This window comes from Aotus nancymaae, unplaced genomic scaffold (assembly GCF_030222135.1).
Source record: "Aotus nancymaae isolate 86718 unplaced genomic scaffold, 86718_ANA_hifiasm-v0.15.2.pri h1tg000046l, whole genome shotgun sequence".
In the NCBI taxonomy this organism is placed as follows: Eukaryota; Metazoa; Chordata; class Mammalia; order Primates; family Aotidae; genus Aotus; species Aotus nancymaae.
Window position 1 is genome coordinate 25,937,888 of NW_026988460.1, and position 504,763 is coordinate 26,442,650.

The window sequence follows — 504,763 nt, forward strand, 5'->3', positions numbered from 1 at the left end:
ACAGAGAGCAGGAGTCGGTTTCCTACACCACTTCCTCTGTTAGGCGTCTTCCACGCTGGTGCCACCGTCTCCCACCTTGAGGCTTCAGCAGCTCCTCACTGGCCTCCCCGCGAGTCTCCGTCTCCTCTTGCCTCCAACAGTGTATTCCAGAGTGGCCTGCTAAAGGGTACAGCAGATTCTGTCACTCTCAGCTGCAAAGCATCCCACAGTTCCTGGTTGCTCTTTGAATAAAATGCATACTCCCATCACCCTGTTCTGTTCTAAGTGGCCCTTCTTACCAGCTGGTATTTTCTCCAATACCTACTTGTTCAGTGGTTCTTGTCTGTCTCTCTTGTCAAGCTCCAAGATAAGGTTGACTTGGTCCTAGGTATAACCTCTGCACATAGTAGGTTCTCAAATATTTGCTGACTGCTTCTGTTGCAATCTTTCTGTCTCTGGAAAAGGCTACTCTAACTTAAAAGTTACTCAGGCAAAAAAACTTTTGGATCGGCTGGGCAAGGTGGCTCACACCTGTAATCCCAGCACTTTGGGAGGCCGAGCCGTGTGGATCACGAGGTCAGGAGTTCAAGACCAGACTGTCTGACAAGGTGAAACCCGTCTCTACTAAAAAATACAAAAATTAACTGGGCATGGTGGCTCATGCCTGTAATCCCAGCTACTTAGGAGGCTGAGGTAGGAGAACTGCTTGAACTGGAACCCGGGAGGCAGAGGTTGCAGTAAGCCAAGATCACACCACTACACTCCAGCCTGGGCTACAGAGCGAGACTCCATCTAAAAAAAAAACAAAAACAAAAAAAAAACCTTTTGGATCATTCTTGATTCTTGATTCCTCTCTTTTTCTCATACCCCACCCCCATCCATTAGCAAATGATACTGGCTCATCCTGCAAAATACATTTGGAGTCCCACCCTTTTGTCCACCTCCAGAGCTGCCACTCTGGTCCAGCCGCCTTTACCCCTCACCCAGACAACTGCAGCAGGCTCCGCTCCAGCCGCCCTGCTTGTGCCCTGGCCCCTGTGATCTACTTCTTACACAGCAGTTCCCTCAAAACTGAAGTCAGATCACGTCCCTTCACTTCTCAGAACCATCCTGTTTTGGGGAGAGTAAAAGCCAAATCCCTACAGTGGCCCGTAAGGCCCTGCCCCGCCATCTGCTTCCTGTACTCCTCTGTTCTCCCTCCCGCTGCTCTCCCCTTAGCTTAGAGTCAGAGGACTTTTGTTGATCCCTGAAAACACCACACCCATTCCTGCCTCGGGGCCTTCACGCGTGCTGTTCCTTCTGCCTGGACTGCTGGCCCCAGATCTCTGCTTGGCTCACTACTCTCTATCCCCTACCTCTTGGAATCCTTTTCCTTTGGGCCCCTGCTCAAATGTTCCTCCTCCTGGCCATTCTGTATGGAGCATCATGTATGCATGCGTGCACACACATGACACATGTGGGCACACACACATACACACACCTGTGCATGTACCGATCATCCTTCTCTTAATTATTACCTAACATTGTAAATCCAGGATGTCAAGGACTTGATCTCTTTTGCTCATTGCAGTGCTCTCAGCCTCCAGCACTGTTCCTGGCACATGATAGCTGCCACAAATTACTTTTTTTTTTTTAAGATGGAGTTTCACTGTTGTTGCCCAGGCTGATGTGATCTCGGCTCACTGCAACCTCTGCCTCCGGGGTTCAAGCGATTCTCCTGCCTCAGCCTCCTGAGTAGCTGGGATTACAGGCACACACCACCACGTCCAGCTAATTTTTGTATTTTTAGTAGAGATGGGGTTGCGCCACCATGCCCAGCTAATTTTTGTATTTTTAGTAGAGAGGGAGTTTCTCCATGTTGGTAAGGCTGGTCTCGAACTCCTGACCTGAGGTGATCCTCCCGCCTCGGTCTCCCAAAGTGCTGGGATTACAGGCGTGAGCCACCATGCCTGGCCTACGAATTACTTTTTAAGTGAGTGAGTTCAGGCTGTAGCCATCTAGGCAAGGCGCACTGAAAGTCTGGGCTAGGATGAACACCTAAACACACACATATTCACACAGACACACCCACTAACACACATTCTCACACACACACATACACACATTCATACAGACACACACACACATTTGCATTTAAGAGCTAAACAGGCCAGGCATGGTGGCTCATGCCTGTAATTCCAGCACTTTGGGAGGCTGAGGTAGGCAGATCTCTTGAGCCCAGGAGTTTGAGACCAGCCTGGCCAACATGGTAAAACCCTGTCTCTACTAAAAGTATAAAAATCAGCTTGGCATGGTGATGTGCACCTGTGGTCCCAGCTATTCAGGAGGCTGAGATGGGAGGATCCCTTGAGCCTGAGAGGTAGAGGTTGCAGTGAGCTGTGATTGCGCCACTATACTCCAACCTGGGCAACAGAGTGAGACTCTATCTCAAAAAAAAATTAATTAATTAATTAAAAATAAATAAATAAAAGCTAAACAAAGAAATGGACAGACAGCAAGAATAAACTCCACGCCCCACTCCTTTCTGCTCCATAGTTACTGACTCATCATTCCTCAGGTGAAAACCTGGTATGGGACCCCTCTTCTTTTTGCCTGCCCAGCACCCACTGTTCCATCTTCTGAGACCACCCTGCTTTTCCTTTGGAGACCACCCTCAACATCAGTATCAGTCTGGGGGGCGCTGAGTGGACAGATCTACCCCCATGCCAGAGGTGGCCTGTGACTGAGACCATATGGATGAGAGTTGCAGCAATGAGGTTCTGGATAGGCACATGACACAGTCCAGGCCACTCCGTGATCCCTGGGATGCCCGTGCAGTCACTGTGAATGAGGTCGTCTCTTGCTGGTGGTGGCTAAGCTGTCTTAGGGAGTCCGCCTGGAGCTGTGGGCAGCCACATTGCCACTGGGAGAAGGAAGCTTGCTGGAACAGAGTCACTACAGAGAGAGAGAGAGAGCTAAGAGACAGAGAGAGGCAGATGCATGATGACATCACTTGATGCACTTTTTAGTTACATGTGAGAATAATTTTTCATTTTTTCTTCTGTTTTTCATTCTTTTTTTTAACAGGGCTTCACTCCGTTGCCCAGGCTGGAGTGCAGAGGTGTGATCATAGCTCACTGCAGCCTTGAACTCCTGGGCTTAAGTGATCCTCCCCCTCAGCCTCCCAAATAGCTGGAATTACAGGGGCATGCACCATACACAGCTAATTTTTTAAAAAAGAATTGTGTACAGACAGGTCTCATCTTGTTGCCCAGGCTGATCTCAAACTCCTGAGCTCAAGTGATCCTCTTGCCTTGGCCTCCCAAAGTGTAAGGATTACAGGCATGGGCCACTGCACCCAGCCCTCTTTTTTTCTTAACTCAATTCGAGGTGGGTTTCTGTCACTTGATCATGACTGAAACAATGTCTTGAGGCATGTTTCAGAATTTCAGACAGTCACCCTGCCTCAGGCAAGGCCACACCTCCCATGAAGCCCATTCCTTCTGCAAACATTTGCTCAAGCCATACCTCCCTCCCAGAGGGCCCCCCCACGTCCCGTTTCTATCCAAATCTTGCCTGTCTTGAAGGCCTGTCCTCTTCTAGAAACCTGCCCCGACTGCACCCACTAGGACTTCTCCCTCCACTGGCCTCCCTCAGCTGTTGGACACTGGGTCAGGCACAGTCCCCAGCTCCTCCCTCTTCCATCTCTTTTCAGCTTCCCATCCTCCTCAGTTCCAGGCAGCCCCCGTGACTCTTGGCTCCCCCCAGGTCCTGGCAGAGGAACCGGACCGGACCACTCAGGTCAACTTTGTGGCTCTGCTTCTCCCTGGTGGTAAAATTCGAAATTGCACTGAACTGTGTGGCCCTCCCGGAAACCCAGCTTTTCAAGTCCCCACCAACAGCTGCCACACTGAAACTCCTGTATTTTCACCTGCTTTGTCTGGTGATCTATCCTCTACCTCTTCGAATCTTTTTCATCAACACTTAATGGGGGTTTGTTTGCTTGTTTTTTGAGACAGGGTCTCACCCTCCTGGGCTCTCAGTCTCCTGAGTTACAGGAGCATGCTACTGCATCTGACTTAAAGCTTAGATTTTTTTTTTTTTTTTGAGACGTAGTCTCCCTCTGTCTCCCAGGCTGGAGTGCCACAGTGCAATCTCAGCTCACTGCAACCTCTGCTTCCCAGGTGCAAGCAATTCTCCTGCCTCTGCCTCCTGAGTAGATTAGAAGCATCTGTCAACATGCCTGGCTAATTTTTGTATTTTTGGTAGAGACAGGGTTTCACCATGTCGGTCAGGCTGGTGTTGAACTCCTGATCTCAGGTGATCTGCCTGCCTCAGCCTCCCAAAGTGCTGGGATTACAAGCATGAGCCACCATGCCCGGACAAAGCTTAGATTTTTAAGACAGGCTTTTAGAGATCTGTAAAAGGGGCTGCCACAACTTTGCCCAGCCAATCACAGCCATAAGAGAAAAAGGGCTCATTTCTCAAAAGAGGCCAGACATTTGGGTTGTAGATGAAGTTTCCTGATTTTTACAGGTTGGCAACCAATTCAAAGTTCATACATCACTATGCAGGTCAAACAAAACATATCTGGGGGCTGGACATGGTGGCTCATGCCTGTAATCTCAGCACTTTCAGAGGCCAAGGTGAGCAGATCAACCTGATGCCAGGAGTTTGAGACCAGCCTGATCAACATGGTGACACTCCATCTCTACTAAAAGTAGAAAAAAATTAGCCAGGTGTGGTGGTGCATGCCTGTAATCCCAGCTACTCAGGAGATGGAGACAAGAATCGCTTGAGCCTGGGAGGCAGAGGTTGCAGTGAGCCAAGATTGCGCCACTGCACTCCAGGCTAGGTGATACAGTAAGATCCTGTCTCAAACAAACAAACAAAAAACATATTTGGGGACAAGATTTGACATGAAGACAACCAGTTTTGGTTTGTTTGTTTTTTTAATCTCTGGAGCTAAGTTTCCCATTTTGCAGACAAACTGAGGCCCAGAGGGGACAATGAGACCACTTAGTCACAAGGCCTACAGGTGACACTGCAGGACTGGACACCTGGTCCCTCCCCTAGCTCCTGGTGATTTGCTGGACTCATGGGTGTTCTGCAGAACAGATCCTTCCCTCACATCCCTTGGAAAGAACCGACTCTGCTGACACCTTGATTTTGAGCTTCTGATCCCAGGTGGAGAGAATGCATTTCTGCTGCTTCAGGCACTCAGTGTGTGGCACTCTGTTACAGAAGCCCAAGCTGCATAATATCCTGGAAGCTAGGTAGAAATCTGGGATTCCTGGACTCCTGGAAGTTCCACACGTGGGAGTGTATGGAAAGTCACCCTGGCTTGCAGCCCACCCCCTTTCTCTTCCTGATCCTGGGCTCCATCCTCTACAGCTAAGGACTTCACATGCTTGCAGGTGAACACCCCAACCTGCAGCTGTCCTTGGCCAGCCCTCAGGTCTAGTGGTACACACACCAGAGTGATACAGGTGAACCCCAAAATTAGGGCTTAACCTTGGTAGGTTCTTGGCTTCGCTCAGGAAAGAATTCAAGATCAAGCAACAGTGAAAGAAAGCAATTTTATTAGAGCAGCAGTGTATAGCAAAACGCTGCCTCACAGACAGAGCAGGGCTCTCCCACAGGCAGAGGAGCCCAGAGAACCACTCCTGCATTGCTGCCTAGCTCTTTTTATACCCTCTCTTAATTATATGCTAAATAAGGGGCAGGTTATTCATGAACTTTCTGGAAAATGGGTAAGGAATTTCAGGAACCATATAAGGTAACTTCCTGGGTATTGCCATGCATTTGAAAACTGTCATGGGGCTGGTAGGCGTGTCTTATGCAGATATATCATAATTAGCATATAATGACCAAAGAGGGCAACTAGAGGTTGCTACCATCACTATCCTGGTCCTGGCTGGTTTACGCAGGTTTCTTTGCTACATCCTGTCTTCATTAGCAGGTTTGTGACTAAGGCTTGGAAAACAAGTCCTGCTGCTCTCCCACCTCGAGAGGACAGTCTGCCCTCCAGAGTGTGGGCTGGAGAAGAGGCCCACACAGGCCCTGGCAATAGGCTTCAGGACACTGGGACATGGGGACAGAGAATCCTCAGGTACTGAATACTCATGGCTTGGTCTAGAAGGGGTCAGGGTGTGCTCCAAGAAGGGGTGTCCTCTGGGTCCTGCAAATTCCTTGCCCCATGGGAAGAGAAGCAGCTGGAGGGGCCCTTAAAACAAAGGGGCTTTTCTAAGGGCATGATGGCAAAAGGTCATCAGGTCAGACTGGCTGCAGAGAGACTGAGGCGGGCGCTGAGAGCAGAGACTTCAACCATGACCATGCCTGGACTCTCCAGATAAAGCACTGGTGAAATCAAAGACCAACAATGTCAAGTATTGGCAGGACTGTGGAGCAACTGGAACGCTCATTCCCTGATGGAGGGAATGCAAAGTGCAAGCTACAGCCATTTTTCCTCGTTGTCATTTTATATGAAGGGCAGACATGCACTTAAGGTAGGACCCAGAAATTCTGCTTCTAGGTGGACTTATATCCACCAAAGGCTGCCACGGGGAAGTTCATGCAGACATCCTCAAAATTGCCAAAAGCCAGAAACAGCCCAATAGCCATCAATGGGTGGCTGAATAAACAAATTGTGATCAATTTACACAGTGGTGCATTCATATAATAAAAAGAACAAACTACTCATGCACACACAGCATACATGAATCTCAGAATCATTATACTGAGCAAAAAAAAAAACATAAAATTCTACTAACTGGATGATCCCATTCATGTGAAATTCTAGGAGAGGCTTCATTGGTTTGCAGTAATAAAGATCAGAATAGCATTTGGGGAGCAGGGAGACAGTGGTCACTGAGAAGGGGCATGAGGGAGCCAGCTGGGAAGCTGGAAATGTTCTACTTCCTGGTGCAGGGGGGTAGTTGCTATTTAAAATCCTGATGTGGGTGGAGCAGGAGGGTAGATGCTATACACTTCAGAATTTTACACTTTGACATATATATGATACATATTTTGATATTTATGTTTGATATGTATATTACATACTATGTATATAAAAAATCCCTCTACCCCAAGGCGGGATCAAGACCTTTGCAGGACCTGAGCTGACAAGATTGTTGTGCACTTCACCCACTCCCCTAATTATATCTTAAAGTGAAGTTGCTAAGTCAGAGAAGAGACGATGAGGGACAGGCACCCAGTGAGATGATGGGGGCCTGAGCCCGGGCAGGAGCCTTGGGAAGGGCAGGCTGGGAAATACTGATTTAGGAGACAAGAAGAAGGGGTGAGTGAGAGAAGAGGGCTGGGGGCGTGACTGAGATGAGGAGCTTGGAGATTCTCGTTGAGGGTAAGGGAGGAAGAATCCAGGGTGGAACCTGTTGATTCTGAAAGTCTGGGAGGCCATCCAGGTGGAGATGCCCAGGAGGCAGCTGGTTAGATGGATGGTTTGAAGCCCAGGAGAGGAGGTAAGCATGGGGAGAAGAATCTGAATACCCTGCACCCACCGTTTGCCGCCACCAGGTGTCCATGGGCCTAACTTAGTACATGGGTAGGTATCATTTGGTCCACATGATGTTTTTAAAACCTGCACTAGTTCTTAGTACTTGAAACATTGGAGAATTTCACTAAAAATCCAGATTTCTGGCTTCTCTTAAATAATCAATTGAGCAGTAATGACATGGGTCAGAGAGGCAGCTAGGAGGCAGACTCCAGGGAGTGAGGCCTGGAGGAAGCTGGGAGGACACTTGGGCCAGGTCTTGCGGGGCTTTGAGGGCCAACTGGCCTTTATCTGAGAGAGTGAGAGACACGGTTCTGAGCAGAGGCTGGAGGTGACAGAGTTTCATAGGACCCCTCGGCTACTGTGTGGGGAGTGCAGATAGGGAGACCAGAGAGGAGCCTTTTCCCCTTGCTTTAAAAAGAAAAAAAAAAAAAATCAGTATTAACCATCAGAGGGAAAAGAAAAAAACGAAAAAGAGAAAAAAAGAAAAAGAAAAAAAACTGTAGTAAAACATATGAGGCAGGAGAACAGAGTCTGCAGGCAGGCAACCTAAGGCAGGGAACTTAAACCTTCCTAGGACTAAACTGAAAGGAAAACCCTAACTTTCCACGCCTAAGTAACTAAAGGACCAGAGGCTACTCCCTTTGTAAAGCCCCAGCCTTTTCTGGGCAGCAGATGGGAAATCAGCTGTCCGCAACCAATCAGACTGATTGGGGGTTGAGTCTTCCTTTGCAACTTTGTAACTTCACTTCAGCCTCTGAATGGTTGTTCTCCACAACCAATCAGACTGATTTGCGTAGACGTATAACTTTGTAACTTCACCCTAGCTTCTGATTGGTTGCTTTTTGCAACCAGTCAGATGTTTGCACAGGAGTATGACCTTTGTAACTTCACTTCAGTCTCTGGTTGGCTGCTTTCTGCAACCAATTAGACTGATTGCAGGCTACCACTTTATTTACATGAGGTGAGCATGAAGTGGCCAATGGGAAACTTCTAGAGGGTATTTGGACCCAAGAAGATTCCCTGTGCGGGCCTTTGAGCCGCTGCTCCGCCCACTCCAATGCTGTGGAGTGTACTTTCATTTTCAATAAATCCCTGCTTTTGTTCTTTTGTTGCTTCATTCTTTCTTCACTTTGCTGGGCATTTTGTTCAGTTCTTTGTTCAAAACACCAAGAACCTGGACAACTTGCAGTCACAACCCTCTACCGGTGGCACATAAATAACATAAAATACATCATTTATCCATTTTAAGTGTTCCATTCAGCAGCGTTAAGTACATCCACAATGTCATATAGTCATCACTACTCTATTTCCAGAACATTTTTTCATCCCAAACAAAAACTCTGAACCCATTAAGCAATAATGCCCCATTCTCCCTTCCCTCTACAGTCCTTGGTAACCTCTAATTTACTTCCTGTCCTGATGAATTTGCCTGTTCAAGATGTTTGATATAGTCCAGGCATGGTGGCTCACGCCTGTAATCCCAGAACTTTGGGAGGCTGTGGCAGGCAGATCACTTGAGGTCAGGAGTTCGAGACTAGCCTGGCCAACATGGTGAAAACCCATTTCTACTAAAAATACAAAAATTACCCAGGGGTGGTGGCTCACATCTCTAATCCCAGCTACTCAGGAGGCTGAGGCAGGAGAATGGCTTGAACCCGGGAGGCAGAGGTTGCAGTGAGCCTAGATCTTGCCATTGCACTCCAGCCTGGGCTATAAGAGTGAAACTCCGCCTCCAAAAAAAAAAAATGTTTGATATAAGTGGGATCATACATTTGGCCTTTTGGATCTGGCTTATTCCACTAAGCACAGTGTTTTCAAGGTTCCTCCATGCTGATGCATGTATCAGTACTCATTCCTTTATTCCTTTTGATGGCTGAATAATATTCCATTGGATGGATGTATCACATTTTGTTTATCCATTCATCTGTTTTGCTGTTTATTTCTTTATTTTTCATCATCAGGTTCTCATGGTGAACTAGTCATCTGTTGATAGGCATTTGGGTTATATCTAACTTTTGACTATTGTGAATACTGATATGAACATGGTTGTGTAAGTACATGTTTGATTCTGTTTTCAATTCTTTTGGGTATATACCCAGAAGTAGAATTGCTGGATCATATGGTGATTCTATGTTTAACTTTTCCTTCTTTCTTTCTTTCTTCTTTCTTTCTTTCTCTTTCTTTCTTTCTTTTCAGGGTCTCACTCTGTCACCCACGCTGGAGTGCTGTGGCACAATCACAGCTCACTGCAGCCTCAACCTCACAAGCTCAAGTGAAGCCTCACCTCAGCCTCCCGAGTAGCTGAGACTACAGGCATGCACCACCATGGCTGCCTAATTTTTAAAAATCTTTTGTAGAGGTGGGGTCTCCCTATATTGCCCAGGCTGGTCTCAAACTCATGGGCTTGAGTGAGCTTCCTGTCTCTGCCTCCCAAAGTGCTGGGATTAGGCAAGAGCCATTGTACCCAGCGTATTTTTAACTTTTCAAGAAACCACCGTACAGTTTCCATAGCAGCTGCACCATTTTATGTTCCCACCAACAATGTATAAGCATTTCAGTTTCTCCACAGCATTACCACCACTTGTTATGTCTCATTTTTTTAAATAAAATTTGTGCTAATGGGTGTGAAAGGGTATCTCACTCTAGTTCTGATTTGCATTGCCCTAATGACTAATGATGTTTCATGTGCTTGTTGTCCACTTGTATATCTTTTTTGGAGAAATGTCTAGGGAGGAATCTTTTCCAACTGAGAGATGATGTTGGCTCACAACAGAGTAAGAGCAGAAAAGGTGGTGTGAAGTGGTCAGGTTCTAGGCATGTCTTTGGAAGATGGAGCATTGATGCATGCCAACTTGGAGAGAAGGGAAAAATCAGGAGGCTAGGAGAGAGCCACCAGTGGGAGCTGAGTGTGTCTCCCACAGCAAAAGGCAGGATGAGAGGCTTTCAGCTGGGAGTGGGGATGTCTCCAGAATCTGTGAAAGCACCCCGGGAGATAACAAGATGAATCATCTTGACACACAGGTCAGCCAAAAACCATCCTGGACCCGTATCACGCAAGTAAAAAATCTCCAGCTTGCTGACAGCACCTACCTCCCTTGCCCCCTCCTCACCCCATGCCAGGGGTTAGAAACCACCTAAGAAACATTGAGGGCAGGGGAGACTTTATGGTAGAGACAGAGAAAAAGGGATCCACCCACACTCTAGTAAACTTAAAGTTGGAAATTTGGCTGCTCCCAGACGGGACATTCTAAGACTGTATTTAAAAACCTGAAATGAATGTAAAGCTTAAAAAAAAAGCCTGGTGAATTAGTCAGTGTTCTCTAGAGAAGCAGAATCAATAGGATATGGATATTTAGAGGAAGAGATTTATTGTAAGAAACTTGTTCATGCAATTATGGCGGCTGGAGACCTAAGACAGCTGATGGTGCCCTTTCTTGTAGAACCAGAAGGAGCCAATGCTGCAGGTGAAGTCTGAAGGCCACCTGCTGGAGAATTCCCTCTTGTTAGAGGAGGGGTTGTGGAGGCTGGTCTTATAAGGCTATTCAGGCCTTCAGCTTATTTGGTGAGGCCCATCTGCATCATGGTGGGCAATGTGCTTCATTCAGTCTGCTGATTTAAATATTAATCCCATTTGAAAAACACCCATACTGGCTGGGTGCAGTGGCTCCTACATGCAATCACAGCACTTTGGGATGCCAAGGCGGGTGGATCACTTGAGGTCAGGAGTTCAAGACCAGCCTGGCCAACATGACAAAACACTGTCTCTACTAAAAATTCAAAAATTAGCCAGATGTGGTGGTGCACACCTGTAGTCCCAACTACTCAGGAGGCTGAGGCACGAGAATCACTTGAACGGGGTGGGGGTGGGGGGTGGGCAGAGGCTGTAGTGAGCTGTGATTGCACCACTGCACTCCAGCCTGGGCAATAGAGAGAGACTCTGTCTCAAAACAAAACAAAACAAAAACAAAAAGCACTCAGACCAAAATCTGGGGACATCACAGCTTTGCCAAGTTAACAAATAAAACGAACCATCACACCTGGAATGATCAGAAATGCCATGGGAGTGTTGAATTTTTCACCCAGAGGCACTGAAAGCATTTGAAGAGATCCTGGGAGACCAAATAAACTTTTGTAATTATACCCCATGAATGTATTGCTCAGTTATTACAGCTGTTCCTATGCGTTCTGCAGGGAATGGAGGGATGCTTATTTAAAAGCGGTTTTCCAGTTCAGACCTCTTCTTGGGTGACGCTTGAGTTACCCTTTGGGCTAAGATTGCTTTTTTATTTAGGGACACACTTTACAGGGTGTTCTGTTTTCCAAGATAAAAATAAAAGCCTTCATCTGGAAGGAAGAAACCCCGGGCCCAGGGTACTGAAACAGCCTTGCATTTCTCCGTCAGCACGTGTCTAGGAGGCACTTCCTGTGCTGATGCCCCACGCAGGTGCTGATGAGACACTTCATAACTGTGCTCCCTGAGAGCAGGGAGGAGACATCTCTGAGGAAATTATGGAGATGTCCTTTGGATTTACTCACTCTGGCTGGAGCATGGACTAGGAAAGAAGGATTCCTAGACTCAGGGAAGAGAATAAGGAATTCTGATGACAGGGCCTGGGCCTAGAACGAGAGGTGGAAGGCTAAGAAGAGAAGGAGCCAGAAGGGCCAGTGCAGAAATATCTGCTGAGTGAGTTTCAGTTCTCCTTTTGCCCCCTCAGGCTTTCGGCAAAATTTTGGCTTTTGGTGTGATGGCCCCACCATAATCCTTGGTGATAGAGTGAGACTTTGTCTCTAAAGAAAAAAAGACTGGTCACAGTGGCTCATATCTGTAATCCCAGCACTTTGGGAGGCTGAGGTGGATCACTTGGAGTCAGGAGTTCAAGACCAGCCTGGCCAAATGGTGAAACCTTGTCTCTAGTAAAAATACAAAAATCAGCCAGGCATGGTGATGGGTGCCTGTAATTCCAGCTACTCAGGAGGCTGAAACACAAGAATTGCTTGAATTTGGGAGGCAGAGGTTGCAGTGAGCTGAGGTGGCACCATTCCACTCCAGCCTGGGTGACAGAGTGAGACTCTGTCTAAAAAAAAGAAAAAATACATTAAAAAATTATTCTGGGACAACAGGCTCCCACTGTATGTGAGTGATCTTGGGGGTTGTGGGAGCAATGGGGACTACTTCAGAGGGCATTTTCCTGGTATCCTGTATCCTTGAAGGATGTCAGACTTGGTGGAGCAGTGGCTTAGCCAGGAGGGTATGAATGTGTTCTCTGGAGCTGGACTGCCTACATGTGAGTTCCAGCCCTGCTGCTTAAGGCCTCAGGCAGGTTAAACCATCTCTCACTGAAACTCAGTTTGCCCATCTGTAAAAGTGAAGTTGTTTGAGAATGAAATGAGTTGGTTTTAGGAAGTGCTGAGAATAGTACCTGGCACATCAGTGTTTGTTAGGTAAATAGTGCCACAATGGGTGAGACTGGACAGTGTGGCCAGTCACAGGCACTCATGAGTCATCCAAGGCGCTCAGCTCGGAGGGGACATGAGCAGATGCTTGAGTTTTCCAGGGCGGATGGGAGGAAATTCCTGGTTCCGAATGAGGCATCTGCAGGATTGAGGGGCCCCCTGATGCCCCACAAGCCTCTCACACGTCCCGGCCTCACTCCTGCTTGCTGAGAGAAGAGAAAGCAAAAATAAATCAAAGGCTGTTTTGCATTTTCCCAGAGTCTTTCCTTGCCTTCAGTGGTGTTGCCAGACCAAGCAGAGGTCATTCCATTTTTGTTTTTCTCTAATCTGCTTCCAGCCCAAGGGCAGGGGTGAACACAAAGGCCTAAAAATACTGTGAGCCGCCAGGTTAGATCACATCAGCCTCTGGCCAGTAGGGCCACCTGTCCCTCTGCTCAGCACTCTGTCCTTGGGCTCCATTCATAGGCAGCTATTGGGCACTCCCAACCCCCACTCAGAGACTGGGGGTGGGATTTGGAAGGACAGAGCCTGAGATCTTGGACCTGTGGATGGGGTCCCTGATAAGGGATCGAGGCCCAGCTGATGAGCACAGGGTCCAGGGATGGGCAGTCTCTCTGTGGTAGTCTTGCTCAGCCTTCCCCTTTGTCCAGATGACAGTACCAAGGCCCCAAAAAGGGAGACTTTGAGGTCATCTGAACAAAACTGCCTGTCCTCCCGCTTCTTCCCAATCATCTTCAGAGCTCTTATCTCACAGAGAAGCTTCATAGGAGTGCAAAGCTGACGGGCCCTGGGCTGGGAGGGCTAGTGGGCCAGTCACTGACCGCTGGGTCTGTGTTTTCATCTGTAAAATTGGGGAGATGGAGGATAGAGTTAGGTCTTTTCAAATGGTGTTTTGTGACCCTTTGGGGTTCTGCAAAGAGGTGAGGGAGGGTGGCAGGAAAGCTGGGGTGGGTGGAGTCCCTGGAGACCCATTCCTGCTTCACCTAAAGCTCTTCTGGCCCTACTGGCCAGAGGCTGATGTGTATATATGTGTAAAATTATACATATTATTGTATATATGTATATCATGTATATATGTGTAAAATTATATATGTAGATCATGTATATATGTGTAAAATTATACATATTATTACTTTTGCCCTTGGAATAATAATATATATTATTATTTATGACTTTGGAACCAATGATTTATATATATATATATAATTTAATATATATTAGTAATATACATACATACATATGGGGTAGGAGGAGAGAATGCTTTAAAATTGCAGGTTCCAAGAACATAAATGTTATCCTGGGCCCCCATGGTCTGTGATGAGCTTTGGCTAGCTGCCATCACACCCCAAGTTATGCTCTGTGATCCATCCACCCTAAATAATTTGCAGTTCTCCATGAGCCTGTTTTATATCTGGGCTTTTGCACATGATACCTGCTGTCTGCTACCTTCTTCATTTGGTCATCTGGAAAACTTCTGTTCATCCTTTAAGCCACCATCTCCTCCTGGAAGTCTTCCAGACCTATCCCAGGCCTGCATAAAGCCATCCGCAGGGCTGCCACAGATCCCAGGCTGTCTCCTATCACATCCCTTAGTGCCCTTGTAATTGCCTATACACTTGTCTGTCTGTCATCAGATGATATCTGTGTTTAAGTCTCAGTTCTCCCAACTATTGAATGTGTGTGTGTGTGTGTGTGTGTGTGTGTGTGTATTTAGCAAATGAGAAAACTGAGGCACAGAGAGGCTACAGAATTTGACCAAGTTTCTATAGCTTGTAAGCTGCAAGGCCAGTATTCAAACCAGGCAGTCCAACTGCAGAGAGACTCTACTGTTGTTCAGCAGCTGTCTCAGAGGGGTTGTGAGGGACGCAAGTAAATATAGCAAAGTTGCTTGGCAGTTAATAAGTGCTCAATCAATGCTCACGGTCTGTGTTTCCCAGTGTACCCTTTCTCTATCAGTTTATGCTTCAGAATTTAAACCTGAGGATTCCAAATAGGAATAAAGCATATTTTTTAAAAAACATTCTATGGGGGTAGTGGCTCATGCCTGTAATCCCAGCACTTTGGGAGGCTAAGGCGGTAGATTACTCAAGGTCATGAATTTGAGACCAGCCTGGCCAACATGGTGAAACCTCATCTCTACTAAAAATACAATAATTAGATGGGGGTTGTGGTGGGTGCCTGTAATCCCAGCTACTCTGGCAGCTGAGGCAGAGAATCACTTGAACCAAGGAGGCGGAGGTTTTGGTGAGCTGAGATCCTCCACTGCACTCCAGACATTTACCATCATAGGATTATGGCATATGAGCTCTGGATAGGACATATTAAATAAGGATAATGACCATAATAACCAGCACTAGTTGAATATTTATTATGTATCAGTCACTCAACAAATGTATTTTACTAGATTTTATTTTTTAGAGCAGTTTTAGGTTCACAGCAAAATTGAGTGGAAAGTATAGAGATTTCCCATATATCTCCTACCCAACACATCCACAGCTTCCCCCACTATCAACATCCAACACCAGAGTGGTACAGTTGTTACAAAGGAGGAACCTACATGGACACATCATTATCACCCAAAGCCCATAGGTCACATTAGAGTTCACTCTTGGTGTTATACAGTCTATGGGTTTTGACACATGTGTAATGACCTTATCCATCATGACAGTTGTATCAGTCTGTTTTCATGCTGCTGATAAAGACATATCTGAGACTGGGCAATTTGTAAAAGAAAGAGGTTTAATTGGACTTACAGTTCCACGTGGCTGAGGAAGCCTCACAATCAGGGCGGAAGGCAAGAAAGAGCAAGTCACATCTTACATGGATGGCAGCAGGCAAAGAGAAAATGAACACCGAGTGAAATGGCAAACCGTCAGATCTCATGAGACTTATTCACTACCACAAGAACAGTATGGGAAAGACCCACCCCCATAATTCAAACATATCCCACTGGGTCCCTCCCACAACACATGGGAATTATGGGAGCTACAAAATGAGATTTGGGTGGGACACAGCCAAACCACATCAACAGTATCATACAGAACAGTTGCCCAAGAAATCTTCTGTGCTCCACCTATTCATCCCTCCCTCCTGCCTAACACCTGGCAACCACTGATCCTTCTACTGTCTCCGTAGTTTTGCCTTTCCCAGAATGTCATAGTTAAAATCATACAATATGTAGATTTTTCAGATTGGCTTCTTTCCCTTAATAATATGCATTTAAGTTTTCTCCATGTCTTTTTTTTTTTTTTTTTTTTTGAGGTGGAGTCTTACCCTGTCGCCCAGGCTGGAGTGCAATGATGCAATCTCAGCTCACTGCAACCTCTGCTGCCTGTGTTCAAGTGAGTCTCCTTCTTCAGCTTTCTAAGTAGCTGGGATTACAGGCATGTGCCATGACATCTGGCTAATTTTTTGTATCTTTAGTAGAGATGGTGGTGTCTCACCATGTTGGCCAGGCTGGTCTTGAACTCCTAACCTTGTGATCTGCCCATCTCAGCCTTCCAAAGTGCTGGGATTACAGGCGTGAGCCACCGTGCCCAGCCCATCTTTTCATATCTTAATGGCTGAATAATATTCCATTGTCTGGATGTACCACATTTTATGCATTCATCTAGGTTTTTTTGTTATTTGTTTTTGTTTTTGTTTTTTTGACACAGGGTCTCACTCTGTGGCCAAGGCTGGAGTACAGTGGCACAATCATGGCTCACTGCAGCCTTGATCTCCTAGGCCCAAGTGAGCCTCCTGCCTCTGCCTCCCAAGTGGCTGGGACTATAAGTATGCACCACCATGCTCAGCTAATTTTTTTATTTTTACCTTTTTGTAGAGATGGGGTCTCCCTATGCTGCCCAGGCTGGTCTTAAACTCCTGAGCTTAAGTGATCCTCCCACCTCAGCTTTCCAAAGTGTTGGGATTACAGGCATGAGCCACCATGCCCAGCCCTCATTTACCAACTGAAGGACATTTTGGTTGCTTCTAAGTTTTGGCAATTATGAATAAGACTGCTATAGACATACATGTGCAGGCTTTTATGTAGATGCAAGTTTTCACCTTCTTTGGATAAATATCAAGCAGCAGAACTACTGCATCATATGGTAAGAGTAGGTTTATATTTGCAAGAACCTGCCAAACTGTCTTCCAAAGTGGCTGTGCCACTCTGCATTCCCACTAGCAATGGTTAAGAGTTCCTGTTGCTCCACATCCTTGCTGGCATTTGGCATTGTCAGTGTTTTGCATTTTGGCCACTGTAATAGTTGTATAGTGGCATCTTGTTTTAACTTGCAATTCTGTAATGACATATGATATTTAGCATCTTTTTATATGCTTACTTTCTATCTGTATATCTTTTTGGTGAGGCATCTATTCAGGTCTTTTGCCCATTTTTAAATCATACTGTTTATTTTCTTAATGTTGAATCTTGAGTGTTCTTTGTATATTTTGTATAACAGTCCTTTATTAAATGTTGTCTGCAAACATTTTCCCAGTCTATGGCTTTTCTTCTAATTTACTTGATGGTGTCTTGTGCAGGTAAGAAATTTCTATTTGTGATGAAGTCTAGCCTATCAGCTATTCCTGTCATGGATCATGTGTTGTATCTAAAAAGTCATCACCATGCCCAAGATCAACTGGATTTTCTCCTATGTTATTTTCTAGGAGTTTTATAGATTTTCATTTTCCATTTTGGGCTGTGATCCATTTTGACTTTAAGATCTGTGTCCAGATTCATTTTTTTCCGTGAAATTTATTTTTCCACATTAGAAGACTTTTTTTTGAGGGGAAATATTTTTTGTCACCACATGATGATCCCATATACCTGCCCAGCATAGGACACCATCATAAGTCATGAACATGCCATGTGATTTCTGAATAAATAAAAGCTACAAGCCAAAGTTATATACAAATGTCTTAACACTGAATAATGTTTACAAGCCTATGTACAATAAAACAGATGTAAACAGTAACTGCAGCATGAGACTAATCAAAGGACGCACAGGGAGAACCACTTTTGGTCACTCCACCTACAGGAGCCAGCACCAACCAGCCCTGGAACCAGGTCACTCAACCTTCCTAACACAATGGGACAGACCTGGGAAGAGAAAACGAAAATGCCCTGAAGATGTCATTGAACTGAAGGACTGGAAAGCTGGCAAGAGGTTGCCCCCCATCACCCCAAGTTTAAGGCCCAGGGCAGAGGAGACAGCATGGAGGCTCAGCCTGTGTGCTCAGCCCCAGAGGCTACTGCCACGTGGGGCTCAGACGGGCATCGCGCTGCTCTGGGAGGCAAATCCATGGAATGATAGCTGCTTAAGTAAAATCAGAAGGTGCAGAAAATGTCCTTAATTCAGTAATCTTCCTGACTCTTTGCCAGAAACAGGACCAAACTGTGAGGGGTGGAGTTGGGGGACCTGTGGTCATGAGCACTGAAGACTCTTGAATGGGAGCTCAGGAAGAGGGCACACATTGACCTGATTTGGGGAAGAACTTCAAGATTTGCAATGTCCTAAACACAATTAAATCCTATCAGTACAGCAGAGTGTAGTCTATGAGGGAGGTATGATGAATGAGTACTTCTGCATCCAGTGACCAGGTAATACATGTATGTGTCACCTTGGGACTGACAAAAATGCAATCCTGAGAAACTAACAGTACTAGGGTGAGAAGAGACAATAGCCAGTATTGAAATTGCAGAGTCCCAGGGCTGGACAGGGCCCAGCAGCTTCCACTGCATGCAGCCTGCCCTCTGCCTGCAGCCTGCCCTCTGTCAGTCAAACTGACATTCAGCTATTCCCCAAGTGTGAAGTGAAGGAAGGACCCTGTGGGATTGACTAGACTGGAATATAAGCATACCCAGCTCTATCTGCTATAAGAGCTTAAAGCCACCAATGACATTCCAACAGAAATGGACACACCAGCCTGGTGCTGTGGCCCACTCCTGTAATCCCAGGATTTTGGGAAGCTGAGGTGGGCGGATTGCTTGAGCTCAGAAGTTCGAGGCCAGCCTGGGCAACATGATGAAACCCCGTCTCTACAAAAAATACAAAAATTAGCCAGGTGTGATGGCACACACCTGTGGTCCCAGCTACTCGGGAGGCTGAGGTTAGAGGATCACTTAAGCCTGGGAAATGGAGGTTGCAGTGAGCCAAGATCATACCACTGCACTCCAGCCTGGGTGACAGAGCAAGAGCCTGTCTCAAAAAAAGAAAAAAAAAAGAAAAAAGAAACCAAGGTCTCAAAGAGGTATTTGTACACCCTCCCCTCATTCATAGCAGCATTATTCACAACCAGCCAAAATGTGGAAGCAGCCCTTGTGCCCATCTAGGGATGAGTGCATGAATGTATACATTCAACAATTTGAATATATTCAAACTAATCAACAACATACAGACCAGACAGGACATTGACTGTATGATCAAAATTAACCTCACCAATAAGAATCTGTCAGATATCACGTGCCCCCACACATGATGCTCTTAAAAGGATACAGCAATACTTATATAGTATCCTAGTTGGAGACGCATAGCCTGAGTTTAATAATGAGGAAACATCAGACAAACCCACATTGAGAAACTGTCTACAAAACAATCATCCTGTATTCTTCAGTAATGGTAATATTATGCAAGATAAAGAAAGCCTGGGCTGAGCATGGTGGCTCCTGCCTGTAATCCTAGCACTTTGGGAGGCCGAGGTGGGTGGATCATGAGGTTAAGAGTTTGAGATCAGCCTGACCAACATGGTGAAACCCCATCTGTACTAAAAATAAAAAATTAGCCCGGCCTGGTGGCACGCACCTGTAATTCCAGCCACTTGGGAGGCTGAGGCAAGAGAATCACTTGAAACCAGGAGGCAGAGGTTGCAGTGAGCCAAGATTGCGCCATTGCACTCCAGCTTGGGCAACGAGAGTGAAACTGTCTCAAAAAAAAAAAAAAAGAAAGAAAGAAAAAGAAAAGAAAGGCTGAGGAACTTTTCCAGACCAAAGAAGTCTAAAGAGACATGACAACTCAATGTAGTCCTTGATCTTGGGCTGGATCAAGTATTGGAGGGAAAAGAAAAAAAAGCTAGAGGGACACCAAGACAACTGGCCACATTTGGAATATGAACTATTGATGAGAAAATATCATTATCAATATTAAATCTACTGAATTTTGTAACTCCACTGCAGTTATGTAAGAGAAAGTCCCTGCTCTTAGGAAATACACTGAACTGTGAAGGGTAAAGGGACATGATGTATGCAATGTACTCTCAAATGGCTCAGAAAAAAATGAGAGAAAGAATGACTAAATAAGTGTGGCAACATGCTAGCAATTGCAGAATCTAGGTTAAGGGTATACAGGAATTCTCTGGCTTACTCCTGCAAATATTCTGTAAATTTAAAATTCTTTTCAAAATAACAAGTACAAATTTTTAAAAAGTTTCCAAGAGCACACAGCCACTAAGGGTAGAGCTAAGATTGATTGATTCGGTTTTGAGACAGGGTCCCTCTCTGTCTCCCAGACTGGAGTGCACACTGCAGCCTCTACCTCCTGGGCTCAAATGATCCTCCCACCTCAGCCTCCTGAGTAGCTGGGATTACAGGCACATGTCACCATGACTGCCTAATTTTGTGATATTTTTTGTAGAGGTGTGTTTTTGCCACGTTGCCTAGGCTGGTCTCAAACTTATGGGCTCAAGCCATCCACCTGCCTTGGCCTTCCAAAGTGCTGGGATTACAGGCATGAGGCACCATGCCTGGCCTGGAGCTGAGATTTAAATCCAAGCTGTTTGGCATTCAGGAACTCGATGCTGTCTCAATGGTTCTCATATTACAGAGGAGGGTATTGAGGCCCAGCCTGAGTTAGTTGTGGCATCAGAACTGGTTTATGGGAGCCCAGCCTCGTGAGCTTCCACCACTCTCTTGGACTGTCCTGTTGACAGGGCTGAGGGTTCTGCCTTGAGACAGGACTTGATGTTTCTCTGGTGACCCTCCCACCACTTGCTGAGTTAGTTGGATCTCAAAGGTAGGACTCTGCTGACTTTGTCTCTGGATTACTGAACAATAGGGACTGAGAAGGTCATGTTTAATTAGGAGAGACACAGGCCAGCCTTCATAGACTTAGTTGTCTCCCTCTCTGTCCCACCATTGTGACATCTGTGATATTGTCTTCCCTGCCCAGCGCCCCCTTTTCTTCTGGGAACAACACCTTCTTTTGGGCACCTATTCCTTTCTGCTTTCTAACTGCCACGTGATCTTGGTGGGTGTTGTCGGTCATACACTCATGGCCACAGCGTATTGTGCCCATGATTGGTCTAGGGATAGGCACTGTGCACAGGATGGGCCAATCAGAGCCTTTCCCTGAGATTTGCTGGACTGGACTGAAGCAGGATACAGGTTTTCTAGCGTGAGGCTCAGGAACTAATGGCAGCCACATTCCCCATTATGGGGAGAAAGCTGATCTGAAAGAACAAAACTAAGAGAAGCAAAGAGGGGAGAAAGTGTCCAAGGGCCCAGATGTCTCTGAGGCCCTCCCTGCTCTTCCCATGGCTATGTTCCATATTACACCAGCATTCTTCCAATAAATGGCTCTGATTTTGCATATGCCTACTTGCTTTGGATTTCTATCACTTGAAAACAAACTAGATCAATATGCCTGAGATCTTGATCACTAGCAATCCTGACCCCATGAGGCCGCAGCAGGGAGGATGTCAGAGTTCTATTCCTCTGGAGCTAACTGGCTCTGTTGGGATGGGGATGGAGACCATGGGGGTTGGAACTGAGGTGTCCCACTGGCTCTGTCTGATTTCCAGGGAGGGCGGTGGTCTTTATACTATGGATAAAGTCATATGTGTTTATGCCCACCTTATCTGCTGGACCTCCTGGGACGTGGCCTTGTCCCACTTTTCTCAGGTTAAGGCCAGGTCAGTGGAAAGAATCTGTGGTTTATTGGATGCCAACAGAAAGAAACAAGGAGAAGGGGATTAATCCTCATCAAGGATCCCCTCTGAGGTCCTTGGTGGAGGCAGAGGAGTTGGGAGAAAAATTCCCTGCCAAGATAAATGAGATAAAAATTACATACATTAAAATGCACAGCTTTTTTTTTTTTTTTTTTTTTTTGAGTCTCACTCTGTTGCCCAAGCTGGAGTGCAATGGTGCAATCTCAGTTCACTGCAACCTCCACTTCTTGGATTTCAAGCAATTCTCCTGCCTCAGCCTCCCAAGTAGCTGGGACCATAGGCATGTGCCACCATGCCCAGCTAATTTTCTTGTATTTTCAGTAGAGACAGGGTTTCACTGTGTTAGCCAGGATATTCTCACTCTCCTGATCTCATGATCCACCCACTTAAGCCTCCCAAAGTGCTGGGATTACAAGTGTGAGCTATTACGCCCAGCTGCCTGTCCTTGAACTTCATCTAATGGAAACACACTGTGTGTGCTGTTTTGTGTCCAGCTGCTTCTACTCAACACAATATTGGGGATGCCTAATCTTTAATACTGGCTCCTACATCTTCATCTTCATGCTGCTCCTGGAATGACAGCTAACATTTGTTAGGTACCTGGCACTGTTCAAGATCTTTACACATATATATTCATTTGCTCCTCATAGTACACCTATGAGGTAAGCGCAAATGAAGACACTGGGGCACAAAGAGGTGAGGGAATTTGCCCAAGACATAGGTGTGAAGTGGCAGAGTTAGGATAGGAAGGCAGGCCATCCACCTCCAGGCCATGCTCACACCTAAGAGCTAGGGGATCTCACATACACTTTAAGGGCTAAGAAAGGCTCACCAGGTAGAGCTGGGTCTTTGGAGGGTCAAATGGGACAACAGAAGTAAAAATGTGCCGGACGTGGTGGCTCACGCCTGTAATCCTAGCACTTTGGGAGGCTAAAGTGGGTGGATCACAAGGTCAGGAGTTCGGAGACCAGCCTGGCCAATACGGTGAAACCCCGTCTCTACTAAAAATACAAAAATTAGTAGGGACGCATCCCTGCAGTCCCGGCTACTTGGGAGACTGAGGCAGGAGAATTGTTTGAACATGGGAGGCAGAGGTTGTGGTGAGCCAAGATTGCGCCATTGCACTCCAGCCTGGGCAACAACAGCAAAACTCCATCTCAAAAAAAAAAAATGAAGAAATAAAAAGGTAGTGAAAAGAGTTGTATAAATATAAGGTAGGATTATACTTCATTTAACATAAGTAGGACCACCATTCACTCATTCATAAATCTTAACAAATATTTATTAATTTTAAAATATTAATTAAATTAATAAACATTTATTGAGCCCGTAAAGATACATGGAGGTCCATGGGTTCAGAATGAGAGACAAAGTCCCTGCACTGGTGGAGCTTACAGTACAGGGAGGAAGGCAGAAATGTAAGGGGAAGTTATGGGTATGTTGGGCTAAGAAAGAGGAAATTCAGGTTTCAAGAGAATGTCATAAGAGCAGCTGACTTCGTCTGTGGGGTCAGGGAAGATCTCCCTGAGGAAATGACATTCAAGCTGAGACCTGAACCATTTAAGCCAACTCTGTTGGAGAGGAAGGCGTATCAGGCACAGGAAGCAGCATAAGCAAAGGCCCTGAAGTAAGAAAAACGAGCACAATAATTAAAAATTTTTGGCTAAGATGAAGTGTAGAAATTCTTTTTATTTTCTTTTTTTGAGACAGAATCTCTCTCTGTGGCCCACGCTGGAGCGTAGTGGCATGATCTCCACTCACTGTAACCTCTGCCTTCCAGGTTCAAGCGATTCTTGTGCCTCAGCCTCCCAAATAGCGGGATTACAAATGCAAACCACAACACCCGGCTGATTTTTGTATTTTTAGTAGAGGCGGGGTTTCACCATGTTAGCCAGGCTGGTCTCGAACTTCTGACCTCAAGTGATCTGCCCACCTCAGCCTCCCAAATGCTGAGATTACAGGCATGTGTCGCCGCACCAAGGCAAGAAATTCACAGTCACTAGTAAATGATAATTTTCTATACAACAGTTATTTTTCTTACTTTCATGGAAATGAAATTCTTTATGGCAGTTTCAATGCTTCCTTGCTCCCATATATCATGGTTACTAGATGTAACAGTCTTTTTTGGTCACTTTAGACTTAATTTGTTTCTACTAACTTTTAATTTTGTGAAGCTACATTCTTTACTGGTTACCCATATTAGCAAAGTGAAATATATACTAAGAGACACAAAGTATTTGGAAATGTGATAAATTATTGTTGCAGGCCTGATGCAGTGGCTCACGCCTGTAATCCCAGAATTTTGGGAGGTTGAGGCAGGAGGATTGCTTGAGTCCAGGAGTTTGAGATCAAATTGGGCAATACAGTGAGACTCTGTCTCTATGAAAATAAATAAATAAATAAATACACAATTATTGCTGCAAAGACATTGCAATACTTCCTCAGAAGTTATGCCAGATTTTAACAAACGTTTGTTCATTTCCCATTAATATCAATATCTGAATTCATTTCTCATCAATATCATTATTAACTAATATTCATTAGTCAATTTCAATTATAAATTTTTAGTAGCTGTTCAAGTTCATATTTCCCGTAATTCCCCAAGTTACATATGTCATCTAGTCCAGTGCTTTTCAAACTGGGATATGCAAATAAATTGCCTGGGGGTCATGTCAAAATGAAGATTCTGACTAAGTTGATCTGGAATGGGGCTGAGACTCTGCACTTCTAAAGAGCTCCCAGGTGATGCTGATACTGCTGTTCCAGGATCATATTTTAAATAGTAAGTATCTGATCAAAAGACTGAAAAGGTGAGTTGAAACTTGGTTTCTCAGTGGATAAAAAAATTAAAAAATTAAAAATAAAAATAAGATAGAGGAAAAGAAGACTGAAAAGGTCACTATTTTCTTTCAGTATTATAAACCTTTATTTTTAAAATGACATTGCAGTTTCCAATGTAGGATAATGAAGAAATTGATTTTAAAATTTAGTTTTGGAACACAGATGGGGTTATGGATTTGAAATTGAAATCTCCTTTTTCTAATATTCTCTATGCAGGATAAATTGAAAGAAATGTCAAGAGACTCTGCAATTTATTTTAAACTTAATATCTATCTTTCTGTAACCATTATCACTTAGCTTTTCTTTGAAGAATTTCTTAGGCCAGGCACAATGGCTCATGCCTGTAGTCCCAGCACTTTGCTAGGTCAAGGGAGGAGGATTGCTTGAGGCCAAGAGCTTGAGATCTTGTCCCTAAAAAAAAAAAAAAAAAAAAAAAAATATATATATATATATATATATATATATATAGAGAGAGAGAGAGAGAGAGAGAGAGAGAGAGAGAGAGAGATGAAGTCTCACTCTGTCACCAGGTTTGGAGTGCAGTGGCACAATCTCGGCTCACTGCAACCTCCACCTCCAGGTTCAAGTGAACCTGTTCTTCCACCTCAGGCTCCCAAGTAGCTGGGACTACAAGTATGCACCACCACACTTGGCTAATTTTTTTGTATTTTATTTTTATTAGAGATGGGGTTTCACCATATTGGCCAGGATGGTCTCGATCTCTTGACCTCGTGATTCGCCTGCTTCGGCCTCCCAAAGTGCTGGGATTACAGCGTGAGCCACTGTGCCCGACCCAAAAATATATATTTTTTTAAAAGGAAAAAAAAATGAATTTCTTAATCCCTTTGAGGTTTTTGAGAGCATTATGTACATTAAAATTTTTTGATATTGCATTTTGATTTTTCTCTGTCATTTTGCTTAAACCATCTATTTTACTTAAGGCATCATACCAGGTCAGTACTAAGCGAATACATTTAGACATATGTTTGAAAGTAGAACTTTGGCTGGTATTTTAGAACTGTATTATTTATTAACCATTATCATAAAAAAGAGCATTGCATGCTGTTTGTAGTTGTGTTTTTACTGGTGAGACACACTAGACAGCATGGCTTCAAATCACCCCCATTAGAACATTTCCACAGATCACAAAACCCACACCATTACGTCACTGCTAATAGTCTTTTTACTTAAAGAATTCCAGGAACTGGCTTTAGGAGATAACCAAGGTTGCAGAGTGTCCCACCTCATGAAGGAATGGTGGACAATTGATTTATAGTCTTGTTGCCAGAGGCCAGACCACCAGGTGGCCCATTACTCAAGATAACCATCGCAACCAGATATGCTGACCTGCTACTCTACCCCTCACGTCGTTTGCCTTGCCCAGCCTGTACACCCTACTCCTGATGTCAATTCTGTACTTTGCCTAATAAAAAAGCCCTACCTGCTCTTTTATAGGTGGAGTCTGTCAGGGAATTCCTTCTCTCTTTCTCTCTCTCTCATTCTGCCTCCCTTATGGCTAGGCAAAAGCTCCAGTGAAGCTTTGGGAAAACTCTTTTGGCCTCAAGTCAATTTTCTATTGCATTGAGAGCCCAAGAACCCATGGTCAGTTGACACTGGCATGGCAGTCTCAACTCAATTTTCCCGTCACATGTTTAACAGTGGTTTCAAATTTACATCCAGTGTGCTTTCAATATACCCAAACATTTACCTGAAGCTTTTTGGTAGTTGTATAGTTCTTTCCCAGCCCCAACATTCACCCCTGAGACAGAGTCTTGCTCTGTTGCCCAAGCTGGAGTGCACTGGTGAGATCCTGGCTCAAGGCAACATCTGCCTTCCGGGTTCAAGCAATTCTCTCCTGCCTCAGCCTCCCAAGTAGCTGGGATTACAGGTATGTGCCACCATGCCAGGCTAATTTTTGTATTTTTAGTAGAGAAGGGTTTTCACTATGTTGGCCAGGATGGTCTCGAACTCCTGACCTTGTGAACCTTCCGCCTCAGCCTCCCAAAATGCTGGGATTATAGGTGTGAGCCACCGGACCCAGCCGTATAGTTCTTAAAATATATTTTTAAAATTCGGTAATGTCTAAGGAGACTTTGACTGCATTGTTCACTGCCATATTTAAAGAATGCTTTTAGTCTGAGCACAGTGGCTCACATCTGTAATCCCAGCACTTTGAGGGGGCTGAGGGAGATGCATTGCTTGAGCCCGGGTGTTTCAGACCAGCCTGGGCAACATGGTGAAATCTCATCTCTACAAAAAATACAAAAATTAGCTGGTCATGGTGGCATGCCTGAAGTCCCAGCTACTCAGAAGGCTGAGGTAGGAGGATAGCTTGAAAGTGGCAGGCGGAGCTTGCAGTGAGCCATGATTGTGCCACTTCACTCCAGCCTGAACAACAGAGCAAGACCCTGTCAAAAAAGAAAGAAAGAAAAAGAAGAAAGAAAGAAAGAAAGAAAAAAGAAACAAAGAAAGAAAGAAAGAAAGAAAAAAGAAACAAAGAAAGAAAGAAAGAAAAGAAACCAAGCTTGCTTTAAGGTGGGCATAGTGGTATGTGTCTATAATCCCAGCTACTCAGGAAGCTGGGGAAAGAAGATTGCTTGAGGACAGGGGTTCAAGACCAGCCCAGGCAACATGGTGAGATCTCCCCATCATCTCAAATAAGAATAATAAATAATGCTTTAGAAAAGGAATATATAAATCATTCTATATTTTATGGTTTATATATTTGTATTCAAGAATTTTCTATTGTCACATTATACTTTCCAAATATATTTGCACCATGTTGTCATATTTCTAGCTTCTTGAATTATTTTTGTCTAGTTCAGTTTTTGTAAGTAGTTTACTAAAATTTAAAAATAATCTTTTTCCAGTTGTGACAAAAATCTCCCAAAAATGTTCACATATAGGAGTATTTGAGTTTAGAAAACCACAACTCTAACCATATAATCATCTGCATTATATGCCTCACATCAGGTAATGTGTCTAAAATAATGAGTAAACATTTAGCGTTTCTGACCTTATCCCAAAGTATTTTAATAGTATCTGTTAATGTTTTCATTAATGGGTTTTGTATTGCATCTCCTCGGTAACAAAGTATAGCAGATTTTTGGTGATGGCATTTGATTTCTGATGAATATTCTGCCTTGATGTTACCAAATGCTGCCAAATGAATATTCTGATTTCTATACTCTTTTTTTTTTTTTTTTTTTTTTTGAGACAGAGTCTCACTCTGTTGCCCAGGCTAGAGTGCAGTGGCTCAATCTTGGCTCACTGCAACCTCTGCCGCCTGGGTTCAAGCAATTCTCCTGCTTCAGCCTCCCGAGTAGCTGGGATTACAGGCGCCTGTCACCATGCCTAGCTAATTTTTGCAGTTTTTAGTAGAGATGGGGTTTCACCATCTTGGCCAGGCTGGTGTTGAACTCCTGACCTCATGATCCACCCACCTTGGCCTCCCAAAGCACTGTGCCCGGCCCTGAATTTCTATACTCTTAAAATTAACTGGCTAAGTGCCTGAATGCTAGGCATTGCCTCACCAAAACCAGAATTATTTATATGTTTTCTTTTTTTGTTTTGTTTGTTTTTGAGACAGGGTTTCACTCTTTCACCCAAGCTGGAGTGCAGTGGCTTGATATCGGCTCACTGCAACCTCCACCCACTCTGGGTTCAAGAGATTCTCCCCAGCAGCTAGGATTATATGTGAGCGCCACAACACCTGGATAATTTTTGTACTTTTAGTAGAGATGGGGTTTTGCCACGTTGGTCAAGCTGGTCTCGAACTCCCAACCTTAGGTGATTCGCCCACTTCGGCCTCCCAAAGTGCTAAGATTACTGGTGTGAGCCACCATGCCCAGCCTTATATAATGTTTTCAAGAACAGCACAGCAACATTTCTCCCACATTATAGTTTTGTAGCACTACCTATCACTGCACTCCCTTTCTCTCTGATACTCTTTTCCGCATTTTCTTTCCTTTTTTTCTTTCCGTGCTTTCATCTGAATACTTACTGCTGCCTGTCTTCCAGTTCATAAATCCACCGTTTTGCTTCTTCTAATCTGCTCTAAATCTCATCTAATGAATTTTTTTTAAATAACGACTTTATTGAGGTATACTATATATCTATTCATATCATCAACTGTACCTATTTAAAATGTACAGTTTGATTAGAGTTTTGAGTTATGTATATACCTTTACTACCACAACCATAATCAAGATGCAGATTATTCTTGTGGTGCCTAATGTCTGTTATCCCAACACTTTGGAAGGCAGAGGTAGGAGGATCGCTTGAGCCCAGGAGTAGTTCAAGACCATCCTTGGCAACATGGTGAGATCCAACAAAAGAAATTTAAAAATTAGTTGGGGGTAGTGGTGCATACCTGTAGTTCCAGCTACTTAGGAGGCTGAGGTGGCAGGATCACTTGAGCCTGGGAGGTTGAGGCTGCAGTGAGCTGTGATCGTGCTCACTCCAGCCTGGGCAGCAGAGTGAGACTCCAAGAAAAAACCATGCAAATCACTGTTATCATCCCCAGAAGTTTCTTTGTGCCCCTTGGTCTCACATGTCTCCCTCCACATCTGGTCCCAGGCAACCATTGATTTGCTGTGATTGTAGATTAGTTAGTATTTTTCTAGAATTTTATGTAAATGGGATTGTGTATTATGTTTCCTTTTGTTTTTGGCTTCTGCTGCTATTAGGCTGGTGCAAAAGTAATTTTGGTTTTTGCCAAAGTAATGCAGTGAGTAATGGCAAAAAATGAAATTACTTTTGCACCAACCTAGTATAATGATTTTGAGATTCATGCATTCTATTGAGTGATTGATAGTTCATTTCTTTTCATTTTCAAGTAATATTCATTTAATTGAATATTTTGTTGCTGAGTAAATTGAAAGTATTTTGTTCATCTATTCACCTGTTGATGAATATTTGTGATATTTCAGGTTTTATGATCCTGTGAATAAAGACATTGTCAATATTCTTGTGCAAATCTTAGTGTACCCGGGAGCAGTGGCTCACACCTGTAAACCCAGCACTTAGGGAGGCAGAAGTGGCCAGATAGCTTGAACTCAGGAATTCGAGACCTGCCTGGGCAACACAGTGAGACTCCATTCTCAATTAAAGAAAAATTTTTAAACTTTATTTTAACCCCCCAAATCTTAGTATAGATATATATTTTCATTTCTCTTGGGTAAATACATGATAGTCTTTTTTAGGTATCAACTTGGCTGAACTATAGTCCCCAGTTATCTAATCAAATACAAATCTGAGAGTTGCCTTGAAGGTTGTTTTTGTTTTTATTGTTTGTTTTTGTTTTGTAACAGGGTCTCACTCTGTTTCCCAGGCTGAGTGCAGTGGTGCCATCATGGCTCACTACAGCCTCAACCTTCTGGGCTCAAGCAATCCTCCCATCTCAGCCTCCTATCTGGGATTATAGGCACACCACCATGCCCTGCTAATTAAAAAAAAAAAATCTTTTGTAGAGGTCTCACTATGTTGCCCAGGCTTGTCCCAAACTCCTGGGCTCAAGTGATCCTCCCACCTCAGCCTCTCAAAGTGTTGGGATTACAGGGGTGAGCCACTCTGCTGGGCCTGAAGGTGTTTTCATAGATGTAACTAAAATTCATAAATTGATTTTAAGTAAGAAAGATTATCCTAGGTAATCTGGTTGGGCCTGATTGAATCAGTGGAAAGTCTTTAAAAGTAGAGTCGAAGAAGAAGAAATTTTGCTTGTGGACTGTGACCTCAGCCCTTGCCTGAGAGTTCCAGCCTATTCTCCTGCCTGCTTTATAGATTTCCAATTTGCCTAACCAGTACCCCCTCACCCTGACCCTGCCACTGCATAAGTCAATTCCTTGAAATAAATCTCTCACTGTATATCTCCTACTGGTTCTGCTTCTCTGTTGGAACCCTGACTGATACTGATTTGGTACTGAAAATGGTTCTAGAGGAACAGAATCTTGAGGAAGAGATTTCTGAATTCATTCTGGGTTTTCTTGAGTTGGTTCTCTAATATGATTACATTTAAAGGCACTGGTGACTCTATTTCCAGTGGTAAAGAGGGCACCGGGAGCCCATGGCATGATAAAGCATTGAATATGCCTAATGAAACACCTATAGAAAGAGTGACCATTTTTCTGTTACCTTAGAATATTTTAGTCAAACTAAGAAACAGAATGACATTGGCTATAACTGCACTGAAGAAAGTAGGCAAAGAGAAGGATGAGCTCAGGGTTTCAAATTCCTAGCTTTAAGTGTTTAAAGCTTTAAGCTATGCATAGATGACCTGGAAGCTTCTATATCTGTACTGAAAGGAACCCTTAGGGCCACGATTTCTGAAAACCAACCCTGAGTCTCATTCTGCAAGGGACTGATAGAGATGCTGTTTAGAGCCTTTGGTCAGCCACTGTAGGTGAATCACGTTGCAGACCCTTAAGATTTTGAAGCCCCACCATCCCCTGCAGATAAGTACTTTCCTCTTGAGAAGCAATCTTTGGCTTGCTGGGCCTCAGCAGAGACCGAACACTTAACTGGGGATCATCAAGTTACCATGTGACTTGAGCTGCCCATCATGAACCAAGTGTCTGATCCACCAAGCTATAAAGTTGTGCATGCACAGCAACACTCCGTCATTAAACTGAAGTGGCATATATGAGATTGGGCTTAAACCGGCCTTAAAGGCATAGGTAAGTTGCACAAGGAAATGGCCCAAACCCCACTCCTGCTACATTACCTTCTCTCTCCCAGCCTGCACTTATGGCCTCATGTTGACCAGTTGACTGAAGAAGGGAAAACTCAGTTGTGGTTTATAGCCCTAGTTTATGATGGTTCCGCACAATATGCAAGCACCATGTGAAAACAAAACTACTGTCCCTTTCTGGGACACCTCTGAAGAATAATGGTGAAAAAAAAATCTCCCAGTTGGCAGAACTTTGAGCAGTGTACTTGGTTGTTCATTTTGCCTGAAAGTAGAAATGGCCAGAAGCTCTTCTGACCCACAGGTCTTCATTCCAAAAGCAGTAATGCTTCCACCAGGAGACACAACAACATTTCCATTGAATTGGAAGTTGAGATGGTCACTTGGCCACTTTGGGCCTTTCATGCCTCTGAATCAACAGGTAAAGCAGGAAGTACCTCTACTGGCTGAGGTGACTGATCCTGATTACTAAGCAGGAAATTTGGTTGCTATTACACAATGGAAATGTATTAATAATAGGCAACTTTATATTGTAGTATTAAGTTTCAGGACATCAAAGGTGGAGAAGGAACATCACCCAAGGACTTTGCATCCGCTTGGGGAAAGTGTTGTTATGTTTTCAATAGTATGCAGGATAGTTATATCATGTTAAGGGAAAATACGACTTTGTTATTGTCTTAAAAAAATTTTTTTTTTGAGACATAGTCTCACTCTGTAGCCCAGGCTGGAGTACATTAGCAAGATCTCTGCTTACTGCAACCTCTGCCTCTCAGGTTCAAGCAATTTTCCTGCCTCAGCCTCCCAAGTAGTTGGGATTAGAGGCATATACTGCCATGCCCTAAGTTTTGTATATTTAGTAGAGACAGGGTTTCACCACGTTGGCCAGGCTGTTCTCAAACTCCTGATCTCATGATTGGCCTGCCTCGGCCTCTCAAAGTGCTGGAATTACAGGTGTGAGCCACTGCACGTGGCCACAAACATTTTTTCTTTTAAGAGATAGGGTCTTGCTGTGTTACCCAGGCTGGAGTACAGTGGTGTGATCACAGGTCACTGTAGCCTTGAACTCCTGGGCTCAAGAGATCCTCCTGCCTCAGGTTCCTGAGTAGCTAGGACTACAGGTGCACACTACCATACTGGCCAATTAAAAAAAAAAATTTTTTTTTCGTAGAGATGGGGGTCTGACTAGGTTGCCAAGGCCGGTCTGAACTCCTGGGCTGAAGCAATCCTCTAGCCTTGGCCTCCCAAAGGACTGGGATTACAGGGTCCCTGATCTGTTATTGTTGGCCTTTAGAGATCAAGTATGGTTAAGGAGATGCGTAGGAGTGTGATTGCTGGGTCACAGTCTTTTTAAATTTTAGCTATCCTAAATGGTGGTTTAATTGGAAAAATCCCTAGTTGACTAAAGATGTTGATTATCTCTTCATTGTTTATAGGCCATTTTTTAATCTTGGGAATTATTTATTAAAGCCTTTGCCCATTGGCTTATTGGGTTGGCTTATTATTCATTTATAACAGTTCTTTAGGTAGTCTGGATACAAGACTTTGTCTAATGCTTTCCATTGCAAACTCTCCACCTGTGGCTTGCTTTTTCATTTTCTTAATGGTATCTCTCAAAGAGCACCAGTTTTTAATTTTGATAGAGTTCCAACTTATCAATCGCTTTTTTTTTTTTTTAATTTGAGACAGGGTCTCAGTCTGTCATCCAGGCTGGAGTGCAGTGGTGCCATCTCAGCTCACTGCAACCACCACCTCCCAGATTCAAGGATCCTCCTTCCTCAGCCCCACAAATAGCTGAGACTCTAGGCACGTGCCAACACGCCCAGTTAATTTTTGTAGAGATAGCATTTTGCCATGTTGCCCAGGCTGGTCTTGAACGCCTGAGCTCAAGTGATCCACCTGCCTTGGGCTCCCAAAGTGTTGGGATTACACGTGTGAGCCAGGCCGTGAATCACTTCTTATGGTTCATACTTTGTGTCCTAAGAAATCTTTGCCTATCCCAAGGTCACAAATACTTTTTCTATGTTTTCTTCTAAATTTTTTTTTTTTTGTAGTTTAAGCTTTTAAATTTAGGTTTATCATCCATTTTGAGTTATCTTCCTCAGGGGGCTCCTTCAGTGCTTCTGAAATCTATAAATGCATCCTCTACCAACCTCAAATCTAAGTTAACCTTGCCACCTCCTTCTTCTTCATACTCATTCAGTTCATTGCCATGTCCTGTCCATTTTACCACTAAATAGTGCTCTTCTCTGCCACTACCTTCCTACCTTGCCTTGAATACCTGGCCAGTGGCCTCCTAACTGGCTTTCCTGCCCCAGCTTTGAGACTCCCATCAGACCACTCTTCACACTGCTATCTAAGTAACTTAAAAACAGACATAATGGGCCAGGTGCGGTGCCTCGTGCCTGTAATCCCAGCACTTTGGGAGGCCAAGGTGGGTGGATCACGAAGTCAGGAGATAGGAAACCATCTTGGCCAACATGGTGAAACCCTGTCTTTACTAAAAATACAAAAAAAAAAAAAAAAAAAGCTGGGTGTGGTGGCGTGCGCCTGTAATCCCAGCTACTCGGGAGGCTGAGGGAAGAGAATCGCTTGAACCCGGGAGGCAGAGATTGCAGTGACTTGACATTGTGCCACTGCACTCCAGCATGGCGACAGAGCGAGACTCCGTCTCAAAAAAACAAACCAAACCAAACCAGATACAATGATCAAGTTACTTCCCCTGCAATCCTGCTGAAAAAATCTGAATGGCTTCCCCAAACACTCAGATTAAAGTTCCAAATCCGGCCGGTGCGGTGGCTCATGCCTGTAATCCCAGCACTTTGGGAAGAAGAGGTGGGCGTGCCAGATCAGGAGTCTGGAACCAGGAGGTCAGGAGTTCCAGATCAGCCTGGCCAAGATGGAGAAACCCCGTCTCTACCAAAAATACAAAAGTTAGCTGGGCGTGGTGGCGCGCGCCTGTAATCCCAGTCACTTGGGAGGCTGAGGCAGGAGAATTGCTTGAACCCGGGAGGTGGAGGTTGCAGTGAGCCGAGATCACGTCACTGCACTCCAGCCTGGGTGACAGAGCGAGACTCCGTCTCAAATCAATCAATCAATCCTAAATCCTCATCTGTTTTTGCCTACCTCTTCCCACACTCGCAAGTCTACTCGATATTCAATGTTCTTTAGCTCTCCCCATTCTGGGCATGCCAAAACCTCAACACTTGGAGCAACTAACTCCTCCCACCTCAATTCCCCTCATAAAGATTCTCTTAGTACCAAACACCTCTCAGAGGATTTTTACTAACTTAAAACTTAATTTTGTTTGATTCTCCCATGAATGTTTTCCTTCTCCACGAGATCTTAAACTTCACTAGGCCAGGGATTCCATTGACCCTGTATGGTACTCTCAGCAACTTGAACACGGAAGAAGCCTCAATACATAAGTCATGAACGAAAAAATAAATTGAGAAAACAGGAATTATAAAGAGATGGGCTGGTGGCTGCTTACGATTCCTTCAGTGGTAATATCTAGTGCAAAATAATGACAGTCTGCCCTTTTCCAAGCAGCCTGCCAGGTGGAACGAAGGCCTTTGAGACTCAAGGTAGGGATATACAAACGTGTGATCCAGAGCGGCAGGCAGAAAATCCGACGAAACCCCATATTACTCAGGGGTGTTGTTCCTAGGGCGAGGGTGGCTCAGTTCCTACAGCTTTTTGCCAGGAGGAGCTCACCTGGAGCAGCTCAGTACTACCCGCACCACGCAGCTCAACCAGCCCAGCAACCGCGTGGGTGGGCGGGCTAGAGGCGGGGCCGCGGCTTCCAGAACCCATCCCCGCCCCCTGCGGCGTGCGCGCGCCCGTCTGCCTGGTCCCTTGCGCCTGCGCCGCCGGCCGGGGGGCGGAGGTGGTGGGCGGTGGCGGCTGCGGAGGGGGCGCGCGCGCTCTCGCTCCCTCCCGCCGGCTCGCGCTCCCGCGCCGGGGCTAAGGCCGTGGCGGCGGCGGCGGCAGCGGCAGTGACTGAGGCGGCGGCGGAGGCTCAGGCGGCGCGGGGGGAGGGCCGGGAGGGGGGGTGGTTGTGGGGGATGGACCGGGCGCGGCGGCCGCAGTGGAAGGAGCAGGCGCTTGAGCTCGAGCGACGGCGCTGGCGGAGACGCCGGCTGCTCCTCCCCTCCCCGCCGGTGAGTGAGCGCCCCCGCCCTGGACGCTGGCGGCGGTCGCGGCCCCCTCACGGCCCTCCGCGGTGGGTGGGGACAGTCGTGAGGGAGCGTGGCCCGGCGGCACAGCCGGCGCAGGCCTGGCCTCCAGCTCGCGGCCTGGCGCGGCTCGGACCCGCCGTTGCCCCCATTCGAGGTTGAAGCCCCGGGCCTAGGACTCGACCCCCAGCGTCCCACGGGGCCTCTTTCCTTTCCTGGCTCATTACGCTGTCATTTTGACCCTGGGGTTCCCCTCTCCAGCTCCTCGCCTCGTCCCCTTCCCAGCATCCCAGGGCCGAAGTGAGGGAGGGGCGTGTGAGAAGTCGGGCCAAGGCCGGAGGGACTGTTTAGCAGCCGGCTCCCGTCGGGGTCTGGGGTTTTAGGAGCCCTTGATCGCCATGGCGTCCCAGAAGTTAGCCACCAGGACTCAGCCATTTCCACCTGAAACCAGTTTTGCACCTTTTGTTTTGGTTTTGAGCTGTCGTTCCAGGCGAGGAGGGAGCCCGGCGTACTGGGGAGAATAGGTGGTTGGGAGGTGGGATGGGAGATGGAACTGGCCGGGCCTGGCCTCAGGATGCCCTCTATTAACGCTTGTAGGATAGGGGAAAGGGGTACAGCGAGTTGCACCTTCCCTAAAGGGGTAGAGATGTGTTTATAGCTTGCGAATCTCTGCTTTTTCAGCCTCAGCAAAGGGGTATAGTGTTGATCCGTGGTTGGTTTGGTTCGTCCCTTAACGACATTCTTGGTGAGGATTCCCCAGGTGAATCTGCCGCGGAGTTTCTTGAAGCTGCCCACTTGAGCTGTTGGCTATCACCCCCCCCCACCCCCCTCACCCCCACACCGTCCCCGCAACACCCGTTTGCTTTTGTGACACGTTGCACGTTAGTCTTGGTAGAGCCTAGCCATCAGGTACCTGTACCATAAGCATCTCTATAAAAGATCTGAATTCCTAAATTAGCTTATTCTGTTAAAAAAAAATATATAGGGCTTAAATCTCAGATAGCTGCTTTAAAATAAAACAAAACCTTGATTTGTTCCAGGAGGTACATGCATTTTTTTCTCTGTTTATTAGAAGATTGACACTCAAATTGTGAGTAGGTGGTAGTTTTACTAGTGTCATATGACAAAATGATGCTTATAGATGGGATTTTAACTTAACAATACCTTGTCCTCTACCAACAGAGTTGGCTTGCTTTTGTTTTTTTGAAATCACACACCCACACTCTGGCTAGTGTAGAAAGATTAAAAAGCTGCTTCTGGTCTGTGGGTGGTAACCTTTTAATTTATAAAGAGTTTTGAGCTGCTTATAGATTGCTAATCAGCATCATAGGAAAAATTTAGACGTTAAAACTTCATTAGCATATGATGTAGATCTGTTATGAGCATTGATTAAGATTCGATATGGTCTTGGTGCTGTGTACTGTGTATAGGAATGAGAGTTCTCAGAGCATTTGCATCTTAAACAGAAGCACAGATCGCTGACAATGTTGTGACACCTTGCAGTAGTTGAGAGACTCTTTTATGAGCACAGAAAGACCTGTACAATTTGGTGAAGAACCCCACTGTTACTTTAAATTCTTTAAAGTAGAATATTTCCCGTTTCCTGCAAGAGTACTTCTGCCTATCATAAGTTTACAGAGCCTATAATGGCTGAGGGCTTAAGTTTAAGTTCCTCAGAGGGGCATTTATGGACCATTCATTAATTTACTTATCAAATATTTATTGAGCCCTTACTTTGTTCCAGTATGTTTTCTAAGTAGTGGGCTACAGTGGCAGGACAAAACACTCAAGGCCTCTTCCCTAATTAAGCTTTATTCTTTATATACGGGAATGCGGAATATACAAAAAACAAGCAAATAGGATCATTTCAATTAATGATATAAATCAGTGGTTAGTAAACTTTTGGTAAAGGACCAGAAAGTATATTACATATCAGGCTTTTTGGGCCATATGATCTCTTTTGCAACTACTCTATTCTATTGTAGGACAAAAGCAGCTACAGACAGTACGTGAACAAACATGTTTATGTTCTAGTTAAACCTGGGACACTGAAATTTGAATTTCATAAAATTTTCACATATCACAGAATATTATGAGTTTTAAAAAATATTTTCCCCCAACCATTTAAACATTTAAAACCATTCTTAGCCATAGAAAACAAGGGGCAAGGTGGATTTGGCCTATAGATTATAATCTAGTCTTTTATAGAAAAAGTTTGCTGACCCTTAATATGAATTATGAAGAAAATAAAACAAGCTGATGTGACAAGTGAATGATTGAGAGGTGGGTGGAGGGTTATTTAGTGAGAGGAGACATCACTAAGTAGAAGATATTTGAGTTGGGACCTGAAAAATGGAAGTGCTTTCCTGGTAAATGAAACAGTGAGTGCAGAGGTCTGCAGGTACAGATGAGCTGCTTTTGTTTTCCAGCCTTGAACTTCCCCACATAGCATGTCATTCTAATCTTTGTGTCCTTGTTAGAATTGTTAGAATGTTCTTCTTCATATTGTGATAGAATGGTACCTTTCTATCTCCTCTTCCTGATCCTGCCTTATAATACCCATGGAGTAAGATTGCAGTGGACTTGCACCTTATCCTGTGGTTAGGTCCGAAAGTTAGTGCATGAGGCAGAAATCACATAAGATGAGAACTCTGCTTGAAAATTCCATAAATTGCTCAAAAAGTATGATATGCATGTTTTTGTGTATATAAAATTCTTACGAATATTAAAGGCTGAGAGCCACAGAGCTTGACTGAAGGAAAAAGCAAGGGGAAATAAATTGTTATATAGATATCTGGACTTTCAGACTATTTTGCTTTTTAAAACTGTGGAAGCCCTATCAGAGTGGGGGATGGTGTAGAATTTTGATATGTTCCTATTTCCATGCAGGATTTAATTTTGTTTTTATATTCAGCTGCTATTACATTAATATGTGCTCATAGATGTGTTGTGAATATTAAACATGATAATGTATTTGAAAGAGCCCAGCACCTAAGATAGTCAATAAACATTTGTAGAATTAGAGTCTGATTTTTACTTCTTTGGGCCCACATACATACTGTCCTTTGAGAAGCTATAGAGAACTTAGCCACCTGCTTCCTGTCTTTCCTTACTGGCATTTCCTGTTGTGGCTCTACTGAACAGCTGTCACTTTCTTTGTCCTTGAGCATTTGTCACATTTTGTCAGAAGTTGGCTTGTAAGTTAAATGGGTATATGATATAACTCTATTGGTTCTGCCACATGACCCTTAAAGTATTTGGGCACAGCTATTATGTCTCCTATTAAAGGCTTCACTTTTCAGAGCTAAATGTTTTCATTTCTTTCTTTTTTTAAAGATAGAGACAGAGTCTCATATGTTGCCTAGGCTGGTCTTGAACTCCTGGTCTCAAGTGATCCTCCTTGCCTTGGCCTCCAAAAGTGGTGGGTTTGTAGGCATGAGCCACCATGCTCAGCCATTCATTCATTCATTCATTCATTACTTAGTTCTTCAATTCCAGCATACACATATTGTGGTTTCAGAACTGTATGCCTGTGGGAAACTAGTGTATCAACTAGAACTTATGGATAGTTCTTTTTGCCTTTAGTTTTATAGACAGCACTCATTCCCAGTGTTTTTTAGGTTAGCACCTTTCCCTACTCCCCAAAATCGTCTCATATATTTGTAATAGATTTAGATTTTGTCACATTCTGCTTTTTTTTTTTTTTTTGCTGAGATACCTTTATCTCCTAATTATGAATTTGTATACATTAAAGTTTATTCTTTGTGCTTTAAATTTCTGTGGGTTTCGACGGACTTCTAGTATTTTATGTTTAATGTTACAGTATCATACAAATTAGTTCCACAGTTCTAGAAAGTTTGTCTCTCACTTATTTAATTCCCTTACACCAGCCTCTGGCAACCTCACTGATCTTTTTACTGTCTCTATAGTTTTGCCTTTTTTAGAATACCAATATATTGTATCTTAAAAAGTGTTTTTGAGTGATCTCTTTTTTAATGCTCGCAGTATTTTGTTAAGTAGTGGAAGATACAGGTGCAAATAACATTCAGAAGTATTTTTTTTCCTTGAGGTAAAATTAACATACAATTTATGATCTGCAATATGTAGTTAACCATTTTAAATGTACAGTTCAGTGACTTTTAGTTAATTCACAGTATAACATATGCAACCACCACCGCGGTCAAACTATAGAACATTTTCATCACCCCAAAAAGAAACCCCATACCTATTAAATAGTCCCTCTCTTTGTTCTCTGGCAACCACAGTCTGATTTTTGTCCTATGGGTTTGCCTATTCTAAACATTTCACATAAATGGAATCACATATTTTGTATTTTTAGTAGAGATAGGGTTTCACCATCTTGGCCAGGCAGCTCTTGTATTTCTGACCTCGTGATCCACCTGCCTTGGCCTCCCAAAGTGCTGGGATTACAGGCGTGAGCCACTGTGCCTGGCCGAGATTTTCTTCTTACTAGCTACATTCCCTCAGGTTTAAACTATAATAGAATAGCATCAAATATTGTTTTCCCTTTTTCTTGTTTTTCGAGACGGAGTCTTGCTCTGTCACTCAAGCTGGAGTGCAATGGGATGATCTTGGCTTACTGCAACCTCTGCCTCCTGGGTTCAAGCAATCCTCCCACCTCAGCCTCCCGAGTAGCTGGGATTACAGGCACCCGCCATCATGCCTGGCTAATTTTTGTATTTTTGTAGAGACAGGGTTTCACCATGTTGGCCAGGCCGGTCTTGAACTCCTGACCTCAGGTGATCCTTTTCCTACTTTAGCACCTGACCCCAGAGCTTTGTTTTGCAGCTATTGCTTTGACAAATTCATTTTCCTCAGGAAGACTTGGCAGAAGTTTTCTTCTTTTGCCAGTTTGGGGCAGTGTGACCAATTCATTGAAACCTCTTCTTGTTTTTCAGATTTCTTGAAAGCAAGGACCATTCTTTGCTGTAGCTTATTTATTTATTTATTTTAAAGCAGGATCTCACTTTGTGGCCCAGGCTGGAGTGCCTTGGTGCGATCAAAGCTCACTGTAGCATGGACCTCCTTGGTTCAAGCGATCCTTCTGCCTCAGCCCCTTGAGTAGCTGAGACTACAGGCCTGTGTCACCATGTCCGGCTAATTTTTGCATTTTTTGTAGAGATGGGGTTTTGCCATGTTGCCCAGGCTGGTTTTGAATCCTCAGCTCAAGCGATCTGCCTGCCTCGGCCTCCCAAAGTGCTAGAATTATAGGTATGAGCCACTACACCCAGCCTGCTGTACTTTATTTGTAAATGACTTTCGGGTTCCATTGAGACAGTGAAAAAATAGATAAATTACATATTGACCACCTATTGTTTTTTATCTCAAGAAATTTCTCTGTAGGCAAGCCCTTCAAAGGGTTTGAAAACCACTGTTTGTGTAGTAGAATACTGAGCTGAAAACAAGATTTTAGTTTTGATTTTATTTCTTCAAAAGACTCTTTTGCCAGACAAATAGCTTGTACTTTAGAACTTCATTTTATAAAGAAGAAATAATATTGACTGATTTATAGGAAAGTGTAATGGGAACTGAGTTCTAATAATTAGGGTACTTGGAGGTTTTTGGAAGACAAGCATGTTGGAAGATATGTATAAATTCATTTTAATTTTATTTTGTAGAAATGGTGTCTCACTGTGTTTCCCAGGCTGGTCTTCAACTCCTGGGCTCAAGTGATTCTCCCGCCTCAGCCTCCCAAAGTACTGGGATTACAGGTGTGAGCCACCATGCCCAGCCTGAAAATTCTTGATAGTGCTTTTTAATTTACTTTAATAATGTAAGTGAGTCTGCTCACACTATAATAAGAGTCTTTGTCCAGTATGTATGAATATTTTGTTTATTCATATATTTTACCTTTTTGGGGGCTCTTGGTTCTTTTGTATAGTTCTAGATTTCTACATGGTATTTTTCTTCTGATTCAAGGACTAATCTTTGTTGTAGTGCACATTTGCTGATAATCCTTTTATTATTGTTTGGATATCTGAAGAAGTCTTTAATTTGTTTTTAGTTTTAGGAACTGTTTTCATAGGATATGGAATTACTGTTGACATTTTCTTTATGATGCTGTTTCACGATCTTCTCGCCTGCATTGTTTCCAATGAGAAATCTGCTTTCATTGGGTTTATTTTTCTGTATGTAATATGTGATTGTTTCCTTCTGGCTGCTTTTATTTTTCCTTCAAAAATATATTTTTTCTTTTTTTAATTTAATTTTTTTATTTCTAGAAAAAATTAAAATAGAGACAAGGTTTCACCATGTTGGCCAGGCTCATCTTGAACTCCTGGCCTCAAGTGATTCATCCCTCTTGGTTTCCCAAAGTGTTGGGATTACAAGCATGAGCCACCACGCCCAGCCCAAAAACTTATTTTTTATTGTAGTGGAATGCACATAATTAAACATTTATCATTTTAACCATTTTTTGTTTGTTTGTTTTTGAGAAGGGTCTCACTCTGTCACCCAGGCTGGAGTGCAGTTGCATGAACATGGCTTACTACAGCCTTGACCTCCTAGGTTCAAGCCATCCTTCCACCTCAGCCTCCTAAATAGCTGGGCCCACAGGTGCCTGTCACCATTCCTGGCAAATTTTTACATTTCTTTTTTGTAGAAATGGGGTCTCACTGTGTTGCCCAGCCTGATCTCGAACTCCTGGGCTCAAGCAATCCTCCCCCATTGGTCTTCCAAAGCGCTGGCATTGCAGGCATGAGCCAACACACCTGGCCCATTTTAACCATTTTTTAAATTAATTAATTAATTTAGAGTCTTGCTCTGTCGCCCAGGGCAGAGTGCAGTGTCATGCGATCTTGGCTCACTGCAACCTCTGCCTCCCAGTTTCAAGTGGTTCTCCCAACTCAGCGTCTTGATTAGCTGGGATTACAGGCATGTGCTATCACACACCTGGCTATTTTTTTTTTCCCCGTATTTCCATATTTTTAGTAGAGATGGGATTTCATCATGTTGGCCAGGCTGGTCTCTAACTCCTGACCTGAGGTAATCCACCCACCTTGGGCTCCCAAAGTGCTGGGATTACAGGTGTGAGCCACCGTGCCTGGCCGATTTTAACCATTTTTAAGTGTATGGTTCACTGATATTAATACATTCATAATGTTGTACAACCATCACCATCATCCATCTCCAGTACTCCTTTCATCTTCCAAACTGAAACTCTGTTAAACACTAACTCCGCAGACCCTTCCCTTGGCCTGTGGAAGCCACTGTTCTACTGTCTGTGAATTTGACTACTCTAGGTTCCTCATATAAGTGGAATCGTACAGTACTTGTCTTTTTGTGACTGTCTTCTTTCACTTAATATAATGTCCTGAAGGTTCATCCATGTTGTAGTATTTTTCAGAATGTTCTTCTTTTTTAAGACTGCTTAATATTTCATTGTATATTGTATACCACATTTTACTTATCCATGCATCTGTTGATGGACATATATGACATTTGGGTTGCTTTCACTTTTTGGCTATTGTGAATAATACTTCTGTGAATATGACTACAGATATCTCTTACAGACCCTGCTTTAAATCTTTTTGCTATAAACCCAGAAATGGAATTGCTGAATTATATGGTAATTCTATTTTTAATTTTTTGAGGTACTCCTTACTGTTTTCCACAGCGGTTTTACCATTATACATTCCTATCAACAGTGCACAAGATTTCCACTTTCTCCTTGTCAGCACTTGTTTTTTTTTTTTTCTTTCTGATTGTCAGTATCCTAATGTGTGTGAGTGGTATCTCATTGTAGTTTTGATTTGCATTTCCCTAATGATTTATGATACTGAGCATCTTTTTATGTGTTTATTGGCCATTCGTGTATCTCCTTTGGAGAAATATCCTTTGCCCATTTTTATCAGGTTTTTTGTTTTTGTTGAGTTTTTTTTCGTTTGTTGTTTTGGGAAGGAGTCTTGCTTTGTTGCCCAGGCTGGAGTGCAGTAGCGCGATCTCAGCTCACTGCAACTTCCGCCTCTCGGGTTTAAGTGATTCTTCTGTGTCAGCCTCCTGAGTAGCTGGGATTACAGGCGCGTGCCACCATGCCCAGTTAATTTTTGTATTTTTAGTAGAGATGGGGTTTCACCGTGATGGTCAGGCTGGTCTCGAACTCCTGACCTCATGATCCACCCGTCTCAGATTACAGATGTGAGCTACTGTGCCTGGCCTATTTTTGTTGAGTTTTAAGAGTTCTTTGTATATTCTGGATGATAGGTGATCTGTAAATATTTTCTCCCATTCCATATTCCTCTGGCTCCTTTTACGATTTTTCCTTATGTCTGGTTTCAAGGAATTTGATTATGTTGTGCCTTGGTGGAGTTTTAGCTTTCTTTGAGTTTTTTGCTCTTTTTGTTAAGCTCTTTGAATTTGTGAGTTTATACTTTTCATCAGATTTGGAACTTTTTTGGCTATTGTTTGTCCAAATAGTCACACATCCCTCCTTGGATTCCAATTACATATGTATTATTAGGTTCCTTGAGGTTGCCTCATAACTTACTGATGCTCTGCTTTTTTCCCTTGGTCTTATATTTTGTGTTTCATTTTGGATAGTTTTTTTTTTTTTTTGAGGCAGAGTTTTGCTGTTGTTGCCCAGGCTGGAGTTCGGTGACCCAATATTGGCTCACTGCAACCTCCGCCTCCCGGGTTCAAGCAATTCTCCTGCCTCAGCCTCCTGAGGAGCTAGGATTACAGGCACGCGCCACCATGACTGGCTAATTTTGTATTTTTAGTAGAGATGGGGTTTTTCCATGTTGGTCAGGCTGGTCTTGAACTCCCGAATTCAGGTGATCCGCCCACCTTAGCCTCCCAAAGTGATGGGTGGATAGTTTTTATTGCTGTGTCTTTACATTCACTCATCTTTCCTTCTGCTGTGTCTTGCCTGCTGCTAGTTCCATCCAATGTATTTCATTTCAACCTGTTATATATATTCTGTAATATGTGGTTTGATACAAATGCAGTGATGTAGCAGGTATCAATAAATACTGCCTTAATTTGTTGCCATAATAGATTTCTTGTTCTGTATGTTAGCTCAAAAAGGGTATGGAAACCACTCTATATGTCATATTAACTTTGATATCCCTTTGTTTTCACATTAACTTTTAGTTCCTCTGCCAAAACCTACATATGTATTTTTTTGCATGATTATTCTACATTTTCTGCTGAGAGTGGACATCTGCATTAGTAGTTCCACAATATTTGTTAAGTAAGTTGCCAGAATAATTGGTCTGTTTGGCAGACTGCAGACAAATATTTATCTATGAATGGTTGTATGATATGACCATCATTTTACTATAAGAAACTTGAAATAGATTTTAATATTTTCTTTACTATTATCAGAGAGAGAGCTGGATTACCTGCTGAAGGGTACTTTTGGTTATTGCTGTCATTAATAACTCAGTGCCAGCTAGGTGTGGTCACTGGTATTACCTCCATGTGATCACTTTTTGTTCACTAATGTTAATTTAAAAAGTTTTGCAGCCTGAGAACTGATATACCTCAGAAATATTTCTGATTTTTTAGATTTTGGAATATTTGTATTATATTTATCAGTTAAGCATCCCTAATTGGAAAGAATAAACTCTGAAATGCTCCAATGAGTGTTTCCTTTGAGCATCGTGTTGGGACTCAGAAAGTTTTCAGATTTTGGAGCATTTTGGGTTTTGGCCTTTCAGACTTGGGATGATCAGCCTGTCATTGTTTGTTAGACAGTCGTTTACATTCAGTAGTTCTTTCTTTTCTTGCTCCTCTGTCCCAGCAGGTATTAATCTCTGGAGAAGACAAATCCACAGTTAGCACTTTCTTCAGATGCTGACACTCAGTGAACAATTGCTCTTGGTGACAAGATTTAGAAGACACAGTGTCCATCCTCCCAGATTGGATCTCTTTTTCATATGGATCTTCTGTTTCTATGTCTTTTTTAAAAAGAACTTTTTGGGAAACCTTTTGGATTACAACTATTCATCCTCATCTATGCAAAGAAAGGAAAGCTATTGCTGGGATTTTGAGGAGGTATGTCTTTTTTTCTTCTGCAAAATCACATCACATAGGCACTCAGAATGGTGTAAAATAATTGCATTTTCCTCTGTAGAACTCAATTCTCATTCATTTACTTGTTCTGTCTTCCTTTCTCTCATTTTCTCTTTTTTTATAGCAACTGTGGCTCAACAAGAAATTTCTTAATGTATGTAATGAAACAGCTCATTTCCTACATTCTTCCTGCATGTTATTAGACATGGGATTACACTTATAAGTAACAGGGAGCAGCTTGAATTCTGTTTTTAAAAACTAAAATTTTTTTGTTTTATTTTTTATAATAGAGACAGAGTCTTGCTGTATTGCCCAGGCTGGTCTCAAACTCCTGGGCTCAAGTGATCCTTCAGCCTCCCAAAGTGCTGGAATTGCAGGTGTGAGTCACCATCCCCAGCTGTAGCTTGCATTATTATTTCTCAAATTGAAATTGTGACTTCAGTGAACTGAGTTTGTTCTCATTCTGCATAGACACTGGATAGATTAGGAAAGTTTAGTACCCTTAGCATAATATTATGGCTATATAATTTCATAGTCTGGTTCAGTTTCATTGGCAAGAGGAGGTATTGATATTGTAGAGTTTTGAACTAAAAATTGAGACTTCAGTCCCAGGTTTGACATTATTCCATACTTTGAGAGTTAAAGTATGTTTGCTTTCTTACCTTTAAAATGGTCTTACTGTTACTTGCTTTACACAGCTTGTGGGGTTATTGAGAATCAGAAGAGAAAATCTGTGTGAAAGATTTTTATCAATATAAAGGATTGTTATTGCATTATAGATAGTTAAGTATATCTGTTTTTTTCACTCAGAATACTCAGTTTTTCTCTCTGAAAACTTTTTGGTTTTTTTTTTGAGACAATGTCTCGCTCTGTAGCCCAGGCTGGAGTGCAAGGGTGCAGTCATAGCTCACAGCAATCTCACACTCCTGGGCACAAACAGTCCCCCTATGTCAGTGTCCCAAGTAGCTGGGACTGCAGGTGTATGCCACTGTGACGAGCTAATATTTTTATATTTTGTACAGATGGGGGTTTCACTATGTTGCCCATGCTGGTCTTGAACTCTTAAGCGCAGTGATCCTTTTACCTTGGCCTCCCAAAATGCAGGGATTACAGGCATGAGGCGCTATGCCTGGCCTGAAATAAATAAATAATGCATAAATGCAGTTTTTAAATTTATGATGACAAATTCTAATGAGAAAAGTAAAAGGAAAGGAGTAATAGAATGTATTGAGGGGAAGGGGTTGAGTGTTCACAGATGGATTCACACAGAAGGTGACATTTGAGTAAGGGCTTGAAAGAGGTAAAGGAGTGAGCCACACACATACATGAGAAGAGCATTCTAGGCATAGTGAATCACAGCGTACAGGTCCTGAGACAGAAGCTTGCCTGAGGAATGGTGAGGGTGGGTCCTTACTTGGTGGTGCTTTATGGAAGTGCTTTTTAAACTTTAATGCACACATGAATTACCTTGGTTCTTATTAAAATTCAGATTCTAGTCTCATAGGTCTGGGATAAGAGCCTATTACTAATAAGCTCCCAGGTGCTACTGCTGTTGTTGGTGGTCTTTGTAGGACTTTAGCTTTTACACTGAGCAAAATAGGAAGTTTTTGGAGCATTTGGGCAGTGGGGTGACATGATCAGATTTATATTTTGACATTTTCATTTCTCTGGCTGCTGAGTAGATAGTGGTGGATTGGGCAAGGACAAAAGCAGAAATACTAGTTTGGAGACTTGTAATCAAGTTGAGAGAAAATGTGGTTTGTGCTAGAGAGTAGCAATGACTGTAGTAACACATGGTCTGATTCTGGATATATTTTTCAAGTAGAGTCAGCAAGTTTTGCCGATTGGATATGTGCTGTGAAAGGAAAGAGTTAAGGTTTTTGTACTGAGTTTCTGGAAGGATGCCATTGTCATTTACTGAGATGGAGGACTGAAAGAGGAACAAGTTCCCAGGAGAAGTAACAGAAGCTCAGTTTTAGATGTAAATTAAAGATGCCTATTAAGACTTAGAGTTGTTGGGTAGACAGTTGGGTTTATGAATCTGGAATTCAGGAGAGAAGCATCTGCTGGACATAATACCTCTGGGTATTGTTAAAACATTATATTTAAATCCAGAAAGCTGGATGAGATCTCTAATTAAGTGAGTAGAGATGGAAGTAAGAAACAGTTGAAGAACTTAATTAACTCCAGAGTTTAGAGGTTCGGGAGATGAGAAGGAAACATCAAAGACAACTTAGTAGCAGTAACCAGACAGGTAAGATGAAAACTAGGTTAGAGGAATCTAATGAGGAAAGTGTTTCAAGGAATAGAGAGTGATCGGCTGTGTCAAATACTGTATTTGAGATGAGGGCTGAGAATTAAGTATTTGATTTAACAATGTGGCAATTATTGGTAACCTTGATAAAGAGTAGTTTTAGTGGCACAGTTGGGGGTTAAAGTCTGATTGGAGATGTTGTCTTTCCAAATGCAAAACATTTCCTAAATGCTGATGAGACTGGGTACTTAGATTAAAATCTGTAACTCTAGGTAGATGTTTTTGGCAGGAGAGGATTTAAAATATTTAAGTAATATTATTAACAACTGGCTTGATTATTCATTTAAAATAATATTGGGAAATTTGAGGAGATCTTCAGGGTTTATTTTTTTAATTTTTATTTATTTACTTTTCTGTAGGGATGGTTATCTCTGTATGTTGCCTAGGCTGGTCTCAAACTCTTGGCTTCAGGCAATCCCCCTGCCTCAGCCTTCGAAAATGCTGAGATTATAGGCATGAGCCACCAAACCTGGCCCCTAAATTTTTGATTCATGCCTTCAGGATTTTAAAAATTATCCTTAGCAATTATTATGAAAAAGAAAAAATGTAAGGATTGGCTAGGAGCTAATTATCATTAGTCACTCTTCTTTCTTAGGTTATAGGGCTGAAAGACACTTTAAATATAGTCTTTGTTCTGTCATTGGGGCTTATGAGAAGAACCTCTTCACACTCCTATTTCTTCTTTTTTTTTTTTTGAGATGGAATTTGCCCTTGTTGCCTAGGCTGGAGTGCAGTGGCACAATCTCGGCCCACCACAACCTCTGCCTTCTGGATTCAAGTGATTTTCCTGCCTCAGCCTCCTGAGTAGCTGGGATTACAGGCATGTGCTACCATGCCCGGCTAATCTCCATGTTGGTCAGGCTGGTCTTGCACTCTTGACCTCAGGTGATTCACCCGCCTTGGCCTCCCAGAATGCTGGGGTTACAGGCGTGAGCCACCATGCCCAGCCCTATTCGTTCTTGAGTAAATGTATCCAGTCTGTGTGGCATCCTCAGCCAGACGAGCATATAAATAACCAAAGTGGATGGGTGTGGTTAGATGTAACTTAGTCTTGGCTTTTATGGAAGACCTCTTTTTCTTCATTTATTTAAAAAAAATTGATTGAATACTTTCATATTTGTTGGCTCTGTTGTAGGTGTTGAAGATACAGTGGATAAAAGCTTCTACCCTAATGGAGTTTATGTTTTAGTGGAAATGAAGTAGCAGATTGGGGCCAAGACTTGTTAGTGGTCTCACATTGGTGTAGGTCATCTTGTTTGTTTGTTTGTGTTTCTTTTGTTTTGTTTTGAGACGGAGCTTGTTCTGTTGCCCACGCTGGAGTGCAGTGTTATGATCTTGGCTCACTGCAACCTCTGCTTCCGGGGTTCAAGCAATTCTCCTGCCTCAGTCTCCCCAGTAGCTGGGATTACAGGCATCTGCTACCACAGCTGGCTAATTTTTTTATTTTTTATTTTTTATTTTTAGTAGAGACAGTGTTTCTCCATGTTGGCTAGGCTGGTCTCAAACTGCTGACCTCAGGTGATCCACCCACTTCGACCTCCCACAGTGCTGGGATTACAGGAATGAGTGACGGAGCCTGGCCCTTCTTTTTTTTTTTTTTTTTTTTAAATAGAGATGGAGTCTTGCTGTATTGCTCAGGCTGGATGAACTACTGGGCTCAGGGGATCCTCCTACCTAAGATCCTGAGTAGCTGTGACTACAGGTGTACCACCATGCCTGCGTCTAGTATTGGTCATCTTACGCAGTGTGGGCATATTGAAAACCTGAAGAAGGTTGTTGTGAGCTGATTTTCCTTTCTGACAACTTAAGACAGTACTCAAATACTGTGGAGAATAAGGAAAACAGAGGTAAGCAATTATCTGACAGACTTTGATTATTAAGAGAAAAGTAACATAACACTCAAAGGAAACTTCATATATATGAAGTTTGTTTTCTACTTTTTATTTTTCTTATTTGTTTTTCTTTTTTTAGAGATAGAGCCTTACTCTGTTGCTCAGCTGGATCACAGTTGTGCAGTCATAGCTCACTGCAGCTTCAAACTCCTGGGCCCAAGCGATTGTCCCAACTTAGCCTCCCAAGTACCTAGGACTACAGGTGTGCACCACCATACCCAGCTAATTTTTGTATTTTTTGTAGAGATGGGGGTCTTGGTATGTTGCCCAGGCTCAAGCAGTCCTCCCACCTCAGCCTTGCAAAGTGTTGGGATTATGGACATGAGCCACTGCACCTGCCCTCTACGTTTTATTTATTTATTTTTAATTTATTTTGTGTTTTGTAGAGATAAGGTGTTGCTGTGTTGACAAGACTGGTCTTGAACTCCTGGGCTCAAGCAGTCCTCCCGCCTCAGCTTCTCAAAGTGCTGGGATTACAGGTGTGAACCACTGTGCTCAGTTCTAGCCTTTATTTTTTAGATTCTTAGATGCCATAAATGGCAGCTGGTGGAATTGATTCCATAGTAAATTGAGTCAGAAGACATTAGAGAATCTATTATAGGCAAGGCATTATGCCAGGTGCTGGTAGTCAAACAATAATTTTTAGGTACTTTGTTGAAATACTAGCTTTGACCCACTTTTAGAATTATGTGTAATATGAATCTAAAAGAAACTTTTTAAATTTTTATTTTAAACTCATTTTGAATGGGAATATACAGATGTTGAAAAAACACTAATGAAAGTCTCACTTTAATCCCCGATTCCTGGTCCTCAGTTCTCCTCCTTAGAAACAATCATTTTTACCTCTTTTTGTGTCTCCTTCCAGATATTTTATGTACATATGTGTGTATATATGTACATATATATTTATAAAAAACTCAAATAGAGGTCTGTTGTTCAAGCAAATCTATACCTTGCTTTTTTTTTTTTCCTCATAAAATATAGGGTGAGGATCCCAAATTTGAAAATCCAAAATCTGCAACCTTTTGGGTGCCAACATAACACTCAAAGGAAATGCTGCTTGGATTTGGGATGTTCACCTGGTATGTATAATGCAAATATTTTAAAATGTAAAAAATCTGAAATCTAAACCCCTTCTGGTTCCAAGCATTTTGGACCAGGGATTAACCTTATGTTACTTATAAGCTTGTGTCATTGAAAAACAGTATTTTTAAACTTATTTTTTATTTTTATTTTTTAGAGACATGGTGTCACTCTGTCACCTATGCTGGAGTGCAGTGGTGTGTGTGATCATAGCTAACTGCAGCCTCGGCTTCCTGGGCCCAAGGGATCCTCTTAGCCTCCCAAGTAGCTGGGACTACAGGCATGCACCACCACGCCTGAGTAATTTTAAAAATTTTTCATAGAGACAGGTTGCTGGGTTGCCCAGGTTGATCTCAAACTCCTGGCCTTAAGCAGTTCTCCCATCTGTGCCTCCCATGGTGGGATTATAGGTGTAAGCCACTGCACTTGGCCAACTTGTGTCAGTTTTTTTCAGCTGTATACTGTTCCATGTTATGTATTTCCTGTGATTTTATTTCTTTTGGGTTTTCCATATGCCCACACTGCATTAAGATAACCAGTGTTAGTCTTGAGACCACTAACAAGTCTTGTCCCTAATCTGCTGTGTCATTTCCACTAGAATTAAAGCTCCATTAATTTCCAAGGAAAGGCCAGGTACGGTGGTTCTCACCCTTGTAATCCTAGCACTTTGGGAGGCTGAGGCAGACAGATCACCTGAGGTCGGGAGTTCAAGACCAGCCTGGCCAACATGGCAAAACCCTGTCTCTACTAAAAATATAAAAATTAGCTGGGCGTGGTGGTGGGCGCCTGTAATCTCAGCTGCTCAGGAAGCTGAGGTAGGAGAATTGCTTGAACCTGGGAGGCTGAGATTTCAGTGAGCCAAGATTGCACCACTGCTCTCCAGCCTGGACAACAGCAAGACTCTGTCTCAAAAAAAAAAAAAAAAATTTCCATGGGTAGACAAAATGTATATCATTAGGATACATTCAGTTGTAAATTATGGAAATAATAATTTAAAAAAAAAATCTAACAGTGACTTGAGCTGTAAAAACATTTAATTGTCTTATATAAACAAAAGCAAGGAGATAGGTAATTCAGCACTAGTTCAGTAGCCCAGCAATATTTAGGACTCAGATTTTTTTCCCCTCACCTTTGTTTGCCTCATTATGTTGGCTTTTCAGCCTCCCTGTGTCACCCTGTGGTTGCAGCATGGCTGCCTCAGCTCCAAGCAGCACAACCAACTGCATTCAAAAACATTTTTTTTTTTTTTTTTTTTTTTACTGGGAAGGTGCTGCCATTTTACATGGGAAGAAAAAAAATCCCAGAAGTCTCCTAAACAGTGCTTTGTGAACTTTGGTCTACATAGAATTGCTTGGGGAGCTGGTTAAAATACAGTTCATATTGCATATTTGTGGAATCTACTTCCAGAGATTCTGAAATCCATAGGTTTGGAGTAGGGCCTGAGAATTTGTATCTCTGTTAAGCTCCCATGTAATGCTGATGCTATGGGGTCAGCAGACCATGCTTTTGAGTGCACTTCCCTATGTAATGTCTCCTTACATTTCATTGGGAGTTGTATTGCTACCCCTGACCCCAAGTGTGTCTAGGAAAGAGAATATAATAGCTATATTACCTGAAACCAGTCATTACTATCTTGAACAAAATGTGAGTTCTGGTTAATAAGGAAGAAGAGAGAGATGGCTATTGGATTGACAACTGTGTCTAGCACTTTTGATGTTACAAATAATGCTGCAGTGAATACTGGTGCTCTGAAGAAGAGGTAGATGTAATTAAATTTTTAACAAATATTTTAAAATTTTTCTCTAAAGACTTTAGTTGGAATCATTTTACAATCAGCAGTCTATGAAGAATTAGGATTTTGCTACTGAAGATAATACTTGGAAATGTAACTATCTAAATATACTGAGAAGTTGTTTTAAATAAGTAGACTCCATATTTATATTGCTCCAGAGAACAGACAGTAGGCAGAATCTACTGCAGAGGTGGATGTTATTCCATTAAGGAGAAGACCTGTCTAACATAATATCTGTACCAAAATGAAGTAGACTAAATTGTGAGGTCTCTGTCATTAAAGATAGTCAAGTATGGGCTGGATGATTGGCAATATTATGGAAGGTGTTCCTGCAAGAGTTTAGACTACATGATCTCTCTTGTTCCTCCCAGCTCTTAAGATTTTCTGATTTCTTTTTTCTTTTTTTTTTTTTTTAATATTTTTGGGGTTTTATTTAAGATGATGAAAATATTTTGGAACTAGATAGAGGTGGTTGTGAAACACTGGGAACGTACTTAATGCCACTGAATGGTATACTTTAAGATGGTCAATTTTATTTTTTTAAATTATACTTTAAGTTCTGGGGTACATGTGCAGAACATGCAGGCTTGTTACATAGGTATACACGTGCCATGGTGGTTTGCTGCACCCATCAACTTGTCATCTACATTAGGTATTTCTCCCAATGCTATCCCTCCCCTAGGCCCCTACTCCCCAACAGGCTCTGGCGTGTGATATTCCCCTCCCTGTGTCCAAGTGTTCTCATTGTTCAGCTCTCACTTATGAGTGAAAACATGCAGTGTTTGGTTTTCTGTTCTTATGTTAGTTTACTGAGAATAGTGGTTTCCAGCTTCATCCATGTCCTGCAAAGGACATGACTCATTCTTTTTTTGTGGTTGCATAGTATTCCATGGTGTATATGTGCTATATTTTCTTTATCCAGTCTATTATTGATGGGCATTTAGGCTGGTTCCAAGTCTTTACTACTGTAAACAGTGCTGCAGTAAACATACATGTGCATGTGTCTTTATAGTAGAATGATTTATAATCCTTTGGGTATATACCCAGTAATGGGATTGCTGGGTCAAATGGTATTTCTAATTCTAGATCTTTGAGGAATTGCTGCACTGTCTTCCACAATGGTTGAACTAATTTACACTACCACCAACAGTGAAAAGCATTTCTATTTCTCCACATCCTCTCTAGAATCTGTTGTTTCCTGACTTTTTAATGATTGCTATTCTAACTGGCGTGAGGTGGTATCTCAATGTGGTTTTGACTTGTGTTTCTCTAATGACCAGTGAAGATGAGCCTTTTTTCATATTTGTTGGCTGCATAAATGTCTTCTTTTGAGAAGTATCTGTTCATATTTCATATCCTTCACCTACATTTTGATAGGGTTGTTTTTTTCTTGTAAAATTGTTTAAGTTCTTTTAGATTCTGGATATTAGCCCTTTGTCAGATGGATAGATTGCAAAAATTTTCTCCCATTCTGTAGGTTGCCTGATCACTCTGATGATAGTTTCTTTTGCTGTGCAGAAGCTCTTTAGTTTAATTAGATCCCATTTGTCTATTTTGGCTTTTGTTGCCATTACTTTTGGTGTTTTAGTCATGAAGTCGTTGCCCATGCCTATGTCCTGAATGGTATTGACTAGGTTTTCTTCTAGGGTTTTTATGATTTTATGTCTTACATTTAAGTCTTTAATCCATCTTGAGTTAATTTTTGTATAAGGTATAAGGAAGGAATCCAGTTTCAGCTTTCTGCATATGGCTAGCCAGTTTTCCCAACACCATTTATTAAATAGGGAATCCTTTTTCCATTGCTTGTTTTTGCCAGGTTTGTGAAAGATCAGATGGTTGCAGATGTGTGGTGTTATTTTTGAGGCCTCTGTTCTGTTCCATTGGTCTGTATGTCTGTTTTGGTACCAGTACCATGCTGTTTTTGTTACTGTAGCCTTGTAGTGTAGTTTGAAGTCAGGTAGTGTGATGCCTCCAACTTTGTTCTTTTGCTTAGGATTGTCTTGGCTATGTGGGCTCTTTTTTGGTTCCATGTGAGATTTAAAGTAGTGTTTTACAATTCAGTGGTAGCTTGATGGGGATAGCATTGAATCTATAAATTACATTGGGCAGTGTGTCCATTTTCACGATATTGATTCTTCCTGTCTATGGGCATGGAAAGTTTTTCCATTTGATTGTGTCCTCTCTTATTTCCTTGAGCAGTGGTTTGTAGTCCTCCTTGAAGAGGTCCTTCATATCCCTTGTAAGTTGTATTCCTAGGTATTTTATTCTCTTTGTAGCAATTGTGAATGGGAGTTCACTCATGATTTGGCTCTCTGTCTGTTATTGGTGTATAGGAATGCTCGTGATTTTTGCACATTGATTTTGTATCCTGAGACTTTGCTGAAGTTGTTTATCAGCTTAAGGAGATTTTTGGGCTGAGACAATGGGGTTTTCTAAATATACAATCATGTCATTTGCAAACAGAGACAATTTGACTTCCTCTTTTCTTAATTAAATATTCTTTATTTATTTCTCTTGCCTGATTGCCCTGGCCAGAACTTCCCATACTATTTTGAATAGGAGTGGTGAGAGAGCGCATCCTTGTCTTGTGCTGGTTTTCAAAGGGAATGCTTCCAGTTTTTGCCCATTCAGTATGATAGTGGCTGTGGGTTTGTCATAAAAATAGCTCTTACTATTTTGAGATAACATTCCGTCAATACCTAGTTTGTTGAGAGTTTTTAGCATGAAGGGCTCTTGAATTTTGTTGAAGGCCTTTTCTGCATGTGTTGAGATAATTGTGGTTTTTGTCATTGGTTCTGTTTATGTGATGGATTAAGTTTATTGGTTTGCATATGTTGAACCAACCTTGCATCCCAGGGATGAAGTCGACTTGATCGTGGTGGATAAGCTTTTTGATGTGCTGCTGGATTTGATTTGCCAGTATTTTATTGAGGATTTTTGCATCTGTGTTCATCAGGGATATTGGCCTGAAATTTTCTTTTTTTGCTGTGTCTCTGCCAGGTTTTGGTATAGAATGATGCTGGCCTCATAAAATGAGTTAGGAAGGACTACCTCTTTCTCTTTGTACCTCTGGTAGAATTCAGATGTGAATTCTTCTGGTCCTGGACTTTTTTGTTTGGTAGACTATTAATTACTGCCTCAATTTCAGAACTTGTTATTGGTCTATTCAGGGATTTGACTTCTTCCTGGTTTAGTCTTGGGAGGGTGTATGTGTCCAGGAATTTATCCATTTCTTCTAGATTTTCTAATTATTTGCATAGAGGTGTTTGGATGAATTGCTAACTAGAATAACCAGTTTAGAGAAGAACATAAATGACCTGAAAAACACAGCATGAGAACTTCATGAAGCATACACAGGTATCAATAGCTGAATCAATCAAGTGGAAGTAAGGATATCAGAGATTGAAGATCAACTCAATGAAATAAAGCAAGAAGACAAGATTAGAGAAAAAAAGAGAGAAAAGAAACGAACAAAGCCTGCAAGAAATATGGGACTATATGAAAAGACCAAATCTGCATTTGACTGGTATACCTGAAAGTGACAGGGAGAACGGAACCAAGTTGGAAAACACTCTTCAGGATACTATCCAGGAGAACTTTCCCAACCTAGCAAGGCAGGCCAACATTCAAATTCAAGAAATACAGAGAACACCACAAAGATACTCCTTGAGAAGAGCAACCCCAGGACACATAACTATCAGATTCACCAAGGTTGAAATGAAGGAAAAAATGTTAAGGGCAGCCAGAGAGAAAGGTCAGGTTACCCACAAAGGGAAGCCCATCAGACTAACAGCAGATCTCTCTGCAGAAACCCTACAAGCCAGAAGAGAGTGGGGGCCAATATTCAACATTCTTAAAAGAATTTTCAACCCATAATTTCATATCCAAACTAAGCTTCATAAGTGAAGGAGAAATAAAATCCTTTACAGACAAGCAAATGCTGAGAGATTTTGTCACCACCAGTCCTGTCTTACAAGAGTTCCTGAAGAAAGCACTAAACATGGAAAGGAGCAACTGGTACCAGCCACTGCAAAAATATACCAAATTGTAAAGACCATCAATGCTATGAAGAAACTGCATTAACTAATGGGCAAAATAACCAGCTGGCATCATAATGACAGGATCAAATTCACATGTAACAATATTAACCTTAAATGTAAATGGGCTAAATGCCCCAATTAAAGATGCAGACTGGCAAATTGGATAATGAGTCAAGACCCATTGGTGTGCTGTATTTAGGTGACCCATCTCATGTGCAAAGACACACAGGCTCAAAATAAAGGGATGGGGGAATATTTACCAAGCAAATGGAGAGCAAAAGAAAAAAAGCAGAGTAGCAATCCTAGTCTCTGATAAAATGGACTTTAAACCAACGAAGATCAAAAGAGACAAAGGTATTACATAATGGTAAAGGGATCAATGTAACAAGAAGAACTAACTATCCTAAATATGTAGGCACCCAATATTTAGAGCACTCAGATTCATAAAGCAAGTTCTTAGGACCTACAAAGAGACTTAGACTTCCACACAATAATAGTGGAAGACTTTAACACCCCACTATCAATATTAGACAGATCAATGAGATAGAAAATTAACAAGGATGGCCAGGTGCAGTAGCTCACGCCTGTAATCCCAGCACTTTGGGAGGCCAAGGCGGGCAGATCACGAGGTCAGGAGTTCGAGACCAGCCTGGCCAACGTGGTGAAACCTCGTCTCTACTAAAAATACAAAAATTAGCCTGGTGGTGAGCATCTGTAATCCCAGCTACTTGGGAGGCTGAGGCAGGAGAATCACTTGAACCTGGGAGGCAGAGGTTGCAGTGAGCCAAAATTGTGCCATTGCACTCCAGCCTGGGCGACAAGAGCAAGACTCCATCTCAAAAAAGAAAAGAAAAGAAAAGAAAATTAACAAGGATATCCAGGACTTGAATTCAGCTCTGGACCAAGCGGACCTAATAGACATCTACAGAACTCTCCACCCCAAATCAACAGAATATACATTCTTCTCAGCACCACATCGTACTTTAGTCTAAACACTTCTCAGCAAATGCAAAAGAATGGAAATCATAACAGTCTCTCAGACCACTGTGCAATCAAATTAGAACTCAGGATTTGAGTGAGTTTCTTAAACGCAAAACCGCACAACTACGTGGAAACTGAACAACCTCTTCCTGAATGACTACTGGGTAAATAATGAAATTAAGGCAGAAATAAATATGTTCTTTGAAACTAATGAGAGCAAAGATACAATGTACCAGAATCTCTGGGACACAATTAAAGCAGTGTGTAGAGGGAAATTTATAGCACTAAATGCCCACAAGAGAAAGCAGGAAAGATCTAAAATCGACACCCTAAAATCACAATTAAAAGAACTAGAGGCCGGGCGCAATGGCTCATGCCTGTAATCCCAGCACTTTGGGAGGCCGAGGCAGGCCGATCACGAGGTCAGGAGATCAAGTCCATCCTGGCCAACATGGTGAAACCCCATCTCTACTAAAAATACAAAAATTAGCTGGGTATGGTGGTGTACACCTGTAGTCCAAGCTACTCAGGAGGCTGAGGCAGGAGAATTGTTTGAACCTGGGAGGCGGAGGTTGAAGTGAGCTGAGATCGTGCCACTGCACTCCAGCCTGACACCTGGCGATAAAGCAAGACTCTGTCTTAAAAAAAAAAAAAAAGAAAAAAAAAAAAAGAACTAGAGAAGCAAGAGCACAAATTTAAAAGCTAGCAGAAGATAAGGAGTAACTAAGACCAGAGCAGAACTGAAGGAGATAGAGACACAAAAAACCCTTCAAAAAATCAATGGATCCAGGAGCTGCTTTTTTGAAAAGATCAACAAAATAGCCAGACTAATAAAGAAGAAAGAGAAGAATCAAATAGCAATAAAAATGATAAAGGGTAGGGATATCACCACCGATCCCACATAAATACAAACTACCATCAGAGATTTTTTGATTTCTAGTGACCTCTTTCCTCATTGCTGATATTTGTACTGAAGAGAATGTAACGTCTTGATGACTTTAGTTCCTTATTAACTGGAGGAGAAAAAAAATGAAATGTTTGTCAGTCAGCAGGAGTATAATGCTAAAAAAAAGGCAGTTCTTAAAAAATGTGTAGACAAGTAGAGTACTAGGTGATGTACATGTGATTTCTATTTTATTTTTATTTGAGAGAATTTTTTAAGATTAGTCTTCCAAGAGCATTTTGAGGATGCTGTTCTCAAGGCTTGTTAAAGTTTATAATTTTACACTAAATGATAAAAAGTAAAGGTTGCTGTAATGTAGAAGTTGGCAGGGATTTGTGTGTTAAAACTTAAAGCTAGTTTTAAAGTTAGTTCCTAACTCTGCTACTTGCTGTGTATAGTGGGACATTTATGAGATTTAATTGTCTCTTTTGTTGAGAACAGTATCTATCTCTCAGAGTTTTGTACACTACAAATAATTTATGCTGAGCTTAATGCCTGGCACATAGATGGCATAAACTTAATGCCAGTTATTTTTAGTAGCAACTATTTTCGACAGTATTGCTTACATTTTTGAGTTTTCTAATTGTACATGTGCAGCAAGGTAAGTTGGGAGGTTACATCAACAAATACATTTGTATCATCAAGCTTTACAAATAAAGCCTAAGAATTACTACCTATGGGGGTTTTTCCATACCACATCTAATTCACGAATTCTTCAGTTCTCCAACACTGAGTGTTCAACAATTCCATTCAATTCTGGTACCATCTACCTGGAGTTAGTGTCAGATTCTCATAAATGAAAGGGCTCAGTCCTAAAAGACTGCCCCTACTTTGGACGCTAGTCACAAGTCTTGGACCACCCATACTTCTGTCTGGCTTGGCTATAAATTCAGGGTTCCCATGACCCCTCCCTCACTGGAAAGACTCATAGAACTCAGGATAACACTTTACTTATGTTTACCAGTTTATTATAAAGGGTACAACTCAGGAACAGCTAAATGAAATAAATACGTAGGGCAAGCTATAGGGGAGGGGTGTGGGGCTTTCGTGTCCACTTTGGGCATAACACCCTCCCAGCACCTCCATGTATTCACTACCCGGGAATCTTTCCAAACCCCATGGTTTAGTCCCTAGTTCTCTTCCCCAAAGGTTGAGAAGTGGAGGACTAAAAGTACCAGTACTCTAATCACTTGATGTGCTCCCTTGGCAACCAGCCCTATCCTGAAGCTATCTAGAGGCCCACCAAGAGTCACCTAATTAGCATAAACTCAGGTGTGGTTGAAAGTAGCATATTATGAATAACAAAAAGTGCTTCTATTACTGAGGAAAACCTAAGGGTTTTAGGAGCTCTGTTGGGAATCAGTGACAAAGACCAAATATGTATGTTTCTTATGTACACTACTTTATGCACACATTTCTTTACGTACACTACTGCACACAAAACTAGATTTTGTTTTTAAACAGAGGGCTGGGTTTCAGAATATCAGTATTGAATTCTTTAGGTCATTGATACATTTCTTTCTTTAGCCATAGTGTTACCGATTTGATTATTGATAATGTCAGTAACATTTGTTTTGGGATCCTTTGATGAAAGGTTCCATTGAAACAGCTAGACTGGGCATGGTGGCTCACACCTGTAATCCCAGCACTTTGGGAGGCCAAGGTGGGTGGATCACTTGAGATCAGGAGTACAAGGACCAGCCTGGCCAACATGGTGAAACCCTGTCTCTACTAAAAATACAAGAATTACCTGGGCATGGTGGTGCCCGCCTGTAATCCCAGCTCCTTGGGAGGCTAAGGCAGGAGAATCGCTTGAACCCCAGAGGTGGAGGTTGCTGTGAGCCAAAATTGCACCATTGCACTCCAGCCTGGGTGACAGAGCAAGACTCCATCTCAAAAGAAAAAAAAAAGCAGCTAAATGCCATATTCCTGAGGGGTCTATATCAAATTCCAGTATTGTTTCTTTTTTTGCTTAGGCATTTGTCCTCAGATGACTGTACTCTAATTCCATGGCAGAGTTAATTCTGCACTGTGATATGACAAAAACATCATTTTTTTCTGACAGGAGTAATGCTCTTTTTTCCTAAACTATTGAGTCATGAAATTTGGGTAGAAATGCCTTTTGGTGGTCTTAATCTCTTTATTGATAAACAATAGCATGTGAATTTTCATAGCCAGAAAAGAAAGAGTAAATTGTTTGGAATTCCAAATTCTTTCCTGCTTGTATTTTTTTTTTCTCTCTGCCTGCCTATTGTAATGTATTTGTTAGACATGTGGGCATTGTCTTCTCCTAACACTGGGATTTCCTTAGAATGTAAGCCTTAAATTAATATTTTAGATGTTTTAGAACATCTGCGAAGTATCTTGATGTGCAAGAGTGGGTACTAGTCTAACATAGTGTGTAGCAGAGTTCTTGACACTTATAGGCACACAATAAATACCTGTTACTCTTCTAGAAATTAGAACCCTCTGTTCTAGTGTTTGTATGCCACCAACTATCTGTGTGACATGGAGTCTCATTTCTTTAGAATCGCTTCTCTTTTAGCTCTGATTCAGTGACTCAGTTCATTCTGGTCTACTTAGTTCATTCTGGTCTTATTTTTTCAAAACTTATTTCTACTATGGCATTAAAGTCAGTTTCTTGAAAATAAGCAAATGCAGTCACCAGATAGGCTGAACTGGGAAATGTTGTGAAATAAGCCACGTTCTGTGGCTTCAGTTATTTGCTTGGCTATATGTTCTTTCTTAACTCTGGTAGAATTATGCCATATTTCCTACCTCTACCAGGTTGGGACTAAATATTTATTTATTTAGAGACAGATTTAAACTTAACACTGAGTTAGTATTTATTGAATACCTAAAGTATTGTTAAGGAATTTAGATTTGATATGGCACTTCAAGAAACTTACTTTCCAGTGTGTAAGAGGAAAACATGAAAGGCCATGTGGTTTATATTATGGAAATATAAAGAAGGAAGAGAATAGGTGACTGCTAAAGTGAGTGGAGGAGGATTTGATCTGTGTTATCTATTTGGAATGTTGAAGAAGGCTATCATTGCAAGTATGGTTATATGGAAAAATATAACTAAGGCCATGTGGTTTATATTATGGAAATAAAAAGAAGGAAGAGAATAGGTGACTGCTGAAGTGCGTAGAGGAGGATTTGATCTGTGTTATCTATTTGGAATGTTGAAGAAGAAGGCTATCATTGCAAGTATGAAAAATAACATGAATGAAAGCACGGAGATACATGAATCGTACCTTTGTGTTTCTGTGTTTGTGAGACTAGCCCCACCCATTTGTTGACCTTTTGGAAATAGAAGCTTAGTTTTGAGTAAGATCAGTTTAAGATGTGAAGAGTGGACCTTGGGAGGTAGAGTTGAAACAAAGGAAATGAACTGTTTCTTTTTTTAACTCAGAGGTAGGATGAATTGGACAGGAATGAGACTTGTGTAGGTGAGGACGGTTGGAAGGATCATGATGTTGTAATCTTGGAATTAGGTGAAACAGGAATCAAAAAATAACTTTTTCTGTCCTATAGTGAGAATAAATATTTACAAAAACGTTGATAAAGAATGCTCTCTCAAGACATTTTTTTTCAAAAGTATTTCAGGTTTCAAACTGGAACTTTAAAAAATCAGTAGCATGTGACAAACCATTATTTTGTGATAATTTGCCCATTTTTAGTGAATAAAACCAGTATATACATCTAGTATCTTTATGGTAAATAACGCCAAATGTATTGAATTTATTTCCTTCCCTGGATCTATGAGCCAAGAATTCTGTAGCAAATAGTGAAAATATAAAATATGACCACAGTGGCTCATGCCTACAGTCCCAGCACTTTGGGAGGCTGAGGCGGGTGGATCGCCTGAGGTTGGGAGTTTGAGACCAGCCTGACCAACATGAAGAAACCCCAGCTACTCGGGAGGCTGAAACAGGAGAATCACTTGAACCTGGGAGGCAGAGGTTGTGGTGTGCTGAGATCACACCATTGCACTCCAGCCTGGGCAACAAGAACAAAACTCTGTCTCAAAAAAAGAAAAAAATATATATACATATAATATAGCTGTGGGTCTTCTTTGTATACCATTAGGAAACACCTGAGAGGTGAAGTCTCCAAAGCATAATGTATATTTATTTCATAATCATAAGTTTAGAAATCAGTGGGATAAAGGTCAGATTGGGTGTCAGGGCACCCAGAATAGTGAGTATATTCCATTTTGATCTGCATATCTTATTATGTTCTTGATTAAGAGCAGTGAGAGTCCATAAACTATGGTATATGATAGCTGTGGTCTCTGATACAAACTTCATGTAAATGACACTCAGATTTGCACATTCAGCCTGCACTTCCCTGCTGCCTGCTGGACATTTGCATTTTGAGGTCCTGCTGGTTCCTGAAACTTAGTATGTCTTCTACCAAATTCATTGGCATTTTGCAGTGATATCTTTGCATTCCCATATACCTATACCTCCTCTAGTTTTACTTACCTTGATTAATGGCTCATCATTCATTTCTCCAACCAGTCCACAAAACTAAGGGTTATTTTTAATTTCTTTCTTTTTGACTTCTGAAATGTGTCTTCCCCATTGAGCCTTCAGAGTGTTCATTTATTCACTCATTCAATTGTTTATTCTGACATTTGTTAAGTACCTATTATGTACCAGGCACTATACAAGGAATTGGTGATATAGTAGTAAATAAGATCAATTTTCTGCTCTTACAAACCTTATAGTTCAAGCTTCCATCATTTTCTTCCTATCCTCTTTGTGCTATTTTGATAGCCATCCATATATTTTTTCTGGTTATAAACATAATACATCCTTATTTTAAGAAGTGCAAGGGATTATCAGGAAGAGAGATCCAAGATGGATGATCACTAGCAGCTCGGGATCATAGCTCCCAGAGAAAGCACACAGAACGAGAGGACGCCACACTTTCAGATGAATTTTTCTTACCCACCGACTGGAAGATTCCCAGCAGAGGAGCCCCACGGGTCACCAGGGCAAGTCTTGTGGCCGGCATCAGGGTTTGCCGGCACCCCGGTGCGGTGGTTCTTGGTGCAGAGTAAACTGGACTGGGTCCCCTTTTGATTGACGTTTGGAGCTCCGGGAAGGCAGAGTTGCCCATTTACTTGATTGAAGAAGGGACTCAAGAGGGAAGCCAGACTGGAGATTCCCAGGCAGAAAAGCACCACGAATCTTAATGCTGCTGTTTTGGCCAGCGCGGTGGGTTGCTCAGATTTCGGCGCTGGGAATCAACAAGTTGGACGTCCACTCAGAGACCTAATTTGAAAGTAGGCAATTACAAAGATGACAGGTGGATGAACTTACAATGATGGGAAGAAACCAGCGTAAAAAGGCTGAGAATACCCAAGATCAGAATGCCTCTCCTTCTACAGGTGATCACAGTTGCTCATCAACAAGAGAACAAGGCCTGATGGAGAAGGAGTGCGTTCCAATAACAGATTTAGGCTTCAGAAAGTGGATAATAAGGAACTTTAGTGAGCTAAAAGAACATGCTCTAGCCCAATGTAAAGAAACTAAGAACTTTGAAAAAGGGTTTGACGAAATGCTAACAAGAATTGACAACTTAGAGAGGAATATAAGTGAATTAATGGAACTGAAGAACACAATACGAGAACTTTGCAAAGTATGCACAGGTTTTAACAGTCGAATTGATCAAGCAGAAGAAAGGATATCAGAGGTTGAAGACCAACTTAATGAAATGAAATGAGAAGACAAGATTAGAGAAGAAGGAGTAAAAAGGAGTGAGCAAAGTCTCCAAGAAATATGGGACTATGTGAAAAGACCTAATTTACGATTGATAGGTATACCTGAATGTCATGAAGAGAATGAATCCAAGTTGGAAAATATTCTTCAGGATATTATTCAGGAAAACGTTCCCAATCTAGTAAGGCAGGACAATACCTCAACTCCACCTAATCCAGAGAACACCACAAAGATATTCCTCAAGTAGAGCAACTCCAAGACACATAATTGCTAGATTCACTAGGGTTGAAATAAAGGAGAAAATTCTAAGGGCAGCTAGAGAGAAACGTCACGTTACCCATAAAGGGAAGCCTATCAGACTCACAGCAGACCTCTCACCAGAAACCCTACAAACTAGAAGAGAGTGGGGGTCAATATTCAATATCCTCAAAGAAAAGAATTTTCAACCCAGAATCTCATATCCCGCCAAACTAAGCTTCATAAGCGAAGGAAAAAGAAAATTTTTCACGAACAAGCAAGCACTCAGAGATTTCATCACCACCAGGCCTGCTTTACAAGAGCTTCTGAAAGAAGCACTACAAACAGAAAGGAACAACCAGTATCAGTCATCCCAAAAACTTAGCAAAACATAAAGAGTATCTCTATAATGAAGAATCTACATCAACTAATGGGCAAAATAGCCAGCTAGCATTCAATGACAATATTGAACTCACAAATATTAATATTCTAAATTTAAATGGATTAAATGCCCCAGTCAAAGACACAGACAGGTAAATTGAATAAAAAGTCAAAACCCATTGGTCCACTGTATCCAGATCTATTTCACAAGCAACAACATACAAAGACTCAAAACAAAGGGATGGAGGAAGATTCACCAATTAAATGGAGAGCAAAAAGAAAAAAAAAAAAAAAAACAGGAGTTGTAACTTTCGTCTCTCACAAAATAGACTCTAATAGTAACAAAGACTAAAAGAAACAAAGACATTACATAATGGTAAAATGATCAATGCAACAACAGGAGTTAATGATTATAAATATATATGCACCCAATACAGGAGCACCCAGATAATAAGACAAGTTCTTAATGACTTATAAAGAGACCTGGACTCCCACACAATAAGAGTGGGAGATTTTGACACCACATTGTTAATATTCGACGGATCAACGACATAGAAAATTAATAGGGACATCTATGATTTGAACTTAGACCTGGAATAAGTAAACTTAGTGAATATTTATAGAATTCTCCATCCCAGGTCCACACAACATACATTTTTCTCAGTATCATATTATACCTATTTTGAAAGTGACTACATAATTGGAAGTAAATCACTCTTCAGCATTTGCATAGCATTTCACAGACTTAAATGAAATATTGGTTGGCTGTTTGTTATTTTCTTCCCTTATTTCTTCCTGTCTCCATTGTTAAGCACAATTATCGGCATAAAAGAGGTTTTTAATACCTATTTTTAGATTGCATTCCAGCCCAGGCAATAGAGCAAGAATCCTGTTCTCTCTCCCCCTTTTACTTTCTCTTTCTTTCTTTCTCTCATTAAAAAAAAAAGAGTCAGGATTTTTCTGTTCTATTTTTTTGCTTTTTTTTTTTTTCTTGTTCCACAGTAGAAAAAAAAAAAAGAAAAAGAAAAAGAGAGAGACTTAAGAATTATCAATTCAGGAAGCAACTACTCCTACTTGTGGCTTTATAGTTCAGTTCCAAAAACAGTATACTTATTACTTCCCTTATACTTTCATCTAATATAGTTCAAATTTGAAACTACCAGTTTTGCTGGACCATCTAGTTGAAATACATGATCCAAGAAACCAAAAAAAAAAAAAAAAAAAAAAAAAAAAAAATTATCAGACCATCTTTGAGGAGAAGCTTATTTCTTAAAATGTTGGAGATGCAAATGGACAGAGATGGCTACTGACTTTCACTAAAACCCATCTACCAATTTTTACTAAAATTCAGCACAATATAGAAATTGTTCATGTGGGTGCCCAAAAGAACAAATCAGTTAAGATTTGCAATCATTAAGATCCTGAATTGCAATTATTAAGATTCTGAATAATTAGAAAAAAAGACAGCTACACTCATATTTTTCCATCCAGGTCAATTAGTAGCATCCTCAGACTGGCCAGAAAATAGCTGTTAGAGCCAAGCTAAGAAGAGTGAGAATTTGCATTTCTGCAGGAAAAAAAAAAAAGTGCAAGGATGCCAGGAGTGGTAGCTCACGCCTGTAATCCCAACACTTTGGGAGGCTGAGGCAGTCTGGTCACTTGAGCCCAGGAGTTTGAGACTAGCCTGGGTGACATGGCAAAACCCCATGTCTATTTAAAAAAAAAATTGGTGTGGTGTTGTGTACCTATACTCCCAATGGGAGGCTGAGGTGGGAAGATCTCTTGAGCCTGGGAGGCAGAGGTTGCAGTGAGCCCAGATTGCACCTTGTGCCACTATAGGAAAAAATTTTTTAAAAAAAGGAATGATGAGAAGCCTGAGCTTTCTGGAGTGAGTCTTATTGTTTGGGAGTGTAGGCAGCTAGTCTGACTTCCTTGACCCTCCAGATTAAGATAGATGCTGTTTCTCTGGGCTTCCACAGAACCCCAGGTTTCCCACTGTGGCTCTTAACACTTTATGGTGTTCACTTTTCCCTACCTAGACCAAAATCTCCTGTATCTTTTATGTTTGTTGGGTCCAGTACAGTGCTTGGACACTTAGTGGGCATTTCAAAGTTTGCCAAATGGATAAATGACTGTATTAATGTCTGGTTGCTAAACATATTCTTTAAAACCATTCACCTCTGTTTGCCTTTCCTTTTTATTCACCAAATAACCTTTTGGTATTAAATCAGTTTACCAAGGGAATTTTACTACAGAAAAAAAGAAGGTACTGACCATAACCTAGTTGACAGTTAAAATTCTTTTTTGTTTGTTTTGTGGGACAGCATCTGACTCTCATCGCCCAGGCTGGAATGCAGTGGCGTGATCTCAGCTCTTTGTAGTCTTGATTTCCTGGGCTTAGGTGATTCTCCTACAGGGTAATTTTTTGTATTTTCACTAGAGATGGGGTCTTGCCATGTGGCCCAGGCTGGTCTCGATCTTAGGCTCAAGTGATCTGCCTGCCTCAGCCTCCCAGAGTTCTGGGATTATAGGTGTGAGCCACCGTGCCCAGCCAATAGTTATAATTCTTTTAAATTTATAAAAAGACTAATGCTGTGGAACAGATGGGTATGAGAATTTGGATAATATAAACTATTTTTTTTCCTGAGTGTAATTATCACTTTAGATAAAGTACTGTCTAGTTTCCAACTGGGCATAGCTATAAATGTGTTGTGGTGCATAGAAGGCTAGATTCAACTTTGATTTGACTCTTCTTGTTAAGCTGCGAGATCTTAGGCAAGTCTCTTAACCGTTTTAGGATTTAGTTTCATTATTTATTAAGTGGATAATTGACTGCTCAGATCTAGTTCACTTTAAAATTTTGTGACTATGAAACAAGAGCCATATTTTGTATCAGTCTGTTGAGGCCTATATGGGCTCCTAACCTTCTCTCTGTAGACATACAGACATGTAAAGAATAAAAGTAAAAATACAAATATAAATATATAGTGCCTTAGAACTCTTTTACAAAACTGCACAAGGATGCAAGAGGTGGTAGCACTGTGATAGTTTTTAGAGGGAGCGTGACTGTGATAACTTCTTTTGCATTATTTCATAACTAGTTCTAGATAAAATAATTTTCTCCTTTGAGAACAAGGATGTGGCATTTGGGGGCATGTTGGGGATGGAGAGGATGTTGATTTGGTTCTTACATTTTTTAGCCTTATTCTGGGTGACTCTTTTTTTTTTTTAGATGGAGTCTCACTGTGTTACCCAGTCTGGAGTGCAATGGCGTGATCTTGGCTCACTGTAACCTCCACCTCCTGGGTTCAAGTGATTCTCCTGCCTCAGCCTCCTAAGTAGTTGGGATTACAGGCATGCACCACCACGCCCAGCTAATGTTTGTATTTTTAGTAGAGATGGAGTTTCACCATGTAGGTCAGGCTGGTCTCAAACTCCTGACCTTGTGATCTGCCTGCCTCAGCCTCCCAAAGTGCTGGGATTATAGGAGTAAGCCACCGTGCCTAGCCTCTCTAGGTGACTTGTTGAATGAGGATTGGTTGTGTTCTTTTACCCCTTATTCTTTTATTCTGCCCTTTTCCTCTTTTTCTTTTCTCTTTCCCAGTAGAATAATCTCAAGATTCAATTTCTATGGAGGCATGAAGTTTAGATTATAGAACAGAGTTAGTAGCCTTGTTTTTCTTCTTGGTTTTTGAGGTACCAAAATAAACTGCTTTACTTCTCCATGCCTGATTCTTTTTACTAAAAGAAGACAAAATTATACTCTTATATCACATTCTTTGGGATAATAAGGTAGTTTGTTGGAACACTTAAAAAATTCATTATTTAAAATTGAGGTATAATTTCCAGATCTTTTGATCCACAGATCAAAAATGTATATATGGCTCAATGAATTTTTACATATGCATACAACAGTGTATGTATACAGTATAACCATGAATATAGGAAAGGTATAGAACATTTTTATCCCCCCAGTAATTTCCTATGTCTCTTTCCAGTCAATATTTTATTTTTGAACACTTTGAGTGCTTTATTATTCATAGGGAGAGGACAATGAAAACAAATTTCAACATTTTTTAGGTTTCACCAGAATTGAATCTTAAACTCTATGATAATGATGTCTTAGCTGTAGAGAGTAAGGTCTTTAGCCATTTAGAAATGGGTATAGCAAAATTGTGTTACAATGCTTTCCCGTTGTGCTTGGTGGCTCATGCCTGTAATCCCAGTACTTTGGGAGACTGAGGTGGGCGGATCACCTGAGGTTGGAAGTTTAAGACCAGCCTGACCAACATGGAGAAACCCCGTCTCTACTAAAAATACAAAATTAGCTGGGCATGGTAGCACATTCCTGTAATCCCAGCTACTCTGGAGGCTAAGGCAGGAGAATTGCTTGAACCGGGGAGGTGGAGATTGCAGTGCGTAGAGATTGCACCATTACACTGCAGTCTGGGCAACAAGAGTGAAACTCCATCTCAAAAAAAGAAAGCTTTTCTAATAAAATCCTAATCTAAGATGCAGAGGGGCTAGTTTTACATTGATAAAATGACATTGTTGTTTACCAGCATGTGTATGTTTTCTGCATAGACTTTTCTGAAAATTTTTGGGTTGTAAGAAAGTAAATTTATTTGGAAAGTTGTATTGTATGTAAGTAAGAAAATGGAAGTTGTTTGGTCAGATGAGTGATGAGCTTGTTTTAGGTCTTTGAATTTGATTTTTCCTCCTACCTATGCTATGTGTGACCCGGTGGATTAGGCCTAACCTCATTTGTTTCCATCTAATATTTATTCAGCAATTCTTTTAAAATCTGAAACACTGTGCATGAATCTTTTCAAAGTTCTGTGGTGCTATTTTAGCCCTCCCTTACTTGAGCCATTTATTATATGATTATGTGTCTTGTTTCTTAATTTGTATATATGCCTTTTATTTTAGAAGTTTCAGATTTACAGAAATATTGCAAAGGTAGTACAGAGTACCTGTATGCCATGCACCTATTTCTCCTATTGACATCTTGCTTTACAGCTTTTTTTGAGCTTTATTTTACGTACCTTAAACTTCATATTTATTTTTTTTAGTGTACATTTCAGTAGTTTTTAGTATATTCACAGAGTGGTACAACCATCACCACAACCTAATTCCAAAACATTTGCATCACCCCCAAAAGAAACCCTGTACCCATATAGCAGTCATTTCACATTTCCACCCCATCTGCTCCATCCCTGCATAACTTCTAATCTATGTCCTGTTCCTAAGGATTTGCCTATTCTGGATGTTTCCTATAAATGGAATCATACCAAATATGATCCTTTGTGACTGGCTTCTTTGATGTAGCATAATTTTAAGGTTTATCCATTTTGTTGTAGCATGTATCAGTACTTTGTTCTTTTCTATTGCCAAATAAGATTCCATTGTATGGAGGATATACTATGTTTTGTTTATCTATTAATCAGTTGATGAACATTTACATTGATTCTACTTTTTGGCCATTTTGAATAATGCTGTTATGAACATTTATGTACAAGGTTTTGGGTCAACTATACATATGTGCTTAGAAATGGAATTTGCTAAGAAATATGGTAACTCTTATGTTTAACATTTTGAATAACTGCTAGGCTGTTTTCCAAAAACAAACTGCTTGGGCCATTTTGCATTCCCACCAGCAGTGTATGAGGGTTCTAATTTCTAGTCCTCTTTAACAGATTTTAGCCATCCTAGTGGGTGTGAAATGGTACCTCATTGTGGTTTTATTTGTATTTCCCTAATGACTAACAAGGTGAGCATCTTTTAATGTGTTTATTGGCCATTTGGATATTTTCTCTGGAGAAATGTTTCTTTGAATTCTTTCCCTGTTTTTTAATAGGATTATCCTAATTATATTTAAAGTCTTGTTTTAACAATGAGATTATAAATCACCTGAAAGGTTCTTGCCGTAATAGTTCTTTAATAATTATTTTGTGTTTCTGCTTACCTTCACTCCCCTTCCAACTTCTCAGAGCACTAAAGGAATATCATGCAGGTCTTAGTCCCATAGTAACCACATTTGGTTTATTTTTTCCCTTTTATATGAGTTCATGTGAAAACAAAGATGGTTAGAAAAGCATGTTTGTTCAAATCCTGAATAGTCTACACATTCCTAGGTCAGTGGAATGAATGGTTTATTGTCTTTAGATTATAAAAGTGGCCAGGCGCAGTGGCTCACACCTGTAATTCCAGTACTTTGGGAGGCCAAGGTGGGCAGATCACGAGGTCAGGAGTTCAAGACCAGCTTGGCCAACATGGTGAAACCTCATCTCTACTAAAAATACAAAAGTTAGCTGGGTGTGATGGCGGGCGCCTGTAATCCCAGCTACTTGGGAGGCTGAGACAGGATAATTGTTTGAACCTGGAAGGCAGAAGTTGCAATGAGCGGAGATCGAGCCATTACACTCCAGCCTGAGCAACAGGCCAAGACTCTATCTCAAAAAAAAAAAAAAAGTAATATGTTGTTATAGAAAATGCTTAGGTAAGTATAATTCAGAAAGTTATAATCTCTCCGATAATTTTCCATGATGTTAACATTTTGATGTACACTGTAGACTCAGGTGCAAATATATTTATATACACATATTTATATCTTGATAATAGTATATGTACTATTACCCATTTCCCCCCACTCCATCCCTCCTGTACACTTCATAATACATTGTGGACAAATTTCCACTCACAGGCTGGGCACAATGGTTCACGCCTGTAATCCCAGCACTTTGGGAGGCTGAGGTGGGAGAATTGCTTGAGCTCAGGAGTTTGAGACCAGCAATAGTTGGACCCCATCTCTATTAAAAAAAGAAAAATTTCTACTCACTTAATGGTTTATAATATTTTGTTGAATTCAGTTTTACACTGAGGTATGAAATGTCTATTTTTATATGTAGATGACTCTTAGTAAGGAGTAGTTGATTCTTGAGGGTAGAGGGTGGAAAATACTGAACTCTTTTTAACATAAGTGTTTTTTAAATTTTTGGATATTTTTGTTAGATTAAATAATCAGTAATTATTTCCTTCTTTGCTTTGTGTCGTGAAATCCTTGCTTTGGTGCCCAAAACAGGTTTTTTCAGTTATCATTGGCAATTGATAGATCAAAAAATTATACAATTACACTGATGTAGTGTGATAAGTTCCCATGTAGTTTCCTAGTCATCGAGGCTGGATTATGGTATGTTAGTGATTAGTGGAAAGTTTTTCAGTTTAAACATATATTTATTGAGCACCATGTCAGGCACTATGAAGAGGGTAGAATTATTTGAACAAAGTCCTAGATATGTTTGTTTTTTAGGCAGAGAACAGAAGGGAGGCAGTATCAAATTAGAACAAAAAAGTCAAAAGGTAAATTTCCTAGACCATGAATTCATATATAGACACACACACACACACATTTGAGACAAGTTTTCTCTCTGTTACCCAGGCTGGAGTGCAATGGTGAGATCATGGCTCACTGCAGCCCTGACTTGCAGGCTCAGGCAGTCCTCCCACCTCAGCCTCCCAATTAGCTGGGACTACAGGCACATGCCACTATGCCTGCCTAATTGTCGTATTTTTTGTAGAGATGGGATCTAGCTATGTTCCCTAGGCTGTTCTCAAACTTCTGGCCTCAAGTGATCCTCCTACCTCAGCCTCTCAAAGCAAAGTGCTGGGATAACAGGCGTGAGCTACCACACCCAGCCTGAACTCTTTTTTTTTTTTTTTTTTTTTTGAGACAGAGTCTTACTCTGTCACCAGGCTGCCAGGCTGGAGTGCAGTGGCATGATCTCGACTCACTGCAACCTCCACCTCCTGGGTTCAAGCGATTTTCCTGCTGAGTAGCTGGGATGCACCACTGCACCCAGCTAATTTTTCTATTTTAGTAGATATGGGGTTTCACTGTGTTGGCCAGGATGGTCTCAATCTCCTGACCTCATGCTCTGCCCTCCTTGGCCTCACAAAGTGCTGGGATTACAAGCGTGAGCCACCGCACCCAGCCCTGAATTCACTTTTTATGGTTTATCTCATACTTAAATCATTTGTGTTTCTATATTTACTTCATAATGACTTACATACTTAAATAAGTTTAAGCAATAAAAATCTCTACATATTTAAAATATATTTCTACAGTGAAAAGGAATGTGACTTTGAGATACCTTTTTCTCCTTGAGTAAGATTTACATGTGATTATTGCAGTAGGTTGAGAAGTTTGCAATGTTTGTGTCAAAATGAAGGAAATTATGCTATGATCAAGTTGGAATCTTGAAAATTTTTAGCTATGGCCTACAAGATTCTTTTTGTTCCTTCATATTATTTGTCTACTAGTTTACCATGTACTATGTTTATATTAATTGCTTCAACAGTTTGAGAAGCAATAATGAAAAAACATTTTGTAGATAATCTAAGGTGATCACTTACTTAAAATGAAAAGCTATTAAAGCTATCAGAAGAACTCTTAAATTTGACCTATGCCTGTGAATAAGGAAGTATTTTTTCCAACAAATATGTTGGGGACCAAGGGGAAGTCAGGCAAAACATACTCAGGGTTTGTATGTTTTAATCCTTGTATTAGTTTTCTCAGCTTCTTGATCTTCATACATACTTGCAGATGTTAAACTATGACGACACTGAAAAAAAATTTTTTAGCCTGAGTACTGAAAATATTTTATAAGAAAAAGTAATGGCCATGTGCAGTGGCTCATGCCTGTAATTCCAGCACTTTGGGAGGCTGAAAGTGGCTGGATTGCTTGAGCTTAGGAGCTTGAGAGCAGCCTGGGCAACATGACAAAACCCTGTCTCTACCAAAAATACAAAAAATTAGCTGGACGTTGTGGCATGTACCTGTGGTCCCGGCTACTCAGGAGGCTGAGGTGAGAGAATCACTAGCGTTCAGGAGGCAGAGGTTCCAGTGAGCTGAGATTGTGTCACAGCGCTCCAGCCTGAGTGACAGAGAACCTGTGTCAAAAAAAAAAACACAAAAAAAATGTTAAAATGAGAAATTATACTAGAAATGATCCTTGAGGTCCTGTAATGATTGATTCTAATTTTTCAGTATGTCTTGAAGCTGTATAATAGTTTGCTGTGATATGGAAGATGGTGTTCAGAAAGTTGCGTTAGCATTATAAAACTTATCTTCGTTTAGAGGGACATCTGTGGTAATACAGTAGTCAAGCGTGTAAGTTCCAACTTTTCTGCCTGCTGGCTGTGTGACTTTCAGCATGCCATTTAGGATCATTTTTCTCATCCATAAAATGTGAAATAAAAGCAAGTACCTCACAGGATTGTTGTGAGGATCACTTGAGATAACGTGTCAAGAGTTACTTGGACATTACAAGGTACTGTACAAATATGAGGTGGTATATAAAAAGAAGTCTCTGAATCTATGAAGAATAACAGTTTCATATTATTAGCTTTTCTCTTTAATTATTGATTCTTTCTACTTCCTATATTTTTGTTTATAATTAGGCTTAGTTGGTTATTTTCTTTTCAGTTATCAGATTGAGCAGAAAACTGAGTGACAAGAACCTATCTCATAGATGTTAAGGTTGTTGTGTCTAGGTTAATGAGAAACATCTGCAGTGACATTCAGAGTGAGACTCAAGATGCTGCTGCCATTTGCTTGTACAGGTGCCTGGCATTTTCTTTAAAACATTTTTTTTTTTTTTTTAAAGGCTGATACCTGTGGTGTACAATGTACTTATTGCATACCATGCTCTGTTTTAAGCACATTACATTTAATCCTCACAGTGACTCTATGAGGATAGGTACTATTGTAACCCACAAGGAAATTAAGGGTTAGCAAATTGATTGTGGTGGTTGGTGTGTTGCAGTACTTTAAAACTTTTTCTTTAGTGCAGAGCTCAAGCACGCTGTTATGGTTATGCTTCATACATTGCATTACTACATCTTTGCAGAAGATTAACTTCTGTATGCTTTTAGCAAAAAGTTATTGTAAATTTTATTTATTTATTTGAGATGAGGTTTTGCTATGTTGCACCAACTCCTAGTCTCAAGAAATCCTCCTGCCTCAACCTCTGGAGTAGCTGAAACTATAGGCATGTACCTACACCTGGCTCTATAAATTTTATCTTTGTGTCTCTGGAAGATACAATAACTTTTGGGATAAGTAAAGCTTCAGGAGTAGTGTTTCTTCTTGTTGTTGTTTGTTTGATTTTTGAGACAGGGTTGGAGTGCAGTGTCACTGTCTCAGCTCACTGTAACCTCTGCATCCCAGGCTCAAGTGATCCTCCTACCTCAGCCTTCTGAGTAGCTGGGACCACAGGCACATGCCACCATACCTGGCTAATTTTTTGTATTTTTGGTAGAGATGGGGTTTCGCCATGTTGCCTAGGGTGGTCTCAAATTCCTGAGCTCAAACGATCCACCCACCTCGACCTCCCAAAGTGTGCTGGGGGTTACAGGTGGGAGCCATCACGTACTCCCCCCAGCACCCCCACCTCCTCTTCTTCTTTTTTTTTTCCTATGCAAGCTAACACAGCACAGGGGTAGTGTTTTGGTTCAACTCTGAGTTAGAAAAATTTGGAACAAATAAATGATAGGTGCTGGTTAGACATACTGCTGGTGTTTCCTAAATTTTCTAGTTTCTCAGTTATAAGAGGCATACTTCTTTGCATTTTAATTTTTGAGGTTGTGTGCATCTAATATGGTGGTATTTCCCTTCAAAAGACTGTTATTAAAAGTATGTCTTAATTAGTTGATGAAGTCTAGAATCAAGAAATTACATTAAGACTGGGCGCAGTGGCTCACGTCAGTAATCTAGCACTTTGGGAGGCTGAGGTTGGTGGATCAATTTGAGCGCAGTTGTTCCAGACCAGCCTTGGCAACATGACGAAACCCCATTTCTGCAAAAAAACCAAAAATTAGCCATGTGTGGTGGCACACACTTGTAGTCCCAGCTACTCGGGAGGCTGAGGTAGGAGGATCACTTGAAGCCTGGGAGTTGGAGGTTGCAATGAGCAGTCACTCCAGTGCACTTCAGCCTGAGTGACAGACTGACACCTTGTCTCAAAAACTTATTTTTTAGTCTACATTCACTATCAGTGTGCTAGTCTTGGCTACTATACATACTGTGCATATTTAGTACTGACAACTAAATTTTCTTTTGGCTAGCTAAGATTGGTATTACCACAGGTTCTAAGACTTAATTTTGTATGCTCTGTAAATACACCTGATGTCAATAATTTAAGTATACCCTTAGAATAAACTTGTATGGCAGACATACCTGAATGTGTGTTTTGAACTAGGGAATCTGGTAATGGCCATCCCTTGTCTGTGAGGAACATCTCAGCCTCATCTCATTACATGGAACACCGGCTGTCCAGGGGATCAGACCGTATAGGGGATCAAGACCCTGAGTTTTGGGTTAAATGAAGGTTATCAGGTGGAGGTCTTTAAGGGGAGGATGTTAAGTGAAAATGTGATATAAACTGCATGCTGTTTGCAAGCAGTTGTGGTTTTCCTACCCAGCCTGCTGCCACTGGGCAGCATAGATACGTTGTCCAGCCTGCCCTCACTGAACTGTAGTTAAGTCGGATGTTTTTTCCAGCCTGCTGCCACTGGGCAATATAGATATGTTTTTGAGCCTGCCATTACTGGACTGTAGTTAAGGAGGATGTCTTGTCCAGCCCACTGCCACTGGGCAGTATAGATATGTTGTCCAGCCTGCCATCACTGGACTGTAATTAAGGCGGCTGTCTTGTCCAGCCTGCTGCCACTGAGCTGTATGTAAGGAGGTTCTTCTGTCCAACCCACCACAACGGGACTCTCTCCCCTGTAGGTAAGCCCCTAGTAAAATCTCATGTCTGGGCACAGTGGCTCATTCCTGTAATCCCAGCACTTTGGGAGACTGAGGGAGGCAGATCACTTGAGATCAGGAGTTCTAGACCAGCCTGTCCAACACGGTGAAACCCCCTCTACTAAAAATATAAAAAAATTAGCCAGGTGTGATGGCATACGCCTGTAGTCCACTACTTGGGAGGATGAGGCAGGGGGAGGCAGAGGTTGCAGTGAGCCAAGATTGTACCATTGCACCGCAGCCTGCATGCAGTGAGAGGGAGTGAGATTCCCTCTCAAAAAAAAAAAAAAAAAGGCCGGGTGTGGTGGCTCACGCCTGTAATCCCAGCATTTTGGGAGGCCAAGGCGGGCAGATTACGAAGTCAAGAGATTGAGACCATCCTGGTCAACATGGTGAAACCCCGTCTCTACTAAAAATACAAAAATTAGCTGGGCGTGGTGGTGTGTGCCTGTAGTCCCAATTACTCGGGAGACTGAGGCAGGAGCTTGAACCTGGGAGGCGGAGGTTGTGGTGAGCTGAGATCATGCCATTGAACTCCAGCTTGGGCAACAAGAGCGAAACTCTGTCTTAAAAAAAGCCAGGTGCGCTGTGGCTCACACTGTAATCCCAGAACTTTGGGAGGCTGAGGTGGGTGGAACACCTGAGGTCAGGAGTCTCGAACTCCTGACCAGGTGCACGGTGGCTCACACCTGTAATCCCGGAACTTTGGGAGGCTAAGGTGGGTGGAACACCTGAGGTCAGGAGTTCGAGAACAGCCTGACCAACATGGAGAAACCCCATCTCTACTAAAAATACAAAATTAGCCAGACGTGGTGGCGCATACCTTTAATCCCAGCCACTCGGGAGGATAAGGCAGGAGAATCTCTTAAACATGGGAGGTGGAGGTTGCTGTGAGCCAAGAGCGTGCCATTGCACTCCAGCCTGGGCAATGAGAGTGAAACTCTGTCTCAAAAAAAGAAAAAAAAATAATAATCCTGTGTCTCATTTGCCAGCTCTGGTTCTCTTCTTCAGCTTCTTGAACCTGGTGCCATCCCTATTGAGGTTAATAGGGGTTAGGCACAACACATTCACTCTTCATTTTAGACTCCCTAAAAGAATATCTTGACTCAGAGACAGAAGTACCTTATCTACATGTTTTGCTAATTTAGTAAATCAGCTAGTTGAGGGGGAAAGTTAGGTAATTTCACTGGAGATTGGGACCAGAATTAAAACTTGAAAGCCCAAATCTTTGTTGGAGAAATTCATGATGTTGTATAACATTGTTTTATTTTGAGAACCAATTCTTTCTTAACTGTTGTTTTTCTTTGCTCATACATGTTTAAAATACTGTTTGACATTTAATGCATTATTCATTGATTCATAGTTTTGAATTTGGGACTTAGAAAACCTGAACTGTAGTTCCTAGGGCAGTGTTTTTGAAAAAAGAAATACTGATAGTAGATTACCTCGAAGTTGTTGAAATGTAATTCTGACACTACTGGGAGTTAACATAGACTTTATAGGTTAAGGTCATAGTCCCCCACGAGACTGTCCTCACTTAAGACATCAGCCACAAGTTTGGAGGTCCCAACGCTACCTGTGCTCCTGACCACTGGCTGCATATCTAGCAGTTTGCATGATCCATTTAGGTTCAGTAATTCACTAGAATGACTCACAGTGCCCAGGAAAGTGCTATACACTACTTAAAATTACAGTTGTATTATCTTGAATACTCCCCACTAATATTTTTTAAACACTGTATTTTGAAATGATTGTAGATACACAGAAGGTTGTAAAAACAGCAGAGTCCTTTGAATCCTTTCCCTAGCTCCCCCCAGTGGTGGCATCTTATGTAACTGTAGTGTAATATTGAAATCAGGAAATTGACATTAGTATAGTATTACTAAAGTTTCTTGCAATTTGGCCATTTTGGAATCTGAAGAACCAGTGTTTTCTTTAATTCTCATTATTTCTCTAGAAATGTTTATCTTTTCCTAAATCTCTAATTTTTGATACTGCAGCTTCTAATTAAAACAGGGTCTTCAGCAATCCCATTACTGGGTATATATCCAAAGGATTATAAATCGTTCTACTATAAGGACACATGCACACGAATGTTCATTGCAGCACAGTTTACAATAGCGAAGACCTGGAACCAACCCAAATGCCCATCAATGATAGACTGGACAGGGAAAATGTGGCACATATACACCATGGAATATTATGCAGCCATCAAAAACAATGAGTTCGCATCCTTTGTAGGGACATGGATGAAACTGGAAACCATCATTCTCAGCAAACTGACACAAGAACACAAAATCAAACACCACACGTTTCACTCATAGGCGAGTGTTGAACAGTGAGAACACATGGACACAGGGAGGGGAGCACTACACACTGGGATCTGTTGGGGGGAAATAGGGGAGGGACAGCAGGGGGTGGGGAGTTGGGGAGAGATAGCATGGGGAGAAATGCCAGGTATAGGTGAAGGGAGGAAGGCAGTAAATCACACTGCCACGTGTGTACCTATGCAACAATCTTGCATGTTCTTCACATGTACCCCAAAACCTAAAATGCAATAAAAAAACAAGACAAAACAAAACAAAACAGGGTCTTATATTTTGCATTCATTTACCTTTTTAAAAAATGAATTATAATATCTACTGTTTTTATGACTTAAGAAAAATCATTGAAATATCACTGAGAACTGTCGCTTACCATCAAAATGGGCAATTTCCCTAGGTGACCATATCCATATTCAGGCTTTAGAATAGTCACTGAAATCATGTGGGGTTTTTTGTTGTTGCTGTTTTTAGGCCAAGGAAGCTATCCAATAATTTCGTGAATGAGGCTGAGAATTGACCTTGGTAGAATTCATGGGGAAGATGTATTTCTTGTTTTTTGTGGTCAAAGAGGGTTTTTCATCCAAACATTGCCCTCATTTCTTCTCCTTTTTCCACTGATTTTTTTTCATTTATTTTTTTAAGTTACAGACTTTAAGTTAGAGACTTTAACTTCTTTAAATGTTATTTTTGGTTGAGTTTTATTTTCAGTGATTTATCTTGGGATAAGCTGAGTAAGAGGTTCAGATTTCAAGACAAACTAAGGATGATTTGTCTTTGCTTTGGGACTTGACAATGAGGTATTAATAAAAACTTAAAAAACTAATATTATAGTTTTGTTATGAAAGCTATAATCAGACATTCTTAGATTGCTTTATTTTATTCAATGGAATTTGAGTTTTTGATGGTTTTGTTGGGGTTTTGGGGTTCAGGGGAGCCCTTAGCTCCCCTTATGACAGGCCTTAGCTCCTCTGAGAGGACGTTTCTCCAAGGTTCTTGGTTTCCCTCTCTCTCAAGAATGAGAGAGGGGACCACTGCAGTTGCGTTCGTAAAGTAAATACTAGACTCAAAAAGCTTTTGCAGAAAAGTGATTTATTTAGATGGAGAAAGAGAAAAGAGAGTAAGAAACAGCCAACTCTCACACTGAATGAGAGAAAGAAAACCTGCTCTCACACTGAGTGAGAAGGGTTCCCAGAGGGGGAAAACCAAAGAAGGAAAACTCCTCTCACACTGAGTGAGAGAATCCAGAAAGACGGAATCCAGGAGAGGAAAGCAGCTTCCACACTGAGTGGAAGGGCATTGAGAGAGAGATGGAGTTTGGGAGGGAAAGACAGGCTTCCACGAGAGAGTGTGAAGGGGACTCCAGAGGGAGTATCCGCTGGGTGTGGGGACAAGGACTTTTAAACTGGGAGGAATTCCCTCCTTCTCCAAGCCCTCCGACCAATGAAAAGAGTTTCTTTAAACCCCTTTAAACTTCCTCTGGATTGATTGACTTTTGACCCTTTCCTGCACCTGAGAAAATTAAAACCGAGACCATTAAATCTCCCAGATGGAGAGAGATGGGAGGAGGGCATGGCACTGGGAAGTTCTTGCCCTTGAAACTACACTCCCTTGTGGACCCGGAAAGAGAGCACATTCCCTCAGTTTCTTCATGTAAATAGGAAGCCACCAGAAGGCGGCCTGTCATAAGCAAACTTCATTATCTTAGCTAAAGAGATCTTGCTAAAGAAAAGTATAGTGAATGGTGATGGGAGTTTGACCTAGTGGTAAATGTTTTGTGATTGCTGGCCGCTGAACTTTGACATAGGCAATCTAGATAATATTTTCTGGCTCTTAAGCATGGTTCATGCATTTGTTCATTCATACAACACATTTTTATTGAGCCACGTAAGCAATGGGATATTATATGGAGCAAAAACTGCTGTGATACCCTTCCCCATGGAACTTAGGGTCTGACAGAGAAGACAGAAATGTTAAGTGTTTAAATTGCACCTGTGACAGCGGTACAAGAGTAGATATTAGGGAATACTTACATTAGTGAAATTTGACCAGTTTAGAGAAGGCATCCTCAAGAAATGATACTTGTGCTATGATCTGAAGGAGGAGTAGATGTTAACTTGGCAAAGAAAGGAGAGATGGGAGACAGTTGTCCAGACAGAAGAAACAGCAAGTGCAGAGGCCCTGTGGTAGAAGGGAGACTGGTGAAATGAAGGACCCAATTAAGGCTAGCATGGCTTGAGCAGTGACAGAGAGAAAAAGATCATGGTTTCAAGTGAAGAGAGAGGCCTGTCCTTGTTAGGTTTTCATGGGTCATGTTAAGAAGTCTTTGCTGTTATCTTAAGTATCTTAAGAGGAATAAGTAGTCATTAAAAGTTTTTTTTTTTTTCTTTTTGAGATGGAGTTACCCTCTGTCGCCAGGCTGGAGCGTAATGGCTCGATCTCGGCTCATTGCAACCTCTGCTTCCCAGGTTCAAGTGATTCTCCTGCCTCAGCCTCCTGAGTAGCTGGGACTACAGGTGCATGCCACCATGCTTAGCTAATTTTTTTGTATTTCTAGTAGAGATAGGGTTTCACCATGTTGGCCAGGATGGTCTCAATCTCTTGACCTTGTGATCCACCCTCCTCAGCCTCCCAAAGTGCTGAGGTTACAGGTGTGAGCCACTGCACCCGGCTGTCATTAAAGCATTTTTAAGCAAGGAAGGACACAGTAAGATTTATTTTTTTCTTTCTGAGATGGAGCCTCACTCTGTTGCCTAGGCTGGAGTGTGGTGGCGTGATCTTGGCTCTCTGCAGCCTCCCAGGTTTGAGCGATTCTCCTGTCTCAGCCTCCCGAGTAGCTGGGATTACAGGTGTGCACTACAATACCAGGCTAATTTTTGTATTTTGGGTAGAGATGGGGTTTCACCATGTTGGCCAGGCTGGTCTCGGACTTGTGACCTCAAGTGATCCACCCACCTCAGCCTTCCATGCCCGGCAGATTTGCTTTTTTGATAAGAACACTCAACTGAAATATGAAGAATGGCTTGAAGGGGTACCAAAGTAGATTAGGGATATTGGTTAGGAATTTAATCTAGTTGTCCATGTGGTAGGTGATGGTGGCTTACTTAGAGTTATGTTGGTAAAAAGGATAGAAAGGCATTAATTCAAGAATATTTAGGAGATATAGTCAGCAGAATTTGATGATGGGTAGAATATGAAGTGGAGAAGAGAGGAGTCTTAGATTTCTGACTTAAGTAACTTAGTGCTCTTTACTGACAAAAGGGATGCTAAAGGAAGACAGGTTTTTTTTAAGGGGGAGATCATGATTTAGGTTTTAGATGTGTCGATCTTGAGGTACATTTTGACAGCCAAAAAGAGGAGATAATGCATTGCTTTTAGATTTAGATATATACTCTTATTTAAATATATCCTCTATTATTCCTCTTAGGATACTTAGGATAACAGCAAAGACTTCTTAACATGACCTATGAAAACCTAACAAGGACAGGCCTCTCTCTTCACTTGAAACCATGATCTTTTTCTCTCTGTCACTGCTCAAGCCATGCTAGCCTTAATTTGGGTCCTTCATTTCACCAGTCTCCCTTCTACCACAGGGCCTCTGCACTTGCTGTTTCTTCTGTCTGGACAGCCGTCTCCCATCTCTCCTTTCTTTGCCAAGTTAACATCTACTCCTCCTTCAGATCATAGCACAAGTATCATTTCTTGAGGATGCCTTCTCTAAACTGGGCAAATCTCACTAACATAAGTATTCCCTAATATCTACTCTTATACCACTGTCTTATTTTGTTTAGTTTGATATTATTTTACTTCTTTCTTTTTTTTTTTTTTTTTTGAGGTGGGGAGTGCATATTCACTCCATTGCCCAGGCTGGAATGCTGTGGCTCAATCATAGCTCACTGCAGCCTAGACCCCCTGGGCTAAAGCAGTCCTCCTGCTTCAGCCTCCTGAGTAGCCGCTTACGGGTACTTTTCCTATCTTTTAGATTTTTATATTTGTTTGTATTCTGCAATGTATGCTACAGTTTTTGGTATTTCTTTTTTTTTTTTTTTTTTTCCAGCAACAAGGTCTTGCTCTGTTGCTCAGGCTAAAGTGCAGTGGCATAATTATAGCTCATGATACCCCAGTTTTAACCAAAGAGTAAGTACAGAAAAATACTTTATAAATGATCAAATCAGTAATTGTGGTGCTTCCCAGAAACTGTTTCCTTGGCTGTGTTTCTTGTGTGTTGGCAAATAATTAAGGATGCATTATTAATTGACACTTGGAGTAGTTAATAATATACTCCTCCTACCCAACAATCTCCTCTCTTCCCATAAGCCTTCTATTTTTATTCTAGAATTTTATAAAATGTTAAGACCAAAATGACTTCATTACTCAGAAATATGTCATCTAATGGAGTCAACATGGACAGAAAGTTAAAAATTAAAAACAAAATGGGCGTTGTTTGGCTTTGAGCTGTAGTGTTCTTTATGCTAGTCAGTTTATGATTTTTTAAAAAACTGTTTTCTTCAGTTTTTAGAATTGTAACACATAATACAAAATTTACCATCTCAACCATTTCAAGGGTACAGTTGAGTGGTATTAAATACATTCATAATGTACAACCATCACGACCATCCATCTCTGTAACTCCTTTTGTCTTGTAGAACCAAAACTATTTGTGATTGGCTTATTTTATTAGCGTAATATCTGTCCTCAAGGTTTATCTAAGTTGTTGTATACTGCAGAATTTCCTTCCCCCCCACTTTTTTTTTTTTTTTTTTGAGATGGAGTCTCACTCTGTCACCCAGGCTGGAGTGCAGTGGCATGATCTTGGCTCACTGCAACCTCTACCTCCTGGGTTCAAGCAATTCTCCTACCTTGGCCTCCTAAGTAGCTAGGATTACAGGCGCTTGCCACCACATCCAGCTAATTTTTGTATTTTGAGTAGAAATGGTGTCTCACCATGTTGGCCAGGCTGGTCTCAAACTCCTGACCTCAAATGATACACTTGCCTCAGCCTCCCAAAGTGCTGATATTACAGGCATGAGCCACCATCCCCTCTCCCGGCCCCTTTTTCTTTCTTTTTTGAGACAGGGTCTCGCTCTGTTGCCCAGGCTGGAGTACAGTGGCATGATCAGGGCTCACTGCAGCTTTGACTTTCCAGGCTCAAACAATACTCCTGCCTCAGCCTCCCAAGTAGCTGGGACCACAGGTATGTGCAAGCACACCTGGTCTAATTTTTTTTTATTTTTAGTGGAGACAGGGTCTCACTATGTTGCCACGGCTGGTCTTGACCTCAGTTTAAGCAGTCCTCCTGCCTCAGCCTCCCAAAGTGCTGGGATTACAGGCGTGAACCAACCATGCACTTGGCAACTTCCTTCCTTTTTAAGGCTGAATAACATTTCGTGGTATGTATAGGCTGCATTTTACCTGTGCATCTGTACTGCTATGAGGGTGTATAGGTATCTCTTTGAGGCCTTGCTTTGAATTCTTTTGGATATGTACCTAGAAGTAGAATTGCTAGATTGTATGATAATTCTAATTTTAATTTTTTTGGAACCACCATGCTGTTTCCCGCAGTGGCTGCACCATTTTATATTCCTATCAGCAATGCACAAAGATTCCAATTTCTGCACATCGTTGCCAACACTTAGCTGTTTTCCTGATAATAGCCATCCTATTGTTTATGGTTTATAATATGATTAAAGTAGCATATCTGAATATTTTCTTATTCTTTCAATCTTTGAAAAATTAAAATTGAATTTTTGTTACATTGTCTTTAAGTTGCTTGCCTTTCTACCAAGCAAATGTTTGTTTAATGGGACTTATATGACAATCTTTTTCTTTTTACCCTGCTGGAAGTTGATCCATTCAACTGATAGCTTTATTTTTCTTTCCTCAAAAGCTAGAACTAAGCCTACAGGAAGGAAAGGAACATACACTGGAGCCAAAGGCTGGTGCTGCATAGGCCTGTAGGGTGTGCATATTCAGAAGCTTTGCAATTGGTTGGCCTGGATCTGTCAAAACATGTTTGGATGGTTCTGGCTGTGTACTGATTTATTTATGTGCTTCTGAGTAGCGATCCTATGAATGAATGCATTATGACTATTGTTTGGAAAACTGTTGTATAGATTTCCAGGGAGAAAATTTCCGGGGAGATGATCGGGGAGAAAAACTCAGAGAAACCCCACTGTTGAACAGATTGTAAATTCACTGGTTTAATCTTCTGTGAGTGCTTTTCAGAGATTAAGCCTTTGCCTGATCTTAGCTGCAAATGCTTGTATTTTGGATGCAAGTTATTTCACAGAAGGGACTCTGTGGTAGGAAGACAGAATATGAAATTAAACATCTATGTCTTAGGTCTAGCCTAAATAGATATTGTTAACATCAGTGTGTTGGGTATAAAATAATCTCTCTTCGATTTCAGGAAAGCATAGAGAAAAAAAGATTCTTTTCTAATTTTTATTGATCCAGCTGAAATGGTACAATGTCTTCCATTTTTAAGACACTTAAACATTTGTTTAGTTGAATTGTTTGAAAGGACAGAGGAGAATAGGACATTCCATATTTGAACAGTGTAAGTGGAAGCACATGAATTGATGGAGGTAGTAGTATCCTTCCACATTTTTTTTCCTATCATGATTTAGACTCCTACAGATTTTGTATCTTAAGAAAGAAATGCAGACATGTTGGTAAAATACTAGCAGTTTTCGAATGATACCTAATCGAAATGTTAATTGAAATAGAATTCACAACAAACCTGCATGTGTACTCCTGAACCTAAAATAAAAATAAAAAAAAATTTTATGCACAAAAAGTAAAAAAAATAAATAAAAATAGAATTTACAATCTTGAATTAAATGTAATCCCTTTCCATGGATACATACAGATACATATATACAGGAATATATATGTATGTGTGCTTATATGTAGAGATACTTTCTTTTTAAGACGGAGTCTCTCTCTCTAGTCCAGGCTGGAGTGCAGTGGTGTGATCTTGGTTCACTGCAACATCTGCCTTCTGGGTTCAGGCAATTCTCATGTCTCAGCCTCCCAAGTAGCTGGATTACAGGCATGAGCCATCATGCCAAACTTTTTGTATTTTTAGTAGAGATAGGGTTTCACCATGTTGGCCAGGCTGGTCTTGAATTCCTGACCTCAGGTAATCTGCTCACCTCAGCCTCCCAAAGTGTTGGGATTACAGGTGTGAGCCACAGCACCCGGCTGATATAGAGATACTTACAAATAAGTGCACTAGTCTAATCCTTACTGAATCTTACTCTGTTAAATTTACATTATGATCATAATGTGGTACATGTTTAATAGTAGTAGTAACAGTAAGAAAAAGTTATAGCAGCTCTTAGTATTCCTTTACTTTGTGCTAGTCTGTATATTAAATACTTTCCATGTATATATTGTCTCATTTATTCTTTACAATAAGATTGTAGAATGGGCAATATTTTTATTGCCATTTTGGAAATCAAGTAATTTGCTCAAGGACCAACAATTAGTAGAGGAGGGAGCCATAATAGCAGAATGTTTCAGTGATGTAGGAAGTCAGGTCATAAGAGGAATGAAGATAGGGGAAGGAGTATTGGATTTGAAGAGAGTTAAGTGTGAAATAGTCCTTCATGAGAATATGGGAGTGAATAGACTAGAGAAATGTAGTCAGATTACTGAATAGAATCAAATGCTCATTTGAGGTTAGTGGACACAAATTTTAAGTGTCATTGGTTGGCATAGATTTGTGTATTTTCTTGTCACTTTCAACTGTAAGGGTTCAGGTATGGAATCAGAGAGTTAGATTGGCAGGATTGGAGTTTTGCCAATTGTTTGGGGAAAGGAGAAGGCCAAGGAAGCTAAGGGTGTGCAAGGGAATGTTTTTAATGATGGCTCATATAAACTAAGCCAGGGGACTTATTTTAGGGGAAAGGGTTAAATGGAATGGAATTGGAGTTATTTTTGTCCTGTATATATTCACTCTTTTTAACAAGTGGTGCTAGAACAATTGGAGATTCATACACACACAAAGTACCTCAACCCTTACCTCACACCAGACATAAAAATTAACTTCAAATAAATCATGGGCCTAACTTGAAGAGCTAAAGCCATACAACTCCAGAAAGTTTTTGTCAGAAAGAAAATACAGGAGAAAATCTTAGTGACCTTGGGGTAGGCAAAGATTTCTTAAAATACAAAAAGCATGAAGTGTAAAGGGGAAAAAAAATCACTAAATTGGATTTCATAAAAATTAAAAACTTTTAATCTTTGAAAGATACCTTTAAGAAAATGAAAACTCAAGCCTCGGGCTGGGAGAAAATATTTGCAGAACATGTATCTGACAGAGGATGTGTATCTAGAATATATAAAGAATTGTAACTCAAGTATAGAAAGACCCCCCCATAAGAAAAGGGTGAAACAATCTGAATGAAGTTCATCAAATAATGTAAGTGGATGCCAAATAAGTACATGAAAAGATGCTCAATCATAAGTCGTTAGGGAAATGTATATTCAAACCGTAATGAGATACCACTACACACTCCCTAGAATGGCTGTAATGAAAAGGATTAGTCACATGTGACAAGAATGCTGGATCATCTGGAACTCTCATATACTGACGATAGGAATGTGAAATGGAGCAGCTACTTTGGAAGACAATTGGGCAGTTTCTTTCAAAGTAAATGTGAACATGCCATATGATTCATCTATTCTAATTATTCAAGAGAAATGAAACTGCATATTCACAAAAAAAGACTTGTACACAGATATTCACAGCAGCTTTATTGGTAATAGCTAAAAACTGTAAACAGCTCACATATCCATCAAGTGTATGGATAAACAAATTTGGTGTATTTGTACAATGGAATACCACTTGGCAATATAAAGAACAGTTGATACTCTCAGCAACCTAGATGAATCTCAAAATAATTCGGTATAATGGATGAAGCTAAACTTCTGAAGAGTACATTGTATGTACTTGGAAAACTAATTTCTTGCAATAGATTTCTAAGCACTATTAGGAACATATGACTTAAACAATTTTTAAGTCAGGGAGTAAGTATGCTTAAATAAAATACAGTCTGTGAAACAAATCTCTGAATTATTATCACTTCACTTGACAGTTTAACTTGACCATATTTCTCACTTTAATGTAATACTGTCTTATTTATATAAAAGAGGTCTTATTATATAAAAGAGGTTTTCAATTCCCATTTTTAGACTGCATTCTAGCCTGGGCAATAAAGCTATACTCCCGTTCTCTCCCTCCTTCTCTTCCTTTTTCTTCCTCTCTTTCATTGTTTTTTTTTTCTTTCTCTATTTCTTTCTTCCTTTTTTTTTCTTTTTTCCTTTCTAAAAAAAATAAATAAATAAAATTTCAGAAAAACTATCACATGACAGAATTGGCATTAAAAATAGAAAACTTAAATGGACCGATAACTTTTAAAACGTTACAATGTTAAGAAACAAACTTTGACCTAACACCTCCCTCCTCCATCACCAAATTCCTGAGTCCTTGGAAGTTTTATGAGAATTCAAGAAAATGTTCAAAATATAAAATAGTCTATATCATCCAAGGTAGTCTCAAAAAAAAAAAAAAAAGAGAGAAGTATTGGAAGGCATGGGGGTAAAGAAGTAAGAACATTAAGAGAGGCCAATTTTTAGCAATTAAAAAAAAATTACCATCTATTTACTACCCCATTGAGATAATAAAGCTTTTAGAATAGAACCTAGGGCCAGGTGTGGTCATTCACATCTGTAATCCCAGCACTTTGGGAGGCTGAGGTGGGCAGATCACCTGAGGCCAGGAGTTTAAGACCAGCCTGGCCAACATGGTGAAACACAATCTCTACTAAAAATATAAAAAATTACCCAGGTGTGGTGGTGTGCGCCTGTAATCTCAGCTACTCCTGAGGCTGAGGCAGGAGAATCGCTTGAACCCTGGAAGTGGAGGTTGCAGTGAGCCGAGTTCATGCCACTGCACTCCAGCCTGGGCAATGAGTGAAACTCCATCTCAAAAAAAAAAAAAAAAAAAAAGACCCTAGAAGTATTTATTGCTCCTTGCTTTGTCTGAGACTCAGAGGTTAAGGGACTTGCCCAAGATAACACAGGTCATAGCAAATTGAGACTTGACACCTGGCTTCCAGAGTACTTATTTAGCATCACCTCTGCACCCCCATTTTAAAAATTAAATCTTGTCTAGGTAATGCATTTTCTGCTTCATATTTGAAAGATAACAAGGCATGTATAGTGAAAAGTCTTCTTATCCCCTCCCATAATCAAACAGTTCTCCCTGTCAGTAGGCTGCTGGGAAACTTTTCAGAGCCATTTGACACATAAACATCCATATAACCATATTACTCCTCCCTTTTTTTTTTTGTTTTAACAGGGTAGTGTCATGTATATGTTCTGGGATAGATAGCTTGCTTTTGGCTTGGCATTTGTTCCATTACTCCTGTACTTTAAATGCTGGTATTTATATTTAATGAAATGTTAATAACTGCTAGGATGTAAAAAAGAATTTATTCTAGTAGTTTTGACTAACCAAGATGAATTTAAGAAATAAAATTCTTAACATTGTCATTGTTTCTTGGTATGGAAATTTTAGAAGCAGGTTGAACTGCAAAGAGTCCAAGAGGAGCAGAAAAATATCACAAAGAAGTGAATCTGGACTGTAGTAGAGATAAATGTTAATACTTACAGATAATACTATGTGCTAGGCAGTGGTCTAAATGCTTTACATATATTATTGAAGTCTCACAACAGTTCCATGAGGCAGGTAGCTTCTATCCCCATTAAAAAAAGAAATACTGTCTTATTTGTATTCTCATGTTTGCTTGCTCATTGATTCACGGAACATTTATTCAGCATCTGTTTGAGCCAAGCCTCTGTAACTACCTGGTTTTTTGTTGTTGTTGTTACTATACTTTTGTAAGGTCCTTTTTCTTTGGCTGCCTCTGATTACAGTAAACATACGAAGTTTAATAAAACAATTTTCATGACTGAGGAGAGAGCATTCTTTTTTCAAAATTACGTATGTATGAATGAATGAACAGCAATATCTTGCTCTGTTACCCAGGATGGAGTACAGTGGTGTACTCATAGCTTACTGCAGGCTGGAACTCCTGGGCTCAAGTGATCCTCCTGTTTCAGCCTCCCAAAGTTCTGAGATTATAGGCATGAGCCACTGTGCCTGGCTAGCATTCTTCAAAGTAGTAAATGTCTACTGAACTTGATGATGTCTTTCTTATTTTTGTCTCAACTCTTGGGTTTCCTATTACTGGGTTAGTAATGGCTTATAAAACAAGGAGGTGAGGAGAAAGATTTGTTTTGAGTGTGAATGACTGGTTGGTAAAAGATGTTGCTAAATCACAAATTCCCTTAGTAGGCAGTTGGAAAAATGTTGCTTCATGTAAAATAGAAGCACAAGAAATAAATAATAGCTTCAAGAATAGAACTGTTGAATACATTTTCAGTGTCGCGAAGCATAAAGTATGTGTTACCATTGAAACCATTTCAAATGACCTACAGTGAAGGAGAAAGCATAAATTGGAGATTTTTTTTTGAGATGGAGTCTCTCTCTGTTGCCAGGCTGGAGTGCTGTGGCACGATCTCGGCTCACTGTAACCTCCAACTCCCTTGTTCAAGCGATTCTCTTGCCTCAGCCTCCTGAGTAGCTGGGATTACAGGCATGCACCACCATGCCCAGCTAATTTTTTTATTTTTAGTAGAAATGGGGTTTCACCATGTTGGCCAGAGTGGTCTCAGTCTCCTGACCTCATGATCCGCGCACCTCAGCCTCCCAAAGTGCTGGGATTACAGCGTGAGCCACCGGGCCCAGGCTGGAGATGTTTTTAAAGTCTGAAAAACATGGCTAGGTTTCACTGCTTTAAGTAGTGTGATTGGCCAGGCATGGTGGATCAAGCCTGTAATCCCAGCTACTCAGGAGGCTGAGGCTGGAGAAACGCTTGAACTCAGGAGGCGGAGATTACAGTGAGCCAAGATCACACCACTGCACTCCATCCTAATGACAGAGCCAGACTCCATCTCAAAAAAAGAAAAAAAAAAGGTAGTATGATAATGGCTCCCTACAGCCTCTATAGCCTGGGCTTAATGGATCCTCCCACCTCAGCCTCCTGAGAAGCTGGAACTACAGGCATGTGCCAGTATGGCCAGCTAAAGTTATCTGCCTGCCTTGGGCTCCCAAAGTGCTAGGATTACAGTAGTGAGTCACCATGCCCAGCCCAAAAGAGAATCTTCTCTCGGCTCCTTTTTGGCTGCCAAATACTAAAGTGTTTGTGAGACACCCACCCTTTGTTTCCCCTCACATGTATCACATGACTACATAATGCTTGATGTTTTTCTTTCTTTTTGAGACAGAGTCTTACTCTGTCCTAGGTTGAAGTCCAGTGGTGTGATCATGGCTCACTGCAGCCTGTACCTCTCTCCAGCTCTAACAGTCCTTACACCTCAGCCTCTTTGAACAGCATGCCACCACACCTGTCCAATTTAAAATTTTTTTTGTAGAGACAGGGTCTCCTCATGTTGCCCAGACTGGTCTCGGCATGATATTTTTCTATTGGGGGTGAGATTAGGCAGAATTTCAGGGTATTTTACCTGATATTTCATGACTCTTGCTGTCACAGACACTTAGGCTCTTTGGGGACATTTCTATGTCAACTCCTTCTGAAGTTGTTAAACCCTTGTCTGAGGTACTTCTATATCAGTGAGGATTAACTGAATTGTCTAATGCAGCATGTTTCAGCTTTCATGCTGCCTCTTTCCTTCTCTTTATTGGTTATTAACTGTTTTGATAGTAGATCTCTGATTGATACTTCAATGATAGTATTTATGTATCTTTAATTCAAAAAGCATTTGAAAATTATAGACTTCTGAAAGAAGCTGGATGCCTTTCCTCACCTTCATGAGGTAAGTAATTACTCATGGGAGTAAAAAAGTAACATTTAGGGTAGTTGGTGGAAATGTCTGTAGACAAGGAGATATTTATAGATCATTTATACTTTTCCCTTAGAAAATCTCACCCCTTTCCTCTTTTTTTTTCTTCTGTTGATTGCTTAAGTTGCTTGCTTATTGGTTCATATTTAAAATCCACATCTATATTAATTATGAGACTTAAGGCCTGACTCATATGAAAGTAGTTTTGGTTTTTTTGTTTTTGTTTTTGTTTTAAATTTTGTGAGACGGTCTTGCTCTGTCGCCCAGGCTGGAGTGCAGTGGTATGATCTCAGCTCACTGCAACAACCTCTACCTCCTGGGCTCAAGTGATCTTCCACCTCAGCCTCCTGAGTAGCTGGGACTACAGGGATACACCACCACCCCCACCTAATTTTTGTATTTTTTGTAGAGACAGGATTTCACCATGTTGCTCAGGCTGAGCATTCTTAATAGGCTAGGATTCGTAATCTAGCTTTGCTTTTCAGACAGATATACTGAGCCTTATACACATCCTTTCCCTCTTCCACCTTTTAAATTTTCTTTTCAAAAGGGAATAGGATATTTCTTTGGAATAATAAATGGGTCTAATTTTTGGGTAACAGGTATTATCAAAGAAGGAAGTATTTTGAGAGAGAAGAGCTTTTATTTTTACTAGTTCAGGAGTTAAGTTAGCTAAAATAAAGGATTCAGTTCTTCATCAGCTGCCTGCTTAGACCAGGTTTTAGATTTCAGGTCAAAAGATGCAGACCACAGATAGTGTTAGAATCAAGACAGAATGAGCTAGCACCTTTTTTCCGGTTACCCTTCAGGAATGGTGAGAGAAGATGGGAGAGGCAGGGAAGACAAGGCAAAAAAAGAAAAAAGAAAAAAAAAAAGCTACCAATGCAAATATTGGATTTAATTTGTAGGTTCCTGAAAATGAAATCAAGGAAAAAGAAACACCTGATGTTGGGCATTGTTAGAATTTATTCCTGCATATGTATCACATACCTAGGATTTGTAGGTTTCAACCATTTAATTATTTTTCCCAGTTTTACCCAAAAAAAACCCTGTCTTTGAGGATGGCAGATGAAGGGTAGTCCATATTTCATATATTATTCCTGTATTTCCATTCGCTCCTGAAATCATGGCAGTGTTTTTCCACCTATAATATTATTCTTTCTAGATTTTGTTGATTTTTATACTTTGCTAGATTTTGTAAATTTTTGGTAGGTATCCTTATTAGGCTAAGGGAGTTCCCATCTGTGTTAGTTTGTTGGGAGTATTTATTGTAAATAGATAGTGGAATAGTCTAATGCTTTTCTGCATTTATTGTTCTTGAACTCCCAACCTCAGGTGATCCGCCCACCTTGGCCTCCAAAGTGCTTGGATTATAGGCGTGAGCCACCACGCCCGGCCTTAAGAATGCAAAGAAACCTGTTTCTAAAACCAGGTCTGACGTTTCTTTTTTTTTTTTTTTTTTTAATGGGGTTTCACCATGTTGGTCAGGCTAGTCTTGAACTCTCGCCCTCAGGTGATCCACCTGCCTTGGCCTCCAAAGTGCTTGGATTACAGGCGTGAGCCACTGCACCCAGCCGCATTTATTGTTATGATCATACGGTTTTTAAACTTAGTTTGTTGCTATGGCGAACTACATTGATTTTTGAATGCGAACCAGCTCTGCATCCCTGGGATAAACTCTATTTAGCCTAGATGCATTGTCTTTTTATATAATGCTGTATTTGATTTGCTAACATTTTGTTAAAGGTTTTTGCATATATGTTCATTAGAGATACTGGTCTGCAGGGCTTTTTTTTTTGGTAGTGTCTGTTTTGTTTTGGTATTAGAGTAACGTTGGTCTTTAAAATGAGTTGGGAATTGTTCCTTTTTCTTTTTTGCAAGAGATAGAATTATTATTTCTTATTTAAATGGTTGGCAGAATTAACCACTAAAACCATCCAGGTCTGGAGTTTTCTTTTGTGGGAAATTTCCAACTACAAATACAGTTTCTTCAATTCAGTTAATCTGTTTTTCCTTTCCTTTTATATTTTTTGTAGTTCATGTCATATTTCAAGGAATTGGTTTATTTTATCTAAGCTATCAAATTTAGGGTCAAAGAAGTGTTTGTAGTATCTTTTATTATTCTTTTAACATCTATTGTATCTGTCCTCTTGCCTTCATTCCCAATATTGGTAATTTATGTCTTTGTTTATTTCTTGGTTAGCCTAGCTATAAGTTTATCAATTTTATCAATCTTTTCAAAAAACCAGCTTTTACTTTCATGGGCTTTTCTACATTGTGTTTCTCTTGTCAGTTTTGTTGATTTCTGCTCTAATTTTTATTATTTTCTTCCTTCTGTTTGATTTAGTTTTAATTTGTTCTTCTTTTTCTACTGTGCCAAGGTAGAAGCTTAGGTTATTGGTTCTAGGTCTTTTTTTTTTTTTTTTAATAATATAAGATGTAATTAAGACTATAAATTTTCCTCTTAAGTACTGTTTAGCTGCATTTCATAAATTGTGATAATGCTGTATTTTTATTTACTTTGCAAGTATTTCTAAGGTAGATAAACTTCCTTTTTGTTTCCTGCTAGCTATAGTTGCAAATGTTTTTAAAATTTCTTTTTGACTTCCTCTTTTACTCATGGGTTATTTAGAAGTGTATTGTTTAATATCCACATATTTGGAGGGACTTTCCTAATGTATTTTTTTATTGATTTTAGTTTTTTTATTATGGTCTGAGAATGTACTTTGTATTATTTTTATTTTTTTTTATTTTGAAGGTTTGTTTTGTGGCTCAGAGTATGGTACATCTTTGTGAATGTTCTATGTGTACTTGAAAAGAATGTATATTCAGCTGTTGTTCAGTGGAGTGCCCTACAAATGTCACTCAGGTCAAATTAGGTGATAGTGCTGAACTGTTGAGGTCGTGCGCACGTGCATGCGTGTGTGTGTGTGTGTGTGTGTGTATCTGTGCATGTATGTGTTTGAGACAAAGTCTCGCTCTATCACCCAAGCTGGAATGCAGTGGCATGATCTCAGCTCAGTGCATCCTCGACTTCCCAAGTTCCAGCGATTCTCGTGCCTCAGTCTCCTGAGTAGCTGGGACTATAAGTGCATGCCACCAAGCCTAGCTAAATTTGGTATTTTTGGTAGAAACAGGGTTTCACCATGTTGGTCAAGCCAGCCTTGATCTCCTAGCCTGTTGGTCAAGCCAGCCTTGATCTCCTAGCCTCAATTAATCTGCCTGCCTCAGCCTCCCAAAGTGCTGGGATTATAGTTGTGAGCCACTGTGCCTAGCCAATCTGCTTACTTGGTTTGTCAATTACTGAGGGTTAACTGTTAAAAGTCTACTACTATCATTGTGGATTTGTCTGTATTTTCTGTCATGTCTATCAGTTTTGCCTCCTGTATTCTGAAGCTTTGATTTAAGGTATATACACATTTAAATTTATTATGTCATCTTAGAGAATTGACCCTATTATCATAATGCCCCTTGCATCAGTTCGTTTTCACACTCCTATAAAGAACTCCCTGAGACTGGGTAATTTATAAAGAAAAGAAGTTTAATTGACTCACAGTTCCACATGGCCAGGGAGGCCTCAGGAAACTTACAATCATAGCAGAAGGTGAAGGGGAATAATCATGGCAGAAGGCAAGGGGACAACTTAGTTACGCCACATTTTTAGGTATCTTTTTTTTTTTTGAGACAGAGTCTTTCTCTGTTGCCAGGTGCCAGGCTGGAGTGCAGTGGCACGATCTCAGCTCACTGAAACCTCCGCCTCCCAGGTTTAAGCAATTCTCCTGCCTCAGCCTCCCGAGTAGCTGGAACTACAGGCGCACCACCACCACACCCAGCTAACTTTTGTGTTTTTTAGTAGAGATGGGGTTTCACCATGTTGGCCGGGATGGTCTTGATCTCTTGACCTCATGATCTGCCCACCTTGGCCTCCCAAAGTGCTTGGGATTACAGGCGTGAGCCACCATACCTGACCTTCATGTATCTTTACAGTAGTACCCCATTCCTGGTACCAATTTTCTATGTTAGTTCATTTTCACACTGCTGTAAAGAACTACCTGAGACTAGGTAATTTATAAAGAAAAGAGGTTTAATTGACTCTCAGCTCCACATGGCTGGGAAGGCCTCAGGAAACTTACAATCATGGCAGAAAGTGAAGGGGAAGCAAGGCAAGTCTTACATGGCAGCAGGAGTGGTGTGGGGAACTGCCACATACTTTTAAACCATCAGATCTCATGAGAACTCACTATCACAAGAACAGCATGGGGGAAACCACCCCCATGATCCAGTCACCTTCCACCAGGTCCCTCCTTTGACATGTGTGGATTACAGTTTAAGAAGAGATTTGGGTGGGAACACAGAGCCAAACCATATCACTCCTCTTTATCCTTGACAGTCTTTCTTGTTCTGAAATCTACTTTGTCTGCAATTCATTTGGCTACACTAGCTTCCTTTTGATTAATTAGTGTTTGTATGGTATATTTTTCTCCATTGTCTTATTTTTTTTTCTCTTTCAATCTGCTTAGCAGGCTTCTTGTGGACCAAATATAGCTTGATCTTGCCTTTTTTTTTTTTAAGATGGAGTTTCACTCCATTGCCCAGGTTGGAGTGCAATGGCATGATCTTGGCTTACTGCAACCTCTGCCTCCCCAGTTCAAGCAATTCTCCTGCCTCAGCCTCCCGAGTAGCTGGGATTACAGGCGCCTGCCACCATGCCTGGCTAATTTTTGTATTTTTGTATTTTCACGATGTTGGCCAGGATGGTCTTGATCTCTTGACCTCATGATCCACCTGCTTCAGCCTCCTAAAGTGTTGGGATCACAGGCATGAGCCACCGTGCCTGGCCTCCTTTTTTTTTTTTTTCTATAGAGACAGGTTCTCATTCTGTCATTGTGGTTGGAGTGCAGTAACATGATCATGGCTCACTGCAGCCTTGATCTCCTGGGTTCAATCAATCCTCCCACCCCAGTCTTCTGAGTAGCTGGAATTACAGGCACATGTCACCATGCCCAGCTAATTTTTGTGTTTTTGTAGAGACAGGGTTTTACCATGTTGCCCAGGGTGGTCTCGGACTCCTGGGCTCAAGCGATCCTTCTGCCTCAGCCTCCCAAAGTGCTGGGATTACAGGTATGAGCCATTATGCTTGGCCTGGTCTTGCTTCCCTGCCACTTCCCTCTTCTCAGTAAATAGTCTGAGAAGACTATTTACTTTTAAAGTGATCATTAGTATAATTAGATGAAAACCTACCATCTTGCTAGCTGTTCTCTATTTGTTGTTTGTTGTTTTTTTATTTTTTTGAGACAGGGTCTCTCTCATTGCCCAGGCTGGAGTACAGTGGCATAATTATGGCTCACTGTAGCCTGGACCTCCTGGGCTCAAGCGAGTCTCTCACCTCAGTCTCCCCAGTAGCTGGGACTACAGGTGCACACCACCATGCTTGGCAAATTTTTAATTTTTTTAGATATGTGTCTCATTATGTTGCCCAGGCTGGTCTCAAACTCTTGAACTCAAGCAATCCTCCTACCTCAGCCTCCTGAGTAGCTGGGACTATAGGCGTGTACCACCATGCCCTGCTAATTTTTCTATTTTTTGTAGAGAAGAGATTTTGCTATGTTGCGTAGTCTGGTTTCAAACTTCTGAACTCAAATTATCCTGCTGCCTCAGCCTCCTGAGGAGCTGTGACTATAGGTATGCACCTATAGTGTGTAGTTTTTTCCTACTGCCTTTTTTGGCATGATTTTGTGTCTGTGTGTGTGTGTGTGTGTGTGTGTGTGTGTGTGTGTTTAAAAATTCCATTTTACTTTGTTGACTTATCACTTACATTTGTTTAAAAGTTTTTAGTGGTTGCCTTTTGGTTTACATGATACATTTTAAAATAATCTGAGTTTTTCAAGTATTTCACCACTTCACATTTAGTTTAAGTATGGTTATAGTGTGTTCCCAGTTCTTCCCTCTTTTCCCTTGTGTCATTGTTGTTAAACATTTCACTTTTACCTGTGTGGTACATATCCAATGCATTGTTACTGCTTTAAGAAGTTATCTTTTAGAGCAATGAAAAGTAAAAAAGTTATACTTTACCTTCATTTATTCTTCATTTTGTAGATTCAGACTTCTTACTTTTATATATTTTTCTGCCTGAAGGACTTCTGTTAATATTTCTTATAGGGTGGGTCTGCCGGCAGTGAATTCTCTTATTTTTTACTGGTCTGGTGAAAGTCTATTTTTAACTCATGAAGAATATTTTCACTGGATGTAGAATACTGGATTGGCAGTTTTCTTTTCAACACTTTAAAGTTGTCATTCCACTGTCTTACAAAGTTTCTGATGGGAAGTTTATTGTAATCTTTATCCTTATTCCTCTGTATGTAACATATTTTTCCCTCTTTGACTGCCTTCAAGAGCCCTTGGCTTTCAGCAGTTTGAATATGATATGCCTAAATTTCCTTTTTTTTGGTATTTTGTTTGGCATTTTCAGCTTATCTCCTTTTTTTTTTTTTTGAGACAGGGTCTTGCCCTGTCACCCAGGCTGGAGTGCAGTGGCACACTCACGGTTCTTTGTAGCCTCGAACTCCTGAGCCCAAGCAGTCCTCCCACCTCAGCTTCCCAAGTAGCTGGAACCACAGGCATGTGCCACCATTCCCGGTTGATTTTTTAGTTTATTTTTAGGGATGAGGTCTCCCTATGCTTCCCGGGCTGATCTCTTGGGCTCAAGCCATCCTCACTTCTCAGCCTCCCTAAGTGCTGGGATTGCAGGCATGAGGCACCAAGCCCATCCTGTTTTCATAGTTTCTTATTCTTACAAGTTCTTGGCCATTCAAATGTTTCTTCTGAACTTCTCCCACAGCTGTTATATGTTCTCCAGGTAGGAAAATCTCTTTCCTCTTTATATTTCAGTTTGGGCAGTTTCTACTAGCCTGTTTTCAAGTTTACGGATTCTTTTTTCAGCTGTTTCAAGTCTGCTGATAAGCCTCTCAAAGGCATTTGTCGTTACTATGTTTTTATTTCTAATCTGGTTTCCACTTGATTCTTTATGATTTTCATTTCTCTCTGTGAAATTACCTGTCTGATCTCATATGTTGTCTACCTCTTCCATTAGAGTTTTTACTATATTAATCATGTTTTAAATTCCCTGTCTGGTAGTTCCAAAATTTATGTCGTACTTGGGTCTGGCTCTGATTATTGCCTTGTCTCTTTGGGCTGTGTTTTTATTACCGCCTTTGCCATGCTTCATAATGTTTTTTTTTTAAGCTGAATGCGCTGTATATAACAGGAGATACTGAGGTATATATTTGATATGCTTATAGAAGACTGCTAGTTTTCTGTTAGTCCTTTAGGGTGGAGATTTGTGTTAATCTCTTCAGGCATTGGGCTGTGTTTGATGTTTATTATTGCTATGGTTACTAGAGTTGACATTTGTTGTTGCCGTGGAAACCAGAGGCTTCAAATTTTCCTAGTAAAACCTTGTTCTTGTCTTCCTGCTTGGCTCTGGGTTTTCCTTTTGTGCTGTTTCTCCGTGAGAGTCTGAGTCTTGTAGCTCTGTGAGATGTATTTGATTTTACTCAAAGCCTGTCAGTAAGGTAGTAGAGGGTGAGGGGAGTTCTGTGATGTTCTGGTTAAGCCTCAGATTTATGCAGATACTAAAACCTGCGTCTTTAGGGTGTGGCCTTCACAAGACTCTTCCCTTCTTTTTCCCAACAGCAATGGGTATTCAATAGTATCCTCAAGCTAAGGTTTTTTTCAGCTCTTTCCTCCTGCATTAAGGCTATTGCTGTTTTAGAGAAACAATGAAGATGGATATGGGTGAAAATTGAGTGTCGGCCTCCCTTCCTTCCTCCAGCTGTAGTGGGATTCCACCAGAAATTTCTCCTTGCTGATTAAGCCTTTTGTTCCACAGGGAGATAAGTGAAATAGGCTGGTTTGGCATTGTTGTTTGCTCTTTCCTCCTTATCTTCGCAGGAGTGGAGATGGAGGAGCTTTCTCTGCTTTCTCCCTGCTTCCTCCTGCATTAGAGAGCCTTTTGAGGTTCCTGGAGAAAAAGCTCACAGGAGGACGGGAACTATTCTATGATTGCAGCCCTCGAGGACTTCACATTCTGATTCTTACCTACATTCAGTCTTCAGCAGTTTGTCAGAATTTCTGGTTAATCTTCCTATCTGCAATGGGATTCTTCCATGTTCTTGAGACTATGTTTCCTTTCGTCAGAGAGAAGGCTTTTAGGTGCCTGTCTAGCCTTAGCTGTTGCTCCATCACTGCTATATTGCCTAGAGGCTGGGGACGGTGGTAAATAGAAAAAAGAAAAGGAGGAAAAAGTGATTTCCCCCCCCAAGTCTCTCTGAACCTCAGAAATCCACATTGTGGTCAGAGAATATACTGTGTATCATTTCAGGTTTTTGGTTTTTTTTTTAAATTTGTGTGACTTGTCCTAGGCTCAACATATGGTCAATTTTTGTAAATGATCTCTTTCTGCTTGAAAGAGTATTTTGCAGTTATTGGGTGCTATGTCATATTAATGTCCATTTAGGTAGACTTTGTTCATACTATTCAAATCTTTATTTCTACTCCCTCCCCCTCTTTTTTTTGAGTCATTCTATCACCTACTGAGAAGAATACAATATTCATCTATTATGATTATGGATTTTTTTCCCATTTCTTTGTAATTTTGCTAAGTTACACTTTATATATTTGGAGGCTACGTTATTGCATGCATACAAATTTAAAATTGTATCTTCCTGATAAATTATACCTTTATAGGTATTAATGCTTTTGTGCATTGAAGTCTACTTTGAATACAATTATTATAGCTAGAGAAACTGTCTTTTAGTTTGTTAGTATGACTTTTTCCCATACTTTATTTTCTGTAAATCTTAAGTGTGATTCTTGTAATCACAATTATTAATTTTTTAAAAAGCATATTTTTGTCTTCTGGTCCAATTACATTTAACGTAATTACTGAGTTATTTGAACTTACATTTAAAATCTTACATTTTGCTTTTTATATATTTTATTCTGTAATCTTGTTTTCTCTTGTTTTTTGGATTTGAGTATTTTAATTCTTTCTCCTTTCTATTTAGTGTGTTTGTTCTCCCTCCGGAGTAACATTAGTTATCAGTTACCTGTCCACCATTCCAGGATGAAACAGTCTGTGCATATACAGTATATACTCCCTCCTTCAGAAGTAGTAGTATAATATATACATGGTTCTGCACTTTGCATTTTTAAAATAAATACATTTTTTAAAAACATATTGCAGATTGCTTCCTGCTTTTATACTTGTTTGGACAGTACAAGAACCTTGGAACCCTGTGACTCCAAGTATATGCTCTGATTGTATATTTTTATTTTTTATACATTTGAAACGTCACCACACATTATTATTGCTTTAATAATTCAGTGTTGTTTGATATATCTCTCTTTCTGGATTCTAAAACAGAGTATCTGTCTCCTTGGTATGGGTTGCTCAGTGGGGCTGGTTTGGCTAGATAATTATTTAGGAAAAACTAAGCATACGCTAACAGATGAAAAGAGCCTCTGTCATTTAAAAAAAAAAAAAAGAACTGCAAGAAAGAATGAGAGAAACCATGACTGATTTTTTTTTTAATTGTGTTTGAAAAGGAAGAACTTACTGACAGCATGAAAACAGCTGTGAATAGGAAACAGTGGTCATAATAAGACCTTTACTAAGGACCTTAGGAAAAAGGATTTCAAGAGGATCAAAAGAAAGAGAAGCTTTCTTGGTTAGTTAAAATGTTTCTATTTTATTGTGGCATAAATGAGGTGCAAGAGAAAGGAAAACTGAAATTTCATAGTTTTAACATCTTGGGCCAGAGTGGTGAGGGAGTAGAGAAATATTTAATAAAACAAACAAAAACAGCAATATGATCAACTGAGCTCTTAGACCAGGGTGGTGAGAGAGTAGAGAAATATTTAAGAAGGTCTAAAGGAATAAGGGACATCTTACCAAGGCTGGATGCAAGGAAATAGCTATCATACAGTCTAGAGGGAGCCCATAGGATTTGCTAAAAGGCAACAGATTTCTTTGGGGCCAATTGGAGTATGCTTGACATTTTATTATTGTTGAAATAAGATGCAGGAGGATGAATTGGATGATTGTACTCTTAAGTAATACATTTCCAGCTGAGAGCTATAAATACTGGTTTTATCAGATGCTTTTTTAGCATCTATCGCAATGGTATGAGGAATTTCTTTTGACTCTTCAGTACTTTGTGTGCTCATTTCTTTCCATTTACTTTAAGACCCATTCCCAGCCGTACCTATGGGCTCAGCTCTTCCTAGTCATCTTTTTCTAAATTATTACAAGTTCCTTACTTAATTTCTCTGATTATCATTTTTCCCTCTTCTCATGCATCTTACATGATTGTTAGACCTGAAACATCTCTTATATCCTGGAAATCTTATAGTGGCTCTTTATTGTCTGTTATATCAAGTCAAAATTTCAGTCACTATACCTGTTTTGGCCTTAGGTTTTTCAGTTGTAAATTGATTGGTTTCAGAAACTCCCTTATCTTGTGGGTTGTTGTGAGGATTAGATATACTATTCATCTCAGTGCAGTTTAATGCAATCTAATATAAATACTCAGTAATTATCCAACATTTGAAGCCCTCTTTAACTTCCCAGAATAATTACCCATTGAATCTCATTTCCCTTATTCAGAAATGTGTATCCACCAGTATGGTCCATCTGACCTCTTTACTGGCCCCCAAACATACTTGTGTTTACTGCCTACTGGCTGAAGGTATAGGCCCACATATTTCTGCTTATTCATCCATCTTCTCATCCTTCAGAGCTCAGTAAAAGCCTCTTATTTTTTCATTAAGCTTTCCTAAACAATCCAATTCTAACTGATCTTCCTTTCTAATGGTAATTTCAGTCTTTCTTACACACTTCAGTACTTGTGTAGTGTTGTGCTGTTTTGTCTGTTTCATGTATGGACATCTTCTTTTCTGTCCTAGATTGTGAATTCCTTGAGGACAGGATCATATGCTTTATTTGGTCTGTATAATGCTAGGTACATAGCAGATGTCTCAAAAATACTTGTCTAATTAAATTGCTTCTCTGGTAATACCTGTCAGAAGCAAGTTTTCCAGAAAAAAATAATTTTGGTGCATACCAATTCTCAGTTGTACATTGTGGCTCTGGTTTGTAATTTTTAAAAAATTTCATGAATACTGAAGGTTAGCCCAAAAATAAAAAATACTAAAAACATTTTTTTGGTAGCAACATGGAGTCTTGCTGTGTTGCCCAAGCTGGGCTTTGAACTCTTGGCCTCAAGTGACTCTTCTTGCCTTCACCTCCCAAAGTGCTGGGATTACGGATGTGAGTCATTCTGCTTTGCCAAGATATGTTTGTTGTTGTTGTTGTTGTTGTTTTAAAATTGAGACAAGGTCTAGCTTTGCTCCCAGGCCAGAGGGCAGTGGTGTAACTATAGTTTACTGTAGCCTCCAGCTCCTGGGTTCAAGACATCCTCTTGCCTCCACCTCTGAAGTAGCTGGGACTACAGGTGTGCACTACCATGCCTGGCTAATCTTTAAAAATTGTTTTAGAGATAGGGTGTCACTGTTGCCCAGGCTGATCTCGAATTCCTGGGCTCAGATAATCTTCCTGCCTTGGAGTGCTGGGAATACAGGCATGAGCCATCATGCCTGGCCTAAGATAGGATTTTTAGAATTGCCTTTGAATAGAGAATAGCAGATACAGAATAGGAAACTACTTGAAAAAAAACGTACTTACAAAATTGTGGTGTTTTGATGTACCTGTTTTATATTTCATGTTACTTTAAGATTAGAATTAATGGAATGTCCATTCCTTATTCAGTATGATAGTGTTAAAATATTTATTGCTGCTTAAGATATTTGCCACTTTATCTTTTTTAAGTGCTAAGTTAATATTTTTTTCCAGTATACCTTCTTTTTTGATTATAATTATTCTTGATTATACTTTCAAAAAATTAGAAAATACTAAAAATTACTAGAAAAAATCTGCCAGTGAAAGAGGAGACCATTAACATTTTGATGGATATACTGGTAGTTGTTTTCTGCGTATCTGTAAAAGATAAGTTTCCCCATCTGAGTTTCTCCTTTTGTAATTAATTACTAATGTTTGCTTTTCAGCTTTTCCTAAAAGGATTGTACACCTTAAAAGTGCTTAAGGAAGAGTGATGAAGGCAAGTATCCAACTCTTTGTAGTCAATGAAATTTAACTTGGTTTATGTGCTTTGGTCACCATATTTATCAAAAAACTAAAAAATTGGAAAGAAAAACTTAAGGGAAAAAAAGACAAAGACAATTTATGTATAGTTTGCTATGACTTTTAGGTGGAGTACCCTCTGAAATGGTTGATGGATTTTAAAAACATAATTTTTCTTACTTATCTCTGATACTAATTCAAAACAACTTGTTTTCTGGGTGTGAAGTATATTAAGCCTTCAGCAAAGCTGTGCTAGAAAAATTAATTGTTGAAAATTCTAAGAACTTAACAAAATTATTTGAAATGCCTGGCCAGTAGGTGGCTGCCTTCTTCGTCCCGTTTTCTCACTTTTTGCTCCTTCTGCCTCTCACATTTCTCTCCTTCGACCTCTCCCGTTTTTTCTATGTCCTTTTGCTCCTTTTTATCTTCCTCTCTTTGGTTTACTTATATAATTACTTTTCAGAGAAGCTGAGTGAATAAAAGAGAGGCCAACATTTCCTTCTTAACAAAAAAGCATTTGATAGACTTTGCAGTCAAACTTGTTTATGTTAAACCAGGGATCTAAAATTAGTTAATTGGGCTGGGTATGGTGTCTCATGCCTGTAATCCTAGCACTTCGGGAGGCTGAGGAGGGAGTTCAAGACCAGCCTGGCCAACATGGTGAAACCCCGTCTCTACAAAAAATACAAAAATTAGCCGGGCATGGTGACGGGTGCCTGTAATCCCAGCTACTTGAGAGGCAGAGGCAGGAGAATTGCTTGAACCCAGGAGGCAGAGGTTGCAGTGAGCTGCACTCCAGCCTGGGTGGCAGAGTGAGACCCTGTCTCTAAATAAATAAATAAATAAATGAAAATTATTTGGGGAATTTTATAAACTGCCCAACAGTTATTCATTTGAGCTTCTGTAAGACATACAGAAGAAAAGAAGGGTGTTCCTATACAACTTTGAGATTATTGAATTCCTTTTGTGTTTGCATTCTTACTGTCAGCAACTGTATAGAGTTAATTATTGCAATATCACTATTGTTGGCATTTTTGCCACAGCATTTGACCTTAGTGGCTTTAAAGATTTTCTATTGGCCTACAGAAAATTTTAGCAGCCTTCAAAACCTTGACCAGTTTCTTAGTGCTGCTATTACACAGATGATAGCTACAAGCGTAAGTACCACATTACATTTTATCAGTTCAGTAGATTGTTTTTCAGAATACTTACCTTAAAACTTGATGGTTAAAGCTCAATTTAGGTTTCTGTAGGGCTGCATGCCAGGTGAGGCTATGTGCTGGTATGATTAAGGTAAGTTTTGCCTTTGAAAATCCCAGAATTTATTACTATTTTCTTGCTTATAGGTGTGAAGACAGTCTTGGCATGAAAATTAACACCTTAGTTCCAGTTTTTTCCTGGAAATACTAACATTTCCCTTCCCTAATCAATCATAATTTAAAATTATTTGAAAATAAATAATTTGGCCTGGTGTGGTGGCTCACACCTGTAATCCCAATGCTTTGGGAGCCTGAAGCAGGTATCACTCGAGGTCAGAAGTTCGAGATCAGCCTGGCCAACATGGTAAAACCCCATCTCTACTAAAATTACAAAAATTAGCCGTGCATGATAGCACGTGCCTGTAATCCCAGCTACTCAGAAGGCTGAGGCAGGAGAATCACTTGAACTCAGGAGGTGGAAGCTATAGTGAGCCAAGATTGTGCCACTGCATTCCACCCTGGTGACAGAGCGAGACTCCCATCTCAAACAACAAAACAAAAAGTGAATGATATACAAATGCTTGTGAAATCTCAAATGAATTTACTGACATTTAAAATGTACCACATTCTCCATTTTTTAAATAGGCAGCAACCAGATGGCCAGCTGATTAGTTTATAATAGTGCCCAAATGAGTAGATTTGCTGAGTAATAAATTCCTAGTACTTTTGCATATAAAACAAGTAGATCATTTGGTTTCTCAACTAACCTTGACATCATTCCTTTATTCATGCTGTCTTTTAATCTCATGGGATAAACTTATTTTATACATTTTACTTCCAACAACAACAAAAATCAGTGCATTAGCTAATATAGAGTGCAAATAAAGGAAATAGTAAACTACTTTTTCACTTCTATTCTGCTGCTTTCACACCCTCCCATCTTCTCAGGATCTAAATAGCCCAGTTCAAGAAGAGATGAGTTGATATATGCTGGTAGGGTCTTATTTTGGTTACATTAGCCCTTTCCTCTGAGGAGTTCAATTCTTTACAGATTAGAAATAAAATTCAGTAACTGTTAGCCAGACAAACTCATGAGGAATGGTGAGATGATTATTATTTTAAAAAATCAGAGTAACATGGTATTATATGTTTATTTCATATTTGTTTAGAAGGGAATAATTAAACATATACATTGTTGGCAAAATTTTTGCCCACAAGGAGCCCCAGAAAACTGCACTAGAGGCTAAGACAGTCATTGATCTAATAAGGGCAAGGGTTTCTTTCTTGGCTCTCCCAAAGGGAAAGAAATGAACAAAAGCGATGCAAAATCAGGAAAAAGGCAACAGGCCACAGTGGGATGGCTAGATTTCAGTGGAGCCACAAAGAATTTGGGTGAAAGGCAATGAAACTTCCATTCTCATGGTTGTTATTCATTTGTCTAATTTAGGAACAAACAATTTTGTGGCATTTAGAAGGAAGGTACTAGAAAGAGACAAATAAATATCTTTAGCCCGGTCACCATGTTTATACTCCTCAGTCATGAAGAGGTTAGGCAATGGAATCACCGGCATGAAAGAATATGGACAGTGGAGCCACAATGACAGTGCCCATATAATAATTGAAGAAGGTCTTCTGAGAGTAATCATCAGGAAGAAAACTTTAGTGAGTTTGCATTCCTGTTCCACTAAATTCTAGTAGCCTTGAGTTCACAGGAAACTCTTTTATCCAGCTAATTTATGGCTTTCTAGATTGCCACTTGGTGGCAGCAAGTTCAAATATTCCCAGAACAGGAGCACCATGGTGCTTCATTGGTAGTGACTTAGATTGTTGAAAGTACTCGGTAGTATAGGGACTTTTAAAGTCCTTTAAACCGAAAGTTGAAGAAAAATATGAAAATAAAGAACCTCCTACATCATATTTTGCCTTCTCTAGCAGCTTCTGTGCATGTATTTAATTTTGTTTTATATATTTGCACAAATGCAGTATAAAAATAAACACTTTCTATTAGGAAAAATCTTATCATCTCCCATCCCCCCTCCTTTTTTTTTTTTTTTTTTGCATGTGATTTTAGTAACCATGGCAGTTGTGCTGATTTTATATCTTTTAGTTTCAGCTTCCTTTTAATTTCTTGCGTTTAATACTGATACATGGTTGCTATTTGACCTTTTTCTCTACTCTTCTATCACACTCAGTTACTTTGCCTTCGAGTTTGTGCGGATATATAGGAAGCTTCTGTCAGGGATGACGCTATAGAGAAAGGGATTTCTTTGAATCTCCTTTCTTGATAGCTGGTACTGAGCAAAGCTCTAGTCTCTGAAGACTGATTCTGTCTGAACCATTCACTCATATGGTGCCAGAAAGGTCATTTGTGCTTCAGCAGTTAATTCAACTTACAGGAATTTTATTTCCATTCTCCTCAAAAGAGCAAATCTGTCATCTCTAGTTACCAGTGAGCTTGATGAATATGAATGGTAACAGAAATTCCTGTTTTCCATTAAAATCATCATATACTTAGATCAGGATATCCACTTCTCACTGTTACTCTTCGACTATACTGAGTTTCAGCCTGTGGATAATGAACTGTGGTTATGAATGAGAGGGATTAAATTGCCTCAGCTAGACTAAGCGTATTTGGATGGTCTGTTCTCTTGATTTCCCAAACAATGGTTGTTCTGTCAACTACCATTATAGTGTCCATTCCAAGATGGCTCCTCTAATATCTAATTCTGTATATATTGAATCTTGTAGGGATTTCTGTTTTTGAACATTGCTGTTTTCATTTCCTATGTTCTGGGCTTTTTCTCCTATTCTAAAAAATAATCATTACCCACTATCTAGAAAACTGTCTTTTAATCTTCTGATTAAAGATTGCTTAATGATAGTGCCTATTTGTTTGGCCAGTAGCATGTTTTTCTTTGTTTTAACACTGGAGTTTCTGCATGGATTTATAATACAAGGTTTTTGTTTTGTTTTGTTTTGTTTTTAACATTAGATAGGCATGAAGCCTTCGTCTCACAGCTGCATGCGTAGTCACTGTTGAAGCAAATGCCTACCTAATTTGACACTCTTGGTGTGTTAAAAAAAATTTTTTTTGAGTTTGCAAATAAGCATATTAAGTCTACTTATGGAGCCTTCGGGCAGTGAACAGTTATTTGAGGACCCTGATCCTGGAGGCAAATCCCAAGATGCAGAGGCCAGAAAGCAGACAGAATCAGAACAAAAATTGTCTAAAATGACCCACAATGCTTTGGAGAACATTAACGTGATTGGCCAAGGCTTGAAGCATCTCTTCCAGCACCAGCGCAGGAGGTCATCAGTGTCTCCACATGATGTGCAGCAAATTCAGGCAGATCCAGAACCTGAAATGGATCTGGAAAGCCAGAACGCATGTGCTGAGATTGATGGTGTCCCCACCCACCCCACAGCTCTGAATCGTGTCCTACAGCAGATTCGAGTGCCACCCAAGATGAAGAGAGGGACAAGCTTGCATAGTAGGCGGGGCAAGCCAGAGGCCCCAAAGGGAAGTCCCCAAATCAACAGGAAATCTGGTCAGGAGATGACAGCTGTTATGCAGTCAGGCCGACCCAGGTCTTCATCCACAACTGATGCCCCTACCAGCTCTGCTATGATGGAAATAGCTTGTGCTGCTGCTGCTGCTGCTGCTGCGTGTCTACCAGGAGAAGAGGGAACTGCGGAGCGGGTAAGTTTTTCCCCTTTTCAAATGAGTAGATAATAATTATAGCTAATAAATGAATGCTTAGAATTATATTCCTGTTTCCTTCCTAACATATTGCTATATTTGTCTTTCTATTAAAACCTTACGTATATTTCATATATTCTTTCTGTATATTTTAAAGAAGGTCAGTTTTATGGTAGAGGAATAAAGATGCTTTGTTATTGTTTTGATTTTGCACATGGAAATGGCTTTCTTACATTAATGAATGTAGTGAATAAAGTTTAGAATCCGAGTTTGCCTATACTTACCATGGACATACACTAAGATGGTTATAATTTTTATATACTTCGTAGTACATCATCAGCATTTGTTATACATTTTGCATGCCACAATAGAGCATATACATTATTATAGTTTACTATTAATAAACAGATTGTTTTGGGTTTACCCAACTAGGTATATTAAATTTAGGAGAAACTTTTTCCATATAACTCTCAATTATAGTTAGTTGAGGCACATAGAAGAAATAGTCCTGCTAGGGTTTGAAAACTCAGGTATATACATGTAGCTATGCAGGTAGTGACAGCGAGTGACTTAAGTGTTATGGAGACTGGAGAAATTAAGGAGTTACTGCTTTGTTTAACAGGGACAATGTCTTAGCTTTAGCTGATGGTTGAAATTTAGTAGTGTGGGCACCGTCTTGCCAGAGCTTCTGATTTTCCTCAAGAGAAACTGGAAATCTAGTTGAGAAATTTCTTGATTTTTAACAGATATGCAAGCCATACTGAACACATTTGTGGGCTAAGTCAGCCTTGTAAATTACCATTTAACTGTCTTTTGGCATTACTTTTGTGTATTCCTTAAGGCTCTTATTTGATCATTTTCATTCTGCGTCTGCTTGTGGCACAGTGAATTTTTTTTTAAATTGTATATTAAGTTACCTGGAAACGTAAATATTAAGTCTAGAACCTTAAACCTTTCCTACCTAAATGTGATATTTAAAACATATAGGTAATGGACAATAAGTCACTTTAAACCTGTCAAAATAATGATTTGAATTAAAATTTAAAAAATGTAAATGAGGAAAAGTAGCATATATTTATGTGTATAGTCATTTTTTTTTTTTTTGGAAACAGAGTTTAGTTTAGTCTGTCAACCTAGGCTGGAGTGCAGTGGTGCAATCATGGCTCACTGCAGCCTTCACCTTCCAAGGCTTAGGTGATCTTCCCACCTTAGCCTCCCAAGTAGCTGGGACCACAGGCATGTGTCAACATGTCTGGCCAATTATTTATTTGTTTGTTTGTTTGTTTATAGAGAGGAGATTTTGCCATGTTGCACAGGCTGGTCTCAAACTCCTGAACTCAAGTGATCCTTCTACCTCAGACTCCCAAAGTGTTGGGATTACAGGCATGAGCCACTGTGTCTAGCCTATAGTAGTTATCTTTGAAATAAAAAGAATATTTGGTCACTGATTACTCAAGGTAGTTGGCAATAAAGATTGACATTGCAACTATGTAACTTGTCTTAATCTTCAGCCTTTACCAGAGAACACTAGTAATCACTACTAGTGATTCTGGGATTATAGACTTCTTTGTTAAAAGGAAAAAGTGTAAGTAAAGCAGATTTTATTGGAAATTTCCAGAGAAAGAGGGTAAAGTGAGAACTTTTTTTCATAACATTGTTTCTTTAATGCTCTTTGTCAGCTTTACTAACATATACGTACAGTAAAATCCACCAGTTTTAAGTGTATATCTTGACTAGTTTTGAAAAATGTGTAGTTTTATATTAACACAGTCATTATATAGAACATTCCTATTACCCAAAAATAATGATTTATCATGCCTCTTTACTGCAGTCAGTCCCCTCTTACCTAACCTGTGTGGCCTCTGGTAGCCACTGATCTGCTTTCTATTGCTATAGTTTTGCCTTTTCTAGAATTTCCTAAAAAATGATATCATACAGTCCTTTGTGTTTGACTTCTTTCATTTAGTGTAATGCTTTTGAATTGTTGATTCAACTGTTGTTGTATGTGTCGATAGTCTGTTCCTTTTTATTGCTGCACCCCCGCCTAGGCAACAAAAGGAGACCGTCTCAACCCACCCCCTCCCCCCAGCAAAAAGATAGGTGTAAACTTTGGCGCTTCTGAAGGGAAAGTTTGAAGTTACAGATTCAGGTTCTCTATTAAGGCTAATATCACTTCAAAGCTCACTGTATCATTTTCTTATTTATAGCCAAACTTTGGAAAAGCAGTGTACATTAGGCTGCAGTAAGGAAGTTTTTTGGATCACTTATAGTATAGGCTGAAAGAAAGGGAAATTTTTGTAATGCCTGGCTGTAATAGAGAAAAGAGGAAGAAGTCTGGGGGAGATGTATGTGTTCAAATAAAAATATTTCTAAGTTTGAATTAATTGAACTATAAGCAAAACTAATAAGGCAGGTGTATTCTCCCAGTGGAGAAATGAAGTGGGGAAAAAGATAATTCCTGTTATGACCACCAGGTGGTGCCCTAGGCCAGAATTGGTAGGTGGAAGTGCTAGTATGGATGACTGACAGGACATTGATTAATTCGGGGTGATAATTTTAAAAGTGACTAGTACAGGAAGTCATTAGGATATGGGCTAGCCTGAGCACAATGACTATCATATAGTGATAGTGCTCTTAAAAATATTGAACTGAATTGATAAGTGTGAAAGTGTAATGGACAATAGAACAGGTAGAATTTAATGACAATGTTAGAATAAAAGATTTTTAAACTCAAAGATTTGCTTGGGAGAATCAGAAAATATAGTCCAATTCCACTAAACAGTTGAAAAATTGTATTTTTTTAGGGAAAACCATTAGTTTTAGTTGGGTGGCTGACACCTACTGTGCAGAGAATGTCTTACAGGCATTTAATAATATGGGACTGGAAAAGTAGGCATAAGTTAGAGATGAAGATGTATTTTGGCTTTCTAATTGTTCTCCATTAAAACTTAATTGTCAAAGCAAGTAACTTATAGGTTTATTGACCCTGCCTCTGAAGGCCAGAATGTTATGGCTACATCCTTTCCTTTGATACTGAGTTTTCTTTAATATAAATATGTATTAATTGGCCCCAAAGATATTTTGATTATCCTTAATGATCTCATGTGAGCATCAGGTATAGCTCTTGGAAGAGTAAAAATGAAGATACAGATAAGCTAACTGTTCCTGATCTTGGTAAATTTGTTATGCAAAGTGTAATAACATAGGGATGCTTCTTAAAGTTTTTGTTTTGTTTTTTTTTGAAATGGAGTCTTGCTCTGTTGCCTAGACTGGAGTGCAGTGGTGTGATCTCGGCTCACTGCAGCCTCCCAGGTTCAAGTGATTCTCTTGCCTCAGCCTCCTGAGTAGCTGCAATTACAAGTGCACACCACCATACCTGGCTAATTTTTGTATTTTTAGTAGAGTTGGGGTTTCACTATGTTGGCCAGGCTGGTCTTGAACCCCTGACCTCAAGTGATCCACCTGCCTCAGCCTCCCAAAGTGCTGGGATTACAGGCATGAACCACCATGCCTGACCAAAGTTTGTTTTTTTAAAGTCTGAGTTGCTTTCTTTCTGTTCAGAAGCAGCACCTTTTATGATGAAGGCTCAACAAAATGGAAAGCAAAGTTCACTCTTTAACCTCTTTTTCCTTTATACAACAAAATAGTCACAGGCTTTAGGGTAGTCAGACTCCTAAAGGTGTATAGTGTGTGAACTAATTTCTGCTTTCCCCTTTTATTCATCAGAGATTTGGGTACTTTATCAATAGCTCTGAATCTTAGGAGTAAAGGAGAAGAATTTTGGTTGCCAAAGTCCACTACTCTTTGGTTTATCCAGAACACTGATACAAAGTCTTGCTTCCAAAGAATCATAGATAGATAGACAGAGGGATAGGCTAAGATCATGTTTTGTGTAAGGTAATTACTAGAACCGACTTTTTTCTTTAGGGATCTCAGTACAGCATTTTTTCTCAAGAAAGGCAACTTTGGCAATTTAGCACAGTGTTGAGCTAAGTAGTTATTTGCTAAAAATCAACTTATTTTGATATTATATCATCATGGCCCTGTGATCCTCTTGGTCAGTGTGAGCAGGCTAGATTTCATTTTTGAACTTTTGTACTTCAGGGTCACAATTAATGTATGTTATGTGTTAATTTGTTTCTCTTACTTTGTGTATACATAGACTTTGAGAATATGTTCCCAAATAAAAATTTATATAAAATGCTGTTTTTGTTTTGTTTTGTTTTGTTTTTTGAGATGGAGTTTCACTCTTGTTGCCCAGGGTGGAATGCAGTGGCGCGATCTCGGCTCACTGCAACCTCCACTTCCTGGGTTCAAGCTACTCTCCTGCCTCACCCTCCCAAGTTGCTGAGATTACAGGTGCGCATCACCATGCCTGGCTAATTTTTGTATTTTGAACAGAGATAGGGTTTCACCATGTTGGTCAGGCTGGTGTTGAATTTCTGACCTCAAATGATCCACCTTCCTCAGCCTTCTCAAAGTTCCGGGATTACAGGCATGAGCCACCATGCCAGCCTAAATTGTTTTATTTTAAAAATTAAAGTTATGGCAAATCTTTTTATTTTATTATGATAACATCTTGCTGGGATAAGAAACTCTGACTCAGATTTCTAAAATTGTAATAATGAAGAAGCCAAGAATTCAAAAATCTTGAGTTGCAAAATGAGTCCCTTGCACCACAAATGATTTCTAGTCAGTGGATCATTAGCTGCTGCCAAGTGACTAGCAGACTCATAGACTGTTAAGCCTGTTAAGCTACTTTGATTAATACTAATCAAACTCCTGATTTTACAGGTCCCTAGATGTTAAAAATCTGCCTGAAGTTATACAGTTAATTATGAGTGATGCCAGGACCAGATCCCTGGGTTCCCTCTTGTTCTGTGTTCAGCATTCTTGCCTCTTTACCTGGTTGAACATGCCAGAGAATTGAAGAACAACAGTTCTTTCAAGCAGGAAATAAGAAAAGGGGAAAAGAGAGTTTATCCCTTTTTCAAAGATTGGTTGCTAGATCAGCTTGTTTGAATGAAGGCAGAAATCTAAGAGCAGTGACAAAGACTGATTTCATCCCTACCTCTGTTTGGTTTCTTAGGTTATTATATATATTTTGAGTTGGGATTGGGGTCTCTGTTGCCCAGGCTAGACTGCAATGGTGCAGTCATGGCTTATTGCATCCTCTGCATCCTCAAACTTCTGGGCTCAATGGAGGCCAGAAGACTGAGGCTTCACCTCAGTCTCTTGACTCAGGACTATAGGCAGGCACCACCATGCCTGGCTCTTACTTTATTACTTCTAAACAACCTCTGCCATCATTTTCAGATGGGTAACAATGGAAATCAAATATTGAAATGATTCCCTAAAGTTATTTTAATCCCATTCATCACTAAAATATGAGCAGTGACATCCTGGATTCTCAGATGTCTAAACAAAATAATAGCAAAGTAGTTATTATTTACAGTGCCTAAAAAATAAGGCCTCATAAATATATATAAATATATGTATTTATATTTGAGACAGGGTATTGCTCTGTCACCCAGGCTGGAATGTAGTGGTGTGATCACAGCTAACTGCAGCCTTGACCTCCTGGGCTCAGGTGACCTCCCACCTCAGTCTCTCCAAGTAGCTGGGACCACAGGTGGGTGCCACTGCACCTGGCTAACTTTTGTATTGTTTTGTAGAGGAATTTTGCTGTGTTGCCCAGGCTGGTCTTAAATTCTGGGTTCAAGTGATCCGCCCACCTCAGCCTCCCAAAGTGCTGGAATTACAGATGTGAGCCACTGTGTGTGGCCAAGGACTCTTATATTTAGCAAGATGGCTGGTTAAATAGTCTTCATGGAGTTACTTCTGCATTGTGGGGTTGAGGGTGGGATGGCAACTAGAGTCCATAAGTAAAGTTTCTTATTAACCACATATGGTGTTGCAGAGTTACAGTAAGAGTGATGATGATGAGAACCATCTCTGTTATCTGATTGCTTCAAGACACCAAGAAACCTGCCCTGGAAATGCTGAATTTTAATGAACTCATAAAATGAATTTTAATTGAGAATCTATCTTTTCCATGTAGTTAGTTGATGGTATTCTCTGCAAGAATTTTGTTGAAGTGAATTTGATTTGATATCATTATATCAGATCATTCTTAACAAATATTTGAGTGTCTAATGTATGTAAGACCCTTGCCATGTATACTTTGCAGTGTAATTTGCATGTGAGTGTTTTGGGACAGGTAGATACCTTATTTTAAAAAATGAAGTAATTAAGGCTTCAGGAAAAATATAAAACCTGCCTAACACCAGAGAGCTAGTACATGGCTTAGTCTAAGCTCTTTGCACATCTACACATCTATATCTACATCTACACATCTACAGCACAGATGCCTCAATATCGATAGCCTTTATCATATACTTAGTTGGGGAGTGTAATATAAAGGCAGAAAATATAGATCTTAGGATGATATAGACTGTCACACAGTTGGTAATCTGCCAAGTAATTTTTCTAAAACACATAAGAAAAAAACAGTTGGTCTCAGTTAAAATTGAAGCAAGATTTGAGGCTTCATAATTAACTCTTAAAGTAGAAACTTAGATGAAAGAAAAAAGTAAGTTTTCCACTTCTTTCCCTATGTACTATCAAAAGGCCACAATGAAATTGCTGGAAGTCACCACCTCTTACTAACCTCAAACAGTACTTAAAAGTAGTAAATGAGAGGTAATTGGCTAGTTTATCTTTGCTTCCATGCAGTCTTACTGGCCTGTAATCTGGTGGCTAATAGCATTGATTGATTTTAATTCTGTTGTTTGTTTTTTTTTTTCCTGCCAAGTTGCTATAGCTATCTGGGGAGGGTAAGATAAGAGTACTGGAGCATTGTCCTAAGAAAGTTCCACTTCTCCTTTTGAGCCTTTCTTTAACACAAATCTCAGATTGGGAGAGATTTCTACAGTTATTTCATTTATATCTCTCTAACATTCTCCCTAAATGGTTGTCCGGCCTCTCAGAATCTCCCAAAGCAGCCTATTCTACTTGTGCCTCTGTTAGACAAATCTAATATTTTAAACTGAATCTGGTACCTATATGTCTCCAGTTAAGGCCAATCAGAATATGTAATGCCTCTGCAGGCATGAATTGCCTTTACAATGTGTCTCTCCTGAATAATTCCTTCTCCAGACTAATAATCCTTAGTCCTTGGGATATTCTTTTTTTTTTTTTTTTTTTTTTAATTTAACATTTATTCATACAGACATTCTAAGTGCTTGGGATGCAGTAGTGAATCTTCACTACAACTGTACTGTGAAGTATTACTATCTCTATTTTTATAAGTGAAGAAACAAAAGATGAAGTTGGAATGACTTAACATATTCACATAATTGGTAAGAAGTTTGTATTGGATGTCGGAACCAAGTATTTCTAGCTCCAGAAGTCAAGCTTTTGACCACTGCTCTCTGCTACTGTAGGTCTTGCCAAGAATAATCTAGTAGCCATCTTCATGGCCTGAAGTAGATAGTTCAAGGAGAAGGCTCATGTAAGGAGTGGCATAAATACCTTGTAGGTAAGAGATTCTGAGGTTCCTTGGGATATTAAATGAATCTGCAGCCTCCCTGGGTTCTACTGGGAAACTTCAGCTCAAGTAGATTCTTAGCTGGGTGTGGTGGCACATGCCTTTAAATTTGTGGTTTCAAGGAGCCCAGTGTCCATAAAAAAATATGGAGTGCTTTGTGAGTTTTTGTGTCATCCTCTTCAGAAGCCATGATAATCTTCTTTGTATTCCAATTTTAGGTATATGGGCTGCTGAAGCAAGCCCTGGGGTATTCATTCACATCATAATTTTGAGTACTTAGTCATACTGGTCCATCAGCTCTAACTGTTCCCGTTCTTCAGTATTCCTCTTAAATTCTAGTCTCCAAAACAGAACACAATGCCCAGATCTGATTACAGTAGTGAATAGAGCTTTCCTAATTCTAAAGTATTATATGCTTATTATGTTCAACACAACTCCATTTTGAAATTGTTTTTCCTTTTTGTAATCTGACTTACCTTTCATCTTTAATTTTTATTTGGTGAAAGTTGTAGAGTTTAATTCAGAGTAATTGAAAATTTTACAGGCAGTAAAGTAATACAGATGCTTAGTAATTTTGAGACTGTTAGAAAAAAGACTTTCTAGAGAACTTATCTCTGATTTCTAAAATATTTACTTTTAAGAATAAGAACCCTTCATGCCTGTAATCCCAGCACTTTGGGAGGCCAACGCAGAAGGATCACCTGAAGTCAGGGGTTTGAGACCAGCCTGGCCAACATGGTGAAACCCCATCTCTACTAAAAATACAAAAATTAGCCAGATGTGGTGGTGTGTGCTTGTAATCCCAGCTACTCAGGAGGCTGAGGCAGGAGAATCACTTGAACCTGGGAGGTAAAGGTTGCAGTGAGCCGAGATTGGGCCACTGCACTCCAGCCTGGGCAAAAAGAGTGAAACTCTGTCTCAAAAAAAAAAAAAAAAAAAATGAGAACCTTTCAATTTCTACATTTTATTTTATTTCATTTTAGGCTAGTCAAGTGAACTGTTTGGCTTGGAAAAGGAACAAAGAAGTCTGTAACTGATTGTGATTAATTAGTGTAAACACTATTGCACTTGGACCAGCCTCAACTCCTACCTTCTTTTAAATTGTGTTAGAGATGAACCAAATGTCACCTACATCATTACCCAACCCTGACACCATGCACCTAATTTTTCTTACGTTGTATTTATAGTATTATTTATTTAATATATAGATATACTCTTCAGAATAATTAAGAGTTGTGGCATGTTTAAGAATTCATTTATTTATTCTACTTAGCCCTTCAGTTATCTTTATTTTTTAATCACTGCTCAATTTGTTTTGCAAAATGTTTTCTTTTTAAAACTTTTCTTTAAAAGTTTCTTTAAAACTGATGTCTGGTAATCACAGAAATCCAAAGAAGTTTTGTATTTTCTTCATTTTCTTCTTAAAAAATAATGCCCAGCCAGATGCGGGGGCTCATGCCTGCGATCTCAGCACTTTGGGATGCTGAGGTGGGTGGATCACTTGAGGTTGGGAGTTTTAGACCAGCCTGGCCAACATGGTGAAACCCTGTCTCTACTAAAAATACAAAAACTAATCGGGTATGGCACACGCCTGTGGTCCTAGCTACTCCGGAGGCTGAGGCAGGAGAATTGCTTGAACTTGGGAGGCGGAGGTTACAGTGAGCTGAGATCGCGCCACTGCACTCCAGCCTGGATGACAGAGTGAGACTTTGTCTTTAAAAAAAAGAATCCCAGCTTAATAGAAACTTCAGCCACTAAGAAAATCAAAATATGAAGATGTGTGATAGTCTTTAGGGGCGTAGGAGGAAGAAATTCTTGTTAGCAATTTATTTCCCTTTGGATAGTAAGATAGTAAATATTCTTTTCTGTCAAATTTTTTGAGTTGGTAATTACATGATCTTAAAGTTCACAGATTTTATTAATTGATTGAGATAGGATCTTGCTTTGTTGCCCAGGCTGGAGTACAGTAATGTGATCATGGCTCATTGAAGCCTTGACTTCCTGGACTCAAGCGATCCTCCCACTTCCAGCCTCCCAAGTAGCTGGGACTACAGGCACATATCACTACACATGGCTTATTTTAAAATTTGTTGTAGAGACGTGTCTCACTGGGTTGACCATGCTGGTCTGGAGCTCCTAGGTTCAAACAGTCCTCTTGCCTCGGCCTCCCAAAGTGCTTAAGATTACACTTGTGAATCACCATGCCCAGAGCTAGATTTTACAAATAGTATTCTAAAGAGATGGCAGTTTCTCTGAAGCTGTTAGGAAAATTGATTGTATGATTCAGTTTGACATTTGAATATTGGTTGTGTGTCTTGTAGATAAATTTTTTGTTATACAGAGTCCCAGGTGTGATTTTTGAGCTAGAATCTTAATCAGATATTGACAGTTTAATTTGAACTTAAACCTTCTTTTTTGCAGATATCAGTGCCAGGATGAATTAATTCCCTGGCTTACTTGGGAAAGATGTTATGAGGAAACTTCAGTTAACCATGATGTCTAGAAGCTCTCTGCTGATAACTTTTGGAATTGCTGAGTGTTCTTTGAGGAAATTACTGATTGTTTTAATGATTCTTATTGACTGTAGTGGTTTTTTTTGAGACAGAGTCTCGCTCTGTCACTGAGACTGGAGTGCAGTGTTGCAGTCTCAGCTCTCTGCAACCTCTGCCACGTGGGCTTAAGCGATTCTTCACTTGTGCCTCAGCCTCCCAAGTAGCTAGGATTACAGGTGTGTGCCACTGCACCCAGCCAATTTTTTTGTATTTTTAGTAGAGATGGAATTTCACCATGTTGGCCAGGCCTGTCTGGAACTCCTGGGCTCAAGTAATCTCCCTCCTTAGCCTCCCAGAATGCTGGAATTACAGGCATGAGCCACTGTGCCTGGCCTGGGTCTGTAGTGTATTTTAAAAGCTGTTTTCTTGGTTAACTCTAATATAATCCCAAGTTCTTAACAAATGTTGGCCTAGATTGTGAACTTTGCAGACACTCTTTCTTTCTTTTTTTTTTTTTGATACTGGGTCTCACTCCCATTGCCCAGGCTGAAGTGCAGTGGTGCAGTCACGGCTCACTGCAACCTTGACTTTCCACGCTAAGGTGATTCTCCCACCTCATTCTTCTCCTGAGTAGCAGGAACTACAGGCACATGCCACCATGCCTGGCTAATTTTTTGTGTCTTTAGTAGACATGAGGTTCCACCGTGTTGCCCAGGCTGGTCTCACACTCCTGGGCTCAAGTGATCTGCACGTTTCAGCCTCCTAAAATGCTAGGATTAGAGACATGGGCCACCACACTCAGCCAACTCTTATGGGTGAAAAACAAGAATTTTTACTTTGGTCAATAAGGTTGTTTTGGTTTTAAATAACAGTTGACACTGTTCCCCAGAAACCTGAATCAAATGTGCTTGCCTTTTTTTAAATTTAATTTTTAAAATTGATATGTGATTTACATATTTTGGGGGTACATGTGATAATTTAATACATTTATATAACTTGTAAAGGCCAAATCAATGTAATTGGGTGTCTGTCAATTACAATCTTAAATATTTGTCTTGTCTTTCTCTTTTTTCTTTTTAGACAGGCTCTGTTATGTCACCCAGATTGGAGTGCAATGGTAAAGTCATAACTCACTGCAGCCTCAAATTTCTATGCTCAAGAAATCCTCCTGTCTTACCCTCCCTAGTAGCTGGGACAACAGGTGTGTACCACCACACCTGGCTTATTTTTTTTTTTTTTTGTATTTTTTGTAGAAATTGGGTCTTGCTATGTTGACCAGGCTGATCTTGAACTCCTGGGCTCAAGCAATCTTTCTACCTTAGCCTCCCAAAGTGTTGGGATTACAAGCATGAGCCATTATGCCTGGCCTTGTCTTGTCTTTGTGTTAGGAACATTTGAATTATTATCTTCTATAATCACCCTACTTATCTATCAAACACTAGGTCTTATTTCTTCTATCAGACTGTTTCTTTGTACCCATTAATCAACCTCTCTCCTTCTCTCCCTCTCTGTTACCTTTCCCAGCCTCTGGTAACCACTAGTATACTCTATTTTCACGAGATCCACTATTTTTTAGCTCCCACATATGAGTGAGAACATGTGATATTTATCTTTGTGCTTGGCTTATTTCATTTAACAAAATGATCTCCATTTCCATCCATGTTGCTGCAAATGATAGGATTTCATTCTTCTTTATGGCTTTATAATATTCCATTGTGTTTGTATACCACATTTTCTTTATTTGTCCACTGATGGGCAGTTAGGTTGATTCCATGTTTTGGCTATTGTGAATAGTGCTTGCAAATAAACATGGCAATGCAGATGTCTGTCTGATACATTGATTTTTTTTCTATATTCCCAGTAGTAGAATTCCTGGATCATATGGTAGTTTTATTTTTATTTTTTAAAGTTTTCCATAGTGGCTGTACTAATTTACATTTCTTCCAGCAGTGTACATCCCCTTTCTCCATGTCCTCCCCAGCATCTGTTATTCCCCGTCTTTTTGATAAAAGCCATTTTAACTGGGGTGATGTGATGTCTCATTGTGGTTTCGATTTGCATTGCTCTGATGATTAGTGATGTTGAGCGTTTTTTCATGTACCTGTTGACCATTTGTGTGCCATCTTTTGAGAAATGACTCTTCAGCTCTTTTGCCCATTTTAAAGTTGGATTTGTTTTGCTATTGAGTTGTTTGAGTTCCTTACGTATTCTGGTTATTACTTTCTTGTCAGATGGATAGTTTGTAAATATTTTCTCCCATTCTGTGTGTTGTCTTTTTCACTTTGTTGATTGTTTTCTTTGCTGCACAGAAGCTTTTTACGGTGTGTTCCTGTTTGTCTGTTTTTGCTTTGGTTGCCTGTGCTTTTTAGGTCTTACACAGAAAATCTTTGCCCAGACCAATGTCCTGTAGCATTTCCCCAAGGATTTCTTCTATTAGTTTTATAGTTTTGGGTCTTAGATTTAAGTCTTTATTCCATTTTGATTTGATTTTTGTGTATGTTGAGAGATAGGGGTACAGTTCCATTCTTCTGCAGGTGGTTATCCATTTTTCCCAGCACCATTTATTAAAGAGACTGTTCTTTCCTCATTGTGTATTCTTGGTGCCTTTGTTAAAAAGGGTTGGCTACAAATGTGTTGATTTATATCTGAGTTCTCCATTCTGTTCCATTGGTATGTGTGTTTTTATGCCAGTACCATGCTAATATATTTACTATTACTTTATAGTATATTTTGAAGCCAGGTAGTATGATACTTCCCATTTTGCTCTTTTTGCTCACGATTGCTTTGGCTATCTGTGGTTCCACATAAATTTAAAGAGTTTTTTTTTGTTGTTGCTGTGAATGTTACTCATTTCTAGCTTTATTCCATTGTGGTCAGAAAAGTTAATACGATTTTTTTAATTGTTGAGATTTGTTTAAGATATAGTCTCTTCTGGAGAGTGTTCCCTTGTGGTGATGAAAAGAATGTGTATTCTGCAGCAGTTGGGTGAAATGTTCTATAAATGTCAGTTAGGTCTATTAAGTATAGTGTCTACTTTAACTTTGGTGTTTCTTTGTTGATTTTCTGTCTGGATGATCTGTCCATTACTGAAAATGAGGTGTTGACTTTCCCTACTAAAATTGTATTACAGCTTATCTCTCCCTTTAGATCTACAATGTTTGCTTTATATACTTAGGAGCTCTGATGTTGGGTGCATAGATACTTAAAATTGTTACATTGGCTTCCTGAATTAACCACTTTATCTTTATATAGTGACCTATTTTGTCTCTTCTTATAGTCTTTATTTGTATTCTATTTTGTCTAAGTATAGCTACTCCTTCTCTTTTTTGTTTTCCAGTTGCATGAACTATATTTTCCCACCCCTTCACTTTCATTCTGTGTGTATCTTTGTAGAAGTGGGTTCCTTGTAGGTAGCATATAGTAGGTGGGTTTTATTTCTTTATCCATTCAGCCACTTTATGACTTTAATTGGAGAATTAAGTCCATTTACATTCAGTGTTATTATTGATAAGTAAAGGCTTACTACTGCCATTTTGTTGCTTATTCTGGTCGTTTTGTAACTCCTCTTTTCATCCTTTTTTTATTATTGTCTTTTGTGGTTAAGTGATTTTCTCTGGTAGTATGTTTTAATTTATTGCTTTTTATTTTTAGTGAATCTGTTATAGATTTTTGCATTTTGGTTACCATGAGGCTTACAACAAACGTAACATGTTATTTTGAAGAGATGACGACTTATGTTAGATCACAAAGAAAATATTAGAAACAAAGATCCTGTCACTTTACATAGGAATTTACAGGATAAGTACTTAAAATTGAAACACTGCAGGAAAATTAGGCTGTGAGTGAAGATCTGGTTCAGGAGTACACTGGGAAATTGTTTAGCATCTTATCTTAACCTTATGCTCTGGTCTCCTCCTACTGTCTTTAGAAATTTGATGGGTTTCTAATTGTCAAGCTATTTCCACATAGGAAAAATTTTAACGCTTCTTGCAAGCCTACAACTCAACTCTTTGGGAGAATAAATATATAAATAATTATTCCAACAATGGACTTTCATCATATACCCCACTTCATTATACAAAACAAAAAAGGTAAAAGAACTTAAGGACAAGTATAGAATGGATGAACAATTAAAGTGTTTATTATCACAGATGACTTAGCAAATAAATTTTCAAATCGTTAAATTTCCTCTAACATATATAAGTACTATTTCGTTAAGAATAATCTCTTCTTCAGTAGAAATGGAATATCTTCATCTTTTTAAAAAATATTTATTTTAGGTTCAAGAGTACGTGGGTAGGTTTGTTAAATAGGTAAACTGCATATTGCAGGGGTTTTTTGTACAAGTTATTTCATTACCCAGATAAGAAGCATAGTACCCATTGGTAGTTTTTTGATCCTCACCCTCCTCTCACTCTCTACACTCAAGTAGGCCCTGGTGTCTGTTGTTCCCTTCTTTGTGTCCATATGTACTCAATGTTTAACTATCTCTTATAAGTGAGAACATGCGGTATTTGGTTTTCTGTTCCTGTGTTAGTTTGCGTAGGATGATGTCCTCCAGCTCTGTAAAGACATGATCTCATTATTTTTTATGGCTGCATAGTATTCTGTGTTCTATATGCACCACGTTTTCTTACTTCAGTCTACCATTGATGGGCATTTAGGGTGATTCCATGTCTTTGCTATTGTGAAAAGTGCTGCAGTGAATATACATGTGCATGTGTCTTTATGGAAGAATGATTTATATTCCTTTGAGAATATACACGGTAATAGGATTGCTGGGTTAAATGGTAATTCTGTTTTAAGTTCTTTGAGAAATCACCAGACTGCTTTCCACAATGGCTGAACTGATTGACATTTCTACCAGCAGTGTGTAAGTATTCTCTTTTCTCTACAACCTCACCAGCATCTGTTATTTTTTGACTTTTTAATAATAGACACTCTGACTGGTGTGAGATGGTATCTTATTGTGGTTTAGATTCGCATTTCTCTAATGATTAGTGCTGTTGAGTATTTTTTCATAAGCTTGTTGCTGCATGAATGTTATCTTTTGAAAAGTGTCTGTTCATGTCCTTTGCCCACTCTTTAATGAGGGTTGTCTGATTTAAGTTCATTATAGATTTTGGCTATTAGACCTTTATTGGATGTATGGTTTGCAGGCATTTTTTCCCCTTCTCTAGGCTGTTTACTCTTTGATAGTTTCTTCTGCTATGCAGAAGCTCTTTAGTTTCATTGGGTCCCATTTGTTAATTTTTGGTTTTGTTGGCAATCGCTTTTGGCATCTTTGTTATGAAGTCTATGTCCATAACATTATTTCCTAGGTTATCTTCCAAGGTTTTTATAGTTTTTCATGTTAGATTTAAGTCTTAAATATGCCTCATCTTTTCGCTCTTGTTAACCCAGGCTGGAGTGCAATGGAGCCATCTCGGCTCCCCGCAACCTCCGCCTCCTGGGTTCAAGCAATTCTCCTGCCTCAGCCTCTTGAGTAGCTGGGATTACAGGCACGCACCACCATGCCCAGCTAATTTTTGTATTTTTAGTAGAGACGGGGTTTCACCATGTTGACCAGGATGGTCTTGATCTCTTGACCTCATGATCCACCCGCCTCAGCCTCCCAAAGTGCTGGGATTACAGGCGTGAGCTACCGCGCCCGGCCGCCTCATCTTTTTAAGCTTAAAATTATCTCACCTTAAAAACAAAACCTTAGTGTCTCTACCTTTTCTTTTTGGGGGGGTTGGTGGTGTATTTGTTTTGTGAAATCTAGCAAGTGAAGATAAACCAGCAATAAATTTATAGCTTCTTCAATAAAATATCGTGAACAGGGGTATTAAAAGTGAAATCTCAGTACCAGACATTTGATTTGAGTATTGTGGATGGGATATTAGTCCTACACAGTACCAGCTTAAGTTTCTTTGTTATAGTTGTGGTGGTATTCTTTCCTCTTTTACGTAATGCCCTGTTTTTTTCTCATTGGCTTTTTTTGTTTGTTTTTTTGGCGAGACAGAGTCTTGCTCTGTTGCCCAGCCTGGAGTGCAGTGATGCGATCTCGGCTCACTGCAACCTCTGCCTCTCAGGTTCCCAAGTAGCTGGGATTACAGTTGCAGGCAACCATGTCTGACTAATTTTTGTGTATTTAGTAGAGATGGAGTTTCACAATGTTGGCCGGACTGATCTCGAACTCCTGAACTCAAGTGGTCTGCTCACCTCTGCTTTCCAAAGTGCTGGGATTACGGGCGTGAGTTACTGCATCTGGCCTTTTCCCATTGTTAACCAAAGGCAAAAGCCCTTCTGTACTAATGAATCTAGGAGTACTGAATAGTAAGAATCACCAAAACTACTTGATTTCTTTCTTTCTTTTTTTTTTTTTTGAGACGGAGTCTTGGTCTGTCACTCAGGCTGGAGTGCAGCGCCATGATCTCGACTCACTGCAACCTGCACCTTCTCTGTTCAAGCGATTCTCCTGCCTGAGCCTCCGAGTAGCTGGGATTACAGGTGCATGCCACCATACCCAGCTAATTTTTGTATTTTTGGTAGAGACAGGGTTTCGCTGTGTTGGCCAGGCTGGGCTCGAACTCCTGACCTCACCACCACACCTGGCCCAAAACTTGATTTATTTTTAAAAAATGGATAGTCTTTCATTTATTGAAGATTTGCTGAGAAAATTCTTATCTCAGGGTCACTTTTCTTTAAAAATATATACAATATGCAAATGGTTGGGCACAGTGGCTCATGCCCATAATCCCAGCACTTTGGGAGGCTGAGGTGGGAGGATCACTTGAGTACAGGAGTTTGAGACCAGCCTGGGCAACATAGTGAGTCCCTATTTCTACAAGAAATGAAAAAAAAATTAGCCAGACCTGTAGTCCAAGCTACTTGGGAGGCTGAGGCAGGAGGATCACTTTATCCCAACAATTGAGGTTACTTTTGACTGTGCCACTGCAGTCCAGTCTGGGCAGCAGAGTGATATCCTATCTCTAAAAAATTAAAAATAAATTTAAGAATGGCCGTGAAAGTGAGCAGCCTAATTCTGATCTGTTTGTTTCTGAGCACTTCTCTGTAAGCTTAACAATGAAATAGTGCATCAGAGTAACTGATCAGTATAACCTTCCCCATGTGGATGCTCTGAGGAATATGTTTTAAAATTTTAGTGAACTAGAAGCTTAGAAGAAGCTACACAGTCTTAGGGAGCATACTCTTGGTTTATTAATAAAAAACTCAAGCAGCTGGGCAAATGCACATTTAAGTAACCATTTTACCATAGGATAAGACTAGAATACCTTAAACATTGTTTTCTGCCTTATGCTCACCAGAGGCTTTCCAATAACATTAAACTTATTTTCAATAATTGTAGATGTTCAAGACACAACTATACATTCTTCTAGGTGAAAGAACAGTATTCAGGTTTTCTACTCCTTAGAATTGTTGTTTTCTATAAAAATGCAAAAAACCTGAAGGAAACAATTTACCTAATTTTGTTGTTGTAAATGTGATTGCTAATGAATTGAAACATTGCTTTGATAAGCTTCCTTTCATATTCCTTGCGTGTCATACATTGTCTTTATGTTACATAATTTGTGATGAGTTATACCACAGAATCAAATTCAGTTTAAGCAGATAAATATTTGTGAGATTAGCAAATTCTTCTTAGGAATGTTTGCCCATTGAGCCTTAAGATAAAGGGTCAACTTGCCTAAGTTTCTGTGCATAAAGATAAAATGCAAGCTGTTTTCTATTGTTAGCAATGTAGCTTTATGAGAATGGGTATAAAGGTTTTGTGATCCGATTATAGTTAAGGAGGATTTAGGTCACAGTATAAATTACCTGTTTTAGGTCTACATACTAGTTTGTGATATGTGTCGCTTGATTTTTGCTTATAGTTTTGTTTCGTTTTTTTGGGAGACAGTTTCTCACTATCGCCCAGTGATACTATCTCTGCTCACTGCAACCCCTGCCTCCTGGGTTTAAGTGATCCTCCTTCCTCAGTCTCTCTAGTAGCTGGGACTACAGGCATCTGCCACAATACCCAGCTGGTTTGTGCATGTTTTTGTAGAGATGGGGTTTCACCATGTTGCCCAGGCTGGTCTTGAACTCCTGAGCTCAAGCCATCTGCCCGCCTTGGCCTCCCAAAGTGCTGGATTACAAGTGTGAGCCACCGCACTCAGCCTGACTTTTGCTCATAGTTCTATATCACTATCTTTTGTTGCATTAGGATGCAGAGATGTGTGAATTAGTACAGAAATTCAAGACAAGTTTTACTTTCACATGTTGTTTTCACCATTATGAGGATTTGTAGCTCTGTTTTTCTAAATAAAATCAGTAAAACTAAATAAAATCAGTGTCCTTATTTAGATGAGTATCTTGCTTTGTCCCATCAAGACTAAATGTACCGTTTTAGTGGGATTTACCTAAAAAGAGGTAAAAAAAGAATTGGCTACCACTGAAACCAGGAAAAAAAAAGTTTGCAAAATGCATTAATGTTCAGTGTGGAAAATATCAAAATCCATTCTTTTTTTGTATGATTTCAGTGCTTTATATGTTTTTCTATAAATACTATCTTTCTCTTCTTTTGCATCCTGGAGGTTTTGTGTGTGTGTGTGTGTGTGTGTGTGTGTGTGTGTGTGTGTGTGTGTGTGTTTCTGTCTGTATCTCTTATCATTTACTGTCTGTGACTTCACAATACTGTATAGTTATAGTGCCATTTTAAAAATTACAGCTGGAAGCTCTGAAATGCATCCTGACAAACGAAGGCTGAATTGTGTGGCTTTAGGCCAACAGTAAGCTACAGGAACAAATGAAATTAAGTTAATACTATTTCAGATATGTGTCTATGTCCTTAGTCTTTCAGAGAATTGTTAAAACCAGGAATTTAAAAGTCACATCTTTGCTTTCCAACACTAAGAGTATGAAACATTTTACTTGCTTGTGAATCTACTATTTTAAATTTTATTTTTTGTGACAACTTTCTGTAGATTTATTTAATATAATCTTATGGGTTTTTTAAGCTCTCAGGAACAAGTATTTTCTTTTTCAGCATATCTACCCCAAGTAAAATTAATTGTAACTTTTGATTTTTAATTTTTTATTCTGGAATTTATAGAAATATTTTCTAAATAACATGCTTACGCTGCTAATTTTTTTTCTGTTTTGGATATCTTGACTTTCTATAATGAAAATCATCATTTAGTTTTCTTATCTTGTTCCTATCCATAGCTTATTAAAATTTGTTATATTTCAGTATACTGTTTACATTATGCCAATGTAAATATATTTACAACTTGAGCTTTGTAGTATAATATGATTACACTTCCCTTTTTATATGATTTTTTGCTGTCTCTGGAGTTAATTGCTTTAATTTTTGTTGTTTATAACTATCATTGGGTTCTCTCCAAATTCTGAAAGAACTGTAAATCTCTCAATGTTTTCTTTTTTTGTTTCTCTTTATTTTTTTCTTTTCTTTTCTTTTTTGTTGAGACGGAGTCTTGCTTTGTTGCACAGGCTGGAGTTCAGCAACACTGTCTTTGCTCATTGCAACCTCCACCTCCTAGGTTCAAGCGATTCTCCTGCCTCAGCCTCCCGAGTAGCTGGGATTACAGGTGTGCACCACTTTGCCCACTAAGTTTTATATTTTTAGTGGAAAAGAGGTTTAACCATGTTGGCCAGGCGATCTCAAACTCCTGACCTCAGGTGATCTGCCTGTATTGGCCTCCTAAAATGCTGGGATTACAGGTGTGAGCCACCATGCCTGGCCTTATTTATATATATATATTTTAGACAAGGTCTTACTCTATCACCCAGGCTGGAGTGCAGTGGCACAATCTCAGCTCACTACAACCTTGACCCCCACCCCAGTTTCAAACGATCCTCCCAAAATTTCTCAATATTTTATTTTTTTTATTACACTTTAAGTTCTGGGGTACATGTGCAGATCATGCAGGATTGTTACATAGGTATACACATGCCATGGTGGTTTGTTGCATCCATCTCCCTGTCATCTACATAACATATTTCTCCTATTTCAAAACAGTATGTACTGTTCTCACTTTCAGTTTTTCTTGGAGATATACTTCTGGAAGCTCTCACTTTTCCTCTGATCTGAATTGACTACTCTCCAAGACCATTGCGCATCATTTGTTCTGGGACTCCTTAATCTATTAATAAATAAGATTCTTTGTTTCCTTGATTTCATATCCTCTTTTTGGTTTATTCCTTCCTTTTCTTGAAACATATTCTCTAGGAGCCTTATAGAATAAGGGTGCATGTAAGATAATTTTTCGGAAATTGTACCCATTTCAAAATTTATTTTACCTTTATATTTTAATGGTAGTGTGGCTGAGTATTGAATTTTAGGTTGGAAATAAATTCCCCATGTATTATATAAAACACTTCTATTGTTAGCTTTTAGCTTCTAGTATTGAAAAAAAAAATCTGGTGCCATTCTGATTGTTGACCCTCTGGTATCACCTATTTTTCTCTCTAGAATTTCAAAAAACTCATCTCTGTTGTCCTGAAGTTGTACAATGATGCGCCTTGGTGTGGGTCATCTTGGCAGCCCAAGACATAGGACTCAGAAATACTCAGCAGACTTAGAAGTACCTAACCTTAAGAGTCTTTCAATCTGGAAAATTTCTGAGTCCTTTCAATCTGGAAAACTCAAACACTGGATCTGGAAACATTGGTTTTTAAAAACTTCTGTCAATATTATTTTTATATTCTATATTTTAAATTATGTAACATTTTATTCATATAAAATAAACATATAAGCTATGACACACAATAATACACTACCTGTGAACCAGCCACACAACTTAAGAATGGGAACATTACCATTGCCATGCTTTTGTAACTCTTTACAGCTCTCCTACTGTCCTAAATTATATATTTCAGTCCCTTAAACTTTTAAAAGAATAATTACAGGACATAGGCGTAGGCAAGGACTTCATGACCAAAACACCAAAAGCATTGGCAACAAAAGCCAAAATAGACAAATGGGACCTAATCAAACTCCACAGCTTCTGCATGGCAAAAGAAACAGTCATTAGAGTGAATCGGCAACCAACAGAATGGGAAAAAATTTTTGCAGCTTACCCATCTGACAAAGGGCTGATATCCAGAATGTACAAAGAACTAAAACAGATTTACAAGAAAAAAACAAGCCCATTCAAAAGTGGGCAAATGATATGAACAGACACTTTACAAAAGAAGACATAGATGAGGCCAACAAACATGAAAAAATGCTCATCATCACTGGTCATTAGAGAAATGCAAATCAAAACTACATTAAGATACCATCTCACGCCAGTTAGAATGGCGATCATTAAAAAATCTGGAGACAACAGATGCTGGAGAGGATGTGGAGAAATAGGAACACTCTTACACTGTTGGTGGGAGTGTAAATTAGTTCAACCATTGTGGAAGACAGTGTGGCAATTCCTCAAGGACCTAGAAATAGAAATTCCATTTGACCCAGCAATCCCATTACTGGGTATATATCCAAAGGATTATAAATCGTTCTACTATAAAGACACATGCACACAAATGTTCATAGCAGCACAGTTTACAATAGCAAAGACCTGGAATCAACCCAAATGCCCATCAATGATAGACTGGACAGGGAAAATGTGGCACATATACACCATGGAATATTATGCAGCCATCAAGAACGATGAGTTCGCGTCCTTTGTAGGGACATGGATGAACCTGGAAGCCATCATTCTCAGCAAACTGACACAAGAACACAAAATCAAACACCACATGTTCTCACTCATAGGCGGGTGTTGAACAATGGGAACACATGGACACAGGGAGGGGAGCACTACACACTGGGGTCTGTTGGGGGAAAATAGGGGAGGGACAGCATGGGTAGAAATGCCACATATAGGTGAAGGGGAGGAAGGCAGCAAATCACACTGCCACATGTGCACCTATGCAACAATCTTGCATGTTCTTCATATGTACCCCAAAACCTAAAATGCAATAAAAGAAAAAGATATTAAAAAAAAGAATAATTACTACAAATGTTTGTTGACACTAAACAACTATCGTTTAGTTTTGCCTGTTTGGGAGCTTTGTAAAATGATACCATAGCTTATATAGTCTTTTAGAACTTGCTTTTTATGCAAAAATAGGTTTCTAAGATTGATCCATGTTATCACATAGCGCTATATTTATATTATTTATTTAATTTCCTCCCCCACCTATATATCTTTTTCTTAGTCAGTGGTTAGATCTCCTGACTTACCATTTAGTGGTGTTTTCTTTGTTCTTTCTTATTTTTCTCTTTGTCTTTTGTTTTAATTTCTAGGAGATTTCCTTAAAATTTATTTTTCAATTATTTCACTAAATATTTTATTTCTGCTATTATGTTTTTAATTTGCTGAGTGATTCTTTTTCTTGTCTATGAATGCTTTTTTTTTTGTAGCATCCTTTTCTTGTTTTATATATTTGTTTTTTTTTTTTGTCTCTGAGGATATTTTCTTTTGCTTCTTGGAATATGTCTGTCTGTTCTGAGTTTCTTCCCCACTAGGTATTTTAGTTTCTGTCTCTTATGTTAAAGACTTTTCTCAGCCAGGTGCGGTGGCTCATGCCTGTAATCCCAGCACTTTGGGAGGTCAAGGCGGGTGGATCACGAGGTCCAGATATCAAGACCATCCTGGCCAAAAAGATTGAAACCCCGTCTCTACTAAAAAAGTACAAAAATTAGCTGGGCGTGATGATGCACGCCTGTCGTCCCAGCTGCTTCGGAAGCTGAGGCAGGAGAATTGCTTGAACCCGGGAGGCGGAGGTTGCAGTGAGCCGAGATCGCGCTACTGCACTCCAGCCTGGTGACTGGCAACAGAGTGACACTGTCTCCAAAAAAAAAAAAAGAAAGAAAGAAAGAACAGAAAGACTTTTCTCAAGTGTCTGGTCAGTCATGGCTTTCTTCTCCTATTTGAGAGAGGCGTTAAAATGGTATGGGAAACTGTGAGAACAGAGAATAGTTTACTGCAGGGCCCTTCAGTTATCAGTGTCTATAGGTATTTTCTCCATTTTTCCTTGAGAAATTGTTAAAATCTTTGCTTTTGGGAATGGGTGGATGATGGTGGTGATAATTAGGTTTGGTGCCTATGTTCTATAAAATGAGGTGGAAAAGGACTGAAATTCTCATCTTTTTGCTTAGTCTGTCTGTCCTTAGAATGATGATCTGTTTTTCACCTTTTATAATTTTATTGACATCTTTTATCTATTGTTGCCTCCTCTCCAATTCTCTTTGCCTTTGTAGGTTTATGCCTTTTATTATTCAATTTTAGTAGAGAGCTAGGATAAGTCTTTTAAATCCTCTACGTTTAATCCATGCTTCCCAAACTTGTATTAGAATAGAACTTTAAGGGGCTTTGATACAGACTTGCCCACTAAACTCTTCTTTGTCCCTAAAGTAAATAAATCACTAGGAATTTCACTTCTAATGATTTTAATCCAGGTTACTCATTTTGTTCAGCACATACACAGCCTTTTGAAATATAGGAAACTACAGTTTTGAAATCAAGAAGACAAAAACTAGAATCCATTTGTTTCTAATTGTAACAGTTAAAAGAACATTTCTGGCTGAACTAAGTGGCTCACCCCCTGTAATCCCAATACTTTAGGAGACTGAGGCAGGAGGATTGCTTGAAGTTAAGAGTTTGAGACCAGACTGGGCACATAGCAAGACTCCATCTCTACAAAAAAAAAAAAAAAGACAATAAAAATATTAGCTAGGTGTGGTGGCACCCTGTAGTTCCAGCTACTTAGGAGGCTGAGGTGAGAATCACTTGAGCCCACAAGTTTGAGACTGTAGTGAGCTATAATCTCACCACTGAACTCTGGCCTGGGCCACGGAGTGAGACCCTGTCTCTCTCTCTCACTCTTTTTTTAAACTAATCTAAACAAACAAACAAACAAACAAAAAGCTATAGCAAAATCACTTTGGTAGTTACTTTCTGTCTCAGATTCTCTTTACTGAATAACAAGCATGTCATTTTCTTTTCATTGGCCTCCAGTATCATAGACAGAATAATCTTTTAAATGTGACCAGGTGCAGTGGCTCACACCTGTAATCCCAGCACTTTTCGGAGGCCAAGGTGGGTGGATTCCTTGAGCCCAGGAGTTCGAGACCAGCCTGGCCAGCATGGCAAAACCCTATCTCTAGGAAGATACAAAAAAAAAAAAAAAATAGCCAGGTATGGTTGCCTGCACCCACAGTCCCAGCTGCTTGGGAGGCTGAAGTGGGAGGATTGCTTGAGCCCAGGAGGTCAAGGCTGCAGTGAGCTGAGATTGTATAACCGTACTCCAACTTGGGTGACAGAGCAACATCCTGTCTCAAAAAAAAAAAAGGAGAACTTTTGGTATTAAGGCTTAGTCTTCTTAATTTTAATACGGTGAAAGAAATCTGGATTAAGGTATATAACTGAGGCCTGATTTTTAGTATGTCTTATGTTTAAATGTTACTTTGAACCACGTGGAATTGCCAATATTTGAACAGTTCTGGCTCACAAAATTGATGGTTTTATGTGATGCAGCATAATAAAGTACCATAGCAGCTTAGTTAAAAGACTCTTCTGTCCAGTATAGGAATTCATTCTGTAGCATTCTTGGAAACATTCTGGTAGGAGAAAAGGATGAGGTAAAATGGAGATTTTTTTCATACTAAGTAAGGGAGAGAGTTGAGGTCCCACTGAATACAACTTCTAGGTCCTAGAGCTGCATCAGGGTTCCTGTGATGTGCTACAAGCTCTACCCTACTGAGGCTGAAGGCTCTAAATTCCTTGATGTGACAGTTAGATATACAGTGCCCACAAATTTGAATACTACCACACACTCTCCAAATACCTGGCTGACAAGCTTTGGACCTGTATAGGATTTCAGCAAATTTCAATTTAGCCAAAATAGTATTATTTAATTTTGTTTACTCTGTGTATAATTTTTGTGTGTGTTTCCTTAGGTTAGTAATCGAACTTTAAAATGATAATTAAAGTGTCCTGGGGTTTAAAACATTGTAAAAATAAAATATGCAACAACAGTAGCCAAAAGGGGTCGGGGAGGCCTAATGAAAGTAAATTGCTTTAAAGGCCATGTATTATTTGGATTTGGCTAAGGTAGACTATAAGTTAGGAATGAATGCATGATGTAATTTGCAGGTTAACCACTGAAAGAATACCACAAAAAATTTAACTATGTTATATCATCTTTCTTTTGTTTAGTATTTGCATGATATATTTTCCATCAGGTGAGTTAAACTTTAAGGCAAGAAGTATTACTGGAGATAAAGAATGACATTTCATAAGGCTAAAATGGTCCTCTTAATAGGAAAACATAACAATTCTAAACAATCCTCCCTTGTTGCTTGGTTTGCTAACCATTCATGGGGTCTTTGGGGCCTTTATGTTGACCAGTGTTTTCATTTTTTTACTACTAGAGATGTTTTTGTAGTCTGTGAGAGAAGAGTTGTCTCTCTAAGGTAATTACGTTCATGTTCAATATGCTCGGGCATTGCCAGCAATTGCAAGGAATACCACTTGAAAGTACAAAACCTTAGACATATAATGATTTCATTTAGTGTTCTAATTATTTTAATGTAATTATTGTCATTTTTAAGATGCTAAGTATTAGCAATGGAATTTAGATAAGGACTGAGAAATTGATTATATTTTTAAATAATAATTTTTTTAACATTGTGTGATTATGAGTAATAAGATATTAAAAAGAACAAATCAAAAGAGTAGATATTTGTTCATTTATAAGGAATCTTGGCAGTAAGCCTTTTGTGTTTGTGTGCGTTCTGGGTCTTTAAAGCCTTGTATTGAGATGTCAGAACTTTTTTGGAAAGGGTTACCTGTTGAATTCCATGCCTAAATGCAAGAAAAGGAAAGCAAGTTTTAAGGAAACAAAATTAAAAGTGCCGAATCAGGTGGCATACATGAAAATAGAAATGTAATTAGTATCACTTTTTTTATTGTGGTAAAAACACATAACAAATGTACCATCTTAACCATCTTGAAGTGTTAAGTGTATTCATATTATTGTGAAACAGATTTCCAAAACTTTTTCATCTTTCAAGTCTGAAACTCTAAACCCATTAAATAGTAACTCCTTCTTTCCTTCTACCCTCCCCTCACGCTCTGTTCTACTTTCATTCTTTGAGTTTTGCTACTTTATAGATACCTCATGTAAGTGGAATCATAAGGTATTTGTCTTTTTGTGATTGTCCTATTTCACTTAGCATCATGTCCTCAAGGTTCATTCATGTTGTTGCATGTAATAGAATTTCCTTTCTTTTTAAGGGTATTTCATTTTGTGTGTTGAGAGGTAGGACCTTTAAGACATGATTATGTCATTAGGACTTTGCCCTCGTGAATGCATTAATGACATTACCATGGGAGTGGATTAGATATTGTGAGGGTGGGTTCCTGATAAAAGACTTCAGCCCCCTTTCTTTTACACTTGTGCATGCTCTCTTGCCCTTCTGTCTTTTGCCATGGGATGATGCAGAAAGAAATCCTTCATCAGTGGTGAGCCCATCAACCTTGGATTTCCCAACCTTCAGAACTGTAAATAAATTTCTTTTTAAATTACCCAGTCTTTGGAATTCTGTTATAACAACACAAAATGGACGAAAACAGAAGATTAGAGAGATTTTCCTGTTTCTATGGTTTTCTCAAATGCCAAAGTGGCACAAATTGGAACAGTGTGTCCTGAATCTCATTAGAGATTCCTCGTGGTTGCTGTATTCTATACCATGTAGGGAGAGAGGGGCATAAATAGGTATGTGACATGCCACAAGTTTTTCTTCCTCCTTTCACAGGAATACTGTCTTGTTTACAATGGCCTAGGTGCTATTGCTTCACAGCTAATCTCTATAGTTTTTTGTTTTTTAAGAGATGGGGTTTCACTCTGTCACCCAGGCTAGAGTGCTGTGGTGCTATCATAGCTCACTCTAACCTCCAATTTCTGAGGTCAAGCAATCCTCCTGCTTCAGCCTTCCAAGTAGCTGGGACTACAGTGGTCTCTATAGTTCTTACAGTGGTATTGTAGTTTACATATTGTTTTAAACTCAGTATCTCTGGGGGAAAGAGGGCCTGTGTTTCCTAGTTCACTGTCTTGATGATGGTATACTCTCTAGTATCACTTTTTGAAGTGATAAATTTTGCCAGATAATTTATTTCTTTTGTACAATGTGCAAATAAAAGGGAATGATAGGTGTAATATTTTGGACTTGAGTAAGACATTTGGTTTTGTCCTTTGTGAGGTTGATGTCTATAAATAGAAAAATTCAAAGCATTGATATCCCAACTTTAGAGTTTATGCAGTCTTACACTGGAGTATAGAAATAAGATAATAGAATAGTTACATATTAATCTCAAGACAAGACTATATATCCTCTTAAGGTTTTCCTGGCATTCACAAACATTTATTAAATGTCTGCTATATGTAAGGCAGTATACAGTTGAGATACAGAAAGTATAAGATGCAATCTTTCAAAGTGCTCTTTTTTTTTTTTTTTTTTTTGAGACAGAGTCTTGCTTTGTTGCCAGGGTGGAGTGCAATGGCACGATCTCGGCTCACTGCAACTCCACCTGCCAGGTTCAGTTGATTCTCCTGCCTCAGCCTCCCGAGTAGCTGGGACTACAGGCATGCGCCACCATGCCCGCCTAATTTTTTGTGTATTTTTAATACACATGTTGGCCAGGATTGTCTCAATCTCTTGATCTTGTGGTCTGCCTGCCTTGGCCTCCCCAAAGTGCTCAATTTTAACTTGAAAGACAGCTCTGATGCCAGAAACACTAAATAACACTTTTTAGTACAGAAGCCAAATAGAACATGTAAAAGTACAAGGACTATCACTGTATATGATCAATTGTCCAGAACTACTGTGAGTGAAGAAGTAGAAATGACATGAAGTGGACTGATCTTGCTTCTAGAGAAAATGAATTTGGGCCGAACCTTGAGTATAGGATCATATGTTAGCATCTGCCCTGGAGAACAATTCACAAAAGCAAAAACAGGCATAGGCCAGGTGCGGTGGTTCACAACTGTAATCCCAGGATTTTGGGAGGATGAGGCAGGGAGATCACAAGGTCAGGAGTTCAAGACCAGCCTGGTCAACATGGTGAAATCCTGTGTCTACTCAAAGTATTTTTGTATTAAGTATTTTATTAATGCTTAATTGCTGTAACCACTATTATCAGTATATCCTTCCTTACTATGATTTATGTGCTTATCTGCCTATAAAAGTGTACAGTATTATATACAGGTTAGTTCAGTTTGTTTTTTAATCCAACCAGTATCATACTACAAAAACCAGCAGGCTGTGGTGTACACCTGTAATCCCAGCTACTTGGGAGACTGAAGCAGGAGAATTGTTTTAACCTGGGATGTGGAGGTTGCAGTGAGCCAAGATCGCACCGCTGCACTCCAGCCTGGGCGATAGAGCAAGACTCCATCTTGGAAGAAACAAACAAAAACAGGCGTGTACAGTCAGAAATACTTGTACTGGCAGGAATGTGGAAGTAACTTAAATGGTCATCAAGAGAATGGCTAAGTAAATTGTTTTGTTTATACTGTACTGTGTGACAGTTAAAATAATGTAGGACATATGTACTGACAGAAAAATTTGAGTAAATTGTTAAATTTTTAAAAAAGGAGGTCACATAATATGTGTATCCATATTATGTGTATCCACATAATATGTGTAATCCAACCAGTAGTATAATACTGGTTGGATTAAAAAAACACAAACTGAACTAACCCGTATATAATGTGGTATACTTTTATAGGCAGGTAAGCACATAAATCATAGTAAGGAAGGATATACTGATAATAATGGTTATAGCAATTAAGCATTAGTAAAATACTTATGTAATCAAGAATAAAGAAAAAAGCCCAAATGGAAATTTATGAAAAGACTAGTAGTGGTTATTTCTGCACAGTTATTTTATGAATACAATTTATTTCTTTTTTTATATTTTCTCAATTTTTATAGGTAAAATATTTTATTGGAAAGTGTTAATTCATAATGGGCCATTTATAAATGGGAGATAAATAATCAACAAGCAGCTAATAAAATTAATTCCTACAAAATAGAAAAGAAAAACTAGTGGAATTTAAGTAGATGGAAAGATTAGGGAGTTTGTAGGTAGGGGAGATGGAGGAAGGTGAGAGAAAGAAATACAGTCTAAAGTTTTATAGAGCCATCAAGCACTGTCTTATATTTTTTAAGCCATTCATGCAACAGATATTGCTATGAATATGCTAGGATCTTAGCCCTTCATATATTGCTATGAATATGATAGGATCATAGCCCCAGAAGAACTTGAGTTGTTGAAGGAGATACAAACAAGCAAATTACTATATGGTGTGAGAAGAAAGAATCAGTAATGGAAAACGGGTTGGTGAGGGTTGATAGAGAAAGCATTCCTGAAAGAACAGAAATGTAAGCTGAGATTTGGAGTTCATTGAAAGTAGTGTGAAATGTGTGGAGAGGGAGAAACTATCAGCACGTGAAATACCTTGTAACTAATTTAAGGACTTGATTTCATTTATATAATTGCTACGTGTTCTTTGCAACATAGTGAAAAATAATCATGTTGTCTGGTGCTTAGTCAGCACATAATAAATACTAATGGAATGAATAGTTGTGTATTTAGAGAGTCATGCTGAAAGGTTAAATAGCAAAATATGACATCTACTTATAGAACAATGTTAAATTGTCAAGTAGAGTGGCATTACATGAATACTCACGTGGAAGGATATAGCAAAATATGACATCTACTTATAGAACAATGTTAAATTGTCAAGTAGAGTGGCATTACATGAATACTCACGTGGAAGGATATACAGAAAATGAGAAAAGCGACAGAATTAACTTCAAGAGCTTTTGAAAATAGCTTTGTCTGAAGATGAAAAATTAAGTTCTAAGTAACTTCCTAAAAAGATTTACGAGACCACAGTGAGATGCTATGATACCTCTATCAGAATGAATCCAATTTAAAAAAAAATCAAGAGTTGGCAAGGATATAGAGCAACTGGAACATCCATACGTTATTGTAAGAGTGTAAATTAATACAACCACAGTGAAAACCATTTAATAATACCTGGTAAAACATAGTCTTACTCTGTCCTTTAGAATTTCCATTTCTAGGCTGTATATACCCAAGAAAAATATGCATATATGAGCTCCAAAACAATCTATGATAATTTTATAGCAGATTTATAATAGAGAAAAAGTAGAAATAGCACAGATCTAAAAGTAGAATGGATAAATTGTATTATTCACACACTGGCATAGACTATAAAGTAATAAAAAAGAACTGTTCCACACAACTACATGGATAGATTGCAAAGCCATGATGAGAAAAAGAAACCACACACAAGATTCCTTTATATGAAATTCAAGAACAAGCAAAGTTATTTATGATAGAAGTCAATTACAGCTGTCTGTTGGGGAAAGAGCAGTGAAGAGATTAGTAACCTTCTGGGGCAGCAAATATTCTATATCTTGATATGGACATAGATGTTTTATATCTTTATATGTTTATGGCTGTGAGTGTATATATATATGTAACAGTGAATGTGTGTATGTACATACATACACATACAAAATAAATTTGTGTGTCGGTATGAAATTTCAAGACATTTTCACAGAGAATCTAATAGAAAATGGTTTTAAAGTAAGGATATGTTTAGGAAAATTAGCATCTTGACCATAACCTTGCCAAGAGAGGATAGAGGAGCATGTGGAAATGCCATCTCTGAAAAATACCATTACAGAATAGGCAACAACCTTGTTTGATGAGTTAGTTGGATTACAAGGAACTGGGCCAAATAGCCTCTTGACACCACTTTCTGCTCCTCCCTTCCTACCTTCCTTTTTTCCTTTTGTTTATTTACTGCAGGTAACACATGTTATGAGTTTTTTTAGGAGAAAGAAATGTGGAACCCAAAATATTGCTAATATAAAAGGAATCAGGCTTCATTTAGCATGTTTCAAAGAGCCATGTCCAAGTCACCCAAATAAAGTCCGTATTTGATAAGGTTAGCTGTTCTTTAAATCAACCCTCACAAGTTAAGGAATTGTATATGGTTAAGTTCTCAAATTTTTAATCACCAGTATCTTTTAGCTTCTTATTACTTAACAAATTCCTCTACTTTCATGTTATGTATATTAACAGTTGCAGGGGTTTTTGTAAATAACTACATAAATTACTTAATCTGTTCTTCAGGTGAGTATAATAAAATAAGCTATCTGTATTGTTATTTATTGTGGGATTGCCAAAAGAATCTCATCATTTAAGAGGCCTGAAATGCCACAGAAAATCCTAAAACTGGCAGCATTATTGACTAAACATTTTGAAAGTAGATTTCTTCTCTCCTTGCTTTAAATGTGGACGGTAACTAAAAGAGTAATAATTTCTGAAAGAGAGAACCTATTACTTTCTTATTTGTTTTTTTTTTTTTTTTTTAATTGCATTTTAGGTTTTGGGGTACATGTGAAAAACATGCAAGGTTGTTGCATAGGTGCATACGTGGCAGTGTGATTTGCTGCCTTCCTCCCCTTCACCCATATCTGGCATTTCTCCCCATGCTATCCCTCCCCAACTCCCCACCCCCCCCGCTGTCCCCCCCACTCCCCCACAACAGACCCCCGTGTATAGTGCTCCCCTCCCTGTGTCCATGTGTTCTCCTTGTTCAACACCCGCCTGTGAGTGAGAACATGTGGTGTTTGATTTTGTGTTCTTGTGTCAGTTTGCTGAGAATGATGGTTTCCAGGTTCATCCATGTCCCTACAAAGGACGCGAACTCCTCGTTTTTAATGGCTGCATAATATTCCATGGTGTATATGTGCCACATTTTTCCTGTCCAGTCTATCATCGATGGGCATTTGGGTTGGTTCCAGGTCTTTGCTATTGTAAACTGTGCTGCTATGAACATTCGTGTGCATGTGTCCTTATAGTAGAACGATTTATAATCCTTTGGATATATGCCCAGTAATGGGATTGCTGGGTCAAATGGAATTTCTATTTCTAGGTCCTTGAGGAATCGCCACACTGTCTTCCACAATGGTTGAACTAATTTACACTCCCACCAACAGTGTAAAAGTGTTCCTGTTTCTCCACATCCTCTCCAGCATCTGTTGTCTCCAGATTTTTTAATGATTGCCATTCTAACTGGTGTGAGATGGTATCTCAATGTAGTTTTGATTTGCATTTCTCTAATGGCCAGTGATGATGAGCATTTTTTCATATGCTTGTTGGCCTCATGTATGTCTTCTTTTGTAAAGTATCTGTTCATATCCTTTGCCCACTTTTGAATGGGCTTGTTTGTTTTTTTCTTGTAAATCTTTTTTAGCTCGTTGTAAATTCTGGATATCAGCCCTTTGTCAGATGGGTAGGCTGCAAAAATTTTTTCCCATTCTGTTGGTTGCCGATTCACTCTATTGACTGTTTCTTTTGCTGTGCAGAAACTGTGGAGTTTGATTAGGTCCCATTTGTCTATTTTGGCTTTTGTTGCCAATGCTTTTGGTGTTTTGGTCATGAAGTCCTTGCCTACGCCTATGTCCTGAATGGTTTTGCCTAGGTTTCCTTCTAGTGTTTTTATGGTGTTAGGTCTTATGTTTAAGTCTTTAATCCATCTGGAGTCAATTTTAGTGTAAGGTGTCAGGAAGGGGTCCAGTTTCTGCTTTCTGCATATGGCTAGCCAGTTTTCCCAACACCTCTTATTGAACAGGGAATCCTTTCCCCATTGCTTGTTTTTATCAGGTTTGTCAAAGATCGGGTGGTTGTAGATATGTTGTGTTGCCTCCGACGCCTCTGTTCTGTTCCATTGTTCTATATCTCTGTTTTGGTACCAGTACCATGCTGTTTTGATTACTGTAGCCTTGTAGTAGAGTTTGATGTCTGGTAGTGTGATGCCTCCCGCTTTGTTCTTTTTGCTTAGAATTGACTTGGCTATGCGGGCTCTCTTTTGGTTCCATATGAAGTTTAAGGTGGTTTTTTCCAGTTCTGTGAAGAAGGTCATTGGTAGCTTGATGGGGATAGCATTGAATCTGTATATTACTTTGGGCAGTATGGCCATTTTCACGATATTAATTCTTCCTAGCCATGAACATGGAATGTTTCTCCATCTGTTTGTGTCCTCTCTTATTTCGTTGAGTAGTGGTTTGTAGTTCTCCTTGAAGAGGTCCTTTACATTCCTTGTTAGTTGTATTCCTAGGTATTTTATTCTCTTTGTAGCAATTGTGAATGGCAGTTCATTCTTGATTTGGCTCTCTTTAAGTCTGTTATTGGTGTATAGGAATGCTTGTGATTTTTGCACATTGATTTTGTATCCTGAGACTTTGCTGAAGTTGCTTATCAGTTTCAGGAGATTTTGGGCTGAGATGATGGGGTCTTCTAGATATACAATCATGTCGTCTGCAAATAGAGACAATTTGACTTCCTCCTTTCCTAATTGAATACCCTTTATTTCTTTTTCTTGCCTGATTGCTCTGGCTAGAACTTCCAGTACTATATTGAATAGGAGTGGTGAGAGAGGGCATCCTTGTCTAGTGCCAGATTTCAAAGGGAATGCTTCCAGTTTTTGCCCGTTCAGTATGATATTGGCTGTCTGTTTGTCGTAAATAGCTTTTATTATTTTGAGATACTTTCCATCGATACCTAGTTTATTGAGGGTTTTTAGCATAAAGGGCTGTTGAATTTTGTCGAAGGCCTTCTCTGCATCGATTGAGATAATCATGTGTTTTTTGTCTTTGGTTCTGTTTATGTGGTGAATTACATTTATAGACTTGCGTATATTGAACCAGCCTTGCATCCCCGGGATGAATCCTACTTGATCATGGTGGATAAGCTTTTTGATGTGCTGTTGCAATCGGCTTGCCAGTATTTTATTGAAGATTTTTGCATCTATGTTCATCATGGATATTGGCCTGTAGTTTTCTTTTCTTGTTGAGTCTCTGCCAGGTTTTGGTATCAGGATGATGTTGGTCTCATAAAATGATTTGGGAAGGATTCCCTCTTTTTGGATTATTTGGAATAGTTTCAGTAGGAATGGTATCAGTTCCTCTTTGTATGTCTGGTAGAATTCTGCTGTGAACCCATCTGGACCTGGGCTTTTTTTGGGTGGTAGGCTCTTAATTGCTGCCTCGACTTCAGACCTTGTTATTGGTCTATTCAGGGTTTCGACTTCTTCCTGGCTTAGGCTTGGGAGGAGGCAGCTGTCCAGGAATTTATCCATTTCCTCCAGGTTTTCTAATTTATGTGCATAGAGTTGTTTGTAATAATCTCTGATGATGGTTTGAATTTCTGTGGCATCTGTGGTGATATCCCCTTTGTCACTTTTTATTGCATCTATTTGATTATTCTCTCTTTTCTTTTTTATTAGTCTGGCTAGTGGTCTGTCTATTTTGTTGATCTTTTCAAAAAACCAGCTCCTGGATTTATTGATTTTTTGAAGGGTTTTTCGTGTCTCTATCTCCTTCAATTCTGCTTTGATCTTAGTTATTTCTTGTCTTCTGCTAGGTTTTGAGTTTTTTTGATCTTGCTCCTCTAGCTCTTTCAATTTTGACGATAGGGTGTCAATTTTAGATCTCTCCTTTCTTCTCATGTGGGCACTTATTGCTATATATTTTCCTCTAGAGACTGCTTTAAATGTGTCCCAGAGATTCTGGTATGTGGTGTCTTCATTCTCGTTGGTTTCGAAGAACGTCTTTATTTCTGCCTTCATTTCATTGTTTATCCAGTCAACATTCAGGAGAAAGTTGTTCATTTTCCATGAGGCTGTGCGGTTCTGGGTTGGTTTCTGAATTCTGAGTTCTAACTTGATTGCACTGTGGTCTGAGAGACTGTTTGTTATGGTTTCCGTTCTTTTGCATTTGCTGAGGAGTGATTTACTTCCAATTATGTGGTCAGTTTTAGAGTAGGTGTGATGTGGTGCTGAGAAGAATGTATATTCTGTGGATTTGGGGTGGAGAGTTCTGTAAATGTCTATTAGGTTTGCTTGTTCCAGGTCTGAGTTCAAGTCCTGGATATCCTTGTTAATTTTTTGTCTCGTTGATCTGTCTAATATTGACAATGGTGTGTTGAAGTCTCCCACTATTATTGTGTGGGAGTCTAAGTCTCTTTGTAAGTCTTTAAGAACTTGCCTTATGTATCTGGGTGCTCCTGTATTAGGTGCATATATATTTAGGATCGTTAGCTCTTCTTGCTGCATTGATCCTTTTACCATTATGTAATGTCCTTCTTTGTCTCTTTTGATCTTTGTTGCTTTAAAGTCTATTTTATCAGAGATGAGAATTGCAACTCCTGCTTTTTTTTGTTCTCCATTTGCTTGGTAAATCTTCCTCCATCCCTTTATTTTGAGCCTTTGTGTATCCTTGCATGCGAGATGGGTTTCCTGGATACAGCACACTGATGGGTTTTGGCTTTTTATCCAATTTGCCAGTCTGTGTCTTTTGATTGGGGCATTTATTCCGTTTACATTTAGGGTTAATATTGTTATGTGTGAATTCGATCCTGTCATTTTGGTGCTAGGTGGCTGTTTTGCCCTTTGGTTGATGCAGATTCTTCATTGTGTTGATGCTCTTTACCTTTTCGTGTGTTTTTGGAGTGGCTGGTACTGGTTGTTCTTTTCTATGTGTAGTGCCTCCTTCAGGAGCTCTTGTAGAGCTGGTCTGGTGGTGATGAACTTTCTGAGTTCTTGCTTGTTCACAAAGGATTTTATTTTTCCTTCACTTATGAAGCTTAGATTGGCTGGATACGAAATTCTGGGTTGAAAGTTCTTTTCCTTAAGGATGTTGAATATCGGCCCACACTCTCTTCTGGCCTGTAGGGTTTCTGCTGAGAGATCTGCAGTGAGTCTGATGGGCTTCCCTTTGTGGGTAACCCGACCTTTCTCTCTGGCTGCCCTTAGTATTTTCTCCTTCATTTCAACCCTGGTGAATCTGATGATTATGTGTCTTGGGGTTGCTCTTCTAGAGGAGTATCTTTGTGGTGTTCTCTGTATTTCCTGGACTTGAATCTTGGCCTGCCTTGTTAGGTTGGGGAAGTTTTCCTGGATAATATCCTGAAGAGTATTTTCCAGCTTGGATGCATTCTCTTCGTCACATTCAGGTACACCTATCAAACGTAGATTAGGTCTTTTCACATAGTCCCATATTTCTTGTTGACTTTGTTCATTCCTTTTTACCCTGTTTTCTCTAATCTTGCCTTCTCGTTTTATTTCATTGAGTTGATCTTCGACCTCTGATATCCTTTCTTCTGCTTGGTCAATTTGGCTGTTGAAACTTGTGCATGCTTCACGAAGTTCTCGTGTTGTGTTTTTCAGCTCCATTAATTCGCTCATATTCCTCTCTAAGTTGTCCATTCTTGTTAGCATTTCGTCAAGTCTTTTTTCAAGGTTCTTAGTTTCTTTGCATTGGGTTAGAACATGTTCTTTTAGCTTACGGAAGTTTCTTATTATCCACTTTCTGAAAGCTGATTCTGTCATTTCATCACACTCATTCTCCATCCAGTCTTGTTCCCTTGCTGGTGAGGAGTTGTGATCCCTTGTAGGAGGAGAAGTGTTCTGGTTTTGGGTGTTTTCATCCTTTTTGCGCTGGTTTCTTCCCATCTTTGTGGATTTATCCACCTGTTGACTTTGTAGTTGTTGTCTTTCTGATTTTGGTAATTTTAAGTCTGTTGTGGCAGAACTCATAAACCCCCTGCTCTTCCCCCCAGGTGTTCTGTCCCAGGGAGTTACGGTTTTATGATGTTCCCCTGTGCGGTTGCTGTTTTCCCTGCCCACAAGGTGGCAGCCTAGTCACACTCAGGTTGCAGAGGCTTCGCTAAGCTGCTGTGGGCTCCACCCAGCTTCCGTGTGAACTTCTGGGTGTAGTTAGAACTGCTTCCGCTATGTTGGCCCGCCCCTGTAGTGACGGAGTCTCTGTAGTGGCGGGTTGCCTTGGTAGATTGCCCTGGGAACAGCAGGGTGCCTATGGAGAACGCCCCTCCTCCACAGAGCTGGACCGTCCCGGTTTCAGTCTTCTTGCTGGGTAAGAGGGGACACCGTCTCATCTGATCTGCCTCCAGAGCCGCTGCGTTGGCTAAAGCAGCGGCTCTGAGATTCGTGGCGCTGGCCTGGCTCCCCGTTTCAGCTCCCCTTGCTGGCTTATAGGGGACTCAGACTCTCTCACTCTGTACAGTGAGCCGTTGCCTCAGGGTACCGGCCCAGCGGCTGCGCCGTTCAAGCCAGCGGTGCCAGCGGCGCTGGCGACCCGTGTGGCTTCTCTGCGTGTGAATCTCCTGGTCTGTGGGCAGTAAAAATCAGTCTGGAAATACGGCGTACACTCACCCTCTGTGCTTTCTCTCGGAGCTGCATTCCCGAGTTCCTCCTAAGCGGCCATCTTCACACACCATCTCCCTACTTTCTTATTTGTTAATGATGAGCTATTCCCATTTGGGCAGTTTGTAGGAAAATAGTTAACAAATCTGTGCAATTTAGAAAGGAGAAATGACTGAATTTTGTTACTATTTATGTTTCTATTCCATTAGTAAAAAACATTCTGCCGGGTGCGGTGGCTCAAGCCTGTAATCCCAGCACTTTGGGAGGCCGAGGCGGGTGGATCACGAGGTCAAGAGATCGAGACCATCCTGGTCAACATGGTGAAACCCCGTCTCTACTAATACAAAAAATTAGCTGGGCATGGTGGTGCGTGCCTGTAATCCCAGCTACTCAGGAGGCTGAGGCAGGAGAATTGCCTGAACCCAGGAGGCGGAGGTTGCGGTGAGCCGAGATCACGCCATTGCACTCCAGCCTGGGTAACAAGAGCGACACTCCGTCTCAAAAAAAAAAAAAAAAAAAAAAAAAACATTCTGAACACTTCTTTAGGCTGAAAACAGATTGCCTTCTTAGTGAGAGAAACTAAGTTTTACTTACCACTTGTTTCACACCTGTCTCTTTTTTTTTTCTTTGGATGGAAAGAATCTTATAGCGATGATTTGGGATTCTAGTTGCTTAAATCAATCAGAAACAGTATGTGTTTAAGGCAGTATGTCTTTCTGTAAGGCACTTCATTATTTCCACATCAGTATTTCATTAATCCTTCCTACATTCCTAGGAGATGATTTCAGAGTACTCTGTTTCATTATCTGTAGGAGAAAAATGGAGATACTGGTGCTCTTAGCATTCAAAAACCAAAAAAGCACACAACTTGGGTGCTGTGTCAACCTACTTTCTACTTGGAATTAAATTTTAATCAGTTAGCTTAACTATTAGGTTATATTGTGTTCTCTGAACCTTAGGTATGAAGGAGTCTTTACTCTTGGTTATAGTTGTTGATCTAAAACCTTTTTGGCTTTGGAAGTTTACAAAAAGCACACTTAGTTATGTTCAACCTTTTTCCTGCTTAAGGTTTTTAAGAGTAAAAGGTTTGTTTGGTTTGTTTTGAGACAGGGTCTCTGTGTCGCCCAGGCTGGAGTGCAGTGACAGAATCTTGGCTCACTGCAACCTCCGCCTCCCAGACTCAAGTGATCCTCCCACCTCAACCTTCTGAGTAGGTGGGACTACAGACCTGTGCCACCATGCCCAACTAATTTTTGTGTGTGTTTTTTTTTGTAGAGATGATGTTTTGCCATGTTGCCCAGGCTATTCTTGAACTTCTGAGTTCAATCGATCCGCCTGCCTCGGCCTCCCAGAGTGCTGGAATTACAGGCATAAGCACCCATATAAAAATGTTTTATATATACATTTTGGTTAGGTAATTTTTTTTTTTTGAGACTTGGCCTCCTATTATTTGTTTGAATTTGATGCGTCTTCTCTGGTCTTCCCGAGATATTATCAAATATGTGTGTTATTTTTTAGGCGAATATTTTAAAAAATTTTGCATCCTATTTGGTGATAATTGGATATTGGTAGTGTATGATATAGACATAGTTGAGAATAATCATTGCATAAAAACCTGTCTTTTCAACTTCATTTTTATGTTTCTTACCTCAAGAAAAAAGTTACAAACACTATATGGTTTCCTCATAATATTAAGGTTTTATTTATTTTTTGTTTTTAGAGATAGGGTCTCACCCTATTGCTTAGGCTGGAGCATCATGCCTCACTGCAGCATCAAATTCCTGGAGTTAGGCAATCCTCCCACCTCAGTCTCCTGAGTAGTTAGGACTATATAGGCACATGCTACCACACCTTGCTAATTTTTTTATTCTTATTTTTTATAGAGACAGGGTCTAGCTTTGTTGCCCAGGCTGGTCTTGAACTTCTGATGTCAAGTGGTCCTCCTGCCTTAGCTTCCCAAAGCATTGGGATTACACGTGTGAGCCATATTAAGGTTTTAGACAGAGAAATTACTACTTATTTGAAGAGTTGGGTACTACAGTAGTTTCCCCTTATCCATAGGAGATATTTTCCAAGACCCCAGTGGATGCCTGAAACTGAAGATAGTACTGAACCCTGTATATACAGTCTCGTGTCATTTAACAATGGGATACTTTCTGAGAAATGTGTTAGATGATCTCATCATTGTGAGAACATCATAGAGTGTCCTTACATAAACCTAGATAGCATAACCTACTATACATCTAGGATATATGGTATAGCCTGTTGCTCCTAGGCTACAAACCTATACAGCGTGTCACTGTACTGAATACTGTAGGCAGTTGTAATCCAGTGGTATGTATTTGTGTATCTAAACAGTTAAACGTAGAAAAGGTACAATAAAAATACAGTATTATAATCTTTTTTTTTCCCAAACATACTGCTAGTAGAGACAGAACAGTATTACAATCTTATGAGACCATTGTCATATATGTGGCTCATGTTAACCGAAAACATGACTGTACTATGTTTTTTCCTATACTCATATATCTGTGATAAAGTTTAATTCAGAAATTAGGCATAGTAAGATGTTAACAACAGTAACAATAAACTAGAACAATTAGAACAGTAGGCCAGCATCACTCCTCTTGTGCTTTGTGACCATTATTAGGTAAACTAAGGGTTGTTTGAATACAACACTGCCATAAGGCAATGGTCAATTTGATGACCAAATCGCTTACTCAGTGACTAGCAGGTGGGAGCTAGGGCTGGATATGCTGGACAAAGGGATGACTCACATCCCAGGTAGGATGGCATGAGGTTTTGTCATGCTACTCAGAAAGGCATGCAATTTAAAACTTCTGAATGGTTTATTTTTGGAATTTTCCATTTAAATATTTTTGGATTGCAGTTGACTGTCGGTAATGAACTGCAGGTAAGGGAGGACTATTGTAATACAAATTTTAGAGAGTTGTTTTGAGAAATCGGTGGGATAATAAATGTGAACTGCCTAACATAGTGACTGTACATAGTAGGCTCATTCCAACAAAGGCTTTAAATGTAGCATATGATATAATTTTGCTCACAGGAAGTTGAGAGGCACTGGAACAGGAAAAAATATATCTATATACCGATGAATTCTGCCCTAATCAGTTACTAAATTCATTCAGAAGTAATGAATAATTGCAAGAGGAGCACATAGACTGGAAAGTTTCCTTAAATGAATTGTTGTCCTCCCAGTGGTTGTCTGGAAGCAGACCCAAACAGAGGAAGAGTGGCAAAGTTGGGAAAAATTTTTGGAACTGCTCTTATGGTTATTTTTCATACCTCTTTAACTGCATTGATTCACTCTGAGCTGTTCCTTTTGTTTGTTTTGTGTGTAGATTTTTAAAAATTACTTTATTCCAACAAGGGAAGGCAATTACCTTAGGAGGCCACTTTAATGTGTTTAACTTTGGCACAAGTTGAAGTCACTGTCGGAGTATGCCTCTCTGCACCTGACATTCCTTCCTGAAGCAGGACCCCTCCCTGTGAATAAGAGGAAAGGCTTGGCCAATTATGCCAGACAAAGCCGCACAGCTGCCGAGCCCAGCTGGGAGGAGTTTCCTTCTTGAGCAGGGAGTTGGTACAGTCAGGGGCTTGCTTTTCACCACCTCCTTTTTTCACATTGCTTTACCTTAGAGGATTATCTAAGGTGGAGGTAGAGAAGGGAGAGTTGCTGTCTGCAGTGGACACTCTCCTCCGGGAGGTCTGGAGAGGGGAGGAATTGGTGTAGTTGCCCGTCTCCTACTTGGAGCAGATGCTGTCTGACCCCAGCACGCCTCTCCTCCTCCCACAGGGACCAGAACATCAGGTCTGTCCCCTGGAATTTCAGGTAGCACCACAGCGGCATCCTCGCCTAGTGGTCAGGTGGAAAGGGAAGGGGTGGTCCTTGTGTCTGGACCCCTCACAGCTGACTCACAGGAAGTGCTAGAAGAGCTTGGCACTGGACGCAGCGGCTTCAGGATTACTGCCCCACCCGCCCTGCCCTCTCCCACGTAGGGTTTGCAGTGTCTCTTGATAGAACAATGAAGGCATTCCAAGTTTGCTAAGACTCCCAGGGAAATTCTTTGCACTTCTCTGGCAGTCTTCAAAATGTTCTGCCACCGACTTTCCCAAGAAGCTGTTGTTTAAAAAACCTTTCCTTCGTGGATTGCTTTGTCTGAAGATCCTCTGAGTGATCATGGTTCAGCGCTTTAGCCTCAGGAGGCAGCTCTCCAAGGTGGGTCGGTAGTTTTGTGTGTTTGTGGAGGGGAAACTCTCACTTGCTTCAGCATGGTTCCTTTTTCTCTGGAACTGTTCTGTCAAGCCTGCCGTCCTCCAGTGCTAAGGAGGGGCTGGGGGAGGAAGCGCTGCCTTTTGTTCTTTCATCTGACAGGCACAAAGCTTGAAGGCTGACTGCGCTGGCAACCCCAGATTGTTGTGTTCCCCTAAAACTGCAGCTGTCATCTGAATTTGGGCAAAGTCGTAGTTTGCTCCTGAGATAGAATTTCCAGAAGGGTGTGTGTAAAAGAGATAATTGTGGGTTGAAAGTGTGTATTTAATTAGCAATTAATCTAGCAGCTTGTGGACCAAGAGGAGAAAACCTTGTTGGTCTGTGGAATCAGTGCTTTTATACATTTCACTATTAAACTGAGAAAAACTACCACAAAATAGTTCAACAAGCAAGACTTGCATTAAAATATTAAAATGAGTGGTTGTGTTGAGAAACTTGAATACTTAATGAAGTACGTGAAAAGCAGTTTTGGAGAGGCTCGCAAAGCAGTTTTTACAGAGTTCTGACTGAAAAGCAGGTTCCATGTGTACAGCTTTTGGGGAAAAGTTTTTTTAACCTGAGAAAATCATACTTAAAATAGTAAAAAGGTGAAGCACTGATTTAAGAGAGGATGGTGATTTATGAAATCAGCCAGCCCTCCTTGATCCAGTCATTGAGTTTAGCTAGTACAGAAACTAATAAGCAAAGAGGTGTGGTAAGAGTTGAGCTTTATTTCAAAACCCATTGTTTTCTTTAAAAGCTCTATTTAAAAAAAATATAGCAATTGGTGGCTCAGTTGTGTTGTAGTTCATTCCCTGAATACAGAAGCTTAAACAAATAGTAAATCAGTAGGCATTCTTCACTGCCTTGGCTATTAATCAGAATTATTAAATCCTGAAATGTGTTGTGATCTTAAGGGAAAACCTTTAGTTCCTCACAGATGACCCCAGTGTAGAGTGTGTACACTGACGCAGAAATGAGCTAAGTGCTTGCCTCCATCCCTGTGTCAAATTACGTAGCTTTTCTTGGGACCTCTAAAGCTAACGGGATTTTTAGGAGTATTAAAATATATTTTACTTGCTTCCCTTACCTCCTGCTCCATGGGGTGTGTGTGGTGTGTGTGTGTGTGTGTGTGTGTGTGTGTTTGAAAGCCTCCACATTTCTCCTACACAATAAAAAGAATCATTTTTCTTGCTCTTTCAATGTCTGCCAGTGTTTGTATTTTTATATATGTAGTACATTTAAAAAGCAGATGGGTAGATTCTCAGGGCAGTGACATTCCTGCACAAGAGTGTCTGATAGTTGAGAGCCAGGTGATACTTTTCTAATTAGAAGATAATACATTATGGGTATTTTGCTGCCAATACTTCTCTCCCAATTATTTTTTAAACTTTACCCTTTTCACTCTATACTATGTATATGACAATGGTTTACAAAAAGGACATTTTCGATGGAATAGGATGCATCCTTTCTATAATTCGAAGAAATGAAAGGTACATTACTTAAAAACATTCAAAGATGTAGCCTTTTTTCATTCCTTTTACTGGTGATACCCCTCTTGCTCATTTTAATGTGATTTATGGATCCTGTAATGGTTGATCTAGACCAAATCTAAGGAAATTTGTTGTCTATCAAATTTGTTGTTCTATCAGAGTAATGAACTGAAAAAATATTTTTTATTATTTCAGTCTGTAAGCACTTAAATATGAAGGAGAAACCAAATAGTTATGTTAGTGAGTTTAAAAACAAAAAAAACTCAGCAAATGGACCAGCCTGCTCAACATGGTGAAACCTTGTCTCTACTAAAAGTACAAAAAGTAACTGGGCATGGTGGTATGTGCCTGTGGTCCCAGCTACTTGGGAGGCTGAGGCAGGAGGATCACTTGAACCCAGGAGGTAGAGGTTACAGTGAGCCAAGATCGTGCACTGCACTCCAGCCTGGGAGACAGAGCGAGGCTCTGTCTAAAAAAAAAAAAAAAAAAATCAGCAAATGCATTGTGTCTCTGTTTATCTTTTCAGCGTAATCCATAGGTTACCGAGAGCAGGGGACCTGCCATGTCCCAGTTTATGGTATTTCTGGCACACATTGAACACTTGAAATTGGTTTTTCATAGATTAAAATAAAACCACAGTTGAATAGCAGCAATTTCAGATATTTCCAACTTTAGTAACAAATATTTTTGCTAATAAGAAGTAATTTTCCACAAGAATAGAGTTGTCAAGAGATTTGAGTTTTAAAAGCAATTTTCTATTTTAACAAAAAGAAGTACTGATGTGACCATCTTTAAATTGTCTTGGAAATTTTCTGAAAGAAGATATAAATGTTTGCAGTAATTTCAAGACTAATATTCACTTTAGATGCTTTTTATATTAACGTTGTATAAGGTTGTAGTCGTGCTTACTTACACTGGGTATTTTCCTAAGAATATTCGGCTGGGCGCAGTGGCTCACACCTGTAATCCCAGCACTTTGGGAGGCCGAGGTGGGTGAATCACAAGGTCAGCAGTTCGAAACCAGCCTGGCCAACATGGTGAAACCCCATCTCTACTAAAAATACAAAAAAAATTAGCTGGGCATGATGGTGTGCACATGTAATCCTAGCTACTCAGGAAGCTGAGGCAGGAGAATCGTTTGAACCCGAGAGGTGAAAGTTGCAGTGAGCTGAGATTGTGCCACTGTACTCCAGCCTGGATGACAAAGCGAGACTCCGTCTCAAAAAAAAAAAAAAAAATTCAAATGATTGGTGTAAACTGGTAGATGTTCACATCTGAATTAAGAAAAAAGGAGGAGGTAATTTAAGTTTTAGGTGAAGTAAAAAACATGCCATTTTAAGAAAGATGCTCACCTATTGTTTTTGACTGGATTTCAGTTACGTGACTCACAGAAAAGTTCTCGATTTTCCTTGCCATTTTAGATTGTTTTCTTCTTTTATAGTTATCTTACATGTGACTTCAAGAATACTTATTAAGGAAATCTTTTTCTTCCTGCCCCCTGTCTCCTGCGCAAGCCATCCAAAATAGATTGGAACCTGTCAATGTGGATATTTCATTTAATTCTCTTAATGATTCTTGAGTTAGGTGGGATCAGCTTGTTTTTTTAATCATTAAAAGAAACAGTTTCAGAGAAGTTAAGTCATTTGCACAAGATCAACAGAAAGTAGAGTCAAATGTAGGTCTACAAGCAAACTCATTCTGTTTTCCCACACCAACTGCCTCCCTAAATTTCTGGCATGTTAATCATTCTCACTATCGTGGTCTCCGATGTTTTTCTGCGTTTATCTAAGATAGAAAACGATAAATAAACTTGAGTAACTTGGGTAACTTCCTTAGAGCAGCCCTTTCCTGTAGAGCTAAAGTATGTATTGAATAGAGTTTGAACTTAACAGTCAAACTTGATAAAATATTTCCCATAATTAAATTTGCTTTCTTTGGGCAGAGAAATATTGATTTGAATAAGATCATTGATTTAATAAAGCCATATTAAATATGTAGTAACTAGACGTAAGTTGAAACTTATCTGCATGCAGTTGTGAAACTTTAAATTGCACCACCTTTTAAAGAACTTCTATTAAGGAGAAAAATTTACTCTTGAGTTTCTGTAGTAATGTTTAAGGATGAAATACAATGAGTTAGACGTTCAGAAAGTCCTTAAATTACTCTGACCTTCACTCTGATCAGAGGAAACTATTGTCCAAAATCTTTTATGGGTAGTAGAAAATCAGTTTTTTCTGAAGTGTGATAAAGGGTTGGGGAGCTTTGAGAAAACTTGTAAAGATTATTTCAGTAAAATATTATACCCTTTTATTTTAGTTTTGAATGGTAATTATTATCATAGTTCAAAATTTTTAATTACATAACTGAAATCTCAGCTTCTAGCTGTGTCATTTCATGTAGTTCACACCCTATCGCTGTAGATAACCAGTTTCTTATTTATCCCACTGTTTATGCATATGTAAGCAAATGTGAACATCTATTTTCTGACTTTTCTAACATGAAGGATAAATGCCATACCAATTATTCTAAGATAATAAGTCAAAACTTTAATTTTCCAGATGTGGATCTGAATAGCTCAGTTTGGAGTTCACATTTATTTTCACATTTTCATGCAAGACTTACTTTAGGGTAGAGGTAGCCTCACAGCACCTACTTTCTATATTAAAGTTCATTGAAATAACAGTAAATCAGTGATGATTCTTTTTCAGTCATACCATATTTTCTTCCTGTTCTATTTGAGAGCTTTCTTTTGCTGTCTTTACATTTTTCATATGGTGAAAAAACATAGAAAGTAAAAATCCTACCAGTATGTCTCAGTTTGACCTGTGAAGAGATTAGTAGCTGAGAAATAGGTTTGTGGCATCTTTTCCCAGTTCTACTGTTGATTTGTTGAAATTATTTAATACAGACTTATAAAACAGTTGGAAATATTTTAGTCTAAAAATGCTGTCCTTGTTGTTTCCACATCTCATACTGTCCTGTCACTTGGTATCAGTTTGTTATTAGTAAAAGAAAATTAAGAAGTAGAGAAATGTTGGTTAGATTTTGAATTTTTAATAAAACCTGTTGCTTTTTTTTAGAAGTAGTTTCCTTTGAATTTCTACCTGATTTCTTTTGGATTTATGGTTTATGATACTTGACCGACTTAATCTTTCTGTGAATATCTTTTTAAAAGTATATAGGGATCTCTTATTTTCATCTTGAGTAGGTTAATTAGGGGTGTTTAAAAGTATTTTGATGACTAAAATGGTAAATTTTATGTATATTTTACCACAGTTTTTTAAAAGGTATGTTGAACCCTCTTGATTATAAGCACTAGGTGGGTACAGTGAAGTAGTATAGTATTATATGTAATAACAGCCCTGAATGCATAGGTAGAGTCAGTACTGGGTGCATGTTTTCAAATAATGGAAGGACATACCTCTCCTTCTTACGCTTTTTATTTAATAAATTTTCTCTAAGTTACTCTAGACATTAACAAGCTTCATACTTGGAAATGTGATGTTTTGCATTTATACTTTACTAATGGTTAAACATAATATCTCCTTGTTAATCATTAACCCACTTTTAGGAGGCTTAAATCAGGTAGCATTCTAATTGCTACTATGATATGTCTATCTGCTTTCTAGAACTTAAATACTCAAGTGTCCAACATTATTGGAGATCAGTCATTTTGGTATTTTGCAAAACCAGAATAGGAAGATTGATGTTGTTCTTCTGTTACGTGAAATGACACCCCAGTAAGATGAATTTTATGTATTGTTGGTGTAGTGGGAATGGTTAAGGAATAGAGAATGACTTCCCTATTCAAACACTTTTGGAAATAATAGGCTAAAAATAGAGAAACTAATTTAGAAATATGTGTAATTCTGAAATGCTTTCATGATAGTGATGTCAGTTTAAATTTTTAAAACAGTAATAAATTACCAACCATGTAGATCTGAGAGAGCAAAATATGCTCCCCAGAGAAGATAGTTAAGTCTCCTTGGAGATTGCAAAGTTTTCTGTGTTCTAACTACATGTTTCCTTGACCTTAAGATTTAGGAAATTGTATCTCTATGGATTTGTATCATTTAGACTCCTGCATAAACATCAGTACTTAGAAACACCCTAATGAAATTTCCCATCTCTATTCAGTGAGCAAGTACATTTAGATATTTAGATATATATAGACTGATAAGGATCTGATTACCTTTCTGAATCTAGCTAAAGAGGGAAAAAGGAATTATATGTCATTCATCTGAAGACAGTAGTGACACAATATTTGAGGTGTCCCTGGGTCTGACATACCTAACCCAACTGTTATATTAACAATAAAAACACATTTCTGGGGCCGGGCGCGGTGGCTCACGCCTATAATCCCAGCACTTTGGGAGGCCGAGGCGGGTGGATCACGAGGTCAAGAGATCGAGACCATCCTGGTCAACATGGTGAAACCCCGTCTCTACTAAAAATACAAAAAAAAAAAAAATTAGCTGGGCATAGTGATGCATGCCTATAATCCCAGCTACTCAGGAGGCTGAGGCAGGAGAATTGCCTGAACCCAGGAGGCGGAGGTTGTGGTGAGCCGAGATCACGCCATTGCACTCCAGCCTGGGTAACAAGAGCGAAACTCCGTCTCAAAAAAAAAACAAAAAACACATTTCTGTTTGCCTTGCAAAGTTTTGAATGTATATTTTGTGACTTCAAGAGTCACCTTGCCTGCTATTCAAATTAAGGCTAACGGCTAGCTTTTCTTGAGGGATACAGTCTATGTGAAAGTCCCCATTCTGGTTTCTAAATTTGCTGAGTGTTTAAGCAGTATTTCATCTTCTGCCATTAAAGTTGTCAGAAATAGTACTTTTTGCTGATAAATGGAAGATTCTATTAACTTCCAAATATATTCTGTGTCTATCTCCAAATAAAACAAAAAATAACATATGGTAATCAAATGGTACTCAGCAACCACCTGAAAAGTCATAGAAAAGATGATGGCACACATTCCCAGGAGATGCCCCTCTGTTTTTCCTCCAACCTCTTTTACTCTAGTAAAAGTAGTTCCCTATAAGAGTCAAAAGAGGGGCCAGGCACAGTGGCTCACGCCTGTAATCCCAGCACTTTGGGAGGTCAAGGCAGGTGGATCACGAGGTCAGGAGTTCGAGACCAGCCTGGCGAACTTGGTGAGACCCCGTCTCTACTAAAAATATAAAAATTAGCCAGGCGTGGTGGCATGTGCCTTTAATCCCAGCTACTCAGAAGGCTGAGCCAGGAGAATCACTTGAAACTGGGAGGCGGAGGTTGTAGTGAGTCAAGATCATGCCATTGCACTCCAGCCTGGGCAACAAATAATAAAAATAAAAAGAGTCAAAAGAGGAATAAGCAGTGAGAAAGATTGTTATATCTGATAGTACCATTCTAATTCTATAGCTTTGAATATTGTAAAGTATATATTAGTATCATTTTGGTTCTCTTCTTGGTCATTTCACCCATACTAGTCTCCCAGATATGCTTTTGCCAAGATGTTCACTGTTTCCCTATTGCTAAATCCAGTTTTCAATTCTTAATTCTCATCTTAGTTTTCAGCAACATTTTACTTGTTGATCTTTCCCTCCTCAATGAAACACTTTATTCACTTACCTTCCAGGATACTATACCCCTAGTTTTTCCTACACCTCACTAGTCACTCAGTCTCAGTCTCCTTTCCTGGTTTCTTATTATCATCCTGGCCTTTAAATTAATATTGCTATGGCCTAGGCTCAGTTCAGTGTACTGCTTTCTTGGTGATTTTATCCAGTCTTATGGTGTTAAATACCGCCTATATGTTGAAAATTCTCAAATGTATATTTCCCGTCTTCATCTTTCCTTTGTACTCTGGACCTACAGAACTCAGTTGCCTATTTGACATCTCCATTAGAATGTCTGACAGACATTTCAAATTCAAAGTGTCTAAAACGAAGCTTCTGGTGTCATTTCCCTCCCTGGTTCTCTTGGTCTTCCCCATCTCAGTTAATGGCACTTTGATCCTTCAACTCTGAGATCTTTGAGTTATCTGTCATGCCTCTTTCTTATTCCCAGTATATCAGCAAATCCTCTTGGCTCCACTTTTTAAATATACCTAAAATTTGGGTATTTCTTAACTACCCATCTCTGCTACCATCTTTTTTCTTCTGTTTTGTTGTTGTTGTTGTTGCTTTGAGACGGAGTCTCGCTCTGTAGCCCAGGCTGGAGTGTAGTGGCACGATCTCGGCTCACTGCAACCTCTGCCTCTCGGGTCCCGGTTCAAATGATTCTCCTTCCTCAGCCTCTCAAATAGCTGGGATTACAGGCATGTGCCACCATGCCCAGCTAATTTTTGTATTTTTATTTAGTAGAGACGGGTTTCACCATGTTGGCCAAGTTGGTCTTGAACTCCTGACCTCGTGATCTGCCCTCATTGGCCTCCCAAACTGCTGGGATTACAGACGTGAGGCACCTTCTTCTGTTTTATTGTATTAACCTCTAGCTAGTCTCCCAGCATCTGTTCTTGCTTCACTAGGGTTTATCCTTAACACACTTTATTAGCCAAAGTGATACTAATAAAACTTAAGCCAAATGACGTTCTTCCTGTGATCAAAATCCTCCAGTATCTTCCTTTCTCACTCACTTTTACATGGTATTTATATTCTGTCTCTTTGTTAACTCTTGATAACATATTCTGTTTTTTCTTTACTCATTTTATTCTAGCCACACTGGCCTTGTTGCTGTTCTTTGCTAAATTCCTTAAGTAGCTTAAATTCTAGCTGGGAAGACAAAGCATGAAGGAAGATAAAACTTTAAGTTCTATTTAATTGTGTCTATATGTAGGCTCTATACAACTGTTGAGAGAGCTCAAAAAGGGGGAAGGTAACCTAATAAACCTTGAAGGAGATGAGATTTGCAAGGTAGATAGGCAGAGAGCCAGTCCTAGAGGAGGGTAAAAAAGAAGTAAAACTTTAGTTGTCCACGTACTATTTGCTTTATTCTCTGCAGTATCCCTAGAACCGTCTCCACAGCTTATGTATTGAATGAATTAATTAATGTGGTAATAAAAGCATAATACCTACATGTTCAGTGAAAACAACTTGACCAACAGAGTTTGTGTCGGCAAAGAAAATGAATGAAGATGTGTGATGGAGCCAAATCCGGAGAGTCTGGATGTCTGGAGAAAGATTTAGACTGGTTTAGATAAGTGTTAGAAAACCAGCCCATGTTCTTTAATAGAAGAAAACCCATGGTGTAAATAGTGTGGTGAGAGATTTTGTCTAAGATTACAGAGCCATCCAATAGAACTTGCTGTGAGGATGAAACTGTATTTGTGATGGTCAGTGTAATAGTCACTAGTCTCATGTGACTTGAAATGCAGCTTATGTGATGGAGGAAGTAAATTTCTAATTTGGCTTAATTTTAATTTGACTAGCCACCTGTAGTTAGTGGCTATCATACTGGGCAGTGCAAGAGAATATTGAATGTTATGAAAAATGAAGGGATTAGGTTTGAGAGAACAAGTAGTAGGCTTTTAGAGTAAGCTATCCATGAATTATGAAATTTAAAAGGGGAAGGTACTAGTTATTCAGAAGGAAGGATCAATATAATTTAATGAAAATAAGATGTAGGAAGGAAATAAAGGAACTCTCAGGGTTTTCATTTTAAGCCAAGACTCTAGGTATTGAGGAATCTAAGGAAATAGGAGATTCGGGGCAAGCTGAGGGGTGATTTGTTGGATTGGGTGTAAATTCAAGTTTGGGTATATTATGTCTTCGATGAAGGTAGAATGGCTAAGTAGAGAGATTTTATATTTGGAAATAGAGAGTTTAGAGTTAGGTAATGAGGATATTAGCTCAGAGGTAAAAGTTAAAATAATGAATAGAAGGACTTTGAGCAAATAATAGAGGTGTGGAGGTGGTGCTTAGTTTCAAATGCCAAAGAGAAATTCAAAATGAAGACTGAATTTAGTTATAAAACTATAGGTTCAATAGGGGAAGAGACCCTAGAGATCATCATCTAATTTGTAAGACTGATGATTTTACAAATGAGGAAAGTGATGTGCAAACATGTAAAATGATATGCTTAAATATACATATCTTGTAATTATCAAATTGAAAGCTTGAACCTAAATTCCCTGCTGACCCCTTCAGTTTACCACTTTTCTCATTATGTTGGCAAAATAGTAAAATTTGAGAAATATAATTTTAGTTTAGTAGGATGGACATTTAGGTGACAGAGTGATAAGGTAAAAAGGTGGGGAAATGGAGTTAGTATGGGCGGCTTCTTTGCGAAGTTTAACAGTGAAAAAGGATCAGGATGGGTTGTAATGGGAAGAGGCAGTAAAGTCAAATAAAAGTTTTTTCAGTATCAGAGATATGATTCAATAAACTCTTCTGGCATGGCAGCAAAGGATTGAAATGACAAAGTGGTATTATCTTTCTTTTATACTGCTGCCTAGGAAGAAGAAGTAATTGATAACTCAGGATTGCAGAATATAGCAGTAGTGAAGCCAGAAATAGTCTTTAGATCTGTTGAAACTATTCAATGACCAAACCTCCTGATTGTGTATATACTGAAAACAAGTAACACTTTACAGCATATTGCTCCATTGTCATTTAAGATGCAGAGTTGGTGTGATTGGCAGTTTACTTGGAAAGATAGGATTTCATATTTCCTTTTCTTGAGGCCTCTTGATCTGCTAAGATCTAAAAAGAATTCAAAGAGGTAAATCTTTAGCATAAAGACTGAGTATGTTTTTAAAATAACTTTTAATTATATAACTACTACTTTGAGGCTATTTACCCACAATATCAAAGGACTAACTACTACATAAATGTATCACATGACACTTATTTACATTTTTTAAATATGATGTCATATTGGAAATAATTTTTAGTGAAATAGTAAATACAGATGATGAGAATGCCACGTGGAGAAAAAGATAATGTGAATGTTAAGAACTCAAAGATTGTTTTATTATATGGCTGTTATTAGAAAAAATGATCTTAAGAAATTACCTTGGCTTTAGCCTGTGTAGAAAATTAAGTATTAAAATGTAAGTTATCTTTTAAGTTTGCAATGCTGACTAGAAGTAAAATCTAACAGGAAAATTTTATTTTCCTTAGAAATTACATTTTAGTGTTTACTTTCTGCTTCCAATTCATTTCTGAAAGCACATGACCATTCTTTATTTGCTGCTGCTAGGAAGTCTCTGTATACTATATTATGATGGAGAATGTTGTGCTTCTATTGTAATTCATGGAATTCTGAATGAATTGCCAAATCAAGATACACTTGTTTGATGCCAGGTTCTTGGAAGAAAAACATATCCACAAAAAAACAAACTACAAAACAAAAACCCTGTTAGAGTGGAGTTAGTTTACTCCATCTGTATTAGTCTGTTCTCATGCTGCTATAAAGAACTGCCTGAGACTGAGTAATTGATAAAGGAAAGAGGTTTAATTGACTCACAGTTCCACAGGGCTGGGAGGCCTCAGGAAACTTACAATTATGGCAGAAGGGGCAGCAAACATATCCTTCTTCACATGATGGCGGGAAGGAGAAGTGCTGAATAAAAGCGGGGAAAGCCCCTTATAAAACTGTCAGATCTCTTGAGAAATTACTATCACAAGAACAGCATGGAGAGACCGCCCCCCATGATCTAATCACCTTCCATGAGGTCCCTCCCCCAACACATGGGGATTACAGTTCAAGATGAGATTTGGGTGGGGACACACAGCCAGACCCTATCACTATCCTTTCTTCCTTTAAAGGGAATGCATTCCCTTGAGAAAATAGTACACTTTTTGTAATTATGCTGTACCATAGAAATTATGAAATTCAACCTGTGCAGCAAGCAGAAAAGGGAAAAGTATCATTAGTCTTATTTCATCAGTGATGGGACGAAGGCACAAGTGAAATTGCATAGTGATAAAATCATAATTAGAATTCCTGTCTCTTCTAATTTCATGTTCTTTTGACCTTAATGTTGAAAAGAAATATTACTGCCTACTTAAATTTTCTTTTATTGCAGACTTTTGTCTATTAATATACTCCACTAAATAGACTATGAATATTCAGAATCCTAAATACTATAGTTTGCATTTAGAACATTTCAGCTTGTAAGAACATGTCTTGTTTACGTTTTGCTTGCTAAGCATGTGTGATTGGCAGAAGGCCTTTAGCCCTACTGCCCACGTGGTCTGGACAAAAGAACTAGCAGTCTGTTAGAGAAGAACAAAAGGGAAGCAAGGAAAATAATTTTCCTTTGGCTAGAAGATATCACTGGAGCCTTGATCACTAGAGTTTAGGCAACAACCAAAGCAGAGGGAAATCAATAGAAAGTAGTGTGTGCTTGTAGGAAGGAGGCATTTTGGTTGGGGGTTGGATTGCATGGCATGCAAGATAAGGGTTCCCATTGGCCAGTGACATTTCACCCTCATGTTCCCCAGTGGAATTTAAATGAGAAATATTTTGGCATTTTTCATTTGTTTGTTTAATGTTTCTGAGGAATGTTTATTCTGCACAGATTGCTTTTGTTCTTTATTTTAAAACAGGCAAATCTCTTGGCTCTGGGAATTACCAAAGGGTAATTAATAAAATAAAAGCACACACACAAAAAGAGCAAATTAGCCTGTGATACTGTACTTATAACCCATCTAGTTTTAGAAAAGTAAAGAGGTCTTGGTCTAGAATAAGATAGGCCTAAGGATCTTGTGTTTTGAGGGGTGGGCAAATATGTCATCTTTCTCTGGGATTGGGAGTCAGATTACCTTGCACTGAAGTGAGACTGGTGACCTACTTTTAAGTCACTTAAATGCTTTTGTGCCTTTCCTGAAATCAAACTGGAATCTTGGAAGAGACCTTGAGATGTTACCTCTAACTAGTTTCCCCAGAGAGAATTCCATTCCTTTGTGAATTTTAGTATTCTCAGAATAGATAACGGATTTTCAAATGAGATTATTCCCCTAGGGATTACTCTAAATTGCTCTAGTATGCTGGTATTTTTATACTGGTTTTTTTTTTTAATCAGTCAAAGGAAGATTGCCTTTATAGTAGTAGCTGTAACTTATTGACTGCCTATTGTATTGCAGATATTGTATTCTGCACTTTATGAACAAGATCTTGTTTAATCCTCCCAGGACTTGTGATACTTAAGATTCAGATTGAGACTTCTGTCCAAATCACACTTAAAAATGATTATACCACTCTTTGAACAGTCATTAGATAGTCTTTGGCCTATTTTATTGATTAATTTGATAGCCCAGCTCCTGGCATAGTTCCTGGTACATGACAAACCCTTAATATGTTTGTTGAATGTATACCTGACTCCATTGACCACATGTTTTCCTTAATGCCAAGCGGCCTTTTTAACAAAGAATACTCGGGTTGGGTACAGTAGCTTATGCCTATAGCCCCAACCTTTTGGGAGGCTGAGGTGGGATGATCGCTTGAGGCCAGGAGTTGGAGACCAGCCTGGGCAACATAGTGAGAACCCATCTGTACAGAAAAATATAAATGAAAATTAGCCAGGCATGGTGGCACACACCTGTAGTCCCAGCTACTTTGGAGACTGAGGTAGTAGCATCACTTGAGCCTGGGAGGTTGAGGCTGCAGTGACCTGTGATCACACTACCATACTTCAACCTGGGTGACAGCAAGACCCTGCCTCCAAAAATAAGTAATAAAAGAATATTCTTGTATACTATCTAGCACTTTGGGAAACTTCTCTGATTTTCCTTTTTTTCTCTGGCCCTTCCTATTTGGGCGCCCCTCTTCTGCCCATCTTTTGAATGTTCACATTCCTCTGGGCTTTGTCTTAAGCCTTCTTTTATTCTCTCTCTATACTGCCCATGGGTAATACTTACTCTCTTTGGCATCATTTGTCATTCACATGTGGAACATGCCCAAATCAGTATCTCCAGTTAAGATCTTCCTTCTGAGGGGGGCTTGAGTTTCATACATTTTATTCACTTACTTATTTAATTCAGCAAACATTTATTGAAAATCAACTCTGCCATTTACATAAAGTGTTGCAGTGAAAAAGATAAATGAGATTTCTATTCTCATAGAACTTACATTGTAGGGAATAAATAAGTTTACATATTCTGGTAAGTGCTAGAAAGACAAATCAACGTAATGTGATAGAGTGGTTAGGGAAAGATTCCCTGACGAGGTGATATTTGAGATGAGATCTGAAGGCAAAGAGCAAGATTATGTTTGGGACAGAGTGGGAGTAAATGGGAAGTGGGGCAGTGGGCAGTTCCCCGGTGCAAAGGCCCTAAAACAGGAGAGAACTTGACCAGTGTAGATGAGGCTTAATGTGACAGTAATTGGTAAAGATGAAGGATATGTGTCATCCAGGGATTTCTTTGCATTTCAAAGGAGTTTTATTTCATTCTAAAATTTAACAGGAAACCTTAAAAGGGTTTAAATAGGGAATGTGATGATTTGATTTATATTTTTAAAAGATCTGTCTGGCTACAGTATGGAGACCATGGAGGGAGATAATGATGCCTTGCATTAGGGTGATAACAGTTACTGAGATGAAGAGAGTTGGACAGATTTGGGCTATATTTTAAAGGTATATTTGATAGGATTTGGTAATGGATTGAAAATGGGAAATGAGGAAAAGAACCAGTTGCCTACTTGACATCTCTTCTTAGATATTTCATGTTTATCCAGTATTTAATGTGGTTGAACCTGCTCATCTTTCCCTCCTCTTTCTTTTTCCAACCCCACTTCTTTTCCAGTGTTTATCTTATTAAATGTTGTCCAGGATATGTACCCAGTGGCTTAAGACAGAATCCTGGCTATGAACTTTAATTTCTTTTTCTTTTTTTTTTTGGAGATAGGGTCTTGCTCTGTCACCCAGGCTGGAGTGCAGTGACATGATCATAGCTCACTGCAGCCTTGAACTCCTGGGCTCAGGCAGTCCCCCCACCTAAGGCTCCTCCCAAGTAGCTGAAACTGTAGGCATGTACCACCACACCTGGCTAATTAAAAAAAAATTTTGTTGTGGTTGAGATGTGGTGGTGGGGTTGTCATGCCTTGTTGCCCAGACAGGTCTCGAACTCATGGGCTCCAGTGATCCTCCTGCCTCAGCCTCCCAAAGTGCTGGAATTACAAATGTGAGCCATCATACCCAGCCTTCAATCTCTTATCTGCATACCCCTCAGCCAGAAAATGTCATTGATTCTACTTTCTAAATATTCCCAAGTAGCAGATATTGTTCAGTGAGTATACTTGTCTCTGTCCCCAGCATAGTACCTGGATCCCTGCAGCAGTCTTCTACTGGTCTCCTTGCCTTCTATATTATTCCCCCTGTCTAATCCATTCTAGAGGCTATAGACAGATTTAATTATGGTATTTTTCTGCTGAAAATTCTTCATTGCCTCTCTTAGGATAAAGTTGAAACTTCCAAATATGATCTGTAGAGATTCTTTATGACCTGGCCTCTGAATCTCACATTTTACCATTTACACCCTTGCTCCCCACAGCCACACCAAACAATTACTATTTATTTCTCAGTGGTCATGTTGTAGTTGTTGTACACTTGTTCCCCTTTCGTAATCTTCTTCTCACTGCCTATTCTCACCCTCCATTTCCCTGCAAAACAAGCAAACATAAAAACAAAACAAAACAAACAAACAAAAAAAAAATTCCTAAGGTCCCTTGGGTCTAAGCCTAGTGTCATTGTTCCAAAGAGACTTTCTGAGCAGCTCTAGGTTAGTCGCCCCTCTTTTGTATTCTCTTAGTACCCTGTATTAGTTCCCACCATGATACTATCTCACTATTTTTAATTGCCTCTGTTTTTCACTAGGCTGAAAGCTTCATGAGGGCAGGGACAATATCTTCCATGTTCACTGTTTTATTGCCAGCTTCTAGATTCTTAATATACATTTATTGAAGGTCAACTGTGGGAAGAAAAGTAGTATATTAATAGAATATTCATAGCATTTTTTAGGTATGATAATTTATACAGCCTATTGATACTTTTCTAGAAAGATATTCAATATGTGTAGTTCATAAATAAACTGATACCTCTGTGCTATATAATAAACTGATCAATGCCCTAAATATTATTCTCAGAAGTGGCCCACAAGTCTTTTCTACATGACCCAGCAGTATTTATGTAATCACAAAAGCCGAAAAAACAAAGATGTTTCAACTCGATAACTTTCTTTCTCTAGACCTAGAATTGGCTGTGTTTCTCCAAGGAGCCCTAATTTCTTTCAGTAGAAAATAATATTTAGAGACCATTTAAAGCATGAGATATGCTCATTACTATTAAGTTGTGCCAATATGACAACTGAAAACAGGTTTTTTTTTGTATTTCATTTGTCTTTAAGGTACACAGTATAATAATTTTTTTAATTTTAACTTTTTTAGAGACAGGGTATCTCTGTTGCCCAGGCTGGAGGGCAGTGGCACAATTATGGCTCACTGCCACATCCAACTCCTAGGCTCAAGTGATCTCCCACCTCAGCCTCCCAAGTAGGTGTGACTACAGGCAAGTGCCACCATGCCTGGCTAGTTTTAAATTTTTCGTGGAGACAGGATCTCACTATATTGCCCAGGCTGGTCTCAAAGTCTTGGGATGAAGTGATTCTCTACCCGGGCTCCCAAAGTGCTGGGATTACAGACATTAGCCACCTCGCCCAGCCAGTAAAAAAAAAATTATTATTATTATTATTTTTTTTTTTTTTTGAGACGGAGTCTCACTCTGTCACCAGGCTGGAGTGCAGTGGCATGATCTTGGCTTACTGCAACATCCGACTCCCTGGTTCAAGCGATTCTCCTGCCTCAGCCTCCCAAGTAGCTGGGATTACAGGCATACGCCACCATGCCCAGCTAATTTTTGTATTTTTAGTAGAGACGGGATTTCACCATGTTGGCTAGGATGGTCTCAATCTCCTGACCCTGCGATCCGCTTGCCTCAGCCTCCCAAGGTGCTGGGATTACGGGCGTGCCACTGCACCTGGCCAAAACTATTTTTTAAATTTACTTGAAATAATTGTCCTCTCTGTGTTGGCAGTGTATGAACTTGATATTGTTGGGCTTATTTGTTCTCTTTCACTTTTTACATTTAGGGTTTTTTTGTTTTTTTTTTAATTTGGCTTTATAAATTACATAGAACATTTACATGACTTCAAATTCAAATCTACAAAACAAAGTACATTCAGAGAAGTCTAGCTGCTTCTTGTGCCTCCTGGTTTCTTTTCCGAATTGGCAACTTTTTTCTCCTAGCCTTGCTTTCCAGTAAAAAAAAAAAAAAGTACAAACAAATGTGTAAATATCTTTATCCTCTTCACCCCTTCATTTTCCCACACAAAAACCCACACAGGTGCACACATTTAAAAAGATGGCACTATACTTTTATAGTGCACTTGTTATTTTTTAGCTTGACATTCTGAAGATCTCACTTTAGCAACATAGAGAAGTAATTCTCATTCCTTTTTAAAGTTGTATGGTATTCCATTGTGGGATTAGACCATAGCTTATTCAACCAGACTCCTCTTTTTGGACATTTGTATTGTTTCTGGGCTTTTCCTTTTACAAATACTACTACAGTGAATAGGCTTGTTTATGTATATTTTTGTAGGCTTTGCCAGTACATCTTTGGTTTAAGTTGCTAGAGTGAAGGTAACTTTGCCAGATTCTAAGATATTTCCATCCAAAGAGGTTGTACTATTTTACATTCCTATCAATAGTTTCTGAGAGTATGTTTTTCTCACTATTTTACCAACACAGTAGGTTGTAACTTCTAATTTTTGTCAGTCTGTTAGGTGAGAAATAGTATCTCAGTGTAATTTTAATTTTTATCTGTCTTCTTGTGAGCAATGTCTAGTATCTTTTCCTATGTTTAAAGGCCGCTTTTTTTCCCCTGTGAATCAGTTGTTTTAATCTCTATAGCATTACAGATCTTTTTCTTTCTATACAAAAATATATAAAGAAAAATAATTTTCTTTTTTTTTTTCGAGACACGGTCTCACTCTGTTGCCCAGACTGGAGGGCAGTGGTATGATCTCAGCTCACTGCAGCCTCCTGGATTTAAGCAATCCTCCCACCTCAGCCTCCCAAGTACCTGGGACCATAGGTACCCACCACCATGCCCAGCTAACTTTGTTTATTTTTTGTAGAAAAGAGGTCTCTATGTTGCCCAGGTTGAACTCCTGGGCTTAAGCAATCCTCCCGCGTTACAGGTTTGGGCTACCACACCTGGCCAAAATTTTTATTATTTATTATTATTTTTTTTTTTACTTTTTTTTATTTTTTAAAGATGGGGTTTCACCATGATGGCCAGGCTGGTCTTGAACTCCTGACCTCAGGTGATCCACCCACCTCAGCCTCCCAAAGTGCTAGGATTACAGGCGTGAGCCACCGGGCCTGGCCAAAATTTTTATTTTTTAATAATAAGTTGCAGATTTTTATGCATTGACATTTTTGTTTTGTCTTCTTATCCTCCATACTTGAGGAGTTCTTCTATTTTGTAATTAAAATGTCTTGTATATTTGTACTTTCTTACCTGTTTCCATTGTCACTAATGTAATTCAAACCAGCATCACTTCTGACAAGACAATTATGGTAGCTTTTTAATTAGTTTCTCCATCTTCAATTTTGCCTTTCCCAGATTCCCAGTTTGTTTTGCCAGTACACCACATCAATCTTTTTTTTTGAGACAGAATCCTTGCTCTTACACCCAGGTTAAATTGCAGTGGCATCTTCATGGCTCACTGTTCACTGCACCTCAGCCTCCTGGCCCCAAATGATCCTCTCACCTAAGTCTCTCTGGTAGCTGAGACCACAGGTACATGCCACCACACCCAGCTTATTTTTGTATTTTTTGTAGAGACAGGAGCTCACCATGTTGTCCAGGCTGGTCTCAAACTCCTGGGCTTAAGCACTCCACCTGCCTCAGCCTCCTAGGGTGCTGCGATTACATGTGTGAGCACTTGTGCCCAGCCCACACATAAATCTTTCTAAAGTGTCTCTGTGATAGTCTTTTCTCCTGCCATGCAGCCTTTAGTGACTCCCTTTGTATTCAGAATGTAATTCATATATCTGAACTTACTAAAGTTCAAACTCCTTCAAAACTTAACACCATTTGTCCAATGTTGCAACCTTATTTTTCAAACATGAGCCAAATATTCAGCCAAACTGAATTGTTCATTTTTTTCTGTTTGCTCCTTATTTGTTCACTTTGGTTTTCACTCAGGCTTTCCTTTAAGCCCAGGATCACTTTATTCTTCTTTTCTCTTCCCAGCCCATCCCTAATCTCCTTATCCAACTTTTACCCACTCTTTATGCCAAGATCGGATGCTACCAACTCTCACTAGGGTCACACTGATTTCTGAGAGTATTCTAGCTGGGGACCATAAGAAGTGAGGAAATATTAGAGAGGTAGCTATCAGGGATTCGGGGATTTTGATGTATTCTGGTGGTATCACATTGACAGAAAAAGAATAACACATATTTTCTTAATTGATTTGACTAACATCTCTCAAAATATTTCTGTTGTCCACATCTCCTGAGTTTTTTTTTTGTTTTTTTTTTTGAGACAGAGTTTCACTCTTGTTACCCAGGCTGGAGTGCAATGGCACGATCTCGGCTCACTGCAACCTCCGCCTCCTGGGTTCAGGCAATTCTCCTGCCTCAGCCTCCTGAGTAGCTGGGATTACAGGCACGTGCCACCATGCCCAGCTAATTTTTTGTATTTTTAGTAGAGACAGGGTTTCACCATGTTGACCAGGATGGTCTCGATCTCTTGACCTCATGATCCACCCACCTCGGCCTCCCAAAGTGCTGAGATTACAGGCTTGAGCCACCACACCCGGCCTCCTCAGTTTTTATTAGCATGATAATTATGACTGTTTAGGGAACCAGAAATTTAATTTTAACCTAACTGTACTCAGTCTTTTTCTTCAGTTGTACAAATTGCATTTGCAAATTTAAGTCTGTGCAGTATCCCTGAATCCAAATTCAGATTTTGTATCCTATGGGTATGAGGAAATTTTCACACTCTCCGGATTCTCTAAATGGATGATATTTTAGAATTAAAATCTGTGGTTTAGGAATGTTTTGATAGTCTTCCAAGTACTAATTAAACATTTTTTAATTTTTTTTTGAGACAGGGTCTTGCTGTGTCACCTAGGCTGGAGTGCAGTGGTGTGATCACAGCTCACTGCAGCCTCTGCCTCCTCGGCTCAAGCAGTCCTATCTCAACCTCCTGAGTAACTGGAACTACAGTTGCACAATACCAAGCCCAGCTAATTTTTGTATTTTTGGTAAAGATGGGGTCTCACTATGTTGGCCAGGCTGGTCTCCAACTTCTGGCCTCAAGCAATCCTTCTACCTCAGCCTCCCATAGTACTGGGATTACAGGTGTGAGCCACTGCACCCAGCTAAAACATTTTTTCTTAATACCTCAATAAATACCTATAGTTTGATATTTTTTTCTCTTTAATTGGACCTGAGATAAATACAAGATCCCTTGAAGCTTCAGATGGTTGTCAGATTTAGAGTTGCTTGCCAAGAACAGTGTTCTCCTTTAATAAAAGGAGAACATAAAAGAAACAAAAGTTCAGTTTTGCTTCAGAAATGCAAGAATAGGTCATTTAAATTTGTGACACACATGACAAAATGAGTTAAGAGTATGGTGACTGAAATAATCCTTTAATAATTATCACTTTATAGAACTATCTTTAATTGCTGAAGGAAAGGGCAGACAAATTCTTCTCCATTGCTTTTGATCCAAGTAGGGCTTCTGATTAATACTGAAGAGCATTTAAAAAATACTTTTGCCTTTTCACTCTTTAAATCAGTATAGCTTATATCCTATGTCCTGGTTCTATTATTCTTGGTTCATTTTTACCCCTGGCCAAAAGTAGAAATGTAAAACCTACAAGTTTTATGTCAGTTCCAGATGTTAATGTAAGAACGTTAAGTGGATGGAGTATAACGTGGATTTGCTTTAGGTTAGGGGTGTCCAGTCTTCTGATTTTCCTACACCACATTTGAAGAAGAATTGTCGTAGGCCACATACAAAATATACTAACAATAGCTACTGAGCTTAAAAAAAATGTAAAAAAAAATTCTCATAATGGGCTGGGCACAGTGGCTCCCACGTGTAATTCCAGCACTTTGGGACGCTGAGGCTGGCAGATCACTTGAGGTCACCAGTTTGAGACCAGCCTGGCGAACATGGTGAAACCCTATCTCTACTAAAAATACAAAAATTAGCCAGGTGTGGTGGCACACGCCTGTAATCCCAGCTACTTGGGAGGCTGAAGCAGGACAATCTCTTGAACCCGCAAGGCGGAGGCTGCAGTGAGCCGAGATCGCACTACTGTACTCCAGTCTGGGTGACAGAGACTCTGTCTCAAAAAATAAAAATTAATGTTTTAAGAAACTTGATGAATTTGTGTTTGGCTGCATTCAAAGCCATCCTGAGCCACATGCGGCTCACTGACGGTGGGTTGGACAAGCTTGCTTTAGATGATCAGATTTGGCAGGAAGGTGTGAAAGGGCTGTGGGAGTGATTTCTTCTTGAAAGAAGAAAGTATAAAGTTCCTGTTACTCCCTTACCTTCTCCTGACTCTGTATCTAAAGTACTCTGTCAATTTCTTTACACCTCATTTTCCTCCCCTACTACATTGTGAACTCTGTGAGGTCAGGGTTGAGTCTGTATTATCTGCCTATCTCCAGTGAATGCAGGAATAAATCGGGAGCCTAACCCTAGTCATTATTGACAAGCTTCTATTTAGCCTCAGGGAAGTCGTACTACAGCTCTTTATGTCTGTTTTCCAAAGGATTAAATAGATAGTCTAGAGATAGAGGAGACCTTAAAGATTACATAATCCACCCTTTATTTTACAGATGAAGAAACCCTACCTGTCTGGCTCTTCCAAATATCAGAATAGACATACTTTGAATTAAATAAATAGCAGTGTTATATTTTATCCTCATTTTCTCTTGTGGGATGTATTAATTTCATTTGGGACTATGCGCACAGTCTTAAACCAGATCCATGTTTTTCTTAGCAATTTAGTGCTCAAACTGTATTCATGAGTTAGAAAAAGAATGGATGATTTAAGTTTCTCAGGTCAGAGGACAATAGAGAGAGAAACAAACAGATCTAATCAGTGGGACATACAATAAATGAGAATAGAATACCTTCCATCTAGTTGCTTAAATCAGTTCTCACTAGCTATTTCTCACTAAACTTGTTTTTGTATAAACTTGTAGACATACTAAGATCTTTATTTCTAAATATGTGGGCATTTAAAAAATGATTTTCAGAAGTTGTTTGGATTTGGGGACTTCTTAAATTTTATTTTGTAATGAAACATCTTCAAAATTTTGAGGGATACCTGTGTCCTGAGATCTGTTATAACATACCTTAAGAAAACTGAAATATGTTTTTTGTTTGTTTGTTTGTTGAGACAGGATATTGCTCTGTCACTCATGCTAGAGTACAGTGGTGCAGTTATGGCTTACTGCTGCCTCTATCTCCTGGGCTCAGTCAATCCTCCCACCTCAGCCTTGCAAGTAACTGAGACTACAGATGCATACCACCACGCCCAGCTGTTTTTTTACATTTTTTGTAGAGACGAGGTTTCACCATGTTGCCCAGGCTGGTTTCAAACTCCTGTGCTCAGGTAATCAATCCTCTGGCCTCCACCTTTCAAGGTGCTAGGATTACAGGCATGAGCCGCTAGGCCTGGCCTGAAATATGTATTTATTTTTTAAGTTGAGGATGACTATTTGCTTTACAAAAGAATGTTTCACGTTAATAAAGCATTCAAATGAAGTACTGATACATGGTATAACAAGGATGAATCTTAAAAACATAAGTGAAATAATCCAGACATAGAAGGTCACATATGGTAAATTTCCATTTTTATGAAATATCCCAAAAAGGCAAATCTAGAGAGACAGAAAGTAGATTAGTGGTTGTTTAGGGCCAGGGGAGTGGAGAAATAAGAGAATGATTGCCAAGGATCAAAAGGTTTCTTTGAGAGGATATAAATATCCTAAAATTTACTGTAGCCAGGGCAGTATAGCGAGATTCTGTCTCTACAAAAAATTTAAAAATTAGCAAAGCATGGTGATATGCACCTCTAGTCCTAGCTACTCAGGAGGGTGAGGCAAGAGGTTTGCTTGAACCTAGGAGTTCAAAACTGCAGTGAGCTTGACTGTGATGATGGTTGCACACTTCTGTGAATGTGCTGAAAGTTGTTGAATTGTATACTTTAAATGGACGAATTATACACTGCATGCTTTGCATCTTTTTTGTTTGTTTGTTTGTTTGAGACGGAGTCTCTCTGTTGCCCAGGCTGGAGTGCAGTGGCACGATCTCGGCTCACTGCAACCTGCAGCTCCCAGGCTCAAGTGATTCTCCTGCCTCAGCCTTCCAAGGAGCTGGGATTATAGGCACCCGCCGTCGTGCCCAGCTAATTTTTGTATTTTTGTAGAGACAGGATTTCACCATGTTGGCCAGGCTGATCTCAAACTCCTGACCTTAGGTGATCCACCTGCCTCAGCCTCCCAAAGTGTTGAGATTACAAGCATGAGCCACCATGCCTAGCCATGAATTGTATCTTAATAAAGCTATTTTAGGAAGTATTTATCATAAGATTTATTTAAATAGCACCAGGCACAGTGGCTCACGCCTGTAATCCCAGCACTTTGGGAGGTTGAGGCTAGAAGATCACTTGAGCCCAGGAGTTTGAGACCAGCCTGGGCAACATGGCAAAACCTCAGCTCCACTAAAAATACAAAAATTAGCCAGGTGTGGTGGTGCACGCCTGTAGTCCCAGCTATTAGAGAGGCTGAGGTGAGAGAATCACTTGAGCCCAAGAGGTGGGCTGCAGTGAGTGGAGATCGTGCTGCTGCACTCTAGCCTGGGCAACAGAGTGAGGCCCTGTCTCAGTAAAAAACAAAAAACAAACAAAACCCATAAGACTGGTTTAGATAGTGAGCATTGTCATATAATCTAAATAAGCATTTGATTTTTAATAATAGCATCTAACATTTATTAATTGCTTATATGCTAGGCATTGTGCTAAATACTTTTGAGCCTACATATTCTTGCATTAGGGTTTAGTTTACACACAGCAATGTTTCAGCAACACAGTCATCTTTGTATTCTCTGTGCATGCTAGCTCTGAGCCTTACAAATGCAGTAAACTCAAAATGTTTGAATGAGGGAGGGAAGGGAGGGAGGGAGGGAAGGAGGGAGAGAGGGAGGGAGGGAAAGAGGGAGAGAGGGAGGGAGGGAAGGAAGGAAGAAAGAAGGGAGGGAAGGAAGGTGGGAAGGAAGGAAAGGGAGGGAGGGAGGGAAGGAAGAAGGGAGGGAAGGAAGGTGGGAAGGAAGGAAAGGGAGGGAGGGAGGGAGGGCCGGCAGGCTGGCTGACTGTTTCTGGTATGGCATCCCTACACATCAGGGCCTTGCTGTTTCCTTGTCTTTGTATCAGTCTACTTGCAGGCCTGCTAAGCAATTCTGGCTCATACAAGGATTAGGGGAAAAATTATTCTGACTTGCTTTTGCCATTTACACACAAGTTAGGAAAGAAGGCGGCATTATTGCATTGCCTTCTTTTCCTTTGCTCCTTATTTCAAGTAATCAGCACAACCCATCTTTAGCTTTCAACCTTTGTATTTTACTCTTGGTAGTAGTTGTTTAATCTTTCTGCAGATCCTCTTAGGAGAACACAATCCCAAACAAATTGAGCTTTGAGTATACCCAAATCAGAGTCTGAGAAAATTCCTAAAATCTTCTATGTAGGTGATCTTTTTCCCTCCTCCCTTCTGCCCTTCCTCTGTACTTCCCTCTCTTCCTACCTTCCTTTTCCCAGTTTTAGAGTAGAAATAAGAGATCTTCAAACTCTTAAAGTGAAGGTCTGATTTCTTATTTTTAGACAATAGAATTAGGATAATTAGTTGGATACTGACTAAAGTCAGGAAGAATATAGTTGAGCTCCTCAACCCAGAACCACCTAGAATCCTAATGATCATCACCTGTGTTGAGGTTGCTCTACCACTGAGACCGTCTATTACCTTCTGGGTAAGCTAGGAAATACTTATTTATATCTGTGTTGCTAATTACTGAATTATAAGAAATTGATCTACCATTCATAGTTAATCCAAATTTGTGTCTTTTTATACATCATTTATAAGGGTGATTAGAGTCAAGATGCTTTTTCTAGAATTCTAAAAAGCTTGGAAACCATGATAAAGACTATAAAGCTACCCCTCTCCAGAGCCCTGGTCATTATTGTTATGAGTATATATTACTGGTAAATAATGGATCTTTTGCTGAAAAATATCAATATTAAAAGCATTTTTCTATTCATTCTGTTTTTACTCAATTTTTCAGGGTTTTAAAGACATAGCTGTTTTTCATAACAGGCTTATAGCCATTTCCTCTACTATTAAAAAATTTGTGCCTGATTTCTTAAGTTACTAATTAATGGAATTCTTAATAAAACTCTTGCTTAATATCATATATATAATTTTTTCTGAAAAGTATAAGCATAGGTGCAGTTGACTTTTGTTTCTGTTTTTTGTTTTTAAGACCCTCTGTCTCCAAAAACATTAAAAATTAGCTGGGTATGGTGGCTTGTGCCTGTGATCCCAGCTACTTGGGAAGCTGAGGAAGCAGGATCACTTGAGCCCAGGAATTTGAGGTTGCATTAGCTACCACCACACCGCTACACTCTAGCCTGGGCGACAGAGTGAGACTCCATCTCAAAAAATATATATATACATATGTGTGTATATGTGTGTGTGTTTGTGTATGTGTATAAAATACAAAATTATAGGATGCAGCTTAACCATTTTGGCTTTTACCTAAAATAGAACAAACCAGTGAGGTGATTTGACAGTTGGGAACATTGAAAAGGGTGATTTTCTTTGCCCAGGTGTTGATGAATGCTTTATAATTTCATTTAAATAAAATTTTCACACCCACCGTATTGATTACAGTTCTGCTTGACAGGAACTGCATCAGCCTTCTTTCCCTGTAGCATCTAATGTATTACCATTATTATTATTAGGAAGTGAGAAGTTCTATCATTGTTATCCTCACCAAACTGAAGGGAAGCACTTAACCATGTGATAGCAGTGGAGAAATTGTTATGGCCTTGTATGGACTATCAATGAATGGCTAAAGGAAAACTTTGGTTTCCATTTAATTTACTGTGGCAGAGTGTCCTGTTTAAAGTCTAAAGATAAGATAGCAAGCAGGTTCTGTAATTTTTATCTTGAGGCCTAGTAAATCATTAAGTCTTCTTGCTTTCCACTGATCAGCAGAAGAGGCTGAATAATGATACCGTCCTTCTAGGTATGGCAAAACAGTGGAGAGAGTAAACATTACAAAAGAAAGAAAATCATTCCAGTTTTGAAAGAATTAATTTTTTAATTTGCGAGATGGAATAAGTAGCTCATCATATTTCACTTTTAATTTTCTCTACCGGGAAGATTTTGGTTTAAACTTTAGATCCAATTTCAGTAAGTACTGTAGTATCTGTAGTCTTAAGTTTATGAATTAGTTCTCTATTTCATATTGCATAGTATGTATTTTCTTACCCTTGTTTTAATGGTCTTATTTTTGTGTCTTTCTGTAAACCATCTTTAAAACATTTTTTTTTAACTTTTTTTTTAGTAAGTAGACTGGGTAATATTAAGTAATAACTAAGACTGGTATTTTATTTTACTTTATTTTTTATATATGTATTGAGATGGAGTTTCACTCTTGTTACCCAGGCTGGAGTGCAATGGCACGACCTTGGCTTACCGCAACCTTTGCCTACTAATTTCAAGTGATTCTCCTGCCTCAGCCTCCCAGGTAGCTGGGATTACAGGTGCCTGCCACCACACCTGGCTAATTTTGTATTTTTAGTAGAGACAGAGTTTCTCCATGTTGGTCAGTCTGGTCTTGAACTCTTGACCTCAGGTGATCCGCTCGCCTTGGCCTCCCAAAATGCTGGGATTATAGGCGTGAGCCACTGTGCCTGGCTTATTTTTTTGAGACAGAGTCTCACTCTATTGCCCAGGCTGCAGTGGCACGATGTTGGCTCACTACAACCTCTGCCTCTGGGTTCAAGTGATTCTCCTTACTTAGAGGTAGCCATAGCTAAAATGGGAGAATTCCAGGGATGGTTATGAACAGTAAATTAAATCTGTAACTAGTACCTGCCACAGTATCTGGCTTTTATTAAGTTCTGAATATAATTTATTAAATATTATTAAATAATCAGGATAAGTATAATGGATTTTTTTTTTTTTGAGACAGGATCTTACTCTGTCACCCAGGCTGGAGTGCAATGCTGTGATCTCAGCTCACTGCAGCCTCTGCCTCCTGGGTTCAAGTGATTCTCCTGTCTCAGTCTCCCAAGTAGTTGGGACTGCAGGCATACTCCACCACACCTGGCTAATTCTTTTATTTTTTAGTAGAGACGAAGTTTTACCATGTTGTCCATGCTGGTCTCAAACTCCTGAGCTCAAGTGATCCATATCCCTTGGCTTCCCAAAGTACTGGAATTACTAGGCCTGAGCCCCACACCTGGCTATATAATGGTATTTTTATAAACATGTTTCTGAGTGTTTCAATTTGAGCACTTGAAACCACTCAGGATATGGACATCATGCTCTTTAACAAAACATTTTTTTATATTTCTTAGTATTCAGAATTTTTTTTTTTTACAGATAGCCTTACTCTGTCACCTAGGGTGGAAAGCAATGGTATGATCACGACTCATAGCAACCTCTAACTCCCACACCCAGATATTTCCACCTCAGACTCTGAGTAGCTGTGGGACCATAGGTGTACGCCACTGTGCCCAAGTAACTTTTTTTTGAAGAGATGGTGTTTCACTATGTTGCTCAGGCTGATCTTGAACTCCTGGCCTCAAGCAATTCTCCCACCTTGACCTCCCAAAGTGCTGGGATTACAGGCATGAGCCACCATAGACAGCATAGATATTTTTTGTCAGAGAAAAAGTGAGATGAGAGGAGGAAATAACCAACAAAAATGCATTAGCTGACTGGTCAAGTAGAGTTCATGTGTTCAGGTAGTATCATTAAATCCCTGAATGTATTAGTTGATGAAGCTGGGGTAGTCACATAAAAACATCTGTCTATATATGGCCAGGCACAATGGCTCATGTCTGTACTCCCAGCACTTTGGGAAGCTGAGGTGGGCAGATTGATTGAGCCCAGGAGTTCAAGACCAGCCTGGGCAACATAGTGAAACTCTGTCTCTACAAAAATTGTAACAAACTACCCAAGTGTAGTGGTGCACACCTGTAGTCTCTGCTACTCTGGATGCTGAAGTGGGATGATCTGTTGAGCCCCAAGTGACAGAGGCTGCAGTGAGCCAAGATCACACCACTGTACTTTAGCCTGGATGACAGAGCAATACCCTGTCTGAAAGAAAAAAAAAAAAAAAATCTAATTTCATTCTACTAGTACTCTTTTTTTTTTTTTTTTTTTTTTGACGGAGCCTTGCTCTGTATGTCGGCATATCTGCTCACTGCAACCTCTACCTCCCAGGTTCAAGAGATTCTCCTGCCTCAGCCACCCAACTAGCTGGGATTGCAGACATGCACCACCAAGCCTGGCTATTTTTGTATTTTTAGTAGATGTGGGGTTTCACCATGTTGTTGAGGCTGCTGTTGAACTCCTGACCTCAGGTGATCTGCCTGCCTCAGCCTCCCAAAGAGCTGAGATTACAGATGTGAACCACTGCATCCAGCTCTACTAGTACTCTTCCCATTTCCATTCCTGTTCTTGGAGTCTCTTGTTAACTTAAGACTAAATTAATGAAATTCATTGGGAAATAGGAAGCACAGGGATTTTATCTCTGAACTCCTCAAGGTACATTAGGGCTGACCCAAAAAGATAAGAAATTATAACATCTGCAGAGATTGTTGGGAAAGTATACTAATTTTAAAACTAAATTGAGCCCAGAAGGTTGAGGCTACAATGAGCTGATTGCATCAGTACACTCCAGTCTAGGCAACAGATTGAGACCTTATGTATGGGGGGAAGATTTGGGTTTACGCGCTTTAGCAGGGAGGAGGAAGAGGGATCAACAAGTGAAGCACAGGGGATTTTTAGGGCAGTGGAAGTATTCTATCTGATACACGGATGTATGTGCATGCATCAAAACCCATAGAACTGTACAACACAAAGAATGAACTCTAAAGTATGAATTTAGTAAATAGTAATGTGGGCCAGGTGCGGTGGCTCATGCCTGTAATTCTAGCACTTTGGGAGGCTGAGGTGGGTGGATTGCTTGAGCCCAGGAGTTCAAGACCAGCCTGGGCAACATGGCAAAACCCCTTTTCTACAAAAAATACAAAAATTAGCTGGGTATGGTGGCATGCTCCTGCTCGGGAGGCTGAGGTGGGAGGATGGCTTGAACCCAGAAGCTTGAGGCTGCAGTGAACTGTGATTATGCCACTGCAATGAAGCCTGAGCAACAGAACAAGACCCTGTCTCAAAAACAACAACAACAACAACAACAACACAACAACTAAAACTAAAAAATTAAAAATCTATTCATTGAAAAAAAATTTTGGTTGGCTATAGTGGCTCATGCCTGTAGTCCTAGCACTTTGGGAGGCTGAGGCAGGAGGATCACTTGAGGCCAGGAGTTTGAATCCAGCCTGGGCAACATAGCGAGACCCTGTCTCTTAAAAATAAAAATGAAACAAGAAGAACTAACTCTCAAAAATGGTCATAGGCCAGTCATGGTGGCTCATGCATGTAATCCTAGCGTTTTGGGAGACCAAGGTAGGTGGATCACCTGAGGTCAGGAGTTTGAGACCATCCTGGTTAACGTGGTGAAACCCTGTCTCTACTAAAAACACAAAAATTAGCCAAGTGTGGTGGCACATGCCTGTAGTCCAAGCTGCTTGGGAGGCAGAGGCAGGAGAATCGCTTGAACCCGGGAGGCAGAGGTTGCAATGAACTGAGATTGCACCACTGCACTCCAGCCTGCTCATTAGAGCAAGATGCTGTCTCAAAAAAAAGATAATAAATTACACAAGTGTAAGAATTAAAGTAGTGGTTGATATGTAAAGTCACTTGGAGTTTGGAGGCAGTTATGGAAGAATAGTGGGGCTTACATTGAGATATCTAGTGGTTTGTTTATTTAACCACTTAAAACCCACAAACCTTCCATTTTGATGCTAGCACTAATCACAATAGCTGTCTACTGGTAGATGAATGGATAAACAAAATGTGATCTGTACATACAGTAGACTATTACTCAGCCTTAAAAAGGAAGGAAGTTTTGACACATACTACAATATAGATGGACCTTGAGGACATTATACTAAATAAAATAGCCAATCACAAAAAGATACTGTATAATTCCACTTGTATGAGCAGTCAAATTCATAGAAAAATGAAGTAGAATGGCGGTTGCCAGGGGCTGGGAAGAAATGGGGAGTTGTTTATTGGGTATAGAGTTTCAGTTTTGTAAGATTAGAAAATTCTGGAACTCTGTTTACACAGCAATGTTAATATACTTGATACTACTGAACTATATATTTAGAAATGGTTAAGATGGTAAAATCTAACCACAATTCAAAAATAACTTATACAAAGCCCACACAAATCTGTTCATGTGGGGGGACATAAAAGGAAATAGTTTGGAAACTAACTTTATGATACCGAGATAAAAGTACTCCAGATTCATCTTGATATTTTCCCTGCCCCAGCCCTACGATCAGCTTTTTCTCCAAGGAGTCTTGGTTCCTTTTATTGGATTTAGCAACCAAGATTTGGGTTCTAGATTTAGCAACCAAGATTGCTACTGGAGTGTCATTGCTTCTTTTAGCTTACAGAGTTAGAAAATGTATATATGTAGGTTTGTTAACTCATGTATACACACATCTATAATTCTGTATCCACCTTTACAATTATTAACCTAAGCATGGCTTTCATTAGATACCTGTTAGATGTCTCCAACTATAATCCAGTACCACAGAGATCATTGTTGCCTTTTCTTTTTGCTTATTTGTAAGTTCACTCACCAACAGTAAGACATTTGATCCACCACCCATCATCCATTTACTTATTGTTTATCCATAGTATACATGTAAAGCAGTTTCAGAATTGTGAATCTGGGAGAAACAGATTTACCAACTAGCATACAGTGTTTATGTACAGTTCCTTTTGTTTTTAGTCTTACAGTTTCCAGTCAAAACACCATTTTCCAATGTTATATCAGGTACTTGTAATAAAGGTAGATTCATTTTTCACAATCTTTGTCTCATTCAGAGATCCTGATTGCATTGTTGAATTTTTTTTCCTTTTTCTAAGTTCACATGCATCAAAGTTTACTCTTGGTGATGTACAGTTGTGGGTTTGGACAAATGAATGGAGTCATGTGATTTTGATTGTTATGATTTCTTTTTTTTTTTTTTTTAATTATTTTTGAGGTAGAGTCTCGCTCTGTCACCTAGGCTGAAGTGCAGTGGTGCAATCTTGGTTTACTGCAACCATCACCTCCTGGGTTCAAGGGATTCTCGTGCCTCAGCCTCCCAAGCAGCTGAGACTACAGGGATGTACCTCCACACCCGCTTCATTTTTTTGTTTGTTTGTTTTTAGTAGAGATTGGATTTCAACGTGTTGGCCAGGCTGGTCTTGAACTCCTGACCTCAGGTGATCCGCCCACCTCAGCCTCCCAAAGTGCTGGGATTACAGGCGTGAGCCACCGTGCCCAGCCTTTTTTCTACCTTTTAAAAGTTTTTTATAATGTTGCATTTAATGTTTAGGTCTATGGGCTATTTTGAATTTTATTTTTTGTATAAGGTATAATATGTAAATATCTTTACATCTTATTCTTTTTTGGTGGGGATACATATTGACATGCAAATTTTACATCACCATTTGCCTAAAAGTCTTATCTTTTCTCCATTGAATTACCTTTGCACCTTTGTAAAAATGTAGTTGGCTGTATTTGTGAAGGTCTTTTTTAAGATCCTCTATTGTATTCCATTGATCAATGGACTGTATCCTTCCTCCAGTACTACCCTGTATTGATTGTTGTAGTAAGTCTTAAAGTCAGGTAATATGAATCCTCTAATTTTGTTATTCTTTTCCAGAATGGTTTGGCTATTCTAATTCCTTGTCTTTTCATATAAATTTTAAAATAAGCTCTATGTATCTGTAAAAAGACCTGGCTATCATTTTGATTGTGATTGTGTTGATCAAATTGAATTGAATCTTAACAATATTGAGTCTTCCAGTAAATGACATGGTGTCTCTTTCCATATATTTGACTCTTCTTTGGTTTATTTTTTCAGTGTTTTGTAGTTTTTCACATACAGGTCCTGCACATATTTTGTCATGTTTATACCTAAGCGGTCCTTTAGTAGGAGAGGTTATGATAAATGGTATTGCTTTTTAATTTGGGATTTCAGTTGCTCATTGCTGGTACACAGCAATAAAATTGACTTTTGTATATTGACCTTGTATCCTTTGACCTTACTAAACCAACTTATTTTTTAGTTCAAGAAGATTGCGTTTTTTTGTTAGTGGGTCTTTGTTTTGGGGATTTGGTTTTTGTTTGTTTGTTTGTTTTTTGGGCTTCTTTTTTGGTAGAGTCTTACTAGACAGTTATATTACTTAAGAATAGAAAGTTTTATTTCTTTGTTTGCAGTGGGTATGCCTTTTATTTATTTTTCTTACTTTATTGCACCAGCTAGTATTTCATGTTATTAAATAGGACTTGTGAGAAAATATATCCTTTCTTTGTTCCAGATCTTAAGGGAAAGCATTAAATGTGATGTTAGCTACATGTTTTTCATAGATACCCTTCATTAGTTTAAGGAAGTTTCCTTCTATTCTTAGTTTGAGAGTTGTTTTTTTAAATCATGAATGAATGTTTCATTTTAGAAAAAACTTTTTCTGCATCTATTGGTATAACATCTGGTTTTTAAAAAAATTATTTAGGCCGGGTGCAGTGGCTCATGCCTATAATCCCAGCACTTTGGGAGGCCGAGGCGAGTGGATCACAAGGTCAGGAGATCGAGACCATCCTGGTCAACATGGTGAAACCCCGTCTCTACTAAAAATACAAAAAAATTAGCTGGGCATGGTGGTGCATGCCTGTAATCCCAGCTACTCAGGAAGCTGAGGCAGGAGAATTGCCTGAACCCAGGAGGCAGAGGTTACAGTGAGCCGAGATCGCACCATTGCACTCCAGCCTGGGTAACAAGAGTGAAACTCCATCTCAAAAAAAAAAGAAAAAATTATTTAGCCTTTCGCTATGGTAAAATACACTGATTTTCACATATTGAACTAGTCTAGCTTTCCTGGGATGAATCCCACTTAGTTGTGATTGTTAGACTTCTCGTCGAGTTCAAGGAGGAAACAGAGACCGGAGTGAGGAAATTAAAAGCCAATTTATTCAGCTCCCGTGCGAGGTTCTATGGTCCTGGAAAGGGGCCAAAGAAGTCACCCTTCTCTTCTTGGGGCGTAGGGTTTTATAGGGAGTAGAGGTAGCTGATTGACTACGGGGGAAACAAAGACAAGGTAGTTCTATTGGGTATTAAAAGACTGGGGACGGGCGAGGTGAACAAAGTGGGGGCATTTCCATTGGGTATGAAGGGAGTGAGCACAGACGAGGGGCTGGTCGAGGACGTACGGGGGAGCTACCATAGGGCAGGTTCTTGGCGGGCCTTTTCAAAATTTCTGGCAGGTGCAGGGCTGAGATTGGAATGCGGAAATGGGCAAGGGGGAGCCCACGTGGAGAGGGCAAATGCCGAGCAATGAGCTCAGAATGATGACGTAGTTTTTAGGCGCAGAGAGAGAAGGGCGTGTCCATTCGGCTCCCAAGGAGGCACCAGCCTTACAGTGATATATTATCCCTTTTATATATTGCTAAATTTGATATGCTAAGGACTTTTTGGATTTATGGATTGCATTTTAAAAGGAAAAGCAATATGTAATTAACTTGCAGAATATTATGATGTGGAGTGTGAAAAACATCTGCTTTGAAAAGCTTGATTTCTTTATTACTGCCTTCCTAAAATTCATTCTTTTTCCACATTTCATAATTTGAAAGATTGGACATATATAAAGTTAGGACTTAAGATAAAAATCTGAGTCATTTGGAAAATTGTACATTTTTAGGTAAACATTTGACAAAAATGTGAAATGATTCTCTTTTCAGACATACTATTTGGCTACTTATTTTATATGTGTGTTTTAGATGCTGATATGGTTTGGCTCTGTGTCCCCACCTAAATCTCTTGTAACATTCCCAGAGTTGGAGGAAGGGCCTGGTGGGAGGTGATTGAATCTTGGGAGCAGACTTCCCCTTTGCTGTTCTCTGTTATAATAGAGTTCTCATCAGATCTGGTTATTTAAAAGTGTGTAGCACCTCCCCCTTCTCTCTTTCCCTCTGTCTCTCTCCTGCTGGCCATATGAAGATGTGACTGCTTCCCTTTTGCCTTCCACAATGATTATAAGTTTTCTAAAGCCTTCCCAGCCATGCTTCCTGTACAGCCTGCGGAACTGTGAGTCAATTAAACCTTTTTTCTACATAAATTACTGAGTCTCAGGTGTGTCTACAGCAGTGTGAGAACTGGCTAATACAGGTGGCTTATTCTTTGAAATTGATTTTTTTTCTCATTTAGACATTTGGTGCTTACTGTTTTTGTGTATTAAATTAGCTTCTTTAATATACCTTTTGATCATTCATTAATGATTTTCAAGTGGCTGGGGAATTGGGATATATTTAATCCAGAATAGAAGATTTAAAGAATGACCTCCCAGGGAGAGTATAGCTGTGATTGTGATTCTGGTGATGAATGACTGTTTGGATTTCGTTTTTTTTAAAATGCTCTGCAGGGACATATATAATCAATCATCAAAAATTCTGTTCTAGTGAATATATAGATATTAATATCATGAATGATAGGTTTAACCTAGATCCATAAAGGGAAGAGATAAGGTCACTGCTCACTCACTCAGAGAGTGAGGGAAAGCATTCTACTGATGCCATTATTTCTACTTCCAGAATGCTACCTAGAGAACGGTCCTAAGTTTATTGCTGACAGCTGGGAAATAGAGGATTGCTGCGTTGGGAGGTCAGGATTAAGGTGGTCCTTTCATAGTATAAGCATTCACTTCTGTCTAGGTTAGTGCAAACTTTTAGGTTATGCCTAAGTTAAATATTTTCTAACCCCTCCCTTACATTTAAAGCAATTAGTTTCCAGGAATAAGGGGTTCTGAGGCCTCACCATTCTAACAGTAAATAGAAGATAGACAGTATGAAGTCCTACAGATAATTCAATATGAATGTTGAAGATAGAAAAGGTATTATAGTGGACTGGGTGCCGTGACTCACGCCTGTAGTCCCAGCACTTTGGAAGGCCGAGGTGAGTGGATCACGAGGTCAGGAGTTCGAGACCAGCCTGGCCAACATAGTGAAGCCCTGTCTCTCCTGAAAATACGAAAATTAGCCAGGGTGGTGGTGGCATGTGCCTATAATGAGAAGACTGAGGCAGGAGAATTACTTGAACCTGTGAGTGGAGGTTGCAGTGAGCCAAGATGGCGACACTGCCCTCCAGCCTGAGCGACAGAGCAAGACTCCATCTTGGAAAAAAAAGATATTATTGTGTTTAGGGTTGGTAGTTTGTTTGAAGAGACAGGGTCTTGCTCTGTTAGACTGGAGTGCAGTGATACAATCATGGCTCACTGCAGTCTCGAACTCCTTGGCTCAAGATATCTTCTCTCAGCCTCCCAAGTAGCCGGGACTACAGGCACTTGCCACCATGCCATGCTAATTAAAAAAAAAAAAATTCTTTTAGTGATCGGGTCTTATTGTGTTGCCCAGGCTGGTCTTGAATTCCTGGCCTCAAGTGATCTTCCTGCCTCAGCCACTCAAAGTGCTGGGATTATAGATGTGAGTCACTGTACCCAGCCTGGGGTTTTGTCTTTTTTTTTTCCTAATTTTTGTTGTGTTTTGTTTTTTGAGACAGGGTCTCACTCTGTTACCCAGGCTGGAGTACAGTGGCATGATCTCAGCTCACCTCCTGGGTGCAAGTGATCCTCTCACCTAAGCTTCCTGAGTAGCTGAGACTATAGGCATGTGCCACCATGTCTGGCTAATTTTCGTATTTTTTTGTAGAGATGGAGTTTTACCATGCTGGTCTCGAACTCTTGGGCTCAAGCAATCCGCCCACCTCAGCCTCCCAGAGTGCTTGGGATTACAGGTGTGAGCCACTGTGCCAGGCTTTTTTTTTTTTTCTTAATTCTTATGTAAAATTGAAAATATTTAGATCTATTTCCATAGGATAGCCTCTAAAAAGTGGACTCTGATTCAAAGGATATGAATATTTTTAAAGATTTTGAAGGCTGGGCACAGTGGCTCATGCCTGTAATTCCATCACTTTGGGAGGCCGAGGCAGGTGGATCACCTGAAGTTAGGAGTTCAAGACCAGCCTGGCCAACACGGTGAAACCCCATCTCTACTAAAAATACAAAAAATTAGCGGGGCATGGTGGCAGAAGACTGTAATCCCAGCTACTCAGGAGGTTGAGGCAGGAGAATCACTTGAACCTGGGAGGCAGAGATTGCAGTGAGCCAAGATTGAGCCCCTGCACTACAGCCTGGGCAACAAGAGCAAAACTTCGTCTCAATCAATCACAATCAATCGAGACAAGATTTTGAAACATTCTTTTACCCAAGCAAAACAAATCCTTTATGTTAATGATGACTTATTCAAGAAATACTATCTATTATAGGTGAGTGAAACTATCATTTGGAACAAAGTGTATTTTCTTAAAAATGCATAATAATGCATCATATGCATATAATTTCATTATAATGCAGTACATTTGTTCTACTGAAGGTGTAATTAACAGAGAGGAACTTGCCATTTAGAGGTCTACTGCAAGATTTAAAACAGGAACCCAGTAGGTACTCATGATATTTGAATCATAGATCATCATATTGGAAAACTGAGACAGGTCTCAACAGGATTCAGCCCATCCCCACATTTAGATTTCTGTATTTGTGTGTTTCTGGAACATTGATTTGCCTCACAAAAAAGTATTTTGTTATGTATAAAGAAAAATGTGGTTCGTGCTACATGTTAAATATTCCCTTTTCCATATTATTCTGTCTTATCAGTCTAGAATCAAACTTATATAATGATAGTTATTACTTAGTCTTGGCAAATCAAATTCAGAATTAACCTAAATTCTTTTTGACCTGAGATCAAAAACAAATTAGTTCACTTTTCATATTAAAACATTTTTGTTTTTAATTCTCTGAAACAAATGAAGATACCTGGCTTATTTTTTAAGAGATCAAAACAAAATTAAACATCTCATACCTATTGTAAGCTGCTCAGAACCCCATATCTTTTCTTTCCATTTTGTTTCCTCTGTGAATATTTGGCAGGAAGGATTTTTATAAGTTTAATATGTATACATGACTACAGTCATTTATTCTTATTAATATCACTAGTAGTGACTAGTAGTGGACTGGTTCTTTGGGAGTTTTTCATATGACATCAGAGCTTAAATGATTCATAATTGGTGTTTGAGAATCTTATTCCATAGATCTTTTATTCGTGTGCAGTGTTGTCAGATTTGGGTTATTTGCTTGATTCTTACCTGGATTCCTTACTCTAGTATATTTTGAACAAGTAGGGAATTTTTTTTTTTTGTGGTGGTGGGTCAGTAACTTTTGTCAAGTATTTGTTTCCTAATTGACAAGGAACTCATTGGATTGTTGTGGAAATTCTTTTTTTTTTTTTTTTGGTGAAGTCTCACTCTGTCACTTAGGCTGGAGTGCAGTGATGCAGTCTTGGCTCACTGCAACCTCCACCTCCTGCCTTCAAAGGATTCTTTTGCCTCAGTCTCCTGGGTTCAAGCACTTAGCCTCCTGAATAGCCGGGATTACAGGTGTACAACACCATGCCCAGCAAATTTTTGTAGTTTTAGTAGAGACGGGGTTTTGCCACGTTGGCCAGGCTGATCTCCAGCTCCTGGGATTACAGATGTGAGCCACCGTACCCAGCCCAAAATTCAAATTAAATAGCACCTAGTACAGCTCTTGGTTACATAGTAGCTGCTGTAATGACTTACGAAACATTTTATGAAGCTGTACCTAAAAGTTAATTAGCTTCCTGGTTGGCACTTAACAACAACCAAAAACCCCAGATTTCATCCATTTACCCATATGTAGCAGGCAAGAACTGAATGGCAGGATATCAGAGAAGTGACATGATGGCATGGCTATTTATTTCAATACAATTGTGAGACACAGGGTGTGTAGAATCTGGCTCTGAATTTGCCACAGAATATTGGGTCTCTGTAGATAATATGGTTAAAATTTCTTCAGGTATATGTACGACGACCTACTTGCTCAGCTAAGAGTGCTGATTAAGTCCATGTTTTCCTAGTTATTCAATAATAATATTTTTCTAAGTCTTATCCGTGTGAAAATGGTTTAAAGTTCATTTTTCTTCAAGTTCTCTTCATAGATATTTCCAAGGACTTTCCTGGATTGTATTCAGTTTACAGGGTTCTTTCCTATGTATTACTATAGGAGAAAAGTATGTTCCTGCTACTGCAGGACATGTGTGGGAAGGAGTAGGTACAGACAGGTGACACATCAAGCCCAGGGGATATGGGGAGAAGGAATGGGTCTGTGTAGCTGTACAGCCTGATGATAAGGGGTCAGATTCATGTTGGGTGAGAAGGGCATCCATGGTGCATTGATGTTGCCTAGTGTGGAGTTTCAGAGCCCAGGTGGAATGAGGATGACATCTACACCAGGGAGGTGGTGGTAGCTGCAGATATAGAAGATTGGTTACATATGCAAGGAGGGGGGTTGATAAAAATAAATACAGTGAGGATAAAATAAATTCAATAATAAATTTAAATATTGAAAATATTTAAAAATAATTTTGAAATAATATAGCTTAAAATGAAAGTATGTAAGTTTATAAATGGAGGCAAATATTATGTGTATACTCCTGAAGTGTTGCCAGACTTTGCTGAGCTTTGAAAAGAACCATATGATTTATAAGATGATCCTAAAAGCTTAAGGAAAAACTTTGGCTTCTAAATTTTCAACTATACAAATTGAATATTTTGAAGTCTAAATTTAAATCTGAATAGGCCTGTTATCCACAGAAGCTGTTTTAAGCACATAAGACAAGCTTTTAAAGAAAGGTCATGGAGAACATCAGAACATAATCTGTAGGCTACCAGGGTCTACCTGATAAAGTCAAATTACAGTTTTGGCACTGAGCTTCCTGGTAACCAAAGCAAAAATTACATAAGAGAATTTAACTTTGGGTCCATGGATTTCCTAGGATTATATGTAAAGTTGCATGTGTGTGAATTTTTTTTTTTTTTCTGGAGAAAGAATGCATATTTTCATTAAATTCTTCAAGGGGTTTATGATGCAAAAAAATGTTGAACCATTTTATTTATATATATGTAACTAAGGGGACTCTGAGTTTATTTTTAGAAATCATTCTGCAGCTTACATTAATGGAGCATGTGTTGCCTAATTAAATGTAGGTTTTAAATCAGTCTTCAGATATATGAAGAATTAACATTTTGTTGAATACCTTTTATATGCCTAGAAAAAAAAGTACTGTTATACATTGATTCATTCTCATAACGATTTATTCTCCTGACAATGATACAAAGTAATTATTATCCTGTTGTACTGTTGAGGAAACTGAGATTGGGATTAAAAAAGTTGCCCAAGGTTAGAAAACTAGCAAGAGGCCAAGTAAGGTAGTAGGTGTTCTTTCTGCTCCTCCACACTCATCTCCAGCAGAGTGTCTCCTATGTTCTGGGCATTGCACAGGGTGCCGGTGATGTAATAATGAACACAACAAACCCTTACCCCCGACCTTGAAAAGAATATAGGAGAATTAGAGAGAATTATATAGAGAATTTTAAACTATCGAGAATGCATTTATTTTAGATATTTCTTATATTGGTCCATTTGCTCTTTTAAGAATGCTAGCAATGCTTTATTTCCTTAAACTGCCCAATACCCTTAGGGAAAAACACCTATTATTCAAATGGACAAGTGAGGCAGAGTGTAAATGTGACTTGGCTCATTATCACCAAATTTACTTGCAGAATCAAATTTAGAACCATGGTTTGTAATACTTTATATTACACGATAGTCATCAGTCTGCATAGTTTAAAAAAATTAAACCAGTTTTTAAAACTACATGCATATTTATTAAATATTCTCTGAGTGTACTTATTTTTTTTCCTCCCTCCTTGCAGGGATTAAAAAAAAAAAGGGAAAGAGGTTATGGGCTGGGTGCAGGTGGCTCACGTCTGTAATCACAGCACTTTGGAAGCCTGAGGCAGAAGGATCACTTAAGGCCAGGTGTTTGAGGCCAGCCAGGGCAACAAAGACAGACCCCACCTTGCTTTTTTTTTTTTTTTTTTTCTTTTTCTTAAAGACAGAGTCTGACTCTGTCACCCAGGCTGGAATGGAATGGCATGATCTTGGCTCACTGCAACTTCTGCCTCCTGGGTTCAACTAATTTGCCTGCCTCAGCCCCCCGAATAGCTGGGATTACAGGTTTGCACCACCATGCCCAGATAATTTTTGTATTTTTTGTAGAGATGGGGTTTCACGGTGTTGGCCAGGCTGGTCTTGAACTCCTGACCTCAAGTGATCTGGCCTCCCAAAGTGCTGGGATTACAGGCTTGAGCTACCGCTCCCAGCCCCATCTTGCTTTTTATTTATTTATATTTTTTTGAGACGGAGTCTTGCTCTGTTGCCCAGGCTGGAGTGTGGTGGCGCTATCTTGACTCACTTCAACCTCCGCCTCCCAGGCTCAAGCGATTCTCCTTCCTCAGCCTCTTGAGTAGCTGGGATCATAGTCAGGTGCCACCATGCCCTGCAAAATTTTTTGTATTATTAGTAGAAATGGGGTTTACCATGTTGGCCTGGCTGGTCTCGAACTCTTGACCTCAGGTGATCCACCCGCTTCAGCCTCCCAAAGTGCTGGGATTACAGGTGTGAACCATGATGCCTGGCCTCATCTTGCTTTTAAAATGAGAAGAGATTCAGCTGTGTCTTTTTAAAGGCTTTTCTCTCCCTCCTTTGGGAAGGACTTGCTCCGTGCGGCTGAAAGGGAGAAAGAGTGGCTAAAATCCTTAGGATCCAGAGTGTCTGGTAAGAAGCCCTAGAGGCTACGATCACAACCATCAGGGCATTTGCTCTGAAGGGGAGGATTCTTGTGGAAACAAGTAGGCTTAGACAAATGCAAAGCTACTCTTGGCAGAGGCTGAGCTGTGGAGTGAAGTGCTCAGTTTAGTGCTATGGCTGAGAAGTTGTTGGTGTTATTCTATGTGCTCACAAGAGAAGGTATACATTTGGTGTAGGATATGACAACAAAACGTTTTATAATCTCATCATACAAGCCCAAAAGAAGAATGAGTTTCAAAAAGTGTGACTGCATGTTTTAAAATTGTAAGGAAATATTTTTCTCTTTTTTTTTGTACTCCTAAATGAAAGAATCTTCCTAGTAGACAGCAGTGCCTCCAGCAATGGTAGCTGATTCCTTGGAATCTAGTTTAATTTTATTTAGCACATGACAGTGCAGTTGCATGTCTTACAAGAAATTTTATTCTCTTTATTATTACTCAGTATGTCTACATCTTCCCCTGAAATTGCTCTATTATTGTATGATAATGGAGAAGTCTCTTGAACTTTCTGAACTGTGAATTTTTCCTTCTGTGGAGTAGTGAGGAAGATTCTTGATACACTCTAAATGATTATTGTCATAATAGTTCAAGGCACAGGTAGGCTTTCTAAGCTGAAAAACCTGGATTTGAAATCCTTTACTTCTCAGCTTTGTTACCTTGAGTAAGTTTCTGATCCTCTCAGCTTTCTCTTTGAGTTAAGGGGTGGTAGTAATTATAATTACCGCCTCTTGGAGCTGTTCTGAGGATTATGTCAAATATATGTGAAACTCTTGTTAAATATGTATGATTGGAAACCTTGGTGATGATAAGGAAGGTGATATATATGTGTGTATGCATGCTATTATTTTCTTTAGAAAGTGGTGACGTTATACTGGGCACAGTGGTGTGTGCCTATAGTTCCAGCTACTTCAGACGCTGAGGTGGGAGGATCACTTGAGCGTAGGAGTTTGAGACCAGCCTGGGCAGCATAGCCAGACCTCACCTCTTAAAAAATAATAAAGAAGCTGGGTGCAGTGGCTCACATCTGTATTCCCAGTGCTTTGGGAGGCTGAGCTGGGAAGATTGCTTGAGCCCAGGAGTTTGAGACCAGCCTGGGCAACATAGCGAGACCCTGTCTATTTATATTAAAAATAAAGTTAGAAAAGGAAAAAGAAAATGGTGAAGTTAAATGGGCTGTATTAACTTAAAAGTACTTGATGTTTCTAAAAACTACAACAGCCAATCTTTTTGACACGCTCTTATGTTCTCCCTTGAAATTACTACCAGAGCTCCTTGACCTCTAGACACCTATTTGGTACCAGTATTAAAGTTAAAAGGTGAAATTGTAAGGTTCACATAGCAGCAATGTAAGCATCTATTTTGCATCTAACTTGGTACACGGAACACAATATGAGTCAGAATTAATCCAGAAACTTACATAATTTCAAAGAAAGTCTTTTAAAATCATACTCTTACGTGTCACTGAAATTAAGGAGGCTTTTCACTGTGGACAGCTTCATTAGATACTATTATGACTGTGCTTGTTTTTTTAAAAAGCAAGTGCACTTGGCAAATGAAACCTACCAGAATGCAGAGAAATTGCATTTTATGAAACAGTGAAGTTATTTTTAAAAGCTTGATTGGAAAATGAGTTAATAAATAGCAAACAGGTTGTGACTTCAGTTAATTTTATTTTTGAAGTTCTGACTCAAGATTTTTTTCTTTAGCAGGAATGGGCATTTTGCAGATAGGTTAGCTTATTTTCCAGCTATTGTAGCCTTTTAGTAAGTAAAAGAAGTCATAAATTGTTTAGAATGAAGAGACCTTTTTTTATCCAAGAGAATCAATGGTCCATTGTAATATAAAAATTTTATCAGTATTTCTAATTCTGATACCAGTCATGCATATTCCATGGTGCCATTTGTGTAATGTTACTGCAACTCTCTTTTGTCACTTAGTGATTTAATTTTTTGCTCTGAATACACCACATAAACATATAGAGGAGTAGTTGCTTAATTCCACAGATTTACCATAGGAGATATGCTGGAGTAAAGATGACACTTTTCTACAAAAATAGTCTTTTATGGAATGTTTAATTCCTTCCTTATCCCAGTCCCTCTAGAATTCTCAGCTGATCATTAAGTTCAAATGTACAAATTACAAGCAAATCTTCCTTAGAGACTTGGTTCAACCAAAATTTTTTTCATAAGAATCTTCAAAGATAAGGAAACAGAAAGTGAGACTTGTCTATGGGACTATTTCATGGAGGAGTGACTTTTTTAAAACAGCTTTTAAATATATAATTCTTATACCATACGCTTCACCTATTAAAATTATACAGTCCATGGCTGTTAGTAGATTCACAGAGTTGTGCAACCATTACTACAATTTTAGAACATTTTTATCCCAAAAGGAACCCCTGTACCTGTTAGCCATAACTGCCCAATCTCCTCATTATCCCAATCTCCTCATTCTCCCCCAGCCCTAGGCAATGACTAATCTATATTCTATCCCTATAGATTTGCTTGTCGCGGACATCTTGTATTAAGGGAATCATACAATATTTTGCCCTTTGGGACTTGCTTTTTTCCAGAAACATGTAATACATGGTCCTTTGGATCTGGCTACTTTTATTTAGCACATTGTTTTCAAGGTTTATCCATGTTGTAATATATTTCTTTCCTTATTGCAAAATAATATTCCTTATGTGGATAGATCACATTTTATTTATTCATTTATCAGTTGATGGACATTTATGGTATTTCTACTTTTTGGACAGTACGAATGGTGTTGCTGTGAATATCTGTAGAAACGTATGTATTCATTTCTCCTGGGTATATACATGTAGGAGTAGATTAATCATCTAGCGAATTGCCAAACCATTTTCCAAAGGTGCTGTACCATTTTCCCACTAGCAATATATGAGGGTTCCAATTTGTGCACATTCTTACCAATTCTTATTATTGTCTGTCTTTATAGCCATCCTAGTGGGTGTGAAGTAGTATCACATTTTTATTTACATTTCCTTGATGGTTGATGATGATGCCAAGCATCTTTTTATGTGCTTATTGGCCATTTGTATACCTTCTTGGAAGAAATGTCTGTTCAGGTCCTCTGTCCATTTTTTAATTGGATTTCTTTTTAATATTGAGTTATAATTTTTTATATATTCTTTGTACAAATTCCTTATCAGATATATGATTTGCAAGATGATTTCCTCATTCTGTGGTTTATCATTTCACTTTGTTAATGGTGTCCTTTGAAGCATAATAGTTTTTAATTTTATCCTGTCTATTTTATTTTTTCTTTTGTTGTTTATGTTTTTGGTGTCATATCTAAGAAACAATTGCCTATCCTAAATCAAGAACCAGGAAAAAAACAAACAGATTCATTGACTAATTTAAGGTCACAAAGATTTATACCCATGTTTTCTTATGAGAGTTTTAGATTTAGGTCTTTCATCCAAAAGATCAAGACTATTCATCTTTTCTGTGTGAGTTATCTTGACAGAGGAAGTGATTCTTAAGCATTGTCTTTAAAGGAGAAATGTAAATAGCAGAAAATATAGCATTCCAGTCTGGCTTCTAGGCAAATTATGTGAAGTATGTGAGGTTAAGATAAGATATTTGGAAAAGGGAGGTGTTTGCCTGTGGTGTATGTAAGTAAGAGTTAAAATATGGAATTGGAGAGTAAAGTTGTAGTGGTAGAAGTCTGTTAAGAAATAACTCGTAGCTGGGCGTGGTGGCTCATGCCTGTAATCCCAGCACTTTGGGAGGCTGAGGTGGGTAGGATCTCAAGGTCAGGAGTTCAAAACCAGCCTGACCAACATGGCGAAACCCCATCTCTAGTAAAAATAAAAAAATTAGCCAGGCATGGTGGCATGTACCTGTAGTCCCAGCTACTCAGGAAGCTGAGACAGGAGAATTTCTTGAGGTTGCAGTGAGCTGATATCACGCCACTGCACTGCAGCCTGGGTGACAGAGCAAGACTCCATCTCAAAAAAAAAAAAAAAAAGAACTCGTGATCTCAACCTCTTCTGTTGAAATAAGTTGTAGAATCTTCAGTGATTATAATAAGTGTGTGGAGAAATGGAGAGAAATTCAAGTAGGTGAGAGCTGCCCTAAATTTATAAGCTAAAGCCCCCCAAAAAAGCAGTTAAAGCGGAGATTGAGCATAAGAAATGTAACTTACAATTTTTTTTTCTCCAAATAAACATAGCAGCACAGAATTAGAGATAGTTAACTCAGTGGCAAAGTAGTAGAAAGATTGTTAGTGAAGAGTCAGAAGTCCTTGGTTCTAATCATAATCTGTATTAGGTATGTGACCTTGAATAAATCATGGCCTTCTGAATGGTAGCTAACCTTTACTGAGGCTCTAACATATGCAGGACTTTTGCAAGCCTCAGTCTTCTCTTTTGTAAAATGGAGATAATTGGAAACTTTTATAAAGAGCCATAGACGTAGAAGGGATTATTATATTTGAAATTTGGAAATTATTCAGTGCAGTACTACTGGTAGCAGCTGATAGTACTTGTGTCTTTACACAAAACAATTATGTAAGGGATGCTATATCCTGGTTCTGATGATGAAGAAACTAGTATTTGGTGATTATGAAAGTTATACTGTTATAGTCAACAGAGCAGTGATTCTAATCCAGTTCTTCCTGATTTCTTTATATTACCATGATTTTTGCTTGAAAGATAATAGATCCTGGTGGATGGGTATGGAAAGGGAATAGGATACTAGCAATGAGACTAAAATTGTTAGACATATTAGACATATGAAAGCTTAAGGTATAATTCCAAAGGGGCAATGAGTCCTGAGATTGGTGATATCATAGGTGAAGTGGAAGAGTGCCATATGTTAATAAGGTTAAAGGTATATGCTGTCTGACTAACTTATAAGTACCAGAACTAGATATTGTAAAGCACAGCCAAATAATAGTTTATCCGTGTGTGTGCGCTAGAATCTGAAATTTTTGTTCAGGAGTCAAAGAAAAGACAGAAGACCAGTGAGATAATGAAGTCACAATGGGGAGCAGAAGTAAGGACAAGAGGCCAAAATAAACTACAGCTTATAGAGATGAGTAGACTTTTTTTGAACTATGAGGAAATCACTTCTTAGAATTCTCATATTTGTACTCTTTGAAGACCCTTCTCACCCCACCAATAAAGGGCCTGTGGTTACTTTCCCATTGTCATGGAACTAAGCATCCCTTGAGTACTTCATAGCTCTAATCCTAGCCCTTTGCATACTTCTCACCCTTCTGGCGATTGAGTTGAGAACTCCCATGAGCTGGGAAATATTATTTGAGAATATATGCCTGAGAGTCATAGCAGAAAAAAAAGTACAGAAAAAGAGTGGAACAATTTTTATTCCTTGATTTATCCTATGCCATTGCCTTTTTAATGATGAATGCAAAGTTCAAGCTTTACTTGGGCTACTAAGTTATCAAGCAGTGGACATTCTTCTCTTGGATAGAGCTGAGGTGTGGAGATGTCGTCAGCTGGCACAGGGGAAGCAAAGAACTTTGGTCTCTAACTCTGATTAGCAAACTTGCAATTTCTGCATAGAAATTCGTGGTGATTGGTAGCTAGGAGAATACATCTGAGATGGAAGTATGGAACAGAAAAGATAACTAGTATATATTGGGCCCAGGCTTCATGCAAGGCAGACTGGAAACACTTGCAGACTAGGAGGTCTTCAGAGATCGCAAAGACCTGAGCTGTTCTCATTTACACTCTTCTGTTTCTCTGAAATGGCAGGACTAGGATTCAGAAGAAAGGACAGTTGAGTTGAGAAACATTATTTGAGAGAAAACTAATGCTGTATGCTAACCTTGCATGTACGTGCATGTGTACATGCTTAATAAATGATAAGGAATAGTAAAAGAGGGAACCAAAAGTAAGATTCTTAAATCTGGTTTACCCTTTTTCCATGTAGTATTTAAGACCAGGGAATCTGAAATTAGACTCCCCAGGTTTTCACAATATTTCCTTCTTCCATTAACTTATGCATCAAGGCATTGAATCTGTTAGGTGAAAAAGGAAACTAATAGTGGGGACAAAATTTTTTTTTTTTGGGGACAAAATTTTTTAGGCTGTTTTATATGGAGATTACATGCTAATTATCAGACTGCTTGCTATTGAGTTCAATCTTGTGTTGTGTGCCAACCAACTTTTGATAAAAACTGAGATTAGATACCTAATATTTGGTAATAATAGCCAAGGGACCTCCTCCCTATCTGTTGCTTAGACTGTCCCTCTTCCAGTATCAAGTCAAGTTACCAGAAAGCTGCAGACTTAAACTGTGTTCCTTCAACTCACGTAGAAACTCACTGAACTATGATTTTGTAATAAGCCCTTGGTTATTGTTGTAGATGGTTATAAAAATCATCTATGGGCCAGATGCAGTGGCTCATGTCTGTAATCTCAGCACTTGGGGAGGCTGAGGAGAGTAGATCACTTGAGGTCAAGAGTTCAAGACTAGCCTGGCCAACATGGTGAAACCCCGTCTCTACTAAAAACACAAAAATTAGCCAGGTGTGATGGCACATGCCTGTAATCCCAGCTAGTCAGGAGGCTGAGGCATGAGGATCTCTTGAATCCAGAGGCAGAGGCTGCAGTGAGCCCAGATCTTGCCACTGCACTCCAGCCTGAGTGACAGAGTGAGATTTTGTCTCAAAGTAAGACTTATCTGTGAAGGATGTCTTCTCATCTTTTAAAAAAAACAATTCTTAAAGATTTTAGTTAGGCCAGGCTTGGTGGTTCATGCCTTTAATCCCAGCACTTTGGGAGACCAAGGTAGGTGTGTCTCTTGAGCCCAAGAGTTTGAGACCAGTCTGGGCAACATGGCAAAACCCCATCTCTTCAAAAAATACAAAAATTAGCTGGGTGTGGTGGCTCATGCCTGTAGTCCCAGCTAGTCAGGAGGCTGAGGTGGGAGGATCACTTGCCCAGGTGGCAGAGGTTGCTGGGAGCTGAGATCGCACCATTACACTCCAGGCTGGGTGACAGAGTGAGACTCTGTCTCAAAAAAAAAAAAAAAAAAAAAAAAAGATTTTAATTATTAGTTGTTCTTATATGGAAGTACATATATAAATTTCTTCTCCAGTTAAGTGGAGATAAATTCTATTCTTAAACACTTTTTTTAATAGCTAATGAAAAAAATTACAGTGAAACCATCATATCTCCATTTCTGCTTTGGTTGCCAGAAAATTCAAAATTGTTTTGTTGCAGTAGCTAGCCTTAGTTCATGTTTCTAGTTCAATTGTCTGCTTCCCTGTCCTACATTATATCTTTTATTCTTTAATTATAGTTTTTATTGAATTTTTAAAAAACAAATTTTACAAGTCATTTTAAATTCTTGTTTGGAAGTAAAGTGGATTATGGATTAGTAACTGGTACTGCAACAGAACTGTATAATACATGAAGAGCTATTCCAAGAATACTGCTTCCTAATTAATGTAGTGCTTGAGCAGAGATTGCCTTTTCAAACATAGTGTTAGAACTGAAGAGCCAAATACGAAAATTGAAAGCTCTTTTTTCTTTATTTTATTTTATTTATTTATATTTTATTTTATTGATTGATTGATTGATTGGCAGAATCTCACTCTCTTGCCCAGGCTGGAGTGCAATGGCACAATCTCAGCTCACTGCAACCTCTGCTGCCCCAGTTCAAGCAATTCTCCTGCCTCAGCTTCCTGAGTAGCTGGGATTACAGGTGCCCACCACCACACCTGGATAATTGTTGTGTTTTTAATAGAGATGGGGTTTCACCAAGTTGGCCAAGCTGGTCTTGAACTCCTGACCTCAGGTGATCCACCTGCCTCAGACTCCCAAAGTGCTGGAATTACAGGCGTGAGCCACTGCACCCAGCCAAGCTCTCTTTCTTTTAAGAAAGAAGTACAATTGTGGAGTTTATGTATATTTTTCCTTCCCTAAGACATAATTCATAGACCAATGGTTTCTAGTCTGTGGGCTTAGATCTTAGTTACACTAGAACTATTTTAGGTGTTCAACTTTTTAATATCACTGAACATTAGATGATCTCAAAGAATTATGGTAAATTTAGTAGGTGTGAGAATGATATTGTAGTTATTTAGGGGAGTGGCTTTAAATTTTAGAGATATGTGCTGAAGCATTTTGGTGTGTGTGTCTTAGTTTATAGGGCTATTATAACAAAATGCCCTAGACTGGGTAGTTGAAAAACAACAGAAATTTATTTCTCACAGTTCTGGAAACTGGGAAGTCCAAGTTCAAGGTGCCAGCAGATTTGGTGTCTGGTGAAGGTCTATTTCTCATTGGTGTTGCCTTCTTGCTGCATCCTCACATGGTGAAAGGGACAAGAGAATTCCCTCAAACCTCTTTTTTTTTTTTTTTTTTTTTTTGGAAACAGAGTCTTGCTCTGTTGCCCAGGCCAGAGTGCAGTGGCATGATCTCCGCTCACTACAATCTTTGTTTCCTGGGTTCAAGCAATTCTATTTCAGCCTCCTGAGTAGCTGGGATTATAGGTGCATGCCACCATGCCTGGCTAATTTTTGTATTTTTTTAGTAGAGATGGGGTTTCGACATGTTGGCCAGGCAGGTCTCAAACTCCTGACCTCAGGTGATCCGCCCACCTCGGCCTCCCAAAGTGCTGGGATTACAGACGTGAGCCACTGCGCCCAGCCCCCCTCAATCCTCTTTTATAAGGCAGCAATCTCATTCATGAGGGTGAAGCCCTTATTATAACTTAATCACTTTCCCACCTTTTAACACTATCCCATTGGGTATTGGGTTCCAACATATGAATTTTGGGGAGACATGCAGACCAGAGCAGTGTGGAGGATCATATGTAATTTAAGTGGTTTAGGAGTGTGTATGTCTGAAGGTGAAGCAAATACAGCAAAAGGTTAACAGTTGTTGAATATAGGTGGTAGGTATATGGCTGTTTATTGTAACATCTTTTCTGTTTTTTTTTCAGTATATTTGAAATTTTTTTATAATTAAAAGTTAGAGAGGGTGCTCATACTTGAAAAGAATTATTTGTCATTATTAGTCCAACCTTCATTGTTTTAAAGGAGAAGTTTCATCACAGTGATTCAACGGCCTAGACTTGTTTTTGCCTAACATTGTACGACTAACATAAAGGGGTAAGTTAACTAAAGTATTAAACAATTATGTGATAACATTATTGCCACAGTTTTCACTATCCTGAATGACTCTACAAGTGTAGCATTCTGGCAGTCTCCATAGGGGATACAGACATGTCCTACCAGTTGCAGATGCAAATGAATCAACAGAATTGATAGTTTTCATTTGTGCCAGTAGGTACCAAGCGAACATGGTGATCACTTGCTTATTTGCTTCACAGTCCCTGCACGAGATCCACAGCCTCAACCCTGGCAACCCAGCAGATTTTTGGGTCATTTGTAAGATCAAAAAAAACAAATTCCCTACTTTTTTCCCCAACAAATCATATTAGAGCCAGAAGAGGGTATAGAATAAGTAAAACTCCGCTTTCTACTCTGGCCAAAGTGCATTACTTAAGGTCTACAGATAAGAGCAAATCTTTTGGCTTTACTCCGTGTAGACTTTTCTTTCCCTGCAGTTCCAGGAGTCCCCCCAGAAGTTAGACAGGCTTCCAATGTGTTCCCAGCTTTGAGCAAAATCACTGCCAGGCTACAAGATGTGCCAAATAACCTACTGTTCTGTATTGCAGCAGATGATGGAGGGGAAAGCAGAGAGTGTGTAGACAGCAGCTCCTCTCCTTAGTGTCTTGAGTCATGAGACTCTTACTTAGGGTATAACAGAAGCTAACCTGTTTTTCACTTGCTGTCTTAAAAGCAAACTTTTGAAACGTATTTAAATATTCATAATCCCTGATTCTCTTCGCCTTTTTTTTTTGAAGAGAGTCTCGCCTTTGTTGCCCAGGCTGGAGTGCAGTGGCACAGTCATAGTTTACTGCAGCATGAACTCCTCGGCTCAAGAGATCCTCCCACCACAGCCTCCCAAGTAGTTGGGACTGCAGGTGTGTGCCACAACACCTGGCTATTTTTTTTTTTCCATTTTTTTTTTGTAGAGATGGGGGTCTCACTATGTTGCCAGGGCTGGTCTCAAACTCTTGACCTCAAGCTATCCTCCTGCCTCAGCCTCTCAAAGTGCTGGGATTACAGGAGTGAGCTACCACACCTGGCCTCTCTTAGCCTGCTTAAACATACTTCTTTAGCCAAGTGTGTATGTGTTTAGCTAACATTATGTTAGAATATTATTCTTTCGTTAAACATTTGAATATTAACAATATTCTCATATGTTCTCATAGTTTTGTTTTTTTTTTATTTTTGTGTTATATTTTTAACATAAAAATAAAGAGATTAATTGGTGGCTGTATGCATGAAAAATGAAAGAAAGAATAACATAACAGACACTCAAATACAATTACCAAGCTTTTCAAACTTAGTACTTTCTTTTGTGTACCGTTCCTCAATCCATTCTCCTTCTTCAGAGACAAGTACCATCCTGAATTTAGTGTTTTTCATTAACATATGTTTTATTGTTTTGTGTGTGTGTGTTTTTTTTTTTGAGACAGAATCTCCCTCTGTCACCCAGGCTGGAGTGCAGTGATGTGATCTCAGCTCACTTTAACCTCTGCTTTCTGGGCTCAAGCAGTTCTCCCACCTCAGCCTCTCAAGTAGCTGGGACTACAGGCATCGGCCACCAAGCCCAGCTAATTTTTATATTGTTTTTAGTGACAGGGTTTCTCCCTGTTGCCCAGGCTGATCTTGAACTCCTGAGCTCAAGCAGTCTGCCCACCTCAATCTCTCAAAGAATATATATGTCTATATACTTGTATTGCATATACATGTGTCCATAAATAATATATAGTTTTGTTTTACATGGTTTAAAATTTTACGTAAATGATTCTCTTTTACGTTTTATGCAAGTCTATATATACAAAATTTTTTAACTATTTTCACTTGATGTCATGCTTTTGAAATTATTTACATTGATACATATAGTTCTGATCTACTTGTTATATAGTATTCTGTTTTATGAACATACCACTGTTTGTAGGTTGATTCTTCTGTTAATGGACATATAGTTTTCAGTATTTCTTTGTTTCATAAACAATGCTACAGTGAATACTCTTGAACATATCTTCTTATGCAAATATATGGGTTTCTCTAGTATATACTAATTTATCTAGTACTTCCTAGAAATGGAATTACTGGGTTGTACAGTATATTCATCTATTTAACTAAATATTGCTAAATTGCTATCCAGAGTGTTTGTGCTAACTTACTCCTATCAGTAGTGTGTGAAAGTTCCCATTGACCTGCGCCTTCACAAACACTTAAAATTTTTGCCTGTTTGTGGGTGTGAAATGGTGGTATCTACACAGTTTCTTTCTATGTAGTGATTTGCTGACATTGGGCAAAGCTTCTGAAAACCAGTGGAGCTGATTGACATCCTAGATTTTTTAACTCAGGAAGTATTAGTGCTTAGTTATACAAATAGGTGGTAGGCTATTCTGAATGGAATGCTGCTTGCTGGTGAAATAGTCTGTTTTCAAGAGCATTAAAAAAAAAAAAGAAAAAAAAAAAACTTTGTTTTAGGAATTCTATACCAGAATAACTTTAGGGAAAATGTTTTCCCTTAGGGCATTTTCACTTTGCAAATTTTTCCTTGTTGCTCCCTTTTCCTCCGGTGATTCTCTTAGCTCTTCTGACTGATACCATTCAGGTCGTGAAAGAATGAAATGTTCAAACCCTTACTGACAAATTATACCTGACAGCAGAATAACCCACATCTATTAAGAGGCTTCCATGGTTTTTACTGCTATCACTTTGATTACTCCAATAGTGAAACTGTTGAATCTGTTTGTTAGAAGCCAAGGTAAGAAAGCAGAGAATAATCCGCCACTGAACTGATAGCATCTGTTTTATAATTATCTGGTGACTTTTCTAGAGAAGATGTGTAAAGGCAGTTTTGTTTCATGTGTACCACACTTAAATGATTGCTTGTTAAGTTGCATTGTACTCCAGTTATCTATTTTTGTGTAACAATTCACCTCAGAACTCAGTAGTCTAAGATTCCAGTTATGGGTAAGATGGAGCAAACACATGTTGTCTATCTTTTCTACTGAACTCAGCTAAAACACCTGGTCTAGAGCAACTATTTGAGGACTCCAAAAGGCGTATCTTAAAAGTTGCATTAAGAAGTTGCAGATTTTGAAGCACCGTTGAACCAGGATTTATCATTTCTCTCTCTCTGGTATCCCCAGGCTTGAACTCAACACAGCCTAAAGCCCCTAAGTGGACATTAATGTGGAGAAGAGAACTCTAGGAGAAGCCTTCAGTTCTGGTTCAAGGAATGGGAAGGGGATATTGTAATACTAAGAGAAAGTAAAGAAACTTTTTGTTTTTCTTTTTTCCTTTTTCTTTCCTCTATTCTCTTGCATCATGAACCTCAAGCAGTCCTGCAGTGACAGCAGATTGGGATCTAGCAAGAGATTAAAACTGACTGCAGGGAATCATTCTCAGACCAGTGGAGCTGTGGTCCCAAGAGGGTGGAATGAGTCTCAGTTGCATTTTTCTCCCTCCTTCATCTGCCTGCCTCCAAACAAAGGCACTATTATGGAAATTGTATGGCTGAGCTGAGTAAATAACACACCAGCTTTCTGACTAGGTAATGAGGGAAGGGGAACCCCATTGACCTAGAAAGTACGGGGAAATAAACTCTTTAATTTTTATTATGAATTTTTGAATTTATTCATGCACTGTGCATGCAGAAACCTGACCCCAAACACCATACCTAGACTTTGAGAAGTGAAGTAGGGGTTAGACCATTGCCAAGTCCCAGGCTGGCAACAGGGTGGTGGTGCATGTGGGACAGATTCAAAAAGCACTGCAAAGACTTTGAAAACTTAACTGACATTGGAATTCTCAGAAGAGAATTGAGAATTCTGTCAAAAATTGTGGCTGGGTAACAATGCAAGTACTAAGGTTAGCAAGATTGCACGATACTATGCCAATCTACACAAAATATTTAGAAAAAAAATTTCAAAAGTTTCAAAAAGCAAAACTTGCATTTGCCACACACCAAATACTATGTTGAATCCATGTGAAGTGATGTGTGTAGGCATTGATTGCATTGGGTATTATAAATAATCTGGAGATTATTTAAAGCATATGGGAAGCTGGGTACAGTCGCTCACGCCTGTAATCCCAGGCCTTTGGGAGGCTGAGGCAGGCGAATCATTTAAACTCAGGAGTTCAAGACCAGCCCAAGCAGCATGGTAAAACCTTGTCTCTACCAAAAAAGTTTTAAAAATTAGCCGGGTTTGGTGGCTCTTGCCTGTAGTCCCAGCTACTTGAGATGCTGAGGTGGGAAGATGGCTTGAGCCAATAAGTATAAAGTTAGCTGCTGTTTAAAAAAATTTTTGGCCAGGCACGGTGGCTCATGCCTGTTTAAAAAAAAAGAGGAAGTTGTTCTCTATTTCTAACTTGTTAGAAGTTTTTATTTATTTATTTATGTAGATTCCGTCTCACTCTGTCACCCAGACTTGAGTGTAGTAGTGCAGTCTTGGCTCACTGCAACCTCTGCCTCCTGGGCTCAAGTAATTCTTGTGCCTCAGTCTCCCAAGTAGCTGGGATTATAGGCATGCACCACCATATCCGGCTAATTTTTGTATTTTTAGTAGAGACAGGGTTTCACTGTGTTGACCAGGCTGATCTCAAACTCCTGGGCCTCATGTGATCTGCCCACCTTGGCCTCCCAAAGTGCTGGGATTACAGGTGTGAGCCACCATGTCCAGCCTAATTTGCTAAGAGTTTAATAATGAGTGGCTGTTGACTTTTCTCAAATGCTTTTTCTGTGTAAATTGATATCATATGGTTTTGCTTCTCTGGGCTATTGTTGCTTACCTTGCTTGGTTTTCAAATATTGAACGTCCTGGTTGGATATGTTATATTATTCTTCATATGCATTGCTAGGTTTGATTTGCTAGTATGAGGCTATTGGTCTGCTGTCTTGTTTTCTTTTACAGGTCTTCTCCAGGTTTAATATCTGGATAATGCTGGCTTTATAAAATGAGTTCCTCCTCTTTCTGCTTTCTGGAACAGATTGTATAGAAGAGATTTCTTTTTCAGAATATGTTTAATTATAAATTTCATTTTAAAAACAGTTATGTAACCATTCAGGTTATGTATTTCATCTTAGGTGATTCTGGTAGTTTGTTGTTTGAGAATTTGGTCCACTTCATCTAAACTGTTTATATATTTATGTATGCACAGTCTATGTAAGAGTTCCCTATTATCCTTTTAACAAAATTCCAATCAGAAATCTCAGCAGAAATTTTTGTAGCAATTGGCATGCTTATTCTTAAATGTATATGGAAAGGCAAAAGAACTACAAGAGTCAACCAATACTGGAAAAGAAAAATAAAGTTAAGTGAATTATTCCACCCAGCTTTCAGACTTACCATAAAGCTACATTAATCAAGATGAAGCCATATTAGCAAAAGGGTAGGCATGTAGATTAATGGAATAGAATAGAAAGTTCAGAAATAGACCCACATAAATATTGCCAATTCATATTTCACAAAAGTACAAAGGCAATTCAATGGAGAAAGGATAGTGTTTTCAAAAAGAGGCATTGGAAAAGGTAGAAATCTGTATGCAAAAACATGAATCTCTCACACCTTATATAAAAATTAACACAAAATAAATCACAAATTAATATATAAGACAAACTATGAAACTTTTAGAACAACACAGGACAGTTTTATCTATGAAAGATGCTATTGAGAGAATTAAAGGGCATGCTGCATATTGGGAGAAAAATTTGTAAATCACATATCTGACAAAGGACTTATATTCAGAATACAGATGGTTCCTGACTTAAAATAGTTCAACTTAACAATTTTTTGACTTTACAGTGGTGCTAAAGCAATACATGTCTAGTAGAAACCATATTTCGAGTACCCATACAACTATTCTGTTTCTCACTATCAGTACCATAGTCAATAAATTATTTTTCTATTTTTAAAAATTTTTGTTTTAAAAAGTAGAGACAGGGTCTCGCTTGTTACCCAGGCTGGTCTTAAACTCCTGGGCTTAGATATTCCTCCCATCTCAGCCTCCTAAAGTGCTAGGATTACAGGCATGAGTACTGTGCCCAGCCTCATCCCTTGTTATAAAATAGGCTTTGAGTTAGATGATTTTGCCAACTGTGGGCTAATGTAAGGGTTCTGAGCACATTTAAGGTGGGTTAGGCTAAGCCATGATGTTCTAAGTTAGGTACATTAAATGCATTTTCAACATGGAATATTTTCATTTTATTATTTTTTAAGAGGGAGTTCTTGCTGTGTCGCCTAGGCCGGTCTCAACCTCCTGGCCTCAAGTGACCTCCCATCTTGGCCTCCCAATGTGCTGGGATTATGCATGTGAGCTACTGTGCCCAGCCAATATTTTCATCTCACAGTTGGTTTATTGAGACATAAGTCATGGGACATCTGTATATATAAAATTGTCAAAGCTCAATAGTTTTTTTTTAAGCCCTATTTAATAAATGATCAAATGTCTTAAGCAGATTCTTTACAAAAGAGGATATATAATGACAACTAAATACATAAACAGATATTTAGCATTAGTAGCCATTAAGAAATTGCATTTAAAATCTTGATGAGGTGCCACTTTTTTTGTCCCCAGTCCCCCGAGGTGCCACTTTTAAAATGACTAAAATAAAAACAAAATACAGTTCCAAATGCTGGCAAGGATGCAGGGAACAATTGGAACTCTCATACATTGCTGGTAGGAAAGGAAAATGGCAAAACTACTCTGGAAAAGTTTGGTGAATTTTTTTTTTTAAGTTAAATATATACTGACCATGTGACCCAGCAAATCCACACCTAGTTATTTAACCTAGAAACATGAAAACTTAACACTTCTATGAAACCTCTACACTAATGTTTATAGCACTTCTGTTCACAATTGCTAAAAAATGGAAATCATCCAAACGTCCCTCAAGTGAATGGATCAACTGTGGTATGTACATACAGTGAACTACTACTTAGCAATGAAAGGAATGAACTATGATACATGCATCATCCTATATGCATTTCAAAGGCATCGTGCTGGTAAATCAGTGTCAGAAAGTTATATATTGTATGATTCTGTTTATGTGACAGTCTCAGAAAGATAGAACTATAGTGAAAAAGAATGGGTTATGGGTTAGTAGTGGGGTTAGGTGTGACTACATAAGGAAGTCTTTTGGAACTGCTCTGTATCCTGATTATACTGCTGGTGGTCTCATGAGGCTGTGCATATTTTAAACTTCATAGAGCTGTACACATACATAAAAAGTAAATTCTGTGGTGTTAAGAAATTTTTAAAAAAACTTTTAGCTTAAAGTGACAGTTTATTTGTCTTGATTCTGTGGGTTGACCAGGCACTTGTCCTGGTTTGTATCAAGTTCCTTATATTAATAAACTTTGCTTTAGGTTAAACATGTTCATCTTACTCTTTTTTGTATCCCTAAATGTCCCATATAGTGTGCCTGGCACATAGTAAGAATTATTGAGTAAATTAATACAGAGCCTAGGTTAAAGCAAAGTTTATTAATAAGTTGGCTGAGGTATTGGGATGATCAGAAAGTCCAAATAGCCTCACTCACATGCTAGCTGTTTATGTTAGCTGCTGACTCTGAGTTCAGCCATGACTTTTGGCCAGGGACCTTGATTACACTAGTTGGGCTTTTTTGCAGCATGGCAGCCGAATTCCAAGGAGTATTCAGAAAGAATAGTCTCTAATTTTCAAGCACTTACCAAGTCTTCTTGCACAGTTCTTGATAGTATGCCATTTACTATAGCTAGTCACCAAGCCCAAAGTCAGTATGGGAAGAGGTCTGCATGGGGCATCAGTACCAGGAGGGTTGGCTCATTAGGGACCTCCAAATTACTGTGGATTGCAGATAGTGAGAGTTTTTGTTTTATTTTTGTTGTAACATAGCTTTCTCAGCTTTCCTTCAGACCTTCAGGATTATCTATATTCCTTCAGGAAGAAACATTAAGAGACTCCATTATCTAAGGAGGAATAATTGAAGAAGATTGCCTGTTATTTATAAAGATGTAAAATGTGATTATTTTAAACATGTTGAAAATGTATTTTTTTCTGTAAGCTTTGATGATTATAGACTTACATCTTTATAAAGATTTGAAGTTCATATTTATAAAAATGAAACCTACCAACTTCATTCTTTGTGTACCTAATCAGTTTCCGCCAGAATTCTTTCTACCATTTATTGATCCTCAGTACGGGGAAGAGGTTCCAAAAGAGCTCACATAGCACTGTAGACAATCTCAAAATTAATTCTGGGGCTAGAAAGGAACATTTATTGATCATGCAGTCAAGCAGCATTCCAAGGAAGTAATTTGTTCAAAAAAAGCCTCCACAGAGGATTTGTATAGTGAGGCTATAAGGCAGGAATACTAAACCAGAAACGTCTCTGTGAAGTAAGTACATTGCAGAAATTGAGGCGCTTTTGTTTTTTGTTCATTTGTTTGTTCCATTGTTTATACACAATGGTGACATAAAAACCAGACATGAGTGGTATGACATGAGTGCATGAGGTAGGACAAGAGTATAGGAAGAGTACACCGTGATTTAGTAGAAAGAACAGAAATGGAGAATCAGTACATATAGATTCTAGATCTGATAGGGCCACTGCATCATTCATTTCTCCTTTCAAAGACTAGTGTTTTGGACTACAAAATAAGATGTTTGGTTTGAACAGTGGTTCTTCTTCTTCTTTTTTTTTTTTTTTTTGAGATGGAGTCTCACTGTGTCACTCAGGCTGAAGTGCAGTGGGACCATCTCAGCTCACTGCAACCTACACCTCCTGGGTTCAGGCAATTCTCCTGCCTCAGACTCCCTAGTAGCTAAGATTACAGGTGCCCACCACTTTTCCCGGCTAATTTTTGTATTTTTAGTAGAGACAGGGTTTTGACATGTTGGCCAGGCTGGTCTCAAACTCCTGACCTCAGGTGATCCACCCCCCTCAGCCTCCTAAAGTGCTGGGATTACAGGTATGAGCAATCATGCTTGGCCTGAACAGTGGTTCTTTACATCCGTAGGAGACTTGAGATATCCAGAATCTCTGATGGAGAGGTATACTTTTTAAAAAGTAGAGTCAGTATAATTCTTGTTTTAAAACTATAAACTATAGACAATAAAGCACAATAAAATATTCCAGAGTGGTAGGAATGCATAGCTAGACTGTAGAGTGAGACAGTATTGTAGAGGATGTAAGCTTTTGTTTTGTTTTTTTAAATGTTGAGAAATAGTAGTCTAGAGAACACAGACGATCTCAAAAGTCAGTAGAGGGCAAGAACCTATTCATCTTACTCATTTTTGTATCCCTACATGTCCCATATAGTGTGCCTGGCGCATAGTAAGAATTACTGAATAAATTAATACAAAGCCCTTCTATTTAAAAAGTTTTGTCTCAGACTTTGAGTAGAATAATTTAGAGCTGCAAAAGTTTCATTCCGTTGTTAATCCTACCTTTCCTTTACAGATAAGGTACGACTGACTCTTTTTGTCCGATATTAATGCCTATTCCCTTTTGGACTAAAGTCTGTACCTGTACATACAGACAGATACAGGAACCATCTGTACCTATACATATTTATATAATTTGTCAGCTGCCTCCTTCTATTTCTATCCTGGTTCATAGAATGAAATCAAAACATTAGTTGTATCTCCTACCTTTGACAGTAGACTAAAACCCATACACCAAAGGACTGTTAACTGCTTTCCCAGAGTTTTCTCTTGGCCTTGTGTTAAGATGTTGCTAAGAAAGAAGCTCAGAACTAAAAAATTTTGTACAGTTGATTCTTTTCAATTGGTAATAACCACCATTCTGGGCACTGTTTCTTGTGTATCCTAAAACTAAGGAATCAAAATTTCCTTTGATAATGTAAGTCTAACAAAAAATTAATGTTCAAAGTAGATTACTCTTTCAGAGGTTCTTATAAAATGACCTTAAACAACGTTTATTAATATAGGAAACTTGCTTATCCAGTCTTTCAGAATTACCTGCTTTGAAACTATTCAGTAATGACTTTTTTCTATTTGATGATACTTAAAAAAATAAGATGCTGTGTTATGTTTTTATTGAAGTAAGATTCTTGAAGAATGAAAAAAATGTTTTAGAAATTGTACGATTAGGTTGAGGTGGGTGGATCACTGGTCAGGAGTTTGAGACCAGCCTGGCCAGCATGGCGAAACCCTATCTCTACTAAAAATACAAATTATCAGACTTGGTGGTACATACCTGTAATCCACGCTACTTGGGAGGTTGAGGCAGGAGAATCACCTGACCCCAGGAGATGAAGATCGTCGTGGTGATCTGAGATTGCTCCATTGCACTCCATTCTGGATGGCTGAGCAAGACCCTGTCTCAAAAAGAAAAATAAATTGTATGATTATCTTTAGGTATTTGGGTAAAAATGTAGATCCCCAAAAACTTTATCAGAAATTTGGAAATCTGTAAATAGGTTATATGTATCTCCTTTTAAAATTTATAAATATTGGTAAGCTAATATTTATAAAAACAAAGTTAGTGCACCTTGAAGAAAAAAGTTTTTATTTCTTTATTCCTTATCCCTCCTTATCCCACTAAAGTGTTGAAGAACTTCTTATAGATTTACCTGCCTATTAGTACTGTTTTGTTTTATCTCCATTGTCTTGTGTTTCCTGGCTAAATTTTACTTGTTATAAAGCTATTGGGTCACTTTTGGTCTAGAATAGAATTGTCATAGTATAAGAGACACCATAAAATGTAAAGGAATATCTGCATTGCCCTGTTTTCTCTTGGTAGAAAATTCATGTTCTAGCTCCTTTTTTGAGATGGAGTTTCGCTCTTGTTACCCAGGCTGGAGTGCAATGGCACGATCTCGGCTCACCGCAACCTCCACCTCCTGGGTTCAGGCAATTCTCCAGCCTCAGCCTCCTGAGTAGCTGGGATTACAGGCACGCGCCACCATGCCCAGCTAATTTTTTGTATTAGTAGAGACGGAGTTTCACCATGTTGACCAGGATGGTCTCGATCTCTTGACCTCATGATCCACCCGCCTCGGCCTCCCAAAGTGCTGGGATAACAGGCTTGAGCCTTGGAGGTACAATTTCTAAAGGCACACATTCTTGAATTAAAAAGAAATTATGATGTACATTAGCTTTGCCTTTTGGGTACATGTGAGAAATTAGGTTATTCACACCTTCTGTTCTGGCATATATCCATTACCAAAAATATATTTCCAGAATATTCTCCCTGTTCCATAGTAAAGTCACAGAGGTGGTTTGGGGTTCTTCAACTAGGTCAGGAACAGAGCAGATCAGAATCAGTATGTTGTTTATGATACAGATCAAATTAACCAATGATTCTTCAAGTTTTCTACTTCCTGTTTACTTCCTCCAGACACAAAATAGGTTCAAGGAGAAAAGTTCTTTGCTAACATTAAAATTTTGAGCTGCCTGTGTTTGGGATTCAAAGTATTTTGGGTGCTTATTGCTTAACTGGGCTGAAGATTATCTCATGTGACAGCATAGATCTCTTGTTTTGGAATTGCCATTACTTTCTAGAACAGACATTCTGTACAGCTGCCAACATGCCCTGAATCCTCTTGCTTCATATTACAGTGATACTGCTTTGTCAGGGTAGAATTCAGCCTCACAGGGCTGGAGTCAGTCACTGCTGACCTCATGCCACAGTACAGCATGTTCAAATCTGGGAGAAACCTGAGGGTTATTCGGCATATTCCTCCTCCTTTCTCACAAGCATGGAACTCTCACTCTCCTCGGAAACCGTATGTTGTATATGTGTGTGTATCTGTCTTTTAAAAAAAAAAAAAAATCTCTTCCTGAATCCTATAGTTAGTCCTACAGCTTTAAGTGGGGGCTGGTTGAATAGACCGACACAGGAAACAGCCTGAGCTGCTGAAACTTAGCATTTTTCAGCAGTAGATCTCAGCTAGGGGCATTGGCTATTTTAGGACTGACTTGTGTAAGGTTGTAATAATGGAGAAGCATGATATGTGTTTTCCTAGTTGTTCATTTTACCCAAAAGCTATTTGGACAGAATGCAGAGGGTGCTCTGTAGCTTTATGGGCATGCTCAGATCATCTTGGAGTGTCCTGTCTCTTGTGTGTAATGGGCTGCTTCAGTGCAGAGTAAATGTCATCCTCACTTTCTCAAGTGCAGTATTTACTGGAAAATCAGTGTTTCCTTCAATGAACAACAGTTTCATTTGCCTTGGGCTGCTTGGGAAAAGCTTAAGTTTGAAGTTGCCAGGCATGCATAACAAATAGGAATTTGGTTTAGAGCCACCTGGAATATTTCTCACATTAAAAAAAAAAAAATTTATCTGGGTGGCCAGAAAAAAAGAAAGAAAGAAAGATTACTTAGTGCTCAGCTACTTACTTTCAAAGGACTTGGAAATTTTCTAAATTATAAAGCAATCTACATATATCTCAGTGTTAAACTTGTATCTCCAGATCAGCAGAACACATCTCTGAGATAAAACTGGATCAGATGATGATCTAACTTTATTCAACACAATCACTTTTTTCACATTTCATCCATAATCTTGAGTGCAAACAGCCTATAGTTTGATTTTACCATTTCTTTCAGTTAGTCTTATAAATGATACATATTTTCTAAGAGATAAATACTAAAGCAAAGCAGATTCTTTATAGTTTTGCCTGATTCTGAAGTTATGTACATTCATATTGTTTACTATTGAGCAGTTGGATTTAAGATCCAAACAGATTTTTCACTCCGAAGTTTGATATTGAATTACCCTCTTATGCCTTATGGTTGATAATTTAAATGCCAACTTTTTAAACAGATTTGTGCTTCTGGTCTATACCCTCTTTTTCTGTTGTTTGTTATATATCTTGGATTCAAAAACCCTGGCACATCTCTGTTTGTTCTGAGGTTATAAAAGGTCAGTTTACTTATCTGTTTTATTAAGAATGCTAGCCTAGGGCGAGTGGGGTGATCAGAAGGAAAGGATTCATAGGAGAGTCTTAAAGGAATAGTGGGTGGAGAATAACAGTAAAAGAGAAGTTAACTCCTTTTTCATTATTGTCAGGTGGGGGGGCATAAAACATAATTTAAACATTTTTAATTGATTTTATTTGGTGATTGCCTTAACTTACAAAAGTAGAGTATGATAATAAAATATATATATAGTTAGTACCTGAGTGAGTGACTGTAGATTAAACCAGCAGTCCTCAACCTTTTTGGCACCAGGGACCAGTTTTGTGGCAGACAGGTTTTCCACAAATGGGGTTAGGGTGTCTGTGGGGGAGGTTGGAGTGGGATGGTTTTGGGATGAAACTGTTTCACCTCAGATCATCAGGCATTAGTTAGAGCCTCATAAGGAGCATGCAACCTAGATCCCTCGCAAGCACAGTTCACAGTAGCATTTGTGCTCCTATGAGAATCTAATGCCACCACTAATCTGACAGGAGGTGGAGCTCAGGTGGTAATACTCAGTTGTTCGCTGCTCACCTCCTACTGTGTGGCCTGGTTCCTAACAGGCAACTGACCTGTACTGGTCTGCAGCCCTGGGTTGGGGACCCCTGGATTAAACTATTTCTTTGCTTCCCTACCTTTGTCTCTCTCCCTCTTACCCAAACTATTCATTCGTGGTAAACTAAAATATTCCCATTGAAACAATGATTAAAATGTTCAAAAATGAGGTACTTTTCTCCTAGTATCCAAAACTTTATATAACCATCTGGATACATGAAGCTGCTATAGATAGGGGCTCATATATGACCTCGTTGCATGAGATTGCATACATTTTATGAAGAGTTCATTCCAGCTTACAGAATTAATGTTTTGAAGGCAGGATTTGAGAAGAGAAAATGTAGCTGACTCTAGGAAATAAATGGAGAAGTTTAGAAAAGGACACTATAGAACCTACTCTGTATTTATTGAACTCATATCTATATTGTAATTTGCAAGATTAGAATTGGTAAACATCTGGGAATATATTATAAAGATGAATAATTCCCCCTTTTCAGTAACCCTGCAATGCCACACATCTTTGCGTTTTTGTTAAAATCAGGTAGGTAATGTAGACATTCCAGATAACTCTGAGAATTTTGACAGTGCCCGAGTTTTCTCTACAAATGCCCAGAATTTACAGTGGCAATTTAGAACATATATGTGTAATTGCTTATGGATGCTATACCTTTTAAACAAACGTTATCTACATTGGTTTGATAAAATGTTACCGACATTGGTTGATAAAACTCCCCTCACATCTAAACCTTCAAACTGCCGCTTGACCTAAATCTCATTATTTCATAGGTCTCTTAGTGCCACATAAAGATCAAATTCCGTAAGAACAATGAACGGTCTGCCCACATTATTTTGTTATTGTAGAATTTTTTAATTGAGTACCACTCAAAAGAAATAGCTAGAGTAGTGATTTGAATGGTGGATGAAAAACAGTCAAGAACCATTTAAAGCTTAAAAACATTTGTCATAGATTATTTTGATTTATATGAGAAATTATTAAACATCAACTCTAGTATACCCTATCTAAACAGATCCTGTTGTAAACCAATCGTTTGTTCATTCAACAAATAGTTGTTGAGAATCTGCTGTGTACCAGAGTTTAGGGTTTGAGATGGGCTTCAGATCGATCAGTGAACAAAATAGACAAATACTTTGCGCTCATGCAGCATTTTTGTTGGGAAATTTGACAAAATATGAAAACCTAACAAGTAAATTATAGAGTATATTAGAGAAAGGTGAGACTATAAAAACAGTAATACAGCCAGGCTTGGTGGCTTATGCCTGTAATCCCAGCTCTTTTGGAGGCTGAGGCAGACAGATCTCTTGAGCTCAGGAGTTCGAGATCAGCTTGGGCAACATGGTGAGACCCCCATCTCTACCAAAAACACGAAAACAATCATCAAGCATGGTAGTGTACAAATTACAATATAGATATGAGTTCAACAAATCTAGAGTGGGTTCTCTAGTGTCCTACTTTTCGAAACCTCTCCATTTATTTCCTAGAATTTTCTCTTCTCAAATCCTTCAAAACGTTCATTCTGTAATTTGGAATGAACTGTTCACAGAGCATGTGCAGTCTCATGCCTGTGGTCCCAGCTACTGAAGGCTGAAGTGGGAGGATCGTTTGAACCCTTGGAGGGTCGGGGTAGAGGTTGCAGTGAGCTAAATTGCCATTGCACTCCAGCCTGGGTGACAAAGCAAAAGAGAGAGAGAGAGAGAGAGAGAGAGGAGAGAAGGGGGTTGAAAGTGCTGGGCATTGAGGGGAGACTGCCATTTTTAATAGAACAGTAAGCATAAGCTTGATTTAAAACAAGATATTTGAAGGAAGGCTTGAAAGAGGAGAGCAGGTTAGTCATTCAGCTGAGGAATGAGCATTCCTGGCAGAGGGTACAGCCAGAATAACTGCAGGAGTTTTCACTGTGTTTACAAGGAATTAAAAGAGGTTAGTTGGTATGACTAGAGCAAGAATCAAGGGAGGGAAGAATGGTAGGAATTGTGAGTGTGAAAGATTAAATACAATGTCTCAGTTATCTATTGCTGTGTAACAAGCCAACTTAAAACTTAGTGGTTTAGCCAGGCACAGTGACTTACACCTGTAATCCCAGGGACTCAGGAGGTTGAGGCAAGAGGATCACTTGAGACCGGGAATTCAAGACCAGCGTGAGCAACATGGTAAGATCTCAGCCAGGCACAATTGTGTGTGCCTGTAGTCCCAGCTATTCAGGAGGTTAAGGTGGGAGAATCGCTTGAGCTCAGGAGTTTGAGACTGCAGTGAGCTATGATGAGGCTACTGCACTCCAGCCTGGCTGACAGATTGAGACTGTCTTTAAAAAATAAAATAAAAATAAATTAGTAGCTTAATGTAACTATTTTATTAGCTCACAATTTTGAGTCAGCCATTTGGGCTGGGCTCCACCAGGTGGTTCTTAGGCTGATCTTGCCTCCTATCATTATAGTTGTTGGGAGGCTCTGGTGGACCTGGATGGTCTAAGATGCCCTCCCACCGGGAGTGGTGGCATGCCTGTAATCCCAGCACTTTGGGAGGCCAAGGTGGGCGAATCATGAGGTCAGGAGTTCGAGACCAGCCTGGCCAACATGGTAAAACCCTGTCTCTACTAAAAAATATTTAAAAATTAGCTGGGCTTAGTGGCGGGCACCTGTAATCCCAGCTACTTGGGGGCGCTGAGGCAGGATAATTGCTTGAACCCGGGAGGCAGAGGTTGCAGTGAGCCCACTGCACTCCAGCCCAGGCGACACTCCATCTCAAAAAAAAAAAAAAAAAAAAAGACTTCCCTTCTTCATGTATCTGGTAGTAGGTACTGGCTGTTGGCTGGACCTCTCAAGGATTTTATTTTTTCTTTTTAATACTTATCCAGGTAGATGAGCTACAAGGATTTTAGCCTGAGTAACTATTATAAGGATGAGGTTGTCAATAACTGAGATGTAAAGTGTGCTGGAGGTCTCAGTGCTGCAAGAAAGGGCAAACTCCAATACACAAATACTTTTTAAGCCTCTGCTCGTATCACATTTGCTAACATTTTGCTTGGCCAAAGCAAGACCATGACCAAAGCCAATTTCACTGGATGGAGAAATATATTCCACCTCTTTTTTTTTTTTAAACAGGGTCTCACTCTGTTGCCCAGGCTAGAGTGCACCTGCACAGACACAGCTCATTGCAGCCTGGACCTCCTGGGCTCAAGCCATCCTCCCAGCTCAGCCTCCTGAGTAGCTGGGACCACAGACACGTGCCACAATGCTCTTCTAATTTATTTATTTTTGTAGAGATGGGATCTCACCTTGTTGCTGAGGCTTGACGTCAAACTCCTTAGCTCAAGTGATCCTCCTGCCTCAGCCTCCCAAAATGCTGAGATTATAGGCATGAGACACCATGCCTGGCCAGAAGCCACCTCTTGACAGGAGTGGGAAAGCCAAATTATAAAAGGAAGGGCATATGAGATTGGATGACTGTGACTATTAATCTGCCACAAAGAAGGCCAGATCAGATACGCCTTTGAAGGCCATTTGAGTGTAAAGGAAATTGAGTGGAAAAAACAGACTCAGTTTCTCCCACTATCTTCTCACAACACACTTCTGACACCAGATCTGTGGGGATTTCTTCCCACCAGCAAGTAATTCTTCAGCAGACACCAGCTGGGTATCCTTTAATTCAATTCAATTCTGACTCTGTCTACCTGGAGATAGTATCAGATTACACTAGTTGAGGACTGAGTCCCTCAAGACTGCATCCCACTTTTAGTGCCCATTGAAAGCCCCAGCTTATTTTGCTTGTACTTCCGATCAACTGGCTGTAAATTGGGGTTTCCACAACCTTCTTCTGGGGTTCAGTTAATTTGCTAGAGTGGCTCACAGAATTCAAGGAAATGTGTATACTGGCTTTATAAAGAAAAGGTGCTTGCTGGGCGCGGTGGCTCACGCCTGTAATCCCAGCACTTTGGGAGGCCGAGGTGGGCGGATCGCGAAGTCAAAAGATGAGACCATCTTGGCCAACGTGGTGAAACCCTGTCTCTACTAAAAGTATAAAATATTAGCCGGGCATGGTGGTGTGTGCTTGTAGTCCCAGCTACTCGGGAGGCTGAGACAGGAGAATTGCTTGAAATCGGAAAACGGAAGTTGCAGTGAGCTGGGATCGTGCCACTGCACTTCAGCCTGGCGATAGAGCGAGACTCTGTCTCAAAAAAAAAAAAAAGAGGGCCGGGCGCGGTGGCTCACGCCTGTAATCCCAGCACTTTGGGAGGCCGAGGCGGGTGGATCACGAGGTCAAGAGATCGAGACCATCCTGGTCAACATGGTGAAACCCCGTCTCTACTAAAAATACAAAAAATTAGCTGGGCATGGTGGTGCGTGCCTGTAATCCCAGCTACTCAGGAGGCTGAGGCAGGAAAATTGCCTGAACCCAGGAGGCGGAGGTTGCGGTGAGCCGAGATCGCGCCATTGCACTCCAGCCTGGGTAACAAGAACGAAACTCCGTCTCAAAAAAAAAAAAAAAGAAAAGAAAAAAGAAAAGGTGCATAGACAAGGCATATGGGAAAGGATGCATGCTTCCATTAAGCCTCCACCCTCCAGGAAACTCCACATGTTCAGCTATCTGGAAGCTCCCTAACCCTGTCCTTTTGGGGTTTTATGGAAACTTCATTATGTGGGCATGATTGATTAAATTGCTTGCCATTGGTGATTAATTTAACCTTCACTCTCCTTCCTTTACCCTCAGAGCTTGAGGGGATAGGGCTGAAGTGCCAATTCTCTAATTAGCCTTGGTCTTTTGGCTAATCCTGAAGCTGCCAACCATCAACCATCTTATTAGCATACAAAAAGACACATCACTTTGGAGATTCCAAGGATTTTAGTAGTTGTATGCTAGGAAAAGGAGAGGAAGACCAAATACAGTTGACTCTTGATCAAAGTGGGGATTAGGGGTGCTGGACCCTCTCACACAGTCAAAGATCCATGTATGACATTTGACTCCTCCAAAGGTTTACTAACAGTCTATTGCTAACCAGAGCCTTACCAATAACATAAACTGTTATCAACACTTACTTTGTATGTTTTATGTATTATATACTCTATTCTTTCAGTAAACTAGAGAAAAAATGTTGAGAAAATCATAAGGAAAATGTTAATTTTAAAATAAAGTTAAAATAATTAAAATACTTTAATGTTAAAATGCTATTAAAATTATAAAGGAAGAGAAATTACATTTACAGTACTGTATTTACATATGTTTACATGACAAATTGTCTGTATGAAATGGCAGGCAACCGCAACAGCAGACCTCAACCTATGGTATATATCATGCAGTCAACTTTTTCTTGTAATGTCTTGACATTTTCTCTGCTTCTTGGGAGCACATCAGTGTCACTAGTCACACTTCTTACACATCTCATGGTATTATTCAAGGTTTACAGTATTATACTAAACACAATGAAAAATAATAGAGAAACCCCCAAGAGATCACTTTTTACTGAGATATGCAGTGTGCTGGAGAGAGGAACTGATCATTTAGAGGTGACTAATGTCGCATGCATTTTAAGCAGATACTTGCAATACTTCACTCATTGCTAGCAACTGGAGGTGGCTGTGAAATTTTTACAGTACCACAGTATATACTACAGTTAATTTTATGCAGTTATGATTTAATACTGCATCTTTGTTTATATTTCTCTTGACTGCAAATGGCACCATGTGTTTGTATAAATTTTGATAGATTTAACTTTAGATTTGTATAGATTTTATGGTAAAATCTATATTACAGATTTATAATAAATCTAAATTATTAAATGATAAATTTAGTATCTTCATATATTTTATGCATTCATTCACAACATCTTTTAATTTTTTGGTATTTCTAGGTTATGCAGCTCGCCATTTTTTTCCTAGTTGTTGCAAATCAAAATATTTTCCAAAATACAGGAAAAATCTGCATATAAGTGGATCCATGTATTTCAAACCTGTGTTGTTCAAGGGTCAACTGTGTATTTCACAGTATCGCAGGAATTCATTGAAGAATTTTAAGCAGAGGACTGACATGATTTGACTTAGGTTTTTAAAGAATCATTCTGGTTATAGTATTAAGAACAGATACTGGGGCAAGATAGACCTGTTGGGAGGCCGTTTTAGTGACTCAAACAATATATGATCATGGTTTAAAGTACAAGTGAAGATTATAAGATGTGGTTAGATTTTAGATGTATTTTGAAGGCAATGCTAACAGAATTTTCTGGTGGGTTTGATGTAAGGCATGAAAGAGAAATAACTATGAGGATTTTAACCTGAAGAGCTGGAAGGATAGATTTGTCATTGACTGAGATCTAAATGCTACTGGGAGGGCAGGTTTTGTGGAAAAGAGCTGGAGTTCAGTTTCATGTGTCCGTCAGCCATGTAGGTGGAAATGTTGAATAGGCAAGTGACATTTATGAGTCTAGAGACTCTTAGAGTCATAAAAGACTAAAGAGAAAGTTCTAAGCAGAAAATGTAATTTAGGGAGGTATCACAATTAGATGACATTCAAAGTTGTGAGAGAGGTGAAGTCATCACAAGAAAATAAACATAGATAAAACAAAAAAGGAATGAGCTCTAAGCAGTCCAGTTTTAGAAGAAGAAAAGGAAGAAGATTGGCCTTTGAGAGATGAGGAAAATCCAGAGAGGATGGTGTGCTGGAAAACCAAGTATGGAAATTCTTCATAGGAGAAAGGAAATACCGAGTATGTCAAATGCTACTGAATGGGTCAAATAAGAAGAGAACTAAGAACTTCTCTTTGGATTTAGTAATTTGGAAATGATTGGTCACCTCAGCAAAAACTTTTGAGTAGACTGATGAGATAAAAGCCAGCTGAGTGGGTTTGAGAATGAGAAGAAAGTAATTTGTAGACAGTGAGTTTAAATAATCTTTGTGAGTTACACTGCAGTAGAGAGAAGAGAAGTGGGGAAGTAACTGGTGGAGGGAATGGAGTCAAGTTTATTTAAGATGGGAGAAATAAGATTTACATGCTGAAGGGGAAAATTCATTAGAAAAATTGATCAGTTTCTTATTCAGTACTTAAATAGGATTTGTTATGTGCCAACACTAGTCGAAATGTAACTGAAACACAGATTTAGTCACTCGCCACTTGCAGAGTTCGATAACAACAGCGAGCTCTGGTATAAAGAGAGTGCCTTTTTATTCCAAAGCTAGCTTAGGGGAAGAAGGATAGGCCTCTCGCCTTTAAGGGTACCACTTCAGCTTGGGAGCAGAAAGCAGGTGCTTTTAAAAGGGAACTTGGCATGAATGGCACGCAGTGAAGGAAGCAAACAGGTGAGGATGTTTATCTGCCAGGCAGTGGAGCTGGCAATCACTGGCACCTTCATGGGCAGAATTAGGTTGTAAAAGTGGCTGAGGCCAGGCACGGTGACTCACTCACACCTGTAAGCCCAGTACTTTGGGAGGACAAGGCAGGCAGATCACCTGAAGTCGGGAGTTTGAGACTAGCCTGACATGGAGAAACCCTGTCTCTACTAAAAATGCAAAATTAGCCAGATGTGGTGGCATATGCCTGTAATCCCAGCTACTTGGGAGGCTGAAGCAGAAGAATCGCTTGAACCCAAGAGGCAGAGGTTGCGGCAAGCTGAGATCATGCCATTGCACTCCAGCCTGGGCAACAAGAGCGAACTCTGTCTCAAAAAAAAAAAAAAAAAAAAAAGAAACAGTGACTGGCCAGTCAGCATAAAGTAATATGGTGGGTGCTGTAAGGAGTTCAAGAATGTATAAGACACAGTCTCAGACTTAAGCACTCACAATGTCAAGTAAAAAATATATATGCCATAAAAATTAGACAGTTTAGAAGTACAGAGAACTAAAAGGAGATTCCTTAACTGGAAAAAAAGAAATGTCAACATAAAGGTAGGCTCATTTGGACTTAAATTTATGCACGTTCACTTCAAGCACAGAGCAGATAGAGTAAATTTTAAGGTAGGATGGGGACAGGGTTGGATATAGATTTGTCTTCAAAAAAGACAAAGAACTTCAGAGATACTTTCTCTGTTACCGTAACTAGCTCCTATATGTAAGATTGAGAAAGAAAAAAGAATGGGAGGGTGGGTGTGTATGTATGTGTCAATTGCATGTGCGTATCTTCAGTACCTATAATACAGGGAGTCCTCTACTGGGCAGATATACTTAGGAGCCTGCCTCCGATTTAAAATCAGTTTACTCAACCATCCAGTATTATTTTTCAGATAAGTAAAATGGAAAATTCTGAGCTCTGTAAGCCCAGGAAATAGGATTACAATGTGTCCTTTAATTCTCATTTCCTCTTAATGAAATGTGAACTGATTGTTTGAAGTCTGAGGGTACCTGGAGAATACAAACTGTTTAGATTGATACATGAGTGGAAGAATGTATTTTATGTTCATTGGAAACTTAGGAAGAAAAGTTGATAGAGAATCCTTTTTGAGGAGTGTAGAAGCCTGATTAAAGTTGGCTTTTTTTTCCTCATTGGTGCCTCATGCACATTATCTGTTTGAAAAATCTAGGTATCTTTTTAATTATACCCTGATTGCAACTTCAGGGAAGAGATCTTTTCCAGGCTCCAAAAGTTCTAACAGAAAAGGGAATATGTATGGTTGTTATAGATGTATGTATGGTTGTCATATTATATACCAAATGAACCCATGGCATTCCTTACTTTCCAGTTGAAAGTTCGAGTTTCCAGGTGGTCAGTTTTACCCATAATCAAAGAAATACAAATGATAAGTGAAAATAAGATCTCATTTTAATTATTAGATCAATCAAAATACAAAACTTTGATACCTGGAGCTGGCACAGTCATTCACCTACACTGTTAGTAGTAGTGTTAAATTACTGCAATCTTCCAGGAAAGCAATTTGTAATCTTTATCAAAGTGCAAAATGTATACAGTCTCCGATATACTGCTAGGGATTTACACTAGTGGTATAGCCACAGAAGTTCACCAAGATATATACAAATAGGTTTGTAATTTTAAAATGGGAAGAATTTGTTTTGATGCCCAGTTGAAATTTCATGACAAGTATCCTTGACGTTCTCTCACCCTCTCTGCTCCCAAAGGTGATGCTGCTTTCTTCCTTATTGAAGAACTATATCCCATATTGTCCTATTTTACAATTATCAGTTGGGGTTACAAGAAGTTTTTTTTCCCCCTAGAAACAGAGGCTTTTCATTTATTCTGTTAATAGTTGTCACTAGAGATTAGTTGTTCAGAATGAAAGATCGAATACTCTGAGATGACTCTCACACAAGAGTTATTAGGAACATAATGGGCAATAGTAGGAAGCTGATAATTAAAAACACGTCTTTAAGAAGTAATGACTGTTAAGGATTAATATGGGAGAATTAAATTGGGAAGTAGGTGGTTTAGAAGAAGCTTACTGTAACTGCATCTTCAGGTAATTCTTTTAATTTCTAGAAACTCCATTTTCTCCCCACTCCCCTTTTTTTTTTTTTTTTTTTTTTGAGATGGCGGTCCCACTGTGTTGTCAGTGGCTATTGACAGGCACAATCATAGTACACTACAGCCTGAATTCCTGGGCTCAAGCTCTTTTCCTGCTCCAGCCTCACAAGTATCTGGGATTACAGGCTTGTGCTATTGGGCCTCCATTTTCATCTTTGGAGAATAGAATCAGGTCACAAAATTTGAGAGAGCAGCAGAGGAAGACAGAACTTTTATTACATATTTCCTAAATGAATGTTGCCTTCCCATTTTATATCATTGCATTTACATATGTCATGCATATGTTTTATCATACATAGTTTACCAAATGTCATAGGTTATTTAATGAAACAGTTCCAGTTTTTGCCTGTTAATCTTATGTTTTCTCTAGTACAAGCGGTGGCAAATTGCTGGCATCATTTGACTCAATACTATTATCTACTGAATTAATTATCTGCCAGATCACCTATGAGTTTTGGAATTGGATGGGGGAAAAAATAGAATAAAGTCACCTGCAGACTATCCCAGTTACAGCTGTTGATACCTCAAACAATGAGCAAGTCTAAAGAACTATACTCAGTTACTTTGGTTCAGGCATGAAAACCGGATTAGAGTATGGCAAAAATCTTCGGTTCTCACTGACCCAGGTGGTTGTGGTTCAGACTGATCAGAGTGAACATTTTCACCTTGGAGACAAGAGCTCTAGATTGCATTACCACTAGGGCCTCAGTTGTCTCTTTTTTTTGAGACAAGGTCTTAATGCATTCTCTCACCCAGGGTAGAGTGCCGCAGTGGCATGATCACTGCTCATTGCGGCCTCCCTCTTCTGGGCTCAAGCCATCTTCCTGCCTTGGCCTCCTGAGTGTCTGGGACTACAGGTGTGCACCACTACACCTAGCTAATTTTTTTTTTATTTTTTGTACAGTCAGGTTCTCACTATGTTGCCCAGGCTGCTCTGGAACTCCTGGGCTTAAGCAGTCCTCCTGCCTCAGCCTCCCAAAGTGCTGGAATTACAGATGTGAGATTAATATTGGAGAGAGTTGAGCCTCAAGAGGCTCTAGTTCCAGTCCTATACTTCAATTAGGTATGTTCAGTTAACCTACCAGAGTTTTTCTCATCTATAAAACAAGGATGTTTTGCTTGAGATAACCTCTTAAAATCTTTAGATTTCACAGTACTCAGATGATTGGTTTTTAAAATAAAATGGCCAGGCATGGTGGCTCACACCTGTAACTCCAGCATTTTGGGAGGTCAAGTGGGAGGATCACTTGAGCCCAGGGGTTCAAGACCAGCCTGGGGCACATAGTGTGAGACCCTGTCTCTACAAAAAAATTTTTTTAATTAGCTGGGTGTGGTAAGTATGTGCCTGTAGTTCCAGCTCCTCAGGAGGCTAAGGTGGAAGGATTGCTTGAGCCCAGAAGGTCGAGGCTGCAATGAGTGGTGATTGTGCCACTGCACTTCAGCCTGGGCAACAAAGCAAGACCCTGTCTCAATAATAAAATAAAAATGTTTTCCTATGGCTTTCAGAAATAGACCTGCAACTTAAACTTCTCATGAATTCCTCCTTTTTAGTCAGTTATATTTGATTTAAAAAGCAATTTCTTATCTGATTATAATTCCTAAATTGCAAACTCTATAGACAGTAAATGAGGGATTTTGCGTAAACTAGAATAGCCCATGTATAGGAAAATCTAGATTTGAACAAAAGCCTTATAACTTTGAGTAGAATTTGTTTTCAAATGCATTCAACCTATGGTCCCTTCTCTTCTCTTCCCTTCCCTCCCCTCTTTCCCTCTTTCCCTCTCCTCTCTATCTCGCTTTCTTTCTCTTTCTCTTTATCGTTCTCTCTCTCTCTCTCTCTCTGTCCCTGTCTCTCTTTCTTTTCCTTCCATCCTTCCATCCATCCTTCCATCCATCCACCCGCCCTCCTTTCCTCCTTGTCTTGCTCTCTCACCCAGGCTGGAGTGTGATCTCGGCTCATTGCAACCTCCACCTTCTGGATTCAAGCAATCTTGGCTCACTGCAACCTCCACTTCCTGGATTCAAGCAATCTTGGCTTACTGCAACCTCCACCTCCTGGGTTCAAGCACTTCTCCTGCCTCATCCTCCAAGTAGCTGGGATTACAGGCACCCACCACCATGCCTGGCAAATTTTTTTTTTTTTTTTTTTTTTTTTTTAGTAGATTCGGGGTTTCACCATGTTGGTCAGGCTGGTCTCAAACTCCTGACCTCAAGTGATCCACCCACCTTGGCCTTCCAAAGTGCTGGGATTACAGGCATGAGCCACTGTACCCGGCCTAGGATTTCTCTGAATGACTGTTTTTAAGTCCAATGTAATAAGTATTATTTCATATGTAAATTATTAATATGCATATTATTTTACAGAAACAAAATTTGCCTTAGGTAGGAGTAGCATATCTTATTACAGGATATTAATTTCTAGTTGTACCAATTAGTAAGTTGTAATTTGAAATTAGTAAAAATTCATAGTGAAACGAGTGTTATAAGATACATACGTACACTTTTAAATGATGACATTCACATAGATTGTATCTGTCAAAATTGATTAGTTTCTTACAAACATGAGAATTAAATAAACTTTGGGCATAGACCACTTATTAAGCAGCAAGTGATTCTGAAGTGCATCAGTCTGCATTTATGGAACTAAGCATAGATATAAAATGGAACATGGCTGGGTGCAGTGGCTCACACCTGTAATCCTAGCACTTTGGGAGGGCAAGGTGGGCGGATCACCTGAGGTCAGGCGTTCAAGACCAGCCTGGCCAACATGATAAAACCCTGTCTTTACTAAAAATACAAAAATTAGCTGGGCATGGTGGCAGCCACCTGTAATCCCAGCTACTCTAGAGGCTGAAGCAGGAGAACCGCTTGAACCAGGAGGTGGAGGTTGCAGTGAGCTGAGATTGCACCACTGCACTCCAGCCTGTGCAACAGAGTGAGACTCCATCTCAAAAAAAAATAAAATAGGCTGGGCCCAGTAGCTCATACCCCAGCACTTTGGGAGGCCAAGGCAGGTGGATCACGAGGTCAGGAATTCGAGACCAGCCTTGCCACCATAGTGAAACCCTGTCTCTACTAAAAATTCAAAAGTTAGCCAGGCATGGTGGCATGCACCTGTAGTCCTAGCTACTTGGGAGGCTGAGGCAGGAGAATTGCTTGAACCTGGGAGGCGGAGGTTGTAGTGAGCTGAGACCATGCCATTGCACTCCAGCCTGGGTGACAGAGTGAGACTCCATCTCAAAAAAAATAAAATAAAATAAAATGGAACATGACTGAGAATACAGATTTCTTGAAATTTTGGTGGGAGAAGGACTTGGGCTGCAAATATCCTGGACTTAGTGTCCTTTACAGAGAAAGTTTCTCATTAGATTCAATAACTTCTTTCTGTCGTTGCTGACCTGTATATAATTAGTGCCTCTTTCAAACCTGTTACTTTTAAGTAGAGTTGTGTTTTTGCATTTAGCATAAATAGGCTGAGAGTGTGTTATTGTTGAATGACCACTAGGATTGGCCATGGGAGAAGACATAGTATAGTCATAAAAATTGTGAACTTGGATTTAAAATACCTGAGCTCCAGATTTAGCTTAATTTCTCACTAGTCTTCAGCCTTTAAATAATCCCAACTTCTCATGAGCCTCACATCCCTCATATTTAAAACAGAATGACAGCTGGGCACCCTTGCTTGCGTCTGTAGTCCCAGGTACTTGGGAGTCTGAGGCAGAATCACTTGAGCCCAGGAGTTCAAGACTAACCTAGCCACCATAATGAGACCATCCCCATTCTCCCATCTCAAAAAAATTTAAACATTTGGAAAAATAAAATGGAATAATTGCTGCCTTATAAACCTCACAAGATAGTTCAAAAGCAGACACGTTTAACCTGGAAGCAGATCTTTTTAGTGCTGACAGTTTTTTTATATCCACGGGGAATTTTGGTCACTATGAAAGCCTGTCCCTAGATAGACATTGTCCTCAAATCTGACTCTCTGACATTATCAGTATGCATTATTGTTGTTATGCTACTTTGTATTCCCTCTTGAGAGTATCAGTCTTCTGAGGATAAAAAGCCTGAAGCCCAAAAATACAAGTGGAAGTCAGTACATATTCATTGACATTTCAGGTGGTTTCTAAACAGAATGTTCTTCATCTCTAGTTATTTTTATTTTACCTGAATAGTATACATTTATGATATAAAGTAAACTTTTGTGTAGCAACAAAAACTTGGACCTCAGGATAATGGAATAAACAAAGAAAAGTAAATGGTATTAGCCTTGATGATCTAAAGATTCTCTTATTTATTTTTATTTTTATTTTTATTTTTATTTTTATTTGAGACAAAGTCTCCCTCTGTCGCCCAGACTGGAGCTGAGATTGTGCCACAGGCTGGAGTAGAGTACTCTGTGCAAGGCACTAACTATAATATGCTAGATACCAAGCAGATACAAAGAGTACCACTCTACTCCGGCCTATGACACAATCTCAGCTCACCACAACCTGAGCCTCCTGAACTCAGGTGATCCTCCCACCTCAGCCTCCCAAGTAGCTGGGACTACAGGCATACGAGCCCACCATGCCCAGCTAATTTGTGTGTGTGTGTGTGTGTGTTTTGTAGAGATGGGGTCTTACCATGTTATCCAGGCTGTTCTCAAACTCCTGGGCTCAAGCAGTCTGCCTACCTCAGCCTTCCAAAGTGCTAGGATTATAGGTATGAGCCACTACACCTGGACAATATAAAGTTTCTTAAAACACCATGAGTCTTAAGTTAAAACTATAATGTTTAATTTCAGTTATTTAATAAATCTTAAAATTAGATGCGCAAAGGTATTTTCTGAGTACTATTAATTATTTGAAAAATAGACAAATTTTCAGTCTCCTTAGCACTTAGTTATTACCAGTAAAGACTAGTGGTTAGGAGTACATAAATAAGTACTTTATAAAGGAAACCTTAATTACTAGGGTATTAACCAGATTTTCTAAATGTAAATTATCCAGGATTAAACCCATTTTCTTTTTTGATACGATTACTGTACTAGTAGATTATAGATGCTCTGAAGACATAGGGTATGCTGGATTTCAGCAATACATTTATCAGAGTCTTTTCTGTGATATCTTTGGGGGGAATAACTACTGATTATTTGTAACTGAATAAGTGAATAAATAGTGAAGATTACTAATTTAGATTAATGTTAGCGTGGAACAAGGTCTCTAATGGTTTGCTTCAGGATACTCCCTGTCCAGTTCAACCTCTTTATTAATTCTTTTGCTAAAAATATTGACATACTTAGTTGAAGATGTCAAGCAGCTGAAAAGAATAATTAAAATTTTGAGCAACAGAATTGAAATTTGGAGATATTCTCAAATGAAAAGCAGAGGTTAGCACATTATGTGATTCAGCTGTACCATATTTATGTGATTTATGGAAAGGGCAATTATTTTTAACACCATTTTCAGTTAAAAAGCCAACAGAGGACGCAAACTACATGCAACTAGGTTCACTAAAATGAGTTACCAAATACAAAAAGAGTCTTTGCTCAGTCAGATCTTAACCTAAATCAGACAAAGCTCTTGTCACATTGCAGTACATTTTAAAAATTAGAATGTCTTAGGCATTGTTCGAAATTAAAATTCAAGGAAGGAAGCATTAATATTATCCTGTATTAGAATATTATATAAGAAATGTTAATAAAATTACATCATAAAACAACCCAAGAGGAAACAAAGTTCCTAATAGTAGAAAAGAATAAATGAAATTCCTGATAATATCCCCATGTTTGTTTTGTTTATAAAAAGATACTAAAGAATATTTGTTACCAATGAATTATGAACAGTTTTGTCTTACTAAAATTTTCCTCTCAGTGTGCAAGACAAAGCACTAAATTATTAGAAATTTTAATTAGGGCTTTTTTTTTTTTCTCATCCTCTACATTAGTGCTCTACAAGTTCTATAATATTCTATAAAGCCTTAGCAGTTGTCTCAATTTTAACTTTAAAATGTTTTGCAAGTAAAATTTTAATCAAATTATAAGAAAGTAAAAGTAATTTTGTTGGACTATATTCATGGAAAGATGGAAAATGTTTATTTCCCAAGTGGCCGCCAAAGTCAGCAGCAAACTGGAGACAATTCCATATTGATTTTGTAGATAATGGCTTGAAAACAGAGGTCTTCCACAGGTATTGCTTCTTAGTCTTAGATGAGAAATTTGTCTCCTAATTTTAATTGTCAATGATTTTTTCCCCTCTGACATTTCTAATAAATTTAACCATGGGGTAGACCATCTTTTAATGTCCTTTGCAATTCTGATTTGGGATTTTGAATTTTTAAAATGTATCTCCACTTTTTAATATAACCATGTATTTGAGGTAATGTGATTTATGCTTTTATTTCTTACCAATTCATTCAGCAGATATTTATTAAGCCCATACTGTCCGCCTGTTACTGGAGAACTAGAAGTGCATATAGGGCCACAAACTCCCTAAAGGAGTTCACTGTGTAGTAAGGGAGCTGAGATGTAAACAGATGGCAACAGTATACAGGGGTATTTTTTCATCACCAACTTTTAAATCTGATTTCCCCCTTTTTTACTCTGCCCAGTCATTCATATCTGTCCCCCTCAAACACTGCCTTTTTTTTCACCTCCAGTTAGAAATGACTTTGTCTTCCTAGGTGTGGTGTCTTATGCCTGTAATCCCAACCGCTCAACAGGCCGAGGCAGGAGGATTACTTGAGCCCAGGAATTTGAGGCTGCAGTGAGCTGTGATCACACCTGTGAATAGCCACTCTACTCCAGCCTGTGCAACAGAGCAAGACCTCATCTCTAAAAAAAATAATAAATAAAGAAATGACTTTGTCTTGCATAACCTTTAGGAAGCCTTATTGTATGAACAATTTCAATCATTTCTGATCATTAAATAGATGGTTGAACAGTAGCCATTGGTCCTAATTTCACTTTTAAAAGTTTAGGTGTCTCCTGTGTTTATTTATCCACTTGAATGCTAGTAGGAAGTCTGTACTCAAATGTAATACAGAAAGCTCAGTACAGGGTTTCTTCTCTTCTTTTCTGGAGTGAGTCACTTTATTGTTATATTTTTGATTTTTTTAAAAAGTGTTTCAAGCCAGGCATAGTGGCTCACCCCTGTAATCCCAGCACTTTTCAAGGCTGAGGTGGGCAGATCACCTGAGGTCAAGAGGTCGAGACCAGCCTGGCCAACATGGTGACTCCCCGTCTCTACTAAAAATACAAAAAATTAGTGGGACATGGTGGCCCATGCCTGTAATTCCAGCTTCTTGGGAGGCTGAGGCAGGAGAATTGTTTGAAAACCTGGGAGGCAGAGGTTGCAGTGAGCCAAGATTGCACCACTGCACTCCAGTTTGGGGGACAGAGCAAGACTCTATCTCAAAAAATAAAAAAATGTTTTGGCTGGGCGCAGTGGCTCACGCCTGCCTGTGTCCCAGCACTTTGGGAGGCTGAGGTTGGGGGATCACTTAAGGTCAGGAGTTCAAGACCAGCCTGACCAAAATGTCAAAACCCCATCTCTACTAAAAATACAAAAATTAGCTGGGCGTAGTGGTATGCTCCCGTAATCCCAGCTACTTGGGAGGCTGAGGCAGGAGAATCTCTTGAACTTGGGAGGCAGAGGTTGCACTGAGCTGAGATGGTGCTATCGCGCTCCAGCTGGGCAACAGAGTGAGACTTCATCTCAAAAAAAAAAAATGTTTCAATAGGTTGATTATAAGGAAGTCAGGCCAGTGAGCATGACATCTGTTGTCAAATTCTGATAAATAAAATCAAGATTTGAAGGCTTACAGGTATTCAGTCAGTAGCATTTCGACGTCCAGGAAATTTTCAACTCCTCTTCCTCCCCACGCTACTCCCCTCCCTCACCCCTGAGTCCCGTAATAATTTTGGAAATAGAACATTGTTTGTCACAAAGACTTGAGAAGAGGGTGCTGAAACCCACGGATGCCATAGTGGCCAAAATGTCAAGAGTAACTCTGGTTAAGACCAGAGTCTCCAGGCGTATTCCACCTCTCTCTGCTTTTCCCTCTCCTCCTTTTCGTTTCTCACTAGAGAGTGAGAACCTCAGCTGTAATACCCCTAGTACCCTAATGCCCTTTGCACAGCACTTGTTTGATCCCACCCTTTTATAGCTTGGAATTTTTTTAAGTGAACATTGACATCTAAATTAAGATCTAAAGAGACAATAATTCTCTATAATTTCTGTGTTAGAATTATCTGTTGACCCCAGTAGAAGGTATTATGTCGTCCTTCTTCCTTTTCCCCTTTATGATTAGAATCATTACTGTCGCTGGTATATACCTGTTGTGTATACATTATCCAGCTCAATCAAAGTCTAGGAATAAGTTGTTTTCTGGTTCAAACTTGTGACATTGAGCATATGCTTGTGCTAATTATCAGGTCAGTACAGATTCTTATTCAGCTGTTGTGATTAATATAAGCCTGATAGGAGGTTGGCATCTTTAAAAGCTGTTTTGGCGTCAGCAGAGTTGTTCCCTTAAAAATGTTTTTTCCAGGCCAGGCGCAGTGGTGCACGCCTGTCATCCCAACACTCTGGGAGGCCGAGGTGGACGGATCACCTAAGGTCAAGAGTTTGAGACCAGCCTGGCCAACATGGTGAAACCCTGTCTCTACTAAAAATACAAAACTTAGCCGGGCATTGGGGCATGCACCTATAATCCCAGCTACTCGGGAGGCTGGGCAGGAAAATCGCTTGAAAATCTGGAAGGCGGAGGTTGCAAGTGAGCCAAGATCGCACCACTGCGCTCCAGCCTGGGTAATACAGCAAAACTCCATCTCAAAAAATAAATGAATAAATAAATATGTTCTTGCCATTTGATGTAGACACAAGCACTGGACCAAAGAGCATGTGAATACAGTATATGGCTTCATGTTTGTCACTTATGTTAATTATTGATACTAGGTTATAGAACTGTCTCTAGAAAATCCTTTTATTTGGGCCTGCATTGTGGCTCACGCCTATAATCCCAGCACTTTGGGAGGCCGATTCGGGTGGATCATGAGATCAGGAGATCAAGACCATCCTGGGTGACACGGTGAAACTCCATCTCTACTAAAAATACAAAAAGGTAGCTGGGCACGGTGGCATGCGCGTGTAATCCCAGCTACCTAAGAGGCCAAGGCAGGAGACTTGATTGAACCCAGGAGGTGGAGGTTGCAGTGAGCCGAGATTGCGCCACTGCACTCCAGCCTGGGTGACAGAGTGAGACTCCATCTAAAAAAAGAAAAAGAAAAGAAAATCCTTTTCTTTGGATCAAAATTCCAGCTTCTTTCTTTCCAACCATTTCTAAGTGACTGCTTTTCCCTTACTGCAGTTCAAGATATCTAAATTTGAAATCATAATTTTCTTTTTCCAAACAAAACTGTTTTTCATTTTCCTGGTTTGAATTGCATCAGCATTCTCTTAGGATGGAAACATAGGCCTTATCTTTCATTCATTCTTCTCCATCTCTAGTGTACAGTCAACAAACCCAACTGGTTTCTCCTTCAGAAGTATCGCTAAGCCTTTTCTTTTACATTTTTCTGCCACTACTCTACTTCTCCCTATCGTGTTTTAGTAATCTTCCCTCTGGTCTCACATCTCTTCTTCAAGCCTTTGACCCCTCAGGTTAAAACTACCAAAGAAGGCAAAATGCCTTAAAACATAATGTTTCGGGAAGAAATGAAAGGCAAGTTAGTATCAATTGTAAGATCATCTAATCTATAGCAGAGTAAAATTTCTTTATCATTTTCTTCATCCTAAACTTCAGCTAATCCCCCAAATTCTCCTACTCATTCATTCACTCATTCAACAGCATTTATTAAGTATATGCTCTATACTGGTGTTAATAGCCAAATATTTGCTTATTTCCTTAATCTTGGGCAATTCTTGTCTCTTCAGCTATCATAGTTACACTTTCTCTAGTTTTTCATCTCCAGCCTCAACCTTGCAAACTCAATTCCTGTTTGTTAGGTACTAAATCTGGATTCATTTTAAGCCCCATAATTTTACCAGTCCCACAGCTGATGATTGTCAAAGCAAGGATTCAATTCTGTCTCCTGTGCAGACCAGCACTCTTCCAACCCCATCTTACTTTACTTACTTATAAGCCTGTTGTCTGAGCTTAATGATGTCAAACAGTAGAATACTATAATGTAGTTGTATCTTAAGAGAAAAGATGAGGCCAGGCGCGGTGGCTCAAGCCTGTAATCCCAGCACTTTGGGAGGCCGAGGTGGGTGGATCACAAGGTCAAGAGATCGAGACCATCCTGGTCAACATGGTGAAACCCCGTCTCTACTAAAAATACAAAAATTAGCTGGGCATAGTGGCGCGTGCCTGTAATCCCAGCTACTCAGGAGGCTGAGGCAGGAGAATTGCCTGAACCCAGGAGGCAGAGGTTGCGGTGAGCCGAGATCGCGCCATTGCACTCCAGCCTGGGTAACAAGAGCAAAACTCCATCTCAAAAAAAAAAAGAGAAAAGATGAAGGAATGAGAATTTAGCCATTTGGTTGCTTTGTTAACAAATTTTAAGAAGCTTAGAAAGAGTTGCATTTCCATAAGTAGCCAGTTAATATCTGTCATATCTGTCTTCACCTTCCTATTCTTTATTGGTTACATCTCTTTGAGTCAGATGGCTACTTATAAACAATTTTTAGAACCACAAGCTCTAGGTAGTTTAGTGGAAAATTAAGTAACCAAGAATATAGCCAGGTTGTTTAACACTGTAATAGCTTTGTATGTGGGGTTTTTTTTCCCCCTTCTAAGCCATCTGTGGCTAGTAATACTGTGAAAAGAACAAATTGAGATAAATCCTTGTGTTTTGTTTTGTTTTTTCAGACAGAGTCTCCCTCTGTTGCTCAGGCTGGCATGCAGTGGTTTGATCTCGGCTCACTGCAACCTCAACCTCCTGGGTTCAAGCAGTTCTTCTGCCTCAACCTTCCAAGTAGCTAGGATTACAGGCACATGCCACCACGCCCAGCTAATTTTTGCATTTTTAGTGGAGATGGGATTTCACCGTGTTAGTCAGGCTGGTGTCGAACTCCTGACGTCAAGTGATCCAACCACCTCAGCCTCCCAAAGTGCTGGGATTATAGATGTGAGCCACCATGCCCGGCCTCAAATCCTTGTTTTTACATGGACTTAAAATAGCCCATTGAATCCCTTTTTTTTTTTTTTAACAATCTTCATATTTTCCGAGAATACAGAAAAGGTTCACTTTTCATAAAGGACACAATATACTTGGTATGTTTTTCACCTGGGATTTGGAAATGATAAAGGAGCTATCAAGTGAGGATTTCAAAAAATGGTTTATGTACCTCTGACATTCATGGCATTCAGCCTGAAAATAGCTCTTCACTGTGGTAAATAGCATTTTTAAAAACAACATAGTTTACCTATACGTTACTTTCAAGTGGTAGTTTTCCAGCAATACAGGACTGAATTGTGATACTTGGGCAGATTTTAATGATTTACTTTATACTTTTGAAATTTTTTGATATATATTTTTTAACATTGAAGGTATGGCCTCACTTGGAAAATAAAAACTTAAATCAACCTGGTCCCCACCAAAGATTCTTTTTTTCTTTCTCATAAACCTATTACTGTGAAAATGTTACAACAATATATATTATTTTATCTTAAAAAAAAAAAAAACCATAATTAGGGACCAATAGTCAGTTGGCATTTCTGAACAGCACTGGTACTGATACTACCTGGAGAAGTTATAATTCCAGACAAAGTTAAATATTATTTAAATCTGCCTATTCAACTTTATTAAAGGTGAGCATACATTTTCTGTTGTATTAAAGGTGAGCATACATTTTCTGTTGGGCCTTTGCAAACCCTGAAACAATTGATTCTTTATGGACCTCAGGTTTGGAGACCACTATACTATTTCTCAGGACATTAAAAATACTATTTTATTATACCATTTCATTTTTTAAAACTTTGTTCTTCTTCTTTTAAAAAACAAGAATCAGGTGAATCATTTTATTTTATGAAATAAATTTTGGTATGCTTGTGCAGTTGCTTTGTAGGTAGTACTTGGAAACTACCCAGCCCATCTTTGAGTCTGGAGGTGATATTACCATCAGGGCTTTATATGATGTTTTGCAGTTTTGAAACAGCTCCCTGCAGCACCTTTGAGTCCCATGGGTAGATGACATTATGGTACATGATTTTTTGAGGTAGGCAGTGCCTAAATAAGCAGTCTTTGTTGCTTATTGTATTTCTTCAGTTAACTGTCTTGGAAAGCAAGACAGATAATTTAGTGTCTAAAGGTCAGTCCCTGTATTCTTTCTTGAAATTTCATAATTCTGGCACTAAGCAAAAGCCTCTCTTGCCCTCCTTTCTGAACTAATTGATTTTAAGCAATGAAATAAAGTACTTGCCTTATTTATTTATTCATATGACCACAGTAATTTCAAAAGATTTTAAACTTCTTTCCATTTCCTTGCTTTGTATTTTTCTGTTCCTCCACTCATTGGCTGGTTATGGGAGTTCGCTTTTACATAAAGAGAGCTGCTGAAGTCAAACAAAATCTACCTCTTACTGAATCCCAACAGGAGGTTAATGCAGTTAATGACTTTCTAGCTGAAGTGGTTGCCAGGTGAGCGAGAACAGAAGAGACTTCTTGAGTAATGGACAGCCAACTGATTTGCTGCATTTTATCCTTGATACCTTCTTTGAAGATCTATTCTATCAATGACTACAGATGTTAATTGATTTATTAGATATATCTTTTTCTTTTTCCTTGACTCAACTTTTATTTTCCCATCTTTTGCCACTTTAGGAAAAACTTAGTTGTCAGATACCAATATCAAGAAGGTCAGTCTGTGGAAACAGATAAAATTCCCTGGACTTTGGACAGTTTTCCCCACTGGATCCTTCATACATAAAATAAAGAGTGAGAAGAAAAGGAAGGAGAGTGTTGGGAATTTTATCCAAAAAATAAAGTCGTATTGATTAGATCTGACAGTAGAAGTAGACTTTAATAATATGAAAGCCTCTGGAACTAGCATTTGCTTTTATTAAGAACATCTTTTGTCCACGATTTCCTTCCAAATAATGGGGGAGGGCATGCAGTTGTGTGGGCCATGAGTTAATAATTGAAGCTGCTTTTACAATGTTTAAAATGTGGTATAATAAAGAGATTTTTAAAAGACATCTTTTTCCCAGAAATTTTGAAGGGTGAAATCTATTTCCCCATGAAATTTTCAGCATCTACCAATATTCAAGTGTCGAACACAATAAAAATGACTATTATTAGGTTTGTATTACTGAGGGAAAAAAAAGTATTTCATTGACAGATGATTTTGAACTTAATGGGGGTTTTTTTGTCTTTTATTACCAGATTATTTAGCAATATGCACATTTATTTCATACATTAGATTTTTTTAAATTTTCTTTTTAAAAAATAAAGATTAGAGATAAGATCTCACTATGTTGCCTAGGCCAGTCTCGAACTCCTGAGCTCAAGTGATCCTCCTTCCTCAGGCCTCCCAAAATGCCAGGATCATAGGCATAAGCCACTGTACCCAACCATAAACTAGTGTTCAGTTTTGTTTTTGTCTAAGGGTATATTCAGTAAACTTCCATCAATGATAAGTGTAAAAATACTCAGTGGAAAAAATAGTAATGAACAATTTCTTTATAAAGTAATACTTAAGTTTTTTTGTTTGGGTTTGTTTTAGGGACAGGTTTTTACTCTGGTCTCCCAGCCCAGAGTACAGTTGCAGTCTTAACCTCCTGGGCCCAAGCTGTTTTCCTACCTTAGCCTCCCCAAGTAGCTGAGACTACAGGCATGCCCCACATCATGCACTGCTAATTTTTGCTGTAGTTTTGTGGGGTTTTTTGTTTGTTTGTTTGTTTGTTTTGAAGATTGAGTTTTGTGCTTGTTGCCCAGGCTGGAGTGCAATGGCATGATCTCAGCTTACTGCAGCCTCCACCTCCTGGGTTCAAGCGATTCTCCTGCCTCAGCTTCCTGAGTAGCTGGAATTATAGGCATGCGCCACCATGCCTGGCTAATTTCGTATTTTCTTTTTAGTAGAGACAGGGTATCTCCATGTTGGTCAGGCTGGTCTTGAACTCCCAACCTCAGGTGATCTGCCTGCCTCAGCCTCCCAAAGTGCTGGGATTACAGGCGCGAGCCACCGTGCCCAGCCTGTTGTTAGTTTTTGTAGAGATGGAGTCTCTTTATGTTGTGCAGGCTGGTCTGGAACTCCTGGCCTCAAGCAATCCTCCTGTTACATTGGAAACGGGTCCCAATCCAGACTGAGTCGAATCTGAACTCAGTAAACTGTGTAAGCAAATTTATTAAGAAAGTAAAGGAATAAAAGAATGGCTACTCCATAGATAGCAGTGGCTTGAGCTATTCAGCTAAGGATATGTATTGTTACTTCTTGATTATATGCTAAACAAGGGGTGGAATATTAATGAGTTTTCTGAGAAAGGGGTGGGCACTTCCCTGAACTGAGGGTTTCCCCCACTTTTAGACCATATAGGGTAACTTCTGGATGTTGCCATGGCATCTGTAGACTGTCATGGCACTGGTGAGAGTGTCTATTAGCATGCTAATGCATTGTAATTAGCATATAATAAGCAGTGAGGTGGGTTTTGGCTGGCTTCTTTACTGCAACCTATTTTATCAGCAAGGTCTTTATGACCTGTATCTTGTGCTGACCTCCTATATCATCCTGTCACTAAAAAAGCCTAGAAGTGCAGCCCAGTAAGTCTGTCTTATTTTAACCAGCCCCTATTCAAACACCTCTAATATTCCCATCTTGGCATCCCAAAGTACTGCAGTTACAGACATAAGCCATTGTGCCCAGACTAAAAGTTTCTTTCCATTTTTCAAAGGAAATCTTCTGTGTAATCAAATAAAATATCCCTGCTACATATCTAGATAGCTTTTTAGTTAAAGAACAGATTTTCTCAGTCAGGGTCCTAACTTGATTTTGCTACTAAAATGTCGACTTAATTTTCACTCTCTTCTATATTGTCAAGTTGATTATTCATATTAAAATAAAGCAGGGATTTGCAGATACCTTTTTTTGTAAAAGGCCAAATACTAAATGTTTTAGGCTCTGAGGCCCTTGTATGTGCTCTTTAACATATTATTCTTTACTGTTTTTTACAACTTCTTTAAACTATAAAAATATTTTGTAGCTCTTTTGTATAGGCCTTAAGAAAATAGGCAGAGTGTGTTAGCTTGCTAACTCTAACTAAACAATTACTTTTTAATTAGTTGTTTTAAAAAAGAAAAAGTACAGACTTTTGTGAAAGGTTATTTTTTAAGGTAAAATTATAAAAAGTACAGACTTTTGTGAAAGGTTATTTTTTTAAGGTAAAATTATTATAACTCTTGTATAAATGGAGCACACAGAGATTTTTAACTCATTAATTAATGAAGGAACGAATAAGATGTTAAAATCAGTCCAAATGAGAATTGGACTCAAAGAGATTTATATTCTCTCCCAGACAGAATTCATATACATTGTGATATGGTTTGGCTTTGTCCCCACCCAAATCTCATCTTGAATTGTAGTACCCATAATCCCCACATGTTGTGAGTTCCGGTGGGAGGTAATTTAATGATGGGCAGTTACCCTCATGCTGTTCTTGTGATAGTGAGTTTTCATGAGATCTGATGGTTTTATAAAGAGCAGTTCCTCTGTACATGCTCTCTTCTCTGCTGACAAGTAAGACATCCCTTTGCTCCTTGCCTTCCACCATGATTGTGAGGTCTCCTTAGCCATGTGAAACTGTGGTTCCATTAAATCTCTTTTTCTTTATAAATTACCCAGTCTTGGGTATTTCTTTATAGCACTATGAAAATGGGCTAATATAGTAAATTGGTACCAGTAGAGTGGGGTACTGCTATTAAGATACCCAAAAATGTGAAAGCAGTTTTGGAACTGGGTAATAGGCAGAGGTTGGAACAGTTTGGAGGGCTCAGAAGAAAATAGGAAAATGTGGGAAAGTTTAGAACTTCCTAACTTGGAGGGCTCAGGAGACAGGAAGATGCAGGAAAGTTTGGAACTTCCTAGAGACTTGTTGAATGGCTTTGACCTAAATGCTGATAGTGATATGGACAATAAAGTCCAGGCTGAGATGGTCTCAGATGAAGATGAGGAACTTGTTGACAACCAAAGCAAAGGTGACTTTTGTTACGCATTAGCAAAGAGACTGGTGACATTTTGCCCCTGCCCTAAAGATATGTGGAACTTTGAAATTGAGAGAGATTATTTACAGTATCTGGTGGAAGTAATTTTTAAGTGGCAAAGCGTTTGAGAGGAAGCAGAGCATAAAACTTTGGAAAATTTGCAGCCTGGCAATGCAAAAGAAAACAAAAACCCATTTCCTGGGGAGAAATTCAAGCCTGCTGCAGAAATTTGCATAAGTAACAAGGATCTGAATGTTAATCACCAAGACAATGAGTAAAATGTCTCCAGGGCATGTCAGAGACCTTTGCAACAGTCCCTCACAGCCCTGGATGCCTAGGAGGAAACAATGGTTTTGTGGACTAGGCCAAGGACCCCCGCCCCCCTGCTGCTGTGTGCAACCTACAGGCTTGGTGTTCTGTTTCCCAGCTGCTCCAGCCTTAGCTAAAAAGGGGCCAAGGTACAGCTCAGGCCATGACTTTGGAGGGTACAGGCCCTCCACCTTGGCAGCTTTCACATGGTGTTGAACCTGTAGGTACACAGAAGTCAAGAATTGAGGTTTGAGAACCTCCGCCTAGATTTCAAAGGATGTATGGAAATGCCTGGATGTCCAGGCAAAAGTTTGCTGCAGGGGCAGAGCCCTCATGGAGAGCCTCTGCTAGGGCAGTGCAGAAGGGAAATGTGGGGTTGGAGCCCCCACACAGAGTCCCCACTGGGGCACTGCATAGTGGAGCTGCTAGAAGAGGGCCACCATCCTCCAGACCCCAGAATGATAGATCCACTGACACCTTGGACTGCGCACCTGGAAAAGCTGCAGACATGCAGTGCAACCCTATGAAAGCATCCAGGAGCAAGGCTGTACCCTGCAAAGCCACAGGAGTAGAGTTGCTCAAGGCCATGGGAGCTTCTCTTGCATCGGGGTGACCTGAATGTGAGACATAGAGTCAAAGGAAATCATTTTGGAGCTTTAAGCTTTGACTGTCCTGCTGGATTTTGGACTTGCATGGAGCCTGTAGCTCCTTTGTTTTAGCTAGTTTCTCCCATTTCAAATGGGTATATTACCCAGTGCCTGTACCCCCATTGTATCTAGGAAGTAACTATCTTGCTTTTGATTTTACAGGCTCATAGGTGGAAGAGACTTTGCCTTATCTCAGATGGAACTTTGGACTGTGGACTTTTGAGTTAATGGTGAAATGAGCTAAGACTTTGGGGGACTGTTGAGAAGGTGCTGACAGAAAGAGTCAAACTCTGTAAAATATTTGAATAGATTTATTCTGAGCCAAATATGAGTGACTATAGCCCGTGACACAGCCCTCAGGAGGTTCTGGGAACATGTGCCCAAGGTGGTTGGGGTGCAGCTTGGTTTTATACATTTTACGGAGGCATGAAACATCAATCAAATATTCAAAAAATACATTGGTTTGGTCCACAAAGATGGGATAGTTCAACACAGGGGCTTCCAGGCCATAGGCAAATTTAAACATTTTCTAGTTTACAATTGGTTGAGTTTGTCTAAAGACCTGGGATTAATAGAAATTATTCAGGTTAAGACAAAACATTGTGGAGACCAAGGTTCTTTTGAATTTCATGGTAACTGCCTTTAGAGACAATAGGTGACAAATGTTTTCTGTTCAGACCTTTAAAAGGTGCCAGACTCTCAGTTAATCTCTTCAGAATTGGAAGTAAAAAGATCTCACTATGTTAATAGAGATTCTTGGCCAGGCGTGGTGGCTCACGCCTGTAATTCCAGCACTTAGGGAGGCTAAGGTGGGCTTATCACGAGGTCATGAGTTCAAGATCAGCCTGGCCAATATGGTGAAACCCTGTCTCTCCTAAAAATACAAAAATTAGCTAGGTGTGATCGCGCACGCCTGTAGTCCCAGCTACTTGGGAGGCTGAAGCAGGAGAATTGCTTGAACCCAGGAGGCGGAGGTTGTGGTGAGCCGAGATCGCGCCATTGCACTCCAGCCTGGGTAACAAGAGCAAAAGTCTGTCTCAAAATAAAGAAAAAAAAAATAGAGATTCTTTACAGATGCAGATTTTCCCCTGCAAAGGATGGCTTTGCAAGGCCATTTCAAAATATGGCAGAGAAATATGTTTGGGGGTAAAATATTTTGATTTTCTTCTTTGTCACATAATGTTATACCAGAGTCAGATTGAAAAGTAAATCATGATACATAGGGTTAAATAAAACCCATCTGATGACAATTTATGGTTTGTAGGGCATGACTCCCCAGACCCCTTAAACAGGAATTTGGGCAAGAATTAAAAAATTGAGAACTTAGTTCTCAAAGGCATGATTGGTTTTGAAACGTGAGGACATAAGATTTGGGAGGGGCCAGAGGCAGAATGATATGGTTTGGCTGTGTCCCTACCCAAATCTCATCTTGAATTATAGTTCCCATAATCCCCATGTGTTGTGAGAGAGACCTGATAGGTGGTAATTTAATCATGGGGCTGGTTACCCTCATGCTTTTCTGGTGATAGTGAGTTCTCATGAGATCTGATAGTTTTATAAGGGGCTTCTGACAGTCTCATTAGGTTTGGCCTTATTATTCACATGGATGCAGCCACAGTGCTAGTCATACAGGGTCATCCTTGAACTATCTTTGCAAATCCAGAGCCATACAGTTTTGAGCAACTACTAAGACAACACAATTAACTTCTGTGTGGAAGTTTTCATAAGGACTCAGATTGAACTTTTAAACATTCATTATTTACTATATCAAGGTTAGGAAAATACACCTGAGAAACTCTCTCACCAGATTTCATCTGCAGTACCTATAAATTTGGGTGAATTAATCTCATCTTCAAATCCCCAGTATTTGCTAAGGCTTGCCAGGAAGTGACCTTCCTTACCACCTCAGGAATCATGCCAGTGTTCTGACAGTACTTTCTTTGTAGGCATTGGCTCCATATATAAAGTCAACTATTATTTCTTAAAGTGGTTTGTCAATGAGAATCATTCTCAAATGTGATGTTCTCATATGACTTTCCAGGTAGATACGGTTATAAAATCCAATTATATCTTGATTAAAAAGGACATGAGATTGGTATTGATCCTATGCAAATAACAATATTACCATAAGAAGTTAAGGAAAACTCAGTGTTTCTGAATGCTCAGTATTCCATGAAAATCAGATACTACTTAATGTTTTATTCAGATCACAGAGGCGGAATCAATCAACTAAAATGTGTGTTAAAAGTAGTTTAAGGCCGGGCGCGGTGGCTCAAGCCTGTAATCCCAGCACTTTGGGAGGCCGAGGCGGGTGGATCACGAGGTCAAGAGATCGAGACCATCCTGGTCAACATGGTGAAACCCCGTCTCTACTAATACAAAAAATTAGCTGGGCACGGTGGCGCGTGCCTGTAATCCCAGCTACTCAGGAGGCTGAGGCAGGAGAATTGCCTGAACCCAGGAGGCGGAGATTGCGGTGAGCCGAGATCGCGCCATTGCGCTCCAGCCTGGGTAACAAGAGCGAAACTCCGTCTCAAAAAAAAAAAAAGTAGTTTAAGGAGAAAGTGAAGGGGCCTCCTCATATAGCCACAGAAAAATAGAACATTAAGATAACATGGGCTGGGCAGTGTTTCACGCCTATAATTCCAGCACTTTGGGAGACTCAGGTGGGAGGATCACTTGAGCTGGGAAGATTGAGGCACTGTACTCCAGCCTAAATAACACAGAGAGACCCTGTCTCAAAAAAAAAAAGATTCAATCTTGGGGGAAGGCAAGATCAAAAGAGTTAACAAAGGAGATTTGGGCCCCTGCTTAAGATAGGATTGTGGATAAGAAACAATACTTGATTATTTAATCAAAATGAGAATAAAAGATAAAATACTACAATTGTAAAGAATCTAAGCTCTTTCCCAAGAACCTTTGTTCTTTCTGGTTTGGTTTGGTTTGGTTTGTATTTAATCATCTAGAACATAATCCAATATAAAGCCAGAAAATTATTGTGCTCTCTATGAAAATTATAACTAAGAATCATCTTTTATATTATAGATGACGGCATTAGTCAGTAAACCAAAGAAGCAAGCCCATCAAAGCTGATTAAATTTTGCCAAAATTTTAACATGTTTCATGATTTCTTTTTAGATACCAGTAGTTTATTTTCCAAGGCAAATCAAATTCACTTTTTAAGATTTGTCTTTCTAACCTGGGAAAACATGGTGAAACCACATCTCTACACAAAATACAAAAATTAGTTGGGCATGGTGGTGTGCACCTGCAGTCTCAGTTACTTAGGAGGCTGAGGTAGGAGGATCACTTGAGCCTGGGAGACAGACATTGTAGTCAGCTGAGATGGCACCTCTGCACTCCAGCCTGGGCAACAGAGTGAGACCCCATCTTAAAAAATAGATAAATGATTTGTCTGCCTTTCACATTCTAGAACAAACTTTCACTTTACTTTGGGACCAAAAAAAAATGCTCTTTTCCTTTAAAAACAAAAGAACTTACACCTTGTATTTCTCTGTTACTATTGCTCCTAGTATAACCACCTATATCAATTACGACTTCTGTTTCAGAGAGAAAACTGGGTGGAGAGAATAGATGATAAAACTACGTCATACACAAGCATTTTAGCAGACTAATAAAGCTCACAAATACATATAGACTTTCTATAGCCACACACATCTGTTTTATACCTTCTTAGCATGGTAAAAATGAAGCCATTTATTAACATTACTCAAAGATATAACCACTCTAATAGCATATACAGAACAAGCCAAAGTATGTAAGCTTAAAACTATGTTTAAACAGTGTTTTAGTATTCTAATTAGAAATTCGTCTGGGCATCCAAAAATTACTTATTAACTAGCTCCATTTAACATTAGTCTGTGATTTTTAAATTACCATAAGATCCTGGAGATATTTAAGCTGACATATAATTGCTACTAATATAAAAAGCTTGTCAGCATTGTGATTCAATTTAGATTAACACAGACTATCATTTTTAAAATAGTGACCATTACAAAAGAGTAATATTAGTTTGATCACTAAACCTTTATATGTCAGTTTACAAAGTTCAGATTAAATTTTTTCTACATGAGAAAACAAACCCCAAGAAAATAAAGGGTATATAGTATTATAATTAACTCTGACACTAGCCTTGATTTGCCAGATACTTACCTTAAGTTCTTAAAATGTCTCCAAACTGGTAGAATCTGGAAGAAGAATCTCTTGTTCTTTGTCTAGCGTATTTAAAGCGTCAGATTGTTCACTTTTTTCTTTTCTTAGATTTGTGGGGATGTTTGAGATATATAAATATCAATATATATATCAAGTCAGATATATCAGAGGTCCTTTAATTTAGGAGACCTTATAATCTAATTTATTAATACTCCCTAAAGGTAGGAAAATGTTACATACTTATTTGAGAAGCCATGGTCTTTCTGTTTTGTTTTTTAAAGATAGTCTCACTCAAACCCAGGCTAAAATGTAGTGGCATGATCATAGTTCACTGCAACCTCAAACTCCTAGGCTCAAGTGATCCTTTTACCTCAGCCTCCCAAGTAGCTGGGACTACAGGCACGTACCACCATGCCTAGCTAATTTTATTTATCATTTTTGTAGAGACAAGGTCTTACTGTGTTGCCTGGGCTGGTCTCAAACTCCTGACCTTAAGTGATCTTTCCCACCTCAGCCTCCCAAAATACTGGGAATTACAGGCATGAGCCACCATGCCTGGCTATTGTGGTGTTTCTGAATTACAGGACTCATAAAGACCTATGGCTTTAGTTCTACAGCTTTTTAGCCATGGGTCAAAAGTAAACACAGAATCACAAAACCTCACTGGTAGAGATCTCACAGAGCTATTCCCCTTCATTGCCCTGGCTGGTCTCAATCTCTTGGCTTCAAGTGATCCACCCAACTCAACCTTTCCAAAGTGCTGAGATTACAAGCATGAGCCACCACGCAGGGCCAGAATTCTTTGAGTTGCACGTGACATAGACCAATGGACAAAAAAGTCTGATGAACTGAATTATTTTTTTATTTCTCACTCAACAGAGGATAGGCATCTATCACTCTTCTACAGAGACCTCAAATAGTCAAACCATAAAACCAAATTCTCAATTAGTGCTACCATCAGTGAGGAGTAACTTATTGACCATGCCTAAACCAGAAACAAATGAGAACAAGGAAGTCAGCAAAATTAAAGTTCTGCTGCCACTTAGGATTTCCTTTGGGAGCCAAGAAGAGGTGTACCCAGGCTAAAGCAGTGAACGAGGAGGTACATTTATCTGGTAACTCAGTTTACTTGGTTCTGTCAGATAAATTCATTGCCATCTTGGTGGAACCTCTAAAAATGTTAAAAAGGTAATTTTTTTGCAAAAAGATAAAATCGTGACTTTTATATAAATATACAATGAACATTTCTCTCACGCAAAGTCTGCTTTAGGCTCAACCAACTCTCCAGGGCAGCTTGTCTTCCATGTAGTGGTTTATCCAGTCAATGCAGATTTGATCCATGGCACCTTGTTTCAGTGATCAACACATGTTTCAGTGATCTCTCCATGGTAGGGTAAGAGAGGATAAGAGACCTTCACATTAGCAATTAAATGCTTTGACTTAGGTTACACATTCACTTCCTTTCTTTCACAACCCATTTGTCACAACTAGTCACATGGCCTTGCACGGGGAACTGGGAACTGTAGTCTTCTGTGTGTTTAGAAAGGGAAGAAGCACTGGAAATATCTGTGAGTGCCAGCAATTGTACCTGAAATTACAGAATTGTAACAAACATTAATTTTTTTTTTTTTTTAGACAGAGTCTAGCTCTGTTGCCCAGGCTAGAGTGTAGTGGCGAGATCTCAGCTCACTGGTTCAAGTGATTCTCTGGCCTCAGCCTTCCAAGTAGCTGGGACTACAGGCACTTGCCACCACACCCAGCTAATTTTTTTTTTCTATTTTTAGTAGAGAGGGAGTTTCACCCTGTTAGCCAGGATGGTCTCAATCTCCTGAGCTCGTGATCCACCTGCCTCGGACTCCCAGAGTGCTGGGATTACAGGCACGAGCCACTGTGCCTGGCCACAAACATTCATCCTACAAAAGATTAAATACTGTACCTTCCCAAGGAAGAATAATATACAGTCCCGAACATTCAGCTATATAATTGTGAAGAAAATAATAACTTGTTAGATTTTATGTTAGACTACACACAATCTAGTAGCTCAGTATATTTAAAAACCCACATCAGATATATTTACTTACACAGTAAGTGATTTTTGAGAGAAGGCAGGGAAAAAATATGGATTCTCTTACAGATTCCTTCAAATTGAAATCTTAAGAACTGATTTGAAATAACAAAATACTTGCACATATATTTTTTTAAAACTGAAGGGATGAAAATCACAGTGGTAATAGTGGTTTGTTTGGGCTTCTAAGTGGTGAAATTACAGATAGTTCTTGCTTTCTTTTCTACCCATTTGCACTTTCAAAGTTTTCTACAATGAGCATGATTGTCTTAAAAGAAGATGTTGAAAATGCTAGTAAACAGAATTAAGCAAACAGCAGCTAGTGTTGATGCTAGTGGTACAGGATTGGGGCTTTTACTGTTTTTGTAGAAACATACTTACTCAGTTGAAACCTTACCACCTAATTTTTATTTTATTTTATTTTATTTTATTTTTTGAGACGGAGTCTCGCCCTGTCACCAGGCTGGAGTGCAGTGGTGCAACCTCGGCTCACTGCAACCTCCACCTCCCGGGTTCAAGCAATTCTCCTGCCTCAGCCTCCCGAGTAGCTGGGACTACAGGCGCGCGACACCACGCCCAGCTAATTTTTGTATTTTTAGTAGAGACAGGGTTTCACCATGTTGGCCAGGATGGGCTTGATCTCAACCTCTGATCTGCCCACCTTGGCCTCCCAAAGTGCTGAGATTACAGGCGTGAGCCACCGCGCCCGGCCCTTACCACCTAATTTTTAAGCGAAAACAGAACTTCTGTTAAATCAAATTCTTTTTAATTTGTTGTGGAAAGTCACGGTCAGAGTTCTATGTCTCTAGAGATGGAAAAGGAGTTTCTGGAGTCATGGTTTCAACCCAGCATTTTCTTTACATTCATTCAAGGTGCTTTGGATTCCGTTCAGAGGGCTTCATCTGGCTTAAGCGAAAGAATATTAAATGAAGCTGGTGAATACTGATAGAAAGACCTTCTTGACCTGTCAGTACTGTGCTGGCCTGAGCTTCCAGATCCATAGTTAACTAGAAGTAAAGAAATTAGCACACCTCCAGGCTCATAGAAAGGGTTTACTGTGTTAAATTGTCTTCATGTCTGATTCCTTTCTGCATATTAACCTCAGATAAATATTAGTAGATATACTTTATACATGCCACACTATATTTTATAATCATTTAAATTCCTCATATGTGTGTTCCCCACAACTGCTTTTACAAATGAAGAAATAAGGTTCAGATCTGATAACTTGCCTAAATCCCAAAGTGACTTTTTCAAGTCAGAAATAGTCTTATTAAGATACTCAATTCTGTCATGTAGTGTCCTGGATGTTCAGTAAATAGTGTGTGATGATACGGGGCTGAGCCTGGGCTTATGATTGTGATGTTTTAATCTGTTGTTTAGATTTTAGAGTGTTTTTTTCCTCTGTCCATAGTGAATATGATTTTAGAGTTTCATACTCAGTTTTCTTTTTCTAGTTTTCTCATTCATGTTGTATTCTCGTTTTAAATGATTTTGCCAACCTAAAACGAAAAATAAGAGAAGAAACATTAGAAAAAATGCTTTTTCTTTGTATTTATTGAACCAAGCTACCTAAACAGTGTTATTTCATTTAGAATGTTTTTAATCTTTTTTAAGTGATTCTTTCAGCCTTATCTGATTTAAATGAGAAGACAAATGGGAATGTTGAATTAATACCCTGTAGCTTTAAATCCAACCAGTGTGATGCTTTTGTCTTTTATAAAAGATGCTCACAGCTGGAGAAGAGAGGCAGATACTGTCTGTGATCTCCATTCTCAAACTATTCATTTGCATTAGCTGCTCTCGCAAACTGCATGTGCGCGCGCGCACACACATGGATGTTTGTTTGGCAGAAGCTTTCTGTTTATTCAGCACAGAGTCCTCTAAGCTCCCAGATGTAGAAAGCTCTAAGAGTTGCTACAAGAGACAGAATCAAAACTGTACATAGGCTGAGGTGGGCACTGCGGAGGATTGGCTATGCGAGGGTATTGATGTGGTGCAGCTGTACCTGCCTGTTTTGTGAAAGTCACTTCTCTGAGACTGTGAAGGTGAGAAGCCCAGGGATCCACTAGAAGCTTCATTGCGGCTGGCTCTTTGGTGGGGGAATGCATTCCCAGTGGTAGCTGTCCTCATTTGCAGCGTTATTCTCGGAAACCAAGTATGTGCAGCAGTGACAGACTATGCCACAGCTCCTCTGCAATTTGGAAGCTGGAACAAATGGAAAGAGCTTATAGCCAAGAGAGGTTGTGATTTGTTTTTATGATCCAAGCTTGCTCTGGCACTGCACAAATGAAGGATGAGCTTTGTGGCAAGCAAAATCAGCAGACTGCCTGACAGGGGGTTTTGGTAAGATAAATGTGTTGTGATTGTTTTTTCTTATTTTTTTACTTTTCTGTATCAGCTGCATAGAATTGCTGCTTAACGATAACTAAAACATTTTGCAAAATCACGTTTGATGGAAAAGGATGACCAAGGGAACCAGAAGGAGAAACATAACGTGTGGCCATTCAGTTGTGACCTTCCGAGATAATCCAAGTTTTCTCATGTGTCTCTGAACAGGCAGAAGCCAGGAATTTCCAGAGAAAAGAATGCAGACTAACAATTAGACCTCTTTTCTTTCCTTTGAATAGTCATAATTATGCTTTTTTTCCTGCTTTTCCTATAGTCTGAGCAGGAGAAGGAAAATTAAAGCCTTCCTCCTGTTACAGAGTTGTTGCCACTGGAACAGTAATAGGCTGAGAACATAAGTATGGAGGTGGAGGAAGGCAGGATAAGGAGTCTGCTATTTTCGTAGCTGTGCGTTGGTGGGTGTTTGTCTTGGGTTCATTGTCATTGCTGTTTGATACCAAGTGGTTGTGAATACTGTATCTCTTTGCCTCTACTATGACTGAATCTCTTTTATGTTCTCTTTTGTACATTTTTCTTTGCCAGACCCAATTCTATTGATATGAAGCCTTTTTCTGTTACTGTTTATACATATATATACACATATTAGCCTTTATTAGAGAAAAGATAGTTGTAGAAAGTAGCCCTCCAATATTTATGGACCTCAAGAAAGATAAGGACGTTTTCTCTTTAAAATGGAGGTTTTACTTTTAGCAGATTTTGGTTCTTGGTTCTGGAATCTTTAGTGTTTTATTACAAATTAGAGGAAATGAGTTACGTTACATTTGCAAAATCCTACCAGAATCACCTTGCCTTAAGTTGGATCTTATTTCTTATGTTTTTTATAAACATTAAGATTTACTTTTCCTCATCCTAGCTTAGGCAGGTGTTACTGGAAGATATATTCCTATCTCAGAGAGCCAAGTTTCCTAGTTGCTTAGAGTGGCCACAGAAGAGATCCATTGATACCTGACTTTTTGCTGACTCATTGCTTATGTAAGCCTTATAAATACAACTCTCCATATACTCCATTAGGTTACTGGCAAGTGCCCTCCTCCCTGCTTACTGACCTTTTCCTCTCAGCATCCTTCTGTTCCTTCTGTAAGCCTTTTTAGTAAGATCATCATAACCTTTCAAGCAAGTGAATTCTAAAAAGTGGTGAATAGATAAATCCTTTTTCTTTTTCTCTTTTTGAATTGCTACTTTCTTTAACTCTGTTTTCATCTCAATTATGATAAAATTTCAAATTCTCTATTTTCTTGGCATGTGAAACCTATAGTAATAGTGCTTTTTCTCACTTATGGACTGATTAAAGTAACAACCTCCTTTTCTATCTTTGAGGACTCAGTTCAAATGTCCTCTTGTTCAGAGAAGCTTTCTGTGACCTCCCAGACTAAAAGATTTTCCTCCCATACACTATTCCTTTTCTCACAACATTTTGTTTCTTTGTAGCACTTGATACAGTTTATATTGTTTGGTTACTGGTTTTTCTGTCTCTACCACTTTTCCCCACTCAGCCATAAACCTCATGAAAGCAGAGACTGTTTTTTTCATTATTACATACCCGGCATTTAGCAAAATGGCAGGCTGAGAGCTGAAGAAAGGCAGATAAGTAGACAATATTGCAAATGCAGCACTATGGTGAGAAAAAATAGGATAAGCAAGGATAAGCACTGGGCACTGAAAAAAGGCCAGTATGACTAGAGTGGAGTAAGTAGGAGAGGAAGCGTACTGTAAAACAAAGATCTAGAGAGGTAGATACAGGGCCTAACCAAGTAGGACTTTATAGACTGTTCAAATTCTTGTTCATTCTAAAAGTTGTCGGAAGCTACTAAAAGAATTTAAGTATTGAGTGATTTAGGACTTTTTAAAAAATAACTTCTTCAGTTTAAATGAGATCCTAAGTGAATGCAGGTAGATCAATCAGGATCAGTCAGTGCAGTGGTCCAGGAGAGAGATGATAAGAGTTCATCCTAAGGTGGTGGCAGTAGAGGTAGATGGAGAGTGTTGTGTATTATGATGAAAATTTGGAAAGTAAAATTGATAGGCCTTAGTGTTGGATTGGATATAGGTAGAAGGCAGAAGATGTCAAGAATGGCTCCTAGGCTTTGATTTGGTTTGGTTTTAGCTTGTGTAACTTGATGGATGGATGCTTTTCCTGAGATAGGGAACAGTGTAAGATCTGGTTTAGAAGAGGATTATATTTGGTTTTGGACTTGTAGACATTGATATAGTCAAGTAGCCTTTTGGATCTTTAAGTCTAGATCCCAAAGGAGATTGTACTACTCTTATCATTGGGAAACCTTCAGTGGTATCGTTGGCATAAAGTTTAGAACAGTAGTTTAGACCTACATTGGCAACTCATTTCCCGCTACAGCCCTCTCCTGTGCCTTTTTTTTTTTTTCTTTGACGGAGTCTTGCTCTGTTGCCCAGGTTAGAGTGCAGTGGCATGATCTCAGCTCACTGCAACCTCCACCTCCCGGGTTCAAGCGATTCTCCTGCTTCAGCCTCCTGAGTAGCTGGGATTACAGGCGCCTGCCACTGCGCCTGGCTATTTTTGTATTTTTAGTAGAGACAGGGTTTCATCATCTTGGCCAGGCTGGTATCAAACTCCTGACCTTGTGATCCACCCACCTCAGCCTCCAAAAGTGCTGGGATTACAGGTGTGAACCACCCCGCCCAGCCTCCTGTGCCATTATTTTACAGCCTCACAAGCCATTCAGTTATCATGAAGGTGCTATTACATTTTCTTCTTCTGGACTGTTCTGCATACTAACCTATTAACCTGAAATGCTTTTCCTTATCCTTTATCTAATTTCTTCAAGACTCATTTTGATTGTTACCTCCTCCAATAAGCCTTATCTATCCCCTTCACTTTAAAAAAAAAAATTAATTTTTTTTAGAGATAAGATCTCAGTCTGTTTGTTGCTCAGGCTGGTGCAGTGGTGTGATCATAGTTCAGTGCAGCCTTAGACTTCTAGGCTCAAGTGATTCTCTCACCTTAGCCTCCTGAGTAGCTGGGACTACAGGCTCACCCCACCAAACCTGGCTAATTTTTTTCTTTTTTGTAAAGAAACAGTCTTGTTATGTTAACCAGGTTGGTCTAAACTCCTGTCCTCAAGCTAATCCTCCTGTCTCTGCCTTCCAAAGTGCTGGGATTACAGGTGTGAGCCACTGTGCCCAGCCAGCCCCTTTTCCTTCTTGTAATACATGCTTCCTTCCTGAGTTCAGAGTGTACTTTGCCTTCATATGTATGTCATTTATTTAATTGGACCTGCATTTCAGTTGATCAATTCCATGATTCACCAACTAGATCATGTGTTCCTTGAGAGCAGGGATTTCACCTTTATTCAGTGTTTTACATAAAGAAAAGATAATTGCAAAATGAATTAAACTGTAAAGCCTCAGTCTTTTCACTGCCTGCATCCATAATCTCATAGTGCATAATGTGCTTTCCCCATCTGTCTGCTCCTAATTTTCTCTAAGCTATCCTATCCCTGCAGATACCTAGAAAATGTTTTTCCTTTCATATGCAGAATTCCTGAATCTGTCCCTCTTATCATATACTTTTCTACTTTTACTTTATCTGTAATTTATCAGAAAAACTGAAAACTTTCCATTGGTCATCACATGTGAAAGAATTGGCCAAGGCAGGACAGGACATCCACAACTCATCTTGTTCTCTGTGTCTCCTTTTTTCCCATTCTCCTGGAGTTAAGTCCAGAATCCATGTAGTATTTTTCAGTTAGGTCACTGTTGCATTTAAGATCAGGTAATTGTTAAGTCTGCATTGTAGGAGAAATGTCCCCAGGCATTTCCTAGTGCCACCTGGAGGGATAGTACTACCTGTAGTCTCTCCCTTTCTCCCCCAATCCTACATCAACAGAGTATAGAAATACATAAATTATGAAGATTGGATCCTTGCCATTTAAGTAATTCCTTCACAGAGGCTTAAGAATTCAGTTTGCCTTTTCAGAACTCTTTGAATAGTTGAATGTTCTTATTATCTCAGTTAACACTGGTATACATTGATTCTCAGTCTTTTGGAGTAAAATTTTATTGATTTCTTAGCCCTCTTAGGAGTTACAGATACCTCTGTTTAGAAACCTGGAACAATTAGACAAATCTCTGAAGTCCATACCATTTACATATTTAAGCAGCTTTTTACAATTCTTCATAGATATCCTTAATTCATTTCCAGGATCTTTAAAAATTGATGACATTCTTAAGATATTAGAAACAGTATATACAGCAGGCATTTACACCAACTTTATCAGTGTTATCTGTTTTATTCTGTTCTACAAAAAGCAACTGTGTTCTCAAAATTAAGTACAGATTTTAGGAAAGATAACACCCTGGAGTATCCCTTGCCAAAGATTTTATATTTTTTAATGGACAGAAACCTGATCTGTTGAGATTTTATCAAGAATATAGGAATAATCTGTCCTATCTGTTTAAATATATTTCTCTTAAAATAATTTTTATTCAGGAGAGTAATAGATACTAGGGACTCCAAAAGGGAGGAGAGTGGATGGTGGGGGTGGGCAGGGGTTGAAAAATTACCTGTTGGGCACAATATTCACTAGTCAGATAGGTACACTAAAAGCCCAGAGTTCACCTCTGTACCATATATCCATGTAGCACAACTGCATTTGTATCCCCTAAATCTATGAAAAACAAAACAAAGAATTAAAAACCTATTAACATGTAGAAAAATAACTTTTATTCAGTTATAGGTAACCAAGTAATGCTAGAACTACAGTCTCTCAAAGATCAGGCATGGGTGTGCTATACAATCCAGAGCTCACAGTTTTGAATTAAAGGCTTGAGTTAGTCTCTGAGCCAGATTTTTCATGTAGAAAATTAGAATAGTAGTGCCTGCCTCACTGGATTAATGAGATAATATGGTTAGGTACCAAACATGCCCAGCTAACTTTGTAATTTCCCAAAAATGGCAGTTAAGGGAATTCTCAGATTATCAGATTGTATAAATAACAATCTGATGTATTTACTTCCCTTTTCAAAAATGAATTGTCATCATTCTTGAAAACTCTTAAGTGGGGTTACTGGATTTTTGTGAATTTGGCCTATCTTCTAGATTTGGAAGTGGCTATACTGTTTCTTTGTCAAGTTAAATTCATTTGTGTTTGTTCCAGATAATAAGATAATAAATTTAGGGGAGAAATAGCATCTCTAGTACTGGGAAGAAATTTAGATGAAATCCTCAAGGACAAGGATAGTACTATTATTTTCCATATCAGAGTTGCCAATTACAGTATTCTAGTCATCGGTCATTTTTCCGGTAGGTAGAAACCTCTATCATATGTATGTGTGTGTGTGTATGTGTGTATATGTGAGTATGTGTACATGTATGTGTGTGTGTGTGTGTGTGTGTGTGTATGTAGTGACTGCCTCACTGGCCTGCCTCACTGGATTAATGAGATAATAATGAGACAGACAGACAGACACACACACACACACGTGGGGTTTTGTTTTGTTAGATAAAGATTTGCTGTTTACTTAAGTCTCAGAATAACATCTCAGGATATTTAAGGCAATGTTGTTTTGGTCTTATATCAAAGCTTTGGCCTAATTACCAAAATAGAATTCTTCAAAGAAATATTTATGGAAAAACCTAAACAGTACTCTGTAACTTAATGTTAGTAGCTACTTTGGGGGCCTTTTAGGTTTCAGGCATTTACTAAGGAGTTTATGTGTGTTTGCTTAGTTAAATCCTGCAAGAGGGTTACTGTTATCCTCCCTTTAAAAAATGAGAAAAATGAACCCACAAGTTAAATAGCTAGGATAAGTAGGTTTTAGAACTAGGCTTCAAGTTCCAGCTGCGCTTAACTCTAATACTTACACTCTTTCCACTCTGCTGTCTTGCCTCTCTAAAATCACTACTGCTAATTTCATAATTTACCTCCTTTGACATTTCCTTAAAATAATCTTAGTTTGCCTTTTAAGGAAAATAATGGAATGTTAATATGAAAGACACTAGAAAGGTATTGATAGTCTTATCAAAGCATAGGTAGATCTAGAAATATATGGTTTACAGCAGTATTTGAGGAAATGTAATGTGAATCTATTCATTTAACAGATATTTAGTTAACATCTGTGTACTAGACACTAGGGAAAGCAAGTTAGAAAAAGACAAATCTAAGCTTGGAAGGTAGAATGGAAAAAAGGAGACTGTTTAGATAATTCTCTGATCACCTATAGTTGGCATGAAAAGGACTGGCATGCAATGTTATAAAAGCAGAAACAGTAAAACTTAGAAGCTACTTAAAAATGTTGGCAGGAGGCCGGGCGCGGTGGCTCACGCCTATAATCCCAGCACTTTGGGAGGCCGAGGCGGGTGGATCACGAGGTCAAGAGGTCGAGACCATCCTGGTCAACATGGTGAAACCCCGTCTCTACTAAAATTACAAAAAAAAAAAAAAAAATTAGCTGGGCATGGTGGCGCATGCCTGTAGTCCCAGCTACTCGGGAGGCTGAGGCAGGAGAATTGCTTGAACCCAGGAGGCAGAGGTTGTGGTGAGCCAAGATCACACCATTGCACTCCAGCCTGGGTAACAAGAGCAAAACTCCGTCTCAAAAAACAAAACAAAACAAATTTGGCAAGAAGGGGAAAAGATCAGAAAGATGCTTTTACTCTTGATTATTGGAAAAAGGATGAAAACAGTTTTGTAAGGAGATAGATCTTTTTGAAAGAGAGGCTAGGACATGGAATGCTTAGTTTGAGACAGATTTTGATTAGTCAGGGGAAACACAGAAGGATATTCATATAGAAATAGCTATTAGGCAATTGGAATTTAAACCTAGAGACAGAGAGAGTCATCTATGTAGCAGGGAATCTGAAACCTGAAGAGGGTATCACATTTAAATCCACAGAACTGCTATATCCAGCAGGCACTATAGGTTCAGGGAGGCAGGGGACTGAGCTCTTCAAGGTTGCAAAATGTAATAATTGTTATATTTAACATTCTTTAAGTATTTCATTTCATTTGAAAAGAATTTATAGTTTCGATTTTCTTCTTCACAATACATGTCAAGAATATTTAAAGTTACTTGTAGCTGGGCATGGTGACGTCTGTAGTCCCAGCTATTCCAGAGGCTGATATGGGAGACTTGCTTGAGACCAGGAGTTTGAAGCTGCAGTGCATAATGATCACCCCCATGAATAGCCATTGCACTTGAACCTTGGCAACATAGCAAGACCCTATCTCTAAAAATAAGTTAATTGTTACCAGATAATTTCAGTGCAAAATTACAGAAAAACTTGTTTTCAGTTAAAAATTATATTTAATATGAGTATATTTGATGTGTTTTACATATGGATGGAACCTCCAAAAGTAGGAATGCCTAGGGCTTTTCTGGCCTCTCCCTTTCTCATTTCTTTTTTATTTTTATTTCTTTTTTATTTTTATTTTTTGAGACTAAGTCTCACTCTGTCACCCAGGCTGGAGTGCAGTGGTACAGTCTCAGCTCACTACAACCTCCACCTCCCAGGTTCAAGCGATCCTCCTGCCTCAGCTTCCCAAGTAGCTGGGATTACAGGTGTGTGCCACCATGCCCAGTTAATTTTTGTATATTTAGTAAAGATGGGGTTTCACCATGTTGGCCAGAGTGGTCTCAAACTCCTGACTTCAAGTAATCCACTTGTCTCAGCCTCCCAAAGTGCTGGGATTACAGACGTGAGCCACCGTGCCTGGTCTCCGCTTCCTCATTTCTATTAGCACTGAGTTTTAGTGGCTTAGGATTATTATAGATTCCTACCTGGCCTCCTACCCACCAACCTCTGTATATCCCATTTCATTTACTCGTGGATACCAGATTAAACTTCTAAGTACATAGCTCTGGTAACATCAGTTCCCTAATTGGAAAAAAAAAATTGACTACTTATCAGTCTTTACCTCCTAGCAAGTGAGATAGTAAAGGTTATTTGAATTAAGAATAAATTCAAACTATGAGTATTCCCATACTTTCTTTAAATATTGACCAAACTATATTATTTACTGTTTTATAAAATATGTAGAATTTTTCTGCCCTCTTTCAAATGACCCCTCTTACAAGTCTGTCAGAATCCCGATTTGAGGTATAGTAAAAATACCATCTGCTTTATAAAACTTCTTAGTCACCCCATCTCAAACCAGGTATTTCTCTCTTTTTCTGAATCCCCATACATGTTTGGAAAATGCCATAAATATTATAATAGACATATTTTACATATTAAAACACATTATTTGACCTTCTCTCTCCACCTCCCATTATATAAGCTGCTTTTGAATAGTGCCACATCACTACTGTCGTCGTATCTCCTGTAGCACCTTGCTTCATACTTTGCATGTACATAGTTAATAAATTTTAGGGAGAAGGATGTAATTGCATATGTAGGATTCCCATTCAGTCTTTTTTTTTTTTTTTTCTGAGACAGAGTCTCACTCTGTCACCCAAGCTGGAGTACAGTGGCATGATCTCAGCTCACTGCAGCTTCCACCCCCCAGTTCAAGCAGTTCTCGTGCCTCAGTCTCCCAAGTAGCTCAGATTACAGGCATGCGCCACCATGCCTGGATAATTTCTATATTTTCAGTAGAGACATTGTTTCACCATGTTGGCAAGGCTGGTCTCGAACTCCTGACCTCAAGTGATCCACCTGCCTCAGCCTCCCAAAGTGCTGGGATTACAGGCGTGAGCCACCATGCCTGGCCCAGAGTTTAACTTTATGAAAATCATCAGTGCCTCCCTATTCTTCTGCTCAAGTGGTGATGGTCATGACTTATGACAAGCAGTTTAGTGAAAAGCAAGGATTCTGAAGCCCAGTCCTGAGTTCAAATCCTTACTCTGCTGCTTATTGGCTATGTGACCTTGGACAAGTCACCTAACTTCTCCGGACTCAATTTCTTCAGCTAGAAAATGGAGGTTAAGGCCAGGCACAGTGGCTCATGCCTGTAATCATAGCACTTTGGAAGGCCGAGGTGGGTGGATCATGAGGTCGGGAGTTCGAGACCAGCATGGCCAACATGGTGAAACCCCATCTCTACTAAAAATACAAAAATTAGCTGGGCATGGTGGTGGGTGTCTATAATCCCAGCTACTCGGAAGGCTGAGGCAGGAGAATCATTTGAACCCAGGAGGCAGAGGTTTCAATGAGCCAAGATCACGCCATTGCACTCCAGCCTGGGCAACAGGGCAAGACTCCTTCTCAAAAAAAAAAAAAAAAAAAAATTAAAATAGTATACATCAACTAGGGTTGTTTTGAGGATTAACCAAGTTAATATAAGCAAAGCATTTAGATTTGTACCAGGTTTATAGTAAGCACTCAGTTACTACTATTACCTTTGCTACTATCATCATCATATTTACACATAAACCAGATTGAGATTTGCACTTTGATAGCCTCAGAAGATATCTGCTTATCTAAGCAATAGAAATATTCATGTAGTTCACAAAGAAGAAAAATAATTTTGGGCATTTAACCCATGTTTTGAATCAAACAGGAGGATACTAAAGTATATTAGGGCAATTCATGCTAGAGTATAAATGAACTCTAAGCTTTTTTACAAATTATGAAATATCTGATGTTAATATATGAAGATAAGGTACTTTGGGAAGCTTGTGAAAGTCAATCTCTGATAGAGTAAGGTCTTGTTATAACACAGATGAAGAAGTTATAAATAACCTTGTTAAAATTTCTTGGTGATACAATAAACGGAAACACTTCAAATTTTAATAAAAGAGTGGAACATAGCCACACCCAAAAAATACTCTGAATAAATAAGAGAATAGGAAATTGTGTTCATTCAACAAATATTTGAGCAGCTGCTAAGTGCCATGCACAGTTTTAGTTATTAGAGACCCAAAAGTGGGCAAACCACAAAAATATCTACCTTCATGGGCCTTATATTCTAGTTTATTTTTATGAAATATAAAAATATATGTCAGAAGGTAAAAAGTTCTGTGTAGAAAAATGAAGTCAAGAAAGAAAATAGGCAGTTCATAATGGAACCAAAGTTTGCCATTTTAAATAAGGTAGTCAGAAAAGTCCTCACTGCTAAGGTGACATTGAAGCAAAGACTTAAAGGAGGTGATGGAGCAAGCCATGCAGGTGTCTGAGAGAAGAGCATTTTAGAAAGAAGGAACACTCACTGAGTGAAAAGCCCTGACATAGGTACATGTCTCACATGTTCCAGGAACAGGGGAGGCCATTGTAGCTGGTGGCAGTGGAGTAAAGGGATGAGTAGTAAGAGAGGAGGTCAGGGAAGTAATGGGTTGTGGTGGTGCAGGTGTAGATCATGGCCATTGTAAGAACTTTGACTTTTACCCTGACTGAGATAGAGAGCCACTGAAGGTTTCAGCTGTAAAAAGAGTGTTGCAATCTGAATTACATTTTAAAAGAACTACTCTGGCCACTCTGCAGGTACTTAATTATAAAGATATTATTGTAGTTATAAGAGACTGGGACAACGTGGTATATACATAGTGGGTAATAATACAGACTCCATAGGTAGACTGTCTGGGTTCAAACACTGAGTCTGCCACTCCTTGATTTGTGATCTTGGACAACTTAAATTCCTTATGCTTTGGTTTTCTTAGTCACAAAATGAGGATAAATAATAATATTCATCCCATAGTTTTACTATAAGAATTAAACACTGTACTAAACACGCCAAGGGTTTAGAACAGTGCTTAGCATATACCAAGTATACTATATGTATTAGCAGCTATGATTACTAACATTGTTGTTTACTGGATATAGGGTATGTGAGAAAAAAAAGAATTGGCCAGGCATGATAGCTCAAGCCTGTAATCCCAGCACTTTGGAGGACTAAGGCAGGTAGATCACTTGAGGCCAGGAGTTTGAGACCAGCCTAGCCAACATGGCAAAACCCTGCCTCTATTAAAAATTACAAAAATTAGCCAGATGTGGTGGCACACGCCTACAATCCCAGCTATTAGGGAGGCTGAGGCACAAGAATCGCTTGAATCTAGGAGGGAGAGGTTGCAGTGAGCCGAGATCATGCTACTGTGCTCCAGTCTGGGCAACAGAGCAAGACTCTGTTTCAAAAATAAATACAAAATGAACTGACTGTTGGACATGTAAGTAGAGATACTAAGTAGGTGGTTGGATATGTGAGTTTAGTATTAAGGGAAGTATGGGCTGGTGGTATACATTTAGAATTCATCAGCAAATAAGTGATTTTTAAGAGTAAGAAGAGTAATTAGGCCTAACATGGGATTAGGGGTACATCGTTCAAACAGCTCTTCCTTGGAGCCTCTACTCTTCACAAGCTTCCTAATAAGTCATGACAACCAGCTCAGGGAGAGCCAGATTATCATAGACTCTATTGAGCATTTTAGATTTCTTCATTGATTTAGAATTTTATTTTATCACAATTACTTGAAATAAATAGAATTAAGCTAAGGCTGATAAATAATTTGTTTTAATGACACTGTGTCATTGAAGTATTTGTAGCTTCAATAAAGGAGAATTTATTGATGGCAGTTATGTAGTCACATTGGCTTGTCTGCACATGAATTTTATATGCATTTTTAAATTCTCAGTAGTGAAAGTACCTTTTTTGTTACCTTCTCCTTTTCGTGGTTAGCACATGTCCAGAAAATAGAACATAATTTTAAACATTTTCCAACATTAACAGACTTCAGACTAATCATATATAATATACTTCATTCTAAAGTCTTGTGAGAAAGATTCTTGAATATTAGAGCCTGAGTATTCTTTCTTTGGATACCCTGTCACCCAGGCTGGAGTGCAGTGGCATAATCTGAGCTCACTGAAGCTCTGACCTCCTGGGCTCAAGCAATTCCCCCACCTCAGCCTCGTGAGTGGCTGGGACTACAGAAGTGTGCCACCACACCTGGCTAATTTTTGTATTTTTTTTTTTTTTTTTGTAGAGACGGGGTTTTGCCCCGTTGCCCAGATTAGTCTCGAACTGATGAGCACAAGTGATCTGTCCATCTTGGCCTCCCAAAGTGCTGGGATTAGAGGCATAAGCCACCACACCTAGCCAATTTTTTCTTGTTACAAATAGGTATTTGTATTTTGAGTAATGAACATAGAGGCCAGGTTAAGTAATGGAAGAAGGTAACTAATTAGTGTACCGTGTTTGGCAGGCACCATCTGACTTAATACATCTTTAACATTTTTTTAAAAAATCTCATTAGAAAATGATAACCCCATTGTATAGATTAGAAAACTAAGATTAAAAGAGAACAAGTAGGTGACCCACAACCACACAGCTAGTAAGGTGAGAAAGCCAGTTTTGAACCTAGGTCTTTTTATTCTTGTCAATGCCCTTTCCATACTACATTGCTTTTACACATGATAATTTTCAAAGCTGCGTGCTGTTGTTTTCTAACACTTTCATCAACTTAGAGAAAGTAGAGAGAGCTAAGTAACAAAGCTAAGTTAAATACTGTGCCCTAAATGGCACCACTCTGCCCCGATTAATCTATATTTTGAGGCATTGCTGTTTAGGTTTTCTCTTGGGTTGTTTTCTGTCAATTAATTCAGATCAGTTAATAGATAAAAATTTTAAGTCTGGCAAACTATCTCTTAATACTGAGAGATACAATGCAGACAAAGCAGTATAGTCTGTTTGTTATAGCAACAGATCAGAATTGTGGCTTCTGACCATATCCCTAGCTTTTTAGCACATTGCCTTGCATATAATAAATAGTCAAAATATATTTAACTGAATGATTTTTACCTTTTTCTATACAAATTAATTACAAATTCTAACATTAGCTATGAATGGGCAGTATTTGATACACTGATGCCCTGAACTCTTTGACAGGAGGTACAAAAGCCCCTCAGGATATGGTCAGAAAAAGACACCCTGTTGAGTAGGTGAGACTGCTGCCGCTTTCCTCATCCTGCCTCATAATAACTGGTGGTGGGAGGCGATCAAGTCATTTGTAAATTAGGGATAACAGAATCTGTAATGTTGTTTTTAAAATTGGAAGGTTAGCTAGCCAAGTGCATAGTCACGAGGCCAATTATATCTATCATAGGTGACTATATTACTTTGATTGTAGTGTTGAATTGCATTATTCTTTCGGTTCAGACTCTCTACATATCCCTTGTTCATGCCTGAAATGTGGAAAGATCTTGGAAGTGAATATATTCTGGAATCTCTTAATACTTAAATTTTTAAAAGAACTACTTTCATGGCACAAAAACAACAGCCAGTGCTAACAACCTACTCTGTGCCAGGTACTATTCTAAGCCCTTTTATATTTGTTGACCCATTTTATCCTCACAATTGTCTTGTAAAGTGAGCATTAGCATTTTACAGTTTTACAGTTGACAAAATGGCTGCGGAGGTTAAGTAACTTGTCCAAATAACTTGCCAGATTTGAACCCAAGCAGTTTATGCCAGAATCCGTGCTTCATTACTATCCTATATGGAGCCAGACTCAATAATCTTGTTTTTTGGATTTGTGCCTTTGTGTATATGTTTAAGAAAAACCTTCCTTATTTTACAATGCTGCCTTTGAAAGGTTTTTAAATTTTGCCTTTTTCATTTGAGATTTAATTGTCTATCTGGAATGAGTTAGAAATCTAATTTTATGGCCAGGCCCAGTGGTTTACACCTGTAATCCCAGCACTTTGGGAGGCTAAGGCCAGTGGATCAACTGGGGTCAGGAGTTCGAGACCAGCCTGGCAAACATAGTGAAATCCCATCTCTACTAAAAATACAAGAAAACTAGCTGGTCATGATGGCAGGTGCCTATAATCCCAGCCACTCAGGAGGCTGAGGCAGGAGAATCGCTTGAACCCTGGAGGCGGAGGTTGCAGTAAGCCAAGATTACGCCCTTGCACTCCAGCCTGCGCAACAAGAATGAAACTCCGTCTCAAATAAAAGATAATCTAATTTTATGTTGTTATATATGGACAGCCTAATATGCCAGCAAAGGCTGTTGAAAAAGGGAATCACTTTTCAGTTGATGCCTTCATAACTCATAGCTAAATGCTAAGTATTTATACCTAGAGCATGGACTTTGAAGGACTTTGTTCCTAACTCAGGATATATGAAGACTGTTCTCCTCCCTTGTCCTGTGATTCTGTAGTCCAATGTAGCTTTCTCTTTCTTTCCTCCTTTACTCTCCCTCTCTGCCGCTCCACTCTTCTTCGTCCTCTCCTTTGGTCTTTTCCTCTCTCCTCCCCTCTCTGCATCTTCCTCCTCTCTTCCCCTCCCCTTATTTCTCCTTTTAAAAAAATTGTTTCTGCAAGAATTGGGAGGAGTTCAGTAATCCAGTGATTCATGGTTTCAGGTGTTAACCTACCTTACTGCTGAAGTTGTGGGTTAGTTTTCTTTTGAGGCTGAAGACCTTGGGTTCTATCAGCTGTACTCTTGCAGGCATGTTGATGATTCTGAGTAGGAGCCAGACACACTGTGGCTCCAAATAGCCCAGGTAGGTCAGAAGTCAGATTAAAGACAGCCTAGTTTATTTCTTAAGTTACTATGTAAGGAAATAACATCACATCTAAAATGTGATCACTTGTAAATATGGGGATATGTTCTGAGGAATGCAGTTAGAGAGTTTGTTAATGTGTAAACATCACTGAATGTGCTTACACAAACCTAGATGGTATAGCCTACTCCACACCTAGGCTATGTGGTATAGCCTATTGCTTCTAGGCTACAAACCTGTACAGCAGGTTACTGTACTGAATACTGTAGGCAGTGTACCACAGTGGGGTTTGTGTATCTAAACATAGCTAGACAAAGAAAAGGTATAGTAAAAATCTGGTATTATAGTCTTATGGAACCACTGTTGTATATGCAGTCCATCATTGACCGAAATGTCATTATGCAACATGTGACTATATGTTGAAAATTTAGTGTAGAGGTTTCTTTTTTTCATTTCAGAGATATAATCAAACAGGATCACGGCTCATAGCTCACTGCAACCTCTGCCTCCCAGGTTCAAGCTATCCTCTCACCTCAGCCTCCTGAGCAGCTGGGACTTCAGACACATGCCACCATGCCCAGCTAATTTTTAAATTTTTTTGTAGAGATGGGGTTTCGCCATGTTGCCCAGGCTGGTCTCAAACTCCTGGGCTCAAGCAATCCTCCCACCTTGGCCTCCCAAAGTGCTGAGATTACAGGCACGAGCCACTGTGCCTGGCCTTAGCTACGCTTCTTTAGTCAACAGATTGCATATAAGTTAATATTCATATTAATATCAGAGAACCTAAGAGAGAGAGAACTACAGCATGCAGAAGCTTTTAGAGTCTTGGATCTAGTGACATTCTTATATTTGCTTTCCTTTATATTGTGGTAGATTTTTTAGCTCAATTATTGAACATAAATACTCATCAGGGTCAAGGATCTGAAATCTCATTCAGAAAGAAAATGCAACAATTAGAACCTTGTACAACCTAGAAGACATTGGGCGCTGAATAAAGTGGATTTCCAGGATCTCTTGTTGCAACTCTTGGGACCTCGGTTATCTGGAACTCTGGCTGTTGTTCCTCCCTTCTGCAGTCTCTGGCCATTTTACTGCTTGTTAGCATGTACCAAAAGATGAATTGGGCAGAAGGAAGAAGTGACACAAAACAGTTAATTGTGTTGGTCTCTAACTATTCCGGATATTCTCTTTTATTAACTAGTGGAGCGTAATGTTATTTTGTCATTAATTTCAGTATTAAGTTCTCTTTTGATTTTATTTAAATGCACAGTATTTCTCATTTGTTCATCTAGAAAGAAAGTATTGTTTTTATTCACATCAATGGTAATATATTGAATTCAGTAATGAACCAAATGTGTTTTATGGCTCAGACATCAGCATAGCTCCTGCTCACATGGCAAACTGAGGTAATACATCCCAGATGAAGAAAAGATAGAAGATGTTATCTCTAGGTTAATTATTGGCATTTCATAAATATTGAAATATATTTGAGTGATAAATATCAAAACAAAGTTGGTGCATTATTGTCATGAAAATATGAGGAAGGAGGTAACCTTGTATATAGTTCTTTCTGCTACCTGGTACAGATTAAGATGGGAACCAAGAAAAGGGGTATGATCTTAGTCTACAGGATGGTAATTTGGCACTTATACTGAGGATTTTTATTACCCTAAGAAGATTATTTTATTACTCGGTATTCACTACTCTGTTGCAGTTTTTTTTTTTTTTTTTTTTTTTTAGAGATAGGGTCTCGCTCTGTCACTCAGGCTGGAGTACAGTGGTGCAATCATAGCTCACTGCAGCCTGGAACTACTGGGCCCGAGTGATCCTCCCACCTCACTTCCCTAGTAGCTAGGACTACAGGTGGGTGACACCATACCTGTCTAATTTAAAAAAAAAAAAAAGTGTAGAGAGTGGAGGTCTCACTGTGTTGCCTGGGGTGGTCTTGAACTCTTGGCCTCAAGTGATCCTTCTCCTTTGGCCTCCCAAAGCACTGGGATTATAGACGTGAGCCACTGTGCCTGGCCAAAAACAGTTTTTTCTAGAGCCTTCTTCTTTGGGCCCTACTCAAATTCACCACCACAAGCCACACCCATGGATGACCTCCTAAAGGAGTTTTTTCTCCTGAATTTGGGAAACTTGACCTCCCCAGATTTAGCTAACTGTGTTGAAGAGTGAACATTTATGCTTTTAAATCTGACTGTCTTATCTTTTTCTTCAACTCCTTTGAATGGTTCTCACCCACATGAAAGGAAAAGTATATGTGCTTTGGAGTCCCTTGCTTAACACAAACCTTTTACTGGATAAAAGTCACAAAATTTGGGCTCCAAAAGACCTGACCTTTGTCCCTGACTTGTTTATTTAGCTCTTACTCTTCCTGTCCCTGAGTTTTCAAGTTTTCTTGCCCATTATCACCTTTGATTTGGTAATATTCATCTCTGCCACTTTCAGCAGTACGTTCCCATCTTGCCTCTAACCATCTCTAGCTACCAACTAAGTGTCCTTCTTAGAATATAGAGAATGATCCATTACCCTTGATATTATTTAGATAAAAAACATTGTAATAAAAATTGCATTTTTTTTTTTTTTCAAGACAGAGTCTTGCTCTGTCGCCAGGCTGGAGCGCAGTGGTACAATCTCGGCTCACTGCAACTTCTGCCTCCTGGGTTCAAGCGATTCTTCTGGCTCAGCCTCCCTAGTAGCTGGGACTACAGGCGCGTGCCACCACACCTGGCTAATTTTTTTTTGTATTTTTAGTAGAGACGGGGTTTCACCGTGTTGGCCAGGATGGTCTCAATCTCTTGACTTCGTGATCCGCCCACCTCGGCCTCCCAAAGGGCAGGGATTACAGGCAAGAGCCACCATGCCCCGCCTCTAAAAATTGCATTTTTCTATCTAGCCAGTAACATACCTATTCTGTCGGCATTTTTAGGTGACCATAATCTATAAGTGTGGATTAGAATTACAGTGATGTCTGAACACCAAAAGGGTTTTCATTTAACTGGAATGCAAATGCAACTTGTTTTATGTAGATGTTCTTCTGCATAGAAATTATGTGTAAAGAAAGTGAATTAATTAATACTTGAAGCCCACTAAGGGAGTTTTATTGTGTGAAGAAACACTGAAAAATCCTCTAGCAAAGGATGACTCCACAGCTTATATCTTGTGCAGATCTTTTTTCATATATCCATTTTACTTAAAGTATACTTGCATAAGGACAGTATATAAGAGAGAGACAGGGCTTGCATAGGACAGAGGGTATTACAGGTCAGTTAACTACTGAGATTTGAAAGTAGATACGTTTCCAGTACATTTTGGCCCATTGATTTTGGAGACCTAGTCCTCTTCGGCTTCTTCTAACATCTACTTCTTGTTTTTATGATAGATCGAGAGGTTGGAAGTAAGCAGCCTTGCCCAAACATCCAGTGCAGTGGCCTCCAGTACTGATGGCAGCATCCACACAGACTCCGTGGATGGAACACCAGACCCTCAGCGCACAAAGGCTGCCATTGCTCACCTGCAGCAGAAGATCCTGAAGCTCACAGAACAAATCAAGATTGCGCAAACAGCCCGGGACGACAACGTTGCTGAATACTTGAAGCTTGCCAACAGCGCAGACAAACAGCAGGCTGCCCGCATTAAGCAGGTCTTTGAGAAGAAGAACCAGAAATCTGCCCAAACTATCCTCCAGCTGCAAAAGAAACTTGAGCACTACCACAGGAAGCTCAGAGAAGTGGAGCAGAATGGGATCCCCCGGCAGCCAAAGGATGTCTTCAGGGACATGCACCAGGGTCTGAAGGATGTGGGAGCAAAGGTGACTGGCTTCAGTGAAGGTGTGGTGGATAGTGTCAAAGGTGGGTTTTCCAGCTTCTCCCAGGCCACCCATTCAGCAGCAGGCGCTGTAGTCTCAAAGCCCAGAGAGATTGCCTCACTCATTCGGAACAAATTTGGCAGTGCAGACAACATCCCCAACCTGAAGGACTCTTTAGAGGAAGGGCAAGTGGATGAGGCAGGGAAGACTTTGGGAGTGATTTCGAACTTTCAGTCGAGCCCAAAATATGGTAGTGAAGAAGATTGTTCTAGTGCCACTTCAGGCTCAGTGGGAGCCAACAGCACCACAGGGGGCATCGCTGTAGGAGCATCTAGCTCCAAAACAAACACCCTGGACATGCAAAGCTCAGGATTTGATGCACTACTACATGAGATCCAGGAGATACGGGAAACCCAGGCCAGACTGGAGGAATCCTTTGAGACTCTCAAGGAACATTATCAGAGGGACTATTCCTTAATAATGCAGACCTTACAGGAGGAGCGATATAGGTAAGTCACATGGAATTAATATCTGAAGTTGTTTTTGTAGGTTTCCCCTTCCTTTAGATACGGGGAAATGGCTTTAGAAAGTCTTTGTTGGGCCGGGTGCGGTGGCTCATGCATATAATCCCAGCACTTTGGGAAGCTGAGGTGTGCAGATCATGAGGTCAGAAGATCGAGACCATCCTGGTTAACATGGTGAAACCCCATCTCTACTAAAAATACAAAAAAATTTGCCGGCCATGGTGACATGTGCCTGTAGTCCCAGCTACTCAGGAGTCTGAGGCAGGAGAATCACTTGAACCTGGGAGGCAGAGGTTGCAGTGAGCCAAGATCATGCCACTTCACTCCAGCTTGGACAACAGACTGAGACTCCATTCCAAAAAAACAAACAAAAAAAAGTCTTTGTCTTTCTCTAGAGTGTCCAGAGCACTTTCAGTATGTCGTAAGACATGAGTTCCTGATGAAGCATTGTTATAACTTTCCAGTCTTCCATGCCAGTTTAGAACTTTAAAATGAAGTCCAAGCTTTCTAAAGTATTCTACCTGTGTATTTATAATTACAAAACTACACAATCATTGCAGTATGTAACTGTACTACATTGAATTCAAAAGATCTGTAATTCTTAGAACTGTGTAGATATCAAAGATATCACCCAGGCAAAATGTAGTGACTTCTTCTGTAGATACTTGGCCTTAAATACACTTATCTGGGCAATTGGTATAGAAATATTAGACTGGAAATAAAACCATGTAAGAATGTTTGTTACCTTTATTATGAATTGACAAATGTTTGAATGAGATTGGACTTAAACATGAAATGTTTCTATAGGAATTGGAAAATTCTCAAAAGGCTAAGTGCTTTGAATCATAGTCTGTGTTAAAGGTAGAAGCTGGTCTCTTGTGTGTGTTTCATATTACACTACATATTCATATTAGACCATTCTTGGCTGTACTCCAAATATGTGTCCTTTCTGTTTCCTTCACATGCTGTGAGGAAAAATATTCTCTGTGGATAGATCCAAACTTTGTTAGTCAGAGACAGGCCACCTAATGATGCAAATTGAGGACTAGTCTTATGGGAGCTACAGGTCAAGTTAGGCTTTGAAGGACCTGGGTTCTAGCCCAGTCCCAATTTTTTTTTTAATATAAATTTAAAAATTTCTTTTGACTCTGAGTACAGATTCTACTGTAATATCAGGAGTTGAACAGATAATCTCTTAATATCCCTTTCACCTTTTGAAAAGAAGTGTTTTTAGAAATTTGCTTTTATAAGGTACTTAGGGTCTGAAACAAATTGTTCACATGTATAAATTAGCTCTAAGAAGAGCTACAACAGCAAGTTTTTTTCAGATGGTGGAAACGCTAATCAGTAATTCAGGCTGCCTCTTTTCCTACTCTTCTGTTCTTCAATTCTAACTTAAGACTTCAAGGGAGAAGAAAAGAGAAGTGGTTGTGGGAAGGAGAATTAAAGTTCTAAAAGCAAATACTGTACATTACTATTTTTATTTCAATGTTTTATAAATTCTTTAGTATACTGAGAAGACAATGTCTTATTCAATAAGTGATATAACAGACATTCAAATGGACTCTAAAAATAAAACAACTGGTTGTTTGTACCGTATTAAACCCAACTCCCAAGTTCAAATTCCAGTTTTTCCATTTACTAACCTTGAAAACCTGGGGAAGTTTCTTCAGTTCTCTAAGTCTTGGTTTCCTTATCCCTAACATAGAAATAGTAATAGTTCTTTATAAGATTATTGTGACATTTAAGTGAAGTTATTTGGGTAAAGCACATAGCTCACTGCCTGGCCCCATAGTGCTCTACTGATGTTAGGGGAGCAGCTACTGTTAACCCCACTTAGAACATGAAGACATTCCATGGTCAGTTAAAACAAATTTTAAAACCACAAAAAAAACTGCCTACTTTGACTCCTGTATTTTGTTTTTGTTTTGGACTGGCTCTGTTTTGTTTTTGGTGCCCATGCTTTAATGCGGTGGTGTGATCTTGGCTCACTACAGCCTCCACCTCTTGGGCTCAAGTGATCCTTGAATCTCAACCTCCTGAGTAGCTGGGACTACAGGTGTGCACCACTACACTTGGCTCATTTTTTAATTTTTTTCTGTAGAGACAGGGTCTCATTGTGTTCCCCAGACTGGTCTTGAACTCCTGGGCTCCAGCAATCTGCCTTCCTTGGCCTCCCAAAGTGCTGGGATTACAGGTGTAAGCCACCATGCCCCCAGCAACTCCTCTATTTTGAATGGATACCTTGCAGTTTTTAAACTGCCCCAGAGCTTAAAATTCATATAGAGCTTGTTAGGTCTTCACATCAAGATGTAGAACGTCAAGATAAGAGAAAATCAGAAACAGGTCTCTCAAGCCACCTTTGAATCCCTTTAGTGTAAGTCAGAGACAGAAAAGAATATCAGCTGCTCTATAACACCTCATTAGAAGAATCAAGTTCAAGCCACTTAGGAGGTAATGAGCAGTGCATTTCTTTCATTGCACATTGGGTTCTTTCTAGTAGGTAAATGACTAGTTTTATGGAATGAAAACAGAATAAAGAAAACTTGAATTTTCAAAAAGAGAGGTAAAACCAGGGGGATAAGGAGAAGACATAATATGTAATCTGACTTGTTTTGTTTTCCCACTTCAGCTTTAGAATGATTTTTTCCTTAAAACATAATCTTGACAAAAGAAAGCCTTTTTTCCCCCTAAGAAAGGGAGTGGAAAAGTCACAACTATTTTCCTTTATTTTTGTTGTTCCAATAATTCCCTGTATAAAGCAGATAGCAATTTCCCCTCCATTATATGTGCCTTTACACAGTAAATATATTCATCTAATTTTGTTGATCTTTAAATGCTTTCACATAATAAAATTTTTCTTTTCTTTTTTTTTCTTTTTTTCTGAGATGGAGTCTTGCTCTATAGCCCAGGCTGATGTGCAGTGGCGTGATCTCGACTCACTGCAACCTCCGCCTCCCAGGTCCCAGTTCAAGCAATTCTCCTACCTCAGCCTCTCAAGTAGCTGGGATTACATGCACGAGCCACCATGCCCAGCTAATTAAAATTTTTCTGCAAATTGAGTCTTTTTTTTTTTTTTAAGAGTCAAGGTCTTGCTATATTGCCCTGCTGGTTTTGAACTCCTGGCTCAAGCAGTGCTTCCACTTCTGCCTCCTGAGTATCTGGGACTGCAGACACATGCCACCATGCCTGGCTTTGAAATCTATTTTTTGTTGTTGTTTTTTGAGATTCTTATTGCCCAGGCTGGAATACAGTGGCACAGTCTCAGCTCACTGCAACCTCTGCCTCCCGGGTTCAAGTGATTCTCCTGCCTTAGCCTCCTGAGTAGCTGGGATTACAGGTGTCCCATGCCCAGGTAATTTTTTGTATTTTTAGTAGAGACAGGGTTTCACTATGTTGACCAGGATGGTCTCAAACTCCTGACCTCAGGTGATCCACCTGCCTCAGCCTCTCAAAGTGCTGGGATTACAGACGTGAGCAACCATGCCTGGCCAGAAACCTATTTTAAGCACTGAAACTGTTCACATTTTAAACATTTTGGGGAAATTTCTCTGTCTTCTTTTACAAAGTACACTGAACCTAACTTAATGGAAAAAGCTTAGATATGGTAGTATTCTAGCTTAGAGTGATACTCTCACTCAGGTTAGTGAAACTACATTTATGTGCCTCTATAGTAAATGGTCCTAGGCTTTTTTTAGTTCATCTGCTTTTTTTATAATTTTTTTTCTCCTTTCCATTTCTTATCTACACTGTGAGTGAGCTGCCTGCAGCAGCCTCTCTTTACTAATTCTACTTCTACTCTGTTGTAGGCTTTGCTTTGTGTGTAGGGAGAAAGTAGGCTGTGGATGGAGATTCTTCTGTGACCAAGAACCAGTTAATGCATGCGTGGCTGCTCTAGATACATTTTTTTTTTCTATGCTTTAGTTTATTTTACTAGTATCTGAGTTGATGAGAGGGAGGCCATGCACAGTGTTGCCGCTTTATTTGATGATGTTGGTGACAAGGCCACTATCACTAACAGTATTAGCTTAAACCGCTATGAAGTGCCTAGTCCTAGATGCTTTAGGTATATTTGCCAACCCTCACAATAGCCCTACAGGTAAATTGTATTATTCCCATTTTAAAGATGAGGAAATTAAGGCTCAATGGGGTTTTAAAATTTGCCAAAGGTCACTCAGTAAGTGGTAGAGCCAAGATTCAAAACCCAGTTTTATCTGACTTCAAATTCAGTGTTGTTTTCGTACCAGGATAGTTTTTTTTCAAAGCTCAGTCCTGAAATCTATATGGTTTAAAGTCTAGCTCTCTGAAGCATTAGATGCATTGGCAATGGGTATTAGGCCTATTCCAAGTTGAAGTAAATGTTTTCTGTAAGTTGAGTCACTGTTTTTAACATATTATATAAAAATTCTATGAATATGAAAGCTCTGGAAAGTTTCCTAAGCTAGTACAACAATGTAGTTAAATAGGTGAAACCTTCTTAAGGAAATCCCTACTCCAGTTATTATTTCCCCTTCTCAGAGTCCCTTCTCAATAATGTCCTTAGCTTAATGTGTTTCCATTGCTCTCTACCCTAGTGAGTAGCTCCAGATGAAGATAGTTGCCCAAGACCATCTCCTTAACTCTGGAATAATCAGAAACATTTCAAAGCCTGTAGAGTACAGTCTCTCTCTCTTCACCCACATAATTGTACCATGACTGACACAGTATTTTTTCAGTACCCACATGCACTTACCCTAGGAAGCCATTGTGGCAGAGCTTGGATCTGAACTCCACCTCAACCTTTGACTAGTGACTAGGTATTGAATTTTACCGTCGTGCTTTCAGCTGTGAGTGAGATCATGTACTTGGCGAAGGCAGAAGACAAGGTTTAGAAATTGTTTTAAGTAATGGGACCTGTGCTGACTTTAGATTCTTGTCCAGTTTCTTCATCCTATGTTTGTTAGTGGCAGCTGGGTGCATAGTACTTCAGAAGTAGAAGGGACCCTTAGATATCTAGATTAATCTCATTTACAGATGAGAACACTAAAGCACAGAAAGATAAAGTGACTTTTGCCAGGTTACACAGTAAAATGGTTTTACATATGTTTAATTTGCTGTTAAAAACTGAGGATTAGTTCTGTTCCTGTAGTGAATGTAAATATATTAATGGGCTACCAAAAGAAAAAGTTCAGCTCTAGCAAGATGTACTAAAAACAAGAGAGAACTAGGAAAACATTAATTGAGAGTTTTGCTGGTTTCTTTGGTAGTTTTTTCTTAGGGGATCTGGCCTGGAATCCTACTGAGCTACTGCCTGTATAAAGCAGTGTCATGTAGGGCAGGCTAAAAACCCTCCAGGTGTTGATGAGCATTAATGCCATTTTGAAAGCTTGTATTTGACGGGGATTACTGTCCTTTGGAAATCAGCTTCTGAGAATGTTTGCATTAAACCCAGGGATATTTTAAATTGCACTGAGTCATAAGAGCAAAAATACAGGAGACAGTCATCCTGAGCAGTCATCACATGCAGTAGAACAGTTAGTAACTAGGCTGACCCAATTAGGCACAGGCTGTTAGAGTTCTAAATAAACAAATGGTTTTTTAAATATAATTTTAGTTGATTTGACCATCATTGGACATAAGACCAATGCTTATGCTCAGAGATGGCTGTTTTAGCCTCTTTATTCTAGGTGTGACACCTGTCAGCTGAAAAGTGATCTGAGAATTTCCAGAAGATATGTAGGCTAGATTTGGACAATAAATTTGAAATAGAAACTGAGGATACTGAATCAAATTAGCCCTTCATTTATAAGAGAAGCAAAATCCCAATTAGGATATATTCTTATGAAGTATATAACCTTCCGTAAAAGAGATTTATGGGTGAGCTCATCCTAGTTTAGCCACTAAAAAGGAATGGAGGGGATTAATTAATTAACCTTATTCCTTGGAGTGGACAAACTTTAATTTGCTTGCCAGTTTACATAACTCAGATTACATAACTATCTGAGCCTCAGTTTCTCCCTCTGTAAAAACGTAATGTTTATTGTACATGATTGTTGAAATTATTAAAGGAAATAACATACATGGAAGTACCTAGTATGACATTTGGTTTAGAGTTGGAGCTCAACAAATGCTCGCTCCCTCCACTTTTTCTAGGGGAATACAAAGATCTGGCTTGTGCCATAATGTTAGAAAGCTGTCATTACCAAGTCTGTAAGTTGCCCAGAAAGTCTCTCTAGTTTTTATTTATTCCCTGTATTCTTTAGTTATTTACTGTTTTCTTGTCTTTAAGATAATACGTTACCTACCCTTTAAATTTTATGGGGGACTGATATCTTTTCCCCTTTTCAGCAGAAGGCTAGTTCAGTGTTTCTTAGCCTCTTTTCAGGCTTCAACACAAAAAAAGGTCACAAAAGGAGAAAAAAATCTACTTTCTCCAATTCAGCTAGAAATCTATTCAGGCCCCCACCATATGTCATACTCCCGTCCCGAGCTATGTCTCTCTACTCTAGTCAAACTGTCAGAAGCTATTTTGGGTCTCTGGTATGCATTTGGGAAATAGTCCAGTCTTCTCCCATAGTTGCCTGTGGGTGTTTGCCCTTGGACCTAGTTCTTCCTGTTTCTCTCAATACCTGCTCTACAGGTTTCTTCAGCCATCCTGCCATAGTGACCTATTGCCAAACTAGGGAAGCACCATTGGTTCTCAGAGATGGCTCCAAACTTTTGAGCCACACCCAAAGAGAAATGCTTTAGGTCAAAGCATTCCCAGCCTGTGCACTCAACCTAGTCTCCCGTTCATCAGGAATTTGACACAAAAGGGCCTGGCTTATCTCTGATCCAGGAAGGTGACTACTGTATTGATTAATCTAGTGACCAAAACACTTTCGAGTTTAGTATTTATTTATGAATTATTTACCTACAACAAAATCTTGATCTGTTTAATACTTTGTAGATAGAACAGGTTTTGCATCCAGTAGAGGATGAATTTCACCTACCAAAATATGTTACTTGCTTTTAGAAAAAATAATCTTACAGTGCAAAGGCTTTCTGTTTGCTGATAGTTAAGCTCATGCCGTATTTAAGTGTCCAGGTTCTCTTTGGGTTGTAATAATTTAGGAAGGACCTTGAGTAAAAATCCTCAAAATAAGATTATTAATCTCATGCTACTTGTAATCCAAGCAGAGGTGCATGAACATCATTTGCCAGCAAAAATCATATATAGTCATGTGCTGAATAATGACATTTTGATCAACAACATATAATACAGTTGTTTCATAAGTTTATAATGCCGTGTTTTGTTTTGTTTTGTTTTGTTTTGTTTTGTTTTGTTTTGTTTGAGATAGCATCTCACTCTTTTGCCCAGGCGGGTGTGCAGTGGTGCAATATCAGCTCACTGAAACCTCTGCCTCCTGATTTCAAGCAATTCTTGTGTCTCAACCTCCAAGTAGCTGGGATTATAGGCATGCACTACCAAGCCTGCGTATTTTTACTGTGCCTTTTCTATCTTTAGATATGTCTAGATACACAAACACTATTGTGTTACAGCTGTCCACAGTTGCCTATGGTATAGTAATCTGCTGTATAGCTTTGTAGCCTAGGAACAATTGACTGTGCCATATAGCCTAAGTGTACCATAGGCTGTACTATCTAGATTTATGTAAGTACACTGTATGGTGTTCATACAACGATGAAATAACCTAACAACTCATTTCTCAAGATGTGTCCCCATCATTGAGACGTGACTGTTCTTGTATGATTAAGAACCTCCCACCCACTCACCTTCTCCCCTCTCCCTTTTTGTGTCTGGAGAGTTCTAGTTAGCATCCTGTAAACAGGTTAAAATTCCTTAAAGCAGAGAGAGTTCTTAGTTTAAAAAAAAAAAAAGTCTTTAAAACATATATCTTCCTTTTTCCCCCCTACTTTTTGGTTTGATGTTAATATTTAAAAAGAAGATGGTGTTGTTTGTACCTGGTTTCTCCATTTTAGAATTTAGACAGAAAGTAAACACTAGAAAAGAAAGTATGCTAAGAAGATTATAATGTTAGTAATGGCGATAGTGGGAAGTCAGTGGAAACTAGAATATAGGTGTTTTTTTTCTTTTTGAGACAAGGTCTCACTCTGTCACCTAGGCTGGAGTGCAGTGGCGCAATCTCAGCTCACTGCAACCTCTGCCTCCCGGGCTGAAGCAGTCCTTTAATGTCAGCCTCCCAAGTTGCTGGGACTACAGGCACATGCCACCACGCCAACCTAATTTTTTGTATTTTTAGTAGAGACAGGGTTTCACCATGTTGCCCAAGCTGGTCTCAAACTCCTGGTCTCAAGCGATCTGCCCCTGTTGAAAGTTTTTAAGAAGACAATAATCTGATAACAGGTATGAGCCAAGGTAGTTCAGATCCTTATTAAACCTCATTACTACTAGGGAGTCACTGCATTCTTCTGGGCCTCTTGTTTCTTTTTGTTTGTGGATTTTTTCTGTTTGAGACAGGGTCTCACTCTGTCATCCAGGCTGGAGCACAGTGACACAGTCTCGGCTTACTGCACACTTGACCTCTCAGGCTCAAGTAATCCTCCCACCTCACCCTCCTGAGTAGCTGGTACTGCAGGTGCATGCCACCATATCCAGCTAATTTTTGTATTTTTTGTAGAGACAGGCTTTTGCTATGTTGCCCAGACTGGTCTCCAACTCCTGGGCCCAGGTGATTCACCCACCTTAGCCTCCCAAAGTACCGGGATTACAGATGTGAGCCGCCACACCCAGCCTGGGCCTCCTGTTTTTTATTTATAAAATTGAAGTACCTCCCAGGTAGGAAGGAGATGAGGATTAATGTAGAACTATCTTCATAAATCTTAGCTCCTTGGAGGCAGATGGTACACATAAAAAGGCATGGGGGGAGAGAGAGTTATGATTGTTCTTATTATTGGTCCCAGTATTTTGATGTTTTGATGCTTATGATTAAGTAGTTTAGATCAAACCCTAAATTCCTTCTCTACACACATTCCTCTACCCAAAAACACCACATTTACTGGGCCCTCTTTGTTAGCTTATTTTCACACCAAAATTTCACATACAAGTTACATAAACCAAACTGAGGCTGATGCCCTAAAAAACTGTTGGTACCGGCTGGGTGTGGTGGCTCACACCTGTAATCCAAGCACTTTGGAGGCCAAGGCGGGTGGATCACCTGAGGTCAGGAGTTCAAGACCAGCCTGACCAACATGGTTGAAACCCCGTCTTTAAAAAAATAAAAAATAAATAAAAATAAAAATAAAAAACTGTTGGTTCCAAGTATGATCAGGTTTGTGCTTTCAAATCATAGATTGTGAGGTTGTGAAAGAGCTGAGAAACAGACCATGCCTGTTTGGAACTAGCCTGAGCAACATGGCGAAACCCTGTCTGTACCAAAAAATACAGAAATTGGCCGGGTGTAGTGGCTCATGCCTGTAATCCCAGCACTTTCGGAGGCCAAGGCGAGTGGATCACCTAAGGTCAGGAGTTTGAGACCAGCCTGGCCAACATAGTGAAACTCTGTCTCTACTAAAAATACAAAAATTAGCCAGGTGTGGTGGTGCACACCTGTAGTTCAGCTACTCGGGAGTCTGAGGCAGGAGAATCTCTTGAACCCGGGAGGCGGAGGTTGCAGTGAGCTGAGATCGTGCCACTGCACCCCAGTCTGTACGACAGAGTGAGACTCTGTCTCAAAAAAAAAAAAAAAAAAAAAATAGAGATTAGTCAGGCTGGTAGCAGACATGTGTAATCTCAGCTACTTTGTAGGCTGAGGTGGGAGGATCACTTGAACCCAGGAGGCAGAGGTTGCATTGAGCTAAGATCTCACCACAGTACTCCAGACTGGGTAATAGCAAGACCCTGTCTCAAATAAAAAAAGGTGGGGAGTACAGGGAGCTGAAAAACAAACTTCCACAGTCTGAGTATGAACAAATTCAGGGAAAATGTCTTAGTAATGACAGGCCAGTGAAGTTCTTTCAAGGTATTGAGGGCAACCCAGAAGACCTGCATTCCAAGACTCCAAGGGCATTTTGCCAGTGTCTTTGTTAATCAGATTTTACAAAAGCCTCAAAGTTTATTGCTTTCTCAGTTTCCTCCTTGTTTCCTGCAAATTGGAAATGCCTACTTTGGTAATCCAAACACAAGTGTTTGTGTGAGTTTAACAGGTTCTCAGCTACACTATAACAGCTGCAACTTTTCTGTTCTTTCAGAAAGTTGCCATTTTCCAGGTAATTCTTACAACTGGAAGAGGGAAACAAATACTGGTAGTTATTAGTTGATGAATAAATGGGGTCATTTCACCCAGACCCACAGTGGGTCTTGCCTCAGCTTTGAATTCTTCAGCTTTATATCACCTTGGCAAGTCTCTAAACCTGTTCATCTGTTTCTACTGAGCTCATTCTACCTACCTAAACACTGCTTTGCTATTTAGCTACTTGCTAACAAAGTATTATCTCTGGGAACAGTAGTTGTATTTTCTCATTTGGGAAGACTCAACTTGAGGAGAACTTGCTGATAATTTCCCATTAACTATGAGTAAACTGTTCAACCTCTGAAGGACTTTATTTTCTGTAAGAACATGGTAAGGATTAGCAGTTTCTATTATCTCTTTCTGGAGACTTGAAAAGATTAGATAAAATTTACTTTAGCTGGACACAGTGGCACAGGCCTATAGTCCCAGCTACTCAGGAGGCTGAGATGGGAGGATCGCTTGAGCCCAGAAGTTTGAAGCTGCAGTACACCATGATTATGCCTCTGAATAACCACTGTACTCCAGCATGGACAACATAGTGAGACTGTCTCTTTAAAAAAAAAAAATAAAATATATATATATATAATATATATATATATATATACTTGAGACACCTTCCCTCACACACATACATAGGTGGGCTAGTTTCACCAATACAAAGGAAAGTTTGGAACAGGCCAGTGCATGGAACTATTTGAATTATCTGGCAAACTTAAACCAGGGAAATGGCAGGAACCTAGCTGTATGAAATAAGAAGTAAGAGAGGCTTATACCTAGGGTTGAGGAGGATGGAGTGTGTGCCCAGTAAACCCATTTGTGTGATGTCATAGGAAAAACATTATAAATATACTGGAAACAGTGAAAATTTCAAAATATATACAATTGAGAAAGTAGACATAAAGAAATGGAGGCTTAAGGCCATGGACAGTGGCGCATGCCTATAACCCCAATACTTTGGGAGGCCAAGGCGGGAAGATCACTTGAGTCCAGGAGTTCAAGACCTGTTTGGGCAACATGGGAAAACCTCATCTCTACAAAAAATACAAAAACAAAATTAACTGGGTGTGGTGGCACATGCCTATAGTCCCAGCTACTTGGGAGGCTGAGGTGGGAGGGTCACTAGAGCCTGGGAGATTGAGACCACAGTGAACCATGATCACACCACTGTACTCCAGCCTGGGTGACAGAGAAAACCCTGTCTCAAACAACAACAACAAAAAAGGCTTAGAGAAAAAGGAAGTGGGAATCAGTGAACAGTGCAGTAAGACCATGTGGCAGTCAACAAGCACTCTTTTTGAACTACCTCATTAGGGATTGTTGGGGAGAACTAGGAGAATCACAGAAGAGAAAAATGAAACTAAATGTATATTTGTGATCTATCTATCTCACAGAGCACCTCTTCTGTGCCAGGTATTTGATGTCTGTCTTCTCCTTTAATCGTCACAATTGCCCTTTGGAGTAGGTAGATTTCCTCTTTATTGATGGATAAACAGGATCACCCAAGCTAGTGAGTTGCAGAGCTGTGGCTTTTAATCCAAAATCTAGACTAAGCAGATGCATTACCTGGTACAAACTGCATTATGAAACATTCTAGGTGCAAAATGGCAGGAGTGAAGATGGAGCACCTCTAGATACAATATGGGATGAACCAAATCTAGTTTGAAAATGACTTCCAGGCTGGGTGTGGTGCCTCATGCCTGTAATCCCAGTACTTTGGGAGGCTAAGGTGGGCGGATCATGAGGTCAGGAGATCTAGACCATCCTGGCCAATATGATGAAAACCCATCTCTACTAAAATACAAAAACTTAGCCGGGTGTGGTGGTGCGCGCCTATAGTCCCAGTTACTTGGGAGGCTGAGGCAAGGGAATCGCTTGAAACCCAGAAGGCAGAGGTTGCAATGAGCTGAAATCATGCCACTGCACTTGAGCCTGGTGACAGACTGAGACGCCACTTAAAAAAAAAAAAAGAAAGAAAATGACTTCCAGAATCTTTGACATGTTTGCAACCTTCTTATGATAAACATTGGTTTATAGTAAGGTTCAAAAGTGTTGAGAAGAAGTGCTGAGGACTTTTGCAAGTACTCTCTGATGCATATATATTTATCACCGGCTCACATACCAAATGAATCCCAGTATTTCACACCTGATTTTACATAACTCTTAAATTACTACCACTATTTTGTGTACCTCCTTACCCCCATTTGTTGTTGCTAAAATCAATATGTTGTGAAGGCAAATATGCCACAAACATTTTAAGTATCTATAGCTTGAAAGATGAAAATAGCCAGGTAAGGTGGCCCACACCTGTAGTCCCAGCACTTTGGGAAGCCGAGGTTAGAGGATTGTGTGAACCCGGGAGTTCAAGATCAGACTGGGCAACAAAGTAAGACCCTTTCTCTAAAAATAAATAAATAAATAAATAATAAAATTAGCCAGGCATGTTGGTGCATGTCAGTAGTCCCAGCTACTCAGAAAGCTGAAGGTGGGAGGATCCCTTGAGCCCAGGAATTTGAGATTGTGAGCCATGATTGCACCACTGCACTCCACCCTGGGTAACAGATCAAGACCCCATTTCTTTTTTTAAAAAAAAAGGAAAACAGGTTCCCTGACTACAAGAATCAAACTAGGGGTTAGAAAAGATCTCAGGCATCTAGTTAAATCTCTTTCAATAGAGGATTTATTTCTTCAGCATCCCTGACAAGCAACCTCTCCTTGAATATCAATGGTGGCAGAGTCTCATTTTCTCGAAGACATTTTTTTTCATTGTTATGTAGATACAGCTATTAGAAAGTTCTTTCTAAAACTGAACTAAAGACCACTGTTTGTAAGACTTGCTCCTTAGTTCTATGGCGTTACAAAGAACAAGCTACCCCCTCATTACATGACCTCTGATATCTGAATTCAGCAGTAGGAAGTAGTTTCCTATTTCTGTAGAATTAATCCCAGGTAAAGTCTTGGCTGCACTTGAATCTGTCAAGATCATTTTGAATTCAGCTTGCTTCTTGCCTTATGCTATTTGTGAAGATAAGCATGCCTTGTATTCTGTTGTCTTCATTTTTGGGTTGTTTATACTTTTTGGCTATGATAATTAATGCTGGTATGAACATTTGTGTACAAGCTTTTATACAGAAATAAGTGTTCATTTCTTTTCAGTTATATCTGGAGTAGAATTGCTGAGTCATATGGTAACTGTTAACTTTTTGAGGAGGTGCCAAACTGTTTTCAGAGCAGTCGTACCATTTTCCATTCCCAATCGCGGTATATGAGGGTTCAGATTTCTCTATGCCCTCACCAACTCTTATCTTTTAATTATAGGTTCAGAATCTTTTTATTACACTCCTCCTTCTCCCGTCAACTCCACTTTGACATCAAACTGCAAACCATCACATAAGTGTAGTTCTTTTCATCTCCCTTTGGCTAAGTGATTTGGATCGCTAGCACTCTGACTCAGATTTCTTACTTATGAAGAGAGTTAGTTGATCTGGGCTTCTTTAATTTTAAAATGGCATCACGTTGTAAAGTTTGAGAACTTGGATTTTAAAGTCAAAACTGAATTCAAATCCTTCCTGCCCTACTTAATATTTATGTGCCCTTGGACAGTTCACTTTAGAACTTCTCTGACCTTCTGTTTCCTCATCTATAAAATGCAGATAATACCTTCTACCCTCTTGGGGTTCTTGAAATAAATTTGCATAGTAGGCACTGATTAAATTGTTGCTGATGCTGCTGTTTTTTAATCTATTCTACTGGTATGTATGAGCCATGTTTAATATCAAATAAGATTCCTAAGAGGCCTAAAATTTGTGGACTAAGAGGTTGCGTGGTAGCCTATGGGACACATTCAGAGATGTCATATGTGTCTGCTTTCATCAGAATGCAGGCTGGTGACCACCACCCTGCTCTCCTCCCTGCCACTCAGCAGTCCTTAGTTTAGGAGAGTAGTTTGCTGCCAGATACAACCTTTAAAAAATGCCACTTTTAAAAAGTCTCTAGCTCCTCTCTGGTAAAAAGAGAGAATGATGAAATTATCCAACACCAAAAACACTACAGAACAGTGGGCTAACATAGGACAGTCACTAAAAGATATTATTTTAACATAACCTTATGGCATTTCATGAACTTAAAATTTGGTGGAAAATCAATTCTAGAGATATGACCTGTTTCTGAGCACATACCTTGGGCAGCAGATGAAAGGAAAAGGCAGAGTCACAGAGAACTTTGGCCCTAGTTACCAATCAAAGGTAGGACTGCTTTCTCATTAGTCTGTTCAGTCACTTCAGTAACAGGAAGAGTTTCAGCATAGAAGAAGGCAATGTAGAAATTCCTATCAAGGATAAAGAAGAACTAAATAGGATTCAGTAATATGGTAAAAAGGATCAGATGATGCCTTTAAAAAAAAAATCCTTGTTTCTTAGAAAAGCAGTGGAGTTTAGGATATTATTATTTATTACATAATTATTGGAAGGGAGAGTGTTTATGATGCTGCAACATAAAAATTACCTCTTGAGACTCACATGCTGGTGCTAAGCATGTGCTGTCTGAGTGGTAGTACATTCCCTGTTGGGACAAGAGCTGCCCTCTGTCAGACAGAGAGGTTTCCATTCTAGGCACCAGAGGCTAGACAATGTGTTTATTCTTCCTTTTCCTCTCTGTTTCTAGTGTTTTTAAATGTGGAGTCTTCAACCTTTCTCCTACCTACTTAGCTCTTTAGTTCCTGGGACTCCACATACAACCTACCCCAGTCTATCATCTTCACCACTATGAGAAGACTCATTTTCCTAAAAACACATGTTTATCACATGGCTCCTCTACTCAGGAGTCTGCCTTGGGCTCATTTACTATCTATTCTAGAATCCCAACTCTTTTCATCTTTCAGATTTTCCTTTATTCTCCAACATAGATCCACTATTCTAGTTATTCTGTACATTTATCCATTTCTCTCCAGCCCTTTACTCACATTCATTTTTCACCTAGAATCTCTGATCTCATCCTTTAAACCTTTTCTAATCCTGCCTTTCCTTAGATGCCTTGTCCAAGTTCCATCTTTATGTAGAGTAAACCTTCCCTTATGTGGTCCTAAGTGCTATAGATACAATATGAATAAAATAATTCCTACTCCCAAGGAACCTTATATCCCTTTATTCTCCCTGTTTTTTACTCAACTACAGCCACACTGACCTATTTTCTATCCCTCAGACATGCCGAGCTAATTCCTGTCTTAAGAACCTCATACCCACTATTTCCTCTGCTTAAGACATTCTTCCCTCCACATTTTCACAGTTTGTATCACTCAAGTTTCAGGCTTCATTGTTTAATAGAATTTAACTAGGAAGAGACATTCCCTGACCATTCCAGTTTCACTAGCCTTCAGGCAGTCTGTCATATACACCTGTTGATCTTCTTTGTTTTTCTTGTCCGTTCGGAAAATCATCTTGTCTCCCCAACTCCTTAAGGTATGAACTCCTGAGGGCAGTCACCCTGTCTTGCTTACCACAATATTCCTAGTACTTTGAACATGCCTGGCACACAGTAGGCTCTCAGTAAATATTTGTTGACAGAAATATCCCAGACACTGTGCGTGGCCATGGGGATGATGGGCCTCTCTGGCTCTGGCATTCTAAGGCTCTGAATCACAAACATCCAGGCGAGTGAGCTGACCAGTTCTGGAATAAGCTACTGGTGACTGCCAGAAGTTCAGTTTCCATTTGTGTGTTATCTTTTCATGAGGCTTTCTTAATTGTACCCTAGCTTTTTCCTCTCCCATATGTTGTTTAGAGTAGCCTAACAACTGCCTCAATATTATGGTTATGCTCAGTTAATCAGGGCTGCTGGCATCGCTGCAATACTGTGCATAGAAAAGGTTGTGGAAAAGCCATGTTGCTGTGTGATTTGGCTCTGAAACAAGCTATCTTTTCCAGAGACTAAAAGCTGTACCCACTGGCACACTCTGTTAACCCAGGCCACGCAATTTCTTTGTGCTTTTATTTTCTCCCTTTGCAGAATGGGTTTTAGGGATTGGATGTAAATAATACCAGGAAAGATATTCACAGAATGCGTAAAATTCTAACCTTTTCTCCTTAGATGTGAACGATTAGAAGAACAGCTAAATGACCTAACGGAGCTCCACCAGAATGAAATCTTGAACTTGAAGCAGGAATTGGCAAGCATGGAAGAAAAAATCGCATATCAGTCCTATGAACGGGCTCGGGACATCCAGGTTAGTATGAAGGAAAAGGTGTAAATGCAAAATAGAGTAGGGTTAGAAAGAAAAAAATAAAATAGAGGAAGGAAAAAAGATGAGAAGGTAGAGTACAAAGAAAAGCTTTTATACTACCATGTAAGAGTACACCTACTCTTAAAATGATTGATGTAAATTTTTGGCACTTGGGAAATGTTTCTTAGGATCACAGTAGTCTCAGTGTATGGTAAACCAACTGCATCCTATTTGTCCATTACTGCTTCAAAAGCAGCTCTGACAAATGTAAGGGCCATTTTGCCCTTGTCTTCTCCTTCTGTGGGAAAGGGGGCTTTTATCCCAGCTGCCAAATCCAAATCTCATATAGGCATATTACCAGTTTGCAAGAATAAACCATGAGGCAGTAATGTTTAATTAAGGCTAATAGTTCGTCTGTTTTATTCTATGAGGAAGTAGATATTTAATTTTTTCTTATTTCTATAGGGAGATATTTCTAAGGAAACAGTCCTTAGTAGTTTCATATGAAAGCATTTTGGAAGATGCTATTCTCAGAGAAGGGAAGTGAGCCAGAAAACTTGTATTACAGCAGCCTAAAAGAATCAAAGGAATTGTCTAGATCATTTACCCAGATGCCATCTTCTTCAGGCCCTGTGTTTATGTTTTAATTATTTTTTTCCCTAAGGACCTTCTGGACTAGACAGCATCCATTGTCTGTCCATTCTTTAGCTGACTTCAGTCTGAAGTTGCCCAAGCCTTACCTCAAATCCCAGGAAATCAGGACCCATTGAAACCAGGACCAGAAAAACTCAGGGCTTCAACCAACTTTGGAGGACCATAGCTAAGGAAATAGGTTCTATCCCCTGAATACTTTGGTGGAATTAGTTTAAACTCATGGGTGAAGGCCATGGCCTTGAGGAGAACAGACATTTTTAATGTTTGGTCTAACGTGTAGGCATAATTTCCTCTTTACAGAGGATCGACCTAAAGGAGAGTGTGCCCTTTTCAAGAAGGCAGGTCAGAGATCCCTTTCCACTGATGTCAGTGGTTGACTTGACTTAGAAAACACCAGGTAGTGTGTATAAGGAAGCATGTTCAAAGGCTGTTCACTGCATCCTTGTTACAGTGGAAAAGTTGAAGACAACCTAAAAATCCCCAAGAGGGAACTAGCTGCATAAACTGTGACATAGCCTAGCCATACCATAAAATGCTATGCAGCAGTTAAAAAGAATGAGGTAGATTCTGCATGTTGACATCGAGAGATCACCAAGACCCACTGTTGAATGAAAAAAGCAAGTTGTGAATCGATTCCTATAGTATGATACTATTCATGTTTGGAAAAGCCAAGCTGTGTAAAATATTTTAAAGAGGTTTATTCTGAGCCAATATAAGTAACCGTGGCCTGGGGAACATAGTCTCAAGAGGTCCTGAGAAAGTACACCTGAGGCAGTTGGATTACAGTTTGGCTTTATACATTTCAGGGAGACAGGAATTGTAGGTAAAATCCTGAATCAACACATATGGAAAGTTATACATTGGTTTGGCCCAAGATAGTGGGACATCTCTAAGTAGGGGCTATCAAGTCGTAGTGGGTTTTAGGAATTTCTTAGTTGGCAGTTGGTTGAAAGAGTTAAGCTTTGTGTAAAGACTTGAAGTTAGTACAAAGAAATGCCTGAGTTAATGGGGTCTGCTGTCTTTCATATGATGCTATACCCGAGTCAGGTTGGAAAAAATGCCACATTAATACCGGGTTAATTTTTTTTAAACTAATTTAATGAGATGTTATGGTGTGTAGGGTGCGACTTAACCCTTGTCTGGCATGGCCTTAGGTCTAGTTTACAATGTGGTATCTTACTGCCACAAAGAGTCCATTCTGTCAGTCTTATGATCTCTATTTTAGCCTTAATGCCAGTTATTTGTGCCTAAACTCCAAAAGGGAGGGGGTATGAGACATGTCCAGCCTCTTTCCTGTCATTGCCAAGAACTCACTTTTTCAGGTTGCTTTTGGGTCCCCTTTGGCCAAGAGGGAGTCCGTTCATTCAGCTTGGGGGCTTAGGATTTTTTTTTTTAGTTTACAGATAGGAAATAAAAATAATAATTCCATATATTTTCCTTGACACATATATGTATACACTTAAACACAGATAAAAGGGTGAACATAAAACAAACAGTATTAGCTCAGGGACAGGGATTGGAATTGAAGGAAATGTCAATAGAGACTATCCTATTTGAAATTTTGTATGTTGAACAAATATGTTTGTCCTGTGCAACTTAGAGTAATAATTTTTCAATGAAAAAAGAGAAATCATATATTTGTGGTCTTGTCATTAAAATGTTCTAGACTAAATAAATGTTAAGTGTGGCCACTGCTTCCTGTGACTCATCACACAGGAAAGCAACGGAAGGCAATTTGGGGGAATAATAGTCACTTGAATAGTGAATTATCCATCTAACCTTTTACATTCGAGGCTCCAGCATATTTATAAAATCATTGGCATTGCTCAAGATGCATCTGGCTTGCCCAGGGGCCATGTCAGCATCTCAGAGTACTTGTGAAAAGAAGGCTTAACTCTTCCCTGTTCTGGCCCACAGGAGGCCCTGGAGGCATGCCAGACTCGCATCTCCAAGATGGAGCTGCAGCAGCAGCAGCAGCAGGTGGTGCAGCTAGAAGGGCTGGAGAATGCCACTGCCCGGAACCTTCTGGGCAAACTCATCAACATCCTCCTGGCTGTCATGGCGGTCCTTTTGGTCTTTGTCTCCACTGTAGCCAACTGTGTGGTCCCCCTCATGAAGACTCGCAACAGGACGTTCAGCACTTTATTCCTTGTGGTTTTCATTGCCTTTCTCTGGAAGCACTGGGACGCCCTCTTCAGCTATGTGGAACGGTTCTTTTCATCTCCTAGATGATGCTGGCACAGAAGGCATTGTTCCCTACCCTCTGGCAAGTGCATGCAGCAGAGTTAGACAGCAACTTACCTACTCCGAAGTTTTCTACAACAACAAAAGAGTTGAGTGAATCTGTTTACATTTAGAATAATGTTTTTTTCTTCAAGAGACGCAATTGCAATAGTATTTTTTAGATTTTATCCAAGAAGTTTTTTGGGCGAAAATCTTGGATCATTTTTATGTAGCATGATTTTCCTTGGGATGCAACTCTTAAACAGTCCTTTAATATGAACCAACAATCTGGAGCACACTGAAGGGCAATCTAAATTGTGTCTTGAAGGACTGCACTAAAACCCACTAAAAAGATGCGAAAACCTGATTAGGGCAAACCAGTTAAACCTAACACCCTGCCTTGTCTGGGCTCACCACCTCTCCCCATCCCAGACTAACTTTACTGTGAAATCCTACCACATTCCATGTCTGAATTTTTGGATTCAGGGTGGATTTTCCTTGTCCGTGGAAGAACACATGGATCTCCCTGGCTTTCTCACCCAAGTTGGCCACTTAAGCTACCCTTGGAAGTATGATCACTTTTGAACCTGCCCCTTAACCTTTGCTAGGATACAAAAGTGAAAGCATCATCCCCCAAAGGATCACTGCACAGTCCTACTACAGTATTTTTAAGTAGCCCTCTAAATACTTAATTTTAAGTAAAATCCCTTGGCCGCACTTTTAAGGGTTTTTTTTATATGTGTATAGTTAACAACCTAAAAATAAAAAATCCAAACAGCATACTTGAAGAATGTAATACTCAAACTCTCAGTGCTTCCTTATGGTTTCTAATAGGATTTTTTATTATTGTTATTATTATTATTGGGTTTTTTTGGACAGGGTTGGGAGGGTCTTTTATTTTCCTTTGAAATAAAGAAGTGATGTTTTTAAATGAAGAAATGTGTGGATATTTAAGTGTGCTGCTCCCTTTGTCTTGAAACAGTTTGAGTAAGAAAGTCTTGCTGTAAATGCTGCCCTCTGCCGGCATTGTTTTGAGATGCAGTTTAAACTCCCTCTAGCTGCTGCTGCTGCTGCTGCTGCTGCTGCTGCTGCTGCTGCTTTTTGTTGTCCGGACATCCCCACATCCCGGTTTTATGGGTTTGGCTTGGTTGGAGAGGAAAGGGTTGTTCAAGGAGAGGGGGAGGCTGTTTCCACAAACCAGTGTACTAGGATAGGGATTTTTTTTTGCCCCAAGAAAATGTTCACCCAGTGATCTTGGGCTGGGGTTGTCTTTAGGAAAAGTTGAGACTATAAATGTCATAAATAAGTCCTTGTGTTTCCTTAATTTATTTTTTAACACCCCCTAATTACTGAAACCAAAGTGATGTGGAGTCTCTGTCTTCATTTTGGCCCCAGCATTCTTAATTTCAAAGCTTTATTCTGTCTGCCTAAGAGAATCAACCAAAGGTGATTCTCCTAAAGAGCAGTGAAGGAAATGTCAGATTAGAAGGACCCAAGTTTTGGGTGTAAAATGTTGCCAGCTTCCTATTAATGTAAACTGACTTATTAGCCTAACCTAATTATGCTCAGTGGACTTTTATAGGTGGTTTAGAAAAATGAAATGAGCTGCCTTCCCCCATCCTATAACCAGTTCCATCATCCTGGTGGAACTTGAACGTTTAGAGTTTATCTAGAGAGCTTGGTTAATCTTTCCATATTATTTGTAGTATTGGGACACACATGCTGTTCTGCTGTTCCCTCTTGGCCTCATTCTGTGCAATGAAGCACATATAACATGCCCTGAAAAGAGTAGCAAAGTATGCTTTGCCTGTTTCCCCTACCAGGAAATTCCTTCAGAACTAGATTAGCATTGCCCTGCCTGTCTGAAAGGACAATTTACCTAATGGTGCCAGCCTCCTTTTGCTTTGGCAAGCTGGATTTCTCAGAGCCAGCATGTTGTTTCCATAACTACTTTGATATTTTAACTCAGGTACCCCAGTCTTCACCCCAACCTCAGTTGATTGTACATCTGCTATATAGCAGATGTAGTACATCTGCTAGCTCTGTTGCCCCCTCAAAACTAGCACCCAGCGTAGGGCCAAAGGGGTGATTTTTTTGTTTTAAAAAAATAATTAGAACCAATTCATGTTCATGACAAAAACAAATTGTCACCAATCCTATATATTTAAAATGTTAACTTTGCCTAAAAATATCGCAGTGACTTTTTAGGCAGGGGTCCCAAAGGACCCTGAACTTTTGAACTAACAGTTTCCCCTGACTTTCTACTTTGGCGTAATTGCTCAGAGTAGAGAGCTCACACAAAGTTATTTAAAAGATGCCCTAGCAGCGATCCACCAGTTTTTCTAAGCTAGAACCTTTAAGTCCCCCAAACTGCCTGGAGACTAAGTTTTATGGGCACTGGAAGTCACTGTGATAGATGGATTGCAACTTTTCCCATTTGCCCTGGGACAGTTTCTATCAAAGGAAGGTTTTCACCTATAGAAAGCCCCCTGAGCTCCAGTCAAACAGTCCCAAGCTGACTTTCTCTCTTCCTTTCTCAAACTGTCTTAGGAAGGACCTTCGGTGCAAATCAGGTGCAGTAATGGCTTTCCAGCTCTCTCGTACCTTGATTATTCACCATACCTAGCAGTTGTGTGTATTTAATGCTGTTTGTAACCATGCATCTGTTTTCATACCTTCCTGTATCTTTTGCTGCCCATCCTGTTACGTTTGAGTTTCTTTGCATTGTGGTTGTTCTTGGGTTCTTTTGTCTTTTCAGAGCTCTTCTATAACCTGGCTCTAATGGTTTAACAGTTGTTCTGGGTGGAAACTTCCCCTCATTTGAATGCTCCTCTCTAAAAAAAAATTATGTTCATTCCCTTTAAAATGAAGCATTCCTGGATTATTTGTCCATGCCCCTAGCCTGGGTGAGTGAAGCTGGCTGTCTTAGCCTGGGTGACTTGACTGTTCAGGTTGTAGAATGCACATTTTACAATTGTGTATGATAATTTAAGGATACTTCTGTCTACTCCAATCATTGTTTATGATAATTGAAGGGTACTTCTGTCTGCTCCAATTTCCATTTCTTGGTATACTCAGTATGTCCTAGTAAGGAAGGCTTTCCACTCTACTGGCTCCTTAAGAAGCAAAAGTAGGTTAAATTTTATACTTCACTGACTGGGGTCTTGTCTCTCCCCTGTTCTAAATGGAGTAACAGTCTGATGCCAAGAAAAACACTGGGAGCAAGCCTTCCTCACTAGCCATGTTCTGATAATGAGCATATTTTCATGTGGTCTTCACTGCATTTGGTTTTGTTTTTGATTTCATGTTCCTTTGAGGTACAGTCAGATGAAATGCTGAGTTCTGAGAGAGTTCCAATAAGGAGCTGTCTTTCAGCTTTGGAAAATATGCATCCAAAACAAAACCAAACATTATTGTAATCTGACACAGGCAAAATTATGGTTCCCATACACCCACCCCAAGTGAAACCTGGGATTTTGAATGTGGCTCTAAGAGTTAACATTTCTGTCTGTGTGTCGTGTATGCTAGGTGATATCCTCAGTAGGGATTGACTACTAGACTGTAAGTGTGTTTTATCAAAAGTGTGTAAGAATAAAAACTCACTTGCACGAATTGAAACGTAAAGAAATGACACTTGTGAACGTGTGGAACGTTAACACTGTAGTTGATAGATCTTAAGCTGCTAATTGTTGAGAGAGATTTAAATTTATGTTCTGTCTGGTCGCTGCAGGTTCTCAGCAGCACTTTTACTGTATATACAAATTGAAATAAAGACCTCAGCTATTAACCTGGTGGTCAGACTCGGGTTTGTTTTGCTCTTTATTTTTGAAACATTTAACATATAGAGTTTTACATGCATATAATGAGTTATTATCCAGACTAATGCCACCTGTGGTTGGTTTTGTTATAGAAGTAGTAATTTCTGTTAGGACTTTTTCCTGATGATCTCTGGAAGGCCTCTTGAAATCCTGAAGTCCTAAACTTGCCTTTGACCAGGTACCAAGCAGAGACATGATGACTCAGTCCTTCACAGCCCCAGTCTGAACATGGAGAGCTTTAGCCCCACTTCTGGCTTGCTAGCTCTGTGCCTCTTGCCCCATCTATAAACTAGTAATATCACACCACCCAACTTGATCCTACAGGTGGATGTTGTGAGAGCAAAGGATACATCTTGTGAAATCTTTGAAAATTTCACTTAAACTTCTTAAAATATAGGCCAGGTTGCCATGTACAGATGTGCAGGTTGTATATTGCCCAACCCCAGGGGGCTTCAGAAGGGTGATATACTGTGAACAACATCCAGGAGTTGTGCAGTGCATAAAGGACACATAGAGCTGCCACGATAATAGGCAACACATAATGTCAAAGCCTGCTTTATTTTTATCCATTAAAAACTTTGGAGACTTGCTGAATGCCAGTAAAAACTGGTCATAATGGTTCCCACACCTGTAATCCCAATACTTTGGGAGGCCAAGTTTGGAGGATTACTTGCGGTCAGGAGTTTGATACCAACCTGGGCAACATAGTGAGACCCCATATCTACAAAAAATAAATTTAGTTGGTCATGGTGGCACTCACCTGTAGTCCCAGCTACACGGGAAGCTGAGGTAGTAGCATCACTTGAGCCCAGGAGTTTGAGATCACAGTGAGCTATGATTGCACCACTGCACTCTAATCTAAGTGGCAGAGCGAGATCCTGTCTCAAAAAAAGAAAACTTAGGAGAGTGGAAGGCAGATGACATAAATCTGAGAAGCTGTGGTGTAGAAAACAGATTGGTGAGGCAGAGGAAGGTATGGCCACCTAGAAAATGCATGCTTCACCTCAAGCGTTCAAATATATTTAAATCCTGTGGGCCACACTAAACATTTAGCCAACTTGTAACCCCAAGTCTGTAGTGAAGAATAGCTAACGTTTATTGAGTACTTACTGAGTGCCAGGCATCATTCAGTTTTTATCAGTCAATTCTTCCTGCAGTCTTATGCAGCAGATATCCTTATTGTGTAGGTAAGGACACTGAAGCTTGGGTTAAATGGCTTGCCCAAAATTAATGTCAGGAAATAGTAAATTAATGCAATGGAAAATAGGTCCATGTAACATATGTAACAAAAGATGAGTGTCCACAATAAGAGTACAAATCAATAATCATCTTTTCTATTGGTAACAGCCCGATAGAAAAGACAGACAATGGTTATGAACAGAGAGCTCACAGAGAAATAAATGACCAACAAGCATAGCAGAAAATTGTTCAGCCTCCTGTATAACCAGTGCATTAAGATTTAAAAAACCAATCGTAGAGCAATATAGTCTCCCGTTTATGTTGAGAATATGTATATTTGTGTAAGTATATGCATGTAGATGTATAAAAACTTTGCACTAAACTGACCCCAGTATTTTGGGAAGGGAGAGGGAGGAACAGTGGTTAAGCAGCACTTTCATTCTTGGCTTCTATAAAGTATGAATCTCTTTGAAAAGAATGGATGTGTGTATTTTTTTTAATTAAACATATCAAAAACTTAAAAAATAGGTCCAATTAGAAGAAGTGAAAAAAGGATTGATAGTGTTCCTAGTGTCAGATCGTGCTAGACCATCTTTTGCCTCCAGATTGCCTTAGGAGACTCTGGACCAAGTTTGGGCCACCCCTTGAGCTTTCCTCCAGCCCTAGATTTCAAGGCTTGGTGGTCAGATAGATGTCCCGCTGCCAGAGGCCCTGTGGGCTGAGGAGGAGGAGCATGTGCAGAGGTGACAGCAGCAGCTGGTGCCTCCTATTTAGCTAGCAGCATTCAAGAGTCACTCTATACAAGACTGGACTGTGGAGGTGTGCTAAGCCAAGGAAAAAGGAACTTAGTAGAATGAAATACATGTGGTATTTCATTCTACTAAGAGGCAGAAGCCATGTCTGCAAGTGAAGAGGAAGCAATTCTGACAGAGCAATCAAGAAAGGCTCAACGGAGGAGGCCATGGTATCTGGACTGAGAGATGAGCAGAAATGGGTGAGGGGAGCATTTCAGTTGGAGGTATTAGCAAAACCACAGAGGTGAAGATGGCCCAGGTGAGCAGTTCAAGCAATGGATAAGGACCTTGAATGGCTGATAGGGTGCCTGACAGAATCTGTGAGAATCATATGTGGGGGCCAAGTTGCAAGAAATCTTCAATACCACGGTAAAGATTCACCTTGTGACTACAAGAGAAGCCATTGCAGGTGTTGAAACGTGACCCAGCCTGGGGTTTAAAGATAATTATAACCCTTTGAGAAGAAACCAGAAACCTGTTTTTCATGTCATCCCAATCAGTTGGGTGTTAGGAACGGTGTCCAAGGTATTTGGTCTTTTGCCTATTGATCCTGTAAGTAGAGGCTCTTCACAATTTTTTGATAAGCGTAAACAGGAAACTTAGAGTTCAGTTCTTTAAAGAAGAAATCCCTGTCACCTTTAAGATTAGAATCCTTAAATCCCAGAGCAAGAGTACTTGAGAAAATGTATTCATGCTTCTTCCTTACTGAATGTTTAAGCTGTTCATAAGAATTTTCTTTATCTGTTGGAAGAATTCATTTCAATTGTTTCCGATACTGTATTAAAAGGTGCAACAAATCATGTTGAAAATTAATTGTGTTAAATTTTGCCTAAAGCTGCTTCTGTACATATCTTGTTTGGCCTAAAGGTTTCTCCATACATAGGGAACTGTAACCTATTGAGGTGTAAGCAAATTGGAACCTTCTCTAGTAACAAGTAGCCAAGTCTCACAGCTACTCACAAGCCAATCACAGCAGCCAAACTTCAGTCAACCACAGGCAGCCAGCTGTTGAAATAAGGCACACGCTCAAAATAAGTTTAACAAGAATAAGTGAGGTCTGTGTACCTTACTTCAATTTTTTATGCACCACTTGCCTTATTCTGTCCACAAATGTTATATCCAGCCATATGGCAACCCCAGAGTCTCACTGAACCTGTCCTGGTTGTAGGGCCTGCCCAATTCATGAATCATTCTTTGTTAAATTTAACTTGTCTAAAGCTTTTATTTTAACTATTTTATTTTTTGAGACAGACTCTTGTCTGTCACCCAGGATGGAGTTCAGTGGCACGATCTTGGTTCACTGCAACCTCCACCTCTCAGGTTCAAGCGATTCTCCTGCCTCAGCCTCCCAAGTAGCTGGGATTATAGGCCTGTGCCACCATGCCCAGCTAATTTTTTGTATTTTTTAGTAGAGATGGGGTTTCACCATGTTGGCCAGGCTGGTCACTCGTCTCAAACTCCTGACCTCAGGTTATCCACCTGCCTTGGCCTCCCAAAGTGCTGGGATTACAGGCATGAGCCACCGCATCTAGCCTCTTTTAACAATTTTAATAACCACTACACCTTAAGAGAAGGTTGTGAGGATTAAATGAAAATTGTACAGTGCCTTGCCCAGCATCTGGCAAGAGAAAGTACTACACCATGATCTTGATTCTTAGTAGACTGAGCATTCTTGAAGGACAGGCACCTGTGTCACTCATCTAAATCTCTTCGGAATATAGCACATCTCCCATTCTTATCAACAAAGAGCCCAGTAGCCAGAATTAGGGCTATCCCTGGTCAGCCCTGGCTCTTAAGTTGGTTTGGGGAACCGAAAAATCAGTATGTGTCAGAGAACACGCTGGCCATGGAGACAACAAAAGGACATCATGTCCATAAGAACAAAAACTTGCCAGTGGGGCCAGGCACAGTGGCTCACGCCTGTAATCTCAACACTTTGGGAGGCTGAGGCAGGTGGACTGCTTGAGGTCAAGAGGTCAAGACCAGCCTGGCAACATGGAGTCTATCTCAAAAAAAGAAAAGCAAACAAAAAGAACCTTGCAAACAGATGCATACATAATTGGCTGATAATCTATTTTACTTGTAATTTCTTAACCAGCACAGCAAGAGGGACATTGTCAGTTTGTGGCTGTGTCCTAAATGCCTGAAACAATGCCTGGCCCAGAAGTGGCGCTCATTAAAAAGTGGAACTTAAAACATCGTTATTTATTGAGTCCCTATTGTGTGCCAGGCACAGTGCCATTTGTTATGCTTCTGATTCTTTAAACTGCTCTAAAGAGGAAGTGGTAATTTCCATTTTTCGGATGAAACCAAAAGCTTGGGTAGGTTGTTTGGATTGTATCATGTGAACAAGCTGTTTCACTAGTAAATGGCAAAGTTAGGATTTGAACTTGATTGAGTTTGATTCTAAAGCCCATGCAGTTTCTGCTATTCCATTTTGTTGGACAAAGAATCAAGATTTGTGGATTTCGGACTTTGTGTAATCTTGAGAAGGCAAGGATCTGACTTTCTGGATCTCTGTGTCCCTACTGTAAAGTCACCTTCGTTCTCCTCTAACAAACAATAAAACAATTTTTTTCAATGAACCTTTTTTTAGATCATTAAACTAGAGAGATGTTGTTTGTGAAGATTAAAACTTGACTTCATAGTGTTGGGGCTGTGGGCAGCTGTCAGGGGCCTGGAAGCACCATTCTGCCTGCCCGGCCACCCCTCAAGGCCTCCTTTTAACAAAGATCCTGAATCTCACTGCTTTAAACACTGAAACCACTTTTTCCCCCTTACTCATTTTCAAAAGAAATCTTCCAAAACATATATCACCCATCCTGCTGAAGTTCATTTAATCATCACTGTGATTGTCACCACAGAGGAGCCAACTCAGATTATTGGAGTGTGACCTTGTTTGCCCCTACACTGAACCCAGACTTCTGTACTTCCATTTTTTTTTTTTTTTGACACCGAGTCTCCCTCTGTCACCCAGGTTAGAGTTCAGTGGCATGATCACGGTTGCTACAGCCTCAATCTCCCAGGCTCAATCTCCCATCTCAACCTCTGGAGTAGCTGGGGATTACAGGTGTGCACCACCACACTCAGCTAATTTTTCTTTTTTTTTTTCTAGAGACAGGGTTTCGCCAGGTTGCCCAGACTGGTCTTGAACTCCTGGGCTCAAGGGATCCACCTACTTCGGCCTCCCAGACTGTTGGGATTACAGGCGTGAGCCACCGTGCCCAGCCTTACTCATTTTTAAATAACAGCTTTATTGAAATATGTCACATAACATATAATTTACCCACTTAAACTGTTCTACTTAGTGGATTTTAGTATATTCACAGAATTGTACATTCATGACCAGTATCTAGAGCACTTTCATCACCTCAGAAAGAAACTCTGCATGCCATGTGCCCTAGCTATCAACATTCTATTCCTGCATCCCGTCCTAGTCCCAAACAACCACTAATCTACTTTCTGTCTCTGTGGAGGTGCCTGCTCTCAAAGTTTCATATAAACGGAATCATGTAAGACATGATCCTGGCCAGGTGCGGTGGCTCATGTCTGTAATCCCAGCACTTTGGGAAGCTGAGGTGGGCAGATCATGAGGTCAAGAGATCAAGACCATCCAGGCCAACATGGTGAAACCCCGTCTTTACTAAAAAATACAGAAAATTAGCTGGGTGTGGTGGCGTGCGTGTATAGTTCCAGCTACTCGGGAGGCTGAAGCAGGAGAATTGCTTGAACCCAGGAGGTGGAGGTTGTAGTGAGCCGAAATCACGCCACTGCACGCCAGCCTGGTGCCTGGTGACAGAGTGAGACTCTGTCTCAAAAAAAAAAAAAAGATTATCCTTTGTGACTGGCTTCTTAGCATCAGGCTCTCAGGCCCCTCCATGTCACAGCATGAATGTTAATCCTTCATTCCTTTTTATTGCTGAATAATATTGCATTGTATGGATATATGTGTTTTGTTTATCCATTTTTCAGCTCTTGGAAATCTGGGTTGATTCCACTTTTTGGGTATTATGATTAATGCTGCTGTGAACATTCGTGTACAAAGTTTCACATGAATATATGTTTTCATCTCTCTTGGGTATATACCTAGGAGTGGAATTTCTGGGTCACATGGGAATTCTGTGTTTAACATCTTGAGAAACTACCAGACTGTTTTCAAAGTGGCTGCACTATTGTACATTCCCACCAGCAGTATATGAGGGTTCCACTTTCCTCATATCCTCACCAGCACTTGTTACCTTTTTTTTTTTTTTTTTGAGACGGAGTCTTGGCTTCATCGCCCAGGTTAGAGTGCAGTGGCTCAGGCTCACTGCAACCTCCGCCTCCTGGGGTCAAGCAATTCTCCTGCCTCAGCCTCCCAAGTAGCTGGGATTACATGCATGCACCACCACCCCTGGCTAATTTTCATATTTTTAGTAGAGATGGGGTTTCACCATGTTGGTCAGGCTGGTCTCAAACTCCTGATCTCAAGTGATTCACTCACCTCGGCCTCCCAAAGTGCTGGGATTACAGGCGAGAGCCACCACGCCCAGCCTGACTTTTTGATTCCAGCCATCCTAATGGGCGTCAAGTGGTACGTTACTGTGGTTTTGATTTGCATGTCCTTTATGGCTATGTATTTTTATTCTAATATCTCTTTTCATTAGCTTCCCTATTTCCTCCCAGCCCAAGCTGTGACTATCACATTTCATTACTATCAGTGTTCTTGCACTAAAAGCCCTTCATTTCCTTCCTAACAACTGCCTTTCATTTACTGTGAACTGGGAATCCATATAACCCAACTTGTCAGAGCTATATTCAAAGTCAGATTAGATGGATTCTAAACAAGCCCCACAAATAAGATATGTGCTTGGATTTTGTGACTGCTTATCTGGCAGTTTTGACACTATTTCTGCTTAAAACCAAGATTTAAAAAAAAAGACAAAAGGGAAGGAAGCAAGAGAAGGAAGGAGAAAGGGAGGGAGGGAGGGAGCCAATGCAGTGTAGCCTAGTACAAGTTACTCTGGCCTGGGCTCTGATCCCAGCTCAGCTTCCCCCTAATTGTGTAACCTTGGACAAGGTCCCCTAACTCCTTGAACCTCCATTTCCACGGATGGTGAGGGTTTGAGCTAGACGATCTTTTAGTATTTCTAGCTCTGCCAGTCTGCCTCCGTCCTCATGCAGGCATCCCATCTCTGCTCACATCGTGCCTCATGCTGCTTCACTCCTCTGCACCTTTGCACACTCCACTCCCTCTTCTTGTAATGAGCACCCTCCCACATCGTTTGTCTACCTGGCAAACTCCTATTTATTCTTTTTCCTCCAGCTTGAGTTATGATTGACAAAAATTGTGTGTGCGTGTATATATATACACACACACACATATATATATACATACATATATATTTTTTTAAAGGCAGTTGCTCTATTGCACAGGCTGGAGTGCTGTGAGACACCATCATGGCTCATAGCAGCCTCGACCTCCCAGGCTCAAGTGATCCTCCCACCTGAGCTTCCAGAGTAGCTGGGACTACGGGTGCACACCACCACACCTGGCTAATTTTGAAAATGTTTTTAGAGACAGGCTTCACCATGCTGCCCAGGCCAAGCTGGTTTCCAGCTCCTGAGTTCAAGTGATCATCCAACCTCAGCCTCCCAAAGTGCTGGGATTATAGATGTGAGCCACTGCAGAGAATGGATAATTGCATTTTTCTTTCTTTTTTTTTTTTTTTCAGAAGTTTTCTTTTTTTTTCTTTTTTTTTTTTTTAAAGAGAAAGAGAGAGAGTGAATAGGAAAGAGGAAAAAGGAAGAGAAAGAGAGAGAGAGAATGGGGAGGAGGGAGAAGGAAAAGAAAGAGGGAGAGAGAATGGGAGTATTGCTTTCTTGCCCAGGCTAGAATGCAATTTAGTAATGAGTATTGAAAACCTCTTTTATACTGATAATTATACTTAATGATGTAGTCAGGAAGGAATAAGGGAAGAAGATAACAAACAAACAGCCAACCAATATTTAATTTAAACCTATGAAATGCTATGCGATTACTGAGGAGTGATTTACTTCCAATTATATAGTCACCTTTGGAATAGGTGTGAGGTGGTAATGTATGTTTTGTGTATTTGAAGTGGAGAGTTCTATAAATGTTTATTAAGTTTACTTGTTCCGGGTCTGAGTTCAAGTTCAGAATATCCTTGTTAATTTTCTATCTCGTTGATCTATAGAATCATTAGCTCTTCTTGTTGCATTGATCCTTTTGCCATTATGTAATGTCATTCCTCGCCTCTTTTGATCTTTGTTGCTTTAAAGTCTACTTTATCAGAGACGAGAATTGCATCTCCTGCTTTTTGTTTATTAGTTTATTTTTACTCTCTGTTTGATTGGTAAATCTTCCTCCTTCTCTCTGAGTCTTTGTGTATTGTTGCATGTAAGATGGGCCCGGATGCAGCATACCGATGGGTTTTGGCTTTTTATCCAATTAAAATATATATAAGTTTAATACCGGCGTTTAATGCTAGCTGGCTGTTTTGCCCATTAGTTGATGTAAATTTTTTATTGTGTTAAAGTTCTTTGCTTTTTGATATATTTTTGGAAAGGCTGATATTGGTTGTTCCTTTATATGTATAGTGCTTCTTTCAGAAGCTCTTGTAAAGCAGGCCTGGTGGTGGTGAAGTCTCTAAGTACTTGTTTGTTCGCAAAAGATTTAATTTTTCCTTCGCTCATAAAGCTTAGTTTGGCTGGATAGGAAATTCTGGGTTGAAAGTTCTTTTCTTTAAGGATGTTAAATATTGGTCCCCACTCTTTTCTGGCTTGTAGGGTTTCTGCTGAGAGATCTGCTGTAAGTCTGATAGGTTTCCCTTTATGGGTAACCTGACCTTTCTCTCTGGCTGCCCTTAGTATTTTCTCCTTCATTTCAACCCTAATAAATCTGGCAATTATGTGCCTTGGGGTTGGTCTTCTTGAAGAATATCTTTGTGGTGTTCTCTGTATTACCAGGAGTTGAATATTACCCTGCCTTGCCAGGTTGGGAAAATTTTCCTGAATGATATCCTGAAGAGTATTTTCCAACTTGGATTCATTCTCTTCATCACATTCAGGTACACCTATCAAACGTAAATTAGATCTTTTCACATAGTCCCATATTTCCTGGAGACTTTGCTCATTCCTTTTCATCCTTTTTTCTGCATTCTTGTCTTCTCGTTTCATTTCACTGAGCTGGTCCTCGACTTCTGATATCCTTCCTTCTGCTTGATCAATTCGACTGTTTAAACTTGTGCATGCTTCGCGAAGTTCTCGTGTTGTGCTTTTCAGCTCCATCAATTCACTTATATTCTTCTCTAAATTGTCCATTCTCGTTAACATTTCGTCAAACCTTTTTTCAAGGTTCTTAGTTTCTTTGCATTGGGTTAGAACAAGTTCTTTTAATTCACAGAAGTTTCTTATCACCCACGTTTTGAAACCTGCTTCTGTTATTGGAACACACGTGTAATCTATTAAGCCTTGTTCCGTTACTGATGAGGAATTGCAATCCCCTGTAGAGGGAGAGGCATTCTGATTTTGAGTATTCTCTACCTTTTTACGCTGGTTTCTTCCCTTCATTATATATTTGTCCATCTGTCGTCTTTATAATTACCGACTTTCTAACTGGGTCTCTGACGTCCAACTTGTTGATTCCCTGCGCCGAAATCTGAGCAATCCACTGAGCCGGCCAAAACAGCGGTGTTAAGATTGATGGTGCTTTTCTGCCCGGGAATCTCCGGACTCTGCACCAAGAACTGGCGTGCTAAGGCACCAGCAAAACCGCCGCACCGGCCACAAGAGTCGCCCTGGCGACCCGTGGAGCTCCTCCACTGGGAATCTCCTGGTCCGTGAGCAACTAATATTCGTCTGAAAGTGTGGCGTCCTCTCGTTCTTTGCGCTTTCACTGGGAGGTACGTGCCCGAGCTGCTAATCATCAGCCATCTTGGATCTCTCCGGATAATTGCATTTTTCAATATGAGAAAGACATGAGATTCAGGGCACCAGGGACAGAATGATATGGTTTGAGTGTTTGTCCCCCCAAATCTCATGTTGAAATGTCATCTCCAGTGTTGAAGGTGGAGCCTGGTGGGAGGTGATTGGTGGGAGGTGATTGGATCATGGGGGTGCATCCCTTATGAATGGCTTAGCGCCCTCCCCTTGGTGATGAGTGAGTTCTTGCTCAGTTCATATGAATTTGAATGCAAGATTTGGTTGTTTAAGAGAGTGTGGAACCAGCCGGAGTTGCCTCTCTCTCTTTTGCTGCCTCTCTGCCATATGAAGCCCTAGCTCCCCACTCACCTTCCACCGTGATCGTGAGCGTCCTGGGACCCTCACCAGAAGCCAATACTGGCAGTATGCTTTGTGTACAACCTGCAGAACAGTGAGCCAAAACTAAACTTCTTTTCATTATAAATTATCCAGCCTCAGTTATTTCTTTATATCGATGCAAGAATGGGCTAATACAGCCCCCAAGTAGCCAAAGCAATCTTAAGAAAGAAGAACAAATCTGGAAATATCGTATGTCCTGATTTCAAACTATATTACAAGGCCATAATAATCAAAACATTATGGTGCTAGCATAAAAACAGACACATAGACCAAATAGAGAGCCCAGAAATAAACCCATACATATTTGGTCTACTAATCTTTGACAAGGGCACCAAGAATATGGGGAAAAAATATTCTCTTCAATACATGGTGTTGAGAAAACTTTATATTTACATGTAAAAGAATGAAATTGGACCCTTATGCTATACAAAAAAATTAACTTGACTTTGGGAGGCTGAGGCGGGTGGATCACGAGGTTAAGACCATCCAGGCCAACATGGTGAAACCCTGTCTCTACTAAAAAATACAAAAATTAGCTGGGCGTGGTGGCGCATGCCTGTAGTCCCAGCTACTCGAGAGACTGAGGCAAGAGAATCGCTTGAACCCAGGATGCAGAGATTGCAGTAAGCTGAGATTGCGCCACTGCATTCCAGACGGGCGATAGAGCAAGACTCTGTCTCAAAAAAAAAAAAAAAATTAACTTGAAATAACAGCTTAAATATAAGAGCTGAATAAAACTGGCTTCTAGAAGAAAATATAAGAAAAAAGCTCTTTGTCATTTATTCTGGCAGCAGTTTTTGGAATACGACTCTTACTCATTATTTTATTTAACTTTTTATAATGAAATTGCCCAAAAATCCACAAAAAGAGTATAATGAACTACTATCAATAATTACCGACTTCTTTTTTTATTTTTATTTATTTATTTATTTATTTTTAAGATGGAGTCTCACTCTGTCACCCAGGATGGAGTGCAATGGTGCAATCTCGGTTCACTGCAAACTTCATCTCCCAAGTTCCAGGGATTCTCCTGCCTTAGCTTTCCAAGTAGCCAGGACTATAGGCACACACCACCATGTCCAGCTAATTTTTGTGTCTTTTGGTAGAGATGGGATTTCACCATGTTGACCAGGCTGGTCTCAAACTCCCAACCTCAGGTGATCCAACTGCCTTGGCCTCCCGAAGTGCAGGGATTACAGGCATGAGCCACCATGCCCAGCCAACAATTACTGACTTCTGGTCAACCCTGCTTCATTTATACCTGCCCTCCACTTCCCACATCACTTCAAGCTGAATCCTTCTGAAGTAAACACCAGATAGGATACATCATTTGTCTTTTTTAGGGGGCAGAGAGGGGTAAAATGGTGTTATTGTTTTGTTTTGTTTCTGGGTGAAACTCATAGAACATTAAATTAACCATTTTAAAGTGAAAAACTGCATGGCATTTAGTGCATTCACAATATTCTGCAACCATTACATCTATCTAATTCAAAAACATTTTCATCAACCCAAAAGGAAACCCTATACCCATTAAGCAGTTGCTCCCCATTCTCCCCTTCTACCCACCCCCGGTAGCCACCAGTATGCATTCCGTTCGCATGGATTGACCTATTATGGGTGTTTCATACAAGTGTAATCACAATATGTGATCGTTTGCGCCTGGCTTGTTTCACTTAGCATGGTTTCAAGGTTTACCGGTGTTGCAGAGTATGTCATTCCTTTTTATGGTGGAATGATATTTCACTGTATGGATGGACCACACTTCGTTTATCACTAGTTGAGGGACACCCGGGTTGTTTTCATCTGTTGACTATTGGGAATAGTGCTGCTCTGCATCTAAGTGTGCATGCACTTGTTTGAGTCTCTGTTTTCAATTTGTTTGGATATATATCTAGGAGTGGCACTGCTGGGTCATGTGGTGATTCTAGATGTAACTTTTTGAGGACTTAGGGAGCCTGTCCTGATGTCCTCATATACACACAGTTGAGCTCTCCACCTCTGTCACACTGTCTGTAGTAGCACCTATCCATAGGTGTAGCCACTGCACTTCTGGATTCTCAGCTGCCTCTGCTCTCAGACATCCACTGAGTAAAGGGCAGATGGGCAGGGACGGAGGCTCTTTGAGACTTTCCTCTTCCTTCTCCCGTTTCTCGCCCACTCACGTCATCCAAAGATCAAGCCCTGAAATGCTGAATTGGTTCTATTGGTTAATTTGAGGTTTTACTATACTGAATCCTTCTTCTGGTAAACTTTCTCTCCCATCTTCATTCCTGTGAACAAATGTGAACCTGAAAGAGCTAATCCTTCAGGATGGATCCTTAGTGGCTAACTGGGCCTAAATTTAAAGTAGAACCAAGTGGCCATTTGCTGACTAGAGGTCACACACATACTGAGTTCCCTGAAAATCCACACCTCTCTGTTCAACTTTGGGGTGTTCAGAGCTCACCTGCACCAGCCACTCACGGCTCAGTTATGTCAACCAATCTGAGCTCAACTGTATCAACCAATCAGGGCTCAGCTGTATTGACTAATCAAAACTAAGCAAGTTTCAATCCTTCATTTGCATAAACAGACCTGATTGGGAACCTGGGCAGGGACTTTCCCTATAAAACCTAAACTCTCCCTTTGTTCTCTGGAATGCACCTTCATTTTATACCAAAGGCTGCATCTCTCTGGCTTGCAAACTGTTCACTGGAATAAAGTCTCTTTCCTGGCCAGGCATGGTGACTTGAGCCTGCAATCCTAGCACTGTGGGAGGCCAAAGCCAGAGGATCACTTGAGCTCGGGAGTTTGTCAAGACCAGCCTGGGAAACGTAGTCTCTATAAAAAGTTTAAAAATTAGCAAGGCATGGTGGTGTGCATCTATAGTCCCAGTTCCTCAAGTGGCTGAGCGGGGAGGATCACTTGAGTCCAGGACGCTGAGGCTTCAGTGAACCATGATTGTGCCACTGTACTCCAGCCTGGGCAATGGAGCAAGGCCCTGTCTCAGGAAAATAATAATAAAATAAAGTTTCTTTTCTCCAAAATCCTTTTCAGAGAACTTTTGTTCACATTCCCTGTAGTTCACATGAATCTAATTCCCACCTGACCTGCGGCTCAAGGGATGGACAAGTTATCTAAGTCAGGCCAATTAGAGTCGGTCCTGGGACTCCTGATGGCTGCATTCAGAGAGGAGCTCTACTCCCTAAACTTACCACCTACAAGGACCCTGTGTAGCCAGAGCTGCCAGAGCACAGTCTGGATAGAGCTGAGCATGAAGTCACAAGGGAGGGGGGCAAAGCCCAGACACAGAGGCGAGAGTTGGGTTTCTGATAAAACCAGTCTAACTCCTGGATGCAGCCCCACCTGAAGCCACCTTCATCTCTTGAACCTCCCTTGTCATGAGCCAGTAAATTCTCTTTATTGCTGAAGCTAGTTTGAGTGGGTTTTGTAACCTGCGGCCCACTGACCCGTGTGGTGTTAGACCTGTAAGACACTGCCAGTGCCTCCCCTCACGACCACACCTCCCTTCAGCCTTGCAGTCTTCATGGGAGCCACCACATTCTCAGTGTGGGGCTGTGGAGCTTGGGACCAGAGGGAGGCAGTGCCAGTTCTTGGGCCCTAAGGACAGGTAATTGTGAACTTGATACCGGAGCACCGTTGGCAGGGAAAGGCTGCAGGCAGGCAGGGGAGGTGAAAGGCAGCACCCATCACAGCCCCTGGGGTGGAGCCCACCCTCCTGTGGCCACAGCATACTCACCCTCTGCATGGCTCGGCTGCTCGACCTGTCTTTTGATCATGTAAGAGATGCCAGTCCACTTTACACTGATCCCTTGTCTGGTCTAATCTAGTTCAGGCTATGTTTCAGTAACTTGCATATCCATGTGGCTCCCACAAGCTCCGTAAGGCACAAACCTCTTCTCGTTCACTTCCACATCCTTTACCCTTGCGGAGCACCCTATGCCAGCTGGAACCCAGCGCCTGCCTTTCTGTGAAGTGCGTGCCTGTGCCAGGGACTGTGCTAAGTCACTATGTGTGGCACCATGCTCAGGCCTCCCAGTGTCCCCGCTGACCCATGTGAATTTTCCAAAATCCAGCTGGTTTTGGACCTCCAAAAGCAGTAACTTCATATGGCCCAAGCTAGTATGTTTTTTGCTGATGAAGCCAGAGAGATGGGGTCTTGCCCCAGGTAAACCAGATAGAAAACGATGGTTTTCACCAACAGGGAAGGTGAGGCCTTGATCTTTGGATGGCATGAGTGGGCAAGAGAAGGGAGATAGAAGAGGAAAGTCTCGAAGCAGAGCCCCTGTCTCTGCCCCTCTGCCCTTTGCACAGATGGCTGAGAGTAGAGGAGGCTAAGAATCTGGAAGTGCAGTAGCCACACCAGACCACCTCAGCACTGCCCTGATGTGGGGCTGTGTGGCCAGGAGGCAGGCCACCCACTGTTTCCCACAGGGCCCAGCCCAGCCGCACCACAGCTGGGCCACAGCGTCTTTGCCAGCCCTGGAAGCCCGAACTGCAGGCCCAGAGCAGCAGAGCATCCTCGGGGCCGGGCTTGTCCTGCAGAGCCCTGGTAGTCAGGTGCTCCTGGGGCCCCTGGGGCAACATGTCCGTGAAGCACACTTGAAGCAGGCAGAGCAGGTGTTCTGGAGCCTTCTGCCCAAGCCTGGTGACCTCAGGCAACCCACTTCACCTCTGGCTGCCTCTTTAATGCAGCTAAAAAACTGAGATAATAGAGCACTGGTCGCCTGAAGTTACTATGAGGATTTCATGAGTTGATCCAAGTAAAATCTCTAGGACAGCATGTGACCAGCGCTTCTCCCTCCCCCACACAGGCCGTCTAGGATGTCTTCACTCTCCCCTGCATATCCACGCCAGTGTCAGCTATGCCACGCTTTGCACCTGCTCCACGGTGAACTGTGCTGTGCATCCACACATCTGTCCACCCGGCTGGATGGTGAGCAGGCTCAGGGGCTGGCCTCCCCTCCTCAGGGACCTCCCAGTCCCTCAGTGGGTGGGCATGTAACTGTGACCCTTGGGACATAAATCCCTTTAGGGCATTTCAGGATGCCCGCAGCTTTGGAAAGGGAGAGACCAAGTGTGAAGTAACCAACGGCTGAGACAGAAACCTGTTTCAGGCCCAAGTCTGCAACCTGGAAGACAGTGGGGCAGCAGTTGAATGTGGAGCTCAGGAGCCGTGGTTGGGGCCAACAGGATGGCCCGGGCCCTCCTTCCCCTCGTCAAAGCCCAAGTCCCTGCAGAGCTAGCTCCTCTCTAGACAGCCTGGGCCTCCCGGAGAACCCTTGCTTGAGCCCCAGCAATAAAGATGGCCAGCTGAAGCTGCAGCCTCTCTTGGCACGGCAGCAAGCAGTGTCTGTGCATGAGGACCAGCTCTAGGCCCCTGCTGAGCAGCCCCTGTGGCTGCAGCACTCCCCCATCCTCAAATGCAGGCCAAAGCTCAAGGCACTTCCATCCCCAAGCCTAGGATCTGGCCTTGGAACCGAGCCTCTGTCCCCACAGCCCACAGAGCCCTCCAGCTCTGAGCAGAGCCCACCCTCCCCAGTCACAGACCAAAGATGCAGCGGCCCCAATCCCTGATCCTCTCCTCTCCTGACGCATGAGATTATTTTATTTAAAAACTCAAAAAAAAAAAAAAAAAATTGGACAGGCACCCAGAGGAACTGGAGTCTGGTGGAGGACAGCCTGTGATGGGCTCCCACAGCTCAGGGGCAGCTCCTAGACACTGCCCAGCCAGGAACTGCAAACTGTGTTACTGGTGGGCCCCCCAAAAGAATATGGAAACACTTTGTACCCTCTCACAAGTTTAGAAATTCACATTTACAACGTTAAAGTTTAAGTGGAAGCAAAGGATATACTTTCCTGGATATGGTAAATATTGAGTTTTTATTTACTTATTTTAAATTTATTTTTAACTTTTCTTATTTATTTATTTATTTTAGAGACAAGTTCTCACTCTGCCTCCTAGACTGGAGTACAATGGCACCATCACAGCTCACTTGCAGGCTCAAACTCCTGGGCTCAAGCCATCCTCCCACCTCAGCCTCCCAAGTAGCTGGAACAGCAAGGGTGTTCCATCATGACCAGCTAATTTCTTCTTTGTTGGTAGAGATGGGGTTTCATTATGTTGCCCAGGCTGGCCTTGAACTCAAGTGATCCTCCTGCCTTGGCCTCCCAAAGTGCTTACAGGCGTGAGCCGTTGCACTAGACCAACACTGACATTGTTAAATTAGTTGTTTCATCACTTGTGTGATGCATCCAGCGGCATCTAAAGACCGTAGTTGCTGGATGCCCACCACTATCCATATAAAAGTACATGAACAAGCTCTTTTTTTTTTTGAGATGGAATTTCGCTGCTTCAGGTAACGGAGGAGAAAAGAAAAGAAAAGAAAAAAAAAAAGAGATGGAGTTTCGCTTTTATTGCCCAATGGCATGTACAATGGCATGATCTTGGCTCACGGCAACTTCTGCCTCCTGGGTTCAAGTGATTCTCCTGCCTCAGCCTCCCAGTAGCTGGGATTATAAGCACTTGCCACGATGCCCGGCTAATTTTCTTTATTTTTAGTAGAGAGGGGGTTTCACTATGTTGGCCAAGCTGGTCTCAAACTCCTGACCTCAGGTGATCTACCTGCCTCGCCCTCCCAAAGTGCTGGAATTACAGGCTTGAGCTTTCATGCCCAGCCTTTTTTTAAATGAAGTTTTTACATCAGTTTCTTTCTCTTAGAGACTCATATTCAATTCCACTGCCCCCACAAACTTTGAGCCTACAGTAATGTATTCTCATGCCTGAAAGTCTCTAATTGGTCACACCATCCTACTTCTCCGTAGCAGAAATTATGGATGTAAACTGAAATGGAAAAACACACATTTTCTGTGACCACAATCACTAAATGCTTAAAAGATTGCAAAGCAGCTTGCGCCTGTAGTCCCAGTGACATGGGAGGATCGTTTGAGGCCAGGGGTTTGAGGCTGTTGTAGTGACCCATGACTGCACTACTGCACTCCAGCCTGGGCGACAGTGAGACCCCATCTCATAAAAAAAAAATTCTGGTAACGTATAATTACAAATAATATTAGCATACAATTCATCAAAACGTAAATTTATTATAATATTTTTTAGACAAAGTCTTGTTCTGTTGCCCTGGCTGGAGTGCAGTGGCACAATCACAGCTCACAACATCCTCGACCTCGCAGGCTCAAGTGATCCTCCTGCCTCAGCCTCTCCAAGAGCTGGGACTTCAGGCAGGTGCCACCATGCCTGGCTAATTTTTTGTAGAGATAGAGTTTCACTGTTTTGCTGAGGCTGATCTCTAACGCCAGAGCTCAAGTGATCCTTCTGACTCGGCCTCCCAAAGTGTTGGGATTACAGGTGTAAGCCACTGCACCCAGCCTACAAGTGTTGACAGATGCTTATTAAACAAAGTAAAATATTATTAGCAATACATTTCTTATACATTAATTGTCGCCTTACCGCCCAAACCCCATTTAGTGCACCAGTGGATAAACATTCCTTATTTCTGTGATGAGTCAAGGGTCAGCATCATCTCTTCCAATTTCTCATTTTTCTAGGGGCAAGCACTGAGAAGTCTTGTTCCATAAATAAGCAAAGGAAAAGGAGGGAGTACTGAGCAAAGCAACACAGTTATTCTAACTTCCTTTGAATTTTCTGTCCAAAATCCACAGTAATCCATCATTAAGAATTATTTTTGTTGCAACTGCATAATGGGTAAGTAAAAGTTCACTGTAGAGGTCCCTCTACTTTTACCCGTGTTTACATTTTCCATAGTAAAAGTTAAAGAAATTATTTTTAATCTCTGTTAGTTGACAGGTTGGTTGGACCATCCCCCAGTTTTACTGCAAATATAAAATGAATGTGACTCTCGGAAGGATTTATCTCCAGTCTCCAGCGTCCTTCAAGCTCCTCTTCTCCAGACCCACAGCAGTTCTTCTAACTGGACTTTTGTCTGTCTCAGGATGGGGGCTGTGTTCCCCAAAGCTGCCTTCTCAAGGAGTTGGCACCTTTTCGGGAGTCTTTGATGTCCCATTTGAAGACTGCTGTGGGTGAATCAGGAGGTACCCCTTGGCCAAGGGCCTGGGGAAAGGGGCCAGGCCAGGGAGGATGGAAGAATGGCTCCATCTCAGAATGCAAGTGCATCCTCTGCCCGCTCCAGCTTCTCCATATGCCCTGCCCAGATCCTGGCACTTCTCACTGGAGAGGACCCGGGCCCTGCCCAAGGTCATGCATTTAAGAAGGATGAGGCTAGAACCCTTTGCACCCATCTTTTTCAAATTACTTCAGCCAAAGTAAACTTAGTGCATAAGTTGCAATTAAAATAAAGGTGAACAAGCCTGGTGTGGTGGCGTGGGTAGTCCCAGCTACTCTGGAGATTGAGGCGAGAGGATCCCTTGAGCCCAAAAGTTCAAAGTTGCAGTAAGCCATGTTGGTGCCACTGCACTCCAGCCTGGGCGAACAAGTAAATGTGATCCTGGCGTGGCTCCTGGATCGGGGTGGGAAGGGGATGTGCTATAAAAGACCTCATTGCGACATTTGGTGATATTTGAGTAAGGTTTTGCAGATGAAATTATTGCATTATTGTTAAATCACTCGATCTTGAAAACCGATGAGGTTGTGCAATAGAATGTCCTTGTTCTTGGGAAATACACGTTGGAGGGATTAGGGTTCAGGGCCGTCGCGCCTGCAACTTACTCTCCGATGCTTGCAGTGGGGTTTGAATATGCAAGGGCTAGGAGCCGAATGTTAAAGCTTGGTGAATGTGCGTTAATAAGGGGTGCAGTTCTCAGTACTATTCTCACGGCTTTTCTGTAACTTTGAAATTATTTCAAAACAAAACGTAAGCCTGGTCTCTGTCACCGCTTTGTGGCTGCTTCGAGGAGCGCACCCTCCGTGTCCAAGACCTTAAATTCCCCGCCTGGGGTGGCGGCTCCTGACGTCGCCAGGCATTCTTGCCTTCGCCGGTTTGATTACCCTTCAGGCTTAGGTCCCTCTGCCTCTGCGAACCGCTGCAGGCCCATTTCTTGCATAACCAAAATGAAGTCACACTAATCTTGGTTTGAGAGGAGCCAGAATTTCAGAGCCTCCAACCCTGATGCTTTCTACATCCCGGGAAACTGAGGCCCAGAAACGGAAGTGATCCGAAGCCTTCCCGACTTCCATTTTTCTCAGTAGGCGGGTAGTCCAAGCCCCATAATTTCCGTCTTGGATTTGAGTCTCAACTCCAGCCACTTCCTCAAGTCTGGGCTCCCACTCCTACGACCCTCCAACCACAGGCCTCAAAACCGTGGAGCACATCCGTGCGGCTCTCGCCGACACCCGCGGGGCTGCCTCCACCCCGCGGCTTCTCAGAGCCTCCTACGACCGCCCGAGCGAGGGCCGCCCTCCTTCTCTCCCTCCCTCGCCTCCTGGTGTGTGCAATTGAACATTCATTCATTCATTGCCGCCGCAGACTCCAGGCTGCCCGGCCCTCCTCCCGCTCCGGACCGAGCCCTGAGGACCGGACCTGGCTCTCTGGCTTCCCGGTGTGTCCCCAGTGCTTGGCCCGGAGCGGCCACTTTGGCTAGGGCAGGCATCTCTGTCCCTGGTTCCCTTAGTCCCCAGCTTTGCTCCCAGGTGACCATCCGCGAGAGAGCGTCCCCTCCTTGGCCTCTGCGGCTTCTGAGACGCTCAAGGGCCCAAGGGGGTGCGCCACTAACTGTGTGCGCCACGGGGTGTGCGCCACTAACTGTGGCCCTGCCCCTCTGGGGAGGCGTGCAGCGCAAGAGACGCCCGGCCAGGGAACTGCGTGCTGAGGCCGCAGTCACCGCAACTTCTGCGCGGAGCAGCGAGGGCCCGGGGGCTCGGGGAGCTGGGGGCGTCCCCGCAGCTGGGGAAGCGGCGGCACAGGACCTGGGCCCAGGGGACCGGGCCTCAGAGCCCGCGCTCCTTCCAAGCGAGGCGGAAGGAGCACCGGCTGGGGGACCTCCGCCGCGCCACCCTATGGCCCCCACCGCCCCTACCCCCCAACAGGCCGGCCGGGAGCTGGCCCGGGACTCAGAGGTCGCACCTCGGGACGCGAGAGGGCGGGGCGGAGCCGGAACGGAAGCGCAGACAATGGGCCCTCTGGGGCCGCGTCCGGCCTCTCTCTGCCGGGCAGAGGCATGGGAGAGCCTGGGGCCTGGGGCCTGGCCTGGGCCGGGCTTGGGCTCCCTCCCTGGGTCTGGGAGCAGGAAGAGGGAAGGCCTCATCCTGGGGCCTCCCCCAGATGATGCCCCCGCACCACCCCAGCCCGGGTGCCTTCCACCCCGGCCGGCCTGGAGGCCAGGGGCCCGCCCTGCCCCAGCTCTGTCCTCAGCCTAAGAACCTGGCACAGGCTGGCGAGTATGGAACCGGGGTGTTTTTAAAAACTTTTATTCATCGAGTTATAATTTACGTCGGGAGAAGTAGCCAGATCTCAAATGTGAAGTCTGGTGAACTTTGCACGTTTAACCCTGTAAATGCTCTGAACAACACATGGAACATGTCTAGCTCCCAGAAAAGTCCCTGGTGGCTCTGCCCAGTCGGTCCCTGCCCCCAGCCCCAGCCCTGGCAACTACCCATCTGTGTCTGGTCCTGTGGCCTGGCCTTTTCCAGACGGCACGTACATGGGACCCTGCAGGTGGAGCGTTTCGGGCCATCATGTGCTGCGGGGTGTCAAGAGGCTGCTCCTTTTCATTCCATTGTATGGAGGCCTCCACGTGTTTACCTCTTCACCAGCCGAGGGACACTTGGCTTGGCTTGTATCCAGTGTGCAGCAATTATCAGTAGAGCTGTGACAAACATCTGTACAGGTTTTTATGGACCTGTGTTTTAATTTTATTTCAATATCTAGACGTGGGACTGCCAGGTCGCAAGTGTCTACAGTTGACTTTTTTTGAGGAAACTAGCAAATGGTTTTTCAGAACAGCTTCGCCATTTCACATTTCAGCCCTGCCCGCGTTGCCCCACATCCTGACCCACACTTGGTGGTGTCGGTCTTTTGTGTCCAGCCTTTCAAGTGGGAGTGGGGCTGACAAGAGAGGGTTGACTGAGAAAACAGTTAATTGTCCAGGGAAACCCCACCCAGCGCCTCCCAGTGGTTTCCTGCCTTTCTCTCATCTTGCTCCCAGATGGAGGTGCAGGCAGCGGCCCCAGCCCGGGCCCACATGAGTCCCCAGGCACACACATGCCCCACACCACCAGTCCCAGGACTGAGCAGGCACGCACCTTCCTGCTCTCAGGTGCTCCTCAGACACTGCAGCAGGAAGGCACTGGCAGAGTCTCCAAGTCCAAAGTGATGAGCTGGGTTTCTGCCTGGTCCTACCTGCTCAGCCATCTAGCCCCTCTCCCAAACAAAGAGCCTGTAGAGGAGTCACTGGAAGAAAGATGGAGAAGAGGGCAGTGAACACAGGTGCTGTGTGGGAAGCCGAAGGGATAGGTGGCTGCAGCTGTGCCCCCGGCAGGTGGGCAGACCTCATGGCTGGACAACCCACATCCACGGGCCCCCTGGAGGCCCTGCTCTGCCTCTGAGACCCTGCGACCCTGTGTTTTGGAAGATGGGGTGGCAGTGCCAAGGTGAGCCTGACTGCCTTCAACAAACATTTACTGTGCACCTACTGTGTGCCAGGCCCTGCTGTGGCCCCAGGGAAGGTCACAGTCCAGTGAGAGAGATGGATGCCAGCCCTGACTGGCACTTTGGTCAGGGAGGGCCTCTTTGGAGGGGGATATTTGAGCAGAGACCTGAGGGATAAGAAGGCAGCAGCACTGGGGAGATCTGGAACGGGCATGACAGGTAGAGGGCACAGCAAAGGCACCATCCTGGACCGAGCTCAGCAAGGAGGCCATGCTGCTGGAGCGGATGGCTTCAGCCTAGGAGGTGGAGGCTGCAGTGAGCTGAAATCACAACACTGCACTCCAACCTGGGTGACAGAGTCAGACCCTGTATTAAAAAAAAAAAAAAAAAAAAAAAAGTGGAGCTGAGGATACAGACATGCAGGAAGTGAGGGAAGATCATGTGAGGACACAGCCAGAAGGCACCATCTGCAAGCCAAGGAGAGGCTGCAGCAGAAACCAACCCCGCAGGCTCCCTGGTCTTGGACTTGGCCTTGCAGCCTCCAGAACGGAGGGAGATGTCTCGGGGCTGGGGGGAGGTTTGTTTACTAGGCTGCCATAACAGGAGACCACAGACTGGATCACTTAACAACAGAAACCTATTTCCTCTAAGTTCTGGAGGCTGCAAGTGGTACACTTGGGCTCAAGCCATCTTCCCATCTCGGTCCCCTGAGTAGCTGGGACTATTAGGCAGCAGCCACCATGCCCAACTAACTTTTTGTAGAGATGGGGTCTCACCGTATTGCGAGAACCTGGCCAGGAGAGCTGACTTGGACCTCCTGCTCCTCCAGCCTTTCCTCCTTCCTCTTTCCTCCCAGGTGGGGTGCCTGACCCTCTCGGACAAACATCTTGCGGCTATTTCCGCCTCGCCATCCCGGAGCCCCAGCCCAGCCTGAACAAACACTCGGGACTCGTGCTTCCGGCCTTGGCTCTGGGAAAAGCCCAACCAGGAGCTGCTGAGGTCAACCCTGGAGGGAAGTGGAAGAAGGAGGAGGCACCCAGTCCCTGCATGGAGGTCAGCCAAGCCTGGCCTGGGGGCCCCTTGCTGCTTTTGGAGCCACCAGCACAGTGCGGGGGCTTCAGTGTGCCCATCTGTAAAATGGGCCTAATTACACCCTCCGGAGGACTGTGGGGCAATGGAAAGCCTGGCCTGGGCCTGACACCAAGAATGGGTGACACGACCCACAGGGCTGTGAGGGGCTTTGGGGAGTAAGGTTATCTGAGGTCCAATAGGGACCCCAAGGGACTGTCCCCAAGGCACCTTAGTGCTGGAAGGGGCCAGACTGCTCCTTTCCTCCTGTGGCTGTCCTGTTCTCCTTCCCCTTCTCCCTCCCGTCTTCACAGTCCATGTAATGCCCTCGGCAGAGCCAGCAGACTAGGTGGTGCCATTTTGGGCACAGTGCTGGGTGGGGACTGGGTGGTGGCAGGCCCTCAAATCACACTCTGAGTCTTCTTCCTGGATACTGATCTCAGATGGGGACATGTCGGGTCCCAAGCCCAGGTCCAGGTACCAGCACTAGGCGAGGACAGGAGAGGGTGGGGCATCAGTGGTGGCCACTGTGGGCATGGCTGGCTCCAGGGCATGTGGGTAGCCCACAGATGCCTTCATCCCCACCCAGGGTGAGCAGGAGCCAGAAGGCTCTTTCTAGGAAAGGCTGAGGTTGTGGGGCTCACATGTGCCATGGGCTGCACCTGCAGTACTGCCCCCACATTCCACAGCCATGGTCAGAGATTAGGAGCCTGGCCAGGGTAGGGGCAGAAGTGGACATTTCCAGCAAGGGGACATATGTGTGAGGTTGATGGTGAAGAGTGAGCTCCCCGTCCCCGGAAGTGTGAGCAGAGGTAGCTGCATGTGTGGGACAGGGGAAGGGGTGGCCCTGCCTGCCCCTGATAAACTGCCCCTAGAGCCCTGTGCACTATGGCATGAGCCCAGCAAGCTAGTGGGCTCTGGGGCCAGAAAACCCCAGGTTCAGATCCCAGCTCTGCTGTGTAACTGAGGACTCTTGACCACGCGCGCCCTTTGATGTCTGTGAAGGGCACCCTGCCTCCGGGGCTGGCAGGGAACTAACTGAAATTGTTAAGGAAGAGCATCCGCACCACTGTCCAGTCCCAGCGGGAGCGGCTACCGCCCAATACCTGCTGAGCTGGGAGGTGGGAGCACACAGGGATTTGGTGGGAGCACGGAGGGCTTGCCCACTCCACCACCCAGTGAAACTGGGCCTGCTTTCTCCACTGCCCACGGGGGTCCAGGCCTGCCTCCACCATTCAATCCCTCTCCTTGAAAGCGTTGCCAGATAAAACCTTCCCAGCTGGGGTTTGATTTTTGTTTTTGTTTTTCAGGCAGGATCCGGGAGTGGAGACAATGAAATTAATGTTTTTTTTTTTTCCTTCCAAGCAGTTTCTCTCCTTATTGAGAGCTGTGGGGCTGGATTCCACCTCGCCTTCCTGTCTGCAGAGGAGCTGGCAGGAGAGGATGGGTGTGGGTAGAGGAGGTCAGGGAGGGCAGGACTGGGGAGGGGAGAGGTCAGGCAAGGTAGGGCCAGCAGTAGCGAAAGACTGATGTGCTGTGCTCCTTCCAGCCTCTGGGTATTTGCACGTGCTGTTTCCTCCCTTCCCCACCTGAACTCCCACCTCCATTGGCAGCTCCGGTGCCTCTTTGAGATTAGGCATCACCTCTTCCAGGAAGCCCTCTCTGACCACCCCGCACCGAGGTACTAAGCTGCTGGCAGCCTCTTCCTGCTCTTGTGAAGCTGCACTCCATCCTCCCCTATGCACTGGGTCTGCTGGCTTATGGCCCCTCCTCTGCTGAGGCGGCATCCAGCACTGGGCTGAAAGATGGACCTCAGTGGACAGCTGAGCCAAGCATGGAAAGGGACACCTCACTACCTGCTCAGGGGTCTCCTTCTGGGGGTGGGGAGGTGCAGATGGGGAGAAAGCAGAAGGGAGAGTCAAACTCACACGGGAGGGCCAGGGGCCAGGGGTGGGGGACAGTGGCACTGAGGGATTGTGGATGGGACAGCGCACAGGGCTGGACTCGGGTGATTCTGGCTGTGTGGCCTTGGGCAGTGAGTTTGTTTGTCAGCCTCAGTTTCCTTCCCTGTTACATGAGGATAGCAACACTGCCTGGCAAAACTGACCCCGCCCATCCCGGCGTGAGGCCTGGCGGGCCTTCACTTAGCAACAACAGGAGCTGGGGTTGGTGCTGGGCTGGTGGGGTCTTGTGGCTGGGAAGGTCCAGGGCACGGGAGCACAAGCAGACCCCCGAGACCCACAGATGGCATCAATCATCCCCCACCATTCAACTCCTGGTGCTAAAAATAGCAAACCCCCTCACCCCACCCCCCGCCACGACCTCCACTCCTGCCTTCTCCCAGCATCCTCCCCATGGGGCCTGGTTTGCACAAATGGAAGTGAATTATGGGCAGTGGGGATTCAGACCTGCTATAAATCACACGTGGCTGCAGCATCTAAGAGTCTTTTCTGGGGCTCCTCACTTAACCTCTCAGCCCCTCCCCAATCACGCTGAGCCTAGTGCTGGGTGGGCACGAGGAGGTCCCAAGGGTCAGGGCTCTGTCCTGGGCTTCCCATGCCCAAGCCGCATGTGAAGCCTTCAGGTCTGGCAGGGAGACTGGGGCTAGAGTCGGTGAGAGGAGGCAGGCGGGGGCAGCTCCCGCTTCAGCACCTGCATTCTGTCTGGATGGGGATCGGGACCTCGCACTGTGGAGGGTGACGTGCAGATGGGGACACTAACTGGGGCATTCCTTTCCCCTGCCTTCCCCGCCCATCCCACAGCGTGCACTGACACTAAGACCAATGTCCATCAGATAGTGGCCATTTCCCGGGGTCACAGCTATACCTCCTTGTAAAAATCCAGGACCCCAACCCATCGCGTTCCCCTATGCTTTTTGTTTTGGAGACAGGGTCTCGCTCTGTCACCCAGGCTGGAGTGCAGCACTGCGACCATAGCTCATTGAAGCATGGACCTTCTGGCTCAAGCAATCCTCCCACCTCAGCCTCCTGAGTAGCTGGGGCGACAGGCATGTACCACCTCGCCCTGCCCCACGTTTTTAACAGGAATAATACATATTCTTTGAGGAAAACGTAGAAAATTCAGACACAAAGAAAGAAAAACTCCAAAACTGCCTGGGTGTACCTAAAATCCCAGCGCTTCAGGAGGCCATGGATGGAGGATCATTTGAGGCCAGGAGTTTAAGACCAGCCTGGGCAACACTGCAACACCCCTGTCTCTACACAAAATTTTTAAAAATTTAAAAAACAAACTGCAACCCCCGTACCCTAGAGGCCATAACCCAGCAGTGCTCCTGTGGGTTTGTCCTGCATGGTTCCGCCTCTCCTCGGCCCCACGTCCTGAGGCTGCCCCTACCCTTGACGGCCAGGCCTCTTGGTGCCCATCTAGTTGCACGGCCGATCTAAGCCCAGGTCCTTTTGAGGCAGAGGTTTCCTAGCTTTGGCACAAAAAGGGAAGTGAGAATGGAGGGGCAGGAGTGGGAGTGATGTGGGTCCAGCTGAGGATGTGAAAGAGCTCCTGAGCCCCCACCTCTGGCTGGGCTGCCCGTGGCTGGCCTGCACCGCCTCTTTTCTGGGATGGAGGCTCCCAGGGTGCTGCTCTCCTGCTGCCCGGCCAATACCATCCTTGGGGTCCCTGGTCCCCAGACTCCTCGGAGCCTCCTGCCCAGGCAGCCCCTGGCTTTGTCTCAGTCTGCCCAGCCAAGCCTCTAGAGTAAGGATGGTGGGGAGGGGAAACTGGCTGGCCTGTTTTCAGGTAGAGATGGAGCCAGGACTAAAACCCTGGCCTGGCAAGTCTGTGCCCCCTTCCCTGAGCCTGCTCCAGACTTGGTGGTGGCCGCCTCTGGCGTAGTTTTGGAGTCCCCTGGGCCCCCTGTACCGCTGAGGTTCAGATGCCAGAGAGATCTCCATGACCACACAGAGCTGGGTTCAAGGCCTCTCTTTGGCCTTCTGGAAAAGAGAGAGCCTCTGCATATGTGCTCATGTGGAAAGGGAATGAGATCACTGCAGGCCTGGCCTCTGCAGTGGCCCAGGATGGACGGGTTTCCACTGGGTTGGAGGATTTGCGCTGGAGGCTGTTCCTGATGGGTCCCAGGTGTGACAGGACAATGGGTCTGGTGGCCACATCTGTGCTGACCTCACCGGCTTCCGCAGGGGCCCCACAGGGCTGTTTTGCTGGGGAGAGGGTCTTCCCTCCTATCCTCTTCCTCCAGGCCTCCTTCCTGCCGCCCTGGGTGGTGGTCAGGCCTTCCGTGCAGGCCTCAGCCGTCCCACCCGAGGTGCCGGCAGCTGCCTGCCGGTGCTCTGACTCACTTCCTGCTTCTGGGAGCTGGAAATAGCCTCCTCTGGATGGTGGGGCTGGCTGGGGGCTCTACCCCCACCCTGTGCTCACGGGTGGAGGAGCATCCGCCTGCAGTGTCTGGCCCCCTGGGTCCCAGCGGTGGACAGGACAGAGGAGGACCCTGCCCTGTGCCATCTGCAGATGTTAATCAAATAACACAGCTGCCATGCAGAGCACATGAGGACGTCTGAGCCACCTGGGCAGGTGGGGTGCAGCCCTCACCCAGAGGACCCTCGAGCTGAGCCAGATGCATGGGGTGCTCATGGGTGGGGGGAAGGACAGGGGGTCCCAAGTGACGGGACAGTAATGGCTAAGGCCTGGTGGGAGGCAGTGGGAGTGCAGGTGTGACTGGAGTGGGTGAGGCTGCCACAGAGATGGGGACCTGGGCAAAGGGACCCAGCTTTACCCTGAGAGCTTTTGCAGGACTTGAAGTTGGAGAAAAACAACCAGATTTGCAGATTGAAAATGTCCCACAGGAAAAGTGATTAAAGGAGAGGAAGGGAGGAGGGCAGCAGAGAGAGGAAGTGGGAGGGAAGGTCCAGGCGGGAGGTGACGGCTCAGACGGGTGCAGTAATCTTGGGGCTAAAGGAGACAGACTGACTAGGGGACTTGGGGACTTCTGGGCCTTTAGTACTCAGAGTCTAAGTAGGGGTGATGGGAAGGCCAGCTCTGGATAGGTGGGAGGAAGGGACAGGTTGTCCAGGTGCCCCCCGGGTTCTGCCTTGGGCAGCTGGGTGGGTGGGGTGGTGGGCTGGGGACATGCAGGGTGGGACTGTGGGGGATCTCAGCTTCGGTTTAGGACACTTATTTGAATTTGAGCCTCTGGCCCTGGCACTGCCACTGCCCCTCATTAGCACTTTGGGGGACACACATTTGGGTGGGAGGCAGGCTGCAGTTGACAGAACACCATCCACAACTTACAGGCAATGGAGGAAGACACTGACACAAGCTCGGAAGGGCCCAGGAGCTGCCACCCCTGAGGATGCAGGACTTGCTGGTGAAAGGATGCCCTCCTGGGCCAGACCACCCTTATGGCTGTCTCACCTGCCCTCCCTGGGCTCTCCTGCCTCCGCCTCCTCCTCCCACAGTGTCTCTCCCAGCCCAGCACCCTCCTTGGCCCCTACCTCACTGAGGGTGACTGTCAGGATCCTCACAGTGGCCTCAGGAAGCATTAGCTGCTTTGACTCCAAAAGTATGTTTCCACCTCAGACCTCGTAATCTTGACTCTGCCATGCACTAGAGGCTGTGCCAGGGTGATCAGGCTCCCGTGAGCCCCCGTGGTGCAGCCTTACCCCAGACTTGCAGATGGGAAGAGGGCTGTGTTCAAGGTACCACTATGCGAAGGGGGCAAAGCTGGATTTGAACACAGGTCCCTCTGGCTCCACAGCCTCCTACGCTGCATGGGGACCCTGATGTGCCTCCTCCTCCCTGCCTGGGGCTGTGAGCTTGGGGATGGAGGTGAGCCTGGCATGACTGCCCTCTACATCTCACGCCAGCTAAGTCACGTCCTCCCTGGAAAACCTGTATTTTAGAGACACAAACCCTTCCCAGGCCAGTGTGTGGGTGGCCTCCTTCAGGTAACAGGTGGGTGAGTGGCAGGCGGGGATACCACAGGAGACCAGGGGAGAAGACTGAAGCTGCCTCCCTGTTGGCTGCCCTAGAGGCTACATGGGAGTGGGCACCAGCCCAGATGGTGATGGGAGATGTTCATTCCTCTCCTCTCTCATTCATTCCTTCATGCATTCATTCACCCTCATGAACCTGCTTAGAGTTTAACCTTCTGCCTAGTGATGGGGGGACATAGGTATGTTCCCAAAAGACCTAGCTCTTCAGATGCCTCCTGGTTGGCAGAGGAGCCAGAGCAAAAGAGACAGTGTCACCTGGTGTGGGTGCTGGGATGGTGTAAGTAAAGGGAACTGTGGGAGTAGAGGAGGAGGAAGCCTAACCCAGTCTGCGAGAGCTGAGAAGGCTGCCTGGAAGAGAAGTGGCCACAGCCAAGTCTTGGAGACACCAGCAGACTTACGCACAGGGAGAAGGGAGAGGGAAGTTCAGGGGCCTGGGGGCACTGAATCCCACACTGACTAGGGTACTCGGGGACTTCTGGACCTAAATAGGAGTGGGGAAGTCACAGGGGAAGTCACAGGGGAAAGAGGGTGTCTCATCCTAAGACATCCAGCTGTGGTTCTTAAAGGCTGCTCTTGAGTAAGGAGGGATGGTGTCACCCAAAAGTCCCTAAAGAACTGGTCCCAAGTTCCTCCACAGAGAGGAGTCTGGCCAGGGAAATCCAGAGCTAGTGTTACTCACAGGCTGGGCTGCCCTTGCTTACAGGCTGATTCCCCGCAAGGCCAGAAGCTGGATCACTCAAGGTCAGAGGCTAGACCACCTCAGACCAGAGACTGGAGCATCCAGGGCCAGAGGCAGGACAACCGACGGTCAGGCTGAGCCTTCCAAAGCAGAGACCAGGCTCTTGAGGTTGACCATAAGAATGGGTGTTTCATGAGGAAGCCCTCATTCAGCCACAGGGCAGCAGGACCAGTCAGTGGCCTTGACAACAAAGGTCCCGAAAGCCTCCAAGGCCCAAATCCCCAGCGTGAACCGCAGCCCCTGGGCCCCGGCAGGCACTGGCTCCCAGCCACAGCCCTCGTGCAAGCCCCTCCCATCAGCCTGTTGCCGGTGCAGACCTTGGCTTGTACAGCCGCCTCCGTCACATACCAGGATCCCCATCTGTGTGCACGTGACCCCAGTGTGCACCCTCCACACACAAACACACATTACACCCCTCCTCACATGCACAGCCCCCCCATCATCTTTGCACAGACCACCCCCTCATGCCCACATGCCCACACACAATGGGGTACCCCTGAGACAGGGGCTGTCACAGGCTGCTGCAGGCTGTGCAAGCAGCTCACTACCAGGGCGGGTTCCCCAATGCCTCTCTTGATAACTGGGAGCTGGGCCAGTGGGCTGCGGTCCCTGCCCTCCTGGACAGCTCTGAGAAGGCTCTTCCCCCTTCAGAGCCATCAGGCTGGGTGGGAGCTCCCGCTTCTGTGAGTGTGCACAGGATAGACAGTCCCTGTGGTGGGTTGCAGAGGGGAGCCCGCACCCAGTGACTGTGGAGACCCTATGCCCAGAGGCCGGGCTGGTGGCTGAGACTCCTCAAAGTTAACACCCCCCACAAGTCCTGGATCCTCTGCCAGCTTGCTGCTGGCCTCCCACCCTCCTCTGCTCCCCAACATGGGCCTCTGTCCTCCAGGGCTCCCTGCTGAGGCCCACCTCCAGGGCTCTGCCCTTGCTGTGCCCGGCCAGGAAGGCCCTCTTCACCCTCCTGACTCTGCTGCATCCTGCAGATCTCACCCCAGGGGCCCGAGGAAGATGGACTGGAGTCCCCCTGGGAGAAACTCTTGCAGAACCACGTGGTATGGCTCCTTCGTAAGACAGAGCCAGCCCCGCTCCATCCATCCCGAGGGCAGGGCAGGGAGGCACTGGGAAGTCAGAGCTAGGGAAGAGTGGGAGCGGGACCGCCTCCCCCATCAATGATTGGAAGAAAAAAATGTCACTGACTATTTGCCATGAGTCAGGTGCTGGCCAAATGTCCTACAGGGATTACCTCATTTCATCCCCACAGCCTGCAGAGGCAGTGGCTATCATACCCATTACACAGGTGTGGGAATGGAGGCCCAGAGTGGGAAATGGACTCACCTGTTACACAGGCAGCATGAGGCTGGGATCTGAACCCAGATCCGAGACCACAGGATGACAACTCCACAGCCTTGACTGGAGTCCCACCTGCCCCTCACTGGGCCCCACCGCTGGAGAACAGGGAGCAAGCAGACCTCAGTGAAAATCCCAGCTCCACCTTGATTGGCTCAGTGGCCCCAGGCAAGTCACTTCCTCTGGTGCCTCAGTCCCCTCCTCTGTAAGTGGGCCTCACAGTCCCTCCCTTGTGAAGACAGCCTTCATGTTGGATTCTCAGTGACGTTGTGCACGCCCATAAGCCTGCCCCGCATGCTCCTGCTGGCCTGGCTGTCCAATCCGCCCCTGTGTATTCCCTCGGCTCTCCTGCATGGGGTGCAGTCAATGCTGTGTCCCCAAGGCAAACAGTAGGTGCTCACTCAACATCCAGCAGATTGGTTATAGACAGACACTGGTTCAAATCCAGGACCAGGGCCTCACCTCCTGAGCCGCAATTTATGCGCCTATCAAATGGGGTCAGCAGCACAGCTGTTTGATGACTTTTGTAAGGACTTCCTGGAAAACGTTTAGCTCACAGAAGGTGCTCAACCCGCAGGATGCCCAGTCGTCATCAAACCCAGGCTTTTCCTGCTCCTTGTGGCTCCTGTCACTGAGGATTCGGTCATGAAGCACCTACTGTCTGTGCAGGCAGTGCCTCCCAGCCCACTCAGGCGGCTGTCGCCTGGAGATGGCAGCCGGGGAATGTGGGTGGGGGCCCCCGAGGCGGCCCTGCCCCTCTGCGGCTTCTGCTGGACAGAGGCTTCAGTGTGGAGCTGCCCGGGTCCTTTCACAGGCCCAGACCAATGACTGGACGTCTGAGAATGCTGCCCATTATCCAGCTCACAGAGCACAAAGGGGCCACGCGGGGGCTCGGCAGGCCAGGCGCCCCCGATAAGCACACCGGGCTCCGGGTCCCCACCCTAGCCCGTGAGTCCCCTGAGCACAGAGGGCAAGGACGTGCCCAGAGTCGGGAGAGGGCGTCATTCACACACAGGAATGAGAACCATTTCCTCCAGCCCCATGGGGACACAGAGATGAGGGGAACCACCCTGGGGGCTGGGCTCGCTGACCAGGGCAGGCCACCACTCCTGGGCCCAGAAACCAGACCTTGAAGGTCGCCTCCTCCTCCAAAAGAGGCAGAGAGGGAGCCCTCCAGGGGCCAGGAGGGGCCCCTAGAACTCGAAGGTGGCAAAGCCCCGAGGTTTCCGCCGTGGCGTCCACAGTGGAGAAGCCACAGCACCGCTGCCTGGAAACATGGGCAAGATGGGTGCTGTCTCCTGTCAGTGCCGTCACTGGAGGGTCAGCCCGCCCCTCCCAAGCCACACTCGTGGGAAATGATGGCAAAGACAGGAGATGCAGTGCGGAGGGCAACAGGGCAGAGCTCACTTTGCTACCTGTTTGCTGTGTGACCTCGGGCAGACCTATAGGTCTCTCTGAGCCTTGGCATCCATGCTCAGGAGAAGAGGGGAAGGAATGATCACACAAGCCCTCGAGACCCTTGGGTGGGTGATTAAAGGAGGCGATCTCCCTGATAATCATCATGTGGGTGGAGGGAGCCCTCCTGAGGAGTTCAGAGGACAGGCTGGAGAAGCTCACATAGGAGCCAAGGGAGGACCCCAGGCTCAGGGCAGGAAGTCAGTAGACTTCACACTTCGTGATGACACATGTGTGCCCCATCCTCACAGCAGCCCATGGGGGCGGGTCATGCTCCCTTTCCAGATATGGAAACTGAGGCCCAAGGAGCAATGGTGTCACTATGGTCACGCAGGTGGTTAGGGTCAGGCCTCTCAGCTCCAAGCAAGAAGCGCAGGGATGCAGCAGCCGAGAACAGGTCCTGGACACCCAGGAGCTGTGCAGCTGCAGGCCAGCGGCGGCACCACTCTGACCTTCAGTGTTCCCATCTGCAAAAGGGAGCTAAGACCCTCCCTCTCACGGTTGCTCCCACGGGGAAATGAGATGGTTCCAGCTCCAGAGAAGCAGCAGTGATGGCTCCCAGCACTACCTAGGCCCATGGCTGGGGTTGCTGAGCCATCCTGAAGACTGTTGCCAGCACCTTCCTGTGGATGAGGCGGTGTTCTGAAGCCTTAACCTTGCAGGGGCATTTCCTGCCAGGAAAACGCTCCCGAGGCCAGGCCCAAGGGACGGGAAGGTAGGAGCCCCCCTTCCTCCCAGCGCAGCCCCGGCCCCACTGTTATTTTTTCCAATTGAAGAAGAAAAACATTTCCTCCGTCTCCTCACAGATCTGCCCCAGGCAGTCAGAGGCGAGAATGCACAGGACAGGGTGGGGAGCCCACCCAGTGGAGTAAAAGGCCCAGTCCGGCCTTCTCCTTGCCAGCCTAGCCGCTGCCTACCGTGCCCCAGGCAAGACTGCCCTGTCCTGGCCACCATGTCCTCGTCCTCAAAGGCACTGGATGCTTCCCAAATTCCAGGTATTTTGGTGGCACCTGGATTATCACCTGTTTGTCTCTAAATTAACTGACTTTTAAAGGACTTCAATAAACGCATTTGTCAAGGAAGCTTTACATCATTACTGTACATGGAAAACCAGTAGCACTTGCCAAAACCAGATGGTAATGGCAAATACAAAGAAAACAAAGCACTATGAGGAAATTCGGGCACACTGATGTCAACAGCCCTGAGTCTGAGACCTTCTCTCTATTAAAAAGGGACAGTGACAAATGTTACAGTCATTAAAGACACATTAGCCTCAAACCAAGACCTTTTCCTTGATATAATCAGACTTGAACAAAAACTGAAAAAGGCCCAAATTGCAGTGTGAACAACCATCTAGGGCCGGTAATTCTGGGTTAGTTCATTCCAAGTGAGTTATTGCTGGGTCCCACCTAACCCGCACTCCTGAGTACCCCTCATCTCCCCTTGGTTCCCTCCAAAATCCCCTCCGGAAGGACACCTCATTGCATCTTAGCAAGGCCAGGGAAGGTGTGGTCTGTCCCTTCCTTCCTTCATTCATTCAGCCAGTAGTTAGCACCTCCTCTGTCCAGCCAGGGGTATAGGGGCTGCCACCATGAGCCATCCTGGCTGATGATGCTTCCAGCTAATGGGTAGAGGGGAGAAATCATAAGATGTGGAGGCAGATCTGGGTTTGAAGTTTCCCATCTGTGAAATGGGTTTGCTGACCCCAGCCTACTCAGCTGGCTGCAAGGATGGTGTAAGATCTGGTAGGGCAGTGCTGGGCACAGGACTCACTGTCACCCTCTGGTGGCTCCGCTAGCCACACCGGGGCTCAGGACAGGAAGTGGAGCCCTGGTCTTCTGTTGCAATCCCCCCATCCTACTCCCAGCTCTAGCATGGGCTTTAGGGGTCATGGTTCACTGCCACAAGGCAGGGAGAAACTGGTGTTTGTCAAGAGCCTGTGTTGTGCTTGGCACCTGTTATGTTATATTCTCCAAGTCTCACGCTGTCCCAGGGGCAGGTGTCCTGCTACAATTGTCCTCATTTAATAGTTGAGGAAACTGAGGCTCAGAGAGGGCAAGTGCCTCACACAAGACCACACAGCACTTCTCACCTCCAGTTGATGCAAGGATACTCAGACCCTAATACCCCTCACCTAGGCAGCTCCTAAACCCCACTGCTCAGCTTGGCGGGGAGCTTGTGGCCCAAGTGCCCAGGATCATCACCACATGTGGGTCTAAGACGACACCGAGTATTATCCTCAAGGCTCAGTCGGGGGAGCTGCAGGATGCGGCATGAGGAACCAGATGAGCCGGAGACAGGAAGAGAGGAGGGGCTGGAGAGGGAGCCGGGGGTGGTGAGGAATAGGGAGGGAGACAGAGAGAGACAGAGACAGAGACACACTTAGAGACAGACGGAGAGTGGAAAGGGGAGGGGGCAAGAGACTGAGAGAAGGAGAGACAAAGAGAGTGAGCGGGAGGAGCAAGACGGACAGGAACAGAGATGGTTGGGGGCAGGAGAGAGAGAGATAAGGCAGAGAGACCAGCGGATGGACGGGGGCGGGGCACTGAGGTTGTGAGCCGAGAGGAGGGGCGTGGAGGCGGGGCATAGAGGCAGGCCCCATGCACCCCTGCTAGGCTCTGCAGTTGGCTCCCATGGATGGCACGATGTGTGCCCTCTCCACCCAGAGAGGGAGGCAGGGACACAGTCCCATGGGCAGTCCCACGAGTGGCTCTTGGCAGGTGGATGGGCCTGGGAGGGCGCCTCCGATTTCCTGCAGCTCGACACTCCCGGCCATCAAAGCAGGGGCCGGACTAGGGGTGAGGGGTCTGGAACAAGGCGGGCAGGATGGCAGGAAGGCGAGGGTGTTGAGGGAAGTGGGGGGCAGCTGCAGGCCCAGCCTTTCCTGCCTGCCCCATGGCGCACAGACACCCCTGCCCTTCCTTCCTGGTTGGGTGGGAAAGAGGAAAATGAGGCCCGCTACTCTGAGTGAGGCCCTCAGGGCACCCTGTGTGTGGCAGCTGTGGGTCTGATGGGAGGCCCCGTTCTGAGAGGTTGGAGCCGACGGGCTTTTGCTTTCAAACTCTGACGCTCTGCTCCTCACGAGCTGTGCATCTTGGGCCAGTCCCTTCCCTCGGCCTTGGTTTCCATATCTGGAAGATGGGTTACCCATAGCGCCAGCCTCAGGGGGATCTGTGAGGAAGAAGAGAGCCTGTACATGGCAAGTGCTTGGCACAGTGTCTGGCACTGGCTAGCCCTGTGAGCACTCCCGTGAGGCAGCCGCGGTGCACGGTCCTCACAGGGCTGTGACCTTGGAGCCACGGCTGCCTGCCCCTGACGTCAGTGCCCACCTGCTGCTTCTGCGGTCAAGAACCCTGCCCAGGGCCGGCTTGTGTGGGGCTAATCTTCCAAGAAGCCTGGGAGGATGTTGGGAAAAGTGCCTGGTAGGGGTGCCAGGGGTGGGGGCGCAGCAGCCCACCACACTGGGGGTGCAGCTGAGTCTCCACAGGAGGCAACTGCGGGCTCTACGACCAAGGCCTTCCTCTAGCTGGCGGCCGCGGGGCACTCGCCGGAACTATTTCCTCTCTCCATGTTTTCCTCATCTGTATGTCTGACCCCTGAGCACTGGTCCCTCTAGCTTTGCCACCTGTATGTCCCTTTTAGGGGGATGGGGTCTGGGGGCCCCGACTGGCTGGCCCTGGGGGTGCGAAGGCCCGGACAGTGCCTGAGAAAGGGGTAGAGGGAGGCTGAGCGTGGAGGGGAGACTCAGAGGTCGGGAAGGCAGAGGGAGAAGGGATGGGGCGCTCAGAGGGACCGGGAGAGGGACGGAGGGACCGAGGGGGAGGCCGAAGGAGCCACGGAGAGAGGGAGCGAGCGTTAGGGACGGAAAAACGGAGCAGGAGAGAGAAGGAAACGGGAGAGGGCCGGGGGCGGGGCTGCCAGGGACCGGAGAGCGAAGCGGAGTCGGAGAGAGAAGGAGAAGCAGAGGCAAAACCGGGAGAAGCGCCGTACGCGCGGAGTTTGGGGTGGGGGCTGAGACAGAGAGACGCAGAGACCGAGAGAACAGACAGCGAGAGAGACGCGGTGGGAGAGAGGGCGGAAAAGAGAAAACAAGCGCGAGCGAGGCAGGCCAAGTGGCCAAGTGGGAGGAAAGAGCGAAGAGAGCGAGCGGCGGCGGCGGCGGCTGTGGGGAGGGAACCCGGGTCCGCGGGCAGCAGGACCCGCGGACGGCGGGGCGGGGCCCGGGGCGGGCGGGGCTGGGGCGGGGAGTGAGGGCGTGTCCGCAGCGGAGCCGCCCCCGCCCCGCCCCCGGGCCGCGCTGCGAGGCTGAGCCGGGCCGGGGCGCCGGGGCCGGGGGCGGCTGGCGCCGGCAGGAAGCGCCTCGCGGCCCGGGCCCGCCCCCCGCCTCCCTTCGCCTCCGGGCTCCGGGTTCCCGGCCGCGCCGCGCCCCATGCACTCGCAGCGCCGCGCAGCCCGCGCAAGCCCGGATGGCTCCTCGCGCCGCGGGCGGCGCACCCCTTAGCGCCCGAGCCGCTGCCGCCAACCCCCAGCCGTTCCCGACGCCGCCGCGGTGCTCCGTGCCGCTGCTGCTGCTGCTCCTGGGGGCGGCGCGGGCCGGCGCCCTGGAAATCCAGCGCCGGTTCCCCTCGCCCACGCCCACCAACAACTTCGCCCTGGACGGCGCGGCGGGGACGGTGTACCTGGCGGCGGTCAATCGCCTCTATCAGCTGTCGGGCGCCAACCTGAGCCTGGAGGCCGAGGCGGCCTTGGGCCCGGTGTCCGACAGCCCGCTGTGTTACGCCCCGCAGCTGCCGCACGCCTCGTGCCCGCACCCGCGGCGCCTCACGGACAACTACAACAAGATCCTGCAGCTGGACCCCGGCCAGGACCTGGTGATCGTGTGCGGGTCCATCTACCAGGGCTTCTGCCAGCTGCGGCGCCGGGGCAACATCTCGGCCGTGGCCGTGCGCTTCCCGCCCGCCCCGCCATCGGCCGAGCCCATCACGGTGTTCCCCAGCATGCTGAACGTGGCGGCCAACCACCCGAACGCGTCCACCGTGGGGCTGGTGCTGCCGCCCGCCGTGGGCGCGGGGACCAGTCGCCTGCTCGTGGGCGCCACGTACACCGGCTACGGCAGCGCCTTCTTCCCGCACAACGGCAGCCTGGAGGACCACCGCTTTGAGAACACGCCCGAGATTGCCATCCGCTCCTTGGACGTGGGCGGCGACCTGGCCAAGCTCTTCTCCTTCAACCTCAACCCCTCCGACGACAACATCCTCAAGATCAAGCAGGGCGCCAAGGAGCAGCACAAGCTGGGCTTCGTGAGCGCCTTCGTGCACCCGCCCGACCCGCCGCCTGGTGCACAATCCTACGCGTACCTGGCGCTCAACAGCGAGGCACGCTCTGGCATCAAGGAGACCCAGGCGCGGAGCCTGCTGGCGCGTATCTGCCTGCCCGGCGGCGCCAGCGGTGACTTCAAGAAGCTCACTGAGTCCTACGTCCAGGTGGGCTTGCAGTGCGCGGGCGGCGCGGGCCGCGGTGACCTCTACAGCCGCTTGGTGTCGGTCTTCCCCTCCGGGGAGCGGCTCTTTGCTGTCTTCGAGCGGCCCCAGGGGTCCTCAGCGGTCCGCGCGGCTCCGGCCGCACTCTGCGCCTTCGGCTTCGAGGACGTGCGAGCCGCCGTCCGCGACGCGCGCAACGCCTGCTTCGTGGAGCCGAAGCCCGACGTGGTGGAGGTGCTCAACAACGTGGTGCAGGGCAGCGGGCCGGACTGCGAGCGCAAGCTCAACATCCAGGTACACCAGGGCGGTGGCGGCGGTGGGGGCGCGGGCGGGAACCGGGCGGGTCGCACGCTGAGCAGGTCACAGGTGGAAGCGCGCAGAGATCCAGATGTGAGTGGAACCCAGGTGTGCACGCAAGAATACAGGTGTCCCCCGAGGGGTACTGCTGGCGCCTGTATGGCCCAGGTGGGCACGTGCAGGGACTCAAGTGACTGCCAGCTTATGGGCGCGCATCCCTAGGCGTACTGGGAGGGGTCCAAGTTGCCAAAGGTACCCTGGTGCGAATAAAGCCCAGGTGTGCACGTGGGGATCACAGGTGCATGCTGAGGGCACAGTAAGTGATTGCATGCCTGACCAAAGGTGTGCCCCGCGGCCACTGCGTGAGCCTGTCAGAGCTACCATTGTACGTTGGCGATATGTGCATGGGTGTGGCAGGTGTGCAGGGAGGCACACGGGTGTACACCAGGGTACCCTGCAGATGTGTGTGGGGGCAACAGGGGCGTGTGCATGGACTTGTGTGCCAGCAAGCTGGGGCCTGAAGACGCATAGGGCAGACAGATGTACTGCAAGGACACTGGTACAACAGGGCAGGGCTAGGTGTGTGGGGGCGGGGGGGCGTGTGTGGCAGGGGACGCAGGTATTTGGTAATGACTCGGTACTCTGAGGAGGCCGCATGGTTGGCAAACAGGTGTGTGCCTGAGGTGAACTTTTATTTACCTATTGTGCAGATATTTCCTGAGCACCTAGTATGTGCCAGGGGTCTGGGGTAAACAATAGCACTTGTGGAGTGTCTGCTAGGCACATCACATGTCACAACGCTCAGTTCTCAGAACAGCCCTCTCAGGTAGGCTCTATTCTCATCACATTTTACAAATGAAGAAACAGGAGCAGAGAGGTCAAGTAACTTGCTAAGGACCGCACAGTTGGGCACTAGCAGAGGCGGATTTGAATCCAGCCTGTCTGGCCTCAGCATCTCTGTTTTTCATGCCCAGCCTTTGCTGCCTTCTGGATTTGGATCTCAGAGTGTGTGTGTTGGGGGAGTCCCAGGCAGCTGGGGTGGGCAGATGCTGGGGCCAGTAGAATGGAGGGATGTGAACCAGTGTTTTGGGGGTAGGAGAAGTCCGTGGGCCTCAGGGGGAATGAGGAGGGGCCCAGATGGGTATGGGGCCCAGGTGTCTGAGGCTGGGTTGGGCAGTAGCAAGGGGGGCCATGTTGGGGGAATCAGCGTTGGTGTTGACATGACAAGGGTGTAGGAGGGGACTTGGTGTGATTCCCCTAAAGGAAGTTCATGGCAAGGGGTTGCTCCTCCCACTAGCTTTGGGATCTGGGTCAGTTGATCCCCATGATTCACCTTGAGGAATGAGCCTCCACAATGACACTGGGGCCTTTCCTACACCCTCCACCCTTTGAGTCTGGGAGCCCACTTCAGCCCCACAGCCTGCCCTTCCCTTAGGAAGCTGCTTCTCCATCAGCAAAATGCAGAACCCAGCCTTCTCATCCTGATCCTGAGCCTTCTGTGGGGCCCCACCCTGTCCCTTCTCCGTGGCAGTGATAAGAATGTCATGAGTTTAACCATTCCCCTGTGGGCGGGCCCAACACTGGGGCTTTGAGAAAATGCAGATTCCTTCTCTCAAGGTTGAGGTCGGCTCCCACGGCTGCCCACCACCTGGCTGGCCACACTGAAAGTAAAGGTCATGGTGGGTGAGCAGGGCAGACAGTCCAAGGGGGTGTCGGGGCTACTTGCCCAGTGCCATAGTTGGTTCAACCACCATCCCTACCCAGAGCTTCATCTCCCAAGCAGCTGTGTTTGCCGCTGGCGGTCTCAATGGGAAGTCTAAAGCTGAATGGAGAGAGTGTCCTGTGTGCTGAGGGCCTTCCTCTGGTGGTTCCAGGCCCTGTGTCGGGCCTCTTGGTGTGAGCTGATCTGTGCAATTCCTCGGGCCAGCCCAGGGTTCCCTCCCCATCTGGCAAGAACCGTTCTGGTTCCCACAGTCCCTCAGTGCAGTGACTCACCCAGCTGAGTGGGGATGGGGCTTCTCTACCCAAGGGAACAGGGCCTCTCCAGGGACACAGCCCCAGGACAGAGTGGCCAAGGGCCTCCTCCCCACCCTAAGGTCACAAATTCCAGCTTGGGCCTTCCTTGGTCACCATCCCTGTGTTCTTCATACCCTTCTCCTCTTCCCCATGCCCGCTGTGGGCACAGGCCGGTCCACATGTCACTATCTACCATAGGTGCTCAAAGTCCCAGGTCTGGGCCTCTAGCAGGGGCAGGGTTGGGGGAGGGATCATTATTCTTGTTCCAGGCTGTTGCCAGCTACACAGTGATGGATTCAGAACCTAGACTTCACATCAGGCTGCTTGGGTTCAAGTTCCACTTTGTCACTTCCCAGCTGTGTGATCTTGGGCAAGTAACTTAACCTCTCTGGACCTCACAGTTTCTTCATCTATGAAGTGGGAACAGTAAAAGCAATCCTTATCCCAAAGCATTGTTTTAAGGACTAAATGAATTGATTAGTGCAGCTGAGTGTACCCGGTGCACAGTAAGCAGTAGGCAGATGGCAGCTCTTCTTGTTGTCACTCTAATGGCCGTGATTAACACAGGTCTCTGCTTGGTCCTGGAGAGCAGTCACCTAATCTGGCTTGTTCTGCAGTCGTAAAGACCCCACCCTCTCCTACTTCTAGCCCCGGATGACACCTCTGTAGACATTTACTAAGTCCCTATTGAGAACCCAGCCCCATGCTGTGCCCTGGGGCACCAATGGCAACTCACTTTGTTTCTAGTCTTGTGGGCTGGGCAGGCAGCCTAGCCGGAGGAGGGCGGATGTGTGGCCAGGCACTGATAACAAGGCCATGTGTGCTGCAGGGGAGACTGAGGGCAGGGCGGAGGGAGCCCAGCAGAGCGGGTGGAGGAGCAGGAGGCAGCCAGGTGAGTCTGGAGAAGAGGAAAGGGGTGGGGCAGAGGGAGCCGCCTGTGCGAAGGCCTGGAGGTGAGTGGGCGAGAGGGGGTCTTCGTGGTCAGGTGAGTAGAGGGGGAAGCGCATGACAGGAGGGCCAGGGTGGTGCGGGGAGACCATCCTGGGGAGTCCAGACTTTATCCTGGGGCCCTGGGAGCCGTGAAGGGTTTTAGCAGGAGGAGTGGAGTGGTCTCAGTGGGTACCTGAGTCTTCCCCCTGCAGATGGGAAATATGGATGCCTGACTCTTAGGGCTGTTGGGGTATTAAATGAGATCATTTGTGTACCTGGCGCACATTTGCAATGACTACAGTTCTTCTAAATATTCTTTTAGAGAGTCCCTGGGTAGCTGGTGAGAAGGAGCAGTGGAGCAGGGAGGGTGGCTGGGAGGCTGAGACTGCCTCCCAGGGAGAGATTCCTTCACTAGGTCACACATATTTCTTGAGCACTTACTGTGTGCCAGGCTCTGTGGTGGGTGCCAGGGGGCAGTGTGGAGATGGGCCCGGTCTTGTTCTCTGGAGACATGGCTGGCCTGGTCTGCAGCAGTGCTGAGGGCTTAGAGGGTGGCAGGTGGGCTCTGGACAGATTTGGGGGCTGGGACGCAGCCCCAGTGGTGGGAAGTGATGGGATGGAGGAGCAGAAAGCTGCCCAGAGTCAGAATCAGCAACAGGATAGATGCTGGTGCCCATGGGGTAGGGCATGTGACGGGGTACCTCTGGGGAAGAGGATGAGTTTGGTCTGGGGACCACCAGAGGCCTAGAATCCTTTTCCTCCTGGTCTCATCTGTTGGAATTTCTCTGGCACTGGCACTGGGTGGCTGGGTGGGGCTGCACGTGGGGCAGGACCCCAGAGCCGAATGACCTGCAAGTGGGGCAGCTCAGCCAGGCCTTCGGACACCCAGCCTCTCGCTCCTGCTGGAGGGTCTTATGAAGAACCCTGGGCCCTGACAGGAATCCCTCGAGGCTCCCACAACTTCAGAGCCTGGGTCAGGATGGCCTCTGATGTTCCGGGTTCCCAGCTGGCAGGACTGGCCCTCTGCCCTCCACCTTCTTCCCAAGAACCCAAAGGGAGAAGCCGCTGAGGTGTGAGGCCGGAGGCAGAGAACCTGGGTCCCTGCAGCCCTCAGAAGGCCCCGAGTTTGTCCCTGATTGTTTTCAAGGTATTTGGGCCAGTTGAGATATTTTGAGAGAGAGACTGAGTGAAGAAATTAGCCTCCATTGCGTGTAGCTTGGATCCCTTTCCTCAAATCACAGCTTGTTTGGAGTGCAAGCCAGTTGGGAAGTTGTTGAGTGCCACTGATGGGGGAAACTGAGGCACACCGTCACCCAACAAGGTGGGGCAGGCTGAATCTACCTTCCTTCCCCAAACCTTCCTCCTCAACCTATGAATGGCTATAATATTTATATATTTAAAACAAAAGGAATACCGACAGGCAAATGTCAATGCAGCATTTTCAAGGTGTCTTTTTATAGTAAAGGTGGAAAAAAACCCTCAGGCATTTTTAAACTGGCATGCGGTGGGTGGGTGCATGTTGTCAAGAAGGCATTTTTTTTGCACCAGTTTAGGGGCTGAGATGCCAGGTGGGGGCGGAGGGAGAGAGAGCTTCCAAGATGGGCTTTACATTTGGGTTTGGGCTGGGGGCTGGGAGTGAGTGCCCGGTGACCAAGGGTGCAAGCGGACACTTGGCAGGATTTAGGAGGGGGTTCCAGCAGGGTTGGCTGACAGGACCCTCTGGCCTGGAGAGACAGGTAGAGATTGGACCAGGAGACATCCCTCCCAGCCCTGAGAATGTCTCGATCCCCAGGTACATGGGCCTACAGCTGAATTCTGCTCTCTTGCCTATAAGCTGTGTGACCCAGGGCTGGTCATTTACCCTCTTTGGTCCTCATTCTTTCTGTTTGTAAAACAGGGCTCATGCCTCCCTCCAAGGATGTGAGTAGATTAAAATCTCAGGGGTGTCTCTCTCAGCCTACTCAGGCTGCCTGTAATAAAAAATAAATATGTAAAATAAAACCTCAAATGCAGTGCCCAGGAAATGGCAGGTACAGGTATTAGTATTAAGAGGGAGAAAAGACACTGGAAAAAATTGGCCTCAGTGGACAGGGGTGCTCAGAGGAGGGAGGGTTAGGGCCTTGGAGGAGATGAGATCAAATAGGTCCTGAAGGCAGGCAGGGGTGGGTGAGACCCAGGGTGCAGCGAGGGTGTGTCGAATGCCATCCCAGCCCCAGCACAGGGGCTGAGATGGAGAGAGTGGGCTCTAGTGCCCGGGCTGAGGAGTCCAGGGCAGCATTGTGTGGAGGGCAAGAACCCTGTGGGCTCCCTGGAGTGGATAAAAACCATCGCGGAGCTCATGCCCTACAGGCCTTTCGCAAGAACCTACGTGGTTGACCTCACGGCTACCCCTCCCCTGGTCAGGCAGACAGTGTGTCGTCATCATCCCCGGCTTACAGAGCGGGAAACAGAGGCCCAGAGAAGGGAAGTGACTTGCCCTGGCTTATGCAGCTGGGGAGTGGGGGTCTGGATCTGCAGATAGACGGAAGAGTCCGCGTCCAGGTGGCTGGTAAGCTGTGAACTCTCTGTGGTGGGGAGTTCTGTAGTTCCCTCTCTGGCTGGGCCACAGAGGTTCAGGCAGGGCACATTGTGACAGCAGTGACTCAGGCCGGCTGGGGAATTTACAGAGGCTGGTGAGGGACGGGGGCTGTCCCAGCCTCCTGAGGAAGTCAGGGGAGGCAGGGAAGCATCAGTTACATTTGTCTGAAAAATGAGACCATCAGCCTCTGGAAGGAGTGAGCCCCTGGCCCTTTGGGTGTGCAAATGAGAGATGTGGGTTCCATGGTCAGTGTGAGTGATGGTCCGGCCAGGAGGGTGAGTGGAGGATCTGTCAGCTTCCCGGACGTGCCCACAGTGAGGCCTCCGAAGCCAGGCAGGCTCATAGCGCTAGGTGAGTGCGGGATCCTGGGGCCAACTTCCCAGATTCAAATCCTGCCTCTGACCCTTCCTAGCTATGGAAAGTCCTATCCCTTCTTGGAGCCTCCATTTCCCCATCTGTAAAGTGGTCTCACCGCAGGGAAGACTGGGGTGGCCTGGTGGCATTCAGCAAGGGCCACTCTGCATCGACCCCTGCAGAAGCACCCTCTGCAAAGTCCACTTTACCCACCCGTGACTGATGGTCTCCGTGGAGACTAAGGAAGCCAGCTGGGTTCCATGTCCTGGTTGTTGCCGTGAACAAAGACACGTGGCATGTACTGGGATGACAGGAGCGGGAGGGCAGGAGCCCCAGGAGAGAGTGGTCCCTTCCCCTTCCTGGGCCTCCGTTCTCAGAGTTGGGCCATGGAGTGGTGAGGAAGCCTTCCCCTGACACCAGGACTGCTGGTCATGTCATAATTACTGTCACTGTTGCTTTCTCTGTGTTGGCCCTTTGCAGAGCACTTTACATATCTTTTAATCCCCCCAAAAGCTGAATGAAATGAGTGTTATCCCCAGTCTATGGAAGGGGAAACAGAAGCCCAGAAGGGTTAAGCGACTTGCCTGAGGTCACACCGTGGTGTGTGACCCTGGTGCTCCAGGTGGAGCAGGCTTCTGGCTGCAGCGCCTATGATCCCTCATTCCTCTAAAAACTTTGACTGAAGGAGTGTGAGCCAGAGGGTGTAGGAAGGGGTGAATGGGCCCATTTTAAAGGTGAGGAAACTGAGACTCAGGGAACTTCTGCCCCCACCAGGGCCCCTGCGGGAAGCAGTGAGGCCTTTCAGGGTGGCCTGCAGAGCTGCCCAGCCCCAGTGCCCAGCATGGTCCTGGGCTGGGGTTGGGATGAACCCCCCGGTGTGGACTCCTGCTACCAGGCCTGCAGCTGTCTCCACTCTCACACACCAGAGGCCAGCACCTCCTCAGTAACATTGCATGCCCGTCCAGGCTCCAGGTGCGGGGGCTCTCTGGAGTGTGTGAGTATGGGAGGAAGCTCAGCTTATTACAGGACAGCCCCCAAAAGGGACAAATTGGACCCTCTCCAGAAGCCCCCAGAATGGTGAGGGAGGAGGTCATGATAGCAGACAGGGACCGCACGCTGACCAGCTCATCAGAGGAGTGCGGGAGGGCTTCCCGGAGGAGGGGAGGTTAGAGCAGCACTTGACAGATGGGACTAGGGAAGGCATTCCAGGCAGAAACCCAGCAGGGCAAAGGCCGGGAGATGTTGGAATGAGGCTTGGGTAGCAGGCCAGGGGAAGCTGAGAGTGTGCCGGGCCTTGCCTGCAGGCTAAGGACTTGGATGCTGTCCTGTGGGCTGTGGGGAGCCAGCAGGGCTTTGGGGAACGGAGAGATATGGTGGATCTGGTTCTGGAAGGGACCCTGTGGTTGCTGGTCTGCATTGGCCCTGCCAGGTGCTGGCAGGATCTGGAGTCTGAGGTGCTCACCCGGAGCCCCCACTGTGGCTGGACCAGGTGACTCCTGAGGGCCTCTCCAGCTCTGACAGCCATGTGGGGATTGCCATGGAAACCAGCCGGTTCCGTATGGGGACAGGCCCAGAAAGTCTCCAAGTGCCAGCCACGTGGACTTGGATCCTGGCTGCCCCCACCACAGTGCAGCCGTTTTCTTCTTTCCTAAGGCCCTGTTTGGGCCAGGGCTGAACCAAACAGGCCGCCCAGACAGGCATCCGGTGGCAGGGCCCCTGCTCCGCCCCCCTCGGCTGATACTGGATGCAGTCAAGATCTGGGGACCAGCGCCAGCGGGGCCCTCCCCGCCCAGTCCACCATCCTTTACCCTGAAACTTGATAAATCATGTGCTGGAGCGGGAGGGAAGCTCACAGCTCCATTACGAGGCCCAGCGAGGCCCCAGTGGGGCGTTAATCACGTAGCACTTTATGCTCTGATCGGTAAATAATGGGGGGGCTGCAGGCAGAGGCCTTGGAGTGGAAGCCAGGCCCAGGAAAGTGGCCAAATTCCCCCGCCTGTGCCCTTCTCCAGCCTCTGCCCACCATCTGTATTTGAGATGACTGAATCCTCTAGAAGTGGCCATCACCTTGATGGGCCTCAGTTTCCCCAGCTCAAAACCCAGGGTTTTTCCAGCTCCAGGCGGCTGATTTCCCGGCAACTGTTGGTGGCTCCCGGCAGAGCGGCGGGTGGGGAGGCTGTGGTTGAGGGCCGGGATCTGGAACTGGCCCGCCTGCACTGGAGGCTTGGATCTGGCTGTTCCAGCTATGTGCCCTTGGGCAAATCACTCCAACTCTCTGTGCCTCGGTTTCCTTTACTGTAAGGTAGCATCAGCTAAAGGGTGTGTTGAAGGTTGAATGACATAATACAGAGAGAGGGCCCAGCACAAAGCAGACTGCACACAGCTGCTTGCTACTGTCACTCTACTGCACTATGATAAAGCTGTCCCTCCCCATCCTGGGGCTGGGCCCCTGAGCTGGGATGTGGGCTTCTGGAGAGAGGGCCCCGTTGTCACCTCTGTGTCCCCAGCACATGGGATCCAGCGCGGAGATGTTTGCGCAAGGCTCCAAGAGGCCCTCTCTTCTAGGCTGTGTCCACAGCCATCTCGCAATGACTCTGGGACCAGCCAGTAGCATTCTGCTGCAGACCGCAGCCTGCAGCCAGGCATATAGGCTGGACCCCCAGGAGACCAGGGGCTGGGGAGGAGGGTGTGAGATTGAACCTCCAAGTCCCCCCAACTCCAGCAGAGAACTGCCAGTGTTCCCCGGAGAGGCAACTATTTCTCGGCTCCTGGCCTGGAGTCCCTTCAGGGAAGGAAGCTGGGAGGGAAACTGTCCAGGGCTTGGAGGGACTGGCTTCGCGCTCTGCCCCTCCTGCTGGGGGGAGGGAGGCCTTTTCCTTGGGCCAGGGAAGAGTCGCTGGCTGCCCATCCCACACTGTGCTCCTCTGGGACTCAGGGGGAGGGGAGCTGGAAATGGGGCCAGGCTGGGCCGGAATGAGAAACAGCTTCAAGAAGGGGGAGCTGGGTGTCTGGGGGCCGCGTCCAGCTAACTAAACAATGGCTGCTTGAGTCAGCGACTGTGGCGGTGGTTCCCAGGCGCCAGGGCAGAGCAGGCCGAGGCCAGAGCTCCCACCACCGCATCCTTGGTGAGGACAGCATGGCCGATCCAGCCTCGGATGCTTTGACTTCAGGAAGCAGTGGGGTGACTTGTCCCTGTCCTCGGGAGCTCCTGAGCTTCTGCTCCATGGCCTGCATAGCTCATTGGGAACATTTATTGATCACCTACAGTGCTTAGCATTGAAGGCTCCTGTGAGCTCAGTCCTTCCATAAGCCCCAGGTGGTGGGTGCAGTTTCCGTCACATTTTATAGATGAGGAGGCCGAGGTTCAGAGGGGATGGAGCATCCCAAAGAGAGGTAAGAGCTGTGAGACCTCCTTTTCAGGAGCCTCAGTTTTCTCATCTGTAAAATGGGTATATAGCAAGTGTGTGTGTGTGTGTGTGTGTGGGTGTGTGCACATGCATGCAACACCCCCAGGGTCTGTAAGGCACCTCCAGTACCTGTAGTATGCACACAGTAGGTCCTTAATCCACCCAGGCCTGTGACCTAAGCCTGGGGCTTATCCTTCCAGGCTGTGCCTGTTTGGGGTGGGTGGGCAGATCATGGCCAGGCTATGTAGTGGGCCTCAGGACAGCCTGGCTGGCTGGTTCCAGCCCTTCCAGATGGCGCCCAGCTGGCATGGATGACCTCAGAGCCCTGGAGCTGGATGACCCACCTCCTCCATAGGAATCAGGGAAGCCAAGGCAGGCCTCCCTGAAGGGGCTGCCAGAGCTGCTGTGTCCTTTGCCATTTGTCTGATGCCTCTGCCCCTCTCTGTGCCTTGGTTTCCCCAACATGCTCCTCCAGGCTGCTTTTCCTCTGTAGCTAAGGCCAGGCCTCCTGACCACAGTGCTAGGCCTGATTGGCCATTTTCTCCCCCTGGCCCCTCCAGGAAGACTCTGGGTCACCCCTGGAAGGTGCCGGCATTTCCTTTCTCAGCAGCAGGCGGTTTCCTCCCTGGCATGGGGGCTGCTGCCAGAGGCCACCCAGGACTGAGTCTGTCCTGTCCCTCCCAGGGTTGGCACACAGTGGGCCTGTGGCTCTTTCCATGCCTCGGTTTACCCTCAGTTGGAGGTGTCAGCTTGCACAGTGTCCTGAGAGGCAGCACGTGCTGAAGTGGAAGGAGCTGGGGTCTGGGAGTCACAGCGTGGCTTCTTACTCTGGCCTGGCTGCGTGCAGCTGGGCTGCTGGACTGAGACTGGACACAGTTCTGGCTTCTGTGGGCCACCACTGAACCCTGCCACATAGGCTCCACTCAGGGAAGCTCAGGAGGACTAGCCCTACCTGCGCTGTCCAAGCTAAGGGAGAAGTTGGCGGGGCCGGGGGCTGAGAGAGGCCACAGATGTCAGGGCCAGATTGAGTGGGGCTTCAAGGGCCCAGGAGCCAAGTTTGGGTTTGTGTTGACAGCACTAGGGAACCATGGGGAGGTGTTGAGCTGCACAGGGCATGTGACCTGCTTTGCATTTTTTTTTTCTTTTACAAAATAAACTTTTTACTTTGGAATAATTTTAGATTTTCAGGAAAGTTACAAAGATAGCACAGACAGTTCCTGCATACCCGTCCCCTAGTTTCTCCCATTGCTAACATCTTCCCATTACCATGGTACACTTGTCAAAACTAAGAAGCCAACATTTGTTCTTTACTCCCAACTAAACTCCAGACTTCACTCGGCGAACGTCTGCTTTCTTTTCCAGGAGCCCACGTTGCATTGAGTGCTTTGCAGTTTTAAAAGCTCTCTTTGGCTGCTGTGAAGGATGAATGGGAAGGAGCCCAGCTTTGGGAGGAGTTGGGGTGTCCAGACAGCCCAGCCCCCCACCAGGTTGTAGTGAGCTGTGGCCACCTTGCAGTCTTTTAATTTTTTCAAGACAGGGTCTCTGTCACCCAGACTGGAGTGCAGTGGTGAAATTATAGCTCACTGTAGCCTTGACCTCCAGGCTTCAGGCAATCCTTCCATCTCTGCCTCCCAAAGCGCTGGGATTACAGGTGTGAGGCATGGTGTGCCTGGCCCACCCTGCCATCTTAATGCCCCAAAAGGATCATGCGCTTTCAGCTCTGCAGCCAATTTCAGCTCTGCGGCAAGGAAACCTGACTTTCCCAGGATCATAAACAATCAAACACTTGAGGCAGGAAGGTGCCCTCACTTCTCAAGCACAAAGCCTCCACAGCCGGTGCAGTAGTCGGGTAGTCTGTACCTGGGACGGAACCGCTGGATTGTGCAACCTGCCGCAGCGCCCACTGTTAATGCCGCATCCTTTCCAGGGTGCCACCTGTGGTGGGCCTGTGGCAGGATGTGAGGCCTGAGAAGCTGGGCTCTTGAAGCTCTCCTTCCAATTGGCTTCCTGGGGAGAGAAAGTCAACGCAATTACAGCTGCTAGTAAAATCAATATGTCAGAGTTTTAATGGGAGAGTGGGCAGAGCTGAGCTTTGGCCCCACGAGGGAGCTAGCTGGAGGGGGAGGGGGCATCCTGCCCTCAAAACAGGGCCGAGATCAGCAGCGGTTGCTCATCCCATGTGAGAGAGGAATACAGTGAGGCTCTTAGAGGAACTGAAGCTAGCAGCCAGTGTTGCCTGGGCCTGAATATCTGCCTCCCCACTACCTTTTTTTTTTTGAGATGGAATCTTGCTCTGTCACCTGGGCTGGAGTACAGTGCCACGATCTTGGCTCACTGCAGCCTCCACCTCCCAGATTCAAGCAATTCTCTGCCTCAACCTCCCAGGTAACTGGGATGACAGGCGCCCGACCCCATGCCGGGCTAGTTTTTCTATTTTTAGTAGAGACTGGGTTTCACCATCTTGGCCAGGCTGGTCTTGAACTCCTGACCTCATGATCCACTCGCCTCGGCCTCCCAAAGTGCTGGGATTACAGGTGTGAGCCACCAAGCCCACCCACCTGCCTCTCTTTGTTACTACACGCTGAGTAGGCATACGCTTGACCTGGACGTTTCCCTCAGTTCTCCAGCACCTAGCATGGCTGAGTTGCTCTCAATCACTCGACTTAAGAGAGAAAGCAGCTGAATACAGTTATTCACACTTTAATCAAAATTAGGTTCCTTTCTTTTGTAAACATTCCCTCCAGAGCACAGCCTCCACCCTGGAAAGTCTCGTACATCTGCTACCATGGGAAGTGTGGAAGTGGTGACCAGCACAGTGCCATCATCACAGGAGTCGGGGAGCTGAGCCACATCTTGAAAACTTGCCGTCTGGGCATGCCTGGAGAGGGAACAGCATGGGTCCAGACACGGGGGCTGAAGTGCCAAGGGGAATACGAATGGCTCAGAGGCGTGGGTTGGGCATTGGCTGCTGAGGGGCCAATATTTACAATGGTGCAAGCGCCCCGGGCCTCAGGTGTGGGCACTTTTCAGCACCTGAGGAGGCTGATGTGGTGGGCGCAGCAGGTGGGGCAGAGGGAGGAGCGAGACCAGAGGCCCAGGAGCTGGAGGAGCCAGGGCACGAGGCCTTGAATGCAAGGCTGGAGAGCTGGGGCTTGATCCTGAGGACAGCTGGGAGCTGGCTTGTAGGTAGGGAGGATCTGACCAGCTTTCTGTGGAAGAAAGATGGCCTTGTGGCTCGGAAGGCGCTGCTGAGATAGTCAAGCCTTCCGTGCTCTCAGGAGAACTTGAGTTTTGAAAGACTCATGCTCGTTAGCCTTGAACGAGGACGGTGCTGGGGTCGGGGGTATTTTGGGCCTGTGAGGCTAACTGTCCCTGGAGACTGAGTTCAGCTGAGGCCAGCCCCGACTCCCCTGTCCCCCTCCCGCTGCTTGCAGCCCCCTCCCTCAGCAGGGGCGGCACTTCCCACCAGGCTGGGCTTCCGTTTTTGAGCAGGTTTGCCTTGTGATTTCCCCTGGCAGCTGGGGAATCAGCTTCCCCCTCGGAGCACGGATCATTCTGAGCAGCCGACGCCTTTACTGCTCCTTTAAAAATTTTTTTTAAATTTTACTTTTGGGATAAAGGAAAGAAAAAGCTGGGGGAAAGGCTTTTTAGAAAATTCCTTCGGTGCAGAATTAATGGCTTGTGAAAGTCAGGGCCGGCAGGAGAGGAGGGGGGTGGGGAGCCAGGCTCCCAGTGAGCTCCCCTCCTCCCTGCTGCCCTGGCCCACAGATCACCCCAAGCTGGGCGCCTGGTCTGCCTTTTCCCAGGACCCCACCCTGGCTGGAAGGTGTCATCTGGGGCCTCCCAGGTCTCCCCTTCCAGAGCTTATGTTCCCTTGGTGGGGGGGTGGGGGGTGTCACAATTTTAATTTTAAAACAACTTATTTTTTAGTGAGGCAAGTAATTCATATTCAGTGAAAAAAGTTACCTAGTTACCTAGCCCCTAGGAAAAGCATCCCTGGGAGTGGTGAAGGGCCCACCTCACCTCTTCCCTGCGGCTGCAGGGTTGCTGAGGGGTGGGGCCCAGCCTGGTTGGGGCAGCTGGGGAGATGGCTCAGCACCCACCTTCCAGGGCTGTCCCCAACTCAAATACACACAGGATGGAGTCGGGCAGGTCAGTACTGGTGCTGAGAGAGAGGAGAAGCTGAGGAGGCCGCTCTCTGGGGAATGGCTTCCCAGGCAGAGGGAGCGCCAGGCCATAGGTCCTGAGGCAGGACCGAGCTTGTGATATTTGAGGCACAGAAATGAGGCGAGGGGGCTGTGGGATGGAGTTAGATCAGGGGACCCATGGGAGGATGTAGGAGTCAAGATTTATTCTGATTGTCCTGGAAGCCATGGGATGGCTTGAATGGTGGTGGGGAGACCTGCTTTGCATTTTTAAAGGGCTCATTTGGCAGCTGTGGTACCCAATAGGCAATGTCAGTGTGGCGGGCAAGAGTGGTCCTGGCAAATGAAGAGGGCCGGGAGGGCTGTCCAGGTGAGAAGATGGCTGCCCAAAAGCTTTTGAGGTAGGTATGATTTGCCCTGAATTTTATTTCTTTTGTGATCAGCAGTTGAACATGGGTAACTTTTACTTTATAATAATAACATAAGCGGCAGTCATGTCTGAAATGCAATAGTATCAGCTAACACTTCCTGGGCACTTACTTCGGGCTATGTACTGCATGAACACTTTAAAACGAAGGATTCTCCAGCACTTTGGAAGACCAAGGCAGGTGGATCACGAGGTCAGGAGTTCAAGACCAGACTGGCCAACATGGTGAAACCCTGTCTCTACCAAAAAATACGAAAAGTAGCTGGGCATGGTGGCTCGTGCCTGTAATCTCAGCTACTTGGGAGGCTGAGGTAGGAGAATTGCTTGAACCGGGACCTGGGAGGCAGAGGTTGCAGTGAGCCGAGATCATGCCACTGCACTCCAGCCTGGGCTACAGAGCAAGACTCCATCTCAAACAAAAAATAAAAAATAAAATATTCATCCCAGCCTCTAAGTGGCAGATGCTGTGGATGTATCCATTTTATAGTTGAGTAGACTGAGGCTCAGAGGTGAAGTGCCTTGCCCAGGTCACCACCCGCCACCCTTTGGAAGACCATTCCTTCCTGTATGTTGGTCCAGGCTATCCCCAGCCCATCCCACCTCTGGGCTCTGGGCTTGGCCCCCAGGGACGTGCTGGAAATAGCCCCAGCCTAGAAGCCCATCCGGCCGCAACTATGTTTATTTGCCCAAGGACAGAAGTACCCACTATTTGTTGCTTTCTTTTGAAAACTAGCTGAGCCTTCGTGCAAAAACCAGGCAGGCACATCATCAGTGGTTTAAGCTTGCAAAAAGCATAGACAAGGAATTTAAAAAGAAAAATCTCTCTCAAGCTTTGCCTTAAAGATGGTTCCGATGCTGCATTCTGGTGACCTTGAGTCCTACTCAGAGCCTCGGATTTCCAAATGCAGCTGAGGCGTGGGCTCAAGTCTGCTGCCTGGGTCAGTCCTGGGGGCATGACATTGCAGTTAGCCATCTTCCTCTCTGAGCCTCAGTTTCCCCATCTGTGAGATGGGGCCCCCAGGACTGCCAGGGTTCTGGGAGTCAGTGTACTGGCCTGGTACAGTGTTAATTCCCAGTAAATGTGGGCTGTTATTATGTTTACTGTCGTGAGTATTACTTTACTGTTTATGCACCAGTTTGGGCTCATGACATCCTGCGACTTTTCTTGTAGTCGGCATGGGCTTATGGTGTCACTGCAGGGTGGGGGCTGCTCTCATGGATGACAAGCCATGATGGACGTGCTCAGTCCCATCCGACATGTCTGTGTCCCCTTTTCACTCCTCTGCACCACCCTTGTGCCTGCGTCTTTTTGGATTTGCACACTTATTGTCTCAGGGTCACTTCCTAGAGGGCTGTTTTCTATTTTTGTACAAATTGTACCAGGAACCTTTGAACATACCAAGACCCAGTAGAAGGGAGGGAATGTAGGAGCAAGTTCAGGGGAGGGCCCGGACGTGGGGTCACCTCTCACAGCTGCCCTGTGAGCTGCAGCCGATTTGCTGCTGGAGGGCATGGGTGACACTGGGCCCATGTTGACTAGGACTGTGTATTCTGACACACCTATTTGCACCCCCCCTGTAATGTGGGCTGATGAGGGGATGGGTGCTTGGGGAGGGAAGGAAGGGCTGCAGTTTAGGGAGGCCTCCACCTGGAGTCGTGCAAGCTGCTGGGGCTTTGGGGTAGTGGTCCTGGGGTCGGAGCAGACACCTGGCAGGAGGAAAGTCTGTGGTTGCTATGGAGACACAGAGCCAACTGGGGCTGTAGGAAAACAGCCGAGGCAAGAGGGACACCTCTTGGGTGTCAGTGGGTAAGCTGAGGCTGACGGTGGCCTCCAGTGATCTGGTGTGGACCCCTCTGCTCTTCCCAGCTGTGCCCAGCCAGGGCATGGAGGTGTAGCTCTCACCCTGGCTGGCCTCCCTAGACTCTTTAAAATCAAACCTGACCTGTTCGCTTGACTGCTGGTTCCCTCGTACCTTGAACATCGTCTCCCTGGGGCATCTCTTTAACCAGCATGAGGTCAGGGCTGGACCTGGGCTTGGGGATGGGATCTCATTTGGTTTGGACCTCAGCCCAGCACCAGGGATAGAAAGTAGGAACAAGACTTGAAGGCTCTCATGCCGGGGCCTGCTGTGCGGGCGGGGAGCTGGAGAGGTTCTGGAGGCCGGCTCTGACGTGCCGTTCCTCTTCCAGCTCCATCCAGAGCACCTGGACTGTGGAGCCCCTCACCTGCAGCACCCACTGTCCATCCTGCAGCCCCTGGAGGCTACGCCCATGTTCCGTGCCCTGGGCCTCACCTCCGTGGCCGTGGCCAGCATCGACAACTACACGGCGGTCTTCCTGGGCACGGTCAATGGGCGGCTCCTCAAGGTAGGCACAGGGTGGGGGTGGGGAGAGGGGTGGGGATGGGAGGCTCCCCTGGGGGTGGGCTGAGGGGGCTCAGTCTATACTCAGGGCTGCTACAGGTCGAGCCTGTTTTCTCCCATTCGCCTAGCACTTTACAGTTTGTAAAGTATTTTGCAAGTTTGTTTTTGCCACTACCGCTCATAATATAGGTGGCTTCTGTACAGGGAGGGAAACCAGGGCTCAGAGAGAGCCCTCTCTCGGAGGCTGTAGGACTGGGGCTTTGAAGGTGGATGAGTCTGTGTTCAAATGTCTGGGCTCTGCCATTTGCTGGCCCTTTGACCTTGGGCAACACATATTCTCTCTCCAGGCCTCAGTTTCCCTGTCTGTTAAGGGCTCTAAGCTGTTGTAGGCTTTGGCAGGGTAAGGCCCCAGCCTGGTAAGCAGGGACATGCATTCATTTCTCCTCCCCAGCCCTGCCGGCCACCCCATCCCAGGGTGATTGGCTGGAGTTAACTGTACCCCAGCCCGTGGCCCTGAGATTCCTGGAACTGGGAGGAGATGCCCAGAATCCAGTTTCCCGGCTCTGGGGCAGGATGGACATGGTGGGTCCTGGGCCAGACCCCCAGGTGCAGCCCTGGACCTGCCCCCAACCCAGCCTCCTCTCCTGCTCCCTGTCAGGAGACTCAGCTAAGCACCACCACTCCATTCATGCACCAGGGCTGGCCTAACTGCTCAGATCTGATCATCCAAGTCCCCCCACCCACTGCCTGGGCAGACGTTGTGGGCTGCGTGGACATGGGGAGTGGAGTCCCAGGACCCCACCGCCACAGTAGGGGAGAGCAAGGAGGTAGGGCTTGGGTGCGTCCTCAGCCTTTGGGCCCCCCATTGAGGGTCCCCTGATGGTGGAGGCAGTGGCTAATGGGGCTTGGGGTTGGGGGTCAGATACTCGCATTTGGAGTCTGGCTCCACCGCTTCCAGCTTTGTGACCTGGGGGCAGTCGCTTCTCCCCTCCGAGCCTTGGTGCCCTGGCTTGGGAACATGAGCCAGGCCCCTCCTCCACCCCCTGACACCAACGAGGCTGCTTTACCCAGAGCCTAAAGGGCATCATCTTACTTAATTCTCATACCCCCACTAGGGAGGCAGAGGCATGATTCCCATGCCATAGATGAGGACGTTGAGGCTCTGAGAGGGGAAATGACTGCCCCAGAGTCACACAGTAGGAGCTGGCCCACAGCCTACATGGCGCCACGGCCCGGAGCCCCTCACCTACCACCCTGCACAGTGTGGCCTCTGTCTCCGGCCAACCCTGCCCTGCTCGGGCCTTAAATCACCACAACCAATACAGGCCCTGGGGTACAGTAGGTGCTCAATAAACAATTGAAGGAGGGAAATGAACTGAGTGGTCACTGGACGCCTGGAGGTAGGGAGCCCCTGCAAGGCTCCACCTAGAGCCTGCCTGGGACAGGGGTGTCTCAGGCTGGGACAAAGCCTGTGGAAGCCTGGGGAGAAGGTAATTTTGACTTGGTGTGTAGAGGCTTCTGGGCCTCATGTGTGCATTGCTAGAAGGGGAAGGGAAGAAATACTCCAGAGGAGAGCACAGCACAGGCAAAGGCCTGGAGGCTGGAATGTGTGAGCAGGGTCGAGGGGTAGAGGTGAGCCTGAGGTTGTCTGGGTTAGATCACCAGGGCCTCAAGTGCCAGAACAGGTTCATTCCATAAGCAGAAGGGAGTCATGAAGGGCTTGGGAGCCCCAGGAGGAAGGCTAGGGAAGGAACTGGCCTGGGAGGCATCCAGATCACTGGCCCCACCTCTAGATGCCCAGCCCGGGGCTGGCAGGGCCCAGACAGGGCAGCACGCTGGGAACGGCGGGGAGGCCAGGCAAGAAAGAGCAGAATTTGGTGGGGCTCTGACGGGCATCGTGGTCAGGAGGACACGCAGAGGGTCCCTCAGAGCCAGAGAGCTTCTAGGCCCCAAGTAGTCCTGGACTTCCTCCTCCCTGCACCTTGGTTCCACACCCCCAGCCTTAAGCCTTGGGCTGTGGGGTCAGGCGGGCCTGGTTTGCATTGTAGCCTTGAGATCTCTTCACTTTGTGCCTCTTGCCAATTCCTTCGGCCACTCCCAGACTCAGATTCCTCCTCTGTGAAATGGTCATGGGGGGAGGAATGAGATGTCAGCCTAGTAGCTTCCCTGACCCCGCCAGCCTGGCCTGTCTTATTTAATGCTCATGGCTCGCCTGCCCCATTAGCTCAGCAAACAGGCTCAGAGAGGGGAGGCAACTTGTATTACTTACACATTGTGGAGCTCATCAGTGTCAAAGCCAGAATCCAAACCCAAGCCCCTGCCCTAGTCATGGTGCCTGACAGCCTCCCAGAGCACGTCTTGTAAACTGCAAAGCCCGCACACATTCACAGGGCGGAATACGTTGGAGAAGAACCCAGAGGAAGCTCCTGGGGGGGCACAGCAGAGGCAGAAGCATTGAGGCTGGGCCCAGCGCCCTTCCCTGCATGCCTGTGATTTCCACCCCTCCTGAAGGGTCCAAGACAGGATGGGGAGGCAGAGCCCCCAGACCTGGCTCAGGTTGTCCCCTGGTTTGGCCTCCCCCTTCTATGGGCTCCAGCACCCTGATGCCCACCACCCCCGCAGATCAGCCTGAACGAAAACATGCAGGTGGTGAGCAGGCGGGTGGTGACCGTGGCCTACGGGGAGCCCGTGCACCATGTCATGCAGTTTGACCCAGCAGACTCCGGTTACCTCTATCTGATGACATCCCACCAGGTGAGGCCAGAGCCCCAGCCCAACACCATCCCAGCGCCAGCAAGCCCTCTTGCTTGCCTGGCCTTTGCACATGCTGTTCCTCTGCCAGGAGCACCCTCCTCGCTCCATCACCCTTATCTGCTGCCTCCACTTTGCCCTCCATCTCCCAGCATGGATCCCGCCTCTGCAGGGAAATCTTGTCTCCCATGTTCCCCCATTAAGGTATTGAGCCTCAGTTTCCCTAGCTTCTCATGGCCCTTGCCATACTGACCATACCACCTCCCCAAGAGAGAGGCTGGCAGTCCCATTGAGCTGGGTCCCCACCTCTGCCCCCAGATAGCCAAGGTGAAGGTCGCTGCCTGCGATGTGCACTCCACCTGCGGGGACTGCGTGGGTGCGGCAGATGCCTACTGCGGCTGGTGCGCCCTGGAGTCACGGTGAGGCTGGAGACCAGCAGCGGCTGGGCCAGGAGGGCTGTGGGGGTGGGAGGAGCCAAGCTGGGTCCTGACCCTGTGATGCCACCCCAGGTGCACCTTGCAGCAGGACTGCGCCAACTCCAGCCAGCAGCATTTCTGGACCAGTGCCAGCGAGGGTCCCGGCCGCTGTCCTGCCATGACTGTCCTGCCCGCTGAGATCGACATGCACCAGGAGTACCCAGTGAGTCCCTGAGGAGGCAAGACCCAGCTCAGGACATAGAGGGGAGCCTCTCTTCACCCAACACCCAGACCCCGAGAGGTGGAGACTCCCACCCATGGTGCCCCAAGGACCTGAAGACAAATAGTGAGAACAGTGACAAAGGCTGGGCTTTCCTGAGCACCTAGTAGGTGACAGGCACGTGCTCTGTGCGTGACGTCCTGCTCTGTTAGGCCTCACACACCCTGTGAAGCAGATACTTTTAATATCCCCATTTTACAGGTGGGGAAACTGAGGTACCGAGGGTAAAACAACTTGCGGCAGGTCACACAGCTAGGGAGTGGTAGCACTGGAATCTAAACTCAGGCAGCTTCCAGAGACCCAGGAGGGAGGGGACAAGTTGGAGGATGGGAGGACAGTGAGTCCCACCCACCTTTTCCCAGCACAGGGAAGGGAGGAGGGACCACCAGGTGCCAGACTGCAATTTCTCATCTCAGAAACAGATAAACCTGTAACGCAGGGGACTGGGGCTCCCCCTGGCTTGTGTCAGGAGGGCTCTGGCAGGCAGCCTTGGTGGTGGGGGATTCTGGGCCCTGGCAAGGGATGGGAGCTGAGGGTCAGACAGGCCTGGGCCCCATGCAGCCAGCTCTCAGTGACTTCTCTGAGGATGGGGGTCCTCCTCTCTCACCCTGGGGGGTTCTGACAGCCCAGCCCCGGCCTGTAGCTGCTTAGCATCTGAGGTTTCTCTGCCCGACCCCGGTGTTAATCACACATCACAGAGTTCTTCCCTCATTCATTCAGTCATTCATTCCTTGGACAAATATTATTGAGTACCTACTATGTGCCAAGCACAGCTCTAGACCCTGGGGACACATCAGTGATCAGGACAGACCCCTGGCCCCAGGCTCGTGGGGGAAGAGAATAGGCCAGATAAAACCTGAAGGTGATGCTAAGTACTGTGGAGAAAATGAAAGCGGAACAGGGGTGGGGAGCAGGTTGTGGGTGCGGACATCTCAGGCCAGGTCCCCTCGGGCAGAGGGAACTGCCAATGCAAAGGGCCTGAAGCGGGAACAAGATCACCTGTTTTGGAGAGTATTAGGGGATGGGGTCAGAGGTCACAGGGGCCAGATCATGCAGAGCCTTCTTGACCACTGTAAGAGGTTTCATTTTGCAGCTGGGGAAACTGAGGCTCAGAGGGTCACATGTAGGGCATAGCCTTCTAGCCCTGAGTCCAGGGTATCACCACCCCTTCCCCCAGGGGACATTCAGGCAGGGCCAGACGTCATCGTTGGGTCGGTGCACAGCCCTGGGACTGACTGTGAGGGGCGTAGCCCAGGCCCCCAGAGCTGAGGGCTCCTTGTCCCCAGGGCATGATCCTGCAGGTCTCGGGCAGCCTGCCCAGCCTCAGCACCATGGAGATGGCCTGTGACTATGGGAACAATATCCGCACCGTGGCTCGGGTCCCGGGCCCTGCCTTTGGTCACCAGATCGCCTACTGCAACCTCCTGCCGAGGGACCAGTTCCCGCCCTTCCCCCCCAACCAGGGTAAGCACACTGGGCTGTTGGCACAGCCCCGGAGGGGCAGAATGGTGGACTTTCGGGCATGGGGATGGTAGGGGCCCTGAGGCCACAGTCTCTGATGTTGGTGGCAATCCCCTGCTCCCATGCCTTCTCCCTGGCTTCCCCATCCGTTCCAGACCACATGACTGTCGAGATGTCTGTGAGGGTCAATGGGCGGAGCATCGTCAGGGCCAATTTCACCATCTACGACTGCAGCCGAATTGCACAAGTGTACCCCCACACAGCGTGAGTGGCGTGGAGGGCTTGCCTCCAAGTGGTGGAGGGAGGAACTCGTCCCTAGGAAGGGTCTTTGCTCTCAGGGGGCCCTGGGAAGAAAAATCGTAGCATCGTAGAGGTAGACAGGCCTCTCGGTTGTTCATTCACCAGCACATTTATTCATTCCACAATAAATGCATACTGCCTGATGCCCGGCCTCTGCAGAGAGCCAGGCCGGACGGGGCAAAGTACTTTGATTATACTCAGTTTAGTCTCCTGAAGGCCCCGTCTCTTTTAACTCCTCTTTGTATACCTCTTATAGCAGGCAGCTCACTACCTTAAAGACCCAATCCCTCCCAGGCAGCTCCAACGTGAGAAAGACCTTTCCCTGTGCTGGGATCTGCCTTCTGGGTTCCAGTTCCTGGAACAGGGACGAAGTGAGGGGTGGGGAACCAGGAGTTGAGGTCCCCCCTGTCTTCCAGCTGCACCAGTTGCCTGTCGGCACAGTGGCCCTGTTTCTGGTGCACCCAGCAGCACTCCTGTGTCTCCAACCAGTCCCGGTGTGAGGCCTCACCAAACCCCACGGTAAGCCAGGCTTGGGGGTGCCCCTGCCTCTACTGTTTCATTACCTTTTTTAAAAAAAATTCACACATTGAGAGTGTGTCCATGCCCTTGCATATTCCTCTTTAGCTTTGGCTTTAACAGCTATGAGGGGCTCATCACATACCACGGCGCGCAGAACCCACCCCCTGTTGCTGGACGTACTGAGTACTTCCTCTTTCTTGCATTTTGATATAGCCAGGGCACTATGCATATCCTTGATGATTCTCTGAAGACTGCTTCTTAGAATGACATATTGGGGTGATAGTGTGGCCATAGTTTTACACCTTGAGCTCAACTGCCTTCCAGAAAGGCTGAGCCAGTTTATACCCCCACCTGCAGTAGGAATACCATTTTAACAACCCTAGGTGTTCAGGGCATTCATTTGTCCTCAAGGCCGACAGAGGTGATTTGCTTAAGGTCACCCAGCAAGGCAGTACCAGATTGGGCCTTAACCTAAGTCCCTCTGCCCCTGGAGCCCACATTCTCCCCTCTTCTGAAAATCAGGAACTGGGTGGAAAGGGCCCTGCCTGGGTTTCCGCACCAGCAGTGGCATCCCAAGGGTGGGTGGCGCTGCAGCTGTCCCTGGACAGGGAGGACAGGCTGGCCTCAGAAACCGCACGCTCCCGGGTCCTCTTGCTCATGTCAGTCCCTAGGGGCCTGCAGTCTGACTCCATGATTGTTGGGGGCCAGGCCTGCCCCAGTGCTGCATGGCGGCTGGGTTTAATCAACTAAATGGTGATTAAATGGTGAGAAGGGGCAAGAGGAGGAAATGTGAAAATGGATCAATCTAGGTTTTTAGTGTAAAAATGGACATGCCACATACCTCGCCCCTGGTTGGTTTCTGGGACGTGTTCACTTTCCAGGTGGCCTCTCACCTTTGCCCAGGAACCCTCTAAGGCCACTGCAGCCCATGCCAGGGATGGCAAAGTGGGATGCCTGGGACATTGGCTGCGGTGATAAGGCCTAGCTGGGTGGGATGTGCCAGGGTCCTAAGATCACAGCTTGTCTCCTCTCAGACCTGGCCCATATCAGGGCTGAGCGGGGCTGGGGTGGCGCACCAGGGCCCCGGCAGCTCATCTCTCCAGGAAAAGGTTGTTCCTGCCCATTTTCCAGATGGCATGACTGAGGTAGCCAACATGGCACCTGGTGCCCTGGCTCCCTACAGAAGGAGGTCACTGGGGCCCCACCCTGGGCACACATCCTGGGGAAGCAGCCCCAGGACCCAGAGCCTCTGCAGCCCCAGCCTCTTGGCACTGGGCTCGGAGAATCTTCTCAGGTGCTAAGGAAGGGGCTGGGAGCACCTCCTGCCTGACCCCCATAACTGCTTTGAAGAAGAGCCCAGCAGGGGCCATGCTTAACTCAAAGAGGGGTATGGTAGGGGGGCTGCCAGCACTGGAGGGGAGCCCAGTGGAGTCTATACAGCTAGACCATAGGGGAGCCCTGGGCTGCTCCTGGACCTCCAGATTCCACAGTCAGGGCCCTACTAGGACTCCTGCTCTTGTTTGGGGCCCCCATCTCAACCACGTCTTCCTTCCAGCCCCCAGCCCAGGGCTGTGTACACAGCAGGGGCTTGGTGATGGCAGTGTGAAGCAGGCAGCAGCCTGCTCCTTGTGCTCTAACCCAGGGGATGCAAGGAGGACCCAGCCTCATCACAGTCCGTTCAGCATTTATTGTATGCCTGCTCTATGCCTTAGTCAGTACTGGGCCCTGGGGACTAGTCCTGTCCTCCCCATCATGAGCCAAGAGCCTCAGGTGCGACCATGGCTGTGTGATCTTGGGGAAGCTACTGAATCTCTCTATGCCTCTGTTTCCCCATCTATAAAGCAGGACCTGCCTCAAGGGCTTTGGTGGGGATCTGGAATTATGCCTGTTAGGCACCAAGTCTATACTTGGCACATAGTAGGTACTCACTACAAAGTCACCATACACCTTGGGCACTGAGGGCCACTGTGTGGGTGGGCCAGAGATGATTTCTCTTGAGAGGGGAACTTCATGCCAGTGCTTAAGAGATGCATAGGAGCTCACCAGCTGGGAGGGGGTTCCATGGCAGTGCCCCTTCAGATGGCCATCTCCTGGGTTTGCAGTTCTCCAGGCCAGGAACTGGGCTGGGGGCACGGAGAAGGGCTGTCTGAGAATTACTGCAATCTAACAGAAGAGGCAGCTCTGTCCCAGGCTTGCAGGAGGCTCTGAACTGATGCTTAATTTGGCATTTAATGAAGTGCCAGTTAGTCGTAGTGGCGCCGTGGTCTCTGGGCGGACAGTGGGCAGCAGGATCTGCACACCACCTGGCCCCTTGGGAGCTGGAAGAAGTGTCCCTGGAAAGTGAGGTGCTAGGGCCTGAGCCTCCTGTCGCGTTCCCGTTGTCCCTCATGGTCCCCACATGAAAGACGTGGGAGGTGGAGGATGCTGGAAGGAGGGCTCCAGCTTTGGGGGAGGCAGGGAGGAAGCTGGATGTGCACCCTCTTTGCAGGTGCTGGAGGGATGAGGTAGCTTCCCTGGGGGTGGCTTCCCAAGGACCACTCATAGGGGTGGGTGGTCACGAGGGGCCAGTGGAGAGAGTGGAGTAGTAGGAACATGGGGGCAATTGTGGAGGCCCCTGGAGGGGCAGAGAGGTAGGGAGGGACCAGGCCAGGGGGATTCAGGGTCCCTGGATCGTTGAGTGCCCTGATGGTGTGGGACACCAGTTCTCCCTTGGAGCTTAGGAGAGGCCCTGTGAGAGCCGTGAGGACTCCTCCAGCCTCAGTTCTGTAAAATAGGGGTGAATATCCACCTGGCCAAGGGTTACAAGTGGCCAAGGGAAGTGGGGTGGCCCTCGGGCATGGTCCCGCATCATTCACTGTGGGGGCCCTCTTGTGAGAACGCCTCCTGCCCTGACTCTCACGCCTCAGGCTTCTCATTGGCACCTACCCACTGATGGGCTGGGGCCAGGAGGACAGGCTGGGTCCCTGCCAGCTGCAAAGCAGACCTGGCAGCGGCTTGGAGGCCCGAGTGGAAACATGTGGGTTCCATGCCCTGGGATTCCGTAGGGTTTACACACAGCACAGAAGGGCAGCCTGAGATCTGCAGAGGGCCTGGGGCTGGCCCTGTCTGGGGGCTTTGCATAGAGAGGGCCCTTCCTCGGTGTAGGAACACAGAGGCCTGAAGAGGGTCAATGGCTCGTGTGCTCTGGCACAGGGAGCCGGCAGCACCCAGGTCTGGCTATGCTGCTTCTCCAGCCAAGGCTCCTGAGGTCTATACCAGGCCCTGTCCCTCAGAGAACTCATCACTCTGGCCTCGTGGTCAGCAAACGTTCTGGACAACTGGAGTGTTCCTGTGCTGGCCATTTCACCGTAGGCAAACTGTTTTGCTCCTGTGTGTCTCAGTTTCCCATTCTGTAAAATGAGTGTAATGATAGCGTCTACCTTCTAGGGTTGTTGGGAGCAGAATACAGAGTGCGAAGTGCTCAGAATGGTCCTGGCAGAGGGAGGGCTAGATGAGCTGGCAGCAGCCACAGTATCCATTATCGTCATCTTTATTGTTGTGGGCACTGGCATCCCCTCGAGGTCTGGTTTTGGGCTGGGGTCCCTGAGGGGAATCAGTCCCTGTCCTGCCCTTATCTGATGTAGAATAAAGAAGTCCCCTACATTTTGTCCCAGGGCCTTTGGCCCGGCCCAGTGACCTCATGTGGACACACGTGGCCCATGGGCGCTTTTGCTTCCTGGCCTGATTCTAACCCAGATCCTTCCGCAGCCAGACTTGGGCAGGAGGGCAGAGTAGGAAGTCCCTGGGCTGAAGGGTGGTTGTAGACTCCTTGGCATGGGTGTGACTGCTTCAAGGTCCCCAGTTCTGCTCTGCTTATGGTCCCAGCAGGTCAGACTCAGGAGTGGGAGGAGGCAGGAATGGCTCACCGGAGCCACCAGGGCTGGAGGACCCAGGGCAGGGTGAGGGGTCTGTACTTCCCAGCTCAGAGCAGTCACTAGTGGCTGTGGTGGGAACAGCCCTGCCGCTGGTCTCTGCCCTTCCCCCAGGCCTCAGTTTCTTATTCTGTACAGTGGGGCCTGGACCTCAGGAGCCTGGAGACAGCCTTGAATCCCTGCAGTGAGGTTGGATGTCTGCATCTTAACACGTGCCCCAGCTCAAGACACCAGAGTCACGCATCTGGGGCTTCAGGGGCCAGCCCTGTGCTCTGCCTCAGGCAACTCACTGTTCTCAGAGGCTCAGAATCTCCCCTTCCATCCTTCCACCCTTCCTCCTTCCTCTTCCCTTCCATCCCTCCTCCCTTCTCCCTCCCTTCCTTCCCTCCCTCCCTTCTTTACCCCCTCCTCCCTCCCTCCCTGAAGCAGCTGCCTCACCAGGCCTCAGTGACTTCACCACTAAACAAGGGCCAATCATGTGCTGTGCCCCCAAGAGCCCGGGCCCTTCCTGGGAGTATCTGGGGCTGGCACCTTCACCCAGAGGCTGTGACTTGTACTCAGGCCATGGGGAGGGGTGTCCCCTGGAGACTGGTGGTACCTGGCCCTCTGAAATGTCCTCCTGGCATTCGGAGCCCTCCCCGTGCCTTTCCTATGGGCTGTTGGGAAGCTCTAGATTTCTCTTTTCTGAATTGCTTAACACGGGTCAGTCAGGAAGCTGGAGTTTCAGCCCCAGGGGTGTCTCAGGGAGTGGGTGCAACCCCCGGTTCTACTACTGGGAAAGGTAAGGCCCAGAGACAGGGAGGAGCTGGGCCTGGAGCTCAGCCTGCCAGCCTCCTCTGAGGCCTGGGAGCACTCGTGGAGGGGGCCCACCACCGGGCAGGTTATCCCATCTGCCTATGCCCACCTTCCTCATCTTTAAATGGGGCCAATGCGACCTTCCCATAGGTTGGAAGGCAGTGGTGGGTGGGAGGCACGGGGTGGTGGTGGTGGCCATTAGGACTGAATGACTAGAGTTTTCTCCCCAGGGAGGCAGGACCGCACGGGGCAGGCTGGGGCACAGTGAGTCCTCCTGCCTCTTCTCTGAAATGCCCCTGTGTCACCCTCTCCTCCGGTTTCCTCTGCAGAGCCCTCAGGACTGCCCCCGGACCCTGCCCTCACCCCTGGCGCCCGTGCCCACAGGTGGCTCCCAGAACATCCTGGTGCCTCTGGCCAACGCTGCCTTTTTCCAAGTAAGTAGAGGCCAGGCTAGCCCCGAGTGGGGCCAGGAGGAGGCTGGGAGCACGAAGGTCACTAACTGCCCCTGTGTCCCGGTGTGACCCCTGCTCTGGGTCTATTGCAGCGCCATGGTTCCTGTGTGGGCTTTGCTTTTCTTTCTCTGAGTTTCCACATTCCGCATGAGGAAGCCCCACTCTGGCTGCAGAAAGAGGAAGTGGTGAGGGCCAGGCCAAGGGGGACAGCCAGGTGCCAGCAGCTGCCAAAAGGAAGCCAGTGCCCCCAGGCTGTCCTGCCCCGTGTTGCAGCTGGAGGGTGGACACTGCCCGTGTTGAGCCCTATCCTGCCCTCCCTTAGCCTAAGCTGTGACCCTGGACACACCCACCCACCACCAAACCCACTGCCCTGTGGTTGGCTTCCATGTCTTCCCTGCAGAAGGACCGGGGAACCCCTCAGCCACCCCATTCCTCATTGTCCAGATGGGGAAGATGAGGCCCAGGAAGGAAAAGTAGATGATACTGGGTCACACAGCACAGGGCTGGACTTCTGCTTGGCCCTGGACTCCCTATCCAGTGCTCGTCTTTGCAACCAGCCCCGTCCTCACCATCTGGGCTGGGGGTGGGGATGCAGCTCCTTTCTGGTCCCCTCCTGGAGGCACGTCTTGGGTGGGAAGCGTTGATGAGTCCTGGAGGCATGCCAGCCACCCCCCTCCCCAGCTCCCTGGAACTCACCATCTGTTGCTTCCACGGAGGAGCTAAGGCCTATGAGGGCTGTCACACGTGGGGGCCACGTGCCGGGCATCTGGGATGTGTTGGGAAGCCTCGCGGTAGGACTTGGAGCTCTGGGAAGGCCAGGGTGGGGACTGCCCTCAGCCCTCAAGCCCCACCCTTCCAGAGTTGGGGCAAGCGCCTCCAGGAGCAGCCAGGGGCCTGGGCAGGTGGGCAGGATGGCTCTGCCCCTGGGCTGTGGGCCCCAGGATGGGGAGGCGAGAGCCTGACTTGAGTCCTGCCGATTCTTCCCAGCTGTGTGGCGGGGCAGCCTCTGCTCTGATTGCGCTGCAGGGGCGCCTGCCCTCCTGTCCCCGGCCTGCTCCTAGAACACTGAAGGCAGCCGGTGGGGGCCTGTTCACTGAGCGTACACCCTGGGGAGGCCTGGGACAGGCTGGCTGTGCTATCCTGAGGTGGCCGAGGACTCAGAGGAGGGACCCGTCTCCCACTCAGCATGGCAGGGGACAACACAGGTTTTTGGCCCCGTCAGCAGCCACTTTCCTGTGTTAGCTTCCGGGCTGGGACCCCAGAAAAACAGGGAGGTTGACCTGCACTATCCTCAGGGTGTCACATCTGCCAGCCACAGGGACATAAACAGGAAGCTCTGCCACGCGGCTGGCTGGGGCTTGGCTTAATACACAAAACCTGAGTCTGTTCACTCAGCAAATAGTACTGGTGCTGCTCCTGAGAGGGCCAGATGAGCCTGGGGAACTGAGCCCTGTGTACCCATGACACAAATATTATTGGATACTTCCTGCATACTAATGATATCAAGCACATATTAGGCACCTACAGTGTGCAGACCTCTGAGGTACACAATCTCCGGTTTTCCCTGCAACCCTATTCCCGTTGTCCAGGTAGGAAAACCAAGCCTCAGGGAAGTGGGGGCGACTTGCATGAGGTCACACAGCTGGGAAGATGCAGAGGTGGGGTTTGAACCCAGGCCAGGGCTCTTCCAGCTGCTTTCTGCTGCCCTTAGGGGTGGTGTCAGAGGGGCTGAGGCCCAGCCCTGACCCTCCCCAGTGGGAGAGGAGACAAGTAAATGGCAGGGCAAGGGGCCAAGGGTGGTGCCTGGCACACAGGGGTGGGGGCGGCTCTAGGAGCTTCACAGCGCCCCAGCAGACACTTGAATGGTTCCTGCTGAGGGAATGAATGAGGATCAAGGGAGGCACACCCCTTTGATTTGAGGGGAGCATCTGGGAAGACTTCAGAACAGAGGGCTTCTGAGCTGGATTGAGCTTTGCTGGGTGGTAGGAAGAGAGACAGCTATTCAGGTGGAGGGGAGGGCTTGGGCAAAGGCCGGAGCAGGAGAACCTGGCTGTGTTGAGTGTTGGGGCACATCTGGGCAGGGCCTGGTAGGGCAAGGTAGGAGGTGGTAAGTCTCAAAGAGCAGGGGAGCCCCACTGGGAGTGGTGCCTTAGGAGCTGAATACAAGGCCCCTGGGTTGGACCATTGGGGATGCTGGAGAGGCTTTTAGTGGCCCTGAGAGCACGAGGCCAAAGTTCTTGGCATTCTTGCATTCTTGGCCTCCCTCAAACATTGGATGTGATGGCCGGGAAGGGGATCTGGGGAAACGGGACAGCCCGGACAAAGAACTGACAGTTCAACCAAGCCCACCTCCGACGGGAGCCCACGCTGTCCTGCTGGAGTTGGAGGGCGATGCGTGCTGGCTTGGCTCTCCTCAAACCCGCCTCCCACTCCATTTCCCACAGGGTGCAGCCCTGGAGTGTAGTTTTGGGCTGGAGGAGGTCTTCGAGGCTGTGTGGGTGAATGAGTCCATCGTACGCTGTGACCAGGTGGTGGTGAGTGGGGTGACTCCAGCATGGGTGGAGGGTGGGCCTGCATAAGTCCAGATGCTGTACCCCTCACCCTGCCCTGCCCCTCTCCACCTTCTGCTTCCCCCATCCCCCATCCCCAGCAGCCCCACCCTCATCTACCTCTAGGACACCCACCCCCAGCAGAGCCTGAGGCACCGCCCATGCCCCCCATGCTCTTTTCTGTCCTTTTGCAGCTGCATACGACCCAGAAAAGCCAGGTGTTCCCGCTCAGTCTCCAGCTAAAGGGGCAGCCAGCCCGATTCCTGGACAGCCCTGAGCCCATGACAGGTGGGCCGTGGGGCCTCAGTGCAGTGGGTGGGGCTCAGCCTTGCAGACTTACTCCAGTGGTTGCCCCAAAGCCACAGATGTCCCCATGTTGTTCCCCAGCACATACACAGCCTCATATCCCAGCCCTGCCATTCTGTCCCAGGCTCCAGGCCTTGGAGTCTCCATGCCTGCTTTCCCCTGCCTTTCCAAGCCTGATTGTGCCCATGCAAAACAGGACATAGTCTCTTTGCAGAGCTTGTGAGGACCTGCTGAGCCGGGCTCGCCCAACCTTGAGCACGGCATCTGGGGCAGGGTCAGCGCCCTGCGCCCCTCGAATGGTGGCTGCACAGTTGCTGGGACTGTCTGTGTTGGGTCAACTCTCCAGATGCCCCTCTGTTCACGAGGAGTCTCAGGCATCTCTGGTGGATGTGGTGCCCTCCAGATTCCCACCATGAAGGCCCCAGAACAGCCCTGCATACCCAAGGCCCTGGAGAACCTCCCTGCCCTCCTCCTTGGGCTACTTGGAGGGTTTGAAGCCCCCGAGTCCTCAGAGCCCACATTGCTCAAGGGTTCCCAGCATCCTGGGGCCCCACCAGGGGTGATCAGACCCACTGAGGCCTGGGTAGACCTCCACCACCCACAGGTCTTGTGAGCTCGGGCAAGTCCCTTTCTCAGCCACAGCCTCTTCTCCATAAGGTGAGGCTGACCCGAGGCTCCCACCTGGAGTCTGTGAGGGGAAGGAAATCAATCAAGTGGGCACTGCGCCCAGCACAGGCCCCGGGGATTTGGGGAAGGGGCTAAGAACCTCACAGGGTCCTGACCCCCAGAACCAGGACTGCCTCTGGGTGGGACACCGCAGTGATGGTTGGTGAGTGTGAAGGGGACAACCGCTGATGGGGCGCACTCTGAGAGCGGGGCTGACCGAGCTACCCCACGTCTCTCCAGCCGTGGTCTATAACTGCGCCACTGGCAGCCCCGACTGTTCCCAGTGCCTGGGCCGTGAGGACCTGGGTCACCTGTGCGTGTGGAATGATGGCTGCCGCCTGCGGGGGCCCCTGCAGCCCCTGCCTGGCACCTGCCCTGCCCCCGAGATCCGTGAGGTAAGCAAGCCCTGTGGAGGCACGTGGCACCTGCACACCAGCACGGCACATGTGCAGTGCCCCCAAGGGTCCCGCTCCTTGGGGACTCAACGGCACACACACCAGCACCTGGGTGCAGGATCACCTATGAACAAAACGAAGTGCTCTGCCTCACAGAGCTGACATTCCAGTGGGGGAGGTGGACAGTAATAAATAAGGAAATGAATAAATTATCATAAAGGGAATTGGAAGTGTGGCATGGTGGAGATGCCGAGGGCTGAGTGTTGTTATTTTTGGGGATACCGTGACCACTAAAGCCAGCAATGACGTGACCAGACATGGCTCCTGGGAGCTGACCTCAGCATCCTCCAGGAGATCCCCTAAGTGGCGTCCCCAGGCCAATGTGGGCTCAGTAACGCACACCCACGTTCTCCTTGGCAGCGCAGTGACCTGCCAAGTGGTCACAGTCCCAGCCCTGCCTGAGCATCCAGACCTTCCTTTAAGCAGCGGGTCTGCACGCCCTGCCCTGCTAGGTGCTTATGACTGCTGTCAGAAGCCTGCTGGCTTCCCATCCTCAGACCCCATTTGCCCCTCTCTTGGGTCACCTGGCAGATTGAACCCCTGAGTGGCCCATTGGATGGCGGGACCCTGCTGACCATCCGAGGCAGGAACCTGGGCCGGCGGCTTAGTGACGTGGCCCACGGCGTGTGGATTGGTGGGGTGGCCTGTGAGCCACTGCCTGACAGATACACGGTGTCGGAGGAGTGAGTAGCCACGGTGCCCCTGCCCACCCTCTCCAACAGTGCCAGCCTCTGCTCTCTGCCCTCCTCCCCCCTCCCTCCCTGTCCTCCATCCTCACTCTGCTACTCTCTGGCAACCTGTTGCTTTCGGGCCTCTGGCCCTGTGCCAAAGCCATTCCCACCACACATCCTGCATTTCTGCTTGGGGCATCTGCTTTATGCTTCCAGCTCTGGCTCTGATGCCCACTCCTCTGGGAAGCCCTCACAGGCTGCCCTAGCTCAGCCCTTCTTCCACCTAAGCCTTGCTCTGAGGAAAATCATTTCCAGTTAAGAAAGGCTGGGGCTACTGGCATGGTTAGAGATCTGGGCCTTGCCCAGAGGGACCCTAGGCAATGTGCGTGAGCAGAGACTGAGCTGGCTTTCCTTTTGGGAGGCTGTGCGTCAGGCATGTGGAAGAACCAGTGTCTACCAGCCCAGCCCAGCAGACGTTCTCATGATTAGAGACCATCTTATCCCACCTCCTTGTCTTACAGTTGCAGAAGGGTGGGAAACTCATGGGGTGAATTATACCTAGAAGGCATTGGAAGTGTGGCATGGAGTGGGACGATCCCTTAGCCTGGCTCCAGGGTGGCCGTGGGGGCTGAGGATCTGCTGGCCTCCCCCACTGACCACAGCATCTCCCCTCAGGATTGTGTGTGTCACGGGGCCAGCCCCAGGGCTACTCTCAGACGTGGTGACAGTGAACGCCTCCAAGGAGGGCAAGTCTCGGGACCGCTTCTCCTATGTGGTAAGGGGGGCTGCAGCCCACCGTCCGGCCTGCCCAGCACGCACGCTCCCAGGGGCTGGCCCAAGGCCCAAATGCCTGCCTTCCTCCCACAGCTGCCCCTGGTCCACTCCCTGGAGCCTGCCATGGGCCCCAAGGCTGGGGGCACCAGGATCACCATCCATGGGAGTGATCTTCACGTGGGCTCCGAGCTCCAGGTCCTGATGAATGACACAGACCCCTGCAGGGAGCTCATGTAAGCCCCTCGGCCTGGCCCACCCCTTCCAGCCCAGAGAAATCAACGTGCTCAGGGACTGACGGGTGTCCCCTGAGCCAAGTCCCTTCCCTTCTCTGAGCCTTAGTTTCCTCAGCTGGTAGTAATAGTACCAGTAATTGAGAGAAGGGCTTTGTGCCAGGTATACAGTAGGTGCTCCATAAGTGACAGCTGTGATGAGAATGGTGTTGATTGCACACTCAGATATTCAGGCTGGCCCAGGGGTGTGGTGAATGGCAGGGGTGTGGTTGGAGCCTCGTGGCGAAACACCTTTGTCTTTATTATGTACTTACTGTGTACCAGACCCTACTAATGGGCATTGCTGGGGACACCAAGAGGAGCCCAATATAGCCCTCAGGCGAAGGGCAGACACACCCAAAGGAAGTAGGAACATCTAGCGGGGGCCAGGATTGGGAGAAAAGTCAATGCCTTCAGGGATCTGGGGAGAGAGGCTTCACCAGGGGTGGGGACAGGAGAGATTTGGGAAGGCTTCCCAGAGGAGGTGGGATGGGGCAGAATTTGGAAGTATAAGGAAACGGTTGGGTGCTAACAGGGCAGAAGATGAGTTGGGCCCAGTTGAGGAGGCCTTGAACCCCAGGCCAAGTGCATGGGCCCGTGCCCCATGTCTCGGGGGCTTTGGTGGTGGGTGAGCTGCAGGAGGCAGGCTCTGCTGATAAGCGGCTGCTCCCCCAGGCGCACAGACACCAGCGTCGCCTGCACCGTGCCTGAGGCGGCCCTGGCGGCTCCGGTGCCCGTGTGTGTGCGCTTCGAGCGTCGGGACTGCGTGCACGGCAACCTCACCTTCTGGTACACGGAGAACCCAGTCATCACAGCCATCAGTCCCCACCGCAGCCCTGTCAGGTGAGACTGATACCTCGCCCTTCCCCCAGGCTCTCTGGGGCTACATGTGGACTGATGGGTCTCATCGTCCCCCACAGTGGCGGCAGGACCATCACAGTGGCTGGTGAGCATTTCCACATGGTGCAGAATGTGTCCATGACCGTGCACCACATCGGCCGGGAGCCCACGGTGAGGCAACTGGGGGCCTGATGGGTGAGAGGGGGTGGCCGAGGCACAGCCAGGGCCCTAACTGACCAGGTCTCCTCCCACTGCGTCTCCGTCCCCTCTTCCTCCCTCTGCCTCTGTGTCTCCTCAAACCCCACTCCCCCTATCTTTCCACGTCCATCCGTCCGTCCGGCATCCTGGCCTCGGCCCCTGGCCCTCCTGCACTAGCTCTGCAAGGTTCTCAACTCCACCCTCATCACCTGCCCATCCCCTGGGGCCCTGAGCAACGCCTCGGCGCCAGTGGACTTCTTCATCAATGGGCGGGCCTACGCAGACGAGCTGGCTGTGGCTGAGGAGCTGCTGGACCCCGAGGAGGCGCAGCAGGGCAGCAGGTTCCACCTGGACTACCTCCCCAACCCACAGTTCTCCACAGCCAAGAGGGAAAAGTGGATCAAGCACCACCCCGGGGAGCCCCTCACCCTCGTCATTCACGTGAGCACCTCAGGGGCTGGGTAGGCGGGGGCGAGAGAGCCAGCCTCAGCCGTGGGCCCTCAGGAGCACCTCCCCACGAGTGCCCCCCTTTGCATTCACAGAAGGAGCAGGACAGTCTGGGGCTCCAGAGTCACGAGTACCAGGTCAAGATAGGCCAAGTGAGCTGCGACATCCAGATTGTCTCTGACAGAGTCATCCACTGCTCGGTCAACGAGTCCCTGGGCGAGGCTGAGGGGCAGCTGCCCATCACAGTGAGTGGATGGGGTGCCGGAGCAGGGCAGACCCAGCCCCCAGCCCTGGCCTGTCTGCCAAGCATCTGCCCCTCACCCAGCACCTGAACTCACTGAGCATGTTCACGCTCAATAGCTCAGGCCAGCAAAGCAAAGCAGAGCTTTACATCCCCACTTGACAGATGAGAAAACTGAGGCCAAGAACTTAGTGACTTGCTTGAGGTCAGTGATGGGCCCCGTCGGACGCGATGGGGCTGGATGTTCAGAAGCCATAAGAAGTTGTCCCCGTATCACTTGGTGTCTATCCTAGAGCCTGGGCTGCCAGGCACTATGTAGAGGCATGGAGGGCAGGGGAGCAGGAAGAGCAGAGAGAGGCCAGAATGCGGGATCTTTTCTGCACTGTATCTGCTTGCATGCCTCCTGGGATGGGGAGCTCACTCTCTCCCAAGTAGCACGTGCCACCCCAGGATGGCTCTGACTGGGAAAGCTCCCTTTTACCAGCACCTCAATTCCAGTCCTGCCCTCTGAGTCCTCACGCCTTACCTGCCCCCTGGTCCCAGGGCAGCCCTGCAGATACTTGGGGACAGCACCCAAGCCCCATGAACTGCCTTCCTCTGGCTCATCTACCACTCCTCCCAGGCTGCAATAATAATCACAGCCCCTTGCATTGAGTCACCTGTGTCAGGCCCAGGACCAAGGGCTTGACAAGCCCTCATTTAGACCTCCCAGTGTCCCCAGGAGGTGGACATTGTTATCTCTATGTTATCAGTGTGGCACCTGAGGCTCAGACAGGTTAGGTAATTTGCCCAAAGCCACACAGCAAGTGAGGAGCAGAACCAGAGTATAAGTCCAGGAAAGCTACAACCCCCTTCCCCAACCTCTGTACAGATCCAGGTAGGGAACTTCAACCAGACCATCGCCACACTGCAGCTGGGGGGCAGCGAGACAGCCATCATCGTGTCCATCGTCATCTGCAGCGTCCTGCTGCTGCTCTCCGTGGTGGGTAAGGAGCCCCACCCTCAGGATACCCTGGAGGGCAGGCCTGCCACCTTGTCCCAGCCCTGCTGAAGATTGGCAGATGGGAAAAGGCAGGAGGGGATGTGGTACAGCTTGAACAAAGGCTTGGCCATGGGAACAGGTTAGGTACCCAGAGGTCGGGGGAGGTGTGACCCGGCTCCAGCAACAATGCACCAATGCACCAATGGGTAGAAGATGGTAGGTGGTGGCGGGGGAGGATGTGCTGGGCCCAGGCCATGAATGCCAAGCAGAGAAATTTGGAACCATGTTCTCCAGTCAATAGGGAGCTACTGAAGGTACTTAAGAGAGGGTTACTCAGGGAAAATAACCTACATGTCGGGGGGGCTATATCACTGTCAAAATAATGGTCATGAAAGCAGTAGACTCGATGTAGCAGAGAAACCGGAGCCATCATACGCTACTGGAGGGAATAGAAAAAGGGCAGCTGCTTTGGAAAACATTTTGGCAGTTTCTTAGGATGTGAAACATAGAATTACCCTATGACCTATGACCCAGCAATTACACTCCTAGCTATCTGCTCAAGAGAAATAAAAACGCATCCATGCAAAAACTTGTACACACATTTATAGCAACATTATTTATAATAACCAAGAAGTCAAAACAACCCAAATGTCCATCAATGATAAATGGTGAAATGAAATGTGATCTATTTATACAATGGAAAATTATTTTTCCATATAAGGAGTGGAGTACTGATCCATGCCACCATAGGCATGCACCTTGCACCGAAGGCTGCATATTGTATGATGCCATTTCTTTCTTTTTTTTATTATTTTGCTTTAGGTACATACTATATCTGGCATTTCTCCCCATGTTATCCCTCCTCACCCCCCCACCCCCCGCCGTCTCTCCCCTACCCCCCTAACTGCCCCCAGTGTGTGATGCCCTCTCCCTGAGTCCACTTGTTCTCATTTCTATGAAATGTTTAGAATAGGGAAATCCATAGAGACTGAAAGCTGAATGGTGATTGCCAGGGGCTGGGGAGAGGATGAATGGGAGTGACTGCTGAATGGGAACAGGTCTTCTTGGGGCAGTAAAAATGATCTAAAATTAGTGGTGGTGGCTGCACAACTCGGTGAATATACTAGAAACCATTGAATTAGGCCAGGTACAGTGGCTCATACCTGTAGTCCTAGTACTTTGGGAGGCCAAGGTGGATGGATAACTTGAGCCCAGGAGTTCAAGACCAGTTTGGGCAACATGGCAAAACTTTACCTCTACAAAATTACCTGGGCATGGTGATGCGAGTCTGTAATCCCAGCTACTTGGGAGGCTGAGGTGGGAGGATCACCTGAACCTGGGAGGTCAAGGCTGCAGTGAGCTATGATCACACCACTATACTTCAGCCTGGGTGTCAGAGCAAGACTCTGTCTCAAAAGAAAAAAGAAACTATTGAAGTATACACTTCAAATTACTGAATTATGTGGTATATACATTATATCGCAATAAAATTGTTTTATTTTTAAAATGAGTATATTCAATGCAGAAAATTTTTGGAAAAACTGAAAGAAAAGGAAAAAAATACCTGTCGTTAATACCCTGTGTATTTTTGTATGTTCCTCCCAGTCTCTTTTCTGAAAATACCATATATTAATAGATTTTTTTTTTTTGAGATGGAGTTTCACTCTTGTTGCCCAGGCTGGAGCGATCTTGGCTCACCTCAGCCTCTGTCTGCCAGGTTCAGGCGATTCTCCTGCCTCAGCCTTCTGAGTAGCTGGGATTACAGGTGCCTGCCACCATGCCTGGCTAATTTATATATTTTTAGTAGAGACGGGGTTTCTCCATGTTGGTCAGGCTGGTCTCGAACTCCTGACCTCAGGTAATCCGCCCACCTTGGCCTCCCAAAGTGCTGGGATTATAGGCGTGAGGCACCACGCCCAGCCTTAATAGATATTTTAATATATATATTTATATATTATACATATTGTATATATATTTATTCATATATATTTATATATTATACATGTATATATATCTATTCATATATATTATACATATTGTATATTTATACATATATATTTATATATTATACATATTGTATATATATTTATACATATATATTTTATATTATACATATTGTATATATATTTATATATATTATACATATTGCATATATATTTATTCATATATATTTATATATTATACATATTGCATATATATTTATTCATATATATATTTATATATTATACATATTGTATATTTATACATATACATATATTTACACATATATATATATTCCTTCCCTCCTCAGAAAAGGATTATAATGTAATACTGCTTTGTAATCTGCTTTTAAAAGTTTCTTAATTTACAAGTAACACCTGGTCATGGTAGAAGGAACAGAAGATGCTCAAAAGCAGAAAGAAAACAGAAGTCACCTCGAATCCTCTCACCCACAGAAAGCCATTGTTAACCACAATTACACACACACACACACACACACACACACACATTTCTGTTTCTTTTTTTTTTTGAAGGGGGCTAAACAAATTCTAAAAGAGCTATAACATTACATATTTCTTTTTCTAAGGGCAAGTCAGCCATTGCTTTGCTAGCCATTCCCCAAGCCCTCTGCCCGTGAGAGAGCTCTCCCCAACCCCCCACCCCTTATCCCAACACTGCCTGGGAGGGAGGACTGCAGGGTGTCCTCCCACACGCTGCCCATAGGAGCTGGAGCCAGGGCCAGTGAGCAGAGCCCCAGGCCCTGCATACCGCAGGCTCCAAAAAAGGCTTTCCGAAGGGCACTGGAGGCCTCACCTGCTTCTCCACTGCCCACAGCCCTGTTCGTCTTCTGTACCAAGAGCCGACGTGCTGAGCGCTACTGGCAGAAGACGCTGCTGCAGATGGAGGAGATGGAATCTCAGATCCGAGAGGAAATCCGCAAAGGTAGTGGGCTGGGACCCTGCAGGGCTGGGCCTCTACTTTCCCACCTGGGGGATGGGTTCTTGGGCCGCTCACAGCTGTCCGTGTGTCCGCCAGGCTTCGCTGAGCTGCAGACGGACATGACAGATCTGACCAAGGAGCTGAACCGCAGCCAGGGCATCCCCTTCCTGGAGTATAAGCACTTCGTGACCCGCACCTTCTTCCCCAAGGTCAGCCTCAGCCTGAGCCTGCCCCTGAACCTGTGCCGGCCACCTCAGGCCAACTGGACCTCTCTGGTCCCTGCCAGTCCAGAGAGTCCCTTGAGCAGTGCCAAACCTACACAGCTGTCCACGGCAGTCCTGGCCACTTCCCCTGACCTGCCATGGGGCAGAAGGTGGGAGGCAGATTCTCCTCCATTCTCATTCTCTGCTCACTTAATGTTTAACTGTCTGTATGGAAGCCAGCTGCAGCCCCTCTCCCCTTGTCAAGGTGGGGCAGAGTGGCCAGGGCTGCCCCAGGCCAGCCTCTCTCCTCCCTGTGCCTCTTCCCAGCCAGGCTTCCCATGGTCTCTATACCCCCTCCTCCTGTCCAATGGGCTCCTGCCCCATCCCTTCCATGCTGCCCGTGCCTACCCTTGCCTTTCCAGGGTCCACTGCCCTTTTCCACCTCCTAATGGTACCACCCTCCCTTCCCTGTCCACACCGTTCCCCACACAGCGGCTAAAACAAGTCCATATTTGACTACATCATCTTTCATGAAACCCTCCAGCGGCTTTTCCCAGCCTCAAGCTGAAGCTCAGACTCCCAGCCTCTCTGCCTCCATTTCCCCCATTGCACACAGAGCTGCTTTTGCTTCCCCTTAAGCCTTGTGTTCTCTTGTGGAGCCACACCCCTTGGCATTTCATGGCCCCTAGGCTTGGCCCATTGCGTCTTATTTCTTTATGGGGGGGCTAATGCTATGCCAGTTTCCCCCAGCAGCCCAGGCTGGTGCCCCTTTCTGTGTGAGTGAGCCTTGCATGCCAGCAGGGGGTCTCCAGCCCCACTGAGATGCTGGGGGTCTCCCTCTGCAGTGTTCCTCCCTTTATGAAGAGCGTTATGTGCTGCCCTCCCAGACCCTCAACTCCCAGGGCATCTCCCAGGTGCAGGAGACCCACCCACTGCTGGGAGAGTGGAAGGTGAGTACCCCCTCCGGCCCACACAGTGTGGGCTGCTTCAGGGCAATCCTGCTTCTCCTGGGTCCCCGTTCCAGTTGATCTAATCCATTCATTGATCCCTGTGGCACGGAGTTGGGAGGCATCTGCCGTTGTAAGGTACTGAGCCCTCCATCCCAGGAGGCATTCAGGCAGCCGTTCAGGGTGTTATAAGTGCTGACCCCCCACCAGGCCAGATAGGACAGAGGATTGCCCCACCCCATATACCCCACTCCACCTGCTGCTTAGAGAATGGAAGGTGAGAGTCCCCCATACTGGGATGCTGGGTTACCGCCAGGCACCCTTACCCTTCTGTGAGCCCCACTTTTCAATTCAACTGAGCCATTGTTCCCAGTCACAAGTCACAAGGAGTTAGGAGGCATCCACCATGAAAGGTAGTGAGCTCCCCATCCCAGGAGGCATACAAGCAGCCGTCATAAGCAGTGGCTCTTAGGCTAGGCAGGGACACTGGGTCCCTCTGGACACCCCGTAAACAATTGCTTACACAGATTCCTGAGAGCTGCCGGCCCAACATGGAAGAGGGAATCAGCTTGTTCTCCTCGCTACTCAACAACAAGCACTTCCTCATCGTCTTTGTCCACGCGCTGGAGCAGCAGAAGGACTTTGCGGTGCGCGACAGGTCAGGCTGTGACAGACTAGCAAGGGGCAGGGGAGAGGGGCCTGTCCAAAGCCACACAGCATCAGGTCCTGGATCCTGGGGCTCTGGGGCTCCTGATGCCCCCATATTCCAGCCCTTCCTGGGCCTGGATACCTAAGACCTGGGCTCATGGGGCACGGTGGTTGCCGTGGACATAGGAGAAGGTGACTCTTTCTCCAGGCGGATTCCAGCCCCACTCACCCATCCGCAGGACCCAGTCACACAGGCATTCCTGGGACCGCTGAGCCCAGGGACGAGGCAGCACTGAAGCCTCGGGACCCACAACTCTGAGGGCCTCAAGGTGCAGCTGACACTGGCCTCCCACTCACAGGTGCAGCCTGGCCTCGCTGCTGACCATCGCGTTGCATGGCAAGCTGGAGTACTACACCAGCATCATGAAGGAGCTACTGGTGGACCTCATCGACGCCTCGGCCGCCAAGAACCCCAAGCTCATGCTGCGGCGCACGGAGTCTGTGGTGGAGAAGATGCTCACCAACTGGATGTCCATCTGCATGTACAGCTGTCTGCGGGTGAGGCCGCCTGGGGACAGGCAAAGCCCAGGTGGGGGACGTGCCAGGGATGCAGCCGCAGTGACCCCGCGGCCTTCCAGGCCTTCCCTGGCACCCTCGGGCCAGCTCTGCCAGGAAGGAGTGTTGCAGCAGACAGGCCCGTAGGACCTGTTAAGCCGAAGGGGGAGCCGTGGCCCGGGGGAGCCTCAGCCCAGGGGAGGCCTAGCTGGACCTGCTGCTTAACGCATGCTTGGGCGCATAACAGAGGTTGTGTCAGGGGTCTTGTCCCATTTGTGGTTTTTGCAATCATCCAGCCTTTCCTGCTCTGGATTAAGGAGATTAAATCAACCCCTGGCTGGCCCCTGAGGCTCTTTCAGCCCTAGGGGTGAGTACCTTGCAATGCCTCCCCCTGTCTGGAGGCTTCAAGGTGGCTTCCTGGAGCAGGCACCCTAGTGCTGAGCCCTAAGGGAGCAAGCCAGGCAAGGAGTGGTGGGGAGGGTCCTCCAGGCATTGGATACAGCACGAGGGCAGAGGCCAGGAGGAGGAGATGTTCATGGAAGGAATGGAAAGAAGGCCGGAGAGTCTTCCAGATGAGAGCGGAGGCTGGGAAGCAGGTGGGCCAGGTAGCCAAGGCCTCCTGCATTCCGCCAAAAGCACCCCCTAAACTCTCTTCTGCAGAGCAAGGGTTGCTCAGCCTCTGGTCCTGTCCCACCATCCAGCTGCCCTACAGTGGCAGAGGCTAGAGGGCTGCCTGGAGGATTGTGGGAGAAAGGCAAAGGCCTGGCTGGAGCCCAGAACCAGGGCCTCAGATGTTCTGTTTTTTGTTTTAATTATTGAAGAGATGGGAGTCTTGCTTTGTTGCATAGGCCGGTCCCAACTACTGGGTTCAAGGAGTCCTCCTGCCTTGGCCTCCCAAAGTGCTGGGATTACAGGGGTGAACCACTGTACCCAGCCAGTATGTCCTGGGCTTGAGTCCAATCTTTGGCACAGCCCAGCTGTGTGACTCTGGGCTACTCATTGCCCTCTCTGGGCCTTGGTTTCCTTCTGTCAAATGGGGCCTCTGCCCCTAGGCCTGGAGGAGCCCCACAGCTCCTCCTCGGGAGAGGGGGTAGTAGGGTGGAACAGAGGCAGGGCCATTGGGGTGCCTCCACTTTCTGCAGGCTGCCTCGCTGTGGGCCATCAGGAATCACAGGGCCACTGTGGACCCCGGACCTCACTCCCCTGGCTTGTTTCCATAGCCTCAGCCAGGCCTTCCCCTGTGAGCCTGTTTCCTTCTCTAGAAAGTGGGGAATCAGTGCCTCCCACGCCCCAGACCTGGAGAATTAGACCAGGACGCAGGCTGGCATGCTGCCTTTGTAATCTTTGCCAAATCTGCCTAATACTATTATGTACTTAATTTTTCTTAAAATCAACTTTGGTGGGTAATTAAGTAAAACTATCCCAGTGGAACACCTGGGTCACTTGCTGGGCAGTGGCCATGAGAATCGGCTCATGGCTGTGGGTCCAGCAGAGCCACTGCCTGGAGGGCCTCTCTTCAAGATGGGCAAGAGCAGGGGGGCATTGAGCCCCATTCCACCTGGGACTCCACAGTCATCAGCCTGCGAGTAGGGTTGAGGCCACATCGGTGTTCCAGGTCCACCTAAAAACTCACCCCTGCAGCTGCCCACTTAATAGAAAGTCACAGGCTTGGGAGTCAGTTGAGCCAGGGCAGGGTCCTGCCCTGCCACTTCCCAGCTGGGTGACCCTGGGCAGGTCACTTGCACTCTCTGAGCCTCGGCACTTTGGCTACACAGTAAGGATGATGCAGTGAACGCAGCCACCCACATCCAGTGGTTAATGAACACGAGCTTAGGGTCCGTGAGGACACCTTGGGGAGTGGGATGTTGACACCAGGATCCAAAAGGAGACTGTTGGAGGGGTTGGGGGATGGGGTTGTGAAGGTGTTTGGCCCAAGGCTTGGGGTTGGAATACGGAGGGGGCCTTAGCCCTGACAGCCCTGTGCTCCCCAGGAGACAGTGGGGGAGCCGTTCTTCCTGCTGCTGTGCGCCATCAAGCAGCAAATCAACAAGGGCTCCATCGACGCCATCACGGGTAAGGCCCGATACACGCTCAACGAGGAGTGGCTGCTGCGGGAGAACATAGAGGCCAAGCCCCGGGTGAGCCAGCAGGGCCGGGAGGGTCCCAGGGCTGGGGCGTTGACCCTATGGCATTGACCCAGCCTTCCTGGGCAGGGCCTTGCTGCCTGGGCACCGACATGGTGATGGTGGCAACTCACTGAACTTTCTCTCCCACCCTCCCCTGCAGAACCTGAACGTGTCCTTCCAGGGCTGCAGCATGGATTCGCTGAGCGTGCGGGCCATGGACACTGACACGCTGACGCAGGTCAAGGAGAAGATCCTGGAGGCCTTCTGCAAGAACGTGCCCTACTCCCAATGGCCGCGCGCAGAGGATGTCGACCTCGGTGGGTGGGGATGGGTGGAGCCCCCATGTCAGGCTGCTTCAGCCAGGGCTGGCCCCTGCCTTGACGGAAACACTCCTCCTACCTGGCATGGTGCATGAACATAGGGACACGGAGAGGATCTGATGAGGTCCCTGGGCCAGAAGCTCTTACTCTGTGGGAGACAAGTCCTGCAGTGTGGGCGAGTGATGGGCAGCAGCAAAAAGCCTTCAGGAAAGGCTTCCTCATTGCTAAAGGAGGGGTGCAGGAGTGGGGTTGGTTTGTTTTTGAGACAGGGTCTCACTCTGTCACCCAGGGTGGAGTGCAACCACGCAGTCTCAGCTCATTGCAGCCTTAACCTCCTGGGCTCAAGTGATCCTCTCATATCAGCCTCTTGAGTAGCTGGGACTACAGTTGTGTGCCACCACACCCAGCTAATGTTACTTTTTGTAAAGATAGTGTCATGCTATGCTGCCCAGGCTGGTCTTGAACTCCTGGACTCAAGTGATCCTCCTCACTCAGCCTCTCCAAGTGCTGGGATTACAGGTGTGAGCTACCACGCCCGGCATGGAGTGGGTTTTGTGAGTCTTTGTGAGGCCAAGGGTTTCATCACAATTGTAACATGAGCAGCCCTGCAGACAAGGCCACTTCCAGAGCTTCTCCTCGGTGCCCTCCATCCTGGTACCTTCACTTTATATCCTCACACCCTCTCCCCCAGCTCGTTTCCTGCCCTCCCCATTTTACAGATGGGAAAATGGAGGCTGAGAGAGAGGCATGGCTTGCCTCAGTTTCCATGGGGAGAGTGAGAGGCCTCTCCCTGTGTGGCTGGGCCAGTACCTACCCCTCAGGCTCAGCTCCCTGCCCAGGCCCTGATGGCCTACTCCTTGTCCCCCAGAGTGGTTCGCCTCCAGCACACAGAGCTACATCCTTCGGGACCTGGATGACACCTCAGTGGTGGAAGACGGCCGCAAGAAGCTTAACACGCTGGCCCATTACAAGGTGCAGCACTGCCCCCACCCAGTCCTCCGCCCCCATGCCCCCACCCCGGCCTCCGGCCACTGACCTTGTCCTTTCCCCTCCCGTCAGATCCCTGAAGGTGCCTCCCTGGCCATGAGCCTTATAGACAAGAAGGACAACACACTGGGCCGAGGTAGTGTGGGTGCACGTGGGAAGGGAGTCTAGGCTGCATGTGGGTGGGGGCTTCCATCCCATGCCCCAGTGGGGAAACTGAGGCTCCAAGAGGCAGGGCTGGCCTGGGCTGAGGCCTCCTTGGTGGGGGCTGGGCGGGGCCAGCCTCCTCTGACCCAGTACTGCTCTGGCAGGGCCTGCACCAGGCCTCTTCAAGCCGATTTCTTGCGGCAGCTGGAGAGAGGCCCCGGGAGGGCGGGAAGTGGTTCCAGGAGGTCTGGGCAGCGGCCAGGCCAGAGGGGGGCCAGCATACCCATCTCAGCCTGGGGCCATGTCCTTGCCTCAAGGCCCCTCCACACCCTCAGACGGCACAGCTGCCTGGCTGGCAGGCCTGCGAGCCCAGGCTCCTGGGTCTCGGGGTCCCCTGCTGAGGTTGGGAGCAGAATCTCAGGTCTCACCCAGCAGGAGCTCTGGGCTCAGGGGTGAGGTGGGCGGAGGCAGTCACCCTGCCTCCCCGGGCCCCTCCTCCTCTGTGGCTGCATCTTTCTGTATCTCCACCTCTGTCCCTCCCTCTGAGTCCCTCCATCCCTGTGGTCACTGTGTGTGTGTCTTTCTCTGCCTCCCTCTGCCTTGTTGGCTGTGTGTCTCTGGATCTCCCTTCTCTCTCTCTATCTCTCCCAGACTCAGTCTCCCTGTGAGTGTCTGCGCCTCTGTCTTCTGCCTGTTTGGATCTGTCTCCGTTTGTTTCTCTCCCCTCCTCTCTCATGTTTATTTATTGTGTTCTTCCTCTCACAGTGAAAGACTTGGACACAGAGAAATATTTCCATTTGGTGAGTGCCCAACCTCAGCCCCAGGGGATCCAGCCCCTCAGTGGGTGTGGCCTTGGCTTTCTGTGGCCCTGGGCCTCTGGGAAAAGTGCTCCAAGCCCTGGGAAAGCCTGGGGGTGGAGGAGTGGGGATGGGGCCCGGAATCAGGAGGGAACCACAGCCCTGTGTGCTAAGAAGCATGGCAGAGCCAGACCTCCCACAGGCGGCCAAGGATGGGGCCTGGTGCGGATGCTGACCACTGCCCGGCCTCCCAGGTGCCGCCCACGGATGAACTGGCGGAGCCCAAGAAGTCTCACCGGCAGAGTCACCGCAAGAAGGTGCTCCCGGAAATCTACCTGACCCGCCTGCTGTCGACCAAGGTGGGTCCAGCCTCAGTCTCCCCTCCGTGCAGTGGGTACAAGGGCCAGCTGTGCACATGCCTGGCTGGGAGAGGGGTGAGAGTTCTTCCTGCTTCCCCTGTGGAGCTGGAGGGCTGGCGAGTTAAGAGGCTGAATGCTTAGGGTCTCACTTGAGGAGGCATTTCCCACAGCCAGGAAAAATGCCTGACAGACACTTCTGTTAGCCAGCGTAAGAGCACGGCAGAGAGCCAGAGGGGTCAGTGACCTCCCCAAGGCCACAGAGCTCAGTGGCAGTGCCAGCACCCCACAGCCCATACCCTGGCACCTCCAGTTCTCAACTCTGTGTGTCAGTGCCTTGATTGGTCCTTCCAGTGCCTCTGTCAAGCAAGTTTCAAATGCTAACCCATTTCACAGACAAGAATACTGAGGCCAGATAGGCTCGGTGACCAGCCTGATGCCATGTGGCTTCCTCATTCAGCAGCCTGGGCATTTCAAGCTCTGCAGAGCCACCAAGGGTGCCCACTAGCCCTCTGCACATGGCCTGGGGCTGATGGTGGCCACCCTGCTACCCCACAGGGCACGCTGCAGAAGTTTCTGGATGACCTGTTCAAGGCCATTCTGAGTATCCGTGAAGACAAGCCCCCGCTGGCTGTGAAGTACTTCTTTGACTTCCTGGAGGAGCAGGCTGAGAAGAGGGGAATCTCCGACCCGGACACCCTACACATCTGGAAGACCAACAGGTGGGGGCCATGCGGATTTCACTGTGCCGTTGGGGCCCCCGTGGCAGGAGGTTCAGAGTCTAGTCTCTGGCCTCACCTACTTGGGTTTAAGCCCTCCTCTGCCATTTCCCAGCTGTGTGTTTTCAGATGAGTGACTTAGCCTCTCTGTGCTTCAGTTCCCCTCCATCCAGCTATAAAATGCGACCCACGTTAATGGTACGAATTAACTAGAAGAGCGCCCAGGAGGCATGGTCTAGGGGCCGTCCTTACTATCATTCTCCCACACCCCTCTCAGGCGGGCACCATCAGCTCCACTTCACGGATGAGCACACCTGCTCAAGCCCACACCGCCCCTGAGACAGTAGAGCCAGGCTCGGCCCCACATGACCTGAATCCCCTACCCAGTTGGTAGCCCTGCTTTGAAGCACTCTTAGCTTGTCGGGGTCACACACCCCCACAAGAAGTTGCTGGAAACCCAGTCTGAGCCTTGGGAAGAATGCTGCCAGCCTAGGCATCTCTCTGCAGTGAGAGCAGCTTCCCAGAGCTTTGTGGGTGCACGTGCCCAGGCTGCTGAGTCACTGGGTGGCCTGAGGTGGATGTTGCTCACCCTCTCTGGCCTCTTGAGGACAAAGCCAGCGCTCCAGGTCCTGCCCCCTGCAGCCCTGCCACAGCTGCTCTGCTAATGCTGGACTTCCTGCTGCCTGCAAGGGTTGGGGGAGGAGCTGGGGGCTGGCAGGGTGGGGGGCTTCTAATGAGAACCAGGACCTGGCTGGAGGCTCAGCAGGGGGTTGGGGGGTGGACCAGCTAAGCCCTGCAGCTCCTGCCTTGCTCCAGCAGGAAACCCGGCTCTCGGCCCCACTGCCACCCCAGCTGGCCAGGGATGGGCAAACTAAGGTTCCCAAAGGTCACATCTTGTGATAAGGCTCCACCTCAGGCCCTTGAGGGACAAAGCCAGCTCTCTCCTCTACGGCTGTCCCTCCACTGTGTCCTCTCCCACCCTACCCTCAGGGTGGGTTCTCACTGCCTTTGTCACCTCACCCCACAGCCTTCCTCTCCGGTTCTGGGTGAACATCCTGAAGAACCCCCAGTTTGTCTTTGACATTGACAAGACGGACCACATCGACGCCTGCCTCTCAGTCATTGCACAGGCCTTCATCGATGCCTGCTCCATCTCTGACCTGCAGCTGGGCAAGGTCGGCTGTTCCCAGGACCAGGCTGGGCCCGTGCATAGGGCGAGTGGGGTGCGGACCGTGGGTGGCCTCCTCGGCTCTCTGAGGCTGACCTCAGAGATCTTCCTGGGAGGGGAAGCAAAAAAGAGCTCAGGTCTAGCGGGTGTGGGATGAGTGAGTCAGTCAGACAGGGAGGCACCTAGAAGCCGGTACCTTCCATCAAACTCTGCATCACTGCAGACCAACGGCACCTGCCGCAGCTGTGCTTGGCACTGGCTTTGAAAACTGAGGCCCAAAACCTGGTGTGGGAAAGCCAGTATGGGTGTAGACAACCTTCTTGGTCAGGAACAATGTCACCTGAGAATCAGACTAAGCTCTGGCCAGCAGCCCCTGAAAATCAAGAGCCATTCAAGCGAGCATTCAGTGAAGGGGTGGGCAGAGGGGTGACGGGTGGCTGGGAGCTCTGAGATTCATGCAGTGGGTTGGGGCACATGAGGCTCTTTAGAGGTTGGAGATGGAAGATGGCCTTCCAGGCAGAGGGAATGGCACGGGCAAAGACAGGGAGGCAGGAGAGCACCCGGTGGCTGTGAGTAGGGATGAGATAGCATGATTAGAGCTGGCACTGCAGGATTGGTCCAGGGCGTGCATGGCCCTGCATTTAGCCCATGCATTTCAGAGACAGACCATGGGAAAGAAAATGCCATTGCTCCACTGCTTCTCACGTACTGCCTCAGAAGGCAGGATGCCCGTGACAAACAAAGAACTGGGAGTGTCCTTGGCACTTCTTCCAGGCGCTAGGAGCATGTGGTGGGAAATGTTCCACTGAGCCCGCACTCAGGCTTCCAGAAATCCTAGCCACCAAGACCTATCACCCTGACAGGGACACATCCGTGTTACGTGGAATGGGCTGCATGTGGTGAAGAGCTGGCACGAAGTCCATACACTTTTCCTCCTGAAAGAAGTAGGGCTCCCCCAGGTCATTGCCCTGATAGTCCTGGGGAAAGTAGGTGGGGCAGACAGAGCACAGTGAGGAGCCCCTGGTCTGGGGCTGGCTGAATGGGGGACGTTCAGTGACAGGGCGAGCCTCCTCGGGCCTCAGGGGCCTGCTTAAGGTCACTTATGTGGCAGGAGGGATGAGGGCTTATCCAGAAAACAACCCGATCTGTCCTTTCTCCAGCAGCCATCTAACGCCCTCACTCCTCTCTGCCCAGGATTCGCCAACCAACAAACTCCTCTATGCCAAGGAGATTCCCGAGTACCGGAAGATCGTGCAGCGCTACTACAAGCAGATCCAGGACATGACGCCGCTCAGCGAGCAGGAGATGAACGCCCATCTGGCTGAGGAGTCTCGGGTACAGAGGTTTCGGGGGGCCCTGACGAGCTGCAGGATCGGGGGCCGGGGGCTGGGCCTCAGTGCCTCACTGGAATAAGGGCAGGGAGCACAGAGCGTGTTTCAGGTGCTGTAACCTCTTGCTGGCCTGCAAGTTCGTTGCGCATTTTCCCGGAGCTTGAGGCGTGGGGGCAGGAGAGCACCCTCTGAACGGACAGGAGACTGGACTTCAGGGTCCAGGAAGCCATCTTCATCTGCAGGACTTGAGGGGCCTCGTCGGTGAACTGTGCCATGGGGGCCGTGGGGAGTTGGGGGCTTGTGTACAAGCTGGCTTTGATGGGGTACGGCTCAGCTTTGACAGCTGGGTTAACCTCCCCCTCCCCATCCTACCTCCTTATAGAAATACCAGAATGAATTCAATACCAATGTGGCCATGGCAGAGATTTATAAATACGCCAAGCGGTATCGGCCACAGGTGAGTGCCCTAGGGTGAGGCACCTGCCGTCGGGGCAGGGGAGCTTCCTACTCAAGTACACACATCTCAGGGTGCTTGCCCCTCACGGACGGACGTCACTGGTGGTGGACATTCATGGGTGTGTTCTCCCACGCGAGGGGCCCAGCTGACTCCGCTGCTCCCCTCAGATCATGGCCGCACTAGAGGCCAACCCCACAGCCCGGAGGACACAGCTGCAGTACAAGTTTGAGCAAGTGGTGGCTTTGCTGGAGGACAACATCTACGAGTGCTACAGCGAGGCCTGAGACACACGGAGAGCTGGTCAGGCTGCTGCCGGGAAAAAGACGCCTGCTGGGCCTCGACCTGATCCTTCTACCCTGTGCCTGTGACTCAGGCTGGGAAATACTGAGCAGAGATGGTGGGGGCGGGGGCAGGAGGAGGGGCTGCTCTGAGCCAGGCAGGGGTGCTCAGCCTTGACCCCTGGGCACCTCCATCCCCTCCCACCTGTTCCCAGATTAGTCTCTGGGACGGGGGCCAGAGAGAGCTGGTCAGGCTCCCCCGTCTGCCCAGCATGGCCTGCACTGTTCCCGCCCAGCTGGTCCCGCTGCTGAGAGCCCCAAGCATCCAGGCGGCCAAGCACAAAGACGGGGAGAGGAGGCCGCAGCCCAGAAACTCTACCTCATCTACACTGGGGCAGGGAGCCGTCCTTGAACCGGCCTTTGATTGATTGATTGGTTTCTGCTTCAACCACCAAAATGTTATCACCACTTTCCCCTCACCCAAAGAGGATCCTGGCCACAGACAGTTTCAAGCAGTGTCAGGTTTTTGTTGCTTGGGTGGCTGTTGGTAGAGTGGGCAGTGCCCACGCCATGGGGTGCTCTGTGGGCTCTTCCAGGAGCAGGGAGGGTGGAGGGGAGGGATGGGGAATACAGGAGCTGAGAGTCCCGTCTCCAGGGAAAGGAGAGGGGTTAGGATGCACCGAGGCTGTAGCTGGGCTACTTGCTCTTGCTGGAAGTGTTTCTAAAGATAGCACCACTTTTTTTAAAAAGCTTTTATATATTAAAAAAACGTATCATGCACCAACTGTGAATAGCTGCCGCTTGCGCAGAGGACCCGGGGAAGGGTCCTAAGAGGCTCCCCCTGCAACACTGGAAAACACTGCTCCAGAGATCGGGCAGACCTGGCAGAGCGCCCCTGGCACCTGAGACCACCACCCATCCCGCTCCTGCCAGAAGCGACCCTCTGTGGCCGAGGGGCCATGTCAGCCCCTCAAAGTCAACTCAGCCAGTATTGGGACTCGCTCAGAGCCCATGGGGGCCGGAGGGGGGCAGCTGGGACTCTGGAATCTTCTTTATAATAAAAGCCTGATGGGCAAACCTCCTGTGGGCTCCAGCCTTTGTCCTAAGATGATAGCCAAGTGGGGAGATGGTCAGTTTCTTCACCAGTTTGTGAGAGAGGAGGGAGGGAGCCTGCCATCCCTCCTGCCTCAGCTGCACTCTGAGGTTTGGGCAGGCATGGAGATTAAACGAGATGGTACAGGCTGTGTACACACTATAGGCCTGGCCTGGAGCTGACATTCCTTAAGCTCTGAAGACACCCCGGAATGTCCAGGAAGATTTCACAGCTGCTGTGGGCTGCCTGCAACTGTGTGGGCCCTGCCCTTCTAACAAGCCCATGAGGAACGTGCTAGCGTCCCTATGTGACAGACGTAGCAACCCAGGCTCAGCACGGCTGAGGCGTTTCTCAAGGTCCCACAACAAGGAAGGAGCAGAATGAGAACCAGGTCACGTGGGCCCTTCCTTCCTCTGTCCCATGCACCCTCCAGGCCAGAGTCTCCCCAGTGGTCCCCTAAATAGGTGGGAGGCCAAAGATGACCACCCTAGAAAGGGAGCTGACACTTGCCCCGAATTTCTCATCAAGCTTAAAAAGTACATAGTATTGGCCGGACGCGGTGGCTCACGGCTGTAATCCCAGCACTTTGGGAGGCTGAGGAGAGCGGATCACGAGGTCGAGATGGGGGGCCAACATGGTGAAACCCCATCTCTACTAAAAATACAAAAATTAGCCAGGTGTGGTGGCGTGTGCCTATAGTCCCAGCTACTTGGGAGGCTGAGGCAGAAGAATCGCTTCAACCTGGGAGGCGGAGGCTGCAGTGAGCCAAGATTGTGGCACTGCATTCCAGCCTGGCAACAGAGTGGGACTCTGTCTCAAAAAAAAAAGTACATAGCATTAAGCCCATTTATTGGAAAAGGAAGCAGGCAGTTAAACCCCAAGCGCAGTTTAACCCTAAACACTGATCTCCACAGTACAGGCTGTTCCTCACCCCTGCCCACAGGAACAGTGAACCTGACACAGACACTCCCTTCCAGCCCGCTGGCTCCTCCCCCACCCCAGGGAAAGGGAAAGATCTCGAGAGCCAGCTCCAAATGTACAGCAACTCTATCTAATTTCTTGCTTTTGTGAAGGAAAAATAGTTACACACGTACTTATCAAGAGTAAGAACTAGGACAAAAGATTCATACAATTTAAACAAAATCCCACAAATATCAGTTCTAGAATTAATGAGAACAGAAAAGTGAGGAGAAAAGTAAACAACCTTTTGCTTTAAAAATAGCTTTTTCCTATAGTGGCTTCTGTGTGGAAAGAGAGTCTTTATCTTTCACGTGTTCTATTCTGAGCATTGATTCCTTCTTATTAAGCAGCAGATTTTCTAATTTAAGTTATCAGCACATTTGATAGCATTTGAGGGTGAGGGAGGCGGGTGTGACTCTAGAATGAATACTCGGTTCCCAGAGAAATGCAGGAAGCACAAAAAGCGTGAAGAAAATAAAAGCTGCCCTAACCCTCCGTGACTAGCGAGCATTTCCCAGAACGCCACCCACATGGGGTGCTTGGATAGGGCGGGGCTGAGGAGTGAACTCCGGATCAGGGCGTGCACACCATTTTGCAACCTGATTTTCCCCCATTCAACAATATGTCAGTAACATCTTTCTATGTCATTAAATATTCCACAGCCTGTCTTAATGTCTGATTAACATGCAGTTCCTCCTTGAAGTTCAGAAATGTATTTGCTAATGGAGGAAATCTCTAGTTTTCAGAGTCGTTTCTCAGCAGGGAAAGTGGCCACCTTCCATGAACCAGCTATAATCCTTATCTGGGGCTCTGAGGACCTGGCAGCTGTGGGCAGCAGGGAGGTCCCTACCCTTTGAGGGTCATAGGAGGCTGGGGACCCCTGATGTAGCATCCTCAAACTAAACTCCTCTCAAAAGGGAAGAAACCATTGCAGCTAAAGGAATGACTTGCTCAAGGTTTCACAGACGCTAGACACTCCCTGCCCCTGCCCCCAGCTTATGGACATGAGATGCCCAGTGATGCCCTCTGTACTGCAGCCTGCCCAGAGGTGCCTCCCACAGCTCCAGGCCAAGCCGTGAATGAGTGGTGGCAGGAGCAGACACCTGCTAGGGAAGCACCAGCCCAGCCCCACTGCACCATCTGCTCTGGGTGCCCCTCTGGGCCCTGCTGGCAGCCACATTACCAATATCCCAGGGAGGCTGTCAGCACATCTAGGCAAGGCCAGGATTCCAGGAGGAGAGAGTGGGGTGACAGAGCAGGGGCAGGCAGGGAGCGGCTGATGCCCCAGGCTGAGCAGCCTGCCTCCCTCTGTGCTGTCTGCCCCTCTCTCAAGTCCTGTGCAGTTTGCCTCTGACACTCCCTTTAGTCCATCCCTCCTCTCTGTCCTCCGTGGCTTGGTTGCCACCTGTCATCAGGACCACATCTCAGCAGCCTCCCAGCACGTGCCAAGTCCTCACCTCAGGAAATGATCACCCAGCAGTTACCTAGCTGTCTAGACCCCAAACTGCGGACTCATCAGGTGACCCTTCCTCCATCCAATCCATCAGCAGAGCCTGTCCACACCACCTTCAACAGCGACCCAGAATGTACTGCTTGTAACCCTCCCTCTGTGAGCACGTCCTGGCTGTCCACCACTCCCTCATCTGGGCGGTGGCAGAGGCCTCCTCGAAGGCCTGTCTGACTGCCCACATCCCTGCAGTGACTCTGTTGCTGGCCATCCTCTAAGGGTTCCCTATTAACAATTAAAATAAAGCCCACCGTGCTTGCCCTTGGCTTACAAGGCCCTGCGTGATCCAGCCCTCATCTACCCTACAGCCCTTGTTCCGGTGAAATGAGGGGATCTGTTTAGAAAGATCTATTGCTTCGGGACACACCACCCCAGGACATAGTGGCTTGAAATAACAGCAGTCACTTATTTTGCCCACGAATCTGCAATCAGGGCAGGGCTTGGCAAGAAAGGCTTGTCCCTGTTCCACCAGGTGTCTGCTGGGGCAGCTCAATTAGGGCTGGAAGATGCAGTTCCGACATGCTGCACTCAGACGGTGGCACATGGTACCAGCCGGTCAGGGAGTTCAGCAGGGGCTGAAAGTTGGGGTCCTCAGTTCCTCTCCACAAGCTGCTTGGGCTTCCCCATAGGATGGTGGCCAAGTTCAAAGAGTGAGTATCACAAAACCAAAATCGTCCCCAAACACAAGAAGTAGAAGCTGCTTTAAAGTGGGGCCCAGAAATTGTCATCGCGTCATCGTCACTGAATTCTACTAGTCAAGCAGTCATGGAGCCCGGAGTGGAGGGGCAGGGAACAGAGCCCGCCTCTCCATGTGAAGAGTGCCGAGAATGTTTTTAAAGCCCCTGGACCTCACCTCCCATACCTGTCCTTCTCTTTACTGGGCTCTAGCCACACAAACCTTCCTGTGGCTCCGAGCCTGCGGAGCACGTTCCCACCCCAGGGCCTTTGCACCCAGTCTTCTGCCGAAATGTGACCCACTCCAGACACAAGGTCCTTGCTCAGACGCCCCTCCCATCCTGTCTCAACTAGCAGCCAGCCCTACCTGCCCCGCTGGAAGCCCCACCCCGCCTCCTCTTCAGAGCACAGGTGCTGGCTGCTGCAGAGTAGGAGACCTGTTGACTGTCGCTGTGCGTGGCCCAGTAGCACTTGGAGACCAGGGGCTGAAAGTTCCCCCTTCTTCTCAGCCACTCTAATCCTTCCTTTCCACAGCCAGAGGGTTCTTTCTAAACAGACCCCCCTCCTTTCACCCCACCCCTCACATGGTGCCCTCGGCCTCATCCGCCTGGCAAAGGCTACCCATCCTTTAGGATCAAAAGCCACCTCCTCCTGGAAGCCTGATCTCAGGGCCAGGTTAATCATCCCCCACCAGATCCTTTGCATCCCGATATCTGCTATCTGTGCCACAGCCCCATACAGTGCACAGTCTCCCGGAGGCAGGACCTCCTATCTGAGCCCCAGCATTGGCCAGGTAAACAGCAGGTGCTCAGGGGATGTTCATGGAGGACCGAATGGCCAAGTCCTTGAACCTCAGCCCCTACCCACACAATTGCGGGGGAAAAAGAAACAGTCTTTATTGATAAATAGCTTACAATGAAATAAATAGAGCAGTGGTTTGTTAAAGAATAAAAACTAGGACAGAGGCTAGGTGTCTCTCCACCCCTGCCTCCGGCCCTAAGCTTCAGCCCTCTGGCTGGACACTTTGGATGATGAGGACTTGATGTTGATGGGCAGCCCATCCTTTCTCGAGCCCTTAGGGGCCTTTGTCTTCCTGGAGAGGTGTGCAGGCACCACCTTGGACCCACTGGCCTTAGCAGAAGCACCCTTGGCATTCGGCCCCTGCCCAGCCCCGGGGGCAGCTGCCCCTCTAGGGGCCTGGGCCTTGGCTACCAACTTCTTTTTGGTTGGGGAAGCAGCACCATTCTTGACCTATATGAAAGCAAACCAGGAGCAAAGAGACAGCTGGGAAGGGCTGAAATCTCAGCCCTGGATGGCTCTGGGTATACAACATTTCCCTTCTAAGCCTTAGTCTCTTATTTGTAAGATGAGGATGGCAACATGGCCAGAGGGCCAGGGGACCAGAGAGGAGAATGTGGTGGACTGTGCTTTGTAGGAAAAGAAATTGACACCCATCCCCAGCTGACCCTTCCAGGGGCTGGGTGTGGGATGCCCAAGCGCTGGCCTGTATAGGGTAGGCAGCAGACCAGGAAAGTCGTGCAGGCACCTACCTTGCTGACCGTGGGTCTTGAGCTCTTACTCCCGGTTTTGGTTTTCCTACAGGCCTCGGCATCTCCTAGAATATGATGGAGGAGGTTTTGTGGGAGAAGGAAGAGGAACTGCTGGTGGGGCAGGAAGTTTCAGGGGCTCTGGAACTCCTATTCCTCCTGGGTCCTAGTCTTCACTCAGCTACGTGATGTGCGGCAAATCGTTTAGCCACTCTGAGCCTCAGTGGCCTAGTTTGTAGACAGGAATAATAGCATCCCCCTCACAGAGTGGCTGGAGGATTAACTGAAGCCCTTGCTCTATGCAATGCACTGGGGCTCCAAGTCCACGCACGCCACAGGCTCCTAACAGGCCTGTCACCTCTAGTCTTTAGTTTGTCTTCCACCAGGCAGCCAGGATACTTTTTTTTTCTTTCAAGACAGGGTCTCACTCTGTCACTCAGGCTGGAGTGTGGTGGTGTGATCTCAGCTCACTGCAGCCTTGACCTCCCAGGCTCACATGATCCTCCTGCCTCAGCCTCCCGAGTAGCTGGGGCAACAGGTGTGCAACAGCAGGCCCAGCTAATATTTTTATTTTTTGCAGAGTTGGGATCCCACTGTGTTGCCCAGGCTGGTCTCTACCTCCTGGGCTCAGCACTCACCTGTGTGACAGAGCAAGAACCCGTCTCTGAAAGAGCAAGAGGGAAAAATAGAGTAACTCAGCCTTAGCTGCTTCCTGTCAGAATCCTTCCACAGCTCCACGCTGTCCTCCAGATAAAGCCCTGATTCCAGCTGCCCTTCACAGCTTCTCCTTGCTGACACAGCAGGTAGACCGACATATTTGCAGTTCCTCAAAAACTCCACCTTCTTTTTGTGTTTTGTTTTGAGACAGTTTCACTCCGTCACCCACACTGGAGTGCAATGGTACGATCTCAGCTCACTGCAACATCTGCCTCCTGGGTTCAAGTGATTTTCCTGCCTCAGCCACCCAAGTAGCTGGGATTATAGGCATGCACCACCATGCCCAGTAATTTTTGAATTTTTAGCAGAGATGGTGTTTCACCATGTTGACCAAGGTGGCCTCAAACTCCTGACTTCAAGTGACCTGCCCGCCCTGGCCTCCCAAAGTGTTGGGCTTACAGGCATGAGCCACTGTGCCTGACCCAAAAACCCTACCTTCTTTATGCCTTCAGGCCTTTGCACTGCCTCTTCCCCCGCTTGGGATACCTCCTCCGGGAAGTCTTCCCTGACCCCTGCCTCAAGGATGAGTCAGGCTCCTGGTCTCTGTTTCCCCCTTCATAACCCTTGAAATGTCTGCCTCCTTCCCCCAACTAGCTACCATGAGTTCTCTCTCTCCAGGTCAAGCCCAGCACTCAGGGCACATGCACTAGATAAGGAAACCCCTCTCCAGAGCTGGTTCCCTGATTCCACTCCAGGGGCTGTCAAAACCCCTATACCCACACCAGCCTCCACAAGTCACACAGTTACCTTGGCTCCTCCTGCTGCCTTTGGCCTCTGCCTTCCTGCTGAACCCGCTGGCACTAGCAGGGGCCCGCATGGCCTGGTCTGGCTTGGAGGGCACCTTCTGAGCCGCGCCTGGCTGTGCCTTGGTGTCCTTGGCCTTGCTGCCTTGCTTGCGAGCCTTTTCTGTGGCTGCGCCTGGCTGGAGAGGAAACTTCTGCACCTCTGCTGGCCTCTTGGCTGCCTTTTTTGCCTTGCCTGCCTTGAGAGGCTCCTCCTTGGCCTCATCTGATTTCTTGGGGACCTTCCCCTTGGCCTCACCCGCTCTCCTGGGGGCCTTCGGGGGGGCCATCTTCCTGGGCTTGATTTTCCTCTTGTGCTTGGTAACTAACTGGAAGAGGACATGGGGTAGGACTGAGAGCGGAGCCTCAGGTGCCTCATGTCCCCCATCCTCCAAACGGGAGGCCTCATTCCAAATCTGAGGGCTCTGCAGTCAATGAGGGTCAGGCAGAAGGCACAAAGCCACTGTCCTCGGAGGCACTGTCTACTACAATTCTAGGATCTCACGACCTCTCAACCACACCCCCTGCACCCACCACTTTCCCACAGATCATGCCTCTGGACTCCCCCTCCCCTCCTCTCTGCAGTGCTGCCCTGCCTCCTGCCCCATGCCCCCTGCCCCCTGCCACCTTGCCCCTTGATACTCAGCAGAGCATGGGCTGAGGGCAGATGACTCTGGGCTCATGGCTTCCTCCGCCCCCTCCAGCCATGTACCACAGCCACATCTCATCTTTACAGCAGGACCATCACCAAGGCTGTGAGTGGCAGGGGTAAGGGAAGGCTCCTGGCAAGCTGTGCCTTTCCTGCCCCCCAACCCTCAGGGCTTCCCATGACCAAGAAGAGAAACTACTCACAGCCCCCAACTGCCAGCACACTGCATCAGATTCCAGATGCCCCTCTGGCTCTTCCCCTGCCCAGCCGCCTGGCCCTGCTGTGACGCAAGTCCAGGCTCTGACTGGCACCCAGGAGTTCTACCATGGTGGGACTTCATGTGATCTGTCACCCGGCAACCACAGGGACCAGCATGGGGTAGGCCGAGAATGTTCCCCAGTGTTCCATGGCAACTGTCACAGCAGCTGCTACGTGCCGGAAGTTGGGCAAGATGCAGGGGCCCAGCAATGACAAGTCAGGCCCCGGATCTGGTCCCTGAGGTTTTCCTCATGGCTGATGACAGTCCTGATGCTGGGGTGCAGTTTTGTCCCAGACCTGCCCCAGCTCTGAATGACCTGGCATGGATCCCCTCTTGGAGTCTCTTTATGAGAATGAAATGTTCTCCTTTGAAACAGAGGACATGGCTGCTCAGGGAGGTGCCAGCCCCTAACCTGGGCTTGGAGCCGGACAGAGCAGGGGGAAAACCCTTTGCTGTGGTGAGGAATTCCAGGAAGGGGCTGTGTGCCCAGGATCCAGAAATGAGCACAGCTGGCACAGTCCCTGGGATCCCAAACATGCAACAGTTCACCTGTCCTGGACACCAATAGGGTGACCCTTGCAGTGGGAGCTCAGAGGGGGCACACCACCAGCCTTCCTGGAGGAGAGGGCATCTCAGCTGAGACTACAGGAGGAACATGAACAGGGGACCAGAGGGGAAAGGCCTTCCAGGAGAGGCTGCAGCTCTCGCAGAGGCCAGGACTATCACTGCAACCCTGGGCCACATTCTCCCACATGGGGACTTACTTTGAAGCTGCCAGTGGCCCCCCTGGCTTTGGAGTTGAGGGGCCTGGCGAGAAGGCCACGGCGCATACCAGTGGCCAGCGCCTGCTTCAGCAGGTACTTGAAGCGAAGGACATCCACTGTTGGGTACTTTTGCAGGATGTAGAGCTTGATTGCTGCCACCGACGTGCCCCGGCGCTGCTCCCCTGCCTGCAGCGCTTCCAGCACCATGCGCAGCACGGGGGGGGTGGCGGCGTCCCACTGGGAAGCTGCTGTGGCTTGGGCCTGAGGACAGATGGCAGGCCATCACCTGGGGCCCAGTCATAACTCAGTGGCAGGCGTTGGCTGGCCAGTGGGGTGTGGCTGAGGGCCCAGTAAGGATCAGATGCCCCCTCTCACCAAGACACTAACTGCTGGCATGAAAGCTCCTGGACAGTCTCCTTCAAAGCTCATTGAGTCTCTCTCTCTTTTTTTTTTTTTGAGACACAGTCTTGCTCTGTCCCCAGGCTGGAGTGCAATGGCACGATCTCTGCTCACTGCAACCTCTGCCTCCTGGGTTCACGTGATTCTCCTGCCTCAGCTTCCTATCTGGGATTACAGGTGTGCACCACCATGCCCAACTCATTTTTTGCATTTTTAGTAGAGACGGGGTTTCACCATGTTGGCCAGGCTAATCTCGAACTCCTGACCTCATGATCCACCTGCCTTGGCCTCCCAAAGTGCTGGGATTACAGCCATGAGTTACCATGCCCAGCCAAGTCTCTCTTTTTAAAGAAAAAGGGAGAAGAATCAAATAGATGCAATAAAAAATGATAAAGGGGATATCACCACTGATCCCACAGAAATACAAACTACTATCAGAGATTACTACAAACAGCTCTACTCACATAAACCAGTAAACCAGGAAGAAATGGATAAATTCCTAGACACTTGTACTCTACCAAGACTAAACCAGGAGGAAGCTGAAACCCTGGATAGACCAATAACAAGGGCGGAAGTAGAAGCAGCAATCAATGGCCTACCAACCAAAAAAAGTCCAGGTCCAGACGGGTTCACAGCCGAATTCTACCAGACATACAAAGAGGAGCTGCTTCCATTCCTTCTGAAACTGTATCAAACAATACAAAAGGAGGGAACCCTCCCTAACTTATTTTATGAGACCAACATCATCCTGATTCCAGGCAAAGACTCAACTAAAAAAGAAAACTTCAGGCCAATATCCATGATGAACATCGATGCAAAAATCTTCAATAAAATACTGGCAAACAGATTGCAACAGCACATCAGGAAGCTTATCCATCACGATCAAGTAGGCTTCATCCCGGGGATGCAAGGCTGGTTCAACATATGCAAATCCATTAATATAATCCATCACATAAACAGAGCCAAAGACAAACACCACATGATTATCTCAATAGATGCAGAGAAGGCCGTCTACAAAATTCAACAGCCCTTCATGCTAAAAACTCTCAATAAACTAGGTATTGACAGAACATATCATAAAATGATAAAAGCTATATATGACAAACCTACAGCCAATATCATACTGAACGGGCAAAAGCTGGAAGAATTCCCTTTGAAATCAGGCACTAGACAAGGATGCCCTCTCTCACCACTCCTACTCAACATAGTATTGGAAGTTCTAGCCAGAGCAATCAGGCAGGAAAAACAAATAAAGGGTATTCAATTAGGAAAAGAGAAAGTCAAACTGTCTCTATTTGCAGATGACATGACTGTACATCTAAAAGACCCCATCGTCTCAGCCCAAAATCTTCTCAAACTGATAAGCAACTTCAGCAAAGTCTCAGGATACAAAAATCAATGTGCAGAAATCACAAGCATTTCTATACACCAATAACAGACAAACAGAGCCAAATCAAGAGCAAACTCCCATTCACAATTGCTACAAAGAAAACAAAATATCTAGGAATACAACTGACAAAGAATGTAAAGGACCTCTTCAAGGAGAACTACAAACCACTGCTCAATGAAATGAGAGGACACAAACAGATGGAGAAACATTTCCTGCTCATGGTTAGGAAGAATCAATATCGTGAAAACAGCCATACTGCCCAAAGTAATCTATAGATTCAATGCTATCCCCATCAAGCTACCAATGACCTTCTTCACAGAACTGGAAAAAAACACTTTAAACTTCATATGGAATCACAAAAGACCCCGCATAGCCGAGACAATCCTAAGCAAAAAGAACAAAGCCAGAGGCATCACACTGCCTGACTTCAAACTATACTACAAGGCTACAGTAATCAAAACAGCATGATACTGGTACCAAAACAGAGACATAGACCAATGGAACAGAACAGAGACCCCAAAAGAAACACCACACATCTACAGCCATCTGACCTTTGACAAACATGGCAAAAACAAGCAATGGGGAAAGGACTCCATGTTTAATAAATGGTGTTGGGAAAACTGGCTAGCCATGTGCAGAAAGCAGAAACTGGACCCCTACCTGTCACCTTACACTAAAATTAACTCCAGATGGATTACAGATTTAAACATAAAACCTAACACCATAAAAACACTAGAAGAAAACATAGGCAAAACCATCCAGGACATAGGCATAGGCAAGGACTTCATGACTAAAACACCAAAAGCAATGGCAATAAAAGCCAAGATAGACAAATGGGATCTAATTAAATTCCAGAGCTTCTGTACAGCAAAAGAAACCATCATTAGAGTGAATCGGCAACCAACAGAAAGGGAAAATATTTTTGCAATCTACCCATCTGACAAAGGGCTAATATCCAAAATCTTCAAAGAACTAAAACAGACATACAAGAAAAAAAAAAAAACCCATTCAAAAGTGGGCGAAGGATATGAACAGACACTTTTCAAAAGAAGACACATATGAGGCCAACAAACATATGAAAAAATGCTCATCATCACTGGTCATTAGAGAAATGCAAATCAAAACCACACTGAGATATCATCTCATGCCAGTTAGAATGGCGATCATTAAAACAGCTGGAGACAAGAGACGCTGGAGATGATGTGGAGAAATAGGAACACTCCTACACAGTTGGTGGGAGTGTAAATTAGTTCAACCATTGTGGAAGACAGTGTGGTGATTTCTCAAGGATCTAGAAATAGAAATTCCATTTGACCCAGCAATCCCATTACTGGGCATATACCCAAAGAACTATAAATCGTTCTACTATAAAGACACATGCACATGTGTGTGTTCACTGCAGCCCTGTGTACAATAGCAAAGACCTGGAACCAACCCAAATGCCCATCAATGATAGACTGGACAAAGAAAATGTGGTACATACATACCATGGAATACTATGCAGCAATAAAAAATGATGAGTTCGTGTCCCTTGTAGGGACTTGGATGAACCTGGAAACCATCATTCTCAGCAAACTGACACGAGAACAGAAAGCCAAATACCGCATGTTCTCACTCATAGGCGGGTGTTGAACTATGAGAACACATGGACAGAGAGGGGAGCACCACACACTGTGGTCTTTTGGTGGCCGGGTTGTGGGGGGAGGTGGGCAAGGGAGGGACAGCAGGGGATAGGGAGGGAGGGAAGGGAGGGGAGGGATAACATGGGGAGAAATGCCAGCTATAGTATGCACCTAAAGTAAAATAAATAAATTAAAAAATATATATATGGAAGGAAGAAGAATTAAAAAAAAAAAAAAGAATTAAGTATTCCTTTAGAAAACTCTAAACCAGGTGAATTTTCTAGATGTAACTACCAGTTTACAGGCCCTCCAGGGGCTTGGTGCACACTCTCAGAGGCACCCTGACATAGAGACTCTCCAGGGCACACAGCCTGGTTTCTTCTTCCAAAAACAAGGGGGGAAAGGAAAAGTGGGAGGGGCACCCTATGGACTAAAGATCCTTAGGAAACCTCTCAACCAAATGCTCATTCCCAGAGCAGGATTTGAACAACCCAACCAGAAAAAGAAAGGCAACAGATAAACGTGAGCCCTGGAAGGAAATATTGGATATCAAGGATAATATTGTTTCAGGTGTGCTAGTGGTATTGCAATGGCTTTTTAAAAGGTTCTTATCTGTTAAAGATAACTATTATAAAAGACATTTACAGATGAAATGATAAATAAATACAGCATTTGCTTTGAAATAACCCAGCAGTTGAAACAAGAGCATCCCCAAGCTGAAGACCGTTGGAGTGGGTGCTGGTTACAGTAGAAGGGAGTCACAGACCATTTGGTAGTCTACTTTTGTAGCCATTTGAAAGTTTTTTGTTTTTTGTTTTTGAGACAGGGTCTCAATCTGTCACCCATTCTGGAGTGCAGTGGCACAATCATGGCTCACTGCAGCCTTGACATCCCCAGCTCAAGCGATCCTCTCACCTCAGACTCCAAAGTACCTGGAAACACAGGCACACGCCACCATGCCTGGCTAATTTTTGTATTATTATTATTTTTTGACACAGGAGTCTCACTACATTGGTCAGGTTAGTCTCAAACTCCCAAGTTCAAGCTATCCTCCCATCTCAGTCTCCCAGAGTGCTGGGATTACAAGCATGAGCCACCATGCTCAGCCCTGAAAGTTTTCATTATAAAAAGTTCTACTCTTAGGTGTATACCCTAGGGAAATGAAAACATGTGTCCACTCAAAAATGTATACATGAATGTTCATAGCAGCATTATTCATGTCAGCCCAAAGACAAAAACAGCCCATGATGAATGATGGACAGATGGATGAACAAAATGTGGTCTCTATCCACCCCGTGGAATATTATCCAGCCATACAAAGGACTGAAGCCTTGGCACATGCTACGACATGGAGGAGCCCTAAAAACATGCTAAGTGGGGCCAGGTGTGGTGGCTCACGCCTGTAATCCCAGCACTTTGGGAGGTCGAGGTGGGTGGATCATGAGGTCAGGAGTTCAAGACCAGCCTGGCCAATATGGTGAAACCCTGTTTCTACTAAAAAATACAAAAATTAGCCGGGCATGGTAGCATGCGCCTGTAGTCCCAGTTAATTGGGAGCCTGAGGCAGGAGAATCACTGGAACCCTGGAAGCGAAGATTGCAGTGAGCCGAGATCACGACACTGCACTCCAGCCTGGGCAACAGAGCGAGACTCTGTTTCAAAAAAAAAAAACATGTCAGAAAAAGCCACATACTGTCTGATTCCATTTATGTGAAATGTCCAGAATAAGCAAATCCATAGATGCAGAAAGCAGATTGGTGGTTGCCAGGGCTGGGGAGTGGGGGTGGAGAGCGACTGCTAATGGGTACTGGTTTTCTTGAAGTGATGAACATATTCTAAAATTGACTGTAGAGATGGATACACAACTCTGAACATAGTAAAAGCCATTGTACACTTTAAAGGGTGATTTGTATTGTATTGGGAATTATTTCTCAATAAACTGTTATAAAAAAGTTGCAAATAAAGTAGAATCAAGGGTGAGGAGAAGCATGAGAAGCTGTCAGTCACCATGAAAAGCATCAAAAGGGTTTTAAATATGAAACTGGATTTAAATGTGGTGACTGGAAATGTTGATTTCAGATCAAGCTGCAGAATTTAAAAGTTTAAATTCTAGGCAATATCGTGAGACCTCAACTCTACAAAAATCTTTAAAAACGAGCAGAGTCTGGTGGTGTGTGCCTATAGTCCCAGCTACTTGGGACGCTGAGGTGGGAGGATTGCTTGAGCTTGGGAAATGGAGATTGCAGTGAGCTGAGATCACACCACTGCACTCCAGCCTGGGTGACAAAGCAAGACCCTGTCTAAAAAAAAAAAAAAAAAAAAACTTGAAAAAGTCAATTGGCTATATTAAAAATTTTTTTTCAGTAGAAAAAACCAATCTGAAACTGTCAATCTAGAGCAGATTTATAGAGACCAAATCCAGTTCAACCCCTGCCACGTTCTGGCCACAATGAGCCCAGTGCGGGGATATTCATTTGGGGGCCAAAGCCATTGAGCTGGTATAGTCCTAGGTCACTCCCAGGTTCTCAGGAGTTTCATTTTGCCCTCTAGGCCTCAGTCTTCCTATCTGTACAGTGGGGATGGGGCCTCTAAGGAGGTCTGAGCCCTCCCAGCTGCAGTGCTATAGAGCTTCCCAAGGATCTTTGCTTGGCCAGACCTCAGGGAGCAGCTCCAACCCCTCCTCTGCTTCCTCCAGACCATGTCAGTCCCAGAGAGCCACCCCTAAGAGTCCTCCCTCAGGCCTGTCCCCTCTGGCCCCAGCCCCTCATTTGGCAACTCTTCCATGTCTGCTGTATACCAGGATGTCCAGAACAGAGCTCAGCCCCCCAAATCTGCCCTTCATCTCTTCCAGAAATGCCCCACACCCCCACTGCCCATACCTACCCAATATCCAATCAAGAACTGGGGGCATTTGGGGCCCTCTCCTCACCACCATATTCACCCCAGGCCTCTCCATAGGCTTTTCTCTCCATATTCTGGCCTATCCTCTCCAGCACCCCCAGCCCCAGCCTCCTCCCCACTGCCTCTTCCCCACCCCATGCATTCTCCTCACTGCATCTCACACCTCTCACCTCCCTGCTTGCAACCCTCCATGGCTCCCTGTTCAATGTAGAAGTTGATCTAATTGAAGACCGCCTTGCAGGCCCTCTCTGATGGGCCCCTCCTCCCACTGCTCCCCCAGCACTGCCCCAGCATTTCTTTCCTTTCCTCCCAGAGGGAAGATGCAGCTTCTGAGACGTGCTGCTGGCGCACTGGCCACTGGGCCTTGGCCCATGCCATTTCCTCTGCCCGGGATGTCTCTCTCCTCCCGGCCATGCAGTCTGCTCTCACTCATCCTTCAAGGCTCAAAATGCACCTTGGCTTGGACACCTCCCCTGATTTCTGACTTCCCAGTTAACTCTGCCCTTGTACTGTTTGGCACCTGGACCCCCAACCTATCTCCCTAGGTATCTTGGGAGATAGAACACTTCCCCTGGGTGAGACACACCCATTCTTCAGGGTCACCTCTTCTGGGAAGCCTTCCCTGACCTCCCAGAATGGGTTGGGGGCTTCCTCTGGGCTCCTTCAGCTCTCTGGATTACTGCCATTGAAGTACACAGCACATTAGCAAACAGCACCTAGCCATGGGCCAGGCTTCCCCATCAGACCGGGCGGTCCTCAAGGTAGTGAACTGGGCCTGGTTTGCCTCGGTGGACCCTCCTGTCCAGAGAAAGCCTGAGTTGTTGGTTGGTTGAAAATTGGAATGCCTCGCCCTGGGTAGAATGCTCCCTCCCTAGTCCCTCCAATTAGCTGCCTACAGCTGCAGCCCGGCTATGGGCTACAGGCTCCAGCAGGAAACTGGCTGCAGCTGGGAGGACCTGCTGCTCTTTCCCTGAGTTAGGTGGGCCCCAGCCCCCAGCCCTACCGGGCCTTGCTACCTGTGGATCGGCTTTTCAGCCAAAAGGCAGTTGAGCTCAGCAGTTGGGTGCTAGTTGGGTGCTGGGTGGGTGCTGTGTGGGTGCTGGGGCCAGGCCAGGAGAGGACAGGAGTAGGGGTGGAGGGTCAAGGGCAACCCAGGGAGTGGGCTCGCAGGGATGAGGGAGGGGCTGCCTCCTGTTGCTTACCTGGCTTTTCAGATTCAGGAGACCTGGATGATCCTGCTGTGGAAGTCGAGGAGGGTGAGCTGTTGCTGGTGACGCTCCCAGGAGCCATGAGACTGACCGATGCAGCTAGCAGACCCCTCACCCGGGTATAAGGCTGTCGGGTCTGCCCGCTATAGGCTTATATACCAGCAGCCCGCCCCGCCCCCTCCCCCCTTCCTCCAATCAGCCCTGATTGGGCTGGGAGCGCTCCGAGCTGCTGATTGGGGCTGGAGGCGTGGGATGGGATACAGCAGCCCTGCCTTCTGCAGGGAGCCCCAGCTAGACCACCCACTCCTGTGTAAGCTTGGGGGCGTTACTTGACTTCTCTGGGTCTCAGTCCCCATGGTGCAATGATGGGGCTGAGATGCTTGATCCTGCCTCTGCCCTCTCCCCACTAGGGGCTGGAGATGCTGATGAGGAATTGGGGTCACCTGTGTTGGCAGGGAGGCCGATGAGGCAGCCCTCTAATCCCACCAGATGGGCAATGGGCTGCCCCACACCACTGCTGGCCTCAGTTTCTCAAAAAGTAGCAGCCGGAGGCAGCCCAACTGCTACTTTTGCCCAGAGCACATACCCCTAGGTCAGGCAGCAGCCCCTTCTGAGGCCAGCCAGGCTCTCTGGGTCTGTGCCCTCCTTTGGTTTTGTTTTTTAAGAAAGGAAGCAATAAAGGAGGATGCTTCGCAGAAGTCTTCATAGATAAGGACAACATCCACTCGGGCGATGGACAAAGAATGTCAGCAGGCAATTCACCAGCCTAAAGGCTGAGGAAGAGGAAAATGGACACTCAACCTCCTTGGCATTTGAGAAAATTCAAACTGAATGGTGAAATACTACTTTTTCCCATCAAATTGACAAAAAAAATTTAAAAAAATTCCAAGCGAACACCCAGAGCCTGGCTAAATCACGCCCTTTCTGTAGAATATTCTGCAGCTGTCTAAAATGACAAGGTGGACCGGGCATGGTGGCTAACGCCTGTAATCCCAGTACTTTGGGAGGCCGAGGTTAGGGGGATCACCTGAGGTCAGGAGTTTGAGACCAGCTTGGCCAACATGATGAAACTTCATCTCTACTAAAAATACAAAATTAGCTGGGCATGGTGGCGCACACCTGTAGTCTCAGCTGCTCAGGAAGCTGAGGCAGGAGAATCACTTGAACCTGGGAAGTGGAGACTGCAGTGAGTCAGGATTCTGCCGTTGCTCTTCAGCCTGGGCAACAAGAATGAAACTCCATCTCGAAAATAAATAAATAAAAATAAAATGAAATGAAATGACAAGGTGGATTAAAACAAGTATGAGGGGTCAGGTGTGGTGGCTCACACCTGTAATCCCAGCACTTTGGGAGGCTGAGGCAAGAGGATTGCTTGAGCCCAGGAGTTCAAGACCAGCCTAGGCAAAAAAGTAGAATCCTGTCTCTACCGAAAAATATAAACATTAGCTGGGCATGGTGGTGTGTACCTGTGGTCCCAGCTACCTCGGAGGCTGAGGCAGGAGGATTGGTTGAGCCCGGGAGGTCTGGGCTGCAGGGAGCTGTGATCACACCACTGCACTCTAGCCTGAGCTGCAGAGTAAGACCCTATCTCAAAATAAAAATAAAAAAAAAAAGGAAAGAAAAGAAAAAAAACAAGAATGAGGCTGTATTTCGCACTCAGCAAAATGACAAAGATGTAAATATCTGTCAATACTGAGTGACCGGAATTCGAAGAAAGCATAGCTGCTGAGGGGTGGGGATCAAGCTGGTAGTCGCCTTAGAAAGCAGTTCAGCAATGTTTCATACAACTAAGGAGGGACTCACTCCACAACCCACCCACTCCACTCTAGGTGTAAATCTGAGACAAACATGCAAAGACGTTCATGTCATTCTTAGCAGAAATTCAGAACAATGTAAATGCCCATCAGGTGGAGAGTGGACAAGTAAAACGTGGCCTGTTCGCACAGTGGAACAGTACACGACCGTGAAAAGGAGTGAGCCAGAATGTATCGGAAAGTATGCCCCCATTACTGAGAAGACAAAACTCTGTGTGTGTGTGTGTGTGTGTGTGTGTGTGTGTGTGTGAGAGAGAGAGAGAGACAGAGACAGAGAGAGAGAGAGAAAGCACAATAGTTCTTTTTAATTTTTTTTAATTTTTTTTTGTTTTTTCTTTTACCAATACAAGCAGTAGAAAAAAGTTCTGAGTGGATTCATACCAAGGTAATAGTAGAAGTGGTTACCTCCGAGGAAGGGATGGGTTTTAAACCGACATGCATTCTTCTCTAGGGAGTCTCTTTATTCTGGAATTTTCCCAGAGGACTCTCCATCACCAGAGATCTGGACTCCGGGAAGCTGTGGCCATCAAGGTGTTCTAAAGTGAAATCAGATCTCACTCCCCTGCCTACCACCCTTCATGGCTCTGCACTGCCCTTGGGTGAAAGTCCAAGCTCTTCAGTCTGGTTTAAGCAGCCTCCTCCCCGCTCGAATCCCACAATTCACCCACACTGTGGCTTCTGGAATGGGCCGTGTGCTGATATCTGGCCACTTTTGTCTCTGTGTGTGTTGAACTGATGCAGAACTGCCCCCAATTTTTCACTCCTGCCCATATCTATGCCCATTTGCAATTGCAACTTTGCAACCCTCTCATATTTCTTGTTTGTTTGTTTGTTGTTTGAGACAGTTTCACTCTGTTGCCCAGGCCGGAGTGCAGTGGTGCAATCATAGCTCACTGCAGCCTTGACCTTCTGGGCTCATGTGATCGCTCACCTCAGTCTTCCAAGTGGCTGGGCCTCAGGCATATGCCACTATGCCTGGCTAATTAAAAAAAAAAAAAAATATATATATATATATATATATATATATATAGTAGAAATGGAGACCTGCTATGTTGCCCAGGCTGGTCTTGAACTCCTGGCCTCCCAAAATGTAGGGATTACAGGCATGAGCTGCTGAACCTGGCCCCTCCCACATTTCTTAAATCTGAGGGGATTCCTTAAATCTTATGACTTGCTTTGACCAATGAAACACGGCAGAAGTGACAGTATGCCAGTCCTGTTGCCATGTGAACTGGCCCTAGGTAGCCTGCCAGATGCTGAGGCCCATGGCCGTCACCCCTATTATCCTGCCATCCGAGGGCCAACCAGCCAGTCCCCAGCCAACCCTCCAGTTGACCACAGATACTTGAATGAGCCCAGCCAAAATCGACCAAGCTTGGTTCAGCAGAACTGCCCGGCTGATCCACAGTCATGAACGATATGCGGCTTGTTATTTTAAGCCATGAAGTGTTGGGATTGTTTGTCTTGCAGTACAAACCAAGTGATACACTTGGCCTGGAAGTGCCTCTGTGCGCACTGTCCCCCTTCTCTGGACTCTTGCCCACTCATCTTTTGGCCTCGGTGTAGATGCCACTTCTTCGGAATAGCCTTCTCTGGACCCTAGAAGGTTAGGGGCCCCTCCTCTGGGCCTGCCAGGCCCAGCCTTGCTCCTGGGGAGCCTCAAGCGCTCTGAATCGTAGCTCTGCCTTCCATGTCTCCAGCCCTTGCACTCTGGGGGAGGGGCAGGGCCGTATCTGTCTTGTTCCTGGTGGTATCCCTGGTGCCCAGCGCAGCACCTGGCACACAGTCACTGCTCAACAATACCCATTGCTGTGATGCTTGGAGGTCCCAGTGCTGAGCCCAGCTTGGCCAAGCAGAGGGAGGCCTGAAAACCATCTTCTGGGACCATTCTGGAGCAGGAGACGAAGCAAAGAGGCAAATGGAAGCCGGCATAAATGGGGGCAGCAATTTTGATCACATTTATGGGACACTTCCAAGAATTGAGAAGTAGAGCAACGCTCAGTGATAGAAACATTCCCACGAGCTTCATCCGAAACCCTGCTCCCGGCTGTGCCAGGATCGAGTTTTGCGTTCGAAGGGAAGAAGCTCTAAAATGTGCTGCGTGATCTAAAAATTCCTCTAGAGGATTGCCTTTTTACAGGGAAATGGTAATTCTGAGCATCAGACTGTGCGGGGAGGACGGGCTGCTTGGTGAGCTTCTGTGATTTTTTTTACCGAGGCCTGCATGAAATGTAACTTCTGCTGAGAACTTTCTTGCAGTTATGAAACACTGAATGGGGTCGGCCTACATGTGAACTTTCCTACAGTTCTAAGGATAACAGTTCCAAACTTTTGGAAGCAGTTATAGGGTGTCTGTTTCATGTAACTCCAGCCCCTGTAACATCAGAACATTTTTGACTTTTCTTTCCTGACTTTGAGTCAATAAATGTATAAAGGGTGGGGTAGAAATAGTAACAGCTGCCACATTCGACATCCATATAAATATTTTATATTTACTATTTTATTTATACGTGGAGAAGCTGAAGTTCAGAGAGGACCTACAATTCGATCTTCCTGACTTCCTGGGCTGCAGCCTGGAAACTCTTTGTGTTAGTTAAGAAATTGGCTATAGGCCAGGCACAGTGGCTCACGCCTGTAATCCCAGCACTTTGGGAGGCCGAAGCAGATGGATTACTTGAGCTCAGGAGTTGGAGATCAGCCTGGGCAACATGGCAAAACCGTGTCTCTATTAAAAATACAAAAAAATTAGCCGGGTGTGGTTGGTACACGCCTGTAATCCCAGGTACTTGGGAGGCTGAGGCAGGAAAACCACTTGAACCCAGGAGGTGGAGGTTGTAGTGAGCTGAGATCGCACCACTGCACTCCAGCCTGGGCAATACAGCGAGACTGTCTCAAAAAAAAAAAAAAAAGAAGGAAGAAAAGGAAGGAAGGAAGGATGGATTGACTTGGCCTGAGGCCACATAGCTGGGAAGGACACCCACTATCCCCTTAGGGGACACGTCAGGCTTTCAGGGATGCATGTCTCCCTTGGTGTGAGAGTGCTCTGCGGCCCTGAGGCAGGCCAGGTCACAGCCTAGAGACTTGCTCCTTCCAATTCATCTCTGAGTCCCCAGCACATTCTGGCATGGTCAGCTTGCTCAGGTTTGGTTGAATGGAGCTGCTATTGTACCCAACAGGCACTCCGTACATCTGCTGGCTGCCTGGAGATGAGGTGGAGACGCACTTGCTGCAGCTTAAGGCAGCAGCTCCTTCTCTTTATGTATGCAAGTGCCCACCAAGCAGCTGTCAAGTCATTTGTAAATTAAGGGGGTGGAGGCTTTCCTGTCTACCAGGACAAACCAGAGAATGTTCTGGTGTTAGAGTAAAATTTTCCTCTGGACATGAGAATGGGGAAAATGTACCATTTCTCAGAAAAAGTGGACTGGGTCAGGGATTGGGGCAGGGAGCTGGAATGGCTGCCTGCAAGTCAGGGCAGCTAAGATGCCACTGTCCTACCCACCACCACCCTGGCCCAACACAGCATCAAAAACAAAGGGTGAGATTCCTTTGGGACCACCCATAGGAATCTTCTCCCTCATGTCCTTGAGATGAGGAGGGAGGGAGGCCTGGTCCAGCCATGCACCCAGACAGCACCAACTTAAAGTCCATCCCCTCTGGGTCGATGTTGGCTCTGCTCTCTCTGCCTCCTGCCCTCCTACTTCAGGTAACAGCACCTGGGCTTTCCTTTGTGAAACCTACCTTTCCCCATTCAGCCTGCTTGGGCTTCAGAGTGAGCACGTGACCTAGGCCTGGCCAATCAGAGGATGAGGCCCCATTCCAGCCATGGTGATGCAGTTAGACCTATGTATGCCTAGTGTTCCATTATTGGAAGGCTAAGCATGTGGGAGTTATTTATATCCTACTGCTCAAGGTCCTTACCAAGGTCTGATTGCAAAAATTAAAAAAATTGCAACCACAGGCATAAATGGGTTAAGTATGATCAGGTGACCTAGGCCTGGCCAATCACAGAATTAATCCCCATCTCAGGTATGGTGATAGGTAACCCAGATCTGGCCAGTAAGAGCCCTACCTGTGACCTTATGGGAACTAACAGGAAAGAGAAGCCTGCTTTCTGCAGGGAATGCTGGGCCTCAAATTTCTGGGGACCATTTCGCCACCTTTGGGAACAGCCTGTGCATGAAGTCAACACAGGGAAGTGTAGCAAGAAGGGGAGAAACAGTTGATCACATCATCTGAGCACTGGTATCCAGCCGTGCCTGAAGCCCCCTGGGCTTTTTGTTCATGTGAGCCAACAACGTCTCCCTTTAGCTTCAGCCCAAATGAGTTGGATTTCCTATCACTTGCAACCAAAAGTATCCTGACTAACATAACCTAGTGAGTCAGAGTAAAGAGGGACAAAGACAGAGATCCCAGCATGATGTGCCCCAGCCCCACCAAGGCGCCGAGGATCTGCCATCTCAGGCTCCTGTCCCCTTTCTCACCTTGGAGAAGTGGGTGACTCTCGGGAGCGATAGATAGCTCCATCCTGTTCCCCTTTGGGAAGGGTCTCAAGTAAAGCCAGCTCTGAGCTGAGGCCCAGTATTGCCAAAGTCTCCCATCTGCTGCATGCCAGGCAGTAGGCTGGCCACTTAGAGTCCACAGTCTCATCTAATCCCCTTAGAATCAGGTTGTTTATTTTTATTTTTATTTATTTTGAAATGGAGTCTTGCTCTGTGGCCCAGGCTGGAGTACAGTGGCAGGATCTCGACTCACTGCAACCTCCTCCTCCTGGGTTCAAGGGATTTGCCTCCCTCAGCCTCCTGAGTAGCTGGGATTATAGGCACGTGCCACCATGCTTGGCTAATTTTTGTATTTTTAGTAGAGACAGAGTTTCACCATGTTGGTCAGGCTGGTCTCGAACTCCTGAACTCATGATCTGCCTGCCTTGGCCTCCCCAAAGTGTTGGGATTGCAGTTATGAGCCACTGTGCCCAGGCAAGGTCAGTTTTAACATCCTCTTTTGCAGATAAGGAAGCTCAGAGAGGTGACAAAACTTGTTTGCAGTTTTGTGGGTCACCTGTGCTTCTATGAACCCAAATTTGGGGTTTTTCCCATTCCCAGGAGTATTCCCTCTACCTCTAGCCCCAGGGGACTCTGTGCGGCTTGGCTTTGCCCATTGCTCAATCCAGCCATCCCAGGGTCAGGGATCAGGTGGAAGCTGGAAGTTTCAATCTATCCTGTGGATAAAGAGTTTGAAAGCAACAAAAACCACCACCATTAATACCAACATAGGAGCTGAGCTTTAATGGCCCAATTTGCCTTCGTCTCCAGGCAGAGCTGGGTAAAGCTAGAGCTTCTGACTTTGCTTATATGGAGAAGTGGGAGCAGGTACTGAGGCAGGTCAATTCTGACACCTCAGAGATGTGGCCAGCTTTTTGGAGCAGACTCTCCAGACTGGAGAATGGACTAGCAACTGCTGAAGATGGGCTTGTCTGGCAAGGGAAACTGGAAACTGGGGCTCATGAACATCCCCAGGGAAGGTGGGCCCGGTGGAATTTCCCACTCTTTGTTTCTAAGCTCTTCTAGATAAGGATGACGTCAGGGACTCAGCTCTTCATTAAATGTGGGCGGGTGAGCATGGCTTCTAAAGGCTCCATGCTCTCGATGATGCTGGGACCCAGGTGTTGGGGCAAAAGAGCAGGTAGCTTCCAGAGGCTGAGAGAAAGGCCTGTCTCTCCATAGGCCACAAGGGGAGGCGTGGGGTCTGGGGCCCTACACTAGGGGTGAGACCCCAGGCCCAATCTCACCCTAACTGGGAACTTGGGCTTCACTGCCCCCTCCCCCAATGTTTTTCAGGTCTGATGACTACAATCTACATTCCCTACCTGCAGCTCAACCTCCAGCCCTGGTCTGGCCTTGATGCCTAGCTAATTTTAAAAAACCTGCCCCAAGGCTGAGTGAAACCCCATCCTCTGATGCCCAATCTCTGAGTGTTCACTATCAGGAGGTAATGATCATAATAATTAACAAGTTACATTAATTGATGTTATTCACAACGTTAACTAGTATCTGTACGGCTTCCTGCTATTTACAAAGTGCTTAAACACACACGTGGACACGCACACGCAGCACACACACACACACACACACACACACACGCCCCTCATTTGGTCTTCTCAGTAGCTGCAAGTCGGCAGGACCAGAGATCTGCGATTTCCATTTCATAGGGGAAGAAAGTGAGGCCCAGGGAGGGAAGAACAACTGCTCCAAATCATGAGCCAAGTGTGGGCTGCAGCTGCTAAGAGGGTCTGAGAGGACAGATACGTTCTCCCTTCCCATTCATTCCTTCATTCATTCCTCCATTCCTTCCTGCATCCATCCAGCATTTATTAAGCACTTACGTGTGCTCCATTCTGTGCTAGACACTTATCCCTAAACTGGGACACTTTTCCAGAAAGCAAGATTTCCCTCATGTTCCTGAAAGATGAGTTGGGAGGAGGAGGGGCACAGATCCCGCTGGCCTTGGGGAACCTGGGACTCCAGATCAGTAGGTTTTCATGGATGTCCCTTCTCAGGCCATCCTGGGTGAGTGAGAAGCCTCATTTTTCTCTCATGAATTATTTCTCAAAAAAAAAAAAAATTAAGGAGCCTATGTGACTTCATTCATTCTGCACAGGCGCTGCTCCTGGTGGGATGGCTGTGGCTGGGGGAGGGTGTGGGGGATGGGAGACGCCTACGGTCAGCCACAGAGTCCTTGGCAGGTCTTAGGCTGGGGCCACCTGGCTGGTCTCCGTCTTGGACACGGTGGCGGAGGCCTCATCGTCACCCAGCGGGTTCTTGCCGCAGCAGATGGTGGTGAGCATGCAGTTCCGGAACTGGAAGGCAAGAGGCCTGAGTTAGGGCCGGGGCTGCCCACAGTGCGCTTGGAACTGGCACGTTGGTGAGGTTTGCCCCAACCCTTTCCCGGTTTCTGCCCCTCACAATTCCACTAAAATCCGGCCTCCTGGAGGGAACTTGCTAAGCAGACACTCCCCACCCGTAGAGATGCCAGGGACTGAGCACAAGGGGGCTGCATCACCCTCAACATTTCATGGTGCCCTCTGTGTGCCAAGGGTGTGCTGCAGATTCTCTCCTGTAATCTGAGAGTTTGGTGTTTTGCCCTTTCTATGGATGAGGAAACCAAAGCCCAGAGAGGGGAACTGATTTGCCCAGCGCCACACAGCTGGAAAATGGCAGAGCTGACTTCAGAGACTGTTTCCCCCGACTTCTGGGTTCCTCGGGAAAACCACTTGCTCTTTGTTACGGGACTGCTTTATCCCTTTACCCTTCAGAATAAGATTTTTTAGCTCCTTATTCAGCTTTATGGAGACTGGCCCATCCCATTCTCGGCTTGGGACCTTCTGACATTGACATTGGGCTTCCAGAACCATCTGGACTGGAGCTTCTCACACCTGAGTGAGGATCCGAGCCACCTGGAGGGCTTGCTGGAAATGCACGTTCCTGGGCCCACCCTGAGATTCAGCAGGTCTGGGTGGGGCCCAGGAATCTGCATTTCTCACACGCTCCCCATTGAGACTGCTGACCCGTGAGCCCCACTGCCAGTAGCCCTGATGGAGCCCCCTCCCCTGACCTGGGACATAGCTTATCCTTGGCAGGCAGTGCCTGTGGCCTGGGGCACTGGGGCCCTCCCACCTGCAATAGGCACCTGCTTGTTCATCATAATATAGATGACAGGGTTGTAGATGGAGGCGCTCTTGGCGAAGAACGCTGGGAGGGTCATGAAGATGGGACCGAAGTTGGAGCCCTGGTGTGTGAAGATGTAGAATGCCACGCTGGCATAGGGCACCCAGCAGATCAGGAAAGCGATGACCATGATGATGACCATCCGGGTGACCTCCTTCTCTGCCTTCTGTGTGGTGGCCGACTCCTGCTGCTGGGCGGCAGCCTGCAGGGACACGGGACCCGGGTCCAGACCATGGCTCCTCCAGGGAGCAGGAGCCATAGATGTGTGTCGGGGGCTGGACACTCAGAGGCCACCCACCCCCAGCCCATACCTCCTTGACGGTGAAGACAAGCTGCCCATAGCAGAAAAAGATGACAATCATGGGGATGGTGAAGTGGACCACGAACATGTAGATGACAAAGGACTCGTTGTTGACCTCCGGCTTGAGCGTGTAGTAGTCGATTCCGCATGAGCACTGCATGCCCTCGGGGATGTACCTGAGATGGGCAGGTAGGGAGACCTTGCCTGTGAGGGACTTGGGAATGGCCCCGGCCAACGTGCCTGCCGAGCACTGGCCCTTTCTGGGGCTTCCCGTTCCCTCCCTGGAAAGGAGATCATAAACGTCTGCGTGGCGGGGTGACAGGATGGACTGCATCAGGTGGGGATGCAGATGTACCTTGTGGAATCAGTGTCGCTTCATTGTTTGGTGGCTGCGGTACCAGATGACATGACCTAGCCTCTCCCTGCGTGCCGTGCCTCAGCATCTGCTGCCTGCTGAGCCTCAGGCTATGCCAGGCAGAGGTTGGTGAGGAGGAGGGGAGAGCCCTCAGGCTCTGTATTTACGGCAGTTTGTACAAACTAGCACCAGGGTGAGAGTATTTTCCAGGCCAAAGATGGACATACAGGGTATCTAAGGGATCTTTGTGCAGCTTCTGGAAACAAGAGGCTCCCAGGGCACGTGGTTAGGATGCAGCAATGGTTCCTGATGTTGGTGGCAGTGGAATGGCCTCAGGAAACCCAGAGCGTCCAATTGGTGTGATTCCAGAGGATGGAACTAAGCCAGACTGGAGAAGATGGGGAAAAAGTCCAGGGGGTGGGCTGGGATTCAGCAAGGGGTGAGAAATGGACCCTAGCAAGACTGAGGAGAAAAGGGAAGTGAGAGTGGGAATTTTCTGGAGGCAGAGGGACATGAGGCCTCTGGGGACCAGAGTCGCCAGTCCTGATGTCTAAACCACTGTCCCCGCTGTGTCTCATCTCAGCCCCATTTGGAATGGACAAGAGGCCGAATGGGACCCAGTTCCCAGGGGCCACAATATGGCCACTTGCACTAGGAAGGTGTGGCCTCCCCTGCTGCTGAAGCCCAAGGTTAGAGGGGGCTGCCCCCGGGGCACTAGACCAAAGCGGATTGGAATTTGCGCCTGGCTTAGTTGAGGATTAGGGGCATAGCCAAGGTGAAGGGTTGGGATGTTTTGGATTCTCTTTGACTTGGGGCTCAGGAGGTGGGACCAGCCCTTCAGCAACTTTAGAGTCTGTTCCTCCTTCTGTCCTACATCCTACCCTGGGTGGGCATTTGGGCCAGAAGACATACAAGGTCAGTGTCTGGAACCAGACAGCACTGGGTTTGAGTCCTGACTGGAGGACCCTACAGAGAGCCCCTGGAGCCCCTTCCCTTCTGCCCAATGCCATTACCTGGACCAGCCGGCGAGGGGCGGTGCAGCGCAGGCCAGCGCCATGACCCAGGTGAAGGCAACGCCCATGATGGCATGGTTCTCCCCGAAGCGGAAGTTGCTCATGGGCTTACACACCACCACATACCGCTCGATGGCCAGGACCACCAAGGACCACAGGGCAATTTCACCTGCAAGGCAGCCAGCAGGCAGTCAGCACAGATCCCACTGCCTGTCTAAGGAGGGCACACTATTTAGACAGGGAGAGGGTAGCTAGGAAAGCAACCTGGAGTGAGAGAGGGACTTCAAGAGCCCTTGAGGAAGGAGAGAGCTTGATACTGGGAGGAGGAGGAAGGGGCAGAGGGACCACATGCTGAGGGGAGCTGGGCAGAGAAACTCCATGAATGGGGGAAGTTATTTGCTTAGAGCTCTGCATCCATGAGGGACACGAATCGGATCAGGAGGTCATGACTGGACTGGGAACCCGGTAGGGTGGTGTGTGTGTGTGTGTGTGTGTGTTTTAACAGAAGAATGCATCCTAATGTGAGGCAGAGTTCCTTGTTGGGAAGGAATGCAGAGGTGGCGGAAACCCAGAACTGGCGTCCTTCCTCCCTCTCCCCTCTCGGGAGATGAAATAACCCAGGGCATGTGGGACCCTCTCCTAGGAACCATGAAGCATCGGGCAATGTTTTGCCCAGAGGAAGAAGAAGGAAACGATGGCATTCAGACATCTGCCCTGCTCACCACCCCACGAAGTTCCACAGAGAGAGTGGCCATATAGTTACCAACCAAACTGGGACACTCCTGACAGTCAGTGAATGGGACGATGACTGTAAACTGGGACTGACCCTGCAGAGAACAATCACCCTTTGTGGCACCCCCACCTTCTGGCCAGAACTGGGCGATCTCTGATTATTGAATGTAGCAAACGCCCAACAATGGCCAGAGAGTCCCTGAGAATGGGACCAAGGATGCTGCCTGGACATGGGAGAGAGGGCAAGGCTGGCAGAGAAAGATGCTTGTGGCTGGCACTAAGCTCTCCCTGTCACCCTGGCTTTGCAATGGCTGCCGCGAGCGTCTCCTCCTGCATCTCAGCGGACACAATCCTGGATCACAGCCCAAAGACCTAGGCTCTTGTTGCTGCCCGACCACATCACAAAATGAATCTCTTTCCCTCTCCTGCCTCGGTTTTCCCCTCTGTTAAGTGACATCTGTTATCTCTGCAGCACCCCCATTTGTTTTCCTGTTAAATGCAAGACATTATTCTAAAGTATCTTTCACAGCCACATACCACCTGTGAAAGGAGTTGCTTCAGAGGGGCTGGCTGCGTGCGGCTCTCAACACCAGGAGCCCAGGAGCTCGGCAGGGAGGCTGGAGGGGCACCCAAGGACGGGGGGCTGGGAGGAGAAGCGAGGATGCCAGAGGGGACCGAGCCCAATGCCCAGCACAGGGAAGACCCAATGACTGAAGGATGGAGAATCCTCTTCCTGCCCTGGGCTGGGGCCCCCAGAAAGGAGGTGTCTGGCTTGCCCAGCTCTCCCCTCGGTGCCCAGCCTGGGTCTGACCCAGCACAGCTGCTCCGAGGGAAACAGAGGCTTGGTGTTCCAAACATGGCCCAAGGAGCAACACAAATGCAAGCTTCAAACTCAACTCTGCCCCTATCCCTATGTGACCCCCAGCAGGGCGCTTGACTTCTTTGAGCCTCAGCTCAGTTTCCTTGCTGTGAAATGAGACAAGCGCATTGCTCCAAATAAGATCAAGGCAGTGTTCAGTGCCAGCCCTGCACAAATAGCAGCCCAGATATCACCACGAACGGTGTTTGTTGACTGAATATATGAGGGCTTCAGATAATGCTCCTGCCAGTGGTCTGGAGAAGGGAGAAGGAGAGAAGAAGGAGAAGGGAGAAGTCCTCTCAGCCACTACCGCCAAGCCTGGGACTGTCCCAGACCCCTCCATGCTCCCAGGCTCCTGCACACCCCACCCGCACCCGGCTCATACCGCCCAGGGTGGCAAAGAAGCCCTCCAAATTGCATCCTGTGGGCCCGAAGACGAAGTATCCATGCAGAGAGGTGTAGAGGGTGGTGGTGAAGCCACCGAAGACCATGAAGAGGTCGGCCACGGCTAGGTTGAGCAGGATGTAGTTGAGAGGCGTGCGCAGCTTCTTGTGCTGGACGGTGACGTAGAGCGTGAGGAAGTTGATGGGGAAGCCCAGCACGATCAGCAGGAACATGTAGGCGGCCAGCATGGAGAACTGCCATGGCTCCGCCAGGTAGTACTGCGGGTACTCGAAGGGGCTGCGCACCACGCCCGTCGCATTGGAGAAGGGCACGTAGAAGTTAGGGCCTTCCGTGCCATTCATGGCTGTGGCCCTTGTGGCTGCCCCACGGCTGCTCCCACCCAAGAATGCTGCAAAGGCCTGAGCTCAGCCACTCAGGGCTCTGGCTGGATGACTCCGGGCTCTGACCCCCCCCAGACCCTTATAAAGTGACCTCCCCCTCCTAAGCTCCTGGCTGAATCAGCATCTGAGAGATTGGGGTGTTCATAATCATATTAATCCCCGCTGCAGAAACCGAGGGCCTAATTGGCTTCCCAGAGGGGCCAAGGTGACACCAGGAGGAAGCCTGAGGTCAGGGAGGGGAGGTACTCAGGACCTTGGGAAAGGGAGGAGAAGGCCCCTAACTTCTATGTGACTTGTCTGTCCCAAGGTCCCAGCTCAGTCTGGTGGCCTTGGTCTGAAATGGGGACCATGGGCCTCTATGCCATTTTCCCTGGCTTAGTATGAGCTGACTTCGGATTTTTGTCTGGACTGGACTGTGAGTTTCTGGACAGCTAGAGGCTCTTCGGTTTATTCTCCCAGTCTCTCATCTCATCATACAGCCCCTAACCTGTTTGTTCCCTCTGGGCACATCCAGTCCCCACACTCCTCCCACAGGAGGAGCTTCATGAGGGCAGGGGCTGCATCTTCCAGCTTCCGTTCCTGGTGCCAGACACATGGCCTGGGACCCAGGAGCCCAATCGTTGTTGCATGGAATTGGAATTCACTCTGTGAGTTCGTTCATTAAACATTTATGTGTGGGCCCCTGGGAATACAAAGATGGAAAAGAAACAGCCCTGCCCAGAGGAGCTGAGGGGCTGAGGAGGACTCAGAACTGGGAAGAAGCAGGTTCCGCCCAGGGTATCTGTGAGGTTGTGGAGACGGTTCTGACTGCCTGGGGGAATGCAGCCCGGGAGGCCACGATTGGGCCTTTGGGAGAAGGAGCAGTTTGCCAGGTGGCCGGGTGGGAAAGACCCGGGCTGGGGGCAGTTGTGATGGGTCTTGAAAAGCAAGTCGGGTAACATGGCTTTATCCAGAGGAAAGTGGGCAGTGGCTTGGGCAGATCTCTGGGGTAGAAAGGTGATTCAAATGTCCCCAAAGCTAGAGTGGAGGGAGGGAGGATGGAGGGGGCTACCAGAGTAGGGGAGGGACGGAGCCCCTCAGGGACTCCAGTCTGAAGGGGAGTCCCATCCTAGAGGCAGCAGACAGGGCACTATTGGGGGAGGTCTGGTCAACACAAGGGTCTCAGATGCCACGTACCAGGTATCCCCATGAGGGTTGGTTCCAGGACAGCAGGATGCACTGTGGGAAAGAAAGTAGTCAGAGCCTTAGGGGCAGATGGCCTGGGGGCAAATGGCGGTAGGTCTCCCTCTTCAAGCTATCCAAGGAACACAATGACACCTCCTAGGAATGAAGTGGGGTGGCCGGGGTGGCCAGGGTGGCCTGTGCAGGTGCTGAGAGTGCCTGATGTGCGTGCGGCCCCTCAGTGACCACCGTCCAGCCAACATGTGTATTGAGCACCTACTGTGGCCCAGACAAGGTGCTTGGTCCTGGGGGAGACTCGGGGGACACAAAAGAGCAAGCTCCCTCCCCCGTAAGAAGCCAGTGTTTCTGTGGGGGTGGGGACACAGGGACCACAAACGAATAATAGAGCGAGTAACAGCGAGGACAGTTCAGTCACAGCCTCTCCCAACACAGGAGGCTTCTCTGAGAAGCTGGAGCATGAGTGGAGAGCTGGAACAATAGAAGGAAGCTTCAGGAGAAGGTCGTCCGGGCAGAGGGACCCCTGTGAGTGCAGAGCCCTGAGGCCAGGAAAGTGTCCCTTAATCTCTCTCTCACTCGGTCTCTCTTCCCACCCAGGATTTCCAGATCTGTCTGTTCAGAAGGGTGCCCCCTTCCCTGCAGCCCACCTGGGCTCCAGCCCCCTGCCTGGCCTGGGCAGTGTTGGGTCTAACAAGGCTTGGCACACGTGGCAGCGCTGAGGCAGGGCGGGTGGGATGGGGCCTCTTGGAGTTTAAGGCGCTTGGCCTGGTGATTATGCCCAACGCTAATGAGGTTAAGGTGGGGGTTTGATTCTGACGTGGACCCTCATGGCCAGAAGGAGGGTGTCCTGGATGCCTTGGGTCAAGACTGACCCACACCTGGCCCCTCCCTGGCCGGGCTGAGCCCCCGCCCTACACGGCTTAGCAGTACCTCTGCGCCTTGCTTGTTGCCTGGTGCTTCTGACAGCATGAAGCGTTTTGTGTTCTGTTCATGAGTTTTGTGCCGGTCTCCCTGCCTGTAACGTGAGTCCACAAGGGCGGGCCTGGGTCTGTCTTGCTCACAACAGGGTTCCCAGAGCCCAGCACGGCACCTGGCCTGTGGTGGAAAGAGGCGGGATGTCGGCTGTTTTGTTCACTGATGTGTCTCCAGAGCCTGGCACCTAGAAGGTGCTCCCTGAGTATTTGTTGAATGAGAGAGTGAGTGGGGGAATGGACCTGATGATCCCAGTACTTCTGCTCTCTGTCTCAGGTTCCTCCCTAGTGAGTTTCACAATCTCAACCTCATGGAGTCCTGGTGATGGGGAACTAACAGCCATCACTGACATGGCAGTGCTCTGTATTTGTAAAGCTTGACAAAGAAAAAAATTTTTGAGACAAAGTCTCACTCTGTCACCCAGGCTGGAGCGCAGTGGCGCAATCATAGCTCACTGCAGCCTCTGCTTCCTGGCCTCATGAGATACTCTCAGCTCAACTTCCCAAGTAGCTGGGACCACAAGTGCACACCACTAATTTTCGTATTTTTTGTAGAGATGGGGTCTCACTATGTTGCCCAGGCTGGTCTCGAACTCCTGGCTCAAGTGGTCCACCCTCCTCAGCCTCCCAAAGTGCTGGAATAACAGACGTGAGCCACTGTGCCCAGCCCAAGAAATTTTTTTTAAACAAAAAATGCTCTTTGTTCAGGGTAACAGGCTCACAGTGAGTTGGAAGTGTCATTTGAAGTCACCTACTCTGTCTCTGCTACATCCATTTTGCAGATGAAAAGACTGAGGCTTAGTTCTGCAGGGTTGTTCAGGTCCTATAACAAATCAGCGACAGCCTGGGCTATAACCCACACAGCCAACCTGGCTTCATAGGGTAACAGCTTCCCAAACCTGCTTATTTCTCCCTCCCCTCATCAAACACAGCTCTCAGGAAAGACCAGCCAGCCATTCACACCATGGTATAAATGACTAAAGAAAGGTTTAGCTGGGGTAATGGAAAGGCCCTGGACTGAGTCACACAGGGGCAGGGCAATGGAAGCCTTGATGAGAGGAGGCTGGATTCTAGCTGGTCTTTGAGTTATCACGGTAGTCTTGCTTCGCCTCTCTGGGCCTCAGTTTGCTGGGACGAGAGAGTCTCAGTGTGGGGTGGGGGGCACACCCAGCTATACAGTAAAAGTCACTTGCTTTCCCTATGAGAGACTGGCTTATGAATCTCTGGACCCGACAGCCTCAGTTTCACTGTTGTCCCTCATCGGGCAAGACTCTTTTCCACCCACTCTTACATCTGGACTGAGGCTACACAGCCTGAGTGCAGCCAGCTCCCCCACCCTCCCGAGACTGTGCTTTGGTTCTTCACTCTGTAAAATGGGAATGACAAGAGTACCTACCTAATAGGATTATTGAGAGTGCTTATAAGTGATCACTATGTTTGTTGCTGTCAGTATTCATCTCTTCCTGGGTCTCCTTTAGGTCTCTGTTTACACTCTCCTTGGAGAGGCCGCCCCAACCATCTTACACACCAGGCACCCCCACCAGGTTTGGTCATTGTTTTGCGACAGGGTCTTGCTCTGTTGCCCAGGCTGGAGTGCAGTGGTGTGATCTCGGCTCGCTGCAGCCTCCTCTTCCCAGGTTCAAGTGAGTCTCCTGCCTTAGCCTCTCAAGTAGCTGGGACTACAGGCTCGTGCCACCACACCTGGCTAATTTTTATATTTTTAGTAGAGACAGGATTTTGCCATGTTAGCCAGGCTGGTCTCTAACTCCTGTTCTCAAGTGATCCATTCACCTCGACCTCCCAAAGTGCTAGAGTTACAGGCATGAGCCACCACACCTGGCCTATTGTTTTTGAGACAGGGTATTGCTCTGTTACTTGGGTTGGATGGCAGTGGCACAATCTTGGCTCACTGCAGCCTCAACCTCCTGGGCTCAAACAATCCACCACCTCAATCCCTGAGTAGCTAGGACCATTGGCCTGTGCCACCATGCCTGGCTAATTTATTTTCATTTTTGTAGAGATGGGGTCTCCCTATATTGTTCAAGCTGGTCTCTAACTCCCAGGTTCAAGTGATCTTCCTGCCTTGGGAGCCACTTGGGAGGCTGTAATTTTAAAATGTTTTTTAGAGATGAGTCTTGCTCTGTTGCCCAGGCTGGAATGCAGGGGTACAATCATAGCTTACTGCAGCCTTGAATTCCTGTCCTAGGCTCAAGTGATCCTCCTACCTCAGCCTCCTGAGTAACTGGGTTTAAAGGCGCGCCACTGCACCTGGCCTCATTTGTCTTGTTATTGACTGACCTCCCATCTCTTTCTAGAATGCAGGACCACCCTGGCCTGTTCATCAGTGCCTCTGAGCTCACAACCCATAGGAGGTGTTCAATAAACATTTGTTGAATGAATGAACAACTCCTCCTGCCCCCTGTGAAGAGCGTCTCACTCCCCACTGACTACAGAGGAATCTGGGGCACCTAGGGTCAAAGTTCCTCTGCAGAGCTGGGATTTGAACACAGGCCTGGCCAGCACCCATACCTTGTGTTGGGCAGTCCAGAGAAACCCATGGTGTGGGTGTTGGCCAAGCTGGAGCGTGGGGGGCTTTCTGAGCCATTGCCCTCTGCCTCCCTCTCAGCAGGCTCGGGAAGAGCTGTGAGGAGCTGTGGGGCATGGAGTCAGGGCCCCAGGGCGACCGTCTCTGAAGGTGGATGTAGCCATCTTGGGGCACCCAAGTCCCAGCCCTTGGGAGCCCAGGTGCAGGCTTTGCTTCTGCCTCGGAGGATTAGGGGCTTAGCTTGCAGCGCACAAATCGCTCTTCAGCCTCCGCAGGAGAGGAACTGCTGTGAGAGGAGCTGCTAGGTCAGCATCCTTCTCCTCTTCTTCCTCGGCTTTCTTTCTTCTGGTCCCCCACGTGACTCAGCCCCACCTGGCTGCGTCACCGAGGCTACGTGAGGTCTTTGACAGCGCTGAGAGTGTCAAGGGGCAATAAGGGAGGGAGAAAGACCAGTTCTCCTTCCTTCCTTCCTTCCTCTTTCCCTTCTACCCTAGCATTTGCCAAACTCTCCTATGTGCCAGGCCCTGGCCTGGGTCCTGGGGATGCTGAGATGGATCCTACACAGTCCCTGCTCTCAAGGAGCTCGCAGTTTCAGGAGGCACTGACAGGGGAAACTAACCATGAGAGATGAGAGTTTTCTCCCAGTCCCAGGGCCGTGGGAGTCCAGAGGAGAAAAAGGTGGACCAGGAGGGTGCCTGGGAAGCTCCCCAGAGTGGCTGGCCTCAAAAGAGCCCCCCAAACAGGGCAAGCAGGAGGACTGGCTGTGTATGGAGGTGCTGATCCCCTTAGGGTGGCCTGGCAGGGACAGAAGGCAGGCCTAGGGGTCTGGGTATTGGCTGAATGGCATAGGCAGCCACTGCAAGTGGTAAGCAGGGAGGGCTGTGACGAGGTCTCCATTCCAGGCCAGTGTTCTAGATCTGCGTGGGGAGAATCAGGGAGGCCCAGGGTAAGCACCCTGCCCAGTGGTGACCTCTGCCATAGGCACACAGACTCTGAGCCAGGGAAGAAATACAGCAGTCACCTTGGAGGAGGGGCCTCTGCCCACCTGTGCAACAGCCACCAGGGGCTCCTGGCTTCACAGCCTTGCTGGGGAGAGACGGGAAACCAAGGCCCGGGAACCCCCAACTGCCTGAGGTGAGTCTAGTCAGAGCCACTCGAGGCCACCCAGTTCACCTCTCCCTTGCTTCCTCTTTCCAAGAACATGGGCATAATGTTGAGCACTTGGGAGATGACAGATCGAGACCAGTCCCATTCAGATGGTGTGTGTCTCCCTATATCATCCCAGCTGGTATCTCTCAGCTCAAGCGATCCTCCTGCCTTGGCCTCTCAAAGTGCTGACATTACAGGTATGAGTGACCAGACCCAGCCATGTTCAGTTTTCACAAGGTCATTACAATCAGTGATTACCTCATTTATCTAAATGTTTTTTTAGAGATGAATGTTTCTCTGTTGCCCAGGCTGGAGTGCAGTGGTACAATCATAGCTTACTGCAGCCTTGAATTCCTGTCCTTGGCCCAAGTGATCCTTCCACCTCAGCCTCCCGAGTAGTTGGGACTATAGGCTACATACAGGCCAGAACCACTGCCCCGCTGTGAGCCTCCCACAGCTGCTCCTCTCTGGCCTCAGTGTCCTCTTAGTTCAGTGGGCATCACCAGGTCCCTGTGGTGCCTTCCTTGTCATAGGCATGTGAGGGGTCAGAAGGATCATCATCCAGCATTGTTCACAGATGTAGACTGATGCTGGAATCTCGGAGTCAGAGCTGGAGGGGGCCCTTTTGTACAGATGGGGAAACTGAGCCTTGGAGAAAAGACTGGACTTGGTTCAGACCCAGACCAGGCTGAGAGAGAAGAGCAGCCAGACACGGGGCTTATGTGTGAAGGATGCACCCAGGTACAACCAAATATGCCTTGGCTGAATGCATATTTGCTGAACGAAAAACAGTGTGACTGAGGCTCAGTGTCATCACCTGCATAAGAGACAGCCTTGGATGATGTACAGAAAGTGCATCTGTCTGAACAGGGGCCCCACTCAGGCCTCTTGAGCTGAGCTTCCTGGGGCAGCAGAGCCCAGCATAGCACACTCATTTTTGTGTTCATCGGCTGAGGGAACGCGAGAGTCTTGGCTGGAACCCTCCCTTGCCTCCAGCCAGGGACCATCTGATCTGTCACTGTGATTGACTGCTAGGTAGCTGGAGCTGTTTTCTCTTTCTCCCCTCTTTTTCCCAGCCATATGCAAATGATTTCAGTTCAAGTCATGCGCTAATGGAAATCCTAACACATTAATAAATGTTTAGTGAGAGAGCGCATGCATGATGGTAAGTAATTAGACACTCGACGGAGGAGTTCTGTTGGCACAACTGTCTGGCTCCCTTTCTTTATTTTCCTCCATCATCTCCAGAGAGATTCGGAGGGAGGCAGGGAGGAGGGGTGGTCTGGAGTGGGGCAGGGGCTCTGGGATGGGGCTCTAGTTCTGAAACTACCCACTGGGGGTCTCTGCAGCCACTCTTCTTGGGGCCTCAGTGTCTGCATCCCTCCAATGGGCACATTTGCCCTGCCCTGCCCCCTGCACAGACAGGCTGTAAGGAATCAATACTGAAGCATAAGGAGGGTGGGTTTCAGCATGGCATGACAGCCCTGCCCTCGTTCCTGCCTGTGCTCGGCTACTCTTGGGCTTTTCATGAAGCACTGCATTGCCACCTCTGGCAGGTGGAGTGGGGAAGGGGGCAGAGCCTCGGGGCTGGAAAAATCGTGGGCTGCCACTCCCAGGGCTGAAGGCATACCCTGGGCCCTGGCAACAGCAACCCCCTTCCCAGCCTCATTGGAAATCATAACCCTTTCTTCACAGGGCTGCTGAGAGGCTTGAGACAGCATGGAAAGTGGCTGGTGCCAAAAATGTCCCCATTGTGAGTTCTCTGCAGCTTCTGCATGTGCCCCTTCCACGCCCACAAGCTGCTGGATCGGACACCAGTGATGCCTGAGGGAAGGGACCTTGGCATTCTGGACTCTCAAACGGAAGCCACTCACTTAAGGAGCTGTTCTAAAGGGAAGAGCCTTCACTGGGCTGGGGCTGCTCTATGGGGCTGGGGAAGGTGGATGGAAGAGTGTGGCTCCAGGGTCCAGACAGGAGCCTTTTTTAAAAGTCCTGCCATCTTCTTTGGAGTCAGGTATTTTTTCTTGTCAAGACAGATCCTCATTAAACCAAAATAAACAACAACAAAAAACCCCGTTCCCCTACCCCTGTCCATATTGCCATTTCTATTAGATTAAATGTTAAGAGCACACAAATGTAATGTTCCTTTCAGATCAAATTAGAAACAGGTGCACTTTTGCATAGGAAATTAAGTTGCAGACAATACGAAGACTTGCTAAAATGCAGACGCTGATGAAAATAAGGGGCCCTTTTGTCATTATTGAGGCAATCTGTTGGCAAAATGTACATGCTAACGGTCTGACAGATCTGCGGACTCCAGCAGGCTGCCACGAACAACTCGGAGCCGTTCTGAAAGTAACAGATTTTTTTCCTTAGAAAATATATGTACATTCTCTTCCTCATCTCCTGGTGCTATTTACAAGGCATGAAATGCCATAAATAGGAATTCCGTGGTTACACAAGGCCCCCCCCAAAACACAAACTTCATCTGGGCAAGAGATGCATTCTGACAGTTTAACTCTTTATTCTCCTTCGAAGTCCAGCAGATCGCAAGGCAGGCACACGGTGCAGGCTGTCCCCAGGGTGCTGGTCATGGGCCAGGGTCGTCCTTGCGCCTGCGGCAGTAGGGGCAGCAGCCGTGCTGAAGAACCAGCAGCTCGTAGTCCTCAGAGTGGAACATCTGAGGGAAGATCAGGCCAAAGCCCTAGTGCCTGTCAGTCCTACGCCTGGGGCCGGGACTGCCTCTCAAAGGGAGGGGACCTGGCAGTGGTCAGGGCTGGACACAGACCTGTAGCACCTTTGTTTGAGGGTTGGAAGGGGAGATGGGAGGGAGCTGTGGGGCTCCTTGTTTTCTGAGTGAAGGTCAAAGGCACATACAGTTGCTGGCCCTTCCAGATTTAGGGAGGGTGTGGACAGTACAGGGTCCAGTGAAATCTACTTTAGATGCACATGGAATGCAAGTGGGGCGAGGACAGCCAAGCCTCTTTCCCAACTTGGAGCTGTGGATGTGCTCCTCCTCCCAGGGGCCAGGCCTCCCAGAGGGACATCTTAAGGCAAAAGTGGCTGAGAAAAGCACACATGAGCTGCTAGAGTGGCCACCTACCTGGAAGCAGGAGGGGCACATGGTAATGGAGGCGTCAGGCAGCAGTGAGCGGAAGTACTGCCACCTCAGGGGCGGGGGCCAGCGCTTGATGATGACGTCCCGGCGGCTCATGGAGCGCAGCACCAGACGGCTCACCACCACTGGCACAAACTCTGAGCCGCCCTGCTGCAGGGTGGGCGGGAAGGAGGCACAGTGTCTTCACTCAGCCACAGTGACACATTTGTGTGGATTGTGATCCTGGAATCTTTGCCAGTGGCGAGGGAGGATCTGCTTCCTAATCCCAGGTAACCCCGACGATGACAAGCTCCTCCCACCAGAATTGAAGCTGCCTTCCTGTCCACAGACTGTGCCCTTGCCCATGGTCCCTCAGAGGCAGCCATGGCTCCCACACCCCACAGGAAGGGGTCCTGTCCCACCCTCGTGCCATCACATCTGGAAGTTCTGGCCAATCCTCTTCTGTTACTGTACTAACTGAGGGTCCCCATGTGCACAGGAGAAGGAATGAAGGCTGCCCTCCTGAAGGTCACCCAGAGAGGAACCCTCACCTCGAAGCTCAGCTTAGCTGTGAACGGGTCCTCATCTCCCATGGAGTCCTTGGTCTCCACTAACTGCAGAATCTGGGAACCTGGAGGGGTCTGGTCAAGGATGGAATCAGAAGAGATGGAGACAGACCCTAGCCTCCACTCTACACCCATGTGAAGACTCAAGAGCAGCCAGGCCAGCAGAACAGTTTTCCAGGTGGAGAAACGGTAGGGGCTCAGGCTGAGAAGGCAGAGAGAAGGGACTCTGCTGGCCCTGTTGCCCTCACCCATTCCTCTTGCAGGCCGTGCGTGCCATGGCTCCCAAGGCCAGTGGGAAGCACATGCAGGCCCTGTGAGCCACTGTGGGTGGGCATGGAGGGGAAGGCAGGCCCAGGGATCCTGGAGAAACATTCAGCAGCTGCTGGGGGGTCTGCAGGCACTTGTGATGGAGCGGACAGGGTGAGCCCCTACTGACCCCAGGCCAGGTCAGACTCACCTGGAGGTCCCCAGAAACCGCCCCTCTCCCACAGTGGTGGAGCTGGTGACAGAGACCGGCACGGGTCCCCAAGGGAGGCCCAGGGCATGGAGACTGCTAGTGTCAAGTTGGAGTTGGCATAGCACCCACATGCCAACACCATAGCCCACATCATCTGTGGCACCTGTGGGAGCCTGGGTGGCAGAGCGGGATCTGTCTCTCCTTCAGCAAGATGGGAAGCTCAGAGCTTCCCTCCTCCCAGTGTGGCCCCTGGGGGTGGCAGCACATGGGAGCTGCGGGAAAGGCAGCCTCACAGCCCCTACGCCTGCAGACTCAGCCAGTGGGAGGGAGCAAGGCCCCAGGCCATGTGTGTGCTGTTCCCTGCAAAAAGCCAGCCTGCAAGTGTGGCCTGGCCTGGACAACAGTGCTTCCTCCTGGCCAAAGGGGCAGGCTGAGCTGTGCCCTGGGGCTTTCACTACCACAGCTGAGAGGAGAGCTGGCCATTTCTGGGGGTGATGAGGCTGAGGGGATGTGGGGCTCCTGGCATCTCTATGTTGTAGGGGCACCGTGTTGCTGCCAAAAAATGAAGCTCCCCAGAGGAGAGTGCAGCCAAGAGAGGCAGAGCCGGCCTGTGACCGACCGGAGTGAGCACTGGGCCATGGAGCCGCCTCTCCTCAGGGCTTTTTTGCACACCCTTCACTTGTTCAGCCTGTCAGTCATGAACTGTGCCACCTGCATGCAAAAGTGACCTGAGTGGAAGAGCTAGGGGCCAATACTGACATCATATCCCATGTTAGCTATGTAGGAGCTATGCACGGAGGCACAGCCAGTGCCTTTTAGGGGCTAGAGGAGAGTGGGAGACCCATACGGGAAGACCAAGGTGCCACTTGCCACTCTGGCTCCTCAGGCCCTGGCCAGATCTCTGCCCACCTCTGGTCCCTGTCCGTCCCATGTGGGCCTCTCCAATCTCTCTACGGAAACAGGGCCAGGCTCAGCATGGCCTGCCATCCCCTAGTCCTGGGCCCTCCTGCTTCCTGCCTGGCCCCAGGCCCCTCATATGGCTGCACATGTAGGTTCTGGCCAAGAGCATAGATACTGTTGTTTATGGTCTCCTGCTGTCTGTCCTCTCGCTTGGGTCTCGGTGCCTCCAGGTCGATGAGGGAGATGGCTTCTTCATCAGTGATCCCCTCCTCCAGGCAGAACTCAACCAGATGTAGCACGTCTGGAGGGCATGGGGAAAGGGTTGAGGCAGCTAGCTTGCAAGGAACTTTCCACTGGGCAGGTGGGGTGACCACAGAGTTCCTTCTCAACCCACTGGCAGCTTCTCCAAAAGAAAGAAGAGGCAGCAGGGGCAGTTTGTGTGTGTGTGTGTGTGTGTGTGTGCAGGGGCAGTCTCTGTGTGTGTGTACAGGGGTAGTCTGTGTGTGCAGGGGCAGTCTGTGTGTGTGCAGGGGCAGTCTGTGTGTGTGTGTGCAGGGACAGTGTGTGTGTGCAGGGGCAGTCTGTGTGTGTGTGTGCAGGGACAGTCTGTGTGTGTGCAGGGGCAGTCTGTGTGTGTGTGTGCAGGGGCAGTCTGTGGGTGTGCAGGGGTAGTCTCTGTGTGTGTGTGCAGGGGCAGTCTGTGTGTGTGTGTGTGCAGGGGCGGTCTGTGTGTGTGTGTGTGCAGGGGCAGTCTGTCTGTGTGTGTGCAGGGGCAGTCTGTGTGTGTGTGCAGGGGCGGTCTGTGTGTGTGTGTGCAGGGGCGGTCTGTGTGTGTGTGTGCAGGGGCAGTCTGTGTGTGTGTGTGCAGGGGCAGTCTGTGTGTGTGTGTGCAGGGGCAGTCTCTGTGTGTGTGTGTGCGGGTAGTCTTTGTGTGTGTGTGCAGGGGTAGTCTCTGTGTGTGTGTGTGCAGGGATAGTCTCTGTGTGTGTGTGCAGGGGTAGTCTGTGTGTGTGACCAGGGTAGTCTGTGTGTGTGTGTGCTGGGGTAATCTTTGTGTGTGTGCAGGGGTAGTCTGTGTGTGTGTGTGCAGGGTAGTCTCTCTGTGTGTGCAGTGGTAGTCTGTGTGTGTGTGGGCAGGGGCAGTCTCCTGTATGTGTGTGTAGCCTCTGTTCAGCTCCTGGGAAGGGGCTTCTGATTCTGATCCCCTGTCAACATCAAAGGAGCTGGGCCTTGAAAACCCATCTCAGCCTCCCCATCTGAATGCACAGCCATTGGCCTCTTGTCCTGGGGCATTTCGTTATGCAAAGCCTTGTGCCAGGTTCCCAGAGTAGGTGCTTCAGCTCTGGGCAGCAGTGGGTCTTATCTCTGGGAACACCGACAGTGACTTTGTGTCAAGCAGGTGGGTGTCAGAGTGTCCTCATTTCACAAACAGGGACATTCAGAGGCCTCTGGGCCTTGCCCAACATCATGAGGCCCGCAAGCAGTAGAGCGAGCCTCGCTGTCCACAGGCTGTCCCGCCCACATGCCTATGGACTCACCATAGGAAGAGGCAGAGAAGATGAAGGGCTGGCGGCAGTTGATGCAGACGTTGCCCAGGTTGTTGAGCAGCGGGTTGTTGGTGGAGCAGCGGTAGCACAAGGGCACCAGCTCCTACAAAACAGCCACGGACTCCCGAGGGGCCAGGTTGGGGCAGGCATGTGTCCTCTTCCCCCTGGGGCCTGGCTGCTGAGAGGAAAGGCCACCCAGGTGGGCAGGCAGGGAGGGGGCACCGGGCCTGGGGGCTCCATGCTATGGGGAAGTAGGATAAAGGCCTGCCAATACCCAAGCCCTGTCACTTGGGGCCCCCTGCCCAAGACACCTCCACAGACAGCGCTCAGCAGAACTCTTCCCCTGGCAGGAATGAAAGTGACTTGCCACCATTGGCCAGCCACTTACCATGCTCCAGGCACCATGCAGAGCACATGGCTTGTGCTGACTAATTTAGCCTCACAACTACCTGTGGGAAATGGGGGAACCAAGGTGCAGAAAGATGGAGACAGAGGTAGGAAAGGGTGGAGCTGGGATGTGAACCCAGGTCTGTCTGATGCAAGTCTTTGCTCTGAGCTTGAGGGAAGGGCTGTGAAAGAAAGCAGCTGGCTGGGTTGAAGGAAAGAGGGCTGGGCACAGACCCGGGCTACAGAGAACATGGGGTGCATTTGCTGGAGAACTACAGAAAGGGCAGGGGTTTCTAGAGTGAGGGTCAGCCCTGCAGCCAGGCTTGGGGTAAAGGCAGAGCCACTTGGGCACGGAGGTGCAGGGCTTGCCTAGGGGAGGGCAAGAAGCAAGGGAGGCCGGGCTGGGGCTGGTGCACAGTGGGCTGCAAGGAGAACAGGAGGTGGACAGGGAAGCACAAGGGAGCTGGCATGGCCAGGCTTGAGCTGAGGGCACAGAGCCTGGAGGGAGCTGCAGCCTCTCTCTTCAAACGGAACCCAGACCAGGCAAGTGGTCATGAGATGGCCTCAGCGGAGAGAAGGAGAAGCCATCTGCCCAAGGGTGCTGTGTCCTCACCTCACTGTCGTGGAATGGCTTGGCGCGGATGGTCAGGGTACCCAGCTCGATGGACTTTTGGAATCTGGCGGGGATGTACAGGCCTCGCAGCTTGTCATAGGCGTGTCGGGCAAGTCTGTACGCGCCCAGGGCCTTGCTCTGCTTGGCCAGGGTGAAGAGTATTTTTCTGCCGTGAACAGGGTTAAGGACAGCAGGGGCAGCACCAGGCCCAGGGGCTGAGACTGCCTATTCTTGGAGTGAGCCCCAGGCTGGAATACAGCTCACGCTGGTGCCAGGAGGGCACAGGATAGAGTGTGAGGAAGGCTCTGTGCACTTGTGAGAGGTGAGTGTATTTCTCGGACAGCAGGGCCCAGGGATTTTTCCAGAGATAAAGACAGTGTAGTTTCCATTAACACTTTAACCTTGCTTAGCATCTCTGGGCCTGCTGATGGCTCATCTTGTACCCTGACTAGGCCAAAATGGCTCTTCCTGCCTCACTGAGCCTGCTAGCCAGGCCTTCCTAGAACGCCTGGCACCAAGGGTACTCTGCTTTGGCCCTGCCAGGTGGGGCCTGGTCCCAGACTCCCTGGGGAGCCACCCTCAGCCCTGCTCTACTGAGGCCCCTGGGTGCACCCCTCTGTCTGCTCGTCCTTCCCCAAAGGCCTTGTGGGCGGTTTCTGAGCCGCGGCCTCAAAGCTCCTCAGTCCTCGGCCAGAGGCTGACGAGCCTTTGTGCTCTCCTCTCAGGTCACCTCCAATGGCGGCTCTGCCCAGGCCCTCCTACCCTTCCTCCCCACCTCCCTCCCAGTGCTCCTGCTCCCGCCCTCCGCAGTGCAGCCCCGTCCACTTCAGCAGTTCTGTGGAGAGTGTCCTTCTGTGTCTCTACCGTGACTCCTCAAAGTCAGGGACTGTCAGGAGCCATTTCCAGGTCCCCAGGGGATGGCACAGGGTGAGGCTTAGTGCAGGGGTTCCATCAAGCTGTTGACTCAAACTGAACTTGCTAGAAACGATGGGTACAGGTGCTCAGCCCCCACAAGCATGGCCCTGACTGCTCCTATGGGGCAAGATGGAGACGCCTGCAGCAGGGGTGTTACTCCAGGAAGGCACCCCTTGATTTGGGGGTGTTTCCCCTGAAATGTAAACGATGGGCCTGGAATCCCCTAGAGAGGCCAATTCTTACAACAAGCAGCTCTGGGCCTTCTCCAGTGGAGTGGGTTTTCCTTACAGTGGGCAGGCGGAGCTGGGCCTGGGAAGGAGCTGAGAGTACAGTGAGGTTTAGAAAATAACAGGGACAATTATGTCTCATGACATCTAAGACCTTAAAGATCGGGATCACTGCCTGGTAATGATCCAGTATCTGACTGCACAGGCCCTTCAGGCCCCTGTTCTGTTTATGGCCCCACTGTGCCCCTCACTGGCTATAGAAGGAGAGGCAAACCCAAAGGTAGACCCTCAGGCCTCGGGCCCTGCTGCCTCTCCAGCTCCTCTCACTCAGGGCCCCTCACCTCCTCCCACACACCTCGCTTGCCTCTCTACATCCTGGGCTCTCCCCTGGAACATCCACTCGGCCATCTTCCCTGGCTGCCTTGGCCTGCATGATAGACAGCACCTCTTCCAGGTAGCCTTAGCTGAGCATGGCCCTGACCTCAGCCTCATTCCACCCTGAGACACAGCACACATCCACCAGACCAGGCTCTAACTTGTGACCTCCACCCTTGATGGCAGCTTTGCTACCTGGTACCTGGCCTGGGGATTGGGGCACAGCAGTTGCTCTGTATACCTGGGCTGAACAAACGCTCCCTGCTCCCCAGTCTGGGGAAGTGCCCAAGATTCCAAGCCCGAACGCCTGGTGCTTCTTCCATTACAATTACTCTCTCATCTGTGAGTTCTACGAGGGATTGGGATTGGGACAGTGTGTTGGCCAGAGATCTATTGCTGGGCTCAGCTCAGAGAGCCCTGAAAACTCTTCTTCTCTTGGCCCAGGCCCCTGGGCCTCCCTGCTGAGCCTCTACAGCCAAACAGCAGAGGGAGGGTGAGCTCTCTCTCTTTTCTGAGGGCTGATGAGAGAGGAAGGTTCTGCCAGGAATGTGCTCTAGAAGGAACTTCTTGGGGCCATCAGACAAGAGGGGTGGGATGGGGGAGGGGTAAGAGAAAGGATACACTTTAGAGATGCCAGAGGGGGTGTCCTTGGGCAGGCTGTGCAGCAGGAACCTGGAGATGTTGAAAAGAGTTTCAGGCCCATGGACACTGAATGGATCCTCCTGCAGTGAGAGAAAAGCAAACAGGAATTGAGTCCCTCAACTGAGCTGCTGCTGGGCTAAGCCAGAAGGCAGACACCAATAATTCTGAGTGACATCAACAAGAGTGACCCTGATTATTGAGCACCTACTGTGTGCTGGGCACCATACAGCCACTGTCTCATTTGGTGAGACATAACCTTGTGGCATGCATTTTTATCCTCACAGTACTGATGAGGAAACTGACACCTAGATAGATGATTTGCCCAAGTCACCAACTAGAACAGAGCTGAGCTGCATTTCAAACACAGATCTGATTCCAAAGCCCAAGAATGTCTTCCAAGCTGTACTGCCTCTGGAGTTGGTAATGATTCCATTTCGCTGAACTCAAGTTGTCTCCACTTAGCTCTAAAAGAGAGGACCTTCTATGCGACCGAGGACATGACCTCTGATCCATATAAGCCTGTCTTTCAACAGAGGCACTTAGCCCTCTTCAACATGAACCCACAGGCCTCTCCTGTGCTTTCCAACAGCAGCTTGGCTGATGTGCCACCAAACGAGCAGACATGCGGAGTTCCTCAACTGCTGACCCATTTCCCTGGCTCCTCGCATAGGCCCTAACAGGAGGTGCTTAGCACACATGAGTGGAATGATTAGTCTTCTGTACCTAGAGGCTGCCAGAAGCTCAGCAGACAAATAGGGAATTTTCTATGTGGGGTCTATAAAAGGTTAAGAAGATCTTATTTTGAAGGCATGTGGCATACTGTCTAAAACTGAGATTGTCGATTTCTAATAAGGCTTTAGATGGTGAGGATTAAAGCAGCCCAGCCACTCCTCTTTCTTGTGAGCACTTACATGGTAATAAACTGACATTTCCTGAAGGGTCTTGTGAGGCTCTACTCATCACTGAGCCACCAAAGCTTCCCCTAATTGGTCTACACTCTGAGGACTCACTTTGCTCTACACTTCTTCAGTTCAGAGCTTAGCATTTTCCCTGTAATTCCCACTTAAATTTCTATAGCTTCTGTTTGCTCCAAGAACCCAAGAAAACCTGAGATTACATCCTTTACAGGGTAAGAACCAGGATGAGGTCTGCCTCTGGTTCTATTGCATTAGGTAGGGAAGCTAAGTAATGTCCCACAAAGAACAGGTAGGAGGGGAGTCCTTTCCTCTGGGAAAGAAGCTATGTATCCAGGAAGGACCTGAAACTTCCCTTTCCAGTCTTGCCCTGAATCAGTGCTGGTCTGCTGGGCCCTGGATGCTGAACCACAAACTACCACTCACCTCCAGGCCTTTGCACAGGCTGTGACCTTTGCCACAATGCCTTTCCTTCTCCTCCACTTCACTTGCCCCATTTTTACTTGTCTCCTTCCTCTGGCTGAGGGGCCACCTCCTCCAGGAAGTCTCTTTACAGGCCTCTAAGCTTTTCCCTCGAGGGACTGTTTTGTTTGCTAGACTAGGACTGATTGCAGGGACAATGTTTTGTTCACCACTATGTTGCCAGGTCTCATCACAGGGTCTGTCACACAGTAGGCATTTGTTGAATAAAGGAACGACCCAATGAAGAAGATTCAGCTAAGAGACAGGGCCCCAGCTGGTCTGAGGCCCCTTAGCTCCCAGCCCCATGTAGGTCCTGGAGCAGAGCTCAGCTGTTACAGAGAGGAGCCCTCAGCCTCATGCCCCAGGTGAGGAAGAGGACAGGGAACAGCAAGAGAAAAGTCTAAGGGAGCTGGGCGCAGTGGCTCACACCTGTAATCCTAGCACTTTGGGAGGCCGAGGTGGGTGGATCACCTGATGTCAGGAGTTCAAGACCAGCCTGGCCATCATGGTGAAACCCCATCTTAAAAAATAAAAGAAAAAAAAAAACAAAACAAAAGAAAAGTCTGAGGGAAGGAGCTGAGAGCCAGGCTCCGGAGTGGCTTAGGCAAACTGAGGCTGAGCTGGGCCCTGACTTCTAGCCTAAGTTGAGTCTGGGCTCCTTTTGTGGTAGCTTCTCTCCAGGTGAGCACCTGATAGAGATGAGGAACCCTGAGGGGGTCTCGTTTTGAAAGGCAAAGACTGTAAGGGAAGATGAGGTCCCTTGAGACCACTGACCCTGCTGTGGGTAGAGATGTGACACTAGATTGATGGTTAGCCTGCACAGAGCCTGTCAGAGGAGTCCTTCTTGCCAGACCTTCCCAAGAAGCAAAAAATATGCTGTGAGAGGTCAACACAGATTAGAGGGAAAGACGTGCCCAGGGCGAAAGGCAGGGCATTTGAGAGGTCAAAGAACTGCAAGAAGGCTGGGTGTGGTGGCTCACTCCTATAATCCCAGTGCTCTGGGAGGCTTATCCAGGAGGATCACTTGAGTCCAGCAGTTTGAGGCTGCCATGAGCTATGATCATGCCACTACACTCCACCTTGGGTGACAGAGACCTTATCTCTGAAAAAAGAGAAACGCTAGATGCCCAGCCAGGAAGTAGGCCAGGGAAAGCTGGTGTGAAGCCTTGCCTGGAGCAGCAGCAAGGATAACTGCCACCTAGGGTCACTCTGTGCTGGGTACTCTTCTAAGTGCTTTTCCAATATTAACTTGTCTAATCCTCACAACAATCCCATCAAGTAGATACTGCTGTTATCCCTATTTTATAGAGAAGGAAGCTAAAGGCCAGAGAAGATAAATAACATGGTGTCATCTGTGTGTGAGGACTCTTGAGTTTACCCACTAAATCAACATACTAGCCTGCTTTCTCTAAAAGGAGAGAGGGAGGGAAAGGCTAGGAACATGAGCTCCAGTGCCAGCCTGTTGAGACTCACATATTGGCTCTGGAATTTGCTGTTTGATATTGGAATACATTCTTAAATGTGGTTATGTTATACATCATTTCAATGGGCATTTCTCGCTTTGTTTTTCTGCTAATGAGTTATTATTACTTGCTGTTTATGCTCATTTTAGACTATGGAAATGATGTTAGACAAAATGCAAATGAGTGATTTTCTTATTCGAGTTCAAAATGGGTCAGAAAGCAGCAGAGACGACTGTAACATCAACAGTGCATTTGGTCCAGGAACTGCTAACCAATGTACAGTGCAGTGGTGGTTCAAAAAGTTTTGCAAAGGAGAGCCTTGAAGATGAGGAGCGTAGTGGTCGGCCATCAGTAGTTGACGAAGACCAATTGAGAGCAATCATCAAAACCAGTCCTCTTACAACCACATGAGAAGTGGCTGACTAACAACATCGACCATTCTGGCTATTCGGCATTTGAAGCAAACTGGAAAGGTAAAAAAGCTCGAAAAGTGGACGCCTCATGAGCTGATCAAAAATGAAAAAATAGTTGTTTTGAAGTGTTGTCTTCTCTTATTCTACGCAACAAAAACAAACCATTTCTCAATCAGATTGATGTGTGACAAAAAGTGGACTTTATATGACAACCGGTGATGACCAGCTCCATGGCTGCACCAAGAAGCAGCTCCAAAGCAGTTCCCAAAGCCAAATTTGCACCAAAAACAGGTCATGGTCACTGTTTGGTGGTCTGCTGCTAATCCATTACAGCTTTCGGAATCTTGGTGAAACGATTATATTTGAGAAGTATGCTCAGCAAATTGAGGAGCTGCACTGAAAACTGTAACACCTGCAGCCAGCACTGGTCAACGGAAAGGGCCCCATTCTTCTCCACAACAACACCTGATTGCACGTCACACAACCAGTGCTTCAAAAGTTGAATAAATTGGTCTGTGAAGTTTTACCTCATCCACCATATTCACTTGACCTCTTGCCAACCAACCACCACTTCTTCAAGCATCTTAACACCTTTTTGCAGGGAAAATGCTTCCACAACCAGCAGGATGCAGAAAAACTTTCCAAGAGTTCACTGAATCCCGATGTATGGATTTTTATGCTACAGTAATAAACTTATTTCTCATTGGCAAAAACATGTTGATCGTAATGGTTCCTAGTTTGATTAATAAAGATGTGTTTCAGCGTAGTTATAATGATTTAAAATTCACAGTCTTAAACTGCAGTTACTTTTGCACCAACTCGCTGTGAGACCCCTCTGTGTAGTGCCTCACTGTCATCTGGTAAAATGAGGGCTAACAGTCCTTTCCTCAAAGTGTGGTTGAAAGGAGGAAATGACTTGATACAATGAAGCCCTCAGTACATTGCCTACTAGGTACTAAGTGCTCAACATCTGTTGGGTGATTGAGGAGATACAGTGGATGAAGAGGTTGTTGACAATCCATTACCTGTTCCCCATTGCCACCAGACAGATTTAAAATGGCTTTCTCAAAGGAATTAGGGAGTGACTAAAAAGAACTACTTCAGTTTCTGGAGACCAAGCCAACACTCTTGTTTCACAGAGAAGGAAACTGAGGGACAGAGAGGGAAAGTGACTTGCCGAAGAACCACTGGCAGGGCTAGGGAGGGAACTCGAGCCTTTGGTTAACCTGGGCCTTTGCCTTATTGGAGAAGTGGGCCTCATGGAACTCCCACCCCACTTGCTGGTTAATGCAGAATTTGCCCGAGTCATCAAAGCCTGCACTGAGCAACTGGCAAGACCCATTCCAGCTCTGGCTTATAATTCAGAAGCCCACTGCTTGATGCATGGCAGACAAATAGTCAATCGAGGAAAACCAAACTTTTTCTGCCCAGAGGAGACCAAGATTCCTCAGCAGTTCACTGTGACCAGTGGGCTACTTTCCATCTAGTTTGCTGCTCTTTAGACATGCCTGGGGCCCCCAACTCAGCAGACAGTACCCTTAGGTGCCAGTGACGCAGCCACCTTACCGTGTGGCGATGGATGGCATGGTAGCCATGGTACAGCTCTGCCAAACGCTGAAAGTGGTGGAACTTGCCAAGCATCACATCCTTCTGGGCAGGATCTGCTGTTGCAGTGGGTGAGAGGGCAAAGTGTCAAACAGTGTCTGTGACTGCCACCGGGCCGCAGTAGGAGGGGGCCAGGCAACAGCACTTTGGCCAGCATCAGTTCTCCCACCACATGGTGTCTGTGCCAGGGTAAGGGACAAAGTATAGTGATGGGAAAGGCACTCTGCTTAGAAGTAGGGGCCACTCCAGGACGGTGAAGTCTTAGGTGGGCAGAGCATAAGGCTAGGGAGTTTGAGGTTATTTTTTCCAGATCTCTCACTGCACCCTCCCAGGTTACTCCCCTGGGGGAGAGAGCTGCAGGATGACCCCAGACATGTCAGAAGAGCCTGCTGGGACAAGGGCAGGCAGACACCAACTGCATTCATGCTCATCTCATGCCTCTTCCCTCTGCTACTTCTATCAGAAGCATAAGCCACTGGCCAGAACAGAAAAATGCCACCTTACACCTGGGCTTGACAATTTTCAAACTGTAAGCATGGCTCTGTGAGGCTCCCAGCAACTTTACAAAGGGACTAGGACAAGGGTACTCTCACAGGGCAGATGGGCATGCAGAGCTCAGGAAGGACTGTGACTTGCTACAAGTCACCTGTGGCTTCCATTCCAGTGTTTTTCCCACCCCTGCATGTGGCCTTGTCCAATGGAGAAGAACATCTCCTTGTCTCTTCCATTTCCAGGACGCCCTCAGTACATCATAGGAAGTCTCGTGAAAGAAAGCAACATTGAAACTGTTTTCTTGGCTGGGATGAGTAAGAATCTGGAGTGTGCTATTGTAAAGCCATCTCTTCTTCATCTTCTCCTTTAATTAAAAGATTTTAAAACCCAGTGCTCCCAGCTATGGGCTCCCAGGTAGCAGGGGAGAGACATGTTCTGAATTAGCAATGCAGGGCTGAACCTGCCAACCGTAACCCTTGGATGGCCCTCATACCATTCTGAGGGGCAAACTAGAAAAAGATAACACACCACATTATGCCACTGCAAGGCAGGCTTATGGACAATACACCCAATAAACAAGCCCAGGGCTTTAATTAAAATGTCCCAGCTCTTCTGATGTTTATCTTGGTATCAGAGCAGGGCTTGGGAAAACAGTGGTCTGGCTGATGTTTACGCACCTTGAGCTATATCGAGGCACTGCATGGATAGCATCCAGTAATAATAGGCAGCATCATTAAACCTGCTCTCTGCCACAGCATTGTCTGTGAGCTGCTCCAGCACCTGGACTGCTTCTCTCTGTCGCCCAGCCTTGTGGAATGCTGTAGGAGGAGTGGGGAAGAGGACAAAAGCACATGCAATTTACGGAGGCACACAGGAGGCAGGATGGAGCTCTGTGGGGCTTGCATGGGCTGCTCTGGAAGTAGGACACTCACTGGAGCATCTGCAGTGCTTCGTTGCTGGGATGCCGCTTCTCTAAATAACCAAGGCTACATCCTGGAAAAAGTACAGTGAGATATATTCCTTTTTGGCTGGGAAAAGGCGACCGACTTTGAAAAGGATGGCAGAAAGGAAAAACCAGAGGGGCCAAATTCCAGGGCAGTCTGGTGACTTCTAAGGTGACGCAAACAGGACCTGCCAGTTTACTGCACTTGGAGGTTTACCAAATGCTTTTGTTGCTAATCACCTCACCGATCCTCACCACAGACTTATATAGAAAGAAAATTATCCCCCTTTTTATGAGCAATGAATGGGCTTTGCAAGATGGAGGTAAAGTGTCCACCCAAGGTCCCAGAACCAAGCCCAACTCGAGTCCTGTTTGTCTTCAAATGACTGCTTTCCAATGACCACTCTGAAGGATCTGCCTCAGTTCTCACAACCATTTGCGAAAACAAGCAAAAAAAAAAAATCTCAAATGTTCCTATACTTTTAAACAGGTATTTTCTGAGTACCTACTATGTGGTCAGCCCCTTGAATGTTGGTGGCTGCCAGTGAAGCACGTGTAGCCATGACACTTGCCATATGTGGGCACTCAGATGATCCTAATCCTCCGCCTTCAGAGAAGGTCTGGCCTTTGTTTCATTCTCATCTACAGTCTCTTGTCTGAGTACCAAGTTACTATGGTGATGGATTCTTGGAAGGGCAGACACAGACAGATGGATAGGTTGATGTGTTTTGCCCAAACATGAAGATACTTCAGCAACTGGGTGCTCTGGAAATGCTGAAGCAGCAGAGAATACGCTGTCCTTCAGTGAGGGCTTTTGGTTGAGGAGCTCCAACATGGAGACATTTGTTCTGCAATGTGTCCGGAGGTGGCAACTGTTACCATATAGAAGTGTAAATGAGATGCTATGGAACATGAAACACCCAACTTCAATTAGAAGGCTAAATAGGCAGCAAAACAGAAAAATCAGGTTCCCCAGTCAGAGAGGTACTGGTCCAATTCTGGCTCTGCTGCTGACTAGATTTGTGACTTGGCATGGCACATTTAGTCTCTTTGTCCCTGCATGGCTGTTGGCAAGATTCAAGGTTATGTAGGTTAAGTGCTCAGTCAGGGTCTGACACAGAGAGGGCAGTCAACTTTAAAAAATATGATTAACAACATCAGCAAAAGCTCTATACTTGCTTTGGTTCCTATTTCAGATGCTGTTGTACGTTGTATGCAGCCCATTTTACCAATGGAAATCTTGAGGAGCAGAGGTCACCTGTTTATCTAAGCCAGAAATAGAAGCTGAGTTTCTATTCTTGGTAGAGGAAAGTAGAGGTGAGACCATGCCTTATACTGTGTGGCAGTCCTTACTTTTTGTCCTCACGGCACCTTGGCTCACCATTACCTTCCTGTCACTTCTTAGTTATGAAATTTAAGGCAAATTTCTTCACCACTTTTCCCTTCAGTTTTCTTATCTGCAAAATGGGAATCATAATGATGGTAGCTACACCATAGGGCTATTGGGAGGATTAAATGGGAAGATACACTGTAGTGCACAGCACTTTGCTCAGTAACCACAGAGGCTTGGAGAGGAGGCAGCACCCATTAAGGGCCTGTAGCAAGTGAGTGTGGCCTAGGAGGGTGTGATTCCAAAGCCCATGGTCTTTCCATGCTCCACAGTCTTTCACCACCAAACAATCACATCCCCAGGATGAAGTCATCTATCTTGGGATCTACAGATGGGAAGGGCTTGTAGCCTTCTTGAAACGTATGTCCTGGCAGTGACTTCTCCTGCTCCTTCTAGAAGGTGACAGTCTGTGTTGCCTACCTTGCTGGGCTTCCTCAAAGCGATCGTTCTCTGCTAGCCACTGAGCATAGGGCACGTAGATGTCATCCTTAAACTCAGGATGCTTCTCACCCAAAGCAAAGGCCTGGGGAAAGGAGCAAACGAAGTCTTAATAAAGCTGCCCCTGCAGCCCCCATGAAAACACTGCACTTGGCTGAATTCATTAGGGATGTCGTATTTTGCCAGCCTTACAACTCAGAGGGGGAGAGCACCTCCCCGCAAAAACTACCCACAGAAACGCAAAAACAAATCAGCTCTTCGAAAACAAAAGGCAATTAACAGCAATATGCAAGCGACTGGATTCAGTAACAACACAGTCTGTTTCTGGACCACAGAAGCGGCACAGAGTCGGAAACATTTTATTTTGAGGTTTGCGTGGGCTCCTGTAGTGCTGCAAACAGATTTCTTTTAATTGCAGGCGACACCTAAGGAAACAGAATTGACATTATCATCATCACCACTTCTTAACAGTTGTCAAAGATGACTGTGGGCTTCGTGCTGTATGGACCCACTGACTGCTTCTCACCTAAGCCCCAGAACCACCTATCAGGCCAGGAGAACCGGACGTGAGCCATGGGGAGAAAGTCTGCCTGATGCACAGCCAGGTCTGAGTCGTTCTAAGATGCTCTAATCTATGCTGCTTGAGAAGTCTCCTAATAAATTTATCTTGAGAAGCCACCATTGCCTCTGTCCCTGGCCCCACCTTTTCTCGTCAGTAACCTCATCACCTCACCAAATGGAGCCATTCAGAGGGCAGACAAGAGTCAGATGGCTCCTCCCAATGAAGGCTTTGCTTTCACTCTAAAATGGACCATGATGGGTAGATGAGTGAGTCAGGGGAGGATCTTGGCACAGCCCCTAATCCTCTCGGGGATGGATTTCTCTGCAGGGCACGGGGAGCTAGTGAGCTGGAGAGTAGGGGTTGAGCCACAGAAGGGGCAGCATCAGCTGCTTCTGCCAGCCTCAGGCTGGCCACCTTTCGCACTGGCCTGGCTAATTCTTCACACCCGCCAACACCAGAGAGAGAAGTAGTGGGTTGTGGGAGGTAGAGGCGGAGAAGGGAGGGAAAAAACTGGCCCCTGAAATGGCTCTCGCAGTCTGGATCTGGAGAGCACAGATGGCGCTTTCTGCCAAAATGCCACTCAGCAGGTTTGAAATGTCACACAGGTGCATCTCCACATCAGCCATGTGTCTGAGCCTGTGGCGCTGGTCAGAGGCAGCTCAGCCCAATGGCAGGCACTGGAGCTGTCACGTTCACACTCATCCCTGGTGCCTGTCACCTCACTGGCACAAAGCTGGCAGTCAATAACAATTTTCTCAATGACTGAAGGAAAGAACACGTGGAAAGGCCCTCGATGATTTTCTGGCTCAGGGAATTCAAGGTTAAGTTGTTCGACTGCCAGCCCAATGTTCCTTCCATCATGGGGGCAGCTTCTCTCCACATAAACCCCAAAGGGTCCCTGTACCCACCTGCCTGTATCCCAGGGCTCAGGTGGGGCCCCAGCCCATGAGGCCTGCTTTCCTCTCACCTCATCCCAGCACTGGGTCTCCACGTGCAGCTGCACCAGGGACTTGAGGTCACCCATCTTCAGGTAGGTCTCGGCAGCATAGCCGGGGCTGTCCAGCTTCTTGAGGTAGGTAGCGCACAGCATCAGGGGCTCGCGCTCAGCCTTGTCCAGCTTGCGGGCGATGTCGATCAACCTGGAGAGGGAAGGGACAGGTAGGAGAGGGACCCCTGTGAAGAAGCCTGACCCCTGTGAAGAAGCCTGATGGAAGGAAGTGGCTGGGGGGCTCTGGGTCTTATCAAGGGCAGGCCGTACCTCCATTCATTCTGCAGTCCCCAGTGTTGAGACCGTGCCATGGCCCCTGGGAGCTGCTCAGTGGGTAGTTATTAAAGGAGTGAATACACACTCCAAAAACATCACCAGCAATCAGGAGCTATCTCATGTGTCTTTCTCAGAAGTCACTGAGCTATTTAGCCAGGCGTAGAAACAAAAATCTCCTAATCCCTAATCAAGTACCCAAGATGGTGCCGTGAGCTTTCCCATGTGTGAAATCAGAATCTTCACCGCCCTAAGAGGTGGGCATGATTACTTCCATTTCTTTCCATCTTACAGATGAGAAGACTAAAGTCTGGGGGGAAAGTGAAGCACCCAGCCCAAGACTCAGCAGCCAGGAAGTGGCCCAGCGCTCTTTCTACCACTGGTGCAGGAATTCTTACAGCAAAGTGGAGGCCAAGGCGTGAGAGTTCCTCAATGAGTGCCCTCTAAAGGAAGAAGTGAGTAGGGGGTTGCTCTGAGCTCTGGACAAAAGCCTGCAGGAAGTCTTCCCTGTCCTCCTGGCCAAGGTGCTGACCAAAGGGAGGAGCTGCAGGGACCTACTGGCTCACCACTGCTTCCCTGTGGCCAGCAGCCCTCCCATTGCTCATGGAGACATGAGGCCTAGATGGGTGTGCTTGCTCTCTGGTCAGGTTGGAATCTGGAGTCAAACCAATTCTCCCAAGAGAAAGGGTTCTACCCAGGCTAGTCTTGGCGAGAAAGGAAGGAGAAGCAGCTATAATGGATCCCTGTCTCAGAGGCAGGCAAGGCATGGAGGCCTGTCAATCTGCACTTAGAATAATAATGGCATCTAAAAATAACACTGTACGGCAGAAAAAGGACACATTTTTAGGGAAAGGTGGCATAGACAGCCCTTGGAGCCTTAGAAACCTTCCCACCCATCACACCTAATGTCCCTGGAGGAAAGGCACTTTTTACAGCCACATCTGGGAAATGAACAGAACATGCTTAATGTGTTTCTTGAATTACTCAAGTACCCTCAGGGTAACCTGATACATAGCACTTACAAATGAAAGTGACATTAAAAACCAGAAGAGAGAACAGGGGACCCTAAATCTGCCTGGCTCTCTTCTATAGGAACCCCTTCATCTAAAAAATGTGGGGAACAATATCTGTGCCTCTGTCTTAAAAAGTTATTGCACAAAAAAGAGATGGGGTAGTAGGTCATCCACCAAGGTCCCTTTGGGAGGGGCCACGTGCCAATTATTAATACATGGCAGTGCTCAAGGAAACAACTTAATTATTAACCAGCCTCCTCCGTGTCCCCAAGTCCTGGCCAGGCCACTGCTACCTGTAGACCACAATGTTGCTTCCAGAAGAACCAACATATTTTAGGACCCAGGCTGAGCCACCCTCAGAAGCTTGTCCCATCATGTCCTTTGCCTGCTGCGGTAGCATGTGCAAGCATGTGTGCACATGAGTGAGTCTGAGGCTCACTGACTAGGACAAAGCCTTCCCCAGGGAGGTCTAGTGCGCTGAGTCCCAAGACTGAATCCATTCTGTCTCAGTGCTGCCCCACCCCAAACCCCTCCTCTCCCTGTTGTCCACTTCGGTGAATGGCATAACCCACCAGCAGCCACAGAGTAAAGCCAGCCTGACACTCACCCGTGACCCACCACCCTGGGACGGGTCCATTGGTTATTACTCTGCTACTTCTCTCTCATGCCTTCAGCTACCAAGTTCCCTCCTGCCCTACTGTACCAGCCAGTTATCTAGTCTCCATTCTATCTGCCTGCCTGAAGGGGTGTCTGACTATAGGTGGTCACTCGCTATTGGCAAATCTAAGCGTGTCGGTTTGGTATCAGAGGGTCTTCCAGTGTGGCCAGTGCACTTTCCCCAATCCACAGCCCACGTCCTTCACCCTTTCATTCCCATGCGTCTTTTATTCCAACCACTGCTGACTCACTCTATTCCTGCTGTACTTCCTGCCTGCATATCCTTCCCCCATCTCTATTTACCTTTTGGAATTCTTTAACATCCCTTCATGGCAAAGAGTGTCTCCTAAGAGAAGACATCCATGGTTCCTCCCATGAGAATTATTCCCTGATGGATTTGGAAATTGTTTTTGTTCCTACCATTACACCCGTAGTTAGCATCGACATTGCCCAGATCAGGAGCTAAAGCTCAACTCTACAATTTTCTAGCTACCTGGCTTTGGGAATAACTTGTCCCTTTAGCTTCTGTATCATCATCTGCAAGGTGGGCAGGGAGACACGAGCCCTGATGGCATAGGTGGAAAACCTAATGCCTTTACGGTTATCACAGCACCTGGGTTGTAGTGAATGCTCAGCAAACAGCAGCTCTAATGTCCTGGTGTCTCCAATTCCCTGGTCCCAACCATCCCTTCCCCTAGTGACTCCATCAGCTCCTGGAAGGCAGCCACTACCTTGTGCAATCTCTGTGTCTCCTGAAGAACCTAGTCACTGTCATATTTGCTTTAGATAATTAGAGAAGCACAATTTGTTCCATTGTCAGTCAAAGACAAGAGGTGGCATGTGATGACATTCTGCCAAATGCTTCTTGGGGCAGGGACCAAAACCTACGTGTCAACCCATCCATGGTCACCACAGATCTCGATGGCCTTGACGTGCTCTCCAGCTGAGATGTACATCTCCACGGCGGCTTTGGGCTCCTTGATATTCCTGGCCCAGTCAGCCTGTTTGGTGATTAGCATCTTTGTTTCTTTGGGGTCTCCAGATCCAAGGAAATCCTGAGGAAGCACAACAAACAAAAACACTCTGGATCAGGACTTCCCATGCCAGCATTACATCAGGCTCTTCTAGCAGCAAGGGCAGGCTACATGTGGCTGAAGCAGGCAACCAGGAGGCAGGTGGGGCTGTCCCTGAGAGGCTGAGTAGGGGGAGTCCCAGGTCTCAGGAAGAGCCATCTTGGGCTGCCCTGCGGGTATTCTGGGGGATCCTGGGACAACATCAAGAACCCTGACCCGCAGAGCTTCATTTGTTCTTCAGCTAAACAATACTTTCTGGACTGTTTGGGGCACTGCACATGAAGTCTGCAGGGTGGGGGGTTCATGGTCAGTCTATCTCTCACATATAGTTTGGTAGATACATGACTATTCCTAAACAGCAACGAGAAAACCTGGTGCACAATTCCAAATATCGAGACCTATCATCTTTAGTCAGATCATATGGGTGACACCACATGCTTCAGAGTGGGGCTGAGTATGGGTTCCCCTAAACTTACACAAATAAAATGACTTACAGAGTTTGCAGGCCCTCCGTGCCCTCCCTGAATCACCAGCACACTAGGAATGCCATTCACAGCTGTTTCCTGAAACGGTCTGTGCCCTGAACTAGGGAATCATCACATTGTCTTTGCCCCAGGTACTTGCCTGAAACAGATAACAAGCAAACCTCTCTCTGGGTAATTGCTTCTCACCTGAATGGTAAGGGATCCTGTCCTGAGGTCAGGTCTGCAGGAGTGAGGGCCTGATCTGATAATGGGAGGGCAGGAGGCCATGGAGGGATTGAGGCAGGGAAGGGGCTCAGAAGAGGACCTGAGAAGGAAGAGAGGGCTGGGGTCCTGGAGGCTCAGGGTTCAGGCCCAGAGCCTGTACTCCTTTGGCCACAGCAGGGGCCCTCTGAAGCAGTATGCCCAGCTTCTCTGGGCTGGCCCTAGAAAGTGTGAGAAACAACCTTAGATCATCACCTCTTTTCAGGGTAGTTACCCAAAATGCACACATGGGAGTTTGCCAGAGTTGAGGCAGCTTTTCAGGTGGAGCTTTTCAAAAAGGGAAACTGGGAGCACTTACAGCCCAGGTCTACATTACTGGTAAGAAGGGGTTTGTCTCAGGAATAACGTACCCTGCAGAGAGTGCTTTGTGTCAGCCTTACCTAGAATTAAAAAAAGCACTCCTTTCCCCATGATTAATGCTCATGTGTCAAGAAAGTACAGTCAACTTATACTAAAAACCCACTTGAACAATTAGCTTGCTTTTTTCCCTCATTTGCTTTCAGGGTAATTGTGTAGCTCCTGAGATCATGTATTAGGCAACTTAATATATGACATGTTTTAAGAAGGAGAGGAAAGGGCATTGTATACCCTGATGCTGGAGACCCAATAGAAGACAGGCGCCCTGGCTGGCCTTTGGTTCTTCTGGAGCTGACAAAGAGAAAGAGCTTGTAAAGCAGCCACTGACCACGCCTAGTTTGAGTCTTTACAGACACACCTCTCCTCTTGGCAGCTGCTATGACGCAGATTCTCTATGCCAACACGAAGCTGAAAACCCTGCCTACCTGGCTGGTGAAATGAGGGTGCCAGTTGGGGGAAACAAGCATCTTAGGAGACTAGAAATGTGTTCCAAAGGGACTTCAGTGAGTACTGAGGGGACTAGGAGTGACCATGGCAAGAAGAGTCAAGTTGAGAGGGAGCCATAAGCCTGGGTCGTCCCCTCAAGGAGACCATCAAGGCACCAGAGCTCACAGCCTGCGGAAGCCTCCTCCAGCCCAACTTGCCCCTCAGGGAGGTGTGGCTTCATTGAAGCTGGGTCTAAAAGCTTCCTTCAAGGCTCAGCGAAGTGGGAATTCAATGGCTTTTTGCTTCCCTGAAGCTAACTTACATGTTATCTGGGGCACTGGCAAAGACTTGGCCCTGAAGTGGACAGAAAGAGGCTGTGCTGAGTGATGAATGAGACTAAACAGTGTTCTCATGCTTGGTGATTTTGATAAGAACATACTACATAAGAATTAAGAGCACTATAATTCCCTTTATCACCATATAAACATGTCACTTATCCGGAAAGCACACAATTTATTTGTACGTGGGAATGTAATTTCCCCTTTTCTGAAAACCAGATTGAATCTTGGGAAACAATTTTCAAGTAAACAAAAACATGCCATGTTAATCAGCACTGGATCTCCCCCACCCCCCACATAATGTGTATGTACACATTTCTGAAATTCAGACTACCGGGTGGGGGCAGGGGGGACTGAAATGGAACCAACCTACTTGGAATAGTGATAAAAAACTGAAACCAAAAACAAGTCCCAGAGTATTTACCTTCATAGAGAGACGGAGCAGATGGAGTGTGTGAATGGGCTGCAGTTCTAGTGAGAGGCTGTGGGCACACAAAGCCCACCAGAGTGAAAGGAGGGGCCTCAGAGCAGGGGCAGAAGTGGGGCCAGCCAAGGAGAGAGGACTGAAGATCCACTCTGTGGTCACATGTGGCACCTCTCATCTTCCTAATCTTTCTACAGCTTGGCATTTGTAATATGCTTTCCTATACATTATTCTGTGCAAATTTCAAGACTAAACTGAGCTGTGGCTATTACCATCTGAGAAGGAAAGGGAAGCTTGGAAAACTGAAGAGCCTTTCTCCAGGTCACCCCATAGGAAGAACCCACACGCTACCAGCTCTGGGGCACCAAGGCTAGGCATTTTCTTATTTATTTTTGACATGGGTCTTGCTCTGTTCCCCAGGCTGGAGTGCAGTGGTGCGATCTTGGCTCACTGCAACCTCTACCTCCGGGGCTCAAGCAATCCTCCCACCTCAGCCTCCCTCTCAGTAGCTAGGAATATAGGAACCAGCTGAGTTTTTGCATTTTTGGCAGAGAATTTTTTGCATTTTTGGAATAGAGATCAAAAACTAAAACCAAAAGCAAGTCCCAGAGTCTTTACCTTCACAGAGAGATGGAGCAGATGGAGTGTGTAAATGCGCTACAGTTCTAGTGAGAGGCTATGGGCACATGAAGCCCACCAGAGTATAAGGAGGGGCCTTAGAGCAGGGGCAGAAGTGGGGCCAGTCACTTCTGAGCACCCTGGTCTCGACCTCCTGACCTCAAGCAATCTAACGACTTCATCCTCCCAGAGTGCTAGGATTACAGGCTTAAGCCCCAACGCCCAGCCTGGCCAGGCATTTTCTACTGCACCACAGCTGCCTCCATGAGGAAGCTTCTGGGGTCCCTAAGCCTAAATTCTACCCCCAAGGTTTTGATCCCTTAAGGGTTCATCCTGAGTTAACATTTTGTTATCCCCAGAAGCAGAGATGCACTGCCTCAGGTGATCTCAGTATGAATGTGTTATGAAATCTTCTAGGTGTCTGTGGTGGGGTCTGGGAGAGTGCAGAAAAGGTGATGGAGAAACAGCAGAGGGTGCCTGAACTCCCTGGGTCTCAGGTACGAAGTGAAGAAATCACTAAGGTGAAAAGACAGGTTGGTGCCCAGGAGCTCATCCATCTGTTGATGAGCAATAAATCCTGGGCAACATCACCTCCAGCCCCAGGAACAAACAGATACTGGAAGAGCACAGCCATCTTCAGGAATAGAAAAGCAGACAAAAGTGGGGAAGACTTTCCATCCTGAACTTGTGAGCTGGAGAATTGCCATTAGTAGCCACTAATCGGCTGTGGCTGATGAGTCACTTCATCACATACTGAGAGCCACTTCTGACACTCCCAGAAAAGGCAGGTTAACAAAGCCCCTCTGTGGAAGGAAGAAAATCATTGCTCAATGCACCCAAGCCTCTTTGAACCTTGCTTAGACTGAACTGCAAATGTCTTGACTGGTCTGGGCTCCTTAGTGCAACTTGTTCCCATAGAAGCCATCAGAAGCCTGGTCTAGGATGCTCCTCTCCCACACCTGCCTTCAAAGGCCCAGCTCTGCTGGGGACTAGGGTTCATGGGGGCTATCCCAATGCAAAAGGGAATCTCTGCCATCACCCACTGCACCATGTGGTAGCCACTCTACAGCTGCCAGATGTGAGGCACACAGGGCTAACACGGGAGAGTGAAGGCTCTGCCTGACTTTCCAGAAGCCCAGTGCGAAGCCCTGGACAATTGGCAGGCACTTAGGGAACCTTGGCTGGAGTGCACCACATTGTTCCATACGATTGGCAGGACCGGCTCCCACCTGAAGATGCCGATTCTTAGTGGCTCCTGACAAGGATTGAGAGGATTTGTGGGAGACTGCCCTAAAGCCCTGAGCCCTCGACTCAATGAAGGGATCGTGCTGGTGCAGACCCACAGCCATCCATCTCTGTTGCTGACGAAGGTCTGAACTGCAATACTCTGCCCCTTTGATGTCAGCCTTAAAGGTCAGTTTTAGGTGAGTTTCAACCAGTGGCTGTAGAGGGGTCCTTTGTTTACCCGCTTCCCCATATCCTTTCTGAGGCAATTGCTAGTTTTCTTCTGCACCACTCTTGGGGGAAACAACTTGGACACTGCAGGTGGGAACACCAGTGGGCTCCAGGCCAGAGCTTGGGCCCAGGACGGGGTGGATTACCTTGGCACACTCAAACATGCGGAGGTCGGTGTACATTTCAAGCGCGAGGTTCTCATGCCCGCTCCTCTTGTACAGTTTGGCGGCCTCATGGAACTTCCCCTGGTAGGAAAACACATCTGCCAGAAACAGGTCATTGTTGGTCTCTCCCCGCTTCTTCCTCTCCTGGAAAAATTAGAAGCACAGGAAATGGTCTCTGCAGCCATGGGCAGGAAGCAGCCTTTACAAAGGTCAGATGTGGCTATTTCAAGTGAGCCCCCTGGGCCTTCCTACTGGAACCTGGGCTTGCTCCTGGCTGTTGTGTCTCTCCCTAGGTTTCCTCTGGGAACGCCTGACAACAAAAGCAGGTTTTTACCAGACAAGCAAAGATCAAAAAAAGATGCAAACCTTTGTTTGTTTAATGGAAATTCCTCAGGGTTGCTTTCCTGTGTATTCCAAGGCTACAACAGAATAGTCTGGATAGTGTGTGCTGCTGACTCTTTTGAGACCCCTGAGGATCTCCCAAATCTGCAGGCCTGCTTTGGCTGAGTTGTGGCTCATGAGGATGACAGAGCAGGAGAATGTTTAGGGTTTCGCCCAAGAGGGAGACCAATAAAATAGGATGACAAGTCTTACTGTGTCCCTACTTCTAAAGAGAAGGTAAGAAATCCCACATGCTGACATCCACTAGGTTCTGGGTATATACCTTATACACACATAGCCCCTTTATTCCTCTCAGTGACCCTCAGGATAGGTCTCACTACCTAAGTATTAGAGTGAATGACGCTGAGACTCAAGAGGAGGAACAGGTCGCGGTCAGACAGAGCTGGCATTAGGACACAGTTCTGTCTGACTCCAGATATTCCTTGTATCACACAATACTGTTTTCTGCAGGAAGTGATGTCCCCAACAACACACACACACACACAAAACTTAGCAGAGCTAAGGATAAAGAGGAGTATCCTGCACACTTCTTCCTTAACATTCACTCATCTACAGCTGGAGTATTTAGAAACAGTCATTAGCACCCAAGGCCTGAGCCCCAGCAGTTTCCTTTTGCTTGTTTTCTAGCAAGAGTAGCATATCGGAGGACGATGAGACATTGAATCAAGCTCTTAGACAAGCTGGTGAAAGTTTTAACAGCTGGAGGTAACATGCTTCCACACTGACAGAAATCATCTTTCTAAAAACCTGCACACAGCTCAGGCTCATCAGACAGACTAGCTCCTAGTAGTTGGAAATAAATTAAAATCTTGCAGTGAGATATAATATTTTGGAGGGACATGATGACTCATGCCTGTGATCCCTACACTTTAGGAGGCTGTGGCAAGAAGATCGCCTGAGCCCAGGAGTTCAAAACCAGCCTGGTCAATATAGCAAGACTATCCCTGCAAAAAAAAAAAAAAAAACCAAACCAAACAAAACAAAAAAAAGTTTTACTAGGCATGAAAATCAGTCCAGGATGTCACCATGATGAATTAAAAACGATCTACCGTACTCTCCAGGTACATGTCACCATGGGCAGGTTCTTTCCCCCCGTCAGCAGGACAGGGACATCTCACCTATCCAAAAGGCACTTCCTGAGGATACACAGTTCTTTGCAATTATGCTGAGCACCCAGATGTGTGCAACTAAGGCCGTAGGCAGTCAACATGGAGCTCACTTGAAGGCACTTCATTTTTTTTAAGAGACAATCTTATGAGTTTAACCTACTTCCCAGCTCACAGTACATGAGGAGCAGCAGATATTTTGACTTGGTAAGTGACTAGTAACAGTTAGACCCCACAAAAAGCAGTTACTTTTGTAGACAGAAAAATTATCCTCCTTGGTTTCAGGTGAAGATCCCTGGATCCCGGCCAATTGATTTACAAGTGAGAGTCAGCAGCACTGGGCATTTCGGGCAATGGCTCTGAACAAGCCTTTTACCACACAGGTAGGTAAACCCCAGAACATACAGACGCCCCTCTTGACTCGCAGATGGGGAGGGTACGTGGCTGACAGAATATGACCTTAGAAAACAGCCTGGGCTTGAATTCCACTGAGCTTTTGGCTGTGGACCCATGGGAACGTGGCATAGCCTCACTGAGCCTTAGCTTCCTCCTGCATGGAATAGGGAGAGCAACAGGACCTGCCACATCCAGTTAACCTGAGGATCTAGAACAGCACCCGCATGGGTCCCACGTGGGGCACACAGCAGACTCAACACAGTGCAGCTTATGAGGCTCAGCGCGCTGTGAGCTCCTGCAGGCGTCTCTCTCCTCAGCTCTGTGCCCACTGAGCTCGGCACAAGGGTTGGCCCATGACAGGTGTTTATTATGCACAACTGAATGAGAGGGACAAGACATTTGCTGATTTCCTCACTGTTTCCAACCGGGAATTCAAATGTATCTCACATTCCCGTACCCTCCAATAAATTTGTTCAAGAGAAAAAAATGTGTACACCTTTTTACACACAGCCAGACAGCATTAAGATACACAGAAATTACAAACAGTGTCCAAGGGCCGGGCGTGGTAGCTCAAGTCTGTAATGCTAACACTTTGGGAGGCTAAGGTGGGCTAATGGCTTAAGCCGAGGAATTTGAAACCAGCCTGGGAAATGTGGCAAAACCCTGACTGTGCAAAAAATACAGAAAATTAGTCAGGTGGATGGCATCTGCATGTGATCCCAGCTACTTGGGAGGCTGAAGTGCGAGGATCATTTGAGTCTGGGAGGTCTAGGCTGCAGTAAGCCATGATTGTGCTGCTGTACTCCAGCCTGGGGAACACAGTGAGACCCTGTTTCAAAAAAAAAAAAAAAAGCATAGTGTCTTCCACAACCAGCTTCCTTACCCACTGCAGGCCTATTGGGTTGGGATGACAAGGCCAGTACTCTCAGCCAGGAACAGCAAGGCTGGGGGTTGCTCCAGAGTTCTGGGGTGCTCAGTTCAGACCATGGGCCTCACTCCCCAGGTCCATTTCTGGGGGTGGAGCTCACCTCACGTGCATTTGGGAAACTCCTGCAACACTAGCAGATTACTGGAGTCTGGGAGGATGGTGACTAGCTATCCACCACCATGAGGATGCAAACCAGTTCTGGAGAACCTACTGAATCCTCATGGCAGCCTGCGAGGTAGGTCCTGTCCCATCCCTTTTCACAGACAAGAAACTCAAGCCTGGAGAGATCCGGAACTCATGTGCCTCACCCAGCTGCCACGCGACAGCTCACACTTCCCGCTGCTGTCTCCCCAGTGCGGCCACTCTGTCCCCGCAGCAAGGCTATGGCCCGGATGCCAGTGAGATCTGCTCCATCTTCTCAGGGCTCTTCCCTGCTAGAAGGGCTCCCCCTAAAACATGAACCCCAAGTATGCTTTCTTTGGAAGGAAGAATGCTTCATCTTTTACCTCAATGCTGCTGATGAGCTCTAAGTATCGGAGGTCTTGTACTCTGATGAAGGCCTGTGGAGAAGAAATAAAGAATCCAGTCAGCTGCCTTCTTGGCTTAAAACTGGGTGACTGGCTGGGGGTGGTAAGTTAAGCTCTATCTAGACAGTGAGCCAGTAAGGAGAGGAGAGAGCAAGCACGGATTAAGCATCACGGCAGGGGTTATACCACCCAGTGAGGCACAGCTTTATCCCTGGGACGGAACCATGCAAAGAACAGCAAAGACAACCCAGTTGCATCAGTCATTTTGGGATCAGGTAAAACAAAACCATGATGCCACGGTCTGTGGCGGTGCCTCTTTGGGAGACTCTTGACCCAAAGAAGAACAAGCTGGTCTGACCCTGTGGGTTTAGGGTGCAGGCAGCATCAGAGCAGGAGTGGGTGAGATGCACAGACTGATGAGACTGCCTGCACATCTTGGCAACATGGGTAGAATGCAGGGGACAGCTATGCCTACCCAGTGGTGCCACAGACACAGTGGACCCAGAGCCCCTGGTACTGCAGAGGGAGCGGAGGAGGGGAAAGCTTAGAGGGCATAAACACAGATTCCGGAAGAAGGTGGAGGGGAAGGGAAAGAATCCCAACAAGTCCATGGAAGGCAAACTCTTATGTAAATCCTCAAATTGCAGCCCTTGCCTTGAACTCACAGTAAAGCCAGAGACTTTAACTCATGGACTTCTAGAAGTTTCTGAGGAACAGGCAGCCTGGTTTTAGCTAAGCTAGTTTTGTGGCTTTCAGATTCTGCCCAGGGTTTGGAGGAGCACCAGCCACCAGGTCAGGCCATTTTCAGGTGGCTTTGCTGTCACCATTTCTACCAGCTGTGCTTCTTTACACTGCCCCATTCAAAACAGGCTGACCTGTGCCTGGAGGAGGCAGTGGCTCCGGAGCCCTTTGAATCAAATGTGCAGAGCAACCCTCAGCTGCACGGCATCCTCCCTCCTGAAAAGACTTCGGGAGAAGAGCGAGGCCCCAGCCTCTGGCTATCTCGTGGGTCGCCAAAATGCGACTTCATCTTTTCATCCCACAGGCCCGGCTTCCTATCAGAGGCTGAGGACCCGGGGAGAAACATGTCTTGGCCCCTGTCCCTCTCCACAATTCAGAGGCACACATTCTAACAGGGGAGGCTGGCCAATTCAACAGATCATGACACCTCCTCCAGCTAAGAGCTCTCTTGAGTATGAAGCAGATGCCTGGAGAACACGGATGAACCATCTGAGCATGGGCAGGGGCGAGAGGCAGCGTCAAGTGAGGCATCAGAGTTGGAACCTGGCAAACAAGTGTTTCTGAAGAGGAATCCATAGAAAAGGGCAATGTTGGCATCACATGGGCCAAAGGACAGAGGGCTAAGACTGCCTGTGTCCCAAGCTGCAGGTTTTACACACCACCCTCTAGCTCTGGGTTTCCTTAAATCACCTTGAGAGGGCAACCCGCAAAGCCCAGCACAGTGGCCAAGAGGGAAAAGAGCATTCAAGGTCTCAGTCCTTGCTGTCAGCCTACTTCTTCCCTGCCTCTGGGCTCCAGCCACCTTCTTTGTGGAAAGGGGCCTGCTAGTGACACCCTCTCAAGGGTCTTTCTAGCTATAGCTCAGCTGTGCTGGAGTCTCGGATTTGCCCACTAAGAAATCTGTTTCTGAATTCTTTCAACACTGACACATCCTGCAGCGTCAGGGTGCTTGGTCAGAGTCACAAGGCCCCTGAATGGGCTCAGCAGAGGGAAGCCTGGGAACAGGGAGGCACCTGAAGCTCTGCTCAGGGCCTGGTGGGAGCTCAGCAGCTCTTCTCTGCCATCTAGTGGGGATGGCAGTCCATCACTGGGAACCACCCTGTGCAAGCTGGTGAGCTTGAGTGCCCCTCACAGAGGAAAGAAAGGCAGGGAATTTTAGATGCAACAGCAACTTCTAGCCTATCTTCAATATCATGCAGACTTTTCAAAACATCATGTTGTACACAACATATACCATATATATAATAAATCTGGCCAGGTGTGGTGGGTTGTACTTGTAATCCCAGCAGTTTGGGAAGCTGAGGCAAGAGGATTGCTTGAGCCCAGGAGTTCCAGCAGCCTAGGCAACATAGTGAGTTCCCGTCTCAATATTTAAACAAATATATATATATGTGTGTGTGTGTGTGTCTGTGTGTGTATGTATATATGAATCAATAAACACTTACATAAAAACTTGTGGCTTTATTACAATCCTTTCTGTTCTAGGTATTTGTCTTCCTACTCCCTGCTGGCACTTCTGGGTGGGGCAGGAGAGGGAAGCTCCCTCCACGGAGATGCCTCCTCCCTCCTCTCAAGTCTTACAGCCTCCTCCATCTCCACTTGACTACACTGAGGACATCTGAAAATATAATCTAGATCATTGTTACACAACGATCACTTCCCTTGTTTAGTAATGGCTAGCAACTGTACAACCATCCCTGCTTTAAATTCCCCTTTACAACGTCTCAGTGAAGCCTCAGGACTGCAGCAGGCATTCTCACCACCACCATTTCACAACTGGGAGGACTGGGGCTCCGAGGGAAGCAGCTGGCCTGAGGTCCCAGAACCCCTTAGTGGCACAGCTGGTTCTCAGCCAGGATTCTGAGTCCTGGTCTGGTCCAGTCTCCTCTCTCTTCATGCCTACAAGTCTTGACTTAACCCAAGGCAGGCATCACACCCCTCTTTGCCGCTCCTTCAATATCAGCCCAGTAGTATGGACAAAATGAGCAGCTCATTAATTGACTGTGGGAAGATAAAGAGGGAAGGGGTAGGGGAGAGCGGGGTGGAAGCCATTCCTTCCTCCATCTCAGGTTCTAGATGGAAACACAGCTCAGGAACATACCTGGGCTTTTCCTCATGTGCAGAAAGGGGTCAGACGTTTTCAGCCATCTCTCTAGTTTTCATAGACTAGGCCAGGAAAGGACACAACGAATCAAGTCCATGAATCCCGCCATGAAGGTACGTGGGAAGTGCCCACATGGCTGTCAGAATCGGAGACCCTGACCACCTCTCCCACCTTAGTTGGCAGATGCTAAGGAAAGCAGCATTGTGTAATACATGGCCAGTGATTACACGGATAATAAAAGCCACCATTTACGGAGTGCCTCTGATGTGCCAGGCTACTAGCCAGGTGCTTCCCATAGATAACAGCTAATAAGAGTGATAGCCAGAATCTATGAGATGCTGCTCCTGAGTCAGGCTTTACAGGCATCTTCCCATTCGATCCTCACAGCTTTGTGAGGATGGGGCCTATTATCTCCCTACGTCTACAGAGAAGCAGTCTTAGAAAAGGTGTCACCTGCCCAGGCCCACAGCGAGGAGGTGGCTGAGCTGAGATCCAAGCCCAGGTCAGCCTCACTCCAGAGGTTGCTGCAGTCTATGGCCTCTCCATGCCACTTGGATCCCCGTCTGCCTTCTTAAGGGACCCCTCAAGGACCAGACTCCAGCTCCTGCTGACTAGATGCTTACCTTCTTTGCTGTTTCAAAATCTAAACCTTCTAGTGCTTCCATGGCCAGCTCGCGCCAATCAGTGTCTGTCACTCCCAAGCAAGCAATCTGGTAGGCTTCCTTGAACATTTTCCTATCCAGGTACTGGTACATGGGAGCAGACTGCAGGATTTCATCAAGGGATAGAAAGAAGACTGTTTTCAGAGCCACAGAAAGAGCCAGATTCATATAGATCCCTCCTGTCTCTAGATGTGTGTGACAATTACCCATGCAATTACCCATGCCTGCGGAGCAGCCCTGCAGCTGTCAATCAGCACCCTGCCCAGCCTGCCCAGCCCATTCTCTGTGCTCCGTCCTGCACCTCTCTCAAGGCCAAGCCACTGTGAGCCACAGCACAAATTCTCTGCCCATCTTGTCCTCCTTCCCACCTGTGGGTCTGCCCATCGCAGGATGTCAGCCTCACCCGCTCCCCACTCTCCCTCTGGAAAATACATATTCGACTTTCAACTCCCTGTGGAAATGTCACCTCTTCTGGAGAGTCCTCTTGGGCCCCTTAAGCCCCTACCCAGGGGAAGGAGTCTCAGCTTCCTCTGCCCTTTGTCCAGATCTCAGGTTCTGCTGCGGTTACAGGCCTGTGCCCACAGCCAGGCCCTGCACAGCCCATGAGCAGTGGTGGGTTGTACCGGCCTCCCTCAGCAGGTCCCCAGTCTATGTTTGCTGACAGAATGAGTCATTTCCTGGGAGGAAGCGTCTGGGATAGCCTCTTCTTCTAGGGACTGATTCCAAGAAAGGTAAGTGATTTGCTCCGAGTTACTCTGGAAGCCAATGGAAACAAGTCTCTTGCTCCCTGTACTGGGAACAACATTCTCCTAGGAGATAGGGTTGCCTTGCCGTGAATGTCCTGAACAGTTCCTAATGATTTCTCTTTCTTAGGTTTATAAAGGTCTTGGCTGTCCCCACAGCCCTGTGTAGTAGGTATTATTTCTCCCTGACTACAGCCCAGGAGACCGAGACTCAGACAGGACAACTGGCAAATGGAGAACCTCAGGCTGGAGCTTCCCATAGATAAGGAAAGGGATCCTACTAGTGTATAAAATAAGAAATATGAGCCTAGCATCTGTACAACCTGGACTGGACTCCAGGTTCTGTGCCCCTTCCTGCCACACGTCTGCATGTGTATATGTTTATACGTGTGTGTGTGCAGGCCTGAGAATGAGTTGGGCCAGAACATCTTTAACAGGAAAGGCCTTGCCCTTGTTTTAGGCCAGCCAGTGTGCTTCAGGGCCAGCATCTCTCCTGGCTTCCTCGGCAGGGAAGAGCAATCAGCCAGGACCTCTGTGCTAATGGTTCCCAAATGTGGAGCTTGAAGTACTGTTTTCTCCATTTGTGGCTTTTGTTTTTGAAATTTCTGGTCTCATTTTCTAGCTTTAGAGTTGAAGAATTTTTTTTTCATTTTGAGTCCGTCTACTCTCAGAGCAATACATAGTTGCTCTTGAGTGCTTATCTTTCCCACCATGCCATCTCTCCTCATCGGCACGTGCTCCTTTTGCAGGGGCAGCAGGCACAGGCTAGGGAGCAGGTGACCAGAACCCAGGCCAGGCTCAGCTACATCCTAGGCTGGTGACTTTTTGTAAAAAGTCACCCAAAGAGTGAAATGAGTTGCTCTAGTTACAGCTGCTTGAGGTGACAGAGTCAGGACCGAAAGTTAAATCCAACTTCTGTTTAAATGCCCTGCCTAGCTCAGGCTACTGTGGGCAAAGGAGAGACGTGTCCAAAAATGATGAAGCACTGGGCAAAACACAGATGTCATCATTACCTTCACTGTATTTTCTCAGTACCAGTGCTCCTCACCATCTCCCAGGCTCTCTAGTCTTGTTCCTACCCCCACCTTTCCCTTTGTTTGAAAAGTCCCTGCTCCACTCTTCCTTTCCAGACCTCTCAGGGCTCAGATCAAGTTTCACCATCTCCTGGAAGTTTTCTCAAACTCCTAAAAGCTTTTCTCCAAGCGCACAATGAGCTTTCCTTTCTAAAGTCTGTTAGTTAAGTACAGTCTGTTGCAAATTAGTTGTATTTTGTGTTTTTTGCTATTTTATGAGTCAGTAGGAGAATAACAGAAATTGGGCTTGACAAAACCTGAAAGATGAGTATAATTAACCCCATTTCACAGAAAAGAAAATGAGCCCCCAACGAGTGACATGAGTTGCTCTAGTTACAGCTGCTTGAGGCGGCAGAGTCAGGACCGAAAGCCAGTGCTCCTTCCTTGAACCGCACAACTGCTTGCCATGCTGAATGCCCTGTGAGTGGGACAGGCAATCAGACCGGCATATCACAGCTGAGCATATGACGGATGGCTAACACTTGGCCTTACTTGGGAGGTACAATTTTAGTGGAGTTTTAAAAATAGACTCACCGAACAAATACCCTCTGAGCTATACTTTATCTTGCTGTTGCATTCCAAACATGAAGTCACCACTGCCTTGAGAAGCCCTCCTAGGACTCATTGTCCTACTTGGCAGCCCCAACAAACCAGTTCTTGCACAAGACAATGTAAATTTCGAAAGGAAACCAAAAATTCCAAGACTGAGTCTGATGCTTTCTCCTACCTCTCCGGGCCAAAACCACAGGATGGCCAGAGGCAGGGGCGAGAGATGAATAGCCTTTGTCTTGAGAATGCTTTTCCTAACCCTTGGTAGTCCTGACCTGCTGTGTCAGCAAGATAGGCTTGGTGTAGCCAGCAAGACTTTGGTGCTGAACCTTAAAGTCCGGGCAGAGGAAGCCCCAGGCCTTCCCTCTGGCTCCTCTTGGCTGGCTACAGTCAAGAAGCAGCAAACTGCATTCATTTTTGAGGTCAGGATGGCAATCTTGGGAGAAAACCTTTTAATAAGCAGAGCCGGTTTGGTGCAACTGAGTAAGAGCAAGTTCCTGGTGGATGTGGTGTGTGGGTTTGTGACAGGGCAGACAAAGATGGTGAGGACGCAGTTCAGGAAGCTGCTCATGCCTGTTGTCCTGCTGCCACTTCCACCCACCTCATTCCCTTCTTCCTCTTGCTTTCTGGTCTTCTCTTTTGCCTCAGATCTGAATTCCACTAACATTTCCTGAATAGCTGCTTTGTGTCAGGCATGGATGATGGGCATTTCCCCAGTAAGTCTTGTAGTTAAGAGTTTTGAGAGTATCATAGGCTTAGAAGAAGAAATGGACTGTAGCCTGAAGCTGAGTTGTGTGGGGAAAGACACCAACTGACTAGAGCCTAGCAGAAGGGAAACCTGGAAATTTCCCTAAAAATCTTTCAAAGGTACACACACTTTGACCCAGCAATTTCAATTATAGGAATTTATGCCAAGGCACCCATAAAGGAAGGGGATGAGAAGTCCTGTTTACAGACCAGGCTCAGGGAATACAGGAAATCTGAGGTTCCATCTATAGGTAGCAATACTTATGCAGATAAAAGTCATGAAACAGTATTTGCAGTGCAATTTCACTTTGGTTTAAAAATGTTCTTATGAAATCACATGCTCCTAATTGTATATTATGCATATATTATATATACACATAAAAAGCTCTAAGCAGATGTATTCCAACATGTTTAGGAATGATTCTGTCCTGAGGATGGGATGATGAGGGCTGAAGTTTCTTGCTCGTGCACGTCTCTGTTTTATGGCAATCCTACAGTGAGCACCATCCGCATGGGGTGCAGGAGGTGGAGGAGAGGCCAGCCTGCACTCGGGAGGTCAATCTCAGCCTCCTGTCTATGGTTCTGCCCTCCCTCATTCTGTGGCTCCACACTTCAGCACCTTGTTTCTGTTCTGGCCTCCTCCTAGTTCAGGGGGCTTGTGCAGAGTCCCACGCTCCCTTATTGGCTCACAGACCTCAGGCCTCACCACCCACCCACTCGTTCTCTCTCTCGCCTTCTCTCTCACACACACATCACCACCATCACACATGCGCTCATGCACACACCCTGCTGGACTCCCGGCTTTGCTGCTTCTCCACTCGGCCCCACGCTGGGCTCTCCGCAAAACACACTCTGCTGGCAATACTGCATACCCCTCCCATCCCTACAGAAGGGGGACCAGGAAGAAACTGAGGCTCAGGGAGGTTGAGCTGTTTGCCTCCAGTCACACAGGTCCAAAGGAGTAGAGACAGGGCTGCAGGTTCCAGGCCCAGACTACCTCCCCCAACATCACAGCTGCCACTCTTCTCTCCTTGCTACTCTTTCCGCAAAGAAGCAGCAAGGCGCCTGGCTTCCCTGGTCTTGTCGGCCTTGCCAGAGCTGAGTGGACAGGTGGCCCCAGTTACCTGCGGCACTTCCACGGCAGAAATGGAGAAGACGTGGAGGCAGAAGATCTTGGAGCCGTTGTAGCCCACCACGAAGCCCTGCAGCTTCTGCCGGTGCACAGGAAAGGTGCTGGCTTTGATGTTGAGGTAGCCTCCTCCCGAGAAGCAGAGCATGTCCTCACACTGGGTGTTCCAGGCCACACTGTTGGCGTTTGGTTCCTAGAGGACAGGGATGGTAGGGATCTGTGAGAACCACCCTGGGTGTGGGCAGTGCTTGCACATTTCACCCTAATACCCTTTTAAAGACTGAATCCCACTAAATTGCTTACAGTGGGATGGAGGGAAAGGAGATCACAAAGAAATGAACAGAGGGAAGCCCCTCCATGCACCTGCGTGTTGTTGGAATATTTGAGTAAGCAAGCTTTACTTTTGAAAAAAAATTATTCTCCCGAAATATGCTCATACCTTTCTGCCTAGGATTTTTTATGAGTGCGGATTGTTTTTTATAATGAGAGAAAAAAATATATAGCTGTCTTATGTGCAGGGGTGGGGGACAGTGGAGAAGTGGAAAGCCAGCAGGCAACGTCATAGGTGGGAATGTTGATGTCTCCTGGCAGGGCTGAGAATCACCTCCCCTAGTCCGCTACAGAGCCAGCAGTAGGGACGGGGGAGCGCACACGCCCTTCCACACTTGTATGATTCTAGGCTGAGACACAGATTCACATTTGGGGCCAGCTACTCCCTCCACAGGTGGGAGGTGAAGCTGGGGAGAAGAGAGGTAACATGTTGGGCCCTATTTTGTGCCCAGCACTGAACTAGGCACTGTGCTATCTTGTTTATTCCTGCAGCAATTCTGTGAGGGGCAATTACTAAAGACATTTTAGAGAAAAGTAATCAAGGCTCAGAGAGGCTCACTAACTTGCTTAAGCTCACACAGTAAGGGATGCAGGCAGGACGCAAGCCCAGGTCAGCCTGAAGGCTGTGCTCTCTTCCCCCGAACCATTCTACTCTCTCAGGGACAGGAGTGAGTTGAGACTGATGGGGAGTCACCTCTGAGCTAGAGGTGGCCAGGTAACCACTTCCAATTGACTGAGGCTGCTCTGCATTCCAGGCCCCTCCTGCTATTGATTCTGCTGCCGAGAACAAGGAGACTGGTAAGGGGACCGAATCTGCCTGTAACATCAGGAAACCCTGCGGTGGCCAAGGTAACCAGTCAAGAGGGGCTCCAGCTTTGGGGGGAACTTCATTCCAGAAAACAGTCCTGAGCACCTACAAAGACCTAAAGAGACAAAGAATGGAGCAGAAAGCCAGCCAGGCTCTGGGCATGGAGCCACCAGGCTGCCTTCTCTCATGACACACTTCCTTGGCCACGGGGCTGGATGACACCAAACAGCGCCTACGCCCCCAAAGATCCAAGCACTTTGCATGCTGCTGGCTCTTCAAGCATTCTTGTGAATTAGTAGAAGGCCAGGCTTGCCCATCTCTTTCCCTCTTTTGGATGACAAAACTGATCCTGTTTCCTTCCCGTGCCATAGGTACGCAGAGACACAGGCAGGCCTGCAGCAGGTAAGACGCAGACTTCTGCAAAGGAAGCGCATCCATCGCCCCATTCACCGAGCGCCAACAACACGCCCCTCTTCAGAGTCATCGCCCCATTCACTGAGTGCCAATGATGTGCCCCCCTCAGAGTCACTGCCCCATTTCTTGTTCAGGTAAACACTCAAGAAAGGCTCTGCTGGCTCATCTCATTGGCAAGGAAACCAAAGTTCAAGAGGCCGGCCCAGGCCCTGCTGCTTGTGCCGGCATGGGAGAAGCAGGTTGTGGCCCAGGGCCTCTGGGACTCTGCGCCTGTGCTTGGCCCCTGCCCCTCACTGCTCCTCCCAGAGACCTGCCTGGGCCAGAGCAGGAGAGCATCCTGCAGGGACTGAGAAGCAAGAGGAGGATCTCTAATCAAAGGACGATGTCTCTGGGCCTCCTCAGGGACTTCACCTGAAAAAGCAGCTCCTTGGTGTGGATATCATACACCAAGCAAGTGTCGTTTTCATCTACCACAGCCAGCTTCTTACGGGAGGCACTCATGTCCAAGCAACGCACGGCTGTGGCCTGCTTCAGCAGGACGATAGCAAAGAGATTGTCCACGAAGATCTTCAGGATCTGGCAGAATTTCGGAGAAAACAGTGTCGGTCACCATGGCAACAAGATCCTGGCCCACTGCCAGGCCCTTGGAATCCCATGTGCTCTGCAAGAACAGCTCCCACTACCTTCACCAGAAGCTCTGTGCAGAGACAAGGACTCATCAAAAGAAAGAGGGGAGTGGGGGCGCTGGCTTATCCTTAGGAGGCCAGAAGTGAGGTTCGTCAGAGGCTGCAGAAGTAATGACAGCCCTGAGACAGGCCGAGCTCACTTCAGTGTCTGTTTGGACTGGGGATTTGTTAATGACATTACCCAAACTGCAGCATTAGGAGACACCATCTAGCAGAGATCTGAGTTATAAACTAACACAGGAAGAGACTGCTGTGAACACTGACAAGATGTGTGGTAGAAAATTATGATTATGACAGTGAGGATGACAGCTACCATTTACTGATGTTCCTGGCTTAAAAAAAATTTTTAAGAGATAAGGTCTTACTATGTTGCCCAGGCTGACTGCAGTGACTATTCACAGGTGTAATCACATCACACTGCAGCCTCAAACTCTTGGACTCAAGTGATCTTCCTGTCTCAGCCTCCTGAGTAGCTGGGACAACAGGTACCCACCACCATGCCTGCTTTAATATCCCTTTAATATCCTTGGTGGTTTTTTTTTTTTTTTAACACTGGCTTTAACTCCCAACCTTGATATCTGTTTTTGACAGCCCTATGAAATATGTGGTACTAAGCTCACGTAAAACCAGCCTCAGAGAGGTAAAATAACCCGCCCAGGATGACAAAGCCAGTGAGTAGCTAAGTAAGAACGTGACCTCAGGTCCACCTGATCCCAAAGCCCATGCTCCCATGGGAAGTGAGAGCTGACTGAGAAAGAAGCAGGCCCTTTGTCCTCTTGGCACTGCTGCTGGACTTCACCCACCGCTCTTATGCCTCATGACTTCTGTCCCCAGCAAAGACCTGAGAAACCTTCGCCATAAGTCATCTGCTACACGGCTTGGCTCTCGGGCTAATGCAGCTACATTGTCACTTTCAAAGTTCCACTTAGAACTTTTCTTATGCTGAGCAAAGAACACGTGTGCACACATACACACACATGCAGATATATACACATGCAGATATACACACACATAGCAATCTGTTTAACTTTGTGTAACCTGCATTTACCACATCTAATTGACCAAAGGGCCCATTTTTCTATGGCATCTATCAGTCTCCTGTGGACCTGGCATTCTCTAGGACACATGCTGGAACGCACTGCCCTATTCGCCACCCTAATCAGGAGCTGACCTAGGTAATGATCCCTGCCTCCCTCTAGAAATCCACAGAAGCAGCATCTCTAACAAATCTCCCACCTTCTGATGACCTTATGCCACTAATCCACTCTACATGTAGCCACAGGCTATAGCTCAACTCTGCCAAACACGGGCCTGCTATGAGTCTGAGGGCCACTGCATCTTTGTCCTGAGGCTGTCCTCAAAAAACTGAACTCACGGCTACCCCACAATTCACCCATGGAGAACAGAAGTTTTCCTATCCTGAGAACCCAGCTCAGGGTCATTGCTAGATGGGTCACTCACGTATGTGTGCAGATAATCAGCCTGACGGGAGACATGTGGGGCACTCACCTGTCCATTCTTCAGCCCCACTAACAGGCCTTCCCTTCCAGGAGGGCCACCGATCACCTTGATGTAACGAATTAAAGACTCCATCTGCCACTCCCGCTCCTTCACTCCGCTGAAGGACAGACACTGCAGCCGTTTCTCCTAGGAAGCAAACCCAGCTCTGCATGGAAATTCAACAGAATAAATGCCCTAGCCCTCCCCAAGGAGGTCTTCCTGCCCCTAAGGGGTGAAAATGCCTATACATTCAGTATCTATCTATCTAACCCCATGTAGACTCCGTGATTGGCATCGTTAATCCAAGATTCGATGCAAGGCTTCCCCACGGAGCCCAATTCAGCCTCAGATCTTCAACACAGACCTTCATCCAGGTAGCCTAGGCCAGAGGAAGCACTTGAAAGTATACATACTTGCCACACCTATCCTATAACTTGTGGCAACCCTAAACCCCTTGAAGTGCTAGACTTTATTTATTTATTTATTTATTTATGAGACAGGGTCTCACTCTGTCACCCAGGCTGGAGTGCAGTGGTGCTATCATAGCTCACTTCAGCCTCCAATTCCTGGCTCAAGCAATCCTCCTGCCTCAGCCTCCCAAGTAGCTGGGACTATAGGTGAGCGCCACCACACCCAGCTAATAAAAAAAATTTGTAGAGATGTGGTCTCACTTTGTTTTCTAGACTGCTTTCAAACTACTAGCCTCAAGTGATCCTCCTGCCTTGGCCTCCCAAAGTGCTGGGATTTACAGGCGTGAGCCACTGCACCCCGCCCAGTTCTAGACTTTGAGAGATTTTAATAGTATTTTACACTACAGTGATTCCTAGGAATTCTTCCCTTTTATTGCTTCCAACAGAACTATGTAAAACAAAATCCACCTCTATTTCCAAGATGCTGGGCTAGCCATCTCTCAAAGTCTTTCCAAACTTCTCTTTGACTTTGACACTCTCCAGAATCTTGAGAAAGTTTTTTCCATGAAAAAAAATCTTTCAGGAATTAAAACTTCCTTGACAATTACTGAGTTGATACAAATTTTATGTATATATGCTCAACAATAAAAACTACCTTCATGGGCCGGGCGCGGTGGCTCACGCCTGTAATCCCAGCACTTTGGGAGGCCGAGGCGGGTGGATCACGAGGTCAAGAGATCGAGACCATCCTGGTCGACATGGTGAAATCCCATCTCTACTAAAAATACAAAAAATTAGCTGGGCATGGTGGCGCGTGCCTGTAATCCCAGCTACTCAGGAGGCTGAGGCAGGAGAACTGCCTGAACCCAGGAGGCGGAGGTTGTGGTGAGCCGATATCGCGCCATTGCACTCCAGCCTGGGTAACAAGAGCAAAACTCCGCCTCAAAAAAAACAAAACAAAACAAAAAAACTACCTTCATTTTGTACAACACCAATTTATGTTTCAAGTCATTAAAATATATTTAATCCTACTATGACAAAGGTATTCTTGGCCATGGTGGCTCACTAATCCTAGTACTTTGGGAGGCTGGACAGGTCTCAAACTCTTGAGTTCAAGCAATTCTCCCACCTTAGCCTCCCAAAGTACAGCCTCGTGTCTCTACTAAAGATAAAAAATTAGTTGGGTGTGGTGGCATGCACCTGTGGTGCTAGTTACTCAGGAGGAGGACCACTTGAGCTTGGGAGGTCAAAACTGCAGTGAGCTATGATTGTGCCACTGCATTCCAGCCTGGGCAACAGAGCGAGACCCTGTCTGTCTCAAGAAAAATATTTTTTTAAAAATAATAAAAAAGTATTCTCCAGTTTATGGCTCATGACTTGCTAATACAGTCTGGTTCATCTAGGTGCCAGGAAAATGAAAGGCAATAAGCAGCCACTTAGTTTGATGGAAACAGACTTGTTTTCTAGTGACCGGTTTTAAAACCATGAGGTGGGCACCCTATCGTTGGGGAGAGCACAAATGGAATTCAGTCCAACTCCTCTAACATGCTGCTGCCCACCTGGCACAGGATGATATGACTGGCACACACCACCAGGAGGTTGCACTCAAACTTCTTGACAATCCTCTCCTTTACCCGGTAATGCATGTCTGATGAGTCCTCTGAATACAACTCATAGATGAGGATTTTCTCTGGCAGTTGGATAGCTAATCGATTTCTGTAGATGGCAATCTTCTTGACAAGCTCTTTGCATTTAATCCGAACTGTCAAAGAAAAAAATATCTAGTTCTAGTAAGAGGTTGTTAAGTAAGGTGGAAGGCAAAGAAATTAAAAGCCATCATTTACTTAACACTACTGGCAATTAAATTGAGGTACTCTCATTGAAAAATCTTTAGAGTATCTACTATATACAATCAGCTCTGCTGAGCACTGGGATCCAAAGTCCTATAGGACACAATCTTCATGTTCCAAGGCTGACAACTGAGTATGGAAAGAAAGTACTCAGTGTTACCATCACTCGCTGGATACAAATGTAAACTCTCTGCACAGCACTAATGGCCCCTGACGATCGGGAGCCTGCCTAAGTGACTGACCTCACCTCTGGCCACTCCTTGCCCACTTCCTTGACAAACAGAAAAGACATGTAATATCTGATACATACCAGGCTCTACACTCCCACTACAGACTAGGTGGAGAAAATGTCCCTGAGGGGACACTTCAGAGCTGCCCAAGGGGCTTTGTCCCCACCACCACAGCCAGAATTTTCAAAAAGACATGGTCCCCCATGGCGACCAAAGGACACTCATCTGAATCTACAAGACAAGCCCCCACCTGGATCCCTTTGCAAAGGCACTCAGCAGTGCACTATGGCCAGCACATCCAGATAGGAATCACCTGAAATAAGTGGATTCTGAGTCTACTTAACAGCACAGTTACTTAAGTAGACAGAGGGAGAGACTGAGGTCTTAGGGCTTGGGCTGACTATGGTAGGCCTGGAACCCTGACCTTCTGACTAAGCCTGTGCCAATCCAATTCCCCTGCTCATCTCTGGCAGAAGGACCTGCCAGGAGGCAAGTGGAGACTGGGCTGAGGGAGAAGCACCCCAGAGAAACTCTGACCAGAAAGGACAAAGGTCCACGAAGACCCATGCAGGTCAACCACCTGGCTCCAACCTGTCACAAATCATCCTCCCTCACTCAGGAAATCCATGTACTTCTTGGAATTATGTGCAAAATTCTGGGTTGGTACATTTTTCAGAGAGGGTTTATTGCTTTCATGAGATCCTCAAGGAGACTGACATCCGTACTTCCCCACCAGAAAATGAAACAAAACAAACAAACAAGACACAGACCCAGTGGCTAACATGTTTTCAAAAGGCCAAGGAGAAACCTTTCCTGTCATTTCAAGTGCCCTGTCACTAGCCCTTTCCACCTGCTTCCACTTGTCCCTCTTCCCAAGGTCTGCACCTGCCTCTTACCTTTCTGCTCAGTGATCAGGTGCTGCACAATGACATCAGTCATGCTATCCCTGTAGGCATAACGGTCCTTGTAGAGCCCGTGGACTGTGCTGAAAATAAGCTGGTAGAAGGAAATGGTGCCATCCTGGCAGCCAACCACCTGCAGGGTAAGAGAGCTGTCAATTCCCAGCTCTATGGAGAAAGTCTGCACTCCCGTTTGTCAGACACAAACCCCAGATGTGATTCTCAAGACAGGGGTATTGCTCAGTGCCTCTCCAAGCCATGGCCCCACAGAACAAACTTCCTCTTCTTACCACATAGTTGGAATCCGGTTTCACTCGACACGTCCACACCCAGGAGTTCTGTTCCCCAACAGTCCCAAGCCGCACTCCATCCTTGGTGAAAAGAGACGCTTGCTTGTCTGAACCCCCCAGCAAAATGTACTCCCCTTTAGTAAAGTAGCTGATGCAGCAGGGGTCAAAATTCAGTACCCGATCCTTTCCAATCTGAGGAAAGAGAACACACACCAAGGGAAAAACCATTTTCGAATCCATAACCATTACAATACAATTAAGGACTTTTCCTGCCAACTTTAATGGAGGGAGTTGGAAAGACAGGGAGAGCTGGCCGGCCTTTTCTCCGGTGTCATCCCATGGTAAACATGGGCCTCTCCACCTTGGCATCTCCCTCCTCCCCCTCCACATAGCCCAATCCTCAGCTCCTAGAATCAGTGGCACCTCCCTCCAGTCCCAAGTGCTCCAGGAGTGCAGGAGTGTGAGAGGCTCCTTAGCCAAGCTGGAGGCTGTGGGTGGTTTTGCTCCCAAAGGCCCCTCCTTCTGCAAATATAGTTCTTCCTATAGTTCAGTGGGTTACCTCAGCTTCTTTTCTCTGCCTTTTTGAAAAAGTATTTTATAAAGCTGAGTTTATTCAGTTTAAAGACTGTCCTTCATTCTGCAACTACACCTATACTACTTCTGTTTATTTTTACATTTTTGTTTATTTCAAGATGAGGTCTCACTCTGTCACCCAGGCTGGAGTGCAGTGGTACAATCATGGCTCACTGTGGCCTTGAACTCCTGGACTCAAGCCATCTTCCTGCCTCAGTCTCCTAAGTAGTTGGGACCACATGGTGAGTGGCACCATGCCTGGCAAACTTTTGTTTGTTTTGAAATAGGCTGGACTGCAGTGGCACGATCTTGGCTTACTGCAACCTCCACCTCCCAGCTTCAAGTGATCCTCTCACCTCAGCCTCCCAAGTAGCTGGGACTACAGGTGTACGCCACCACGCCTGACTGATTTTTGTATTTTTTGTAGACATGATGTTTCTCCTTGTTGTCCAGACTAGTCTCAAACTCCTGAACTCAGGTTATCCACCCACCTTGTCCTCCCAAAGTGGTGGGATTACAGGAGTGAGTCATAGCGCCTGGCCTAAATTTCTTTTATTTTTAAACTCTATGTTGAAACTTTTTAGGAACTGCTACACTTTTCAAAGCGACTGTACCATTTTATATTTGTGTTAGCAGTGTATGAGGATTCCAATTTCTCCATTCTAGTGAGTGTGAATTATCTCATTGTGGTTTTGATTTCCATTTTCCTGATGGCCAATAATATGGAGCATCATTTCATGTCCTTATTGGCCACAGAGAAATGTCTCACTTTGTGGCTCAGGCTGGAATGCAGTGGTATGATCATAACCCAATGTAACCTCAAACTTCTGAGCTCAATCTCTCTGCCTCAGCCCCCCACCATCCCCAGTAGCTGGGACTACAAGCACATACCACCACACCCAGCTAATTAAAAATCTACTTTTTTAGAGATGGGGTACCACTATGTTATCCAGGTAGGTCCTGAACTCCTGTTCTCAAGTGATCTCTTTGTCTCTGCCTCCCAAAGCACTGGGATTACATGCATGAGCAACCATGCCCAGCCCTGTCTTTATAGTTCTTTATATATTCCAGATACAAGTCCCTTAACCGATATATGAGTTATAAAACTTCTCTCATTCTGTGGGTTGCCTTTTCACTTTCTTGATGGTGTTTCCTCAGTTTTTAGGATGAAGGTCAAAATCCTGAGTTCAGCCCCCAAGGTCATTCTCTCAGCCAAAATGAACTTGTAGTTTCCTAAGCAGGCAATGCTTTTTCAGGCCTCCGCGTCCTCACAGGTGCTATACTCCACACCACCCCTAGACCTAGCCAGGAGTGCTCTTACCCTCACTTTGTCTTCCAGGTGTCATCTCTCCAGGAACATCTGCACTCCCCATTCCCTCATCCTCCCATAGTGCTTGTGCTCGCCTATCCCATTGTACTTCTCTCATTGTCTGAAGACTCAGGATTAATCAGGTCTGCCCTACTAAATCCCAAGCTCCTTAATACCACTGGAGTTTTTTTGCTGCCCTGAGGGTGTCTTTTGTGAATAAAAAGACTGTTTGTGATCAACATTATTAAACTAATATTCAATTTATAAAAGAAGTAACTCTAGGAACCTGGTTTCTTAAGTTTTTAAGTTCAAGTTACAAATATTTTCCTATTTATAAATCTAGTTAAAGTGAACAGCCAACTGACTTTGGCTGTTTAATTAATTCAATTTAGAACAGATTATAAAATCCCTTATATATCCAGCCCCATTTAAAACTTAGTTAAATTAATTCCCTTACACCAATTTAAACTGCAATTAAAAGTTTAATACATTCAAATTTCCTTTCCTTTTTAGGAATTTCAAATGCCTAGCAACCAAAACTTTCCCTAGCACTTATCTGATGCTAGAAAATCTAATAAGAAAACTAAAAATTCTTATGAATCATGACATGGAAGGCTGGCAGCTTCTGGTAATAGCTCAGTAGTACCTATCAGACCAGTCCTCCCAACAGCAATAAACTCTGGACCAACTATAAACAACAACCATTGCAGGGCAACCACAAGCAGGCAGGAACTGAAGACACATGCACATCTGGACGAAGGGAACAAACATTAGGTGGACTTCTCTTCTTTTTTTTTTTTTAAGGGTTTTTGCCTGAGGGCAGGCAAAAACCCTTAGCACCATGCTGGGTGAATACAGAATTTGGGAAGACCACAGCAGCTAGAAAATGAGGTGGGAAATCCCAGGAAAGAGACGCAAAATAGGAGCTTAAATTCTGCACATAAACTCTACCAAATATCTGGAAACCCTTGAACTACAAACTGTGACGAGATGCCAAGCAGCCTAGCTATAGCTAAAGAACTGCACAGAGATGTCAGCTGCTGACACCACTGAAAACATGGAGTTTTGATTTTGAGCCCAGCAAAGTGAACTTCCTGCTTAAACATATATACACACAAACATACACAATAATCTTCAGAGGAACATGATGGAAATGACTCTATAAGATATATCACTCATAACACTGAATACAATTCAAAATTCCCAAAAGCTGGAAAATGTGAATCATATTCAAGGGAAAAGAATCAATGGACACTGACCCCAGATGACCCAGATGTTAGAATTAGCAGGTGAGAATTTTCGTTTGCTTTTTGGACACTGGTCTTGCTCTGTCACCCAGGCTAGAGTGCAGTGGTAAGAGTTCGCTGCAGCTTTGAACTCCTCAGCTCGGGGAATAATCCTGCCTCAGCCTCCTGAGTTGCTAGGACAATAGGTTTCTGCCACCTCGCCTGGCTAATTTGTTTGTTTGGTTGGTTTTAGGGATGGAGTCTCTCTGTGTAGCCCAGGCTAGTCTTGAACTCCTGGCTTCAAGCAATCCTCCCTCCTCAGCCTCCTAAAGTGCTGGAATTATAGGCGTGAGCCACCGTGCCCAGCTGCAGATGAAAATTTTAAAACAGTAAATGTAACTATGGTTGAGGCTATAAGGGAAAATATGCTTGTAATGAAGGAATAGGAAAAAAGAACCAAATGGTAATTCTAGAAGAGAAAAATGCAATAACTGAAACAAATATGCACTGGATGAGCTTAAGAGAAATAGAAATTGCAGAAGAGTAAATGAAATTTAATACTGAACAACAGAAATCCTTCAATCCAAAGATCAAAAGGAAAAAAAAATATTTTAAAAAATAATAGGCCGGGCACGGTGTCTCATGCCTATAATCCCAGCACTTTGGGAGGCCGAGGTGGGTGGATCACAACGTCAAGAGAGCAAGACCATCCTGGCTAACATGGTGTAACCCCATCTCTACTAAAAATACAAAAATTAGCTGGGCGTGGTGGCACACACCTGTAGTCGCAGCTACTTGGGAGGCTGAGGCAGGAGAATTGCTTGAAACCTGGATGCGAAGGCTGCAGTGAGCTGAGGTCGTGCCACTGTACTCAAGCCTGGTGACAGAGCAAGACTCTGTCTCAAAAAAATAAATAAATAAAATAAATAGTAATGATAATAATAATAATAGCAGGGCCTCTAATGTAAGTATAATTAGATTCCCAGCAGAAAGGAAAGAATAGATAAGAGGAAATCTTTCAAGAAATCCTGGCCAAATTTTTCCACATTTGGTGAAAGACATAAAGATATTCAAAGAGGTCAGTGAACACCAAGCAGAAAAATGTAACAAATTGCTTAAGCATTCCAGTAGTGTTTAGGAACCTTAAATAATATATACTTTAAACATAATTCTTCTATCTTTCCACTTAAAATCAGAAGTAGGCCAGATATGGTGGCTCACACCTGTATTCTCAGCACTTTGGGAACTGAAGGCAGAACCTTGTGCCCAGGAGTTTCAGACCAGCCTGGATATCATAGGAGACCCTATCTCTACTAAAAAATATATTTTCTTAATTAGCTGGGTTTGGTGGCACATGCCTGTAGTCCCAACTATTCAAAAGGCTGAGGTAGGAGGATTGCTTGAGCCCAGGGGGATCAAGGTTACAGTGAGCCATGATCATACCATTGCACTCCAACCTGGGTAACAGGGTCAGACCTTTTCTCAAAAAATAAATAAATAGCCGGGCGCGGTGGCTCACCCCTGTAATCCCAGCACTTTGCGAGGCCGAGGCGGGTGGATCACGAGGTCAAGAGATCAAGACCATCCTGGTCAACATGGTGAAACCCCATCTCTACTAAAAATACAAAAATTAGCTGGGCACGGTGGTGTGAGCCTGTAGTCCCAACTACTTGGGAGGCTAAGGCAAGAGAATTGCTTGAACCCAGGAGGTGGAGGTTGATGTGAGCCGAGATTGAGCCACTGCACTCCAGCCTGGCGCCTGGCGACAGAGCGAGACTCTGTCTCCAAATAAATAAATAAATAAATAAATAAATAAATAAATAAATAAAATCAGACATATAAAATTACTCAATTACAACTTTTAAATGGTCATTGCCAAGACTAATCTGATAGATATTCTAATATGAATTCTGGCACCAGTATGCCCGGGTTTTGCCAAGGTAGACCACAAACTAACTGTGTGCCTTTGGGCAAATTATTGAATCTGTGAATTGAATCTGTGCTTTAATTTTTTTTACATGAAAATCACAATGATAGTAGTATTTACGGCCAGGCGTGGTGGCTCACACCTGTAATCCCAGCACTTTGGGAGGCCGAGGTGGGTGATCACAAGGTCAAGAGATCGAGACCATCTGGCCAACATGGTGAAACCTTGTCTCTATTAAAAAATATAAAAATTAGCTGGGCGTGGTGGCACACGCCTGTAGTCCCAGCTACTCAGGAGGCTGAGGCAGGAGAATTGCTTGAACCCAGGAGGCAGAAGTTGCAGTGAGCCGAGATCGTGCCACTGCGCTCCAGCCTGGCAACAGAGCAAGACTCTGTCTCAAAAAAAAAAAAAAAAAGTATTTACCTCATAGGTTTGTTAAAAGGATTAAAAGAGTTAATCTTTGTAAAGTATTTATATAGTGCTTGAAATTCAATAAATGTTAGCTATTATTATTATTAAGCTAGATCCTCTTAAGTATTACTAACACTTCAAATGACAAAAATAAACAAATTATACCTCAGGCTAACATAAAAGTATGGGTTTGATTTACTTCATCATCCTATACTTAATTCTAAACCTTCCCAGATTGGGAAGGGAAGACACTTACCCACCAAGAAAACAATTTTACTGTACCAAACAAGTTGGGGCTACCATCTCAGCAGTTTGAGGCTGCTTATCATGCAGAAACTCTGGGCCACAACATGAGCTCTGGGGCTGCATACATGCAAGATATTTCCCACGGCCCCCCACCATGTTGCACTCTTTTTTACTGTGACCATAGCAACAAGACCCCATTATCTCCCAGGGTAGTGTGGTTATTTGTTCCCTTCAGTACCCACATCCAGTGTGTCACAGTAGGTGTGTCAATAAATATTTGTTGAATGATGATGTACACACATTAAGTGGATGAATAGAGAGGGCCAGGGAAACTAGATGACAGTTAATTAAAATGAGAGTTTTAGGAAATCAGCCACGGAAACTGAGAAAACACTTCATTATCTGCTCCCTTTATCTTTTCTTTACTCAAATACAAAAGACTTGACCAACGGTAAGGCAGGGGTAGAAGAAATGGCCCAAAAGCTGGGCTATACACATCTAAAACTCTTCCTTCTTGCATGACATGTTTTGAGGAATAAGGATGCTATGAAATTAGAGGCTTCATGCACAGGTTGCATTTCTCAATTGCTTGGCTATGGTATGAAACCTGTACCCAGCACCTTTACTCTAATCTTCGGTTAGTAGGCAGGCCTACTAACAAGTCATCCTACTACCATGCTTTCTATATTTTAATCCGCCCTCCACAGAAACAAGTTATTCTTCTGAAGCAAGAATCTGTGATGCTACTTTCTGCCACCTATGTCTCCTGAATACTTATAATATATGATGTTCAAACTTGACACTACTCAGGTCCTTTATAATCATGTCCCCATGTTCCTCTTCAGATCTATCTTCAGGCCACAAACTCTGAGATACAGTCACCCTGTACAACTCACCATTCTCTAAACTGTCATATGTTTTCATTCCTTCCTGTCTTGATGCATGCTATTTTTTTCTGCCTGAAACACCATTCCCAATGTCCTCAGCCTAACTCAAAGATAACCTGCTTAAAGATAACCTCTAACAAGACCTCCTATCTCTACCAAGTAGTGATGTCACCCTCTTTTGTGTCCCAAAAAGCTATCTATCTGTACAGTTTTCTATCATGTCACACACCACACCACACAGGGGCTCTTTGCTATCAAGTGTGTCTCTGTCAGCCTGTGAGCTCTTGCAGGTAGAGGCTATCACTTTCCCAGCTCTGTATCAGCAGCTCCTCTATGAAAGGGCTGTCCTAAGTGGGTACTCATAAATGTTGGTTGAATGAATGAAAACAAATAGAAGAAACTAAGGTCAAGACTAAGAGCTAGACTTTAAAGTCAAACCAATCTGAGTGTAACTCCTAGGCTCCATCGTTTACTAGTCGTGTGAGATCTTAGGCATATAATTTCACTGTTAAGAGTTCTGGTTTACTCATTTGTAAAAAGTTGATAAAGAAAGTACCCACTTCATTGGGTTTTATGAGAATTAAATAAGATAAAGTATGCAAAGCAGAGAGCACAGTACCTGGTATCACAGCAAACGCTCAACAAGCAGGAACTAACAATGATAATGTTTAATTAATAGTAATACAATCTCAGAAAATAAAAATAAAAGGCATGACCGCAATTTGATTTGTACAGGGCTACATACCTGTTTTCCACTCAGTTGGTAGAAGGAAAGTTTTTGTCCCCAGTCAGCCACAGCCAGGATGTCATTATGTTCCTCTCTAATCAACAGAAGATAAAAGAGGTTATGAAGGGCCATGGCCTGCGATAAGTATAGCTCTAAGGGCTTAAATAACAGGAAGAAAGCCCTGGCCTCAGGTTGCCAAATGTACAGCTTTACTGAGGCCAAAAGTTGTAATTTGGGCCAACCCATCAATCAGTCCTATGGGATGAAGCAGAGGTGAGGTTCAGCCTTCCTGGGATCTGCTATTTCACTGAATCTCCTGCCAGGAGCTTATGGTGCATTGCCTTAGCTGAAGAAGAAAAACCTCTCATTTCAGAGCTTCCTGGGGAGCAACGCTAAGACAGACAAGCCTGCAGTGTTGAGACTGCTTTTCTCTTACATACTAGAAAATGTAGGGAGATGGCGGAGAAACATCCTTTGCAGTGCAAAGGCATTTTTTAACAGACAGAAGGGAAACTTGCTTGCTTTTCCTGAAGAAAGAAAATGAACACCTAAAAATAGGTTCTCTTACAGGTGGGGTCCTTACCCTGTGCAAGGTTGAAATGGTTTCTGACTGAATCTAATTTTCAAAAAAGAGAAATGGGCTCTCTGAAAACCAACAACTGTCTTTGAAACTGAGAACATATGGGAATCAGTGCTGTGGGGCTGGGACTGTAGGATAAGCACACAGGAGAAACTCTCTTGCCTAAGGCTGGGGAGCAAGCTACCTGGGAATCTAGTTTAAGAGAAAAGTGGCCGGGCGTGGTAGCTCACGGCTGTAATCCCAGCACTTTAGGAAACCAAGGCAGGTGGATCACCTGAGGTCAGGAGTTCGAGACCAGCCTGGCCAGCATGGGGAAACCCTGTCTTTACTGAAAATACAAAATTAGCCGTGCATGGTGGCATGCACCTGTAATCCCAGCTACTCCAGAGGCTGAGGCATAAGAATTGCTTAGAACCTGGGAGGTGGAGGTTGCAGTGAGCCGAGATCATGCCACTGCACTCCAGCCTGGGTGACAGAGCGAGAATGTCTTACAAAAAAAAAAAAGAGAGAAAAGCATTCCTAGCCTTTGAGGCTGGGTCTTAATCTACCTAATGTTGCCTCTGTTTGTTTGTTTATTCCAGTTTTTCTGATTCTAGTGTCTTGTGGTTACCTGGAAGCACCACTGGATATATAGGCAGGCAAGGTAAAGCCTTGTTTATAAAACCCAGCCAAGAGTGGCAAATGTCACAGGCACTAACTCAAAACTAAGGGAGGCCGGGCACGGTGGCTCATGCCTGTAATCCCAGCACTTTGGGAGGCCGAGGCAGGCTGATCACGAGGTCAGGAGATCGAGACCATCCTGGCTAACATGGTGAAACCCCATCTCTATTAAAAGTACAAAAAATTAGCCAGGTGTGGTGGCACACACCTGTAGTTCCAGCTACTTGGGAGGCTGAGGCAGGACAATCACTTAAACCCAGGTGATGGAGACTGCAGTGAGCCGGATCACGCCACTGCACTCTAGCCTGGGCAACAGAGCGAGACTCCATCTCAAAAAAAAAAAAACAAAAACTAAGGGAAAAGAGACAAAGACTGGAGGGATGTTAATAAGGAGGAAGCCTACAGATGATCTTTGTGTGACTGCCACAGAAGTCCAAACACAATCCAGGAGCGCAGCCCACAGTGAGCCCTCTTGGGGAGGCCACATGTGGCTCTGGGATGGGCTCAGTCCCTGTAAGCTCAATTGATGGTTTTCAATCCCCTTTTCCCTCTTGTGGCAGTAGGACTCTTTATGAAACAAAACTCATGTTGAACAATCAAAGGGACTGCTTTCATTGATGCACAGATGGGGACCCAAAGCCACACCTTCCTCCTTTACTTGTCCCCACTTCCAAGACTCCAATGACCTTGGAGTGGGATTCTTCTAGGGAAACTCAGGTACCATGGAAAACAATTTGTAAAGTCCCAAGCTAGATCTCTATTGCCAATCAAGATATCCTGGCTACTCCAGCTTTCCCCACTCTGGCCTGCCCATGTTTTCCCTACAGGCAATCTCAACCACAAAGAAGAAAGAATGCCTGGACAGCCAGGATTTGGGTATAAGGACTTTGGCTAAGGTAAGGGCTTCCTCTCTGGTATGTATCCTAGAAAACGCAAGGTAAGGTAGGAATAGTGTGGGAACAGGCTAATAAACATGTCCAGTAATACAGGAAGTGTTGAATGATGGAGCATCCATGAAAAGGCATACTCTTTAGGCATTAAAATCATGTTCTTGGCTGGGCACAGTGGCTCACGCCTGTAATCCCAGCACTTTGGGAGGCCGAGGCAGGTGGATCATGAGGTCAGGAGCTCAGGACCATCCTGGCTAACACGGTGAAACCCCAATTCTACTAAAAATACAAAAAATTAGCCAGGCATGGTGGTACGTGCCTGTAGTCCCAGCTACTCAGGAGGCTGAGGTAGGAGAATCGCTTGAACCCGGGAGGCGGAGGTTGCAATGAGTGGAGATCGCGCCACTGCACTCCAGCCTGGGTGAGAGAGCAAGACTTCGTCTCAAAAAAAAAAAAAAAAAAAATCCTGTTCTTGGAAGGATTTGTAACGTTACTGGAAAGTGTTCACACTATAATGTTACATGAAAAAAAGCAGAATATGACTTAATTATATGAAGATACTAAAAGACTAAGGAGAAATACACTAGATGGCTAACAGTGGTTTCTTGAGGGGATGGGGTTTTATCAGAAAAGCTGAACTTTCTCCTTTAGACTTTTCAGTATTTCCTAGAGTTTCTCACAGAATCACTTTATAACCCCCACAGAAGTTTTAAGGGTGTGCCTCCTTTTCTTGAAAGAGCTTTCACCCACAGTTTCCCCCAACCCCTGTACTGCTCCCCTTGGCCAAGGAGCTTAACATCTGCCCTGGCAAGTCTATGTGGGGCCTGGGCCCTTACCAGGAGGGTTCCCACTCATTGGGACACACTCACAAGTTGTCATCTTGTTCCTTTGGCTCTTCCTCCTCTGCCTCACTACCCTGACTACTGTACACTGCTGACTTCAGAGTAGAAGGGATTTCCTGAAAATTTGTGTTGACAATGACACCCTCAGCATCGTTATTATCTCTGTTCATCCAGAAACTCTCTCATCGGCTGTAGACAGTAAGTAGTTGCTCAAAATTACATTGCCTAGAACTACACTAAAACTATAATTTAAAATCCTGTCAAGGAGCCCCTGGGGGCTAGGTACGGTGGCTCATGCCTGTAATCCCAGCACTTTGGGAGGTCAAGGCAGGCTAATTGCCCGAGATCAGGAGTTCAAGAACAGCCTAGTCAACATGGTAAACCCCTGTCTCTACCAAAAATACAAAACATTAGACGGATGTGTTGGCATGTGCCTGTGATCCCAGCTACTTGGGAGGCTGAGGTGAAGGGATTGCTTGAGCCTGGGAGGTGGAGGTTGCAGTGAGCCAAGATCGTGTCACTGCACTCCAGCCTGGGTGACAGAGTGAGATCCTGTCTAAAAAAAAAAAAAAAGATAAAAATAAAAAATTAAAGAAGCCCCTGAACCCTACCTGGAGGAAGACAGCCACCAGGTATACAGGGCATCCTGTTTCTCATGAATTAAAAATGGGAGCCTAGAGCAACAAAGTCTTCTGCAGCCACAAATCAAACAGCAGGAACTTGGGGTAGGCTAATGGCCTTTGATGGCATTAGACATACCTGGTACAGCATGGGCCGGCAAAATTATTCAGGAAGAAGCATATAACTCTAAATAACCTTCTAAATCAAGCAAGCAACCACCTGTAAAATGACACTGAGCTGGTAAACAAGCAGGACCTTTAATTTACCTTCGGTGGACTCTGTAAAGGATATTGATGGTTTAATAATATTATGGGATATATACAGAGTATATAGGGCTGGGTACAGTGGCTCATGCCTGTAATCCCAGAACTTTGGAGGCCAAGGCAGGTGGATCACCTGAGGTCAGGAGTTCGAGACCAGCCTGGCCAACAAAATGAAACCCCAACTCTACTAAAAATACAAAAAATTAGCTGGGCATGGTGGCAGGCACCTGTAATCCCAGCTACTCAGGAGGCTGAGGCAGGAGAATTGTGTGAACTCGGGAGGCAGAGGTTGCAGTGAGCTGAGATCACGCCATTGCACTCCAGCCTGGGCGACAGAGTAAGACTCTGTATCAAAAAAAAAAAAAAAAAAAAAAAGCGTATGAAGCCATTAGTCTACTCTCAAAGTCACATGGACATAGTGCATAAAATTTGAGGAGGTAGGTGCCAACTGCTTGTGTATCTCTAGGCTTTACGAACATCTCTAGACAAATTTTGACTTTCTGAAAAGGGCAGCAAAAAGGCTTGTGAAAAAGCTATTTATTAACAGGTGGGCACATATTCTGCCCAAACTTGGAGGAAAGAACTGAAAAAGGAAAAGGCAAAAATAAAGCCACACAAAGAGTTCCACTAATGATTCATAAGGAAATGGCACTCCTGTGTCACTCACACCCCCCCGACACACACCCCATACTCATGTACATGTGCATGTACACATATGTGCGTGCACGTGCGCTTGAACACATGCCACACACACACTTTGGCCTGGCCTAAATAGCTCATCTGCTTTGCTAAAATCTCCAGGATTCATTCCAAAACTCAACTTTTGAGCAGGCTCTTAAAAAGTTCCTTACATTCCTAGGTAGCAGAACCGTTAAAAAAAATCGATACAAATGGAACAGGTTCTAAAACAGACCATTCAAGTGAGGTGAGAAGACTTTGAATGTAGGGAGACCTCAGGAAGAGAGAAAGCCCTTCTTCATGATGGTGTTTGTTCTAGAAGGAGGACAACTTTAAGAGTACCTTGAAGGGTTCCAGCAGATGGACCATATTGGCGAGAGGGAGCCCCCTGGCCGCTCAATCTTCACTTTCTCCTCGCCATTTTTGTTCCGTATGCTGATGATCCCATTGAACAACCCCAGCGCCAGGTACTGACCATCATTTGTCCAGCTGTGCACACAACCAACAAAGGGCATGGGGATAGGGGAAGTACTCCACAGAAGGTAAAACTAATGAGGACGATGCCTTGGTTTGAAATAAAAGTCTGATGAGGCAGCAACAGCTGGGATATGGTTTCATTATTGCTGGTCCTGACATAATAAAGTCAGAGGATCAAACTTAAAATGCTATTTTGTTCTGTAATCAACAGTGAGAAGTGAAGGCAACAGTGAGAAGAGAAGTCCATGCCTTTTTCTGAGCTCCCACAGCCCTCTGTACATACCTCTGGCTTTAGCTGTGTCTACATCTCTGGGCCAGCCACCACTCCCCACTCTCCATCTCAATCCCCTCCCACTTAAAGAGCACCTTAAGAACAGACTTGGTGTTGTCCAACCCCTAGAACAGAGCTTGTTTGCTTGCTCTATAGCAGGTGCTCAACAGATGTTAACAGAAGGGCTATACTCCTAGAAGCTGGACAGCAAGAATAGCTACCATTTAGTGTGTCTACTGTAGGACAGGTGCTGTCCTGCATGCTTTATGCTCATGAGTTTGTGTGTATTTCACAACAATCCCATCAAGTCAGTATTTTTATCCCTATTTGTAGATAAGGAACATAAGGCTCCAGCTCAGAAAGATTTAGTAACTTTCCTGAGGTCACATGGCCTGTCAACGACAGAATCTGGATTCTAATCCAGGTCTAGCATCAAAGTGTGGGAAGGAAAGCTTTCTTCCCCACACATATTGCCTGGACAATGACAGCCTCACATTTTCAAAGAGCCTCCACTCAGTACAGCTGGATGTTGAGGAAGTTTGTTGCTAGGTAACTGCATGAAGGCAACTTGTAGTTCTCTTTTGCTTGATGATCAAAGGCACAGGTCTTTTCCATCAAGGAGACCAAAAAAGAAGAAAAAAGGAAATACAGGGGCCCAAATCAACCACTTAAGACCTTCTCCACTGCATGAAATAACTGATTTTTAGAGTCTGTTTGGAAGAGGAAGGAACATAAATCCTATCATCAGAGCTACACTTACCTGCAGCAGATGATCTTGCTGCTTGATTTGTCTTTGGAGACAGACTTCTGTTCAGGAGACCACAACCCTTCAATGCACAATAATATGAAAGCAGATGGATTGGTTGGAATATTACCCAGCAATAAGAACAAATAATTGAAACATACAACAACTTAGATGGATCTCTAGGACTTTATGCTGAACAAAAAAACTCAATCTCAAAAGGTCATATACTGTATGATTCCATTTATATATATAACATTCTTGAATGACAAATTCATAGAAATGGAGAACAGTTGTGGTTACCAGGGTTTGGAGATAATTGGAGGTAAGGAGAGTAGATATAACGATAAGTGGTAACTGCATGGTGATGACTTAGTTCTGTGTGGCACTGGTGGTAATCTACACATGTGATAAAACAGTAGAACTTCATAATACACAAACTTTGTGTGCCAGTCTCAGTTTCCTGGTTTTGATACTGTATAACAGTTACATAAGATCCACTGAGGGAAACTGGATGAAAAGTACATAGACTTCTTGGTACCATCTATGTAACTTACTATGAATCTATAATTCTTTCAAAAGAAAAATAAGATAGATTAGTAAAGTTCTAGCCAAGTTTTCAGGGATTTAACTGCCAAAGAAATGACAGTTTCACTGTTCATAACTCTGACATTGCAACCAGAGTATAACCTAGCATTTAAAATAACAATGATGCTTTCTGAAAATCTACTTTTCTTTCATAGGTCTCAATCACCACACATGACCCTATCTGAGCTGTTCCTCTTCCGTGGAACACGGGTCACCTAAGGCTTGCTCCCTCCTATCCCAGATGCCCTGGCTCAGTGCCTCATAGCAACAAGTGTATGTCTAGACAACATAAGCAAATTCTATTCTTTGCCAAGTTGCAAAGTATACTCAAGAAAGTAACTCCAGTGCACAAATAGATTTATATAGTCGAGTGCAACATCAAACAAGTTATTTTTTGCCTTTCTCCTGGTTCAGAATGCTTCCTCCAAACATTTCGAGTTGTGCACATATTATCTGTGTTCCACTAAGCCTGCCTGGAGCCCCCAGCTGGAGGAAACTCCTTCCTCCTGGGCCTCCTTCAGCAGTGCTTAGCAGAGCAGGCTCTGTATGCACTGACCTGGCCTAAGGTCCAAGCCCTGGTTCTTCCACCTACCAGCTAAGGGACCTCCACTTCTTTTTGATCAGTAGGGTGGGAATGAGAATAATACCTGATACCTGAGAGGCTGTCATAAAACTCAAATAGGAATTCATTTCTAATCCTTAGCACGATGCCTAACACACTGCAAGCATTCAACAAATACTATTCTTAGTATTACATTTTTAAAAATCCCACCTTCCTCTAAGACCACAAGCTCCTTGAGGGTAGGGATTCTGTTTTGTGTTTTTAATCTTCCAATGTAAGCACACAGACCAGTGCTTCACATGAAGAAAATGCTATAAAATATTTTAAACAAATGATAGGCCTTTCTCCATTTATTTATACTATTGGCTTTCAATTCCAGTCTCTCTTTTGAACCTCAAAACTCTATCAGCGAAACAGAGCAGCATGCTCCTTTTAGATAAGGAAACCGAAACTCACAGGGATTAGGCCTCTGACTCCTCATCTAATGACTCCGTTGCATCCACTAGCAAGGAACACAGACTGATGGAGTTAGGAACACAGACTGATGGAGTTGAAAACACAATCAACCATTAATGGAAATAACCTACAAGCCTCTGCTCAAATTCACTCCCTCTCTCTCTCAATCGACATTTTACTGACACCTCTTTTGTGCCAGTACTACTCCACTGCCGTAATGCTGGCACAGGACCATGAAGAGGATGAACCCCTCAAGGTGTTCAGCCCCTCAGGGAGGACAGTTAAAGCCACCTAAACAAGTAATGATGACAAACTGCACAAGATGTACAACTGCAACAGTGAAGAATTTCACATACACGCAGATATGGGTTGACACAAAGATGAGGACAACTGCACTGTTCCTGCCAGGGTGAATCAGGAAGGATTCCCAGAGGCAGCAACTACCAAGTTATGCCTGTGCCCTCCCAACCTTCTTGGAATTTCCTTTGCTGGGGCCCTTCTTGTAGTCTCTGATGTCTTACCAGAGTAAAGGTCATCATTCCCTGTCTTGGTTTCTACACAATTTAAAGAGCAACTGTCAGCCTCCCTTCAGCCATTGAAGGTTGAGAAGTAGTATTAACTATCTCAGGATAAAATCATCATATATTGAATGCATTTCAGCACTTTTAGCCCAGATTTTCAGTTATTCCAAGACAGGACATCAGGAATCAGAACCTACCAAAATCACTGGAGGAACAAGATGCCAGTTGATGAGTAACAGGATTGTAGGAGACACACTGTATAGAATCATTGTGCCTGGGAAGCAAACAACTGTAGATTACTATGCAGCAAACCACAAACAATTCAGTGGCTACAACTGAAGATTTTAATGGTAAGCCCACAGCCTCTGACTATAGACCACATACTCTTTTGCAAGTGACCAATAAAAAGCACAGAAATTAATTCACCTTCTCCTCACCCACTGTTTTCTTATTTATAGAGATGGGACTCGCTATGTTGGCCAGGTTGGTTTTGAACTCTTGGCCTCAAGCAATCCTCCCGCTTTGGCCTTTAGGTGCTTTATGTATGGCTGTTACTCTTACTGTTTTGTGGAGGCCCAGAAATATAAGATGGAGGTGCAAAGAAGGCATTACAGACCAGATCTGGAAACATGACAAATCCTTAGACAACAATGAAAACTGAGCAAATAATCTACCATGCATAGCATTTCAGCCACAGTTTTATTCCTTCACTTGTGGGTAACACTTTACTTACATCACGCATTCATTCATTCATTCCCTCAAAAATAGTATGTTGATTTGTACACCCATGTTCATAGTAGCATTATTCATAATAGCTAAGAAGCAGCAGCAACCCAAGTGCCCATCAATAGATGAATGGATAAGAAAATGTGGTCTATACATACAATGGAATAACATTTAGACTTCAAAAGGAAAGAAGGCTGAGCCCAGTGGCTCACACCTGTAATCACAGCACTTTGGCAGGCCAAGGCGGGCGGATCACAAGGTCAGGAGTTTGAGACCAGCCTGGCCAACATAGTGAAAGCCCGTCTCTACTAAAAATACAAAAAATTAGCTGGGTGTGGTGGCAGGCGCCTGTAATCCCAGCTACTCGGGAGGCTGAGGCAGGAGAATCACTTGAACCTGGGGGACAGAGGTTGCAGTGAGCAGAGATCATGCCCCTGCACTCCAGCCTGGGCGACAGTGCAAGACTCCATCTCAAAAATAAAATAAAATAAAAATCAATAATAATAATAAAGAAAAAAAGGAAGGAAATTCTGACACATGCTACAACACAGATGAGCCTTGAGGACATTACATTACATGAAATAACTCAGTCACAAAAGAACAAATATTGTATGACTCTACTTATACAAGGTATGTAAAGCAGTCAAACTCAGAGAGACAGAAAGTAGAATGGTGGTTGCCAGGGGCTGGGAGTAGGAGGGAAGGGTGAGTAGGTGTTTAAAGGGTAGAGAACTTTAGTTTAGCAAGATAAAAGAGTTTGGGAGATTGGCTGCACAACAATGTAAATGTATTTAACATTAATAAACTGTAAACTTAAAAAGTAGTTAATATGATAAATTTGATGTCATGTCTATTTTACCACAATTAAAAGGAAGAGGCCAGCTGCAGTGGCTCATACCTATAATCCCAGTATTTTGAGAGCCCAGGAGTTCAAGACCAGTATGGGCAACAAAGTGAAATCCTGTCTCTACCAAGAAAAAAAAAAAATGTAAAAATTGGCCAGGTGTGGTGGTATGCATTTGCAGTCCAGCTATTTGGGAGGCTGAGGTAAGAGGATCACCCGAGCCTGGGAGGTTGTGGTTCAAGGGAGCTATGTACTACTGCAGTCCAGCCTGGGAGACAGAGAGAAAGAGAAAGAAGAGAAGAGACAGAAGAGAGAGAAGAGACAGAAGAGAAGAGAGGAGAAGAGAGGAGAAGAGATGAGAAGAAAAGAGAAGAGAAGAGAAGAGAAGAGAAGAGAAGAAAATTGGTATCAATTATGGACCAGACATGGTAGCATGGTATCAGGGACACAAGAGTGAGGAAAAAAAAAAAAGATGCAGTATCTGCCCTCATGAAACTTACAGGCTGATGAGTAATACTGATCAGTCACCAGAATAAATCTAAAACTGCGGTTGTGACAAATGCCTCAAAAGAGACCTGCCCCAGTCTAGAGAGGCAGGAAAGCCCTTACAAAGAAAGTGATATTTGAGTCTGAGATCTGGGGGGTAAGTAGGGACCAACTAGTAGAGGAAGAGGCAAAGAACACAGCAGATCCCCAATAGAGAGAGGAGGCCTGGAGCACACTCACCCCAAGTTTCTGACACTTGACACTGGGTGGATATAAGGCCATTCTCTAAGACAGGGACACTGGAAGATGACAGGTTGGGGGTAGGATAGAGTCTGCAATGTCAGATGAACTGAGATGAGCTATATGAAAACACCTAGCCCAGTGCTGGCCACACCAGTAAGTGGCCAAGAAATATTCATTAACTTATTCACTAGTCAACCTTCCTATACCAACCACACATACCCACAACTTCATTTCTAGTTTAATTTAAGAGAAAAAAGTTTTCCCCGACATCTTTTCTAAAAGGCTTTTGCTGCAATTACTCAATAAGCATCAAACTCATAATACCATACACCCAAATGGTTACTTACGTGTACTTCAGAATGCCTTCCAGTTTTGACGTCCAGATAATAACGCTTTTGTCAGCTGATCCAGAAGCAAAGCGCTTGCCTAAAAGCGTTTTTAAAATGGAAAGTCTTAAATTTGTCTTAAACCAGCATTTCCCATAGAGACTTCTTTAGAAAACTAGTTCTTTAAGGAACCTAGTAAGTGTTAGCTTCTTTACTATTTCTTACCAGTACTGGAAGGCAGGACCTTGGAGTCAAAATATCTGGGTTCCAAACCTGCTTTGTCTGACACTGAGTAAACAAAGATGTACTGGGGACCTACTACATGTAGCGGTCATGTTCTATGCTAGAAATCAAGTAATGATTAAAACACACAGGATCCCTTTCATAATATTTAATCTAGTGTAAGAAGTAGGCATCAAATTAAATTAATCTAACACAAATACAACATGGTAAGACACAGATCCTATGAAAGGGAGTAACTGGGGAATCTGATTTACTTTTTTACTTAAATTTTTATTTTTAGCAAATAGTATTATTTAGGAGGTACAATGTGATATTTTATATATCTATATACACACCAAAGAATGATTAAGCTAATTAACATAACCATCACTGCAGATACTTACTCTTTATGGTGAGAACATTTAAAATCTATTCCTGTACCAGTTTTGAAATATACACTATTAACAACTATGGTCACCATGCTGTGCAACAGATCTCAAAAATGTTCTCCTTTTGTCTGACTGAAACTATTCTTTGGTTGATATCTCCTGGGGGACCTAATTTAGATGAGGGAAGGCTTCTCTAAGGATGAGATCCTTCAGTGCAGACCTAAAGGATGAGCAGAGCTTAGCCACATGTAGAGGAGAAAGACCCATCCACATGGATGGAACAGATGTGCAAAGGCCCTGAGGCAGGAAAAGCCTGGCATGTCTGAAGGAATGAGAGGAGTCAGCATGGAACTGAGGGAATGGTGAGGTGGGTTGTGGAAGGATCTCTTGGGGCTTCAGGGACACAGTAGAGCCTTGCTCTTTATCCTAAAGCAATGGGAAGCCAAAGAAAGGTTTTAAGCAAAGAGTGATAGATCAGATTTGCATTTTCATACTACTTGTGCTTTATGAAGGAATGGACTGGAAAGAGGCAACATCTAACAAGTAATTAGTTATTAATTACACTGTTACACAATTAGAAGCATTTGGAAGAGGATCACAGTATCATGACAGCAAACAACAGGAGGTCTTCACCTACCCTGGTGAGAGATAAGGATTAAGAGGTAAGCATGGGTCACATTTTGTACACCTTAAGGGCTTTTAGACTTTATTTGCAGGGCAAGTGGAAGGTGACCTTGGGCAAGTCACTGTTCTCTGAACCTCAATGCCTTCATCTGAAACACAGAGGAATAATATCTTCCTCAGAGTATTTTTGTGGGAGTCAACTAAGATAGTATCTGTAAAGTACCCTTTTTTTTGTTGTTGAGATGGGGTCTAGCTCTGTTGCCCAGGCTGGAGTACAGTGGCACGATCTCAGCTCACCGCAAGCTCCGCCTCTCAGGTTCAAGCATTTCTCCTGCCTCAGCCTACTGAGTAGCTGAGATTACAGGTGCACACCACCATGCTCAGCTAATTTTTTGTAGTTTTAGTAGAGACGGGGTTTCACTGTGCTGGCCAGGCTGGTCTTGAATTCCTGACCTTGTGATCTGATCACGTTGGCCTCCCAAAGTGCTGGGATTACAAGCGTGAGCCACCACGTCTGGCCAAGTACCTTTTATAGTAGTTGAAATAGTAGATATTAGGGTGAGCCGCAAGATATTGCTACAAATACTAACTTATGAAACTGCTTTTATTATTTCCATCACTCCTCCCTCATCCTGGTAGGTAACAGGTGATGGTGATGAAAAGCACAAGCTTTGGGCTCAGAGTCCCTGGGTCAGAATTCCTGGTGATCTCACTGACCAGCTGCATGAACCAAACAAGCTACTAAAAAGCTCTATGCTTTCATTTCCTCATTTGAAAAATGGATACAATATTAGTATTTATCTCATAGTTGGTGTGAAGATTAAGCGAGTGTAGGTATGTGTGTACATACAGTTGACCCCTGAACAACATGAGTTTTAACTACATGAGTCCACTTTTATATGTGAATTTTCTTTTGCCTCTGTCTCCCTGGCACAGCATGACCAACCCCTCCTCTTCCTCCTCTGCCTATTCAACCTGAAGACAATGAAAATGAAGACCTTTATGATGATCCACTTCCATTTAATGAGGAGTAAATATATTTTTCTTTTTTCTCTATTAACATTTTCTCTAGCTTACTTATTCTAAGAATACAATAGATAATACATATAAAAATATGTGTTAACTGTTTATGTTACAGGTAAGGCTTCGGGTCAACAGTAAGCTATTAATAGTGAAATTTTTGGGGGTTCAGAAATTACATGCAGATTTTTGATTGCACAGGGAGTGGCAACCCCAACCCTATGTTGCTTAGAACTGGGCTTGGAATATAATCAATGCTAAAAAAATTAGCTATTTGTATTATTTCTTCATATTATATTGTTTCTTTTGAACAACAAAAAAAAAACTATGTCTTACATACTTTTATATCATGGTTGCTCATTAAATACTTCGAAACAAGTAGACTTCAAGAGCAAAGCTGGAATTCAGTGTACCTCAATCTTCAGGTCTAAGAGGAAAAAACCAGTTTTGAGGAGTAAAAGACTTCTTAATCATTATAAAGGTGTCATGAAGTGGCATCATGATGCACTAGAAAGAACGATGGCTCTGCAGTCAGAGGAACTGGGTTAGGCCTGTCTCTACCATCATAACCTGTAATTGCTCCAAGTCTGTCTTCTCATCTTTGAACAGAGATAAAGTCCCCTTGCTGCCTGCTTCAGACGGTTGTTGGATCAAATGAGATATATGTGACAGGAATCCACAAAGTGCTGTGCAAATGCCACTACTGACAGGTCACACTCCGACATCCTCAAGTGCCTTAATGGTGTTGCAGGTTAAAGAGCCCTGCTATGCTTATAAACACCAGAGGCCCAATAGCTTTCTGTACCTACTGGGCCTTATACTGGGCCCTGGACTTGCCCACATTCCTCAACAGCCACTAGGACAACGCAGAAACACTTCAGCTCTCCAGGCTCCCTCCTCACAGGTCTCCCTAAAACATTACTCTAAACTTGAACTCAAACATGTACACACACAAAAATATACAAATACCATGGTACAGCACACCTGACTATGAAGCAAGAAATTAGTTTTGTCTTTGGGCCATGGCCTTGGCAAGACACATGACTTGTCTTTTTTTTTTAAAGACAAGAGTCTCACTAAGTTGCCCAGGCTGGGTCAAACTCCTGCCTTAAGCAATCCTCCCAACTCAGGCTCCCAGATTACAGTAGGATTATAGGCATGAGCCACTGTGCCTGGCCAATTGTCTATGTCTTTATGTAGGGTAAAGTGAAGAGAATGGACTAATCAGACTAAAATTATATGCACGAAATTCTGCATATATACGAACAGTATGCATTTTTCTAGAAAGTGGTCTAAAGCTTCCATCTGATTCTCAAAGAGGCCCATCAGCCAAAAGAAGTTAAAAACCTGGGACTGGAATAACCTCCAAGGTTCATTCAAGCATTATAACATTACAATTTTATGACTTCTTGGCAGTGGCTACAGAATGCTATCTATAATCCTATAACCATTTGACACATAAGGAAATCGTGACTCAGACTCAATAACTAGCTCAAGCTCACAGAATTCTGGTTTTGGGTTGGGATTGGAACTCACAACTGTCTCATTCCACAGCCCATGTTCTTCCCACTAATCCTATGCTGTGGGGTAGCATGGATTTATTTTTTAAAAAATTTAAATCTCAATTTCATGCATCCATTCCCTGACTACCACCTCCCTGACTACCACCTCCCTTCCTTCCCAACCTACCTGGTACCCTAACTGCAATAATCCTTCAACCCCACTACTACTACTACTACTACTACTACTACTACTACTACTCCATTGCTGTCATCTCTCCCCTCATTATTCAGCCAACAATGCAAGGTTAATGTATGTAATTATTTCTTTGTATACACTCTCTGCTCCCTTGCCCTCCTACTTCACCTTCAAATGTGCTTGCAAAACCACCTTTGGTTAAATTCACTTCTTCTGCCACTATGCAGCTCAAAATGGCTGGAGAAAAAGACACAATCACACTAACTAATCTCACTTTCAATTCATGATCACAACCTTCAAGACGACCCTTCATGTTACTGGGGATCCCACTACACCTCCTGGGTCCACTCACTCTCCCATTCTCTAAGGCAGTGATTTTACACTTTTTCCTTTCTCCTCAACTCTCTGAAACTTCCCTTCCCCATTGTTACTCTCAGTTGATGTTGCTTCCTACTTCACTGAAAAAAAAAAAAAAATGGAAGGAATTGAGAATTTCCTTTTTTTTTTTGAGACGGAGTTTCGCTCTTGTTACCCAGGCTGGAATGCAATGGCGCGATCTCGGCTCACCGCAACCTCTGCCTCCTGGGTTCAGGCAATTCTCCTGCCTCAGCCTCCTGAATAGCTGGGATTACAGGCACGCACCACCGTGCCCAGCTAATTTTTTGTATTTTTGGTAGAGACGGGGTTTCACCATGTTGACCGGGATGGTCTCGATCTCATGACCTCGTGATCCACCCGCCTCGGCCTCCCAAAGTGCTGGGATTACAGGCGTGAGCCACCGCGCCCGGCCAGGAATTGAGAATTTCTATTAGATTCCTACTACCACACTGTCCCCATCTGCTGGCCTCTGCAGTTCCTACTATGCCCCTATCTAAAGCAAATACCCTGTCTATGCCCTAGATCCTATCTCCTCTTGCCCACTCAACAACTCTGTTCCAGCAGTTCTCTCCCCTCTCCTACATCATCAACTTTTCTCAAATTCAGCATATGTAAAACTGAATTCCTGATCTTCAACTGTAAGTTTTCTCTACCTGCAATCTTTCTCATCTCAGCGGTGTGGCATCCTTTCAGTCCTCAGGTCAAAGACTTTGACTCCTTTTTCTTCACATCCCATATCCAAGCTGTCAAGTAATTCAGTTGGCTTCACCCTCCGATTATATCCAGAGTCTGATCATTTCTCACCATCTCCTCTGCCCTCATAGAGGTCTGAGCCACCCTCACCCCTTGTCTTGATGATGCTTCCTCACTCAGATGCCCCAACCCTCACCTCTTGCAGTCTGTTTCCAACTCAGCAACTAGAGGGATCCTTTTAAAATACAAATCAGATCAGATTCTTCCTCTACTGACAGCCTTTTAGTAGTTCCCCCATTTTGACTGAGAATCAAAATCTCTTTGATAGCCAGCCTGATCTGACCCATCCCATGTCTGTTACCGCTTTATCCTCATCCCCTATAATTCCCCTGATTCTCTGATCCAGCTCCTAGCAGGCACAGCCACACCTGAGGGCCTTTGCAATGGCTCGTCCCCTGCAAGGAGCTCTCTTCCCCCAGATGCCCACTGGCACAATCTCACTGCCTCCTGACTTCAAGTCTTTGCTCACCTGTCCTTATCTCAATGAGCTCACCCTCACTAACCTAATTCAACACTGCATCCAACCCCCTGCCCTGCCCAGCACTCTCAACTCCCCGAATTCTGCTCTACTTTTTCTTCTTCTATAGCACTTATCACTTTCCAGCATACTGCTTAATTTACCTATTTACTATGTATACTGCATGTCTTTCCTCATATTCTCTTCTTCCCTCACTCCTCACCACCATCCCATAAAACATAAGCCCCATAAGGAGAGGGAGGGACCATTTTTTTTTTTTTTTTTTTTTTTTGAGACAGAGTCTCACTCTGTTGCCAGGCGCCAGGCTGGAGTGCAGTGGCACAATCTCGGCTCACTGCAACCTCCGCCTCCTGGGTTCAGGCAATTCTCCTGCCTCAGCCTCCCGAGTAGCTGGTACTACAGGCGCACACCACCACACACAGCTAATTTTTGTATTTTTAGTAGAGACGGGGTTTCACCATGTTGGCCAGGATGGTCTCGATCTCTTGACCTTGTGATCTGCCCGCCTCGGCCTCCCAAAGTGCTGGGATTACAGGCTTGAGCCACTGCGCCCGGTCTCTAGGACCATTGTTTTTTTCTCTGAAGTATCTCAAACACCTTGAACAGTGCTGGCACGTAGATGCCCTCAATAAATACTTGCTGGATTGAATGACTGAACTGAAGTCTAGGCAACTTCACTATCTTCTGAACTTGCAAGTTGTACTCTAGCTTACTACAAATAATTAAAAAGTGACTAAGAAGAAAAATGAACAATGATGAGGCCATTATAGAGAATGAAAACCCAGAGCAGTGTTTTACCATCCTTTGCATATGCCACACAGTATACAGTGTCTTTGTGTCCCTTGAGGGGTTGAAGTAAGGTGCCATCAGAAGTGTCATAAACCTGGCAAAAGAGACAAATACAGAGTATCCATGTGATATCTATTAGTCAGAATTCCTACAGGGTTACTACTGCTATTTTTGTTTTTATAACACTACATGTGTCAATATTCTAAATTTGTATCCAATAAAAACTATGCTGCAAAACCAGAAACAACGTGACTTAAAGTTGGGTAACCAAGAAGTAGAGAGGTCTCAAGTCTGTGCACTATGTAACCAGGAATATATCACAAATCTTTGAGAACCAAAGGTTCAATTACTCACTCCATGGAAATTCTTTACACTCATCCTTACCTGAATTCGGATATATGACCAATAAAGGCAGGCCCTCCTAAATAAAACCAGCCAATAAAAACAGCCAGCTACAACATGATTAAATTTTAGTGCGAGCTGTGAACTAAATCAACATAATACAAAGATTTGCTACCAAGAGTTTGAAAGTCACAGAACTCTGGGTTTTCAAGTAGGAGGGAATGTTATAAAACCCAGCTGTAGGCCAGGCATGGTAGCTCACGCCTGTAATCCCAACACTTTGGGAGGCTGAGGCGGGAGGACTGCTTGAAACCAGGAGTTCAAGACCAGCGTGGGCAACAAAGTGAACCCCATCTCTACAAAAAAAAAAAAAAAAAAATTAATTTAAAAATTAGGTGGGTGAGTTGGTGTGTGTCCACAATCCTAGCTACTCAGGAGGCTGAGGTGGGAAGATCCCTTAAGCCCAGGAGTTTGAGGCTGCAGTGATCTATGATTGCACCACTGCACACCAGCTTGGGCAAAAGAGCACGACCCTGTCTCTAATAAATAAAATTCAGCTGTAATATGGATTTAAGATATTTGATAGCTTTCTGATAGCTATCACTGTGGAGATTTAAAAAACACACCATCTGAGAAATCAAGGCAAAACTTTCCAAAACGGTTAGAGTGTTGGAAATGATAACCTATGAAGAAAAATTAAAAGGATTTGAATTGTTTATACTGGAGAGAAGTCTGCAGAACAATTTAACCATGTTTTAAGATTATGTAGTTAACCATACAAAGAATGGAGATTAATCACTCTGCGTATCTAGAGACAACAGAGAAGAGGAAGTAGACTTAGGCAGAAGGAGAGATCATACAAAGGTTTTTAGGTCAAACTTAAGGGTTTCTCCAAAAATTACTTTTATACACCTGAATAGGTTCCAGAGGGAGCTTATGTTCTTTGAAAATATGAAAAATAGGACAACATCCATATGGAATTGTTTAGGTAGGTCAATGCCTAAAAGTTGGGGTCAGGCTATCTGACTTTTCATGGACAGAGCACCTTCAGTTCTGTTGCTTGAATTTTTTTGGGAGGACAAAATATAAACTGACACCAGCCCAGTCTCAAAGGCATTGTGATTAATTGTTTTCAATTCTTTCATAGGTGTCTCAAAGTAAAAGGGGAAAGATTAATGATCCCAAAGGAGGTATTATTCCCAGCTTCCTATCTGATAGTTTACTTGCCTGTTTTAAATAGACCATTTCCTTCCCTATTAAAAAGTAATAGGGAAGGTTTTTTCACCCTGGCCTTTTTTATCTCAAAAAAAGGTCAAATTTCAGAGTACTTAAAAGAAGGAGTTGGGGGAAGTACTTTAAGAGGAAACTAAGACAAAATCCTACCAGTAATCTGTCTCCAGCAGCCAAAATCAGTTGAGTTCCATCAGGCTTAAATGCGATGTCATTTATACTAAACAGGAGACAAGACAAGAAGACAATTAGGAACCAAAATGATGAAGTCTGCTAATGGCCAGGAAAGTAAACTTTATTTCCATTAAGAAACACTGTGTGTGTGGGTGCTGAGGAGAAAAAGAATGACTAAGAAGTGCATTTGTTGCAAATTCCATTGAACCGCCACACCACAGCAAACCATTCAATCACGATGCACTCAGTAATTAGCTCTTTGTTCCAATTTCCTCTTGTCCAGAAGCTAGTCACAAAAAATTATTCAAAAGGTCAACAGTTGAGGGTACTAACTCTTATAATAATACCATGAAAGCTAGACAACCTGAGAGACTGTGTAAGGGCCAGTAAATCTACAGATACTGAGTCCCTCTTAGGTGCTAGGCACCAACAGATATGAATGGATCATAGCCTCTCCCTGCCCTCAGGGAAATTACCATCCAGAGAGGTGTGAATCAGACACTTTCACAAAGAACTACCACATGTCATCAATTCTAAAGGATACATTTTTTGTTTCACGTTTCTTACCTCTGAGGTTAGGATGTGTCTGATAATTGATGTTTCACTGTAACTGGCAGCATTTTTTGCTTTCTTATTGATACACAAAACAATGGTATATTATAATTAATGACCTATTAGATTGAATGAAATACAGAATAGTACTCTGATAAAAGGCTTTAAGAGATACACGAAAACATATACAATTCTATGGAAGAAGACAGTGATACAGGAGATAGAAAGAAATTATTTAGGCAGATAGTGAGAGTAACAGAGTCTTCGGTGGAACTTTCCTTTAACAAAAGCAGCCCAAGAAATTATTTTTTCTAACAAACAGCAGCCTGAAAAATTGAGCTGCAAACACAGATAGGGAAGCTGAGGCCAGGCACAGTGGCTCATGCCTATAATCTCAGCACTTTGGGATGCCAAGGGGGGGCGAATCACAAAGTCTGGAGTTCAAGACCAGCCTGGCCAACATGGTATAACCCTGTCTCTACTAAAAATACAAAATTAGCCGGGTGCGGTGGCAGGCGCCTGTAATCCCAGCTACTCGGGAGGCTGGAGGCTGAGGCAGAAGAATTGCTTGAACCCAGGAGGCAGAGGTTGCAGTGAGCTGAGATCGTGCCACTGTACTCCAATCTGGGTGACTAAGCAAGACTCCACTGGGGGGAGGGTACAAACAAACAAACAAGAAAAAACATTTTACAACCTATTCTCTCTGAAGCCTAGTACCCAAAGGCTTCCTCTGTAAATAACATGGGTCTCCACAATACATTATCTTAACTAGACATTCCTTTTTGTTGATCTCAAGTTTTTAAACAAACTCAACTAATTGTCAGTTAAAAAATGTTTAAATTTACCTATAGCCTGGAAGCCCTCACTTTGAGCTGTCTCACCATTCTGGACCAAACCAATGTATTTCTTAAATGTATTTGATTGATGTCTCATGTCTTCCTAAAATGTATAAAACCAAATTGCACCCCAACCACCTTGGGCACGTTCTGTGATCCTCCTGAGGGCTGTGGTCACTCATATTTGGCTCAGAATAAATCTCTTAAAATATTTTGCAGTTGACTCTTTTCATCAACACAAGTAATCAAAATAATCTAATTTGACTGAAACGTCTGGCTATGTGCGAGATGTTGCTACAACATGGAGAGATGAGGCTAGAAAAATGGGCTGGAGCCATATTACAAAGATTCTCAAATGCCCCAGGCAGAGGATTTCACTGGTTCCAGGGACTCTAGTAAGACTGTGTCAAAAACGTGTCAAGCCCTGTCAAAACAGACTATTGTTAAGGGTGTACTTACTGCTGAAGTTGCTAAAAACAAAACAAAACAAAAAAACCACACAAACAACAAAAACCCAACCTATAGTAAAAGTTTAGCATAGGATAAACTTGCCAATGTCAACAAAAAGAATCAAACTTTGTAAAACATTTAAAGAGATTTATTCTGAGCCAAGTATGAGTGACCACAGCCCATGACACAGCCCTCAGGTGGTCCTAAGAATATGTGCCCAAGGTGGTCAGGGTGCAGCTTGGTTTTATCAGACTTCAATCAAATACATTTAAGAAATACATTGGTTTGGTCCAGAAAGATGGAACAACTTGAAGCACGGGGCTTCCAGCTTATAGGTAGATTTAAAATTTTTCTGGTTGATAATCGGTCAAGTTTATCTAAAGTCCTGGGGTCAACAGAAAGGCATGTCTGGGTTAAGAAAAAGGATTGTGCAACCCAAGTTACTATTTGCAGAGGAAGCCTTGAGGTACTAGGCTTTAGAGAGGATAGTTTGTAAAATGTTTCTTATCATACTTAAAGTTGGTGTTGATGTTAATGCCAGAGAGGTATACTGAGGCATATTTGACCCCCATTTCCATCATGGCCTGAAACAGTATCTCAGGTTAAATTTTTAAAAGAGCCCTGGTTGAGGAGGAAGTCCATTCAGATGGTTGGGGGTGGGGGGCCTTTGAATTTTATTTTTGGTTTACACCAGTAATTTAAAAACCAAATTTTTGTCAGTAACCTAAAAGTACCCTCTCAGTGACAGTACTTTCAGCTCTTATTCCAAATAGCACCTGCTGAGCTCTTAAAATGTATTATTTTATTTCATCTCCACAATAATTCTGTGAGGTAGATTACTTTGTTTTGTAGATGAGGATACCATGGCCCAGAGAGGTCAAGTACTTTGCCTGATGTCATACAACTAGCAAGTGCCAGGGCTAGGATTTCAGCTCAGGTCTGACTCTAGAGTCTGTGCTTGTAATTAGCAGGCTGTGCTGCTTTCTGCTTCCTTCAATTACTGCCGAGTATGTCAAATTTGTTATCCTCCATACTTTAATAATAACAGTGTCTAACATTTATTGAACACATGTATCATTGTGTATGCCAAATACTGTTTAAATGCTTTACATTTATTAACTCAGGTTAACCTCAAACCAACCATATACTTGTTTCGCAGACGAGAAAATTAAGGCACCAAGAAGTTAAATAACTTGCCTGAAAATAAAGTGCTACTGAATGGAAGTGGAGCCAAAATTCAAACCAAGGCAATCTGTTGTGTTTTTTTCTGTTTTGTATTTGTTTTTTTGAGGCAGAGTCTTGCTCTGTCACCCAGGATGGAGTGCAGTGGCGCGATCTTGGCTCACTGCAACCTCAGCCCCCCTCTTAACCAGTTCTAGCCATTCTCCTGCCTCAGCCTCCTGAGTAGCTGGGATTACAGACACCTGCCACCATGCCCAGCTAATTTTTGTATTTTTAGTAGAGATGGGGTTTCACCACCTTGGCCAGGCTGGTCTTGAACTTCTGACCTCGTGATCCACCCGCCTCAGCCTCCCAAAGTGCTGGGATTACAGGCGTGGGCCGCCGCGCCCAGCCAACAAATATATATTGATCTTATATTTATTTTATATAGAAACTCAGAATTGGAAAGGACTCTAGACCTTGTCATGCAGTCCAAATGCCCCATTAGGGCAAGAATTCCTTATAGATAGCCATCTAGCCTCTGCTTGAACACTCCAGGGCTGGGAGCTCACTCATTTGCAGGCAGTCTATTCTACTGTAGGATGGTTCTCTCTCTCCACCTGCCTCTCTCTATAAAAAAACATATATTGTCAAAAGACACATTGTCGGACTCCATTGCAGAGATACAGAGGAATCCTGCAAATTGTCCTCTGACAACCCTGCACCCACCTCACTATAAACTGAAGTCCCATAGTGCCTCTCCAACTCCTGCATAATCTGACCCAGCTCCACTTAACTCATTTTGTAACCTTAGGCAAATAATGTCACCTCATTAAATCTCAATTTCTTCATTGTAAATGAGATAAAAATTCTAACCTCACATGATATAGAGATTAAACGTAACACGTATAAAGATATGTGGCCTATAGCAAGTACTCAGTAAATACTTGCTGGCATGAATGAATAGTTACGGCAGATGCTAACCTGACTAGAATACGGTAGGCTAGCCTAATAAGGCATCCTGGCTGAGACAAACCTGGAGCTGTGAATTTAAGGGAGAAAACGAGGGAGTTCATAGAATAAGGGAGCATCAGGGAAGGATCTTTGGGTAGCAAAATAAGAGTTTTCAGCTCAACCTAAAAATATAAATTTAAATGTTGCAAGACTGGGGAGGAGGGTCAGCAGGACCCTTTTTAGCAAAATGCACAATTTGACATGGAAATTGGGAATCACTCTAGTTTTATTAACAGGATCACAGCAGCAGGTCTTGAAAAGAGTTCCTACTGCTATGTAAAGGTTAAAATAGAAACAAAGGAGCAGACTGGGAGACAATGGCTGGTTTAGTTGTTGAGGACTAATCTTTGACATCTATGATTTTTTTAGTTCTATTATCTATTTTTTTAGTTTTCTGTTTCGTTTTCATTCTGGGCTATCAGCTGGTATATCTAGCAGCCATCAGGATTGATGGTCTATAGAACCCCTACATACCTTATCTTAATAGGTTGTTTCAAACCTGAAATGGGCCAAAAACCAGACAACCAATCTTTGTTCATCATTCATTCACTCATTTATTCATTCATTTATGAATACATCTACCCACAGTATTCATTACATATATATATATACATCTCTAATACTTTATTACTATCCATAGTAACAACCACCACTGACCTGACTAGGCTCTGGGATAATTTGGAAATGAGTAAGACACAGCCATTGCCTTTAAGGGTTTATTAGACTTCTGGAATAAACAGATTTAAAAAATTAACTTACACTAAACAGATTCTGGAAGCACCACAAGAGAGAAATGAACAAAATTCCAGGCCAGGGGTTGAAAACAGAGCAAATCAGGCTGTATTTAGCCAGCAAATGTTTTGTTTGGCTCACATGGTGGTTTTTTTTTTCAGAGTAGATACTAACATTTAAAAATTAGGCCATTTCACATAAAAACCCAGATTTCTACCTTCTGGTAAAAACAGGAAGCGCCAAGCACACTAGGCTAAATTCCTGCATGGTGGTAACTGGCAGGAGCTGAGCAGCAGCTGCCCCTTTTAGGGCGAGCACGAGCTCTGCAGTTTGCCATACTACTTGCCACTCTCTATTACTCTCTGACATTGAAGCCAAATGTTCAGTTGCCAGCTATTATCAGCTTGTGCTATAGGTACGTTTACAACAAATTAAAGGTAAAATAATTTTTAAAAATTCAAATCTCTATTAAAAGTAGAAATGAAAGATGCACTGGTAGGGCTGTGTGTTTCAAGAAAAACGGGGTGTAGAATACAAGACTATTCCTAGGGAAAACATACAATTCCTAGCGTTTAAGATGCAAATAAACATCTATTTATGTTACCTGCCTGTCTCCTACAGACATTTGAGTTTGCCACCTCTGTAGCATAAGGAAAAATTAACGTAGTGGCTGAGAGAATTGACTTTGGAGTGAGGAAGACCTGAGCTTGAAAGCTGGCTCCACCACTCACTGTGTGACCTTGGCAAATTATCCACCCTCTCTGTGTTTCAGTTTCCTCATATATTAAATAGAGGAAATTATAGTACCTCCCTCAGAGACTGGTGAAGAGACAACAGGATAAAGGATATGAAGTGCTTAGCCAGCGCCGGGCACATAGTGTCAGCTACCACTAGTGCCAAGCACAAAAGAGAGGACCCATCTCCAACGTAAGCCTTGAAGAGGTTCAGGATATCCGTGTGAGATGAGAAGAGACAGCATGCTTTACACAGAGAAAGACCTTAGAATGCACAAAACCAAGACAACTAACCTGCTCCAGTGGCCAAAACAGAGGCTTCACAACGATGCTGAATGATTTTCAAAGTCAGGATGAGACCTATCCAGTAAGTAAGGATATGCCAAAATAGACTGTTACGTGACAGATTTAGGCGGTAACAATGGAATAGGACATTAAATAACTTAATCAAAAGGTGACAAGGTCATTCTTCAATTCTTTTCCAAACTTCCCCATTAGTAGAGACTGTGTGTGATGCTCATTTTGAGCACTTCTCTGATCATACCTGCCAATCTCCAGTTTTAGAGACTTCAGACCTCTAGTTTAAAGGCTCCCTAGCAACAATAGCTAGATACAGTTTCTTCAGTTTTGTTTCTCCCTACTTTAAGTTTTACTTTTACACTTAGAGCAAGAGACGCTGATTTTATCTTACACTTAGGTCAAGTGACATCGTTTTTCACAATGGAGTAATCAAGTTTCCTTGTAAAATGTGAAATTATAATCAAGATAAAACAAATGAGACACTTAAGAGAAAAACGTCAAGTAAACAAGAGTATGGGCACTACGTGGATGTGGCAAGAACTGTGAAGTCTGAGCAGCTTCGTGCTGTGTCGTGGGTGTGAGATGAGCCCAAGGCAGCGACAAGGCCAGACCGTGAAGGCAGAGATGCCTCCACCGGCCACTACAGGCGTGGCACTTCCCTTTGCCGTCCTCTAAACCTCGGGATTTTCTCCAACCGCCAAGCGATGGGAGGGTGACCCTGCAGTCTTCCAAGCCAGGGTTCAGTGCCCTCGGCCCAGGCAGCAGGCCCGCTGCCCCCCTCAAACACGCTGCAGCGGCTCGCGCAGTCCCCGCGGGGACTCGGCCTCCCGCTACTCGCGGATCGCCCCGCTCCTCACCAGTGCTCGGCTTTATCTCTCCAAGTCAACACGACCCTCATCGCGGCTTCCCTCACGCCTCGGGCTCCTCCTCCCCGTCTCTGCGACAGTCTCGGCAACCGCCTCAGTAACCAGTAACGGTAGCCACTCCACAAGCCACTTTGGCTACCTGCGTTACCCCTGGCAACGCACAAGCGCGGTAGGCTGCGCGCGAGCGCGCCTTGCTCCGACTGCGCAAGTCCGAAAGGGAAGGCGAGCAGAGGAGCAAAAGCAAAGATGGAACCGGAGCCCAGAAAGCGTCGGCGCAACCGGAGCGCGCGCGATTGGTCGGGGCGTGTGGGGGCGGTGCGTCTTCCTCAACCATGGATTTGATTGGTGGAGCGTGAAAATGGCGGCTGTAGCCGAGTGGGCGGCCGAAAAGCAGCGGCGACGTCGGGGCGCTTTCGCGATCTTCAGACCTCGGTTGCAGCCTATCGCCGCGCGTTGAAGCGGTGTCATATCTAACTCCGCCCCATATCTAGGGCGTTGTGTCGCTCGGCTCGTTGCTGCAGCCGGATCCTGTTCGATAGGCACAGCTGGGATGGAGAGCCTGAGCCTGGGGGACCGCGGAGCTGCCCCTGCAGTCTCGTCTAGTGAGCGCCTAGTCGCAGACCCGCCGAGTGACCTCCGGCAAGTTATTGTCCCCTTTCGGGCCTCAGTTTACCACCTGTAAAATGGGATCGGGAGAGTGGACTGTGTGTGGGTCTTTCTAACCTTTGACAGAGGGTCGGCAGAGACCTTAAGGCCCACGGGTTTAGTTCCTAGGAGCTGGGGCTGAAGCTCAGATGCTCTTCCTGTGGGATCAGCCCTGGGTTGCGCCCGACTTCCTCATCCAAGATGACTAGGGAGCTGGGGGGGAGCCGGGAGGTTTTGTGCAAGAGGTACGCTTGGGTTGGAGGATCCTAGGAAGTCATTTGAGAACGTGTGTGATAGGAGGTTAAGATTTACCTACTGTTTTCAAAATGTAATCCTGAGAACTACCTTGAAAGAGGCATCACCTTCTTTTTACAGTTTTTTTTTTTTTTTTTACAGAGACTTTGAGATGTTAAGTAACTTGCTGTTAAACTTATACACCTGGCAGAGCTGGGATTTGAGCCCCAGTCTCTTAAGAGTTTTTGCTGATTCCACCAGGCTTCAGTATCTTTATCTCTAAAATTGTAAACAATATTATTTCGTAAGATCTATCCAGCTCCTCAAAATTATTATACCCCAAATTACAACAGAAAACCTTGGTTCTAATTCTAATTCTTGCATAGTTTCCCTATTTGTAGAAAAGAAGTTGGGTTACATGATTTATCCAGAACCATCCACCACATTTTACAAGCTGTAGTGATTAGGATACATTTGACTGAAATTTTTCTTTTTTTCATTTTTAAATTGTTTTCATCATAGAAGACACACTGGAACTTTAATGAAGTTTTAGTTTAGTTTTTTGGTGGTTTTTTTTTTTTTTTTTTTTGAGATTTTTCTGTCACTCGGGCTGGAGTGCAGTGGCACAGTCATGGCTCCCTGAAGTTTTGACCTGCCAGGCTCAAGCAATCCTCCTGCCTCGGCCTCCTTAGTACTAAGCTGGGACCACAGGCATGCGGCACCATGCCCGGCTACTTGTTTTTTTTCATTTTTTGTAAAGACAGGGGTCTCACTGTATTGCTCAAACTGTTGGGCTCAGGTGATCTTCCCGTCTCCTCCTCCCAAAGTGCTGGTATTACAGGCATGAGCCACCGTGCCTTGCCAGCTTTTTTCAATAATAGTATGTGGGAGAAGTATTAACCAAGATTTGGTAGACTTGGGTTCTGGTGTCTGTTTTGCAAGTAATTTAACCTTTCTGTCCATGTTATCAATTTCACTCAATTTTATCAAATTGAGAGTAAACCTTATTATACCTACAAGGTTACCAGGAGGATCAAGAATGAAGGAGATTCAAAAATTCTGTATCAGAAATTATTTACCTTCTGGAGGGTTACATCTGATGAAAGTGATAGACACTCTCTCCCAGAAATTTTACATTATGTAAAACCTTTACCTCAGTTACTTGCAGAGAAGTCAGCATGACTGACTGATATATTTAAGCATCTTCTGTTGCTTAAGAGCTCAGGTTAAGAGCTCAGCTATTGGTTCATGTTCTCAAATTTATGCTAAGTAACCCCAGAAATCTTTATAATAGCCCTACTCAGTGATTAATCCAAAAAGTTTCTAGCTTGATCTTTTTGTTGTGCAGAGATTTCCAACACTTTTTAACCTGTACTGTAGCATATGGGAAGCTTTTGGAGGATAGGAAAATACTCCCATAGCATAAGACTGATCCATACTGACTTTAGTCTCCCACATTTTATTTATTTATTTATTTATTTATTTATTTATTTATTTATTTATTTTGAGATGGAGTCTCGCTCTGTCGCCCAGGCTGGAGTGCAGCTGTGGCACAATTTGGCTTCCTGCAACCTCCGCCTCCTTGGTTCAAGCAATTCTCCTGTCTCAGCCTCCTGAGTAGCTGAGACTATAGGTGCCTGCCGCCACGCCTGGCTAATTTTTGTATTTTAGTAGAGGCGAGGTTTCACCATATTGGTCAGGCTGGTCTCGAACTCCTGACCTCAGGTGATCCACCAGCCTCAGCCTCCCAAAGTGCTGGGATTATAGGTGTGAGCCACCACACCCGGCCAGTCTCCTCCATTTTCATGTGAAAAATCTGTATGGTTCCCGAATTGTCATGGATTAATGTATGAGAGGTTCTCATATTGCCCAGCTTGGCATAGAACTCATAGCCTCGCCTCCTCAAGTGCCAGGACATCTGGCCGGAGCCACCGTGGCTCCCATTGTCATGGATTAAAACTGAGCAGGCAGTTGAAGATAAATTTTAAATAAGTTAATCACTTAGACTTTATTTTTCCAGCAAGGAAGATGGTGCTGTGGAATTGGAAAGAGTAGGAGAAGATGAGGAACAAATGATGATAAAAAGAAGCAGTGAATGTAATCCCCTGCTACAAGAACCCATCGCTTCTGCTCAGTTTGGTGGTACTGCAGGGATGGTATGCCATAAGTCTGCCCCGTGTGGATGGGAAAGAGTTGTGAAGCAAAGGTTATTTGGTAAAACAGCAGGAAGATTTGATGTATACTTTATCAGGTAAGCATATAAGATGGTAAAGATAGTACAGCCAAATAATTTTGTCTGGGCAGATAGTGGGAGCATAGTAGGAATCTTGGCTTCTTTATATTTTTACCATAAAACCTTTGCAGATTCTATTCTTTCGATGTCGCTATTTAATTATATCAAGTAATTTGGGGAGAATTACATAATTTTGTCCCTCATACTGTGAATGGTTAACGGGTAGGTTGCATTTAAGTGGTATTTATAAATTTATTTTATATTGTCATAGAGGAAACCATTTAAAAGTGCCGTTTACCACTCTTTTTCATTTTTAAATAACAGATGCCCATGGCAACCTTTGGAAATTAATTAGAAATCTGAGATGTGATCCAGTTTTTTTTAAAAGTCCCTTCTATTTACTAGCAGTAAGTTTCCTTTAATATCATCTTCTAGCCCACAAGGACTGAAGTTCAGATCCAAAAGTTCACTTGCTAATTATCTTCACAAAAATGGAGAGACTTCTCTTAAGCCAGAAGATTTTGATTTTACTGTACTTTCTAAAAGGGGCATCAAGTCAATGTATAAAGAATGCAGCATGGCAGCCCTGACATCCAATCCTCAAAACCAAAGTAACAATTCAAACTGGAACCTCAGGAAACGAAGCAAGTGCAAAGAGGATGTGTTTATGCCGCCAAGAAGTAGTTCAGAGTTGCAGGATAGCAGAGGACTCTCTAAGTTTACTTCCACTCATTTGCTCTTGAAAGAAGATGAGGATGTTGATGATGTGCACTTCAGAAAGGTTAGAAAGCCCAAAGGAAAGGTGACAATTTTGAAAGGAACCCCAGTGAAGAAAACTAAAAAAGGATGCAGGAAGAACCGTTCAGGTTTTGCTCAAAGTGATAGCAAAAGAGAATCTGTGTGTAATAAAACAGATACTGAAAGTGAGCCTGTTGCACAAGAAAGTCAGCTTGATAGAACTTTCTGCATTTCTGATGCTAGAGCATGTGGTGAGACCCTCAGTGTGACCAACGAAGAAAAGAGCCTTGTAAAAGAAAGATCATTGAGTTCAGGATCAAATGTTTGTTTTGAACAAAAAACTTCTGTCATCACAAACAAACTACATTCAGCCAAACACGCAGAACACAACAAGAAGTATGAGGATACCTTTTTAGAATCTGAAGAAATCAGAACAAAAGTAGAAGAAGTTGGGGTGAGGAAGGAACATTTGCATATTGACATTTTAAAGCATGGCTCTGAAATGGACAAGAACTGCCCACCATCCAAGAAAGACTTTACTGGTGAGAAAATATTTCAAGGTATCCATTGCGTTCAAGCACTGTTAAACATTATGTGATGAGAAATTTATAATCCTGCATCTTGTATTCATGCCTGTACATGGTTAAGGTGGGAAAATAGAGCCAAGAAATACGGCCAAGTACGAGATACTTCCTACCAGTTGATCCTAATACTTTATCTCACTGATCTTCTAGCAGTTTCCTGTGGCAGAGAGAAAATCAGCTGACTACGGTCATGATGCCATGGCAAAGGAGAGTATTACTGTTAACAGCTGCCGCGGTCACTTTCTGGTGCAGCAGCTGGGACTCTCCTTCTCAGCAGCGCTTTCCCTTCTTCCCATCCTCTTTCCAGCCAATGATCTTAAAACTTGAAGGAAAATTAAAAGTCTTCACTTGTGAAAAATTTAGGGAAGGCTTATATACACAAATGGGTGGAAAATATTTGGTGCCTTCTCTTCGCACCCCACATACTACTAAGTGTGACTTCCAATATAGTTTTGTATATATCATAGCAATTTTTATCTTCTATTATAATGTAATGCTTCTCTAAAATGCTTTAGAGCTCTAAATAATTCAAAAGTATAATCACAAAGTTCATCAATTATTTGTAATATGCTCTTAATACAGAATTCAGAACTTAGCAGTTTTGTCTTTATAATACCTCAGTGAATAAGAGATAAAAAGGAAACCTTTGAACAGCCCTGTATTAGTTATTCATTATGCCATTATGGTATAATGAATAACTCCTTTAAAGAATAATAATTTTACTTAAATTCCTGTGGGGAAACAGCCTGGACACATTTGTGAAGCAGATTAGATTTGATTCTTGCTCCCAGTCCTACCCATGATTTTATATCTTTTCTGTGCCTGGAATTTCTCTGCTTTTAACACAAGATGGCCATATATACCTAGAAACTGTGTAAGAATTCTTCAAGTCTGCATCCTAAGCACTGAGCTTCTTAAAGAAAGCTTTGAGGTTTATGTAGATTTATTGCTAGCAAAATGGACAAATTAAATATTTAAAACTTTTTTGTGATAAGATGGAAATAGCATATTCATCCTATACTTAAAGGAGTCTAATTCTCGGCCGGGTATGGTGCTCACGCCTGTAATCTCAGCACTTTGGGAGGCCAAGGAGGGTGGATCACTTGAGGTTGGGAGTTCGAAACCAGCCTGACCAACACGGAGAAACCCTGTCTTTCCAAAAATTCCGAAAATTAGCCAGGCATGGTGGCATATGCCTGTAGTCCAAGCTACTTGGGAGGCTAAGGCAGGAGAATCACTTGAACCCGGGAGGTGGAGGTTGAGGTGAGCTGAGATCGTGCCATTGCACTCCAGCCTGGGCAAACAGAGTGAAACTCCATCTCAAAAACAAAAAAAGTCTAGTTCTCATCATGAGATGAAGTACTCTTACGTTACTAGGTGTCCCATGAAATAGTAAAGACTCCCATTGGCTTAGCTAGAAATTGCCAAGTGAACTTGGCATAAAGGAGACTAGTTAGTAATTATGTATAGGAGCCCAGAGAAAAAGTTGTCAAATAACTAGTCAGAGCAGTTTCCTTTGTTCTGTTTTTTACTCTCTACTGGGCTTTACCTACTCAAATTAAAATGGCAAAAAAAACACTAGTCTAATTATCTGGAGACCTGGATACCTGTCCCAGTTTATAGTCAATCCCAATATCATTTCGGGATGATTGTTTAATTTTGAAGCGTTAGTTTCTTCATCTGTAAAATAGAGGTAACCACCCTGACTAGTCCTGTTTTTCACATCAAAAATACTGTAAAATAAAAAGAGAAGTGAAAAAGATGCTATACAAATGCAAGGTATTATTAACTGATATTCAAATTGAGAGGGTATGGCTAAGGAGTATTACATGTGATTTTAGAAATTTGAGAAGTCTGATAACACTGGTTCCCAGTAGATAGAGGTTCTCAATAGGTAGTTGTCTCAGGTGCTCCAGGGTTCAAATTGTAGGTTTTTCTGTAGATTCTGTTTTGTCTGATTCGCTTTTTTTTTTTTTTTTTGGTAAATGTAAAAGTAAGTATTCACTGCAGAAATTTTGGAAAATATAGAAAAGTAAAGAAGGAAAGAAAAATTAGCACTTGGCAACAACTGTTATATCATTTTGGTTTATTTCATTCTTAACCTCTCTGTTTTTATTTATATATATTTCCCCTTTTTGTAAAATTGAGATCATATGTAGACTATTGCTTTTTTTCACTTAAAAGTTAATGGGAAAATATACACCATAGTGTCTCAAAAATATTTTAATGACCGCATTATACAAATGTATCATAATTAAATATATTCCATACTGCTTTTAATTTTTCAATACTATAAACTCTGAACGTAAGTCGTAAAGAACTAGTGTCACAGAGTGCTTAAAGGTGAGGACTCAGGAGCCAGACTGCCTGGATTTGGATTTTAGCTCTGACACTTAGTATCTGTGTGGCCTTGAGCAAGTTACTTAGCTCCTCTGTGCCTCAATGTCCTTATCTGTAAAGTGGAGATAAAATAGTACCAGGTTCATGGTCGTTAGTCAGATTAGTTGGGTAATTTATGTAAAGGACTTAGAGTAGTGCCTGGCATGCTTTATAATAGTGTTGATATTATTATTTGCATCCCTGAATATTCCTGTAAACTAAACATAGACTCGATAAAGTGTTCACTTTTCCTTTTCAGAAGATACCATCCCACGAACACAGATAGAAAGAAGGAAAACAAGCCTGTATTTTTCCAGCAAATATAACAAAGAAGGTATCCCTTTCCCAATCAGAACAACGAATTCTAATTCTAGTTTGGGTTTTCAATTCTGATGCAGTATGTTTGTTTAGCTCTTAGCCCCCCAAGACGTAAAGTCTTTAAGAAATGGACACCTCCTCGGTCACCTTTTAATCTTATTCAAGAAACACTTTTTCACGATCCGTGGAAGCTTCTCATCGCTACTATATTCCTCAATCGGACCTCAGGTTTGGGGATTATTATCATCTTTGTCTTAGTAGAGACAGTGTGGTAAGGAGAAAGCACTGAATTGGGGCCTGGGTTCAAAGTCCATTTTGAGTGTGTCACCTGGGATGAGGCATTCCCCCTTCACCCTTAAACTCTTCACCTATGAGGAAGTTAGACTAGATGATATCCAACAGACCTTTTAGAATAAAGAGGTCGATTTTCATTTATTTTCGACTTTCAAATTAGTTTTGATCGCCAATGAAAATCAGTTAACGTTTCTCCACCCTCTCTTGTGTGTGTTTAAAAGTATCTTTTTTAGTGAATGTACCTTGTGTTCTATGTGCTTCTACTCTTATTATCTGCTGATCTGATTATTTAAAAGCTAATCATGCAAGGCCAGTTTTCAGCATAATTTGGACTATTAGCCCAATATAGTAGCAGTGTTGGCATTAGATTCTGAAATGGTTGCTGGTTCAGATAATGACTTCTCATCCAGTGGTTTTTTTTTAGGACAAAAAAAAACCCTCTGGATGAGATTTCTAGATGATAAACTACTTGAACGTGAAATCAGCACATCTAGAGTCTTGTAATCATACAGTTACTTTTACTTCCCAGGCAAAATGGCAATACCTGTGCTTTGGAAGTTTCTGGAGAAGTACCCTTCAGCTGAGGTAGCAAGAAACGCAGACTGGAGAGATGTGTCAGAACTTCTTAAACCTCTTGGTCTCTACGATCTTCGGGCAAAAACCATTGTCAAGTTCTCAGGTACTTTCCCATATACCCAAAGGAAAAACATAATACATTGTGCCTATTTAAGAGAGCCACACCTTAAACTTTAATGTCCTCAAATACTATATTAATGGAGGTTTTTCAGCTCAAGCACCGAAGGTATTTTAAAAAGTCCACTTTCCCCAAGTCTCCCACTGACCCAAACAATAAATCTTTGCCCGACACTAGGTCAGGCATGTGAGCAGAATTAGGGGAAGAAGTCAGTGAAGCAGAAAGCCTAGTTCTTGATCTCGAGGACGTGACTTCTGTCTCGTTAGCACAGCACAAAATAGTGGTTAGGAATTGGCAAATGATATGGGTGCTGCAGGAATTCAGAAGGAAGAGCAGTCACAGCTAGGGTTGCCAGGAAAGAGCCTTTCCTGCCCTTTCTGCTGTTCTCTCCGTCCTGCCCCATCACCACACATTTTGGGAGGGTGTCTTTAGAAGCTGACCTGATACGTGTGATGTTGTATTCTTCAGATGAATATCTGACAAAGCAGTGGAAGTATCCGATTGAACTCCATGGGATTGGTAAATATGGCAACGACTCTTACCGAATTTTTTGTGTCAATGAGTGGAAGCAGGTGAGGCCCACTCCCATCCATAATTCAGCACATTTAGTCTCTGAGGCAAAAGAAGTCCACCATTATGGTTAAAACTATTTATTGGACACAAATGCTATTACAGTCACAACCAATTTTGTTCTTGGCTGCGGGGAAGCGGGTGGCATGGGGATTTTGGGGTTTTTGATCTGTAGGCACTCCCAAGTCCACAAGACCAGTCCAGAGGCCTGGCCTGTGACTCATCTCCAGTGGTTTGCAGCCTGTGGCCCTGCTACTGTCTGTCCCCATCTGTGTGCTGTCTCTAAGCCCGACATGATTTTCCTCCTGTCAAAAGTACACCACTCTAGGAAATTAGGAAGTTTTGGGCCTAGAATATATGCTTGTTGGGTTTCTCTTTGTGGTCTCAGACTACTTTTGTGATGACTAGGTCCTACTTCAGCCCTGTTAAATATGCCCAGCCCTCATGCTGGTGGCATCCTGGCAGCTGGTGGGTGGCCTGGTGTGCTGCCCACTCAGCTTGAGACTCACCCTCATGCATTCAGCCAGTAGGTCTGGCTGAGCCTGAACTGAAGGACCACGGTCCTATCCCTGCTTCATCAGAGCAATCTATTGTGACCATTTAACCTCTCAGGGTCTATAACCTCCTTCTGGAAAGTGGGAGGTACTTGGCTCATGTCATCACCACCCCACACTCCAGTTCATGGTGTGTGGACAGGTAATTTGGACAATACTTTGTAAACTTTATGGGATTACCTTAACATAAGGTATAACTTAAAACATTCATGAATCCCATGAGGTTAAAGGTTATAACTTTTAGGTATACTATCATAATGTACTGTCCCCCAGCAAACATTTAAAAAGCCAATTTTAAAAAATATATTTCTGACTAAGTTTCATTAAGGTCTTTGCCTCCTTGTGTGTTGTATTTCTTCCAGGTGCACCCTGAAGACCACAAATTAAATAAATATCATGACTGGCTTTGGGAAAATCATGAAAAATTAAGTCTGTCTTAAACTCTGCAGTTTTCAAGCTCATCTGTTATGCATAGCATTGCACTTCAAAAAAACATTATTCAGTACAGCCAACCATCTTTCCAGCCATTTAGATTTTAATTAGCCCAGCTAGAAGCCTAGCGTGTGTGCTTTCTTAATGTGTGTGCCATGGTGGATCTTTGCTACTGAATGTGCTTGAACATGTTTTGAGATTTTCTTAAAAATAAATTGTCTGACAACAATCTTAAAAATGTCTGTGGCTTTTCCGATAATGAAATGTAGTCAGAAGGTGAAAAATACCTTTCTAAACTATCAATAATGCAAAGCAAATTTCTATCAACCTTGCTAAAGGAAGGGTCTCACTAAATATTTTTATGGCGGGTGTGGTGGCGTACTCCTGTAATTCAGGAAGGCTGAGGCAAGAGGATCATTTGAGCTCATGAGGGCCCAGGAGGTCAAGGCTGCAGTGAGCTGTGATCATGCCACTGCACTCCTGTCTGGATGAGAGAGAAACCCTGTCTCAAAAAATACATATTAATTAAAAAAGCTAACTTCCAAACACAAATAAGATTCCTCTGGCATTGTGTATTATTGACAGCTACACACTGGCCCTTAGGAATTGTAGCTTCCATCTCAGCATCCATTTTAATAACCTAATGTGAGTATCTGTCAGCTGCTCCATTTCAGCTCACTCGCTCTGCCTTTTACCTTGGTCCCTTTGTGAAAACTCATCTCTCTTCCATTTGGAGTTTTATACCATTTGGCTAGGCACAGTGGCTTACACCTATAATTCTAGCACTTTGAGAGGCTGAGGTGGGAGGATTGCTTGAGCCCAAGAGTTCAAAACCAGATTGGGCAACATAGTGAGACCCCCATCTCTACAAAAAAATGTTTAAAAATTAGTCAGGCCTGGTAGCACACACTTGTGATCCCAGCTACTCAGAAGGCTGAGGTGGGAGGATCACTTGAGCCCAGGAGATTGAAGCTACAGTGAACTATGATTATACTACTGCACTCCAGCCTGGATGACACAGCAAGGCCCTGTCTCAAAAGAAAATAGTAAGTCTTATGCCATTTTTATTACAAGTATTGTTATAGTTAAAATACCAAAGCATTTACTATTAGAAACCAAGCGAAAAAACTAGTTATTAAGTCTTAATTAGCAACTACCATTTTAAGGTATAATTTCAAAATTAAATTGATTGAATAAGTGAAAAACAGTTCAGAACCTGCCTTTGTTGTAGGGCAGCGTGGACCGAATCAGGCTGCAGTGTGATGCAGAGGTAGTTGGTTGTTTCCACTTTAGTGTCAGGTTTTAGAAGGATGGATTTTGACCAGAGAACAGGAAAACTGGCCACACCTCCCTCTCCTCTAGGCAAACATCCACTTTGTAATTTCTAACCATATTTTCATTTAACAAACATCCAAGTCGCATTCACAAAGTGCAAAGCCCTGTGCTAGGGAGGGGCACAAAGATAACCAACAGTTCTGTACAGACCCTCACAAAGAGAAAGAAGGGCACCCAATAATGGAACAAAATGGGTAAGATGTAGGGACAAGACACCCAAATATGGTAGCTAAGGGTAGAGAGGGACTTCTGAAATCTTGGGCCTAGCTGGGGCTAGAGGGTGTGGGGCAAGCTCAGGGTATCAGGTGTGGCTTCGTGGCACGGCTGGTGGTCACATCCCTTCCTTCTCCCCAGCATCTCCATGGGGAGTGTGGGCCTGTGTGAATGCAGGAGGCGAGCTCTGCTCCAGTGGAGCTCAGGACACAGCCAGGTTGCTCAGGCTCTAGGCCTGGCTTTTCCCCTTTCTTGCAGGTGAGCTTGCCTGACCTCTGTACCTGTTAACTCATCTTTGAAAAAATGGGATTGTGGTGTCTACCTTACACAATGATTGTAATTATGAAGTTTAGACATGTGCTAAAATGGTGCCTGGCTTGCAAGAGTGCTGTGTAAATGTGGCCCATGGCAACCGTCTTAGGTTGAGAGGCTCACAAAGATAGCTTGTCTGAGCAAAGGAGTAA

The 504,763-nt window shown here is 44.3% G+C and overlaps 6 protein-coding genes and 1 non-coding gene across 27 annotated transcripts; 3 read left to right on the forward strand and 4 right to left on the reverse strand.

Annotated features, from left to right (window-relative positions):
• Positions 1 to 35,451: 35,451 nt before the first annotated feature.
• Positions 35,452 to 291,189, forward strand: TMCC1 (transmembrane and coiled-coil domain family 1). 10 transcript variants are annotated; one of them, XM_064362077.1, is made up of 6 exons: positions 45,483 to 45,571; positions 104,177 to 104,229; positions 108,448 to 109,151; positions 267,117 to 268,051; positions 284,380 to 284,515; positions 287,084 to 291,189. In XM_064362077.1, the coding sequence occupies exons 3-6, from the start codon at positions 108,576 to 108,578 to the stop codon at positions 287,396 to 287,398; spliced, it is 1,962 nt and encodes a 653-aa protein (XP_064218147.1). In that variant the 5' UTR covers positions 45,483 to 45,571; positions 104,177 to 104,229; positions 108,448 to 108,575; the 3' UTR covers positions 287,399 to 291,189. The 10 variants fall into 10 exon arrangements, with proteins under 10 accessions (XP_064218150.1, XP_064218147.1, XP_012328240.1 ...); XM_012472817.3 differs by having other exon boundaries at positions 108,877 to 109,151; XM_064362079.1 differs by lacking the exon at positions 45,483 to 45,571 and adding an exon at positions 49,516 to 49,750 and having other exon boundaries at positions 108,877 to 109,151.
• On the reverse strand, positions 116,840 to 116,943 carry LOC135268933 (U6 spliceosomal RNA). Its single transcript, XR_010337271.1, has one exon. It is a non-coding gene; the product is annotated as a U6 spliceosomal RNA (small nuclear RNA).
• Positions 291,190 to 327,193: 36,004 nt separating the features above from the next.
• On the forward strand, positions 327,194 to 379,973 carry PLXND1 (plexin D1). 4 transcript variants are annotated; one of them, XM_012472877.3, is made up of 37 exons: positions 327,194 to 327,239; positions 328,444 to 329,430; positions 345,481 to 345,657; positions 348,276 to 348,407; positions 348,723 to 348,823; positions 348,914 to 349,043; positions 350,387 to 350,564; positions 350,717 to 350,825; positions 351,278 to 351,380; positions 356,416 to 356,520; positions 358,983 to 359,072; positions 359,282 to 359,375; positions 360,300 to 360,454; positions 361,046 to 361,197; positions 361,861 to 361,960; positions 362,053 to 362,192; positions 362,904 to 363,071; positions 363,149 to 363,239; positions 363,444 to 363,707; positions 363,809 to 363,958; positions 364,826 to 364,940; positions 367,751 to 367,858; positions 367,952 to 368,064; positions 368,904 to 369,008; positions 369,533 to 369,663; positions 370,013 to 370,211; positions 372,200 to 372,346; positions 372,495 to 372,651; positions 373,523 to 373,626; positions 373,714 to 373,777; positions 374,551 to 374,585; positions 374,837 to 374,941; positions 375,497 to 375,660; positions 376,685 to 376,832; positions 378,020 to 378,160; positions 378,539 to 378,613; positions 378,781 to 379,973. In XM_012472877.3, the coding sequence occupies exons 1-37, from the start codon at positions 327,225 to 327,227 to the stop codon at positions 378,895 to 378,897; spliced, it is 5,469 nt and encodes a 1,822-aa protein (XP_012328300.2). In that variant the 5' UTR covers positions 327,194 to 327,224; the 3' UTR covers positions 378,898 to 379,973. The 4 variants fall into 4 exon arrangements, with proteins under 4 accessions (XP_012328300.2, XP_021531518.2, XP_012328309.2 ...); XM_021675843.2 differs by lacking the exon at positions 327,194 to 327,239 and having other exon boundaries at positions 328,123 to 329,430; XM_012472886.2 differs by lacking the exons at positions 327,194 to 327,239; positions 328,444 to 329,430 and adding an exon at positions 332,222 to 332,341.
• Positions 379,974 to 384,122: 4,149 nt separating this feature from the next.
• On the reverse strand, positions 384,123 to 395,446 carry LOC105731439 (histone H1.8). The gene is given in 6 exon segments (XM_012473186.3): positions 384,123 to 384,377; positions 384,677 to 384,741; positions 386,138 to 386,501; positions 387,845 to 388,066; positions 388,068 to 388,105; positions 395,308 to 395,446. Coding segments are annotated over 6 exon segments (1,083 nt in total).
• A 6,991-nt stretch (positions 395,447 to 402,437) lies between these two features.
• Positions 402,438 to 409,014, reverse strand: RHO (rhodopsin). The gene is made up of 5 exons (XM_012472901.3): positions 408,545 to 409,014; positions 406,569 to 406,737; positions 405,211 to 405,376; positions 404,862 to 405,101; positions 402,438 to 404,031 (listed from the first exon to the last, which is right to left on the reverse strand). The coding sequence occupies exons 1-5, from the start codon at positions 408,903 to 408,905 to the stop codon at positions 403,921 to 403,923; spliced, it is 1,047 nt and encodes a 348-aa protein (XP_012328324.1). The 5' UTR covers positions 408,906 to 409,014; the 3' UTR covers positions 402,438 to 403,920.
• Positions 409,015 to 417,288: 8,274 nt separating this feature from the next.
• On the reverse strand, positions 417,289 to 493,276 carry IFT122 (intraflagellar transport 122). 7 transcript variants are annotated; one of them, XM_012472907.2, is made up of 29 exons: positions 493,068 to 493,276; positions 486,411 to 486,477; positions 484,695 to 484,779; positions 478,356 to 478,434; positions 475,907 to 475,983; positions 473,601 to 473,667; positions 472,435 to 472,581; positions 467,577 to 467,652; positions 460,253 to 460,444; positions 459,960 to 460,098; positions 458,543 to 458,745; positions 456,583 to 456,720; positions 454,799 to 454,963; positions 452,831 to 453,028; positions 448,556 to 448,696; positions 445,067 to 445,120; positions 441,711 to 441,872; positions 437,016 to 437,182; positions 434,164 to 434,335; positions 432,617 to 432,719; positions 430,541 to 430,681; positions 429,333 to 429,427; positions 424,494 to 424,594; positions 422,356 to 422,521; positions 421,347 to 421,458; positions 419,984 to 420,109; positions 418,437 to 418,516; positions 417,892 to 418,056; positions 417,289 to 417,468 (listed from the first exon to the last, which is right to left on the reverse strand). In XM_012472907.2, the coding sequence occupies exons 1-29, from the start codon at positions 493,106 to 493,108 to the stop codon at positions 417,379 to 417,381; spliced, it is 3,549 nt and encodes a 1,182-aa protein (XP_012328330.2). In that variant the 5' UTR covers positions 493,109 to 493,276; the 3' UTR covers positions 417,289 to 417,378. The 7 variants fall into 7 exon arrangements, with proteins under 7 accessions (XP_012328330.2, XP_064218152.1, XP_012328329.2 ...); XM_064362082.1 differs by having other exon boundaries at positions 417,289 to 417,492; XM_012472906.2 differs by having other exon boundaries at positions 429,333 to 429,430.
• A 269-nt stretch (positions 493,277 to 493,545) lies between these two features.
• Positions 493,546 to 502,980, forward strand: MBD4 (methyl-CpG binding domain 4, DNA glycosylase). 3 transcript variants are annotated; one of them, XM_064362086.1, is made up of 8 exons: positions 493,546 to 493,719; positions 495,980 to 496,206; positions 496,624 to 497,486; positions 500,149 to 500,223; positions 500,301 to 500,435; positions 501,031 to 501,180; positions 501,664 to 501,767; positions 502,682 to 502,980. In XM_064362086.1, exons 1-8 carry the CDS (start codon positions 493,627 to 493,629, stop codon positions 502,757 to 502,759), a joined length of 1,725 nt encoding a protein of 574 aa, XP_064218156.1. In that variant the 5' UTR covers positions 493,546 to 493,626; the 3' UTR covers positions 502,760 to 502,980. The 3 variants fall into 3 exon arrangements, with proteins under 3 accessions (XP_064218156.1, XP_064218157.1, XP_064218155.1); XM_064362087.1 differs by having other exon boundaries at positions 493,547 to 493,719; positions 496,624 to 497,468; XM_064362085.1 differs by lacking the exons at positions 493,546 to 493,719; positions 496,624 to 497,486 and having other exon boundaries at positions 496,107 to 496,206.
• Positions 502,981 to 504,763: the final 1,783 nt, after the last annotated feature.

What these genes read in the sequence shown, in the direction of transcription:
- TMCC1 (XM_064362077.1), top strand. Translation starts at nt 108,576, where the DNA reads ATGGAGCCTTCGGGCAGTGAACAGTTATTTGAGGACCCTGATCCTGGA. An exon ending in AAGAGGGAACTGCGGAGCGG is followed by an intron (nt 109,152 to 267,116) that starts GTAAGTTTTTCC and finishes TTTTTATGATAG; the next exon opens with ATCGAGAGGTTGGAAGTAAG. An exon ending in AACGGGCTCGGGACATCCAG is followed by an intron (nt 284,516 to 287,083) that starts GTTAGTATGAAG and finishes TCTGGCCCACAG; the next exon opens with GAGGCCCTGGAGGCATGCCA.
- PLXND1 (XM_021675843.2), top strand. Translation starts at nt 328,123, where the DNA reads ATGGCTCCTCGCGCCGCGGGCGGCGCACCCCTTAGCGCCCGAGCCGCT. An exon ending in AGCGCAAGCTCAACATCCAG is followed by an intron (nt 329,431 to 345,480) that starts GTACACCAGGGC and finishes TTCCTCTTCCAG; the next exon opens with CTCCATCCAGAGCACCTGGA. An exon ending in GCATGTACAGCTGTCTGCGG is followed by an intron (nt 370,212 to 372,199) that starts GTGAGGCCGCCT and finishes TGTGCTCCCCAG; the next exon opens with GAGACAGTGGGGGAGCCGTT.
- RHO (XM_012472901.3), bottom strand. Translation starts at nt 408,905, where the DNA reads ATGAATGGCACGGAAGGCCCTAACTTCTACGTGCCCTTCTCCAATGCG. An exon ending in CCCCTCGCCGGCTGGTCCAG is followed by an intron (nt 405,377 to 406,568) that starts GTAATGGCATTG and finishes TGCCCATCTCAG; the next exon opens with GTACATCCCCGAGGGCATGC. An exon ending in ATATTATGATGAACAAGCAG is followed by an intron (nt 404,032 to 404,861) that starts GTGCCTATTGCA and finishes CTTGCCTTCCAG; the next exon opens with TTCCGGAACTGCATGCTCAC.
- IFT122 (XM_064362081.1), bottom strand. Translation starts at nt 493,108, where the DNA reads ATGAGGGTCGTGTTGACTTGGAGAGATAAAGCCGAGCACTG. An exon ending in AGACCCAGTGCTGGGATGAG is followed by an intron (nt 432,720 to 434,163) that starts GTGAGAGGAAAG and finishes TCCTTTCCCCAG; the next exon opens with GCCTTTGCTTTGGGTGAGAA. An exon ending in GTGCCTCGATATAGCTCAAG is followed by an intron (nt 429,431 to 430,540) that starts GTGCGTAAACAT and finishes CCACTGCAACAG; the next exon opens with CAGATCCTGCCCAGAAGGAT.
- MBD4 (XM_064362086.1), top strand. Translation starts at nt 493,627, where the DNA reads ATGGAGAGCCTGAGCCTGGGGGACCGCGGAGCTGCCCCTGCAGTCTCG. An exon ending in TTTGATGTATACTTTATCAG is followed by an intron (nt 496,207 to 496,623) that starts GTAAGCATATAA and finishes ATCATCTTCTAG; the next exon opens with CCCACAAGGACTGAAGTTCA. An exon ending in TGGTGAGAAAATATTTCAAG is followed by an intron (nt 497,487 to 500,148) that starts GTATCCATTGCG and finishes TTTCCTTTTCAG; the next exon opens with AAGATACCATCCCACGAACA.